Genomic DNA, 473,663 nt, shown 5'->3' with positions numbered 1-473,663 from the left:
CATGAAGCGTGGCGGATAATTGCTCTGTCTATAATGAACACTCACGGCACAATCCAACTTTCTTTCCAGACGTATTTTCCCTGAAGATGACTTTTAAAACGCATCATTTATTCCGCACCTTGACACGCGCCCTCAGTCCCCCCCGCCGCAGCGACGGCACAACACTATCATTAGGTTAGCGTTGGACAGGAAATGGTAATTGGGCGTCCCGTGGGCACTGCTGGCTATTTTTTTGCTGACACGCCCACCCGTTGCGTCCTGCCTCCCGTGGACTTCCTCGCCACACAAATCTGCGGCGTGCGCTTGCCTCATTTGTGCTTGAACACAAAAGTAGAAATAAAAAAAAAAAAAAGCTTTTTTCTGGGATTAAAGCTCAGTGGGACTCCACCGACAGTGGATTTTCACAGCGAGTTTTGGATGCTACACAGTGGACACTCGGTTAGCATGCATCCCGGCTAGCATGTGCGCCGTTAGCATCGGAAATCCATGCCAAAATGTATATTTCCCAGTTTGTGTCCATGTTATTAGTCAACAAACATTCTTGTTAGCAGCCTGGTAGCTTACTAACATATGCGAACAGGAAGCCCTATGTTGTTAGGGTGGCCCCTTTTACTGGGCACTGCCCGCCCATATTCTCAATATGGCTGAGTCAGTTGAATATTCATATCGGGGTAGACGCAAGCAATTGGTCATCCCAACGATCCCTGATGTGCTTTTTTTTGGGACTGGCTTTGGCGGGCGCGGGGGACTACGTGGGCTTTCGGGTGGCTAGTGTGGGGTGTGTTCAGGGTCTGTTTTATTCCTCTTGTCACAAAGTGTTTGCAGTGTGTTGGAGTGCTCCAGGTAGTAGCTCCATAGTCCATCTTCTCACACCCTTCCACTAACGGTGACACCCTCTCCAAATGCTAATGATCCCAAACAGGATGGGGGCGGGTGTGAAGTCATGTTCCAGTTGTTCCGTGTCAGTGTAAGCATTTTCCTGGGATTGACAGATCGGCCAATTAACCTTATTTACCATGTCGGCCTTCATCCCCCTAACGAGCTCCGCTGGGTTTCTCCCTAATAACGAGCTGCCGTGATTGGGGACTGCGTCTTTGCCGGTTCCAGTTGTTTGTCGGGCAATAATTAAGGTGACAAGATAGCGGCTCCCGTGTTGACTGAACGGGGAAGGCTCACGCTGTTTGCGCGTGGTGTTTTTGTACCCTCGTTTTAATGGCTCACCTCCCACGGAGTCGCCTGGACTTCACTTGGCAGAGGCATAATACTTATTTGCTCACTTGTCAAACGACTTTGCCTCATGGGGAGTTCATTCATTCTACTCTAATAGGATTAGCCATGCAACACAAATAAATGGTAATGGGAACTTCGGATGTAGCGGTTATAGGCTTAAGCTAGGCTCCTCCTGCTGGATGCAGCGGATGCGTACATGGACATCGAACACCATCCCCTATCAGGCACATTAGACCAATTTGAACAGTCGGAAGTGATTTTTAACTCCGAATAGAGAATATTCGCCTCTGTGCCACTGTTTTCCTCCGTAACAATTGAAGCTGTTGCTCAATGCCGTGGCTCACAAGGGAGCTGGAGCGCACCGCATCTTAAGACTCGCTATCAGGGAAAAAACGAATTTAGGTTGAAGCAGCTTAGGAGAGACTTGTGAAGTGCAAACTTGAAACTCAACAGCTTCCAGGAGATTTTCCTCCGTTAAATGAGTGCTCTTATACTTCCACTGGACAAAAGGCGTGAAGAAAAGCTCACCTTGTTCGACGCCAAAGTACGGAACCCTGATCTCATCTGGTTCGTTTTCAAACTGCTGAAGTCACGCACAAAACAAACCACCTGCTACCTTCGTGAGGACAAAGCGTGCCGATAACCACCGTGTCATTGATCCTGAATTCGGACTCAACTTCCTGCTACTTTTCATGACATGTCGATGTACTTCAATGTTCACCGGAGAGAAAATATCCGCACACAACATTCCGGAAGTGTTTTGAACTGCAGCGACAGCATGCACAATCAAATCAGGAGTCGTCTAAAAAGCCTTTTGAACTCTTAATCCGCTCCTGTTGCTGTAAATAAATCTCATCCCCAGATCAATTCGCGACACTCCTTCTGTGAGCAACGTAAGCAAAGGTGAAAATCCACTTGAGATTCATCTATTCAAGCCTTTTGGACTCTCTGCTCCGTGACCTTCAGTGGACGCACTTGCAGCAGGCAGGCCTGTGATTTTCCCCCGCTGCCCACTGTGCTCGCCGGGTGCCCGTGGAGACGACTAATGCAGCCCATAGTTCACAGATTAATATGGCACCCGGAGCAGGTGCTTAGAATCCTCTTCTATTCAACCTTCAGCCTCCGAGCTGACACTTTGGTGGGACGGCAGAGCAAAACAAAGCCAAACTATATGAAAATGACTCCTCGGTTCTCCTTTTTTTGAAAGTAACTTGTTGGCATGATCGGGGAGAGCTGACCACTTCTTATTTACGACATTGCGTGACCTCTACTATCTAAGTCTTGTTCAAAGTAGAGGGAAAATATTCCATTCCGAACCTGATGTAATAATTAATCCATCTGCATGCAGTATGTTAATTTGGACTGTCCTATAAATAATACATTTCAATAAAAACAATGGAAATTGAATTCAAAATAAAGCAATTACTGAAATTAATAGATCCAGGCGTAAAGTTTAATTGTCTGGAGATGAGGTAACAAATGATAACATGCACAGGAAGTGAACCGACTATCAGTGTTGTTAATGAGATCTATTTTTAATTCTTTTCCGTGCTTATTTAACTCAGCATGTTGGCGTTACGTTAGAATCTATGACTAGCGTCACCTGACAAAAGATCCTGTTTGACGATGCTCTAATGCCAAGTGTCCATACTTTACGTGTTTTTTGTTTTTTTTTAATGATTTTATTATTCACTTTGTTCTTCAATTCACACTCATTACACTCTTCCTTCTTTGCAATTTTCAAGCGGCGCCATTGTGAATAAAAAGCCCATCATGAGTCTGTAGACTAAGTGGACGTGATCATGGCTTAGCCATTGGATGTAACATTTTACTCCTTAGCGGAGGTGAGTCAGTGCCATGATGGCTGCTGGAGTAATGACGCCATTTACCTTCTTTCTCCGCTACCGTTATAAATCTTATCTTTGGAACCCACTTCACATTTACGCCAATTAGCTCTTTTTTGAACAAATCTTTTCTTGTGAGTTTGCCGCTAACACCGCCCACCTTTTACGTGAACGCGCTCAGGTTTCCGCTTTCGATATTAAAAGTTAGACCTTCTTGAGAACCTAGCATTATTGCAGGACTGCTCTGCACATTCTAGCCATATGTGCTCATTATAAGGCTAATTTAATGACGTCCAAGTACTTTTTTTTTTAAGAGCATGGAATTATTGTTGTCCTCACTTGAAATGAAGGTAAAAGCCATTTGATTCCCGGAGAAAAGACATGGCACTCACTTTGATTGTAAGTATATATGTGTGCTGCCGTGACGGCAAGCCACTCTATAATCCAGAAAAAGGAGGCCGGCACGTTTGGGCAGGCACCATTGGGGGAAAATGCGGCATGTCATCTCCTTTTTAAAGCGGCGGGGAGCCATCTGATAATCAAGCTGGCAAGCTGCACTCACTTTTATTCCAACTATAAAAGTTGATGAATCAAACTTGGCTGAGCACTTACGACCCTCGCGGCTGGTCGCCCCCCCCCCCCCCCCCAACCCTTTCCACTTTTCTTGCCAGGCCAAGATTTGTGTGGCTCATCTTTCCTATTAGGGCGCCGTGCCCTCCAATATGCTCCCCTTCAAGAGGTGTGCGCGCTGACCAATTTGAATGACAAAGGCAGGGAGAAGCTGCTTCACCTCTTATTCAAACTGGCAAGCCAGCAGGAATACTGCGACGGAAACGGGAACCACACACTCCGATCTTGGTGTGTTCCTGAGCAGATAATCCATCCAAATATCAAAATGCTGATTAGACATGATTATTGCCTCAGGCTGGCTACAATAAAAGGACAATCCAAAGGAGTTTCTAATACAAAAGGACATGCTCTGATGAACTTACCATGAATGATCTAATAACTGGGGTGTGTTTCCCAAATGACAACTTCAATAATGATTCAGAGTGCATGAGAAAGCAGAAAAAATTGACCTTGCTGCTCACTCCACAATAGACAAGTTCTTAGAAAATGAGGGGTAGAATTTAATAAAAATTGCATGGATGTTAGTTAAAATAGGAAACCACATACGTGGAAAAGGACAGAGCCGATGAGGGCAGACTCACTTGCCTAGACACAAGACGCAACACTATATCCCAGCCTTTCTCTCTTGTGTGGTCCAACTGTTTGTAGTGTCGTTTATCTCTCTACAACTCAAAAATGGCACCCACGGCCCACACTGCATTGCGCAATCACGTGCGAGCATCGCAAGATTTTGTCTTGATCCAAGATGACGTATTTTGACCACTTAAACAGGTGAACGCAAGGCAGGGCATAATTTTAGATACCCGAAAACCGTGCTAACCAGGGTGTACGCTAACCAAGGTACCACTGTATTTATGGTCGCTGCTTGCGCTTTACTTCTTCAACTTTTTTGTGTTATTTTTTTCTTTCTATGAATCAACAGGCTGCCTCCCAGGAAGCATCAGAGATGTGACTTCCTGTTTGCGCTGCCGGGTTAGAAGTCGTCACCGTGGCAGGGCAAAAGTCATGGGGGGTAAGTTTACCCACAGTATTGCTAGTGATGAATCACCACTCGCATTAAGAGCCGGTCAAGCTGTGTGTGTGTGTGTGTGTGTGTGTGTGTTGTGTGCTGAGTCACCTGGCTGTGTTTAAACTTGATATATTAGGCCATTTTCACCTCCAGTTCAAATAAATGGCTCCAAAAAGGAACATTTTTGCAGAAAGTTTGGCTTTTCCTGGAGGCTGGCCGTGCCGGGGACACTTTAGCATCCCTGCAAGGAAGAAGAGCAATCATGAATGCTGTCGAGAGCCACAATGCCAAAAGGGGGGGCCAAAAATATCCACTTTTGTGTTTTGTTGGACAAACGTCACGCTAAAACCGCATCACATGAATATTGCAGTGCTTTGCATCATGTGTCATCACCGCACGGTCTTGTTGTTAATTAGGAACCATTGTTTTTGTCTTAATTACAGTTTGTCGCCGAGGGGTCTCAGTGTGACGCTGGCAGAGGGCGCCTGCTTTGCCGCCGGTGTAATCAATTGACCTCTCAACCTCCAACACGGTCAGTCGCCATGTTTTAAATATGTACTAATCACGTCAATAATTAAACACGCAGGCATCTCCTAAATGGCAAAACAACTATTCAGTTTGTCGTATGTGCTTTAGTAACAGCGCCACCATGTGGCGTGTTTGTCAGGAAAATAGTAGCTCACGTTATGGAACATTTTCTGTGCACTTTCTTTGCAGTGGCCCAGGAGTAGAGATGTGTTCTTCAAGCTTCGAGGAGCCATTGTTGTATTGTAGCAGGAACCCCATCTCTACAGGACTACTTGACTCATTATGGTGCCAAAAAGGTCAGGTTGACACTGTCTTGTTCCCTTTCCACTTTTAGGATCGGGTCTACTGTGTGAAAGAAGCAAGATCCCAGTTGATTTTGGACGACTGAAGACTGGCTGCTGTGGTCGGGATGCAAAGGTCAGTTTTTCCTCTCCGTTGGTCCAAACTGTCTGGGTTTCGTGTTTTACATAAAAGTCATTGACTTTCAATTATGTTCCAAAACAAATGACAAACACAAACAAAAACGTTTTATGTCGGCTTTAATAGCGTCTGGTAATTTAGATTTATTTTTAGTCTTGTTAAAGCATAACTGATTAATTAAATTCATACAGCGAATCATACGTTGGCTATCACGTCTGATAGCTTATAGCCAAGCGCAACGCCGCCTCGCTATCAGCTGGGCTTTCCTTCATTTCCTTTTGTTCTAATTTTTATTCCTGTCCTCTGGACACGATCCTCGGAGTCCCGCATGCTCGCCCAGCGTGATCAGTGTCGCTATTGGCGGGGTCTCCGGCGGCGGTAGGCTAGGGACAGGCCCGACTGAGATAGTGACAACCTCATCAACCTTTTTGGCGTGGTGGTGCTGATGATGTTTCTCAAAGTCAAGGACACATGCTGGAGAAGGGGGGGGGGGGGAGAATACACAGCGGAGCATTCCGGCAACTAATCAGCGGCGGACAGAAAGCGAGCAGTGGTCGGTAATGACTTGACTTAAATGTGCATACGTTATGCACGGCTGCTCATGCCGCGCTCGCTCTTTTAACGTCAGTCCTGTTGCAGTTAACAGACGCTTTCACGGGATTCTTCTTTACCAACATCAGCTTATGTGAAAGGGCATGTCAGTAAATCCATGCACAGACCGTATTTTACAAACTATATACTATATTTTACTGTCTAAAGTACCACACAGGTATCATTTGATGGTTGCACATTACTTACAGTCTCCAATGTATTGCGTCACGTAAAACCGACCGGTGCTGTTTTGTATTAGCCACATTTTTAGCACTGACATCATGCTAGCCTGTTCATGCTAAAGACAACCAAAATGAGCAACCTTACAGCTGCATCATCCGATCAGCATCTGACTCATGCTTTTAGGGGGTGTAGCGAAGCCTGGGGTGAAGGGGTAGGCTCATCTTCACGGTACAATTCCTTTAGTACTCGACAAGCAGTGCGGAAATCATATCTGTATGAGCAGTACATTCTGTAGTGACCTTGCTTTTGGACTAAAAAAAAAAGAAAATCAGATGCTGTCACCCCCCCCTACACCCACACACCCACACACACCCACGCACACGTCCGTCAATAAATGAAGTCAGCCTGGAAGGTGTTTTCATAATTTATATTGAGTTTATGAGACACTCTGATGGTCTGTGGTAAACGACCAAAGGGTGTTTTGTTTTTTTTTTTTTTTAAAGAAAAACTGAACAATCATCTCTGAAAAGCCAGCCTTCTCTCAGGCCACATCCCACAAAAAATAAACTTTTTTTTTTATTGTTAAATAACTCCATTGTCTATTAAAGCTTCTAAGGTCAGCGGTCGGCATGATTTTTGTGCCCAAGTTCCCAAGAGCTAGCACCTTTATTGCTTATGGGGCGAGCGTGGAGGGCGGGGGGTGCGCGGCTGGACAGCAGTGAGGCGTACGGGCATGTTTGGGGGGGTCTGATAATGCTAGGATCGACTGGTCGATTGCGATCTACGGTTTGCTTGGAATCGATCCCGATTTTTTTTTTTTTTTTTTTTTAATGTTTTGTGGGTCCTTCACTTTAACATAAATGAACCGTGTGTGTTAAAGGGCACTTTAACCCTGCGCATGTCCAGCGTAATAGATGGATGCAAGTAGAGGGAAAACCAGACTTTCGCTGACTGATGAATAGCTGGCAGGGCTTTATTCAGGAAGGAAGTGGTTCCTTCAAGCCGCTCGTGTCAAAGGTGGAGCAACCAAAGCGTTGCTGTTAAAACATTATTAAAAAGCCACTTTTGCACAGCGCGGTCCGGACTCATTTTTCAAGCATTACTGTCGACGCTTGCCTCTCTGCAGTCCCACAATGGTTCTTTGCCGTTGAGCAAAAGACAATTATGTGTCAGGTCATTGTATTCTCAGGGCTTTGAGTCGATGGCAGGAATTTTAAAGGGAAAGTTCCACAGGAATGGTTGGCTCTTGAGCGGTGTCGAATGACAATTGTTAGGCTACAATGGAAGGTTGGTGGTTGAATACGATTGTATTTGTCTCTGGTGTCATTTTGTTTGTTTTGTTTCAGTCTGTACAGTACCGATGAATAAATGGATATTGACACTTTCTCTGTAGTATTTCAAATTGCGGGAGGCACAAACATTTCTGTCCCCAGTGGGGGCATGGCAGAAAATAATTGTGAACCAGTGGATTAGTGGGTTTCACAGCGCCAATCGTGGCTCCAGGCGTGTATTTCTCCATTTTCTCTGATGTTCTGGCCACGTATTCCTCCAGCCATGGCAGAACAACCGACTTAGCCTTTCTTCTTCCCACACAATGATGGCAGGGATCACACACGTGTGTGTCCACGTTGCCTCGACGTCCCACTGGCACGTCTTTTGTCCAGCTCAGCAAAGACCGGCCTCGGCCTGTCGCAGTTTGTCTTGTAGCGCGAGTGCAGAGGTGGACGGCCGGGCGCCCCGGGTCCTCGCGTGCACGCAGCCTTTTGTTTTTCAGGCCCCAAGAGGACGTCCCTCTCGTGACGGGCGCCGTGTTGAGGTGGAAACCCCCGCTGAGCGCCCTGCTGGCAGGTTAAGTGCTTTGCACATCACCATGGGGACCAAAGGCTCCAAGGCAGGAAAAGTTCATGCTCTTTCGCCTTCACTTAGGAGTCGAGTGCTGCACGGGTGCTGCTCCTTTTGTTGGCCTGTTGACAGCACGTCTTGACACAGATTGGTCAGCAATAATTAAATGCCATCCCTCCATTCATTTTTTTTTTTGTACTGAAGGCTGTGTTAGTTGGTTTTTGGAGGCGAAATGTCTCCTAAATAGAGTACAGAAGCAACATATTAAACCATTAAATAGCACATATCCACAGTGGACTTACTTCAGAGTTAGATGAAATATTCATTGTACATTATTCCACAAAAAATGAGTGCACCCCTTACATTGAATTATATTTTTCTGAATGTTGTAGTTTTCCTTTTTAATTGTATTGAAATGGCGAGGTCCATTTATTTGAATGTCTTCAACGTTGGGGGCTGCATGAGTGCTGCTGGCACTGGGGAGCTGCGGTTCATTTAGAAATTCCGACATGTATTGTTTCTTGAAGATATAAAATGGCTGCTAAGATGTGAGGGGTGTTGTACTGTATGGATATGGATGATTGACAGGTGATCAGTATACGGTGCGCTCCTACGTCTCTGTATCCGTAAAGAATAAGCAGTACAGAAACTAGACGGGAGCTGTTTTTTGCTGTGCAAGTAATCTTGAAGAAGCAGGCATAAAATTCCCATAAATTAGTTCCTGATGGAAAAACGAGGTTGGCCATTACCCTTTCATCAAAATAAGAGCCTCCGCCTACTAACCACCCGCTGCCTCCGAGGATCCTCCTCATTATCGACCCCCCCACCTTCACGGCGCAACGTATTGAGGGATCTGCAGTGGGATTTTCATTTACCTGGAACCCAGAACTTTTTCTGGTCCTGAATTCATGTTTGCTATGATTGCATCCCCGCTGACCTTATTATAAAGGGTGAGAGTCCTAGCGAGAGGCTGAGAGGCTGAGAAATGGCTCGTCTCAGCGGCTTCTCCGTCAGGCGCTGACCGGCGCAGTCATGTGACTAATGCTGTAAATGTGCCGGCCTGAGAACAATCCAAAAGAGCCGGAGCGGTCGCCTTTATGGCTCCGTGTTCTCCACGCCGCTGTCTGGCTGATTCATTGAGAGAAGCAATTTAGCCTTTGTCTCACTCGCTTTTTCATCTTCACTCCCAAACGCCATAGAAGCCAAATGACGGCCGGACAAAGCGGCGGCTCGGAATATAAAGAGCGATCAAGGCTGAAGCGTACTCGTCACTCAAGCGTTCCTAACCACTGTCATTGAGTCCTGTGACACCTGACACTTTACACGCAGTTTGCTCAGAATATGCCGCGTGCTCGTCATCGCCTTAATGGACCTTTGCAACCGCCATCATGTAGTCATTAAACGTCCCATATTCTATTATTTTTCTACAGTTTTCAGTCTCGGAGGTGTCACGGTGTAATGGAAGTGTTGTAGCCTTGCTGCTGGAATTTGGACAGTTTAAAAGTGCTTTTAGTAAACCCACTGGGGACGCGGCGTTTTGCGTCTGTGTGGCTTTAATGCAGGGGTGTCCAAACATTGGCCGGCAAGGGCCACGTAGTAAAAGCTGAAGGGGTGCAAGGGCCACAAGATATGCTCAGGCGTTATACTGTATACTGCATCTCAGCTTTGTGATGGTGGAATTTTCAATTTTTGCTGTTTGTTTTTCCATATTCCAACTACCTGAATGGAAACTTTAATCTCCATGAATGTTTTTTGTAATATTATGCCTTTATTCCCCAAAATAGTCAAACTTTTACACTCATTTTGTGCCAAATATCCCACCTATGCACTTCCATCATTGTACTGGGTTAGCAAGCTGATTTGAAGAACATCTCCCAGGTCAGTTAGTAGGGCTTCAGGTTTTAAGATGTGTAGCGAAGCCCGAGGAAGGACGCCACAACCAAAGCGAGCGTCTGCATGCTATTGTCGGGACGCACATTGCCGTTAGCACATTGTTGATTTGAATCTCCTAAAAGTATTAACGCTTGCCTCTATTTTAAGATGTGTAGCAAAGCCCGCGTAAGGAAGCCACAACCAAAGCGAGCGTCTGCATGCCTCCTCTCTCAAAAGTGGCGTTTTTTTACTTTTGGTGCTCATAGACGACTTGTAGGGACGCACATTGCAGTTCATAGGGTAAAATATGAATCTATCCAATGTTAAAGAACCAGGAAACGCCTAAAAGTATTAACGCTTGCCTCTATTTTAAGATGTGTAGCAAAGCCTGCGTTTTTTTTGTTTTTCCAAAGCTGTCTTCTGCCGAGTGATGAAGTGATTTTTCCCTCGTGACTTCATGAAAAAGCGCAACTTCAAAAAGCGTTTTCTGTGAGAAGTGGAGCAAACAAGTGAGGGAGATGAGTTTAAAGACACCAGGGACAAACGTGGCTGTGAAAACATCATTAACACTTCACTTAAAGCTAGGTCTTACTGGTGGTTCTTGGCTAAAATGACAATTTTTCTTGGTTTTGACAATGGCCAGAAGGCCCCCGTCCAACCTGTCACGGCATGCTAGTTGATTAGCCGACCTTTTCCCATCTTTTATGTTGCCGCGCCATTCAATCAACATGTCAGGATACCCCTAATAGCGGGAAGTATGCGGCATGCTTCCCAATGCCGGTGTTGGTTGAATCAGCATATCTCCTGCATAATGCTTTCCAAAAGAACAATCCCGGCTCTTCAGAAAGCTCCACTTGATCCGGAATGGCTCCGTGGGTCGTAACAAGGGGCTAAAAAAGCTCAGCGTATAACTCCACTCCTCAAATCAGCGCGCCAGTCTCGCAGCTGCTCCCAGAATCAACTTGTAAATGCGCCCGCTTCCATCGCACATCCATCATTCCCAAAACCTATTTTTCCTCCCATTGCCGGGCTGCATGTGGCTGCCTCTGTTGTAAATGAGAGCAGCAGATAGAGCTTTGGGCTGCGGCAATACCCAATGGACAAAACACCCTTCAAATGCTCTCCTCAGTGCTGTAATGGAAACTTAGAACACTCGCCTCCAGTTTGGCTTGTCCCGCTTTTCACATTACATTACATCAACCTGTCCGTGCATGGTCACACTTCTACGGTCCCTTTATTCATTGCATTGGCTTTTATTGCATTTTTGCTCAAATGCTGGAATATCGTAAAACAAAAAAAATAATCCTGGACATTTTTAAATTGAATGCAATTTCTGCAACGTGTGTAGAAACTGGACTGAAAATGATAAATGTGTATTTAGTCGTTGGCGGACTCAGCAGTTGGTCTCCGAGCTAGACATGATTAGTGTGCTAATTAATCAACGCTTCTCTCTAAAATATACTTCTCAAGCCACACATGTATCATATTACTATAGTTGCACATTACTTACAGACATGGCATATTAAAGAATTCCAGAACAAGACGCATCTGTATTTTAACTTAAAGGTACCACATACTAGTTTGTAGTTGCAGGAGGTCCAGCCAAACTATTAAAAAAAAATGCTCTTGAAATATTTACATAACTGATATTATTGAATATAGTATTTCCATAATAATGCTAGCTACTATTGCACACAATACATATCGGGTTTATGTTAGTATATTTTAGTTCATGCTCTAATTAAGTGTGCTGTAACTGCGTTAGGTGTGTTTTGGGAAATAACAGTACACGCCCCCAAGAAGCTGTTAGCATTATTAGCATAACGTCAAAGAACTGCAATACATGACGTGAAAGTTGTGTGTAATCTTTGTATCTTGGAATTAGATTTGGCTAGCTTGGTATAAAATTTAACGTAATGCTAACTCGCATTGATACATTTAATGTTTACAAAAAACTTTGTTATAATAACGCAACATTGTAACCTAAAAATTAAAATCGCATGCGACAGATGCATGTTGCAAAGTTCAACTTATTTGGCAACCCGAGGGGTGCATTTATTTCGATCTACGTCGCGGTGACAAAAAACCAATGCCCGAGGAGGCGCCCATCCATCAACGAGATGCCCTTGCGGCGTGTTCCTATTAGAACGTGTCAGGTGGGCCGGACTCATTATTGCATCATCATAATGGTGTCATTTTTGGAACTTCATCAGAGGTAATTGCAGCAATTTGTCAGCGGAACGCCGACGGATGCGGTGGTTAGCTGGCCTCCAGACACCGCGTTATCGTAAAAAAGGAAAACAATAAACACAAAGTCTGGCGGCGCACTATACGAGCCAGGTGCTAACACATGCTAACATTTAATTAGCATAAGAAACGCTTTGACTCCTGGGTGAAGAATGATAAAATGATGCTTATGTAAAAAAAAAAAAAAAAAAAAAAAAGACTAGTTCAGGCGTGGTGGTCAGCCGTTCAGATCGACTAAACAAGCCAGCAATAAATGTCACCGAGGGACCGACGTGGTTCTCTTAAACAAATCTGCAGTGACAGGATGCCCTGAAGTGTGCAAAAAAAAGGACAACTGGGAGGGGCGGGGGTTGTGCACTCAAAAAAGCCATTTCGATATTACCCCACTGTCACAAAGACACTTTTGTGCTCTTAAAGAACAATAAATAATAGATGTCGTCAAGACAGACACTAAATCCGCCCCCTCCGTCCCCTCTTAAAAGGCTGTAGAGAATTAAATGCACACACCTAATACTGTTAATGCGTCTCGCCCACACACCGGGCGGAAGAAAACGTCAAAGGAGTTACATTGCAATATAACAAATTGTACCATAAAGCACTTACGGTAACGAGCGCCGTCTATTTTGCTAATCCGGTTTATAATGCCGTTTGTTTGTTTTCTTCGACGAAAACATCAATAGTTGGGAAAGTAGTGGATTTTGTAAATAGTGATACCTGGCATCCATGAGGCCTTGTTATTTAATTCTGGTGGGGGTTAAGCAGAAAAAATATTTTTTTTAAAAGACAGAATTCAACTAAAGATGGTCCTTTCTTGCACACAAACCCGCCCCCTGCTGCGGGATGGCAAAAAGACCGTGTGGGCGAGACAGCAGCTGGCCTCGCCCGGGACCCCTCGCCGCTCCACTAATGGCCCAGTGGACCGGCTCGCTGTCACGGGCCCGCGAAGCATCTCCCCAGGGCGGGTGGGAGGCCACGGTACTAAGACAGAAGTGTGCGTAAATAGAGAGCGGGTGACGGCACATCAGATATGAACAGCCGCTAATGTATTTGTTCATAAGAGAGCACATTAGGATGGGGGGGGGGATGCGCCGCAGGCTTTGTCTTCTCTAGTCGTGAGTAATGAATGGATATTTGGAGAGTGATGATGGAGTCACTGTGTCCTTTAACAATCTTAACTTTGAGGGGGGGCAGGAATACTATTAACTAAATACTAAAGTGTAAAAATAAGTCTTGAATCGGGACTGAAACATTTCTAGTGAGGTGGCAGCTCTAATACGAGGAACCGCAGTTTGTCTACCAAGCCCAAACACTTGTATTATTTTCAATGGAAACCTCATGATGTCAGACCGTGCAGTACAGTATATACCGGTAGCGTACGTAGTATTTGTTGGCCACCGAGGTCGTCTCTTTCAACATTGCATGACGAGAAAGCCAAAGGTGCATTCAGGCGTTTCCGGCTTTGCATGTCTGAAAGTGGACATGCATTATTGAAGGCTGTCTTTTTGCACTTTCCACCCTCGCAGACCACGGGATGTGTTGCCGAAACGGCATTTTAATAATGACAATGACACGAGTCTGAGTGTAAATGTCACCACACGGGAGGGTGCGCGCCATGTTGACGTTACATTTGATTTTAAAAACTTGCAGTATCGGTTGTAACGCCATGTCATGCTGTTACTGACTTAGCGGTTTATTGCTTATCAGGAAAGGCCAAGCTGGAATAGTGGAACCTTGTTCCGTTCCAGATGTTTGAACTGTAACCTATTCCTAACCAAATGCATTTTTTGCATAAGTAATCACGTAAATCCAAGTTTTTATAGTTCATATTGTGTGTGAATGGTTTATAAGTGCCCTGCCATTGGCTGGCTACCAGTCCAGGGTCTACCCATGGATAGGCTCCAGCATACCCCGCAACCCTAGTGAGTATAAGCAGCATCAAAGATGGATGGTTTCTTTTACCTCCATTAAAGATGCACCTGATTGTTGCCAAAGTGTGAAATGGACACAGATGCCACAGTCGTGTTTTGCCAAGAGTTAATTCGAAGTTTTTCATTTAATGGCTCTGCTTTTCTTTTGATCACGCCTGCAAAATAACCCAAAATGGAGGCTAGAAGTGCCGGCCAGCATTTTGATTAGAAAAGGTGACACAAGGAGGAGGCCGGGTAGCTCGGCATGTTTTGGATTGTGTTGAAAATGGACTAAACCATTACCAGTTGAGGCGAGAATACACACACAGACTGGTGGACGATGTTGCTTTAAGTTTCCCTGCCGAGTGTAACTGATTTGCAGAGTTTCCCTGAAAGGCTGACAGGTAGTACATCTGTGCTAATTGGAGGCATTTGAAGATGACTCCTTTTTATCTCCTGCTAGTGATTACAAGCATGCTCTGCCCTAATCCGTTGACTTTTCAAATATCGCTTTAAGGAGGTGGCAAGATGAATGCTTATTGCTGCTAATCCCTGACTGTGATGTATGAGCACCGCCGTTTTTTCGCCAAAGCTTTAAAAAAAAAAAAAAAACCCTCCAGCATGCAAACACCACTGCTCAATTGCCCTTTTTTAAAAAATGAATCTTCCCCCGGCCAATAGGTGTCAGGGAATGTTTTCACCTCCATAAAGAATTTTCCGCGTTATTGACACCATCTTAGAGGCACATCAAGGCTGTGTCCGGGTGAGCTGTCAGAGGTGCGTAAGGGATGTCATTGTAATCTCTTTATTGCCGTCGTCCCCGCACGCCTCCTTGTAGTGGAAATGGCTTAGTGGGCTGTACCTGCTTGACGCCGCCACAAATGAGATGAGCCTGATTTATCGGCGCCCGGCAGAGGATGGCGCGTATGAATCACGGCACTTCACATCTTACTCCCGACTTCCAGATAGCTGCGACGCTCCGGTCCTCAGATGCTGGACAGCCATTCGTCACGCCGATTTCCTCTTGTTAGGTCATCCTCGCCGGTTTTTAATCCCTTTGAGACAAATAAGGAAGAAGAAACGCTCAACAGTTTTTCATTTACTTGATGTATGTTGAGGGCGGCCATTTTTTCCAGAGCGGCTGATAATTGAAGAGAGGCTGCTGAAAAGTCATTACACTATACATAAAAAGTGGAAAGGGGACGGTAGCGTGCTCGGTTATCGGGGTACTTGTTTGCAGTTTTATTTAAAAAAAAAAAAAAAAATACGCTATTTTTCCTCAATATTCTAACTTTAGTTTTCTGATTTTGTTTATTTTCATACAATTTTTGCTGTTTTTTTTTAAATTGTAGTTTAGGCGAATAAACAAACCCAGCTGCAGGCCGCAAATAGCCCCTGGGCCGTACCTTGGGGGCCCCCCCGATGTAGGTGTCAGATCAAAAACAGTACGGGTAATTAAATGAAGCCAGCTGCTGTTCGGTGCGACTCCTAAGTGAACTACAATGAAACAAAACACCCAAGGGAACCAAAAAGAATGTAAAATTTCTAAATATGATCCAGCGTGACGAAGCGGCAAAGGAAGCAAAAACCTCTCCTTGGCAGAAGTAATCATCTTCATAACCGCTAATGAGGCCGATTGTTTGTCATTATGCCGTGCAAATGCTGCCTGAAACATTTGTAAGCGTGCTGCATAAATAATAAAGCATAGGAGAATAAATGAGTAAATAAAGGGACGCAACAGCCGGCTTCCTCCCCGTCAGCCGACGGGAGACAATAAGGTCAGTCCAATTATCTGATCCATTTAATGCCATCATGAAGCATGACTCGTTTCTCAGCCCATCCGGAGCCAGCTTGGGATGATTCCCATTATTTTTAATTCTCCGTCTAACCAGGTGAGGCGGACTGATGTATTCATCACACTCTTTTTCTCTGGGGGGGGGGGGGGGGGAGTGAGGCGGCGTGCTGAAACAGCTATTTTTAAATAAACATAGCTTTGTTTGAGATTGGTCCAAATCCTACTGAACCCACACTAGGACCGATTATTATTATTATTATTATTACCAGGACTTGGCAATGTGGAGTGTTGGAGGCTCGGTCGGGTGAGGGTTTCGCACACATCTTTGTCGGACTTGCACATCCCTGCTACTCATCACGCTGTTTTGATCACGTGGACTTACTTAATGATGCGTCTTATTACCTACACAAGTGTAATCAAGGATGAGTGCAGCCCGGGGGCCATTTTTATTGGACCTGACGCACGCTGGAGTAATATATTAATAATTAATATGCTTTATAACTGATAACACATTTTGTCTTCCAATACTATTTATTAAACGCCAACTGCTATGGAGGATGCAGTTGAGGTGTTGTGGAGTTTTGGGAAATGTGGAGTTACCGACTGTACTTACTGCCAGTAAGAAAAGTAGCAGCTCATTTGCATATTATTTGCCTAAGGTGTAACAGATGGTGTACGATAAAAGCGTAACCTCGGGAGAGACCAAAAAAAAAAAGCGTGCGGTGACACCTCATGTTTCCAACTCCACGTGAACTTGATTCTTGCTTTCATTTCAAACCAAGAGTCTCAGAGGTTAGATATCCTTTTGTCTTGCACTTAGGACTACTTAATTCATTTATCACTCAACGCTCTGATACGCTGACACGGAAGTGACGGTCCGAATGAGGCCAGAGTGTAAGTCAGGGGTCTCAAACACATGGCCCGCGGGCCAAATGTGGCCCGCAGGACACTAGTGTGAGGCCCCCGCCTTGATAGGAAAGTTTAATGTTAGTGCGGCCCGCACAAGTTTGATATGGAGGCTGTATGGTATCATGTACCCTTTGATTAATGTTCATGTTAAAGGTTAAATAACTGTTAAGTTATCCTCCCTATCAGTGTGGAAGTGGTAGGTTTTTGGCTATTTAAGTTTAAAAGAAATAACTTCAAGGCTACCGTTTAGGTCGCTAGCTCTCAAGGGTGCGAGTTGGCATGTGTCTCAAAACCCTGCAGTTGCGCAATATGTTGTAAATAAAGAGTATAAATGTGACTATAGTCGTGTTTTGTCATGTCTACAGGGCTCTAATAATGCTTTGTTCATTTTAATCTGAAAAAAAATTGTCTACCCACCAACTATACGTATGTGGTTTCTTAAGTTTTTATTATTTTTTTATTTTATTTTTTTTTTTTTGGAAAACCTGATGCGGTTTTCAGTCTCACCCAGACCCGAGCTCCAGTGGCCCCCAAGTAAATTGAGTTTGAGACCCCTGGTGTAAGTCATTTAGTGAAGATCAAGAAACGTATAAACGCCGGTGGATTTTCTATCTGCATGCCGCGTAAGCAGAAACCTCAGAACAACTTGTGCTTTCACTGTTAAGTCACCAAATAACAGAAAACACTGGTGTCCCCTCGTAGTTTCCTCACTCCTTCCACGAGTGGTAGCAGACAGCATGGAGCCCCGATGCAGCATTACCCTGGCTTACCTCTTCCAACCGTGTGCCGTGCCTCAAAGGATGCTCTCGTCAACATCAGGGCAAAAGTTTGGCTTGAGTTGAACCTGGCAACGTTGCGCGCCTCAGCCCCCTTTTTTTGAAGTCACATTTTCAGATTGATTGTGTCGTCTCAACAACAAATAGAGAACGGAGGCTGACTTTGCCAATTTGTCTTGCAGGCAGGAGAACCCAAGCAAACACATGCAAATGAGATTCACCGCTTGCTAGGGAGTAGTGTAATTTATTGTGCGGAATTCAATCAAAGCTGTGAAGGACCTGTGGCGTTATCTTTGCCGCATCATCTCGGGATGTATTAAAAGTCCTTGGGGTTCGTCGACGGCTACGTAAAAAAACAATACAAACGCTGACATTGATCGTCCCACTTGGCGAGACGCTAAAGAGACGCTTACACCTTCCTTTGGATCCCAGCCACTCTCACTCCGAATATGCGATAAGGGTAAACAAGGCTCATTAGCATGGTTCTAATTAGAGCTCTTCCACAACTCTGTAATTAGCTGGAAAAAGAATAGAAGGGGGGGAAAGGGCTTTTCGCATCTCGACATCAAACGGGAATCTTTCGCAATTAGAATTCAGCCAAAAATGTGCCGTCTTTATCGTCTGAGCAACAGTGTGCATGCTATAAAATGGTTCCAACCTTTGACCCCTCTTTGGATAATTGAATCAATGTCACTCTAGCATTAATGCCTCGTCAATTTAACGAGGAGCAGGAAATGATCAGCGGTTTTTGTCATGATAACCAAAAAGATTCCTAAGTTTACTGTTGCTGAACATGATGTATATTTGAGTAGAAAGGAGCCACAATACTTTACATAAGACGCGTTTATAGTACAATAGTTGTCAGTGTAGATAGAAATACATCAAATGCAGGTATTGCTGTAGTAGAAAACAATGTTTTCCTCTCAGCCCCCTAAAACCGAAGCGGTTTCATGCATTGAATCCTGCAAAGACGCATTTATTTTCCAATAAAAGAATAGGAAAAACAAGCAAGGGATAAATAAATAAAACATGTCCCCGTTGCTTTCCCCTTTCTTTCTGTTGCTCTTTTTGATCTTTGATTGTCATGTGAAGCAGAGAAGAAAAGAATCCGTGAGTGACCCGCCCTATTAATGTAGAATTATTCTGTCACTCAAGTCCGGCTCGGGCTCCGATATGTCTGATGCTGGCTGCTGGCTGCTGTGTCTATTTGTTATTTGAGAAAGGCCATTTAAATATAACGGGAGGCTGATATTTCATGGGACGGGGGGGCCATCATTCACTTCCTTTTACAATGGTCAGTCCGTCCCTCCCCTTGTGTTAGGGATGGCAGGCTTCATGGCAAGTCTCTTCCTTGCGTCCTTGTCCTCGCTGACGCCCCCTATTGACCTCGGCATCGCGCTTCGCTCCCCTCACATCGCGATGCGTTCTGATTGGTTAGCAGCTCGTTGTCCTGAGGTTCACCAAGAGGGCATACTATGTTTTAGACTCCCAATCTAGCCAGGCTGTTATCTCCAAACCATCAAGTCCCAGACACATGGTCAGTGTGGTGTTTAAAGCCATACACTGGTTTTGTTATTGATCCCTTCCTGGGGGTCTGCTGAAAACCAAATAACCAATAAAAAGACATATTGTGAATATGTTTACATGGAAATGCCTTCGGAGAGACTAGCCTCTGTCTATTCGTCAAAAAGGTATTGAAATCCAAATACTATGTAGTATTTGGTCATCAGACAGCAGTAATGACACAAAACATCAATACATTACCTTACAATACATTACTTTACCTTAACACAGCATGCAGTCGGTCATGGCTTGTGTGGCATGATAGTGTGAAAACAAGCTCTCCTCCCACCTTGTGTGGAAGTGGTACTTTTGCTTAAGTTTAGAAGAAATACATTTGAGGCTAACAGGTTAGCTTGCTATTTTGCTCGCTAGCGGCCATATCGTCTCTGCAGCATAAGAATTATGCGCTGTGTTATCAATAAGTTAAATAAGTCAATATGTTAATCAGTTCCAGACCCAGTTGCAGTGAATTTCCGCACTTTTTTTTTTGTATATAAACCATAGAAAACCTGTGGATCTTTGAAGGTTTTTCAACATTAAAGCCCTCTAGAAGTGAAATAGCACCCCTATAGCCACATTTACACGCGCATTGCCAAGTATTAAGATATGTGTAAAACATTATACAATAAGTCTCTCGCATGTTAGCATTGGCAGAGTTCCTTGTTTCTGGACAGTTCTTCCTGCCGTGGCTATTGTCTCGTCACTAAGTGACAATTAGAATGTTAATTTATCAATGTTTGTGCTTGAAGATGCTTACTTTTAAGCCAAAAATATGTAAAATGTGCTTAAATATAGACATTTGTTGACTAGTAGTGGGCCGTATTCAACCAGGAAATATTTCAATATTTTTGAAAAGAGTTGAAAGCCAAGAGTTGGCTGTACTTGTTGGGTACCTTTGCTCGGTTGTTCACCAAATCCGACCCCACCAATCTCCTGTGCAAAGTTTGGTTTCAGTTAGTTATAAAGTTGTTTGTCGGCGGACTGGGAGGATCTTCTCGTAAGTCGACTTTGATTGAATTAGCGTAAAGTAATTCTAGTCCTGTATGGCCACTGCTTGTTCCTGGAATTAGATGTCTTCCCCGTGGATGAAGAGGTCCAGCGGTGATATTACTGACTTCACTCAAAAGTCTTTGGGATAATGAGCTTAGGTTTTAAGAGCACCAGGCCTGGGCACGACCGGAGGAAACGGAGAAGAACTCCAGGGATGCCACGTCTTAAATCCTCATCGCTTTTATGTCAGAACTTTTTTTTTTTTGCTCGCACTTGAAGCTCCAAGACAAGGATGGAGGCGCAGACGTTTTTTTTTTTTTTTTTTAAAGGAACATAAGCAATTTATCACACTTCTCTGTTGAACGCCTTGCAGTTTTAAATAGAAAGTGACAGCGGATCTCAAAGGGGACGTCTTCACCGTACTTATTTTGGGATCCAACGCAACAATATGAGCAGAAAGTTCCTCTTGAGTACGCTGAAACAATGATATAGATATTATAGTTTCATGACTTCGCTTCAGACACTTTAGCTTGCGTTCTGATGTTGGAAGGCAAAATCTCGTCAGTTAAACGGCTCAGAACTTGGTGACGTGGAGCACTTTTTGCAAGAATTTAGTCAATGTTCAAAAACATACTCGGAAGTTCACCGCGGCGGAACCTTGGCGACATCTTACGGGAGTCTTGTCAACTTTTCATTTGTTTGAGTTGCTTTTGGAAATGTCCCGAAATGCCTAATAATCCAAAGAAAAAGCAAAGTTATTTTAAGCAAGTTAATGTTTTGATGCGTTGAGAACTGTGGCTTTTCCAGGCTCATGCTTGACAGAAGTTTGAGGCCTATTTCAGGGAATTGTTCCGTATTTTGTAACCTTAGGTCAGTGCCTGAAGTAGTGGGGTGAGGCGGGGGGGCAGCATAAGCTCTGTGTGAGGGTCGACTGTTCAATAGTCAGCAGAAAATGGTGAACCGCTGCCTTCGGGGCTTTCAGCTTTATTTGTATGATCTAAAGAACATATCCCGTGTGGAACATCTCAGGTTGAACATGCTGGACAATCTTTCAATTTTAATGTCATTTTTATGACAAATTTTTCATGAAAACTGACCAATTTTTGTAATATTCTAGCGTTGCAACAATTACCGTAAGTTGCACTTTTTTTCATAGGTTGGCTGTTCCTGCGACTTATAAATGAAAAAACTGTTTATTTACATAAACAATGGACATCTTTTTTGTTTATTTTTTGTGTAGCTGAATAAGCATTGTGTTAGCATATCTTACACCTATTCAGCCTGTTCTCTATTCTTTTGTTAGAACTTGCCTTCCAAGATGACGTAATGCCTGTTTTGGTCAAGTAGTTTGTAAAATAAATTACCCGCAAAAAATGCGACTTATACTCCAGTGCTACTTATGTATGTATTTTTCTACCTAATTATGAATTTTTGGCGACGTATAGTCCAGAAAATACGGTAATTGAGAAATTCATTGAGTATCCAATTAATCAATACCGACTTTATTTTGCTATGTGATTCATCATTTATGTACAAATTTAAATATCGTCTTGATGTCCGCCTCTCTTATGTGAATATTTATATTTCCTAAGTCATTCACAAATCCAGACTTTATATCTTTGTGCTTTAGGCGGAACAAGATATCCACACAGATCAGCTCATCAATATTTGTGTATGTTTTTGACAAAACTACTGTTTGTTTCGTATTGATTTGGTCCATCTAGGGACTAACCGACTGTTAATGAAGCTTCAGATTAACCGACTGAGAAAATAACCCTAAAATATCCTATTTGGTTTTTAGCGTCTCTGTTGTATAACATTTGATAGTAAGTCCACAGTGTCCACAAACATCATATCTATGTTGGCAATGTCTTTCCCCAGTGAAAAGGAAGCCATGGCAGCATAATGTTTGATCAGTCGGCCATAATTCATCAGTAATCCCTCAACTGAGTTCCTGTCTGACTCAGTATAAGCGTTACCTGGTAGCGACTTGGTCAAATCAACGGATTGCGTGCATGGCTTTTGTCATAGCTGTCACGTATATGGCTTCCACCGACCCCCCCCCCCCCCCCCATCACTGACACGACTGCCCATCCTGTTGGTCTTGCAATGCACACAGACACACGGCGAGGTCACTTCCCCAAGATGATGCATCCTTGCCTTTTGTATCATCTGTTTAAAGCCGCGGCACGTTCGTCATGAGGAATTGTCATGTGAAAGTGGGTCACAACTTCTGAGCTGAGATGCCGCAGCGTCGACGTGACGGAAGCTCCAGCAGGAGTAAATATTTGCTATTTTCTGCCACACATTTGGCGGTCTGCTTGTGTGCTGGGTAATGATGCCTTCATTAACATGCACACATTGTTAGTCTCGGTCCCTTCCTGGGATCTGCGGACTCCATCTCATTAATATTTTTGGGAAGGAACTGTAAGGAAGGTGACCTAAAGGCGGGGCGTATCTTACCTTCAAACGCAAACGGGATGGCTAAAAATAGGCCACATGCTTTCAAAACACTTCTGAATTTCCTTGAGAAGTGGCTGCAACTCGCCACACGGCCGCTCAGGGGGAATCGACTCCACTGAAAGTCTTTTACAGACTATTTATTGCAGAAAAATGCTTTCCTCTCCCCTAAGGGGCTGTCGGGGGGGAAAACAAAACAATTTAATCTGCTAGTGAATCAGTAGATGACGAGAGCGACTATTACGAGTATTAAACTTTCTGGGGGCATCTGTCTGGTTTTATAAACAGATGTTTCCTCTAATCCATCATTTAGCTGCTCTGCTGAACTCTTCACTCGGCGTTCTGTCTTATTTGGCGGGCGACTTCCCCAGAAACCAAACAAAACCTGTGTCATCTTGCTCGCAAATCGACGAATACTTCCAGACGTCAAAACCAATCCAACGTCAAAATGTTTGGCTTGTTCGGGACACGCTGGTTATCTATCAGGACTTTTTTTTGTGGCCGATAGAACCACTGATTGAACATTATTTCACGAAAGCGTTTGTATCGTTTCTTTCCAGCAAATTAAATCAGAATAAATGATATTAGACTCAATTTGTGCAAGGAAACCAAAGAAAAAGGGGTGCTAGTTTTGTACTTTGAATGGCTACGTCTGTTAAAAATACGTCTGCTGTACTGTAGGCATCGATTTCAGGTGAAAGATGTTTTTATATCGTCCCTTTGGGAAAACTCAGTCAAATCAGCATCTCATTTAGTTTGGAAAAAGCAGTGAGCATCAACAACTCCATGAATTTACCGCACCTATGTTTGTTTGTTTTGGGTTTTTTTTTTTTTTTTTTCCCCACACAAGACCATTAATGAGATGTAGATTGACACAACGGGTTGTTGTGTTTGAAATGCTAATTAAATATAGAAGTCGAAAAAAAAAAAAACATGTCGGTCACATGGCAATTGCAAGGCTAATAAAAAATGGAATCACAGGAGAGCGGCTTCTTGTTTTTATATTTTTTTTAGGGCGGTGTGTGTGTGTGTGTGCTCATAAATAATGCAGAAGTAGAAATCAGCACTAGATAAGATCTCCATTTCATTTGAATATCACGGAAGGGGTCACACGCGATGATGAAGCAATGTTCTTTCATTTACCAGATCATTTTTTTTTATTAAACATTTCATTAAAATATGGCGACACAAGTTCACCCCGTGACTCGGCGCGTGTTTTTCTTAAAAAGTATACTTTGTGTTACTAGATGACGGATCACACACGGCATACTATGTATGTCCATGTCACGGCGTTGTTGTTGAGACTTCAAGTCCCATATGTTGCTGTTTTTCACCAATTCTACATGATAGTAAATTAGTGTCAGTACCTGTACTGCTTAGTACAGTGTCTCCACTTATTTTTATATGTACAGTAATCCCTCGTTTATCGCTGTTAATTGGTTCTAGTGATAAGTAGGATTCCTTATTTATGAATTGAATATTTTTGTAGTTACAGCATAGAAAACCGGTTCATGACCTTCTTAATATGATTAACATTAGAGCCCTCTAGATGTGAAATAACACCCCTACAGTCACATTTACACTCATACTCCTATTATAGTAGGCCAGGGGTGGGTAAACTACGGCCAGGGGGTCACATGCTGCCCACCAAGTGTTTGAATCCGGCCCGCCAGTTGCTTTTTAAGTATTGCAACTTGTAAGTCGGATGTCTTATTTAGTAAAAAAAAATAAAATAAAATGAACTCTAATTAATAAATAATAATAAATTAAATTACATAGTTTGATGTGGTTCTGAAAAAAGGGACATAACATACAGATGATAGTAGAACACTTTTGCAGATAAAATTAGACAAATAATTAAAAAAAAATTATAAGCATAAAATAGTGTGTGTGTTAAATACATGTCAAAATATTAGCCCACCCCTGTAGTAGACATAAGTCATTTAAGACCTAAAGGGTTGTGTTTTTATTAAGGATTATTGTGCCTGCTGTGAGATAAATCAAACCTGCAATAATAACCTGCTGTTCTGGCAATCAAGTCTCCTTTAACAAATATCAGAGTAACATTGACACCTACTGACCAGACTTCAACCCTCAAATGACACTACTTCCTTTTAACCAACACAACACCACAATGTGTGCAATACCAAATTAAAAATTTGCATCACATCCCAAAAAAGCGCAGCCATTCACTCCAGTAACCTTTGACCTTGGAGAAATAAGTAGCAGTGAACATCGCCGGGAAAGAAGAATCTATTTGTTTATAAGGTCGACTGCAGGCTTTTTGTTGGATGGCGAGGCGATGGATGCAGGGAGGGCCATATGGAGGCAGCGCTCGCTCCAGATCGCTCCACCGGAGGAGTCGATTTACTGCACGGCCAAAGGAGCGTTGGCTTGCTAACACGCGCCATTGTTTGCCAACAAGCTTTTCATTTCAGTGCATTCAATGGAGCTTAGCGGATTCAGGGGTCAAGCAATCTGTGCACTGCCATAACCGCTTCCCTCGGCAAGAAGAAGTCCATGAATTAGCCTCCTAATTGGTCTGTAGAGATCTCTCCTCTGTGGATTGTAAGGCAGAGATACCCCCTTCAGGAATACCCTTGTTTGAAGCATACATAGTAGAAAAGTTGGTTAATGATGGCCGAGGCATCAACCTAGGAACCGACACACCCCCAAGTGCAGTTCTGTCAACCATTTCCAGGCTTTTTTTTTTTTTTTTTTTTTTTGATTCAGTCGGCTTTGACAGTGCATTCATTCAGTCAGCATGGCGCTGCTTTCCCACCTTGTCAATGTGGATTTGATGGCAGGTTACGATGACTGATGCCGCCACCTTGTCATATTAGCCTGATGCAGCATTCCATCTCCGAACCGGGGCTTTAAAAAAAAAAAAAAAAAAAACACAGCTTCAGTGGCTTTGAAGGATTTTACAAACCCATAGCCATTGATGCGCTTTAACGCTGATATTAATACTGACTCAATGGTTGCTTACATGCAGGAGATAATTAGCATCAGATCTGCAGTCGGCTCATGCGGGGCTTTTGCTTCGTGTGTTTGTCACCTAACAGCTGCAGCAGGAAGTTGTCAGGCAGGAATCGACCCACGTGCGCTACCTTCCAGGAAGACTCGGCATAAAAAAAAAAAAGATGTAGTCAAAAAGACGATTATACTGACTTAAAAACGTCCAATGAACGCAGCCTCGTCTTGCATGAAATGACGGAAAGTAGACAAAGGGAGATACTTAAGAAGTTTTACCTCAAACTGCATCCTTGCTTATTGTATCTTACTCTAATTTAAAACTACATCTGGAAAATACTTTGCAGGTGGCGTCATATCTATATCTATTTTTGCAACCAAGCAGCAGACAGCAGAACGATTCAGAATATTGAGCAGGGAAAAAATATATAAAGACATAATTGGTTATAGAATCATAAGTGAATTTAAGTATTAATAAATGCCATGTTTACCATTATTGGAGCCCTCTGGATATGAAATAGCACCCCTATAGTCACCTTTACACTTTTGATTAGGTAATGTAGTACACTTAATAGACATAAATAAATGGTAGACATAAATAAGCAGTCATTTATGACACAGGAGCTGCTGTCGGCTACTCTCTACGCTGACTAGAACCTTTACTAAATTGCGGCTAACAGACAACTCTAGCCAGATGTCACACACATCACTTGTTTTCGTTTTATTGTAATATTTTTTGTCACATTTTTACTCATAGATCATATTCAACTGTGTAGCGTCAATGGTTTCTTCGTGATTCTATGAAAAAACATGATGGAGCGATGTTCAAATGGCGCTCCAGCGAGTGTCTGGTGTTCAAAAATCTAAGAGTCATCATCAAGTCTGCATCCTAACTTGCTGAACTCCAGGAGACTCCCGGATTTCTGAGCCCAAACTTTCGACAAGCACGTAAAATTAGCAGGAAATGAGTTCTCCGTTTTGGGAATAAACAAACGGTCGTCTCCAGAAGTGTCGTTTGTCCTCCCGGGAGAGCGATGGGGAAAGGGAAACTCGGCGCTTGTGACGGCACGCAATCCTGTCACGCTTGTACACGAAGCGGCCACCTGTCTTCGTAATTACCGCGTCTCACTTCAGGCCTAATCGCAGGCGACAACACGGCCCCGTGGAAGGATGTGGCGGGTCAAGAAAAGGGACCACCGCTTGACGGGGGGGGGGTGCCCGAGCTGAATTTCATCATCTTTGATGCAAATGGACCAAATGGATATAAAAGGTTGCTAGTTTAACACCATAGACATCTTTTTCAGCTGACGTGACGAGACAAATGTTCTTATCAGCAGCCCCTAAGTCAAGAATCCATTCAATTATATTTCAAATGATTTTTGTCCTCTCTCAATCTAGCCAAGCATCATAAAAAAATATATACAGAACGAAGGACCTCTCAATCGATGTTTTCTGACATCTCCGTCTTATTGAGTGCCGCTCGATGCATTAATGGAGTTTGTTTGCCCCGGCGGCGCTTTTCATTTTGTGGCCGTGGCGGTGATTGTCTCACACACACACACACACACATGAGACGCGATGTGTTGATAGGACTGATCGGAGCTCCGTATCTCCGGAGTTGGCTCGTCCCCCCCCCGCTCATTAGTCAGCTGATTCAACGGTTTTGTTTTCCTTCATTATATATTATCATAGTTCATATTTATTGTATGTGTTAGGCCGTTCTGTTTGTCATCGGAGAATATCCTTGTACTCAGTCCCAACAGACAGTCTATCGATGGTTCCCAGCTTTATTCCAGTCCAACAACAAGAAAAGTCATTTTTACGGAATCGGCTTATTAAGCAAACCACAATCATTAACATTCTGACATGTCTGTATCCGACAGTGTCAATTAAAAGTGTGAAGAGATGTTTTCCCAATGTCTACCAAGCACTCCGTTGCTTTATTTGAGCATAATTATAGCCCTCTGAAACACAAGTTTGTTTTGGTTTGCTTTTTGCAATTCACCCGGACACAAGGAGGCGTGTTTGGTTTTGAGGTTTGTGAAATGTTGAGTGCAAATGATCAGACTTTTTCCCTTGGGGATCTCTCCAAGAAAAGAACTGCTTACGCTAGCAGTTTTTTTTTATGCATGAAATATGTCTGGAATAACAATCCAGGTGGCTCTGTAAGTCATGTTGACAATTCCGGTGGGCCCTTTAAGTCATATTGATGGTGGGGGGGAAACATGCAAAGTTTCAAAAGCCTTCAGATGTCGGCTTTTGTGAATACTCGATCAGCAAGCGACTGGACTGTTCGGGTTGTCTGGGAAGACGTTTGTGGTTATATGCTCTTTGGGTGAGAGGCGAAACATTTTTGTAGCACTACTGTTGTCATACAGAACATCTTTGACAAGCTTTTTTCCAGTGGATTCTTAAAAACGGCACTCATCCGTTATTCCGGAAGATCTCTGACCTGCATAGTCATGTTTCTTCTTTTAATTCTTACTATCTCGGCTATTTTGGTGCGTTAAACCCAAACCCCCAAGGTCTTTAGCTTTGTGAAAATGTGGCCCCCCGGTACGATTTATTTGAATGTCCCCGGTACAGTCACTAAACAGTGGCTCCACTTTGATTAGGGGCCTCCTGTCACAGAGTGAAAGTGGCAGCAGGGACACTGGGGCCGTGTTGTCCTGCCCCGACTTGTCACGCTGCTCATAACCCCGAAAAAACCAGAGGGCACAGTGATATGTGCCACTTCCTGTCCCCATCCACATTTATTTGGATTGTTTTTTTTTTTTTTTCTTCCATTTTGAACAAAGACAAGGTCGTTTTAATACTAGGTGAGAGCGGTTAGCCCACAAATAAAAGCTGCTGTTCAGACTGTTAAGCAAGGGAAAAATGGGGGGGCGTCATAAAGGGTCACAAACCTTTTTTTAAGATCATTTGGCAGCTCCTGCTCCCATAGTCACTTTTTAATACAGTTTAAACAGGAAGTGTATTTGGCTGTTCATTCTTCCATTTTACCCAGCATTTCTTGTACTGATTAGTACTATTGTAATTGTAATCATATGCATTGTTTTTTAATCAATTTGGTAATTTAATGCATGCAAGTTTGTCGTTTAAAGACGTATTGAATTTGTGCACATTGTCAACTTCTTAGACAAAAGACAAGTGATATTTTAGTTTTTTATGTGCAGATAAGTAATAGAACCTTTCATATACCTTCTCCCCCTCCCATAATTATATGTGGAAGCGGTGTGTGAAATGATTTTGTGTGGTTATTGGAAAATAATGACATGGCTCAAAGGATTGGGACATTGCACCGCCCTGTCGGAGAGCTTTGAGTGTTCTTTTTACAACACGGGATGCTGTTTTGAAAGAAAAGCAGTCGCATCGAGTCCAACGCAGACTTTTTGTGGCTGGATGCTTGTCTTTGCCAGCTGTCAACGGGAGAAAAAGCACTTTGCTGATTGCAACTGCTTGTGCAACAATTTGATGAGTGGCCGCGCATGAAATGAGATCCCACTCAACGTGCAGTGATCATTATTATTATTATTATTATGTCATTTCATGTGTGCCGTGCGTTTTTGATTGCGGCGTCAGGCCAGATGTGATCAGGATTGTAAGTGATATGAGCAAATTAGTCCAAAGCAATCTGGTTAATCAGATAACACGGAAAACGTAAGGACTGTGTCTGTTGCTGCAACTTTCCGCATCTGACGGTCGATTTCGTTGGTCTTTGCTGGGTGGAGTGACTGGTTTGGATGGGTCGGGGTTCTTGGATGTGCGGTTTGGACGGAGTTGTGTTAAGGATGTTGGGTATCGGGTAATGTGGAGGATTGGCAGTGCTTGTTTTGGCTTTGGTGGAGGGGTGGTGCAGGTTTTCTGGCGGTCTCCACTGCCTTCTGGGGTTTGGTCGATTTCCTCTTTGGTCAGCTGCAGGTTTGTTCCTTTTGGTCGTGTTTGCGCTTGGGTGGGGGTGGTAGTGCGGGTGGTCGGGGATGCAGTTCTGTATTTCTGGCAGTTCCGTGCCTCACCATTGTGTTTGTCCTGTTTTTTGCCCTGCCCTTGTCCGACTGTGGGGCCCGTCTGTGGGGGTGGTGGCCGCTCCAAATACGAAGCATAGGCAAACATGAAATAAAGCTAAACACAAACAATGCAACAGAAGTATCTCACAAGTACATCAGCACAGCATGTAAGGGAACGTGGATCACCAATACTGCTTGGCAAATTGCTGCACAGGAGAGGTATGGGTGGTCTCGGCGTCATCGGCATCAGTATGCTAGGTCACGCAGCTCCAAGCCCCTCTTTCCACCATCTGCTGTAACATCCTCGACTCAAGCTGGACGAGTCCTATTTGTCCTCGCAATTGGTCACTTTATTGAGAAGAGGTGGGAGAGGGGGTAAGTGGTTCCAGCCAGGACTGTGTGTGTGTGTGTGTGTGTTTGAGGAAGGGGGGGGGGTTAATGAGCCCAGATTGATGCACAATGGCTGTTGATATCATGCTAATAAAGTCCAACAGACCCTTTTTGGTATGGGTCTTGCAGTGGCGCTAATGCCTGAATTTGACAAAGGCAAACTGGAACGTCCAAATTGTTCAATCCGCGCTGATGTCGGGCCAATTACGACCTTTATTGCAGTCTAGCGCGTAGCTTTTCTGTGTACTTGTAGTCAAACTTTGGCCATGAGTCTTTTTTTTTTTTTTTTATGAAACATTGGAAAACAAAAACCCAAATGGGCTTCTGCACAACTGAAATGTAGAAAACTCAAGCATGTTTTTTTGATTCATTCTGTCACATTATTGTTCCTGCTAAGCACCTGATCTAAATGGGATCTGGTTAAAGTCCCCTGTATTTTTGGAACAGTACGGATTGTAAATTTCAACCAGTTTACTTTCGACTTTATTTGATGTCTGAGCAGGAAGTGACACGTTTTTGTGACGGTTGTTCAAGTCTGGGAGAACCCTGTTTTTGAATGGGTGGCCCACAGGTTCAAATAAGCCTTTGCGTTCGCTATCATGGCGACATATTTCACTCGCCACTACATTTTTTTGTTTTTCTGTGATTGAAGTCACGAGGGGGCACGGACCAACAGATTTGAAGCCCGTCGGGTTCATCAATCTTTGCGTTATCCTTTTTTTTTTTTTTTTTTTTCTGTGCTGCTTGGCTTGTTTGGCTGCGAGGAACAAGCTATCTCTTCTGTCTGCCGTATATCATGCAGATATTAATATATGCATGAAGCTGGGATGTGAGGGTTTAGTGAATGAAGCAAATAATGCTTTGCCAGAGGGGTCTTGTGCTTATGTGCGTGATTGTGTACTCGGATGCATGTCTGATAAGAAAACTTATTCAAGGTTGACTCTTTGTGTGTGTGTGTGTGTGTGTGTGTGTGTGTGTCCGTAAAGGCATGTTTGCTGCTCCCTGACAACAAAAGTCAAGACATTTAATTCTGGCATCTTGTAATTCCCAGAGAGACTATTGCATCTGCTGCCGCCGTCTACTACCTCTACATTTCAGCCAGCATCCCGCCAGCATCTTTGCCGCTTGCTCTTGCCTTCAGGATGTCTTTCCAGCTGACATTCAGCTACGCTTTGGCGTCTAACTCCTACGCGGAATGTTAAACAGATATGACACGGGGCTTTGATTGTAAATAATTTGGCTCAAGGTTTGCCGGGGTCACCCGAGCGAGGAGCTTCGACTTTCTCCTCATATCAGGCCCATCTGCTCTGCGGCCGCCCGCCGTTGAGACAGGTGTCATGCTTTGCGCAACACCAAACACCTTCCCGCTTGATGCAATTACGGCGCCCCTGCCCCGCATCGGTAACTTAACCTACAACACGGCTGGGAGGCTCGCCGGCTTCTTCCTGGAATGTTGGCTGCCCTCGTCGGAATACTTTGACATGAATCATCATCGAGATGAGATGAGTTAACCCTCCGCCGTGCCGGGGTGGAGTATTGTTGACGATGAGTTGTGGCGGACTCTTCCAAGTGGTAAAACTTTCTCGGCTGTAGCTAACCTCTTGTGCTTGAAGTAGCCACGTACCGAGGGCGACTGCGCTTTGGCTGTTTTGCTTTACTATTAAAAATAATTGCTCGTCACGATACACATGCTGTATGTCTGTGGAACACGAACATCAGCGAGGAACCCTTTGGAGGGAATGCGGAAATGGACCAAAATCCATAAGACTAGGAAGGTAACTCCGAGCTGCTCCAAGTATGATTCCTCTACTGGTAAAATTCACTAGACGGGAAACCCAAACAGTAAATACCGTATTTTTTGGACTATAAGTCGCACAATGCCAAAAATGCATAATTAGGTAGAAAAAAGACATACATAAGTCGCACTGGTGTACTGTATAAGTATAATTTATTTTAGTGTAATTTATTTTCCAAACTACTTGACCAAAACAGACATTACGTCCTCTTCTAGGCAAGTTCTAACAATAAAAGAATAGAGAACAGGCGGAATAGGTGTAAGATATGCTAACACAATGCTAACAGCTACACGAAAAATAAACAAACAGAAAAGATGTCCAGTGTTTATGTAAAATTAACAGTTTTTTCATTTATAAGTCGCTCTGGAGTATAAGTCGCAGGAACAGCCAACCTATGAAAAAAGTGCGATTTATAGTCCAGAAAATACAGTAAATGAACGTCACAGTATGAAGCTATCTTTGATGGCTGACTCTATAGGAATTACGAGGTTCAACCCCAATATTAGGATAGGTGAAGCGATGCTTAATGAAGCACAGACCAAAGCGCTAACATATTCAGTACTAGCTTGGCATCAGGAAAGATGATAACACATTATTTCCAAGAAGAAGCCTTTCGGGCACCAAGGTCACTGTAATCGCTTTTCATTTTGCTGACAAATAATTGACAGTCTTTTTTTTTTTTTTTTTTTTTTTTTCCACCGGTGAAAAACAAGACCATAATTCATATCGACTATGAATGAACTGTGACGAAATAAACTGACAGTTTCGGCAACGTACAAAAACAAAGTGAAAGTGTTGATTTGAAATGAAATGCAATCATAGGGGAGCCAAACAGAGCCGTCTTTGTCGGGTCGGCCTGCCAAAGCAACACCGTATGCTGCAATACTGTGACAAGATACACAAGTTACACGCTTGCTACGCCGTTACCTGGGAGAACGGGCGGACCGGGCATCTGGACACGTTCACGTTTGACGTTGTGGAGAGCAAGACGGGGTGGAAAGAATGTGGAGCCGTCATTGACGCTAAAAAAAGTTCTTTAGACGACCTGCAAAGCATCTCAATAATATGAGATTTTAAGGCCTTTCAACAAGGAAGTGTCCAAACTTTTTTCCATGTATACTGTATTCTGAAACTACCTTTTACTACTACCCTACATAACTACATTAAACATGCAGTTGAATGAGCAGTGACCCTTGTTTAGGAGGTTCTAGCCACACTTGCTACCTATTGACTAGAATTGACCCGTCATTTGTTCCGCTAGCAATAAAAGCAGCCTGGCGATAATCAATGGCGTTGCTGGAAAGCGTCTCTCGCTGACATTTTCCCAGCTTTGATGATACGTTGGAAATGGCAAAGCCTTAAAGCTCAAATCTTAAAAAAATAAATCACATTTTTGTAGTGATAAAGTCCATCGGTAAAAGTCTGGCAGAGGCAAATAATCCGATGATGGATTCCAGGCGGCGCGGCCCTTGCTCTCCTCCTGCAGGACAGGCGCGAACACGTGTTTTTGCAGTTTAATTAAAAAACGCGCCCGACCGCGTGTTGCATGATTAATTACCCGGCGGCCCCGCGGTTGTCCACAAACATTGACGGCGCGGCGCTTGTATGCCACGGACGCGACCGACGCCATTCATCACCCTCAACGTAAGGTCAAGCTCAAAGCTACATTGTGGTTCGTAATTACACGTCCCCCAGAATCGCTCCGCCGTGTTCCCTCATCGCCTGGGATTTTGACAAATACATTTGTGTCTGTTTTGCCGTGTTTGGAGGTTGAGCGTTCCCATTAGGATTTGAACGGTGGTTCGCGCCTCGCATGGGCGCTACCATGAGTAACATGCGTGTGATGCTGCCGCGTCATTGGAGAGTGAAAGTGAAACCAGAAGCAAAAACACAAGTCTCCTCAAGGTTAAAAGAAAATATTAGGATTCAGCAGTGAGGTTGATATTCAGGAGATAACCGGGGCATCCTTTTTTTTTTTTTCCCGGCGCGCCGGCGAAGCTTTTAGCTTTGGGAGAATGCCACTGAGCAAGAGTGCATCTTCCGACACCTTGACTTAATGATCAGCCAGCCACATTGTATTTGCAGTCAGCAGCCAAGCATGACAATAACCTTTAACATTATCATTTACACGGATATTATACGCCGGGACAGATTGTCTATAGGCCGCCTCGCAGCCATCAGTCACCCGCCGCTGATAGCCAACCTCTCATTTTTTTCCACGTTAAGGTATGCGACACAGTGACGGCTTTGCAGGCCCCGATCGTCCATCTTGTGGAATTTCATTTTGCTGCGGTTCACGATGCCTCTCTCAAGGTGAAATATGGCGCCACCGCCGGAGGCATAATGTTCCCAGATTAAAACGAGAAGAGGACGGGGGGGGGGAATCAGGGAAATGAAATAAAGTGAATCTTATCGCACAGCTTGTCAAACATCATTAGCTAACTGGGAGATTTGAGTTAGTGCGGTTTTAAGGCCGTGTCTTCTGCTCCCGTCGCCAACGCGGGGATGATGCATCGGGCGGGAAAGTGCAGTTTGACTACCTGGAATGTCGGCGAGATAACTAACTTCATCATCAAACACTGTCTGATTAGCGGAGCGGCCTGCGGATCAACAACACGACGCTTTTGGGACATTGTTGACATCGGCTCTTATGCATGAGCTTGATTGCGCAATCACAAGTCCCCCCACCCACGATCAAAGGACAGCCCCAATTTAAACACTGTCTGGTATTTATAAAATAACAATTAATGTACTTAACAAATTACAAATACATAGAAAAAACTACCCTAACCTTGCCCCTGAAGGCATCGTCCTGTTATAACAACCAGTTTTATATACCAGGAGCTGCCTTGCCCCTCCCGGGGTGCACGAGGGCCGCGCCACAGATAATCATTGACTGCTCGCCGCTTGGAGATGTACTTAATTAATTAATCCTTTGCTCTCCGCCAACGAGCTGAGGGACAAACCTAGTCCGGGGAGTTTTTTTTTGGGAACAATTAAAGATGCCCTTGTCTCTCTGCTTCAATCAATGGCAGATGAGGACGACCAAGCCGAAGTTTGTAACATTTACATGGAGGGGGGGGCACTGGGAAGGACGGGGGAAAGTTTGGTTGCACTCCATGACCTTAGATTCTCCCACATGTAGAAAGTCTACCGGAAGCTCTTAGTGGAAATGTTCCAGTGTTCGGTACTCAGACGAATGAAAGCAAAGAGGAAGCTTGGTGTGTTTGCGCGTCTCAATGTGCAAACGGCAGACATTTCTCAGGGAGAGGGGGAAAAAAGCCACATTGAAAACCTGTTTATGGAATCATCATATCCTCTTCATGTGACGCTGCGCGCCGCTTTCAACGGCTATTTTTGTACATGAATAGCTTGTAGCAAAAGTGAGTACAAAAGAGGGTTTTCTTATTAAAATGGTGCTGGTGTTGATTTGAATTAGATCTCGGTGGCTTTTATGTCGATGGAGATGAGCTCCTCGCTCGACGTGGTCTAGTTTGTGTGATGTGGCTGAGGTAAGCAAAGTCTTCCACTCCTGAAGTGGAGCACACAGAAGGGTAAAAAGTGGTGAAAACGTGCACCCCTGCTATGTAACGGTAATGGTTTAATTTCATTTGAACATGCATCAGATTACAATTGAATGCATCACGTAATCAGTTCACAGTTCCACATGTCCAAAAGGAGTAGGAAGAAGCAAAGCTTATTAAATCCTACTTTTACAATCAGCAACTGTTACATTTGTTCACTTCCTGCTTTCCATAATAGTATTTTTTTTTTTTTTTTTTTTTTTTTTAAATATTGTACGAGGTGCTATGACCATACAATGACATAATGGGTACCATAGTAACTGTTATGTTATGCAGTTATGTTGCCTGTGCGATTATTTTTCTGACAATTTTTTCAACTGACGGGACATCCCTCACATGCTGGAACTTTAACACTAAATTTGGCACTTTTTAAGGCACGTGTGTAACATAAGTTTGATGAAACACCATCAAACAGCCGTCATCCATCAGAACGTCAGATTTTTGTAGTACATTGGCGACTCCAAATTGTCCATCGGTATGAATGTGAGTGTGAATGGTTGTTTGTCTATATGTGCCCTGTGATTGGCTGGCCACCAGTCCAGGGTGTACCCCGCCTCTCGCCTGAAGACGGCTGGGATAGGCTCCAGCACCCCCCCCCTGCGACCCTTGTGAGGAAAAGCGGTAGAAAATGAATGAATTTCATCCACAGCCCACAGGGGGCGCCAAAAGTCCCACGTCTTCACATGCCAATATCTGGGGGGGGGGTCAGCGCTCCGCCAGCCGCTAAGTGATGTCATGCTGTCATCTGAAGCTGTTTGTTAGTTATTTTTGCACAAGTGGAGCCGGGGAAGGTGCACTATAGATGTCAAATGTGACGCGTTCCCTGCTGGGTATGTCGTGTGGCTCAGGTAGACTTGCAGGGGGGGGGGGGTGTGGGTGGGTGTAAGGCTGCACAGTCTGCACAACAAGCGCGCTTTTCCCTAGAGTTCCTGCAATAAGACTAAAATAGAAGAAAATAATGCATCTATTCGGCAATGAGTGGTTGTAATTTCAACTCACTAATTCTGGGGCCATTGACTGACCGCTCACGTCGAGAACAAGTGAAAGTAGCCGATCACATGCGTCCGCCGCAGAGATCACCTTCAAATAAACAGCTAATTAATTGTGATCACGAGCGATGATAATGTGTGCCGCCGTGCACGCTGCATACTCATCAAGTGACGTTGCCCCCCCCACGCCCCCAACCCCCAACTCATGCAACACTCACAATTGTATTTGTGCTGCATTTGCGCTGGTTTGGGCTGTTATCCTTATTTTTTTTTTTATTTCCTTTTGCACTTTGTAGTAGACCCTGCTGGTGAAGCCACATGACAAAGCATTTACAGCAGGGGTCTCAAACTCAATTTACCTGGGGGCCACAGGAGCTAGGGGCTGGGCCGCATCAGGTTTTCCAAAAAAAACACATTTATGAAAAACAGAAAAATATACAAACTTTTTCAGTACTTTGGTTCCGATTTTCAACAATAAAACATTCCACTGTTCTCAAATATCTTAATTTTTATTTTTCTGCACAAAAGATGAAAAATAAATAAACAAATCAAGAATAAAGAAAATCAATCAGTCATAAATATAATAATAATAATAAAAAATAAGAAGCCACATATAGTTGGTGGGTAGACAAATTATTTTTTTCAGATTTAAATGAACAAAGCATTATTAGAGCCCTGTAGACATGACAAAACACGACTATAGTCACATTTATACTCTTTTTATTTACAACATATTGCGCAACTGCAGGGTCTTGAGACACATTTTAACTCGCAAACTAGAGAGCTAGCGACCTAAACGGTAGCCTTCAAGTTATTTCCTTTAAACTTAAATAGCCAAAAACTTACCACTTCCACACGGATAGGGAGGATAACTATTAACAGTTATTTAACGTTTAACATGAACATTAATCAAACGTAATAATTTTTTCTGGGTACATGATACCATACAGCATCTATATTAAACTTTCATATCAAGGCGGGGGCCTCAAACTAGTGTCCTGCGGGCCACATTTGGCCCGTGGGCCGCATGTTTGACACCCCTGATTTACAGGCTGCCATAACCTTTTTAGTTACATATTTCAGCCAATCCGAAGCTATTGTGCGGCCAAAATGTACCATGAAACATACATGTTGAAATATCAAAGCGTGGGATTCCAAAAGCGGCTTCCTCGTGCGGTACCAGGGCTCAAGCACCCAGCAGTGGAACTTAAGATGAATATTTTAATGTCTTGCGTTGCTGTTTTAATGAGCAGTAACAAACGTTGACTTTCTAAGGATCTTAATGAGCTCATTTTCTTTTTTTTTTTTCTCTTTCCCGAAACAACACAAGGGCGGCCATTATGGTATTTATTACTGTATAATTGCATCCCCTAGCACGCCTGTAAATAAGGATAGACTGCATTTACATATGGAAGTGCCAGCAATGTGATTCTGTCCCGGTATCGACTCGTAATGCGATCAAAGTCTAACGGCTTACACATTTAAAATGAGTTTAATCCCTCGCGCCTTTCCAATTGGAAACTTTGTGGAAAGCTGGTGCGGTCGTCCACACTTTAGTGTCGGCGCTCATTGACGTGTTGACCATAAAGTGTCTGCCGGCGGCCTCGTAAAGCAAACACATAAAGGGACCCCAGCACCTTTATTCGTCCCTTTAGGCCGGCCATCAAATAAACATAGCGTCCTCCCAGGAGCCTCTGACTCACGTGCATATGCATACGTGCACGTGTGGAGTCGCTGCCTCGGAGAGCCTTTAATTATCAGCACTGTTGTTACACGGACGTTCTCGGAGGAACATTATCTCCCTCTAATATTACATGTCATTAACATGGATGTGTTCGTGTTCATGTGGGATTGGGTGATTGTCATGTACAAAAGGCTTAGCACGTATCGTTGGGAGGAGGATGGAAGGAAGACCATCTCTGGTGGATGGTGGCGAGGGGGGGGGGCGGTGGTATCTCATTACATCTCCTTTACTTCAGAACTTTATCGACTCTGCAGCTTGCGAGTTAGTGAGGAAGTGGTCCGTCTTCCTTTAGCAGGAGCCGATCATGAGCTGCTCAACCCACTGTGTATGTATAACGGCAACGTTACGGTGTCATCTTATAACACTAAAGTCATCACACAGCAATTTAACACTAAAATGCTATACCTGAGTAATATACAAACATGTACCAATCCAAGTTTGCAGAAAAAGGCACACATTTTTCCCCATAAGGTATTGCGTCTAAGCATTGGAGCGCTGCAATGACGTTAGCCTCCTGTTGGGCTCTGAGCTGCTGTGGCTCCCTCTAGTGGACAGAGGCAGCATTGCCGTGCCATCCATGCTTGTCCTCCAATGAAATGCTATGTATTATGGGATAACATTTAAATGTTTTTTTTTTTTGTTTTGTTCCATTTTAAATATGTATTGGTACATGTTTATATATTATTGGGTACATAACATAAAATAAGATAACATTATTTTGAATAAAATGAAAAAATATGTGGTTAGAATTTAAGTCAATGGGACCAGAATGGTGCTGAGGGTAGAGTGGGGGCATATATATATATTTTTCTGTACAAGTTGCAATGAAGATATTGAAATAAAAATAGTATTAATGATAAAACAAATGTGGTTCCTTCGGGTTTAACCTGACAAACCCTAAAAAAAAGATACTTTGTTTGCGCAGGCCAGTAATTCAATATAAGACTGCATGCTGTAATTGACGAGTAACCCTTTTCTCCTTGATAGCGTGGCCTAATTAATGGCAGGGATAATGAACCCATTTCATTGGACACAAAGTGCAAGACAGCAGGCTCCATTATGCCGATGATAACTCAAGTGTCCTTCCTTTCATCTTCCCTTAATGCCATAAAATAGCATCACTGATTGTCCAATTTTTACAAGAGTGCTCTTGGACCTCCAGGGGGAGGGCGCAATCAGCAGAAACTTCACTTTTCGGCAGCAGAGTTAAGGCGGCGGATGCGATGGGTGCTGATACCCGATCACATTTGGCAAGGGAAAAGTGGACTTCCTGCTGCGGCCGGTGAAATTGTTCCATAGGAAGACATCACGTCTCATTCAGCATGGAGTCACCTCCGTCTTTCCGATGTTAACGCTTCGGTTTGATTGTCGGGTACATTTCAAAGGACAGCCCAATTGCCCCATGGAGAGTCTCCTTAATGCTTCTCCAAAGTGCCGCCAAAGTTTCCAACCGACTTCTCCTTCCGCCCAACTTTAAAAGGTGACCAACCTTGCCGCCATGTTGGCCGATAATGATTTGCCACCGAGGTAATTTGTAATAAAAGAGACGCGCACAAACACCTCCGGCGTTAATGAAACGGCTAGCGCCTTTATATTCTGCGGGGATTATGAGGAATCAACGCAGCTGCCGTGCAGGTAGCGCTAGCCCGGGCAGATGTTGTTTTTACTGCATGCACCTTCCCCCCCGAATCGCATGGCTTCTGTTCCCCGCCAGCGCTTTTTGGCTTGCTTGTTTCTTGCTGTTGTTTTTTGTGAAGCCATTTGTCCCATTGTGTGATTTATTGACTCTCGTCTTTAATTATTCAAGCCGGAGCATCTGTGAATGCGGCCAAGAAACAAACTCAAAGTATTTCCTCCACGTATTTGTCTTTCCAGTCCGGTTGTGAAAGCGCCAAAACTAGCCCGTAGTGTTTGTGTGCACACTGTGGCTGTTCAAATGAAGATATTATTAATCTGAAACGCTGCCAGAAAGCAGAGTGTGCAGCTGAGAGACCATTAGCATTCCCGCTCTCTCTCGGCGTGTCACCTGGCCTTAAAATGAGTCTAGCTTGGGGGACGTCTTATCTCCTTGAATACAAAGTCGCAAATACGGTCCTCTCACTCTCGCATGGTTATGAAAAAGACGTGTCGTCTTATATTTGCACGTAAGCTTTTCTCCCGCTCGCTCACGCACCCCACGTAGTCACAAGTGGACAGCAGTCGAAGCATCTGTGGGAGGAACCGGAATGCAGATGGCGGCAGGTCCGACATCAGTCATCGCTGACCTCACAAACCTCACACTCCGAAAGCAGACCGGGAGATCATTAGCATTCCCGCTTTGTCTTGGCGTGTCACCTGACCATAAAATGAGTCCAGCTCGGGGGACGTCTCGTCTTCATGAATACAAAGGTGACAACGTCGTTTGCCTTCTGATTCAGCCCAGGAGATAAGGCGCGCATCCTAAAACCCCGCCAAGGTCGCACCTTAAATATCCGGCCCTCCAAAATGGCCCAGATAAGTGCGACATGATGTAGAGCATGCGGCGGGCGGCGGCACCTCAATAAATCTTGTATTGACACGTCCTTATCATGTCCCGCCGCTGATAGTCTTCTTGTTAACAGCCAGGTGGGTTCTGGGCCCTGCTCGCCCTCCGTAGTGCTGACTCAGATGTACTATCGACGGGCGCAGACCCAGACCAGGTCTCGGGTCTTACACGTTAAGGTCATATTACTTGGCTTGCCTCTCCGGCTGGGCTAAACATAGTACTCAACTATGCCGGCCATTAAACATTCATGGCGCTTTAATGTTAAACAAAGGACAATGGGATCCAAACCGGTTTGGCTCAATCTGTTGACATGTTTACTGAAAGGACTCGATGGAGGTCAATCACAGCATCCAGCTGAGGTTGTCCGATCCTTTTTTTTTTTTTTTTTTTTTTCCACTCATTGAAGCCTCCCAGAAAAATCCAATAGACCCGACCGACTGTCTCGGCAACATAAATAATGCATCACAGACTCTTAGGCTAAAAAGGAGGAGGCAGTTATGAAATGTGAAATTGTATTGACAAGGTGCAGCCATGCTGGCACCTGTCAGCGGGAGACAAACATCCCCGGAATACAATGTCCTGGAGGTCACAAGGTGAAACCGGATGCAAACTTAATCACTACACTCCGTATAGACGCATACGGACACTATACTTGATTAGAACCCAAAGAAATGCAGACGGATGGACATTGTTGCTGATGAATTAACTTCCTGTACTCCATTTTGTCTGTACCAACAGTAAGGCATACTGTAGTGGTGTGTCATCATAGAAACCATGAATCCCAGTGAGCGTTATGAAAGGGATCTAGTACCATTAGTTGACTACCCTCTGCAGATTCTTCTCTCACCTTTCCTCTGTACAATAAAGGTCTTGTGGTTAGCATGTTGGACGCACAGTCGGGATTTGAAGATCTGGGTTTATATATCAGTGTGGAGTCTGAGTCTGAATCCTATAGTATTTAGTGTTTCAGTACTGTATTGTATGGCCTTGATATGTTCTTTGTACGTTGTGAGTGACTTCGGAGCTAATTTAGGTTCAAAACTCGACTTCCATCAGAGTCTAGGAATGTAACTTAAGATCCACCTGTCGTCGTCATTTAGAGATCCATGCACGCAAATCGAAACGACTTCTCCGCAAGTGAGTCGGAGCTTTTCTACCTGTCACTCACACACAGTCACCTGGAGGGATGTTGTGACTTCGGAACTAATTTAGGTTCAAAACTCGACTTAATCGGAGTCTAGGAATGTAACCTAAGATCCACCTGTCGTCGTCATTTAGAGATCCGTGCACGCAATTCAAAACGGAGCTTGTCTACCTGTCACTCACACACAGTCACCTGGAGGGATGTTGTGAGTGACTTCGGAACTAATTTAGGTTCAAAACTCGACTTAATCGGAGTCTAGGAATGTAACCTAAGATCCACCTGCCGTCGTCATTTAGAGATCCATGCACGCAAATCGAAACGACTTCTCTGCAAGTGAGTCTGAGCTTTTCTACCTGTCACTCACACACAGTCACCTGGATGGATGTTGTGAGTGACTTCGGAACTAATTTAGGTTCAAAACTCGACTTAATCGGAGTCTAGGAATGTAACCTAAGATCCACCTGTCGTCGTCATTTAGAGATCCATGCACGCAATTCGAAAAGACTTCTCCGCAAGTGTGTCGGAGCTTTTCTACTTCTCACTCACACACAGTCACCTGGAGGGATGTTGTGAGTGACTTCGGAACTAATATAGGTTCAAAACTCGACTTAATCGGAGTCTAGGAATGTAACCTAAGATCCACCTGTCGTCGTCATTTAGAGATCCGTGCACGCAATTCAAAACGGAGCTTTTCTACCTGTCACTCACACACAGTCACCTGGAGGGATGTTGTGAGTGACTTCGAAACTAATTTAGGTTCAAAACTCGACTTAATCGGAGTCTAGGAATGTAACCTAAGATCCACCTGTCGTCGTCATTTAGAGATCCGTGCACGCAATTCAAAACGGAGCTTTTCTACCTGTCACTCACACAGTCACCTGGAGGGATGTAAAAAAAAAAAAAAAACTGCTTGAAAAAGGTGTCTTAAAGGCGTGGTCATCTTATACGGGGTGTCGTCTTCATCCGGGTCAATCCGGTGTGTTGACCTTAAAGCCAACCGTTTGAATGTATAGCCATCGATACTCAACGCGGAATGCTGAAATGTCATTGGACACGACACCTCGTTGGACGAGAGGGCTTCCGTTTTAATTATTTATGTCAGCACCACATTTTTTCCATAATTGACTTTAGGGAATGCCCTTTTCTGTTCCCAGTGCTTAAGGGAAAGTCCTCAAAGGCATTCCTAGACAGTCAGACATCTTTGAGATGAACTAGAATGGAGCTGGCAGCAGATCCAACATCGTACAAAAGATTCCCACAGACGTATTCCAAAATCTTGTATAAATTCTTCCCAAAGAGTGTAGTATTGAAAGATTTTGTTTTGCATAGCTATTTTTTCCAAAGACACGACTGAGCCACCATTGGTGGTTGAACAAAGGATTTCTGTCCAACAAGAGAGAAGATAAATCACACCTGATATTTAATTCATAGCAGCACAAAACAGACAAATGAAAGTCCAACATCGGCGGCTTTGTTAAACATCACATCACCCGGGATCAATCCGTCTCCTCGGGTCACCCCAGCATGCCGACAGACCTTGAACATCCACCGCCAGGTTCTGTTTTGTTCCCAAAGAATGTCCTGCACAATGGAAGCCTGCTGCGACAGGCTGTTTGTTCCCAAGGCTTACAAGCAAAACAAAAATCAGCAAATCCTCTGCAGGCTTTGTGTCGAAACCAAATCAAAGTGTTGAATCTTCTTCCCGTTTTTCCTGCATGCCAACCTTGGGATATAACTTATTGGGAGAATTGCTCCCAGCACCAATATAGAAAGACATGAATCTGCCGGGGTGAGGCATGTTGTCGGACGCCCGTGTCCAGCCACAGGTGAGCATCTGAGCTTTTTATCTGTCCATGCAACATGGCTGCATGGCGTTCCCCGGACTGGCTGCGGAAAAATTGGGCTCACCAAACCGAGCCAAATCACACCATCCTTTTTTTTTTTTTTTTTTCCCCCTTCCACAATCTTTTCATCTCTTGCCGCCGACTGGCTTCCTGCCTGAGGACAACTTGCAGCTCTTTGTGCGGCCCGCCGGGTCTCTTTATCCGGGCTTCATGGCCACCGCTGGCGCTCGGGGGACGCTAGCGACGATACGGCCACACAATTACACAAGCCGCTGTTGTCAGTCGGTGACGGCGAGGGCACTTTTTGGCCGTGCGTCAGAGCCCATCAGCGGTGACTTACAGAATTCAATGGCGGCGATGGCCTTGGGGCGGAGGGACATAGAGCTTATCATCCACCTCTTTGACTGCCTGTCAAATTGATGGCACGCTCAAAGTGGCGTCTCATTGACATTGTGTTGAATGTCCTGTGTCTGCCCTGCCTAATTGAGCACAGAATTACCCTATTTGGACATGCTTAGCCGAACGGCGCTTAACAAAGGCACGGGATGGCGGATGAGCCGGCAGCTGACCTCTGGAAGACACCCGCGTGCCCGAACTCGACACAGTTGGCGTGGCGCTCTTATCTCGCTTGCGTGATAGCAACGTTTGGAAAGACGTGGGGTATAAATGCTTGCTCCAAAGCCGTGAACCGCGATCAGGCTTATTTCCGCTGCTGTGTGTCAGTACGCTGTACAGATTGGAAACAAGCTTGTTTCCACGGCGAGGCGTGGGCGATACAGTAATGCTGAGTGGCAAATATGAAGTCCAAGCAGTCCTGTTCAGACACTTCAGGGTATGTACGATATCCTATTGAGTCTGGCTTATCGGCGTATGTTATGGATTGGGACTAAGCTTGCGGTCTATGTGCACTATGGCGTTGGCATTGTCCGCTAGATAAATAGCCTGACATCATACCAGCATCTTTACCACCATATTTTTGTGATAATCCGCTATCTTACTTTCCCTGTGTGACTCCTGTTGACGATCAATTCACAGAAATGTACCGAGCCTGGTAGCCCTGTGAAGAAATGCTTATGGAAAAGCATAGGCAGCAACACTAGCATAGCTTACAGTGCTAACATATACTTTATGTTATGTTTTAGCAGCAACATTATGCCAGCTTAGCTTACTCGCTGAAGAAAAACATATTACAGTCAACATTCAAAAATTGCTCTATTGTGTTTTTTCACTTATTAGTTATTAATAATAATAATAATAATAATAATAGGTCCCCTTTCACTTTATTAAAGCGCAAAGGTATACTATAGGGGTGTTACTTCATGACAACAGGGCTCTAATAATGGTGTAAAAATGTATTTAAAACATTAATGCTGTAACTACAAAAATATCAATTTAAAGTAAACACTGGGTGACTGTAATGTAATTTATAGCTCCCACGTGTACATTTGATGCTCATATTCTAAGCATTATTTAATGAAAACCTAAATCTTCATAAATGCTACTGCACACTTCAATGGTAGCATTAAGGCCGGTTAGATTCTACTTCTTCCTCGCCATCGGTTTTTCTGTTTCTATAAGATGCTAAAGCAATCCATAGAGCAAGGTCGTATTGTTTTTAACTCCTGAAATATATTTTCACTTCTATTAACCTTCCTCAAGCTATGAGCTCATCTCGAGCCGCACGGGCCATCAATCTGTCGCAGCGGAAGCTCTGCCCATCATAGTTAAAAAGTCAAAGCTGCATAATGGAGGACATTTTAAATTTGTGTGATATTTACTATGGTCTTATTACTGATGAAGACAAAAAATAATGAGTCTGGGTGTAGATGTAGTTCTGCAAAGAGCTCTGCTACCCTCTGCTGGAGCCCAGGGTCGGGTTCTGATGTAATACTGTCATCTATGCAACCTGTGTACTGTTCATTAGTCACACACGCCATTACCACAAGCACCATTAATGAATTACTTGACCTCAGGTCATAATTATAGCTGAATTAGATCATCTTGCAGTGTTTTTATTGTGTTTTATGTCATGAACAGTGTTTCATTGACATGTTTTGTCCACTAGATGGCGCCAGATAGCCATGAGAGAAAGCCACCATCAAGCTGCATTTCAAAGGCACATATATAAGGAGTAATAGTAGCTTTTATTCACTATTAGACTATAATTGACAAACACGGACGAGCAAATAGACGCATGTTACTTGGATTTGATTCAATCTGTGTGGAAAAATAGCCCAACTGAAGGTGAAAGAAGCAGCAAATATGCATTTGATGTGTTTTTGTTTTATTGTACGCACAACCGGGGCCCCTGACGGAAGCCCATTTCAGCTCGCCAATTACATTTTCCTTGTAGAAAATTACCCAGACAGGTTTGGAATGTGCAACAATTTGTTTGGTCATTAAGACGCCCTATTTGCAATTGCTTTTGCTCGTGATTATAACAAAGCAAGCAGGGCGCTGATGCATTCCGTGTGTGCCGGCAAAGTCATTTGCCTCCGGGAATAGGCTGAGCGCCAAGAGACGGCGTCAAGATGGGTCCCGCAATGCAACAATAGGGCGGCGTGTTTGCGAAGTAGTACAAATGGCAACGTAATGTCTTCATTTTGGCACCGAGATGAGGGGTCGGTCTTGTGCGTGGTGACCTCCGTCGCGGACAGGTTGGTCTTCATGTGGTTTTTAAGTCACACCCTGCAAGGCCATCTGGACCCGCTCGACTTTGCCGGGATTTAGTCTCCTCACACGGCGTCCTGCTTCCCTGTGAGGGGTCCTGTTGTCCACCTGTGCTGTCAACAAGGCTGATGTGAATGGAAATAACCTATTTGGGCTTAAAAATGGTTTCACTTGTTTTTAGTAACATTTAAAGCAGGAATAGTTCAGCAAATTTTACATAGTATTGGCCTAAGAGCAGTTCGGGGCATAAAAGAACAAAAAATATTAATATAGGTGGTTGAGTGGTTAGCGCGCAGACCTCACAGCTAGGAGACCCGAGTTCAATTCCACCCTCGGCCATCTCTGTGTGGAGTTTCCATGTTCTCCCCGTGCATGCGTGGGTTTTCTCAGGTTAGGGTACTCCGGTTTCCTCCCAAATTGTCCATAGGTATGAATGTGAGTGTGAATGGTTGTTTGTCTATATGTGCCCTGTGATTGGCTGGCCACCAGTCCAGGGTGTACCCCGCCTCTCGCCCGAAAACAGCTGGGATAGGCTCCAGCATCAACCTCGCGACCCTCGTGAGGTTGAAAATGAATGAATGAATGAGAAAGACTTGGTTGCACGGTTATCGAGTGGTTAGCACACAGGCTTCACAGCTAGGACACCCGAGTTCAATCCCACCCTCTGCAATTTCTGTGTGGAGTTTGTGGGTTTTTTCCAGGTACTCCGGTTTCCTCCCACATTCCAAAAAACATGCTAGGTTAATTAGCGACTTCAAATTGTCCATAGGTATGAATGTGAGTGTGAATGGTTGTTGGCCACCAGTCCAGGATGTACCCCGCCTCTCGCCCAAAGACAGCTGGGATAGGCTCCAGCACCCCCCACGACCCTCATGAGGATAAGCGGTAGTGAATGAATGAATGAATATTAATATAGCATTCTACACTGGTCACCCTGTGTCAGTAAATAATAAGACATTAGCCACCACAGGAAGTACAATCTCCAAAAAAAAACACGGAACTCTACCAATGCTAATGTGTGCTAATGTCTTTATGTTTGTTATTTTACTATACTACTATATTGGGTAATATGAGTGTAAAGGTGACTATAGGGTTGTTATTTTATGTCGAGAGGGCTCTAATTATGTTAAAGACAGGTTTTCTATGCTGTATGAAAATAATCCATTTATAAGTCGACTCTTACTTTGTGGAAATTCACTGATGATGTTTTGCTGCGGAGCCAGTTTTCCAGTTTTCAACATAAAGATGATCATTTGCCTCCAGACAGCATTCCGGAATGTTATATTGCGATAAAAGAGAAGGCAGGGACGAGCACGAGGCGCAGTCGGAGGTCACTACACCTCAACAACTTTAAGATTCTGCTAAGCTTCACAGTAATGGGTTTTCTCGGCGGGCCCCCCACCGCACCACGCTGCGCAACAGTCGGTCACGCAGTGCACAAGATGGTTACCTGACCCGAAATCCTTTCGGCGGTGCGCACAGCAAGAAAGCAGACAAGCTTGAATTAAAAGACTGCATTGTGTTTGGGCAAAATAAACGAGGCCACAATCTGGATGCCTGGAAGCCCGCGGTGTGAGCACATCGAGGTTCAGTGAGGCGTGTGCAGGTGTGAAGGCCGGGGCTTGAACCTCCTGCTTGTGGTAGAAAGGTGTCAGGACACTTGGGGACTCGCAGATGGAGCAGATGGTCCGTGGAGAAATAGGAAGGATCTGCTGAATTTCTGGTTTTGTTTGGCTTCTTTATTCACTTTATGATCTGGGACCGGGTTGGTAGGAAGGTAGGAATCATGGATTTGGCGGTCTTGGGCTTTGGAGTTTTGGAGTTCCTGGAGGAGTTTAGGAGTTCCTGGTCCAATTTAATACCAAATGAAAACGTCATTTCACCTTTTATGTTTTACGTTTCATCTTTCTTTGTACTGTAGAAGCACCACACCGATGCCAGATAACAAGAAGCACGTTCAATTTGAGACTGGGGGGGGGGTCTGGAAAATATTTTCCCAATTTTAAGTAGCCACCCGGGATGATGGCGCAGATGTTTGCTAAACCTCTAGCGTAACAGTCACATTTAAATGTCAAGAACCAACCGAAGGACGATGCAGTCAGTCAACCGATAGTCCGAGATCCTGGCCTCGGTCCACAACCGGCTCGGCTGTTGCTACGCCGCTACGCCGCTACGCCGCTACGCCGCTACGCCGCTTCTCCAACATCGGGGGGTCAGGCGTTATGTTTTATTCCATGTGACATGCAAATGCCTTTCTTACATCAAACGAGACATGTTCTCCTTAATCTTGCCGTCACATGGTGGGTCCGGCGAGCGGTCTCGCTGCGGAGATGGAAACCCTGAGGAAAGAGGCAGCCCCCCCCCCCTCCCCCATCTCCTTTTAAAGTTCACTACTGGCCAAGGAGATCCAATTAGTTTAATATACGAGTAGTTCCTTTATTCCACGTTATTAATAATCCTCTTTTCCGCAATCATAACAGGAATAAACACTCCTCAAAAACCTAAAAGCAGGCCGTATTGTTTTTACATTTTATTATAAAAATAAGTATAAAAATATAAATATAAAACAATATGACTCGGCATTCAAGCAGCATGAATCCAGTGTTTGCCTACAACGTTACACGTTCTGGTTACATGTTTACGCCTACATGATGAAAATGACACCAGTGTGACAAAGTAACGGCACCGACCTCACATGAACATTGCTTGTCAGACAAATAATAATAGCAAATAGTATATAGGATGTTCAAAAAACACTTTTGTACAGTATTTAGCGGAACGGGCGAGGAAGGCAGCCCCCCCCCTCTAAAAAAAAAAAAAAAAAAAAAAACACAATCCAATGCCATGAAACATTGATAGTATACAATACTGCTAGCTCTCTGCTCAATTACAAAACACATTTCCACGCCATTGTTCACAAAAAGTCCTAAAAGTCAAAAGGCATCTTTACTTATGACCGAAAAACAGTAAAAGTCTAAGAACCAGAAGTGGAGATCCGGTTTTTATCCCCATCTCAGGCGGGTGATGGCGGCCTTCAGAGTCAGACAACTAGTTGACTAGCGCGCTAGCTAGTGAACCAGACATGGACATGACAGTTTGATACATAGGTATTTGCTAGCTGGCAGGCTAGTCGGACAAACGGCGGTCTGGCTGGGTCGACTCCTAGGTGTCCCGATCCGGGCTTCTCCCGATGTACATCTCCGCCAGCTTCTTGAACTGCGGCCCCCAGCTGCTGAGGTAATCGTACTCCTGGTCGCCCTCGGTGGCGGCGGACTCCAAGGAACTGAGAGATTCCGCCAGCGAGCCGCTGCCCTCGTAAGCGTACGTGGCCAGGGAGTCGTACGGGGGCGCCGTGGGGTCGGAATCATTCTCCTGAAGCCGCCCGTTAATGAAGTCTCTGACATCCGTGTTATCCTTTATGGGTGATGTCCTCCGAAATGAAAAGAGCATTTCAGGTATGATGTCCCGGCGTAGCTTGTTAGCGTCCATCACTTCGGGGTTTCGCAGCGTCCCGATGTCGAAAGCCTGCGTGTCCTCCTCGCCGCCGCCCTCGTCGTTGTAGCTGACCACGTTGTCTCGCACGTCGTCTTTGGAGATGATCAGCGGCTCTTTCTTCCTCTGCTTCCTCAAGGCGGTGAACAGAACCACGATCACTGCACAAAAACAACGAGGCCGTAAGCTTCTGCATGGAAGCCGTGGTGCGTGCTAACATGTGGAACGCTTTAGCGGGCGCCATGGAGATAAAGTGCAACGCATTCGCCGCCATTGATAAATCCCCGGCTTTCACCTCCTTTTATTAAAGATTCAGTGTGAAAGCTTTTTCTTTCTTTCCCCCCTGAATGCCACACGGACGGTCTAAAAACGCACCGTAGTTAGAGGATACTTATCATGCTCTCTGCCACAAAACCTTTTTCACTGAGATTTAGAAAGCAAGCTGTGATTTTTTTTTTTTTTTTGACAAATCCTTCACTTTCTCCGTCTTCTCAGCAGGCGATGGAGTTGTCTACTTGCCTCCTGCCCGGGTGTTAATTACAACGGCGTGATTGCGGCGTCGCACACAGACACAAGGTGGATGTTTGTAGACACCGTGTGGTCATTGCGGACGTTTGGGGAGGCTCAAAAAGTCCAAAAGTCATCGGATAACAATCAGGTATCACGGTAGTCATGTTGGGGGGGGTAAATGGGACACCACTTAAGAGGTTAGACCTTGAATTCTAACAATGTAATGCTCCCAAAGAACAAAGTACTTCCTGGACGATAAACATGCTTCCAAACGTCTTATACTCACTGAGCAGAATGATGACGCACAGCAAGATGGCCACCAGGGCGCCGGTGGTCAGCCCGTCTGAGAAGGGCAGCACCTCCGGGCTGCACGACTGCATGTTCCCGCGGCTGTCGCAAGCGCACACGCGCACCAGCAGCGTGCTGGTGCTGCTCTGAATCGGGTAGTCGTTGTCCGAGATCACCACAGGCAGGAAGTAGACGCTCATCTCCCGTCGGCTGAAACCTCCCCGCCGGGTCAGGATATTGGCGGTGTTATCTACGGGAAGAAGTAGTGGTAGACTTTGTGGTATGACGGAGGTCGCCTTTGTGGTCCTACCTTCTCGGTCGCTGATGGTGAAGTTTGGGTTTTCGGGACTTATACTGAAGACAAACTTGTGTCCCACAAGGGGCTCGTCTGTGTCCACGGCACTTATGGTCTGGATCAACTGAAGATAGAGAGGAGAGTCCAAAATGAAGAATCAGTATGATCTGCAATAAGCGAATTAACTCTTGAACGGCTCCACTAACGAGCTAACAACAACCTTCTTGTTGTTCAATGTCAGTGAGCAGCCATTTTTTTTCCTGCTCCGGCTTGACTGCCAACCGATCTGGTACTTTGCCCAATGACAGTTAGGAATGTTCTCTCAACTTGACCGCGTCCCTGACTGGGCAGGCCGTGGATAATTTGCGGTTTTTAATGAAACCGGATCTGGGAAATTGGATTCCGCTGGAGTTATGACTCGCATTTGATGCTACCTACCTGTCCTGCTTTGACGTTCTCGCAAACAAACGTGTCGTAGGACATGGCGAACTCGGGAGCGTTGTCGTTAACGTCCAAGACTTTGATGAATACCGGTACACGTGCGATCTGGCGGGGGTTATCTGCCAAAAAACGAAAGCCATTGTCATTAGTTAAAGGGACGGTCGGACGGAAACTAAGCAAAACTTAAGTCGTACTTATTTCGGCAGCCATCACTGAGATGTTGTGCCATTTGGACATTTCTCTGTCCAACGCTTTGCGGGTCGTAATGGTTCCATTTGAAGAATCGATGTTGAACAGCATCTCCAGGTCGGTGTGGCGGTCGATGGAGTACCTGATCAGATGTAAAAACCTGTTCTGCATGTCCTGGCAAATTGCACGTAATCATTGCTACGTACTTGACCGCCTTGTTCTCCGAATCCGGGTCCCTGGCTGACACCACGCCCACGAAGCTTCCGGCGGCCGTGTCCTCGTGCACCTCGATGATGTAAGGGTTGCGTGTGAAAACGGGCGGCTCGTCGACATTCTCCACCGTCACCTTGACCGTGGCGTAGTCCTTGAACTGCAAGCCTTGGATGTACCTGGCGTCCAAGTACGTGTTCCTCACCTCCACCCGGAATTCGTAGTCCCTTTTGCTTTCATAATCCAGCGCCTGGATTTAAGAGGGGAATCACACCGCAGAATTGGAATATACATTTTGTCGGCCTTCATAGGTACAAATCTGAGTGAGGAATGCTGATCTGGAAAAGAAGAATCGTTTTGAAAGGCTCGGGATAGCCGCTTTTATTCCAAAGCAACTGCTGTCATTTCCTCTTTTCTTATCCGTTATCAGGCGGCGCTCTCTCTATAAATCCAAAACGCTGTGATTGTGACTCCACATTGAAGTTTCTGGAAGGCTGATAAAAGTTAAAGGGAGGGATACCGCCGGGAATATGCCGCATTTCACCTCATCCACACTTAAAAAGTGACAAGGTAATATTAAAGGACGATAACCATTTAAGCCTTTTAAAAAGTTGGATATATTTCAGGGTGGACAACATAAAAACCAAGTGCTTAAAAATGTCTCCGGCGCGTTAATATCCTGAGTGCTGCGAGATATTTTGGTGCACGACGACCCTTTAAAGGTACAGTCGTGTGGGAAAAGGACATCCCACTAAGGCATGATAAATTAGCCAATGGCGCACCTTTTTAGGGTGCGCCGTTCATCAAGCAAAACAAGGCGGCCTTGTGGTTAGCATGTTGTTAGCACCTTTTTGGAGTCATGTGTGAGAACAATTCTTACTGAAAATGAATAAACAACAAATCACCCTTTTGATGATGATCACCCCTTCCTGCGTTGTCTTGTCCGTCACGATGCTGAACATGTCATGGCCGCCAACCACACTGTACTCCATCTCAGCGTTCCGACCCACGTCCGGGTCATCTGCTTTGATGCGGCCAATGGCGCCACCGATGTCCGTGGACTCCACGGCGGTGATGCGGAAGGAGTCTGTACACGACAGCGGTCACGTGATTGGTGGCGTGTTATTTAGGTAGCATTAGCGGCGGCCGCTTTTCTGTTGCTTACGGTTTGCAAAACGCGGGGGGCTGTCGTTGACGTCGGAGAGGGTGATGCTAACCGTGGTGGTCCCCGAGAGGCCCCCCATCTGTCCGGCCATGTCCTTAGCCTGGATCACCACCTGGTACTTCTCCTTGACCTCTCGGTCCATGCCGGGCAGGGCGGTCTTGATAGTGCCTGGAAGGAAAAGCGGAGATGCTTCCTTTAATATTCCATCACACTTCAACATCACTCCGGAGACCCTGCTGTGGGTGTGAGGGGGGGGGGGTGAGCATACCGTTTTCGGAGTCCACAGAGAAGTAAGGCTGTCCCTGCAGGATGCTGTAGACTAGTTTGGCGCTGTTGCCGTACGTTTGATCGTCTGCGTCTGTGGCCGTCACCGTGACGACAGATGTACCTGTGAACGACACACACAAAGATGTGTCAACTTTAAGTGTTTTTTTTTTTGCTGTTTTGCTGTTTTTTTTTTTTGGGTCATCCACTTTGCAGTGCACTTTTCAGCCACCAGAGGGGGCTGTGTTTACTATTACCCAGCCACATGAGTTAGAACACAGAACTCCTGTTTAACTCAGACTATTTAATAATCATGCTAACCCGGAAATATTAACCCAATTTTATTGGGCTTATTGCAGCTAAATGTCACGGACAGAACATTAATGAAGGCCGCCTATTGCTTTAAAAAAATAATAATAAAAGGGACAAAGAGAAGCGTCCTTTCCACCTCCATATCATCCAAAAGGCCACGCCGCTAATGCCGTCCTTGGCCCTCCACCGTGTCCCGTTTTGGGTCCGGGCGTCTTGGTGCATACTAATGACGCCTCCAACATCTGTCCCACTTAGCGCCACGACTGATGGCCGCTGCATTTCCACGGCTGGCTGACTTGATTAAGCCCAGTGTTCGGTCCAAACTGTTTATTAGCACGCCGATGACTAATGGCGACCCCGGCCCATCTTTAGCCGTGAGACGGCGAAGAGCATCATGAATCCTAAACAACCTTTTTTGTTATTTGTCACATACATAATTGGCTTGTGATTGACCCCCCCCCCCCCCCCCCCCAATTCCATCCCAATTGCTCAATTGTATTAATTTGCGGCAGCATAATTGAGAATCTTTGCTGTTTATATTCAGGCCGTTTGCTTTATTTATACACTTGAATGGAATAAGAGCGATCAAGCAAATCCCTAATTGGAAAAGACTGACATTGTGAATGTAAAGCATTTGGACCGCCGATTAAAAATGGAAAATGACATTGCTTGTTGTGCATGTTTAATGAGGCTGACCAAATAACTTGGTAGCGAATAGAACATCAAACAAACACGCCACGGGGGCGACTTTCGGTTCATGTGTAGCAGGACATGACTCCCGGTTAATGACTCAATACGGACGAATCAAACGCTTTTTGTCTGTGGAAGCACCAAAATAGCCGAATCGGCACAATGTTGGTAAACAAAGCAAGAGAATGGTGACTGGTGCAGCGTGGCTCGGTTCTTTGAGGCTAGCTCGGTTTTAGCATGACCACTCACCGACATCCGACATCTCCGGAACGTTTGCGAAGTAGACATCCCGCTCGAATTTCGGCGCGTTGTCGTTAATGTCGTGGATTTTGATGTTGAACTCCGTGTCGGGTTCCAGCTCCTCGTTGGTGGTGCGGTCCAGCACTTTGGCGTGGAGCGTGTACATGGCCTTCTCCTCGCGGTCCAGCTTCTTGGTGGCATGGATGTCGCCTGAGTTTTCGTCAATCAGGAACAGCGTGCCGGCGCCGTCCCCCGTCAGGATGTACTTGACCGTACCGTCGTCTTTGTCCATGTTGGAGTGCAGCTGAGGACGAGATGGAGATGTTTTACCAAGCGTTGCTAAAAGATTGGCTGCCCTTCAAGGGATCAGGCCGCTGAGCATCACTTTCCCGTCTAAGCGGTGCTAAAACGCCATTTTTAAGAGGAATTCTTCTCACCAATTTGCACCACTCCACCATTCATGTCATGCACCCTTTTGTATCGGCCCGACGTCCGCCAGAATCGATGCAACAGCAATTTTGCAGCAGGCAGACGCTTTCGGTGCACATTATATGCCATAAAATCCCACAGAACATTTTTTAATGCTACGGTTCTCTTTTCTTTAGCAGGACTTGAACGGTTCTTCCTATTTTGTCACATTAGCACATCTTGCTTGGGACACTATGTTGTCTTCTTCGGTGGTTGTTTGTAGCGCAGAGGCAAGCCTGTGGGTTGTGGGAAATGCTTTGGAATACATATGGTCAATGTGACTTATGTATTTTGCTCTATGGCCGCCATGTTTTTTTTAACCAATCTTGCCCAGGTTTTACATGCATGTGCTTTTATTTTACTGCAACTAAATGCTAGATATCACTTGGTTGTTAGCTTAGCTTAGCTTTTCTGCAGTCAATATTTTTATTTTAACGCAACAAAATACTAGCATCACTCGGTTGCTAGCTTCGCCTAACTTTTCTGCAATTGTTTTTTATTTTACTGCAACTAAATGCTAGATATCGCTTGGTTGTTAGCTTAGCTTAGCTTTTTTGCAATCAATATTTTTATTTTAACGCAACAAAATACTAGCTATCACTCTGTTGCTCGCTTCGCCTAACTTTTCTGCAATTCATGTTTTTATTTTACTGCAACTAAATGCTAGATATCGCTTGGTTGTTAGCTTAGCTTAGCTTTTTTGCAATCAATATTTTTATTTTAACGCAACAAAATACTAGCTATCACTCTGTTGCTAGCTTCGCCTAACTTTTCTCAAATTGTTTTTTATTTTACTGCAACTAAATGCTAGATATCGCTTGGTTGTTAGCTTAGCTTAGCTTTTCTGCAGTCAATATTTTTATTTTAACGCAACAAAATACTAGCATCACTCGGTTGCTAGCTTCGCCTAACTTTTCTGCAATTGTTTTTTATTTTACTGCAACTAAATGCTAGATATCGCTTGGTTGTTAGCTTAGCTTAGCTTTTTTGCAATCAATATTTTTATTTTAACGCAACAAAATACTGGCTATCACTTGGTTGCTAGCTTCGCCTAACTTTTCTGCAATTAATGTTTTTTATTTTACTGCAACTAAATGCTAGATATCGCTTGGTTGTTAGCTTAGCTTAGCTTTTCTGCAGTCAATATTTTTATTTTAACGCAACAAAATACTAGCTATCAACTTGGTTGCTAGCTTAGCTTAGCTTTTCTTTACGTCGTCTTCTTCGGTGGTTGTTTGTAGCGCAGAGGCAAACCTGCGGGTTGTGGGATATGCTTTGGAATACATATGGTCAGTGTGACTTATGCATTTTGCTCTATGGCCGCCATGTTTTTTTTTAACCAATCTCGCCCAGGTTTTACATGCAGGTGCTTGTCCGCCGCATTGTGGTTTATACCAACTTCGCTCTCAATTTGGCGATCTTTAAAGTTTATTTTCAGTTTTGACCTTACCATTTTAAAACGCGTTGGTTGCAAAAAAAAACAAAAAAAAAACAAGATGGCGGAAAGGTTGTTGTCGTTTTCTAACTTCCCATCATGCAAATAAGAAGATAAAACCTGGATGGAAAATGCCACTAGCTAATGCAATCCTGTTGCCGCTCGTAACACGCGGTTCTCACCGTGGAGCCCATTTAGATGCAAACAAATTCCCGGGAACAGCTCGGCGCCGTAAAGCTGTCACTCACAAGCCCCGCCTTCGCGTCCCCAAGGCCTCGTAAACCCGACGTCCTTCGGCGTGGAAGTTCCAGCCGGGCGTCGGCTTTTAAAGATATTTTTCGAGCCGTTTTTCACGGCAAAGTGACAGAATCTCGTTTTCCCCGGGTCCAAACCGAACTTTTAGCGCTGTTGACGTCGCTCCTCTCACCGCGGGAAAAAAAAATAATTAGCTTCCTCACAGCGTGCGGACATTAATATTAATAAGTTAGCGACGTACAGCTACTTGTCACAGCCAGCCCGCTCTAAAAATACCTGCCTTGACAGCTCCACCAGCGTAATGAGCTTGAATCAAGCGTCTTCTCTCCAAGGTGATGGATAGGTCAGAGGTGACTAACTTTAGCAGCGGCAGCCGGGGGGGTCGGCTTCTGAGTCCTTCTTCAAGCGCCCAATTTGGAAGACAAATCCCGGACTGATATGATGTGGACGGGTGAAATATGTGACAGGAACTAGCGGGCCGTTTTACCGTGTCTCCACTGTTCGCCCGGGAAGAAAAATCAAGAGTCTTGTCAAACATCAAGAAGGTCTCCGTAGAGCCAAAGGCTGAGAAGGCTAAACGCTGGTGTGTCTTGGCTGCGCGTTGGCTTTTGATGGCGATAGCTGCATCGGCTTTGTCAGATAAAGAATAACCCCTATGCTTTGTTGCTAGCCTACTTTGATCGCGATCTTTTTTTGTTTTGTTTGTTTTGCACCCAATTGGTTGACTGGTTTGGCTAGTTTTGTTGCAAACAATTTTTATTTAAACTAAATGCTAGGTATCACTTGGTTGCTAGCTTAGCTTAGCTTTTCTGCAATCAATATTTTTATTTTAACGCAAAAAAATTACTAGCTATCAACTTGGTTGCTAGCTTCGCCTTACTTTTCTGCAATTAACGTTTTTATTTTACTGCAACTAAATGCTAGGTATCACTTGGTTGCTAGCTTAGCTTAGCTTTTCTGCAATCAATATTTTTATTTTAACGCAAAAAAATTACTAGCTATCAACTTGGTTGCTAGCTTTGCCTTACTTTTCTGCAATTAACGTTTTTATTTTACTGCAACTAAATGCTAGGTATCACTTGGTTGCTAGCTTAGCTTAGCTTTTCTGCAATCAATATTTTTATTTTAACGCAAAAAAATTACTAGCTATCAACTTGGTTGCTAGCTTTGCCTTACTTTTCTGCAATTAACGTTTTTATTTTACTGCAACTAAATGCTAGGTATCACTTGGTTGCTAGCTTAGCTTAGCTTTTCTGCAATCAATATTTTTATTTTAACGCAAAAAAATTACTAGCTATCAACTTGGTTGCTAGCTTTGCCTTACTTTTCTGCAATTAACGTTTTTATTTTACTGCAACTAAATGCTAGGTATCACTTGGTTGCTAGCTTAGCTTAGCTTTTCTGCAATCAATATTTTTTAACGCAGCAAAATACTAGCTATCACTCGGTTGCTAGCTTCACCTAACTTTTCTGCAATGAACGTTTTTATTTTACTGCAACTAAATTGTTAGCTTAGCTTAGCTTTTCTGCAATCAATATTTTTATTTTAACGCAACAAAATAGGAGCTATCAACTTGGTTGCTAGCTTCGCTTAGCTTCTCTGCAATCAATATTTTTATTTTAACGCAACAAAATACTAGCTATCACTCGGTTGCTAGCTTAGCTTTTCTGCAATGAACGTTTTTATTTTACTGCAACTAAATGCTAGATATTGCTTGGTTGTTAGCTTAGCTTAGCTTTTCTGCAATCAATGTTTAAGTTCATTAAGTTTTTTTGCGCTGTACATTGTTTATAGCTTATATTGATCACAACCTTGTTTTTTTGCAAACAAATTCTAGTTAGTACACTTTGCTGCTAGCTTCGTTAGACCGTGCTTGCATAAACTTGCATTTATGCAAAGTTGTGCAAACCCTGCACACACCCTTGTGCTAAATCTCTTTAGCGCGGGCGGCGGCAGGCCTTAATCTTCAACATCTGTGCTAATTATCCTATTTTTTTTCCCCTGCTGTCTGCACAAACAAGGTAGGCGTCTTTGCAGCAGTAAACAATGCGACTAAAAATAATTGTGTTAATGCTACATTAGAGCTCCTCGCTCGCAGCCGTGTCTCGACTAGAGGAACCTGGCACAGCCGTGGCGCGTCGGCAAGTAGCAACTCTGTACAAAGTGTTGCTTGCAAGTGCGACTTTGAGGAAAATCAAATGTTAGCCCAGCGTATCTGCGGCGATTTAGTGGCTCTGGTGAAGGGGGAGAAAAAAAAGCACAGAGGAGCGCCTTGATGAGGGAAATTGCCTCGCACTAACACTGAGGAATTGTCTGCAAAAAGCGAGGAAATCATTGGCAATTCTTGTCAAGCCCTCCCCGCCAGCTCCACGTTGCTGCACGCCGGAGATAGCCAAACACACGGAGACGGAATAATGACTCTCCGGTTGTGTCTTTACTATTAAAACGGTGCGGCATCATGTATTGCCATGCTAGCTGTAGGCCGCTGTCTTTGTCTTCTATTTCTTTCAAGTGCAGAGTGAAGGACCCTGCCTGCCCGCCCGCCTAGCCGCCCGCCTATCCGCCCGCTTGCCACGTCTCAAGGCCAGGCAACAAAAATATGAACACAGCTAAAAATGAAATAGTAATCATTCTTGTGAAGGGGGGAAGGCTTTTATGAGGCGCCACAATGGAAGGTGCCAGCACCTTTTAATGGGATTTTGCTCTCTTCTCGCCCCCCCTCCCTCGCTAGCATCAAGTTTGTGGATGTACTGCTAAGTGTTGGCGACACGCAGCCCCCCGTCTTGCTTTGCAGCTGCCGACTGTGAAAGTCACTTCAAATGATGGCTGGATGCTCCCATCATGCTTTTCTCTTCCTCCTCGTTTATGGTGAGGTTGCAGAATGTGTGCTGCCTTGATTTTTTTTTTTTCTTTTATTATTATTATTTTTTTTTTTTTTTTTCGGTCGTCGTGTGGCATTTGATTGCCGCAATCAATAAATCAACCTTTAGAGCGAGCGCGCCGGGGGCTGAGTCACGAGGTTTGATTGAATGCGAAACAAACGAGACCTCCCGCCGTGCGCCGCCACCGCCGTTAAATGGTCTTTTACGAGTACGACCGTCAAGGCCGGCTTGCTTCTGGACTAAAAGAACGAGTGAGAGCGGGGACTCCAGTTGTCACTTTAACGACGTTCAAGCAAAATACCGAATGGAAATACTAAACACATAACTCGTTATTTGGATAGCGGCCTTTAACTTTAATCCAAAATAACAGAATAGCAAACTTGTTGGCGGGATTTGGCATGTCGCGGAATCATCGTTTTTTTTTTTTTTTTTTACACTTTGTCGCTAGAATAGCTAGATCGTTTGGAACTAGATGCTAGTTTTTTTGTATTTTGTTTTTTCAACCAAATTGTTACTAGTTTGGTCGTAATCATTGAGGATTGTTTTGCAACCTTTATTACATATTTTGCAACCAATGCTAGCCATTGCTAACTTTAGCTCGATGGCGATCATGACATGTTTTGCAATTATTGGGTGTCAACTTGTTGGCGGGATTTGGCATGTCGCGGAATCATCGTTTTTTTTTTTTTTTTTTTACACTTTGTCGCTAGAATAGCTAGATCGTTTGTAACTACATGCTAGTTTTTTTATATTTTGTTTTTTCAACCAAATTGTTACTAGTTTGGTCGTAATCATTGAGGATTGTTTTGCAACCTTTATTACATATTTTGCAACCAATGCTAGCCATCGCTAACTTTAGCTCGATGGCGATCACGACATGTTTTGCAATTATTGGGTGTCAACTTCAAAAGCATGCGTGCCCCCCCCCCCCCACAACAGCCACCCAGTATTAATTCATTAGAGCCCGGTGTTTCTCCTGACAGCGGAATAATGAAGGATGTTGGACAGGGGAAATGAAGCGGGCGCGCTGGCTGTCACGCAGCTGCAGGGGGAACGTCAAGGCGGCATCAAGCGATAACCCGCCTCACTCTTGGCATTTACTTTGCCGCCGCTTCACATAACACAACAAGGCGCATTTCGTCAGGCCGCCCTGATTGATACGCTTTCTTCTTCACTGCCGCTGTTGCGTTTGCGATGCGCTTCCTCACCGAAGTTGTCAGCCCCCCCCCCCCCCCCCCCCCCCCGTCCCCCCCACCCCCCTGCAGTGCAACCCCGCACACTTGTTTACCGCCGAGGATGTGAGGTGTGTGATGAAAGGCAGCCTCCTCCGAGAAAATTGGCTGTCGACAATCGCCACATTTGCCTCGCCAGAGTTGATAAGTGCGGCGTTTCTTTTCTCATCACACCTGTCTTTACCGCGCCAGCCCCCGAGCTCGGCTGACAGGAACCCCTCTGATCCAGGAGGAGCTCAAATGTCCCACAGCTCATCATTTCTTGTCCAAGGTAATAGATGCCATGCAGCAGATACAACAATTACGGAGCGGGACCGCACAGACGTTAGCGATGTGAGCTGCGGCGCTAACATTGGAGCAGCCATGTTGTGCTAGCTTTGCCCGTTCGGTAGTCGGGGTTATTTTAAGACGTGTAGCCAAGCCTGGGGAAATGTGGGCTGAATTCTATCTAATCAAACTCATTCACAACAATCGGGAACTTTTTACTTTTTTGAGGAGCGGCGAGGAACCGTGTTCCAGAGTGACTGTATCGATTAGCTCTTATATTTGTGGGGGGGTGTGATGTGCTTAGGAAGCAGCTGCTGTTTCCACGTGGAGTCAGTCTGGAATCCTTAAGACCGCAATAACAGGGCTGCAGAAATAGTCTCGGCGCACTTACTAACAAACTCCAGAAGTCTTCAGCCTTGATAAGGTCTCCTGCAGCCCAAGGAGCCTCAGCAGCTCTTATTTTGAAAAAAAATCAATAGTTCACAAGTTATTTTATTTTTTATTTTTTGGGCTGCAGCGTCAACCTTCTTCTAAACTTTCTCATGTCAAACAAAAAAGTCTGAAACACCTCAGGAGTGGGCGAAAACATTGTCTACACGGCCGTCTACTGAGATGTGCCATCATCTCGGCTTCTGGCTTTTAATGGGATCAGTACGGAAAACTGGGAATGACCAACTGGAATGCAAATGCAAAAATAGCTCACTTTTCTTAGCTACATATACAAAAAAAACTGTGGAAAAAAAGTCTCAAACTCGTATGTGTGTGTGACAGGAAGAAAAGCGAGCCTGGTGCAAATTTGTTTGGCGACACCTCATTTCCTCTCAAGAGTCCATTTTGGGGGGTGTCTGGGTTCAACTAGTTTATCCATCCATTTTCTTCCACTTATCCGAGGTTTGGTTGTGTGGGGGTCAGCAGCCCAGATTCCGATCTCCCAAGCTGGGGTGTTCCCAGGCCAGTTGAGAGACATGGTCTCTCTGTGTCCTGGGTCTTCCCCACGGCTTCCTATCAGTCGGACGTGCCCGGAACCGCCCCTTCCCAGGGAGTTTCTCCCGGGTGGCAGCCCAGATTCCGATCTCCCAAGCTGAGGTGTTCCCAGGCCAGTTGAGAGACATGGTCTTTCAGTGTCCTGGGTCTTTCCCAAGGCTTCCTACCGGTCAGACGTGCCCTGAACCCCCCCGTCCCCACGGAGTTTCTCTCGGGTGGCAGACCAGATTCCGATCTCCCAAGCTGAGGTGTTCCCAGGCCAGTTGAGAGACCTGGTCTTTCCGTGTCCTGGGTCTTCCCCAAGGCTTCCTACCGGTCAGACGTGCCCTGAACCCCCCCGTCCCCACGGAGTTTCTCTCTGGTGGCAGACCAGATTCCGATCTCCCAAGCTGAGGTGTTCCCAGGCCAGTTGAGAGACCTGGTCTTTCCGTGTCCTGGGTCTTCCCCAAGGCTTCCTACCGGTCAGACGTGCCCTGAACCCCCCCGTCCCCACGGAGTTTCTCTCGGGTGGCAGACCAGATTCCGGTCTCCCAAGCTGAGGTGTTCCCAGGCCAGTTGAGAGACATGGTCTTTCCGTGTCCTGGGTCTTCCCCAATTTTGGCCTCTTGTACAAGCGATCTTGTCATTTTCGATGACGGTAAAAATGTTGATCGATGGTCAAATGCTGACTTTTAATGTGAATTTTAGTTTTTTGTCACAATCCAGTTGGAAGTACTAATACTTTATTGATTCCCAGGCTTCGCTACACGTCTTAAATGGACAACAAGCTATTATTTGAGTTTGTTGAGTGAACAGGCTAACCTAGCATAATGTGGCTGATAAAATGTGAGAGCACAATACAAGACACTCTTGGCATGGGCAGACATAGCTCATTAGCATTAAAGCTACAGACACAAAACAACGTTGTCAGATGTACTAAAAGTGCTGTCTAAATTCCAGCATCCAGACTAATGTCGGACTATTATGGGATGTGGGACTAAATAGTTGATTATGCGGGTCTACACAGCAACCAATAGAATGATTAGCACGTCTTCCCGTGGGCTCCACAACGCCAGCAGTGGATCAATCAGCCCAACAAGACTTGTACTGATAGCCGGCCCGAGGAAGACAATGTTCAATAGACTTCAGGAGGCAAAGCTCTCGCCGGGGCGTCCCATCCCTCCTCTGGCACCAGACAGCTTTGTGTCAGTCCATTCCTCTTACAGCCAATCAAACGGAAGAGCCGGGCCTCCAGTAATTACTCTACACCCAATCTATCCGGCCGCGTTACCTTGCCGACATACTGATGGTCGTTCCCTGTGTATTCCTCCAGCAGAAAGAATTGATTCCACATCCATCCCCGCTTGGACCGCTGCAGAATCCTGCCGTCGCTCTCCGGCGTCCCAAACACATTCCTGATATTCCCAGGCCTGAGAGGCAGTGTGGCGGCGGCGGGCCACAGAGTGCAGAGCGTCAGGACCACCGGAATGATGAGCATGGTATCCGAGCAGCGAGGGAGGTGACGCACGTCCGGGAATTTTTACGGTGAGTAGCTCGTGACGGGATGAACGCTGCAAGGTAGCGTGAGCAGAACACACATTGTACTCCGCACGGTGACGCCAAACTCCAGGTCTCTGTGGGGGAAAACGGGAAAGGTCTTAGACTACCAAACGTTCTCATCGGAATGGTAATGGTTTTATTTCTTTTGAACATGCATCAGATTACAATTGAATGCATCACAGAGCTTAGTGAATCCCACCCCTCTATCTGGTACTTTTACATTTGTTCACTTCCTGCTTTCGTAATATAGTTATATAAGTGTTTTTGAATTTTTTGTCACATACCGAAATACAAGGTACGAGTACAATGACATACCGGGTACCATAGTAACTGTCAATATAGTGACATATATAGTATATCATGACTGGTTCAAGACTGGGACATAGTTCGAATCCCGTTTCCCGGTATTTACAGGGTATCTGTGTGACAGGTATACTTTGTCTGTGTAATATTTTCAATGAAAGACGTTGTTTTTTTTTTTGTAAGCGTATGTAAATTGTCGATGAATGGGGCGCGGCCATATTAAATCTCACCCCGGGTGCCGCTTTGGGTCACGCTGGCTCTTGAGCAGCTTTGAGGTTTTAGCACTACGTGGCTCCACTTGCCGGTTCCACCGAGATTAATCGCATCTCTCAAGAGTTAATTTGCTTTGACGTTCATTACTTCCCTTCCTTTCCTTGGAACGCCATGATGCACTCTTCAGACGGATCACCCTGTCGCACTTAGGGAACGCATTTGGCTGTGTCGGCCGGTCTTCTTCCTCCCAGAGTCCCCACCGGGACGTCGTCCTGATAGGTAATTTGGGGGGCGTACCTGAATAATTGATGGTCTTTAGGAAGTTAATTGTAATAAATCTGCCTTTTCTTTAAAGAGCTATTAGCTATGCTCCCCTTGACTAAAAGCCAGAGTACTTGAGGTGTTGGCTCACCATTCTGGCTGAAAGGTCAACGGGCCTCTTAGAACTGATGGGGACCATGAGGACTAGTCTAGATGGGGGTCAGTCAGTGACCCTGAACAGGATAAGCAGTACGGAAGTGGTTTAAACGTATCCGCATCCAAAGGACTTTTTCAACCTTTTGAAATTTCATGAAAGTTCTTAAATCCCGACCAATCCCAACTAAGTCCAGCCATGAAGCTTCTGGAAGGGTTTCGGACTTTGTGACACATGTGGAGGTCACCGAAAAGACTCGGGAATGATGAGACGGATGGCGATGCAGGTTCCCGAGGTAAACATGTTTCCCCCCCGGCTCCACGGAGAGATGACATTATCTGCTTGTTGTGGTCTTTGATGAGCCCTTCTCCATTTCTAATTTTATTTCCTCCATTATGCCGCGCGAGTGTGACGCACGCCGCCGTTCTCCAGATCAGGGAAAACGCCGCCTGGCAATTAATCTGGGATGACGCTTGTTATTGCATTTTCTAATTAACATTCCCGCCTGTCCTTGGGCTTTAATAGCATTCTGGATATGAATCCTTGATGGGCTGCAGCCTATCAGGCGTCGGGCTTCTTCCAAACAGTCCATTAAAGGATGACGCCTCGCCAGATCCTATAGACTCGAGCGGCATCCAGCCTATTAAAATCAGCGGGAGTGTTAAAAAGTTGTTTATGAGCAGATTAAGTCAAAGGCAGCTCTAAAAAAGTTGGCGGCGAACAGACCAAATTAGAGCGAGTGTGCTTTTAAAGCGCCATCCCGGGGTTGTTATCCTTAATCTTGCGCTAAGACGCGTCCTGGCAGGCGCTCGGCTCCGCTCCATTTGTGTAATCTGCGGAATTATACGTTCTTGTTTTGCTGAATAAGAGCGTCTTTGATCAGACGTAAACGGAGCTGCTCATCACCGCCTGCGAGAGAAAAGGCCCCGGCTGTACATTTCTATGCGGACCCTAATTGAACGTGTGGCATGAGCGGAGCGTCGCTCGGCCGGGGATTTAATGCTCTTCCGGCTCGTATGTCTCGCCATCTAATGAGATCCTACACCAAAAACGCAAGTTATGCTCAGTTTTCATCAACATGTTCATTATTCTGGGGGTCATGTGACTAAGTTTCACCGTTTTTGGAAGTAATACGTGTTGACTGACTTGATGGATATTAGGATGTGGACGTGGGGGCTAGAGACGCCAATCGTGACTGGGCACACGAAAGAATCTAACGTTCCAAAACAAACAGGAAGTCCAGGGGTTGTTTTGACCAACTAGTCTGAGAGACTTTGACCAAATGTAGCTAACCGACACTCGACAGATGGCCGATGATGCATTACGACTATTTTAGCCTACACCATAGCATGTGGGCACAGCATCGTGACAAATGTTTAAAGTCATATTTTCCTAGTTAGCACATAAAAAAAAACGAATTTTTTTTATATTAGTAGACTCTAGACATGAAATAACACCCATATAGTCAACGTACCACTTCCATTACCCAATCTAGTAGACATAATGAGAGCCATTTAAGGTACATGTGTTGCCGTACACGTGTTCCCTTCAAGTGACATCAGGAGTTTAAGCTTTCCAACCTGCGATAAAGGCCTGCTGTTCTGGCAAAGTCTGGTGTTTCCGTGTCTCAGTAAACATTGCACTAGTGGTGAGCAAAACTGTTCATTTCAGTTAAAAAGATCCGTTTCATTTCGGTCAATTGGTCGTTAGCCTGTGCGTAGACCCGGTCAGTCCATAGACTCATGTTCACGTTCGTTCTGACTCAACAGAACAAACGGGTCAAATGAACTAGTTCAGGAGGTGCATTCAAAGACGTATTCTATAGTGGTGTGTCTGTCATGAACGAACGGGTCAAAAGAACTAGTTCTCTTTTGTGAACGGAATGAACGAGGACACCGACTGTGTCGGTCAATGTCTCGGTCTCGGTCTTTCAGTCAGCTAACCCCACCCACCCACAGAGCGAGGTAAGACAGGCAGATACCTACCTACACAGGTAGTCCCGCCCTGCAAAAGGAACGGTCAACTGACTCTCCAGCCAATCAAAAAAAAAAGCATTTGCAACTGAACAGACTGAACAGGTATTTTAGGGCCGGTGACTTCGTTCATTCCGTTCACAAAAAAGAACTAGTTCTTTTGACCCGTTCGTTCATGACAGACACACCACTATAGAATACGTCTTTGAATGCACCTCCTGAACATTTTATTTGTATTTTAGTTCTTGTAGTTCATTCAGTGGTTTGGACAGATAAATATTACAGCTTCTCATGAAAAGTCCCCCCCTGGGGGGGGGCATGATCATTGCGGCTATTGTGTTTTCCGACTCCTATGACTGATCCCAACATAGCAAACCAAACGTCTCTTTGGGCCGTACTTGACTTTATTAATAAGCATCTCACGTGTCTTATGTATGTTGTGATGATTCATGCTGTCAATCAGTTATTTGAGTATTATTATAGTATGGCATTATTCCGGTGGTCATTTTTACTATGATGAGTAGAACACCCCCCCCTCATTTGTGTGTGGCGATCAATATATCACATGTAAGTGAAACATGACACATTAACAACTGCTTCAACTCCCCTGGAGACGCTTATAAACGATTAACAATGCAGAATAATTAGCTATTACAGTCCGAAAAGCCTCATCAAGCACCCTCTTCTTCTTCTTCTTCCCCTTGATGTTTTCTCTCCCCCCCACCCCTGTTAAATATTCCAATTTATGGACAGGTGTCCGAGAAGCGGCTATAACATGCGACTGGGCTAGTAACTCAGCAGAAGGATGCTCTTTAAAGGCCGCTTTAATTGATTATGCCGTGAAAGGTGAGTGTGCACTTTGTTTTATGAATGCTAATAAATTGTCCAGAGTGCTAGTCCCTTTCACCCTGTGAATGCTGAGTTTTTTTTTTTTGTTTGGGGTGGTGTGTGGGGGGGGGCACAAAGAGGAAACCTTGTTAGATTTAGTCGTAAAATAACCAACATCCTGCTCAAAGTGTTCAAAGAAACATGCCATCCATATTTAACATATCTACTGTACACATAGCGTGTACTACAATGATTGACATCTATGTCCAGCCAATGACAGCACAGGAAGGCGGGGCTTGCACACAAACCCAAGTCACAGCGAGCAGAATAATGCGTGTAATCATGTAATAATCGGGAAGCCTTTTTTTTTATGGACGACGTCGCTGAAAAGATTTGATTTTATTTCATTTCGACAAAATTTGTTCTATTTTTAAATGCGCTGCGGACCAATAAAAGACAGCTGTGTGCCGGAAGTGGCCCATGGGCCACACTTTGGACACCCCTGAATTAATCAATGAATCTGATTAATGAGCCATTTTGGGATTTGTTTAATCACATGATTATGATTATTAAATTCCCAGAGTCATCCATGTAGCAGACATTTTATTACCTTTGTGCTTTAGGAAAAACAATCAATCAGGACTGGACCACTTCCTGTTTTTGTTTGTCATATTGATTTGGTCCGTGTCGGGCCTAACAGATTGCTCGATTAATCGAAACAACAAGCTTGAGATTAATCCACAAAGAAAAGAAACGCTGCATATGACAGAAGACCCGCATACGCTCGCCTCTCATGCGGAAACCTTTTAGTCCTCAATGATTGACACGTAATTCCAGTGCAACAGTGGGAAATAAAAAAAAAAAAAAAAAAAAAAAAAAGCCGCCCACATCAAAGCAACACTGTGGTCCTCCACGCTCTTTGGGCCATAAAGGACTTCGTAATGAGCAGCTCACTTGTGTTCTATTGTGATGATTAATGCTGTCGGTGAAGACCACCTAGTTGAAAGACAGCCACATGATTGGGTGACGCATCATGGCTGCGACGCCTCTTCTCCACTTGGTGGAGCCCTCGACCTTCCGGAATGTTGCCTTCTCCCTGGCAGGCAGGCTGGCTGCCTATATATATTTATATATATTTTTTTTTCCCTTTTCTTTTGGCGGGCTGCCGCCTCCTCTGCCAGAGCTCAGTAAGCCGTGCTGGAAAGCGATATTGTGACACAGAGCACGATCGCTTGTTGAGAAGCTACTCGGCACAACTACAGCAAAAAGAAAGGCCATCTCATCCACTCCACTTATTAAAAACCGTGTCAGAAACGTCAAACGGTGTTCTTTTACTGCCCTCCGCGGACCGTAGCGTCACCATTTTATTTACTTGCCCACCTGCAAAGGTCGGCACGCATGTTGGCGGATGATTGGATGCGGCTTATAGCTTCCCATGTGTCACTTTGACAGCCGGGATGGGAGCTCTTTTGGATCTCTGACTTCCAATTAAAAAGTACGCAAAGTTGCCATTAAGGCGTTAATGAAGCTAAAGTTAGAAACGAGGGAACTTCTCCTCCAGCGTAAATTAATTCCTCATCCTCTTCAAGAGTTGAGGAGACAAATGCGGCGCTGTTAGTCCGTGCGGCATCTCCGCAACGCCGGGATGGAGAGATGGATGAAAAGAGAGCGAGAGAGGCGAGGAAAAAGAAGATCTTACTTTCTGCGCTCAGCCTCCGGGATGCTGTGATGCTGATGCTGATGCTGATGCTCCTCAGCGGTGCTTAGCGACCGAGCGTCTGACTCCCGGCGTCAGGCGGCGGCGACATTCCAAGACTGACAACGGCTCAGCTGCGGCGTGCGCACAGAAAAAGAGAGAGAGAGTCGATTCCTTGTGCTGGTCCTCCCTCCCTCCATCTCTCACTGTGGCCTCTCCCCCTTTTTTTTTCCTCCCCCTACACTTTCTTTCTCTCATCTTCCCACCCTCACCTCACCTCACCCCCACCCTCCTCCTTTTCTGTGGATGTCACCCAGGCTGATGCTGCCGCTCCGGATTGGCTGCCATTCACAAGTTAGAGATAAAGAAAAGCAAAAAAAAAAAGGGCGGTAAAGAAAGCAGAGTGGAAGGGAAGGAGGGCGGCAGCCGCCCGACATGCCAGCGGGATGAACTCCTGCATCCACATGAAAGGCGTCATGCGATCACTTCCTCCACAGCCCCCGTTCAGCATCTAATCTGTTTCCAGGCCGTAGGATGGAAAAGGCCACCATGTCCAAATGGGCCCAGCGACGAGAGGCGAGAGCAGCTTGGCGCTCTTCATCTCCCTGTCAGCTCCGTGCCGGATGCTTATCGCTGCCGCGCTACCAGAACCCTTGCCGTTCTGCTGATCCGGCATTTTAAAGACGGGTGGCGTCTTATGTGCGGCTAAGCAAACACGTTGTGATTAGCGTGACAGCAGATTGCGTCACACCAAGTTGACATGATGAAAAGAGGTCTCAAACTCCCGGCCCGCAACCTTGAATCCCTTTGCTTCCTTTTCGCAATGCTTCCTTTATTATGCTAGCGCTAGCCAGTGGTGAACTAGCATCACTAATAACAAACACGTTGCCAACACAGCAATTCTAACAGGCAAGTAAACACATCATGAGGAATAATAAGCTATATAATAAATGTCAGCAACAAGTGCCGCAAAGCATGCTGGGAAGCCGGGCACACTCCCAGCATTTCTGCAACTTATTTTCCGTGGACGACTTGATGCGTACCTCCAGCGGCCCACAGCTAAGTGTAGTGTGTCGTGGTTCACTTTCGGTTTTTAAAAGACTACAAGCCCGGCCGCCGTCTTGTGTCCTTGACTTAGGACGTCTTATATGCTGCAGAAACAAAGTCCATAGGGCTCCTTGTCATGGACTTTAGAGACGACTGTGGATAATGTTGTAGTGGTTGACCTCCTCCCCGTCCTCCTGATACTTGTGCCGTCTTATATCAGGGGTGTCCAAAGTGTGGACTCAATAAAAAAAAAAAAATCACTGCACTAATTAACAAATTATACAGTTGCATCATTTTATTTATCAGCATGTGGCCCTGCATGGCTGACCAAGGTGTGGACCACCCTCCCCCCCTGGTACATGCTACCAAATAAACGCATGTGAGTGACATCAGATAAAAGACTTCCAGCATGTCCTTTGAGCGCTTGGGATGAGACGTCATGGCCACTCGGGGGGGCAGCGCGTAATTATGGAACGGCGTCTTTTTTTTTTATTTTTCATTTTTATTCCCCCAGATGCTCGTCCGTAAGCTCCAGTTTCCGCTGCTCTTCTGAGCAGATTATCAGCTCCGGCAGATAAATACAAAAATGCAAACAGGCCAAAGTAATTAACATGTGAGGAAAGCGTCGAGGTAGCCGACATCTGATAGCGAGCCAAGTCCTCGCACTTCATAACTCGCTCCTTGGCGCCGAGATTAACAAAGCGGAGCCGGATCCGCTCACGTGTGAGGCGAGGCGTTATGGGAAGACGGGGTGCTTTGTTTACCTCCATCCACGTGTACGCATGTGAATCTATTTTGTGTATCTCTTTGTGGAATTACTATTTACTTGCGATTTATGCCCGGGGGAGGGGGGGGTGTTAATTAAGACATTGTTGTGCAGCTCAAACATGAACGAGCTTCGTGTTTCAGGAAAATCTTTAGTCAAGGTTCCTGCAGACTCCCCATAAATATTGCCGGTGAGTTCATTGTTAGCAACAGTCCGGCAAATGTGGCACATGTGACTTTTACACCAAAAACTGCAACATTTTAAACAGAACCAATGTTGGAATATTGGTAAGGTGCTAATGAGGAACTTGTAAACAGTACGGCAAATGTAACTATTCATGAGTTCCACACTAATAGCAAAGTAGCAACATAATAAAGCGCATGCAGATCTAAATATCTGAATTAAGATCCTGGATGTTTGCTAACAGTGATACTTCAGATGCAGCTACTGACTATCTTGTGGACCACGTGGTCATTTAAGTGAATTACAAAACACCGCAGCAATAGAACCAGTGTTGGAATAGTGGTAAAGTGCTGATGAATTCCTTGTAAACAGTACGGCAAATGTAACTATTCATGTGTTCCACACTAGTAGCAATATTATAAAGCGTATGTATAAAGCGCATACAGAGCTAAAAATCTCAATTAAGCTCCTGGATGTTGCCTAATGGTGATACTTCAGATGCAGCTACTGACTACCATCTTGTGGACCATGTGGTCATTTAGTTAAATTACACACCACCACCGCAACAGAACCAGTGTTGGAATAGTGGTAAGGTGCTAATGAGGTCCTTGTAAACAGTACGGCAAATGTAACCATTCATGAGTTCCACACTAATAGCGAAGTAGCAACATAATAAAGTGCATGCAGAGCTAAAAATCTCAATTAAGATCCTGGATGTTGGCTAATGGTAACACTTCAGATGTAGCTACTGACTACCATCTTGTGGACCATGTGGTCATTTAAGTGAATTACACAACACCGCCGCAACAGAACCAGTGTTGGAATATGGTATGAATGTGGTAAGGTGCTGATGAAGTCCTTGTAAACAGAACGCCAAATGTAACTATTCATGAGTTCAACACTAATAGCAAAGTAGCAACATAATAAAGCGCATGCAGAGCTAAAAATCTGAATTAAGATCCTGGATGTTGGCTAACGGTGACACTTCAGATGCAGCTACTGACTACCATCTTGTGGACCACGTGGTCATTTAAGTGAATTACACAATACCGTTGCAACAGAACCAGTGTTGGAATAGTCAGTGCAACAAGTGGAACTACACACGGGTTTCACACCACTAGCTGAGTAGCATTTAACAAAAAGCTGAACTTGCGTAGAGCAGTCACGCTAGAACACGCTAGAACTATATAAGCGTACGTGGTTAAGTCTGTGCACGTCCCGTTACTTAAACAGTCAATACAAGTGCGAAATATGCGGAAAGAATCAACTAATGAGACAAAAACAGCCAGAAGAGCAGTTTTCCCAACAACAGCCCCCTTCCTCCTCCAGTGCCAGCGCTGATGAGACCTCCATTAAATTAAATCAAAGTTTTCCAGGCTGAGGAAACAGCTTCCTTAAGCGCGTCCGTCTCCTGATCCTCTCCCAATTCCCGGTGTCAGCTCCCATCAGCATCAGGCGCTTGTTGCGCCGGCACTCACCTTCCACAGTCACGGCGGCCGCTGATTAGTTCGCTGATTTCCTCCACCCACCCACCTCGTTGCGGCCCCCCCCATAGGGCCTCTCCAACGCGGATGGCTGCCCACAGTTTGCTGCGCTAGCACACGGGCTGCATGGGCGAGGGTGGATGCTTTTATTGATGGCTGACGATGACGAGGCCACCTTTGAATTATCCGGTCAGGAATTACGCTGCACCACGACAGCTGGGATGTCACTGATCATGTATTTGCATTGTTCAACTCCCTACGGACACGTTCCCATATGAGCACCCGGGATGGGATCATGTTATCTTGACCAGTGAGCAATAACCGGATTATGACACGAGTGTAAACACGCCACCAACATATGCTCTCATACTTTGATGTTGGTGTTTGTTTGGGATGTATGTGGATTAGGCCATAAAGTACATACTACCCAGCATGCTTTGCGGGCGTTTGATAATAACAGTTTTACGCGTTATGTTTAGCTCTTAGTGTTTGATGTGATGCATTAACTTGCTATGGATGTGGTGTTTTAGTTTTGTTGCACTGTGAGCAAGTGTATGTACACGGCAGTTGAGCTTGTGTTTAGCATACATCAACACAATACAGTACACAGTTCAAATACATCACGCAAGCTAACTGCAAGTAGCGCATGCAGAGTTCATGTACCATTCCGTTGTCCTTCTAACCACCACTCAGCCTTTTGTTGTGACCAGAGTGACTGGAGCGGAGTTGGTCATGTGTTCCATAGGTGACGGCCCTCAATGGGGGGAAAAAAGGCAGTTGGTCCAAATGTGGTGTTTTGTGGAGAGAAAGAGGAAGAGGGAACTCTTCCCAATGCCAACATGTGAGTCTATATTATGTCCTATTGGGTAATAGGAGGGTAAAGGTGCCTATAGGGGTGTTATTTCATGGCCAGAGGGCTCTAATGTTGAAAAAAAACACACATTGATGTTGTAAACAGGTTTTATTTGCTCTATAAGTGGAGATATCCTACTTTCCAGAAATCCAGTTATCGGATGTGGAGCCGATGAATGACCATAAGTGGGAACTTCCTGTATTTTTTTTCCCCAAAAAGTGACAAATCGAGTGATATCTTTTCTGATCTTATTTGCTATATGTATCGGCCTTTTCAATCTGAACGCACTCCCAGGCGTTCCCGTCTTGCTTGTGACAGGCTAGTTTGTGTTTCTAAACGTGTTTGTTTTGTCACCCGAGCATCAAAGCGACAGTAGCGGCCCACGCGTCACTGCCAATTATGTAAATGAGATGAGCACCACATCTAGATTGCAGTCCTGTGTGAGCCACTGACTGATGTTACTCATAAATATCGGTCCGTCTTTTGTGTCCCATCACAAACTCCAGAGACAATAACAAAAAAAAAAAACCCGCATCAGCAGTTTTCCAGCCAAGCGTCTCTTTGATTTTATTTGTATTTTCTATATTCTGTCCTTATTTGTTTGAGTGCATCCACTGACATAACCTCCGTCGTCGGCGTCCATTCAGTCTCTTCAGGATTCCGTGCGAGTCTCGGCTCTCTGTGAATTAATGATGATGCCCGGCGTTTGATGGAGCGCCATCATTTGCAGAGTTTTGGACGGCGAGCGGAGTGCTGAGTCGTTAGAATGCAAATGTAACGAGCCCTTCGCTCTGATTTGCAAAAATTGCTACCTTACGTACATTTGTTGAAACGCCCGGCCTCTCACTGTCTTTACTTCTGAGTAATCAGGGAGGCTCCCGCTAATGGAAGGGGTCTGTGCGTTATTTGCATATCGGTCACTCAAATACTGATGCCCCCCCCTTTCCCTGTCTTCTGGACAGCATTGAAACGTGTAGCTTTTAGGACACTCCTGCGTGACGGGTGCTGGCTAATCCCCACCAGCGCTCGCTGACATTTATGTGCAGGAGAAGAAGAAAAGCGCTACACGATGGCTTCCAACGGCCCAGAGGGGACCGCTGTCCCCGCTGAAGCCATGACACTCCCCTCCCATCTGTGAACACTTCCTTACGGGGGGGGGGGGGCGCTTTTGTTGGCGTCGGAGTGAGGATGGGAGGAAGCGCTTTCCTAATGACGTACTTGGCTTTCTGCTCACCAGAGATAGAACTACGTTATTGTTAGCAAAGAGCAACTGTCAACGATGATTAACCTAATAATGGAAACAACACGTCTCTGATCGTCAATGTTAATTAGTATTTTCAGTCCTCGTGGTGGATTTCCGTTAATCATTATAATCACATACCAGAAAATGCAATCACTTTGGAGGAGCACGCCGACGCCAACAGTTATACATGATATTATTTGCATGGGGGGGGGTGGGGACTATAATAGTGGGGCGGAGCCCCCAGGGACCGTGGCACATTCCAAAACTATAATTTAACAACATCGAAAATAGAATATACTAAGAGAAAAAAGTTGTAATTCAATAAATTATTATGGGATTAACAGCAAAATAACGCCATTGAAGTACAAGAACAAAATAAAACAGGTTATGAATAATATTGAGAATAAAGTCATAATATTATGAAAATAGTCGTAATGATGAGAAGAAAGCGGCTTAAAACGGCAGAAATTTAGTCAAAATATTCAGAGAAAAAAAAAAGTCAGTTTTTTTATGTACATGTGTATCTTACATAATATCAGTCGCCCTTGCATCCGTTTGTTTTTCAGTATGCTCGGTGGAAAAAAATATTGATATTTTGTTGTAAACACATTCCTCTAAGGTAACTTGCCCAATATTTGTATTTTTATGTTCATTTATGTCTACTATATTGGCTAATATGAATGTAATGGTGCCTATAGGGGTGTTATTTCATGTGTAGAGGGCTCTAATAATGTTAAACCGTCTTTAGAAGGCAGTAAGCAGGTTTTCTATGCTCTTAACTACGGAAATATTTGATTTATGAATAAGATATTTTACTCAGATCTGGAACCAATTAACGACGATATTTGAAACACATACTAGGTGTTTTTTTTTTTTACTTTTATTATTGCTCACAATCATGTGACTTTTGCTTCAGATTAATTGAATTTGTTTTGATTTCCAGTGCAGGCCGTCGTCTGTCTGATGTATTTGTCTTCAAAGCTTCGCCAGTCTTTCCATCTGTTTTTTATTCATTGGCAGTCGTGTGCTTCCCCCCCCCCTCCCCAGAGCATTACATGGAAGCCGTGTTGCCATGGCAGAATTTATAGAGGTTACAGGCCATGAAATCAAATGATTATGGATTCCGGGGACCCCTGTTTCGACTTGTTTTTTGCGGCATTTTGTTGTTGGGGCGTGGGGGGGATGAAAGAAGTCTTAACATACGAGTAGGGGGTACTGTTATGTAGCATTCACATCACGTCAGTAAAATAAAAGATGAATCATTAAAACAGAGCCCTGCAGAGAGGCGAGTACATTTTAGTCTTCCTGAAGGACTCGCAGCGAGACCAATCATCCCTGAGAGGACCAAGGATTAATAGCAGGAGACATTTCACCCATCACAACCGTTCATCCAAACACCGACGACACGCCCCTCCAAAAATCGCAATCCACAGCCTAGCTTGACGATGACAATCATGGTCAGCTTTTTGGGAATGAGGTCCAACTTAGAAACTTCTTTCCTTTCAAGAATTATCTGACTTTTTGGACTGAGTTGATAACGAAAACCGAGGTTCCACTGTTCATACGTACTTCATCTTATTGCCACTCCGCTCTTCCACACTCTCGTCTTTTCCTCGTTTTCCAGAAGACTCCCAAGTATTTGTAGTATTTGTAGTATTTGCTGCTGCAGATATGTATTGTGACATGTTCTCCGACCTCCGCATTGAAAAAGGACATTACAATGAGAATGTGGGTGTGTTTACGCAAACGTGGGGATTTCAGCTTCATCTTTTTGATGGAATGGGTCGCCGATGTTCCGCAGATGGAAAAATGCTGTCTGGGTAATAGCCTTGATATGAGAGGCCGGCGTTGGACAGGAATGCAAAATGACGGTTGTTTCGATAACAAGGAGCCCAGACAAGACTCGTGATGGAGAGGAGCTTTGGTAAAAACCTGTTAGTACACATGATTTTAGTAGAAACCATTTTTTGGTACCCTTTTTTGGTTATCAGGAAACGCTAAAAAGGGATTTATGGGGTTCGCTAAACATGGCGGAGGTCTCTAGCTCCTTGTTTGTTCCCTCCATTGGGGGTTCACAAGCCATTCTCGCACCAAACCGTACAAATGAATACCAGGTATTACTTGAAAACCACTTGATTGAACGCAAGTCCGCGAATGTAGGCTAGCGCCTCCTTTAATGTGCAAGTAAATAATAAATCACGCATAAGTGATGCTGATGCACCAAATCTCCTTTAAAGTCAAATGATTCCTGCAAAGCGGTTAACAAGGAGTGATGTATACGGCCGATATTGGCCATATACTTTATTAACATATCACGCCGGGGCTTATTAAAGACGACGCTAATGGATGAAACAAAAATCTGATAACAACGTGGCAGTTTGGACATTTACTGCGCTGGTTTAATTAGGCTAAAATCAAAGGTCCTGCCTCAGCGTACTTGTAACCGTAATTAGTGTAATCATAATAAGATTCCAGCTGCTTCTTACATGCAGCTTAGGCTCTCCAAGCATGATTAGCTTGGAAATATGAGCCAGCATGGACGGATGCATGGCTTGTAACGCAAAACACCTTCAAGACATTTTATAATGTATTTCCTTCACTTTGGCCAAAGATGCAAATTTTTTTTTTCTTGCTTTATTTTTTTTCCTCTTTTAAAATCAGCAGGTTCTCAAGGGTTCCTGCACAATACCGCATGATAATGAAGCGGATGCATTTTCAAAAATAACTTCCCCACACAGTTATGATGAAGCAACGCCGCCGCAGCCGGGGCACAATGTAATCACCAAATAGCTGCTCTGCGTGGAAAATGTAAAAAAAAAAAAAAATAAAATAAAATAAAGTGGCGCTCATGTAGCTACTGAATTACGAGAATGGCGGCTCATAAATGACAAAGACAATAAATAATTCAACTCGGCAAAATAGAGGAGCATTACGTAACAGACAGCTGCTGCTTTTAAGGACCTTAAAACATGCAAGCTCATTTTTTAAAAGGACCAGTCGCTTCCGACGTCCACCGGGTTTAAAATAGAATTATTACCTTTCCCGCTTTCCATTTATTACATACACGGTGTGTCGCTGTTCAACAGGAAAGTGTGACCAAACTCCAGGGCGTTCAATTCATATATATATATATATATATATATATATATATATATATATATATATATATATTACTGTCTAATTGAGTCTATCATGTGTACATCATAAAACATTCATTCATCATTTTCTACAGCTTATCCTTACGAGGGTGGCGGCGGGTGCTGGAGCCTATCCCAGCTGTCTTCGGGCAAGAGGCGGGGTACACCCTGGACTGGTCGCCAGCCAATCACAGCATCATAAAACAGATATGAACAATATCAAATAAAATAGAGTACAAATACAACAAAATATTTTCATAAATAGTAAATATAAACAACGCTAACAAATTAGCCCCCGTTAGCGGTCCTGGACTATGCCTGCCCGTAACTAGCCACTTGAAACCCCAAATTCTAGCTCGCAGTTCAAAGTCAAAAACCTCTAGAGTATCTAAAAAAAAAAAATACTCGTTAGTTGGGACCCTTGTTTGGCAAGGTACTACTGTATAAATGACAATAAAAAAAATTGATGTGGACGGTATGGGTCAAGGGTCAACAGGACATTTTAACTTTTTTTTTTTAACTTTTTTCAACCTTTACTTTTACTATGTTTATATATAATATAGCAAATACATTAAATATAATAGTCAAATATTTAAATAAATGTTAGTCAGATACATAAAAACTTTAGTGTAGATAGAATAAAATAATAAATGAATAATTGTACAAATATAATGAAATATGTTTTCATAAATAGATAATCATACTTCATACATAATATCAGTCACTGGGATGTAAAAAAAAACTGACATGTATATTTAATTAGTATTTGTAGATAGAAGGGAATGAATAAGTCCAGTACATATAAAATATTTGTGGATTCAGTCAGCATTAACTTTTACATGCAAGTGTAAAAAGAAGTGAACCGCAGTTAATGGTACAAAGCTCAACTCCTCGACCCCGACGTGCACTGCGTCTTTTTCTTGGCGTTTTAAAGCTCGCTGGTGTGCGTTAGAGCGTCACGCCGTATGCCGACAGAAGACGAACACGTGCGGACGTTTTGCTTCCCTGCTGTTCCTCCCAGACACGCTGAAATCTGCGGCGCAGTCGTGGTCGTCATCCATCACTTAAACACAGCTCGCTTCATTTCATCTATTTGTTCCATTGTGTGTTCATTTAGCGTGTTTGTGCGCTGGCGGCGGCGGCGGCGGCCCCGCCACTGTGTGCACAGCCAGGCTGCTGAGATTTAAGGTAAAAGACCACGGCGCTATTTGTTTTTTATCTTTATGTACTCGCCTTCCCTCTGCTCACTCGTAAATAAGCAAATAAATACTTCTCCATGCCGCATTAAAATCCAATCACCGCCGAGCATAGATCTGTCAATACTAGACGCACACGTTCTCTCTCGGGGGGGCTTTTTAGTCTCCTTAATGAAGATGTATCGTCTGTGCTGCCGTTCGGGTGAACTGTTGTCCGTCTCTTCACCAGAAATATTGCAATTCATCTCAGAACTCAATGGAGGATCTTGGAGGGGTTTTCTAGTGGATTCTCAAAAACGGCAGAATGCTGCTGTTGTATAGAGGATCTTTGGCTAGCGTTTTTGCAGTTGATTCGTTAAAACAGCAGAGCGCCCCATCATATATGTAGAGGATCTTTGACTTGTTTTTGCAGTTGATCCTTCAACAGAGCGCTCCTGTCATATAGAGGATCTTTGACTTGTTTGTGCAGTTGATCCTTCAACAGGGCGCTCTTGTCATATATAGGATCTTTGACTTGTTTGTGCAGTTGATCCTTAAACAGAACGCTCCTGTCATATAGCGGATCTTTGACTAGAATTTTTGCAGTTGATCCTCAAAAACAGCAGGGCTTTCCTGTTTTATGATGGAACTTTGATTAGCCCTTTTGCAGTTGATCCTTAAAACAGCAGAGTTGGTATTAGAGGATCTTGGACTAGCATTTCTATCGCTTCTTGTCCAAACGTTTTTGTGGTTGGTCCTTGTGGTTGATTTGTGGTTGGTCAATTAACAAGCATTTTTGGAGTTGATCCTTAAAACGGCAAAGTGTTGGTATTAGAGGATCTTGGACTAGCATTTCTATTGCTTCTTGAACAAACATTTTTCAAGTTGGTTCTAAAAAACTGCAGTGTTACTGTGGTGTGGAGGTTAATTAACAGGCAGTTTTGGAGTTGATCCTTAAAACGGCAGACTGTTGGTAGTAGAGGATCTTGGACTAGTGTTTCTCTTGCTTCTTGAACAAACGTTTTTCAAGTTGGTTCGAAAAAACTGCAGTGTTACTGTGGTGAGGAGGTTAATTAACAGGCAGTTTTGGAGTTGATCCTTAAAACGGCAGACTGTTGGTAGTAGAGGATCTTGGACTAGCGTTTCTATCGCTTCTTTAACAAACATTTTTGTAGTCTGTCCTAAAAAAAACAGCAGTGTTACTGTGGTGTGGAGTTTAGTTAACAAGCATTTTTGGAGTTGAGCCTTAAAACGGACAAGTGTTGGCATTAGAGGATCTTGGACTAGCGTTTCTATTGCTTCTTTAACAAACATTTTTGTAGTTGGTCCTAAAAAACAGCAGTGTTACTGTGGTGTGGAGGTTAATTAACAAGCATTTTTGGAGTTGAGCCTTTAAATGGCATAGTGTTGGCATTAGAGGCTCTTGGACTAGTGTTTCTATTGCTTCTTTAACAAACATTTTTGGAGTTGGTGCTTAAGAACAGCAGTGTTACTGCTGTGGCATGGAGGTTAATATGCACTTTTGTAGCTGGTTCTTAAAAAGAGCAGAGCGTCTTTCCTGTTTTTTTAGAGGATCTTGGACCAGACTTTTTGCAGTTGGTTGATTAAAAACAGAGGTTCTTTGTGTGGCGTTATTTCAACAAACGTGTGGTACTTGCTTAGACAGACAGGGGGCGTCGTGTGGCATAACCCAAAGCTGTTTTTCATCATGTCTTCATCATTTATTATGATTTAACGTCATCAAACGTAATTGGGACCTTTAAGTCTTTCATGTCGTGGTTCTGACGGTAAAGAAACGGTCTTTGTCATTTGTATTCATATTTGTATGTCATGACGGCGCCGATAGCGTGTCATGACGTGAAGTTTCCCAGCAGGGAGCCTGTCACTCATCATTGCGACGCTAAGCCACTGATCCTTCTGATAAAAGTTCTTCCTCTGACTTCAAAGGGCTGCTTTTGGTCATAATGTTCTAACGAGTACAGCGGGAGGCACGTTAAGACTCCATTCTTTATTTTTATCATTTTTTATTTATTTTTTTTGTGACCAGCTGCCACAGAAGTCCAAACTGTAATCGCCTAAGCTGCGCTGCTGCCGCCGCTTCTTCTTCTAATCCATCATAGCAGGTTCATCACACATGACCTTGGACACGCTAATCCATGCTTGGCCGTGTTGTCCCGTTGTCTTAAAGGAGCCATATTATACTCCTCAAATAAAAGTGGGCCGCGACTCGGCGACTATTGGAACACGCGGTTCCCGGCTCGCACACATGATCGGCATGCCGGCTTTCAGAAATAACTCTTTTATTACGGTTAAGCGTTCAAGGCTAGAGGCCTTCCACCTCCAAAACAAACCTCATTCCCGCGTCTACATACACCGGGAGGCCTTACACATGCACTCGCATATCTTCTCTCTTTTTACCCTCCCCATAAAGTTTGAATAACTACGTCTCTGTTCCCTCCTCCGGCGGGGGGGCTGCTATCAGACTGCCAGGATTCCGTGCCAACCGTATCCTCTTGCAGATTAAATAATGCAAATTTAACATACTTGAATACTCTGTCTCGACGCCGCTGCTTGGAGCTGGGGTGTCCAAAGTGCGGCCCGGGAGCCGTTTGGAGCCCGCGTCACATTCTAAAAAGCCTACTTAGAAGGAAGCAACGGCAGCAATGGAAGTCTGAAGTCAAAATATAAGATGAAATGTAATCAAACGAGAGTCATAATTGTATGTGAATAAAAATGGAATTTAAGGCAAAATAACCATTTTAGTAGCAAATTTAAAATATTGAATGATTTTATTTTTTTATTAGGTTTTGGGGGAAAAAGTCCAAATATTATGGGACCATGATTGTAAAATACAAATAAAAAAAAACATACAAAAATGAAGAAAAATATCTGTAATTTTACAAGAATTTGTTTGTTTTTTCAGTTTTTTTGACTATGGATAAAGTCAAAATATGAAGAAAAAAATTAGGAAAAAGTAGCAATTTTACAAAAATAAACCCAGAATACTAGGAGGTACAAATGTCATTTTTGGAGCATAGTTAAATATTAAAGTTTGTTTTTATTTTTATATTAAATATATTTATTATTTATTCATTTTTATGTAATAATATGAGAAATAGGTTGGGGGAAATTTATAATCATGGGAACAAAGAACAATTACAAAAAGTTGAACTAGCTGGAAAATATTCTAATATACCTCATACCACAATATAACAGTAAGGAGTAGTACAGGGTGGACACATGTTAGCAAGACTAGCGTAGCTATGTGATGCTAAAATGCTAACATTGCACTTGTATTTTAACAGTCTTTCGAGCTCCGTTAGCCTCTTCACTGAAGAAAAAATGAAAAATAAGTAGAGCCGTTTAGAGCTCTCACATCTGTTGCTATCTGACTTATTGTTTTTAAGATGTGTAGCGAAGCCTTTTTTTAAATACACAAAGTTATGAAAACATGGAACTCACAAAAGCGGCGCAATCAAGTGAGTGATATGATGCTCATTCAATCATTCATTTTATTTTTTTTTAAAAAGACCTTTTTTTAACGCGGCATGAATGTTTGTCCAGCACTGCTTTTAAAGTGTTGTTTGTTTGTGCTTTTTGTATGAATGCCTGACCTGCATGCACGGGGGCTCATCACTCACGTAAGCCAAGACACCGGTGTCACACAAGTCATTATTCACTGCTTGCTGCTAAATAATAAATAATACCGACCCCCATCTATTTATTCTGCATTTATTTGGCGTAAAGCTGGATAAACACGCTCTTAATGTCAGCATTTCTTTGCTATTGCTTTTCAGTTAAATATAGGACACTCTTCTATTCATTGCGGATGGGTAAAAAATGGGTCAGAGCAGCAGTAATTGTAAAAAAAAATACATATTTGGGCTGTGAGGGCTAGGAAATAGATGAGAAACACGGGACACAATGCAACACATTAAATAAGAAAAATGCTCTTTGCCGGTGAGTAAACACGTATGTGCACATCCGGGCTAAGAGAGCATGATAAGGGAGAAATGATGCATTTAAAGCCGCACAATTTCTCTGTTAACCTACTTCAGGTGTAGAAAAATACGACATATGGTATTTCTTGTCTGAAAGTTGCAATGATGCCTTCAGGGAATATTCCTCCGTGTTCTGACCTTTTCTCCACACGGGCCTTGAACACACACAAAAAAAAAAAACAGTCAATGCTGGATCGATTGCGACAAGTATTTTTATTTTTGTACATTTAATTGCATTTCCCTGAACCTTGAAAGTCTTTCTGTAAGTACTGCAGGCCATCTCACAGTTTGCAGTATGAGAGATTTTCCAGTGATTTAATTAGCGCTCATTTAGCATACGGAGCTCCTCTCTGACCTTGCCAATCAACAGTGTCACCCCACCTGTCATTACTGGCATTACTCCCTCCCATCAGCGAGCACAAATGCCCCCTAAACACGCAAAAAAAAAACCAACAAAGCAATAATTAGTCAAATATCTTATGGCGTGACTGATGGCGTTACCCCCTCCTGCACGTTTCCTGTCATATATCATGAAAAGCAACATGGAATAATCCAAAGAGCATCTGTCCGCACGTAGTGCAGTCAGCAGGAGCCGCCTCTTTGCATGAGCGAGCTGCCAAATAGCGAGCGGGACTGCAGGTCGTTTTTAATGAGAGAGGACATGTGACGAGACAACATGGACGCCGACGCCGGTGCTCCTACCGGCACGTACTTCCGAAGCTAAACTGTGGTTCACTTCTTTTTACACTTTGAAATGATTAGCTTGTTAGCTTCTTTTTACACTGGGATAACAATAAGTAAGATTAGCCCTCCAGTCGCATTTCCAGCTTTGTTTACAACACGATGTCTACGTTCAATATGTTTGATTCCGTCCTCCAAGTGGCGGGGGAAAAGTTCCAAACGCTGCGTTGATGGATGAATTAAAGCGACGGACACCTCTGTTATCCAAGTCTAATTGACTCATTAGGACATTAATTGAGTAAACTAATGATGTGGAGATAGAAGCCAAGCCACGGATTGGCTTTTAAACAAAGAGATTCATTTATGTTAACGAGAGGACAACAAATGGAGCATCTTATAGAAAGACGCTGCTTTTTCCCATGTGTTATTAAATGTTTCATTCCAAGTCAAGCTATATGGATCGTGCTGATGAAGCGGCGATGGCATCATGTTTAAAAAAATGTAACGAGACATTAAACCTGGAGGAGAGAGAGAGAGAGAGCGAGAGAGAGTGTGTGTTGGCGGATGGAGGCCATTATTAAAGACAAACCTAACCACATCAGCACTTCTGGCGACACGAGTGTCATTTGGCAGATGGATGGCCGCTTGTGTTCATTATCATCTTTGCTCGCTTTCTTTTTTGCAATAAAAAAAAAAAAAACGCTGAAAATGTTAGGTTTTGGTAAGCCAACCATGAAAGGCCGGGGAACGGGAACGCAACAAACGGAATAATCATGACAGGAAGAAGGAATAAGGCTAACATGGATGCATTAGGCACTCATACGAGAACAGACTGGAGTCCAAAATCTAATAGCGAAGATAAATCCAACCACTAGATTAAATAGTACACCAGGTGTGCTAGTCAAGATGGCGCCTATGGTGCTAAGCATAAACAGATTACAAATAGTACATATTTGTTGCCTAAGTTTTCCCCATAAAAGTCCTGGGGACCAAAAATGTATTTTCTCATATCTCAAACTCAATTTACTTGGGGGCCACTGGAGCTCGGGTCTGGGTGAGACTGGGACGCATCAGGTTTTCAAAAAAAAAAACAAACAATGCATTTATTAAAAACTAAAAAATTTTAAAAACTTTGTTTTGGTTCCAATTTTCTACAAGAAAAGCTGTGATAAAACATTCCACTGTTCTCAAATATCTTCATTTTTATTTTTCTACACAAAATAAGACGAAAAATAAAAAAAACAATAAATATAATAATAATAATAATAATAAAACGGCAAATAATAAAAACAAATAATAAAATAAACCACATATAGTTGGTGGGTAGACAAATTATTTTTTTCAGATTAAAATTAAAGCATTATTAGAGCCCTGTAGACATGACAAAACACAACTATAGTCACATTTATACTCTTTTTATTTACAACATATTGCGCAACTGCAGGGTCTTGAGACACATGCTAACTCGCAAACTAGAGAGCTAGCGACCTAAATGGTAGCTTTCAAGTTATTTCCTTTAAACTTAAATAGCCAAAAACTTACCACTTCCACACGGATAGGGAGCATAACTATTAACAGTTATTTAACCTTTAACATGAACATTAATCAAACGTAATAATTTTTTCTGGGTACATGATACCATACAACTTACATTAAAACTTACATTAAACTTTCATATCAAGGCGGGGGCCTCAAACTAGTGTCCTGCGGGCCACATTTGGCCCGCGGGCCGCATGTTTGAGACCCCTGTCATAAAGAAAATTATTTCCAAATAAAACAGGTGTGTGTGTGTGTGTGTCCAGGTACAGGGCCCTGCAGCGCTCCCACAACCAATGTTGTGTCAATGCGCTGTAGTAGTTATTACATGGCATGAATGCAGACTTCATATTGGTCCAATGTAAACAACATTAATACCGACACTTGATTCAGATCTGATAAATGACGACGACGATGATGATGATGATGATGATGATCTCTCCCGCTTTATTCCCAGTCTCCTCCCCCCGCTGCTCCATGGGGGCTAAATCGGAAAGAGCCATAGATCACCGCAGGCTTGCCAATAATTTATATGCAAATGGGATGCCATCTATTAGCCTTTTCGCTGGAGCCGTTTAGATTATTGGAAGAAACACAGCAACGCCCGCACCTGCCCCCCCCCTCCCCCCACTTCCCCACCTCACATCTCCAAGACTGTCATAAATCCCGCTTTTATATACGCCACCTGGAGATGTTTTAAGAGATTTATCCGCACATGCGATGCAACCTGACGGCCCCGCTCGTATTGCTCCAAGGAAGTGTTGGACTTGGGTTAGCAAAGCGCTAAATCTTCTCTCACACACCCAAAGGCTCAGGGTCACTCGGGAAAGGGGGACGCACGATTGACCTCAAGTTATTTTGACGGCGAACTGACTTTCATTAACTTTGGCGATGTGATGCTAACCTGCTGTGGTAAAACGTTTGTGTGTATTACCTAGTAAAATGTGTATCCGGGGTTCGTTTATGAGTACAAAATGTCACTTTTTGTGAGAAGAGGCTCGCAAGATGGAAAAAAGCCGCCCCCAGGCTTCGCTACATGTCTTAAAATAACGCATGAGGTTCTGCCAACTGTCTGTCAGTCAGCTACAGTCTCAGGCTTTGTTTGAGTGCCCAAAAAAGCACAAGCCAACACTGTTTCTATTGCGCAACATTGCCTCGGTTATCATGTTTCGGTTTAGGCACCAAATCCCAAAGTCACGCCGTACTTTTTCCAAAATGGAGTCTCACATGTGTTGAATATTCCTCATCTATTTTTCTATTTAGCATCAGCAAAAAAACAAACTAAAAACACTCCTTGAATTATCTGTGCCACTGCAGCGATTCATTAAAACAAATCCATTTCCTCCGTTAAAGAGCCTCTTAGCGTGGCGGGGACAGGAAGTTAAAGCTATCCATCGCGCTGATTAAAAGAGCAGCGTTTGCGCGGCATTGTGCGGCGTTGACATCTTCATTTGAATTCCGACAGACTCACAAAGAGGCGGCAAGCATCAGGGGAGATGTTTCAACTCAAGGCCGCTTTGTAATCTTAACGGCCGCTCGTTTATTGTGGCGCCGTCACCCGTTTGGCTTCTTAGTGCAGCCTCGTATTCCGTTGCCTTTTTCTCAGAAGTTTGGTTTACTAATTGTCAAATAATAAATGAGCCCCTTCTTTCTTTTTGCCTTCCCAAAGTGAATTTTGGACTGCGGATCATTTGCGCGTTTATGCTTGAAAAATGGCCGAATAAATGAGCGTGGCGCACGGCTCATTGAGCAGATCCTTGGCGCTTTGAGAGAGTGTGTGTCCTCTTGTGTTTGCTGACTTTGAGGGATTTCTGCTACATCAAGCAGCTCAAATTCAGACGGATGTGTTATTGATATATTCATGACTCGCCCTGTCACCGGATGAAATATTTACAGCCGCATAAGGCCGGGGAGATCACAATCGGGACTTTTCTTTGCCTTTAAGTCCAACCAAAATGTACCAATTTACCACGTAGCGCAGCCCCACGGCAAATTGTAAAAATTCAACGAAACAAGAAAACTCTACAAAAACGAGGGGTTAACGGCAAAAAGTTTAAATATTAATAATGCGGATAATAATGCACTTTTCACCAATAGCACAAAGCTACACATTCACCAGTCAGCATTCACAGCCCCGCAATTTTACAGATTTTTCGTCAAAATATTCAAACCCTACAAAGTTGACTTTAAAGACTCTACGTCTCCCCTACTGGGGAAAAAAAACAGCATAGACCAGTTACTAGCATGACCAGCTGGATGTGTAGACCCTGCCGAACAAAAACAGCATGACCAGCTGGACGTAGACCCTGCCGAACAAAAACAGCATAAACCCGCTACTAGCATGACCAGCTGGACGTAGACCCTGCCGAACAAAAACAGCATAGACCAGCTACTAGCATGACCAGCTGGACATAGACCCTGCCGAACAAAAACAGCATAGACCAGCTACTAGCATGACCAGCTGGATGTGTAGACCCTGCCGAACAAAAACAGCATGACCAGCTGGATGTAGACCCTGCCGAACAAAAACAGCATAGACCAGCTACTAGCATGACCAGCTGGATGTGTAGACCCTGCCGAACAAAAACAGCATGACCAGCTGGACGTAGATCCTGCCAAACAAAAACAGCATAACCAGCTGGACTTAGACCCTGCCGAACAAAAAACAGCATAGACCAGCTACTAGCATGGCCAGCTGGACGTAGACCCTGCCGAACAAAAACAGCATAGACCAGCTACTAGCATGACCAGCTGGATGTAGACCATGCCGAACAAAAACAGCATAGACCAGCTACTAGCGTGACTTTAAGACAATTGAAGGTTGTTCGTAGCTGTCCGTATGGCAACTCGACAACAGATCCTAATCGTAGATCTTGTCCAGTCCAGTCATTTCAGGCGTGTCTCAAAGGCCTTTCAGCCGTGGAGCTTTCCAGCTAACGATCTTCATCTCTTGTATTTGACTCGGCGCTTTTCGTGTCGCTGATCAATCATCAAGCGTTTTTGTCAGCGCGCTCTTGCCTTACTGTACCTTTTGTGATCTTTGTTCAACATCCCCGAAGTTGCAGCTGGGCATCTTTTGTGTGGGAAGACGCTTTAAAAAGCAACCCGGCCATTACAACCATCACTTGAACGAGCATCAGAGCGTTGGTAATAACATCGCCAAAGGGCCTGATGCGACTTTGGGTCCTTGCAGTGCAGCTACAAATGGCTAAAGCGTTTTTGTTTGCTTCTCATTTTCCAAGACATCAAAGACAGCCAGGAATTGGCAGAGATAACGATACCCAGTCCCGAGGTGTAATTCTGCCCTCTGGTGGCCGTCTTCTCCAGGTTATGCTGTCATACCCACAAAGGTCACCTCTTTTAGCGAGCAAACACCTCGTTTATGTGGCAATAAAACAACAATGAACACCATTATTTACTTTTACCTTTATTGTTTCTGTGCCCGGGTGAGCTGGCATAATGAGGGTTTTTATTTGCGAGACGTCCTCTCGGCGTCCTGCAAAGTGAATCTCTGCGAAGCCTCGCTTCGATATTGAAGCCTGTGAAGTGCAAAGTGATGAAAAAGCTTATTTCATGCTGCAGGGATGCGACATGAAGCCAGTTTGCATCCACACGTGCTCATTAATTTGGCTTGACACCGGATGTTTCAAAGTGGGTTTATGACACCTAAAGAAAGGGAAAAAAAAAGTGCAGCTAGTTTGCCTATCTGTCTAGGAAAAATACTTTTGTTAGCAAGTTCCATCGCGTGTGGAAATTGCGGCTATTTAGTTAGCATATATATCACTATCAATGTAGTTAGCCAGTGCGGCTAATTAGCTACCAAGCGATGTATCTAATTTATATTTGGCATATCTCTTCGATATAATAATTAGCTTGTTAGCATATGCACTACTATCAATGTTGTTAGCCAGTGCGGCTAGTTAGCTACCAAGTGATGTATCTAATTGGTTATTTGGCATATCTATCAAATGTAATGGTTAGCTTGTTAGCATATGCACTACTATCAATGTTGTTAGCCAGTGCGGCTAATTAGCTACCCAGCGATGTATCTAATTTGTATTCGGCATATCTCACCAATGTAATGGTTAGCTTGTTAGCATATGAACTACTATCAATGTAGTTAGCCAGTGCGGCTAATTAGCAACCTAGTGATGTATCTAATTGTTTATTTGGCATATATATCCAATGTAATGGTTAGCTTGTTAGCATATGAACTACTATCAATGTAGTTAGCCAATGCGCTATTTAGCTACCAAGTGATGTATCTAATTGGTTATTTGGCATATCTCTCCAATGTAATGGTTAGCTTGTTAGCATATGTACTACTATCAATGTAGTTAGCCAGTGCCGCTAGTTAGCTACCTAGTGATGTATCTAATTGGTTATTTGGCATATCTCTCCAATGTAATGGTTAGCTTGTTAGCATATGTACTACTATCAATGTAGTTAGCCAGTGCCGCTAGTTAGCTACCTAGTGATGTATCTAATTGGTTATTCGGCATTCTCCAATGTAATGGTTAGCTTGTTAGCATATGTTAGCATCAATTTAGTTAGTCAGTGCGCTAATTAGCTACCCAGTGATGTATCTAATTGGTTATTCAGCATATCTCTCCAATGTAATGGTTAGCTCGTTAGCATATGCAGATTATGTTAGCATTTGCATGTAGAAAGGCGTACAGTATACATTGTATTGTTTGATTCCGGCGGTGGTAATTAGCATGATATGGTTTGAGGTGCAGCATGTCGCCATGGTAGCAGTAAACAGCCTCTGCATGATGGAGACGTGCAAAAGGAGCAAGGAGGCTAATCTGCCAAAGATGCTCTCCTTCACACAGTCAGAGAGAGGACCCCCTCCCCGCCTTATGAGTGGGAGTAAGGATGAAGGATGAAGAGGGGGGGGTTGTTTGACTTTTTTCTGCTGCCCACCTTGGCACGCCACCGCCTTGTCTTCACATCACAGCTTTGCCTCCGACTGCTGGCTGGCGAGGCGTCCAAGTGGCTGGAGGAGATAAGGCGGCCAGGGAGAGGGGGGGGGGCGACGCCAAGAAGCTGAGGCCTTTGATTACCAACACCGTGTTTGCTCCACCCCCACCAACCCCAGCTGCTCCGTCCAGCCCGGGTGCCTCCATGCGATGCCCGCGTCGGTCGGCCATGTTGGCTAACATTGTGCTGTAAACGACTGCCGTGTTTAATCTGCGTTTTACATCGCCGCCATGTTGCATGCATGCAGCAGGCGGCGGCGACTCCCTCGGGTCCGACATCAGTTCGACTTTCTCGCTTATCTAACTGCAGCCAGGACCCCCCTCGGACCTGCCCCACGCGGGGAACACAAGCAGAAACGTTGTTGTTGTTAGCTTAGCAGCTGTTACATTTGATACTTGACTTGTTTAATGCTTGTTTACTCCTTTAAATGTATGGCGCTTGGTCCCATTTCTCACCATAACATACGTACATTCATGCATCACGCTAACACAATCCTTTCATTTCATATGTCCTCAAATGACCAGGACCTAATTTGAAAGTTAATATGGAAACGGGGAGAGTCAGGTGGCGGGAAAAATAATGAAGGGTCGCATTAGCGGCGTGATGAAAAATAGCCAGGGTCATCCGTCTTGGATGCGTCTCGTCGTCGTGCGGTCCAATTATACGCGGTTATTATATCGATCTAGTTTGCACGTTAGCCTGTGATGCTAGTTTGCTAGTGCAGCGAATGCTAGCTGGCTTGTGACGGCAGTTTGTTTCATTGCTAATTTGTTGCTAGCGCTAGTATTTACAGTGTTTTCACTGTAGCGGATTAAGCTAGCTGGCATTTGAACTTAGGTAGGCTATCAAACTAGCCGGTTTGATTGGATTTTTTGTATTTTTAAATGTGAGCCCCAAGTGAGTAGTACATTTTTAAAGCTCTCCAAATATTAAAAAAAAAAAAATGTCAGCGTAACCTCCAGCTGCGATCCCATTTAGCGCAAGAGACTCTTGCAGGGGTTCCAATGGACTTCTTTAGGTGGAGCATTAGCATTTCTTCTTAAAAGCATCTTGCCACTGGCTTTTGATGCCCCCGAGCTATTTTGCCCTGTGGGGGGGACATTTTTCTTTTTTTTCTTCCAACTCTTAAATTCTCGTAGATACTTTCTCGTTTAAAAGGTCGCAACAGATTCCAACATGCGAAGGCTGCATCTAATTATCCTCAAGCTTTGGAGGCACGGACCGTGTGTTTGTGCTCCTCTGCTCCTTAATTGCTCTTCATTAGAAAACGATGTGCACAAACACAATCAAATCAAGGTAGGAAGTGGTTGAAAAACAGCAAACCTCAGCATGTGTTTCATTATAATTAATAAGTCCAGTGTTCAGGTAACGAATGATAAGCGTTGGCATCATGATGACACTTTGTTGCATTTTCGAAAACAAGAAACTTAGATGAACTAATTGACTAAAGTAAGTTTTATACCATATGCTGCATTTTCAAGCCAACCCGCGTGGAAAAAAGTCTAAATAATGCAACAAACTCCACGACTAATGGTCATCAAAATGAGAGAAAGTGCTATCTAGGTAGCAGCACTTGGTAATCCATCCATGAAGATATCTCGTTAGCATGTCCCGCATCGTAATGGTTAGTCAGTGTTGAATAGTGCTCACTGTTTACTCATTAAGAAACCATCCGTACACTTTTGGCAGCCTTTTTAAAAATCTTGATGCCGCATCTTGACCTTTTTTTTTTTTTTTATTTCATGAAATGTCAGGGAGGTTCATGCTCAGGAAGTCATACAGGATGCTTTGGAAAAAAAAAAAAAAAAAAAAAAAAAAACAATTTGTCACACCTGCCAGCTGCAGAAACCTAATTTGACATGTCCGTCGGTAAAAGTGCTAAATTGTGGTGGCAAACTTATATATTTCATGTCGGCCACATCGACTCAAGCTGACATTTATTTGCGATGCAATTTAGCAAAGGTGGAGGATGGCTAGCATAGCCCGGGATGTTGTTGTCAGGCGTCTAATGAAGGAAGCAATGTTAGCGGCTGATGAATATGAGCAGATGCCAGGATGTGATTCGGCACACTTTCCATCAATGTCAGCGTCTACCTATGACCGCTCAAATCAAATATACCAATAAGTCATTGCGGCTCCGTGCCGAATCAATCTGTGTGATAGCATCTGTCATTTGGACACTGGGAATTTGAGGACATAGGCTACTCCCGTTAGGATTATTTTACAGTACAACCTGACATTTCTACCACAGGAAATACTTTCTTAACACGACTCTTTCACTCCGGCCACTAGTCGGCGATGTCTCCGCTTCACAAACGGTTGCACAAGGGTATTTAGTTTCTTCTTTAAATCCGGAAAACACTCCGTGGAGTAGTGATGTTATATGTTTCTGCAGGCCGGTCACACGTCCGGACACGATCCGCTTCACACGGTAGACATAAAGACTAGAAATAATGCACCGAGTCAGTCCCTAGAGCCTGATTATAACCACCAAAGGTGAGTCAAGTTTATTATCTCCTTCACTGGCTTAGTTCGCTTTTGAGAGAACAATCACTGTTGAAGTTTCTTGTCAAAAAAAAAAAAAAAAAACAACAGGCATATCTTAAAATGCTGCCCGGAGCTCTGCAACTATCCGTGTGTCGGCTCCAGACGTGAGAGCTGTAAATCGGATCATTTTTTCCCCCCTGCACGTTAGGAATAATGATAACATTCACAGGAATTGTGAAAACTGCTAATTGCCAAAAACGACACATCTTCCAATCCAATCCACTTTATTTGTATCGCACATTTTATAAACAGTTTCCAAAGTGAAAAAAAAAATACAATAAATAAAGGTACAAATTGAATTTAATCCAAAACTAAAATATCAAATAAGAAATAAAATAGTAAAATAGATATTAAATTATTAAAAACAAGAAGCAAAGCAATAAAAGTATAAAAAGTAAAATATGAAATATATATAAATTTATAAATTTGTATACATGTTTTTATTAAGAAAAATTAAAATAATAATAATAAAATAAAATAATTTTGCATAAGAACCAAATTAAATTCAAATATACCTAAAGTTCTGCAAAATTTCCTCTACCCCCGCCAAAAAAAGGCTTCGCTACACATCTTAAAACGACACTCCACAGCTCTGCCAACTACACTTCAAATTGTGAATTTGTGACAGATGTGGGGGCTGTCTGATCACTAGCTTCATCCAACAAGACAGCTGAGCTAGCATAATATTCCTATTAAAACGGTAGCATAGCATAGCACATAGTGATGCCGGTGTTGCTAGCATCGGGTCCTCCTGTCCCTGCGACTATCAACACGATCTCACAGGCATCACTGCGGACTCCTTTAAGAGATAAAGCACATTGTCTACACAAAGAAAATGACTGAATAAGAGATGAGTAAATGTAGAGTATGTAAATGCCAGACAAGAGTCCGAAGGTCTGGTCTTGATGTCCCGTTTGCAGCCGTAGTGCAAACATATTGACATTTGAGGAAGAAACACCTTCTGACTTTTCTGTCTCTTTTTTTTTTTTATTCTCTTCTGTCAAGGTAACCTTTACGTTAAGTCTTTCCTCACATTAAAAATCCACAAACCGAACCTCCTCGGACAGAAGCCTCCCTCCGCTGATGAGCGGTGAGAAAATGGTGTTTGGTCAATGATCTCATATTTCGACTATCATGGAGTAGATCTACCTGGCATTCCGTCACGTCTCTTTATTTACCGCCCGCCCGTCAAGCTCACCCGCATCGTGACCCTGACGGATGTAGTTATGATACATTCCGCTGTGCATCACGTACTGTACAGTCAGTCGCCTTGCTTTTCATAATTCTTAACATATTCCGCCATTGATTAGTTGTCAGTTCCTTTCCCAGACACGTGTGATGCAAAGCAGACACAAGCAAGTTCATTTAATTAGCCTTTCGCTCGCTCTGCCTTCGTAAACAGACATTGAGCAAACTTGGACGCCGCACGATTCAGTCTCGAAATAGCATGGTGATAATTTTAGATTCAAACATTTAGTCAACATAAAGCTAACAAGGACAATAAAACGCTGAACTAGGGGCGACTATTAGTCTAGCATCAAGCTTTAACGTTGCAAAATCTGGTAGACTGTCGTAAAAAAGTGTTTTATGCGCATTATCGTAAAGACCCTGTACAATGTTTGAGAATTCGGTTTTCCTGAATAAAAAAAATGCCGATGTCCCACGTTGGTCCTTTTCCCGGATGGACCAACAGCCCATTCCCAGGCCAAACACTGCAGAACTGTGGCAGATGGGAAATGACACATTATCATAGCAGAAGATTAACATTAGCTTATTTTGACGACTGATATTGCTCATGCCTGATTTGACGTCGCTCATGACCATCTGCTACAGTCAATAGCATGTTAGCACAGACCGTGTATCGTATAGCTTGTAATGCACTTTAACTAACGTCTGACAACAATGCTTTTGGTCTCCGGACAAAACACTTAATGATCCTAGAATTCCTGCCAAAATAATCATAATCCTCGTCTCTCCCGGATGTTTTCCAGATAAAGCCGTTCCAGGAGCTCACTAGGTCGTGTTTAAGCTGCACAGAATAAATAATACATCATCTCCCCATCATTCAAGGCAGCCAATCACATTAAGCGCTAACAAGGTCCGCAAAGGGAACAGGTGAGGCGCGTGCGATCAATTTGCTGCTTGAAAATCAAAAACACCGACTGACCAGCTGAGGCTCGCACACGTAAACACGGGGAGAGACTGACAAGCTGACAAGCGAGTAGCGCCCACCCGACCTTCGACCTCGGGCGTCTGGCGAGTATTTCAGGTGCCGTTGATGGGTAGAGGAGTTATTTGTTTTGTTCAAGACGAGGTTCTCTTGGCGTAGCGAGCCGGCAACGTCCTTTGTGCACATGCGAACGCCATTGTGATACGAATGAATGATAGCATAGGAATAACGTGAGACCAGTATTATATAAACCATAACACCATAGCATAACAATAAGCAAGGCAGTGTGATCATTCGTATTCATTCATTCATTTTCTACCGCTTTTCCTCACGAGGGTCGCGGGGGTGCTGGAGCCTATCCCAGCTGTCTTCAGGCAAGAGGTGGTGGCCAGCCAATCACAGGGCACATATCGACAAACAACCATTCACACTCTCATTCATACCTATGGACAATTTGGAGTCGCTAATTAACCTAGCATGTTGTTGGAATGTGGGAAGAAACCGGAGTACCCGGAGAAAACCCACGCATGCACGGGGAGAACATGCACACTCGAGTGTGAAATTGAACCCTGTTCTCCTAGCTGTGAGGTCTGCGCGCTAACCACTCGACTGCCGTGCCGCCGTGATCATTCTTAGCATACACATATTTACTAGTCATTTTTTTAACCGAATACCTCCACACACTAACATTGTTTATGATGTTTTATTTCTGGGCGACGCGTCCGATTGAACATTGTCTGTTTTATACCGTGCTTTCATATACGCCGCTGTTATTTTTGTCACATTTCAAGCGGATAAAGTCGATGTAAATGTACAGCATGGAACCTGCATTTGCCTGCATCATCTACCTTGCGGACACGATGTATTACTCTCCAAATAAGGTACTCTTAGCACTCCGCACGTGCTGTTTTACATCATTGATTCAACTAAATCAAACATTCTGTATGTACAGAAGCAGCAGCGACTTGGCGCTAATAAATGGCAGAAGTGGCTCGCGTGTTCATAGACACAATATCATACATCCGGTATGTCGTAGTATATCAACCATATGATATAAAAGCAATCTTCACTTGCTAAATGTACTGCAAAAAAGGTCAGTAAGGATAATTCATAATGCCGCCTACAGGGAACATACCAACTCCTTATTTCTAAAATCACAAATACTTGCTGATATAGTTAATTGTCAAACAGCTAAAATAATGCATAAGACTAAAAAACAACCAATTACCTAAAAATGTTATCCAGTACTTCCCTACAAGAGAGGAGAAATATGATCTCAGGGGAGAACTAAATCTGAAACACTTCTATGCTAGGACTACGTTAAAAATCCATAGCATTTCAGTGTGTGGAATCAAACTATGGAATGGATTGAGTAAGGAACTCAAACAATGCACAACGATGAGCCAATTCAAGAAACAATACAAGCAGTTGATGTTTGCTAAATACAAGGATGAAGAGTCTTGAACCAGTCATGATGTGCTATATATATTGACACTTACTATGGTACACATTATGGCATTGGATGCTCATATCTGCATTATTAAAAAAAAAAATAAAAAAAAAATCTTAAACTGTATTATGGAAAGCAGGAAGTGAACAAATGTAACAGTTACTGATTGTAAAAGTACCAGATGGACGGGTAGGATTTAATAAGCTTAGCTTCTTCCTACTCCTTTTGGACATGTGGAACTGTGAACTGATTATGTGATGCATTCAATTGTAATCTGATGCATGTTCAAATGAAATTAAACTGTTACCATTACCAAATACAGCAGTAGATTATAGTACTACGATAATATCTAGATGAGCATAACTAGTACATATCTGGATGCTGGATGCCATCCAGGCATTTGGCATGTGTGAACGTCCCTTTTAACATATTGAGACAGTTGTTGTGACCGTCCCGTCCCCGCCGTCAGTGTCCATTGGCAGCAAAACAACGCTTATGCTCTGGTATATGTGGATGGGCCGTGCGCCCGGAGTGTGAGGAGTCCTGACCCGACTCTTTAAAGGTCACCACACCCCCTTACCGCCACTGTTCCCAAGCCAAACCCCTAAAGTTAAGCCAAAGGCAGCGACGACCACGGCTCATACCTTGGCAGCCGCATATCCTCTTCCGCGCCGCCAAGACTCGCGAATCAACAGTATCACCGAGCAAGCGGCGCCGGATCTGGCGCCCGAAAGCCTGGCTGACAAGAACAGAAGATTTAATACGATTAGCATCACCGCGTTTCCTGAGGACACTTCCTTTTGTCGCTGAAGTGAACTCGTGGCGCGTTTCCCCCGACATGCCAAAACATAAGCTGCTGTTTAGCTCGGCCTTCATTAGCGGCGGGCCCGCGGCCAAAACATCGGCAAAGATAGCGGCCATTGTTTCATGATGCTAATTGGTCGCCAGCAGGCTTTGTGGCTGCGGGATGCTGGATTTGAACCACCGTTTGTTTTTTTTTTTGTAGCACAATTGATGGCAGAGGTGATCCACAATTAAAGCTATCCTTATCCGGCTATTAGGATCATGGATTCTTTTTTTTTATTATTATTATTTTCCATGCTTCAACAAGCAGCCTCCATTGCAGCATGAGTGCTGCTCTTCCAGCTGTGAGTTTGAGACTGTTTTCTTTGAAAGACGTTGGCAGCGTGGGTCTGCTTCCTGTTGCTGAGGCTCAACTTTCACATTGCTCTCAGCAAGGGGAGGGTGGATCATCAAAACAAAGACTGGATAGTAAATATTTTATTTTTTGGGTATATATTAGATGTTATTTTCCCGAGACGGTCATCTGCAGTTCATAGTTCACGGGGTCACCTGAGTGAGTCCTCATCCCGATTGATGGCGTCCTCGGCCCGTTTAATTCATTTCAGTGGACTCCTTGTCCATCTTCCCGACGATGTTGCCGTTGTCCCGTTCCAAGATGTGCTTATTTGGTCTGATCGATGATGCAATATGTCTGATTTTAAGGTTTCTTGTTGTTGTTTTTTGGCTTTTTGTCAGTTTCCATGTTGTTGTTTCTTAGATTTTGATCTTCTTTCTTAGTGTTGGATATGCCAACCACTTTAAGGACAACTTTTATTTCAATCAGGCTTTGCGACACGTCTTAAAGCTGTAATTCTAGTCATTTTGTTTTTTGTTTATTCTAGCATGATGATGGTAATGGTAATATATTTATTTCATGCATCAGATTACAATTGAATGCATCACATAATCAGTTCACAGTTCCACATGTCCAAAAGGAGTAGGAAGAAGCAAAGCTTATTAAATCCTACCCCTCCATCACTTCCTGCTTTCCTAATATATTTTAAGGTTTTTTTTAATTTAATTTAATTTAATTTAATTTAATTTAATTTAATTTAATTTAATTTAATTACGTACCGAAGTACGAGCATTGTATGATCCATGATATGACCATACAATAACATAACCATAGTAAGTGTCAATATAGTGATATATATAGCACATCATGACTGGTTCAAGACTCTTCATCCTTGATCCTGATGAAATGAGAGTGCTATGTTAGCACGTTAGCATCTATTACAGTGTAGATGTTTGGATTCAAGTCACGCTTCTCGGAACACACTCGTAAACTGTTAAATTTGTGAGGTAAAGTCGATCATTTGTAAGGTTTACGCTCCTGCTGTGCCTTCATGCTGCAGCCCACAATGGAGGCACCGTAGGAGCTTGGTGGGGAGTCAGCCTGGGAGCGGCGCTGCCAAACCTGTGCCACCCACCCACCCACGGGACAGAGGTGTTATTAATGTAATTCAGTATAACACATGAAGCGGTGTGGGTGTTCGTCTCGCTCCGTACTCCCAAATGATCAGCAAACTTTGTTGACTGTCTCCAGTGGGGGGGGGGGATTGTTGTCTTTTGACGCTGACAAATGCAGTGACCCCCTGCGACTCTGCCTTCTGACGCGCACGTCTATTTATTCGTCGGCGTGATGCTATCCACTTCCTGCTTTCATCAGGCGGCATGTGTCAGCGCTGTGTTGTTGCTGTTGCCTTTGATGGCATCGTGGCTATTTGCTGTTGTCACATTAATCGCTTATTTATGATGGCCGCGTCGTTTGAAAACACATTTGACTGGCTTTGTTTTGTGAAGGCATTAGCTCACAATATACCGTCGTGTTTTTAGCATTTAGACTTCAAGCCAACCGATGCGATTATAAAACCCTCTTGGGAATGAATCCTCGCAAACATTTTTGGATTCTTGCGCTGTGAATATTGCACATATGTTGTACATATGTCTCTGAAAGTGTCAATCAAAATTCTGGAACATTCCGGACTTATGGGTATAGATGCAGGCCTTATTAGTGTGCTGAAAGAAGTGTCCACGTTCATAGCTTCCAAACATAAAAGGATTGTAGAAGTATCTCTAAAGCAAAAAGAAGCAGGTGTTTCTTGCTGGTAATTGCCTCTTACAACAGTGCAGCGGCTCCATCCATCCAATAATACTCCGCTCTGGGCACTTAATAACAAAACCAAACCCTCCCTCTTCCTAAAAAAAAAAAAAAAAATAGCAGCAGAAACAGGTCTGACACTGCACTCTCTCCGAGAGCGTCTTTCCGCATGGCCTCACCTCGACTGGAGCGGCCGGGCTAACTGGCCGAGGGCGGATCGATGGCGGGTCAGAGTGAAGTCAACTGGCAGCCATGTGCTCCTCCTTAACTTACTGATTCCTGCTTGAACTCTTTGGATCCAGCCTCCCTGCCGACGTCTACGCCTGCTCCATCGGCTGCGCTCAGGACCTCCATGCTCAATAATAAGAGGAGCTTGTTAGTGCAGGAAGAAAAGAAAAGGAACGTCTACAAGACCCCTTAAATGGTCCTAAACTCTAATTCAGTTCTTTTTTGGCCACTTTGCTTGAAGTTGGAGTCTGCGTGTTTATTTCTGCTTCACGGCGGAAAGAAAGTAAACTCATCATGTCGACGTGTGATGATCAAAGTCCATGAGTGATTCATAATAACACGGAAGACGCCCGATCCGTCTCCACTCTTCCTCCCGAGTGACGGCGAATGAAAGCATTGTTGAATATTCATCAGGGTGTGGTGTTAATTGATGTTGCCCTGACGGATGAACCTCTCCAACTCTTACTTTCTTTTTAGTTTAAAAAAAAAAAAAAAAAAGGTGAGCACCTCACTTTGTGTTTTTATGTCTCTACTAAAAGTAAGATTGGTCCATTATTGAAATCCAGGCACACGGGAGGGTCTATTGTCCTCCGTCAAAGAACGAAAGAGACCTATTACATTTAGATTTCCGGCACTTTAATCCCAAGATAATTGAATGAAAATTAGCCGGGGTGAAAGATTAGCTCAGATTATCTTGTCATCACGATGTAGCGGATAGCATTCATGACCAATCAGAGTTCAGTGCTCAAATGTCAAAGCAAGAATTTGCCACAATATTAATTTAATATTTTCAGTTTGAAACAGTAAAGTATTTACCGGCAGTGGCGTTTTTAAAAACAAAATCTGATCGTGCCATATTGTCATTTACTACTACTATTTTTTTTTTTTTTAAATGATGAGGTCACCGCTCCAGCTCCATCACCGCCATGTGACCAGGACATAAGCGGTTGTGAAATTCCGCTTTGTTGCAATACTAGACATGCCGGAAGACGACAGACTTTTTGGTTCATACGTTTTCTAGGACGGACAGTGCCATAAACCTAACCTATAACCGCACTGTACCACCTAATCCCTCAATCCAATCCTAGTCTAATGATCCTTGACTTTAAGGAGCTGTCCACTCAGTTGAGCAGTACAAAATATAGATAAACAACAAAATCAACAGTTTTACCCAGAGTTATATACAAATACAGTATGCAGATAATATGAAACGAGATGAGATATATGGCCAGTCTATACACTGTGATCCTGCTAGTGAGTTAATTAGATTAGATTAAATTGTTATTGCTCATGTCACTTGTAAAGGGCAACAAAATGCAGTTTACATCCAACCAGAAGTGCAATTTTATAAGTACCTTAGTAGTAAGTACATGTAGAAATTTGCATATTATACAGATTATAAACAGTATGCACAGTATGGATGTGACAATATATAATAACAGTATATATTACATATGTACAGTACAGTATATATATGTACAGTATATGTACTGTATATATGTACAGTATTGCAATGAAGTTGAAGACTATGATACAGTGTGGATATATACACCGGGATATAAGTGACTATACTGTGAGTATGGCTATTGCAGATTATATAAATTATAAACAGTCTGATCTATGAATGCAACACGATATAACAGTATTATGTACAATAATATGAAGCATTATAGAAATACTTCACATAGAACATAATGTATTGCATTTAGAGCCTTAATATTGCACAGAGAATGGAGTCTGGAGTAACTATACTGAATATATAAAACAAAGTATTGCACTAACGTTTGACGTTATGAGACACTCCGAGATGGTATTTTCGGAAAACAAACTGGTTTGTCGTTTTCGTGCGGACAAGCAAACCGCTAGTCGACAGCATCAACCGGCATGACTCGCAAAGGTAACCCCACCCAACCGTAAAACATAACTCCAAATCCAAAACCAACCCCTATCGTCCATTACTCCGAAGGCTAACCCTAACCCCCAATCCGATATCCGTCATTTATCCCGTATCTCCATCCATACCCTTACGCACTGTTCAAAAGTAAAGTATCTGGCAGACTTAGGTTGACCTTTCAATTGTTTTGATACAATATGGCGTCCATAATGCCAGCCTCCATGAGGTTAATGTATAATGTAGGGTTATTTTATATTCAAAGTACAAATGTCACGTTGGTTTCAGGAAGGCAAAAACATGCAAATGAGATTGTAGCCACCTGCCATTAAAATGCATTAAAGTGTCCAAGCTGGGAGAAAATATGCATACGCTTGAATTGGAAGGGCTCCGCCATATGTTCTCACGGCAACAACAAGAAGCCTTCAACAATTACACTGTCTGTGTATGTGTGTGTGTTCAGCGTCACAATACACTCTCGACTACACAAGTGGACCGCCGTCTTCTCTTCCCGCGCTATTCCGAGGCTGCCGCCGCCGTCGCCGCCACTTCCCGCCATTAGGGAGATGAATCCATTCTGCGAGTGATTTGCATAAACACCTGTCAGTGCTTTGTCTCCCGCCGATATCTAATGAATTTCAAGCATTGGCTCTTTCTTTGTTGCAACACGCACGCACGCATCCACGCACGCACGCATAACATCCCACGCTGACACACGCCGACGTGGAGGTTTGCTTGGCCTCGTGCTCGTTGTCAAATGTCAGACGGGTCGGCGCCCACGCGTACTTCCTTTAGTCTCATCTCACTTATTTATTGTCTTTGGGAAATGAGTCGCTTGGAGTATGTCCGCCATGGAGCGCTGGACTGTTTATCCACAATTACATTTCTACAGAAATACAATATAGCAAATTATTTCAGGTAATTTCAACTCACAACAAAGTTTTTCTTTGTGGGAACTTCATTTTTTTAGATCAAATAACCAAATATTTTGGTTGTATCAACAATGCAAAGCATGTAATCTCAAATCAGGTTAACAAATTATTTCAATTAATCTCAATTTAATTGTGAGTTGAATTTACTTGAGCTGATTAGTTAGACTAAATCAAAATTACTTGAGTTCTATTGTTGATACATGGTAATGGTAATGGTTTTATTTCATTTGAACATGCATCAGATTACAATTGAATGCATCCCATAATCAGTTGACAGTTCCACATGTCCGAAAGGAGTAGGAAGAAGCAAAGCTTATTAAATCCTACCCCTCCAGCTGGTATTTTTACAATCAGTAACTGTTACATTTGTTCACTTCCTGCTTTCCTAATATAGTTTTTTTTGGAATTTAATTTAATTTAATACCGATTTGTTCACTTCCTGCTTTCCATAATACAGTTTAAGGTTTTTTTTATGTTTGTTTTTTATTTATTTTTAATAATGTACCGAAGTACAAGGTGATGTGACCATACAATGACATAATGGGTACCGTATGTATATACAACAAAAATATTTGGTTATTTGACATTAATAAAGAAAGTCACATGAACTTGATCTTTTAAGTTGGAGAAACTTAGTTGTGATTTGAAATTACCTGAAATAATTTGCTAGATTTAATGAAAATTTTAAGGCAGTGAGGTTACAATTTTTTTTTTCACTATGAAGTGTGTTTTGAGTTTAGCGTTTCTTTTTATTTTCTTATTATTCTGCACAAGTCTTTTACTCCAGTACAAAATAATTCATTATTTTGTGTCATTTGAACGGTTATTAGCTCATGTACTGCAGTTAAAAGGTGAATTAGCAATGCACTTCACTGTTATTGTCCATGACACCTATCCCAATGCTACGCTAGCGGCTAGCTGCCTCCGAGAGTTAGAAAAACAGAGCGCGTTATAGCAGCCATGCATCACCTGTGCAGATAGGCCAGTAAAGCCATGATGCGCGCGTCCTTGGTGATGCGGCGGATGGGGAGCGTCGGGGTGGAGGGAGGTTTATGAGAAGGTCTCATAGCTTTTATCTGCGGCGAGCATCAGCAGAGAATAGACGCCACAAGGTCAGCCTTGAAGGTGAAACATCAGCGGAGGGCTCGGGCTGCCATCATCATTCACGGCTGCGAGTGGCGGCGAGGCCTTTGTGCAATTTATTATCGTTCATTTGAATGGCGGATTATTGGAGTGGTGGTGTTCGCACACGGAGAGCCCGATGATGCCGCAACAACGCTGCAATAGAAACGCTCTATTCATGCATATTTTACACATTAATCACAGCACTTCAAGGTCAACCTTTCATCCAAATATGGTCTTTTTTTTATCCGCCTTATAAGGTAAAATATTCGACTGGAAGAGTAGTGCTACCACGCTCCAGTAAATAAGACCTTGTAGTCGGGCGGCCTCGCTAAAACGTGTCACAACTTGGCACGGTTGTCATTTGTTGTCATTTGCAGTTGGCCCAGAAAGCCGCAGGACCACGTAGGACTCGGTTCTGGTCCACCTTGACCCGTCTTTTGTTGGAGTAAAAGTTTTAGTTTGGCTAACAAGCTTCCCGAGTTAATCGGCTAAGTAGAAATGTCAATAATAACTGTGATAACTATAATGATAACTATACATTATAATAATGTACCTCTATGTTCACTAACAAATATTTGAAGTACTTAAATACGCATATGTTTGTTTTTTAGGTCCGTCCTGCCACGTTAACACGCTCCGATAAAGATCCCGACCCGGCGCCCATCCATCAAGAAGGTGCTGCAGGACGGGGCCAATTTATTAAAGGTGCTCAAAACCTGGAGCGAGACGAGGTGAGAGCGTCACTTTCAGTGAGGGAGGTGATACATCACGGGGGCCTGTCTAAATACTGGACTCATTTACACTCAAACACACCAGCATCCGGGACACCTCAGCGCCTTCATTAACTCTTCCACAGACTTGCTATGGATTCTTTACGGGGGCGGCGGGAATCCTGGTAGGCTGAGGTTTAGGGACTCTTTTTTTCCCTCTTTTGGAATGCCGGAATGTGTGATGATGGTGAGAGTTGTGACTACAACCACTTAGAAGAGTTCCCAAGTCAAACAAACAAAGCATGAATTTACATGTATTAATATTAAGTGTTGCTCTACTAACAAGGCTGTGTGTGTGTGTGTGTGTGTGTGTGTAAGGTGTTTATCAAAGTGCTGATGATACACAAGTTCATTGTTAAAGAGGTTACTTCTTGATCTCGCCACATGCCTTTTTCAAATGTATATTTATAAGGACCCTGGCACTTGAAAGTACGCCATTCTCCCCTTAATGAATGCATTTATTCAAGCTCATCTTCTAGCTTTGCTTTGCCCTCTCTTTTCAAAATGCCCTCATTTTTTGTTTGTTTGTTGCTAATGGCATAAGACGCATGATGTTTTTTTTTGTTTTTTTTTATGTGTGTGTGTGTCTTGCACGGATAGCAACGGTACCTGATTAGCATCCTGCAAGGACACAGACAGACACCTGTCTATACGGGGTTTATCCTTTTTAAACATACAGCTAGTATAGTGGAAACAGCGACATCTAGTGTTTGTGCAACTTTTTTAGGCAATGTGACAAAAAAAAATGGCTACAAAATAATCTGCATGTTTAAAAAAAATAGTGTTGGGTAAGTCTATTCACTGAATATGGCTTATTCGTCAAAAGACATGCATATTTAAGCTAATTTTATTCATTTTTTCAAGCATACAAATGAGTTAAATTTAAAAATATAAGGCATTCAAAAATGTTAGAATTCCAAACTGGTCGCTAGGTGTCCGTAATGTGAGAATCCGGTGAGATACACAAGCACCAAACAACTCTGAAACCGGGATGTCACTGCCTGTCCGCCCCCCCCCCTTGGGGGGAATATTTACAGCAACACATGTATTATGTCTACAATATTGGGTAATGGAGTTAAAATGTGACTATAGGGGTGTTATTTCATGTCTATAAGGCTCTAATGTTCATCAACAGGTTTTGTATGCGCTAGGCAATCGTCGCTCGGCGTCAATAATGTAACTTTAATGGCCGGTGAGATACACAAGCACCAAACAACTCTGAAACCCGGACGTCACTGCTTGTCCGCCCCCCACTCGGGGGCACATTTATGCACATATGACCTCGAGTCATCTTTGTCGTAAATGTCTTATGTCTACAATATTAGATAATGGAGTTAAAAAGTGACTATAGGGGTGTTATTTCATGTCTATAAGGCTCTAATGTTCATCAACAGGTTTTGTATGCGCTGGCAAAGGTCGCTCGGCGTCGGTAATGTAACTTTAATGGCCGGTGAGATACACAAGCACCAATCAACTCTGAAACCCGGACGTCACTGCTTGTCCGCCCACCACTCGGCTCCCCTCGGGGGCACATTTATGCACATATGACCTCGAGTCATCTTTGTCGTAAATGTCTTATGTCTACAATATTAGATAATGGAGTTAAAAAGTGACTATAGGGGTGTTATTTCATGTCTATAAGGCTCTAATGTTCATCAACAGGTTTTGTATGCGCTATAAGAATACTATATATCACTATATATACACATATATCCTTAACACTATAAGTTTTAACCTTCCAATGCAGTTTTAGTTAGCATACAGTCTGACTCAGTAGTGGCCCCTTGAGGGCCAAAATGAAACATGACAGAGCAACATGCTACATAATGTTAAAAGGAAAAAAAAAACCATCAAGTGCCATTAATATTCTGCTACTCTCCCCCATTAATTATAGGGCTTTGTGGAATTAATTAAATGATTTGAAAGCAGAAGAACCACATCGCTAATTAATTCTCGGCCACCTGATTGAGCAGGCATCTGTCTAACAAAGAACACACCATTTTCTTGACCGCATGCATAGGTTATTAATCATTACACAATCATAATGGCGTCTCTGTAGCCCCGCTGCTGCTGTACGTGAATGCATGCATGCACCGGCTTTTACCTCCTATAATGTATACGTGCTGTTCTTGTTGTTCATTTAGCGGCGAGACACCTGCTTGCTTATATGGCGGTTTATGTTCCGACACTGAATTAGTGCGTTTGATGATGGATTCAAAGTACAAACAGTAGTTTTCTCCTCCTGGTTCATACTGCGGGTAGCGTTAATGTGTCAGTGAGTGTATTCCTTCCTTCGCTCACGAGGCTCGCCGCATGCGTGGAGGCGTTGTCGGTCAAAGGCCGAGGTCGCCCGGGGGGGTCATTGAGTGGGAAGCCAGCCCATTATGACAATGACCCAAAGAGGTCACGGAGAGGAGGCGATCAATCTCGGCGCGAATGTGACTACTCAAGGCGCAACTGCTGCTCTAAAACGATATGTTATGTTTTTGATATGACCCCATGCAGTACATGGATACTTTACTGTCTCCATATTACATGTTGGGAACTACATGTGGACGTTTGCTATACTGATATAAATATTAATACCGTTATAAGTCTCATACAGTACAGCATTTTTTTTTATGAAATATAATTCTATTTTATATCAAATATTTATTTATTGGCACTTGAACGCAGCATTAATTGCGATCACATCAAAACTTTTGTCTTTGTCCACATTAATCTGTCCAATCACGGCTGTGACACGTCAGCGGTACCAGACGGGCCGACACGCCAATATCGGCGGTCCCCGGTGACGCCATTAGTGGCGCTTGCAAACTTTCCCATGATCCCTTAGCCTCGGAAAAAAAAGTGGCTGTTGGTAACTGATGTGTGTGTGTGTGTGTGTGTGTGTGTGTGTCTCAAGATTGATTAGCGATGAGGTCATAATTGCTGACGGAATCAGGCGGGTGGTTAATCAATGCGCTTGGCTGAGGGATGAATGTGTTGGCCGAGGGAGGACGATTCCTCACGAGGTGATGCGCGTGTGATAAAGGACATTTTCATTCATCCCGCCCGCCCCCTTGCCTGACGGATAAGCAGGCGTCAATGCGGCGCCCATCCATCAATCAGCGGCAGGTGGCGGCGGCAGCGGTGGGAGGGGGCGGGGGGGGAGGTCAGCTTTGAAGATCAAAGTCAAGCACCCGGCGAGAGGTGTGCGCGTTAGATGGCTTTTGAGAGGGATGGGAAGGGGAATCGCGACCTGCTGCATTCCACCTTCAACTATCCCATTTGTTTCCTAATCTTCAGGTTAACTGGACGTGGGAATAGATTAGCTTCCCATTATCGGGCGAGGGAGTTGAGGACCGTACGGGGAAAGTTTCTTTAACGGCACGCCAATCCGATATATCCGTATAAATGATGTAATAGATAGAATACTGTGTTTGGCGAGACACACAAGCACCAGACTCGATCGCTTTTATTGCAAGTCGGAATAAAAACACTGTTTACTACTGTGACCGTAACCCATACCCCCGACATCACTTCCTGTTTGCTCCCTGAGGAAACACACATTTCCTGGTATGTCTACTGGGTAATACTAGCGTTAATGTGTTTCTTGTCAGGGTTATATGTAATATTTACAAGGTTGTACACAGGTTTTCCACCACGGAAATACAACAGGAATTCTATTTTGCAGTAATTCACTTAACACAATCAGTACTGGAACCAATTAGCGGCGATAAACAAGCGATTACTGGACTCGGAATGAAGTCATAGTGAAGCCAAGCTTATGTGCGGAATAACGGGAATTGGGATGAACGCGGGTTTGACAAGAGAATATCGTTGAAAGAATGTGCAAATTCCACTTTGAGTGCCTCAGTCTGGATAAATAATGCAGACGCTTTCACATATTAAAAAGTGTGCGCTGAATCCAAGAAATATTCCAGGCCTGCGGGGTTGTTCCTAAGTGTTCCAGCATCGGCTAACTGGCGACCCGAGTCAGCAGAAAGTGAGTGCTGCCGATCACCTTGTGGTGTTAACTTTTCCGAGATGTAATACTGTTCCTGTTCGTTTTTTTTTTTTTTTTTAAAGTGTATTTCGACCTCTTTATCCCCACGAGGTCGTCATTCCTGCCTGCGTGATTCCAAGCCAAGTGAGTAGTTTTTCAATTAGGGCAGTGAGATAATTGCAGCGTTATTTAGCTTCACCTCCGTGGTCCTACTTCTGCAGACGTCACCTCATTATTTCATAACTCCACGATAAATCAGATTAAAGTCCGACACGGTTGATTTTAATCAAAGTTAATGGGAATGTTACGGTCACCGGCACGAGTAAAGATTTCTCCCGTTTCCGTTTCAATTTACACATTCCACAAAAAGGTGTCACACCAGTTCTTGCTGAAGGTTAAACGGACAGTTCTCGGAAAGTCAAGTGGCCAAGCTCTTGATTCTCTTACCGTTTGGTTCCCAAGTCCGTAGAACTCCGGTTTTTCCAAAGCAAAAAAGCCTTGGGTGTCATATATATATTTTTTTTTTTAAAAAACGACCCCATTTGGGAATCTTGTGCGCCTCCTCCATGAATCCTCTCTACTGATAAGGCTTCCAAAGCGCCTCTTTCTGAGCGCCATGTTTCAAAGTCTATATTTAACGTGTGAGGAAAAAGCATCATAAATCTGCGAGACCCTCATCGCTCCTCCATGCGCTGGCACTCCAAATCAGTCAGTGCCTGGGAATGGAAGCTATCTCTTTGGAGATCCTTCCGACTTCTAGGATCATTTATCAGTTGCCGCGATATCCCTCTTGCTTTTTGTCGGAAAGGTGCCAAAGTCCACGTGGCTTCCTTTTGCAATTATTCAGGTACGTTTAGAAGTCAACACCCCCCCCCCGAGGAATCCTAATGTTGGGGGGCCACATGAGGTCAGGACGCTTCATGCTAATTGTCTTAGCCGTCTAAACACACTCGACGCTGATAAGACCGTATTGACTCGACGGTGCGCACTCTAATGAAGGCAAATATGAATAAACGAGTTGAACGGGGGGGTACGGCGCCCCCAGTTCATGTAAGTTGAACTCCTCAGATATCCATCCTTAATCCATATTCAGCGGCGCTCTCCATTGATTGGGAGCGCTCCAGATAAGAGATGCTGAATCGGGCGCAGATAATACATTCTCCGGATCACAGGAATGCAAATCAAATCTGATACGCATGCAAATTTGTGCCAAAGTCATCTTAAAGCAAAAGCTATGTTATTAATTCAAAAGCCCCAAATTTCTTATTTCAAGTCAGTATCTGCGTAATTAGCATTTTAGTCTCCGCTTTCCCGCAATACTTGGGAAAATACGTCATGTTTTCCAGGGAACGTCCCGTCCCGGTGGCCTTGTTAGATTCCTGATCAAATATCGGTCATCCATTGTACGGGATGGAGATATGAGGGGTTACCGGCGCTAACCGGGTGGAGGGAGGGGGGGCTTTAACTTTACAATCAATAGTCATATGCTCTTAAGTAAGCAGTCCACCAATCACCTCCCGCTAAGGATTCCACGACTCGATCGGACCTCGTTAGTGGAGCCGACTTTGATTCACTCTGTGAAGGATTTATTGTCACCGGGAATGTCGATGAATCCCTGTGGCGCTTTTCTTTTTCTCCATTAGTTAATGTTGCTTCAATGAACAGAAGTCAGTATTCTGATTGGAGAGGGGGGGGGGGGTCGGGTACTGGAAGTAAACTTTGAGGTACATGAACTTTTAAGTGACACTGAGTGGGATTGCGCCTAAGATCGGATCAGGAATCTCTCGCCATATAGGTCATAGTTTTAATAGCAGGTCTTCTACTAATGGTGGAAGAACACCTAAGATGTTCCTTGCTCGCTTCTTCATATACTATTGATTGTTTTAGGTTTGACAATCCAGTTTTTTACCTCCTCTTGGCCTGTCTTCCCTCAGTGGGAATCTCTAAGTCCGCTGTCATTAGCACTGCCCTCCTATGGCCCAGGATGAGGAAGATCTGTCTTAGTTGAGCACGTTCCGACAGGCCCCGCTGCTGTGTTGCCCGTCCTCCCCGGAGAGATGGCATCGTCCGTCTGGCCGACCGACCGGCCGACCGGGCAGATAGATGGATGTTCGATAAAACTGATGAGCGCTTGTCCAACATGTCAGGAAGTTTGAGGCGGAACAATTCCGCTCATAAGTGTCACAAAGTCCAGAGGAGAACGGGCCTGTTTCCTCTCTGCTGTCATTTTCCGGAAAGATGGACGCCGTCGACACAAACCTGCACCTCATTTCTGATTCTTTTTCGTGTACTTTTGCAGAATGTACCACATGTGCTGGTTCATTCACTTGTGATAAGCAGTTGAAGTACACGGTTACACGGTTTTTTGGGTGCTTAGTCATACTTTTACGCATCGTAGGAATAACTGCACCCACTTAAAGTTACTTATGTGTTTGACCTTGCAATCAAGTATCATTGTGACGCGTTTAAGTGCGGTACAAACGGTAAGTGCAATGTCCAAGCAACAAACCTAATCAACAGGGAGATGCTACATGCAAGGTTAGACGTAAAAAGTAGAGTTATTGACTTTTTGGCTTGTAAACAAGACAGAATACGGTATTAAGACACAATTCTGTAACCTTGCACAAATCATTAGTAAAAACTGCAATTAGCTTAATGGCTTACATAACGTTTGGATGTGTAGCCACTAGACAACTCGTGTATTGGATAAAAAGTCTTAAATCAACGGCAACATTTCTTCCAATAAATGTCTGTGACCGCCGTATGCTTCATCTAGAATATGACAAGTCCAAAATCAATTAGTCCACCCCTCAACGATCCACGCGGACGCCTCAAAAAAAAAAAAAAAGATTGAATTCCTTCAGCGTTTTCTTCCTTTTGGACCTAAAGACTTTTTAGAGCTGTGATCAAAACAAAGCCGGAGCTAAGATGCGACCCGATGGCGTTCGATAGAATTATGGTCTTCACACGTCGTTAGAAATGAGAAAAGTGAAGCGCGGCACAAAACAAATCGATGGGAAGTGTAGCGGATGAGTTCAATTCGGCCCTCATCAGACCAATCCTCCGGGATTGCAAACGGTGTGCAGCCATTACTGCTCAATCCCGGCCAAATCCCAACACAAAGCCTGGGTATCCTCGGAGTTAGCCGACGAGCGTATACTTGACGCGGACATGCGGCGCTACGGGACCTCTGGCGAAAATGTAACCATCAGCAATACTATCGTAATAACCTGAACGAACTTGTGTATTTTTTTTCAGATGCAAATATTGCAAAGTGCAAACAACACGACCTCTACGGCATGCACGGGCGCCGCAGGACAACGCGAAATCGAGTTAGTCGTGAGCGCGGGCGGGGACGGAGGTGGGTCGTTACCTGAAGGACGAGGCGACATTGCGAGTTGGAGGTTTGAACCTGCGACCATCTGGTCATGGGACCGTCGCAGTTGAGGCCGAGGCCAACACGCATGCTGTTTGCTAATGAATGTCCGTAAGGTGACGGCATTTTTATTTTTTTTATTTTTGCAACTTCCCCAAACTGTTTTGAGCATTTCGAAATTGAACAAAAGATTTCTTCCACACTGCAGTTTTTGACGAAAAAAGGCGTCTCTACGATACTATTGTGTATTGTAAAGCGTGTTGACAGAAGGCCAAAAACGATATACTGTATATATATATATATATATATTAATTTATTCATTTTCGACCGCTTTTCCTCACCAGGGTCGCTGGGGGGGTGCTGGAGCTTATCCCAGCTGTATTTGGGCAAGAGGCGGGGTATACACCCTGGACTGGTGGCCAGCCAATCACAGGGCACATATAGACAAACAACCATTCACACTCACATTCATACCTATGGACAATTTGGAGTCGCTAATTAACAATTAAGTTTCTGGAAAATATCAGTTCCCAACTAAAAGATACATTATGAGCATAATTTCATTCACACCATTCATACTTAAGGACAATTTGGAGACGACAATTAATAATTAAGTTTCTGGAAAATATCAGTTCCCAACTAAAAGATACATTAAAAAGCATAATTTCAATTTGGAGTCGCTAATTAACCTAGCATGTTTTTAGAATGTGGGAGGAAACCGGAGTACCCAGTGAAAACCCACGCATGCACGGGGAGAACATGCAAACTCCACACAGAGATGGACGAGGGTGGAATTGAACCCTGGTCTCCTCGCTGTGAGGCTGTATATATATATATATATTTATTCTTAAACAGAACATCCAAATACTGCAAGGGCAAGGTTGCTAAACTGAAGGCCTTTAGGGGGGCAGATTCAGCAAGCCTTTTTTTTTTTTTTTTGTGGCTTGCAAAAGCCTGGGAATCAAACAAAAGACACTTTGACACTCAATTTTGACACAAAATGTGCAATTTGTCCTTGCAAATGAATAAAAAATAGTCTGCAAATATGCATATGAGGCAAATATGAGAGTCGGATATGGTAACCTCAGAGGTTAACCAAAACTGCGTTTGACGCCCCTGCGCAAAGGGCTACAATTGCATGGTGTGTCTGGACATACCTTGAAAGAAGCTCAACTTCAAGGTAAACCATAATACGCTTGTTACGTTGCTCGATCGCTCGACATCGACAGTGTCAGTCAAAGCTAGCCGTGACTGAAAGCCAACATATAGACAACAATATCATGCGAATGTCATTACGCTCACATACAGTAAGTCAACATATGCTAACACGTTAGCCGCCTCCTGCCGCGTTCTACACCGCCTCCGTTGATGGGATCGCGGCGGGGGAGCGTCACGCCGCTGATATCGCCTCCACTCCAGCACCCGGAAGGGGAGCTGATATTTCTGCCAGACGAATGCCGCGTTGATAGCGGCATGGCAGGTATGGAAGACATGAATAAGCCATGAGTACGCCGAGCTTTCAGCGCCATTATTCAAGCTCAGCTGTTTAGTCACATAGGCGAGTGTGTGTGTTGCCTTTTTCAAAGACGTACAGTATCTGCCGGGGAGATGAAGCCGCTGTGAGTCATGAGTCAGTCACGCCGACATGAGCGGCCGTGAGTCACATGACTGAGTGTTTCTTATAGCAAAACCTCTCTTATTCACTTTAAATGTTTATTTAGCATCATGTGTTATGTTTTATTATTATTCGTGTGTGGACGTCGGGATAAAGTGGCTATGGCGAGGTGCAAAAAAAAATGTGAGCGAAGTGCTGGGTCATTTTAAAAGCTTTTCCTGCCTCATTTAATTGAAGCCAAGCGAATTCAGCGGGGACGCAAACACGCCAGCACGCTCCCTGACAAATATTCACCCACAAAACGCACACAGACTAATCTAAACACTTTATGTGCATGCTCAACATCCCATTTTTTGGAATGAATAATAACCAGTTTTGACATTTCATTGTCAAAATCATTGTAATTTTTCCCCAAGTCATGCTAGCCGTGAGTACTGTAGTACAATCCAACACCATAACATTCGCTTCTATGAGTTTATTTCATGCATCCGTTTGCCTTTTCCCAGTTTTATTTATTATCACAGTCGTCCGCCAGCGTCGTCGATCATTTAGCTATTGTTTGCATGAGCGGAGTCCTGGCGGAACAGGTGATGCAGTACCGCCGCCTGCACCGTTGTCATAGGTATCTGTCACTGGCGGGGGAAACGTTTTTTTTTTAATATTTGTCACGCTAGATTGGAACGTGGCAGCTTTAATGTCACAGTTGGTACGGTCCAGTTAGGAAACAGTTGACTATATCGCTATTTCTCACCGTAGTCTCTTCGGTTCAGGACTCGTATTGTGTGTGTGTTCCCAAATGCATCCCACACGCTGCAGATGGAACATAAGATGTGTGATATTAATAAATTCTAAATTTTCATTGTGTAGTACGAGGCCTTGGATAAACATAACACGTTAAACAGAATATTGAACAATATAGATCCAAAGATGACTTTTTTTCTCCTACAAAACGGTCTGTAAAAGATAGGTCGTCTTATGTTTGGGGGTCGTGAGCAACAGCAAAGTTGGAGCTTTTCTTCCTGTCACTCACAAGATGCAACCATCTTGTGTGGCTCAAAGATTGTTAGCACACAGAGGTCGTCCTTTTATCGTTTAAAGTTCCATACACAGCTTCTCCTCCCAGGTGACACAGAGCTTTTCTTCCTGTCACTCACCAGGAGCAAGCTGCAGGCATCTTGTGTGGCTCAAAGATTGTTAGCACACAGAGGCCATCATCTTATCGTTTGCAGAATTATACAGTTTATTCCCCCCAGGTGACACAGAGCTTTTCTTCCTGTCACTCACCAGGAGAAAGATGCATCCATCTTGTGTGGCTCAAAGATTGTTAGCCCACAGAGGTCGTCTTCTTATTGTTTACAGATCCATATACAGCTTTTCCCCCCAGGTGACTCAGAGCTTTTCTTCCTGTCACTCACCAAGAGAAAGATGCAGCCATCTTGTCTGGCTCAAAGATTGTTAGCACACAGAGGTCGTCTTCTTATTGTTTACAGATCCACACACAGTTTAGCCCCCCAGGTGATACAGAGCTTTTCTTCCTGTCACTCACAGGGGAAAGATGCAACCGTCTTGTGTGGCTCAAAGATTGTTAGCACACAAAGGTTGTCGTCTTATTGTTTACAGATCAGTACACAGCTTCAGGTGACACAGAGCTTTTCTTCCTGTCACTCACCAGGGGAAAGATGCAGCCATCTTGTGTGGCTCAAAGATTGTTAGCACACAGAGGTTGTCGTCTTATTGTTTACAGATCAGTACACAGCTTCAGGTGACACAGAGCTTTTCTTCCTGTCACTCACCAGGAGAAAGATGCAGCCATCTTGTGTGGCTCAACTATTGTTAGCACACTTATTGTTTACAGAGCCATACACAGCCTTCCCCCCAAGCTTTTCTTCCTGCCACTCACACACACCAGTGACTTGAAGGGGTGCATAATCTAGGTGAGGGGAAAGAAAGGTCAAGTTAGCAAACAGAGGGCCCTCTTTAAAAGTGCTGCTGCAGGGGTAGAGAAGATCCGTCTATAACCAACATATTGTTTTGAAATCATAAACCGACGATTGTTACGGCAAAAAAAAAAGGGCTCACTCACAGTCGTCCACAAAGGGTCCTCTCCAGGATCGGGGCCACAATGGCTGCGCCAGGCCCAAAGCTTTGAACCCAGAGAGGCGTCACTGCGCTACCAACCGCCGCGCTTTCTTCCTGCCGCCCACGAAGACGTTATAAAAAATGTAAAAGATGCATGAATAAAAGATGGCGACAATCCTCCCAAAGCAGATGTGCATCCAAAAGGAAAATAAGTCATGTTGCCGTGTAGAATTGGACGTTCCCGATGACAAAATGATCAGTTCCCATTTATTATGGATCACTTTTAAAGACTTGGGAAAAAAGTCAATGTTCAAGTGAAGAACTGTGATTATCGCTTGGGTCTGAAGTAGCATGGATCTAAATATATACGAGCTGGACGGCCATTAAAGGTCTCGCCGCTGGCATGAGACGCGTCAGCTCTGTAGCGCAGGCAGCTGGCCCAGCGGGGCATCTGCGCTACAAGTGGCACTCTTATTGGGGAGGCAGTCTGCGAGATGATGAACTTCTTCTGGCGGCGCGCCTCCCGGTTTGATCGCACGCGCATTTTGTGCTCGCTTGTAAGCTAATCAAGTTCCCTTCTGGAAGCTGATTATCACAGCTGACTGACGACGAGGCCTTGGGTTCGGCGTGCTGAGACGCTGTATCGCTCGGCACTGTGGGCTCTGGAGTCAATCATGTTGGAACGGACAGCTCGTTAGCTTGTAAATTAGCCAACGTGGCGTTGACCACCAAATGAAATTTGCATGTCTGCTTGCAGTTATGCTTTTTTTTACATGTATGACAATGAAAGTTCCCACGTTATTACATTTTTAGCAATTTTAAACAATTACATTAATCCTGTAATTTTAATTTAAAAACTATTTTAATTAAACCCTACTGGGAACACATTGTTTTCTGCGTCTGTAGCTTTAATGCTAATGAGCTGTGTTTGCCTCCGACAGTGTGGTTAATTGTTGGCAGACGCAACAGTGATACATTAATACTTAGAGCATAGAAAACGTGTTTACAACCTTCTAAATACAGATTCAAACATGATTAGAGCCCTCTAGACATGAAATAACACCCCTATAGTCACCTTTACACTCGTATTACGCTAAATAGTAGAGACTTAGCATAGTTCGAGAATGTAACATCACTGCCACCTAGTGACTAGCGCAGAATACTACATGTCATGTATGAGGCAGCCTTACAGTATTACAGTAATATGCTAACATCATGCCATGTTAGCTTAGAGGAGTAAAACCATCAAAGCTTACGGCTCCCAGGCTGCATTTTAGGATGTGCAGCGAAGGCAAAATGGAGAATTTTCCCTTCATGGCGTCACGAAAACCCTCAACGTTTGAGCGTTCCCTTCAAGTGAGGGAGACCATGGCGTTTTCTTTCTCCGTATTGGTTTTAAAGTTCACGTTTCCATCTTAATTTGTCATGATGGCAAGTCCTTCAAGACCAGCATCCATCACTCACATGAGGGTGTCAAGCTCGGGTTGTTCCCGAGGCCACCTCTGGGAACATCTAGGACCCTGTTTGCCATTCAGGCTATAATTGTCCCCCCCCCCCCCTCAAGGCTGCTAAGACCATCAGAAGCTTGCTGGTGCCTGCTGGATGACAGTCTATATCTCAGCATGCATCACAGAGGCTGCCCTCCAAGAGCTAATCCAGCAACCCCCCCCCCCCTTGGTTCTGTTCCAACCAAACTAATTATTCTGTGTAGCTGCACCAGCTGGAACACACACACACACACACACACACACACACACACACACTGGCTTGCTTAGGGTGTCTCCGTCCAATGACCTTCCCTCTCTTGACTCCTATGACTTTCTAGTAATAACATTTCTCCGGACCCTCTACACCTGATCGAGTTTGCAAACCTGCCGCCGACACCAAACGCGGAGTTTCACTCAGCCCCGCCGATTCCGGCCATCCTCGGGCCACGACAAATATATCCCGAAGTTTCCAGTTTGTGGAGCTCTCTGAGGAAATAGGCTCCCTCGGGGGCTTGGAGGCCTTCTCCTGATCCTGTGGCGATAGCGAGGATTTACGGGGACTCTGGTGATTAGCCAGAGGGGAAATGGGAAAACAGGGCAATCACTGCCAGCAGCCGCGCGTCACACGCAGACAGTATCTCACAAAAGCGAGTATCTTCTCAAAGGGCGGTACTATAGGAGGTAAACGTGGATACACTTTAGAGTAGTCGGTGTACAGCTTTGGTTAGCAGTATACATTTAGTATCCTCTGAAAAGAAGTAGCGAGATAAGTGTCGAGTACCGCTGCGGTAGCATCACGATGTGGGGATGCACGAGTGCTGTAACCGCAGGGGAGCAATGCTTCACTACAACGGCTGCAGGTAGCATCACGGTGTGGGGATGCAGGAGTGCTGTAGCCGCAGGAGAGCAGTGGTTCACTACAACGGCTGCGGTAGCATCACGGTCTGGGGATGCACGAATGCTGTAGCCGCAGGAGAGCAGTGGTTCACTAGAACGGCTGCGTTAGCATCAGGGTCTGGGGATGCAGGAGTGCTGTAGTCAAAGGAGAGCAGTGGTTCACTAGAACGGCTGCGTTAGCATCAGGGTCTGGGGATGCAGGAGTGCTGTAGTCGAAGGAGAGCAGTGGTTCACTAGAATGGCTGTGGTAGCATCACGGTGTGGGGATGCACGAGTGCTTTAGCAGCAGGAGAGCAGTGGTTCACTACAACGGCTGCGGTAGCATCACGGTCTGGGGATGCACGAGTGCTGTAGCTGCAGGAGAGCAGTAGCATCATGGTCTGGGGATGCACGAGTGCTTTAGCAGCAGGAGAGCAGTGGTTCACTACAACGACTGCGGTAGCATCACGGTCTGGGGATGCACGAGTGCTGTAGCTGCAGGAGAGCAGTAGCATCACGGTCTGGGGATGCACGAGTGCTTTAGCAGCAGGAGAACAGTGGTTCACTACAACGGCTGCGGTAGCATCACAGTCTGGGGATGCACGAGTGCTGTAGCCGCAGGGGAGCAATGGTTCACTACAATCCAACGTCTACTGTGTTTTTTTTTTCTTTGAAGGACAGCATGACAAAAACGGCTGTGTTGACGGCGGACAGCAAATAAACCGCATCTCCCGAGTGGAGGCAGCACTCGTGCTCACCTTTTAGCGAGAGACCGTACACAATCAGCATCCGGCGTTGTTATTGTGATGCAAAATGCGTCAGCGCTGCGGCTGGTGGGGAGAGGTTACATAAACTGCTGTCGGTGTCAACTTTGAAGCATTTGATTATGCATCCTCAGGCAGCCTTGGACATCAGCACTTCCCTGCAAATTGCAACTCCTTCATATTCAAAAACGGGCTGAATCCCACAAGTCCCGCCGAGCCTTGAAGATGAAAGACAATGGATGTGGAGCAAGATGAGCATATGCATCAGTACAATCAAACACTAGTTATGCGATAGTGAATATTTTAGACCCAGCATTGATGATATAACATCACTAATCCTTCAATCTTTTCATTTGAGTTTCTCGCCGGCTCCCGGCGGACTCGGTTCCTCCTCGCGTTAAAGCTAGCTAGCTCGTGGGCTAGCAGAAAGCAATTAAAGGCACCACCTGTTTCTCCTTCCCTTCATCCTTCCAGTGCCGGGTAATTGGAAACCTCTGTCTGCTGGCGCTCGGTCGGCTCTTCTGCAGCTGCCCCTAAAAAAGTCTTATAAATAAAAAAATAAAAAAAATTCCTGGTCCTTCCGTGATTAAAAAAAAAAAAAAAAAAAAAAAAAAAAATCCGGTTCTGTGTAGATTCTTAAACGAGTAGCATCACTGTTTACGGTTGCAAATGACCTTTCTGGCCCACGCTATGGGTTGAGGTCACAATGTTTTGGAGTGTATGCTAGCTATGCTACGTTTTTACAAAGTAAAGTAAAGTAGACGTGTTTTCCAACCAATCACAATACTATGATGAAACGCAGCAACTGAATCGAACCAAAAGAGTCGGGTGATCGTGGGTTTGTCTTTTGGAGCACATCTGTGTGGAGTTTGCTTACTGGGATAGGCTCCAGCATACCCGTGACCGTAGTGAAGACGAGCAGAATATAAAACGAACTGATGTACTTTCCAATTCAAAGACCGATTCACCAATGGAACGTGAAATTGAGCGCTTCTGAACAGAACCGTCTGAATCGTCTGAATCCCAATGAAATATCCATGTTGTGGTTTAATGCACCGAGTTCATCTGCAGCGCTTGTTCTCCGCGCCGTTTAGCACCGCGCGTGACGCTCTCGGGCTCGGGGATTCACCAGACCTGAACCGGTTGTTACTGGAATCCTGCAGGACGCCTCTTTATCATCACTTTGGTCAACGTGTGATCGTTTTGAAGAGCTCGTGGGAATGACTCTTTGCACCTTGTCTTGCAATCGCTGGCAACCTGACCCCCGTGCTCGCTTTAAATGGGCGGACCATCTCGTTTGTGCTCAGCTGGGTTCGTTTCAGGAACTCCAGTAAGGCACGTGTGATCTTGGAGCTATTAAATATTTGCTTCTGCAGCTCCCCCTCCCCGGTGCCGGCAGCACTCGTGCAGCCCAAGACGATGACGCACTTGTTCAATTCTTGGCAGCCGGTCTGAATGTAGAGAGCGCCGTTGTGAGATGCTATCACCCTCGTCTGTATAGCAGAGTTAAAGCCTCCAGCGGCGTGGTGGATAAGTGGAGATACGGTACATGCCCAAGGTCACGTGCTAAAGTTAGACTGATATCCAAATGACATCACGGCGAGGCGGGTATGGCGCTTTGTTGGCGTTTTTTTTTTTTTTTTTTTTTTTGCTGCACCCGCGCTTGACTCGCGCACAGCTCCCTCGCCGGGGTTTTATTTTGAGCCGGTGTGGTCATGACTCCAGCACTACTGCACCACCACCGCCGCCGTCGCCATGGCAACCCTTTGAAAGAGCGCCAGCATCCCTTGCACTCATTAGCGCATTTGCAAAGGTGCTACTTTTATTTATTAATATTTTTTTTTTATTTCCCCCTGACCGGCTCGGCATCAGGAATTGACGCGGCCGTGATGCGATGTGATGTTTGTGCGCCGTCACGCCGGCTGTCTTGAAGTGGAGGCTGCTCTTTGATCCGCCACTGACTCACCGCTGCTGTGAATTCATTACCCGCATCAGACGAGCGTAAAACAGTGCAAAGGTCACCGAGTGAGCCCACCTCTCGTCTTTTGTGTTGCCGTCTGATAGCACCGGCAGCGTCGGCCTGCGGGAGAATGGACGGGGTGAATTCGGACGCAACAGTCACTTTGTGGCGGGGTACGCAATCTGATCAAAGCCAACACAGGATTGTGTTTGAAAAATGCAGTTTTTATGAATACTTTACACCTAATAACAGTATTATAATATATGCATCATATGTTCTGCATCATGCTAATATTTTTAGCACTGGTTGATAAACATGTACATGTACTGTAGTATTTATGGAGAAATTAGATGGAGTTCTAAAAATAAAAACGGGCAAAGTTAATTAACAGCTTATTTGATGAGTGGGGATTTTCTTCAATAGCGTTTCCACAAACCCGCTAAATAATATTTGTGGACGTAAGTGTGAGAGAAATCACAGCTTTGCACCCAAGACTGTTGAGATGTGCATATTTTCGACAGAATACACAGATATTTGAGTTTTGGAGTATTTTAGAGCCCAGTTGGTGGAATAGTGATAAATATAAAGTAACCCAGAACGATAATAATCCGACTAATGCTGCATTGTGAGATGACTTGTTCCATGCAGTGTGGGTTTGGATCCCGATGTCGAGGCTCGAGGCTGGAAGACCGTTATCGCCACTTTTAATGAGAGTCACACCAAGTACAACAACAGCAAAAGACGAGGACGCACAAGCCAGCGGCAATGGTGCGCAACAACTCCTCAGAAAGAAGTAGTTGGTTTGAAGTAGCCAGACAGCCAATCAGCAGGGCCCAGTTGTCCCGCCGCGGGAGGAGGAGGGACACACATGAAATAGAAGAGACCCCTTCAGACAGAATTACTGTACAGTAGTCCCTCGTTTATCACTGTTTATTGATTCCAGATCTGACCATGAGAAGCGAAATTGCACCATTTAGGAATGGTAATGGTAATGGTTTCAGATTACAATTGAATGCATCACATAATCAGTACTTTTACAATCAGTAACTTACATTTGTACACTTCCTGCTTTCCTAATATAATTTATTTATATTTGAATTTAGTTTATTTTTATTTTTATTATTTTTATTTTTATTTTTATTTTTATTTTTATTTTTATTTTTATTTTTATTTTTATTTATTCACATCATGACTTGTACATGACTGGAATATTTGTGAAGAGCATAGAAAACCTGTTTACAACCGTCAAAATATGTTTTTTTTTAACATTAGAGCCCTGTAGTTGTGACATAACACCCCTATGTTTACCTTTACACTCGTATTACCCAATATAGTAAGCATAAGACGCTCACGTTAGCATTGGGAAAGTCTTTATTTGCTCCTGTTTCACCTCCAGGTGACGTTTCTTCCTGCGTTGGCTATTGTTGCATTAACGTAACATTACTGACACCTAGTGACCGGTGTGGAATCCTACATAACACAATGTGTCTCTGAATGTCTGAGATTTGCATGTTAGTTCAGGTAGCCATTTTTATGCATGAAAATACTTAAAATGTTCACCCCATCCTCACTTTTTTTGGTACACTCCAGTTTTTGGATAATTTGGTTTTTATTGTAAATGTTGCCTCTGTTTTAGGACACTGTCTCGGTCCTTAGAAGAAATTGCACCTAAGTCAAAATCAGGTGCCGACTCATTGACGTTGCTTTTTTTTTTGTGTTTTTTCATTTTTTAGTGTGACTGCGAAATAACCCACCATGGGGCCAAGGAAAGTTGCAAGTGATAAATAAGGTAAGAAAGACTATTTAATTCCATTTCTTAAGGATGTACGAGTGGTCAGCGTTAACAATAATGTCCATCCATTTCTTATTTAGAATTATTTCACAATCGATGATGTAAAACTATTTTTATTTTACTAATTATATGAACATTATATGGGGTAATAATAATACAAAAACAACGATAAGTGAGTCGGACTTCAGCGTGGTATCCCTAGTATCCGCTGTGTCGACTCTGCCGGGCTGCCTTTCTTTTTAAATCAGGAAAGAAGTGTGAACATCGCCGGTCAAATCATTTCATTCCCGTTATTCCCGGTGGCGGGAGCACCGTGCGTTCCTCCCCGGTGCACACGGCGCGTTGTGATGATTTGTTTTGCTAAGCAGTCACCTTACAATAGAAACAAGTGAGTCACATCTGATGAAACTCTGCTCTGCTGCATTTTTCAATCTCTCCTTCCTAGCAAGCAAGCAGCTTTTAATAAAAACTACAAGTCACAGAGGGCCGTAATATGGATGTATGAATAGCATGTGTGTGTGTGTGTGTGTGTCATTGATCTAATTATGTGTGCTGCAAATAAGACAATCCAATCCTTTGTAGTAATTGATGCCTCCACCTGAGGGCAGTGCTTTCTAATCTAATAGAAGATAAACGTGTTGCTCCTCTTCAATTAAGCTGCGGTATTGTCGCCTGCCTGGCCCGGCTCACGCAATCATCACGTCGGGAAGGGAGCCATTCAAGCCCAAGCAAAGTAGTGTTTGCTTTGAAGCCTCCTCGCCTCCTTCATGTCTTCTGCTCCGTTGGCCTGGCGCAGCATTCCCTCGCTCGCTCGTCCCGTTTTATTCTCTCCAGAAACAATTATATTCTCCCTCAGCGGTCCCAGCTCAGGAGAAAGAAAGAAAGAAAGAAAGAAAGAGAGAGAGAGAGAGAGAGAGAAAGCCCGAGGCTGCGATCCCTCGTCCCCTTCCTCTTCATCCCAGAGACAATCTTTTAGCCGCTGACACGTGGGCACCTTATAGGGGCCACGCAGGATAAGAAAATAGTGTTTTTTCTTTCTGAATGAAAAGCAGCAAAATGCTCAAAAGGTCCGTCTTGGAGTGACAGCGTAATTTAGTCTGCCGAATTTATGCCACTCGTCTTCCAACGATAGAGTGGTGGTGGTGGGGGGGGGGGTTGTGTTGCTGTTTTTCATGTAGAGTGGATCCCCACACACATCGGCCCTTCAGCATTCACACCCCCACAAATTTTGAGGATTTTTGCTCTAAAGAAATTACTATCTGAAAATAGGCTGTTTTTTTCCCACAGATTTAACCCTCAGTTGCTAAGAGTGTAGAAACAGGAAGCAAGCAGCGTACATATTACTAGTGTTCAAATGCAGCCCGTCATTTTTACATTTGGTCATGTTTTTATTTTTTCTCTCAAGCAATGAGATTTTGTATTTTGTTTGGTGGCCCTTGAAAGCACCACAGTTTCTCAGAGACATCATTTGTTCATGTTATGCGTGGAAAACAGTACATTCTCTATAAAATGTGTTTTGGGGCTGCATGGTGGTCAAGTGGTTAGCACGCAGGCCTCAGAGTTAGGAGACACGAGTTCGATTCCACTTTCGGCCATCTCTGTGTGGAGTTTGCATGTTCTCCCCGTGCATGCGTGGGTTTTTTCCGGGTACTCCGGTTTCCTCCCACATTCCAAAAACATGCTAGGTTAATTAGCGACTCCAAATTGTCCATAGGTATGTATCTTTTAGTTGGGAACTGATATTGTCCAGAAACTTAATTGTTAATCGACGTCTCCAAATTGTCCATAGGTATGAATGGTGTGAATGAAATTATGCTTATAATGTATCTTTTAGTTGGGAACTGATATTTTCCAGAAACTTAATTGTTAATTAGCAACTCCAAATTGTCCATAGGTATGAATGGTGTGAATGAAATTATGCTTATAATGTATCTTTTAGTTGGGAACTGATATTTTCCAGAAACTTAATTGCTAATTAGCAACTCCAAATTGTCCATAGGTGTGAATGGTGTGAATGAAATTATGCTTATAATGTATCTTTTAGTTGGGAACTGATATTTTCCAGAAACTTAATTGTTAATTAGCAACTCCAAATTGTCCATAAGTATGAATGTGAGTGTGAATGGTTGTTTGTCTATATGTGCCCTGTGATTGGCTGGCCACCAGTCCAGGGTGTACCCCGCCTCTGGCCTGAAGACAGCTGGGATAGGCCCCAGCACCCCGTGAATATTATTTGAACGTTACGTGTTGCTATATGCCAACTCTTAGGTTAATACTGCGTCAGCATGAATATTTACGTGTGAATACAATAAAACCTGCTAATTATTTGCGGTGTCAGCCATAATGAAATAAATCACTTTACTGATCTTTGCTGCGACTTGCTTTCTACTTGGCAGCCATGCCCTCATGCTAAGCTAATTGCTAATTGATGAAACCATTAAGACTTGGAGAAGAAAGCTGCTGATGGTGCTAATCACGATGCAGTCCCTCTCCGCATGGGCCGCTTTATTAGGCACACCTCCGCACTCTATCCCCAGCTCGCGTGTGAGCGAATTTGTCAGCAGATGGCGGGCGTCACGTCACCGGGGGGGGGGGGGGACTCGCACGGTGAATTATCGCCGTCGTAAATAAACACTGGGAAGTTGCCCCTCCCACACCCCCGTTTTCCTCCTCTTCCTCCTCGCTCAAAAACAAACAAGATTTGCCGACATGAGGTTAAGAGCTTGGCAAAACTATTTAGCGCTCGCACACGCTTCCTGAATCCATCGGCAATAATTGAATCAGTCACGTCCAAATTGTGCCTTTGGGACGTTGCTGTGAAGCGAAATAGGTGTTAGTTAATTAGCTGTATAGTCTACATACGCTTTAGTAGCTTTTAATTATTGAAAACTGGGGCAGCGATGTGGAGGAATTAGGCTTCAGGGACCTGAAGGTGAGCTGGAGCTTATCCCAGGTGAGAGGTGGGGTACACCCTGGATGGGTTTTCAGTCACCAGTCATTCACGCTCACATTTTTATCAGTGTGTCCTACCAGTTTGATGTGATACTGGAACAGTATAGTTATCTCGATTGCGAAAAGTGATTTTTTTAATGATGATTGTGGTGTGCACACACATAAAAAATGGCAATAATGGATAAAAATCTGCACTATATTTATAATAAATTTATTCATTCATTTTCTATCGCTTTTCCTCACGAGGGGTGCTGGAGCCTATCCCAGCTGTCTTCGAGCGAGAGGCGGGGTACACCCTGGACTGGTGGCCAGCCAATCACAGGGCACATATAGACAAACAACCATTCACACTCACATTCATACCTACGGACAATTTGGAGTTGCTAATTAACAATTAAGTTTCTGGAAAATATCAGTTCCCAACTAAAAGATACATTATAAGCATAACTTCATTCACACCATTCATACCTATGGACAATTTGGAGACGCCGATTAACAATTAAGTTTCTGGAAAATATCAGTTCCCAACTAAAAGATACATTAGAAGCATAATTTCATTCACACCATTCATACCTATGGACAATTTGGAGTCGCTAGCATGTTTTTGGAATGTGGGAGGAAATCGGAGTACCCGTAGAAAACCCACACATGCACGGGGAGAACATGCAAACTCCACACAGAGATGGCCGAGGGTGCAATTGAACCCTGGTCTCCTAGCTGCGAGGTCTGCACGCTAACCACTTGTCCACCGTACAGCCTACTATAATAAATTCAAGGACGTCATATGAAAGAAATGTTTTAGTTGCATAAAGTTGATATATAGGCGTTACAGTGTTTATGTAAAAAGGGGGTAAAGTGTTTACATTAGCGCTTCTTTGCTACAGAAGCTACCTCAGGTCATTTCAATTCCAGCATCAAGATGATGTGTACAGCACACGTCCAATAGACTATTACGGTACCTCTGACTTTTATTTACACGTATCCAGACCAAAAACGTTAAAGGAAGCAAGTAAACGTGCGGCTCCTGACTTATAAATAATCATTCATGGTTCTGGGCCAGTGAAACAGAACATGTTCTGACTAAGTGGCAACACAGGGGACTTGAATAAAAACATGACCCTGCCATTGAGGACATGATGTCCAATAAAGTTAAGTGTTAGCGCATGAATGCACTCTGTTTAAAGACATGCTCCGAGGTTCCCAGGTGGGTTTCGGTTTGCTGTCCGTTGAAGACGACACAAAGAATATCGTGTTGCTGCTGTTGTCTCTCCGGAGCGCTCTTGTTTTTTTTTTTTAAATATTCATGGCTGCCGTCCGAAAAGGACATTTTCTTTCGAGGTTTCCCCTAGTGGCGAGCAAACATGAAGTCAACGCACCGCCATCGATTGTATTGCAAATGAGGCAACGTCACACGTGTACTCCTTTGCACGGCTTTCAGTCTTCTGGGAGGACTTTCCCTGGGACATTTTTCCAGCCAAGTGTTGTCACAAATCTCTGTGTTGGATCATCTCACCGGACCCGGTAGGGCCCGGTAGGGCCTCCGTCTACCGATAAGAAACAATATGGTTGCTGATCAGTGGAGACACTGCAGCATTTTAAAGATGCACGGCTAAAAATGCGGTTTATATGCTTACATAATCTTCTACAGGGTCTCTTTACCGGCTGGGCATGCCCAGAACACGTCACAATCCAGGTGAGGAGCGGATGTGAAGGAGTTGTGGTTCTACTTCAAGCTCCGAGGTCCTCACCTATGTTTTAGAGTAAGACCGACCACCCTACGGAGGGAAGTAATTCCGGCTGCATGTACCCGCCATCTTGTTTCGGTCATGACCACAAGCGAGGGGGCGGGAACGCACAGTAGATCAACCACTAAATTGTGAGCTTTGCCTTCCGATTCTCTGTAGCTCAACTCGACTATGTACTCTTAAACACGTCATATTTTTGTGTGTTCATACTTTTCAAAACCAACACTGACTGCTGTCGTCGCCGAGACGCATCGCTCCCGTACAAAGTCTCGCCGGCATGAAGAGCGCGGCACGTAAACTTCCCTTAATCCCCCGCTGACTGCGCGACAGCCTGCGAGCGCTCAGTGCAGACCGCTTGGCCCTCGTTCATCTAATCTCCTAAAGTAAACGTTTGTGCTGCGCGTGTCTAAATGGTAATGAATGTTGACACGGAACCCCTCTGCTTTGCTCACTCCGTGGCCAAAAAGCACTCGTGGATATATTTGACTTATTATTCCCGCTCCGCGCGGCATCACAACGGCGAGCGAGAGCAGTGCAAACAACCCAAGCGATTCATCAGTCTGACTGTGTGACTGTGTGACTGTGTGAGTGTGTGCAAGCATAAAACAACTCTACAACTTCCAGTCGGAGCGCTTTTATTATTATTATCATTATTATTATTATTATTACACGAGTAAGACGGATCGTCCGGTGCTCTCGCCCTCCGTCATAAAGTCCCTGTTTACTAATCCCTGAGGAGCTCTTATAAATTATTAATACGCACCAAGAACACTGCGCTACCCTCCTTGCAGTCCCTTATGCAATAAAATAAAGGCGCTCCACAGGGGGCGCTGCTGGGTTTTTAACATTCTCCATGCTAAAGTTCAGCCTGTTCTTTTATTTGTTGTGATGTCATACATTTTTTATCCCGATAAACACGGCAAATATTCACTTTAATTGTACTCCTGATCCTGATTCCTATACCGTTTATACCACATACTGTATACCACTTAGATTAGGTCTGACCAATACACAGTAGTGCCTCGTTTATCATACTTAATTGGTTCCTGTGATAACTGAATTTATACAGTTAGATCATGGAGAACCTGTTTGATCTTCTAAATGTGCTTTGACATTGTTAGAGCTCTCTAGACATGAAATAGCACCCCTATAGTCACCTTATATAATAATAATAATAATAAATAATACATTTTATTTGTATAGCGCTTTTCAAAATACTCAAAGACGCTTTACAGAAAAAATGGAGTAGAATAAAAGCAAGTAAATACAGTAAAATATACATTAAAATACAACATTCATTTATACACAGCTAATACATGGGTAAAAGCTAACGTAGATAACATAATCAAATAAAGTCAGCCTTTTAGGACACAAGACGCGTGTGTAGTTGTATATGTGTTCCAGTGTTAGGGGACCTGAGCGTGGGGCGGACAGGAAGTGACAGAGTTTCAAACCTGCAATAAATGCCTATTGTTCTGGCGATCGAGTATGGTGCTTGTGTCGGGATCGGGACCATGATATTTACTCTGATTGGTTGCTTCCATTTATGTTGGTACCAGTGTTGTTATAATACAATCAGTATGCAGTCAAGATGTTTTTGGATGAAGGACAAACAGCTGCTTTGACGTGTAATACTGCCAACTAGTGGACTAGCGTGAGCATCACAACACTTGTAGTCCTTTTGACTTCATAGTCCAGTATTTGCATTCCCGGTAGATTGTTGTGTGGGGGGCTGGTTTGTTTGCAATCACCCATAATTACTTGTGTGATTACATTTTGAATTCAAAGCCTTGCTGTTACACAATGCCCTTCAAAGGCAGCACTCGTGTGCGTACGTTTCCTCTGCATGTGTGTCCGCCATCGCAACGGCAAGCGGCTAGCGGCTCCGTGCTCACTTGAGGTTTTAATGACCGTGTCCACTCTCTCTCTTTGGGGGTCAGCCGTGGTGACACACTCTCGCTCTCGACTCCAACTCCATATTGAAAGCGGCCACTCCTTTATCAGCCCGCATTGATCTGGACTGAGACGCCCGGGAAGCTTTTTAGCCTCGTCTCCCTCGATGGAGGGGCGGGGACATAAATAAACTGATCAGCGTCAAGGGACTGAATGCCGGTAATTTAATTTGGGGGCAAAAAGACAAAACAGATCGATTGATTTTTTTTGAGTGAAGACTCAAGTAAAAACGTCCGTCTGTAAATTCCAGACAAAAAACAAATAAAATAGATTAATATTTAACGATCCGATATTACACTATTTGTCAATAATTGGTTAGTTTGCTAGCTTGTTAGCCTGCTAGCTCACTAGCTAGCGGCCGTCTGGAGTCCCTGCAGCATAAGAGTTGCAATGAGGCGATAAGGTGACTATAGGGTTGTTATTTCATGTCTACAAGGCTCTCGCAGGTGTGCCTTAGGCTGGCCACAATAAAAGGCCACTCTAAAATGACTGTAATATTTGCCTTCAGATTATGAAAAAAATTGTTTTAGCTATTTTTTTCAAGGAGAAAAAATTTGTTTTAGTAATTTTTTAATGGAGGAAAAAAAAGTTTTAATTAGTTTTTTTATGGACAAAAAAAATTGTTTTAATTAGTTTTTTTATGGACAAAAAAAATTGTTTTAGTTAATTTTTTATGACGAAAAAAATTGTTTAGTTTTAGTTCATTTTTTCATGAAGAAAAAAATAGTTTTAGTTAATTTTTTCTTGGAGGAAAAAATTAGTTTTAGTTAATTTTTTCTTGGAGAAAAAAATAGTTTTAGTTAATTTTTTCTTGGAGAAAAAAATAGTTTTTTAGAATTTTTTCATGGAATGGAATAAAGGCCATTCCATTCTATTCCATGAAAAATTAATACATTTTTAATTATTTGTGTATATTTCAGCGTTGACGTATCTGGGGGTGAAAAAAGAAACGTAACCTGAAGCTCAGATGTAAACATGATTTTTGAATGAACACAATTAACATTTTGAACAATATTTATCCTTAAATAGCGACTATATGAGCTTGTTTGGACTATTGTTGATGTTTTCAGGCCCATACGCACACTTGATGAAAACAGACATTGGTATTCCTCCCCACAATTTACCTTCGGAGACTAAAACATATGTCTGGAAAAAAAATATGTTCTATGACAGGCGAGCGAGTAAATGCTGACTGATTGTGTTCCACCTTCGGTGCGGCGAGCAAATTGCTAACCGTGATGTCCAATTGTTCCCCAAGGAGTTTAAGATGCAATCACGCGGCACACACACACACAAACACACACACACAGAACGATGCTCTTACATATGAGTTGTGTATGTTTGTTTTTTTTTTCATCTATATTCTAAGCAATCAACTCCAAGGTGCTCAGACGCCTTCTTTAGGTCCCAACGTAGCCCGGCTGATTGAAGTAGATGTATTGGCTGCAGGTGGCGCGCGTCTTTAAATGAGTTTCTCTAATCATCGGCGCCGTATGCACCTTTCCATTGCAAAATGGCGGAGAATCATTTCTCCTAAGTGATGCACTGCATATTACATCAACTCACAAGCAAGCTCGTTTATTTACAAAACGAGGAAATCCCCGGTGGCCGAGCCGGAGCCGGCTGTCACAGTCTCTCTCCGTGCCTCACCTGTCACATGTCGCACGGAATGATTGACAACCGCGGGAACAATGCGACAGGGTGAAGAATGATTTTTTTTTGGTTTTTTTCGGAGGTATTTCCCATCTGGGGTGTGACACACGCCGCCAGGAACAAAGATTGTAGTTAAAAGTCATCAAGGTTGATTTGGATCTCATCTACTGACATCATGGAGGACAGTAGAAGTTGGCGCAAAATAGCTCATTTTATATACAGTATGTTTCACCTGTCATATGCAAGGAAAATTAAGATTTTTCCCCAAAAAACTGAGCTTCTCAGGCTTCTTCTTTGAATCCCCCCCTGTGGATTTAGCTCTAAATGCTTTGGATTACATGTTGCCGTTCATGTAATACGTATATCAGACATATGCTCAATGACTTACGGACAGTTAGCTGTTAATTCGTCCTGCCTGCAGAGGTAGTTTGCTGTTTGGCGGCCATGTTTTTTTAACCAATTTTGCTCAAATTTTACACCTGTGTGCTTCTCAGTCCCTTAAAGATATGTACCCAATTTTGTGACGATTCTGCCAGACGCCCTATGTGAGATTTTTCAACTCAATCGGACTTACGGAGTTTAATAACAGCACCAATGTTGCTCAAATTTTACAGCTGTTTTTTGTTATGAATTCCAGATCAAATTGTATGGAAAACATAGGCAGGGAAAGCGGGATAGTTTATTACATGCAATGTTGTATGAAGCTGAGATGGTGCTCGAAAAACCGAGGCTAAATTTTTGAAAATTTAGTTTTAATGCTGGGCTGCACGGTGGTCAAGTGGTTAGCACTCGTGCCTCACAGCTGGGAGACCCGAGTTTGATTCCACCCTCATGGAAGTCTTCTTCGGTTTCCTCCCTCATTCCAAAAACATGCTGGGTTAATTAGCGACTCCAAATTGTCCATAGGTATGAATGTGAGTGTGAATGGTTGTTTGTCTATATGTGCCCTGTGATTGGCTGGCCACCAGTCCAGGGTGTACCCCGCCTGAAGACAGCTGGGATAGACTCCAGCATGTCCGCAACCATCGTGAGGATAAGCGGTAGGAAATTAATCTGAATTAATCTATTTAATCTAAAATTAATCTTTTAATCTATTATGTGTCATACGTATGCATCTTCCTTTTCCTGCATGATTATGCCAACTTTGCAATGAAGGCTGCTCGTGATGGGGTCAAAACAACCATTGGGAATTGTCTCCACCATCCCAACCCCCGTGTCCCCCCACCCCCACCCCCCATGTTCGCTTTTCATACAGCACTCGTATTCATAATGACTCCGGTGTTCTGGTGTCTCCCAACGGAGCATCTCGATATTACACGAAAAAGGTCAGGAAATAAACGACGAGCCGGCGTCGCCGCTCATCCCCGGCCTGTCAGACCGGGATCATCGCCGCCGACTGACACCAGGCAAATCTACCTCCAAATATTGTGACGTGGAATTAGCGCCCGCTTAGGATTAGAGGCCCGGCATGAGAAGCGGGAGCGGCATTGAAACCATTGACACATTGACTGACAAGCCATCAAGCCCTGCCCGGACGACACCAACGCCAGCGTGCTGTTGATAAGCCGCGGGCAATTCATCATCGTCAGAGAGAAAACATCCCCAGCGTGCACGCCTTCGCCGCTCATAAACTCTGCATTGCAGTTAGAGAGCAAAAAAAAAAAAAAAAAACAGAAGGAATCGTGTACGCCTCATCTGTTCAATGAGAGCTTGGGTCGCTCCCAGAGAGCCGCGTTGATGTCCAATCAAATGTGGTTAGAGCTTTAAGTGTAGCATCTGATTGGCCGGATGACGCAGCATAATCATATTGAAGCTTTCTAAACGCAAAAGAGTACGCCGCCTGTCAATCGTATCGATCCAATGCGCTGCTAATAGGTGGATGTCATGTGACGTGTTGGACTCGGCCGCCGTTGGTGCGATGACGTGCCAAGCGTGGGTGAAATTCTCACGAAAAATAAGCACTGAATTCAGATTTATCGCCGTTTTTTTTTTTCTTCTTTTTTCAGGCAATCCACTCAGTTGTGACCTCAGAGCCCATTCCCGATGATAGATCTTAGCGCTGATGGCCTTTTTAATAATACTGTTTGTTACTAAGAGCGTCTGAGTCAGCAGGCCATGGCGGCACGCATGCTTAATGGGGCGGAATAAATTGCCGCGGCGAGGGAAGCGCTAATCACGCCATTAACATTGAACGCCGGCCAAAGTGGCGCCGGCCATGTTTGGTTGAAGCAGGGGTGTCCAAAGTGCTGCTCGGGGGCCATTTGCGGGCCACGTCTGTTTTCTATTGGCCCACAGTACATGCTAAAAATGTCAACATGAATAACGTAATATGAAGAAAAATGCATAAAAAAATGCAGCTGAAATATGAAGGCAACAAAAACTCATTTTATGAGTAAAGTCAAAATATTTTAATTAGGTCAAAGTGACAGTTTTATGAGAATAAACATGTAATATTATGAGGAAAAATATTATTTTAATAGCATTGAATTTAAATATTAAAGAAAAGAAATATGTTTTAAGTTGTAATATTATGAGTCAAAATAAATAAAGTCAAAATATTATGGGAATAAAGTAATAATTATGGGCCGGAATAAATTGCAGCGGCGAGGGAAGCGCTAATCACGCCATTAACATTGAACACCGGCCATATTTTTTTGAAGCAAGGGTGTCCAAAGTGCGGCTCGGGAGCCATTTGCGGACCACATCTGTGCTCTATTGGCCCACAGTACATACTAAAAATGTCAACATATTATTTTGCCATGAATAACGTAATATGAAGCATGCGGCTGAAATATGAAGGAAACAAAAACTCTAATTTTATGAGTAAAGTCAAAATATGAGGAAAAAAATATTTTAATTAGGTGAAAGTGACAGTTTTATGAGAATAAACATGAGGAAAAATATTATTTTAGTCGCATAAAGTTGAAATATTAAAGAAAAGACATATGTTTTAAGTTGTAATATTATGAAAAACAGAACAAATGACTTTAGGTTGCAGGAAATGTTTATATTATGAGAATAAAGTCAAAATATTATGGGAATAAAGTAATAATTATGAGAAAATGTACAAGAGTAACATAGAAAAAATTGGAAACGGATATAATATTATGATAATAAAGTCAAAATATTACAAGTATTCAGCAATCAACAGAACCGATATTAAACAACATTTAGCAACATTTTAAAGGGCATGTAGAGCTAAATAAAGCTGCACAACCACAATAAGTTAGGGAAGATTCCCTAACTTATTGACGTTTTTGCTGTTAATGTCCGAGTCGTCATGCCAGACCCAGGCCCACGTCTTCCAAGTGTTTTCGGAGTCTAAACCGGATCGCATTTCTTCCCTTAGACGTCGCGGTCACCCGGGAAGTGCTGCATCGACCTCAGGCTGTTTTTTGCTCCTTATTGACCACCGCCGCCATGTTCCTTTGTTGCTTGTCACTCACGGGGAACTTTTTTTTGACTGCACACTTTCCCCGCAGAGCCTCCGCTACCAGTCAGCATCTCGGGTCAATGGGACACAAAAAGATATTTTGATTTTTATTCCAGGAAGACAACAAGAGAACCTTGGAAATCCGAGGAATCGATGCGGCCCTTCAAGTTAAAACCATCCGCCGTCCTTTTTAACATTATTGCATGGGGGTTATTTGTACGAGCTTAGGTTTCTATTCCTGAGCCGCTGCACACAAAAGGGCGAAAATGTATCAAAACACGCACCCCTGCTGTGTTGCCTGTGCTGTTATTTTCCCGACAAATACGCCACTAATTGCTGCTGTTATTAAAGCCAATATGTTGGATGGACACCTCAAAACAAACCCTAGTTACTCTATTGGGTTCTGCAGAACCAGCACGGAATTTGATGTATGCCTTTAGTGGACGGACAAGCACATGTGCATCAAATTGGTTGAAAAAAAACATGGCCGCCATCCAGCATAAAAAAATATTCACTTTGCTGAAAATGCTAAGCCCACAAACGTAAACAAATCACCAGGAAATTTGGTGAGCATCTTTAGCGAACTGAAGCTTTTATAATTTGAGAAAGATTGGTTAACAAACATGGCCGCAGTGACACTGAACTACTTGTCCGTAAGTCACTAATTATTTGTCAAACAAAGCTACCAATATTACGTGTATGCTAGTTTGTCTCCTAATGTCATTACCGGTAATGATTATCGATAACAGAGGCTATGGTTATGATGTCCAATTCTGATTTTTTTGGGTTAAAATATATATTTTTTTTGTAGTATTATACATTAACGGAAAAAAAGCGACTTGTATTTGTGCAGGGGCTGCACGTCGGTCAAGTGGGTAGCGTGCAGACCTCGCAGCTAGGAGACCCAGGGTTCAATTCCACCCTCAGCCATCTCTGTGTGGCGTTTGCACGTTCTCCTCGTGCATGCGTGGGTTTTCTCCGGGTACTCCGGTTTCCTCCCACATTCCAAAAAAACATGCTAGGTTAATTAGCGACTCCAAATTTGTCCATAGGTATGAATTTGAGTGTGAATGGTTGTTTGTCTATATGTGCCCTGTGATTGTATGCTAGAATTCCACCCTCGGCCATCTCTGTGTGGAGTTTGCGCGTTCTTTTCGTGCATGCGTGGGTTTTCTCCGGGTACTCCGGTTTCCTCCCACATTCCAAAAAAACATGCTAGGTTAATTAGCGACTCCAAATTTGTCCATAGGTATGAATTTGAGTGTGAATGGTTGTTTGTCTATATGTGCCCTGTGATTGTATGCTAGTGTGTCTCTTAAAGTATTTTTACCATATGTCATTACCAGTAATGATTATCGATAACAGAGGCAATGTTTACATTTCCGGGTATGATGTCCAATTCTGTTTTTTTGGGGTAAAAATCAATTTTTTTATGTAGTTTTATACATTAGCATAAAAAAGTGACTTGTCTGAGTGTATTTACAATAGATTCACTGGTGAATTTGTGGCGATTTCAAGTGCAGTCGTACATCTGCGAGTACTTTTCCCCAACTTTGGTTGGCTCTACGAGACCCAAAACACATTTGCATCCACATACGTAAGAGACCTGAGTCGCATTACAAAACCGACACTGACATGAAAAAAAACGAGGTACAGATCACATATGAGTAAAACATAAACCAGAATTGACCTGCCGTGTGAACGGTAGTCAGAGTGGGAACATTCCGCCTTAGGCCACGTGAACGTGTGGAAGTCTCCTCGCCACGCTGTTGCTTTGGGTATTCCGAATGAGATCTGTGCATAAACTCCCTTTGATTGACTGCTGATGAATCCTTGGGAGATCACCGGAGGTAAACTACTGTATAATAGAGAGTTTTCATATTGACAGCTATCCAATAAAATTAATTCCCGACTCCGGATTCTTCCGCAGGATGGGTAAACAAGGATCTCCGTAGAGAACGCCGGCTAATGAAATAAATAAAAAGCCCCCAGCAACATTAGCGTTCTTTTGTGCTATATTTGCAGTTGGAGCCGCTCTAAATGTGCCCGCACATGAAATATTCATGACTCTTTGGTGTTCCCATGTCGGATTCACCCGCCGCGTTTTGAACCGGGATCTGAATTCTTGTGCCGTGTCGGGATATTTATTGCTCTTACACGTGGAGCACGCGGAGAGGTTTCACCCCTTGAGTTTTACAATCCTCCTCCTTGATTGATGAAGACAACTAATGATCACAAAGGAACCATCTGGAACTCCTGGGAGTAATGTTTCATTCCGATCTGGAAAACGACTAAAAGCACAGCTCCATTTGGTCTCCTTTGATTGAATTATCATGAAAGACGAGGCCGCCCTTCGCTGGCTTGTTGTCCTCCCTTTTCTTTCCTTTAGTGACCTGAAATTGAAAATGGACTTATGGAGAGCTGCATTGGTTCACATCGTCTTCAAATGCCACGCGAGGTTGTCGCTGGATTCCTTTGAAGTGCTAGACTATTGTTACGTTGAGGTGAAGCTCTTCTGGTTTCGGTGGCAGTTGACGAGTGGTCATGTGGTTCAGCTCTCTTGGCCCACAGAACCAATGTTGCAATAGAGAACCAATGTTGCAATAGCCGTAGGGGGTAAACCGCCCAGTTCTCTGGAACGGTAAAGGTTGCTTTCATTCATTTGCTGTAGCTTATCCTCGCGTGGGGGGTGCTGGAGCCTATCCCAGCTGTCTTCAGGCGAGAGGCAGGGTACACCCTGGACTGGTGGCCAGCCAGTCACAGGGGCACATATATACAAACAACCATTCACACTCACATTCATACCTATGGACAATTTGGAGTTGCTAATTAACAATTAAGTTTCTGGAAAATATCAGTTCCCAACTAAAAGATACATTACAAGCATAATTTCATTCACACCATTCATACCTAAGGACAATTTGGAGACGCCGATTAACAATTAAGTTTCTGGAAAATATCAGTTCCCAACTAAAAGATACATTATAAGCATAATTTCATTCACACCATTCATACCTAAGGACAATTTGGAGACGCCGATTAACAATTACGTTTCTGGAAAATATCAGTTCCCAACTAAAAGATACATTAGAAGCATAATTTCATTCACACCATTCATACCTATGGACAATTTGGAGTCGCTAATTAACCTAGCATGTTTTTGTAATGTGGGAGGAAACCGGAGTACCCGGGAGAAAACCCACACATGCACGGGGAGAACATGCAAACTCTACATAGAGATGGCCGAGGGTGGGATTGAAGTCGCGGTCTACTATCTGTGAGGTCTGCGCGCTAACCACTCGACCGCCGTGCAGCCTGAAGGTTGCTTTAAGGGTTGCTATTGCTAAGGCTGCTTGGGGCATGGTAGGTGGTCTGTTGTGTAAAATATATACTCTGACCCCCAATTTTGTTAAATCAATGCGGGCCCCTGTCCTGGACGTTAGCGTTCTCTTAATAATTTGACTTTATTCTGGATTTTATTAAATTTTTAATTTTTTTTTAAGAATATGCCACAGCCCAATTAAGCACTTTAGACACCCTTGAGATGTTACCAATTAATTTCACCGCAGTTAGCATGCTAGCACAATAGCTGCTCAGGTCATTCACAAATGATGGATCTGCGGCCGTGTATTTACATCATTACATCCTGTTTCAGGTTTGTATGAAACTCCACACAATTAACTCGATTAACTCAACCCAGGCCCGATCATCCCCAACTTTTTTAACCAAGACCCGAACCTCAAATGAACAAATCCAATCCAATAATCACGTGTGTCACCGACGCGGCTTAAAGAGACCCTGTTGCTACCACCTGACTTGCTAATTAGCGCATTTGGCAACTTCACATGCAAATAAGCAGGAGCAGTGCGAATGTTAGATTGCTTTGTTGTTGCATCACTTTGCACTCCCACTCGGTGTGTTGTTTACTCCTTCATTTATTTAGCAGCTCCTTTGGATCCCACTTCAAAAAGAATACAAAGCCACTGTCCTTGACGAGGAGGGGCGGGAGGGACTCCTGTATGTAAATTGAACAACACAGCAGCAACAGAACCGATGTTGTAATAGCGGTAAGGTGCATTTGTAGCAGTGATGAGTTCAATGTAAACAGGAACTCGAAGTAGAGTCGCTGTTTCTCCATATTGAGAGGAGCCAGATGAGGTGGCTCAGGCATCTGTTAAGGACGCCTCCCCGGGGATGTGTTCAGGGCACTTCCGACCGGTTGGAGGCCTCAGGGAAGACCCAGAACGCATCGGAAGGACTATGTCTCCCAGCTGGCCTGGGAACGCCTCCAGATCCGCCGGGAGGATGCGGCCAAAGCAGCTGGCCAGAAAGAAGCCTGGGGGCTTCCGGTCTTAGGCGGCATGCCAGGGTGGCACGGCTCAGGTGGTGGAGCGGTTGTCTCTCAACCTGAAGGTTACTGGTTTGAGGACTGTGTGGAAGCATCCTTGGGCAAAGCTGTTTATCAATTACCGAATAGGATTCTTCCTGAGACCCAACCTTGGGTGGACATCAGGAGGAACCTAATCAGTGACCGCGCACCCCCAGGAATGAATGACTTTGGTATTTACCATTGTTCTTCATACCGTTGACCTTCATAGAGGTCTTCCCTAAGGAAATGTCAATCAAAATATTGAGCTAAAATGATGAAACCTTAGTTAAGTGTGCTTGTCTAAACTTGAATGACAGATGAAGGGCTGCTTACTTTGCAAACATCTCAGTGTCTTCTTCAGCTTCTCTTATCAAATGATAGAATAAGACTGATTTAAGCTACGGTACTACAGTCGGAATGGATAAGGCTATAACCTGGATGACAACTCCAGTTTGGAATTATTTCTACATTTCTTCCGTAGCTATAAACCGCACAGATATGGCGCCCGACTGTTGGTCCCCGATGGAGGGAATTGATTAGCCTGTGTAAATGTGAGACGGCCTCGATAGCGTTGTGAGCATAAGACAAGGATATACGCTGACCTTTTTGGTAGAGGACGAGAGGTGAGGTTTATTATTCCGACGTACGCTACAGCGAGAAGCGACTGTGTTCGAACGCCCACCCAAAGTAGCGAAGTGGCTAAATGATTAATAATAGCCTGTAGCTTTCATGTGTGATGAGACCACAGGGAATATTTAATGGCCGCTTCGCCGCCGCTGTCTCTGACATCTTTTGGACCGCCGCAACTTTGCGCCACCTGCGGCGAGAACACCCCCGACTCCCCACCCCCTCTCATCCTCCACTCGCTCTTCCCATCATGGCCACCGAGAAAAAGCGCTCCTGGCCAATGAACACATCTGCTGGTTGCATGCATGAGAGTCAGCCATTGCTCATGTGCAATTAGGGATCAGGGTTCTCAAATCAGGATGCATCACACTGCTGCTTTCTTCTCTTAGCTGGAGTCACATGAAAGCAATGCATGCTGCCGCTGGAACGACATGACTGGAAATGGCCGCCATTTGCCGTCAGGGCGCCCCCTATGGGTTGTATGCCGGGAGTAAAAGTACAATTTGTGTGTGTGTGTGGTGAATTTCTGCAAAATATTTAGAAAATTCAAACCTCTTGTTCCGGCGATCAAGTCTGGTGCTTGTGTGTCTCACCGAACATTCCAGTAACATGACCAGTATAGCATTCTACAGTCATTCAGTGTATTTGAATGCACCTTAATAATATTTATATTTTTGGACGGCACGGCGGTCGAGTGGTTAGTGCGCAGACCTCACAGCTAGGAGACCAAGGTTCAATTCCACTCTCAGCCATCTCTGTGTGGAGTTTGCATGTTCTCCCCGTGCATGCGTGGGTTTTCTCCGGTTTCCTCCCACATTCCAAAAACATGCTAGGTGAATTAGCTACTCCAAATTGTCCATAGGTATGAATGGTGTGAATGAAATGATGCTTATTAATGTATCTTTTAGTTGGGAACTGATATTTTCCAGAAACTTAATTAATTGCCAACTCCAAATTGTCCATCGGTGTGAATGGTGTGAATGAAATGATGCTTATAATGTAGCTTTTAGTTGGGAACTGATATTTTCCAGAAACTTAATTGTTAATTAGCAACTCCAAATTGTCCATAAGTATGAATGTGAGTGTGAATGGTTGTTTGTCTATATGTGCCCTGTGATTGGCTGGCCACCAGTCCAGGGTGTACCCCGCCTCTCGCCCCAAGACAGCTGGGATAGGCTCCAGCACCCTCCGCGACCCTCGTGAGGAAAACACGGTAGAAAATGAATGAATGAATGGTTGCTTTAAGCATATGCATATTTTTTGACTAGTAACAGTTCATATTCAAACATGTAACGGCATAATTGACTGCTTCATATATTTTTTCGAGTCTCCAGCTTTGAAAAGTATCTGGAGAAGAACACGTGAACGAGACACTGCACTGCGATAAGTATGGATTTGCGATGATCTCCCGTATAATGTTTCAACTCTGCACCGAAAGGCGAGCGCCACAGTGTTAAGCATAAAGCTGCTTGTTCAACACAATCAATCCTCTTGTCATGCTGCACTGCAGTCGGGCATCCATCATGTTCCACGGCGCGGCGCAAGGTCACTCGGTAATGCGGGGAACTTTTTGCTGCCAAAAAAATCTCACAGATGCTTGTGTTGCATCAATAGTGTGTATACATATACAGTATTCTCTATGGGTGTTTGTGTGTGTGTGTGTGTGTGTTAGTGTGCTTGTGTTGGCATGTATTTTTCTTTCTTGCATTTCCATTCATTGTGCTCAGAGAGCACAAAAAAAGGAGCCTGAGGGAAATCAAAGCAAGCATTTCCTCCTCCCCGTGTTAAAGCAGGACCTTTAATAGGTAGAAGGCCATCCAAGCACTCAGCCTCCGTCCTTTGGACTGTAAACACACATCATGGCCACAACTGCCAGTATCTCCTTTAAGAAAAAATAAGCTCTTTCAAATTTCCATAACACGCATTTATCCTCACGTTGCAGCCGTGTCGCATTCAAAGAGCAAACATTATGAAACACCTCGACGGAGCATGATTTGTCCATAGCGCAAAACGCGTGCAGATTGACCTCTGACACATACTACATTTATTCTAAACACCTCCTTGGCGAAATGCATTTTCTCTATGAAAGATAGCAAATAGAAATGTAGTGTTGATGGAAAAAAGGCTGCAAAATTGCAAACGGCTTCATTACACGTCTGGTTAAATAAGAGACGCGTATACGTCGGGCTTTAGGAAGGTATTAGAATGATACGCTCCTTCCTTCCTTTTGTTAAAAGTTGCTTTACAGTCCATAACAAGACCTACTGGAGCCGTTAAGTGTCATTTTGGTTTTACCACAGTACCCTAAAGGACCGCTTGTCCGACTCCACGTCCCAAGGGAGGCTCGTATGGCGCACTAATAAGCCGAGAACTTGTTTCTGTGCATCCACCGTATGCTTTAATGCAGTGAGCCCCCCCCCCACCCCAACCCCTCAGAGAATATAATGCAACCAGGCCTCCCTGGTATTTTATTTCCATGCTATTCATTTTGCCTTCTGAATTTTGCAGGTTTGAAAAATCTCTTTGGTTTTCATCAAGATGTTGCGCATCCAATCCCATTTTTGCAACCTTATGTTGGGGTGTCACTGCCAGGCCAATAAATAAATAAATAAAATAATAATAATTATGTTACGCTTTTATTTTAATTGACCGTATTTTCTGGACTATAAGTCACTCCGGAGTATAAGTCACATTTTTGCTGGTATTATTATTTATTATTTATTTTCCAAACTACTTGCCCAAAACAGTCATTATGTCCTCTTGGAAGGCAAGTTCTAACAATAAAAGAATAGAGAACAGGCTGAATAGGTGTAAGATATGCTAGCAATGCTTATTCAGCTACATAAAAAATAAACATAAACAGAAAAGATGTCCAGTGTTTATGTAAAATAAACAGTTTTTTCATTTATAAGTCGCTCTGGGGTATAAGTTGCAGGAACAGCCAACCTATGAAAAAAGTGTGATTTATAGTCCGGAAAATACACTATTATTATTATTTTTATTTTATTTTTTTTTACAGCAGAGCATCTATTAATACTCAACACTGTGTAGTGCTGTATGTTCTGCAGTGAAATGGGCAGTCAGGAGCCATTTGTTGGTAGTCTTCTGTCATGAAGATGATGAATGTGGCAGGCCTGTATCTTGTTGAGCCTTATTATATATCAGCTGTTAAGTGGAATATCTCTTTCATTGTCACATTTGGAGGAGTTCAAATTGGCAACTGATACTTGTGAGCGCGTCTGTGGGATTTTCAGTGTAGATTAGCATTGGATAATTATGAATAATCCTACTTTGCGGAAATTTACTCATCACGGTTTGGTCTGGAAGCCATTACTTGTGTATAACGGTTCTTCTGGAAAACAACTTTTGGCTTGTCTATGGGATTTTTGTGTCCATTTGTGAGGTCAGAGGTCACTGATGTTGGCCCAAAGTCATCCAAGCAGGCCTTTCAGGACCAGAGACAGAGAAAATATGACAGAGAAATATGGGCATCCGGTGTCTGGCTTAATAGCGACACATTACCACAGCTTGAGGTGACCTACTTTGTCCATCCAGAGCCGGTTCCAGAGTCCGCTCTCAAAGTGAAAATATTTACCGGCATGCTTTGTGCCACAAGTGGCAAATAAAGGACTCCTCCCACTCGTTCGCAGGTGGAATAGCGTGAATCTCTGTCGAAACATCGGCTTTACCCAAAGTGAAAACATCTCCTCTTTCTTTCATTGAGGTTAATAGTTTCCAGACACGGCGGCCATTAAATTAATTAAAAGCAAAATGGGGCTCGCCACATAACAGAGATGGATGGTCGCTCCAGCAAAGATATTTACAGGTAACTTAATTACATTCACCAAATAAAACACATCTAGGTCACAAAGAGGAGAATTCTAAATAGGCAATTAAGCCGATGGTAAGAGCCTTAATAAGGCAAGCAAAGTACATAAAATGAGTGGAAGTAAGCGAGTGTCAGCGCAAAACGATTTTGCCTAACACCATTCATCATGGGACTAAGTGGTAAGATGGTGTCGAGCTTCTAAATTCTAACAGCATTAATCCCAGATAGCGGCGCTCATAGCAGGCAGAAGGGAAAAAAAATCAATAATGGCAATAATAAGTCATCTATCTGGAAGCCATCCAAATCCTGACTGGCTAATTACGCTTCCCTCATGAATATGCCTCCAGCTTTTTAACAGTGGGAGAAGCGATGAGGAGCCACGGCGGTGGGAGGGGATGGGGCGGGGGGCAGAAGGAAGAGGGGCGACAATAGTGCCGTCGCTCATCCGAATGGCTTTTCGCTCGTCGGTCGGGAGGCGTCTCCGCCGCGACACCGCGTCACCTTCGGGGACAGATGGTGGACGTCCACGTCAGCGGATGTGACAAGTTGGCTTTTTGTCTTAAAATGTGACATGGTCTGAAGGAAGGATGGGGACGGGGTGGGGGTGGGGGGGCGTCATCACATGACTGCTATATTAGTCTGAATTCTTACTGCTGTTATGAACTCATTATAAGTCACAGGTACGTTTTACCGTGTAATAATAATTTGCATGACAACATTTGACTTCATTGTAAACACCCATCAGCTGAGTAGCGCTACATTTGAACTCTCATGCGGCTACTGCCATCAAAAACTAGTAGTAGTTTTTTTTACAACCATAGCTGTTCCACTTTTCTGACCGATAAATGTACTTAGTAGTGGTGTGTCGGTCACGAACAGGTCAAAATAACTTGTTCTTTTTTGTGAACAAAATGAACAGGGTCACCGCCCCAAAAATACCCGTTCAGTCTGTTTCCGTTTCAGTTTGGCTGGAGAGTCGGTTCACCGTTCCTTTTGCAGGACGGGACGCCTCGCTCTGTGGGTGGGTGGGGCTAGCTGACTGAAAGACCAAGACCGAGTGATTGACAGTCACCGTCGGTAACCTTGTTCATTCCGTTCACAAAAAGTTCTTTTGACCCGTTTGTTCATTACCAACACACCACTAGTCGTCACGTGTTGAGTCGGAACGAACGTGAACATGAGTGAACGGACTGACTCAACACAGGGAGAGATCACACGCTAACGACCAATTGACCGAAATGAACGGATCATTTTACTGAATGATTCGGTTCACTGAAATGAACGGTTTTGCCCAACACTGGTAGTTAGAGGCCTTAGATCATTTGATTAAAGGTGAAATCAAGTCCTATGTCATTGGGACCAAGTTTAGACCTAGGTCCCAGTCGTGCCTCATCGTGGTGAAGACGGAGCTGGGCCGGAAGACTTGGTCTACGTTTGAGTCGTGACCGAAACGTGACATTATTGAGAGTACAAGCGACTGAAATGAGTTTCCATACATTGGTTGGTTCAGTGAAAGCTTCAGCTTGTTAGCTATGAAGTAGAGACTTTGGCAATGAAGTCGAAAACGGTCGACCACCTTCCAAATGAGTCGCACTTCCCAGGTTTGTGGACCAGAGAAGATTTTCCATCCTCCGATTTTTGAAGTCCTTCCAACTCCCATGAAACTGCTTTAAAGTTGGGTAGGAAGTAGGAAGTAGAGTTTCTCCTGCCCAGGAGGAATGGGACCCCACCAGCGTGATATATCGAGGTCACCGCAAACGGACAAACCTTTGTCTGGTTTTCTTTGGCGTTCGGCAATGACAGTGTTCTTGCGAGAGTGCTCGGTGCTCTAACCTAATTCTATCCTTTAAGATGAGTATCCCCTTAACTTTAATCCCCAGTTGGAATAGCGGAAAAGCTTCCGTCCCAGAAGTTTCATCCCTCAGGGCTGGATGCCCAAATTGTGTCCGGCCTATAAAGTAATAGCAGGAGTCTCTTCTTCTCTGGGCAGATTACATTTAAGGAATAAAAAAGCATTTCACGTCAAGACAGAGCTTTTAATCCTATGGGTTAGCTCCATCGGCTATAACGTATGAAAGCTGTATAGCTGTCAAACATTTTCAGAGGACTCGACCCCCGTTTCGCTTGACTCGCCCCTCCTTTAGCGCCCGGTGCTTGATGATATTATAGCGTTAGCGAGGCTGCTACTCGCTTGTCTCAGTTGGGAGAACAATGATAACGGCGGAGCTGCACTACAACTAACCTTTTGTAAAGGTCACATATAATCATGAAAAAAGGTTCAGCCGTGACTTAATGGAAATGGCTCACGGAGGATCGTGTTGGCGGGCGGCGGGTTGGCGAGAAAGGGGGGGGGGGGGGGGGGTATAGCGTCACCGATACCGGCCTCCCACAGGATGTATTAAGCACTTGGCACAGATGAAAACGCAAAACACTCTCATCCATCAGCAGGCTGGCTTGTTTCGTATCTCGCTCCCAAGAAACTTCACAACATGCAATAAACATTTGTGTTATCTTCTAAGTCTTTTTTTTAAATGTTAAATATGTGTAAATAGAATTTAAAGTCATAATTACCAGAATTGGAAATTTAATAAAACCATAGGTATGTATGATTTTTGCTCCAAAGAAATTACTATCTGTTTTTTCCACATATTTGACCCTCAGTTGCTAAGAGTCTAGAAACAGGAAACATGCAGCATGCATATTACTAGTGTTCAAATGCAGCCCATCATTTTAAGATTTTGCATTTTGTTTGGTGGTCCTTGAAAGCACCACAGTTTCTCAGAGACATACATTTTTCATGTTATGCGTGGAAAACGGATTATTCGCTATAAAATGTGTTTTTTTGGGCTGCATGGTAGCACTCAGGCCTCACAGCTAGGAAACCCGAGTTCGATTCCACCCTCGGCCATCTCTGTGTGGAGTTCGCACGTTCTCCCCGGGCATGCGTGGGATTTCTCCGGGTACTCCGGTTTCCTCCCACATTCCAAAAACATGCTAGGTTAATTGGTGACTCCAAATTGTCCATAGGTATGAATGGTGTGAATGAAATTATGCTTCTAATGTATCTTTTAGTTCGGAACTGATATTTTCCAGAAACTTTATTGTTAATTAGGACCTCCAAATTGTCCATAGGTATGAATGGTGTGAATGAAATTATGCTTCTAATGTATCTTTTAGTTGGGAACTGATATTTTCCAGAAACTTAATTGTTAATTAGCACCTCCAAATTGTCCATAGGTATGAATGGTGTGAATGAAATTATGCTTATAATGTATCTTTTAGTTGGGAACTGATATTTTCCAGAAACTTAATTGTTAATTGGCGTCTACAAATTGTCCTTAGGCATGAATGGTGTGAATTAAATTATGCTTATAATGTATCTTTTAGTTGGGAACTGATATTTTCCAGAAACTTAATTGTTAATTAGCAACTCCAAATTGTCCATAGGTATGAATGTGAGTGTGAATGGTTGTTTGACTATATGTGCCTTGTGATTGGCTGGCCACCAGTCCAGCTGATGGATGGATGAATGGATAGATGACCCTTGCTGGAAAACCTTTAGACACCCACTTCTGTCTGTGAGCTGTAACGTGTTTTGTAAGTGATAAAGGATCTCCGCCACCCTTAAGACGGCTTGTTAGCTCTCAGAAAAGTAATATCGCAGCGCCCAATATGTAAAGTATAATGACTTATTCATTTATTAATGAATTCTTAATCATTACTCCGGCTCTGCATTTAAATTTGGTGGTCGCCGCCATTACCAATGTATCTTTTACTGTACACGTACAAGTCTTGTCTTTACCTTACCGTGGTGACATTTACAGCTTGTTTTTATTCCCCATGCATGCTTTTAGCTTCAGAAGGGAATGTTTTTTCTTATCATATTTAAGAGGAATAGAACACAGATACCACGTTTTGTTGTGCAATCTGTTTTTTGCAATGTGCATGTGGACAGAACATATGGAAATAATGTGTTTTTTTCCATATTTGTAACCTGGATCTTCAGTTAATGCCATCGTTATCATGTTGCTTTTATACAAACCATCAATAATATTGCGGTTATTACCAAACCCTTACATGTGGACAGGTCCTAACTGAGAAACCTAGTGGTTTTCAACCATCCCCACCACTCGCACATCCAGGTAAGCATATTGCTAATTGGACCCATGGTCATCCCAAGTAGTTGGTAGAAGCCAAGCGCCATCTGTGTATGAATTCACATCGTCGTTGACGGCGGCGCGATAATGCCAGACTCGGCAAACTACTCTGCCCGCAAATGATCATTAGGCTCAAAGAGCTGTTGGGGGAATATATATATTTTTTTCCCTTCTTCCCCCTCTGTCATTACGAAGTGCATATCTGCGCAGGCATGAAGCGCACGGCGCACACTAAAGCACTCCTTCAAAAGAACTGGCCTGATACAATAAAGGAAGACTGCGGGAGAGAAAATGTAATTGGGCCGTGCAAGATTGAGTCCAAAAAGAATCCCTGATGTGTTTGTCCGCTCGCCGCCTTACATTTTGTCAGGTGGACAAAGTTGTCAATCAAGGCGGCAAAAGCTATTTTATGTCGTCAATAGGACGGAGGCGCCGTCGCCTCCTTCTATACAGGGCGAGAGATTAAAGTAGGCCAAGCAGAGAGGAGGTAATTTTCTGGGCTGACGTATTGACACTAAGACTCGATCATCTCCAGTATTGTATTGCCGGTCCGCGCCGAGGAATGCTGCGACTTTCCGGGCCTTATTTCTTTCCCAAGCCATAATGAGAAGGTAGAGGGGATTACCGAGGTGTTTGCTTGTATTGGGAACACACCAATCAACATTCAAATGACTGGGATTTGCCTCAGAACTCTGAGATTTGACTTTACGAGAACCGCAGATGTGGTTCACCGAATTGTTGTCAGGTGTCACCCAAGCCGCATTTTGGAGACCGATAGAATCCGACCAGATAGAAAGTTATTAACAGATTTGACTTCACGAGAACCGCAGATGTGGTTTACCGAATTGTTGTCAGGTGTCACCCAAGCCACATTTTGGGGACCGATAGAATCCGACCGATGACTTCACGAGAACCGCAGATGTAGTTTACCGAATTGTTGTCAGGTGTCACCCAAGCCACATTTTGAGGACCGATAGAATCCAACCGATGACTTCACGAGAACCGCAGATGTGGTTTACCGAATTGTTGTCAGGTCTCACCCGAGCCGCATTTTGGAGACCGATGGAATCCGACCAGATAGAAAGTTATTAACAGATTTGACTTCACGAGAACCGCAGATGTGGTTTACCGAATTGTCAGGTGTCACCCAAGCTGCATATTGGGGACCGATAGAATCCGACTGATGACTTCACAAGAACCGCAGATGTGGTTTACCGAATTGTTGTCAGGTCTCACCCAAGCCGCATTTTGGAGACCGATAGAATCCGACCAGATAGAAAGTTATTAACAGATTTGACTTCACGAAAACCGCAGATGTGGTTTACCGAATTGTTGTCAGGTGTCACCCAAGCCACATTTTGGGGACCGATAGAATCCGACCGATGACTTCACGAGAACCGCAGATGTGGTTTACCGAATTGTTGTCAGGTCTCACCCAAGCCGCATTTTGGAGACCGATAGAATCCGACCAGATAGAAAGTTATTAACAGATTTGACTTCACGAAAACCGCAGATGTGGTTTACCGAATTGTTGTCAGGTGTCACCCAAGCCACATTTTGGGGACCGATAGAATCCGACCGATGACTTCACGAGAACCGCAGATGTGGTTTACCGAATTGTTGTCAGGTCTCACCCAAGCCGCATTTTGGAGACCGATAGAATCCGACCAGATAGAAAGTTATTAACAGATTTGACTTCACGAGAACCGCAGATGTGGTTTACCGAATTGTTGTCAGGTGTCACCCAAGCCACATTTTGGAGACCGATAGAATCCGACCGATGACTTCACGAGAACCGCAGATGTGGTTCACCGAATTGTTGTCAGGTGTCACCCAAGCCGCATTTTGGAGACCGATAGAATCCGACCAGATAGAAAGTTATTAACAGATTTGACTTCACGAGAACCGCAGATGTGGTTTACCGAATTGTTGTCAGGTGTCACCCAAGCCACATTTTGGGGACCAATAGAATCCGACCGATGACTTCACGAGAACCGCAGATGTGGTTTACCGAATTGTTGTCAGGTCTCACCCAAGCCGCATTTTGGAGACCGATAGAAAGTTATGAACAGATTTGACTTCACGAGAACCGCAGATGTGGTTTACCGAATTGTTGTCAGGTGTCACCCAAGCCACATTTTGGAGACCGATAGAATCCGACCGATGACTTCACGAGAACCGCAGATGTAGTTTACCAAATTGTTGTCAGGTGTCACCCAAGCTGCATATTGGGGACCGATAGAATCCGACTGATGACTTCACAAGAACCGCAGATGTGGTTTACCGAATTGTTGTCAGGTCTCACCCAAGCCGCATTTTGGAGACCGATGGAATCCGACCAGATAGAAAGTTATTAACAGATTTGACTTCACGAGAACCGCGGATGTGGTTTACCGAATTGTTGTCAGGTCTCACCCAAGCTGCATTTTGGGGACCAATAGAATCTGACCAGTTAGAAAGTTAACAGATTTGACTTCACGAGAACCGCAGATGTGGTTTACCGAATTCAGGTCTCACCCAAGCCGCATTTTGGAGACCGATAGAATCCGACCAGATAGAAAGTTATTAACAGAACATAAGACGAGATATGTTATCATGACTTTCGTATGTTTATTTTGACACTTTTTGGACTTCCTGTTCAGTCACTTTAGCCACCCAAACAAACCGAAACAAGCGTGAATGCAGCCAAGTCCGGCTATCAATCAAACTATAGAAAACTAAAATATGGTAACGGTTTTATTTCATTTGAACATGCATCAGATTACAATTGAATGCATCACATAATCAGTTGACAGTTCCCCATGTCCAAAAGGAGTAGGAAGAAGAAAAGCTTATTAAATCTGGTACTTTTACAATCAGTAACTGTTACATTTGTTCACTTCCTGCTTTCCATAATACAGTTTGTTTTTTTTTTTTTTTTTTTTTTTTTTAAATGATGTACCTAGTACCGAAGTACACCATTAAAGGAGTGAAAAATGACTTGACAAAAAAGAGGTATGGACTTGGAGTATACACGGCATCGTCTTATATGCGGGTCAATGCGTTATTCCTGATGTGAGTTTCCTCTGGAAGTCTTAGGAACAATACCGGGAGACAAGAGCGGTGCGGCATAAAACCCTCTTAGCCGGTCTGAATCCGTGTAAGTGGTTAAGAGGCGTTAAGTATTCATGGCATGAATATTCTATCAAAAGTGTCCGGGCAACAGAGTGATGACAAGCTCTTAAACAGCAGAACTTGCAAGCCGAGCATGTTGAGTCAAAGGCTCCTCTAATCTATTATGCCTCCGATAGGTGAACAAAAGTATCACTACTCTACTCTATTACTGTCCGCCGTTTAATGATCATGTCAGCATTTCCGTTCAAAGGCTTCACTTCTGATCCCCCCCCCCCCCCCCTTCTTCCCTCTACTTATTTGAATTCCCTTGAACTAGAAAATGGATCTTCTTCCCCCCTTTCGTTGTCTATTGAGGAAAGTGAGACCGGGAAGTGCTTTTGGAAAGGAATTTTGATTAAGGACATAAAAGAATGAGAAGTTCAGCGGAAAATGGTGAGGCTTGGGGAAATTCCGGATGGCGGTAATGGGTTTGTCCGTTTGTTCTTTGGCGGTCTTAGCCCGGCTGGGTGGCAATGCCGATAACATGAAAGTGTCAGATCGGTCTCTATCGGAATGCATAAAACGTTCCAGGGAGATGTCCAAAAAAAAGCTCAATAATTCCACGGCGAGGATTAGCTCCTGATGTCTTTCTCGGCGTTGTTTGCAAGTTTGATCGGGACCAACTTAAACGGACACTTTTATCTCTCACCTCGTCCGCGCTAACCTTGAACGGCTTCCCGTTAAATTCCCCGAGTCTGACAAGTATCCATTTTGGCCCGGAGGGAGCTGAAGATAATGAATCAATTGTTGCCTTTATCCACGATCCAAAGCTATGATAGCTGAGAACGCCGCCAAGCTCCGGGGAGGGACACGGCCGACGGGGGAAAGTCGAGGTCACCGCAACAATTTGTGTCCGACACTCGGCTCCTTAATCACGCCGCTGTAAAAGTGCTAAACAGCGCTAATATTTCTGATTTAATGCATTCGCGCCTCCTGACTCTCCTCTGCCGTCGTTAATAAAACATTCCCGCCGGCACAAGGCCTCATCGTTAAACCGGGGAAAAAAACGACTTTCTGCCATTGCTAATGTGACACAGCTAAATATTCTGATTTAAGGCTTTTTATACGCGTGGGTTTTGCTCGCGCCCATATTAACATCTCTTTCAACGACAGTAGAATAAACATTTGTCGGGAGAAGTCTTAAACGCCATAAAAAGCTATAGGAACTCGGCAAAGTGTGTGTGTGTGGGGGGGGGGGGGGGTCATCAAGTTGAATTAATCTATTATGTACACGGCCGAACGTAGCAAAGCGAGTCACTCCCTTGAAGGACTGCAAGCGCCGCACTTTCTAACTCGGAATTTACATCCGCGCCATGCAATATTAACACCTTTACATTCCGTGTTATCACGGTGAGGGATGCTTCCGTGCAGAATTCCAGACCGCTGGCCATGATGTTACGGTCATCGACTGGGTTGCCGTCTGCCATGTTCGGTTACAGCGACATACATCGCATCGCCCCGTAATGTACTTGATGGTCGTGCAGGGTCGCCGTAACGTTCAAGTGGGGAATTTTCCGTGAAAATCCTTGTTGTCCCAAAGTTTCAACAGAAATGTAACGGGAAATAACACATATGTGCATCGTACACAGAAACCCACTCCTAACTTTGACATATTCCATGTTAAGGTATGGTGGTTTTCCACTGATAGTCATGTGATGCCAGGATGATGTTCAGCTTGAAATGTTTCAAAAATGCGATGCCGAACTTCTCCTGGCTTTCCGAACATCCGTATTCATTCCGTGTTTTTGTCCCCTTTTGTGTGCAGGACGTTGGCGTTATGCAAACGCAGTCAGCTGTCGCTCGCAAGGCACTCTAAAAAGGAACCCTGCCGAGATAAGCCTGCTAAAAACTCGGTGAGTAAAGCGTCCACTTTCCAAACCCTGAAGGCACCTTGGGGGGGTGGGTGGGGGGGGGCTTGTACGTGATTCTCACTTTCAAAACTAATAGTATGAACCTAGACCAGTTTTTTGATCACCGGAATTGCAAGGTTGACGGGAGTCATTTTCAATCCTACGGGGGAAAGTGAAACAGGGGTGGGCAAACTACGGCCCGGGGGCCACATCCGGCCCGCCAAGTGTTTGAATACGGCCCATCCGTTCTTTCATTTGATGGTTTTTATCAATTTAGTTATTTGATGTGGTCTGTTGTATACAAAGTCCTCCTGAAAAAATAATAATAATAATAATAATAATAATAATAATTATTATTATTATTATTATTATTATTATTATTATTATTATTATTATTATTATTATTATTATTATTATTATTATTATTATTATTATTATTATTATTATTATTATTATTATTATTATTATTATATTATTATTATTATTATTATTATATTATTATTATTATATATTTTTATTTATTTATTTATTTATTATATGTCCTTATTTAATAACGATAATAATGTATCCTTATTATTATTATTATTATTATCATCATCATTATTATTATTATCATCATTATTACAACCATTATTACATTAGTGTAATGTGATCTGCTATTATTATTTATTATTTTATATTTATATTTAAATATTTTATATATATATTATTATATATAATTATATAATAATATATATAATTTTTATATATATATATTACATTATTATTATTACTGTTAGTATATTATTATTATTACTATTATGAATATATATATACATTATTTAAATATAATAAATAAATAATATAAATAAATAAAACAAATATAAAATTATACATAATAATAGCAGATTGCATGACACTTTTACACATACAATAATACCAGGTGGACTGTTAGGTGTAAAATATATATTCTGCCCCCGCCCCCCACGGCATTTTTGCTAAATCAATGCGCCCCGCGAGTCAAAAAGTTTTCCCACCCCTGATTTAGATGACAGTGAATGCAGCATTTTAAGGCTTGTCTGTCCCAATCAAAGCCTGAATTGCAGGAGAACAACAACACAATCAAGCATTCTCCAAAGCCAAAAGGTACCCCACACCTGCACCGATGAGGAACAAACACTTGGCTGCGGTATCAGCGGGGGGGTTGAGGGGGGGGTGCAGAGCTGGATGCTCAATTGGAAGCAGGTGCGGCGTAAAGACCTAATCACATTTGCGGCTCATTACCCGGCGACTGTGTGCACATATTTGCCTCTCTGTGTCCTTATTAATCAAGCGCAGGCAAACCTAAGTGCTCCCCTCCACTTTTCCACATGACTTGCGACGAGCAACAGTAGGTCACGGCAACCTGATGAGACCACCTGCTGCCCCCCCCCCCCGCCCGCTTCCCGCTTGCATGCATGCATGCATGCGTCGCCACACCTGCGACGCCAGCACTCATCATTTCTCACTTGACCTCCAAACGCGCGCCAATTGAAAGAGCATCTGCATTTTCGACGCCTGATTGTCGCCGCCAACACCTGCACTTGAGCTCTAATCGCCAGTACGTGCGTTTCTGTTTGTCTATTTTTATTGATGCACCTTCAAGGTGTGCCAATATTAGGATTACGCTATTACTTCACTTAAATAGGAAGCGAACAACCCAACGACAAGTAAGTAAACATATATAAATATGTCGGCCATTTTGAAGAACACAAAAGTTTGAAATAAATAAATACATAAATAAATAAATGAATGGCGACGGTAGAATGATTTGTTCAGATGAGAGGAGAACTTTCTAAAAATGTGCACAAATTGCTGCTTTTAATTAAAACGAGCAGCGTGAGCGGCTGCTGCGGTGCGAGACGTCCAAATGGAAAACTCTACACGCGCATGAAAGGAAAAGGAGGCTGCCGTCCTTCGTGGATTGGTAGAGGAGGAGGTGATAAAAATAGTCTGTAATAGATTAGGAGAATTTGGAAGAACATCTTTCCATGTAAGCAGTCTTGTTTGTTTTTTTGTTGTTTTTTTTTTGTCCTGCTGGGCTTTCATTGTCCCCGCGTTATCTTCCATGCAGCGCCTGTTCCCAAGGACCACGGGTTCCCGTCCCAGCGTGGCCCTGGAGACCAACATGGCAGCCGCTGTAAGTGGGACAGGAAGCCTCAGAGACCCTCGAGAAGGAAGGTGAGTAAAACAATAGAAAAGCGTATGAATATTTCATTGCGTCTTCACAGTTTGCTGTCCAAACTCAAAAAGACAATTTTCCTTTTGTGTGTCACTTTCATCCCCGTGTAAACAACGAGACCGTGGGAGATTTAACCTTTGACCGACGTGTCCTTGGAGGGTTCTATTCGCCACTCGAGCAGTCGTACTTTTTGTTGGTTCGACGTTGCAGCCGCACTGTTGATTGCCTCGTAAAAGTTGGCTTTTTTCCGCTGTTCAAACTTGGACTTTTACATTGACGTGTTCCGTTTTGTTGAACTACAGCTAACAGAGCAACACAACCAATGTTGCAGTGGTGCGAAGCAGCAAACTGCTTAGTAGTACTAATTTACTAAAAGAGTATATTTTGTCAACAACAGTACGGCAAATGTGGCTGTGTAGCAACACTTTAAAGCGCATGCAGAGGTAGATGAGGTTGCCAGATGTTGGCTACATGGGCATTAGTAACGTGTGTACCGCACAACGGCAACAGAACCACTGTTGTAATAGCGATAAGAGGCATAACACCAACACCACAAAGAGAAGTAACATTTTAAAGTGCATGCAGAGGAAGATGAGGTTGCCAGATGTTGGCTACATGGGCATTAGTAACAGGTATACCGCACAACACAACGGCAACAGAACCACTGTTGTAATCGTGATAAGAGGCATGAGAATCACGCCAACAAAAGAGGAGTAACATTTTAAAGTGTTGCAGAGGATGATGAAGTTGCCAGATGCTGGCCACATGGGCATTAGTAATGGGTATACCGCACAACACAACGGCAACAGAACCACTGTTGTAATTGTGATAAGAGGCATGAGAATAACACCAATAAAACAAAGAGGAGTAACATTTTAAAGTGCATGCAGAGGTAGATGAGGTTGCCAGATGCTGGCCACATGGGCATTATGGGTATTATGGGTTACAGAACCACTGTTGTAATCGTGATAAGAGGTATGAGAATCACACCAGCAAAAGAGGGGTAACATTTTAAAGTGCATGCAGAGGTAGATGAGGTTGCCAGATGCTGGCCACATGGGCATTATGGGTATTATGGGTTACAGAACCACTGTTGTAATTGTGATAAGAGGCATGAGAATCAAAACAAAGAGGAGTAACATTTTAAAGTACATGCAGAGGTAGATGAGGTTGCCAGATGCTGGCCACATGAACATTATGGGTATTATGGGTAACAGAACCACTGTTGTAATCGTGATAAGAGGCATGAGAATCAAAACAAAGAGGAGTAACATTTTAAAGTGCATGCAGAGGTAGATGAGGTTGCCAGATGCTGGCCACATGGGCATTATGGGTATTATGGGTAACAGAACCACTGTTGTAATCGTGGTAAGAGGCATGAGAATCACACCAACAAAAGAGGAGTAACATTTTAAAGTGCATGCAGAGGTAGATAATGCCTTTTGGAATGCTAGTTCTAATGCAGCTACTGCCATCTTGTGGACCACATAGTCAGGTATATTGAACAGGTATATTGCACAGTATATGATATATGACTTTGTATGTTGTATAATATGTATAATATTTCTTAACGTGCTCAAAAATTCAATACATATATTTCATAAATTAATTTAAAAATAGGATCAATTTCCATACGTACGGTGCTGAAATGTGTGGACATTATATATGAGTAATACTAAGGCGATAATAAACATCGAACGGATGTCAGAATAGCAGCCCGTGACCAGTGTGACCCCCCCGCCACCCCCCACCACAACAATAAGCAGCAATTATTCCATCCAATCATGTGTTGCAGACTTTATTAGTAAACAACCGAACAAGTGCTTGTGGACTTTCTACCTGCATTCGGCGCTCTGCAACCTTGGGGGGGTGGGGGGGTTGGTGGGGGGGGCGTCACAAGCCGAATCGCTATCAGTCTCATTCTTATTCAAATTACATCAGGCCGCCTCATAAACATAGCATTAGATTATGCAAATGAGAGGTCTGCTTCTATTTCCATCTAATTCCTTTTGGGAGACGTTTAATTTCAAGCACAAGCGGAAATAAATAAAGAAAGGCAGCAAAAAAACAAAGCTGCAGCATCAGGTGTTTGCCAAGGCTATTGTGTAAATTTAGCCAAGGCAAAGTGAATAATAATCACTCCATTTGAGGATGTGCACTCAATCAGTCATCAGTGAACACTTCATTAGGACTTTAATCGTCTTTTAAATATGGAAGAGTCTTGACTGGGAGCTGCTTGTCAGTCAGTGTTTGTGTAGCCGCTACATCGTATTACCGCTAATGACCTTCATCACCTTTATTAGCATTGCACAGCTGCAGTTTACTTATTATTATTATTATTATTTACTGCGGCTACACCTATTGTGCATGTAATCATGCATTATTCAATAACATCTATCTTACAGAGACAGAGATAGTCAACTTGGAAAAAATATAATTGCTTATTCTCAAGCTAACTGCTAAGTTGTTGGAGTGTTTGTCATGTTTACGTTCATCTGACGTCATCTCGTTTACGGGCTAATTGTCAACAGCGAGTGAGAGACGGCCGTCGGCGACGTTTTTTTTTTTTTTTTACAACTTTCCGAGCACAATTGAAACTAAATGGCCCCTGAAAAGAGGAAGCGAGACGAAAGCGCACCTTTAAAGTCACGCCTTCCTGAACTCTAATTAAGACTTAGAGTCATAAAAACATTAAAAAAAAAAAAAAAAAGATGGGGTTTATGGAGGAGTGAAGCGCCCCACCTTCTGTTGTTGAACTTGTGGTACTTTCCTGGGCCACTAAGCTAAAGTTGTGAAACTAATCAGGATCAGCTAACTGGCTCGTTAGGAAAAAGTAAACACTGCTAACGCTGCTAATGTGCATCAGCATTGGTCGTGTGCTGGGTCAAAGCAACTTGAACGTATGAACGGTGGGGTCCTTATCGAGCCATGTCATGTGAGTACTGCGTGATTGATGTAAACGTTCGTGGAGATGTAAGCTCCAACGTACATCACGATCCAGCTGACCCGAGTACTACCTATTCTTGGAATTTTGCAGCTTGCGCTCCATCACGAATACGAACTATTACTAATTTAAAAAAAAACATGAACTATGTATCCTCTGGCTCCCTCTAGTGGTCAGAGGCAGGTGAATGCATCAGCTTTGAATCCAATTGCATTATATAGGAAGAGGTTAAAATATGTATTTTTATGAGTCAGTCCCGTGCACCACAATATGACATTTTATGTGTGACTTATATATATGTTCAAATCACTTTTTTTTCTCCATAAATTTAGTGGGTGTGGCTTAAACACCGGAAATTATGGTATATTGTGTATATTATTGGGTATATTAATAAGTCTTATATGGCTTATTGTCGGGTAATATGACTGTAAAGGTGACTGTAGGGGTGCTATTCCATGCCTACAGGGCTCTAATGTTGTAATTTGTATTTAGTAGGTTGTAAGCAAGTACAAAATTGTTTGTTTATAAAAAAAAAATTGTGGAAATTCACTTACCACGGTCAGATCTTGAATTAATTAACTGTGATAAATGAGGGAATATTGTAGTTATTTATAAATTTTATTTTTGTTTATGTTAAGCATGTCAGGAGTGTATTAATTTGATTTATATTATTTTTTTTAATAGGGAAAAATGCCTTTTTTGTTTTTCTGACCTTGGATTGGATGTAGGAGGCTAAAAGAGTGAGGCAAAAGAAACAAAAAAACGCAAGCAAAGGCAACAATACTAAAGAGTACTTAGCTTAAGAGAGTACAGACAACAAAAAAAAAAAACAAACATTTGCAAACATCAGCATCCTTTTGACCTTGACTTCTTGACTCTCGACAAAAAAAAAAAAAAAACACATTTCCCAAAAGAATTGTCCCTCAAGACAACATTTACTGAAATCTTTTATCTGTAGGGAAGGAACACGAATAAACAGCTTCTTTCATCGGCGGCGGCCATTTATGAGTCTTATTTCTGCGACTGTGCCTGAACTATCTCTCCAAAACGTAATGCAACACTTTAAAGCGCTATAAATAAAACATGGCTGCCTGTAAAAACGCCACAGTCCGGAATGGTTGACATTATATTGTGAATCAGTCTATCACGCCGGAGCTATTTAGTATTTGACAGCGACGGAATACGAATGAGACGGGAGCCCATAGGATGCTGCGGCAATGCTATGTGGCAAAAGTGTCGGGGAAATGAGATGCAAATGGCTTGAAGGAAATGTTCCATTCCAATAACATTCCCCCTTTGCCGTCATATCGACTGCTTGCTAGATAAAGACGGCGGGAAAAAAGTAAAAAACTGAATGTGATTAAGAGAAATAATCATCGCCTTCATTAAAATGCAGTGCGACTTCTGCATCGACTCCCAATGTAAACAAATGTTCCTGTACTGTAAACCACTTGGGTGGTGGTGATGGTGGTGGTGGGGGAGGGGGGGTTTGGGTTGGTGCCGTGATGCTGTTTACTTTCCCGTCGAAGGAGGCGGGCGCCATCTGTGAAGTTCTCAGTAAATCAGTCAGCAGACGAGCGGCAAATAAGCCTCTCAGCGATCCGCCTTTCAGCCGGACTCCAGTCTGGCTCTCTTATTAGTGTCACCGAGGCCCGCCGCAGTCCAGCTGTGGGACGTCTTAGCAGCCTTCCCCCGCGTCAGTCCTACTTAGAGGACGCCGGCGTGGAGCTGAAGTGGCGGGAAGTAATCTTGACAAGTCTTCACGTTGATGATTTCCAATTAGGGAATACCGAGGATGTCTCTTATCAGACATGGCGTCACGCCGACTCAGATGTTACTTTAAGGGTACAGTTTCTGGATCTTCATTGCTTTGGTCTGATCTACACAGAAGACGGACAGAATGTCAACAAAAGATGCATTTTTAACGGAATATATCCAACTTCCGATCCGAATATCCATTTATTCCGTCCTTTTATTTCCGTCTGTTAGCATCCATCAGTCCGCCCGTCTCCGCTCTCACTCCCCCCCCCCCAATGTCTGATTGCGAATCAGACGGCTACTTCTCAACAATAGAACCTCTTCAGCGGCTTTTACATCCTATTAGGATTTTGTTTTTGTCATTCCGGAATCAAAGCCTAGCAAATGCCGGGGCTTTGTGTATAATTTGCGGGCCAATTTAGCGCAATATTCTTCTGTGCGAGACAAGTGGAGCGCTGCGATGATACTTCATCAACGCTTTGATGTGCACTTTGGCGATGATGATGGTGATGGTGATGATGATGATGATGTATGCTACGGCCAACTTGGAACGTGTTTGGGATGTGGGCGGGTGATGGTTGTGACGTGTGCTGTAATTTGGATTTGGGGAGTGGAAAGTGAAGGAAATGGGAATTTGTTGAAGCCGTTGAAGCTTTAAACAAGATTTAGAAGAATCTTTTGTCCGACGTCGGACTGCCTTTTCCGTAGTTCAAGGTGTTGGTTCTTTCTACTCGGAGCTTTCAAGGCAAACATTTATTTTTTTTATCCCTTGGGATGTTTGTCGGTTTACAATCTGATACTTTTATTCCAATGTGGAGCAGTTTTCAGGGACGCAGCAATATAATTACTGTATTTTCCGGACTATAAGTCGCACTTTTTTTCATAGGTTGGCTGTTCCTGTGACTAATAAATGAAAAAACTGTTTATGTTACATAATTTATTTATTTTTTTGTGTAGCTGAATAACAATATGTTAGCATATCTTACATCTATTCAGCCTGTTTTCTATTCTTTTATTGTTAGAACTTGCCTTACAAGAGGACGTAATGTTTGTTTTGGTCAAGTAGTTTGGAAAATAAATTACTCACAAAAAAGGCAACTTATACTCCAGTGCTACTTATGTATGTTTTTTTCTACCTAATTATGCATTTTTGGCCTTGTGCGACTTATACTCTGGAGCGACTTATATATTTTTTTTTTCTGCCTAATTATGCATTTTTGACTTTGTGTGACTTATACTCCAGTGCGACTTATGTATGTTTTTTTTCTACCTAATTATGCATTTTTGGACTTGTGCGACTTATACTGTGGAGCGACTTATGTATGTTTTTTTTCTACCTAATTATGCATTTTTGGCCTTGTGCGACTTATACTGTGGAGCGACTTATGTATGTTTTTTTTCTACCTAATTATGCATTTTTGGCCTTGTGCGACTTATAATCCAGTGCGACTTATGTATGTTTTTTTTCTACCTAATTATGCATTTTTGGCCTTGTGCGACTTATACTCTGGAGCGACTTATGTATGTTTTTTTTCTACCTAATTATGCATTTTTGGCCTTGTGTGACTTATACTCCAGTGCTACTTATGTATGTTTTTTTCTACCTAATTATGCATTTTTGGCCTTGTGCGACTTATACTGTGGAGCGACTTATGTATGTTTTTTTTTCTACCTAATTATGCATTTTTGGCCTTGTGCGACTTATACTCCAGTGCGACTTATGTATGTTTTTTTTTCTACCTAAGTATGCATTTTTGGCCTTGTGCGACTTATACTTTGGGGCGACTTATGTATGTGTGTTTTTTTCGACCTAATTATGCATTTTTGGCCTTGTGTAAATTATACTCCAGTGCTACTTATGTATGTTTTTTTTCTACCTAATTATGCATTTTTGGCCTTCTGCAACTCATACTCCGGAGCGACTTACGTATGTGTGTTTTTTTTTTTCTACGTAATTATGAATTTTTGGCCATGTGCGACTTATAGTCCAGAAAATACGGTACTTGGTTCGATCGAAAGATGGAAAGAAACAACAGCAATGCCAAAATCAGTTAGTACAGTCCTCCCTTGCCACTCTGTGCTTTGAATTTCACAGCTCCACTCGTTAAAAATATATTCATGTATAAATCATATTGTTTTGTGGTTGAATAAGGTCTATTTTTAATCAAAAATATGCATTTTAACAATAATTAATTACATTTTTTTGCCAAAAATTCAACATTATGCAGCCTACAAATGGCTAAAATACAAATATAAGCAGTTGAAATACTATAGCCTGCCACTAGGTGTCAGTAATGTTACTGTAATGTTGGGTCAAACACACAAAAGCCAGACTTTATCCCTGAAAAAGTTTTTTTTTACAGGTTGCATGTTAGTTTGCGTCCCCCAGTGCTGGAACTGTTTTGTTTTGATTACTATAGGGGTGTTATATCATGTCTGGAGGGCTCCCATGTTTAAAAGCATATTTAAAAGGTAGCAAACAGGTTCTTTATACTCTAACTTCCAAGATATTCAATTTATCAAAAAGAAATTTTGCTCCATATTTTTTTCGGCGGCTGAGAGGCTGCCAAGATTCCAACATACTGGAAATTGACAACAATGTTGGCGCGGTTGGCAATTTGCAACATATGCTAGCTGGCTGTGGTGGCCATGTTTGGTTTAAATCAGTGACAAGTCCAAGTCAGATAGAAAAAATAAAAAAATAAAAAAAGGCATGTTGCTAAAATAATGTACAGAATGTCTGCTAAAAAAAAAAAAAAAAAAAAAGTTCATATGCATTGTGTATTTGTTTAGTCAAGTAAACCAAAAAAAAAAGTACAGTGCTGACAAAAGTGTGATGGATGCCTGTGATGTAGCGGCAGCAGCACATGATGCATCTGACATTCATGCTTGTCGTGAAATTACATTTCCAAGATGGCTTCCAGACGAGGCTGTCAGCTTCCATAGATCTGACGCGCGCGCTCGCCAGACTACCCCGTTGGCCGCCGTGTTTATTTGGCAGGCGACGGCGACGCCGCTGACACCTCGTCAAACGTGACAGTGACTCATGCCGTAAACAAAGAGGGGGGGGGGGGGCACTGTTGTTTGCCGAATAAGATGGAATCAATACGCCGCCTTTAATAACATTTCAAGAAAATGATGTATGATTGATGCGCAAGGAGAGCGCTGTCATTTCTTTTTATAGGACAAGAGCAAAGTGGACGTAATAACAAAATGACATTTAAAAAAAAATGTTGTAGCCTAAATCAAGAGAAGGGCGGATAACAAAGTGACACTGAGAGAAGTCCCGAATATCCGCAATTCAGCATTTGAGAACAACAACTGAATGAAACGGACATCTTGGACGGGAAAATGTGCAACTTTTTTTTTGTTCTGGAGGTAGATCATCGTGTATCATAGCAGAAATACTTATACTAATATTAGTGCATAGTTATAACAAACCGACTGAATAATGTGCTTTGCTTCTTGTTTATAATATTTTAATATCTATTTTATTATTTTATTTCTTATTTGATCTTTTAGTTTCGGATTAAAATCAATTTGGGCCTTAATTTATTGTATTTTATTTTTAATTTTTATTTTACTAGTTTGTGCAGCACTTTGGAAACTCTTGTTTATAAAATGTGTTGTATAACTAAAGTGGGCTGGCGACCTGTCCAGGGTGTACCCCACCCCGCCTCTCGCCCCAAGACAGCTGGGATAGGCTCCAGCACCCCCCGCGACCCTCGTAAGGAAAAAGCGGTAGAAAATGAATGAATGTGGATTGGATTGGACAAAATGTTATAAGTGCAAATCCATCCAATATGAAACGGCTAACTTCTATAAAAAAAAAATATGTAATATAGTAGCAGGGGTCAATATTTTCATTTCTGTGGTCAAAAGAATAACATTAAAGCTTGTTTTTACATTAACTGAAATTTTTTATGATCCATCTTTTAACTCATTCAGGTCCTCCGTCTCAGTTCCTGCCGTTTTTAATGATTTTGACTGATTTTCCAAGGCACATAGAACATTGTGGCTATTGTGGAGTTACATCATCACCTCGTTTTGTCTCTCTGTCGCGCAAAAATACGTAAAGGACGTCTTCGGTATCGAGCGACTGGGTTTTAAAAAAATTTGTTAAGTAATAACTACAAGTAATAATAATAATAATACATTTTATTTGTATAGTGCTTTTCAAAATACTCACTTTACATAAGAATGGAGTTGAGTAAAAGATATATTAAAATACAACATTAATTTGTTAATACACAGTTAAAACATGAGTAAAAGTTAAAACATGTCAATACGACGATACGTACAACTTTTAAGTTGGACAACAACACGACGACTATGTTGACGTTTGAGAGGTTAAACAATAAAAAACAACGTACATTGTAAAATATGATAGCATTTTTTAATGTATCTGCCTGCTAAATGTTTGATAATAAAAACATTTCTATAATAGTGCGGCTTATTTTTTTTTTTACAAGTTGTTATGCATGTCGTTATCTAGCGTGGATCCGAGGGATGCGTAAATAATTTTTATTGTGATAACGACGTCTCCTGATGCTGCTGAGTCAGCATCCTAACGAGGACGTCCCGCATTCATGGATGCTTTTGTTTACCTGCAATGAAAGCGGCTAAAATGAACCCCTAAAAAGTGACAAATGGAGGATTAGTTCTCCTCGTGCAGTTTCAAGAAGTTCATATTGTCATACAAATCCTCCGAGCCACCGGAACCAGCCATCGGGGTTTGGCGTATTAATCCCCCCGGGAACAGAGCGTACATTAGAATTAGCATTTATATGGCTATGTCTTTGTGTGTCCAAAAGCAGACAAGACGCTCCGTCAGTCAGCGGCTGAGCCGATGAGACGGGACCGAGATGAGTCTTCCATCCGGGGGCACGTGTCATGTAAGTCCTGGCATGTGACTCCGGTCTTTGGGGGTCCCACGTTGACTCGGGACGCCGACACAATCTGTTGTATCATATCAGGCTAACTAATAATAGGACATATTAGCTATTGTTGAGCTAAGACTTAGTAACGGAAGTCATTACTGTCCATCTATATAAGTAGAATATTGAGCTAAAGCTAATAATACATTAGAAGGTACCCAAATCAATTTATCGGTGGTAAATATTATTCATATTTTGTGATCTGTTTACATCACTTTAGCTAGAATTAGCTATTGTTGAGCTAACACCTAGCAACGTAAGTCATTATTGTCCATCCATATAGTAGGTTAGAATATTGAGCTAAAGGCTAAAGCTAACTGATAATACATTAGAAGGTACCCAAATCAAATTTATAAATATTAAATATTATTCATATTTTGTGATCTGTTTACATCACTCTAGCCAGAATTAGCTATTGTTGAGCTAAGACTTAGCAACGTAAGTCATTACTGTCCATCTATATAAGTAGAATATTGAGCTAAAGCTAACTGATAATACATTAGAAGGTACCCAAATCAATTTATCGGCGGTAAATATTATTCATATTTTGTGATCTGTTTACATCACTCTAACTAGAATTAGCTATTGTTGAGCTAAGACTTAGCAACGTAAGTCATTACTGTCCATCTATATAAGTAGAATATTGAGCTAAAGCTAACTGATAATACATTAGAAGGTACCCAAATCAATTTATCGGCGGCAAATATTATTATTTTGTGATCTGTTTACATCACTCTAGCCAGAATTAGCTATTGTTGAGCTAAGACTTAGCAACGTAAGTCATTACTGTCCATCTATATGAGTAGAATATTGAGCTAAAGCTAACCGATAATACATTAGAAGGTACCCAAATCAATTTATCGGCGGTAAATATTATTATTTTGTGGTCTGTTTACATCACTCTAGCCAGAATTAGCTATTGTTGAGCTAAGACTTAGCAAAGTAAGTCATTACTGTCCATCTATATAAGTAGAATATTGAGCTAAAGCTAACCGATAATACATTAGAAGGTACCCAAATCAAATTTATCGGCGGTAAATATTATTCATATTTTGTGATCTGTTTACATCACTCTAGCCAGAATTAGCTATTGTTGAGCTAAGACTTAGCAACGTAAGTCATTACTGTCCATCTATATAAGTAGAATATTGAGCTAAAGCTAACTGATAATACATTAGAAGGTACCCAAATCAATTTATCGGCGGTAAATATTATTCATATTTTGTGATCTGTTTACATCACTCTAGCCAGAATTAGCTATTGTTGAGCTAAGACTTAGCAAAGTAAGTCATTACTGTCCATCTATATAAGTAGAATATTGAGCTAAAGCTAACTGATAATACATTAGAAGGTACCCAAATCAATTCATTGGCGGTAAATATTATTAATATTTTGTGATCTGTTTACATCACTTTAGCCAGAATTAGCTATTGTTGAGCTAACACCTAGCAACGTAAGTCATTACTGTCCATCCATACAGTAGGTTAGAATATTGAGCTAAAGCTAACTGATAATACATTAGAAGGTACCCAAATCAAATTTATCGGCGGTAAATATTATTAATATTTTGTGATCTGTTTACATCACTCTAGCCAGAATTAGCTATCCCAGCTAGCCTTCTATCTGCGTCAGCCTGTTAATAATAATAATAATATATAATAATATTCCATCTATAAATAATACGCAAAAGTAAATCCTGGCTATTTTACAACAGGCTCAAACAGGATTTGAAACCTAATCCAGTTCCGTTGGGTGGTAAATCACGATCATATTTAGTTGATTTGTGTCCCATCCATCTTTTGTCGTGCATTAAAGCGCCCGAGGAGAAGGATGATGATGCAAAATAAGAGCAATATGAGAATGTTGTTTGTGTTGATGCCTTTTGATTGACACGTGTAGCATCCTCAATACCGCTACTGCAAGTTTGTGGTACAACATGTATTTGTAAACAGTAGCGCTCACATACAATGCAAAGCAGCATGATGACAAATGTGCACGCTCGACAGTCGGCGCCGGGGAAGGGAGAGAGAAAAAAAAAAAAAAAAATTGGTCACGGTTGTCATGGCGATGAATGCGAGTGGCGTACTTAGTCAGTTTTTGAAAACGTGTGCGGCGGCGTGAGACACAAATGAGCGACGCCGCGGTGATCTACGCTGCCGGCTCAGGCGGTAGATACGCCCTGATCCCCCCCCACCCCACCCCCCAAATCTGCTGTGCTGGATGCTATCGCTACGTTTCCTTTTGCTGCCATATGCATACACACTCAACTAATGCTGGGGATAATGCTACAGCCTCGCCGTAAAGCTGGCATCTGCATTCCTATGTCGGGACGTGTTGTTTTCTCACTTGATTTGGTTCCGTGTGCTTTATTTGTGTGTTCACGTGCCGCATTGTGGAGTTTTTCTTAAGTTAGAGACAACAAAACACAGATTTAATGATGCTTCTATACAGTGTTTATCTGTTTTTTGTTATCGGGTATTAGCCAAACTTTGCTAGTCTATGCTACACGGAAGATTATTTTGTTTTAAAAAACGAAACCATAGTGTTGGTGCTTGTTCTTGTTGTAGGAAGCTAGAAAAACTTGTCTATGCTACCCTTTTGTACCCTTTTTTCAATGGAAGCACTCGTGCATCAACCCGGCTCTCCTGGGGCACTGCCCCCTGGTGGGGGAAAAATGGCACGCAACAAGCGCTTTTATTATGAAGTTGTATTTCCCCCACCTAATTGATTAAAAGATGGCGTCCGCCTCCTCTCCACTGTACCGTCCAGGAGCGTCCTCCCACCCCCCCGCTGAGGATGAAATCAAAGCTTGGGTGTCTCTGGTCTATCTGCTGTCATTTCTCATTACAAAGATAGGAATCGCTGGTGACACCGTGTAATTGCTAAATGCTAATTTCTCCGAGAGGAAATTCCAGGGAGTGTGAGGAGAAATCAACACTTGGGATTGGAGAGGGTGGGGCGGGTGGGGATTATGACACGGGGCTTATACCCACGTCTTTTATTTTCTGTCTGACGGGGACTGAATGTGAAGGTGGCACAGGAAGTGTTTGTAAGGTTTCCACGTAGATGAAATCCCATAAATACATGTGCATCTTATTTTTTTAGAAATGTAAATAGTAAAAATGCACCTTTCCATGTGGTGATGGATGGTTCGATCCCTTGAGCAGCTCCACGATACTGTGTTGTTGCATTGGCTAAATGATACGCTAGCTTCTCGCAAGGTGGCAGCCTCAACAGTTAGCATGTTAGCAGCACTAGGCATTAGCATGTTAGCTTTTCTGTTTTTCAAAGATAAATAACAGACATCAACATAGACACTGTTTTCAGGTTAGGTGTTAGCATGCTGCCTATTAGCATGTTAGCATTATTTCTGTTTTTAAACTATAAACTTGTACATTGTCATGCTCAATCTGAACTTAACAGTTATCATGTTAGCCTTGCTAATATGCGAATGTTAGCATTTAAGCTTTTTATATAAGTGTAAACCTACAGAGTCAATGCTGTTATGCTAGCATGCAGCATGTTAGCAGCACTAACATGCTAGCTGTTAACATGTTAGCTTTTCTTTTTTTCCAAAGATAAATAACAGACATCATCATAGACACTGTTTTCAGGTTAGGTGTTAGCATGCTGCCTATTAGCATGTTAGCATTATTTCTGTTTTTAAACTGTATAAACTTGTACATTGTCATGCTCAATCTGAACTTAACAGTTATCATGTTAGCCTTGCTAATATGCGAATGTTAGCATTTAAGCTTTTTATATAAGTGTAAACCTACAGAGTCAATGCTGTTATGCTAGCATGCAGCATGTTAGCAGCACTAACATGCTAGCTGTTAACATGTTAGCTTTTCTTTTTTTCCAAAGATAAATAACAGACATCATCATAGACACTGTTTTCAGGTTAGGTGTTAGCATGCTGCCTATTAGCATGTTAGCATTATTTCTGTTTTTAAACTGTATAAACTTGTACATTGTCATGCTCTGTCATCATGTTAGCCTTGCTAATGTTAGCATTTAAGCCTTTCATATGTGTATGCTATTATGCTAGCATGCAGCATGCTAACCATTAGCATGTTGGCAGCATTAACATGCTAGCTGATAACATGTTAGCTTTTTTTTCAAAGATAATAACATTGTTTTCAAATTGGTATTAACACACTAGGTATTAGCATGTTAAGATTTTGTATTTTGAAATAAACTAATATGCTATATGTTAGCATTTTAGCTATTTTCATGTGTAAACCTAGTACATAAAAAAAATACTATTGTGCGAGGTGTTAGCATGCGGCTAGTACTTATAAGGTCCACCACAACCTGTAAATACATTTTTAAACTTTTTTAAAGAAGCGGCAGCCATCCGCAAGGTGACACAAGATCTGAAATCCTGGTTAACGTCGTTCATTAAATCGAGTGCTCTCCTCCTCCTGCTTCGATTAAAAAAAAAAAAAAAAAAAAAAGTAGCGAGCAATTAGAAACTTATTGCGGCACAAAGACCCCCAGAGGGAAAGACAGTCATACTAGGCGCAGGCTTAATTGGTTTCTGCTTCCCTGTATCCCGTCCGTGATGGTGCCAACATCTTTGACAATCTGTGAGGCCCACCTGAATCAGACGGAACGTTCCAGAAGAGCATGCATTTATTTGACCTCATTTTTTTGTTCTTTTTTTCTTTTCCACACGACTTCTTTCATTCAAGCGCTTTAATTGCTCAGGTAATATAATAATGCAAGGGCGGAGGGAGGGCTAGCATCTCCTAGCAACAGCAGCTATTGACGGCACGGAACACAAGTGGATTGTCTTTCGAGATTGAATCTTGCTCAAGATGAGGCGATACATGCCTCCGCCCCCAACCCACCGCCCACCCCCATGCCGTCTAAGGCCAAAAAAAGCGTAATCAAACGCATTACTGATGATCCACGTTGTTAGCTTGCAAGCAAGCTAATGATCCAATCACGCGGTTATTGTTGATCTAATCTTCTTATTGGAGGCGACACAAACAAATAAATCAGCCGCACATTAGACGCCATCCATCACTGCCACTGCATCCAACGCGTGTCCAAACGTGCCCTCGCTATGACTCCTGGCCACTTTATTTCGATATTTCTGTAAAGCAGGCTTCAACATAGTCTTCTTTTTGTGGCTGCCTCCAGCCAGAGCGAAGGGGGGGGTGAAAAGAAATAAAAATAAAGATGGTTTGTTGGGATTTAGCACAGCGAGCGTGTCACGCTGAGAAACACCGCAATGCAATAAATAAAAAAAAATGTGTCAAACATTTCTGTTGGTTTGGCAAAAGAGTTTCAGGTTAAAACTTTGGGGATTCACTATTGAATAACTTTTCAGATAGCATATTCCAGTTCTGTTGGAGTTTATTCAGGATGTAGTCTGTTCTAGCAACCAGACCGGATGTATGTATTGGAAGATGAAGGGCTGATATCTAGTAATGATAATGGTTTTATTTCATTTGAACGTGCATCAGATTACAATTAAATGCATCATATAATCAGTTCACAGTTCCACATGTCCGAAAGGAGTAGGAAGAAGCAAAACTTAATAAATCCTACCCCTCCATCTGGTACTTTTACAATCAGTAACATTTGTTCACTTCCTGCTTTCCTAATATAGTTTGTTTTTTTTGGGTCATGTACCAAAGTACAATGTGATATGAGCATCCAATGACATAATGGGTACCATAGTAACTGTCAATATAGTGACACATATAGCACATCACGACTGGTTATATATTATACTTCAGTATTAGTATTTTTTTTTTTAAATGACCATTTTGCTGCTGCCTACATCAGTATTGCTTGATTTCGGTATCGGTACAGTCGACCACTCGAGCGGCCCCAAAATTTCTCAAAATTTTTCCAACTAGGCAGACGGAGGATCCTAGCAGCTGAATTAGACTCTCGCTCACCTCTAGTCCGCTTCCATTTTTACTTACTTAGCTTAGTTCTAGTTCTAGTCCAACTTTGTCCTGTAGGAAATCATGGTAATGGTAATGGTTTTATTTCATTTGAACATGCATCAGATTACAATTAAATGCATCCCATAATCAGTTCACAGTTCCACATGTCCGAAAGGAGTAGGAAGAAGCAAAGCTTATTAAATCCTACCCCTCCATCTGGTACTTTTACAATCAGTAACTGTTACATTTGTTCACTTCCTGCTTTCTATAATACAGTTTAAGGTTTTTTTTAATAATTTTAATATCTACCCCCATTCTTTAATACCACATGTGTAACAATATAATAATAGTGAAATGATGGCAGTATAAAGAGGTGGATTAGCCCCCCTCGCCCCATCACTGAAGGCCCAGGTACCGAATACACGGCCTACCACTGAGCATAAGAAGAAATAATAATGCTGCTGTCTTTAAAGGATTGTTTTGGATAATGTCCATCCCAACTGTGGTCCATCTGTCACATGATGCACAGGGAAAGAGCTCAGCCAATCAGAGGTGTGGGTCACAGTGGTCTCGGGCCGTGATTCCAAATAAATACACTAATTAGCCTCTGAGTGCGTTGGAAATGGGCGTCATTACGGCACATCTCTACCTTTGCTACAAAGCGATGTGGATCTAAAGTGATTGCTGCGGGATTATCCCAGATTTATTAAGTATTCAGCAATTGGCTTTTGCTCATTTGGATAATTAGGGTTTATTGTAAAATGAAATTGCTATAAAATGTGTGCACGGGAGGGGGGGAGTGGGGGGTTGGGGAGCGAGTCATTAGCTCATCAGCGACACGTCATAATTAAGCGTGTTCAAGTTGAAGAGATGTTTGAAATGGTGATAATTGCATTGTCATGCGGAGGGGATGCACGTAGAGGGTGGGCCGTTTGCATCAAATATGGATTGATCCAATCCCGCCACGAGAACATCCAGATCCGTCACGCACGCCGAGGACGGTGCCTGCTCGTCACATGGTGATGGAGCGCCATGGCAACCGTGCAGCACCTCGGCTCCTCACCACCAGAAGCTGTAGGCTCATCGCTCACATGATGGAGCTGCCGGAGCGCCGCTCCCAGTCGCGATTGTGGTGATTAGCGGATGTTTTGTTCCCCATCACCGCCACAGATTGGTGCTTGGGAGTTAATCATGTGACAATGGGCTGCCGGGAAGGTGAGGATGAAAAGCGGTGGGTTGGGGGGTTTCTCAAGACAAGCCCCCCCCCCCCCTCCCCATCCAAAGTTTAATTGCCTTTGGCTAATCTTATTGTCCGCTGGTTGGAGCCAGCGTTCCAATCCCGTGCTCCGCTCCTGAGGAGCTTTCACCAGTCGACTTACTTTCAGCCGCTGTTGACTCTCGCTCACCTCCACTCCGCTTCCATTTCTACTCATCTTTCTTTTCTAGTCTTTCTCATCTTTCTTCGTTCTAGTTCTAGTCCAACTTTGTCTTGTAGGAAATCATAGTAATTGTAATGGTTTAATTTCATTTCAACATGCATCAGATTACAATTGAATGCATCCCATAATCAGTTCACAGTTCCACATGTCCAAAAGGAGTAGGAAGAAGCAAAGCTTATTAAATCCTACCGCTCCATCTGGTACTTTTACAATCAGTAACTGTTACATTTGTTCACTTCCTGCTTTCCTAATATAGTTTTTTTTTTTTTTTGTCCAGTACCGAAGTACGAGGTGATATGACCATACAATGACATAATGGGTACCATAGTAACTTCCTGCTTTGTTAATATAGTTTTTATTTAATTTATTAAAATTTTATTTAATTTTATTAAATTATTTAATTTATTAAAATTTAATTAAATTTATTTAAATTATTTAATTTAATAATTTAATTTAATATTTAATTGTATTAAATGATTTAATGTATTAAAATTAAATGTAATTAAATTTATTTAAATTATTTTATTTAATTATTTAATTTTAAAAGTACGAGGTGATATGACCATACAATGACATAATGGGTAACTGTCAATATAGTATATATACATACTATGGTGTATATACGTATATATATATATATATCACATCATGGCTGGTTCAAGACTCTTCATCCTTGTATTTAGCAAACATCAACTGCTTGTATTGTTTCTTGAATTGGCTCATCGTTGTGCATTGTTTGTGTCCGTTGTACAAGCAAAATACGACGTTAACCAATGTTAGGAGTATAGAAGTGTAAGAACAATAATATACTGTTTTTTAGTCCAATATGGATATGTGACTTAGAGCTGCACAGCTCTTAAATATGAGTGAACAATATTGCTGAAATACCCTCAGTGCATAACAAACAATAACTGCTAATAGCATACCAACCGTGCAAGGTTGCCGTCTTTTGATAGCAAACATTTCATCGTCTCTCCCAGTTTGTGCCTCTCAGCGGCTCGCACGTAACCAACAAGATTTACACGCGGCTGAAAGCGCTGAAAGGTGCACGCGCAGATAAAGTGGCAGTCAAATAAACGGAAATACGACTGCGGTGGCGGCTTATGACATGTTGCTGTTTTACAAGCCTTAAATAATGAGACAATCATTTAAAGGCTTGTAGAACAGATGGATTCTTAAACCTTTCCTGTGTTATGTTTCATCTCTAATTCCGCCGCCTCGTATTTCCAGCCTTTCAACCGCAAGCGTGGACAAATGGACCGCAGAGTCGGTGTTTACCCAAGCTGAGTGGCGCACAGTCCAATTTGGTGCACAGGTGTTCCACCAGTCAGTCGGCTCTCTTTATTAAGCCGGCTGCTGCTCCGTGTGGACCAGACTCGCTCTTCATTAATTGGGCCGCCGCTCCCATTTGCTAGCGTGATGCATCCGTTGTCGAGTCAACATCTGGGAGCGCCGCTTGGCAGCTGGAGTCGGTGGAGGGGCTTTGTTAGGATGACGCGACGCAGCTTGAGTGGGCAGTTTTTGAGGTGGAATTTCACAGATATTTGTGTAAACTCTGGTGAGGGCAAAACAAAAAAAAACAGCTGTGGCTGTGGGCAACATCCTGATGTAGTATTTGTTTTGTTTTGACGGACAGCTACAAGTGGTTTGAAGTATCATGCATGGGAAGCATCCGGCAGCTTCATCTTTGCCTCTGCATGCGCTTTAAACGTGTTGTTTACAAGTTTCACTCCTTACAACATTGGTTCTGTCACTGTCGTGTGGTGCAGCGTACTTGTTGAGAAATGGCCAGAGACCACATTTTCACAAACTTGTTATAGCTTACACAATTCACAGAATTCTGGTCCAATTAACGCCATAATAATTATTATATTATTATTATATTAAACAATAATTATATGATCAATACAATACAATAACCCCTCATTCATGGCCTTGGTAAGTGTAATTATCTTAATTTACCTTAATTTTAAATGGAATATTTCCATAGTTAGAGCATAGAAAACAAATGTTAACATTTTTAGAGCCCTCTAGACATGAAATAGCACCCCTATAGTCACTTTTACACTCCTATTATCCAATATAGCAGACATAACAAGAGAAAATAAGACACTGTAAATCATAGTCGTGCTCTTGCGTGTTGCCATAAATGTTTTCCCATAGGGGAAAAGAGAGTGGCGGACAGGAAGTGAGCTGGATGAAATATCTAGTAGGCTGTATTCAACCACAAAACAGTATGATTTACTGAGACTAAAAAAAACAACTAAAAATATGCAAGGGTTGCACGGTGGATGAGTGGTGAGTGCACAGGCCACACAGCGAGTTCAATTCCACCCTCGGCCATCTCTGTTGTGGAGTTTGCATGTTCTACCCGTGCACGCGTGGGTTCCATTCCAAAAAACATTCTAGGTTAATTAGCGACTCCAAATTGTCCATAGGTATGAATGGTGTGAATGAAATTGTGCTTAAAATGTATCTTTTAGTTGGGAACTGATATTTTCCAGAAACTTAATTGTTAATTTGTGACTCCTAATTGTCCTTAAGTATGAATGGTGTGAATGAAATTATGCTTAAAATTATCTTTTAGTTGGGAACTGATATCTTCCAGAAACTTAATTGTTAATTGGTGACTGCAAATTGTCCATAGGTATGAATGTGAGTGTGAATGGTTGTTTGTCTATATGTGCCCTGTGATTGGCTGGCGACCAGTCCAGGGTGTACCCCGCCTCTCGCCCCAAGACAGCTGGGCTATGCTCCAACGAGCCTCGTGAGGATAAGCGGTAGGAAATGAATGAATGAATACGCAGGAAGGCTAATAAAAAAGTAAAAACATGTCGCTGTGGGCTGGAAAGGAAACAATGGAAACCAGTCCAATGAATCCAGCAGTTGTGTAATGAAGTGTTGACACACACGGTAAACAAAAGGATTGCAGTAGAGCAACGCGAGCGCGCCCTTACGTTACTAAAGCTAATAAATGATGTGGCTATGTTTGCTCAAGCTCACTTTCACTTTTATGATGTTTTCATTAAGTGAACAGATGGCGGGTCTGGTCGTGGTTGTAACTCTTTACAAATGGCTAGCCGGTGTTGTGCAGCACGCTATAAAAAGGCAAGTGTACAAATGGTGAGTTAGTCAAGTAATTAGCTTCTTCTTTCCTCCTCCTCCTCCTGCTTCTGAGCCAAAGTGGAGGAGGAGGGTGGAGGAAGCTTCCCCTCTCGGGCTGCTTTGTTAGAGAGAATCCTGGCTGGGAAAGACAGAGACGTGATATCGGGTGACGTGAAATATGTTTTCTGGTCGCTTCCAGCCGGCAGCCGGTCGTCTTGTGTGTCAGAGACGGTGCTGCAGAGCTGGACCAATTAGAGCTGAGAGGAGCCAGCGGTTGTCTCTGTTCTACTGACTCTGTGGTTGACACGTACAACTGTCATGTCCGACACACAAAGACATGGCTCCGCTACAGAGGACCACATTTGAAGGCGAGCCGGACTGACCACGCGCGTTCATTACAACTGCTGTTGCATGGAATCGAACAAGCTGTATAGATCATCTTGGGTGTGTGCATACGCAAACACTTATGGGATTTAGCTGCCATGTTTATGTACAGTATATACTATGTATATATGGTAATAACCCTACATTGCACGTATGGGGCAATAAAAGTAGCAGGAGTTTTTGCTCTATTTCCCTTAATTATGACTTTATTCCCATAATATTTTTACTTTATTCTGTTAAGATAACTTTTTTCAAAACCAATATTTTGACTTTATTCTTGTAAAATTACAGCATTTTTTTCCAATTGTTTCAATGTTCTTCTTTTTTCTAGTAATTATGGCTTTATTCTCACAATATTTTTACTCTGGTAAAATAAGTTTTTCCACAAGCAATTTTTTTTTGTTATATTTTGACTTTATTCTTGTAAAATTACAGCATTTTTTTCCCCTCAATTATTTCAATGTTTTTCTTTTTTCTAGTAATTATGGCTTTATTCCCACAATATTTTTACTCTGGTTAAATATTTTTTTCCTCAACATATTTTTTTTTTGTTATATTTTGACTTTATTCAAGTAAAATTACAGCATTTTTTCTAATAATTTCAACGTTCTTCTTTTTTTCTATTAATTATGGCTTTGTTCCCACAATATTTTTACTGTGGTAAATAACTTTTTCCACAGCTTTTTTCATAACATTTTCCACATGACAAATTAATTTAGTTTATATTATAATGTTTTTTTTTATATAGTTCTATGATAAAGTCATAATTGGAAACTAGGAAATACAACTTTTAACAACTAGTACGACTAGAGTGATACTGGCTCCCAGCATGCCTTGCGGCACCTATTTTGTGAATAGTTGTGAAAAGTTAACATAGTCGTTGCCGACCATCCAGTAACAGTATTCTTTTTCTTCTACCTGTGATGGTTTTATGACACGGTGAAGCAGACCTCCTGCCGCTTCCGATGTGCCTCTGAGCGCCTCATGGGCAACTCCGGCGTCACAGTATTGTAATTTTATATTTAGTATTATTTTTTTATTACTTTTGGCCTTCCATAACTCTGGCTTGTGACAGCTTCCTGTCATATTTGTTGACAAGTTAGTCACTTGGTTGAAATGTGTTTCCGGTTTGAGTTTGAGACCCGAGTTGGACAGTCGGCGTCACTTTGCCACCGCAGTGGGAAATAAACGGGAAGAGCAGTAGATTATGAACCACCTGTTTGGCTTGGTTGACACACAATATAATCAGATTGATTGATTGACACTGTCAGTTATTCATTTAAGGGTATGTCTGTTATTGGACACACTCGCTCGTTCAGTCAGGTTGGCCCCACTAGTCCGAGAAAGTGATCTTTTATCGGCGTCGAGGAATAAAGACAAATTCAGCTTTTAAAAAGTACGCACAAGTCACACCCCGCCGCTGTGTTTTTTAAAGCAAATCCGACCCCATCGATCCGCTTGTTGCCGTCACGCTGAATGAGAAATTGAAATTGATTTACGAGGGAAGTTATTAAGATCCAGCATGCGACTTTTTCGCCATAGTGGATTTGAAATGTAATTATAGTCGACACGGGCTTGTATTTACATGGGCGACATTTTCATTACTGCCCGCTTTCCCAGATCGCTTTCACCAATTCTTTTTGCAGCGCTGCTGAGACGAGAAGATGAGTCACACTCTTACTCGTGAAGCAATTCATTTTTAATGATTCTCTTTCCAGGAGCTTTACACTTGTCCGCCAGTCTACTTGTGTTTGCAGCAACTTCAAAAAGCTGCTTGTTAAGGCAAAGAGGCATTTTTGCTGCTTGAAATAAACAAGTAGGGCGTGAATATTCAAATCAGCGGCGCTAATGAGCATTAGTCTCCGAGGTGCTCACACTAAATCCTGTTCTTGTCTCATGTTAACTACGTTACGTAATGTTGTTACAGTTACTATCACTACAGGTGGTCCACCAGTTAAGAATGAGTTCTGTTCCTAAGTCTAATTTTTTGTCAGGAAATTTGGGACTCCATCAAGAAATTCATTCATTTTCTACCGCTTATCCTCACGAGCGGTGCTGGAGCCTATCCCAGCTGTCTTGGGGCGAGAGGCGGGGTACACCCTGGACTGGTGGCCAGCCAATCACAGGGCACGTATAGACAAACAACCATTCACACTCACATTCATACCTATGGACAATTTGGAGGCGCCAATTAACAATTAAGTTTCTGGAAAATATCAGTTCCCAACTAAAAGATACATTTTAAGCATAATTTCATTCACACTATTCATACCTATGGATAATTTGGAGTCGCCAAGTAACAATTGAGTTTCTGGAAAATATCAGTTCCCAACTAAAAGATACATTTTAAGCATAGTTTCATTCACACCATTCATACCTATGGACAATTTGGAGTCGACAATTGAGTTTCTGGAAAATATCAGTTCCCAACTAAAAGATACACTTTAAGCATAATTTCATTCACACCATTCATACCTATGGACAATTTGGAGTCGCCAATTAACAATTGAGTTTCTGGAAAATATCAGTTCCCAACTAAAAGATACATTTTAAGCATAATTTAATTCACACCATTCATACCTATGGACAATTTGGAGTCGCTAATTAACCTAGCATGTTTTTGGAATGTGGAAGGAAACCGGAGTACCCGGAGAAAACCCACGCATGCACGGGGAGAACATGCAAACTCCACACAGAGATGGCTGAGGGTGGAATTGAACCCTGGTCTCCTACCTGTGAGGTCTGCGCGCTAACCACTAGTCCTCCGTGCCATGCCCTCCATCAAGAAATCTACTTTGCAAAAGTTCACTTATCACAGTCGGGTCTGGAAGTGATAAACGAGTCATTACTGTACTTATTTTTCTCATTCCAAAAAAGCCCAGCTTCTTCTGAAATTCCACATTTCCTGGCCCAAAAAGTCCCCGCTGAGATGAATGAAGACTTGGATGTCGTTCCACATTTCTCAGCAGGTTCCAACATCAAAACATTTGGCTCATTGGGGACTTTCTTTCTCCTTTCATTTGAGAATTCTTCCGACTTCAGCATTTCCGATGTCAAACGTTCAGCTCGTTCTCGCCATCCGGGCTTTGGCGTTAGCATGATGTCATCTAATGGCTAAAGAAAAAGGAGGCAAAGGGTCATTAGGCAGCAGGTTGGGAGACATGGAGTCCCAGCTTCATCAAGATGGATCACTGGCATCTGGCGCCTTGGAGGACCTAGTTAGTCACCCTCTGTGCCCTCCTCCCCCCCCTGCCCCCTCCTCACTGGGGTGTGAATCATGGATGCCAGGCGGTGGCTTGTTGTATCTTTTGTCACGCTGGGTGACAAAGTGTGTGATGAACGACTGCGCGGGGGAACATAAACACACACCGGCGTGTTTAAACGGCGGCAGGCTTTGACAGCGTTAATGACGCTGTGGCTAATATCGGTATATAACACTTAGCAACTAGCATTAATAGTGCCAATTAATGCCTTGACATCACTGAGGATGCATTTGGCACAATGGAGACAGCTGCGACAAGATTGTGATTTAGGAGAAATCGTGTTTTAGCCGCAGTATTCGTGCATCGCTTTAATTATACGGCGAGAGAGGGTGGAAAAAAAAAAACTGGCTTTTCAGTTTATCCGGTGCGGATCCGCATAATCAATTATAATCACTACTGTAAAGCTGAGGATTTGGCCGTGCACCAATCCATATGAGCACCGCCGGCTGGGGAGGAGGCTCGGCCAGCCGTCATTCCATGACTGACGTGAAATAAAAAATAATCGGAGAGAACTTCGGAGCTGTGGACTGATGGATGGAAAAAAGGTCAAGACGGGATCGACGGGCCTGTAGGAGGCTAATCGGGCTGCGTCGTTAAAGTATATCTGGGAGTGATGGCGGCTCCCAGCATGCTTTGCGGTACATTGTGTTTGGGTTGGTGGATGGATGGATGGGTGGGTGGATGAGTGGATGGATGGATGGATGGATAGATGGGTGGGCGGGTGGATGGATGAATGGGTGGGTGGATGGAAGGATGAACAGATGGTTGGATAGGTGTGTGGATGGATGGATGAATGAATGGGTGGGTGGATGGAAGGATGAACGGATGGTTGGATGAATGAATGGATGGGTGGCTGGTTGGATGGATGGATTGGGTGGATGGAAGGATGAACGGATGGTTGGATGGGTGTGTGTGTGGGTGGATGGATGGGTGGATGAATGGATGGGTGGTTGGGTGGATGGTTGGATCCCAGTTATACAGTCACGGTTTTGTGCATACCTTGGTTTCAATGACAGTTTTAAGGTCATGGTTCAGCCGGACGTGGTTCAGTACAAACCTCGTTTTTTCAACTTTCGCCATGTACCCCGGTTTTAGGGTCACCATTTAGCCCGTCGCGGTTCAGTCCCTACCTCGGGTTTAAGTTCAGAGTTCAGTATTTGCCTCAATTTTATGCTATGTACCTCAGCTTAAACATTGTATTCTGAGTCCTCACTCGCTAATCTTTGATGGCGAACCGGGCCCCCGGTGGGCCACAAACGTCCTGTGGGCCGCAGGTTCTGATCTCGAAGATCTTTCCATGATCTAGTCTGGTGCCAGTCAGCTGAAAAGGATCTGACAAAGTAGTAGTTGTTGTTGTAGCAGAGCTGCTGTTATTATGCAGCAAGCTGTGTGTTGTTGCAGCATCGCCGTCTCCACGATAAGAGCGACAGGTATTGAAATCTTCCCGGCGTGTTAATCTGATTGAGACGGGCCCCGCCGAGCGCCGTCCCGCCAATATCATATTTTGACTTTTCCAAGGGCGTCGCTCGCTTATTGATTGAGAAAGTGAGGAGATAGGGATATTAGCAAGGCTGAAGGCCGCCTCCAGGTGATGAAGGTGATTCATGGGCGGGCTCATAATTCCCAGCCCCCCTCCCCCCCAACCCCCCAACCCCCCTCAGCCCCACGGACAAATAGTTCATTTCCAGCAGCGTTGGCATTTGAAGAAATCAAATCCCGCAGGTGAATTTAAAGCAGGGCCAGGGGTGGCGCTCAAGCAAGCCTTCGCCGCCACACTGCGGTTATCTTTCAATTATGTCACGGCCGCACACAAACAGCCGCTAATCCAACGCCAGCGACTACCCGATGCTGTTTTCTGACCCCTTCCTCGTTGCAATCATTCTTCATCCTAATGGCGTCCATTGTTGCACAACATGGCTGTGAGATTATCATTCTGCAGATGAGGCTGGGGCAGAAGTGAAATATTTGACTGCAGGGACGAACCATTATCGTTTTCCTGACCGTGTCTTTTTCTGGTAATCCAACTCCATACCGCCCCCCCCCTTCCCCTTATATTGCTATATAGCTTCTTTCTTATGGCTGTCACTGCAGGGAGCCAATTAACGCATTGTGTCCGAGGGAGTCATTCCTCCCTTGTGTTTTTGTCACACTGCTGGCTAGTGGGCCGAGCCACACAAATTAGCAGTGTGGGCTGGAAGGCTCAATTACCTTTTAAGGGCTTCGCTGGTGTGGTCGGTGTCGGCTTGCTTCCACCTGCCATCAAATGAAGGGGGATTGGAGAGTGTGTGGGGGGGTGGTGTTTGGTAGGCGAGGCCGGCGGGTCGCATTTCCAACTGATTTCATTCGCACATCCCCTGTTCGCCACCGCCGCCCCTGCTTCTTCTGTCTCACCTTCCCTCCATCTGGTGTGCGGGGGGGGGGGAGGTTAAAAGCCAGCTGAGACGCCATCAGAAAGGGAGTACGGATGAGGGGGTGCGGTCCCACAGGGAGGGCCGCATCATGGAAGCTGTTCTGCAACCACATGATACTCCCTGATGCTAGTCTAACCAGGGCGGTGGTATCGTATCCAAGACGTTATGTTGGCTCTTTTAGGGTCGTTCAGGACTCGGAATTGGATGTTACCGGAAAACACATTTACAGCAACACACACTAGCAAGTGTCGTAAATGCCTAATTTAGTCTTATAATTCAAGTATATTGTGTAATAAGAGTGTAAAGGTAACTATAGGGGTGTTATGTCATGCCAAGAGGGCTCTAATCATGTTAAAAAAATGTATTTAGAAGGTCTTGGAAGGTTTTCTATGCTCTGAAGTTGCGGGTTGTCATGGATGAAAAAGAACTCCTTACTCAGGCTTTGCTACATGTCTTAAAATAAAGCCCTGACAACTATTGTTTGTCGGAATTCCACCTTAAAGGCCAGATTTTGGACAACACACTCTTATGGGAGCCCTGACATTTATTTCAAATTGCTGAAAAGTATTCTAATAAGGCACCTTTAGGATGTAAGTTTTGTCCCGGCGTGCTGTCAGTTTAGCGGGCACATTTAGCGAGGATGACGGCTTCCAATTTTATTTATTGATAGTGATATATTCATCCTGGGGCATACATTATGCATGCCGGTCCTCAGGTCTGCATAAATCTTTGCACAACAGGAAGGGCACGGTGATGAAAGAGCGGGTCGGCGAAGAAGTCGGGGCGAAAGCGATGATTAGTTGAGTTGCCTTCACATTCACAAATCAAAGCGTCGGAGGCGGGGTGGGGGGGTTTAGCATAAACGTAGCGTGTTGTCTTAGCGCAAATACATTTCTTAGCCATTGCGCAATTATGAATGATTTGCATTGAGCTTTGTAAAAAAAAAAAAAAAAAAAAGAGTGAAGAGTCATTTCGTCACGCAGCATCTTTGTGTTCTAAAGCAGCCAAGTGGCATGGGAGGACCACTTTGCTGCTAGATAATATGCAAATGAGCTGCGAGGGAAAAAGTCACATGATGACAAAAACCATCATCATTCAGCAAAACAGGGGGGGAGAAGAACACTCTCTTTGAACTGCTGGTGTCCACCAGGGGTCACTGTTGTGCAGGCAGCTGGAGCATACATCACCCCCTCCATCCACCCCCCCCAACTAACCCCAAAGAGAGAAGATCAATGTCATGTCTCCATAGTAAATGACCCATCTCCCTTCTTTATGTGCATCCATCTATCCATCTCTGCAGCTTATACTTGCTGTGCTACTAAAAGGGAAATATGAAGGTTTAAAAACATCATCATAATAAAACAAAGGCTGCGTACTCCCCCCCCCCCCAAAAAAAAGAGGGAGCCATCTGTTTGTGGCCTCCTCTATGATATGCATAATTAGACTTTTGATAACTTTTTTTTTTTTTTTCATGGCCTGATAACCAATGACGATTGCAGAGAGACAACCGTCTGATGCTGCGGCACATCTGCAACAGAAAAACATGCTTAATGGTGTTTTATTTATTAGCTCCAAGTATGGAGCCCGACTAGTCTTTTTGAAGTTTCATGCCATCTTTGAGTATGTTTCCATGCAGTCAAATAACCCGATCATAACCACAACATTAGCAATAAACACGCTTCGGTACAGCCATGTAAACACTATTAACACTATTTTTAAAAACCTGAATATTACCTGAATGTGGGGTCATGTATACGTCTATTAGGAAATCTCAATATTAATTTGTGTTCTACGCATGTAGTATCTTTGCAACTACTTCAAAACACGCTAGCGTGGTGAAAGTACTGCAAAATCTGTCAGAAGGTGAGTGAGAAATTAAACATAACAGTTTTTGTACGCAGGCATCTTCATCCAAAGTGTCCAGAAGGGTGTTGGTGGATGTTGGCAGGATATGGATGGCAAAGTACAGGTGGTGGGTCGGTACTAGCATCAAAGTACTAGCAAAAGCATTGATTATCTGCTGTTATTATGCTGCTGTTGTTGGATACAGGAAGTGGAAATGAGGTGCATTGCGTCGAGACGTTTTTTTTTTTGTCACATCACACAGTTTCAGAAATCGGTCTATTGACATTAACCCGAATATAAAAATGTAGTAATTTGAGGAAAATCCCTCCCGAGCCAGGCTTCGCTACACATTTAATTTTAAGCTAGAGTTGTGGCAGCTGTACGTTGGGCCTTTTTGTTGCATTTTAGCATCAGCTCAATCAACAACAGCGCCCCTTTGTGGTTGAAATCAGGTGCTGCACTTTATTTTAAGATGTCGTAAAGGCCCCCCCCCCCAAAAAAAAAAATCTGTCCTTCAAATTATACTATGACGTGATTGTGTCATGGCCAAAGAGGCTGCAGAGTGCTTCATGCGTGGCGTTTGTCCCAATGCAGATGATATATTTATGCCTTGGAGGAGGTCTGAGTCCTTTACAAGTGCTTCCATGTTATTTTCCAAAGCAGTACTTCCACCGCCAGCCTAAAGGTCGCTTGTTTTGCAATGGCTCGCTAACATGAAAGTAAATAAAGAAAGGAGTAGTAAGTGGAATCAAACGTATGAGCACACATTCATCCATCACCGACCGTCGTCGGTTGAGGAGGTAAAAGGTCGCCCCCGGCAGTTAACCTTTATTGGCTTTAATCGTTCGCAGGCGCAATCAAGCGTGTTCTGGATCCCGAGAGGGCGAAGGGTGACGCCGCCCCGCCAGGTTCTCGTCATGTACACACATTTGGAGGCGAGTTCTCTTTAAGAAGTTTTGCTAACCCCGCTAATGCTAAGACACAGTCGCCAATTAACAATTAAGTTTCTGGAAAATATCAGTTCCCAACTAAAAGATACATTTTAAGCATAATTTAATTCACACCATTCATACCTATGGACAATTTGGAGTCGCCAATTAACAATTAAGTTTCTGGAAAATATCAGTTCCCAACTAAAAGATACATTTTAAGCATAATTTCATTCACACCGTTCATACCTATGGACAATTTGGAGTCGCCAATTAACAATTAAGTTTCTGGAAAATATCAGTTCCCAACTAAAAGATACATTTAAAGCATAATTTAATTCACACCATTCATACCTTTGGACAATTTGTAGTCGCCAATTAACAATTAAGTTTCTGGAAAATATCAGTTCCCAACTAAAAGATACATTTTAAACATTGCGCAGGGAGAACATGCAAACTCCACACAGAGATGGCCGAGGGTGGAATTGAACTCAGGTATCCTAGCTGTGAGGCCTGTGCGCTAACCACTCGTCCACCGTGCAACAGGGTTTAATAATTTAGACTTAATTATTTGTACTTGTGTGCTTTTTGACAAATTGTCACCCTTTTGTGTGCAGCCGCTTAGCAGTGGTTAGCAGTCGTCTTTTGAGGACAGAAATGTACATGTAGGTACATCGATGGCCATTGTTACATCTGAATGGAACACTAACGAGGGTGACGGGCGGAGCCCCCCCACTCCATTCAATCTTAACGACTGTTGTTAACGTTAGAAATATTTGTTTTTTTTTTTTTTGTATAATTCAAATGCACGGCTTTGTTTGATGGACTCATAGGGGCTTCCCGTGGTGCGTAGTGGTGCGTGTATCCATACATGGCAACCAGCCCGCTTGCGCTTGCAGCCAGGCAACATAATTGTCAAGGAACATGTTGGAGGAACACTCATCACTCTGCTGCCCTCCAATTAAAAGAAGCCAAAGTCTCAACATTACCTTTACCGGGAGTGCTGGGGGTTAGCTTACTGCCGGTGCTCCCCTGCAGGAACAATAAAAAGTGTCTTTCAGGGTGATTAGAGAAGATTCATAAAGCTGCCGGGTAGTTTGCATTAATTACAGCGCCATAAAATATAAATCAAGAGGAGTTTGTCGCAGTCGTGTATTAGCAAGCCGAGCGGAGCGCGCCAAAACAAGTGCAATACTTCTGCGTGAGTGACGTGCACGCTCCATTATTAACAGAACCAATTACGATGCCGTTAATTATTCAAAAGCGCCGCTTCTGCTCAGATTGCCCTCGACTTCATCAGTGATGGAGCAATGTTTGCTTGTTGGAGGCACACTTGCTTACATGTCGGGACTTTTGGAGTTGCTATTTATTCCCATTTCACACAGAACACAGAATCCCTGTCGGATAATTTGATATGTGATGGTATTTACGCCACATGTACATGTACATGTTTAGAACACAACATGGTTGGAGTGAGTGAGTCAACACTTCACAGCGGATGCTATCACACAGGAGCTGTCCCACCTCTTTTACTGCTCTGATACGGATTTTGCACAAATGTGGGCGGAAAGTTTGTGGGATCCCTGTCGGAAAATGTGATATGTGATGGTTTTGACTCCAGATGTATATTTACATGCTTAGAACACGACATGATGGGAGAAGTGAGTCAACACTTCACAGCGGATGCTATCACACAGGAGCTGTCCCACCTCTTTTACTGCTTTGATTCAGATTTTGCACAAATGTGGGCGGAAAGTTTGTGGACATATCCCGCTCAAGCGTTCCAAAATCAGCCTGTCAATTGTCTGATATCGGCTATAATATCTGAGCTGTAACAGAGGCGGGACGGCGCCTGTGTGAAAGTACCTTATGTATGCAATTTTTCCTTTTCCTTACCCGTTGAATGCAACGTTCATGGATGTCTCCTTGTGTATTTGTGTTTGTATATCCCACATGCACAAATATGATGCAGGTATTTTGCGGTATCCCTGTGTGAAAGGCTTCTGTTTACAAAATAGAGCTCGTTTGACTCCAGCATTAGCCAGACTAATAATGGCATATCTTATTCTATACTGTTGCATTATTAATTGCAGAACTGTGTCCTAAAAAGAGGACACGATAACGATAAAGCTGAGTGCTAGCTAGACTGTTTTCAGGTTAGAATCCCACATTCCAAGCAAACAGACCTGAGACAGAGCAAGAGAAATCCTATTAATAGTCCGATGCAGCCAATAAGAGCACACGTGAGAGTCGCCAGTGTGTTTCATGAGCACCAATGAGCCATTATTCTTCATATTATTTCCTCATTATGGAAGATGTAATCATCTGACTATGAGAAAGGGTCAAATGAATCATTTTTTTTTTTAAAATCAGATTACCTCCCACACTACCGCATGGATATTTCTATTCTATACTTTATGTTGTATAACTGCAGCCTGATGATGGTGTGAATGTACTGTTTAAAAAGTCGACTCGGGGTGCATAGGAGTACATTGGCGCCCGAGAGCGTAGCTCATTGCAATGCTAAATAGAAACGTGGGGCTTGCTGCTTTATCTTCCAGGCAAAACTTATCACAGCCGCTTACTTCAGCTCGGGGCTGCTTTCACGGCGTGCATTAACCAGCGCCGCGGCGCCAGAGGTCACGCACGGCAGCAGAAACCTATTCGGTGCAGGACCATGTGAGAAGCCACAAATAAACAATAACTATTGAAGATAACTATAGAAATAAATAAAAAATCAACTTGCTAAATGAATAGATCAAATGTCAGCTGATTTCGACACATGCAAGTGTTTTTTTTTGTGCAGATCAGAAACAGTGGAAGCCATTTTGTGGATTTTAATCTGTAAATTTGGCAGGACACAAGTGTAAAAAGTGATTTTGTGGCTTCTTCCACGGGCCCGCATACAGATGCAGAATGTACGGAGGAGGGGATTTCCGTCACAAAAAGCAACAAAAAGGACCTCAGTTTCTGCAAATGGCTGCCTGTGAAATTGATGTCATTTGAAAGCAGCGGCGGCTCCTGACTGCTAGCTTCCGAGAACAGGAAAATGTCAACAACTTTAGCCAGAAAACACGTGATGGTCGATTTTAGTTTTATTTATTTTTAGAATCCTTGACAAAATTGTGGGCGGCACGGTGGTCGAGTGGTTAGCGTGCAGACCAGTGTTCGATTCCACCCTCTGCCAATGCATGCGTGGGTTTTCTCCAGGTACTCCGGTTTCCTCCCACACATGCTAGGTTAATTAGCGACTCCAAATTGTCCATAGGTATGAATGTGAGTGTGAATGGTTGTTTGTCTATATGTGCCCTGTGATTGGCTGGCCACCAGTCCAAGGGTGTGCCCCGCCTCTCGCCTGAAGACAGCTGGGATAGGCTCCAGCACCCCCCCGTGACCCTTAGAAAATTAATGAATGAATGACAAAATTGTATAGAAATGCTGACATGCCCGTCAAAGTGATGCCCCCTTGTGGATGAGTGGAGCATATGCATGTTCCAGAAGCAATCTTATCAAAATGTTTCAAGAAGAAATTGGCTGTGAAACCTGAAAAAAAAATGAATTCTAAGGGTTTGGGCATAAAAAAATAGTTTTACTGACCAGTAGAAGTCTTATTTTATTAGTTTCAATCTTTTTCCGTTTTTTTAGTAATCAGCAGTAGAACATACAGTCATAATAATATTCATAAAATGCACTTCTGTCACCTTGTAATGCTTAAAACCGCATGACATGATTGTGGAGTTGCATCATCACCTCCTCGTGCTGAATATCATCATCATCAATTTTTTAAGACAAAATCCTAATGTTTGTCACATTCAGAGATAGGAAAACAGGTAAATAATAAATGAGCACATTTGGAGCAGCGTCCAGTGAGTCCTGTGGGACCGGTGTCCTGATACTTGAGATTGGGGGGGTGGGTGGTGGGAAACATGATCATTGCAGGCAGACCGTGGCACATTCTCACATTTAACTTTTCTTGCAAGCTTTGAGGAGGTGCCAGTGTGAAAGTTGTTTTGCGGAGGCGGCCCATCACACACACACACACACACACACACACACACACGGAACCGCGAGGTGTTTCCGGAATGAGCTTCTCTGATTGAGGATAAGGACGGTGACATTAGATATCCCGGCGGGAAGAGGATGGGCGATTAATCTCATTGCAGGTGATGATGTGTCTGAAGTGACTCGCTTGTGCTGCCGGTGTCGGCCTCGGTCTGGGAATGCTCCTTTGGCGATGGAGGCCAAGGCGAGCGTCCGTGCATTGATTGCACTGACGATTTGATTAAACTCTCAGGCCACGCTGCAAATGTAAGACAATAGCATCGGCATAATCTCACCCCCCCACCCCTTGAGGTCGCCCCTAATGCAGTTTAACAATATGGCCGTGCACTAGTGCGTAATGGCTTGGCCGGGACATCGGTGTGTGCTAGCATATACTCGTGCAGCTACTTTTAGCATTACGCATTTAGCAGTTTCTATTTCCACACATCTCGCTTGGAGGGCTGGTGCAGCCTATTGGTGCTAACAACATCTTAGCAAACCTCATTAGCGCCTCTCCTCTCAAACATCATCATGTGCATTAAGACTCGGCGGGGGGGGGGCTAAAACCCCAGCAAAGCTTTATGATGATGTGGAATTTTGCATTTCAATTTACGGTTTGGTTTGATTTTATTATTTTTTTTTAACTTTAGTTTTTTTTACTTTTATTTATTTACTGTTTAACATGAATAACATTTTTTGAAATTTCTGAAAATTGGCCCTTATTACCCAGAAAATTGTCCCGTATTACCCTGAAAATTGGCCCGTATCACCCTGAAAATTTGCCCTTATTACCCAGAAAATTGTCCCGTATTACCCTGAAAATTGGCCCGTATCACCCTGAAAATTTGCCCTTATTACCCTGAAAATTGTCCCTTATTACCCTGAAAATTGTCCCTTATTACCCTGAAAATTGTCCTTTATTACGCCAAAAATTGTCCCTTATTGCCCCGAAAAATTGTCCCTTATTACCCTGAAAATTGTCCTTTATTACGCCAAAAATTGTCCCTTATTGCCCCGAAAAATTGTCCCTTATTACCCTGAAAATTGTCCTTTATTACGCCAAAAATTGTCCCTTATTGCCCCGAAAAATTGGCCCTTATTACCCTGAAAATTGGCCCTTATTACCCTGAAAATTGTCTTTTATTACCTCGAAAATTGTCCCTTATTGCCCTGGAAAATTGTCCCTTATTGCCTCGAAAATTTATATACATTTTATACAAAAGGCGATTAAATTCAACATGGAGATAAAGATAATTACACATTATTCATCAACAGTTGTGTTGTTTGATTCAATAATACAGTGGCGCCTTGGTTAATGTCAGAACGTACGACTCAAACCAAACTGTACTCTAACCAAAGCAAACATTCCCATTGAAAATAATGGAAATTCAATCCAGACGTTTCAGACATTTTACAGACAAAGATTGTCGTTTTACACGCAGCAAATAATTCAAAAGATCCATGGAGGATACCTGGTGATGGTTGCCATGTTCGATTCCCCATGCTGCAGGATTTTGGCTGATAAAGTTGGAAAAATGTAGCATTCAATTCATAGCTGCTGTGGAACTCAGACCATTGTGCATATTGTTGTAAGACTTTTAGGATGATTTGGGGTGCATGAGAAAGTAGTGTCATGTAACAACACTGTTGAGTGCGCCCCCAAATGAAGCCAACGTGTCTTTTGGCCCTTCAAGGGGTCAGCATCCATGAGAGTTGTTGTATGAGGAATACGGAGCGCTTCGGCATGAAGTTTGTATTCCCACTTTTAAATCAGATTTCCCGCTGAAGTGAGATCCGCTTGTTCCCAAGAAGAACTTTTTTTATTTTCCAGCTCATTGTGTCTACTCGACTCACTCCATTAACGCGGCGGCTGCTCCGGCGAATCCCTGTAATGACGACAATTAACCTGGAATAACAGCAATATTAGAAACTCCAATCGGCGGCCCCGGCGACGCATGCTAATCGACTCCGCCGTTATTAATTTTGACATTAGGTTCCAATTAAAGATAGCAAAACACTGATTTCATTTTCTTTTTCGTTTAATGCGCGCAGATAAAGAAGCCATTGATCACACCTGAGTGACTCGCCGTGTGTGCGGCTAATTAAAGAGACAGATTGCAATTAAGATTAAAGACGCTCAAAGTTTTCCGAGGTGCAACAATTTTTCCTTTTTGCTGTTGCAAAGAATGTGATGTCACATGACCCGAGGGGGACAACAATCGGCCCCGTCGACACTGGACAATCGGAGAAGGAAAAGAAAGGGAATGCATACAATTTTGGGATCGATTATTCGGTAATAAGTCAATAAATAGATGGGGTTTTTGGGCCTACGGGGGGGGGGTGTATTTGGATTGCGGGACCATTTGCAAACATGCTGTAATTGTCAAAGTACGCAAACCCTTCGAGGTGAGCTTGTTGTCGGGAAGGCCAGCTCATTAAAAACAATGCGGCGACTCGTGTGCATAATTACACTTTTCCTTGGATTTTTTTTTTTTTTTCCTCTCCATGCAAATGCTGACCTGATTTTCCTAATAAGTCAAAGCCAGCCAGCCGGTCGCCCGGCCTGGAGACGTTCCAGCTCCGTGACGTTGAAAGCGATGCGTACTAATTAAATGAAATATTCCTGATGCGACGGGCATCCCGAGCAGCGGGACAGTGTCTTGATTGGCGCGGCGGTCTACTTATTATTGGACCCTACCTTTTTTTTTTTTTTTTTTTTCTCCCCCGAGTGTGATTCCACATGCAGATCCCTTGCCTAATGCGGAGAATGTGATTTGTCATCCATTATTCATCCCGCCATGACCTTCTTCAAGTCACCGTAATGAGCCGGGATTCTCGTCCGGAGGAGTCGCTGCTAAACTTTGGTGATTTCAACCTCAACAAGGCAAATACTACGTAATGTACGTTCATCTGTCACACACCAGGAAGTACTATGTGTTGTTTACACCATGTTGTTGCTAAAAACTAGACTTGAGTTGAGTCTAAATGGAAGCCATCATTAATAATCAGGATTCCGGTCCTAGCACTAAATCTGTGATCCACCTTAGTACTTACCATAAGGACTTGGGTCATCCCGAGAAGCAAAACCTCATTGGTCCAGCCGTGTAGTCCATTGTCTTACAGGCTGGCCAATGATCCCGAGTAAGTCATCTTCCGGCTTCCGTTTAACAGTCGGAATAATTAGGCTGCTTTTGTGGTTAGCAGCCAGGTTGCAAATTGATTGCGCTTCAACTGTTAGTGGTTTTATTAAAATCGCACTTGTTACCAGGGTGGTTGGCTGTCCAATATCATGTTTTACATTGTGGTGTGTGTGTGTGTGTGTGTGTGTGTGTGTGTGCACATACAGCATGGCGATGTGTGGTATTAAGTGTCCTCTTCCATGAAAAGAGTCATTCAGTAATGGCGCCACGATGTACAATACGTCCAATACTTCCAATCTTTCTCTTAGGCTTTTTACACCAGCTCGGGGGAAAAAGAAGGAAAAGTACAAGAGGTAATTAGCAACGCTGAATTAATCAGAAATGGGAAAATTATTCTTATTAAGCATGTTCTTAAGTTCATCCATGGAATGATTTTTTTCATTATTGTAAGTCTCATTAATTAAAAAAAATGGTTTGGTCTTAGAATTTCTGGCCTTTTTTAAAGATGAAAACATTTGTAGAAGGTCATTTTAGCTAATGGAAAAACTTGAGGAAAATATCGGAACACAACTCTTTTACTGACTTCGCGAAATTTGAGTCTCCGTCGATCACCAGTGAGTCAGTGAAACACGAGTCTTTGAGGACCTAGGAGTCGGTGAAGCACCGTGAGTCAGTGGAACTTGAGTTTTGGTCGAGCGCCCTTGAGTCAGTGAAACTCTAGTCTTTGTCGAGCATCTGTGAGTCAGTGAAACATGAGTCTTTGAGGACCTAAGACCTAGGAGTCGGTCAAGCACCCGTGAGTCAGTGAAACTTGAGTTTTGGTCGAGCGCCCTTGAGTCAGTGAAACTCTAGTCTTTGTCGAGCATCTGTGAGTCAGTGAAACATGAGTCTTTGAGGTCCTAGGACCTAGGATTCGGTCAAGCACCCGTGAGTCAGTGAAACTTGAGTTTTGGTCGAGCGCCCTTGAGTCAGTGAAACTCTAGTCTTTGTCGAGCATCTGTGAGTCAGTGAAACATGAGTCTTTGAGGACCTAGGACCTAGGAGTCGGTCAAGCACCCGTGAGTCAGTGAAACTTGAGTTTTGGTCGAGCACCCTTGAGTCAGTGAAACTCTAGTCTTTGTCGAGCATCTGTGAGTCAGTGAAACATGAGTCTTTGAGGTCCTAGGACCTAGGAGTCGGTCAAGCACCCGTGAGTCAGTGAAACTTGAGTTTTGGTCGAGCACCCTTGAGTCAGTGAAACTCTAGTCTTTGTCGAGCATCTGTGAGTCAGTGAAACATGAGTCTTTAGTCCAAACCGTGGGTCCCTAAAACTGGAGAGGGGGATAAAGAGGCAGGGATCAGAAATGTCGCTTTGTTTTGTAAGCTAACTGAGACGAGTAGCGTTGAATACCGATTCAGTGAAAAAGTTTTGAATGACTTGTTTATGACTTTCACATCTGTAGAAGAAAGTCATTTGTGGAAAACACACAATAAAACGGTGGATTGTTCATGTAGATGATTGGGGTTAGATGGTTTAATATAAACATATTTCCAACAATAATAATTATTACCAGCATCTAGTTGTCCCTTTAGAAGTAAAAGACAGATTGCATGCTGAAAAAGTACTAAAAGTAGTCAATGTTCATGTGGACGTTATCATCCTTGGTAGGTACTCTGAGTCAGCTAATCACCGCCAGCTAATGACGCATCAGATGTTTTTTTTCCACAACAAAGACCAAGCTTAATGGTTGTTTAAAATGAAAAAATGAATTTCCAGATGGTTTAACACCGAGCGGCCACACAAACATTCTCAGAAGCCCTCCGAGCATTTCAGGGGGTCGTGTTATGTCGATGATGTTGGTGTTATCAAGCTGTGCAGAACACATGCTGGCCGGCCGGGGAAGGAAAAAATAATGCCACTCCAAATTTCCCTCAAGTTTTTTGTTGTCCCAGAAGAAAACACAAACCTTTCATAGGTAAAACAAGGTGAAAAGTCTAGCTAGAGCGTTTAAAATATAGAAAATGGCATAAATGTTGGTGGTTATTGGGGACATAACGGTACTGGTATTGGTAATCAGATTATTCTGATGTTTAAGCCAAGGTAAAGGCCAACCGTTGAGTCAAACCGTGACATTGAGGTACGTACCAACGATGACCATAAAACCGAGGCGCATACTGAACTCTGAACTTAAACCAGAGGTAGGGACTGAACCGTGACGGGCCAAATGCTGACCCTAAAACCGAGGTACATGGCGAACCTTGAACTTCAAACCGAGGTTGGTACTGAACCAGGTCCAACAGAACCATGACCTTAAAACTGTCATTGAAACCAAGGTATGCACCAAACCGTGACCGTATAACTGGGATCCATACCCAAATTTTACCCTAAAATTGTATCAAACTATGACGTATCGTTACATCCTTTGTGGTTACACAGGCTTAGTTCATCCATCCACCCATCCATCATCCATCCACTCCTCCAACCATCCATCCACCCATCCACTCCTCCAACCATCTATCCATCCATCCACCCACCCATCCATACATCCAACCATCTACCCAACCTTCCCACCATCCATCAATCCACCCATCCATCCATCCACCCATTCATCCACCCATCCATCCATCCATCCATCCATCCACCCATTCTTCCATCCATCCATCCAACCACCCACCCATTCATCCATACACCCACCCACCCATCCATCCATCCATCCATCCATCCATCCATCCATCCATCCATTCACCCACCCATACATCCACCCATTCATCCATCCATCCACCCACCCAACCATCCCAACCTCCATCCATCAATCCACCCGCATATTCATTCCATCCATCCATTCAACCATCCATCCCTCCATCCATCCACCCGCATATTCATTCCATCCAACCATCTTCCCAACCTTCCCACATCCATCCATCCACCCATTCATCCATCCATCCAACCACCCATTCTTCCATCCATCCAACCACCCATTCTTCCATCCATCCAACCACCCATTCATCCTTCCATCCATCCATCCATCCATCCATCCAACCCTGTGTCAGTTAAGTTCCGAAGACGAGATGCTCCTACACCTTGTCTGCAAAAACCCGACTGCGACCGCAAAACTAGCGGCAGCTGTGGCTGTCTCCTCGTGGATGGATTAATGTCTCGTAATCACGCTTTAATTATCACGCCCATCTGCCCGTGTACTTCCTGCGACTGCGGCACCTTGTTAAAAAAAAGAAATAAATAAGCAAAAGGCCCAGCTGAAAGCCAAACACGCCTCCCCCAGGAGCGGCTTGAAATGTCACCAGGCGGGTGACTTCTTCTTCGAGGAAGGCTGCCATGTTGCCTTCCAAGAACATTTGGAGACAGTTGGCGGGGGGGGGATGGGATTCCAGGTTCAATGCCAGCAGTCATGGCGGCCTGCAGGACCCCAGTGTCCTTCATGTGTTCCTTGTACAGAAGTATGTTTACTATGCAGTGAGTCGCCGAGTAATTGTGTCTTTAGTGTCACGGGCCAGGGCTGCACGAGTGCTGTCGGCACAGGGGGAGCTGTGGTTCACTGAAGGAAAACATTGTGTAGCAAAAGGTGAGCACCATGGGGGGAGGCTTTACCAACATAAGCAGCCCAAGCACACCTCCCAGATGATCCGAGTGTCTTGCTGAGGACTTGAACCCAATCGAGCACCTGAGGGGCATGCTTAAGGTGGAAGAGTCACTAACCAGTGATGTCACCACAGAGCAATGGAAGAGGATTTCAGTAACAACCTCTGCTGCTCTGCTCGATTCCCGTGCCCAAGAGGATTAAGGCAGTGCTCAGCTAGACCGCTAGCTTAGCTGTGCATTAGAACGTCGAGTAAACCTGACTCCCCAACACGTGGACCTGCTGGCCAATGTGGAGTTGGTGGAACCCAAACAACGTAGGCTATCATTATCGGAGCTGTTATTGCGCCACACAAGGTGATGTTTCAGCAGAGATGACGGCCGCTGCGTTGCACGCCCGCCTTCCCCGGCGAGGAAGTGTACACATTTCTTATTTCCTAGCGTGGCAGAGTCAGCAGCCATAATTAGCCGTGCACACAATCGCTTTTCCACACAGAGAAATTTCTGCATCGGTTTGCACTGATCAAAGCTACGTGAGCGTTTGTCTGCTTTCCCTCGGAATTTGTTTGGTATCTCATTAAAAGTTGCTCTGTTTATCTTTCGCCATAACTTAATTGCCGGCGGTGGAAACAGATGTCTCGACACCTTTCATTAGGAGAGGCCGGGCTGCCGGGATCCAAGAGCGGCGCTCCGCAGGCCGCCACAAAGACGAGGGAAAATGCGCGCTCATTGGATTAGCGGCGGAGTCAAATGAAAATTAAATAGCGTCTTAATTTAGCTTTCAGCTGAACAACACAACATTCTTTGGAGTTTAATGAGTCTCCATCGAACGCTCACGCCGAGTGTTGCATGACGAGGAGTTTAATTACGTTAGAAAGCAAATATATGACGCCGTACTTTTTTTTTTTTTTGCGTCTCTTTGGCGGTCACCAGGGCGAAACAACACAGGCGGCGTTTATAGGGATGTAATGAAGCGCGCCGTAGAGGTCGTGTTGTCGTACGTCGTACTCGGGAACGCGGATTGGGGCTAAAAGCGACATGCTTGGCAGGAAATTGAATGACAAACACAGACTTCGCGCTTGTTTATTTCTCATTTAGTCAACACAAACAGATGAATTTATCACCTGGGCTGTCTTAATGTAACAGGTTCCGCTTCGTGCAGCTGTAATTTAGAGAATAAAGTAGAAATATTCCGAGATATGTAGTATTTAAAGACAGTACCTTATGTCAGATATGTATTCTAGGTGAGTATTCATGTTTTTAGGATCAACATTTTAATGTTTTCTCCTTGTTTGATGTTACACAGGCCAATAGAATATAGCCGCAAATGACCCTAGAGCAGGGGTGGGCAAACAACGGCCCAGGGGCCACATGCGGTCCACCAAGCGTTTGAATCCGGCCCGCCAGTTGCTTTCAAGTATTCAAAAAAAAAAAACGTAACAAAACTGTAAAATTCAAATGCATAGTTTTTGTCTGATGAGAACATACAACTGATAGTATGACATCTTTATAGATAAAATAGTGCATGTGTGTTATATGTATGTTCTGGTCCCCCGGACAATTTTAACTCAACGCAGCCCACGAGTCAAAAAGTTTGCCCACCTTTGCCCTAGAGCCTCACCTTGGTCACCACTGATCTACGTATGTGAAAGTAAAATGAACATGGATTCATATGATGGACCAACCACTACTTTTAAATGTAATATTGGATTATAATTGATATTCCTAATCCCTTATTAGCTCCTCAGATGTGACGGAAGTAGACTGAGTCTTATCAATCGGTTCTGGTACAAAAAAGCGTGATCATCATTTAACAAACGAGCAATGACTTATGGACAAATAGTCTTGAATGGCGGCCATATTTTCCCATAACCTGGGTCAAATCTGCGACAGGTGCCCTAAAAACGTGCAGCAGATGATTCTATGGCACACCTAAAAGTTACTGTGCATGTTTTGTACAGCTGTGTGAGAAATTTCAAGTCAATCTGACATATGGGTTTAATTACAGCGCCATTGTGTGGTTTATTTTTTTTTAGAAAACTAACACAGTAGACCAGACAACGTAGTACAGGTGCATGTTTTGACACCCGTTTATGTGCGGCGGTTTCGAGGTAGAGCTGCCAAAAAAAAAAAAAAAAAAAAAAAAAACTCATCCAGTTCCAACAGATCATGTGCCGCTAATAAATCACACATTCCGGTAAAGCGTATGTTGTCCGTCCTCTGCTGGGCTGTCCTGTCAAAGGAGCCATCAGGGTTCCTCCTTTATCATCATCCTGCTCAGCACTGCGGCAGATAAATCCCCGTGACGCTTCGCCATTGCCGCTTATCATCGGCGCCATGATGCGGTCGCAGCACACGCAGCGAAAAGAAGACTGATCTCCTCCGTGCAGGAAGTCGCGACTACTTGCCAGATTGTCACTTTTTTTTTTCCCTCCTCCTTCTTCTTCTTCTTCTTTTCCACCCAAGTCAGCTCATTTCACACGGACAGTAATTGAAGTTGCCAAGTCGACATGATTCTAGTTGAGATTTTTTTTTTTACATCTTGATCAGTGGGGAATCGGAAAGTACTTGACAGGAAGGACAGGCTGCTTTTGGAATGTTCCCGCTTTGAATGACAGCAAAGCCAAATCCTTGTCATCAGTACGATAAGACGGAGATAACTTAGAATTTTAGTCACTGCTTGTCCTCGGTGTACCGGCGTCCCGCAACACTTTGCGGTTTGAATTCCGTGGCATAAATTAAGAATTTAAGCATAACAATTTAAGGCATTCAGAAGACACATTCAAAGATGTGATATGTATTATTCTATACTGGTCACTAGGTGTCAGTAATGAGACAATAGCCACCACAGGAAGTACGCTGTCAAGAAAATCAAAGAACTCCCAATGTTTATATGTATGTGTGTAGTTCATGGCAGAAGGGAAAAAGCTGTTTTTGTGGCAGGAGCTTTTACTCTGAATGGGAGCGTAGCGTCCCTCCTGAGGGGAGAGGGACAAACAGATTGTTGTCCAGGGTGGGAAGGGTCAGCCGTGATCAGAGTCTTGGAGACATACACGTCCTGGAGAGACGTGAGGCTGCAGCCGATCACCTTCTATGCGGCACGCACAATGCTCTGCAGTCTGGCAGTGGCCCCGGTGACGGACTCAATGGCGGTCTTGTAGAAATGCACCAGAATTTTGGATGGAAGAACATACTCTGCTGGGCCCCAAAAATTCATTCATTCATTCATTCATATTGTACCGTCGCTAGCCAATCACAGGACACATATAGACAAACAACCATTCACACTCACATTCATACTTATGGAGAATTTGGAGTCGCTAATTAACCTAGCATGTTTTTGGAATGAGGGAGGAAACCGGAGTACCCAGAGAAAACCCACGCATGCACGGGGAGAACGTGCAAACTCCACACAGAGATGGCCGAGGGTGGGATTGAACTGGGGTTTCCTAGCTGTGAGGTGTGCGCGCTAACCACTCGACCACCGTGCAACAAAGTTTCACAATCATCAGACAAATGTTAAGTGACTTCAACTCAAATGTTCCACACACATGCTTGCTAGCCCCCTAAAGTGGTGCACTAAATATTATGATGACTTGGCTAAACACCTTAAAGTTACAGTGGGTTCTGACCTACGTCAGTCTAACTTAAGGGGTTTAGTAACAGCGCCACCATGTGGTGTATTGCCAGTAGCACAGGTAATACAGTCGCGGTGCATGTTTTGCATCACCTTATGCAGAGCAGTTCAAGCGTTCAAGACTTATCTTGCACAAACAAGCCCATCTCTGTTTGCTTGCCACCAACAGAAACTTTTTTGTATTTTTGCACACCCGCTGCGTGAAATTGTCCTGTCCGCCGCAGCACGCTTCACGGACCCCATGCTTCATTTGTGCACCCCAACCCCCTCCCCCGTGTTCCCGTCTAACCATGTGACACTCACAACACCACCCATGTGTATAATTGGGCTGCATTTCAGAGGGTGGAAGTTAACGTGGCGACACAAGGTCGCACCCGATCATCAATGCGTGTACCTATCATAACAGTTGGACGCCCCCCCACCCCCTACCCCATGTGGAACCTTTGGGTATGCTCATGTTTAGTAATGTGGCGTCCTTTGCTGCTGATTGCAGGGCTCAGGGTATAAATTTCATCTCCAAGACCAGACCAAGGCCAGGTACAGGGGATGAGTTTTTAGGGGGGCGGTCTACGGAGGGTTGATCTCAAAGTGGGCTTGACAAGTGTGAAAGATTTACTGGGGGCCATTTAGAGTGATCATCCCTTCCCCTTTGTCAGCAGGTAGACGCGCGTCCTTGCCGTGTCCTTGATCCGGGTTTGACGGCCAAGCAGGGAATCCTCCTCACCACCTTGGCCGCTATGATGCGCAGGCCCGGGTGGCGACTTTGCTCCCTCCCCCCCACCCCCCGCCCCGTGCCAATGTCTGTTATCCTTCCAAAGCGGGATGGGGCCTGCATCCTAACCACGTCCCGCGTCGTGCTGATTTCATTCCCCGCACTTACAGCTGTGTGGGCATGGCCGCGCTTTAATCTGCACGTGGTTATCAATCAAAAGATTATTACTGTCCTCTTGGAAGGAATTACCGTTCTTTTGTTGTCCGTTTCCACCCCCCCTCTCGTGTTCCTAATTCGCCTCTGCTTCACTTTCCTCCTTCCCTGGGGTGTCGAACTCGCTCACATCCAAGGAGAATCTCTGCAAACTCTGAAATTAAAATACGGGACCTCCCACACAAATTGGATTCAAACATCTCCATTACTCCTGCAGATGAATGAGGCGAAAAAAAAAAGATTAAGTTTAAAAATGACGGTGAGACTCTTCCACTAATTACCTAATTAGCTCAAGTGTGATGATTCTTAATCCATCCCGGTGGCGAATGCCTGATAGCGTGGATCCATATCGATAATATCACCGTGCCTGAGTTTCAACTTTTTTTTATTTATTATGGAATAGTTCACAGACAATAGGAGCAAACAATAAGACTTAAATATACAGTTCAGTTTAGTGGCAAGCACCTCCAGGGGATGAAATTCCTCTTTTTCTATTCTGTTTATTGTTTGGCATCTCTGAGTATTCAATTTCACACTTACTTCACTCTCACTGTCATAATAATGCTGTAATTACTGCTGGGGCTGTTAGTATTATGTATTAAATGTCTTGCACAACACAGCAATGTTGTAATAGCAGTAAGCAATACAAAGGCTAAAAGCTTGTAACCCCTTGGCGGGGGGGGGCAAACTGGACTGGGGCCTTAAGCAGCACCCCCTGATGTCGCTAATAAGTGTAAACTGTATTACACCAATATTTTAAAGTGCATGCAGAGGTAGATGGAACTGCTGGATGCTGACCACTTGTGGTGTTTCTAATGCAGCTATCGCCGTCTCGCTGACCGCACAGTCTGTGTATTAACAACTTTGTTGTAGAACACAACCAATGTTGTAATAGCAGTAAGGAGCAAACTGGCACCCCCAGGTACAACCTGAATAGCAACATTTTATTGTGCATGCTTAGCCAGCATTAATAGCGCTGGTGAGTGTAAACTGTATCGCACCAATATTTTAAAGTGCATGCAGAGGTAGATGGAACTGCTGGATGCTGACCATTTGTGGTGTTTCTAATGCAGCTACGGCCGTCTCGCTGACCACATGGTCCGTGTATTCACAACTTTGTCGAAGAACACAACCAATGTTGTAATAGCAGTAAGTAGCAAACTGGTACAACCTGAGTAGCAACATTTTATAGTGCATGCTCAGCCAGTATTAATAGGCCAATATTTTAAAGTGCATGCAGAGGTAGATGGAACTGCCGGATTCTGACCACTTGTGGTGTTTCTAATGCGGCTACCGCCGTCTCGCTGACCGCACGGTCCGTGTATTAACAACTTTGTCATAGAACACATCAGCAACACAACCAATGTTGTGATATCAGCATTAATAGTGCTGATTAGTTCACTGTACAACCTGAGTAGCAACATTTTATAGTGCATGTAGAGCAACTGGAGGTTTGACCGCTCAATGCTTCTACTTCAGCATGTGATATTAATTAAAAGCAAACAGGAGGTTGCTTACAGCCACTTCTGTTAAGCCATTTTGCTAATTAGGATACCCTGTGGGCATTTGCGTTGCATTTGCGTTGCGTTGTTGTCCTTGAGAGACCCAAAGCACTTCCTGCCACTGACCTCCTGCAGAAGAGGTGTCATGCTAAAGCTGCTACATCAGCTACACCATCGAAAGGAGGGATTATTTAGGATTACCGTGCATTCCTGACTTTTTTTAGTCTTCACAAATACAATGTAATGATAATCTGATAATAATAATGTTTATTTATGAGTAGTGTTCATTTGTTTGGAGCGCTGTAGTAGACTGACAACTGGTTGTCTCACCCCCAAAAAAACTACGATAAAGAGCAAGATGGAGTCTTGCTGGAAAAGTGCAAGAGAAACGGCTTTAGAAGAGGCGAACTGCTCATTATTAATGGGGAAACACTCGGAAAAAAAACATCCTCAGAAGGAATTTTCATGAGCCCTGGGTTTCTAAAAATAATTTTTAAAAAGCACAGCAATATAAGGGTGCGCTTTGTGAGCGGCTGGGAGCGACTCAGCGGCCCGCTTTGAATTACGATAGCCCGGCGTTGTCTTTGAAAAGGCGCCTCATGACCAGAACAGAACAGCGGAAAAAAAAAAAAGCGTCGGATAAAACGAGTCCTGCTGATGGCGGCAAGCGGATACGTAATAAGACGGCGGAGAGTCGGCACGGCGAAAGAGAGACATCCCCGCAATTTGCTCACTTGTCGCACCCCCCCAAACGTGTGCTCTCCCATGTGATCCATCACAGCCATGATTGGAGGCGGAGGTCAAGTTAGCATCTGGACCCGTTTGGGGAGCGCCAGGGTGGGAGACCGTCCACGCTTGGCCTGTTTAAGATGATGCAAACGCTTCCTGATGGATGAAGAACCGCCTTTCCATCCATCATTCTTCCACTCTGAAGGGCCTTAATCTTCTGCAAACACAATCCTCCCTCATCTCACCTCGAGTGCTTCCAGGCGGGGGCCTTGTTGTGTCCCACGCAACCGCCTGACTGCCTTGGAGGTTCACGGCCTTGAGTGGCGTCGGGGGAGTCGCTCTTGAGCGATGCGCTTCCACGGTGTACCTGTCCCGTTATTTATTAGCGCTGTGACATGAGTAATGCTCAAGTAAATGTTTGTTGACGTGTCATTAATTGGTATCAGCCCAGACGACGCAATTCACGCCGACGATGGTGCGGGAACGGCCGCAGAACGACGAAGAATTTGACATACAAGACGCAGATTAATCACGATGAGGTCGTGGATGGCGTTATGTCGGACTCGTGCACAAAGTGACAATGATTTGTAATATTTGGGCTTCGCTCTGCATTTGTGTTTTTTTTCACTCAGCTGATTGTCGGCCATGTTGAAGTTGCTAAACGGGGCTAGCAAAAAGCAATCCCCAACACCATGACGTTAAACGTTAAAACACAACTAAAATCACACAAAATGGTTGCTCAGGCACACGGCGATGATGGAGGGAGGAGAGGAAGTGATGCCTGCCTCCTCTAGGCCAGCTCCAGCTGATTGTTAATCGCCCTCACCTGGGATGAAACGTCCAGGTGTGTCACCACTAGGGGGAGAAACACACAGGCTGTCACACCCACTACAGGACATAACAAAGGTAAAGTACCTTTTTTATGTACTTTTATGTACTTGTATGCTTACCAAACTATCATGTGGAGTTATATAGTGAATTATATAGCGTGTCACGACAATGTAAATATGGTATTTGGCAGTTTGGCTAGCATAGCTAAACTAGCATCCGCCTTCTTGGCTCTGTTAAGGTCTGGCTTTTGTCTCTAATTTGAAACTTTACCCTCATATTCCTGGTGTTTCCACCAGGAAACGACAGTATTATTCTTTTTTTTATAGTTTTCAGTGTTTTAACTGTAATAAGAAACTCATTTGCGGTCCTGTTGGATTAGCATAGCTTCCAATCAAGTTAGCAACAACAAGTACAGTAATATATCCTTTAGCCAATAAAATCAGGCCTTCAAAATAAAAGGGGCAGACTACTAAATTAAAAGTGTTGCACCACAACAGGAACTAAAAACCCACTTGTTTTAATCCGTTTTTAATGTCTAACTTTGTATACCTGACTGCTGCGCCCCGCCCGCCCCGCTTTTAGCTCTGAATTAATGTATGGATATTGTATTTTATTGCATTGTTTACTTTGTTTTTACTCAACTCTATTTTTATTTCTTTTTTCTCTACTGTAAAGCGTCTTTGAGTACTCTGAAAAGCACTATAAAAAATAAAATGTATTATTATTATAACAATGCTAATAGTTTTAATGAAATAGCCCTGTCCTCTCATGATCATTATCATCATCTAAGCTGGTATGCCGCAACTTCCTGTTTTGACAGATGTGCTAAAGCAAGAGCCCATAAGCAAGGACCATAACACGCCTTTTAGTGGTCCTCAATCTGCAGGCCAGACTTCATTAAGCAGCTCCACTTTGCACCACATCATCATTGGACTGGTGAGTATGTGAAGTTTTTATATGCTGGTGACCTTTTACAAGTTCATTAAACACTTCCTCATTCAGATCGGAGCCCAGGAAGTGATAGCCAGTTGCCCCGAGGTGTTGAGATGGGGCTTCGGGGGGGCGTCCATCCATCCGCCTTGAGTGGGTATCATTGTTTTGTTTTGGAGATGTTGTATTTTCTTGCTTTTGTGCTTCTTCAGCTGCAGATCCACTCCAGCTGCTTTTTGATTAGCCAGGAAGAACAGGAAGAACAGGAATTATTTGACCCGCTCTTGTCCAATTCCGCACGCCTCAGCATTCCTAAATCAATGCGGAAACAAAAAAAAGAGCCAGATCCCTCACATCGGTTTCTGTGTTTCTGACTCCTACGCTGATGCGAGCGCACTCCATCCCGTGCGCTGCCAGCGTCTTTGTGATGGTGGGCTGCCTGCCAGCGATGCGGGTGAAACCGGGTGGCCGCTCTCTTGAGTGTATAATCACTGTTATCTCCGCCATGTTCCCACAGGCTCAAACCATCAATCCAGCGGGGGTGAGAGCTGCCAGGAGGGGGAAGGAAAAAAACATTATTGTGAGTTATCACAGAGAACAACAAAACGAGCCTCGCATCACATGTTCCTTCGCGGCGCAGTCATCACATTCCTCACGGCCGCGGGTTAAACATCCACAAAGGTTTCCTTCCACACAATAGCAACGATAACGTTTCCGTTGCATGTTACGGACGCATCGCCGAACAATGGCTTCAGTACATCTTGAAAAGATGCAGACGATGCTGTAAACTTCATATAATGTATGCAATTTACCAGTACGCCCTTTCCTGTCACCCCATTGGCTACTCTATCCAAGCATTGCGTCACAGAATACATCATGTTTTACTATAATATCATGCTCACAATGTTGCACATGCACAAATCCACATATGCTGCGTGAAGCGTTTCCAATTTTAATCACATCGGGAGGCTTTGAAAAGTAAGAGGCTACAATAAAATATGCAAATGAGTAATAGTAGTACTTTCAAGGAGGTGCACGTGCAGTGTTGTTTAAACACTAACTTAACATCGCTTAAAGTACTGATTATTCAGTGTAAATACTTGAGATGTACTGTACATATGTGTACCTTTATGCACTGAATATATTGCTACGACTACTCTTAACGCTGTCTTGTTGTGAAGCGTCCATTTATCCTGATTTCATTCGTGTATATTTAGTTATTGTCTGTATTATACAATTACTTCATTTTTATTTTTTGTGTACTTGTTTATTTCAACCCCAAATGTAAGTCATAATTACGAGATATTTATGGGGTAAGAATGTCATAATTATCACAGGTGCACATGCAGTGTACACTAACTTAAAGTACTTATTATTGAGTGTAAATTCTTGAGATGTATTGTTTGTATACCTATATATGTACTGGATATATTGCTACGACTACTCTTAACGCTGTCTTGTTGTGAAGCGTCCATTTATATATGATTTATACTGATTTCATTCATGTATATTTATTAAGTTATTGTCTGTATTACAATACAATGCAATACAATAACTCCATTTTTATTTTTTATGAACTTATTTTTTTCAACCGCAAATGTTACGCTGCTAATGTTAATGTTATAATTACGAGATAAGAATGTCATAATTATGATATAAATATGTGCCGCCACCTCCACTTACCTCACTTTTCCCCTTAATTTTCACTTTTTATGTCATAATTGTGACATCAATGGGATTTTTTTTTTCTTTCAGTATCAGAAATACTTAACTTAATACTTAATACTTAACTTATACTGCTAATTTGTAATATATTAGTATATACACGCTATTAGTAATTGCTATAATGCTACAATGTCAGCCATCAATGCCATGTTTGTGTTGCAGAACCACGCACGGGTCATCTATCCATAACCCCGATTGGCTATGCTATGCCGGGTGCCAGGGAGGCGGAGCTTATCCAAGAGACAACAATTCCCAGGTAACTAAAAGTCACGCTAAGTGGCACCATACAAGCTAAATAAGTGCGTGCAGTCAGCCGAGTCTATTCCTGGCCGCACGCTGGATTTTAAATAAGAGCATGGTGAATTCTTACTTAGTTTGTCTTAGCGGTGTCAAGCATTTAATTGCGTCAGTTTATTGCCGAGTAGCCTGATCATTAGCGGCGTCTGGAACACCATCTACCTTCATTTAGGCTCTCGATTAAAGCGGCTACGTCAAGTGAGCGCGCCACGCTGCACTGCGCCCTTAATGCTGCTGACACCGTGTTAGCCAATGTGTCACTGTCAGAGTGTTCAGCACAAAATACTGACTGCGAGTAGGAAATTGCCTCCGGAGTTGACTGTGTGAGAGCTTTATTTGGCCAAGGCGAGTGGGAGGGTTTGACGCCGAGCGCTCTCCAGAAATATTTAATGCTCGTGAGAGAGACGTTTTTAGTGCTCAGACTTCATGGCTATGCCTACAAGTTGGGATTGGATGTGACTGATATCACTGGGGGACATTTTTTTAAAACAAACAGTGAGATGGAGGCATATGTTTGAACATAAACAATCCTTATGACTTTAGCCGCCCGGTCTAACAAGACGAGTTAGAGTACAAGTGAGTATAGCATAGCAACTAAGCCATAAGTCACTGCTTTTCCTATCGATCAGTGCTGCAGAATAACCCACAATGGAGCTAAAGAAAGTAGCAAGTGCTAGCACTTTGTTGCGGAATGTGCAGAAACACAATTTCAATTCAAGAAGTAACACACAGCAAAACATAGCGGCGGCGTCTGTTGGGATCTCAACGCCTCGTAGGCCGTCTTTGTCGGCGATCACATCTTATTACGCTCATATTACGTGTTCATGTGTCCCTTTTATTCATCATTTGTAATACTTTCTATATAATATTATTATTATCCAACTGTGAGTGACGAGGCACAATAAGAGCCAATTGTGGTCCTGCAGTGTCCCCACATCGGTCATTGGTGTGCATGACAGGAAGTTTGGTGGTATTATTGAGCTGGTGTTACGGTTATGATATTTTTGACATGCAAAGAGATGCTTTCTATGTCCATCATAGAGCAGACTAATCAGATTAGAGGACAGGGCAGCTCGTGGCTCCTCCTCCCTCCATGGAGGCCTCTCACACGGCCAGGCAAACAGTCCCATCCCTCCATTAATCTTCATTTCCGCTTTGTCCCACATGATGCACCGATATCGCAGGCCTAAAAGAAAAAAAACAAAAAAACACAGCTCTTTCATATTTCCCAGTACTTCTCGTTTGCCATCTTGCCAGAGCGATTTATATCGTAATTATCCAGGCGTCCCCTCGTGGGCTTGTTGTCCTTTGAGGCAGCCGAAGTGCGAGGTGTGAAACACACTCCCACGCCTCAGACAGATGTTAGCTTTTTTTTTTTTTTCTTCCCCCCCCCTTTCCTTTTTATTTTATCTCGCTGTTAGCTACGCGGCCAAGTGAAGTGTAAAATCACAGAAAATGTTGGCGGTGCCAAAGCTTCCCCCGGGCTTCAAGACGGCAACAGGTCGTGGGAATCCCAAAAAACCCACTCACATAATAAACATGGCGCCTGGTGTCACACTCGGCTCCAATGCGTGTCATTAAACGTCACAGTTGTTCAGCCTTAACAGCCTCGTCCCGAGCTTACAGAAATCATGGCGGCGCTCGCTCTTGGCACGGCCGGATCCAGCCGTGGTCACATGGTCGCCGGGAATGGAGGATCTATGAGATTTTCTATGAGATTTTTTGTATTCATGTTCCGCAAATCAAATATGTCTATGTTTGGCGTGTAGGAAAACTGTTTAAAATACGTTTTTTAACATTAGAGCCCTCTAGAACTGAAATAACACCCCTATAGTCACATTTACATTCATATTATCCAATATAGGAGACATAAATGTAAATTAGTTTGTAAATACGCAGGACCTGGTGCCTATAGATGGTGATCACATGGCAGTTGGCATGTTGACAGTGGCGTGGGAACTTTTATAAAAGTATTTTTAATATACAAATATGAACAGCCGTGGGAACTTTTATTTATTATTTCATTCATTCATTCATTTTCTACCGCTTATCCTCATGCGGGTCGCGGGGGTGCTGGAGCCTATCTCGGCAGTCTTCGGGCATGAGGCGGTGTACACCCTGGACTGGTGGCCAGCCAATCACAGGGCACATATAGACAAACGACCATTCACACTCACATTCATACCTATGGACAATTTGGAGTCGCTAATTAACCTAGCATGTTTTTGGAATGTGGGAGGAAACCGGAGTACCCGGAGAAAACCCACGCATGCACGGGGAGAACATGCAAACTCCACACAGAGATAGCCGTGGGTGGAATTGAACTCGGGTATCCTAGCTGTGGGGCCAGCGCGCTAACCAGTCCTTTTTTTGTTTTCATCTTCTGCAAATCAAATATGGTCATGATTGGCGTGTAGGAAAACTGTTAATAGACTTTTTAACATTAGAGCCCTCCTGAAATGAAATAGCACCCCTATAGTAACCTTTATATCATATTATCCAATATAGTAGACATAAAAGTAAATTAGTTTGTAAATATGCAGGACCTGGTGCCCATAGACGGTGATCACATGACGCGTGGATGTTGACAGTGGCGTGGGAACTTTTATAAAAGTATTTTTAATATACAAATATGAACAGTACGTATGTTTGGCTGAGCTACCAATCGAATTTGACTCTAAAGCCCTCACCGCTATGATCACACGTTGTGGAGAAGAACAAGCCAATTATTGCGCGTGCAAAAAGGGAAAGTCGACTCGCCTTGCGTCCATCTTGAAGTGTAAATGCAAGCGCCCGCCCGAGAAAGTGTTAAAACGTCTGTCTTGTTCCCATCACCTTCTTCACTGAGTGCATATTTGTGTTTAGTTCACACTCGCCTGAGGGCAGAGCGCTGTAACTTGGCATTGGCCGCAACTGCCAGGGGCGCCGCTCTAGCCGGCACTTAATAAATGACGAGCAATAAGAGGCCCTGTTGTGATGGACTATGAAATATACAGCTCAACTTAAACAATTTATACACCAGGGTACTTTGAGGGATAAAGAAATGCCAATCTGGAGCGACTCCCAGGCAGAGCGAAGCCGAACTGACCTGGAAGGCAGTGTGATTTTAGCCAAACTTGTCGAAAAGGAAGTTTGCGAGCTGACTTCCTGCCGCAGCAGCGTCTGACCACCACGGGAGTGAAGGTGCACGGCACGATGCGATGCCGGCTGCTAAATAAATGATTCCCTAAAGAGTTCATGCCCTGCAGGGAGAACACAACAAGCTGTCTCAACTCTGGAAAATCACCCATCCGAGTTCATTCCTCCATGTCTGTGACTCACTATCGCTAATGCACACTGTGGAGTTTTCAGGATTTAATCGCAGGGACACAAAGGCGATGGCGGTGTGGGCGGACCAGGCAGCAATAATGAGAGGTTTTGTCTGTGGACCTGGACGGTCAAGAGGGATGCTCAGTGTAGCTGGGATTGAATTAGTGGTTTCCTAGTTGGAGTCCGGTCCAGTTCAGTTCCCCGCTGTATGGCACGGAAGGGTGACTTACAGTTTTATCGCTAAGGCCCCCGGTCGGTTGGTCATTTTGCCAAAAAAAAAACATAAAAATGCTGAAGTGAGAAAACAGAGTACCCGGCATCAGTGTGCAGCCAACATTTATTCCCTCGGAGCGCTTTTATCTTTTGGAGGATGCGAGCGCAACTCGAAATCCAATCTGCCTTCCCTGAAAATCACTCCCACGTTCACCCCACTCGGAGCGCCCCTGGCTCCTCTGTGCGCTGGAGGACTCTTCACACCGAATGTCCAACCCATGACCTTCCAAATAGAGCGTGCCGCCACCTATAATCAAAAAGCATCTTACACCTAATCTGCTATGTCCTGATGGGGTGAGAGGTTCTTGACACGGGCGGGGCGGGGGGGGGATCTATGGTGGGGGTGGGCGGCGATTCACGTGGACAATCTGGCTGATTTGAATACACGCATGGCCGAAAAAGAAACACCTTATCGAGATGTGATAAATACGCCGTAGCCGGCTGCATCCGGCTGATAAGCCTCACCGCTGCGTCCTCGCCGCATGGCCACTCTAATTAAAAACCCTCAACACACACCTGACGCGCGTTTAAAAATGACGCACAAGATTCGTCCCAAAAAAGCTGCCATTTTTTCCCCCCGTCTTGACCACCTGCCGGCGCCCCGATTCATCAGTATTCATCATATCGCCTCCTCCCTCCTGTCACACCGGAGCCCCGAGGCCATCCGTGGTGGACCTCTACCCACATGGGACCTGTTGGTCCTCCTGACACCTGTCTGCCTGGGGTTGACCCCAGTCACGCAAGGAATCACACTACAATGCCTCCAAGTGGTAATCTGCCAGAATGGCCACTCTTTGACGGGCAGATACCGCCATTGACATGCGGCAGGATTCTCGACACGAAAACAGCCTTCACTCGGGCAAAAAGGCTTTTCATATTTTCTCTGGTCACTTTCACGCTCCGATTGTTTGTTTGTCAATCTTTCTCTTGCTTAGAGGTAGACCTTTATGGGATCTAAAGGTTTTCCAATAGAGATGCTTTATGACTCTTTGCGGATCAATAACATTCACCGTATAGATTCAGGCGATGATGGAGACCTTTGAACCTCCGCTTTGTCATCACCGACTGCTAAACAAATATGTAAAATATTAATGTTTAACCGCTCACAGCTAGGAGACCAGGGTTCAATTCCCACCGTCGGCCATCTCTGTATGGGGTGCATCTCCCTGTGCATGGGTTTTTCTCCGGGTTCTCCGGTTTCCTCCCACATTCCAAAAACATGCTAGGTTAATTAGCGACTCCAAATTGTCCATAGGTATGAATGTGAGTGTGAATGGTTGTTTGTCTATATGTGCCCTGTGATTGGCTGGCCACCAGTACAGGGTGTACCCAGCCTCTCGCCCGAAGACAGCTGGGATAGGCTCCAGCACCCCCCTGCGACCCTCGTGAGGAAAAGCGGTAGAAAATGAATGAATGAATATCTCCCGTCACATTGTCAAACATCAACACGACATTCGTGAGCTGGCGTTAAACCGCTAAATTTGATTCGCGGTTGGACCCGCGATAATTTGTTTCTTTCCAAAGCGCCCGCAGGAACAATGATCCAAAGGATTTTTGTCCTCCAGATGTTGGGATTACAATATGTGGTTTAATTCGTTCAAAGGGATCATCTTCATCCCCGTAAAGCTGCTCCTCCGTGGACGTGTTTGAACGCAAAAACATATGACTTAAGGATATGCTAATAATATATTTGGAAAACAAGAACGTATGTTTTGCCTGTGGAATACCTCCAACGAACAGATAAAATATATGCAGACGTCCCTTTGCTATATTGCAGTAAAATATTGCATAAAAATCAACTATTGCTTATTATTAGTGAAAAATATGTAGTAATATGTTACAGTAATGTTGTGAGACTTGACGTTAGATTCAATTACCTTTCACACTGCATGGAGACCGGCTGTGTGTGTATACGCAATGTGGTCACCGCTGCCCGATACAGACGCCTTTTCCGTCGCCATTCGTCACTGAGCACGCTCGGTCATGTCGCACTAGCCTCACCGCAAACAGAGGCGCCGACCTCTCGGGAAGGCGACGTTCAGTTTGTTTGTCATCTTGCTACCTGGCGAGTCGCATGCGATCACGGCCGGCCTGCCAAGTGACCTGTAACATGTTCCCCTCTTACTCTGAACGCGCCCAGAGGAGAGACGGTAAAATGTGGATTTAACCTGATGCCTTTTTCCGGAAGTGTCCTCGGGAGGGAATTTGCCGCTGGACCGGATTCTGAAAACTCTGAAAACTGTTGGCAAGACGCTTAAGTGTCAGGATTTAACCATTCAGCCCGCAGGAGGGGGAACCTTTCTGGCTCGGTTAGCTTTTCCAGCGCACTTATGCTCTTTCAAAGTGGCATTGCTGAAATATGCAGCGTGGAGCAGGAGCTCGCCCGGGGTCATCTTCCCACCAACCCGAGGGTGTGATAAGAACACAAAGAAGTTGTAAAATGGGTAAATGTTGGGTAACATGCAGGAGAGGTGCTGCCTGGGATTGATAAACAAACGTCCCGTTAAAGCAAGGCGGCGAGGACATGACCGGGAACAACAAGCAGGCCAAGTGAGTTCATGCTGGGTCCCCCGCAGATGTGTGAAATGTGTTCTTGTCGGCCTTCAGGGAGGGAAACTGGGAAGACTAGACGACAGTTTGAGGAGACGCGGTGGGAGAAGAAAAGATATGTCCTCCGTAGAGACCTTGTCTGTGAAAAGCAGATATGGCGGCTGCATAGATTCATGGACAAAAAAGTTCCCAAAACACAACTCCCAGACTCAAAATAGTGCCGAGCGTTGAAAGAAGGCAGAAATGTCTTGACGGAGGGAAGAAGCTGCCAGCGTGCGCCTGGGGACCTGGGAAAAAATAGCCGTGCGTGTCACATGCTAAAGCCAACATCCTCTTATTTGTCTTTAAAAGTGAAGTGCTGTCAAATACTTCACTCTTTCAAAGTCCAGTCCACAATTGATGTCTACTTTTGACTTGTTTGACTTAAGTCAATGGCCAGCCCATTTTAAGGCCCACCCAGATGGCGTCCATTTTTACTGCTGCTTTTACACTGTCCCCACCTTGGACACTGTCCCCACCTTTTACACTGTCCCCATCTTTTACACTGTCCCCATCTTTTACGCTGTCCCCACCTTGGACAGCGGTCCCCACCTTGGACAGCGGTCCCCACCTTGGACAGCGGTCCCCACCTTGGACAGCGGTCCCCACCTTGGACACCGTCCCCGTCTTGGACAGCGGTCCCCACCTTGGACACCGTCCCCGTCTTGGACAGCGGTCCCCACCTTGGACAGCGGTACCCACCTTGGACAGCGGTACCCACCTTTTTACACTGTCCCACCTTTTTACACTGTCCCACCTTGGAGACCGTCTCCACTTTTTACACCGTCCCCACCTTTTACACCGTCCCCATCTCGGACACTGTCCCCATCTTGGACCCAACTCCTAACTCCTCACTTTTCTGACGACAGGCTTATAAAGGCCAAATATGAAGACTAGTTGACCAAAATTCCCAAATGGACACATAAAGCCAAATGCAGACTTTGGAATGAATGGAATTTGTCACTGCCAGTAGGAACTCTGTTGTGTTCTCCATCATAATTCAAAAGCAAACAACTTGAACAAGCATAATTCATAAGTAATAATATTCCAAATGAGTGATTATGTTTCATTACTGCTTATGTCGGATCGCTGTGAAGATTAGCTAGCTACCAATGAGGTGCCGACTCCGGAGCCTCGTTTGTTTGTGCAGCGATGCAAGCACAATTCCAGGTGCGGCGCATTTGCATCGCCAAAGTACAACACGCGCCCTGAGACCCGAGCAAATGCAAACATCAACTAACGTTGGAGAAAAGTTGGAGCCGCAGCAGGTTGAATGAGCTTTGATTAGATCTACAGGAGGAGATTAGAAAGAGGAACAAACGGTTAGTTGTGGCAAAGCGCTTTCTCTGAACCCGACGCCGCATCTGCTTGATGTGCGATGGGAACACATGCAGGAGACATGAGAGAATACGCGGCAAAGCTAATTTAAATTGAGCTTTATTTTAGCGGCGCAATAGAAACGGGCCACAGAGGGATTGGCTCATCAAACAAAGCGGGAAGCGTCTCAGTGGGAAGGGAAGAAAGGAATAATAATTGTCTACACTCTGAAGGTCTCAGATTTGTCATTATAGAAGAGGAGAACAGAGGGAGAAATAATGGTCCAGGGACTTGTAACGTTATTTAAAGAACTTCTAATCATTAGTCGGCCGTGCGGTCAGGGCAGCCGCCGCAACCTCCTCCCGCGAAGCCGACGGCGTCAAAGAGGATTAAGGTTAAGTTTGTGAACCGGCGGTGCAGGAGCGAGTTCTCGATGATCGCCGAATGAAGAAATAACTTGAAGTATGTCAACATGTGAAAGGGTTCCGGGTCAAGCGGTCAAGTCCAAGATAAAGACGAGCTCCCAGAAATTGACTCTTTTCTAAACTAATGTTGGCTTATTCGGCGATGGAACCCACTTTGCGATCAATCACCTCAAGTTGGGCGGATGTCTCCTTGCCGTTCATGTAGAACAATAAGAGCAAGGACATTTCTATGAGCACTTTAAACATCATATTGATTACACAATAAAGCCGCCGCTTTATTCGAACATGGCCCCTTTATGGCGCAGATTGCAATGAATAGCTTTTAATACAAACTCCAATAAGGTTCTGTTTGTCGAGTCAGCTGCCTCTGAAGATGAAGTTCAGCGACGGGGATGATTTGTTTATTAAGGAACGACTGAATGAGAGCTTCATTAACGCCGTTCCTGTTTTTTTTTTTTTTCTCCAAATGAGCATGTCACATTTCCCTCTCCGTCATTAGTCAAAGAGGCCTAATTTAACGTATGTGATTTCTTGTCAGCGATAAATAACCCGCAGAGGCTTGATGGAGAGAGCTTGGAATACAAATACGAGCTGACAGTGGGAAGGAGATGTAACATCCAGTAACCTTTATCGGTGATTGTTTTGGTCCGTGGACCTGTAGAAAATGTACCTTATTTACCAAGTTTTCCAGACCTTTAGTTCCATCAGTCAAAATATCCATTATGAGGATATTTATTTCGAAATGTAATCCCCAAACAGTTATACATTTATACACAATAACACAAACAACATACCTGGGAGGCTGAACCGACTAATATAACGAGCCAATGATTAGATAAGATAAGATATGCCTTTATTCGTCCCTCAGTGGGGAAATTTGCATTGCACAGCAGCAAGAGTACAGAATCAGTTAAGCAGTACAAAGTACAAAATACACAGTATAAAAAAAAAATAAACAATATAAACAAATCAACAGGGCTGCACGGTGGTCGAGTGGTTAGCGCGCGGACCATGCTAGGTTAAGCATGTTAAGCGACTCCAAATTGTCCATAGATATGAATGTGAGTGTGAATGGTTGTTTGTCTATATGTGACCTGTGATTGGCTGGCCACCAGTCCAGGGTGTAGCCCGCCTCTCGCCCGAAGAAGACAGCTGGGATAGGCTCCAGCACCCCCGCGACCCTCGTGAGGATAAGCGTTAGAAAATGAATGAATGAATGTAAACAAATCAACAATTCCAACAAGCAAGGTAACAGTAAAAGTTCACCAAGCTCCCGATCTCATTCGACATGACTGTTGTTGCCACAAGCCTTCAGCGTCCTCTGGCGGCTGTGGTGAGTATGAATTAATTTTAAAAACATTTTAATGTATATGTTAGGTATATAAGTCGCAACTCAGGTGGGTAAAAATAGCAACTTACAGTCTAGATAATAAAGTGTTGTTAATCTTTGGAATAGTCAGACTGAGTTTGCCGTCCTTTTTAAGGTAATCCAACCCAAATTGTTTTCCGTGAGTCTGTTGTGTTGAACTCTTGAAGTCTCATAAATTGTTTTTCCTCCGCGGCGAGAAGGAAAGCACTTTTAGGCCCATCTCATCTCGCCGAGTTTAATCTCTTTGACGGCCTAGCCGAGCGACCACGCCGAGTCCAGGTCGGCCGCTACACTGAGCTAAATTAACTCCGGGGAGTTTGGGCAAACATTATTTGTGTCCTGATCTCCGGTGCCCCCCCCTCCCAAGCAAAGCCGGCGTGGTTGTGTTTATGATGATATTGTTCCCGGAGCAGCCCAGCTCAGCAGTCGCCATATAAATAATGAAGCCCTGATAGGACCGAGAACTAACTGGCAGAAAGATATTAGCCGCCTGCAGATATCCAGGTATTGTCTGGATGTGCAGCTTGTTGCCTTTTCATTATTGTCAAAGCTAAACCCCCCCTCGTCCTCGCCCCCCCCCTCTCACTGGATGCGCTGGTGGTGCTTTCAAGTGCCGACTGAGCGCATGTCACAACAGCTGCTGCACAGCATCATCAAACTGTCATGTCGCTCGGATAGAGACGGCGAGGACAAATAAAAGCTTTAACTAAGAATGAAAGAAATTGGCAGCGACCGACGGAAGCGACAAGAGTTTTGGAGAGCTGCCGCAAAGTCGTTTACACGTCGGCGCTGATAAACAGCTCGTTAATTGGAAGGAGCGTTTCATAAATGTAATTTCCTCTTTAATTGGAATCTTCTGATCATTCAAGCAGATCTCGGCAATTGTCTGTGAGATGTTGACAAAAGGAGACATCAGTGTTTAGAAAACGTTGCGTCTGGTTTGATTTCCGCCATGAAACATCACAGTATTGATGTCTTTTACTCCTTGTTCGTGCCTAATTTCCATCGTTATACGTAATGAATGTGGAGTCTCGGAATCCGTTTGAGTTCGTCCGTCCATGATTTTGGCTTTGAACCTTTGACAGTTACTTGCAGTGCAGTTCAAATACTGTCGTCTGGAATCAGGTGCTCCTTCTTCCCGGTGCAGCCAAAACTGAAGTTTAATCCAAAAGATGGATCGGTTGAGCTCTCAAATCTGCTGCCGCATCGGAATGTTCATTTGTCAATAAAACACGATGATTCTGACGCCGTTGTGCGAACGCATCACTGATGTTCTTTGAAGACCACGCAGCCTCGGGCGCCGCTTGTTCCAGCGTTGGTGGTCTCCTACCTGCACAGCGGCCATATTTAAAAAAAAAAAACTCAATTATTAAAGACACTTGAACAAATCACACAATCCCAACACGGAAACAAAACAAAGTCGTCTCTTTGGATCTTAGCAGAGCCACACGCTCCCAATATCTTGTGTGTGTTTGTGTGTGTGCTTGGCTTTTCATTAGAGGCACTCATTATTAATTACACACAATATGAGTTTGATTCCATGCGTTTGTGAAGGAGTAATCCTAACGAGTTATGCAAATAAACCAGGAATGTATTTTAATGAGTGCACAACAAAAGGGCCCCAGCTAATTAACTAAATTTCTGCTCTTTGAAAAAAAACGGGCATCGCTGACCCCCACTGTTGGATCCAAAACAAAGGCAGCGGCATTGAAATATTCATTATAAAACATATTTATGTAACTGTACGAGGTCTGTGCGACCGCAAGTCCCACGGGAGGAGGAGGAAGACGAGGAGGAGGAGGCAGATTGGATGCTGCAAATATCTGCAGTACAGTTGAAGCTTCAAAGCCAAATAAGGTGCATGCTATTAATTCATTCTGCCTGCAGGGATTCCACAAAAGCATTATGTGCTTTTCCATTTGGAAGTAAAGGCAGGGAAAAACGCTCCCCGGTTAAGTCGCCAATATGAGATGAAGATAGAAGAATGCCGACGTACTTTTTATCTGCGCTTTTACTTTCTCCTTGATGGAAATAACAATGACAAAGCGTCTCAGGAAGCCACCGGCACGTGGTGCCATCAGGTGGAGTCATTAAGCCAGATTCCTCATAATGAATGCAAGGACACGGGCTGGAGGAAAACCATTAAGAGTGCGAAGAAGAGTCTTATAGCAAAGGTCAGCCTGGTGTCATGTTGTTAATAGCCACAATTATCCATCAAGGAGCAAATGAGCCATCAACATTTACCGTCCGCTCTCAATCACACAAATCACAGCTGATTGCCGCCGCCACCCTGACACCCTTACATCTGACGGCTACCTTTGCCTCACGCGCCCCATTTGCACCGTCATTAGCCGCCCAAGTGGAAAGGCCACGCGCCAGACAGGGACGAGATGTTTTAATACGTATACAGGTGGACAAAAGTGCAGAAGATGCAAAATATTAAATGTAAAGCAAAACCAAAACATGCACTTGTTAGAAGTTACTTCTTGGATAAAAAGATTGTTCATGCTGGAGCCTATCCCAGCTGTCTCCGGGTGAGAGTCGGAGTCCACCCTGGACTGGTCACCAGCCAATCACAGGGCACATATAGACAAACAACCACTCACACTCACATTCATACCTAGGCACAATTTGAAGTCGCTAATTAACCTAGCATGTTTTTGGAATGTGGGAGCAAACCGGAGTACCCGGAGAAAACCCACGCATGCACGGGGAGAACATGATTACTCCAGATTATATTCATAAAATTCCATTGTGAGTATTTGCTATTGTTGTTTTAGCTCCAGGGAAGCAGTGGGGGTCATGGAGGGGGAGGAAGGCCGAGATAGGAGCTCTAAGGGCGGATGCGGGGATGCCTGATGAGTGCATGGATGCCTGGAGGTACGGAAGCTAAAGGAATACCAAAGCTAAAGTGGCAAATAAAAGGACTCGGTTATAAAATCCTAAATTTTGAGTTGTTTGAACTGCAGGGAGGAAGTGAAAGGGCAGGGAGGCGGGATGGGAGCTCGGAGGGCAGAAATGGAGATGGATGTCTGGAGGTGGAGAAGCGAAAGGAATACCATAGCTAATATGGACATGATGGAACATCTCAAACAGGAAATATATTTTTTTGCTAATTAATGATATAGTTGTGATTGTTTGGGTCCTTCCAAGGTGAGCGCCGGCATTGTCTCAAATTCCCACCCCACATAGGAAGTCATCCCAGAAGAACATCTGCTCTGGTAGCAGCAAAGTAGGACCACCTCCACATTTTCTTCACTTTTCATTTCCTCCTCTTCCTCTTCCCAGACAAGTTGGCAGTTTTGCTTCCCTGCTAATCAACCCGGGCAGCGCTCCTCTTTCCCTGCCTCCATCCCTGCTCCACATGTGCTCATTCATTCCACACAGAGACTAAAATCATCCCGAGCGCTCTGCTGTGTCTTAGCCAGGCAGGAGGTCATTTCCTCCTCATTACTCGCTGCCCCGACGTATGAAATAAACTCATCGACGGCACCACAAGCACTACGTCTGGCTTTTTATTTTTTTATTTTTGGTTCCTTTTTTTTTTTCTCTTCTCTCTCTGCAAAATCAAGAAGAAGAATGAGGCGCCGCACGCCTTCACTCTGGGTCCAATCTAACAAATCATCTTTCTCTCGCTTGCCGCCATCCATTCCACTTGCAGACCTTCAGCTCTCCGGGCCGGCGCCACTGGCTATATTGGTTTTGGAATATTTCCACAGATGGGATTGACGTGTGATAGAGTTGTTTCCGTGTCTTTTCAATCTTCTCCCTGCAGGACTTGTCGGGAGGAGCTTGTTATTGAGGAAGTGTTCTTGAGATGAAGTGGAGGTGTGGATGTTGTATACATGTGTTTGGAAATCGAACACTGTGGCGGTGATATGGGGGGCCTTTTCTTTGCTCTGAACAACAAAACCCAAAGTTTCACAGGTGTCAATCAGTAGGCATTAATGATCAATACTACCCGCCCATCTTTTATCCCTTTTTCTTCTGGTTTATTTCCTCTCCAAGCACAATGGATGTATTTCCAGTCTAAAGGGTTGTTATGGTGTCATGGTAGTTGATGCCGGTGCCCATCCCGGCATCCGGCATCATATCTTGCCAATTTGTTTACATGTACAGTGAAAACTTTAGAGGTCTCTCGGAAACTAACAAACAAACGTTAGTTTGGTATGAATCCAAATAAATCGTCCGTGTGTTTAAGGGCCCAAACACCACGCAACTTTCCCTTGTTTAGTTTTTTTTTTTTTTTTTTTGGCAGGCGTATATCTTGCTGAAAATGTATTGGCATAAGGACCTCCTGGTTGGCAAGCCGAGCAGACATTTTTGAATTGTTACCAATGACCGCTTCTGTTCCGTTTGCGTACACTAATTGAACGATCCACTAAGTCATGGTGTTAGTTCATAGACCGATGTAGTCCTCAAGGTTGAGGTGTACATAAGAATACCTGCTGGAAACACACAGAAAGGTGTTGTTTCTTTTTCTGGACTTTTGAGGTCAACAAACTTTGAAACAGATTACACCGAGTATGCTGCTTGTTTGCGGCTGTGTGTGGTTGCCATAGCAACGAGAAGACGGCACGCTGGACCGATCCAGCCTCGCAGTCATCCAGACACGGCAGCTTCTCAATTAGACGCCGGTGTTGTGCTCGTTGTCCTCACTCTGTCATCGCTTGATGGAAAGTTTTGCCCCAGTTCCGGAGCCGATGAGTCCGGGGGTGAGGAGGAAAAGGTTTGCCTCAGGCGGCAGCAGCAGATGTGGGCTGTTCTGTCACGGGGAATATTTCCCCCATCCCACCGGGAACCAAACAACTCCCTGGTCAGTATCACTTTTCGACCCACATGGGCGGCGGAAATATGCCACAATCTTTATTTATTGTCCCAAAACAGGGTATATACAGTGTGTATTTGTGAAAAGTACTGCAGTATTGATTGCCTTGTGCTTTATTTACGTGTGGCAGACTCACAATTAATATCTGTTACTCTCCAGCATGGCTCTGGGATGATATTTATTGGGGGATCAATGCTTGTTTGCTGCAGTATTGCTCCAATTTCCGTCTGTGTCACGAAGGCACTCAGTTGGATGCAGACAAGCATTAAACTTGTTGTCCTTGCTCATGATTTTTTTTTTTTCTTTTACAGAAAAACATCTTACCGCTCGGAATGAGCGCACAATGCTTCTCCGGCGCATGTCACAAGTCGTAATGTCCCCGCTTCCGTGTTTCACACGTTCCGATCGATTCCCGCTCATAGTTGTTGTCGCAAACTTTAGGCTGTTTGTGCGAGCGGAAGATGATGTCGGAATTATGGAAGAGGGGTGGCTGCAAGTGTTTTTTTTTGGGGGGGTGGGGGTCAGTCAGTCAGTCAGTCGGTTTGTCCATCCGTCTTGCCGTCCCACGCTGGTAAGCTTGATAGCCCACAAGCTCTGCAGGGGATTCTTTCAAATCAGTTTCAGCCGACAAGAAAAACTGGAAAATCAAGCTTGGTGTAAAAGCTCACAGAGGTCATTGACATTTGGCACCAAGGTCACACAAAACCTAAATCCCGATTCAGTACTTTACAGAAGTTAGGGTGAAAATTTGTAATTGCATAATATTGTAGCATGAACCTAGGTTCTGCTTCCCAGCATGCTTTGATACACTTGTTTGGCAATAGTCTGTGAATAATTGTAATAAATAAATTGTAATAAATAATAATAATAATAATAATAATAATAATAATAATAATAATAATAATAATGTACTATATAATAATAATAATAATTATTATTATTATTATTGTTATTATTATTGTTATTATTATTATTATTATTATTATTATTATTATTATTATTATTATTATTATATATGTATATATAATAATATAATATATAATATAATATGATATAATATAATAATATATATAATAACAATATATGTATAAATAATAATAATAATTATTATAATTATTATTATTATTATTATTATTATTATTATTTATACATATATTATTATTATATATACATACATTATTATTATAATACATATGTATTTATTATATATATGTATATTATATTATTATATGTATTATTATGTATTATTATTATATAATTATAATATTATTATAATAATTATTATTATAATTATAATATATATATATATAATATATAATATTATATAAATATGAATAATAATAAAACATTGTTTCCCAAAGTACCTTTGACTGTCCTTTATGCCAGTCAAGATCACCAACATGTCGATCAAAGGTCATGTGACGACAGGAACGAGGATCCGATTACACGATGGAGTTTAAAGGTCATCTGTTAAAATAATGACTGAAGGGGCGTGGCCTATTACAGTGCATGACAATCTATCCAGAAAGCCTTCCTAGCGTGAGATGTTGGTGGCGTCGGATGATGCCAGCCTTATCTTTTATTTGGTTCCCCGCACGCAACAAGCAACAATTAAAGGTCATGTGTCACGCTCCCCGGCGCTCCCCGCGCTCCCCACGTTGCCGTAAACACTTGAAAAGGGCAAACGTTAACGAGCGTCGTGATGCGCGTCTAAATACAACGGCATCCATTATTGAAGTGCTCCTCTGTGGACACTTTTCTATTAGTGACCGCTCGTCGTACATAAGCGCGCCCTCGCCGGCGAGGCGCAAAGTGTGGGTGTCGTGACACGCTTTCATTTAGCTGCGTGACAACAGCGTTCACCTTTTTGGCGTATTTAAAACACGGCTGTACACCAAACTGTTTACTCGCCCGATATTGCTTTTCGCCGTCACGGATTCTCAGTCTGAAAAGCGGCGGCGTTCTCAGGGAGCCATTAATATTGTATCATCTCTTTGCAAAGCGGCGAGGAAAGGCAACGTACCTTGACCGTTTTTTTTTTTTAAGGCTTCTTTGGCTGTTTAATATTTCACATGCGTAAGCTGCCGTTGACTGACGTATGTTGGCTTTAAAGCACGCCGCCGCTTCTTCCGTCTGCCGCAGCAGCTGCCAGCGCGTCAACACATGGGACGGCGCATCAGAGGATGTACTAAACATTGACACAAACATCAATCTCCCTGGCAACCTGCTTTTTTTATGGATTCATCCCAGTTAACATCCCGGCTGTCGTGAATAGAAAAGATTAGCGGCAGCCAGAGAGTGATAAAGGGGGGGGGTCTAATTAAGATTACCAATCGCAAATTACCACTCATACTGTGCAGTGGAACCTTGGTTAGAGGCCGCTCTGGTTACAGTCATCCCTTTTTTTATTATAGTGACTTGGTTCCAGACCCGACCGCGATCAGTGAAGTTCCTCGAAGCAGGATTCAATATTAATAGATGGATGGATGGATGGATGGATGGCTGGATAGATAGAAAACATGGGGGCATGCAGGGTTCAAAAAAATTGTTCTATGTAAAATAGTATAATAAAATAAAATAAGGTACAAATAGCAAATACAGTAAAGAGCAAAAATATAAAAAATATAAATAATATTAAAAAATTATAATATATAATTAAAATAATAAAAAAATATATAAAAATAAAATATAATTGTGGGGAATATTTCCGCTGTAAAACCTCTCACTATACATATAAAATATTTGTTTAAACACTCTTAAAGTTCAAATTTCATTTGACTTGTAATGAACCAACCTACTTGGTGGCTGCACGGCGTACAAGTGGTTATCTCACAGGCCACACAGCTAGGAGGCCCGAGTTCAATTCCACCCTCGGCCATCTCTGTGTGCAATTTGCATGTTCTCCCTGTGTATGCGTGTTTTTTTTATATTTTTGCAGCTACTCCGGTTTCCTCCAACATTCCAAAAACACGCTAGGTTGAATGCACATCGTTGGTGGTCGCACGTTGGGTATTGATTACTGTAATGACCGCCACTGACTACTATTGTTGTTGTTGTTAAAACAATAAAGCAGAACAATATTTTATAAACATTTTGTGCAAAAGTACTTGCAAGGCCTTTGGGAAAAACCGTGATGGCGGTCTCCTCCAGGGAACACTACAAGTACAACGGCGTTATCGTAATTATCACATTGTTTACACTGCTGATATTTACACAATCATTGCGCCACTTGAGCTGAATGGGACCTCTGGTGCATCCTCCTCCACGCGTCCGCCAGCTGAATGCTAACATCTAGTTCCAATATTCTATTCATAACATTGGAGCGGGTTCTTCCTGAATATTTCTACTACTAATCATATCAATTAGTAGCCGTAGTATCGTAGTAGCATTTTTGGCTAGTGTGCGCACAAACCACCGACGTTTCAGGTCCAGGAGTCAAACGCAGATCAGAACCGCAGCGCCACCGGCGTACACTTCAAACACCCGAATGGGCCAGACGCCCCCCCAGGCGCTAACAGGAATGAAATGGGCTTTCGCTTTTGATGGGGCACATATAGCGCCATAGCAACGCATCCCATCACCTCCCGCGGGAGATTCCGCACTGCGTCTGGAAGGGAGCGTTTGCACTCTTTATTGAGTTAACGATCTTGTTAACAATATTCTTTGAATATCTCACGTCAGAATTACTTGGAAGGCGAACGCCGCTTAAAAACATCCCTTTATAGTCAGCGTTATCTCTATTAAGGGGAGGGGGAGATGGCCTGCCACTTTTAATAAGGCTACGTTTTAATCAGTAGGCCCACTTCCCATCCGGCGAATGCAATGTATTCCCCGCATGTCTGAAACGACACGAAACGACGGTTAACTCCGGGTCAAAGTTAGACGCTCTTCCTTCTCGCCGCGCCGACTGGGCCTACTTTATTTTTTCATCGACTTTCTCACATTAACGAGTCGCAAATGCGCGAGCTGTCATCTGACGTCTGCCGGTATTGTCCTCCCATCGCGGCGCTCCACGCATCGCCGTCGTTCTTTCCTTGGAAGCTTTTGTTGTGCTGTCACGCACCGCCCGCCGTGCCCTTCCACTCCGCTGTTCTTAGTGTTTTCATGAAAAACTCAAGCTTCTTTGTAATTGTCGATTGTGTGAAGAACTTGTTTTGACGTAGGTAAGAGATGGTTAAGTGTTTTCGTTGAAGTGTTGGATGATAGCGGTTTTTTATACGGTCGTGGTTGAGCTGGAGCCTATCCCAGCTGGCTCTGAGACCTACCAATCTAGGACTTAATGTGCAAAGCTTCTTCCAAATCACCTTGGTATTTCTCCTGAAACTTCCATTTTATTTAGTCTTCTTGCAATCGGCAAGGTTTTTGCATGAACGCAAACTTTACCACCACAATCCCGTCGGTTCAAGGCTTTTGTAGAACACTGCCTGCCGCCTCTCAATACATTTCTTATGATGACATCCTGATAGCGGCGCGGTAAAATGTTGAAAAAGGAAACGCAACATAGCGGGCTTGACAACAAACAATCCTTGACCCGCGCTATCCTGAGGTGGATGCAGGAACAAAACATAATAAAGACACTTTTTTTCTTCTCTTGTATTTGTTCCGAAGGGAACGAAAGGAAGCAGATGTTCAACAGTATAACCTTGACCTTGCAGCCTGAAAAAGCTGAAAACCAAACCAAAAAAAAAAAAAAAACCAACACCCGAGCTCTCCTGCTGTGTTTTGGCTCGTGGAAATGGGGCGACCGCATCAGACTCCTCGGCCTGTCACGAAACCATCGCACGGCGTGAGTCAGACACGGTGGCGGAGAAAAGAAAAAAAAAAAAAAAATGTGAGGGTACGGGTGAGAGGGAGGCGCGATGAAGGTCGTGGTGTAAAGACACAAGATGAGGCGGGGAGAATATGACACTGTCACGGATCACAGAGGAAGAAAATGAAGTCGCAACACCTCCTGTGGGCTGACGACTCCACGCTGGCCCGGAATCTCAATGGGGTACCACTTGAAACCCCGCGTGGACAGGTCATTAGGTACAGCTGCACAATCGGCACTGACCCGATGGTCCTATGTGGCTACAAGTACTACATAAAAGCACAATAATAAAACAAATACTTTCATGATGGCGTCATTCAAAACCGAGCGCTATCATTTTCCCTGAATGCCGGCCTTTCAATGGCCTCTTCAGGTTTTTACGTTGCTTTTATGTAAAAGAATAAAACTTGCGATGAAAGCCGACAGTGTCGACGCGGGTCTCGCACTCATCCGTTGCGATGACACCATTAGCGAAGCCTGAAGGTCCGGCGACCCGACGTGAGCGGATGACCGCCGACTAATTACACGCCAACGTTTATTTTTAAGTACTTCAGTTTCACAAACAACAGCGCGATTCAAACGCTATCAGTTTTGGCATCGAGACAAAGCAAAAATAAATGGGAACGCGTCTTTTTCTGTCTGTTTTTTTGCTGTGGCCTCAGGCCAGAGGGCGCCGCTGCTAAAATGATTAAATACAGTCCGCCAGGGCCGTCGTGACTAATAGAACTAGATTTTTTTTTTTTTTTTTAAAGCTCTTTAGCCGAGATGATGAAACAGGAAACAAGGGTGTAAATTCATCACCATTATTAAATGTAATCAATGATATGGTAATGCGACATCTCTGCAGCCTGCTAACATTGCTAACAAATACAGCAGTGATGCAACAGAGGTGCAGTCTTGACTCTTCCGTATTTGGGTACCGCCATGCAAAAATGTTGATTTTTTTTTTAATCGAAATTCTAAAAACGACAAAGTCTTTATAGGCGGAATATGTTTGTGCCATTAGGTTCGTTATTAGCCGTCTCGGTTTTGCTGTTTTTGTGTTCATGTCCGTCATAAGGATTTGAGATGATGCGTTTTTAACTCTGTTTGATCAAGTGTCGATTTACCACAGCTCTTGCTCGTACTGCATCCCACGTCTCATCACCGGAGCTAGCTGGGAGTATCCCATCGGACAACATGCACATCCGTGGCTTATAGAGGTGAGAAGCATTTTAGGTGGAAACGGTGAACTTTGCAGTCTTTTCGTCCATATTGTGTGAACCTTCGGATTTGAGCATGTTGCCGTGGATGTTTACATTTATACGCTCGCTAGCTGTGAAGTATTTCATCCGTGCACTCAAGCGTTCCGCGGAGACTGAATACAAGGGGGCATGAGCGGGAGAGTGGAAATAAGAAGAATCAGAGTGGAAAGGTGGCGGCGGCAGCGGCGGCAGCGGCGGCGAAGTAGTGAAGCTTTTGAACGCATCAGCACCGTCACCACCACAAACAGTGCTGACCCGGAATGTCTGCGTGTGTGTTTGGGAATCGGCTTAAAGCCAGGCCTTTTAGAGACCTCCTCAGCGGGATTAGCGCTGTTTCGGCGTTTGCAGTCCATCTCTGACTTCTTCTCGTTTGTGTGTTGGTTTGTGAGGGCCGTCACGAGCGCTTGTCATGAGTCGCTGCCGAAGACGCCAGCGTGAAAGATATGAAAAGCGTGTGCAGATTTCCTTTACAATCCTCTCTGTGTGTTTGTGTGTGCGTGGAGGACGACAAAGAGCGAGCGCCGTGAGTAGTCGGGAGTGTTATGTGGGGGCCGATGTGAAAGACGGGCGTAAATAATTCCAGTTCGGTTGTCAGTCTTGCAGTCTTCGTAGAGTACAAGTCAGCACATCGCTTGTACAAACATAAACAAAAAAGATGGCCGACATCTTTCTCGTTTTTAGCTTAAACTTGGCTTTAGCTAATTCATTGACTAAGTTACCATCGATGTTCAGGAAGATGCGGTCAGAATTGAGTTGTCAGTCAAACGTAGACTTCGTGACATCCGATAAGAGTCTCTACTTTCCTTTTCAATTCAGTTTGATGGCTTTTATGCGTCGTGCTTCATCTAGTTCTCAGCAATTATTTGGAGAATAATGACAGGTAGAAAAAAAAACGGGAAAAAAAGTGATGCTTTTGACTGCAGCCCAGCGTGAAGACGCGGGTGAAAACAGATGAAGGCGGCGAATGATTCGGTGTGTTCCCTCCCAGTGAGTTGCGGGACAGTCACGGTCCAAAGGAGAGCTAATTATCACTGACAACAATCGTCACATCACACAGGTTTTTTTTTTTTTTTTTTCTCCTGCGACTGTTTCCGCCGACTCGGCTTCGAGTCGATGACTTTTGACAGCAAACATACAAATAAAACATTTCCCTGGCTTAAAGAGGGAGTCGGCTGAGATTCCCGCCGAGTAAATTATTCATACGTTGACTTAGCGTAGGAATGAAAAGCTTGTGTCTCGCTCTAATCCGCGGCAAAGCTTTCGGCTAATAGTGCGGCGCTCGAGAGTTGCCTCTCGCAAGACTCCATTCAGCAAACTTCCCGGGTTGTGTGAAATCGGCCTTTTTTTTTTTTTTTTTGAAACGCCGTTGCTTCTTCATCACGGCGCCGTTTAGCCCCAAACAGCCTCTCCTTCGCATGGTGATTGCTTTGATTTTAATTTGGATGTTGGAAGGGGGGGCTCTAATCCAGCTGTCTCCCACCAGTGACACAAAGGCCGGCGTTTATTCCCGCTTGGAGAAGCCCATGACGACGCAGCGGAGACTTAAGTGATGGGAATGGGAGGCTACATGTCGAAGTGACTTTTGGGGGTAATTGAGAGGCGTTATGTGGACTTCGGTCTCCGGAGATGCGGTTCTGCTCTACTAAAGTACCATTTAGCTTGTCCATCCTTGAAAGACAAACCTTGGGGGACGCATACAAACCCGCAAAAGGCTTACCTAGCACATGTGACTCTTACGGGGTCGTGTCTCCTTGTTAAACGTCTTTTGGACGCCGTCCTGCAGAGACAATTGGCGTTGTAGCTTCACCGCCAGCAGCGCTAACAGAGCCGCTAAACGGTTACACTCGCTGGTTTTCATTCGTTATCATCGCCGTTTTTTTTTTCTTCCACAAACGGTCCCTAGCTTTAAAGACAACAATAGCTCGTCTTTTTCAGGAAGAAGGACAATTAAAGCCGCGCCGGCCCAGTGTGAATCGGGTCTACGTGCAGGTAACCTCTGCCACAGTGACTCATCCTCACGTCGTCGTCTCCTCACCTCCCCCCACGCTGATAGATGGGCGCCATGACAGATACCCAGACGCATGCATCAACCACGGCGACCTCTTGCCAAGCGCGCTTGTCAAACTAACAACACACACACAAAACCCGAATCCACAGCAGGTCTAAAGCACCGTTACCTCTGACACTAAAGGATGTTTTTTTATTCCCCCCTCGGGAAACATGACTTTCACGTGACTAATTACCGGCAGACTCCCTGGAGGCTGCGGCTATTCATTAGATCACGAGAGCGCCACATCCATCAGCTCACATTTAAAAGCTGATGATAAATTTATGTTGGGATTGTATTTTTAAGACGCCATCAGTCATCATCGGTCACCAAAGGGGGGGAGAAACAAGAAAAACATCCCGACATTGTTCTAGAGGAAGAGAGTCTGTATGTATTGATTCAAACAGGACGCATCACAAATGATCTTTTAGTGGAGTATGGACCCAGGCAGCGTGTCTTAACCGCGTGTATTAAAGGGGAGGTTCAAAATGTTAGCAATACAGTAAAGTCTCGTTATATCGATATTCTCAGGAGTCGGAAAAAATACCGATATAACCGGACTATCCATATATCCAATCCTGCGCCGAACTGCATTAAAAGTGGGCAATAATGGGGGGGGCTTAAATCAATCTTTGCTTAAGGATTTCAATACCAAAAAAGAACACGGCGAACGGCGAACGGCTGCTTCCAGTCAACTTTATTTTTCACACTTGGAAGCAGCCGTTCGCCGTGTTCTTTTTTGGTATTGAAATCCTTAAGCAAAGATTGATTTAAGCTGCTTTTGTATCGATATAAGCAGACCAAATTGGCTGGCGGGAGATGAAAAGGGCATCGTAGTAACCGGATTATCATAATAACCAGGTATCGTATTAACGGAACTAATTATATCATAAAAGACTAGAAATTTGCCGGGAAATGAAAATAGTATCGTAATAAGTAGTCATTCGTTATAACCGATATCGATATAACAAGACTTTACTGTAGCACCAAAAAATTATAATTACAAATAATGTCTTCTGTATGTACGCACAATCAGCCTAGTGTTTTAAAAACTGTTTTTCTTTTAAAAAAAAAAGTACAGAATCTACAGAATCTAATTGGATTTCACGCATTTTCTTCTATTATGTCACTAAAGTATCATTCCGATTCATTTTCTTTCATCTTCCCTTCAGTAATGACTGAATCCTAATGAGAAAAACTGCAGAAGTTATACAGGGAGGTGGGCGTCTACAGTATGAAGATCCAAATTAGGATTGTTTGGCCTTGGGGGAGGTCCCCGCTCCGCCGCATTGTTTCCGCATCCCGGGGTAGCCAAATGTGTACAGCCTGCATCAGCCGTCAATCGCGGATGCTTTAATGACAAGCGACAAGGACACGCATGGCTCGCAGGAAGGTGTGCTGCAACGATTTAAATCACTTTTTTTTTTTTTTTTTTTTTTTAATAAGGCACCCTCCGAGGGGCCCGCAGTGATGCGGCGACCTACGAGCGCCCCGCCGGTCCGCTATTGTTTTGGTGAAGACACTCACGCCAGCGATGTTTTCCCAATTTAATTTGTACCCGCATTAATTGAAAAACGCAGTGGCCACGATGCTTTCAAGGTTAACACGACACATGCTCCATTGCGTGTGCAGCTGTGCGCTCTTCTCCGATGTCTGTCGTATAAACGCCCCCCCCCACCTTTTCCACTTATTTGTAATTAAGTTGTGTTTGCTTAGAAAGACGTCAACGAGGAGGAAGAGGAGGGAGCGGCCTCATTCCGTTGAGTAGATGTCAACCGGTGAGTCTCAAAGTCACCTGGGCGGCTTAATAGCTTCCCGAAATGACTCAGCACATTATTTCCACTTGTACAGTAGTCCATTACATGGTGTGTTAGCATATCTATACAGCCCCCCCCCCCACCGTCATCTCAGGCCTGGCACACATCCAGAAAAACACTTGAGCCTGAATGCTAAATGGAGTCACTTGGCTACGACTTTTAAGGACAGTTCAGGTCTTTTTCAGCTCGCTGTGCTAGATCAAAGTGCGCGGCTTTGGCCGCGGGCCGCGCGTATAGACAGGATGGAACGGAAAGCGGGAGATAAATAGAAGAGGAGGGAGCAAGCGGGAGCAATTAGTGGCGCTCTACAGCATAATCCCTGGGAGACAAGGCCCATCAATCACGTCACTAATCCTTTGTTTCTCAATAAAGATAACACGCTGCAGGGCGCTAACATCGCACTATAAAGTACACCTGAACCGCCAGATTGGTCCATCCTTATCCTTTACGTGTGACATTGACTTGATATGAGGGCATGCATACCGTTAGTCGGCCGTAAATAAAGCTAGCAGATGTAGCAGTAGCGGAGGGGTGGGGGGGTGCTCGCAAGGGCGGCATAGTCGTATCCCTGTTGGGTTGAAAACAACGTTGCAAAGTAGGTTGTTTGTCACTGTCTTTTTAAAAACGCCCATGTGGCCGAGGTTGCTTTGGCTAATGCTAAGACGCTTGCTACTTAGTGAACACTGGAAGGATAGGACTCATTTGTTTACAAAATGTATCCCTAAATACGGGGGGTCGGCAACCTTGTAAAAGTTGGAATGTTTTTTTCAAATGTTACAAGACAAATGCAACGGGTATCTATAAGATTATCTGAAAAGGGATAGGATTATTTGACAGGTTGTATGACATCCACATCAGCAGTGTAGTCCATCAACGGTGACGTACCCCCGCTAGGTCCAAAATCTGACCCAGTTGTTGTCCGATTTTGAGGCCCTTAAGTAAAGAGTTTGGCTTTTCTATGCATTCTTAATAGTAGTACATTTGTATCACAAACATGGCGTTACTTTTTTCTCCGTTTTCTGTGAGTGATGAGTATGGTACTGCGGTAGAGCTGCGGGTTGCCGACACTTGGTGTGTTTGAAAAGTTTGGCTTTTCTATGCGTTCAAAATAGTAGTACATTTGTATCACAAACATGGCGTTATTTTCTCTCCGTTTTCTGTGTGTGATGAATATGGTACTGCCGTAGAGCTGCGGGTTGCCGACCCTTGGTGTGTTGGAAAATTTGGCTTTTCTATGCCTTCTTAGTAGTAGTACATTTGTATCATAAACACGCCGTTACTTTCTCCCCGTTTTCTGTGTGTAATAAATATGGCACTGCCGTAGAACTGCGGGTTGCCGACCCTCGATTTAATGAGTCCACTAAGTTTGTAGACACGGTGCTAATAGAGACCGCAACAAAAAACGGGACCTGGTCCTCCTGGGAATTATTGTTATTTTGTTGCACTGCCCTTCGTGACAGAGGCTGGCATTGTTTTGGAAACCATGTGGGACGGGAATCCGCTGGGGAGGGGGAGAGCCAATTTCAACAAGTCACCACGAGATGGACTGGGACGGAAAAAAGGTCCAAAGGAGTAAGCAGCAGGACAGGAATCCTAATGGAGAAAAGGGCTAGTTGTTTTAAATAGAGCAGGGGAAAGGTGACAATGGAAATGACTGCATGGCCTAAAGTCAACGTTGCCTCACGGGATGGGGACGGGGGGACAAAAATCATGTTTCGTGGATTGAGTTTTAGATTGAGTTTTATTTTTTTCCAATCTTACCTTGTGTTATTTTCTCTATAATGGACTGAGGAAAGAGCGGTTAAACCCACAAATGTCGGTAAAGTCTTTTCTAGGCCGCTCGTTGGTATAATTCAACTTTTCAATGCCTGGAGATCAGTGGACTGTTTTAGACTCCATGGCTGGAGATCTTTATACTGTTTTAGACTCCATGGCTGGAGATCTTTATACTGTTTTAGACTCCATGGTTGGAGATCATTGTACTGTTTTAGACTCCATGGTTGGAGATCATTGTACTGTTTTAGAGTCCATGGTTGGAGATCATTGTACTGTTTTAGAGTCCATGGCTGGAGATCATTGTACTGTTTTAGACTCCATGGCTGGAGTACATCGTACTGTTTTAGACTCCATAGATCTTTCAAGTAACTGAAGTCAAACAGATCACTTGGCCGAAGCAAGAGTCTCACTGATTCTGATGTGATCCGACAAGCTAGTGGTGCGTCAAAGTAACGAAATTGGTCCAATCAGCCAGGCTAGTTGGGACCCAAATGATTCCTGCGGTGCGCTAAACGGAAGCATCACCGAATGTGTTCCTGGATGTTTTCCTCCGAGCTTGCCTTCCAGAAGGTAAACTATTGCTCCGTGTATCCAAATATCAGCACCAAATATGTTTGGATTGAACGGAAACATCAAATGTTAGCGCTGGGAGGCGTAGACATTGGTGTTCGCGTGCGGAGGAGTCTCATCACAGTCGCCCAAAGGCTTGAAGAACGCCTCGGAGGAGATGCCAGGAGGCACAAAAACTGATCCTTTACATCTTTCTTTTCCTGCTGGAATAACATTTCCTAAAGTAATCCAAGCGGGTGACCTTTGCAAATCAAGTTAAGAAATGAAAGCAATCACACGCGACCTTGACGACGTCTTTGTCTGATGCACTTGGCTCTCCTCGAAATGTGACTTCCTGTACAGTCAATCCATCATGGTCTCCTCTTCACCTTTGTCTCAGAGGCAACATCGGCCACCTTGTTTTTCCCGCTCCCTGCTTCCTCTCTCAGCCAAAGCACCTCGCCCCCCCCTCTCTCGTTGACATTTGCGGGTGGGGGCGAGTCAGCCACAGATGTGTTGGCGTGGACGAGGCGCGGAAGTGTCACGGATGCTTCAAGGTCAAGAGTGCTTAGCTGGATATTAAAGAGACAGATGGATGCAGGGAGCCGGTGGGATGGCGAAGCAATGCAATTACGAGAGTCCGCCGCCAGAGTCCGAATGGCGGGGGGGGGGGGGGGTTGGATGGGATGGGATGGCGCGACTTTGAGGAATAGACAGACCGCTTCTCTCTCCAAACTCTGGTGCAGACAATCCAATACTGTATCAGCGTGAGTGTAAGTGCAAGGCGGTTAGCCGGGTGCTTGTTTGTGCACGTGTATGCGCGCATGGAGGGGGGGCGTCTGATAGGAATTGTAATGGCTCATTAAAGCGGCCAAGTGATGGCGAGGATGGCTGCAGCAGGAGGAAAACAGAGTGAATGATTGATACAGTGATACAGAGTGTGCTCCCTCCACAAGCCCATTAGAGGTGATTTAGTGGGACTGTGGAGTGGAGCCGCGATAGAACAGTCTCTCAGTACTCTGCATTTCTGATAGCAAACAGCAGAAGAAGATCTCTCCACTGGCGTGAATAATGGAAATTTGGGGGAGGGGGGGTATGATTGCACAGGTAACATAATTGGCGACATCATCGCAGCTGAATGCGCCACTGGGTTAATAGTGTTTGTTTTGTGTTTTGGGTCATGATGCAGCCAAACATTTTCTTTCCCATCTAATTAAACGCTTGAAAATGTTTGTTAAGCAGCCCCCTTACGTGGAAATGTGGCTCCCTGAGCCCCGTAATCCTGTGCAGTAGCTTTTTAAATCAAAAAGGCTTGTAAACACCCGGTTTTTGTCACGTAGGAAAATACCACTGTAAAAGCCACTGTGGCGTATTTAAGTTTTATCCGTAAAACCAAGGGTGGGCAAATATTTTGAATTGTGGGCCGCATTCAGTTAGCAAAATTGTCCGGGGGGGGGGGCAGAACATAAAAAACATATAAACATATATAAACATATAATATAGCACTTTAATGATCAGACCACATCAAACTATGTCATTTTCATTCATTCATTTTCTATAAGGGTCGCAGGGGGTGCTGGAGCCTATCCCAGCTGTCTTCAGGGCAAGAGGCGGGGTACACCCTGGACTGGTGGCCAGCCAATCACAGGGCACATATAGACAAACAACCAATCACACTCACATTCATACCTATGGACAATTTGGAGTCGCTAATTAACCTAGCATGTTTTTGGAATGTGGGAGGAAACCGGAGTACCCGGAGAAATCCCACGCATGCACGGGGAGAACATGCAAACGCCACACAGAGATGGCCGAGGGTGGAATTGAACCCTGGTCTGTCTTCGGCGCGAGAGGCGGGGTACACCCTGGACTGGTGGCCAGCCAATCACAGGGCACATATAGACAAACAACCATTCACACTCACATTCATACCTATGGACACAGAGATAGCCGAGGGTGGGATTGAACTCGTGTCTCCTAGCTGTGAGGTCTGCACACTAACCACTCGACTGCTGTGCAGCTACTATGTAATTTAATTATTATTTTTTTTTTTTTCATGAATGTTGCCAGTTTGTAAGTTAAAAGTTGAAATACTTAGAAAGCAACTGACGGGCCATATTCAAACACTTGGTGGGCCGCATGTGGCCCCCGGGCCGTAGTTTGCGCACCCCTGCGTTAAACATTGTCTGAAAGTGAGAGAAGCTATCATAACACTTCCGTGTTCTGATTGGCAGAACCTTTGGGTATCATTTCTATATAATGTAGTATCCAATACCCGTGCCGAGTGGGATGTTGATGTTCAGAATTCCGGGGTTCATGAATGCGCCATTGTTGCAAGTTTGTGACTGAGCGCTGCTTTTAATGTGCCAAGGACGTTAATACAGTTTAAAACTGGCGTCCGACTCTGTGCTCCTCCATCGTGACGCTGCATCACTCGCAAGATGTTAGCTGCACATCCTCACCTTCAAGCACTGAGTCAGTCCGCATCCCACCGGAGCAACGCCGTCATCCGGGTCACCCTGGAAATAGATTCCTAGCATCAGCAGAGGAGCTCTTTCCTCAAATGGGGAAACTTTGGCTTTTTGTTTGTGATTGTAAAACATGCTTTGCCCTCTGACCTCCGCCATTAATCACTCGGAGACGTCAGCCGAACGGGATCCCTCCAGGATCCGCTTGACGCAGACAAGAAAGAAAACGTCCACGTTGTTAAAATGGAGTCCGACTCGTGCTGAGGCAATCGAGAGAGGAAATGGGGGTCGGCGTCGGGTCATCACGTCCGAGCACGCCATGCTTGAGTATTGTTGTTTCCCTCCCACATTGCGGAACCGACCCACCTCCCGGTCCTCCGACGCCTGGAGGCGAGAGCGTGATGTCAGTCAATCTGTTCAGCAACGGCTACAGCTGTGCCAACCTCCAGTCCTTGCATCTCCTTTCTGCTCCCAAACCAACCGGTCTGGTGGAGCCGTTTGTTTGTTGTGACACTCAGTCGAAGCTAAGAAGACAAAGTGGAAGTTTTTTTGTGATGTTTTACAAGCAATTCAATCTGTTAGACTCCTCTTTAGCTGCTATATTGACATATTTGGATACAAAGTGCAACACTGCATAAGCTGGTGTGAAGGATGTGAGGAGGAGGAGAAGCACAGACGGGAGACGAGGTTGAGGCCGATGAAGCAGCAGCGCGCTCCATTTGGACATCAAACGCAAGCGGCCAGATTTAAGGGGGGGGGCGGCGGCCCGTGGGCCGGAGATGAGGAAGGAAGAGTGTCCTGACTCCATTTCCAGTCCTCCCACAGGACTCCCAAGCATGTTGCAACAATGCGGCAACAGACTTCATCCCATTACGAGCAGCTATAACCCCCGGAGGCCTGTTCCCCGCAATCTGCTCTTGTGACGGAAACCGGCGACTCCAAGCGCTTGAACTCGTTCAAAGGGGTCCGGGGTCCTTGGAAAGTATGAAAGGATCGGTTGAGACTTGAAATTTTACATCTTCATCATACAGTACACATGAAACTTTCTATATGTAGTAATAATAGTAGTATTTCACGATGCATTCAAAGGCTAGACACCACGGAACAATTAGTTAACGTGGATGTGCATGTGTGATAAACGAAGGCAGCCCCCGGGAGCTCAAATCCGTAAGCTTTTTAATGATTGCCAAGTCATGGTGTCCGGATGGGGATGAATATGGAAAAGATTTTCATGCACGGCCATATTCAAGGTCGCCGCCATTGTGTCTGAGCCGCACAGTGTGCACGCGATACCTACTCTACTTTGCATAGCCGGGCATGGCGGAGTGCAAAACAAAAAGCGTATCATTGTGTATCATTTATCCAAGATGGATGCCTAACTTCTAGCCTGCATTTTGATGAGCCGCCGCAGCCACTTATTGTTTTTTTTTTTTTTAAAAGCTCTCCAGGTGTCACGTCCCTTTCGATGCGGGTCCGACCAGCCAACCTCTGTGACTTTTAGAACAATGGACTCTAAACTGCTGTGCAGCACTGCAAAGTGCCACAACACGCAAGGGGGAGAAAAAAAAAAAAAAAAAAAACGTCTCCTAATTTGCTGGTTAACCTTAAATGTCAAGGTGAAACTGCTGGTGAAATGCAAAGGTTGAATGCAAATGAGCGGCTTATAAAAACATGCTCTCCTGACCCCAATCTGTATAGTTCACGGTCTATGTTTGGATTTGCTTTTCACGTTGCTTATCTTTAATTATCAGTGACCCTCGGGCTGCGGTGCTTGGTTAGTTCATTGTGTTAACAGTCCCGCGTGCAAGGATAGTTGACTAATCAAAGTCTGCCACTGACCTGTCCTGATCTGTTGTGTGTGTGGGGGGGTAGTGGGGGTGGCCCAAAGTGCAGCAACGCCACGACTGCTGCTATAGGACATATATAAGACTGGCGAGGCAGTAAAGGAGACTTCATCCCCGGCAGTAACAGAATGAAGCACACAGAGCAAAATGGAAGTTAAATCCCCCGGAGAATAATATGGAGATCTGCCTAACATAAGATCCTCGTGGTAATGCAATTTAAGTTGGAAGGAAAAAAATGTCAGGCTAATCTCATCAGTCCGTCAGAGAGAGAGGGATGTCAGACATAGCCTGCAGCGAGCCTCCAGCAGGGCAGCTTCTTTTCCGCGCGCTCTCTCACTGCGTCGCAGCGCCGCCGTGGCCGCCGCCATTGTACGCACTGTCCTTTTGTCAGTGCTCGCCGCATAACCCAAAAATCCGGGGGATGTAAAAAAAAAAAAAAAAAAATCGGAAACAAAAAGGGCACGCAGATTAAAATTTGCATGAGCAAAATGGCGTCGCTTGTCAGAAAGTGACGGATGATGCCTCGGGTACCATATGCGGAATGTCACGGGTCAGCACGGTACCAACTGAGCGCCGTCCGCACAGGAAGCGTGAAATGACAAGCAAGTAAAAAACATCCCGTCTGTCAGATGGACCCCTTACAGGAATCCAAATCTGTAAATCACTGGACCCTGTAAGCCCTTGTGGGCACGTCGGCACGGTGTAGGGGGGCGGGGAGTCCCTAAAGGTGGCAAAGACGCCCTGAGGCGGCGCCTGTTTAGAGGTCACCGGTCTATTGGGAAGGAGGCGGGCGGGGGGGGGGGGGGGGGGGGCACAACACACAATGGAGGACTCTTTAGGCAGTAAAGGAGATCTTTGTAGTCCTGCTTTCACCAAGCGGCAAAAAAAAAAACTACAAACCTTCATCTGGACTCAACCACTCACTTCCTGTTGATTGTACCAGTCTATGATTGCGGTCCACGTTCTGAGATTTGACGCCGTAGGATATTTACGGCGGAGGAGGCAGATGACGGCAGATTGCAAAGTATTGATCAGGAGTCTTCTGGTTTTCCAACGCAAGCTGCTGCTAGCTCCCCAGGCCATAAGGAGCCCACATGGTGCTTGGATATCAGCAGGACTTCTGGCCTGATCCAGCTCATGTTACAACAGCAGCACATGGCGTTCCAAGCATTATCATATTCAAGCATGGGAATTCTGGTTTATGATGTATGAACACCTGAATGAGTCCTTCTATTCATCCTGCTCAAACCGGCGAGGAACGCGTCCATCTGGCACTTCCTGCACCACTTTGATTAGATAAAGCGTCATTTCCTTGTTCCTCGATGTACGTATGATAGCATTGATTTGCGAGAAGACTTTTTTAATACGGCGTTTTCTGGCCTGGTTTTTCTTCGCGAGTCACCTACTGACCCAGAAACAGCCGAGCTCCACCTCGTCGGCGTGTGTGCAGCTTTAATGAGGATTTACTATCTTTAGCGAGCATCGCACTGAAGAGCGGGACTTTTAGTCAGAACTCGGAATGGATGCTAGGATCCCACTTTCTAAGAAAAGGGGACGTGGATGTAGGAGGGGCAGAGTGAAGAGATTCCAGAGCTCGGCATTTGCACTAGTCCACAGTGTAAATAGTCAATGGGGCCGTGTTGGCTGACCAAACAGAAACTGTTCAATCCCTCACCTGACTGTCCAGGTTTACAGGGGTTTTGGGGATTTAACCTGAGGGGTGGAACATCTCTGATTACCTTAATTTATCTCAATTGTTACCTTTCATTAGCCTCATGATGCAGTTAGCAGAGGAACTGGCTAGGTCTAGAGTGGTTAAATAGTCATGTCCCAGGTCTTGGTCTTGGTCTTGGAGAAAGTGTGTTTGTGTGTGACGATCAAAGCAAGAAGCAGCAAACTCGGCTTAGTAAACAAAATAAAAAAAAAAAAAATCATTGCAGTATATGGACGTGACCGTAGGGGAGATGCAGGCGTGAAAATCAACAGAAAAAGGAAGAAAAAAAAAAAAAGCAAAAAAAAAAAAAGCCTTCAGCCTCCATCCCGAGCTTCCTTTTTGTTCCTTTATTAACGCGAACAAACATGGCGGTCGTGTGACTGCAGGACGCTGTTGCAGGGGATCCCCTTCGTCCTCGCCCACTGATGAAGCGTGACACCCGCCAGCGTGCGACACGTCGCAACGCTCACCGCGCACGCCGACGCATTTCATCATTCATCACATCTCGGCACAGATGTACAACAGCGCTTCCTGTCAGAAGCATTTCACCCCCAGCCCGAGACCTTTACCATACGCACAAACACCCACGCGGAGCTACAGGGACGCGTCCTACCAATACGGTCTCTTTCTTTACTATTAATGTAAACTCACTAAACGCCATTTTTTCTTTATTTATGTTGATGTTTTTGAAGGAAACCCCATCACAGACGCAGCTACGGTATTTGCATATTATTATAATAATCAGATGACATTGGTGCTGGAATTTCAAGATAGGAAAGTGTGTTAGTGATGTTATTGAATGCTCTTAAAGAATGTTGTCGGAAATTCATAATTAATAGCTTATTGCTGTTTCCTTGTTGACGACGCCAAAAATACGCACAGAAGAAGAGAACTAGGAAGTGTTTATGCTATGTTTTGATCAAAATAGTGCCCTCTGCCTATTATTATATTTAGTATGTAGTCTAATACATGTGTGAATGTGACCATAGGGGTGTTATTTAATGTCTAGATGGCTCTAATAATGGTATTTAGAAGCTTGTAAACAGGTTCTATGTTCCAACTATGAAACTATAAGAATCACAAATAAACAGTGATAAATGAGGGACTTACTGTATAAGAAAAAGTGTCGATACAATGATGGCGTTGAAAAGGAACCATTTAAGATCACCGACGGTGACGACACTCCATGTTAAGTCAACAGGTCTGCGGCGGGTCAGACTTAAACGAAGAAGTCAGTGTTTTAATTATTAACGAGTTTAAAGACGGCGACTGGACGGTGACCACGTACTGTAGCTCGATATGCAATTAACCTACTTGGCCGGCTGGAAGTCGTCGCAGCGGCCGGGAGACTTTTGACGTCTAAAAATGGCAGCACCCCGCATGGAAATCAATCCCCTTTTTCTCTCCATTGATTCCATTAAAAGCCTTTTTTTGGAGATTGATTACACTGAAAGCATCCCTGCGCGTTGGATTACACTTGCACAATCTCATTTTTACCCTTTTTTTTTTTTCCTCCTGCCGAAAGATAGGGGCGTTTATTCTATTACACGGCAAGGTGCAAAGCGTGCGCCGTGTGAGCATCAGAGACCACCCTCTTTGTGGGAAGAATACCCCCCAACACAGATAGTCCAACATCCGTCTGTTGGCCTGCTTCCTCTGATAAGCGCTATCGCTCCTCTTAAGATCGCTTTCCCTCCATCAAGATCAAAATGACGTGGAAAAACAAGCTTGCAAAGTGAATCCGCTCCCTTTTTTTTTTTTTTCTTCTTCTTTGTTTTTCTTTATTTTTTCCTAGCCGCCACTGATGATAATACAGCCAATTATTTTGTGACTGCATTGTTTTATGGTAAAGTGTAGCAAAACAGCTCTAAGGTTGAAAGCAGGAGGGGGAAAATAAATTGCATGCAGACATATTTGTATGCTGCCGTCTTATCTGGCTAATGGAATGTTTATCGGCGAGAAATACAGCAAAACTAATGTTGCCTGTCGCAGGACGATGCATAAAACATTTTGTTATTTCCAGACCAGATAACCGATGGCCGGCGTGTGAAGGAGTGCAGGAGGGGAATCCTTAGTCAGCAACGGTGGAGCAGGAAGTCGCCGTTCGCCTGCTTTGAGATTCATTTTGCGTCACGCCTGCACAAAAGGATATAAAAGCAATAAAACTTCATAAAATCTTTAAAATGGTGCCGGCGGCGTGGGGGCAAGCAAGCAGGCAGGCAGGAAGGGCGTGCAGGGCGTGCAGGGCGGAGAGGAGACAGCTGGGTTTTGCATATGGCGGCTGCTGACCTTTCAGCCGCGCTCCTCGGTGTCGCGTTGTGACAGACCGGGGCCACGCTGGGAGGGGCGAGGTGGCCATCCCGAAATCCGAGCTTGCATTGTCAAGGGGGGGGGGGTCCTCCAGGCGCTACATCTGATCGGTGGGTGTGGCCGAAGCAGTCCAATACTGGAGGTTCCAGACTTCTACTCGATATCGGAACTAGATGAACACCAATATCACTTACACGGTACATGGGGGGTGTCCAAAGTGCGGCCCCAGGGCTATTTGTGCCCATGGCTGTTTGTTTAATAGCCCTTGACCTGTTTCAAAAATACAATTTAAACAGTAAAGGGGAATAAAAGCACTAATTTTACACATTTATTTCAAAATAAACTGCTTAGTCATCACTGTCCATTTGATTGGAGCAGATCCTTTCACATGTTCAAGGATACCGTCTTTGTCCTTCATGGCTGTTTCTTTTTGAGCCATTTTACAATGTCTAATTTCCATGTTTACGTATAAAGTACAACCAGGAAGTGAAAAGTAAATTTAAAAAATGCTACATCACTTACACGGTACACAGGGGTGTCCAAAGTGCGGCCCCAGGGCTATTTGTGCCCATGGCTGTTTGTTTAATAGCCCTTGACCTGTTTCAAAAATACAATTTAAACAGTAAAGGGGAATAAAAGCACTAATTTTACACATTTATTTCAAAATAAACTGCTTAGTTATCACTGTGCATTTGATTGGAGCAGATCCTTTCACATGTTCAAGGATACTGTCTTTGTCCTTCATGGCTGTTTCTTTTTGAGCCATTTTGCAATGTCTAATTTCCATGTTTACGTATAAAGTACAACCAGGAAGTGAAAAGTAAATTTAAAAAATGCTACCAATCCACGGAGCGTGTCCATGGAAATGCGCGTACATTGTTTTGGATCGTCCCAAAGCAATAATAGGGTACGAAACCGGGGGGCAGTTACTTTTACCCATGCAGTCGTGCAGTCTGTGTTTCTATCTTTGCCGCTGCTGTTGTGTAGTCATGCACTTGCTTTGTTGTGTGTTGTCTTTCCACTCCGCCTAATTGGAACTTGTGGCAGGCAGCAGACTGAAAACAACTTGACAGTGCGTCCTAATTTTCAGCTCTGCCTCAGTCCATGTTGTCACTGACCTCAGACAGACCCCCCTCTTCCCCCCCCCACACACACATACACACACAACCCCCGTCCCCCCCACAGCCAAGGAGTTGAGAATGAGGCAAAAGGAGAAATGGATCGGTGGCGTCTCCGGTAGCATGCGTCAGATGCCGGAGACTTCTGAATCGACCTTTCAAACTTTAAAAATAAAACTTTTGGAGCTCATCTCGACAAGACCGGGCTTCATTTTCAGTCTCATTATTTTATTGTTGTTGTTTTTTTTTTTCTTCCGCTGTCATCACAGCTCAGCAATAACGGCATGACAACAGCAGCTACTCCGATTGTGGCTCGCTGGCGCCCCCTGATTATGTGCAGTAAAAGTACTACTACTTTGTCTAAACATATCTATTTTTTGTTTACATTTGTATGATTAGCTTTTAGGTGAAATGTGTACCTCTGTTGTTATATATAGTTATGGCCATTGAAAAAACAAAACTAATCATAATGGCCAAAATGATGTCCATGCCTCCTTTTTTCATAGTGTATGCCTTCTTCCTGCTCTTCCTGCAGCTGCAAGATAATGCAAATATCATCCAAATATGGTGGATACTCCGGTGCAGGAAGTGGTAGTGGCAGTGCATGACCATGCGGGAATATGCGGTGCTTCACTTAGGTGTAAATAAGTCCTGCGGGAAGGTGGCAACAGTAAAACTAAACTAGTCTTTTCAGGCGTGGCACCGAAACAACACACTTTTAATTTTTTGGGTGTCATTAATATGAAAAGGGGCTGCACGGCGGTCGAGTGGTTAGCGAGCAGACCTCACAGCTAGGAGACCAGGGTTCAATTCCACCCTCGGCCATCTCTGTGTGGAGTTTGCATGTTCTCCCCGTGCATGCGTGGGTTTTCTCCGGGTACTCCGGTTTCTTCCCACATTCCAAAAACATGCTAGGTTAATTAGCGACTCCAAATTGTTCAAATAGGTATGAATGTGAGTGTGAATGGTTGTTTGTCTATATGTGCCCTGTGATTGGCTGGCCACCAGTCCAGGGTGTACCTCGCCTCTCAGCTGGGATAGGCTCCAGCACCCCGATAAAGCGATTTAATAATAATTAATATGAAAAGTATTCAGTTATAAAGCCTCACAAGGGAGTAGTAGTTTTACTAGCTAGCATGGTGGTATGATGCCAAAATTTATACACCTTTGTCCTAATTGGACTGGTCCTCGGTCTTAAATGTAAAACGCACAAATATTAAGAAATAGGCAGATTTTTTATTTTTTTTTCCCACTGAGCACCATCTGGTTGGTACATCTAATGCAAAATGCCCACTCCCCTCTTGGAAGCATTCAGCATCAAAAAGACAAATTCAGACTCCATGTTTTGGGTAAAACTGCTGCTAATCTACTTGAAAGCGTTGCATGGATATGATTATTACTGTTGTCTGCTGGAGCAGCCAGGCCTTGGAGTGGACACACACACACACACCAATACACACACACACCAATACACACATGACTGGCCGTGACTAAGGGCTGCTAGATTACCTCCATCCCTGCTGGCACGCTGCTGCTTTCGGGAACATGGACCTTGTCCAGAGTGTTTGGCTGTGTTTTGTGTCCTGAGGGGGATCTGCTGTAGTCACAGCGCCTCACTCACCGCTGACCACCACATCGCCTCATTAGGTCGCCGGTGCACGTCTGGCTGGGGGCACGTTAGAAGCGAAGGTCTTCTCCCAGTCGGGACTATACGGCTTTGTCTTGAAATATGAATCGAGCGGAGGTGATCCTGGTGGGCTCGGAGGTGTGTGTCGCACGCGGCGGTCCGCGCCGGGTGTCGGCTTTGCAATGATTGCATCACGGTGAAAAGTTTCACCTTTTATTGCACGGCAGCCCTTTTCTTGTCACAAACATGTAGTCAAGTGAAAAAATGCGGACTTTTGTGGTGCCCGCTATGGGTTGTGCTCAAAATAATTAGCGTGCAATGTAATACAGATAGCGCCATCCATCTTCTATGCTAGGTTGTGGTGGTATGCTTATAGTTTTATAAGCATGAGACAAATACTCAATGTGTTGAGCAAAGATGTTTTGCTTGATGGCAGTCTTGCTCAAATGTGTTTAGTGGAGGCTTGGCAAACGTAAAAAAAATGGACATTGTTCACATAATATCAGACACCAGAGTCAAATCCATACTTTTGAAGCAGTGACTGTATATAAATAAAAGCAAAACATAATCATTTTTATACAAAAAAATCGTATTATTATGACATTTTGTGACATGCATGAAGTTCTACTGCATGACACGGCGCTGGGTGCCTTTTTGAAGATTCTATACTTGGGAAATTATTCCGAGACACCAAGTCATTAATTTGAGACTTGGTGTAATTTTAATGAGTCCTTGCATCATTTTTTTTTTTTTTTTTTTTTTTAGGGGGAAAGTATCTTCTCGTAATGACTCGCATGGTGTTAAATTCCAGCAGTATCTCTCTTGCTGCTAATGTACTCCTGTGCATACACTCATTTTTTTACAACCTTTACTAAGCTTTGTTTTATTTTTCCTCCTATTTTCTCAGCGCCGGGAGGAGAAAGTAGTGTCGTTTTAAGATCCTAGTTATGGTCTGGAGGTGACACGGTCCAGATGGCCGACTCTCCACAATCTAGACTGACATGAGTGGGCAAAGGTCCTCCATGATGAAATGTTTACAAGAGGTTGCAGAGAGTGCGCATGCACACACACACACACATACACACGCTGTCATTCATCGTACATCAGCACAATGCTTAAACTTCCTGAGGCCCCTTTTGCCATCTCTGACAGGTGCCTCTCCGTCTCGGCCAAGCAGCGGTCTCCAGCTTTCCCCAGCTCTGGGCCAACCTTCAGGGTGTTGAATGTCACCATCTGTTGACGACCTGTCGGGTTCACGTCGCTACAGGAAGAGAAGGAGAGCCGGGATTGGTTGACGCCGGGCCCGTGAGGACCGCACTTTATTGCACAGGTGGGCCCTCGTCTGGTTTCGCTCGCTGACATTATCTGGCCTAAATGTTGTGTGCCTGAGGGATTCTAGTGCGGCATGCAATCTGTACATGCGTCATGTCCACCGTACACTCGGTGGTGCCTTGGATAGCACCGTTTGTTTGTTCCTGAAACTCCGAAACGGATGCTAACCAAATCATAAGAAATCATGTCAATCCAATTCATCTGTCACAGAAAGCCAAAGTTCCAATGTAATATACTGTAAATAATAATATTCAGCGCATGAACAACACAACGAAGCACCCGCCATGTTGTACTCTAACCAAAAAATGGACGCAGACGTTAACCGGAATAAAAAGCAAACCAAGGTTCCACTGTAGTGTGGTTTGTTGCGCGGGAGTGAACGGTACAGCGTCTTGTTTTGGTGGTCGTTCGTCTTGGGAATGGCAATAACGGAATTCCGGAAAGTCCTGCATTGTTCCTTCTAACATTCATCCAAAATGACAGAGCAGCAAACTTCTACCCAAATGTACGAATAAGTGGTTTGGTGCGTTGGCATTGAAGTGACAAAAGCATATTTTAATATTATTAAAAATATTTAAATAATTTATTATAAAATATATATTATTTTATTTTATTATAATATTTAATATTGTTATTATTTTAATGTAATTAATATTTAATATATATTTTTATATTTTTTATTTTGTTTTTATTCTCGTTGGTCTGGGAAGTTTTTGGGTCAGTAATTGGAGCAGTAAAGGGTCAGTAATTGGACCCCAAGCATGGACCAGCACCGGGCTGTAGTCCAGTACCTTAAATCACATAGTTAGTGTCCTTGTCTGACTTTAGCAAACACTACAAAGGTGGCCCTATTCCTGCCACAAACACCAACAATTCTTCTAACTTATCAGACTTCTTAATCCCTCCGAGAGGAAACTATATTGTACTACGAGCCCCTGAATGTGTTTCACCTGGAATTATTTCCCGGTAGAACGCTGCCATCAAGTCATTAAAGTGCACTTGGATCTTTTTTTTTGTTTGTTGATTGGCTGCTTGCCGCGTCCTCTTCAGAGTGAAAACTACTTCAGCGCTCATTCGCAGCGGTTCTCTACACCCCCACCCCCCCAGCTTTGACAGTTTTACACGCCTCTTGTCTGCGAGATCGTTTTGTAAAGTTACACTCAGAAGACGAGGCGAGCTGAAGTGGAATCCTCTTGTGTCGGTCTTCCAGGTGGACATCTGGGTCCATCCTGGTGACTGAAGTGCAATAAAAGCTCAATAAAAGCATCCGGCTTTGTGCAATAAATCCCCCTCTTCACTCTCCTTGGCCGTCTCGTTACAGTGTACACATCGGCCGGCTTTTTGTAGTAGTATCTACCTTTACGTATTGCTTGTGTGCAAATTCTAATTTCATTGTTTCCGTGCGGTGTGGCTTGGTGCAGAATGGATAGCGGTTCTTTTAGGGTCGGAAGTCCCAAACATCTACCTCCTATTTTAAAGACATCGAATGAATGAAAGGTTCTCCTCGCATTCAGTGTGGAAGTGGTACATTTCAGGCTTCTTTGTCCGTTTTTCCCAGTCTGTTTGAAAAACTTTAAGTTAAGTACATTAGAAAGGCCAACTAGTTAGCTTGCTAGCTTGTATGCACTGTGAAGAATGGATAGCGGTTCTACCTCCTATGTTCATGAGATCGAATGAATGAAAGTTTCTCCTCTCCTTCTGTGTGGAAGTGGTACATTTTGGACTTCTTTGTCCTTCATTCCCACTTTGTTTGAAACACTTTCTTAAGTTAAGTCCATTAGAAAGGCAAACTAGTTAGCTTGCTAGCTTGCTAGCTTGCATGTACTGTGAAGAATGGATAGCGGTTCTTTAAGGGTCACTCTAGTCCAGGGCTACTTCTAAAGTCCCAAAGATCTACGTCCTATGTTAAAGAGATTAAATGAATGAAAGGTTCTCCTCACATACAGTGTGGAAGTGGTACATTTTGGACTTCTTTGTCCTTCTTTCCCACTCCGTTTGAAACACTTTCTTAAGTTAAGTACATTAGAAAGGCCAACTAGTTAGCTTGCTAGCTTGCATGTACCGTGAAGAATGGATAGAGGTTCTTTTCGGGTCAGAACACTTTAGTCCTGGGCTTCTTTTAAAGTCCCAAAGATCTACCTCCGATGTTAATGGCATCGAATGAATGAAAGGTTCTCCTCACATTCTGTGTGGAAGTGGTACATTATGGACTTCTTTGTCCTTCTTTGCCACTCCGTTTGAAACACTTTCTTAAGTTAAGTACATTAGAAAGGGTCGGAACACTTTAACCCAGGGGTGTTCACACTTGTGAACTACTTTTAAAGTCCCAAAAATCTACTTTCTATGTTAGAGATTGAATGAATGAAAGGTTCTCCTCGCATTCTGTGTGGAAGTGGTACATTTTGGACTTCTGTGTCCTCCTTTCTTAAGTTAAGTACATTAGAAAGGCCAACTAGATACACTACTGGTGTGTTTTTACTCTGCAAAGTCGTACTATTTATTTGAGATGTGAACAAAAAAACCAGCTAAGAAACCAAGCAGTGCCAGGAAGTCTTTTCAGATGGAAACGTCCATCACTTTACATCACTTTTAACGCAGCCGGTTTGTCTCGGCGTGCACAATGAGACAGACGTATCCTTGAATGATAATTGCGTCGACGACGTCTTCGGAGACGACGAAGACTTCTGTTCCTTTTCAAAGTCATTTACAACTCAAGTCAAAACAAGCAAACGTCTGCTGCTCTTTGTCTCTCTCGTAGAATTAGATGAGAAACGTCTGACATGAATTATCCTCCACCGAAACAAGCAGCCATGATGCCGGCTTCTGGTCCGACACTTAAACTCCATTTTAAAGGGATTTAAGACTATTAGTATTATTACTGCTCTTCAATCTGTCAGCAGCCCAGGGATCTTACCAAGCAAGTTACCAGAAGCCCGACGCCCATGAAAGCACCGCACGTCTAACCACTTAAGCAGGCTCTCATTTTAAGATTCTGACCTGGGGGAGGGAGTCTTTATTGATTAGGATCCATGCAAAGAGGCCACGTCCTCCCTAGCCTCTTAACGGGATGGTTTGAACACAGAAGTACCCCCCCCCCCCCTCAAAATGACTCCTTTTGTTTTTGCAATCAAGCCCAAAGCATGTCCGCCCATGTCAAACATTGAGGGCCACGGTTCTTCTTGATTGTGGCACCGTGGCACCAAAAATTCAATCCGGTCTAATTTGAGTTCGTGTGATTTGGTGTCAGATTGGCCGCTTTGATTGTTCTCGTCCGCCGTGATCATGTGTCACTTTTCATGTCGCCGCCATTTGATGCTTGATTAAACGCGCCACGAGAGACTGACGCTGGCTGGCGTTCAGAACTCGAGCGTTTCTTCGATGGAGGCTTTTTTCAGACTCATAATCCCAAAGATTCGGGTGCCTGATTGGTGACTAAAGGAAGAGAACGATCCTCAAGGCCGTCTTCAAATCGGTATTTTTTCGGACTGCACACACCTTAAGAGTGTCAGCAGGGGTGTAAAGCTGCGTATGAAGAGTGAGTGAATATGTGTGGACGATCTTCGAAAGTTCTTAAAAGTATGTTTTTATGTTTTTAATGGTCCCATATTTGAGTTCTTCTGATGTCAGCTCAGGGCGAAAGGAAAGAAAAAATAAAAATTCCACTTTCACTTTCTTGGGTGGGTCGCTCTCAGTGGCAAACCGGAATGGATTTTTTTTTTTTTCCTTCTCCCCGCGAATCTTTTATCTACTATTTCAAAAAAGCCTTTTGATGTGAATCTACAAGGGGGGAGTCTGTGAATGTTCTCATTACGGGCATAATTTCAACCGGAATATTATTTCTCAAGGAAGCTGCACAATAAGTGAAAGTGCCAATTTGAAGATGAGATGGAAAAACAGATGGGGACAGAGACTAAATGAATAATTCCCACCTTGGGAGGGGCCGCGGTTGGCGCTGGATAGTCAATCTGCCTGCTTTCCAACACTCTCCCTCGCAGTCATTCTCCTCTCATTCGCTCTCTCTCTCTTTTTTTAAGTGTCTTCATCTCAAATGAACTCACTTTGTTGCCCGTGCGCTCGTTTACGTGGGAAAACACACATCCGTACATGCGTCATGTGACCGGAAAAGTCATGTGACGCATGCTGCACTGTCCACGTAAGTCATGTTTGTTTTTATACAAAGTGACTTGAACAGGCGTCTCCAGATGGCAATCTCGGTCCAAAAGAGTCCTGCTCCCCGCAATCGAATTATAGACCACCAGAGGCAACGTTTATTTGGATTGGGGGGGTCCAAGTGCTTTCCAGTGAGGGTCACATAGTGAAAAATGAAAGAATGCAAATGGCCACTTTAGTATTTTATATGTATTTTGAGTTTTGTGATATAGGTGGAAAAACAACACAAACTGTGTGTTGGGGTGGGGGTTTGAGGGGGGGTGAGCCCGCTGTGCCACAGTCCCAACTTTTTGTTTTATTTATTCACTCAAAGTACCATAAAAGAAGATCCCGGAACATTTTCAAAGTTCCGGAAAGCTCTTGCAAAAACCGTCCGATTTTCATTTCCTGCCCCCCCCCCTCCCTCTTCCTGACAGTCAAGTACGTGAACTGGGTCACCATGTCTTTTCGGCCTGTCAGGTGGTCTGTTGATCTTAGCTTTGCCCAAACCGATACATATTTGACTTCTCGTGTGGACTAGTGCGCTGATGCTGCAGTAGTACCTGTAGAGTACCTGTAAAGTACCTGTAAAGTACCTCCAGGTGCGCCATTCAACCTGACGATTGAGGATGTGTGGATGTCAAGTAAGGACAGTTGAGGAATAGTAGCTTGGAGATGAAAGATCAACCAAGACCGATTTTTTTGATTCATCTTTTTAGTTCCCTTGGCGGGAAAAAAAAAAAGATGACAGGCAGTGGTTACAAGTGGTAATTAGGTACTTCCACGAGTTCTAGCATTCCATGTGTGCAAGCACACCTCTGGTTCACAAAGCATTGACCTAGTTAGCCCGCGGATAAAAATACGAGGCAGTGATTCACAAGTGTCATTAACAGGCTCACACTTCCTGGCAAAAAAAGTACACAAGGTTGGTGTAAGAAAACGACTTCTGTTCAGTGAGATGCTCAATCCTTTCAATATGGCTGCTTGTGGCTCGTCATTGGAGTGCATATCGACTGAAATGTGCTTCAGGTGTGCACGCGGCGATGGATGGATGAGCGATGGTTAATAATGGCGACGGTGAAAGAGAAATCCATACTCAACATGCAAATGCATCATTTCTGTCTTTTTTTTTTTTATACCGGCTCTCCTCGCGAGCACTCATGCGGCACGTGGCAGCCAATCGATGAGCGCTAACAGCTTTGGTGCTAAATACCGCCAACTGACAGCACTCCAACTGTACACAGTATGGTATGCAACAGGGAGGGTGCTCGGGACATGTGGACATGTTTCAGTCTAATTAATAATAAGTCAGAGGTGGAAGTGTGTTGTGTTGCCTTCAAAGTACCTTTAGGAAACCTTACAGGGTTGCTTTAATGTTGATGAGATGTTTCATATGCCATAACTTATGCACTTATCCAACGTAATTGGTGCCATATTTGACATATGTCCATGTCGTTGTTTCGTATTTGCATCGTAAATGCCTGTAAATGTCGTTGTTTCTGTGCAGTACATGTATTAGCATTTGGGGCACCTCAGGGTCCCTATAGTGGGGCCCCCTTAAAAGCTGGGTCCCCGGGCAAATGCCTGGTTTGCCTGTCGGCACGTCCCGCCTCTTATAAATTGCACTTCTGCCACTTTGTGGCTGTTTTTTTTTGGCTTAAAACTGCACCAAACATGAGCTCTTCTATTGTGGAGTTGCATCATTACCTCTGGAAATATCTCTTTAGCAAACCTTGCACAGTTTTGTGTCTGTAGCTTTAATGTTGATGAGATGTAATTGGTGCCATATGTGACATGCATGTCGTTGTTTTGTAATTGTATCGTAAATGCCCATTGTCAGCGTTTCTGTGCAGGGTCCCTATAGTGTGGGCCCCCTTAAAAGCCTGGTCCCCCGGGCACGTACCTGTTTGCCTGTCGGCACGTCCCGCCTCTGATCACATGGGGCCGAGCTCTTATAAATTGCACTTCTGTCACCTTGTGGCTGTTTTTTGTCGGCTTAAAACTGCACCAAACATGAGCTCTTCTATTGTGGAGTTGCATCATTACCTTTAGAAATATCTCTTTGGGAGCGAGCGTAGCTTTGCATAGCGTATCTTTGCAGAGCGTATCTACCGTCTGATTCTGTGACATCATGAAAAGCCAGAGCAAAGAAGTATGAGAGATGTTTAGTGCTGGTAAACAGACTCTCAGGATGCATTATTTTGAACATCATTAAAAACCACTTTTCCATCATAGGGGATCTGTAAATCCGCGTTTACTGATCAGTGTTCAATTGTATTTTTTGCCAATGCAATATTTGCTCCGGGCGGCAAATGATCCCCCCCCCCCCCCGAGTTGCACTTTGGACACCTCTGTTCATAAATGTATGGGTAATGACGGCAGCAGCTGCCATTGACAGAAGCGACCTACATGGACATTTGTTATTGCAGATGGAGCATTCATCCTGCTGATATGTAATTATGGCTGGATATCCATGCGGCTTGTAAACGCGTCGCCAGCACATTCTAATGATTGTGTGCGGTTTTACACCACTGCACATTACAACCATTATAATAAACATATTGTCCGACGACCAAACTGAGCGTTATCGTTGCAAAGGATGAATGATTGGAATGCGTAGATTGATAGAGTATGAAACACGCGGCGGTGAAAAACACAACACCTCACCTTTCATGAAAAGCAACAAGCACCCAAATGACGAATATGAATGTGCACAGAATGACAAGTGGCGACACTAATTGCCTGCATGTATACATCTATAACGTGAACAGGCGATGAAAAGGAGAAATTAACATATCCATCCCGTGAATAAATCAATTACCTTGAGCTCGGCAAATGAGAAGCTCCGGCGGTGTCAAAATGTCAAACGTTTACACGGGGGCTAAGCATATTCCATTTACATTTCACTTACCACAATAAATCAACTCGTAGTGCTCATCCCTCGCCACCTCGGATGATCACGGTCAACAACGCCACGCCGCCGCCGATGACCTCAATTCACAAGAGCGACGCGGTAGTTTTTTACGAGTCATGATGATTTTAAAACCAGCAACATGTGTGAGTGTTCAACTTTGGTTCTGTACCGTATCGAGTCGTGGATCGTTTGTCGACTAAGAACCAAGACTGGGTTTTCCGACTGCATCCACTTCATTGTAGTCTCAGAACGTTGATTCAGTCGCAACTGGACCCTTGGACTCTGGTTGTGTGCCAGGATCCTTCAGTTCATTCATTCTCAAAGACTGGTTAGGAAAGCTCTTGTCTTAGGGGACGGTGTCGGACCTCGGTAGTTATCCTCTAAGGTCCCGAAATAAGAATGGTTTCACTCTTTCGGGATACAACAGTTGTCAATGTGGAGTCACCCTGGAGTTGTACGGATGGTCACATCAGAAAGCCAAAAATTGGGGTTCGGTGTTCGCTAGAGGCTAAAAACGGTTGCACATGGGGGAGCGCTGGTGTCATGGACAGAGATGGTTTCTCAACCTTGACGCAGGTGGCCTCCGTCACTCCCCTTTCAAGCCATCTGTGGGCTCCACAATATGTACATTTTTGTCCTCAAGAGCCATGTTTCTTCGGGAGACGCAGGTTGACAGCCGAGTCTTGACCTGAGGAGTTAGCCCGCCTGTGTTGTGACAGTCGCCTGCTTGGTGGCTGCTTGGTTTCCCCCAATGTATAAATCAGTGCATTCGTCCCTGCAATGGACAGCATGCACCAGATTGCTTTTTTGAGTACGGGGGGTTCGGTCTTTGAGGGGGTACCGGTCTTTGTATTAGGGTGTTACAAGGCGTAGAGTGAATGTTGGGTTTTTCGGACTTAATACATACTGAATGATGATGTGTCTGTCCCTCTCAATCATCCTTGATTACACTTTTTTACAAACACAGTCCATAAAAGGCTTATTGACATCCTTACGTGTGAACTTGTGCACTTTTAGCTCGGATGTTGACCCATGCGTCATCCACATATGTGCCACTGACTTCCCTTAAAGGAGTTCAGAGCCTTCTTCTGTTAGCCGATGAACACAATCATGCTTTTGTCTGTAAAATGTTCTCATGAATACAAAATAACGAATCAGTGTGGCGGCAAAATCAGACGAGTGTGAACATAACACGAGTCCTAGTTAGAGCACCTTATTTATGCATTTTTGGGAGACCATAAATGCCAGGGATGGTGTCTCTGAAGGTGCGTTCATGACCTTTGCTTCAAGTGAATGGAATACCAACAAAGATATGACTGTTGTTGGCTGGCGGAGGTCTCACTCCGTCGTATCTTAATGACCGTTGCTTTGCATCCCAAAAGCGTGACAGCATTCTTGCTTTGGGGCCTGAGATGATACTTACTTGGAATAAGTCCAACATCCAACCATCCCCTCAGACTCGAGCTGTCCTATCTAGTCTTTTAGCATGAACCGATGATCGCTCACTTCCAGTGCAGATTTAGTTCAGTTTGTTTGCCACCGTGAGTGACGTTGAGTGGTTGACTTTAGAATAAATGCTAATAAACATGCTAACAAATTGAATGTAAAGTAGGGCACAGTATGTATAGAAGAAACGGTTATGCCAGTGATTCACAAGTGAAGGCAACGTCCTACTAACAAAAGGTAAACATCCTATAAATAGTCCTAATTTATAGAATATTAATATGACGCTGATAGAGCAGTGAAAAAGAAAAAGACCCCCCCACGCCCACCCCCGCAAGAAGAAAAGTGTGTGTGTTGCGGTATGAACTTTGCACATATCTGAAACAAAGATAAAAGCGTCTCTTTTTCTCCTGACCAAGAAAAGAAGCGCCCCCAGCTCTGGCCGCCTGCGTCTCGAGCCCGCGGGGGTCGTCTTATGCTCCAGCGACCCCCACGACCCCGCCCTTGCAACATTAGCCACGCTGCTGAACATGCTAGTGAATATTTTTAGAAATGTAAATGTGCTACGCTGCATGGAGACCGACTAAACGGCTCATTAGTAGAGGAAGGGATGGACTGCATGTATGTAAGGACAATTCATTAGGTACACCCGGCATCATCCGCTTGAATCTGTTTTCATCCGTGAGACATTTTCCGCTGAGATTCCGAGAGTGGAGTCTGTCTCTCAAGGGCCGCATTATAGTCTGAAGGTCACCCAAGGAGAAAATGACCCCCGCCACCCCCCTCGGCTCCTCCTCACTCCTCCTCCTCCTCGCTGTAATTGAGTGCGCGGCGTGATGGCGGCGGGGCCCGAGCTCATCGCCGGGCGCCCAACGTGGTCGTTAGTTACACGCCTTTTCACCGTAATTACTGGTGCCCACGCTCGCCTCCGCCATCGCCGCCACCGCCGCCGCATCTCTTCAAGGTCGCATCAATTTCACAGCCTTGTGTCATCACCTGCCTAAACACCCCCCCCCCCTCTCCACCCCCCTCCATCTCCCTACCTTCTTAAAAGCATAGCTAAACCGCCAAATGGCAATTATACCACGCAATCACGCTGTCACCGTCGTGGCGGCACACGACCTGCACTTGTTAGCGGCTCAGTGTCACGCACGTTGAATCGTCTAAATGTTGCTCAAGGTGAGCTTTCTTTTGTGGGGGGTAATCAGGTGAGGGGGGGGCGTCCTGTTGTTCAACTTTTCTTACAGCACTTTCCAGGATTTTAATGTAACTTGAATGCACCTCGTGTTCGCTTGCTACGCCCGGGCGGCTTCCGGTTCCTAAAAGGTTTCCTCCATGAAGCACTTCCACGGTCGTCATGTGCACAACAGTTTGAGCATTTTAGTCAATTTGCGTAGCTCGGCAAGCCGCTGCCGCCGCCGCCGCCAACTGTTCCACCCCCCAATCAGCAACACAACAGGAAACCTCACTCGAACAGCAAACAAGTCATCAAGCCGCCCGACAATGGAGGGTGGTTCCGACGACGTGACCCGATGATGCCGCTGATTAGCAAAGTGCGCCGCTTCACAAAGCCTGAATGAGAAACGGTTGCGGTGTCATTGCAGCACTCTCTGATTGAGTCGCAGCGCCTCAGCACTATCGGCCCCGATCAGCCATCAGCGGGCGTCCGGCATCCTCGACGCTCAGCTGATGGAGATTTATTGTAAAGGTGATTAAGGAGCACGCTGATAACGCGCATCAAGTTCCCGTTCAACGCCAAACAGACGCTAAGAGCAGCCCGAGGTGGTTAGCAAAAGATGCTTCACCCCCCCATCTGTCTGTCCTTCGGCCCCCGGGGGGGACAACCACATCCTGGGACTGGCAGCACTTGGCCTAATGCGTCTCAAAGCTGTCCTTGAGTGGATCCAGCAGCCGCCATGTCATTGCAGCGTGATTAATTCCTGGGCCGAGTTCATCACTTTGGGTCCAGGGAAAGAAAAAGGTTGTGTGGACTACCACCGAACCGCCCCCCCTCGGGGGAGCAAACAAAGCTGCTTAACCATTTAGAGCCTCCAGATAGCACTCCATCCAGACACCTGGACACCCTGACACCAGGGAAAAAACGTCTTACAGCACTCTTAATCATCCTGCATCTCCTGCTAGGAAGGTTAGCGACATCCTCAAGGTCTCACAGTCGCCAAAAAGACAACTACGGTAAACTACAGTAATCCCGCCGCCCTTTGTGGTTCCAGTTTATGGTTTTCCAAAACATATTAATAAATCATGCCAATTTGTGGTTGATGCGACCTATGGTTAGTTACGGCATATTCTACACTGGTCACTAGGTGGCAGTAATTTTTCTGTAATGTTGGGTGATCATAATAATAATAATAATAATCATAATAGCATGCGCTACCGTTTCAGCCGTAATCCACCCCGAGCTGCACAACACATTTACAGCAACACACATTCGTCTGAAAATGCCTTAATGTCTCTACAAAATTGGTAAATACAACTATAAAGGTGACTATAGGGGTGTTAGTTTATGTCTGGAGGGCTCTAATAGTGTTAAGCCGTACAAGGTTATAATTGGTTATAATAATTGGTTATTATAAGGTTATAATGTAAACTGATTGATCCTTTAATTGGTCTACTAGTTGGTCTGATTTGGACTCATAACCACATAATAACCACATAATATTCTCATTTATGGGAGATAGCCTGTGTAGTGTTTATACTTAGAGCATTGATTAGCAACTTTCGCTCTCAAGTGCCTTTATAGGCCGACTAGCGACTGTCGCTAACAGCAATTAGCCTTATCCATATTAATGGCGTTAATTTACAAACATGGAGCCTCCATGGAGAGGCTAACCTAGATAAGACGCCATTAATCCCCAAATCCCAAATAATTCCGCCTTATGTTGACAAAGTCCAGTAGCGCCATTATCAGCTCCGTCGCGCCCAAAACTCCAGTCGACTGTTCTCAGAGGCCGATGCGCTCGCGCAGACGTGAGTGTGCAGAAACGGCGCGGCGGCGGTGGCTGAAGTCTGTCCTGATTTTCCAAGCCAATCCCTGCGAGGCGAGCCTCCGAGTGAGACTGCAAACGGACTTCTGTCGGCGCTGATAAGGGGGTCAGCGCGGCCGTCTGACACACGGTGAGATTGGCCGACTCCTCGTGGTCAGCAACCTTTTTTTTTTTTGCTCTAATGCAACCACCTGAGTTGACCCACATTGGCTGACGTCTCCAATTGGCCCTGAAGGAGTCGGCAGCAGATGGCCGTCATACTCCAAAGGCTGGAGATAACGGCCATTTATCAAAGCATTAGAGCAGTGCCACAGAATAAGGCCAGTGGACATGCATCACGCTCTCCTCCAAAATGTAGCTCATAAATAATTCAGCCATCTTTATGGCCTCAGGCCCGTCCAACTCCATGCCATATTTTCATAAATAAGACTGTTTATGGCCGCTGATGTCACCCCCACGTATGTGGCGGCTTCACCTTCTCCTGGACTCACTTGGTGAGTCCCCCCCCCCCCGGTGAGCTTTTTCAGCTTCGCCGCTTGACCTTTTTCATCGGCCATTAAAGAAGAATTCCAGAATCGGAATTCATGAACCGTAACTGATTTACTGGACCAAAGTAAACTGCGGCAGAACCGAATTTTATTTTATTCTACCCTGCCCGACAGCTTCCCACGAACCTCAAGACCGGTCCAAAGGGTCTGACAGATGTACATCTCTTGAAGGCAAGTGGAACCCGCTTGGTTCTGTGAGAGTCGAGCCAAAAACCTGACTCGCTGTCATGGAGCCAGGTTTCCCAGCATGCGTCCACGCAGTCACGCTGTTGGCCATTTATTCCAGATTTCTAATATTCGGTCTTCCATTCCACAAGCCATCGTTCATCAGGACATTGATCGGGTTCGAGTCTGGCCAAAGTGCTCTCAGTCGTCACGATCCAAATTTTTACGGCACTCATTTTTGAGTCAAACGCTCAACACCTTCAGGAGACTGATTAGCACTTTTCAAGGTCTCGCTGCCCACCAATATGGCTGATTATAATTTCCATCGCATTGTGTGTAGTCGCGGAGCACGGTGTCGGGCCCGAGGCCCCACCTCGAGATGTTTAATTTAGGCTAATCAACAACGCGCCATGATTAGTTGGCGGCGGCGGCGGTGGATAATAGAGGGCGATTTGTGGCGGCTTGATTGGGTATTTGTCATGTGGTAAATCTTAAACGGGCGGCATTAGCGATCTGGGTCAGAACCCCCGCCCCCCAGTGGTAGGAATCGGGCTGTCATTGCAGACAATCCACTTGGACGTATTTCTTAATTTGTCTGCTCCCCTCAAAGTAATTAAGTGGATCCTAAAAGAGTTCGTAAGACGATATCGGTATAACACTTAATGGCTCTCTCTTAGGTAGCGTATTTTTGGCTTTGAGTTCGATTCCTCTACATCAGGGGTCTCAAACTCAATTTACTTGGGGGCCACTGGAGCTTGGGTCTGGGTGAGACTGGGCCGCATCAGGTTTTCCAAAAAAAAAAAAACAAAAAAAAACACATTTATTAAAAACTAAAACTTCTTATCTTACTTATATCTTAGTTTTTTATTTTTCTACACAAAATAAGAGAAAAAATAAATAAACAAAGCAAGAATAAAGAAAATCAATCAGTAACAAATAAATAAATAGATATCATATTAATAATAAAACGGCAAATAATAACTTACATATAGTTGGTGGGTAGACAAATTATTTTTTTCCGATTAAAATGAACAAAGCATTATTAGAGCCCTGTAGACATGACAAAACACGACTATAGTCACATTTATACTCTTTTTATTTACAACATATTGCGCAACTGCAGGGTCTTGAGACACATGCTAACTCGCAAACTAGAGAGCTAGCGACCTAAACGGTAGCCTTCAAGTTATTTCCTTTAAACTTAAATAGCCAAAAACTTACCACTTCCACACGGATAGGGAGGATAACTATTAAGTTATTTAACCTTTAACATGAACATTAATCAAATGTAATATATTTTTCTGGGTACATGATACCATACAGCATTCATATCAAACTTTCATATCAAGGGGCCTCAAACTAGTGTCCTGTGGGCCACATTTGGCCCGCGGGCCGCGTGTTTGAGACCCCTGGTATAACACTTGATGGCTTCGTCTTAGGTAGCTTATTTTTTGGCTTCGAGTGCGATTCCTCTACATGCATCATCTTACGTCAACCCTGATTCTGAAAAGGAGCTGTTAGCAATTAGCATGCAGACAGCTCTGCCAGATTCGGAGTGATTACTCATGGGGGAAGTTCTCCCCTCATTTATTTAATTAGCTCAAGGTATTATTGTTTTTTTTTTCCACATAGCACTGCTGGTTTGTTCCCTAACAACAAACAAATTAAAACTGAAAACAACACCGTGGCTCCTTCCTGTTTTATTTGCGTATGACGCATATGCCAGTAGTGTTTTTTTTTTTTCTTCATAAGAGGGGAGTATTGGGACCCGGGGAGACGAGATAACGCCTCACATGATGGCTGTCGTAATTGCATCCGAGACAACGAGGCGCATTAGAACCCCCCCTGTCTGTTTGCCGTGTTTTATTGCCTCCTCCTCACCCCTTGATGGAATTATTAGCCTATTTGTCCAGAGACGGAGGAAGCCATCAGGACAGAAGCCCATCCCGCGGGGGAAGATGGTCCCCCGTGATAGAGATCCGGAGATGGCGGGATTGGAGGGTTTAGGTAAAGCCGTGTTGCTGGAGCAGCTGCGTCTTAATATCAAGCCCTCAGCACATATTATTCTCGTATATTTATCATAAACATTTTCACCGCGCAGCTGTTGTCCCTCAAAAAGACGCATGCCGCAGATTGTCAGGATCTCCTACCCCCCCACACCCTCCTTTCTAATCTCGGGTATGGATCTGCTCGACTTAAAGTCCATCTCCACCAATTGGCTAATGATCCATTTGGAGCGGTTTGGGAAAGATCCGTCTCAGTTAGTCTCGGCGTTGAAAAGTTTGAGAGACGGTGCAAAGGGGGGAGAGTGTGAAATCAATAAAGCTATCAGGGAATGCTGACATGATGTATGCTCACTCCGCCGGAGCAGAACCGCCATGGAGAGATGGATATGGGCTACTTAAAAAATCATCAACTGCGTGTGGTACAAACAAAACTTTATCTGTAAGTTGTCCGACACAAACAGCAGAGTAAGATTTAGTGCTGCGGAAGCCTTTAAGTCTGAGGTACAAACTAGTGTTATTGAATAAAAAAAAATAAAAAAAAAAAAGAGGCGAGCAGCACGGGTACTGCATTGGTTAGAACCGCCGCCTCAGCAAGAAATACCTTCTGGGTTATTAGCTCAAATTGTGAGCGCGGCGCTTTCGTCTCCTAGTATAACCCCGAGCACCTGTTAGCCGTCTTAGCGGCGAGAACACAGACGCTGATTCTTTGCAAGTTGTTTATGTCCACCAGCAATCTCCCGTCGTTCCCGCCTCTTCTTATGAGTGGGAACACGTCCGCTTCCTTTTTGTCTTTAGACTGAAAATAGTAGGCAAGGACCGCATCGTGTGGCAGAACAGTTGGAGTCAAGGAGCAGGCCAGCCTCTCATTGCTAGTAATTGCACTGGGACACTGCAAATAAACATTCCCAACTATATCATTTTTGGGAAAAATGTATTTTATTTATGTTTATGATTCAATATAGTTTCATCTTTTATCACCTTGCTAGTGGGAAAAATGGGGAAAATATACTGTATTTTCTGCACTATAAGTCGCTCCGGAGTATAAGTCGCACAAGGCCAAAAATGCATAATTAGGTAGAAAAAAACATACATAAGTTGCATTTTTTGCAGGTAATTTATTTCACAAACTACATTACGTCCTCTTGGAAGGCAAGTTCTAACAATAAAAGAATAGAGAAAAGTCTGAATAGGTGTAAGATATGCTAACATAATAGTTATTCAGCTACACAAAAAGTAAACAAACAGAAAATGCATCCAGTGTTTATGTAACATAAACATTTTTTTTTATTTATAAGTCACTCTGGGGCAAATCTATTTAGCATAAAAGGGCATTTAGATCAACAATAATATCTGCCCCAATGGCTGGACAGGACACAAAAAATAAATAAATCAATAAATGCAAATATAAGTCGCTCTGGAGTATAAGTCACAGGAACAGCCAACCTATGAAAAAAAGTTCGGCTTATAGTCCGGAAAATACGGTAATGGCCGAATGGTTAGCATGACCTTGCTACTCCGGTTTCCTCCCGCATTCCAAAAACATGCTAGGTTAATTAGCGACTCCGAATTGTCCATAGGTATGAATGTGAGTGTGAATGGTTGTTTGTCTTTATGTGACTATATGTGATTGGCTGGTGACCGGTCCAGGGTGTACCCCGCCTCTCGCCTGAAGACAACTGGGATAGGCTCCAGCATACCCACATCTTTCCATAATGGCACTTCTTGTACAAACCATACTGTTATCGTACCAACGGTATTTGGTGGGTGTTCAATTTGTGGTTGTGATCCTACAGAGTACATTCCCAATACCAGTATGGTTAGCACCATTCGGTAGCAAGTATCCATAGCCATGTAGAGTTTAAGCATACAGCATATGGTGAAATTTGAACAGGAAACGCGACGGCCTCTCAAGCGGGACGGCACAAAGCCGGCGTCCCCGTGCTACCTGACTACAACGTGTCAGTGTCGTAATCCTCGGCGAGGACGGCGGAATTATACCTGCAATTACAGCGCTAATCTGAAAGCATTGCTTTCCCTCTCTCTCGCTCTCTCTGCGGCAAGTTGGCATTCTTTTCCAATCCAGGATTTAGCGTCGCGATGGGAGCGGCGGCATTGTCTGAGCATGCACGGCTAAATGAAGAAATAGATTTTGTTAATGAAAAAAAGCAACAGATGGCGGCGGTAAACCCGCTCCCTGCAGAGCTTGAACATGGCGAATGACGGCAAACGGATTAAGGTCATTTTTGCCTGTTTTTTTTCAATTTATAAATTCATGCTCAGAGAGAACGAAAAAAAAAAAAACTGGCAACCTGCCTCAACACTCTCTGGGAAATCCAAATGTCAATGAGCACATATTGGAAATGTGCAAATATTAGAAGACAAAAAAAAAGCAGACCACACAGACAGGCTGATACCCAAAAGACAGCTGATCAGAGGTGCGGCGCGGGGGGGGGGCGGGTTTCTACACATGAAGTCCCATTCACGCCGCTAACATTCTTTGACTCCGGCTCTGTACTCATGTAAAAAAACCAAAGATTCTATTCATGTGTGTGGAAAAAAAGCACATAAAAATGCCTTTTCTTCAGCGTCCTTGCACAGACTTGGCCAATGTCGTTTGAATGTCAGCGCTTGAATAGAGCAATTTTTGCACAAGACAATGGCCAATTTCCAGTCGACAAATTGCATTCCATTTTTCTCCCACTGCTAACTGAATTGAAAGTTCTCTGTCATGCACTCCCATCCGTCTCCAGCTCGCATTTAGACGCCGAAAAATACATAGTGCATGAAAATGTCATGTTTGTCATGAGTCACATTATGTGTCATCAGTATGCTGTGTTTGTGCTCCTAGCATATATTCAGCTGAGAGTCAACTTCAGCTTATTGTTAGAAAAATATGCCTTCCAGTCTTCTGGATATAGTATAGATATGGGGGGTGTCACACATCCACATTAGGATGAATGATTTGTCATTTTATTTCAGAGATGAACGTTGTCGCTTACGTTGTTGATGCACTGGCGGCGGGGGCCGTGTTTACCTCACACAAACGTTAAGGCTAAACCTGCATAGACACGCACCGTAGGCGCTGTGGTCGCTCGGCTTTTAGTGCATCATTTCTCTTGTGTGTGTGTGTGTGTGTGTGTGTGTGTGTGTGTGTGTGTGTGTGCAAGTCGCTCTGAGGCGGTACACGCCGCCTTCGCCGATGTCTTCGCCTCCATTCTGGAGTCAATGTTTGTATTACAGCAACTGTGCGCTTGTTTGCTTGTGTTTCCTACAGGACTGTCATCTATTGTAGTGCATTGTGTGTGGCGTCATGATGTCATCTCATTTGCATAATTGTCCCTGATGCATGTGCAGTCGTCCCTTACCGTTTGTAATTCCACGTTTCATCATGCTGTTTTGTGGTTGAATATGGCAAATTGGGCATTTTATAGCATTAACATGGCTAGAACACCTAAAATGCAAATATAAGGCTGTACTGTAATGTTTGGTGAGATACACAAGCACCAGGCTTGATTGGCTGTTATTACAGCTTTAAATGATCTCACAACAGGCATAATAAAACTTAATAATATCAAGGCGGGGGGAAAAAAAATGAAACTCAAAAAAAAAAAAAAATTAAACTCAACTCTGACTCCCTGATGTCACTTCCTGCCCCCCCCCCCACTCACCACGTTTACAGCAACACATACAAGCATGACTCTTATGCCTTGTTTTCTCTGATAATATTTACTATATTGGGTAATAGGAGTGTAAAAGTAACTATAGGGGTGCTATTTTATGTTTGGAGAGCTCTAACAATGTTAATTCAAATGCTGTGAACAGGTTTTTTATGCTCTACTACGAAAGTATTCTATTTAGGAATGAGGATTCCTACTTTGCGGCAATTCCCTTATCATGGTCGGGTCTGGAACGAGTCAACCATGATGAACGAGGGATTACTGTCATTGAGACTGTACAAATAATAAGTCCACCAAATAGAAGACAACCAGCTATACATTTGCCTCTGCAGGGTCTGAGTTGTAGGAAACGCGGATCTCTCATGCTACATCTTCTTCTTCTCTGGCGGATCCCAATACAGTCAATCAGTTATCATGTGTTTATAAGCAAGGGTAGCCCCAAATGTATTTGTCTCCCGAACTGTGATTATTTCGAGCCGTTACAGCTCTAAATATCATGGTCTGTTAGTCCTCCACGGGCAGATGAGTAGCACGCAGATTGGGGACAGAAAAAAAAGACTATGTTGGCTTAGAGCCATTAGCAGAATAGCAGAACAATCCGGGGTGCCCCCCCCCCTCCTCCCTTGAGTGGCATGACAGATGTCATGTTTGCATATGTTTCCCTTCAACATAAAGCATAACACGTGTGATGAAGGTCACCACTTGAAAAACAACACTTAGAATATCATCCTGCTGTGACGGGACAAAGCTAAAAGCCAGCTCACTGATGTCCAGGAAGAAGAGGGGGGATGGGGGGGCTTGTTTATCATCTTACAAATTGGGCTAGCAACATTTAACCCTTTGGCCATCTGGGCTTTGACTCCCAGCATCCTTGTTCCCGGCTAACCTCGACTTAGACCACCATCACCACCATCCATCATCACAGCAAGCATGAGGTGTTCACAAGTCAACAAGCGTATAAAACATTCCACTCAAGGAAAGTTGAGGTCCAAGATCGATCCCCGCTCAGGAGATAATTGGGAAAGTCGGTCCAAGAAAAAGAGAGGCGGCGCCGAGGGTGCTAAAGAGGGGGATGCTCTCCCATTGGAATTCAGGACAGGGTGAGCACTTTGGAAAAAGTAGAACAAGGAGCGGCATTCTTTTATTAGAATGTGTAGAAATTTAAGAGCGCCATATTTTTAGAAGCCCATCAACCTGGCCGTTTTTATATATAGCGCCATAAAATAGGCCTCTGTGTTTCTCGCTTCTCCAGATTGAGCTCCGCTCTCTCGTCGGCGTCTGAGGAACGCAGAGCAGCCGGGCTAGGATGTATGAGGCACATCACGCCACCTCATTTAGATTGATGGACGCCGCTCGGCCTGTCGGCATGGCGACAAAATGATGCAGATTACCTCAGGAGCCCGCTGGGAAGCGCGCAGCGAGGAGAGAGGCCGGTTTGTTTATGCACATCTGGCGGTTCGGGGGGGAAGGGGGGGCGGGGGTGATCTTGTTCAGCGACTTTGTTTCTCAAAGGCGAAGAAGAAAGTGGAAAAGAATCAAGTCTGAAAGAACAAAGAGAAAGTGCGCTACCCTCCCACCCACCGTTTTCTCCCCGGGGTGTTCGTTAATCACCCTTTTAGAGCCGTCAGCCAGTGGGTGGGCCCATTACCCTTCAACGCTGGGGAGAGACAGTGCTGCCGTTGCGAGCGCCATCCCTCCCCAAACGTCACCGGAGCTGAGGAACGCCAGAGTTGATGAATAAATAAACAAAACCAAGTGGAAGAGGGGAGTTGGGGCGGTGGGATGCCAGGGATGCAAACTGCTCATTAGGACAAGGTGCCAGGAATCACGCTGTGTTCGGCACCCGGCACCTCGGAAGAAGCGGGACTCACGGCGGCAGATAGGGGATGTGGGAATGAAAGGATCCACCTTCAAAGTTGTCTGCGATGGCGGCAAAGACAAAAGGTGATACTAAGTCTCAAAGCAGGTGTATTATGGGACAAGTCTTGGGTCTTTCATCGCAAGTCTTGGGGAAACTCTCAAGTCAAGTCCAAAGTTGTGGACTTCAGATTTTTCCAGTTCTTACAACTCATGAGCGCCATTTCTCCATCTTACCTTCTTCTATGCCGCTACCACTGTGTGACGTAACTCAAATATTGACATCGCAAGTCTTGAGGAAACTCTCAAGTCAAGTCCAAAGTTGTGGACTTGAGATTTTTCCAGTTCTTACAAGTCATGAGTGCCGTTTCTCCATCTTTTCCTCTTCTATGCCGCTTACCCCTGTGTGATGTAACTCAAATATTGATATTGGAAGTCTTGAGGAAACTCTCAAGTCAAGTCCAAAGTTGTGGGCTTGAGATTTTTACAGTTCTTTCAAGTTATGAGCGCCGTTTCTCCATCTTACTTTCTTCTATGCCGCTCATCCCTGTGTGATATAACTCAAATATTGATTTTGCAAGTCTTGAGGAAACTCTCAAGTCAAGTCCAAAGTTGTGGGCTTGAGATTTTTCCAGTTCTTACAAGTCATGAGCGTCATTTCTCCATGTTTCCCTCTTCTATGCCGCTTATCCCTGTGTGACGTAACTCAAATATTGATATCGCAAGTCTTGAGGAAACTCTCAAGTCAAGTCCAACGTTGTGGACTAAAGATTTTTCCAGTTCTTACAAGTCATGAGCGCCGTTTCTCCATGTTTCACTCTTCTATGCCGCTTATCCCTGTGTGATGTAACTCAAATATTGATATTGCAAGTCTTGAGGAAACTCTCAAGTCAAGTCCAACGTTGTGGACTAAAGATTTTTCCAGTTCTTACAAGTCATGAGCGCCGTTTCTCCATGTTTCACTCTTCTATGCCGCTTATCCCTGTGTGATGTAACTCAAATATTGATATTGCAAGTCTTGAGGAAACTCTCAAGTCAAGTCCAACGTTGTGGGCTTGAGATTTTCCAGTTCTTACAAGTCACGAGCGCCGTTTCTCCATGTTTCACTCTTCTATGCCGCTTATCCCTGTGTGATGTAACTCAAATATTGATATCGCAAGTCTTGAGGAAACTCTCAAGTCAAGTCCAACGTTGTGGGCTTGAGATTTTTACAGTTCTTACAAGTCATGAGCGCCGTTTCTCCATCTTACCCTCTTCTATGCCGCTTCTACACCCCAACTAGGGTGTAATGACGTAATTCAAATATTGATATATGAATATATGACCAGTGTAGAGTACTACATATCAACGTCTTCTGACGTCATATCAATGTCCTCTGAAGGCCTCATATTTCAATTTTTGTTCATTTAGCCATGTTGATGCTTGAAAATTGCTTAATTGTGGGGGGGGGGGGCAGAATGTGCTTAAATAGACATATTTCACACAAATTTGCATTATTTTGCAACCGCAAGGTTACCCAGCATGCCTTGCGGGTATATATATGGGCATAGCTTTGCAGGTGTGTTTGTGTGTACATGTAACGTTGATACTCGCTTAGTCCGTGTGGTGCAGTTGCGTCTCGTGTTGCATTTCTGTGGGTTTTGTTGGCACCGTGAGTTATAGACAGAGGTCCGTGTTGACGACCTGTTGGCAGACTTTGTTGGCTCATCGCTTTCAACAAACTTTCTTCTGTGAAAGCGGGTCGGGAATAGCACTGCAGAGCGTTATACATGGTATAAATATACCATCTTATAATTGAGTCAATATGTTAAATACGTCCACATTTTGCGATCCTTGCTCCAACCGTAAAGAAAGGTGACCCGAATGAAGGCTATTGGTATGTTCTTACATTATAATGACTTGCAGCTTGGCAAATGAGTCATTACCTTAATTGACCTACTCTTAAAGTGTCAGTAAATAAGCAAGCAATTAGACTGTGTCATTTGGGCTGTTGGTAGAGCCCAGGAGCCATCTGGTCTTTTTTGTAAAGGTGCATGTGTGTGTGACCTTGGCTTAATTAATGACTGTTTAATTTGGGAGCCATTACGAGCTTGCGTCCAAAGAGAGAAGTCTTTGTTTCGTGATGCACTTCTATTGCAGTTATTCCCTCTGCATTGTTTCCAACCGCCGTACTCTAACTTTAGACTACACAGTTCCGTACACACGTCTATACAATTTGACTGCTGACGCTTTTTGATGAGCTTGACTGTAGTAGTCTTATCCCATATATGTAGCTAAAACAAACTGGCGGAAGTACATATGTAACAATTAAAGCATTTGCAAAATCTGTTTGCAGTGAAGATCCAAACACATCATAAAAAAAAAAAAAAAATCCGTGCATGCAGCGCTCCTGCAGGGAAGACGTTGTTCCCACTCAGCAGAGAAGCGGAGATAAACACGATGGAAGTGAAATAAAATGAAAGAACAAACAGATGGCATCATAAACCAGGCAGATGAATTAAAAAAAAAAAACACTTCCTACGTTCACGCACATTAAAATTCAGAACAATTTCTTTGCTGCGCCATCAAGTTGATATTTCAATTTAAGAGAGAAACACAATTTATTTGCGGTATGAAAAAGGAAATATTGCTCTTCCTCCAACACACACTTAGCATCCACTCCACAACTCTCTTAAATGAATATTCCCAGCTTGATGCATTTTCTTCCGTTGTGGCGACGGACAACATAAAAGCTGGAAGCTTGGAGGGATACGTCCGGATTAGTCGTGATTGGTTGGCCTCGTAATGGCGGCTGACAACACCTTGCCAGGTAAAATCAAGCGGCCCTAAAGGAGACGTCGCCCCAGGGCGGGCGGCTGGGTCACATGTTCACTATGCTCTAGCAAGTGCATAGAGTCTAAGTACAAGCTGCAGGCGATAATATGGAATAATAACAATGATGTCATCCGCCGTGCCTGTTCCATCACATCAAAGATAGCGCAATTATGCTAATTCCAAACGAAGATAACTGAAGGTCAGAAAAGAGAAATCTTTTCAGTGCAGTAAATCCCAACAAATAACATCAAGTCCTGCATAAGAGCATAAAAAAAAAAAAAACGTGGCGTCAAAGCAACGTTCCTCTGAGGCTGTGTTGTGTCACACGACATTTTCACCTCATTAACACATCCATGCCGGCTCCGTGCGGCACGCTGACTTGTGGACATAACACCTATCACCGTGATAAACTGCCAAACACACATTTACTTGAAGGCTGCACGGACTATAAGAAAGGGGGCTCAGGGGGTCGTTCTTGCAGGAACCCTCCATATAAATATAAATATGTGTGTATGTGTGGGTGGGGGGGGGGGGGGTTCCATAATGACAATATGTTTGCAGTGGCGAGCAAATGAACGCACGTGCCCACATGATTTTTTTGCATGCTCTTTGTTTATCGGTAAATAAGGCCTGATGTTGCGGACCAGATGTCCGTCAGCCGATGCCAAAGTCTGCGGTAAGTGCCGGAGAACGTTATTCGGCTTTTCAGCGACCGACCCACGAGCCGTTGTTGTCACAGCAACATGGGGGTGTCGCAAATGTCAATCACAGTCATGTGATTAGAATGATTGATTGGTAGTTAGTACTCCGGTAATTGACAGTTTGACCCTCATCTGCACTTTAAATGTTAAAAGTCTTGCATTAGTGCAGCCTTGAAGGTATTAAAAAAAAGGGGGAGTTGGGGGGGGTGCGGTTCAGTGACAAGGTCAAAGACATCTACATGTGTCAGGGAAGTGCGACATTGGGAAAAAGCACTAGCCCGCGACCACATAGGAAACGGAGAACAGCATCAAACACGCGGCTCTCAGCCTCTGGGGGGGTTTCCGCTTCCCGTTCACCTTGGACACTGCATCAGTGTCAGCTGTCAGTGTCACACTGAGGGCCCCGAATGCTAATAGAGCCTCACCGCCACCGCCGCCATCAACCTGCCCCCCGCCCTACTTGTCCCTCTTTGACCCAGGAAGTTAGACCGCTTTGCTTTCAAGCTAATTCCAAATTTGACTAATTATTGACTGGAATTGGAGAAGATCGCCATCCTGACAACTGGTGCAGGCTCCTCGCCATCACGTTGTGGACAACATCGGGATAATTAGCCTGGAAAGAACCCTCCTTCCACGTTTCCTCTTCCCGATGCTTTCACAGCATCCTCAGCTGGAAGGAAGTCACCTTCACCGCGGAGGGGATTGAACCTGAGGCAAATCTCCCTGCTGCCACTTCAGCCGTTTTTTTCTGCCAGGACCATGCCGGGTGCCAGTGATGATGGTGGGGTGGGGGTGGGGGGGCTCATGCAGAGAGTGAGTTCTCAATCTGTGTGGACTGCTGAGACTCAAAAGAAGCGAGACTCTACAGGCGGAGACTTTTCGAAAGGGGTCACGAGGTATCAGCCACCAGCAGAATGGAAGATGCGGGGGGCTGGGGGTGCGGGGGCCAAGCTCATCGGCGCACCAACACACGGCACACAAGTGTGTCTGTTAATATCCTGAGCTGGTGGAAATAATCTGGGGAGGGAGGAGGGGGGGCACAGAACTTCAGGTGAAGGACGTCTGAAGAAAATTGCCCGTCGTTTCTTTGTATGAGCGCCCCAGTTCTCGGGCTAAAGGCGGCACATTACCATTAGCAATTAGCAGTTAGCGCCATTAGCGCTGAGCAAGTCCAGACACGCTCAGGATGGAGCGTCTGGGGAAGTCTTCCCAAACGGATCAGACCTGAACCCAACATAACAAAGGTGGCACTGCAGATGTATTCCAGAACCCCTTTTACTGGTCCAGATTGGGACCATTAGCCAGACTGGACCTCTGTGCTTAGTGCTTACTGTTGCTTACTGGTATTCCACAGACTTTGAATAGAAGTTGATCTGTGATGTTCGGGTGAAAAAAATAATTCGTCCACCTGTCTTCCAATCCATCCGATCGCCCGTTGCTCGCCACCGTCTGACTCATCCAACGTGACATTTTCACAGCCGGCGTCCTGTGGAAAGTGACGAATGAATGGCGAATGTGTCGAAAAGTAATAAGACACGATTCCGGGGAAGTTTCTGCAATTAGATATTCTGAATGAGGTCAAGCACGTCATTTTATGGCGTGGAAAGGAAAGGACACGGTAGACGATGTGATAGCGCTTCACGGAAGGACGAACCAACCTTTTTGGACGTCATTCTTCTTCTTCCAAGTGTCACTTTCAGAAACTTCTTCACCTGACACTATTTCAGCATAATTGAATATTATATTTGCACAAAAACCATAATTCATTAACCGGTCATCGTCATGTTCCAAAGTCAAGTCCAACATTTTATTCACCTGCAAACAAATCACGTCCAAGACGGCCGACACATTGTGATGCCGTCAACCGTTGACTGATGCCCGCCCGCCCGCCCTCCTCCATGTGCATGGAGGATGCCCCAATAAGTCATGCATATTTAATACACTAAATGATCTTTCGCCTCCCATTTCACGTGATAGATGTAGCGCATGCCGCTATACGTGATATCACATCATGGTATTTATAGTCGTGTTGCCACAGCGGCCAGCAGACAAAGACAAGAAGAGGCCGTGTGGGCTGATTATGTTACAGTGATAAAAATAATGCCAGTCATCCATCACGGGCCCCGGAGGCGGCATGGTTTGTCTTTATGGGGGAGCCGCTGTAAAGTAACCTGACACGCCAGATGGATTTGTGATAGAAACCACTGGAAAGCGTCACTAGTTGGAAAAAAAAGGGGGTAATTGTGTCCTATTGTCACATGACTGTAAATGGCAATTGTGGTGCCCCCTGTTGGTTGACCTCAATATGTTTTGGAATACATGCTAGTATACATGCAGTACAGATACATGCAGTTTTATCATTCAGGAAGTTAAGTTCCCTCTGCAAAGACGTTTTGCTTGTCAGTAAATGGTTGTTATTGTAGAGCGGTGTGACCATGGGTTAGCCTCATTTTTTCACATGACTATTTTAAAAAAAAAAATGCGTAAAACACTATATGTTTGCCACGCTTTTCCAAAAAAATGTTATATTACACTAATGCATTTTAATTAAACTGGAACCTCGTCCCTCGGTTGCTTGAAATGACATCATATGCCACAAAGCTAACCTCTGATCCTAACTTTGTTGAAAATGTGGAAAAACAGGGGTCTCAAACTGGTGGCCCACAGGCCAAATGCGGCCCACTGGATGCTAGTTGGAGGCCCCCGCCTTGATATGAAAGTTTAATGTTAGTTTGATATGGATGCTGTATGGTATCATGAACCCAGAAATGACTGCTTAAATTGTTTATTTATATTTTTTATTTTACGATATTTAAGATAAAATTAAGAAAATTGAGAACAGTAAAAAACAGAAACAAAAAAAAATTTAATTTTTAATAATTTTTAAATTTTTTTGAAAACCTGATGCGGCCCAGCCTCACCCAGATCCAAGCTCCAGTGGCCCCCCGGGTAAATTGAGTTTGAGACCCCTGTATGTAAATGTAAGTCCATAAACTCCACGCCTCGGCCATCTCTGTGTGCATGTTCTCCCTGTGCATGTGTGGGTTTTCTCCGGCGGCTCCGGTTTCTTCCCACATTCCAAAAACATGCTAGGTAAATTTTTTTTTCAACAATCTTTGTTGTCAGTACGGATGTGGAATTGATCTTAAATTGTAGACATTATGGCCTTAAAAAGACTTAAAGTTTTGAATTTCACGTGTTGAATAGTGGTGGGCAAAACCATTCATTTCAGTGAACCGGATCATTCCGGTTCATTCAGTAAAAAGATCCGTTCATTTCGGTCAATCGGTCGTTAGCCTGTGCTTAGACCCGGTCAGCCGTGTCGAGTCAGTCGGTTGACTCATGTTCACGTTCGTTCCGACTCAACAGCGCAACAACACGTGATGACTAGTGGTGTGCCGGTCATGAACGAACGGGTCAAAAGAACTAGTTCTTTTTTTGTGAACGGAGTGAATAAAGTCACCGACAGGGTAAAAAAAAAAAAAGCATTTGCAACTGAACGGGTATTTTAGGGGTGGTGACCCCGTTAATTCCGTTCACAAAAAAGAACTACTTCTTTTGACCGGTTCGTTCATGACCGACACCACTCGTGTTGGAACCTGCAGAGACTCAAATTTCACATTAAAGCTGCTAAAACATTTTCTGACTGTAATGAAGCGCTTTGAGTATTTTTTCATGCTAAATCAAGACCAGTTTTGCTAAAAGTGCCGTAGGTGGTGCCAGCATCTCCACCAAACTGATAATGACACTCCTTGGTAAAAAAAATGATTAGTGAGAAGACCTGGGTGTCTTCTGTCAAGGTGAGCAAGGATCTGCCAGCTAACTCTTCAAAGGAACATAAATGTATAGCGGAGCTCACTGGGAGTGCGAACATCCACGCTCCACCTGGCAGGTTACCGGATAACAAGCTGTTTTTGTTTTTTGGGATGCTTGGCCTGTAATTGGGCAAAAGCAGAACAAAGTCAACTAAAATAATGCTGAAAATAAAATAAAATAAAAAAACATCTGTACAATTGAGTAAATGTTGCAGTTCCGGAGGAAGAACCGGAAGAATCGGGAACATCGTCTTTCGAGTATTCCTGCCTTGTAAATAATTAATCACACAAGAATTAATTAATGGCTGCTTTTGCCGAGCACACGCAGCCTTTGTGTTGTTTACACTCCAGAGGTCAAGCATGGGTGGATGCGATCGTCTTGGGAAAACACAGCGGAATTCCCGCTTCGAAAAAAAAACTGTAAGCCGAGACGTTAAAAGTGGAAATCCACAAAAGCCAATCCTCCTCGGATGCAGATGTTGCCAAGTGAAGGCTGATGTGGTGAAGCGGGGAAGCGAGGCAAGGGCTCCATCAGGGCGTTAACCCTTGGCTGGGCAAGCAGCCATATTTGGGAGATGGAAGCAGCAGCGTAACTACTACTTTCCCTGGGGTTTGCAGATACTACATTATCTTACATTTGTTGATTTTGGGTAGTTTTGAGTCCCAAGTAAGGTTTAATATTGAAAGGAGTGAATACAAGCAATTGCAATGCCAGCACCGGAGAGACTGGTCATCCCCTGAGCTAAAGTCTAGCAAGGTCACAGTGACCTCTAAAGTGAAATGGAGTCCTTCTTGCTTGTAAGCTTGCTCTGGAGGCAAATGTTTGTTGGTGTATTAGTCTGATCTGATCTGGTATGTATGAATGTATGTATGTATTCATTCATTCATTTTCTACCGCTTATCCTCAAAAAGGTCACAGGGTTGCTGGAGCCTATCCACCCTGGACTGGTCGCCAGCCAATTACAGGGCACATATAGACAAACAACCATTCACACTCACATTCATACCTATGGACAATTTGGAGTCGCCAAATAACAATTAAGTTTCTGGAAAATATCAGTTCCCAACTAATGATACATTTTAAGCATAATTTCATTCACACCATTCATACCTACGGACAATTTGGAGACGCCAATTAATAATTACATTTCTGGAAAATATCGGTTCCCAACTAAAAGATACATTATAAGCATAATTTCATTCACACCATTCATACCTATGGACAATTTGGAGATGCCAATTAACCTAGCATGTTTTTGGAATGTGGGAGGAAACCGGAGTACTCGGAGAAAACCCACGCATGCACGGGGAGAACATGCAAACTCCACACAGAGATGGCCGAGGGTGGGATTGAACTCGGGTCTCCTAGTGCGCTAACCACTAGACCGCCGTGCAGCTGTATGTATGTATGAATGTAAAAAAATGTCCAACATCAGCTCACCTCCACAGCCCGAGTGTCACCTTTAGTGGACAACATAATTGGCAAGCGAGATTCCAAGCAGCATTTCCATCTTGGTATTTCCCCCGCTCCCCCCACTCCGTGAAATATTGTTGTGGCTGAGTGCGAGCGTCTCTCTCGCGAAGGCCGCCGGCGAGCTCTCAGATGCCCTCGAACGACGTCTCGAGAATGAAGCGCCAGGGAGGGAAGAATAAGAGGCGGCGTAACACAAACACACAAACAGGGAAAGACTCCGGCGCCAATCAGTCCAGTAAATCTCAAGCGGGATCAACACGGGAATGACTGGTCCCTCAGCTCATCACAGTCCGAAGCAACGTTAAGGAAGACATGGCCCGCTTTCATAACACTTCCAATATCCCTGGATATGTTTCCATTGGGGAGGAACATGGAGATAAAATGTAATTAGGGCGTACTCACACTAACGCTTGTACAGTCCAGGACCCCGCTGGCACACATTGGTACTACCACCTTTTCCTTGGGCCATCACGGTTGCCCCGCGCTCTTACTGCCATTTCCTGTGGATTACTTCCTGTCCTATTTCAAGCAACCGTACTGTCTGTTTAACATTTGGATTATTTGGACTTTATTTCTGGTATGAAATGTGTTGATGGTGACACGGCTTCTTTGTTGTCTCGCAACCTTAAGGTCACGGGTTCGATTCTCCGTTGTGATGATATGGAAGTGTCCTTGTGGAAGATACTGACCCCCAGTTGCCCCTGATGCTGTCATCTGTAGGTAAATGTGCTAGTCAATTCATATTCATTCATTCATTTTCTACCTCACGGGTGCTGGAGCCTATCCCAGCTGCCTTCGGGCGAGAGGCGTGGCACACCCTGGACTGGTGAACAGCCAATCATAGTCGATTAATATTCTTTCATTCATTCATTCATTTTCTAACGCTTTTCCTCATGGGTGCTGGAGCCTATCCTAGCTGTGTTTGGGCGAGAGGCGGGGTACACCCTGGAATGGTCGCCAGCCAATCAGTCGATTAATCTTCATTCATTCATTCATTTTCTACCGCTTTTCCTCATGGGTGCTGGAGCCTATCCCAGCTTTTTTTGGGCAAGAGGCGGGGTACACCCTGGACTGGTTGCCAGTCAATCATAGTCGATTATTATTCATTCATTTTCTACCACTTTTCCTCACGGGTGCTGGAGCCTATCCCAACTACACCCTGGACTGGTGGCCAGCCAATCACAGGGCACATATAGACAAACAACCATTCACACTCACATTCATACCTATGGATGATTTGGAGTCGTCAATTAACCTAGCATGTTTTTGGAACCCGGAGAGAACATGCAGAACTCCACACAGAGATGGCCGAGGGTGGAATTGAACCCTGGTCTCCAAGCTGTGAGGCCTGCGTGCTAACCACTTCACCACCGTGCAGCCCTAGTCGATTAATATTTGAATGGAATTTGTAACAGTCTCCGGTTTTCAGGTTTTGGTTTTGTTACAGAATCCCGAAACAGCCAGACCATTTTTAACTAAGAGTCCCATAGACGTCGTTGCCTGGGACTATTTGACACCAGGTTCCAAATCCAAAAGCAATATTAATGGTGGGAGTGTTTAGAATCCGCCATGCTCCTTTACCCCCAACTCTCCGGCTCGCCTGGACCCTTGTGGGGGATAATAAGTGAGCGAGCTGTGAATTCCTGGTGGAGGAGTGCCGCATTATGTGTCGCCGGCGCGCACAATGAATGGAATATTTTAGAAACTTCCTGCTGAGCAGCTGAGCTCCCGGAGCCTGCAGAAAGCCGGTTTGATTCATGTGTAATTTCATTTTTTACTCCTTGCACCTGACTCTCAAAGGCAAAGGCTCGGAGCAGCTGGGAGAAGAAGAATAAGAGGTGGAGGAGGAGGAGGAAGAGGGCCGTTTGTGCCACGCTGACAATGCCGTCGTTGTTGTCATTCCCACTTCTCCGCTGAAGGAGCCTCCTGCGCCTTTTCCGGGGAGGCTTTTTTGTTCATTCTTAACAATCTGTGTGCAATTATGGCGCCCGGCCCGACCGTACGACCGCAATTATCCCAAATGATATTCTTTGTCAGTCGCCGAAGCCGCGCCGCACATGGCCGCCACATGGCCGACCTCCCTGCAACGCCTCTCTGTGGTCAGCCGCCACGCTTTCATCATTCCTCGCCGTTCAACGACAAGCGTTACTTAACGGCATCTGCAGCCCGACCGCGGGGATTCCAGCGGACGCCTCTTGCGGGAAGCCTTCGTCACTGAGGTTCAGCCTCAAACCGACCATGCAGCCCCCCTCCTCCCCCCCCCACTCAGCCTCACATCTCCTGGCGCACGCCTCCAGCTGCAGTAAACTGGATGAAACCAAATTAGAGGTCATTTTGTGAGCGCTAAAAATAGAAAACAATCCAGGTCTGACCAGGCAATCTCTCTGTGGAGTCTGGGAACGTCTGCAATGGAGCACGAAAATAATAATGCAGAAATCGAACCTGCGGATTCCTGACGGGAACATTATGAATTATCTACCAAGAAATAATACTACATCACAGAGTGTGGTTGTTTGTGCGAGAGGCCGCTTGTCGATGTGCGAACATGAGTGATGAAGAGAGCTCGCCGAGGGTGGCAGCTCTAATTTGCCTCGGCGACATGGCGGACACAAGCGCTGATGGCGTCTTAATGAAAGCTCAGCATTGTGACAACATTGGCGGGGAGTGGGTGCCAGAAACTGGACAGGCAGCTTTTTTCCCCTAAACAAAAAGCTCGTTTTTTTTGTACCCACGGTTTTATTGAAGTAAAGCGGGAGGCGGAGTTTTGGAAATGTTATTGACTGCAACAATAAAGAGCGACAAGCCTAATGAAGTTTACCTAGCTTGTCTATTCGTTTTTTGGCAACGCTTGGTACAAAATTTCCACGGAAACTGAGGTCAAAAGTCAACTAGAATCAGTTTCTGTTATCAACTCAGGGAGATTATTTTTTTTAAGGTCATTACTAAGGTCATTGGTCAAACTCGGGTTTTTGGACATACCATGTATCTGCTGAAGACGGGGTCGCCAACCCGTCGGTCGTGATCAACCAGTGGATTTTTGGGACTTGGGACTTAATGAAAGCTCAGTATTGTGACAACATTGGCGGGGAATGGGTGCCAGAAACTGGACGGGCAGCTTTTTTCCAAACAAAAAGCTCGTTTTTTTGTACCCACGGTTTTATTGAAGTAAAATCGCCGAAGTAGCTCATCCACGCAGCCTCTGGCCAGACACGTTTGATGCCCCTTTATTTATGTCCATCCAGCTGGTTGATTGGCATTGATATCAAGTCTGATGTATTGTCTTTGTGGCTTTCATCACCAACACAGACCAACAGCTAAGAAGGACCCTTAGCTGCCCTATAAAGGTGCCCGACCTGAACAGTTCCAGCGATCGACCGGGGCAAGTCCCAAAAATCCACTGGTTGATCACGATCGACAGGTTGGTGACCCCGTCTTCAACTTTAATTATGATTTGATCATTGCAGCAGATACGTGGTATGTCCAAAAACCCGAGTTTGACCAATGACCTTGGCAATGACCTTAAAAAAAATCACCTCCTGAGTTGATAACAGAAACTGATTCTAGTTGACTTTTGACCTCCGCTTCCATGGAAATTTGGTACCACACGTTGCCAAAAAAACAAACAGACAAGTTGAGTAAACTTCATGAGGCTTGTCGCTCTTTATTGTTGCAGTCAATAACATTTCCAAAACTCCGCATCCTGATAAAAGTCCCGCTTTAACGTGTTCCGCTTTCAAAGCCACACAAAGAAAAGAAAAAAGCACGTCAGGGAAAGAAAAAGTGGAGACAGCTGACAGCGCCTCCAAATGAAAGTCTGCCAAATAGCGAGGCAACGGGAGCGTCGCGTGTGATCCTCCGTGACAGCTTCACCGACGAGCGACGAACCTTCTGCGTCACGAAAAGGTCGCGACCCTCCTCCACGGTTACAAAAGTGGGAGGCGTGTTTTCTTCCAGGAGGTTCCGGAGCGAGCATCTCCAGTGCCGTGGTGGCAGACGGCAGACAAAAGGAGCAGCAGGAAGAGGAGGAGGAGGTTGATGACAGGTCGAGATGTTGCTGGAGGATCCTAATGACAAACTCCAGGAAGGATGAAGACATGGAGTCAGGAGGAGGAGGAGGGCAAGATGAGAGGCTTGTTGAGGAGAAGAGAGCTCAAATGTTCTTCAAAGTTTCTGAAAAGCTCCCAAAGAAATAATAACCTCCATCTACGCTAATCACCCTCAGCATGTCTGAGAGCTTTTTAGCCAATCAGGAGCTGAAGAAAGTCACTCCAGGAACGGCAAGATAGCAACAATCGTGAATGGGAGAAAAGTGGGATCATACAAGTACATAATGGATTTTAATAACAATGAAGGCATTTGGAAAAACCATTTTACATGTGGAAAAGTTGAATTCGGCTCCATGGTGGATGAGTGGTTAGCGCACAGGCCACACAGCAAGGAGACCCGAGTTCGCTTCCACCTTTGGGTCCATTTTTTTATGTTCTCCCCGTGCATGCGTGGGTTTTCACGCTAGATTGCCGACTCCAAATTGTCCATAGGTTGGCTGCACGTTGGATGAACGGTTAGCGCACAGGCCTTACAGCTAGGAGACCCGAGTTCAATTCCACACTCCGCCATCTCTGTGTGGATCTCCCTGTGCATGCGTGGGTTTTCTCCGGGTACTCCGGGTTTCCTCCAACATTCCAAAAACATGCTAGGTTAATTGCCGACTCCAAATTGTCCATAGGATGACTGCACGGCGGACGAGCGGTTAGCGCACAGGCCTCACAGCTAAGAGACCCGAGTTCAATTCCACCCTCAGCCATCTCTGTGTGGAGTTTGATTGGGTGGGTTTTTTCCGGGTACTCCGGTTAACTCCCACATTCCAAAAACATGCTCGGTTAATTAGCGACTCCAAGTTATCCACAGGTATGAATGGTGTGAATGAAATTATGCTTAAAATGTATCTTTTAGTTGGGAACTGATATTTTCCAGAAACTTAATTGTTAATTGGCGACTCCAAATTGTCCATAGGTATGAATGTGAGTGTGAATGGTTGTTTGTCTATATGTGCCCTGTGATTGGCTGGCCACCAGTCCGAAGACAGCTGGGATAGGCTCCAGCATACCCCCACGACCCTGTTATGGATTTTTTTTAGAATGTGGGAGGAAACCGGAGTACTTGGAGAAAACTCATGCCTGAGCAGGGAATCGAACCCAGGTCTTCCCGAGTATGAGGCAACTACACACTAACCACTCAACCGCCGTGTAGCCGCATCTTGAAAAATATCCAAGTGGATAGTATCTCTATCTTACTTGGTATGGGATCAATACCCAAATGTGTATCCTCGCCCGTGCAGCTCCGGCGTCCACGGCCATGACGGACGTGCTTAACATCCAGCTCATGTTGTTGGAATGAGAACATCATCCGTCACGCCAACGAAGTGGCGTTTAAATGTAAAACTGATGCGGAGGGAGGAAACGTGAGAAAATAAAAACCCTATAAAAAAAAAAAAAAGATTTTCTTCATGTAGTCTGAGACGCTGATAAACATCTTCATCAGACATAAATCAATATTCCGTGTCGCCGGGGAGAAAAAAACCAAACAAACAAAAGCAGCCTCCCTGCCTTTGTGTCTCCATTACGGATTTGTTGCAAATGCAAAGTGGGACTTAAATGTGGTGTTTTTTACGCTCCCTAAGTGAATCACGACACATTTTCCTGTCAATTCCCGCTGTTAGCATGTCAGCTAGGATGACAAATACTCAACGCTGATTGCTGGCTCTTTATTTTGAACGCCAAAGCAAGAACCCTGTTGATTTTGAACATCATCTGATCCGATAGGCCTCTTTCTCCCGCTGATGTTCGTGTAGCGTAACCATCCATGCAGCAAATCAATAAAACAACTTGTGTATTATTTATCAGTAAATACATACATTGGGCTGAGGAGATAATTCTGGTTTCTGGCGTGGAAGGTTCTGTTCATTAGACACGCGTTTTACAGGACCCGTGCGCCATCGATTCGGCGTCTGGGCAACGGCGGGGGAGCAGAATTAACGAGCTGATTGGACGATGATGGAGTGTAAATTCTTTATTTGGCTTCCTAACGACGTGGTTTACTCGCTCAGACGCATTGCCAGATTCATTTGACACCCTTTTGGAACAATTCTCATTACGGAGGGGAGGGATTTTTATTCAAGATGGACGAGGCCAAGGGCGCCTTGGTGGTCCTCGGCGCTAATGACTACTCAGGACTTCCTAATGAAGCTAACATTTGTTTCTTTGCCGCCGCTTCACAAACATTTTGTTTTTCAAACACAAGCCTTGTTCCTCCCCGTAGCGTATCCCGACACGCGAGCGTGTGGTGTAGCTTCTTGGGTTGCCATGCCGACCACTGTGCTAATTAGGCTGCTAAGTCGCATGCATTGTTTGTCCCCCTTATGTTGTTGTCATGCTTCCGCTTCCAGAGAGTTTTTGTTTTTAGCATCTTGGGGTTTTTTTGGTAAAGACTGCTGTCCCGACACAGGCAGCGACTTACGCAGGTAACCTCTGCTAATATCACAAACGTAATGCAAAACATTACCGATACCTCCATAACATCAATAACCTCAATAACATCCTGACTTTGGACTACTACTTTATAGTAAAGACTATTTTTTATTCATGTTTTGATTTTACTATAATATTTCAGATTTTTTAAATATATTTTTTAACTTATATATATCAAAACTCCCAAACATAATTTTCCAACAATTACAACTTAATTCTGTTGTTCTGTCATTTTTTGTCAGGGATGCCGAGTGGCAATGTGGTCGAGTGGTTAGCACACAAGCCACACACCTAGGAGACCTGTGTTCAATTCCACCCTTGGGCATCTCTGTGTGGAGTTTGTTTTCTCCCGGTGCATGCATGGCTTTTCTCCAGGTACGGTATTTTGACTTTATTCTCAAAATGGTTGACTTTTTTTCCCGTAATGTTTGGACTTTATTATTGTAACATAACTTTTTCCTTATTATATTACGACCCATTCTGGTCAGATGTCAACTTTTTTCTATTACTATTTTGATTGTGTTCTGGTAAAAGTACTGCTATTTTTTCATTCACTTATCCTCACGAGGGTCATGGGGTGCTGGAGCCTATCCCAGGACTGGTCGGCAGCCAATCAAAATGCACATATACACAAACAACCATTCACACTCACATTCATACCTCTCCCAGCTGTGAGGCCTGCATGCTAACCACTCATTAGCATTAAAGCTACAGACACACAAAACGCCGTGTTCCCAGTAGGCCACACAAGGTGGACTATTGCATCAGTGAAGTCTTTTACCGCAACACGGTAAAAAACCCAAGCCCCCTGTGTGATGCAGTACAGCACTTTGTACAGCACTACAAACATAGCAAGCACAATAAATATCATAATGAGTGTTAGAGAATCTTCCCCGTGCAGCCTCAAGGCGCTTCCTATCGTAGCGGATGACTCCCGAGCTCGTCCTGCAGCTTTCATGTAAATGTCAGAGGCAAAGGCGTGTCAGCCAGATAAAAGCCGCGATAGCAGACGGGGCGTCAAGGCGCATTTAACGATGCGGGGGTGGAAAGAGAGCGTAAGAGGAAGTGCGAGGTATTGACAGATGCCGAGCGCCGACTTTTCCCATCTCTCTGCGTTTCAATGTGATGGCCTTTTAACCCCCACCTCACCTGCTTTGCATCCGCTCCTTTCGTCTCATTTTTGACGCTTTTTATGACAACTGCTTTACCGGGATATTGATTCTCAAGGATAGTTCTTCTCATGAGATCAATTTCAATATTTTAACCACAGACGCCTGCAGAAGGTCATGTGATGGTTGATAGGTTGTGTTTTTGTGCTGGTATGCTGGTAGCTGGTCTATGCTGGTCCTAAGACCAGCATACTAGCATGAAAACACGATGTATGCTGGCAGCTGGTCTATGTTGCTTCTAAGACCAGCATACTAGCATGAAAACGCGATATATGCTAGTCATGCTGGTAGCTGGTCTATGCTGGTCCTAGCATGAAAAGACGATGTATGCTGGTCATGCAGGTAGCTGGTCTATGCTGGTCCTAAGACCAGCATACTAGCATGAAAACACAATGTATGCTGGTCCTAAGACCAGCATACTAGCATGAAAACATGATGTATGTTGGTCATGCTGGTAGCTGGTCTACGTTGGTCCTAGCATGAAAACACAATGTATGCTGGTCATGCTGGTAGCTGGTCTATGCGGGTCCTAACACCAGCATACTAGCATGAAAACACGATGTATGCCTAGCATGAAAACATGATGTATGTTGGTCATGCTGGTAGCTGGTCTATGCGGGTCCTAAGACCAGCATACTAGCATGAAAACACGATGTATGCTGGTCATGCTGGTAGCTGGTCTATGCTGGTCCTAGCATGAAAACACGATGTATGCTGGTCATGTTGATAGCTGGTCTATGCGGGTCCTAAGACCAGCATACTAGCATGACAACATGATGTATGCTGGTCATGCTGGTAGCTGGTCTATGCTGGTCCTAAGACCAGCATACTAGCATGACAACACGATGTATGCTGGTCATGCTGGTAGCTGGTCTATGCTGGTCCTAAGACCGGATTTTGAAAGAATGAGTTGGTAGATCAACAATGAAATACCGACATACATGTAATAGCTGTGGGCTCTAGTCCTTATGTTTGACCTTTACTATGAAACGACCTTCAGGATCTGACAGATTACAAACACCAAATGTTCCAGTTGTTCCAATTCTTCCTTGAACTTCCTTTCTGTGTCTCCTAAACTCTATCCGCCCCCAAAATCCTTGAAGCAATCATGTTCGTTATTCCATTCGCTCTTCCAGTGAACTCCCCATAAGGAGGTCACGGCCCAGGGCACAGATGTGGCGACCATGTTTGACGCTGTGTGTGTTTATTTTGAGTGCTCTCACTGAGCAGGGCGGGTAATTACCAAGAGCTCCCCCCCCCCCCTTTTTTTCCGAGCGCTAATTGCCAAAGACAAATACAACAACTTTCTGAGAGCAAGCATGCGGTCGCCAGAATTCTACATTTGTTTGTTGGCATTTCTGGACCTCAAATTTGTCCTGTAAATATTAATTAAACATGAACCAGTAGGACATTAATCATAGTTGCATGGAGTCGCATTAACGGCAGCCTGGCCTTTGACCAGCTACCGGCTTCAAGGCTGTGCCGACACCTGGAATGCAAGGACGACATCCGCACATAGTGTTCAATCATAGTATCCTGATTAATGAAAAGCCACCTGAAGGCAACTTTGGATTATTTTACGATATTTTTTAGAGGATGGACATTATCAATGAAAGAGTTGTTTGTGAACGCATGAACAGTGGTACCTTTCCGATAGTGGTACACTCCTTTGCTTGTAAGATTCGCACAGAACATCCACATTTAATCCACTTTTATGGTAATGGTAATGGTTTTATTCCATTTGAACATGCATCAGATTACAATTGAATGCATCACATAATCAGTTGACGGTTCCACATGTCCAAAAGGAGTAGGAAGAAGCAAAGCTTATTAAATCCTACCCCTCCATTTGGACTTTTACAATCAGTAACTGTTACATTTGTTCACTTCCTGCTTTCCTAATATAGTTCTGTTTGTTTTTAATTTGTTTTTATATTTTATTTTTGTCACTTTTAAAATGTCATGTCTGTCACCCCTTGTTATATTGGACTTAATCATGGTTTAGGTATATATTTTTTAAGATTAATATTCCAATGTTCATAATTTCCTACTGTAGATGGCTGGCAAGCGACATGAAGGCGCATTACCAGGGATCACATGGCCACAATGTTTTTTTTGGCTAAACAATGTCGCCCCCGCTCCCACGCGTCCCCACGGATGCCATCAATACCTGTGGACTTTGTCCCGTTGCTCAGCATAGCAGGGAAGTCTAATAATTGGTCAGACGGATGCTTTCTTCCCTCATTAGAGGCGGCCCGGCGAAGTCTGATTCCGATTTGCTGTTTGTTTGATTGGGGAGCTGCAGATATTCTACACATGACAGCGACTCTATTTATGTCCGATTGTGTTCAACGGTCACTGCGCATGTACAGGCTATTTGTTGTGTGCTTTTATTGTGTTAGCTGCAACCGAGCGTGCACTTTCATCATCCGACGCCGCATGTTGATGCAAAAGATGCTAAATAGGCTTGTGAGCCACTTGACTGCTTGCTTACGGAACGTTTTCTGTCTTAGCTTATATTAAGGCTTTTTTTGGGGTGTCAATGATCAACCGGCAGTCTTCTTCAGAAGTGTCACCTACTACTACTGTGAGCGGTACCACCAAGGCGGGGCTAACCTGCGACCTCAAACGTCCTTCTCCAGTTGCACTACATTGTTTGCAAACCTTTGATGCATGTGTGATGTTCTATAATGGATCCTGTCATTGTCCTCATGGCTTCATCGTGTCGTATAAACGCCTTGACAGGAATTCTGTTATCTGCTATCCGTGTTATGGAAACTGAACTTGTTTGTGCGGTTTAGTCCATTTTTGTTGGTACAGCGGTGCTCTAATGGAGTGTTGCTGCTCCCTAAAAGTGTCTGGTGTTGAAGTTAATTACCTGCACTTGATGAGTTACTCTGCGATGCAGTCAGCAAGCAGGACAGGAAGGAAGCCGTGCGTCCCTCAGAGTAGAGATCCAGGTCATAGCGGGACAAGGAAACAATTAGGGCTCATTGTTATTTGCTTATTTTGGTTTGGCGCTATTCACATTAAACCGGTGCTTCTCAAATAGTGGGGCGGGCCCCCCCTGAGGGGGAGGGGTGAGAGACTTTCATTACAGTGCAACCCTGCCAACATGTACACATTTAGAGTACTAAGCATGTGATTAAGGCGAAACTAGTCTACATGACTTTGGGGGTTTTCCAGTCCACCAATCAACACGCTTCACTTACACCTTTTCCTTATTGGAGGCGTCACCCTTGAGTCAGTTTGTGTCCAACTGAGTCTAACTCTGGTTGCCAATGGGTGGGTCGGGAGCCAAAATGTGGCCCAGATATTTTGGTACACTAATTTTGGTACGGAAAATATACCTTAGACTACCTTAGAAAACTAAGACTGCATACAGACATCTTTGAGTACCTCTTAAACCACGTAACCCCAACGGGACTCGGCTCCAAGATGGCCACCGGACAATTTTTTTTTTTTAACTCCTTGATCATGTCTGGTAGAACCCCAGGATAGTCCTGAGATGGACTGGAGGCACCCCTGTATCCCACTTTGGTCAAAGTAGAGTAGGCGAAGTCACTCTACTTAGACTTAGTACCAAAATATCTGGGCCACATTTTGGCTCCCGACCCACCCATTGGCAACCAGAGTTAGACTCAGTTGGACACAAACTGACTCAAGGGTGATGCCTCCAATAGGGAAAAGGTGTAAGTGAAGCGTGTTGATTGGTGGACTGGAAAACCAGTCATGAAAAAGTCATGTAGACTAGTTTCGCCTTAATCACATGCTGAGTACTCTAAATGTGTACGTGTTGGCAGGGTTGCACTGTAATGAGCCCCACTATTTGAGAAGCACCGGTTTAATGTGAATAGCGCCAAACCAAAATAAGCAAATAGCGATGATCCCCAATTGTTCTTGAAATGTATGAAAGTCGGCAGAGCATGAAGTCATCAGGTCGGAGCGTTAAAATGATCGCCAGCGTACTGTGAAAGATTTTAAACTTCAGCGCCGAGCAAATTGGGGCATCTAGAAATAATTTGGACACGGCCGAATGCGTACGGAGAGGAAGTAAAAATAATAACAAGACAGACGGAGGAGGAATGGCCACGAGCACGGGAGCGTTTATCGAGGAGGGGATAAAAAGGGAGTGGTGATATTTATCCCCGAGTATTGGGCGAGTGTGCGGCGAAGCCTGCCACAGTGTCACGGCGCTCCGTGGCTTTTAATAGGAACACGGCTTAAGAGGCCCCTTACATCTCTCGTTTCACTTCAAGTTGTCACTCACTAATCCCTCTGTGAAGTGCAATGCTGCCGGATTAGCGCCGCAACCCCGAGATTTTTTTTAAATTATCATCCACAAAAAGACTACTAATAGGAAGCAAATTATGCAAAAAGAAGAAGATTGGGAGGGGGGGCAAGCAAGGCCAGGCCAAGCAGGGCTCATCACGCCCTTTGCATCCCCCCCCCCTTGGTTCAATTCATCATGTCACTTTATTGAGTAGAAGTTGTAACGACACAGATTAGCATGTCGCTAGGTTCATGTCCACTAGAACAAACATGCACATGAGTGTACAACATCACAGAGGGATTTATTAACAGGGCCCCGGTCTCAGTCCATCTGTAGCACTAATCCACCCCCCCCCCAACCACCACCACACACACTCTGACTCATAGAGACAAATTCCCCATGAAGGTCCGTGTTGTCTGCTGCCGGAGTAGCATCCCGAAAGACTCCCTGGAGGCATCCCAAACTTCCAGGATTAAAATCCACCAGAGTCAGACTTTTTGTTTTGTTTAGAGAACCCCCCCCCCCCCCCCTTCCTCCCACGTGTCCCTTTGCAGCATCCCAAATAGACTCTGTGTGAATCTTGGGTGGACGGGCACGTTGTTGCCGTTCCACTTCTCTCCTCAGCCTGGGGACACACAAGGAAGGAGATGGGGTGGAGGCTTTGGATGGTGGATGTGTATGATGGTGGCCTCAGTGTGGCCTCGCGGCACAATTGGGCCGCCTGCCACGAGCGCCGTGATTTATGATGCCGTCAAAAATGTACACTGTTCCCTTTTTTCCACCTCCCTTTCATGCTGTGTGTTGCTGAAGCAGAGGGTCACTGTGCCGCCTTTGATGGGATCCCTCATCCAAACAGGAAGCGCTCATCCCCCCCAGTTATTTTTTTTTTGTTGTTTTTTAAATGTTCTCATTGGTCCCTGGAGAGCGTGAAGACCTCTGCCCGGGCTTCAATTTACTGTTTTGCATGAACTAAAAGGAGGTCAAGTTTGGTCCAGATGTAGAATTTTTTTGGGGCATCCAAAGAAAAAAATGTAATCATAACAAATATGCAATCTGGATCAAATCTGCATCTGGATTTGCAGTAAGGTATGGTCATTTCAGACGTATGGTCATTGAGCTACTTTGTATGGAAACCTTTGTTCTGAATAGACACTGAGCTGAACCGAATTCAATTCAGATCCAATTCGGTTTGACATTGGTTTGACTTGCTGTCTTGTTCTACTGTATATGGAAACTTTGTTGTAAATTGGAAGTAAATAATACTAAATGAACTTAAACAGGATTTCATCCAGATTAAACATCCGAATGTTGGAATCTAGTTTGATTCAGGATCGATCTCCATCCTGACATCATATAAAATGGATCTTGGTTTGATCTTTGAACATCTGGATGTCTTATCTGTCCATATTCACATCATATTGAATAGGATTTCTGTGTGTAAATGCAAACTGGATCAGATTTGGATGTGGCGCTAATTGAGTTTCTTTAAAGTGTGACCGTTTCCATTTGGAAACCCGTTTTAACTTTAATAATGTTATGATTTTATAATGTTAAATGGCATTTCCGAAGACCTAACCAATCTGGATTAGGTCTGGATTCAGTTGATTACACTCAGCATACACATTGCTACTGCAAATTAGGTATGTCTAAAGTGGCTTTAGAATTGAATTACAAAAGCGAATGAACAGCACAAACCAGATTAACGTATCTCATTAAGTGCTTCTGTGTATTGTGAAGATACTTGGCCTCATAAGAACCCGTTTTTTAATTTAATGGGAATCTTTGTGTCATGCATATCATCCATGAACATCCAAAGTTCAGGTTTCTCCATGGAAAACTGCAGGCAGGAAGTAAAAAGTGTTGCACGCTAATCCCCCACCAAGGTAGCAACCGCAGTGTCATGCAAATACAAACCCCCACTTCTTGATTTCACTGCGTGTTTGATACGGCCTCGGCAGACGCTTTCATCGCCGCCGCTTCGGGATTTTTGCTTTTTAAGAACATTTTCACAGCGGAAACTCTGATTTTTTTTTTTTTTTTTTTGTTACATTGTCAGCATTTGATCCGCTTAGTCGTGGATTCACACAGAAGGACAGAACCATGTGACGATCATCGCTAACATCGGATGCGACACTGGAAATGGGAAATGGCTTCCTTTGGGAACGTATAAAGGAACTATAGATTCATTCACTGGACAAAGACCTTCTTATAGTTCTGTCTCTGACTTTACGAGAAGGTCAGAAGTCCCAAATGTGAGACTCTTTCCTCCCCCCCTCAGAGAGAACAAAGACTTGCTCTAACTTAGTTTGCTTCTGCTTCACTTTATCTCTCCTTCATTCATCATCTGCAGCATCTGTGCGGAAAACAGCAGTCCCCTCTTTGCCTGATTATCCCGTGATAGTCCGGACCCCCAGAGGCTTGGGAAGGGACAAAGGTTTTCTTCTTGGAAGAGTTGTCTGGGCACGGTGCCGCCACCTCCTGAAGCTGTATCGGGGTCAAACCTCCAAGGAGGACTTGTGGGAAGACTTGTGACCATCAGCTGTGAAGCAAGGAGGAACACAGCGACGATTCAGCCGCGCCCTCAAACGCGTCCTTGTCTTCTTGACGAGGCTTTTTTTCTTAGGAACAAACGCAAAGATCCGTAAACATTTTGTTTGTGTGGCACTGAGATATTTGCGTCCCTGTTGGGGTATTGATCGTTCGGCGGTGTCTAAAAGGGGACTTATTGATTTTTCACCAGTCCGACAATTAAGCACGTCATAAAAGAAGTCGCATTCATCACACGTAATGAGACCTCATTAAAAAACTATTTAATGCTCGTAATCTGCTAGATTCCGTCTTATTGCAAAGGTCTCCCTGCCTTGCGTCGCCTTATTTGACTCTTTCATATAATGTGGCGGGCACTTTGTGGACAAAAGTACCGGGACACACTCGGATAGAGCAATGTAGCATTATGGAGTTAGCTACAGTGCTAACATTACTCCCATTTTAACAACAACACTATTCTATTCTTTCATTTTCTACCGCTTTTCCCTCACGAGGGTCGCGGGGGGTGCTGGAGCCTATCCCAGCTGTCTTCGGGCGAGAGGCGGGGTACACCCTGGACTGGTCGCCGGCCAATCACAGGGCACATATCTTAGCATATTTGCTGCAGAAAAACAAAATATGCACATTTACAGTCTGCAGCAGAAATATGGAGTACACTGTTTTAAGATGCGTGGCGAAGCCTGTTTTTGTTTAATGACGAAGCTGTTGCTTTGGACAAATGTTAGCAACACTAGTAAAATATATGCAAAATAATTGAGTTTCCAGCACTTACAGATGGGGTTGACTGTTTTAAGATGTGTAGAGAAGCCTATTTTTTGTATTTGTTAGCTTTTTACAAATACTGTACATTACACATGATGTAATACGAAGTGGGACCGGTGGACATGAGTGCTAGCAAAACGAGGATGGCTATGTGAGCTACAGTGCTAACATTACTCCCATTTTTACAGCAACACCGTTCTTTCTTAGCATATTTGCGGCAACAAAATACACAAATTTACAGTCTGCAGCTGAAATATGGAGTACACTGTTTTAAGATGCGTGGCGAAGCCTGTTTTTGTTTTATGACGAAGCTAGTAAAATATAAACACTTGTAAAATATATACAAAATAATTGAGTTTCCAGAGCTTACAGATGGGGTTGACTGTTTTAAGATGTGTAGAGAAGCCTAATTTTGTATACGTTAGCTTTTGATGAATACTGTACATTACACAGGATGTAATATGAAGTGGGACCGGTGGCTAGCAAAACGAGGATGGCTATGTGAGCTACGGTGCTAACATTACGCTCACATTTTACCAGCAGCATCTTCTTAGCCTGTTTGCCGAAAAAAACTACAAATGGAAAAGTTACAAAAGATGGATATTGTGGGAAATATTTGAGAAGATGCTGAAGTGTGTCCTAACCTCTGTATGGTTTTGATTCTATGGAGCTAATATGGATCAGCAACGCTAACAATGAAGAAACCCGGAACAGAAGTCCACAAGTGAAACTCACGGCATTTCCCTGTCTTTGAACTAACCACGACACTTGCAGCTGTCATGTGTTTCCGGATGGCGGGCCTCTTTTTCTTGCCCTGTGCTGATCTCCTGATGGAGGACCTGTGCCAAATGGCGAGAGGGCAGGGTGGCGGCAAAAGCGCTTCCAGGGATTAAACTCGTGCACTGTGGCCGCTAACATTACACTTTATTATTTGGAAACAAGTCATCCCTGTTTACAAGTTGCAAAGTAGCACACAATCAGTTTATGTTCTATCTCATCTTAATTATGCGTCTCCTTAATTATGCGTGCCTTATCTCGTCATCCCTTTCCAAAATGAATCACACCTGGAATACACGACTGATTCTGTCTTGAGATATCCATGCATCACTTTGCTTATCACCAGATAATAATTATGCTTTGTAATTTAATTAAAACATAAAATTACACCACCTGTATTCATCATTTATCACTGAATGAACAATATGTCTGACAACCTCCTGTCCACTCGTGTTGGCGCCGATTCAATGCCTCCTAGTGGCGGCAAATTGAAAATATTTAAAGAACAAAACATGTTTTCGATGCTTCTAGTTCTCCAGTTCTTCTGTGGACTCACCGAGTGCAAAACAGCACCCCCCAGTGGACTGGAAATGTAAATATCTTATCTTATTGACATAATTGATGCCATGTATCAGATACAACTACGTGCTACCGTGCTAACTTTACATTATTCGCCGAAGGAAAACACTTACAGCTCCAAGTAGGGCTTTATTTTAAGACGTGTAGCAAAGCCTTTAAAAAAATACTCCATAATGATGCTGATATGAAGTTCTAGAAGAAAAACAAACCAACAAACGTGACGCCGGCAGCACCTGCGACCTCATTTCCGCCGTCATAACTTGTTTAGCTCATGAACATTTTATTTGTAGTACGCTTAAGAGTTTATTACATGTATATGTATACACACACACACACACAAGCGGGAGATTACGGACGGTAATCTGGCGGAGGCAGCGTGCTGGATAAAGCAAGTGATGAGCTGCATTAGTTTGATTACTCGCTAACCCAGCAGTTTACATGTTTGGCCTCTAATCTGATTTCTGGCCAGCATCCACCCCCCCCCCCCCCCCAACCCCGGCCCCACCCTCAATCTCAGCACGCCTCCCAAAGTAAAAACAGAACTACTGTAAACATTTAGAAATGGTTTGCGTGGAAAGTGGATCCGAAAAGAGGGTGGACGGGATTCTTTTAGTCCTAGAAAAAGATTGAAACATATGCTGTGATATTATTTATTAAAAGACGACATCTACACCGTTTATAAGCATTTATCCATCACTAAATGTGAAGAAATGTGTCTTAATTGTTTCAAATCTGTCAAATTCTGTAGCTTCTTCCTTATTTGGCATGAAAATGTACGATAATCCTGCTGCAAGTTGCAAATATTTCAAGTCAGCGATTATCTAGTCAATACCATGTGGCGTTTAGGGTTTCCGGTTTAGTTGTTTTGGGGGATTTAAAGGATGTAAGATCATAAGTCATGAGGAAACAAACCCAACTATGATGATGTCATATCCTGGTGTAGGTAGTGGCTGTATGTTGACATTGTACAAAAGAATATTAATAAAAACATATGCATTAACTTGCATACATTTGTACATAGTACACAATAAATATGGCTGCCAAACTGTTGGATTGATGCAATGGAGTAATTTTTTTTTTATATATTCTGCAAAATAATGTTGTGTAAAACACATGAAATATAGCATAGTGTTAAACTTGGACAATGTTTTTTGGGGGGGGTGTCAATTTCCGTTTGTGTTTCTCTCCAGCACCTTCCTTCCGCCACCCCTCAACCCCCCGCCCCTCACCCGCCGCATGCTGCCGGGGACTCGGCAGCCAATGGGCGGCTGGCGTCCCCCTCAGCCTCGGTGACATCCACCCAGCGAGGAGCGGACGTGTGCGGCGCAGTTGCGGTGTGCGGCCGACGCAGGCTGCTCTCAATCGGATACTCTCCTTTCCAGACACCGGGGACGAAGAAGCTCCATCACCAGCCACCACCCCCCAGGTGAGAGGCTGCTTTGTTCGCTTTTTGTTTGTGTTCGCCGGCGTGATAATTACGCGCAGCTGGCCCGTAGTGAAGGCACATAATGAGGTGACGACTCGCATCAATTCGCTCTGTTTTATTATTCATTAGAGGCACTAAATTCGATATTACTTTTTATTAATGTTGCCAACTTTTTTATCGAGTACCACAGCGGCTCCTCGTAAACAAACAGTCCGACTTTGTGCTCCCTTAACGCGGCTTTCAAAAAAACACTCCGAGGTTGCCTCGTTAGCTTCCACTACCGCACGGGGAGCTGCGCTCCTCCTCCCCCGGCATTGCGCAGCGATGCCCGCATGCATGCGGGTGGGATGCCCCGGTGGAGGACGGTGGTGGTGTTTTGAAGTCCAGCCGCTGGGCTTTTCTTTGATGGCTCTGACTTACATTTGAACTTGTGTTATGATATAATATAATATGGAGCTGCATATTTAATTCAAGTTGCAGGTGTTAAGTTGAAGTGACTCCTGCAGGGCCGTGCCAAGCTCTGAAGGCTTCTGAGGGCTCTTCCTCCTTGTTGCATGCATACTGATGGTCAGTTATGGGGGGGGGGGGGTTGTCTTGTGTGTTGCAGAACACTTTTCCTGTACATCAATGAGTCTTGATTCACTTTTCGGTGGGTGATGTGGACAAGTTGTGCAGATGATGATGATGATGGGGAGCAGAGGAGAAGGTGAAAGCAGGCGAGTAGGTTTGCAGTCCAGGTTTGGGGGGGCAAGGGAGGGGGGGGTGTTGATGCTTGAGAGATGAAAGCGGCACAGTGGAATGTGAGGCTGATCAAAGTGGTACAGGAAACACGGCAGGTGCTGAATATTTAAAGGATCTGCAAATAGCATGGCTTCATACGTGTGTGTGTGTGTGTTGGGGAGCGATGGTGCATGTTTGGTCCGGTGGGGGGGGCACAGGAGATGATGTGACAAGCAAAGGGACCGGGGGAAAAAAAAAAGAGCCATCGAAGCCATTTGCATCCTTTAAAGCAGAGCAGAGATTATAAAAGACACTCGCTCACATTTCATTTTGCTCATCGCCCAAACTCAGCAGATTATAGTAGAGGGGGTGTGGGAAGGGATTGGGGGGGTCAAAATAAAAGCCTCCATCTGCCTGCCTCCCCTGTCCCTGTTGGGGCCATGACGTCACATGATGGTGGCTCTTCACCCCGCGAGGGTGACCGCTGACCCGACTTGATGATGTTATGTGCGCTCCAGATGGGCGACATCGTTTGGATGATGGCGGATGTTTCCGCCGCTCCTCTGCCAGGCGGCATCTGGAGCTAATAACATCAGCGCGATGTCGTCCTCGTCCCCTGTGGGAACGGCCTTTTTTTTTTTTTTGATGCTCGTGGACGTCTCCGGCGCGTGCTGCCGGTGGCTCTAATGGACATTTGAAGAAGTAAAGAGCACCTCGGGGCGAGCTAGCGAGCTAGCATGTTTGTTGTTGACTTCATGAGTCAGAGTGGGCATGAAAACAGAAACAAGTTGGAGAAACCCCCCCTTTTCCAACCCGCTAGCTTTGCATTTGCAGCACCCATTCTTGGCTAGTGTGCTCAAAAAGCTTTGATGTTGCCACTTTTTGGCTTTAGGGAGACAAGCTACCATCAAAGTGTCCACAGACGTGTGTAAAGATTAACCTGGCTTACGGGGTGTTGAAAATGTTCAAAAACGTTCAGGCGGCAGCGGCGGCGGCGCCCACTGGTGAAGTTTTGTGCTCGTGACATAAACGTTTGCACGCCTTGTCAGTCACTTGTCTCTTTTTGTGCTCTCGCCGTCTCTTTGCCACCATGTTTCTTGGTGTCTGTTTCCAGTTAGGCCGGCTGAAGGTCGGATCGGATGACGCGGGGGGGGGGGGGCTCTCGGAGATGCGACGAGGCGGGCTCTCCACGGGGTTTCCGCTGAAGGGATTGCGAGGCCGGATGCGAGCCAACAACGGCTCATCCCGCTTAGATCCAACTTTAACAACAATGCAAACGCTACCATAGCATGGCTTATGCCACATTTAACAATAATATAATATTAATTGTCATTAATAAGTTATTGCTCAATTTATATCAAGAAATTACTCTTTATAGTTGTTTTTAGCTTTTGCATTGTTACTTTTTCTTAATGCACAATTACTTATGTACTTATTATACTTATGAACACTTAAGTTATGGTGGGAATGAATGTCATCAGTAATAGATAAAAAGGATCAAAATAAATAAACCGTGCTTCTCCCTGCTCCTTTTCAGACATGTTGAATCGTGCGAATGCAACCACGTGATGTTCCCTCGTGAAACGTAATGAAAACCAAACCACGCTAATACCAAAATTGTCACTAATAAGTTATTAGTTATTATACTTAAGTTATGGTGGGAATGAATGTCATCAGTAATAGATAAAAAGGGATCGGAATAAATACACTGTGCTTCTACCTGCTCCTTTTCAGACATGTTGAATCGTGCGAACGCAACCACGTGATGTTCCTACATAAAACGTCATGAAAACCAAACCACGCTAATACCAAAATTGTCACTAATAAGTTATTAGTTATTATACTTAAGTTATGGTGGGAATGAATGTCATCAGTAATAGATAAAAAGGGATCGGAATAAATAAACTGTGCTTCTCCCTGCTCCTTTTCAGACATGTTGAATCGTGCGAATGCAACCACGTGATGTTCCGTCGTGAAACATAATGAAAACCAAACCACGCTAATACCAAACGGTAGCATCTTGCCAAAACGGGGCCTCACTCGGCTCCCCATGTGGCGAGAAGATAAAGGCGCATGGATCCCGGCATCCGCACCTCACTTAACAATGGCTAATTAGCTCCCCTGCTTTGTACGGCACTTGCGTTCAAGCCGTAAATGTGTCTTTTTAAAGAAGCGTGCCGCGGATGAAGCTAATAGTTTTCAGCCTAAGAAGTGACGATGAGAGAAATTATGGCGCATGAGGATGAAATCACTTGGATTTGTTGTGCTTTTTTTTTTTCCTGGGTGGGAGACAGGAAAGTGCTGCCAATGTTGAAGAAGAGGCTGCCAACAAACACACACACACACTTGCTGGATGAGCTCCACAGTGTTTCTAATTATGAGCGTTAGCATCACAAACTGCCAGACCGACCGTCAGCTCAGGTGAGAGGAAAATAAAAAGGTGTGGCCCCGACGCAGGAAGTGAAAGTGTGCCGTCTTCCTTCCATTCTGGGCACAATTTGAACAAGATGTATTAGCGGGGCGGCGGGGCGGCGGAAAGCGTGCTGCAGGCTGCTGTCGGCTGATGGTGATTTACAACAAAGCCGTTTCACAAGCGCCGGGAAATGACAGCGAGCGAGGAGTTGGCGTGCTGCACGCACACTCACACACCAGCCATGTCTCATTTCTTACAGCAGCTGCCTCGGGAAAGCGTGGCGACTTGAGGAAGGAAGAAGGCAGGCTAACTATCAGGGATCCTCCTCCTAAGGATGCCGAGCCGTCCGTCTTTTTCTTACATTGGAGGTGAAATCGATTTTTTGACCCCGGCAACCACACGCGAGCTAGGGTTTGGGATTGGATTTGGAATTAAATCCCGATATCCAATATGTGTGGTGCGAGCAGAGGGGGGTGTACAATAATCATCTAATAGTGGCAATCACAGATCCAGATCACTATCAAAATCTAATCAAGCCTCGCATGGCTCCAGGCCCGTCGATGCAGCGCCCAAACATCTTCACCACCTGCACACGCTACATTTACTTCCACAAACCGGAACGTTTCGCTTCCGTGCTATGTTATATTTTCCTGCCCTGTGGAAGTACTATATGTAGAATTAAACATACAGGTGTCATGTGATGTTTCAAACTGGTTGCATGCACGCAGTGAAGGACTATTTTTATTATGTTCAAATCCAATATTGTATGCGGTGGTGCAAATTACCCCCCCCCAAAAAATGAGACCTGTCAATGTGAACGCAAGCGTCCCGGGAAGTCACACGCTGTTTACTAGCTTTGTCATAAGATCCGGCGAGATTAAAACACGACAATATCTCGATATGGGACCGTAATTAATTCATCACACTGTAACTTGACATTTTTTATTGTAATGTGCATGCACATCTGTTTTCCTTGTGTGTCGGTCATTCAGTGTCTTTGTCTTGGTGGGTGGAGGCGGGGACGCCAGCATACACACAGTGAGTGCAGAAGAATGTAATGTCATATTTTTCATATTGTCATTGTACTCATCTTAAACGTGAAGTCAAAATCTTGTCGTTCTTGTAGACCCGGTGGGACTTGTGACATCGCTTAGTGTTTACGGAAGTAAACATTGGCTCCTTGGTGCATTTGTATTTATTTGGAATTATGTGCTACGGGGACGATTTGCAGCAATAAGCAGTGCCCAGCATCTGCTATGCACACATTCAGTGTTAGCATGCTAACTAATAAACCCGTCAAGGTGACAGATTTGTTGACGTTGCTCTTTTTGTCAACAGAGGTGGCTCTCGCTAGCTGGCTGGCGTGGACAGGCATGATTTACTCTTGCGAGGTGTTTGTGTGTGTGTATTCTAGCCTCGTGCAGAACGTGTCCACAGGTTGCCAACGACACCCTCCCACCCCCTGCCCCCCCCAACACCATCCTCACTTGTACTGGCTTCTTGTCTCTGCAAAGCCCCCGGGCTTAAGCCGGCCTGCAGTCGGCGGACGCGGCCACGCTGAAGGCTGTCTACGGCCGCGCCAGCTCAACGTGACAGCCAGTTAATAAGTGCATGACGGAGCGGGGGGCGGGGGCGGAGGTGGCAGAAGCTGACATGGAGGTTTGGTTTGGGTGAGGGTGGTGGCGGGTGGGAGGAGGGGTTAATATTGACCCAGGAATGACAGAAGGCTAACAGGGGATCAGAGAGTCCAGTATTAGCGGGTAGCTGGGCTACATAGGCAAGGGAGAGTCACTTAGTGCGGTGAAAGATGTAATTATACATCATATACATCCGTAAATGTATATCATACATTGTTTTACACATAATAAAAGGTATAATTATTTAAAACCATTTATTAATCCAAACAGAAGACATCAGTCTGAAGTTCCGAGCTACAATAGCAGCAATACAGTCCAATTCAAAATATATTTTGTTATTAGGTTCCAATAGATTGGCTACATTTATCAATACCTGCATTTATTCATGTAACCCCAGAAACTCCCTCAGTTGCTTCCTTATATATTTAAGTTATGATAAAAATTTTTAGAATTGTTATTCTGTTGGCATTAAATCCACAGAAAAGGCTTCACTCGCCATTTCAGGACAATCTGAGGCTCAGAGCTAAAATTGCATACGTTAATTTACTTATTTGTAAATTAAAAACTATAAAATTAAAAAAATATATACAGAAATATATATATTTATAGAATTTTTATATTTATAGAAATATTTATATATAAAAAAAAAAATATATATATATATATATATATATATATATACAGAAAAAATAAAAAATATATTGCATATTTTATGTCAATTTTGTAAATTAACTCTTTTAACTCAGGACTTTTAAAAAGCATTTTATAATATATTTTCTCATGTAGTTTTCCATTAAATGTTTTCATGAATTATTTTTCCCAATTGAAGGACAATGGGTTTCATTCAAAGAGCACGATTGAGCAGGCCAGCGCTAATCTTCATGTTTACGTTCATAAGTTTTCCAAGTACAAAAAGTGCTGAGTAAAACGTGAGCATGTCAACATGTGACAGTCAGTCCAACAGATAAAAACATCGATTTTCACCTCCAAATAGTACAGAAAACGCTTTCTGGAAGCTAACATTTCAGCGGAAGCTCCAAAGTTGTGCTGGAATGAAGTGTGCCTCCGGCTGGCTGCTACTGTCAGGAAACAGATCGATTAGATTTCACATGATGGAAACAAAATTCTTTAAACTGTACTCAATAATTGATTAGTCATGCCTGCTTTTGCTTAGCAGCTGCAAGGCTTCTCTTGAAGGTCGTATGCGGTGACGGTTTGTTTGGCATGCAGCATGTGTGTGTGTGTGTGTGTTTTTGACAGACAGCTTGTGCACGGGTGTCTTTGCGTGACTTTTAGCGTGTCACTTTGTCTGCGGCACGGTGAAAGCAGAGTGATTTGATTGTGCTCTCTAACAGCCTGCAGGAGGAATGATGCGCGTTATTGCACATGACAACAACAACACTGCAGCTTTTACACAAAATTGTTCCTTTCCAGAAAGGCTGCCTTGATGTGCACACTTTCTTCTTTTCCCTCCCGGGCCTGTCACCCTCAGATGGGCCCCTCCTCCTGCAGATAATGGTCTCCTGTCTATTTTGTGAATGATATCTGGATTCCATTGTGTCACAATGCCTTTGTGACTTTCTTCTTATCATTTTTTTTTTTCCCTCCCGTTTCTGTAAATGAACAGGCGGCACGTCGGCAAAGCTCCTATTTTCTCTGAATCCCCCGAGTGAGAAGAGGCGAGCCGGGCGCCATTGTGGGCTCCCTCTTCAACATTAGGACGGTTCACTGACAAGAATAAAATGGAAGCATCTCCAAACAAACTACCTGTGTGTGCGCTTCCCCTCGGGAAGGACACAATTCACACAACTGTGCTGCAACACGGGACATGCGGTAATAATAGCGAGCGGCCATGTAACCCCGTCGTCTCAGCTGGGGGGGGGCGCGGGGGCCAGAGGATCTGTCCACTTTGCAGAAAAGGTCATCCTACTTTGGCGCTTTTGACGCGAATAACTGACAAATGGATGTTTGTGCTCCCGCAGGCCTCCAATTAAGCCGTTTCACACGGAGGAGAAATGGGGCAGGTACCGTGAAAGCCCCTCCAGCGCTCGGCGAGTTTGATCTAATGAAGGCGATGGCAAACTTCGGTTATTGTTTGCCAGAGGACAATCCCGCCGAGCTGAACGCGCGCCCCGGGAGTTTCTTTGAAATGGAAAAATGGCATTAAACATTCCATTTGTATTAATTACACCACGCGTCTCATTAGCATCGCCGCTCTCCGTTGGTTCGAGGCGTCCGTTGCACGCGGCCCGAGGCCTCGAAGAGGCTGTGATGTCACCGGATGACACGAGATGCAGCTCTCCTGCGGAGACGTTGCTCAATCGACATCTTCAACGCTAATTCAATTAATCAAAGCTGTAATTCAATCCGGTGGCCGTGGCCGAGCAGATGTACGCCTCAAGAGTGGCTTTTAAGAGAGTCTGGAGGGGCGGAGGCAGAGATTTGGTGACACTTGAGAGGTCAAAGGTTAAACAGCAGCAGGTGGTACTTGAGAAGCTAACATCAAGTGCCGTTTGGCAACCTTGCGTTGATGAAGAATGTCATGAAGTGATGTTGACATAGCTAAATGAAGCTAATTTTATACTTTTGAAATGTTATTCCTGCGTCTACACCGGGGGCGGAGGGGATGGAGGTGGGGGGGGACTGCTCATTCAGCCACCCACGGAAAGAGCAATACAACACCAACAGCGCAGCAGCGTGCACGTGTGGAAACACGCTCATAAATAATGGAAGCGCCGGCAAAGCATCTGTCAGCTTTTCTGTCAACTCCGCTCCAGTCAGACGAGGCCGAGGGTCGGAGTCCGCGTGTTCCAAACGCATAACGAACCTCCGTCCTGCTTACACCGGACGCCCTCGCTCTCACCTACACGCCTCACCCCATCTGCTGATTTACAAGGTCCTGCACCCCACCCCAAAGGAGAAGAAGAGCGCACATCTTGCTCTCCGTTCCATAAATACTAGCGTGGAGGTGGTGGTGGTTGGGGTGGCGTTTACGTTCGCTGTGGCGGCGTTGGCGTTGGCATCGGTTTCAGTTGGTGGTAGTCGGCACCAGCGTGTGTCATCGGTGGCGATGTTTGCATTTCACCGAGCGGTAATGTTTGCATCGATGACAACGGCGTGGGCGGCGGCTTTGCAGTGGTTTGCATCAATGAAAATCTTTGGGATTCAAACACGCCTCCAGCGTTGAATATGCCACATTAGCAGTTGCTTTCCAAAAACAGTTGGAGAGTTTTCACACTTGGCATCGAGAGCCAGCCAGTGATGGGGAGGCTAAACGGGTGAGGGGAGTGGGGGGGCATGTCCTCATGGCGTCATCCGTAGAGTCTCGCCCACCAGCCGGCGCCCTCCGACCCCCTCCAACCCCTTTGGCACTGCCGTCATAAAGCTTGGCTATCTGTAAACAGTCTTCCCGATCATTCATGCCAAGTCTTTTATTTTCAGGACTTCATAAGCCTGGCAAAGGCGCTGTTAGAAGGGGGCGGGGTCTAATGAATGAGTATGGGATGAGGGTCTTTTTAATTGCAGTCGGGCCTCTTCATAAGTGCGCCTTTGTTTTGGGTTTTTTTCACAGCAAGAACCCCCCCCCCCGTTCTCTTTTTTTCCCCCCTCAATGGCAGCTTTGGGAATGCAGATGCAAATTTGCTGCATGGAGGAAGTTGGACCGCGGCGCCCGACCTCCCCTTTCTCTTAAGCATCATCAGAATTCCGAAACGGTCATCAAAATGAGAGCGCTCCGTCACTTTAAAATGCCTGACTGGGAATGCTGTTTAAATGTGCATTCCGCGCTCCGAATCGATCGGCGGGATCCGCCCCCTGGCCAGCTATTCCATAGTCACCTTTGCTGTACGGCACGGAACCACCGCTGGGTGGTTCTTCCATAAAGGAAAACTCACACGGCGGTGACCTCAAACGTGACGAAACGACATCTCGGGATAATGAAAGGAGTAAAAAGTAAATTCCATCATTTTTCCAGTTGGTGAGCAAGATTAGTTGCTTAAAGTGGTGACATTGCTCGCCGGCGTCTTTGACTGTGCGGACACGTTAATGCAGTATTGATTGTTTATCTTGAATAACAGCGCCGGCGACGGCGAGGAGGAAGCGAGCGAGGGAGTGAGGGTCTGCAGGCGGTAGGTTTGCGATAGATAATTCCGTCTTTTGACTGGTTGCTGCCGATTGTCAATCTGGGCCAAAAAAAGGAACGCGTCCTATCTCGCGGTCGTCAAGGTGTGAAATGGGAAAGAGAAGGTGCGCTGCAATGTGGCCATCGCACGATAAGGACAAATAATTCAATCTCTCGCCCTCGCCGGAATGGTAACTTCCTGGTGTCGATACGGGAACTAGCCTGTATGGCCACTTAGAGTACGTCCCTGACCTTTAACCCCCGGCCAAAAGCATCCAGTAATTACAAATAAGCGATCCAATCCGGGAGAGAAGTTGAAGCGTTTCCAAGCGTGCGGGTCTGCAGGACTCGGGAATCAAGCGCTAACGCGGATCAATCGGGCTTCTTTGTTCATTAGTGGTTCGCTCCCAGGAGTCGGGGGGTGGGGGCTGGCCATGGCGGCGCTCATTCCGCCAATGAGGCGGCAGTCCCCGAGGGCGTAACTAGCGGAGGTAAATAAAGGTGAGTCACCGCTAAGGTCAAAGCGTTTCGCCGTCGTCGCTCAGAGGGAGGTGGAATGCGTCAGTAAACATGCGGACATTAAATCGGGAAAAATATGATTACGGCGGAAAATGTAAATATTAATAGGACAAAGTAGGACAACCACGTATAAGCTAACTCTTTTATCCACTGTAATGTTTAGGGGTGTTTAGCCGGACTCCCACTAAAGTTGGTTCACACAGTGGTGTCCAACATGCAGCCAGGGGGCCATTTGTGGCACGCAGCTAAAAAAAAAAAAAAAATCGTAGCAGAAAAAAAGAGACGGCGGTCCTCGCAGCTAGGACACCAGGGTTCAATTCCACCCTCGGCCATCTCTGTGTGGAGTTTGCATGTTCTCCTCGTGCATGCGTGGGTTTTCTCCGGGTACTCCGGTTTCCTCCCACATTCCAAAAACATGCTAGGTTAATTAAATTGTGACTCCAAATTGTCCATAGGTATGAATGTGAGTGTGAATGGTTGTTTGTCTATATGTGCCCTGTGATTGGCTGGCCACCAGTCCAGTGTGAACCCCACCTCTCGCCCAAAGACGGCTGGGATAGGCTCCCTCCCACATTCCAAAAACATGCTAGGCTAATTAAATGGTGACTCCAAATTGTCCATAGGTATGAATGTGAGTGTGAATGGTTGTTTGTCTATATGTGCCCTGTGATTGGCTGGCGACCGGTCCAGGGTGTATACCCCGCCTCGAGCCCGAAGACAGCTGGGATAGGCTCCAGCACCCCTGCAACCCTCGTGAGGATAAGCGGTAAAAAATGAATGAATGAATGAATGAATGAAAAAAAGAGGATGGGAATAAAGTCAAAATATTATGAGAAGAAAATGTCAGAATATCATCAAAGTGGCAAAGTCGCAACCTTTCGTTTCGTTTCTATGTGGCGCTCACACGGAAGTAATTATGCCAGAGATAAAGAATCAAGTGGCCTACTTCCACCTTCCGTAACGCCCCCATGCGTCTGTGCTCGTGTTCAGGTACAGTTTAGGGAAAAATGCGGACCAATTTAGGAGCTGTAAAAACGTGAGGCCCCCAGCCGGCGTCGTTAATAACGGCAAAAACGGTAGCTCCCCGACTGTCAGCGCGTTGTTTTATGGGAGCGGCGGAGGAAAGGTCGTTACTCTAAGTTGGAGGGGGGGGGGCAATTTTCTTCTCCGTGCTGGACTTTTATTGCAGCCATATTTTAGCCGTGTCTTTGTTTTTCAGTTCCATGTATTATTTAGTGTTTGACCGTCATGTTGTCTTGTTGCTGACCCTCTGCTACAGATGAATACATGTACCCCCTGCCCGCACTTACTTAGCGGTTACCATGGCAACAAACGTGGGAACAGAACTCCACTTTGTGTCAGATCAACCCCCCCATCACCACCCACCCCGCTAGAAGTTTCTTCAGAGGGTAGCGTGATCATTGCAATCAATGGCAGCGGTGCCACAATGTTGGACTGGTAGCTGCTGAAAGTACAAGTACTGTTCACTTGACTGCATCCTGATTTGCATCCCATCAGGACCGGCGGGTGACCACAAAGACCTCAGCGGGGGGGGGCAGGAAGCCGGTAGACCACCCACCCCCTGTGATTCTTCCCACCACCTCTGTCCACCCTTCGTGTCGTCCGCTCTTTATGCAAAGTCACACGTGCGTTTATTAGCCCCTGGGAGGACTACTTAAATGACTTTAAGCTGCAATTTAGACAAATTTAGACATGTGCTGCTATAAAGTTGGGCTCTGTACTTGAGGAGGGAGGGGGGGGTGAGTGCAGTAAACACAGGAGCTCAGTTTATTGTTGTCACCGAAGCAGCGCCAACCTTCAACAATTGAGTCCAGACACAAAATGAAGGGCGACTCCCGCAGCCCTCCGCAAGACCCGAAAAGTGGGCCACTCCACTCCGACTGACGGATGCGAGCGAAGAAGTAGAGGTGGGGGGGGAAATTGTGGGGCTCTCATCGACTTGGCCCAGATTGCGTGATTTATACCAGTTATTTGCTATGCGGCGGCATGCAGCGGGGGCGTACGAGGCTGCGGGGCGCGAGCTAATTTACCCGTGCCGCTGTCATTCATTCATTCGTTCATTCGTTCGGTCTCCGCCACGTGTACGTCGCGTATGATCAGGTGATTGAGTTGAAAAACGAGAGAAATAACCCAGCAGCAACTGAAATATCGGTTTGGGAAGCCATGTAACAGCTGGCTTTGTGTTACCAGTTGTTACTAGTTGTGCATGATTGGGCATCAATAGAACCAATGTTGTAATAGCAGTTAGTAGCAAACGGCTACAATGGCACCAATGAAGTGACTGTAAACAAAAATGCAATTCAAAGTGTGACATGCAAGCATTTTTAATTAAAAAAAATAATAAAAAAGCATTTTAAAGCGCATGCAGAGCTAAATGAGGCAGCTACTGCCATCTTGTGGCGTTAAAATTTAAGACCACTATAGGAGACTGACACTCAAAAATATTGACAAAAATGTTTCATTGGGAATAAATATAATTTTATATGCATGCAAAATCCATCCATTTTCTTCTGCTTGTCCGAGTCGCAGGGGCAGCAGTGTCAACAGGAAGTCCCGGGCCATCTCTTCCTGTTTCACTGGGAGGACACCAAGACATCCGTCCAGCGTGTCCTAGGCTGAACACCTCATCATGGAGGTGTCCGGACTAGACGCCCGAGCCACCTCAACCGGCTCCTATCCATGTGAAGGAGCCACTCGGATGACCGAGCTCTCGGGGTTAGCATAAACAAAATAATGTGAAATAATTTTCAAATTACATGTGCGGTATTGTATGAAATATTTGAACCCAAACTGAATCATATGAAAACTGAGGTTAGATTATATAATATACAGTTGAATTATATGGTGTGGGATACATTATGGTATATTCCAAGCTTGCATTTCCTCAGTTGTGTATGTATATGGCATAGAAACGGGGGCGGCGTGGGCGTCAGCGCGTCTAGACAGTGGGTTTTTTTTTGAGCTGCACAATAGATCGATACATATTGACGATGTTCAAAGGGGAATTATTGTTATTACTGTTTGCTGGCCGGCGTGTTTTGTGTTGCAGCTAAGATAAACAAGCGCTCCTATATTTGTAACCCGGATTCCGAAACTGCTCTAAAATGTAGAACAGCTCCAGGACCTTCACTGCGGGTTGTCGTGTTTACCTGTGGACACCCCCCCCCCCTTTTTTTTTTTTTCCTCTTCGGTCACTTTCTCTCACCTCGCTCTTCCCTCGTGCTCACTCGCCCGCCCACCTGGCTGACATTCTCCTCTCTTACTTTTAATTGCACCCCCGGGGGCCGCTGTGAGGTTTGCCTGGGCACGACATGCGGCGCAGGGTGCTCGGCCATGTCGCTCACGTCGCTCGTTAAAGAGAGATACAAACACAGAAGAAGAAGAAGAAGAAGAGAATGCGCCCCGGTGTAAAATGCCACCCGGGCTCGTGCGTGCATGTGAAAAGGCCATTAGCGGTGCACATGGCGTACGTATCGATGAAAGCATTTGTATAACTCCTGTCTCTGCCCTCATTCGATAAAACCAATAGCTACCTTTAATCGCTAATTGTTGCCATTCTAAACGGACGTCCAGTCGTCAGGGGTGCATTCTGGGAAAATTGGCAGCGAGACGCATTAATCTTGCTTACCAGCTCAGGTCTTACCAGCAATTTTCATTTTTTTTTTTTTTTCTTATGCAATTAGGGAGCGCATGATATGAAGCGAGGATGGACGAGGCGGGCGAGGAAAAGAAAATAAAGGGCGCCTCGGTGACGCTTGTAAACAGCGGCTCTTAAATGGGAGAATATAATTATGGAGTCATGTTGTATTACACGCTTCCATTATGACGACAACGCTAAGACCTGTACTGCGGGTCTGCAAGCAGTTTGACGACACCTTCACTTCAAGTTTAAGCCAACTTTGGTGCATTTGCTCCATCAAAAGCAATCTTTAAAAGCATACTTTAGAAGCTTTTGGTGAAATCTAGTAGGGATAAAAAAAAAATTTTTTCAAAATTGATATGTGTGACTGTCTTGTTCTTCATTGGATGACTGAAGAAATGAACAAAAAAATCACATTTTTTGAGACTGAAATCAGAAGATATTTCCAATATCAACTGTAGTTGATATTGGTATCTGTAAATGACATGCTTGTGACTGTTTTGTTTGGGGGTCCTTGAACACACCATGCGTCGCCTCATCCTTGTTGACAAATGTTGGTGCATAATCTCATGCTATGTGCTCATGTGACCGTTTGGCTTACTAATAAGCCTCATATTGAAATTGCCCATTCATTTCTGTACAGTTTTCATTATTTAGGCTTATTATGCTTACATGTAATATTAGTTTCACTTCAAAAGAGCATAAACGTAGACGTTTACCGCAGCTCGACATTTGTTGTAAACGCTCGGCGATATCTCGCTCGGCGATAAGTGTGCAGGATTTTTATATATAACATCAGAATATATATTTAATCATATATCAAAGATGTATCATTGTGTGTTTTCTTTTTAAGTGTGCAGGAGTTGGGACAGGGGCCGGGGGTTGCATGACTTCCTGTCAGATGTCTGAAGGCTCAACCACTACTACATAGTACCGATATTGTCCAGCATGTCATGTCTGATGCCAATATCAACTACAACAGATGAATAAATGTAAATATCCTCTCATTGCAGCCTCCCTAATGTCAATTTTTGGTCATTTCTTTAGTCATCCATGAAAGTAGATCTATTATCTTTCTGTTTTTGAAGATAATAACCAGATGTTCACACACATCAGTACACATCATAGACATGTTTACCTCTTTTTGGACCGAAACACTAGTGTTTATATTGATTTGGTCCATGTAGTGCCTAATTGGTTATTTGATTAATCAAAACATGAGCCCTGTGATTGGCTGGCGACCGGTCCAGGGTGTACCCCGCCTCTCGCCCAAAGACAGCTGGGATAGGCTCCAGCACCCTCGTGAGGAAAAAGCGGTAGAAAATGAATGAAAACAAGCTTCAGATTAATCGAGTAAGAAAATTAACATTTAATCCTTCTTTTGCTGTGATATTTTTTTTAAATATTAAAGAATTGTGACCACCGGTCAACTAAAATACTTATATGTACTTCTATAATATGCTATATATTTATGCTTCTATGATATAAAATACTTCTATCAACAAAGTTGGTCAACTAAGAAGCCAATCAAATAATTCCGACAATTATACCATATAAAAGTTGCACATTTGTATGCGGCACAAACATCCGTAGAAGTATGAAATTTTGGACTGATAAATTAAGCGAATGTATTGCAGTATTACCCTAGCTCCATGTGATGGAATAGTAGAAATATACTCCTTCTACACATACTTTGCAAACGTTTAAAAGGAAACATAATATGCTCCCGTGACAAAAACACTAGTGTGGACTGCGGAATAACGAGTGACTAACGCGTCAATCTTGTAACGGAGGTAGTTTCTTTTTTGGGGGACGTAATTAAGTCGAGATAAGAACCCAAAGAGGAGCGTTAGTCAAGTAAAGGCTCTTTGCAACATGTCATCAAGTCCGCATGCACTCATTGTCACCGGTTGTCACGGCAACGCCAGCGCGATTGATTTGGTGACACAAGCGATCCGTTCACGCACCGATGGACTGGACACATGGTCAAACGCGGAGCAGCAAACGGGTACCGTTTCTGAACACTCGGAAGCGCCAACATCAGTGGGTAAAATTCCCGCAGTCACCCTCGGAAGTAAGACGTTATGGGAGCAAAAGACTGTGGGAGGAAGTCTACAATTTCTCACTTTTCAGTCCCCCCAGCTGGAAAATGTCCCATTACTTGAGCGCGTATGGTTATTGCCGTCACATAAACGCGACTAACCTTCCTTTAAACCCGTCGGTGGCCACATTATGCCGTTAGCTCAATGGGAAGTCCGCGAGCGTCCTTCAAGTCTCCCTCCATCTTACTCCACTCTGGCACCGGACAAATGTAGCACGGCAGGCATTTTGTCGACACGGCAGCATTCTTAACCGGCTGTGACATTTTTTTTTTTTTTTTTTATTCCCACAAAATAAAGCTTCCGCTGACTTTATTCCTGGTCGTGGTGCACCCTTGTCAGGAGAATGATGGGGGGGCAGGGAACTGTGGCACAATATGGCTTCCAGGCCATGACAAATGTGGTCAAGGGGGGCGAGCGTTCCCGGCGGACGTCTGAGCCCTCCATACAGTGGAGGCATTAGCTTTCTGCGGTGACATTATGAAGAAATCCATTGAAAAGGCCGTCTTTCCAGCGCTGGGAGACTGGACGTAGAAAGCTTCATGAGTCCCCCCCCCCCCCCCCCCGCTCATCACCCCCAGGGACACGCTGGTATTTCCAAGCACGCCGAGGCCTACAGCTAATCAATAGCTCAAAGTCCCACATGCTCCTCGCCGGCGTCAATTAAGTAAATTCATAAAGTCGAGTGTGCAGGGAGTGGAGGAGGAGGAGGAGGAGGAGGAGAAAAGATCGGAATCATGCGGTCATTTAGTGAATTTGGATAGGAAGCAAAGCTGCAGTTGCGGCTTATAGAGCACAGCGCCATGGTCAGAGTCCATTCCTCCACGGGCGTTATTAAGCAGCCTGACAGTCCGTCTCACTTTCACCTGCCTCCATCAGCAGCGCCTCAGCTGACCCCCGTGCTCTTTTTTTTTTCTCCTCCTTTTTATTTCCCACAGCACTGCCTGCTGATCCAGGCAGAGGACACATGCAAAGTGAGTGGCTTTCAGCGCAAAGCCAAGCTATAATGCATATGAAGCAAAGCAGGCAGCTGGGGGAGAAGATGTGGGGGGTGTGGGGGGGTGTATCATACTGCAATGCATGGACCTTCAATTTGCCTCATAAGGGGAAATCCGGGCACGGCCCAGCTGCCTCAAAGAGACAGGTAGCGTAATGGATGGACCCGTGTCCCCGATGGACTGCTGACGCTGCTCTGACAGGACCTTTTCCAGTTCTCCTTCACGCTCCCCCCCCCGCCTCCCACCCCGCCCCCATCGCCTGGCGTCTGATGTCAAAAACTTCCTCCGGGTAATACATAAAGAAGTGATGCAAACATATGAATTTGAACAAAAAACAGCAATAGTGGAACATGGGGTTTAGTGCAGGGGTGGTCCGAACCTTTTACACTGAGGTCCACACTAAATATCGAAGCATGCGGGGGCTACTATTTCTTTAAACTCAATTATTTTATTTAATAATAATAATATTTTATAATATTATTTTTATAATAATAAAATATTATTATTATTAATTAAAATCATATAATAACTATAATCGAAGCATGCGGGGGCTCAATTATTTTATTTAATAATAATAATAATATTTTATAATATTATTTTATAATAATAATAAATATTATTATTATTAATTAAAATAATATAATTATAATCAAAGCATGCGGAGGCTCAATTATTTTATTTATTAATAATAATAATAATAATATTGTTTTATAATATTTTATAATAATAATAAATATTATTATTATTAATTAAAATAATATAATTATAATCAAAGCATGCAGAGGCTCAATTATTTTATTTAATAATAATAATAATAATAATAATATTGTTTTATATTATTTTTATAATAATAATAAATTATTATTATTAATTAATTAAAATAATATAATAATTATAATCAAAGCATGCAGGGGCTCAATTATTTTATTTAATAATAATAATATTTTATAATATTATTTTTATAATAAAATATTATTATTATTAATTAAAATAATGTAATAATTATAATCAAAGCATGCTGGGGTTACTATTTCTTTAAACTCAATTATTTTATTTAACAATAATAATAATATTAATTAAAATAATTATAATATATATATTTTTAGAAATATTTTCCAGTTCCCTGATTTGACTCACTGCATCAACTGTAGACCAGGACTCTGTACTGGTCTGTGGGCGGGACTGAAGTAATGTTTGTTGTGCCCTCGTTTTGGATTAAAGTTAAACGGAACCCTGGTGAGGATAAGCGGCATAGAAAATGGATGGATGGAACTATCCAAAACCTTCCACCAAGGCAGGAAGACATTTTCAAAATAAAAGGAGTTCTTGAGGTTTTGTTTTGAAGATGCAATAGCGAACATTTGGTGACATCGTTTTTAGTGCCGCCGCCCTCTTCCTCGCCCCTCTTTCCTCGCTCCATTTCCCTGCTTTCCCTTCAGACTCCCCAGCTCTACTCTTCCATGCAGGTCAGGCTGCTTAATTCGTGGTACTTCCTCATTTCCCAACATGCACAGCGAGACGAGATGACCATAGTGCACCCGCCCCCAGTGGGGGCCCGCTGATGAGCCTGCTACCAGAGCCCGCTAGTGCAGTCTCGGAAATGGTCCCTCCAGCTGAGAGGAATAATAGGCAGGAACGTCTTCTTTTTGCTTCCTTCGGCATGTTGGCCTTCAGAGGATGAGACGGCACAAAAATATTTCAAAGACTTCCTGCCGCCCGTGTCGGCACTCCCCCCCACCCCCCACCCCTGTGTGTGTTTGGCAAACAGTCATTTAGCAGAGTATCTTTACACTGATCTTCAAGTCCTAAAGTGAGCTTGACATTGCTGTGGTCATTCTGCTGTGTGATAACAGCGTGTGCTCCGGCAGATGCTTGCAAAAGATAGAAGAAGGCGGCCGCCACTCCATTATGTGTTGATTCAGGCGCTCCATGCAGATAAAAGTGGCATCCGCAGGTGCTATTGCTAATCTGATAGAGGCCTGTCAATCACAGGCGGTGCACATGGATGCTCAATATGGCTGTGAAAGTTGACGCTCGTTAGTGGTGTTTTTGTAAGCGCTGCATCTGCACTCGGCTAGTCGGGTCTAGTTTTTGCTTGTACTGACTCACCTTTCCCATTTTTTGCTAGGTGCTAGTTTACAGCATGAAGACCGAGCCGTCACTCTGACCCAAAGACTGCCGCATACAGAGGGAAGGACAGCGGGTGGACGAGGACCCTTGTTGCTATGGAGACGGTGTGTGTGCTAATGGTGCTGTGGGCCGCCGTGGCCCAGCTCGGCTCGCCGGCGGCGGGACTGAGGTCCCCTCGAAGGACTACAGTGGCACACAAGGGGTCCGCGGGCCTGACGGGACAGGACGCCAACGGGGTGCCGCTCAGGCGGTCCAAGCGAGGATGGATGTGGAACCAGTTCTTCCTGCTGGAGGAGTACACCGGCACTGACATGCAGTATGTCGGCAAGGTCAGCTCAACGCACGCCACACCTGTCATTCATCCATCGATCATCCATCGATCATCCATCCATGCACCGCATCACCTGTACAACATGTAGAGTCTACAAATCGTTCTTTTCTGTGCGTCAGAAGGGAATTCTCCGGCAAGGTCATGCCGACGGCGGCGGGAATAAAGGCGTTTTTGTGCGGCGGGGCTGAATGGGCCCCGCCGTTTTGCATTCCCGCTGCGCTCTCCCGCCCAGGAAGGACTCATTCAAGCAAATGAGATTGTGCAACATATACATCCTCGCCCGGTGACTTTGAGCGCCACTCAAACAGGATTACACGGCCGGCAAACATGCGCCAAGAACCAAACGAAACATCGAGAAAACAAACGGAGGCTACAAAATGGGGGGTCCTTTGAGCGAATCCAGGCACTAATAGCCGATAGATTTATCTTTAGCTATCCGCTTGCGTCTCCTCTCCGTGAGAGTGTGCATCAGCTGAGGGCGTCATCTTCTACCGTGCGAATTGGCGCTATCTTGCTTCAATTACTGCGTATTAATTGTGAGAATACAATAGAATTAGCGCCCAAAGGAAGAAAAGACGATAAAAATGAATAGAAAGTAACACAATGACAGGTTAGTGCAAACAATTGTCACAATTATTATCCTCACAAAGCCCAAAGAGACTCGAGAGGCAGCTGGTTTTGGCTGCTAATCCCGCCCCTGCCGCCCAATCACGGCGTCTTCCTGCAGCCTCTCATTAGCAGGCGAGCTGCATGCAGGCCTTGCAGCCCCCCCCGACTTCCCAGCTGCCTGTCACCGGGGGAAGAGAATGTTTGTTTATTTCATTATTTGCTACTTTACCAAAGGGCATGCTCCCATACACACACACACATACACACACACATGCACACAAAACACGCTTCATGGCCTGAGAGTGTTTGTGCTGCACTATCATATCTCATAAAGTATTTACAGCCCCTGATAGGCCCCACCAGTTCTGGGCCTGGTGGGCAGGCTTTGCAACGTAGTTTGTGTCTGCATGTGTATGCATGCAAACAACCCCCCCCCAATTCATCCGCCACCCCCAGGCTGCAATAGAGGGGGGGGTGGGTGGTGGGACTGAAAGCAGACAAACACACATAATAGGCTGCAGAGGGTCCGCATGACTCAGCAAAGACGTGAATGCCTTCTGACGGCCCACAGCAAACGTTACTCTCTCTCGCTCTCGCTCGCTCGCCCCCTGTGTATGTGTGTGTGTGTGTGCCAGCTGCTCATGCTGGCAAAGAGCTAGCAATATGCTGCTCTACCTGCAACATGGCACCGCCCCCTGCCATGAGCATCATCATCCTCCTCATCATCATACTCATCGTTGCTTTTAATAAGGCTCACCTAAGTCAATGTGTCAGCATCAAAGGAATAACTTCCTTTTTTTTGGCCATCAAATCTATGATTTATTTCACGCTTTCTGGGGGGAGTTTTTACCCTCTACTTAACATTATTGGTGAGCTTCTTTTTACGCTTGAGTGACATTCAAAGATGATTTTTAAAAATGGTTGTAGCGGTTGTTAGCAATATTAGCTCACTTCTTTTTACACTTGTGTGACGTTTGAGAATGCTAACAAATGAGCTTTGGCATAACATAATCTTACTGGGTGGCATCATTAAACAACTTTTTGATCAATAGAGTAATCGGAATAAAACATACTTGCTTAATTAAAGTGTAAATATAAACAGAGAGATATAAATAGAATATAAATAGAAGAGAGAAAATAAAACATTTCACTAAATAATGGACGAGCAATTGGTTACTTTCTTGGGTCCGATGGGACGACATGATGATGCTTTTTTGTAGATAACTTTATTCATCCCAGATGATGACTATTTACTGGAAAAGGGGGGAGAAATGATCATTAATTTGCTAAGACGTTACTAAAACTAAATCATATTGTTGATGATTTAGAAATCATTCATTCTTTCATTTTCTACCGCTTTTTCCTCACGAGGGTCGCGGGGGGGGGGGTGCTGGAGCCTATCCCAGCTGTCTTTGGGCGAGAGGCGGGGTACACCCTGGACTTGGTCACCAGCCAATCACAGGGCACATATAGACAAACAACCATTCACACTCACATTCATACTTATGGACAATTTGGAGTCGCTAATTAACCTAGCATGTTTTTGGAATGTGGGAGGAAACCGGAGAAAACCCACGTATGCACAGGGAGAACATTCAAACTGGAACTGGAATTGAACCCTGGCCTCCTAGCTGTGAGGTCTGCGCGCTAACCACTTTGTCCGCCGTGCCATTTAGAAATCATAAGACCAGAAATATAAGAGAATTTTAGCAGCATTCAGAGTAAAATGAAAACATGTTATGTTGCTAAAATGTTATTTTCCGTCAGTGCTGTGCTGTGCAGATGAAATAAAACCTCCAAGAAGAAGGACAGTAGTGATAATTAAGAGAAACGATACATTTTAGTGTTCATATTTGCAGTTTAACTTCTTTGTTCGTGTTAAAAAAGGCTACAGGAATTAACATTTTGTCATTAAAGTTAAGAATTACAGTTATAATGGGTTTTGTTAAACTTTTTATATGATGGGTTGGCTTCTTTTTACACTTGCATAACAAAATACAGTTAGGCTAAAATCAAGAATACGGCATATATGAACTTTGTGCACCGTGACTTTAAATAACGACGTTATGATGACCACAGTTTGACATTTCTATCCCCATACAGGGAAAAAAAAAATCGATGAGTCTTTGAATGAAAGTCAAATCACGATTACTTCCACGACTTTATAAAACATTTTCCTTCACAGAAATGAAATATGAAGACCTGTGAGTTCCCCTGACGCCTCCATGAGGGTGTCTGAAGATTAGGAACAGCTTTGTAAAGCGGCGTGTTGCACCTTTGAGTGCATTTTGTTCTGTGCCTGCCTTTTGCACATCAACACGCACGTGGAGTCTATTTCTGTGCGAGAGGCGGCCATCTGGCTCCTCCAAGGCAGCCAGTTCTCCACAGGCCGGGACACGAGGCCTGCGAGGCTAACTGGCTAATTGCCCTGAGCGCCCATCGCGACTCCATCCCTCCCGGTCCCGTACCGCCTTCGCCCAGGCGTGGAAGAAGTCCTCCAGAGGCGCTATAGCGAGCAAAGAAGCGCAAAAGTAGTCAATGTGGTGCCGTGGGGGGGGGGGGTCGGCTATCGACGCCCACCTTGAATGTGGCGAACACCTCAGCGCCCCCGCTGTAATGCTTTAATTGCGTTTTCAATATAAATTGATCGGCCATTGTGAATGCAGCATTGATTTTCCATTTTCCTGGTGTGAAGAGAAGAGCATCAGGTGAGGGTTGGACAGGGGGTGGGGGACTCGAACCCCCGTGATGTCTCACAGCTTCCAAAGCAATGACACAACGTCTCCAGTCTGGATGTTATCAACAGATGACAGGGGTAGTGTTTTAAGAACAGCTCCTGCCACATAGAGGATCTTTGAGTGGCGTTTTGGCAGCAGGTCAGAAAGAAACCGTAGATTGCACCTGTCATAGAGATGATCTGTGACTTGACGTTTTTTTTTCCCAGCAGAGAACTCCTTTAATATAGAGACTCTTTTTTTTCCTCACAAGCAGCGGTGATCCTCTCATATAGAGGATCTTTGACTATCATTTGTGTAGTGTACCTTTAAGAAGACAGCAGTGTTCTACTGTAAGATCTTTGATTCATTTTTACAATCTGAAAAAAAACAAATAGTAGCAGATCCTCCTCATATAGAGGTTCTTTGGATAGCTTTTTTTTTTTAATGCGGTTGGTTCTCAAAAACAGTCAAATGTCTGAGGATCTTTGAGTTGTATGTGTGCAGTGTTTCGTTGTAAACACTCTTGTCATATAGATGATCTTTGACTACTATTTGTGCAATGGGTCTTTAAAAACAGCAGAGCACTCCTGTCATAGATCTTTGATTGGCATTATATGATTGACAGCTCCAATCATATACGTAGACGATCTTGGACTTAGTATAGTTCTTGTTGCAGTTTAGGTCCTAAAAAACATTTGAGCACTGCTGTCATATAGATGATCTTTGAGTAGTGGTGGTGTAATATATACTTAAAAACACTCCTGATGTATAGGAGATCTTTGAGTGCAATAGGTCTTTAAAAATGGCAATGGTGTCCTGTCGGATAGAGGATCTTTGCAGCGGAACATCGTATATTTTGTTTCTACGTTTCTACGATGTTATGTTCATAGAACGTTGTCTCTCCTCTTGCATCGCAGCTGCACTCCGACTCCGACCGCGAGGACGGAAGCGTGCGTTACGTGCTGACGGGCGATGGCGCGGGGACGCTGTTCAAGATAGACGAGAAGTCAGGCGACATCCACGCCACCAAGCGTCTGGATCGGGAGGAGAAGGCGTACTATGTGCTGCGCGCCAAAGCCGTCAACCGCTTCACCAACGAGGCGCTGGAAGGCGAGTCGGAGTTCATCATCAAGATCCACGACATCAACGACAACGAGCCGCGCTTCACCAAGGACCCTTACCTGGCCAGGGTGCCCGAGATGGCCGACATCGGTGAGTCAGACATTTTTTCATCATGATTGTTGATTTTCTTTTTTATTTGAAAAAAAAAAAAACGACATACTAACCCCTTACGTTTTTTTTCAAAAATGACCGCCCTCAAACATTGGCATTTTATGCCATTTTTGGGTGCTTCTGGGCCCCCTGTTTAGTGTGTGTGAGGTTACCGCTGTTTTTTTTGACCAGAAAAGTGCATTTTCAGCAAGTTGAAAAAACTGAAAAAAACGCCATACTAACCCCTTACGTTTTTTTCAAAAATCAAGACCCTCAAACTTTGGCATTTGATTCCATTTTTGGGCTCTTCTGGGCCCCCTGTTGAGTGTGTGTAAGGTTTCCGGTGTCTTTTTGACCAGAAAAGTGCATTTTCAGCAAGTTGAAAAAATTGAAAAAAACGCCATACTAACCCCTTACGTTTTTTTCAAAAATCAGCACCCTCAAACTTTGGCATTTTATGCCATTTTTGGGTGCTTCTGGGCCCCCCGTTGAGTGTGTGTGAGGTTTCCGGTGTCTTTTTGACCAGAAAAGTGCATTTTCAGCAAGTTGAAAAAATTGAAAAAAAACGCCATACTAACCCCTTACGTTTTTTTCAAAAATCACAAAATTTGAAACTGGCATTTTATGCCATTTTTGGGTGCTTCTGGGCCCCCTGTGGAGTGTGTGTGAGGTTTCCCCTGTTTTTTTGACCAGAAAAGTGCATTAGAAGCAAGTTGAAAAAACTGAAAAAATGACATACTAACCCCTTATGTTTTTTTCAAAAAACACAAAATTTAAAACTGGCATTTTATGCCATTTTTGGGTGCTTCTGGGCCCCCTGTTGAGTGTGTGTGAGGTTTCCGCTGTTTTTTTTTAACCAGAAAAGTGCATTAGATGCAAGTTGAAAAAAACTGAAAAATACGGCATACTAACCCCTTATGTTTTTTTCCAAAAATGACCGCCCTTAAACTTTGTCATTTTATGCCATTTTTGGGTGCTTCTGGGCCCCCTGTATAGCAGCAACGATGGGAAGTTGGTTTTGCCCCATTGAAAGACCCTCTCCCCCTGCAGGTACCCCCGTCATCCAGGTGACGGCTTTAGACGCAGACGACGCCACCTACGGGAACAGCGCCAAGGTGGTCTACAGCATCCTGGAGGGCCAGCCTTACTTCTCTGTGGACCCGGAAACAGGTCTGTGTTGTCTTCTTCCTCTTCCATCCTCGTCTCCAGAAGACATCCTACTTTTGCATTAAAAGCATCAACCAAACTACATTTCCAAAATGGCGCCACTTGTCCACCAGCTGGCTTGGCGCGGGGGTCGGTTTGGCGCAGACACGTTGGCAAAATGACCGAACCCAAAGTGTAGTTTTAATCATTAATGTGTGCTCTGGATCACATCCTGGTTTGTCTGTTTTCTACTCTGCTTAAACAAACAAAAGGGAAACCAGCATAAAAAAGCCATTTGCAGATTAGCGAAAGGGATTAGCACTAATATGTTTTAACCCACATGTGACATCAGCGACCCCCCCCCCCCCCCTCCCAGCAGCGACATGGCTGGACTTCATGTTATAAGCAGGATTATTTCTTACTCCATCCATAACGTCTGGCAACCCGCATCTTTATTTGCACTTGAAAATGATGATTTTATTCACATTATATCACATTTTCATGCAAATAGAACTATTTTTGGAATATTTTAAAACTTTTTTTTATGTAATCCTGTAGCTTTCCAATGTGACATTGAAGTGCTACGTAAGTTTTGGAGTTTCTATGAAGAACTTTATTTTATCATTAATGATGAGAGATTATCAGACCAATTGGAAAATTCATCAGTCTCTCCCTCAGAGAGTTGAGGTCACATTTCAAAGTAAAGGCATGACAATAAAAGGTAATTAACTATCAAAAATCCTAATGGTGCAAACGATCCTTGTAACGATGCAGATCAATCACTTTAGAGACCGCCCCTAAATTAAAGCAACACTACGAGTCTCCTCCTAATAAAATCTTCTCAGCGACTTCATTACGCGGCGCCAGGACGCATAAATCTCAAAGATGAAAGCGTCGTTAATCCGAGGCCGGGCTGACGCGGCGGCAACTATTTTGAGGTGCGGCGCGCTGGGATGTTTGATGCTCGCTCTCCACCTGAGGAAGGAAGTTCATTATCTTTACGACGTGACTTTATGAAGCTGAGGAAATGTACGGGATGAATTAGACTGCGGGGAGCCTTTTAAAAGTGCAGCGGGCTGCTCTTCTTACTGTACTGTACTACAGTACTGTACTACACTCGCAGCCTCACGGGACTGCAGTACTCCTCTACAAACAGCAGGGGTGCTGACGTGTTCATTTGAATTGAGCGAATAAAAGCATGGTTTATTTTTCTTCAGGCGTGATCAAGACAGCCCTGCCTGGCATGGACCGCGAGGTGAAGGAGAACTACCAGGTGGTCATCCAGGCTAAAGACATGGCCGGACAGATGGGGGGCCTCTCGGGGACCACCACCGTTAGCATCACCCTCTCCGACGTCAACGACAACCCGCCACGCTTCACCAAGAGTGAGTTTTAGGGCAACTACAGGCACTGAAATAGCTCACAATGGGGCGCCGTCTTGCCCCCGGCCACCCTTCCATCCAGCCCCATGCTAATTACGTTGAAACCTGCTTTCTTTTGTATTAAATCCCCCCAAAAAGTGGAAAGTATATCGTATTGGGACACCATCCAGCCCCCCACCACATGATGGCCCCACGCTAATTACCTGTTGTGTCCATGTTGCAGTTAATTGGCGGGTGTTCAGCCGTCGTCCAAGCAACATGCCCACAATTTACTTCGGTGTCAGCGGCCATCAATTTGATCCTCTTCAAGCACAAACAATTTGCTATAAAATGAAGAATGAATCCACCATGGAACAAAATTGATGTCAGATTGGCTCCGCCTCCTGATCTCTGCCATGTGGTGATGGCACACATGATGATGATGATGAAGGGCGATAAATTCAACAAGCGGCGAGCAGAAGCAGGCGAGGTTACAACCTCCATTGTGACACGCGGACTCCATCTTGGAGCCAATTAACCCTCCCGAGCTCGCGCTCCTCTCCGTGGGGACTTATTGACAATGTTTGTCCTCATTGGAGCGTCATTCCTTCTTTGGAAGAACATCAGGAAGAAGAAAAATGTTTTTGTCTCCACAGCCCTTTATGAGTTCAAGGTGCCCGAGTCCATGGCTCTGGGCTCGGCGGTGGGAGTGATCCGGGCCGTGGACATGGACATCGGGGAAAACGCAGAAATGGACTACAGGATCATTGGGAGTGATGGGCCCGGAATGTTCGACATCTCTACCAATAGGAGCACGCAGGAGGGCGTCATCGTGCTCAGGAAGGTCAGTTGAAAAGAAATGTCACTTCCACTTCCTCTTAGCCAAAAAGGTTCCCGTGTCTAGGGGCCCCTGTTGAGTGTGTGTGTGAGGTTTCCGCTGTTTTTTTGACCAGAAAAGTGCATTAGGAGCAAGTTGAAAAAATTGAAAAAAACGCCTTACTAACCCCTTACGTTTTTTTTCAAAAATCAACACCCTCAATTTTTGGCATTTTATGCCATTTTTGGGCTCTCCTGGGCCCCCTGTTGAGTGTGTGTGAGGTTTCCGGTGTCTTTTTGACCAGAAAAGTGCATTTTCAGCGAGTTGAAAAAATTGAAAAAAACGCCTTACTAACCCCTTACGTTTTTTTTCAAAAATCAACACCCTAAAACTTTGGCATTTTATGCCATTTTTGGGCTCTCCTGGGCCCCCTGTTGAGTGTGTGTGAGGTTTCCGGTGTCTTTTTGACCAGAAAAGTGCATTTTCTGCGAGTTGAAAAAATAAAAAAAAACGCCATACTAACCCCTTACGTTTTTTTTCAAAAATCAACACCCTCAATTTTTGGCATTTTATGCCATTTTTGGGCTCTCCTGGGCCCCCTGTGTAGTGTGTGTGAGGTTTCCGGTGTCTTTTTGACCAGAAAAGTACATTTTCAGCGAGTTGAAAAAATTGAAAAAAACGCCTTACTAACCCCTTACGTTTTTTTTCAAAAATCAACACCCTCAATTTTGGGCATTTTATGCCATTTTTGGGCTCTCCTGGGCCCCCTGTTGAGTGTGTGTGAGGTTTCCGGTGTCTTTTTGACCAGAAAAGTGCATTTTCAGCGAGTTGAAAAAATTGAAAAAAACGCCTTACTAACCCCTTACGTTTTTTTTCAAAAATCAACACCCTAAAACTTTGGCATTTTATGCCATTTTTGGGCTCTCCTGGGCCCCCTGTTGAGTGTGTGTGAGGTTTCCGGTGTCTTTTTGACCAGAAAAGTGCATTTTCTGCGAGTTGAAAAAATAAAAAAAAACGCCATACTAACCCCTTACGTTTTTTTTCAAAAATCAACACCCTCAATTTTTGGCATTTTATGCCATTTTTGGGCTCTCCTGGGCCCCCTGTGTAGTGTGTGTGAGGTTTCCGGTGTCTTTTTGACCAGAAAAGTACATTTTCAGCGAGTTGAAAAAATTGAAAAAAACGCCTTACTAACCCCTTACGTTTTTTTTCAAAAATCAACACCCTCAATTTTGGGCATTTTATGCCATTTTTGGGCTCTCCTGGGCCCCCTGTTGAGTGTGTGTGAGGTTTCCGGTGTCTTTTTGACCAGAAAAGTGCATTTTCAGCGAGTTGAAAAAATTGAAAAAAACGCCATACTAACCCCTTACGTTTTTTTTCAAAAATCAACACCCTCAATTTTTGGCATTTTATGCCATTTTTGGGCTCTCCTGGGCCCCCCGTGTAGTGTGTGTGAGGTTTCCGGTGTCTTTTTGACCAGAAAAGTGCATTTTCAGCGAGTTGAAAAAATTGAAAAAAACGCCTTACTAACCCCTTACGTTTTTTTTCAAAAATCAACACCCTAAAACTTTGGCATTTTATGCCATTTTTGGGCTCTCCTGGGCCCCCTGTTGAGTGTGTGTGAGGTTTCCGGTGTCTTTTTGACCAGAAAAGTGCATTTTCTGCGAGTTGAAAAAATAAAAAAAAACGCCATACTAACCCCTTACGTTTTTTTTCAAAAATCAACACCCTCAATTTTTGGCATTTTATGCCATTTTTGGGCTCTCCTGGGCCCCCTGTTGAGTGTGTGTGAGGTTTCCGGTGTCTTTTTGACCAGAAAAGTGCATTTTCAGCGAGTTGAAAAAATTGAAAAAAACGCCATACTAACCCCTTACGTTTTTTTTTCAAAAATCAACACCCTCAATTTTTGGCATTTTATGCCATTTTTGGGCTCTCCTGGGCCCCCCGTGTAGTGTGTGTGCGGTTTCTGGTGTCTTTTTGACCAGAAAAGTGCATTTTCAGCGAGTTGAAAAAATTGAAAAAAACGCCTTACTAACCCCTTACGTTTTTTTTCAAAAATCAACACCCTAAAACTTTGGCATTTTATGCAATTTTTGGGCTCTCCTGGGCCTCCTGTGTAGTGTGTGTGAGGTTTCCGGTGTCTTTTTGACCAGAAAAGTGCATTTTCAGCAAGTTGAAAAAATTGAAAAAAACGCCATACTAACCCCTTACGTTTTTTTTCAAAAATCAACACCCTCAATTTTTGGCATTTTATGCCATTTTCGGGCTCTCCTGGGCCCCCTGTTGAGTGTGTGTGAGGTTTCCGGTGTCTTTTTGACCAGAAAAGTGCATTTTCAGCGAGTTGAAAAAATGGAAAAAAACGCCATACTAACCCCTTACGTTTTTTTTCAAAAATCAACACCCTCAATTTTTGGCATTTTATGCCATTTTTGGGCTCTCCTGGGCCCCCTGTGTAGTGTGTGTGAGGTTTCCGGTGTCTTTTTGACCAGAAAAGTGCATTTTCAGCGAGTTGAAAAAATTGAAAAAAACGCCTTACTAACCCCTTACGTTTTTTTTCAAAAATCAACACCCTCAATTTTTGGCATTTTATGCCATTTTTGGGCTCTCCTGGGCCCCCTGTTGAGTGTGTGTGAGGTTTCCGGTGTCTTTTTGACCAGAAAAGTGCATTTTCAGCGAGTTGAAAAAATTGAAAAAAACGCCATACTAACCCCTTACGTTTTTTTTCAAAAATCAACACCCTCAATTTTTGGCATTTTATGCCATTTTTGGGCTCTCCTGGGCCCCCTGTTGAGTGTGTGTGAGGTTTCCGGTGTCTTTTTGACCAGAAAAGTGCATTTTCAGCGAGTTGAAAAAATGGAAAAAAACGCCTTACTAACCCCTTACGTTTTTTTTCAAAAATCAACACCCTAAAACTTTGGCATTTTATGCCATTTTTGGGCTCTCCTGGGCCCCCTGTTGAGTGTGTGTGAGGTTTCCGGTGTCTTTTTGACCAGAAAAGTGCATTTTCAGCGAGTTGAAAAAAAAAAAAAAAACGCCATACTAACCCCTTACGTTTTTTTTCAAAAATCAACACCCTCAATTTTTGGCATTTTATGCCATTTTTGGGCTCTCCTGGGCCCCCTGTGTAGTGTGTGTGAGGTTTCCGGTGTCTTTTTGACCAGAAAAGTGCATTTTCAGCGAGTTGAAAAAATTGAAAAAAACGCCTTACTAACCCCTTACGTTTTTTTTCAAAAATCAACACCCTAAAACTTTGGCATTTTATGCCATTTTTGGGCTCTCCTGGGCCCCCCGTGTAGTGTGTGTGAGGTTTCTGGTGTCTTTTTGACCAGAAAAGTGCATTTTCAGCGAGTTGAAAAAATTGAAAAAAACGCCTTACTAACCCCTTACGTTTTTTTTCAAAAATCAACACCCTAAAACTTTGGCATTTTATGCCATTTTTGGGCTCTCCTGGGCCTCCTGTGTAGTGTGTGTGAGGTTTCCGGTGTCTTTTTGACCAGAAAAGTGCATTTTCAGCGAGTTGAAAAAATTGAAAAAAACGCCATACTAACCCCTTACGTTTTTTTTTAAAAATCAACACCCTCAAATTTTGGCATTTTATGCCATTTTTGGGCTCTCCTGGGCCCCCTGTTGAGTGTGTGTGAGGTTTCCGGTGTCTTTTTGACCAGAAAAGTGCATTTTCAGCGAGTTGAAAAAATGGAAAAAAACGCCATACTAACCCCTTACGTTTTTTTTCAAAAATCAACACCCTCAATTTTTGGCATTTTATGCCATTTTTGGGCTCTCCTGGGCCCCCTGTTGAGTGTGTGTGAGGTTTCCGGTGTCTTTTTGACCAGAAAAGTGCATTTTCAGCAAGTTGAAAAAATTGAAAAAAACGCCTTACTAACCCCTTACGTTTTTTTTCAAAAATCAACACCCTCAATTTTTGGCATTTTATGCCATTTTTGGGCTCTCCTGGGCCCCCTGTGTAGTGTGTGTGAGGTTTCCGGTGTCTTTTTGACCAGAAAAGTGCATTTTCAGCGAGTTGAAAAAATTGAAAAAAACGCCTTACTAACCCCTTACGTTTTTTTTCAAAAATCAACACCCTCAATTTTTGGCATTTTATGCCATTTTTGGGCTCTCCTGGGCCCCCTGTTGAGTGTGTGTGAGGTTTCCGGTGTCTTTTTGACCAGAAAAGTGCATTTTCAGCGAGTTGAAAAAAAAAAAAAAACGCCATACTAACCCCTTACGTTTTTTTTCAAAAATCAACACCCTCAATTTTTGGCATTTTATGCCATTTTTGGGCTCTCCTGGGCCCCCTGTTGAGTGTGTGTGAGGTTTCCGGTGTCTTTTTGACCAGAAAAGTGCATTTTCAGCGAGTTGAAAAAATTGAAAAAAACGCCATACTAACCCCTTACGTTTTTTTTCAAAAATCAACACCCTCAATTTTTGGCATTTTATGCCATTTTTGGGCTCTCCTGGGCCCCCTGTTGAGTGTGTGTGAGGTTTCCGGTGTCTTTTTGACCAGAAAAGTGCATTTTCTGCGAGTTGAAAAAATAAAAAAAAACGCCATACTAACCCCTTACGTTTTTTTTCAAAAATCAACACCCTCAATTTTTGGCATTTTATGCCATTTTTGGGCTCTCCTGGGCCCCCTGTGTAGTGTGTGTGAGGTTTCCGGTGTCTTTTTGACCAGAAAAGTGCATTTTCAGCGAGTTGAAAAAATTGAAAAAAACGCCATACTAACCCCTTACGTTTTTTTTTCAAAAATCAACACCCTCAATTTTTGGCATTTTATGCCATTTTTGGGCTCTCCTGGGCCCCCCGTGTAGTGTGTGTGAGGTTTCCGGTGTCTTTTTGACCAGAAAAGTGCATTTTCAGCGAGTTGAAAAAATGGAAAAAAACGCCTTACTAACCCCTTACGTTTTTTTTCAAAAATCAACACCCTAAAACTTTGGCATTTTATGCCATTTTTGGGCTCTCCTGGGCCCCCTGTTGAGTGTGTGTGAGGTTTCCGGTGTCTTTTTGACCAGAAAAGTGCATTTTCAGCGAGTTGAAAAAATAAAAAAAAACGCCATACTAACCCCTTACGTTTTTTTTCAAAAATCAACACCCTCAATTTTTGGCATTTTATGCCATTTTTGGGCTCTCCTGGGCCCCCTGTGTAGTGTGTGTGAGGTTTCCGGTGTCTTTTTGACCAGAAAAGTGCATTTTCAGCGAGTTGAAAAAATTGAAAAAAACGCCTTACTAACCCCTTACGTTTTTTTTCAAAAATCAACACCCTAAAACTTTGGCATTTTATGCCATTTTTGGGCTCTCCTGGGCCTCCTGTGTAGTGTGTGTGAGGTTTCCGGTGTCTTTTTGACCAGAAAAGTGCATTTTCAGCAAGTTGAAAAAATTGAAAAAAACGCCATACTAACCCCTTACGTTTTTTTTTAAAAATCAACACCCTCAAATTTTGGCATTTTATGCCATTTTTGGGCTCTCCTGGGCCCCCTGTTGAGTGTGTGTGAGGTTTCCGGTGTCTTTTTGACCAGAAAAGTGCATTTTCAGCGAGTTGAAAAAATTGAAAAAAACGCCATACTAACCCCTTACGTTTTTTTTCAAAAATCAACACCCTCAATTTTTGGCATTTTATGCCATTTTTGGGCTCTCCTGGGCCCCCTGTTGAGTGTGTGTGAGGTTTCCGGTGTCTTTTTGACCAGAAAAGTGCATTTTCAGCGAGTTGAAAAAATTGAAAAAAACGCCATACTAACCCCTTACGTTTTTTTTCAAAAATCAACACCCTCAATTTTTGGCATTTTATGCCATTTTTGGGCTCTCCTGGGCCCCCTGTTGAGTGTGTGTGAGGTTTCCGGTGTCTTTTTGACCAGAAAAGTGCATTTTCAGCAAGTTGAAGAAATTGAAAAAAACGCCATACTAACCCCTTACGTTTTTTTTCAAAAATCAACACCCTCAATTTTTGGCATTTTATGCCATTTTTGGGCTCTCCTGGGCCCCCTGTTGAGTGTGTGTGAGGTTTCCGGTGTCTTTTTGACCAGAAAAGTGCATTTTCAGCGAGTTGAAAAAATTGAAAAAAACGCCATACTAACCCCTTACGTTTTTTTTCAAAAATCAACACCCTCAATTTTTGGCATTTTATGCCATTTTTGGGCTCTCCTGGGCCCCCTTTGAGTGTGTGTGAGGTTTCCGGTGTCTTTTTGACCAGAAAAGTGCATTTTCAGCGAGTTGAAAAAATTGAAAAAAACGCCATACTAACCCCTTACGTTTTTTTTCAAAAATCAACACCCTCAATTTTTGGCATTTTATGCCATTTTTGGGCTCTCCTGGGCCCCCTTTGAGTGTGTGTGAGGTTTCCGGTGTCTTTTTGACCAGAAAAGTGCATTTTCAGCGAGTTGAAAAAATTGAAAAAAACGCCATACTAACCCCTTACGTTTTTTTTCAAAAATCAACACCCTCAATTTTTGGCATTTTATGCCATTTTTGGGCTCTCCTGGGCCCCCTGTTGAGTGTGTGTGAGGTTTCCGGTGTCTTTTTGACCAGAAAAGTGCATTTTCAGCGAGTTGAAAAAATTGAAAAAAACGCCATACTAACCCCTTACGTTTTTTTTCAAAAATCAACACCCTCAATTTTTGGCATTTTATGCCATTTTTGGGCTCTCCTGGGCCCCCTGTTGAGTGTGTGTGAGGTTTCCGGTGTCTTTTTGACCAGAAAAGTGCATTTTCAGCGAGTTGAAAAAATTGAAAAAAACGCCATACTAACCCCTTACGTTTTTTTTCAAAAATCAACACCCTCAATTTTTGGCATTTTATGCCATTTTTGGGCTCTCCTGGGCCCCCTGTTGAGTGTGTGTGAGGTTTCCGGTGTCTTTTTGACCAGAAAAGTGCATTTTCAGCGAGTTGAAAAAATTGAAAAAAACGCCATACTAACCCCTTACGTTTTTTTTCAAAAATCAACACCCTCAATTTTTGGCATTTTATGCCATTTTTGGGCTCTCCTGGGCCCCCTTTGAGTGTGTGTGAGGTTTCCGGTGTCTTTTTGACCAGAAAAGTGCATTTTCAGCGAGTTGAAAAAATTGAAAAAAACGCCATACTAACCCCTTACGTTTTTTTTCAAAAATCAACACCCTCAATTTTTGGCATTTTATGCCATTTTTGGGCTCTCCTGGGCCCCCTGTTGAGTGTGTGTGAGGTTTCCGGTGTCTTTTTGACCAGAAAAGTGCATTTTCAGCGAGTTGAAAAAATTGAAAAAAACGCCATACTAACCCCTTACGTTTTTTTTCAAAAATCAACACCCTCAATTTTTGGCATTTTATGCCATTTTTGGGCTCTCCTGGGCCCCCTTTGAGTGTGTGTGAGGTTTCCGGTGTCTTTTTGACCAGAAAAGTGCATTTTCAGCGAGTTGAAAAAATTGAAAAAAACGCCATACTAACCCCTTACGTTTTTTTTCAAAAATCAACACCCTCAATTTTTGGCATTTTATGCCATTTTTGGGCTCTCCTGGGCCCCCTGTTGAGTGTGTGTGAGGTTTCCGGTGTCTTTTTGACCAGAAAAGTGCATTTTCAGCGAGTTGAAAAAATTGAAAAAAACGCCATACTAACCCCTTACGTTTTTTTTCAAAAATCAACACCCTCAATTTTTGGCATTTTATGCCATTTTTGGGCTCTCCTGGGCCCCCTGTTGAGTGTGTGTGAGGTTTCCGGTGTCTTTTTGACCAGAAAAGTGCATTTTCAGCGAGTTGAAAAAATTGAAAAAAACGCCATACTAACCCCTTACGTTTTTTTTCAAAAATCAACACCCTCAATTTTTGGCATTTTATGCCATTTTTGGGCTCTCCTGGGCCCCCTGTTGAGTGTGTGTGAGGTTTCCGGTGTCTTTTTGACCAGAAAAGTGCATTTTCAGCGAGTTGAAAAAATTGAAAAAAACGCCATACTAACCCCTTACGTTTTTTTTCAAAAATCAACACCCTCAATTTTTGGCATTTTATGCCATTTTTGGGCTCTCCTGGGCCCCCTTTGAGTGTGTGTGAGGTTTCCGGTGTCTTTTTGACCAGAAAAGTGCATTTTCAGCGAGTTGAAAAAATTGAAAAAAACGCCATACTAACCCCTTACGTTTTTTTTCAAAAATCAACACCCTCAATTTTTGGCATTTTATGCCATTTTTGGGCTCTCCTGGGCCCCCTGTTGAGTGTGTGTGAGGTTTCCGGTGTCTTTTTGACCAGAAAAGTGCATTTTCAGCGAGTTGAAAAAATTGAAAAAAACGCCATACTAACCCCTTACGTTTTTTTTCAAAAATCAACACCCTCAATTTTTGGCATTTTATGCCATTTTTGGGCTCTCCTGGGCCCCCTGTTGAGTGTGTGTGAGGTTTCCGGTGTCTTTTTGACCAGAAAAGTGCATTTTCAGCGAGTTGAAAAAATTGAAAAAAACGCCATACTAACCCCTTACGTTTTTTTTCAAAAATCAACACCCTCAATTTTTGGCATTTTATGCCATTTTTGGGCTCTCCTGGGCCCCCTGTTGAGTGTGTGTGAGGTTTCCGGTGTCTTTTTGACCAGAAAAGTGCATTTTCAGCGAGTTGAAAAAATTGAAAAAAACGCCATACTAACCCCTTACGTTTTTTTTCAAAAATCAACACCCTCAATTTTTGGCATTTTATGCCATTTTTGGGCTCTCCTGGGCCCCCTGTTGAGTGTGTGTGAGGTTTCCGGTGTCTTTTTGACCAGAAAAGTGCATTTTCAGCGAGTTGAAAAAATTGAAAAAAACGCCATACTAACCCCTTACGTTTTTTTTCAAAAATCAACACCCTCAATTTTTGGCATTTTATGCCATTTTTGGGCTCTCCTGGGCCCCCTGTTGAGTGTGTGTGAGGTTTCCGGTGTCTTTTTGACCAGAAAAGTGCATTTTCAGCGAGTTGAAAAAATTGAAAAAAACGCCATACTAACCCCTTACGTTTTTTTTCAAAAATCAACACCCTCAATTTTTGGCATTTTATGCCAATTTTGGGCTCTCCTGGGCCCCCTGTTGAGTGTGTGTGAGGTTTCCGGTGTCTTTTTGACCAGAAAAGTGCATTTTCAGCGAGTTGAAAAAATTGAAAAAAACGCCATACTAACCCCTTACGTTTTTTTTCAAAAATCAACACCCTCAATTTTTGGCATTTTATGCCATTTTTGGGCTCTCCTGGGCCCCCTGTTGAGTGTGTGTGAGGTTTCCGGTGTCTTTTTGACCAGAAAAGTGCATTTTCAGCGAGTTGAAAAAATTGAAAAAAACGCCATACTAACCCCTTACGTTTTTTTTCAAAAATCAACACCCTCAATTTTTGGCATTTTATGCCATTTTTGGGCTCTCCTGGGCCCCCTGTTGAGTGTGTGTGAGGTTTCCGGTGTCTTTTTGACCAGAAAAGTGCATTTTCAGCGAGTTGAAAAAATTGAAAAAAACGCCATACTAACCCCTTACGTTTTTTTTCAAAAATCAACACCCTCAATTTTTGGCATTTTATGCCATTTTTGGGCTCTCCTGGGCCCCCTGTTGAGTGTGTGTGAGGTTTCCGGTGTCTTTTTGACCAGAAAAGTGCATTTTCAGCGAGTTGAAAAAATTGAAAAAAACGCCAGACTAACCCCTTACGTTTTTTTTCAAAAGTCAACACCCTCATTTTTTTGTCATTTTATGCCATTTTTGGGCTCTCCTGGGCCCCCTGTTGAGTGTGTGTGAGGTTTCCGGTGTCTTTTTGACCAGAAAAGTGCATTTTCAGCAAGTTGAAAAAATTGAAAAAAACGCCATACTAACCCCTTACGTTTTTTTTCAAAAATCAACACCCTCAATTTTTGGCATTTTATGCCATTTTTGGGCTCTCCTGGGCCCCCTGTTGAGTGTGTGTGAGGTTTCCGGTGTCTTTTTGACCAGAAAAGTGCATTTTCAGCGAGTTGAAAAAATTGAAAAAAACGCCATACTAACCCCTTACGTTTTTTTTCAAAAATCAACACCCTCAATTTTTGGCATTTTATGCCAATTTTGGGCTCTCCTGGGCCCCCTGTTGAGTGTGTGTGAGGTTTCCGGTGTCTTTTTGACCAGAAAAGTGCATTTTCAGCGAGTTGAAAAAATTGAAAAAAACGCCATACTAACCCCTTACGTTTTTTTTCAAAAATCAACACCCTCAATTTTTGGCATTTTATGCCATTTTTGGGCTCTCCTGGGCCCCCTGTTGAGTGTGTGTGAGGTTTCCGGTGTCTTTTTGACCAGAAAAGTGCATTTTCAGCGAGTTGAAAAAATTGAAAAAAACGCCATACTAACCCCTTACGTTTTTTTTCAAAAATCAACACCCTCAATTTTTGGCATTTTATGCCATTTTTGGGCTCTCCTGGGCCCCCTGTTGAGTGTGTGTGAGGTTTCCGGTGTCTTTTTGACCAGAAAAGTGCATTTTCAGCGAGTTGAAAAAATTGAAAAAAACGCCAGACTAACCCCTTACGTTTTTTTTCAAAAGTCAACACCCTCATTTTTTTGTCATTTTATGCCATTTTTGGGCTCTCCTGGGCCCCCTGTTGAGTGTGTGTGAGGTTTCCGGTGTCTTTTTGACCAGAAAAGTGCATTTTCAGCAAGTTGAAAAAATTGAAAAAAACGCCATACTAACCCCTTACGTTTTTTTTCAAAAATCAACACCCTCAATTTTTGGCATTTTATGCCATTTTTGGGCTCTCCTGGGCCCCCTGTTGAGTGTGTGTGAGGTTTCCGGTGTCTTTTTGACCAGAAAAGTGCATTTTCAGCGAGTTGAAAAAATTGAAAAAAACGCCATACTAACCCCTTACGTTTTTTTTCAAAAATCAACACCCTCAATTTTTGGCATTTTATGCCAATTTTGGGCTCTCCTGGGCCCCCTGTTGAGTGTGTGTGAGGTTTCCGGTGTCTTTTTGACCAGAAAAGTGCATTTTCAGCGAGTTGAAAAAATTGAAAAAAACGCCATACTAACCCCTTACGTTTTTTTTCAAAAATCAACACCCTCAATTTTTGGCATTTTATGCCATTTTTGGGCTCTCCTGGGCCCCCTGTTGAGTGTGTGTGAGGTTTCCGGTGTCTTTTTGACCAGAAAAGTGCATTTTCAGCGAGTTGAAAAAATTGAAAAAAACGCCATACTAACCCCTTACGTTTTTTTTCAAAAATCAACACCCTCAATTTTTGGCATTTTATGCCATTTTTGGGCTCTCCTGGGCCCCCTGTTGAGTGTGTGTGAGGTTTCCGGTGTCTTTTTGACCAGAAAAGTGCATTTTCAGCGAGTTGAAAAAATTGAAAAAAACGCCATACTAACCCCTTACGTTTTTTTTCAAAAATCAACACCCTCAATTTTTGGCATTTTATGCCATTTTTGGGCTCTCCTGGGCCCCCTGTTGAGTGTGTGTGAGGTTTCCGGTGTCTTTTTGACCAGAAAAGTGCATTTTCAGCGAGTTGAAAAAATTGAAAAAAACGCCATACTAACCCCTTACGTTTTTTTTCAAAAGTCAACACCCTCATTTTTTTGTCATTTTATGCCATTTTTGGGCTCTCCTGGGCCCCCTGTTGAGTGTGTGTGAGGTTTCCGGTGTCTTTTTGACCAGAAAAGTGCATTTTCAGCAAGTTGAAAAAATTGAAAAAAACGCCATACTAACCCCTTACGTTTTTTTTCAAAAATCAACACCCTCAATTTTTGGCATTTTATGCCATTTTTGGGCTCTCCTGGGCCCCCTGTTGAGTGTGTGTGAGGTTTCCGGTGTCTTTTTGACCAGAAAAGTGCATTTTCAGCGAGTTGAAAAAATTGAAAAAAACGCCTTACGTTTTTTTTCAAAAATCAACACCCTCAATTTTTGGCATTTTATGCCATTTTTGGGCTCTCCTGGGCCCCCTGTTGAGTGTGTGTGAGGTTTCCGGTGTCTTTTTGACCAGAAAAGTGCATTTTCAGCGAGTTGAAAAAATGGAAAAAAACGCCATACTAACCCCTTACGTTTTTTTTCAAAAATCAACACCCTCAATTTTTGGCATTTTATGCCATTTTTGGGCTCTCCTGGGCCCCCTGTTGAGTGTGTGTGAGGTTTCCGGTGTCTTTTTGACCAGAAAAGTGCATTTTCAGCGAGTTGAAAAAATTGAAAAAAACGCCATACTAACCCCTTACGTTTTTTTTCAAAAATCAACACCCTCAATTTTTGGCATTTTATGCCATTTTTGGGCTCTCCTGGGCCCCCTGTTGAGTGTGTGTGAGGTTTCCGGTGTCTTTTTGACCAGAAAAGTGCATTTTCAGCGAGTTGAAAAAATTGAAAAAAACGCCATACTAACCCCTTACGTTTTTTTTCAAAAATCAACACCCTCAATTTTTGGCATTTTATGCCATTTTTGGGCTCTCCTGGGCCCCCTGTTGAGTGTGTGTGAGGTTTCCGGTGTCTTTTTGACCAGAAAAGTGCATTTTCAGCAAGTTGAAAAAATTGAAAAAAACGCCATACTAACCCCTTACGTTTTTTTTCAAAAATCAACACCCTAAAACTTTTGCATTTTATGCCATTTTTGGGCTCTCCTGGGCCCCCTGTTGAGCGTGTGTGAGGTGTCCACTGTGTTATACATGAGGTACAGTATTTTTTGAAGGCATTAAAAACAAATCGAAGTAGACGCTCCCGTCGTAGAGCGGTCGCGTGTGACAGCGTGTAGGAAGTACGTAGACACGAGTCATCGTTCCGACATGCGCGTATGGATTTTCCTTGACGTTCGATCGACAGGATGTAACAGTCATCTTATCAGGCGGGGAAGGAGCCCTCGGCGGCCGCCATCGATTGCCGCCATTAAGTGCAAGATGACATAATTGCTCTCTGTTGCCATGGCGGCACGGTGGGCAGTCTGTGTGTGTGTGTTCTGAAGCCCCTAATTAAAGTAGCTCGTCAAGTGGGAATAAGTCCCATCTGGACCCTGACGGTCCTTCAAAGACGCGGGAGTCTGAGGGAGGTGGTGTTGGTTTGACTGCAGGATTTGGAAGAAAAACATTTGGTCCTTTGGACATTAGCATGCTAGCATCCGGGCCGCTAATTGTGCATAAATGATGGGATGTGAAGAACTGAATCAGAAATCCTAACCTACGTCCCTGCTCTGTCTTCCAGCTGCTGGACTTTGAAAGGAAGCGTCAGTACGGGCTACGCGTGCAGGTGGAGAACGTCCACGTCAGCCCGCGGTTCTTCTCGGCGGGGCCGTTCAGGGACGAGGCGTCCATCAAGATCACGGTGGAGGATGTGGACGAGCCGCCTGTGTTTGAGCGAGCCAGCTACGTCATGGAGGTCAAAGAGGACGCCACGCCCAACACCATCATCGGGTCCGTCAGCGCCTCCGATCCGGACATCAAACGCAGTCCAGTCAGGTACTTGTCCTCCAAGAAATCATTGATGAAGTAATTATCTACTTCGCTTATAGTAGGTTCTGTAAGGTAAAAATACAAACACATACAGCAAAGCGAGGACCCCGTCCCCCCTAAAAAGGACACAACAGAGGAGGCTTCCTAAGGACACGTGGAGCACGTTTTCCTTTTCTGTGTTTTTATGATGCACCGAGGGAGTTGGCTCTCAAGGTTGAAGTTCTCGCACTTTATTGCAGGTGTCAAATATGATATGATTCTCTTTTATCGGCCATCATCAGCCGGCTAGCTGGCCCATGGCATTTGGAGGCGGAGGGAGGAAGGGAGGTAGAATTCGCCGCCGCCTGAAGGGATGGGGGAGTGTGTGTGGGGGCGTGAGGGGGACGTGGGGGCGTTTTTGCACGAGGGAGCCATCTTTAATAGGACATGGCGAGGGAGGAGGATGATGAAGTGTTGTGTCACTCGTCTCCTTCAAGTCGACTTGCTGCTTTTATTCCACTTGATCGCTAGCATCTTTACTCGGCTCATAGCAAACACATATAGTCTGTTCCAGGGTCAAACTGTGGCCAGCATGTTGATCCTGTAAGTGTAAAAATAAGTTGAGCGGTGAGGTGACATATACGTACATAAAGTGGAGTGTTTTGCTAGCAATGCTATATACGATGTAGTATACTATGTGTGTGAATGAGAGGGACCCGAGTGGAAGAGTGAGGTTACAGGGAGAAGAGATACAGAAGGTGGAGAATTTGAAGTACAGTTCAGAAAAATGGAGATTGTGATAAGGAGATGAAAATGGTGAGCAGAGATGAGGATGCTAAGGTTCTCATTGGGAGTGACCGGGATGGATAGGATCAGGGATATTACATGTTAGAGGTAAATACCTTCTCTCTCTCTCTCTCTCTCTCAGGTATTCCATCGACCGACGCACCGACATGGACCGAGTGTTTGATGTCCACGCCGTCAACGGCTCCGTCTTCCTCCTCCGAGAGCTGGACCGTGAGGAGAACGCCTGGCACAACATCTCTGTCATCGCCTCAGAGTTCAGTGAGTACAATAATAGTATACATACATAATACATAATACATAAACAAATGAAACACGTCAAAATATTTGCTATACAATATTTACTATATTTGATATAAGTTAATCAGAAAAAAATTGCAGGTAGGATAAATATTTTGATTTGAAAAAGTACAATATTTAATGTCAGTTTTTGTATAAATACAAATCATTTTTTAAATTTTTTAGACTTTTTAATGACATTTTCAAATACTATTACTTTGAAACAACTTAAGTCTTTTTGTAAGTTTTTCCAAAAAGTTTACTTAATGCTATTTTTGGATAAATTAACACTTAATTTTAAAGTATTGTAACATTGTCTGTACTCCCAAAGTTGTATTGGTACTATGCAGTAACCAAGTACAATGGAAAAAATAAACAATAAATTATTGCAAGTACTTAATAGTAATAGTATTTCAATTGTTGTTAGTATATCATAATGTCAATGAAAATGGCTGCTGAAATAAATAACAAAAATATGAAAAAAAAAGTATATTTATGTAAATGAATCATTTAAAGTAGTAGTAAAGGTAGTAAAAAAGTATTTAACGATGACGTGTTTCCCCAGACAACCTTCGCCAGATCAGCCGGGTGCCGGTCCACATCAGAGTTCTGGACATCAACGACAACGCCCCCACCTTTGCCACCAACTACGAGACGTTCGTGTGCGAGAACGCCAAGGCTAACCAGGTGGGGGCGCTTGCGAGTGCTAAGCTAACAAAAGCCAAAGTGAGTTTGTTGTCGTTGACCGGTCTTTTCCGCTTCCAGAGGATCCAAACGGTGAGCGCCACAGACCCGGACGAGCCTCTGGGAGGGCATCGCTTCTTCTTCAGCCTGGCCCAGGAAGCCGCCGGGAAGGCCAACTTCTCCGTCCGCGACAACCGAGGTAACGTCTGTGCGGTTTTTCCAGCCCGATGTCCAGCGGTTGACCGTCTCTTCCGGACGTTTCAGACAACACGGCGTGGATCCTGACGCGGAGGAACAGCTACAGCAGCCTCCTGAAGAGCGTCTACCACGTGCCCGTGGTCATCTCGGACGGCGGCATGCCGGTGCGGAGCAGCACCAACACGCTCACCGTCAGGGTCTGCACGTGCGACCGCGAGGGCAACATGAAGCTGTGCAACGCCGAGGCGCTGACGGCCAAAGCGGGGCTGAGCACGGGGGCGCTGGTGGCCATCTTGCTGTGCGTCTTGATCTTGCTGAGTGAGTACAAACTCTTGGAAAACTTTAAAAACTTACAATAACCAAAATAAATATAGAACCTAAATATGGCGATAAATGTTAAATACAGTTTTCAAAAATAGCGTTAAAAACTTAGACTAGCCGGTTAAAGATAATAACCAAAATAAATATAGAAAAGTGAACCTAAAAATGGCGATAAATGTTAAATACTGTAAAAAAAAAAAATCATTGAAAAGATAACCGAAATAAATGTAGAACATTTTACCTAAAAAAAAAACAACAAATAGCATTAAAAACTTAAGACTAGCTAACCAAAATAAATATACAAAATCAAACCTATTTTTACCTAAATTTTACCTTAAAAAAAACAATAAATAGCCTTAAAATATAGCATTAAAAACCTAAGACTATCCAGTTAAAAATAACCAAAATAAATATACAAAATCAAACCTAAAAATGCTGATAAATGTTAATGTTTAAAAAAAAAAACAAACCCAAACAGCACTAAAAACTTAGACTAGCTGGTTAAAGATAATAACCAAAATAAATATAGAAAAGTCAACCTAAAAATGGCGATAAACTTTAAATACTGTAAATAAAAAAATAGCATTGAAAAGATAATAACCGAAATAAATGTAGAAAATGTTACCTAAAAAAAACAACAACAAATAGCATTAAAAACTTAAGACTAGCTAGTTAAAAATAACCAAAATAAATATACAAAATCAAACCTAAAAATGACGATAAATATTAGTGTTTAAAAACTTAGACTAGCCAGTTAAAGATAATAACCAAAATAAATATAGAACCTAAATATGGCGATAAATGTTAAATACAGTTTTAAAAAATAGCGTTAAAAACTTAGACTAGCCAGTTAAAGATAATAACCAAAATAAATATAGAACCTAAATATGGCGATAAATGTTAAATACTGTTTAGAAAAACAGCATTAAAAACTTAGACTAGCCGGTTAAAGATAATAACCAAAATAAATATAGAAAAGTGAACCTAAAAATGGCGATAAACTTTAAATACTGTTAAAAAAAAAACCCAAAAACAAATAGCATTGAAAAAATAATAACCGAAATAAATGTAGAAAATTTTACCTAAAAAAAAAACAACAAATAGCATTAAAAACTTAAGACTAGCTAGTTAAAAGTAACCAAAATAAATATACAAAATCAAGCCTATTTTTACCTAAATTTTACCTAAAAAAAACAATAAATAGCATTAAAATATAGCATTAAAAACCTAAGACTATCCAGTTAAAAATAACCAAAATAAATATACAAAATCAAACCTAAAAATGCTGATAAATGTTAATGTTTAAAAAAAAACCAAACCCAAACAGCACTAAAAACTTAGACTAGCCGGTTAAAGATAATAACCAAAATAAATATAGAAAAGTGAACCTAAAAATGGCGATAAACTTTAAATACTGTTAAAAAAAAATAAAAGATAATAACCGAAATAAATGTAGAAAATTTTACCTAAAAAAACCCAACAACAAATAGCATTAAAAACTTAAGACTAGCTAGTTAAAAATAACCAAAATAAATATACAAAATCAAACCTATTTTACCTAAAAAAAACAATAAATAGCATTAAAATATAGCATTAAAAACCTAACACTATCCAGTTAAAAATAACCAAAATAAATATACAAAATCAAACCTAAAAATGCTGATAAATGTTAATGTTTAAAAAAAAAAACAAACCCAAACAGCACTAAAAACTTAGACTAGCTGGTTAAAGATAATAACCAAAATAAATATAGAAAAGTGAACCTAAAAATGCCGATAAACTTTAAATACTGTTAAAACAAATAACATTGAAAAGATAATAACCGAAATAAATGTAGAAAATTTTACCTAAAAAAAACCCAACAACAAATAGCATTAAAAACTTAAGACTAGCTAGTTAAAAATAACCAAAATAAATATACAAAATCAAACCTAAAAATGACGATAAATATTAGTGTTTAAAAACTTAGACTAGCCGGTTAAAGATAATAACCAAACAATGGCGATATATGTTAAAAATGGTTTACAATAAAAAAAATAGCATTGAAAAGTTAATAACCGAAATAAATATAGAAAATTGAGCCTAAAAATGGTGATGAATTGTTAGTGTTAAAAAAAAAACAACACATAGCATTAAAAACCAAAATAAATGTAAATGTTAAATACTGTTTAAAAAAAAACAAATAGCATTAAAAACTAAGAGTAAGATGTTAAAAAAGAAACTCTAAACTAAAAACTAATAGCCTACAAAGTCCAAGTCAATATTGGCATAAAAATAATGAGAAAAGTCGTGAATAGTTTTGCGTAATGAAGTATTTAATTAGTAGAAAAACAAACATACATTGTAGTATTAAAGTCCATAGCAAGTGAAGACTAGAATGACATGATGTTATGTAACGTTACACGTGAGGACGGTTCCAGCGTGTTCTTGGAGTTAACCAGCCAGGTTGAGTGTGAAGAAAAAGTCCGAGCTAAAGCGCGTCCATGTTTGACCCCGTCAGCGTTGTTATGTATTGTATTGTTACTAAATTGTGATGTGGCGCGGCGGCGGTGGAGGACAGGAACACGTGACCTGTCCTCCACGCTTGACTAACTTGTCGCTGTGCCCGCAGTGATCGTGGTTCTGTTCGCCGCCCTGAGGCGGCAGCGAAAGAAGGAGCCTCTGATCATCTCCAAGGAGGACGTGCGGGACAACGTGGTCAGCTACAACGACGAGGGCGGCGGCGAGGAGGACACCCAGGCCTTCGACATCGGCACGCTGCGCAACCCCGAGGCCATCGAGGACGCCAAGCAGCGGCGGGACATCCTCCCCGAGGCCTACTACCCCCCCGCCCGACGGCCGGCGCCCCCCTCGGCCCGGGACGACAACAACGGCGACGTGCGGGACTTCATCAACCAGCGCATCCAGGACAACGACAGCGACCCCACGGCGCCGCCGTACGACTCGCTGGCCACCTACGCCTACGAGGGCAGCGGCTCCGTGGCCGAGTCGCTCAGCTCGCTGGAGTCGGCCACCACGGAGGGCGAGCAGGACTACAACTACCTGAGCGAGTGGGGGCCGCGCTTTAAGAAACTGGCCGACATGTACGGCGCCGACGACAGCGACTCTTAACGGGGCGGCGGACACGGACGTTCCTGGGCCTGGCGTCGTGTGTCCCCCCCCCGTCCCCCCCCCCCGTCACGTGTTAGTTAGGGCGCGGTACCGCCCACCTGAGTATCTACCAATGGTTTTTCTGTTTCGACTCCGCCGCTGCCTGTGATGGACACGCAGTCGTCTACTTAAGTGTTTCACGCTGCGTGTTGTGATCTTAGCTTGTGTACGTTACATGCTACAATACACTGTACAGACATCCCACTCCTTTGCTTTTTTCTTCATCTAAACAAACCTCCCAGCGCAGCCGACAGACTAACGCTGGTTGGTCTGGTTCCCGCTACGGAACCTTTTGGAAGACGGCCAATGGAGGGCTAAAGACGCTAGCTACCGTTTAAAAAAACTCAACGCTCTACGGCCCCCCTTACCGGCGAGATGTACGGAGGACGACAAGATGGAGGACAAGCGTTTTTTCTTCACCCTCCTCTTGACTCAAACATGGCGGCGCCGTCCTCATAGATGTGTTGGTTGTCCATGTGTAGACGCCGGCGTTGGGCCGTTGCTGACAAATGTGGTCCTCCGGTTCTGGGGGGGGGGGGGGGAGAGAGAAAAAACATGGTCTTTGTGGTTTGGCCGTCCCATTACTTTTGCTTTGTACAACGTGAGATTTTGTACTGAATATTTATATGACGCGATTAAATATTCTTGGAAAGCCGCCTGTTTGCTGCCATTGTTATTTTTAGAAGGTCTGGTAGGGGTGGAACCATCCATCTAAAGTATCGATTGCTATTCCTGCGATCCGCCTGACATAGCTGGTTGTTCTGCAAGACATGTCGCTCTGAGCCGGTTTCAAAGATCATCGAAACGAGACAATGCAAGACTACAGGCCGACGCAAAAAGGATTTTTGTACTTTTAATGATAAACAGTTGGATTTTGCTGACGTTGATTAGCTATGTCTGGAGACGGGGGCGCACGGATGACGCTGTGTAAAGGCGACTAGCGTTACCGAGGTGGAGATACATGAACGGAGTCGATACGTCCTGTCCAGGTTGGGGGCGTCCTGTGAAGAGCGACTAGACGCCTGTGATGTCATAGTTAAATTAATTTAAATTAAATTAAATTAAATTAAATTAAATTAAATTAAATTAAATTAAATTAAATTAAATTAAATTAAATTAATGTAGGAGATAAAAGTCATAAATATGATTTTCTTATCGGATCATTTTGACTGCGGACATACGATTGGCGGCGTGGCGTGGAAACCATGACAACATGCTGCTGTACTGCGCATGCTAGGCTAACGCGGAAACTGTTAGCGGCTACGCTGTACGGCCTAAGTTAGGATACGTTTTGTCGTAGGCTATTTTGGTAGGCTATTTTGCGGCATTAAATTATTATTATTATTATTATTATATTATGAGATTATCACGGCGCTGTTAAAGCAATAGGTATGCTATTTTGCGGCATTAAATTATTATTATTATTATTATTATTATATTATATTATGAGATTATCACGGCGCTGTTAAAGCAATAGGTATGCTGTTTTGCGGCATTAAATTATTATTATTATTATTATTATTATTATTATTATTATATTATATTATGAGATTATCACGGCGCTGTTAAAGCAATAGGTATGCTATTTTGCGGCATTAAATTATTATTATTATTATTATATTATATTATGAGATTATCACGGCGCTGTTAAAGCAATAGGTATGCTATTTTGCGGCATGAAATTATTATTAATTATTATTATATTAATTATGTTATGAGATTATCACCGCGCTGTTAAAGCAATAGGTATGCTATTTCGCGGCATTAAATTATTATTATTATTATTATATTATATTATGAGATTATCACGGCGCTGTTAAAGCAAAGGGTATGCTATTTCGCGGCATGAAATTATTATTATTATATTACATTACATTACATTATATTATGAGATTATCATTCAGTCATTCATTGTCGATTTAACCTAATAAAATACGTTTGTATTATTTACTTGTATGTTTCTTATCCATCATTTATTGATACCCGAATCTAGCAAACTTCAGCGTCACACTAAAAAGGTAAGGAATCGATTTGAACTTCCTGAATGGTTTTGGCTGGACGAACGGAATCGTTATTGATATGAATGGTTCCACCCCTAACAATTGTAGTTCTAGCCAATTGGATTATTTGCAAATAACTTTATTTATAATATGCATTTAGCTTCACGTTCAGGCTTTAACACGTACGTATCTTTTTTTTTTTGGCGTTAAAGATGACGAGTGTGTTGCCACCTGTGCTTGGTTTCGTCTTCACTTCCTGCCGTCGTCGGGCTCGTCGCTCTCCTGGCGCTCCCGCTCGCGTCGCATCTCCTTCAGCTCCTGCCGGTATTTACGCTCGATGAAGCGCTTCTGATGAGCCATCTGTGGGAAGTTATCTGTGGGAGGGGCGGAGGAACAGAGGAAGAGAGCGTTAGCGGCCGTGGCGTCATCGGTCCGGTCAGCCATAAAAGATGGGAAGGCGGGGCTCGGGACGCTGTTCTTTTTGGTTAGGAATGAGGGCGTGGCGGTAAATTAGACCCGCGTGTTGGGCTGACATCATCATTATAATTAGACTTAGTAGAAATAAGAAGAAACCAGTCATTAATGCTCTTTCATTAGCTAGAATATGACGAAAATACATTCTTTATAGTTTTACATGCGGAAATATGTTCAATTATTATTATTATTATCATAGCGAGACAGAATTTTGTAGTGTTCATCAAATTGCTGGTACTCAAATTTCTTTGGCCCCATGGCGGGTCATTTAGCATGAACTAACGGTTAGTTAGTTAATACATTCATTCATTTATTTTCTACCGCTTATCCTCACGAAGGTCGCGAGGGGTGCTGGAGCCTATCCCAGCTGCCTTAGGGCGAGCGGCGGGGTACACCCTGGACTGGTGTCCAGCCAATCAAACAACCATTCACACTCACATTCATACCTATGGACAATTTGGAGTCGCTAATTAACCTAGCATGTTTTTGGAATGTGGGAGGAAACAGGAGAAAACCCACGCATGCACGGGGAGAACGTGCAAATACCACACAGAGATGGAATTGAACTCGGGTCTCCTAGCTGTGAGGTCTGCGCGCTAGTTAGCAATACAGCACAGGGTAAATGACATTAAAAACAATGTTAATAATCGGCTTTGTCGGCTATAGCTAACAGCTTGTTTTTTCTAAACGTACATTATCAAAATGGCCGCTGCATTTTTTTTTTTTTCCATATGCGGCCTCGGTGGAAAAAGTTAGGACACCCCTGAGTTACGTTAAGACAGTGGATCATGAACAAAATCTGAGGTTCCCGACTTTTTAATGACGTTCCGAGAGTAAAGTGCATCCCGAGAGCCTTTTAATGAGCAGCAAACGAGAGAAAATTCCATCATCTTCGTTTCTTTCTTTGATGCAGTTTGGAGAAAAGAGGCCCTGGGCTTCACTACACATCTTTAAAAAAAAAAAAAAAAAAAAGTTCTGGCTACTATCTGTCAGTCAGAGACGAGCGTGGGAGACGTTTGATGATTTTGCCGTTTTAGAATGAGAGTCTAATGTTAGCACTTTAGCGTGGACACAAACAGCTCATTTGCATTAAAGCTACAGACACGCTAGTCAATGCCATTCTTGGTTGAACACGTCTGAAACCTAACGCTAGGCACTTGAGCTGAAGTGCCAGCGAGCGCTTCGCCTGGACAACGCGGCAGGAAGGCCCTCGAAAAAGGTTCACGCTCCGCTCCGCAGACACTTGTCAACAACAACAACAACAACAACGACGACGACGAAGCACTCGTGCACCCACGCGCCGACAGTCTATTGGGTAACGGCTCCGCTAAGGAAACCTACACTTGTCTCCGGCGTTCCATTATTTAACACGCGTGGCGAGAAAGTAGACGCGCGCACACACGGCGGATATGTTGATGCGTCTCCTCGGAGACGGCGTCTCATCTGCATGCTGATTAACTCCAATAAGTCACTCCTGTTTACCAACAACACTCTACTTCCTGTCCAAGATGGCGGCCGACTGTCGCCAATTCAAAAAAAGGAAGCGAGGCGACTGAAAATGAGGCAAGACAGACGCGTTGACTGAAAAAAAAAAAAAAAAGTGTTCGCCCGTTGACGCCAAACGCGCCCGTAGAGCGGCGGCCATGTCGGCTTTGACAGGGAGCCATCTTTCATGTTTTGCTCGGGGTTGCATCAGACGCTTTCTCATGCTGAGATTAGAGCCAATGGCGCTACAGGGTCCCGCTGAGGCCCCGCCCCCCTTCTCTGCGGCATTGTCGTGAGGCGTGAAAAGGTCTTTGAGACGCTCCTCAGCTTCACGAATCCAGAGGAACCGCGCTCACTACCTCGTTTGTCGGCACTCATGTTCCTGCCGACAGGCGCCTTGACTCAACGTCACATCCAACGGCGCCCCGTCAAGGGCGCTGCGGATGAGCGCCGCCGCCATCGCTGGGCCGGGACGGGTTTAATGAGGCCCGAGCTGTCCGACTCAACCCTTTACCTCTGACATGGCGGCGGTCACGCGTTCCATCAGGATGGAACGTCTCCACGTCAGGAAGTCGGGCGCCGACTCCAAGCCAGCGAGCGGCTCGTAGCCAATCAATAACACGGGAACATGACACCGCAACTCATGTCCTTCGTTAGCTAACAATCACAGTGAGAGAGGGGCGTTTTAATCCGGGGGGGGGGGTCCAATAAATGACAGGACGACGGGCACCATCTTGAGATTGTCGAGCTTTGGTTAGCTAAACGCTAGCATGGCTAATTTTGATGCTTACAACAAAGTCGCTTTGTAAAGGAAACATGGCTAGCATGTGACTGGCGGTCCTTCAAACAAAATGGCGGGTTAGCATCTGTGTTCCAGACCCAACCAATGAAGTACTACTGAAATACTTTCGTAGTTTTACCGCACAGAAAAGATGTTTGACTTTCTAAATACTATTATAAAAAATACCATTATATTTCTAAATACTATATACTACAAATACTATGTAGTCATCGTGACACTCATTTATTCTTTGTTTCCACAAACTACGGGACCACTATGGGGACAAAAGAGACAGCCGCGGCTCATAGCATATATTGTAGCAAGCTAGTTAGCCTCCAATGTATTTATTGTAAACTTAAAGTGTTTAAAACGGAGTGGGAAGGAAACAGTAAACAACCCAAACTCTACCACTTCCACACTCAATGGGAGAAGAACTTTTTAATTTTTTTTTAATGGCTCTAATGAAAGTTGTGACGCACGTCGTCCTATATGCTACGTATACAAGATGCAGCAGGACAATGTCACCGATGGGCCCCAGGCTGGATGTTGGACACCCCCAGTTTAAATAAAGTGAATAAAAAAAAAAAAAATGCCGATTTTCCAAACGAAGTGACCTTTCTTTCGAAAGGCCGTTGCTAATCTAGTCGCATGAAACGGCAATTTATGAAGAGGAAACGTTCATTTACGAGCGTCCATCAATCAGGCTGACACGGCGGACGCTGGGGAGAGGAAGGAAGGGAGGAACGAAGGAAGCGTTGCGCGCTGAACCCCGCCCCCCTGTTGAGGGGAAGGCGGCAAATAATGAGGCACGAGGAGTCTTCAATAAGGAGCTAAAGCCGAGCCGAACAAACAGTATCAATCATTTAGCGGACAAATAGAATCAAAGTTTGACCTCAGCGACACCGCCATCGGGCCCCTTTGGGCCGAGCGCTCACCTCCAGCTAATTAGCTCAATGAACAACTAATTGCAGACATGATTCATGTAGCGTAATGGCGGGTCCTGCCCAAAAATAAGAGCCAAAGATTAAAATGTTTGCTGTAATTACACACTGCGCTCCGGTAGGCACCGTTACGGAGATTTGAACAGTTTTGTGTCTGTAGCTTTAATGCTAATGAGCTGTGTTCGTCTGGATTGTGTACTTTATCCACTTTCGCATGCCAATTTACAACATACAACAACGTACATTAAGGAGCGGGACGGTGGCTACGTGATGCTAATGTGCTAACATTAGATTACAACAGTAGCATCGTGAGGTTTGTTGCTCATAAATAGGCTCTCGGGAAGACACGCTACATCGTTAAAAAGTCACGTTTTTGCACGAACGCGGACCTTTAACAATGAAGTTTTCCCCCTTATGTATTTTTAAGAGGCCAATGTCGCGTGTTGTCACTACTTGACTGTGCAGCGAGGCGCGCGTAGCACTTTTATTCAAGTGGACTTTGATGGTGAGATGAAAAACCAGCCAAGAAGGCTCTGAAGAGGACCAGAAGAAGAGTTCTGAGCCCGAGAGGGTCCCCCCCGAGGGCGCGTGAAGCCTGACTCGTTCAAACACAAAAAACACAAACCGCACGCAGCCCACGACCACGACGACAACAACAAGCGGCAGCGGCGGCAGAGCATTGACATGCTCGAGGATGCTCGGCGCCGCTTGGGCTTGGTCTTGGTCTCGGACGCGGACACGTGCCTGCCAGCACTTCAAAGAGCCAAGATGGCGCCACCAACTGGCTCTGTGGCAGCCGCCTCGCACTGTGCAGCCAAGGCTAATGGTCAACGCGAGTGTGTGTGTGTGTGTGTGTGTGTGTGTGTGTGTGTGGTGTATGCCAAACTGCTCACATTTGTCAAGCGCATCCATGGCGGCTCCCATTTCTGCCTGTTGGATGCTACAAGGAAACACAAAAGCAAAGAAAAGGTCTTTAGCATATTTTACCTTTTTTTAATCTGTCAAAATAACAAAAAAAAAATATGGAGGATTATCAAAGATGCTTTCTATTTGTTTTGCTAAACAATCCCAGGTAGGGGTATCTCAAGGCGCTAAGCCTGCCGGCGGCGCGGCGCCAGGCGATGTTTGTGCTTCGCCACGCGGCGTCACCCCCGTGCGCGAGGAGGCTGGGGCAGATTAAGTGGCGTAAATATGGAAAAGAATAAGCTGTCAAAGATCCAATGGAGGAGACAAACTTATCGGCAGATTAGCTCGCTTTCACGTCGGAGGCGGCTGAGGGGGCTTTGGGTGGGTGTTTGATGTATTTAAGTGGGATTGCCGGCGGCTTCCTGTGCACCTGAAAAGGAGCAGAGACGCGCAACCATCTGCTAGATTCGCCTTCGCACTTTTACGTCAAATCAATAATGGATCGATTCATTTTCATTGTGCATAATGCATCGCCCGCTAGACCGGCTTAATTGCGCTAATAAACGTCGGCGGCCCATTAGCGGCGCTCTGAGACGCCAGACTTTTACGAGCGTAGCTCACCTGGGCCCTTTGCCGCAGCCGATGCGCTCGCCCTTGAAGTAGACGGCGACGGTGTAGGTGCGAGCGTGCGAGGGTCCCACCGTCTGCAGCGTTCTGCAAACAGAGAAACAAACACAAGAGAAATATCATTAATACTCGAGCGAGGGAGGGGGGAAGGGGGAGGGGGGCAAACACAAGGACGCTGGAGGAAAAAGAAAAAAGAAATGAAGCACATTTTTCAAGTGGAACGAATATAATTCATCACAAGGCAAAGTGCTCTTTTATTTGGTGGCAGAGGCCATCTGAGCACCTTTAGGGCATTCGCGCTCGCCAAGTTGCACCCTTGGACGAGCGTGAGCGAACTGATCCGTGTCCAGGCATGGCCCACTTCCTCTCCGTTGGCAGGACTGGAAGAGGTGGGCCGGGGCGCGGCACCATTCCAGCCGAGGAACGCCGCCGAGGCCTGAATGACGGAACCTCTAGTTCTTTAAAATATTACTATTTATTCAAATTATTTGTACAAATTACTGTTTACGTTGTACATTGTTTATATTTGATGTCATCTATTTATTATTTATTATTTATTATTTATTTTTTATTATTTATTATTTATTATTTATTATTTATTATTTATTATTTATTATTTATTATTTATTATTTATTATTTATTATTTATTATTTATTATTTATTATTTGTTATTTATTATTTATTTAATAAATGGCAATTCACTACAAAATTATTATTCATTCAAAATTATTTAAATTATTTGTACAAATTACTGTTTACGCTGTACATTGTTCATATTTGATGTCATCTATATATTCTCCACATTATTTATTATTTATTAATAATAAATTAATAAATGGCAATTTCACTACAAAAATTATTATTCATTCAAAATTATTTAAATTATTTGTACAAATTACTGTTTACGCTGTACATTGTTTATATTTGATGTCATCTATTTATTATTTATTATTTATCATGTATTATTTATTATTTATCATGTATTGTTTATTATTTATTATTTATTATTTAATAAATGCCAATTTCACTACAAAATTATTCATTCAAAATTATTTAAATTATTTGTACAAATTACTGTATACGCTGTACATTGTTCATATTTGATGTCATCTATTTATTCTCCACATTATTTATTATTTATTAATAATAAAAAATGGCAATTTCACTACAAAATTATTATTCATTCAAAATTATTTACATTATTTGTACAAATTACTGTTTACGCTGTACATTGTTCATATTTGATGTCATCTATATATTCTCCACATTATTATTTATTATTTATTATTTGTTATTTGTTATTTGTTATTTGTTATTTGTTATTTGTTATTTATTATGAGAGCCAAGCAACGGCATTTTGACAATAAAGAAAGTCTATCTATCATCATGGAATTGGAATCAAATCTCGGTTTTTCGTATGATTTCGTTATTTTTTTCATTTCTGGCAAAATTTTGGCCTCCCTTTTATGCTAACTTTACATATTTATAGCATACATATGGCATTTCCAAGCATAAAATTTAACAATGAACTACAATACAAATATAAGGCATTCAGAAAATGCATTGAAATACATATTTTGATAAGTAGTATTCTAAACTGGTCACTGGGGTGGCAGTAATCTTACAGTGATGACACAATAGTCTCATTTTAGTCTTATTTTATGTTATTATATCTACTGTATTGGTTAATACTCATGTCAACGTGACTGTAGGGGTGTTATTTCATGTCTGGAGGGCTCCGCTAATGTTTTAACTGTATTAAGACAACGCACAACATGTTCGGCTGCCAGGGTAAACAAGTGGTTTACACGCGTTCCTTTAAAAGAAAGACAAGCCGTCAGTCGGGAACCTTCCGCGGGGACAAACGCGTGAAACGAGACAGAAAGACAAAACTTGGGAGACGTTTTGAAATGTTAATATTAGCATAAACACGCCGCACGCGAGCTGGGGAGTCGCCCTGAATTATTCACAGACAATTTACTTATTTCAGGAGAGCGATCAATTTTTAATGCGGCGTGGTCACTTATGACACCCGTATCAATAATTCACTCCCCCCCCCCCCCCTCCTCTCACTGACAAGCCACCACGCGCCAACAGCAAACAAGACACTTGCGAGCGTCGCCTTAGCCCAATCTCAGCAGGGGGGGGACGTGTCACAAAGCACCGTTCACGACTGGAAAAAAAAAAAAATGCTAGTCAAAGATCCTTTATATGACGGGAGCACTCCACTGTCTTTAAGTACATACTTCTTGTACTGTATACGCTGTTCTCTACACAGTAAACAATGTTTGTCAGTCGCCATGGCAGCAAATACGCCGCCTCTCAACAAGCATCGAGTCAAATGACACTTGCTACTTGACCTTTTGACAAAGTGTGAGGACGAGCGACTCCCCGGGGAGGGGCTCCCCGTTGTTATTTATCACAACTGCAGGGAGCTTTTTTACGCATCCGCACGTGTTTTTTTTGTGTTTGCAAACAGAGGAAGGATGCCATTTTAGATGCCGAACTGCCGGGCGTGTTTTTAACAAGATGAAAATGTCATTCAATTATGATTAAATGCTGTTTATGGATTGGCTCGGAATGAAAACACATTACTGTTGATGAGCTAGTATAGCATAAGCAGGCATCTAATGCATGTTAAATTACAATTTTTTTTAATTTTTTTTTTACTATTTATGAGTTCCAAGACGAGTTTTTAATGTTAATTTTAGGAAAAGTACGATTAAAAAAATTTTCCGTCTACTAATTTAATTTCCGCTCTGCACTCTGTGTGTATGCTAGCGGCCCCGCCTCCACCCAGCGAGGCAAAGAGACTATATGACTGATAAAAGGGCCGCTCCGTTCATGCCGTTGTTCTAACAAGATCATTTTCATTTCAAGATCTTCTAGTCTGGACCTTGAGGTCCAGCTTGACATTGAAATGACCTTCACAGCTCGGCATGGTGTGTGGGAACGTCTTACTTGTACAGAGGGATGTCGGGCTCCTTGCCCTCGGTCCTCAGGGTCAAACAACACTGCTGCAGCTGAGACTTGGGATCGTTCCAGTCCTGGTTCAGAATGAACTCCTGCAACACACAAAACCCCGCGGGAGAGGTTTTTTTTTAGAGATTTAAGAAATAAAGTCTGTGTTTTTCGGTGGCTTTTATTTCATTTGTAGCCCAGGAACCCCGACCCTGCCCAAGCGTCGGCATCCTAGCACTCTGCATCCGGACAAATCACAGCCTACTTAAGAAAAAAGCCAATCCGCAGCCAGAAATACGGAACGACCGGGAGTCTCCCAGGTGTGCAGCCCTGATACATTTCCCTTATCCAGGGGGGACTTCTAAAAGCTCTTCCATTAACAGTGAAGCAGCCTCGTCATAAAAAGGCCGACTTTGAATCCAGAACTGTCTGCTCCTATTAATTTTCTACAAAGAGTGCTTCTGCTGCCTACCCTCTCGCTTTATTGCTCCCGACCTCTCAGACGCTGCACTTTGTTTCCCTTTTTCTCCTTCCCACTTCCCCATCTCTTGGGGTGGGTGGGTGGACTGTGCTGTGCTGTGCTGTGCTGCAGCCCAAAGAAGACAAATGGTACCGTTTTCCGAGGAGGGGCATTTTGCCCACTTTTGTGTATGCTTGCTCTCTTCATGCGTAATCACAGTGCAGTAGAGAGAAGAAGTCATTACAAAGGGAGGGCCCTTCATTGCTTCTCTGTTTTCACCCAAATTGGATGAAACGCGAGACAACGCAATGTGAGAAAAAAAAAAAAAGGGGGGGGGGGTGACGCGCCGGCCTCTGCTTTGCAACTTTTTCCTCTTGGAAGTGGAAATGAGGCGGCCATGACGCAAAGCTCAGCTCCTTCCAGAGCCGGGATTCTCCCCGGAGAGACTCACCGAGACGGCAATTAGCCCGGCACATCAGACCGCGGTGGTGGAGCTTCACAGGGGAGGCCCCACCGCACTTTATCCCAAACTAGTGCACGGGCCGCCGCGCATGTGCCTTATGCTTCACTCCGACACAGACGGACGGGGGTGAGAGAGGACATTAACTCTACGTAGATTTCGATTGGAAATGAATTTAGGAGGGAGGGAGAACACTATAGACGTCCATATGTGTTTAACGTAATTAATGAAAAAAAAAATTAGTTACCGCTGTTAATACGCTAGTTTTGACAGCCCCTGGTTTCTTCTACTACCGGCCAGGCAAGCATAGCATAAATACTCCAATTAACACCTCAAACTGCAAAGTCTACAAAGCAAATCACGAAACGGGTCTGGAATTAGCGCCAAATCAAAGAAACTATCATTGACAGCCGCGGCTGCGGGCTAACTGATGCGCTTTTATTCTATCGACGCCCCGAGATAGATAACGGTACAGCCGTCTCTCGCTACATCGCGGTTCAAAACAACGCTCCCACGCGCTATCACAGTGTTTGCATGCCCGCACGGTGGCCTACTGGTTAGCATGGTGGCCACGCAGTCAGGAAATGTGCAAGATCTGGGTTCGAAAAAAAGTTATCCTCCAGTGTTGTGTGGAAGTGGTACATTTTTGGTTTAATTAGAGGTTTAGTTAGCTAGTCAGCTTAATGTACAGCTGTAGCCAAATGTGAAATATGAGTGGTCAGCATCAAGCAGCTGTACTTACCTCTTCATGCAGTATAATGTTTTTTCATGCCTGTTCCACTTGTTGCACATGCGAAATCAATCAAATTAATATTTAAAAATGTCAATAATGAGTTTTGCTTGAACATTTTTAGGGATTTAAAGAAGTAAACACTACAGCTATATTTTAATTTATGGTATTTATGGTACTTTTGAACATCTGTGTGAGCGTTTTTGAACAACGTTTGATGCCGTCACCTGCTGGAGGTCTTCCTGAATCAATGGCATCCCATTAAGGATGACCAAAATAGCAACCCCCAGCGCCGCACCATTAGGGCAGCGTCATTAACGCCCCTCCGCGACCCCTTTCTCTCCTGCCCCCAAGTGGTCTCTCGGCGGGCTCATTGATCAGGCCCAAGCAACAAGGGGTCTCACCTTCAGTCGGGGGAAGAAGCAGACGTTCATGAAGGTGTGCACGTATTCCAGATCTTTATCAATGTAGAGCGCTGCGATGAAGGCTGGAATAAGAACATAAATACATCTTAGCGGTGAAACCTTGGAATGTGGCGTATAAACGGATGAATGGATCATTCAATTGAAACATTTAACTCGGAGCTTCCCCGTCTGTTTAAGGTGCACAATGACGGCCATGCTGTAAAATAAAAGCCAGTTGAGGGCAAGCTGCGTCTAAGTGAAATGACCAACTATTTGAAATGTAAGCCGCCTCCACCCGTTTGGCTTATTTCCTCAGCCGAGGAGGAATGATGGGTAATATTTGAGGAAGCTGCGGGGCACAAACATTCATATGTGCGCTCGTTTTCAGTTTGCTGACCCCGGCCTGACAGTGCGATTTGAAAGGCAAACGATGGGAGGTGTTTTGTTTTTTATCTCTACCTGCATTGCGGCCTCGATGGTCAATGTCGTCCACTTTTTCCTTTCTCTCTACGCCCATGGAGAGATTGATTCTCAGCATGGTATATAGTGCTCTCGTCCTCCTTCCAATTTAAGAAAAAGATCCCTAGGGAACCGAGTACCAGCTACCTGGTTAGGACATCACCCCCCGCATATATTCATTCATTTATTTTCTACCGCTTTTCCTCACGAGGGTCGCAAGGGGTGCTGGAGCCTATCCCAGCTGTCTTCTGGCGAAAGGCGGCGTACACCCTGGACTGGTCGCTAGCCAATCACAGGGCACATATAAACAAACAACCATTCACACTCACATTCATACCTATGGACAATTTGGAGTCGCAATTTAATTAACCTAGCATATTTTTGGAATGTGGGAGGGAGCCTATCCCAGCTGTCTTTAGGCGAGAGGTGGGGTTCACACTGGACTGGTCGCTAGCCAATCACAGGGCACATATAGACAAACAACCATTCACACTCACATTCATACCTATGGACAATTTGGAGTCGCAATTTAATTAACCTAGCATGTTTTTGGAATGTGGGAGGGAGCCTATCCCAGCTGTCTTTAGGCGAGAGGTGGGGTTCACACTGGACTGGTGGCCAGCCAATCACAGGGCACATATAAACAAACAACCATTCACACTCACATTCATACCTATGGACAATTTGGAGTCGCAATTTGATTAACCTAGCATGTTTTTGGAATGTGGGAGGGAGCCTATCCCAGCTGTCTTTAGGCGAGAGGCAGGGTTCACACTGGACTGGTCGCTAGCCAATCACAGGGCACATATAGACAAACAACCATTCAAACTCACATTCATACCTATGGACAATTTGGAGTCGCAATTTAATTAACTTAGCATGTCTTTGGAATGTGGGAGGAAACCAGAGTACCCGGGAGCACCGGGAAAACATGCAAACTCCACACAGAGATGGCCGAGGGTGGAATTGAACCCTGGTCTCCTCCCCGCATACAGTATCATGTAAATATACCCCCTATTGGCTGCAATCTTGTGATTTTTTAAGCGATGCTAAACTATAATTTCTTGTGTGTTCATGCAGCGTTGCAAAAGGCGTAGAAATAATAAAAAAAAAAATAAGCCAATCATTTTGTTCCTTCAAGAGGTTGAAGGATGCTGCTGTTATTTTTCCGCTATTTGTAGACACACAAAAGCATATATTTCTCAGCAGTCTCATACAGTGGTTTAAACAACCGGGGGAGGAAATAGCACGCTGCTTTTATAAAAGAGTCAAATAATCAAGGTGTTTACACAAAAGTCATACACGCGCTCGCACACACGCTGGCTACTGAGCGTTAAAATGAAGATTTAATGACGTTACTCGTCACAGGCCCAAATTAGAGACGCGTTGGCTGGGAATCGTGTGCTACATCTTGTTTATTGTGCCAGCCAAATAGTTTCGGTCACACTTGAGGGCCGGCGCTGGGAAAAAAAAAAAATTGAGCAATAACGAGCTATTTAATTAAAAACTATTGAATGCAAAGCCTCTAAGACATGATGGAGAAAAGTTGTCTTGGTGGGAAACTTTTTTTTTTTTTTTTTTATTGCTTCCTAAATGTGTCTAGCTGTGAACGCATGGTGTGTGTGTGTGTGTGCATCAATACAAAGTACAATGACTGCTACACTCTGATCAATAAGCTCTACGTTATATAAAACGGTGACAGTTTCAGGGACATATTGGAACAGCTGGCGGCAATCAACTCACGACTAAACAAGCAGGTCATATCTATCAGCATCCATACGTCCATCACTAATGGCCGCCCATCAAAGGTAGATAGCGTTGGGGGTGTTAACCATAAAACCTGTCCTTTCCAAGTCTAGAAAGTCTAGTGTTCCGAGACACCGCCACAAAGACTTTCAAAATATTGTCGATATTCAATATTTATTTATCACAAACGTGTTTGTGTGCACCTACACTCCAAAAGGTCCGCCAGGGTCTTAGTCCGGAGCGCCACGGGCCGTTTGGTTTTGTCGTTGGTGATGGCAAAGTCTTGCATGCCCAGCTCCTCCGCCACTTTGGCCTGAGTGCGGTTGTTGACCAGGGAACTGCGTAAAAGCTGAGAGGAAAAAGGATGCAAGGTTTACGTTAGATCAGGGGTCTCAAACTCAACTCAATCAGTAATAAATAAATAAATATAATAATAATAATAAAACGGCAAATAATAAAAACTTAAGAAACCACATATGTATAGTTGGTGGGTAGACAAATTATAAATAATTTTTTTCAGATTAAAATGAACAAAGCATTATTAGAGCCCTGTAGACATGACAAAACACGACTATAGTCACATTTATACTCTTTTTATTTACAACATATTGCGCAACTGCAGGGTCTTGAGGCACATGCTAACTCGCAAACTAGAGAGCTAGCGACCTAAACGGTAGCCTTCAAGTTATTTCCTTTAAACTTAAATAGCCAAAAACTTACCACTTCCACACGGATAGGGAGGATAACTATTAACAGTTATTTAACCTTTAACATGAACATTAATCAAACGTAATAATTTTTTCTGGGTACATGATACCATACAGCATCCATATCAAACTTTCATATCAAGGCGGGTGTCCTGCGGGCCACATTTGGCCCGCGGGCCGCGTGTTTGAGACCCCTGCGTTAGATGGGTGTCAGAAATCGATTTTAATGTGTGTAGCAAAGCCTACATTTCCTTTCCAGAGTGGTATCATGCTTCATGGAGAGCCTTTGAGTGTCTATTCTATGAAAAGTGGCGTAAACAAGTGAAGGAGATGGTTGGTTTTTTCACATTTGGCGCTCATAAAAAGACTCCAAGGACGCATATTACTATTTAAAAAGTCAGTTCCATAGTAGGTGACCTGCAAAACAGTGTCATTGCCAATGTAGCTTTCATTCTGCTAGATTTTCAGTCCAATTGGCCAACAAAAAGAAAGCGCGAGTGTAACCTCATGTCAGGTTTGCAAAAACAAGCTCCCAAACGCACACAGAGTCAACACGGAAACATCAAAATCCAACTCCACGTGAAATAATTCATCAAAGACAGAAATGGTAATTCCTAGTAAATGTTTCGGGGAGATTGCACGTTGCTCTGGTAAATATTGCATGGTGACTTGGGGGGGGCTGAGCGGACGACGCTGTGTTTCCACAGGCTTGAGGTACATCAACGCTCCCGAAAGGAAAAACACAAACATGTTAAATATAGCTGCAAGATGCTCACGGAGAAGATGGATTGCCGAATGTAAGATGATGGGAAGCTTTCTCGCTCTCACACACACACACACACACACACCACTAGTTGAATGAGCACTTTTATCCCTGAATTGAAATCCATTTCAGATGTACCTTATCTTCACTTGTGTGGCATTGCTGCAGCTATCTGTCTCGTAACGCAGCCTTTCAACATGGCTGACGTCACTGCTCCATCTAGTGAAGAATATCCACCATCGGGCTCTTGTTCGCTTTCAGACCACTTCAAACGCCGCCGCCTGGAGCTGATAGCGGCACGCGTGGAGAGAAACGCTGATGCTCGCCAGAACAAAAAAAAAAATATATATATATGGGGCGGGGGGGTACAGTGCCACCCATAAAAATGGCCTGGTGCCTTTTCATTAAGGTGTGATCGCTCGCTTTGTGACACGCAAGTCTTTATCTCACGCTTGACAGTAAGGGGGGTGAAAAAAAGGTGCCGATAAAGATGAGGAACTGCAAAAAGTGGCGAATGTTTCTGTCCCGCGACAATTGCCACGACACAGTACAGTAAAGAGCGCGGCGCGAAGGAGACGTGAATACCTAGACTGACACTTTTTGAAGAGACAAGGATTGATAGGAACTAAGGAAGCAAGGAAATACATCAAAGATGGAGAGCAACGGAATGTTTGTGCGCGGTCACGATTGCGACACCACATCGCATGGAGTCAGTCGGAGAGGAGGAGTCAAACCTCAAAAGATTGATGGCAGGAAGGAAGTACATCACAAAAGTACATTGCAAAAGATCAACATCACAACCCGAAAGGAAGGATGGAAGAGCAAACAGGATGTAAAAAAAAAAAAAAAAAAAGGGAATGTTCCAGAATGTACCAGACAGTCGTGTCAAACCGGTTGCAGGTGAGGACTGATTTAACGGCACACGTTGTCGGGAATGTCGCTGGCAAAGTTCAGCGCATCACTCATTCCCTAAAGAGGAAAAGCAACCGATGACTGCGGGGACATTTGTCAACATGTGCAGCGCAAAAACGTCTCCGCAGACGGATTTATGCTCCCGCGAGGAGTGTGTGTGTGCGGTTTAATGCCGCCAGGATGCGGTGTCAAGGACCGCGGCGGCGGCGGGGCCACACACCTGCAGGATGCCATGTTTGGAAGCTGCGGCTCCGCCAGGAATCCGTGCATAAAGTTCATCCTTGTGCTACTTTAGAGGCCTAAGATTATGGTTTGGCCTCACAATGATCATCACAGGGTCGGATAATGGCGAGTTTTCTCTTACCGTTAAATGTCCCTCATGGTGGTCGGGGAAGTGGATGAAGAGGTACTCGGTGGCCACCAGCTGCATGATCGAATCTCCCAGGAACTCCATCCTCTGGTTATGGCCCCTGGATAAAACGGGACACATGGATAGAATATTTAAAAGAGCAAAAAAGTGCATTGGTACCCAATGTGACAACTTTGGATGTAAATCAGGGGTCTCAAACACGCGGCCCCCGCCTTGATATGAAAGTTTGTGCGGCCCGCTCAAGTTTGATATGGATGCTGTATGGTATCATGTACCCAGAAAAAAATATCACGTTTGATTAATGTTCATGTTAAAGGTTAAATAACTGTTAATAGTTATCCTCCCTATCCGTGTGGAAGTGGTAAGTTTTTGGCTATTTAAGTTTAAAGGAAATAACTCGAAGGCTACCGTTTTGGTCGCTAGATCTCTAGTTTGCGAGTTAGCATGTGTCTTGAGACCCTGATTTTTTTAATTCTTGATTCGTTTATTTATTTTTCATCTTATTTTGTGCAGAAAAATAAAAATGTAGATATTTGAGAACAGTGGAATGTTTTATCAGAGCTTTTATTGTAGAAATATCGGAACCAAAGCACTGAAAAAGTTTGTATATTTTTCTGTTTTTAATAAATGCGTTTTTTTTTGGAAAACCTGATGCGGCCCAGCCTTGCCCAGACCGTAGCTCCAGTGGCCCCCAGGTAAATTGAGTTTGAGACCCCTGATGTAAATGCATCCCGACTTTGGAAAAAAAAAACAAAAAACACTAGACTAAGTGGGGGGTCCACACTACTGTTGTGCTATTGGCCATCAGTTAAAGAGAATTGTAGATCAGCGTTGCAGATATGAGCTGTGGCGGGCAGCTATAACGGACGGAGGTACCATATGCACAGATCCATCCGACTGATGTGTCGCATGACGGAACAGGATGCAGAGAAAGGAAGAGGAGGCGACCCATCGGAGAAACATGTCAAGAGGTTATTGTCCACCTTGTTAGAATCATAAAAGCGCAGCTGAGCATCCGTCCGTCAGTCAGTCAACGAGCAGAGGCTGACGTATTTGGTTTTGTTTGAACTACAATGAGCAAGATTTGGTTCAACTTATGAATTATTACATAATTGCACCCGTTTCGTAAATACACACATGGTTTTAATTAAGGCCGATAAAGTCCATTATTATTTCAAAACGTCGCCAAACTTATCCCCCGGGGGCCCTGCATCGTTTTTAATTAAAAACAGGTCCAAATATAATTTGAGGGAGCTACTTGTGTATCATATCAGTCTCTGCTGAGTCACGTCGGCCACGGGGGACGTGCATAGGTTGAGATTTGTTTTTTTTTGTTGTCATTTTTATGTGCCAATACTCAATAAATAAAGTGTACATTAAAGAGAAAACTTACTGTACTGTAAGTAGTATATATATATATTATCTGTCATCGGCATTCAACCCCCCCATCAACTATTATGGCTCCAATCAGGGCAACAACGGCAGATCTGAGTCTGGTTTGGCAAAAAGGAAGCAGCACGTTTCACACCCAGCAAAGAGGAGGCAAATCTTGAGGAGTGACGACTGGAAGCAAAAGGGGGGGGGGGGGGTGAGGTCAGAGAGGAAAGGCTTTTGCTGTGTGAACACTCGTCCTTTATTCACTCGCACAATGCAGCAGCAGCAGCAGCAGCGAGCTGGAGGGGAAGACGGGGAGTAAAGCATGGTGCTTCCACTTTGATCTGAAACACCTTCATCAGCCTGTGTGAAGAAGAGGAGGAAGAGGAAAAGAAGGAGGAGGAGGGACGCTCGCTCCTGCAAGAGAGAACTTCTCCATTTTAGGAAGCCAACTAAGGAAAAACTGCATACGGCTTCTTTCATGCTAAACTGTAGCAGAACTAACTCAAGGGCGAATAATCATAAACATGAATGGCAAACTTCTTTAAAAGAATATAACGGCATGTTACAAAGCGGGGGTGCCCGATGACTTTATTCTAGTTTCTTTAATTTTTAATCACCATAGTTCCATCAGGGCTCGGGAGCCTTTTTATTTTGTGTTGTTTTTTTTGTTTTTTTTTACACCGAATACAACTAAATGTGTGCATTTTTAAGCAACACCAACAATTTTAGAATGTAATAAGTTTTTTAATTTAAATGAAACAAAAATAAGAAGCTGAATAAATTATTTTTAAAAACATTATTATACAGAAAGTATCCAAAAATAATAAAAATACACGGTCAGGCAAAATAATCTTGACATTTGTATGTTAAATAAAAGGCAAATAAAGTAAAGTAACAGGTGTTTTTTCAGTCATTTTTTTTCATATAATGCCGTTTTGCTTTGTTTCTTTATAACAGCATTGATTTTCGTTTCTTTTTTTAGTTGCTGCCATGAATTGGACCGGTGATCATTGCGCTTTCATTGTAAAAAACATTTATCAAAACAAACAAATCAATAACTGCAACACAACGAGTGTTCCGTTTGCATTTCAATCTTGGTAGACATGATCCCGTACCAGCGACAAACACCATCTTGTTCTGGGTTACCAATTTCAGAGCTACTGGATCTGCGTTGAAACTAAAATCAACCAGCCTACCGTACACTTTTTTGTTTCTTTACTTTATTTGCGTTTTATTTAACCTACAAATGTGTCAGATCACTTTTGCCTGAATCTGTACTTCTTAGCAGTCTTCATCCAAAGGGTTGCCAGCCAAGTTTTTGGATTAAAGTTCTTGATATCTCAGTGACTCCTGTAGGCTACCACACTATCCAGTATCTGAGAGCCAGATTGTCACGACCCCTTGCTCTACCGGATGGATCTGGTGCGTCAGTGCCCCGTTTGGCTCCAATGCAGATTGACTTTAAAATGTTAGGCCAAAGTAGATTTTTAATGATTTTGAAACGGTAATAAGGGTCTTTAGATGGTTGCTTTTGGCTTCCTGTTTAATTTCTTATAGGAAATACCAGGAACAGAAGTAATCTGCTCCAGGGTCAAGCTGTTGTAATCATAAACTTGATTAAGTGTACATGCAACGTCTTCAATAACATGCACATTTAAAGGTCCTCCATTACACCAAAGTGACTTTTAACGACATTCAAACGGTAATATTTATCCCTAGAGCCTGCTTTTCAGAACCAAATATATCGTCTGCCTTATGTAGTATTTGCTCCACTTTTGATGATGCGTTTTTTTTTCATGACATCATGACAAAGGCAGGCTTCACTACACATCTACAAATATGAAACTTGGGCCTAAATCCATGAATCCAGAGGTTGCATCCCCGACTGGATGCATTTCCACAAATAAAACTGTTGCTCAACTGTTGCCAGGCGAGGTAGGAAGCCCAGCGCCTTGGGGCAAGGGGGGGGGGGCCCCCCGAGCCTCTCCACTGGGTTGTTTTCAAGGTCAGTGTGTCCTCTATATAAGGCGGGGGGCGGGCGGCAAAGGTCAGCCGGCATCCTGTCTCCTCATCTGTTGCCTACCTGATTGCCTGACCTCTCGCTGTCTTATCTCGCCTTCTTTTTTCTTCCTCCTCCTCACCATCGCTACAGCTTGACCCACTTCGGAGTCACCTTTAGTACTTGGGGGGTAAGGGGGGCTCTTTCTGTGTTGCAGCTCGCAAGAAACTTGTTTCTCTTCAGCTAAACCTACCAGTCAACGAACATACATTACGGAAAAAATACTGAGAATATGAAGTACAATTTATTTTTGTGCAATAGAAATATGGCGTTGGAAGGCGGAAGTAAAGCTCAAACCTGTAATGGACCGCGCTGACCTCAAGATAAGGCGCCGGTGCACGAGTGCGTGCACGGGACACGCAGCATCTTCACGGCAGCCAAGCTAAGAAAGCAATTAGAGTGCAGCCTGCCAATAAGACTTCAGGTGTGCCGCTAACGCTAATTTGCTTTGGCTGTCAAACTCACGATTTGCACGGCGAGCGAGCTAAAGCATCCGTCGCCACACAAACAAGCGTGAACTGTCTCATTATCGTTTTCTAACAGGAACTGCAATCTATTCAAAGCGAGCGAGGTTGCGCTGCCGAGACACAATGATGTCTGTTGCCATTAAATCGCCACGGCCTCGCCGGGAAACATTAATTAACAGTGAATAATCAGAGCCATAATCTCTCCCAGACAGAATGTACGAGTGCGGTTTGTGAGCAAAACAAAGTGAAGCGCCGCCGTTCACTGACGGGCTTGAGAGAGAAGCGTCTGTCAAAGTAGATTACGACAAGGGCGGAAAATGGACAACGCAGAGAAGAAAAAGACATCATTTCCCGCATGGCGCTGACCTCACGTCGAAAAGAGAGATTGGTGTTTAACGCCAAGAACCGGTGACGAAGTGAGCTAATTGTCTGGAAGTCTGAGGTACACATGGGGATCGCACTTACAGCGTCAGGTGGTTGAAGCCCACCGTCCTCAGCGTGAAGGCTCGAGCCAGCAGACGCACGTGCGTGAACAGCACCCCGATGGAGTCCTCGAAGCCGGTCAGTTTCTGCAGGACGGGCGACGTCTCAATGAGCTGCCTGTCTGTCTGCGGCTCCTGGACCTGCCGATCACACAGTGTGTACAGTACAGTCAGTTATGGAGTCTTGGTAATTATGGTAATGGTTTAATTTCATTTGAACGTGCATCAGATTACAATTGAATGCATCACATAATCAGTTGACAGTTCCACATGTCCGAAAGGAGTAGGAAGAAGCAAAGCTTATTAAATCCTACCCCTCCATCTGGTACTTTTACAATCAGCGACTGTTACATTTGTTCACTTCCTGCTTTCCTAACATATTTTAAGTTGTTTTTTTTGTCATATACCAAAGTACGAGATGATATGACCATACAATGACATAATAGGTACCATAGTAACTGTCAATATAGTTATATATTATATACACATTATATATATATTTTTTTATGACCATTTTGTTGCTGCCTACATCAGTATTGCTTGATTTCTGTAGATTTCTGATATAGCACATCATGACTGGTTATATATTATATATATTATAAATATATATATATATTTTAATGACCATTTTGCTGCTGTCTACATCAGTATTGCTTGATTTCGGTATCGGTACAGTCGACCACTCGAGCGGCCCCTTTCATGCTGAATTTTTTTCCCCAAAAAATTTCTCAAAATTTTTCCAACTAGGCAAACGGAGGAACATGAAAAAAATGGCAGGCTCGCAGGAGATCCTAGCAGCCGAATTAGAGAAACTGCAGTATTTATATGACAGTAGCACAGTAGTGTGAGCACAAGTTGTGCTTTAAGTCAAGATATTTGTTCTTTATTTGATTTTGCCGTGTTTGTAAAGCACATTCTCCTTTCGGGTACAAGTCCCTGTGGTGGGAAGAATGACGAGCTGCGATTGCGGGCACTATTCAATATATGGCAGCGGACACAGCGTATAAAGCCACGCACGGATGTCCGTATAGTACAAGTATAACCCTGCCTTTATGCTGCAGGGACTTTCAGGGACGTTCACAAGCTAGCAAGCTAATCCAAAAACTCCCCACTTCCGCTGCGACAGTCAAGCTTCATTATTATTTCAACATTAAACTTGATTTCTATATTCATAACATACATCCTGTCATTCACGCAAGTTGCCAGCACCATCCAAGAGGTCCAGATGGTCTGAGCACTCAGACTCGTCCAAGAGCACACGGATCCTCAAGAGATCCTGGACCTGCCAATCATGCACAAATCGTACTACCAGATAAGCGTTTGCTGTGGCATAAAAATAAACATTAAATGCTGACATGCAAGTACTGAGAATGTGACGTGATTGGACTTCCTGTACGAGGTTCCGGACCGCATCAGTCGTCCTTTGACTGCATTAAACTTCAATTTCTAGAAAGATATTCACGTTCCAAGATGAAAGTAGTATCTAAGAGGGCCAAAAGGTCTTAAAATGACGTCCAGCGAGGGCACTCAAGACGCCTCAAAGAGCACACGGACAAAAAAAAAAAGACTTCTTCAGTGCAGTAATTCCCCGTACGAGTGTCCTTAAATCAAACATGTGCCGCTTAGAGTGTGTTTTTTTTCCCTCCGCCTCAAAACAAACTCCAAAGATCGGCGGCAGATGGAATCTGGTACTCATTAAGTGTGAAGTCAAACAGTTCCCTTTTTCCTCTCGCCCAAACGAGCGACTCAAACGCTCCATTAATATCGCCGCTGCCTCGGTTACACTTTAGCGAGGAGATCAGAGCCTTGATCAGGCTTTAAAAGAACGGTTTGTTGGACGGTTGTGGATTATTCTTTAACGTTTGCTGGAGGGGCGGCGGAGTCCGGCTAAAGCCAGAAAAGACAAGCGGTTCTTTCCTTTCAGTGTGATGAGTGCCCGTGCTCATTAAAAAAAGAAGTGGTACGCTAAGAAAATATGTATATGCATGTTTGTTTAATCAAGAGCCATCCTTATGGGCGCATTAATTAGGCTACGAGAGACATCTAATTGGTCTCAGCGTGGTACAACTGTGAGCTTGACCAAGACATCCTTTTGCGGAGGAACGTGGTACATTCCAGTGACCTTGTTAGTTTGCTTCATTAGGCCGCTCGCTGTAAAGCCCCTCAGCAATCAACAATAAAGCAAAGCCCGTTCGCAGGTGACCACCTCTCTCGTCTTGCGGCGCTCTCTTTGTGGAAATTGCAAATAAACGACTCCCGCCTCCTTCCTGCTTTGCACGTGTTGAACCGGGGCAAAGAGCAGAGATGTATTTTTAAACTCAATATTTTAATTGGAATGCTGCCGGTAATATCACCATTCCATCTTAACGTCGTGTCTTATGAAACATTTCATTTTTTGCCTTCGCCGGCCCACTCCGTTAATTAAAGGAAGGCGTTTAAATGTCATGCATCTCAACTAACGACATCTGACGAGTTCGGCACTCGTAGGCGCGAGCTGTCCTTCGGGGTAATGGTCAGCGGTGAGGCTTCAAACACAGTGGGGAGGAAGCGGAAAAGTGCCGTGAGACGAAAAAAAAAAATACAAAAAAAAAAAAAATGATGTTTTCCGCACGTCCAAAAAGACACGCTAAAACCAAAGCAGACGTTCGGAAAAAAGAGCAGGTAAACGACGTGGCGGCTAATTATTCCGGAGCGCTGCAGGTGATGACGCGGAGGGGCGAACGTGTACAACATGAAGATGAGCGTGTCAAGCTCGCCGGGGCACGTCGGCGGCTAGGCTAATGTATGCGTGTATTCCAAAGACAAGGTGTTGCCGGAATTTCGCAATGCGCTGGTGAGCTGCCATCGCCGTGCACTCAAAGCTCATTAAGGCAGGACCTCCTTCACCTGTTTTAGTCTTGGCGGGGTGGTGGGGGGTCGGGGGGGATACCTGCTCATCTGGCAGCAACAGTTCGGAACACGTTCGACGCTAAAGAACGCTTGCATCGATTGCGATTATTAAAGTCAGCTCTGCTTCTCAACTGTGTAGACGTGATGGACTTGAATGGACTTTTGTTAAGAAAAGGGGCTCTATCCTGATCATTTTAGGAGCTTTTAAAATAATATTAGTAAGTTTCATTTCATAAAATACTTAAGCTGTGTACACGGCACATCTGCATTTGTCTACTTTTGGCTGAAATGCTTAGATTTGGCAGCCTTCTCCCCCTTGATGACGCCTACTATGTTGCAATTAGACCAGCTCTCTCAATCGGTTAAATGCTGGTTATCAGCAAACAGTAAAAAAAAAACAATAATAATAAATGGGTATTGGGTATAATTGCAAGAATCGAGCATCAAGCTGTGCTTTGTCTATGAAAATTTTGCACTCAGTTGCACTCCTTGTTAGCTACCCTAGTAAACACTCTTGTTGTGATCACATGGGGTCTATCCCATCCCATCCCGAACATGCTGAGGAGCAGTATGGAATAAATTGTGGAAAATCAGAAATTTGAGATCAGGACATCTCTAATCCTATCTTTAGAAAGTCAATTTTTGTCAAACTTGGCATGGGATTTGTTAAAAACGCCATCATGTTTTCCAATTCATACCATCAAAATAGGCATGTTTTTCTACAAAAAGAAATAAAGGCAAAAAAACCTTGGTGGATTCAAACCCTTATTAATCAGTGTCGGTAACACTTAAAAACACAAAATTCTGCTTGTTAGCTTTCAAAAGAGCCCAAAGCCATGCCTCTAGTCCAAACGGTTCAACCACAGCATCATGACCGCTTTTGCTATGGATTTGTTTTCAGTCAGAATCTCCCAGAATGCTAAGAATATGAAATACGTTATGTTGGAAATACACTACCAACATCCGTACCAGGCCTTTAGAGGACGTTTTTGCCTCAGTTAGTGCTTGCCATAAGCTATAAGGTCACGATACTATCAAAGTACAAAAGGCTGCTAGCGAAGAAGCGCCCGCCCACGGGGAAACCTCAGCCCCTCAACGCGCTGTGTGGTAATGATGATGTTGCTCTGAAGCAGCTAATGACTGCTCTCCTCACGCCAAAGGGCGGTCCGGGGGCTGACCCCGGGTGCTCCACCCCTGACCACAGAGCCCACACCTCCGGAGGAGCATCCAACAGCAACATAAAATGTACGCAACCAAAACAACATCGGTGTTTGGGGATGAAAAACAAACAAGAGCAAGCCTGTTATTTTGGGCCAAAACACAAATATGCAAAGATGTATGTATGAACCCCATGCAGGGAGCAAAGAGAATAACGGCGCAAAAAAAAAAAAAGGACCAGCCTCGGCAGAGAGACACAAAGAAACACTTGCTCCTCACGAGCACATCAGAGAGCAGGAAGCCTGGCGGTCCCTGTAGGGTCCGTGTGATCCGAGACTGTAATCCTGTTACAGCATCTTTGATGTCGTCTCCTAAATCCTAATTTCAAACAACACACTCTTGACATGTGCGGCGTTTCTGGGCGGATGATGCAAAGGGAAAGAACGGATGGATGAGATGTGAGACGTATATCGTCATCCAAATAAAAGCCGAGGTCAGCACGACCTTAGAAGCCATTTTTTCTCCATCACTGCAGATGCCATCTCTCGTTTGCATTTTGCACATTATCTAGTATTTCCTTTGTCAACAAAGCAAAAGTAATGATATAAAATTGTGATGTAGCTAGGAGACCAGGTTCAATTCCACCCTCGGGCATCTCTGTGTGGAGTTTGCATGTTCTCCCCGTGCATGCGTGGGTTTCCTCCTACATTCCAAAAACATGCTAGGTTAATTGGCCACTCCAAATTGTCCATAGGTATGAATGTGAGTATGAATGGTTGTTTGTCTATATGTGTATATAACAATAAAACAGTCACTAAAGTCATCATACAGCAACTTCACACTCAAATATACAAACCAATATGAATAAAAAAAACCTCTACTTTAAAGTTTTCCCATACTGTATTGCATTTGAGCAACGCATTCATTGGGGTGCTGCAATGACGTTAGCCCCCTGTGATTGGCTGGCCACCAGTACCCCGCCTCTCGCTCATAGACAGCTGGGATAGGCTCCAGCACTCCCCGCGACCCTCGTGAGGATAAGCGGTAGAAAATTAATTAATGCATGTAGCATTCCGGTCTTTAGGTGGCAGTAATGATACAAAAACATGGAGACGTTACCTTATGTTACATTACCTGAATTACCTTTTCGGAGGGAGGAAACCGGAGTACCCGGAGAAAACCCTCGCATGCACGGGGAGAACATGCAAACTACACACACACAGAGATGGCCGAGGGTGGAATTGAACCCTGATCTCCTAGCTGTGAGGTCTGCGTGCTAACTACTCGACCGCCGTGCCGCCGCTAGGTTAATTAACGACTCCAAATTGTCCATAGGTATGAATGTGAGTGTGAATGGTTGTTTGTCTATATGTGCCCTGTGATTGGCTGGCGACCAGTCCAAGGTGTACCCCGCCTCTCGCCCAAAGACAGCTGGGATAGGCTCGTGAGGAAAAAGCGGACAAAAATGAATGAATGAATGAATGTGATGTACTCCAATGTAACTTTGTTAGAAAATAGAAACCAGACAAGACAACCCACCTGCAGAGGGTGTGGCGGGTAGTTGAGCCAGACGTCCCGCAGGTCCTGCTAAGAAAAGAGGATGAGATGTTAATACGTCAAATTATCAATCACATTCTCCAGCCGGCCAACTGGCAGCTCCTAGCTCCCGGCCCCCGCAGGTGGCGGTGAAATATTAATGAAAGTAGTCAATACGTTTGAGTAAACGCTTCCTAGTCTGGGAGCCAAACGGAGCGCAAACAAATAGGTAAACTCGGCTGATGTTGCCTGCAGCATTTGAAAATCATTGTTTCTCTACACTTGTGAATTAAAAGCACACCAACCGGAAAAACACCAATAACGCGCACACACACAAACTCAATGCACTCGGCAAACACGGAACTAAACGTTTTCTTAAATAACGCCTCTCTGGTTGTGTCAATCAAAACTGAAAAATGAGCAGCGTATATCAGAATATTAAAACAAAATGCAAGATGGAATTTTTGGTTTGGAATATTTGACAAAAAGTAGCACAAAAGCCGCAAAATCACGTTCTTACTGCACTACTTTTGACCCCATGATAGAAGTACCCGAATGCCACAAGTGACCACATTTTAGGTCCGGACCAGAGTACCAGAACACCGCACATTACAAAGACTCCTATATGATATTCGCATTAACCTTCCTCTTGTGTTAGCTTTCTGGAATTATCTCTTATGTTACCGGGTCGGTTTTGAGCCATGTATTAAATCAGCTATAAAAAACACTAAAAACAATAAGTACTTCTCATGTCTTGGTTACCTTCTTAGGCTTCCTCATCCATGAAAATGTTGGTTTTAATACTTTTGATGTGGGCATGTAGGCCTTTTTTTTGTCACTATACCCCTCAATTTCAATAAACTTACCACTTCCACACGGATAGGGAGGATAACTATTAACAATTATTTAACCTTTAACATGAACATTAATCAAACGTAATAATTTTTTCTGGGTACATGATACCATACAGCATCCATATCAAACTTTAACATTAAACTTTCATATCAAGGCGGGGGGCCTCAAACTAGTGTCCTGCGGGCCACATTTGGCCCGCGGGCCGCGTGTTTGAGACACCATCGACGGTAACATGAGCTCGTAGACGTTAGCAACAGGAGCGCAACATTGAGTTGTAGGTGTGCCTAATGAAGTGGCAGCGTGGATTCAACGGCTAATGTTTCAATTATTCCCTAAGACGAGGCAGACAATGGCTAAGCCGGGATGGAGTGGGGATTTAAGAATAACATGTTTGGTTTTTTTTAGGTTCCTCTCCCCCCAACACAAGACTGGGGTAATTACCGGGTGCAAATCTGCATCCGCCAAACGCGCCTCTACAGAGAAAACAAGAAATTTGAATGACGTCGTTAATGAACTAAAAGTAAAGTGAAAGTGGACGCCATGTTGAGGTGGGCCTCAATCAAAACGGAGGCTTTAATCAGCACCGACGGTTTCTGGGCTCAGTCGTGCAGAAGCGCACGGATCCAGCGGCAAGCGTGAATAGGCATCATCGTACTTGAGGGACCGAGGGCCAACCATGATGAGGACATAATGGTGCTCCTCTCTGACAAGGTCCGATGCTCCCTGACAAATTGGTCTCTGGCTGCACTCTGCCAATCAATCCATCAAATGTAGTAGTGCGGCGGAGGAGTCGATAGGAGATAGCCTCTCTGATCAATACCCACATAAAAGTCGGCCCCGAGGTCCGAAACCGAGTCTCCTGTCAGTAGATGATCAAGGTGAAAACTAATTTCAACCCTGCCCGTTTTTTTTTTCCACGTGATCCGGAGCTCTGGCGACATCTTTGTGTAGGCGGGAAGAAGGAATGCATCAGGGAGACAATGGCGAGAGAATGCATCGCTCCCATCCACTTCATATTGCTCCAACCAAGGACGCGGTGAAGAATGCACGTAGCCTCTTGCTCAAATATGGCAAATATATACTTTTTGTTGCCGAAAGGGCAAAGAACGCACGAAGCACAAGTTGAGGTCAGCCGAGATTTCACTGCCAGTGGATGTTTTATTAAAAAGGCTATACAGTACACTTCATCCCAGACCGCATAGCCACACGCACACGTTTAGAACTACATTTACTCACATTTGAAATGGAAACAATTTCCAAGTACAACATGTAATCAATTTATTTTACTCGGACGTCACGGTTAGTCAGCCATTTAACTATTCGGTTCCATTACTGAATTATCACAAAGCAGAATGCTTAATCTAGGCCAAGAATATGTTATATTCCTTTTCTACCGCTTAATCCGGGGAGTGCTGGAGCCTATGCCAGCTGTCTTCGGGCTAGAGGCGGGGTACACCCTGGACTGGTGGCCAGCCAATCACAGGGCACATATAGACAAACAACCATTCACACTCTATCTATGGAGTCACCAATTAAGAATATGTTACATTTGCATTAGAGCGCATCTGTTGACAGCTATAATTCATTCATTTTGGATGGAGGGATAGAGAGAGGGATATAGAGAGGGATAGAGAGAGGGATAGAGAGAGGGATGCGAGAGGGATGCGAGAGGGATGCGAGAGATGGAGAGATGATAGATGATAGATGGATAGATGGATAGATAGAGAGATAGAAAGATAGATAGCTTTCTTGTCATTGCACAATAACACAGCAGTGAAATTGCCAACGAAATGTTGTTGCCTGGCTCCTGTATAATAATAATAAATAATAATAATAATAATAATGGGATGAATAAATAGATGACATCAAATATGAACAGCGTAAACAGCAAATTGCACAAATAATTTCAATAATTTTGAATAAATAATTAATTGTATTGTGTGTTTTCATTTGATAGGTTTGCTTTTCCTTAGTTTCAAACATTGGTACATGCAATTAGTATTATTAGGATTATTATTATTAGGAGGTCTGGTGGGCTCAGAAAGGTTGCGGACCACTTTGTTTATGAATCACTACCATGCTGCCGAACCGGCGGTACGTATGGCAAAACGTATAATATCACAGTGGTAGTCCATTGATGATGATTCGGATCTAGCATACAATGCTAGAGTCTTGTTTATATACTCCATTGCACGTTTTACAACAACAACAACAACAAAAAAAAGCAAGATCTGCATTTATTGCAAAGGAAGCGTCATGGCACCCATTCTCTGTTGTCAAAGAAAACTTTCCGTGTGGGAGTCTGAGTTAATAAAAGTATGAAGATTAGCCAATGGGCATTAAAAAAAAAGTGAATTCATCAGGATGATGATTGCTCCTCCACAGAGGGACTTCCCTGAGGACAGCATGGTGGCATTAACATCATCTCTCTGCAATATCACACTATTACTGCAGTTGGAATGGAGCGATGGAGCGATGGAGCGATGGAGCGATGGAGCGATGGAGCGATGGAGCGATGGAGCGATGCAGCGATGGAGCGATGGAGCATCCCCCCCCCCGCCCTGAAGAAGAGGCTGTCAGTCTCTCGCTCTCCATCTCTCTCTCTCTTCTGAGGCTTTAATAACCTCCACTGTGCAGTCATTAGCAAATTAGCATTTCTCACTTCTGCTGGGGTTTTTTTTTTTTTCCTTTTAGCGTGCAATGAAGCTCAATTTGGTCGTGACTGTTAGGAAACAAAAAAGGTGATGTGCTGAAAGGGGAAAAAAATTGAAAAATTTCTGTGCTCCATTTGTGATCTCGAGTGAGGATAGTAATCGGCCACAGTCAGGAGCCGACAAACAAATCCACAGCATTTGGCTAGCAATAGTGCCAAGGGGAAGCCGCAGCTTGAAAACCCTAGTATCCTATTCTCTCTAACCACGGTGGGATTGCTGCGCTGCATAAGCGACGTCTCTCTGAGCTCGGGTGCAGTAAGACAGTCATTTATTATATTATTGAATATGTTTTAAATGTTAATTCATAGTGACTGTCATGCCCCCCGCCCCCCAAGGAGCCAACGTTACAGTCGACGGCAACGAGACGGCACTCTCGGCTTTGTGACAACTACTGTATATGCCGCTCCTGCACTGATTCAGTAATGTGGAAAGAGATCGGGAGCTTGGGGAACTTGTTGGTCTTAATTTTTATAGTCTAGTAAAGCAGTTTTTTCCCCTCTTAATGATGCTTTTTTAAAAATTATTATTACAGAGCGGCTCATAGTACGGAAAACGGGGTAATTTATGTTTTAATTTGAGATTTGTATTGTATATGTATGTTTTATTGGACAAATTATTAAAGCTGTTGCCTTAGGCGCGTACCATTCAGCAATTAGGGAATTAAAAGAGTAAGTGAAATGGTACGCTTTTACGATTTTTGACTTGAGAAAAAAGGTAGGAGGCAATGGGAGGGTTCCAGTGGTGGGAGGGGGGACCAGCCATGTGTGAGCCAGTGTTGTTACGAGACAAAAGAGGAGGATATGGGTCTGGTCAGCCAGGTGTGAATGAACCAAACTGACAAATGGAACTTCTCTTAGGGTCTAATGGGGGGGAGAGGTAGACTATTTCGCTACTCTATTGCATACCATTACGTTGGTAATGAGGCCCACTCGGATTCGAGCGCTTCCACTGAGCATAGAAATGTATCTTCCACACCCACAATACCACCCGGCCGCTTTGGTTGTCTGCTCGGTGTGTCCATCTGTCTCCTCTCGGCTTTGTGCAGCAGAGCGGCCATCAGGAGGATTCAGCATGGGGGGGGGTTACAAGTCAAGCTATTTCGATCCTCAAGCTGCACGCATGCAAACTTTCAAAGTACGGTACAACTTCAGCACAACACGGCTCGTAGTTCTGTGGCGGTGTTACCTATGTAGAGTCCCTCAAGGTACCATCTTAAGTCCCCACTTTATCTCCTCCCTTTATGGCATTGCTGAATATCATGATATACACTATTTGCATGATTCACTTTTCATTTAATCTTGTTTGAGTGCATGTTTCACCTCTTTGAATTCTGACGGCTTTTGTACGGGATAAAAAAAAATCCCCTCTAAGGACAATTTAATAAGACAGTTTTGTCAGCATAATGAAACTATTTAAAAACGGCTTTTTCTCCTGTAAACCCCGTGCTAATCCCCATCGGAATAAAAAAAAAAGGCTCCCATTTAAAAGGATTACCTTCCTGAAGGTGTCAAGAAAAGTTGAACAATTAAATCTAAATGGTAGAGATTGAAGAAGTTCTTGTATGTTTGCTCACTGGAATAATGGCAACTTAGGTCAAATTGTGTTTAATGAGTCAAGATGGGAAAAATGGACCCTGGAGAAAATAGTCACTCATTTTGAGGGGGGAAAATAAAAAAAATATATAACCCAAAATCCATATACGTCCTTAAATGTCTTCTCAAGACTCAACTCTTTGGTAGAGCACATATCCTCGAATTAAGACTAAGCTGACTGACATGATCTACCATCTATCCCTCTACTCTAGTTTTTATTTTCTTATTTATTATTTTATTTTTCAACTGGTCGAGACAGACGGCCGCCCCCCATAGAGCCTAGGTTCTGTCAAAGGGTTTTTCCTTGCCTCCGTCGCCCAGTGCTTGCTCTTCATGAGGTAACTGCTGTTGTGATTTGACGCTATATAAATAAAGTTGAATTGAAATGACTTTGGAAAAGTTAACATGCTCAGAGTCGGTGTTTCTTTTTATGTTGCTACGTGAAATCAATGCACCCAGGAAGGAGGTTCTGGTTCATATTAGCTTATATTCACTCATTTATATTAGTTTATATTCATGTCTCACATAAGGATTGAGGATGATGGGCCAAAATTCCTCCCCCCAAAAAAGTGCAGTTTTCTTTAAATCCTTCCAGTCATCTTTTAGCAGGTCTGAGTTTTTGGAGAATGATTCATAATTAATGATCATCTTGCCCAGCAGTTTTGTGCGGCGAGACGTACAAATATGTAGTTTAAAAAAAAAAAAAATTGCTTTTAATCTTGATGAATCAAAGATCTTCAGGTCCGGACCGCCTGGTGTCCCAGTCAGGTACGTGTGGGAGACCTGTAGGTCTTTTTAATTGACTCATAACATGGCGGGGCCTGAGATAAATGCAAATACAAAAGCATTCATCAATTATTTATGGACGCTGCTATGTCTTACCCCCCCCCCCAACCACATTTACACTCCATCTATGTTCACAACTGTAGTTTTGACTTATTCTTCGTCTTTCAGTCCCGCTTTATTTTGGCGAACCGGAGAACAACAAGCACATCGCCGAAGGAACTGTGTATAAAGGGAACGCACAGACAAAAACACGGTGCTTGGGGGTGAAACGAAAGGCCGCCATGGTACGACATAATGGCGGTACCTCGGTGCTAACCACTAGAACACCGTGCAACCTAGTAATGTCAAGTAGTTATTTCTCAAATTCAGTTATTCAGTTATACAAATGGTAATCCGTGATAATCCGTTATCAGATGGAGCAGATCGGAGCATCGGTGTAGCCTTTTTCCTGGTCGTTAAGCTAGCGCTACAGGCCACGTCTACATAATCCACACTGCTTGCCCGCTGCTTTATATCGTATATTAATCTTGTTCGCTTCACTGCGAGTCTTTCCTAACAGTGGTACATTTTAGCTGGATTATCACTTGTTAAAGATTATTACCAATGACACATTTTCCGAGGGGAAAAACAGCCTATTTTCTGATTTTTTTTTTATTAATTTTGACCAAAAACCCACACATTTCCGGGCTATGAATGCTGCATTCTGAGTGCGTGGGGATCCACAGTATTATCCTTTGCAAAAGCTGAATTTTGGATACAGTGCTTGCAAATAATCTGATTGGATTATGCAAGTGGTCATCATATTAGCCTCTCTCTGTGTCCCCCCCCCTCCCTCCCTTTGCTTTTTTACATCCAAGAACATCAGTAGCTGAATCAAACATTAAATATGCAAATGTGAGCATGTTTCATGTCTGGATGTACTGCTTAAAATAATAAGAGCAGACGTTTTCGACTGTGAAGGCGCGTTCTCGCAAATCACAACGCTCGTGGCCAACTTTCATCTTCCTGTGAAGTTTTTTTTTTTTTTTTTTATTTCATAGTCTCGCTGTGGATTCGCTTTTGACGACGACCAGAGTAAATTATATGCAACAAAAAGATGAGCTTGATTAATAACGACGGAAAACAAACACGGCTGACAAAATACACACACATATACACACAGCCATGGTCCCCAACCTTTTAGAGCCTTGTTTCCATCTAGCCTCATGAACCAAATATAAATAAATAAAATGAGAGAGAGAGAGAGAAGTGCAGTAAAGAGCACATAGTAATCTAATGCTGTCATGTAGCATTGTGTAAAACAGAGAAAAGCCAAATATCAAGTGAAAACACTGCACCCAACACACAAACCCAACACTGACTCACCATTTCTGCCAGCCTGGAGTTTGTTTTCCCAGAGAGGGAATGATGATGATAAGTGTGTGGGTTGCCAGGTGAAACGGGAGTCTTGTTTTGGTGTTGGTAAGCCAGTCTTAACACAAGTACTTGGACGGGTTACGGGCGACATCCTCTTCAAAGCCATTGTTTAACTTTAATCACAAACATGACAAAACGGCGACCTTCTCAAGAGGGAATTTGGCACAAACGGAAGCCACTGAACCGTATTTTAGTTTGACTCCGACGTCAGCGAGTAATTGTAAGCACATTGCTTCCAAAAGGGAGTTACATTTAAATACTTTGAAATGATTTTTCTATTGCGTCTGATTTTTTTTTTTGTGGCCCTGCCTGCTTTCAGTGAGGAGTACAGAGGTTAAAATTACCTGGCCGTTGAAGAGGAGCCTTCCGAAGAGCTGCCTGGCCTCCTCCAAGCCGCCCTCCAAATACACAGCACCTGCACAAGACACAAGCAAACAAGACTTAATTAAAAGCAGCTTAGCGTGTGCACATGTATATGCTGGAAATATTGTTTTCATCAGGAAATTTTCATTATAATAGGTTTTTAAAGGGACCTATTAAGACTTTGTATTGAGTTGTGGACTCCTGTAGAGCAGCTACACACAATAACTAGCACAGAAAGCGTTCCAGTTCTTCCAGAATCTGCACCTGGAACATGTGGACCAAACAGTCCAGTGTGAAATGCAGTTGACGGTTTAATATAATTTTGCTAGTCGGGAATCAGGAACTCCGACCACTTTTGCCTGATGGTGGCGTCTTTAGGAATTGTAACCAAATGTGGATTACCTTTCGAGGCAGCGAAGCAGCGCTTGGGGGAGGGCAAATAATTTATATAGAAGGAAGTCCGTCCCTCTGTGACATCACAAAGGAACGGTTTTACCACGCCTTTTGAAACCAAGCGTTTTGAACCGTCAAAAATGTTTTTCAGGGCTCACTTCTAAATGTGCAAAAGTCATTATCTGAAACTTTGGCATTGTTTAACTAACTAACTATAACTGCTATAAAAAATAATAATAAAAAAGCATTTGTGCATTTTTTTGGAGGCAAAAAAAACCAAACAAACCGCAGCATATATTAACTTGGATTTTTCCAACAAACTATAAAAGTCAGAGCAAATATTGAAGGGGGGGTGTTGTTTATCGGCGCAGCAGAGACTTTTTAATGCAAGCAGTGCATATCCAAGCACAACAAAAATCTGAGGAACAGAGAATAAATTGGACAAAGGGTTGGTCTACAATGAGGCACGGCTGCTGGCAGGGTGAATATAACAAACGCATCTATCTCTGCGGTGATGATTTGCAGCATCTGGCTTATTTTTTTATTTTTGATTTTTTCTAACAAGTCAGCTCCCTTCGCCGTGTTTTGTTCTTTTACTTCAACTTACTCCAACTATCAGAGTGCCTTTAAGCGGCGCGCAACTTCCAAGCATCACACTTAGGGCGGCTCATTCAATTTAGAAAGCAATAACCACCTGGCAAATTGGGTATACAATCATGCAGCGGTTTTTATTACGTGCATAAATGAGGCGCGGGAAAATGGGTGCGCGAGTGCGGTCGCGAGTGGGAAGGCGCGCGCCGGGCTTCCATGGAAGACATCAAAAACATATGAGGGATTCATCATCTGGGGAGGAAAAGTGCTTTCAGATGGCTAACAGGCCATTTGCACACCGACGCAGCCTCTGTGAAGACGCGGCGACATCAACGGGAACCATAAAGAAATAGAAATAAATGACAAACACACCCGCTCTGTCTGCAGTGTCCTTCACAAATAAACTTACCGTAACCCCAAACGTTGGTGAAATGTGATTAAATTACCGTCTCTAGTTCACTCTTTGTGTACAGGAAAATCTCAGCAGGACATTTTTAATGCCCGGTTATTTCTCACTCTGTGTCATTTGTAAAGAAGGCAAAAGGTCCGCTTTTTTTGCAAGATAAAGAGTAATATGGTTCCTTTTTCTTGCTGTTTTATTAGCCCACAGCGTATTCTAAAAATACCTAGCAAAAATGGAAAAAGCAGCAGTAATTTTACCAAAAAAAAGTCAAAATATTAAGAGAAAAAGTTTTGTTTGATAAATTCACTGAATAAAAACTTCAGGCGGGCGGCACGGTGGTCTAGTGGTTAGCGCGCAGACCTCACAGCAAGGAGACCAGGGTTCAAGTCCACCCTCGGCTATCTCTGTGTGGAGTGCATGTTCTACCCGTGCATGTGTGGGTTTTCTCCGGGTACTCCGGTTTCCTCCCACATTCCAAAAACATGCTAGTTTAATTAGCGACTCCAAATTGTCCATAGGTATGAATGTGAGTGTGAATGGTTGTTTGTCTATATGTGCCCTGTGATTGGCTGGCCACCAGTCCAGGGTGTACACCGCCTCTCGCCCGATGACAGCTGGGACCCTCGTGAGGAAAAAGCGGTAGAAAAAAAATGAATGAATGAAAAACTTCAGGCTTCGCTACACATCATAAAATAAATCCCACTTGCTCTGTTCTCTGTCCATTTTACATAAAAGACACAGTGTTATATATTTTTGTATTGCTAACAGTTACTGTAAGTACTATACGGAGAAGTAGGTCAACATCCCCAATTCCGGTATTCAGGATTACGCTAAATAAAATGGCCGTCCAGTCAGACAATGGCGAGGGTGCCATCTGTTGCTTTGGCTTGCACTTCACATCCTGTCCAATTTCCATGTGGACACACATTAGTGTTGACTGAGAGCAACCCAGAAGATATTCTTTTTCCAAAAATACTCCAAAGTTGAACTCCTTTCAGATGTGCACCTCAACAGAAGTCCTGCTGTAATTTTGGCACAACGTGGCCGGGTGGACCACATGAAGGTCTCCAGAGAGGAGTGGTTCTTCCCGGGGTGTTCTCCACTAAGTATCAGCACCGGATTTGTGGTTTGTGCAGCATGTGGACCAGACTTTGAGATGCTGCTATGTGACAGATGTTGCCTCTGGAGACCAGCTGTGAGACCACATTTCGATGGTTTTTAAGTACCACTCGTGATACGCTTGTGCGTGTGTGCCGAGACTGAGGGGGGGGGGTTGATGTTATTTGATGACGCGGCACATTTGGAAAGCTCTCAAACGCCGGGCGTCAAGTTGTAGAAACCAAACTTTTCACCTCTGATTACATTTTTGAAACTTCTCCCATGAAGGAAGAAGAAGGTGGGAGAAAAAGCAGAAGAGCCTCGCGGGTAAAAAGGTATTAAAAATCTCAAAGCAACACCTTTTGGTGTCAATCAAAGGGCCTTTGGATGAAGAAACCAAGATATGCAGTTAATTCACGCCGGAGCAGTCCTGACAAGGAGGCTGTCAGTGCAAAAAAGTGTGCCCCAAAGCCATCCAATCAATTGCACAACTTGGTGCAATCATTAAATGGAGATGTGTGCTTCGGTCCGGCCCGGCAGCCTGCCGAAATGCAGCTGACAGCCTCATCGCGCAGCCGCAAAGACACCCCGGCAATTAGACGCTAGCATGGAACCTCATGACCGGGGCCGAACCGGGATCACGGGCGAAACCACCGTCAAGCCACAGAGGGCGTGACGCAGCCGATGAGAGATTGACGGAGCGATGGTCGTAACGCCGTACTTCCATACTTAAACCAGGTGCAGCCAAAGTAGCATCGACTAGTTTTAAAAATTGTATTTCATCGGGAAAGCCGAGCGTTCTCGTGCAGACTTGCCGCAACTCCCACATTTCTAAATCAACCCACCATTTTGGGATAAATAAAAGACACCTAAAAACTCGGGATGCTCTAATCCAGGGGTCTCAAACTCAATTTACCTGGGGGCCACTGGAGCTAGGGTCTGGGCGAGGCTGGGCCGCATCAGGTTTTCCCAAAAAAAAAACAAAAAAAAAAACGTATTTATTAAAAACAAAAAAATGATTAAACTTTGCTTTGGAATAAAGAATATCAATCAGTAATAAATAAATATAATAATAATAATAATAAAACGGCAAATAATAAAAACTTAAGAAACCACATATAGTTGGTGGGTAGACAAAAACATTTTTTCAGATTAAAATGAACAAAGCATTATTAGAGCCCTGTAGACATGACAAAACACGACTATAGTCACATTTATACTCTTTTTATTCACGACATATTGCGCAACTGCAGGGTCCTGAGACACATGCTAACTCGCAAACTAGAGAGCTAGCGACCTAAACGGTAGCCTTCAAGTTATTTCCTTTAAACTTAAAAAGCCAAAAACGTACCACTTCCACACGGATAGGGAGGATAACATTAACAGTTATTTAACCTTTAACATGAATATTAATCAAACGTAATATTTTTTTCCATCCATATCAAACTTGAAATTTAAACTTTCATATCAAGGCGGGGGCCTCAAACTAGTGTCCTGCGGGCCACATTTGCTCTAATCGCTCAGCATCAGGAACGCTTCCTATCCTTCACTCATTGTGTTCCATGTGGGAAACAGGTAAGTCCAATATTGACACCACAACCCCTGCCTTCAAACGTAGCAGCGTTTCCTGCAGTTACGCCATCAACCTGGGGGGGGCCTTAAAGTCTTCAAGACTGTAAAACCGACCTTCATTTGATATGCAAGATGCCTTCTTCCAGGCACCCTCGGACAATCGGATCTGCCTGGATTTAGATTGACGATAAGGACTGTAAAAACCCCCGCCTCCGCGCTGGAGGTCAGCGAGAACACAAACTCCATAATCAAGTTTTCCAGCGTGAACGAGCCCCGGCCACATCAGGGTTGCTCTCTTAATGAATCTCCGCATCTGTCAAAAGCCTCGTTCAGTCAGCCGTGCCGACCGGACCGCGCGCGCCATGTTTGGGAACAGAATCCCAATGTCTGAGAGCTTTCCGTGACCACTAAAAAAGCGCGAGTCGAGGGGCATATGAAACACCGGCGGCTGACAGTCACATTAATAACCCAGAATGAATTATTCAAAAACGCTCAGACTCTAATCCATCAAATAATATAGTAAGCTCCCTCTCAGCTCAATAGGGGCTGAAGCAGCAGACGGACGCAGAAAACAACACATTAAAGACGAGGTGGAGGGGAAAAAAAAATAAAAGAAACTTTCAGCCACAAAGGCGGGCGCCACTGCGACATCAAACATCTTACTTTTCAAAAAAAAAAAAAAAAAAAAAATCGAGTAGCGGGACGATGACAACAACTTGCCAAGCAGATCTACAACGAACGGGTGCAATTAACAATAGGAACAGCGCTCGCTCATTGAACGCACCGGCTGCATTGTGCACGAATCTGATATTCAGCGAGCGGGAGATAATCCTTTCTCTCCGTTCTTTTAATAGGAAGAGCTTAGAGAGGGCCCTCACAAAGGTTCACCATCTGTATCCCCCATGGCTGCTGGCAGCGTATAATCCACAGATCAACTGTACAAGGAAATTAGGGCCATAAAAACAGAGAGGGGGGGCTTTTCTTCATCTGCCGCTTTCTCTCAATTCTTTTCAGTCGGAAGGAAGCCATGCGGCTTATCAGAGACAAGGACCTGAGAGGCAAACAGGAGGGCAATGGTTTCTATGAAGGCGGCGAATGGTTTTCTTGCCGACGGAGAGGTAAAGTGGGCGCTGGTGGGCGGGAAAGGAGGGAGGGGGGGGGGGGCACAGAGAGCAGAAGGTGCGCAGGCCAAAAGAGCCCAAATGAGAATGGCCCACTCTGGCAGAAGTTAATGACAGAGGATCAGAAAAGCAAGATTTCCATTCAACACTTTGAATTATTCAGGGTTGCAGGGCAGCCATTTGCATTGCAGATGCCTTTGCTTTCCATTCCTCCGCCGCCTTTCTTTCTTTCTCTCTCTCTCTCTTTCTCACACAGAGTGTGCGTCGGCAGCCAGAGAATTGCCCTGCCGCCGGCTCAGGAGATAGACACATTCTCTACTGCGAGGACGGGGAAACTTTGCCCATGCAAAGGAGGAGATTATCTGCCACTTGCAACACAGCGCAGGTTCAGCGGTCACCGCAGCGGGAAACAAATAAAACAAAGGTCAAAAAACATGCACACTAAGCCGTCGGCGGGCTGCTCCAATCTTATGAGTGTGTCAGATTCCGGCACAGCTTTTACAGAGAATGAGGCGCGAGGCGCATTTCAAATTGTGCATAAGTGCGCAGAGCAGCGAGGTGGGCGTGACAAATTATCGATTTGGTGGGAAGTGGGTTGATTGCGTAGAACGTAATTGACAGTATTGAGCCAAATATAAGACGTTAGAGTCTGAAAATTACCGGCAGGCTTCTATTCGGGGATACTTGGAGAGCAACAGGTGGCACCAAGCTGAACAACCCCTTCAAGTCAGAGCTTTTCTTCCTGTCTCACACGAAAAAAACAGCCTTTGTTTGTCAGTAGTCACGTTTCCATGAGATTTACCCTTTACCGAATGACGTACCAGAAAACAGTGTATACATGGAAAGGAATATTCCAATCTCCTGTCAATCAAACGGAATAGTCAATGAGGGCATGCGCGGTAAAACGTAAACAACGTCACATGATTCATCAAAGATGGCGGACGAGAGTGTGATTACCGCGGTTGTTGGGACAGTTGCTACGCTTTTTTTTTTAAAGCAGCAACTCCTGAACCACCCCTCAAGTCAGAGCTTTTCTTCCCGTCTCACACGAAAAAAAACAGCCTTTGTTTGTCAGTAGCCACGTTTCCATGAGGAGATTTCCGGATCTTTCCGAATGACGTACCAGAAAACAGTGTATACATGGAAAGGAATATTCCAATCTCCTGTCAATCAAACGGAATAGTCAATGGGGCATGCGCGGTAAAACGTAAACAACGTCACGTGATTCATCAAAGATGGCGGACGAGAGTGTGATTACCGCGGTTGTTGGGACAATTGCTATGCTTTTTTTTTTTTTAAAGCAGCAACTCCTGAACCACCCCTCAAGTCAGAGCTTTTCTTCCCGTCTCACACGAAAAAAAACAGCCTTTGTTTGTCAGTAGCCACATTTCCATGAGGAGATTTACGGATCTTTCCGAATGACGTACCAGAAAACAGTGTATACATGGAAAGGAATATTCCAATCTCCTGTCAATCAAAAGGAATAGTCAATGGGGGCATGCGCGGTAAAACGAAAAACAACGTCACGTGATTCATCAAAGATGGCGGACAAGAGTGTGATGACCACGGTTGTTGGGACAGTTGCTACAATTTTTTAAAGCAGCAACTCCTGCGGAAAATGACAGCGACGAAGAGGCGTAATAATAATAATAATAATAATAATAATAATAAATTAATAATAATCCAGTCTTGCAATTACATTCAGTTCTTTTTTAAAGTTTGTATCAAAAACAAACTTTCCGCTGTAGTCCAGTGATGACTGCTCGCCGCCATTTTCAAAACCTGAGAGACGTCTGCGCCTTACGTCACAGCTGAGCACGCGCCGAAAGAACGCACCCTGACAACTTTCCGATTGAGGTTTGGGGAAAAGGAATATTCCACCCCTGTGATTCCGATTATATATTCATTTCTTTCGGAATGAGGTGTATACAAAGGTTAGATTCTTTCCGTTTGAGCAAATAACCCGAATGGAATTGGAATATTTGAGTCCATGTAAACGTGGCTAGTGACATAAACACATTGACGGTGATGGGACGCCCACATTTTACAACTTAACGACTGTAGTTATTCAGACGTATGTAAACAACAAATGCTATGTCAGCACAAAATGATCACACACCCGCACGGCTACTTCAAGTACTGTCTACGTCTCATGCATGGTGATGGTAATGATTATTCCATGCCGTCCTAAACATGCACGATTCCAGTGTGCAATAAAAACGGCATCAATAAAACGTGAAGAAGGCCTGTCCATTGTATTGATGACATTTTCAATGCACGGAGATACCATGTTGAGATGCCGAGGCCTATTGTTGTGCCTGAAGTGGTGCGGCATGATAATGCACGGCCCCATGTTGCTAGGATCTGTTCACAAATCCTGGAAAGTGGAAAAAAAAAATCACAGTTCTTGCATGGCCAGCATACTCAACGAAGAAGTTGCTAGGTTCATGACATTGTGAAGTGATCACGCCGTCTTGATAAGCCACACCTGTGGGGTCTAGTATGAATTATAAAAGCTGGGTGATACCATTCCACTCCAGTTCTGTGGGTGGCAGGAATTTGTATCATAGAAGTTTCTTTTTTCCCCAGCACAGATTCATCTAATGTATCTGGTGGGTCACTGCTCCACTTGGCCCCAATGCAAGCGGATTGGAAGAGCCAAAAGCGCAGAGTGATTCTCTGATCCGCACCAAAAACGGCTTCTTCCTTTGGCACGAGTCCAGCGATGTGTCTCCATGAAATGCGAGAGGGGAAAACAATTGCCAACGCTTGTCTGGTTAGGAGAGACTTTTTTTTTTTGCTGACGGAGACTGGGAAGTGTTTTTCAATTTCTTATTTAGCGGGGCGGGTAGTTACGGTGACAGCATGACTCATCACGCGCGTGGCATGTCTCCCAGCTAATAACAGCCAAACCCCGAGATGAAGAGCGGCGGGAAAGAGGCGAGCGGCGGAAACACAAAGACGTCGAGAGCAAGTCAGAGACGGCTCACTAACAAGGTCTTGAAGGGAGTGTTTGAGCTCCAAAACTGAAATGAAGATGACAAAAGTCCCGGCGAGAGAAAAGAGGCGACATCAAGACGACGCCCCTCAAAGGCGCATCACTTTTTAACGTGTCGGATTTCTGTGGATGCGTGCATGTTTGGCAGTGTGTCTCTGACAGCACTTTCCTCGCAGGTTGCCTGAGAACAGCATGTTTATTCATCACTTTTATTAAGTTGAAATTCTAGATGGGGCGAGGGGGGTGGGGGGGGGGGGAAGTTGGACGGGATGAAAGCGAGGAGGCTTTCCAGTGCGGCGCTCCCGCCGCCTCACTCCGGTGTGCGCCGCAACGAGCCCCGCCGACAGCCACGGGACAGAATAGATTACCACTTTGTCTCTGCCGATAATGAACCCGTGACAAGCGCGGGAGGGCCCGGGGGCCGACGGGGGGCCACGGTGCCAGTCAGCACTTTCATCTCGGAGCGACACGGGAAGACGGAGGAGGGGGGGGGGGCGTGGAAGATCTCTTTAAAGCCACCCGCTCTCCGCAGCCGTCGTCAGGCAGGCGCAGCAATCAGGATGGAGATAAGATAAGAAAAGCTGCAGACGCTGCAGCTCTCCAGGAGCGAGGGCTTAACTCGGCGGGACCATCGGGTCGGGCGGAGAGAGGGGGAACCGACATGTTTTTGGATGTGGTTTGTGCTCCTCATGAGAGGGGTCAAAGCATCTCCTGAGGTCAAATAAAGGTCTAGGATCTTACTCCACTGAAGCAATTTACACAGCGAGGGGACACACTGACCTGGATAAAGATCTTAGTTTAAAGGAAGTACACTTTTAAGGGACCACAGGACGTCCAAACAAACAAATACATAGTCAACGGAGGGAGGCGACAAGCTCCTTAAACTACTTTTAGGGGAGACGCTGGCTCCTGATGAAAACGCAAGCAGCTCGCCCAGGAAACCCAGCTGTGGAACCAGCCATGCGTCCGTTGGCGTGACGCAGGTCCGATTCCCGGCACAGATCTGGTCCGTGAGCGTAGAGCATGAAGCGATCCAACTCCAGTTTCCACTTTGGGAGCGCCCAAAACGCTGCTTGCGTTTTCATCAGGAGCCAGCGTCTCCCCTAAAAATTGTTTAAAGGAAGTACACTTTTAAGGGACCACAGGACGTCCAAACAAACAAATACATACAAGTCAACAGAGGGAGGCGACAAGCTCACCAATGAGGGCCTCAAAGCAGTTGGCCATAGCGTGACGCAGGTCCGATTCCCGGCACAGATCTGGTCCGTGAGCGTAGAGCATGAAGCGATCCAATTCCAGTTTCTGGGGAAGACAACACACAGTCACATGAAACCGAATGGAAACTTTTAACGCAAAAAGAACCAAGAACGAACTGACCCCATATATTTTATTATAAATACATATTTTATTATAAATAAATATTTTATTACTCATATTTATTAGCTCTTGAATGATTCTGCGTCACTAATCACAAATTACAAATAGCAACTGTGACATGTGGACTAGCATGCATACGTCTCCTAACACCCAATATAAGACGACCCCACCGTCTTATATTCGGGTCTCCAGTGCCGGAATAACTCCAGAGACAAAACATTCTGCTAAAAAGCGGCATTTCATGTCGATTTTTTTTGCAAACTTATCTCCTGTCAAGTGCATCCAAAGCCCAACTTGAGCACCCAACAACCCGCCGGGGTGCTACTTAATGATGGCGGATAGCTGCCGGTGGTTGCCCACCCCCTACGGAACCACAATTCATGAACGCTCCAACTCCGACGGAGCGCTTCCCACTTTAAAGTCCTCCATGTGGTGGACTGCGCCGTTTCTCGACGAAGATATACTGCATACACACATATATATATATATATATATAAGTATATATATACAGACACACATATTTATACATATAAGACAGATAATTACGAGTGTTCTTGAGCAGACGGCGTTAGAGCAAGAGAGGCTGCTAAACAAGTTGGCAACGCGGCGCGAGCTGGATCACGCTCGCGTTAGCGCGAGCGGGCAAATTGAAACAAAGCCGACTGCTGCTACGCGGCGCTAATGCAGATTGGAGCGGCTGCATCTTTGTATTCAGCGGGGAGCCACATGAAAGATGGAAGTTTTTAATTGCTTTCTCCACATCGCGGGACCGTTGCTGTTGTGTTCTTTGCAAAGCCAGCCAGTCAGTCGGCGATGCGATGCTCTGCAGCAAAAACGGGGGGGTAGTGGTTGAGGAGAGCTTCAGGAAGACCTGCAGGGGCCCGCGGGTTCCCCCGGTCTCATCCTCCAAAACAACAACCTTTTAACTCCAATTACAAAACCTGTAAGGGTAAAATAAATAAGAATTCCTGGTCTCCCAAGTGCCTCGTTAAGGAAGCGGACTCTCAAACAATCTCCTGTCAGTTTGCGGACCTTTCCACTGGGGGTGCTTGTTATAAGGAGGTGGGTTTACCTTAGCAAGCATGGCGAGATGCTGGTTCTGTACTATGGCTGTTCTGTAGGTGGCCAGGCCTCCCTCCTCCAAAGTGGGAAACAGGTAGTACAAGTGGACACTGTGGAGAGAGACATTCAAATGTAATGGGTCACTTTTTAGAGAAAAAACGGAAACTTCTGACTTTTATCTCCCCGCCATTCACTTATTTAACTATTCCGAGACCATCTGATGACTTCTGGGAGCGCCCAGAAAAACGGACGCATGGCTGGTTCCACAGCTGGGTTTTCCGGGCGAGCTGTTTTCGTTTTCATCAGGAGCCAGCGACTCCCCTAAACCGCAGCGTGTCATTTCATTTCATCGGAATTAAAACCGGCCACATAATTCAAGTCGTTTGTAATCAATCCGGAGACAGGAAAGCAGGTGGCGTTCTGTTTTTCCCAAAATGACGATATGGTCCATTTGTCTGTTTGAAGTGAAAACATTTCAACATTTCCAGGTATGTATCCTCCCTCAAAAGTACATGGAAATCTGTCATACCTGACAAGTACATACTTTTAATATTACACACCGTATAATGCTTTTAATGCAGGGGTCTCAAACTCAATTTACTTGGGGGTCACTGGAGCTAGGGTCTGGGTGAGACTGGGCCGCATCAGGTTTTACAAAAAAAAAAAAAAAACGCATTTATTAAAAACAAAAAATTTTAAAAAACTTCGCTTTGATTCCAATTTTCTACAAGAAAAGCTCTGATAAAACATTATCAGAGCTAGCGACCTAAACGGTAGCCTTCAAGTTATTTCCTTTAAACTTAAATAGCCGAAAACTTACCACTTCCACACGGATAGGGAGGATAACTATTAACAGTTATTTAACCTTTAACATGAACATGAATCAAACGTAATAATTTTTTCTGGGTACATGATACCATACAGCATCCATATCAAACTTGCGCGGGCCGCACTAACATTAAACTTTCATATCAAGGCGGGGGCCTCAAACTAGTGTCCTGCGAGCCACATTTGGCCCGCGGGCCGCGTGTTTGAGACCCCTGCTTTAATGTATAAGTCTGACATCGTTATTTTTGCTAATCAGCCAATAAAATAAAGTGAATAATAATAATACAATTCCAAACTCCTGACATTTTCTGTTTTCCCGGTGACACAAATGCTCCTCTGGCAGAACGGGCATCGACCAACTCCAACAGCCACACATTCAAGATGATTCCTCATCTTTAACCGAGTAGATCTTTGTGGAATATTCTGTAGGACTTTACATCATCTGTTCCTAAAAAGACGTCCCCAAACACGGAAAGGAAGGCAGCGTCTCAGATGGCCTCTGCAGGGCAGCTCGCTTGCGTTATGTGTGTGGGTTGGTTAGGGGGGCGGCTGGTGGGAGGGAGGGGAGTGGGGGGGGGGTGCCAGGCATTTGGTCGGATCTGCTGTAGCTATTTAACTGGACAAGAGGCTGATAAATAATTCAGGGAGCCAGAAGACGGGCTTGAGCATGTCTCATCCGACGCTAACAATCCAAGACGTAGGCAGAGGGATGGGAAGATGGGAGGCACTCGGAAAAATTCTTTGTTGTCGGAATCAAAATGCTGCAAACCAGGGAGGCATTGTTCTTTTTCAATTCCCGGATAGTGAAAAATCTGTTCAATATATATTTTTTTTTTATTGCATGAATGCGGTATCTAGCTAAGCCTTTTCCGTCTGAAGTGTACCGATTACATGACATAAATACCGTATGTCCATAAGAGGCAGCTATTCCAAATATCAAAAAGTATCCAACATCATAAAAAACAACACTGTCTATTAATCTCTGGTGACAAACTCCTGCGTGAGGAGGAGTCCGGAAGAATGAAGGGCGGTTCCGTCTGTAGGTAATACGCGCGATTAATAATAGCTACGTATAATTAGCTAGGCTAAGTGTCGGGCAGCAGTGACCGTGCACGCCCCGCAGTCAATAACACCCTGAGCATTGCAGACGGCTAATTGCAAGCTGTCATGACAGCTCTCAGGCCAGGGAAAAAAAAAAAAATGGAGGGGATAGGAATTATATCTCGCTTCCAATTACCAGTAAATCGTCTCCTGCGAAGAAGAGAAAAGACTTTCGTGACAGACACCCAAAGAAAGAAGGAAGAGGAAAAGAGGTCTGACGGTGTTGCAGTCGACTTCAATTAGCAGCTGCGTCTATCAAGCAGGCGGGGGGGGAGCCATACTCTCACCTGGTGAGGAACTCCACGACTGCATCGCCCAGGAACTCCAGCCTTTCGTTGTGATTGATCCTGAGAATACGTGGAAGCGAGGGAGGGGGGGGTATGAGAAAAGTGAAATACACTGGAGAACAAACGCACACTCGAGCGCTCAGTAGATGCTGAACAACACCGGCAGGTAATGGTTGACACCAGCCGTGTGATACGGAACAGCAAAATCAAATGGAATGGTTTCTTCCTCCGCTCATGTCGCATTGATTTTGCAAAAGTTTAATGGAAATTGTTGAGTAGCTATTTGTGTAATCCCACTTAAAAAAAAAAAAAAAAACACAGGTAATAACAACAGCACTGCCCTTGAAATTAGCTTGTCTCATTTCCGCCCCGAGATATCCCGTCCTTCCACAGTTAAAAGCTAATTTTCCTGTCAGCGGGCCTGCAGGGAATATTAATCACAAGGCCCGTACCTTTGATTGCCCCCGCGGTTAGCGATAGCATGAACACATATGTGCGTCTGCAGGCGGCCTACCTGGAAGGGGACGGGTCATCCTGGCCCAGACGAGACATGATGTTAATCAGTGTGTTGATTCCTGGGAAAAAAAAAAAGAGGTCAAAAGGTGCAGTAAAGGAAAAGAAAAGTTAAACAAGAGAAAGCCAGGAACCTTTCTTTCTCATGTACATGTGGTGAACCTTCCTGTCGCCATATTTGGGCTGACGGATGCCGCAGTTGGAGAGCGAATTACGGGCGTGGTCGGGGTTCATTCCGAAGTTGAGATGGTGGCTGGGATGCGTCATGGCCAGCTTTGGGAATAAGGAGGAAAAGGATGGGTTACAAAAAAAGAGGTGGATTGTAACCAAGTGGAAATAGAGCATCAAAATGCAAAAGGAACAATCCGCCCTGCGTGTGGTTTTTCGATACCTTTTATACCGAGTGTGTGTGCACGGCATGAAAGGAGGTAGATTCCATTGTTCAGGAAAAATAAAGTCATCATCACCCTGTCCAGGCTGACTATTGAACTTGCACCTTCCAAAAAGAAACCATGTAAATTAGGGGGGACTCAAAAGTACATCCCAGGGGCCATTTTTGGATTAGCATTGTCACCTATAACACTTAATATATCCTCACCTACATTGGATTGGTTTGTTGTAGTGCGCCCTGTTCAAATGTTCTGTATGCTATATAATTATTTTCATTTTTATTAGAGAATTCCATTTTAATTCTTAATTTTTGCATAGATAACTTTTGCAGTCCTCGATATATTGCCATGTGCGTCGGTTTTCCTAATTTCTCACGTCCAAACAGGCGGGAAGACGGTTCACCCTGTGCATGGCTTTCAGAAACCACAGAACAACGGCATGAACGGAGTGAGCCCTTCATTCATTTTCTACCGCTTATCCTCACGAGGCTCTCGAGGGGTGCTGGAGCCTATCCCAGTTGTCTTCGGGCGAGAGGCGGGGTATACACCCTGGACTGGTGGCCAGCCAATCACAGGGCACATATAGACAAACAACCATTCACACTCACATTCATACCTATGGACAATTTGGAGTCGCTAATTAACCTAGCATGTTTTTGGAATGTGGGAGGAAACCGGAGTACCCGGAGAAAACCCACGCATGCACAAGGAGAACGTGTAAACTCCACACAGAGATAGCCGAGGGTGGAATCGAACTCCGGTCTCCTAGCTGTGAGACCTGCGCGCTAACCACTTGGTCACCGTGCAGCCTCTCATCTCGTCCAATGTTTTCTAATTTTTTGGGTCATTTACGCCCAACCTTGTACAGTTTGTTGCACCCTTAGGTCGCACTGTCTTGACCTCCTGATGGCGATGGCGTATGTTGAACTGGACTAGAAAGGATTCCATTCCATTATTCCACGTTCAGCTGTGCCTGGAATGAGTGTGACTGCGGAGCCTCCTGCGCTCGTTACGGGAAGGAGGGAGGAAAAAAAAAATTCAACAAGCATTTATCAATCTTACATTAAGAAAACGCTAATCTCAGCCAAAAAAAAACACACCCAGCTGCTCTTGTCTCCTTTCAGCCAACTTCAAATCAATTTCAAGCTCCAATGAGACTTACAGTATATGTAAAAACCTTAACGCCGGCGCTTCAATATTTAGCGCCGTGCGAGAGGCCTTCAAGCTTTTGAAGCCGTGAACACAGACGCCGCGCGTTCTAGCAGCCATTGTGCTTTTTTGTCTCGCTCTTTTCTGTCCGAGACGAGCGGGCTTTGTTTGGCACATCCAGATGTCTCGGCGCCATATTGACAGTTGGATAAAAAGCAAATAAAATGACAACACTTGCTGTTTTGTTTTGATCTTTGCAACTTCAAGTCCAACCCCCCCCTCCCGCTTCCCGCTTCCCCCCGCCGAGCAAACGAAAGGGAAAGAAAACACATCAGTCATTCTGCAAACACTGCGGCTTGTTTGCACTTAAGGACAACATCCAAAAAACAGCATTGTCCTTTTAGAGACAACTGAGGTTTGTTTGCGCAACGCAACTTAACAAATCGACCCGAGTGTCCCCATCTCTGGCCGAGATGATGCCCCCGATGCCGCTGGCGGGACGGGAGTAAACATCTGGATGAATGGAGAAGAATAGAGGTAGACTGCATGACTGATGACCAATCATGACGTCTGCTTGGCGACACCGCTCATCCCGCGTCGTTTCATTTCATTTCATGTAGCGCACGGGTAAACGAGCTTGTTTTGGCTGTTGACATGTCAACGACTCTTTGGCACGGGAACAAAGTGTTTCCAAGTCGGGGCTCAGTCATGCCAAACAGTCATGCCGTGTGTGCATCCTATTATTATGACGCAAGCACTCGTCAAATGATTAAAACTAAGGATCGACCGATATATATCGGGCCGATATTTGTGTTTTTTTCCTTGAATCGGTATCGGCCGATACACGCGTGGGTTCGCCGATATATTTTTCTGCCGCATGATTTACAGTCAGGCATCCGCCAGGGCAGCTTTGTGTTGAGACCGTGTAATATTTGTTATCATGGTCATTTTTTCATGTAAATTGAGGGATCAAAAGCAGTATCGGCCCAAGCAAAATCGCCATCGGCTAAGGGTGATGGAAAAAAATCAGTATCGGCGTAGGCCCCAAAAAAAACATATCGGTCGATCCCTAATTAATACTGTACAAAATAGAAAAAAATAATACATTGATTTTTTTCTTTTTAGTTAACCCCCCCAGTCCCCATTATGTCTCATTAAAAGTCGCTTGGGGGGTTAAAAAGAAATTATTATTGAGACTTCCTCCTCCCAATAAGCCTGTTCTCCCTCACTTGCAACGACCCTTAAAGCAGGACCACACAGGAGTTGTGTAACTGTATTTTATGTGTCCTTTATGTGCTTTCATTTAACAACAAGACTATCGCAATCTCTACAATTCATTTCAATTGGGAGCATATACAGTAAGTCCACTCGTTGTACAATATTAATAATTTGTTACATGCTAATTTCGGGAAAAGTTTTATTCTTGTACCACTGTGTGTAAATAACGGGCATACTGCCGTGTGCTGGGCATCATATCTAGCGCACATTATTCCAGAACAGATAATACTCATAAAACATAACCACATGAATTTGTTTGCCAATGCTCAAGCGCTACTTGTTAACTCAGTCAATATTTGATAGGTATTATGTAATATGTAGTCCGGTCATGAAATAGCGTGACTGCGTGGTGATTTTGATCCCATCACCATGGCGATCGCACACTGTGCAAGCTGGTGAAGAGGCATAGTCCAGCATTATTCATCATTTAGAGAGACGGGAATGCGGTAAAAAGGCAACGCGAGCCGGCGTGCCTCCAATCAGGGGGTCTCTCCTGGATGTTGTGGCTGGCGAGCGAGCGAGCTTCGCCGTGAATAACAAGAAAGGAAAGACTGATGCGCACACAAAGCAGCATGTGTTGGAGGGGGGGGGCGTGTGACATCAGAACCGGGCTGGAGGACTTGTACACTTGAATTATTGAGATCTGCTGTGATGCCGCTCGTTTTGCCAGCGTGGGTCAAAAGTGAAACAGAAGGGGCTCAATCAACGAGGGGGGGGGTGGGTGGGATGCAGGATTAAGGATGGGCCTTGCTCGGCCCTCGCCGAGTTTTACATGTTAAATGTTTAACAGACAGCCTCTCAGTAAAGGAGTTTCAAAGCCTGATGGCGACGGGGGGGGCGGGTGGGGTTAGTTGGATAAGGGTGGGGGATAAACACAGGCTGACGTTCTCCGGCCTTGTTCTCGTCAGCTGCCTCACGCCACCGCCATCTCATGCCACTCCGCACATACAGTACACCGAACAGGAAGTGACTTGCCATTGCTCCTAAAACACGTATTCAACTTTCCTCGCAAGCGCCGTTGCTGCAATTAGTCTGCTAATAATTACAGGGATGACCCACATTAGCCCAAAGTAACCCTGCGCACATGCTAAAACTAAATCCAACACCCTTTAATAATTAAACACATAGAATAAGTACCAGAGCTGGATTATTTACTGCAGCATAAAAGAGCAAAACAAAGCAAAAATATCTAAATGTGGCATTTTAGAAGCGTTGAGTCAATGTAGAAATGATACAATTCACATCCAAAAACTTGAAACTTCTTAGCATAGCTTAGCGCTTTGAAATAAAATGTATTGTTATTATTATTATTATATCTACGGTACTTTACAAAATTGGATCCTTCCATTTTTGACTATGGACAACCCCGTAAACAAATACAGTGCAACTCCATAGTGATAGCGATAGTGCCAAGGAGCCACAGCTTGAAAACCCTCTCCTGTTTGGGAATAGCTGGCCCTCCCGGTGAAATATGTAGATAGAAAGGAAGTGGATAAGATCAATAAGTTTCATTCATTCATTCATTTTCTACCGCTCTTCCTCACAAGGGTCGCGGGGGTGCTGGAGCCTATCCCAGCTGTCTTCGGGCGAGAGGCGGGGGTACACCCTGGACTGGTCGCCAGCCAATCACAGGGCACATATAGACAAACAACCATTCACACTCACATTCATACCTATGGACAATTTGGAGATGGCTAATTAACCTAGCATGTTTTTGGAACGTGGGAGAAAACCCACGCATGCACAGGGAGAACATGCAAACTCCACACATAGATGGCTGAGGGTGGAATTGAACCCTGGTCTCCTCGCTGTGAGGCCTGCGCGATAACCACTCGACCACCGTGCCGCCCCCAATAAGTTTCATTTACAAAAAAATAAAATAAAGTTATCACTTCCTGTTGCACTTCCTGTTGAAAAATCCTGAAAGCTAAGTAGTTATATGGTTTGTTCTGTGTTCCCTTACTGTACCGAAAATGAACCAAACCACAATTATGGCGTACTGGTGCACGTCGAGAAACGTGGAAGGGCATCAACACTGGAGGTTCCGTTATTTGAGTCATTTCTGTGAGGGCGAGGAAAAGAAGGTGACGTCATACACAAAAGACGGCTTGGCTCTCAGCAGGTCAGCGTTGCCTTCCCGGGGCTTATTATGTGACAGCTCTCCATTGCACACATGACAAATGCCGATATCGATATGTGTAAATTAGCGCATGTAAACCCGAACCGGGGACACACAGTTACAAAGCGATGTTGGAGTGTTTGTTAATAATGCATCTACACTGGCGCCTCCTCAGCCTAGCTCGGGGCCGCACAGAGCTCCAGGCCCTGACAGGGCAAAAGTCTGCATTTCCGAGGAGATTTCTGCCAGAGTCCTGGACTATCGTCACTGCTAGTCACAGCGGACCTGGGGCTGCCGGTAGCAAAGATGCTAGTTGGGTCGGCTCCGGCTACCTTAACTGATCCCCTCGCCGCTCTTTCCGCCTGAACTGTCCCTACAGAGGCAGGAGAGCGGGGCCCGATAATGAGGCGCTGTGGCTTCCTCCCCTGGACGTGCGCACACAGCCCAGATCTCACCACGGGCAGGCTGCCTCCAACCATCACAGGGCCCTGTCTTATTGGTCAGCGCAGGAGTTATTAACTATGCTAGCCTTCATAATACAGCTGTGGCACACTGTCACATCACTCTTGTCTCTTTTGGCTGTCTGACTTTATCCAAAGGCACAGTCCAACTGATACAGCACAGCACTCCTGTCATATAGAGGATCTTTGATCAGGATTATTGCAGTACTATAGCCCTCATCTAGATCTACAAAATTGCCAGTCAAAGATCCTTTATATGACCAAGAGTGTTCTGCCGTTTTTAAGGCGTATAGTCCTGCAATAATCCTGATCAAAGATCCTCTATATGACAGGAGTCCTCTGCTGTTACAAAAATGTGGCCCCAAGAATAATTTAGTTGATTAGCCCTCGTCTAGATCTACAAAATTGCCAGTCAAAGATCCTCTATATGACAGGAGTCCTCTGCTGTTACAAAAATGTGTCCCCACGAATAATTTAGTTAATTAGCCCTCGTCTAGATCTACAAAATTGCCAGTCAAAGATCCTTTATATGACTTAATATGAGTGTTCTGCTGTTTTTAAGGCGTATAGTACTACAATAATTCTGATCAAAGATCCTCTATCTGACAGGAGTCCTCTGCTGTTACAAAACTGTGGCCACAAGAATAATTTAGTTGATTAGCCCTCGTCTAGATCGACAAAATTGCCAGTCAAAGATCCTTTATATGACTTAATATGAGTGTTCTGCTGTTTTTAAGGCATATAGTACTACAATAATTCTGATCAAAGATCCTCTATATGACAGGAGTCCTCTGCTGTTACAAAAATGTGTCCCCACAAATAATTTAGTTAATTAGCCCTCGTCTAGATCTACAAAATTGCCAGTCAAAGATCCTTTATATGAGTTAATATGAGTGTTCTGCTGTTTTTAAGGCGTATAGTACTACAATAATTCTGATCAAAGATCCTCTATACGACAGGAGTCCTCTGCTGTTACAAAACTGTGGCCACAAGAATAATTTAGTTGATTAGCCCTCGTCTAGATCGACAAAATTGCCAGTCAAAGATCCTTTATATGACTTAATATGAGTGTTCTGCTGTTTTTAAGGCGTATAGCACTACAATAATTCTGATCAAAGATCCTCTATACGACAGGAGTCCTCTGCTGTTACAAAACTGTGGCCACAAGAATAATTTAGTTGATTAGCCCTCGTCTAGATCGACAAAATTGCCAGTCAAAGATCCTTTATATGACTTAATATGAGTGTTCTGCTGTTTTTAAGGCGTATAGTACTACAATAATTCTGATCAAAGATCCTCTATCTGACAGGAGTCCTCTGCTGTTACAAAAATGTGGCCCCAAGAATAATTTAGTTGATTAGCCCTCGTCTAGACCTACAAAATTGCCAGTCAAAGATCCATTATATGACCAAGAGTGTTCTGCTGTCTTTTTTGTAACAGCAGAAGACTCCTGTCATGTAGAGCATCTTTGACAAGCTTTAATTTTAAAGTTTTAATTTCATATTTTGGGACTTTTTTCACCATGTTGGACCGTCAATTCATTGTGAACTACCTCACCAGCCGCCCCCAGTACACGAGGACCCCGGGAATGTGTGTCAGAATCTGTTCTCTGCAGTGTAGGGGCCCCTCCGGGGAACAGTGTTGGCACCGTTCCTCTTCACTCGCCACATTTTTCCCCACACCTGTCACCCTGGTGCCACCTTCAGAAGTTCTCGGACAAACTATGCCATCGTACAGAGAAGTTTGTGGACTGGAGCCCCCCAGACAATTGTGGCCCCCAGAAGCATTGAGTTGATTGATGCAGTTAATAACAATACACTTATTATTACTTGGATTATTTGGCTTTTCCTGAGTTAACCGCCAGCCTGTAACAATCCAGAATTAATGCTGTTGTTAAAATAAAACAATGATTAATTATGAGATGAATAATAAACATTTATAGAAATATCAGCAGTTTTAGGTGAAGGTGTAGAAGGTCAGCAACGGCCACCATTGTTTGTGTCCAGGACTGTCGTGAGTCCCCACAGATCGTATTGTTACGGCTTTGTTGTGGGGTCCAACCCGGAGCCCGCGTCTTTGCTTTGATATAAGCGAGGGTGCGCAAGCGTTACCTGCAGGAGGCAGCGCTCCTTGAAGACGTAGCCGATGAGCTTGTCCAGGTGCATGAGGCACTGGTGGTAGCGGACGTGATGGGTGAGGACAGGCAGCATCATGGCGTGCTGTGGGGAGCACAAAGAGAATGTTGAAAGAAGGCGGGCACGGAGGCGGGGGAAAAAAAAAAACCTGAGTGGGGCTCATGTCTAATATGAGAGACGAGTGACGGGAGCATGTTGGAGGCGAGCGTGTGATGAAGAGATTGTCAGAAGCAAAGGGTGAGGGGTTGATGGGAGGAGGAGGGGGCGGAGAGAGAAATCAATCAGCCAGTCATTATTTATTAAGAGGTGCTAGGCAACAGATAGATGAAATAATCACAAAAGCAATGGCTGCAACGTGAGCCAGCATGATGGACAGGAGGGAAATTCACTTTTGGGGCAGGACGGCGGAATCGAAGCCCATTTCGCACATGTTGACACACTTACTCTCACACAAACACCGACAGCTGAGCCCGACTGTGTTAAATAAAAAGAAGCTGGTGCAGAGAGAAAGTGAGAACGACGGCGGGCTGAGAGCAGCCGGCGGTCGGCGAAAGAGCCTCTGTCATTAGCGGCGGTTCACACGGTGGCGGCCGCGAGCCACAACCGTGGCAAAGGCGGTTTGGAGCGCATTAACCTCCGAGCCAACACATGAGAGAGGGGAGCCGAGCGTCCGTTTTTTAATTAGCGCTACAGGGCAGGGCGAGACCGGAGGCTTCCAGAGGTGTTGACAAGGAGCCCGGGGTCCGTCAGGAGGGGCCCCTGCGATGACACACTCCTCTGGAATTGTTAAACAGCCAATTAGCAAAGCCAGAATGGTCTCCTGCTTCTCATCCGTGCTGCTGATTGCAGACTGACTGGGACTGTTTGTCGGCTAAGGCGGCTAAGTCCGGTTCTGGTCCGGTTGATCCGGCCTTCTTCCGGCATCATCTCCGTGACGCAGAAAGAAGATCCGTGCGGACTTAAAACAGGCTTTTATAAGTGTCACTTTTTGGGGAACCATTTATTCCTCCGTACTGTACACAAAATAACAATGTCACACTTATACATTAAAGCAGGGGTCTCAAACAGCAGTGGCCCGCAGGACACTACTTTGAGGCCCCCGCCTTGATATGAAAGTTTAATGTTAAAGTTTGATATGGATGTTGTATGGTATCATGTACCCAGGAAAAAATTATTACGTTTGATTCATGATCATGTTAAAGGTTAAATAACTGTTAATAGTTATCCTCCCTATCCGTGTGGAAGTGGTAAGTTTTTGGCTATTTAAGTTTAAAGGAAATAACTTGAAGGCTACCGTTTAGGTCGCTAGCTCTCTAGTTTGCGAGTTAGCATGCGTCTCAAGATCCTGCAGTTGCGCAATATGTTGTAAATAAAAAGAGTATAAATGTGACTATAGTCGTGTTTTGTCATGTCTACAGGGCTCTAATAATGCTTTGTTCATTTTAATCTGAAAAAGTTTTTTTTTTTAATTTATAAATAAAAAAATAAATTAATTTAAGTTTTTATTATTTGCCGTTTTATTATTATATTTATTTATTACTGTGATTGATTTTCTTTATTCTTGATTTGTTTATTTATTTTTCATCTTATTTTGTGTAGAAAAATAAAAAGTAAGATATTTGAGAACAGTGGAATGTTTTATCAGAGCTTTTCTTGTAGAAAATCGAAACCAAAGCAAAGTTTATTCATATTTCTCTTTTTAATAAATGCGTTTTTTGGTTTTTTTTTTTTTTTGGGGAAACCTGATGCGGCCCAGTCTCGCCCAGACCCTAGCTCCAGTGGCCCCCAAGTAAATTGAGTTTGAGACCCCTGCTGTAGACTGTGTTCATACTTGTGGTTGGGTAGTCTGGCGTGGAGCAAAAAAAATACAGAAAAAATACTTTTCATGCGGTTGGCTTCGCGTTCAAACTCTGATTTTTGTCATGCGACCAAAGGCCGTGCAGTCAACATATGCACAAAGTCAGGACTTAATAAGGCGGCCGCCGTTCCAAACCAAAATGCCACCTGCTGGGTTAAATATGTTGGTTACTGTTTATATTCCGCTACATTTACTAGCTTATATTTCACAGAATGCAACTAAAACACTAACACACAGGGAAGCGAGTCGAGTAGAGACTAAACATGTTGCTTTCACGTTCGACCGAGCAGAGCAAACGCTCAAAATGACAAGGGCGAGCACCCGACGCTAGGTACATGCGCACAATGGAATCCGCTCAAAGATTACCTGTGACTCACTTTTCATCAACAACATGTTTATTATTGTGGACGCCCTCGCCGCAATATTGATGAATGTAAAATTGCCGAACGGAAACTGCGAGCTAAACCCGCAGCGAGCCTCACGTGGACTATCGGCGGCGGCTGTCAGCAGAGGCGCAGCACACCTTCCCATCCATTTGAGAGAAATAAACAAGCCTCCTTTGCTTGGCGTTTCTGTGAATGCTTGATAGCCTTCACATGCACTGATGAAGGACAGCGGAGGACAACGGCGGTGAATTCTCCCCATCTCTGCCTCCGAAGTGAAGGCCGGATCTCGGCTCATGCCTTTCAAGTGAAAAAACCTTGCGGCTGTCAAGCTATGTCAATCACGGGAGGCCCATTTTATTCTGAATTGCTTTTCTGAATGGAAAAAAAATACTTTCGGGGGCACATATCGGGCGCCATCTCTTGACGCCCGTAACACGTGGTGCCGAGCGGTAGCGCCGCACTTTCGGCCTGAAATTATTCATGAACCAATTAGTCGCAGCAGTCCAGCTTGAAGCAAATATAATTGGGTGGCAATTATGGAACGGATCCTCTTTGCTAGACCTTGCTGCAAGAGAGGTCTGGCTTATGAGAGTAGAACTTTCTGTCATGCCTCTCCAAATGTGAGCATCAGCTGCAGGCGATGGGCGCTGCATGCACGCTCGCAAAAAGAGGACCACACGCGACCGGGGTGCCAATTATTTCATTAGAGCTGACGGGCAGAACAATTGCAAAACAAAACAGCGGAAGAGCGAATCCGCAAAAATAAAAGCGGACAAATCCGTGCTATTCCGCGCACGCGGCCCAATTCAGCAATTTTTGTTTGTGTGCCGTGTGGAATCTGATCAAGCTAACTATCCTAGCAACAGGGTTAAGTTGCGGCATTCCTCCGTGTCAGGAGGCAATGAAAGACATTTATTTTCAAGCCAAGCTAGCAAGTGAATGGAGTGAGGTTCCCCAGGATGGGAATGATGGCACCTTGTGACTGCGTTCATTGAATTGGGTGACGTTTTCCAGGCTGTGAAGTTAGCACTTTGCTACTGCATGAAGTTGATGGAGTGTGGTTCCCCAGGTTGGTGAAGCTAGCACATTGGGACTGTTTAAAGTGAATGGAGTGTGGTTCCCCAGGCTGGTGAAGCTAGCACATTGTGACTGTTAAAAGTGAATGGAGTGTGGTTCCCGGGTTGGTGAAGCTAACACATTGTGACTGTTCAAAGTGAATGGAGTGTGGTTCCCCAGGCTGGTGAAGCTAGCACATTGTGACCGTTTAAAGTGAATGGAGTGTGGTTCCCCAGGCTGGTGAAGCTAGCACATTGTGATTGTTTAAAGTGAATGGAGTGTGGTTCCCAGGTTGGTGAAGCTAGCATATTGGGACTGTTTAAAGTGAATGGAGTGTGGTTCCCCAGGCTAGCACATTGGCAATGTTTACAGTGGATGGAGTGTGGTTCCCCAGGCTGGTGAAGCTAGCACATTGTGACCGTTTAAAGTGAATGGAGTGTGGTTCCCCAGGTTGGTGAAGCTAGCACATTGTGACTGTTTAAAGTGAATGGAGTGTGGTTCCCCAGATTGGTGAAGCTAGCACATTGTGACTGTTTACAGTGAATGGAGTGTGGTTCCCCAGGCTGATGAAGCTAGCACATTGTGACTGTTTCAAGTGAATGGAGTGTGGTTCCCCAGGTTGGTGAAGCTAGCACATTGTGACTGTTTAAAGTGAATGGAGTGTGGTTCCCCAGGTTGGTGAAGCTAACACATTGTGACTGTTTACAGTGAATGGAGTGTGGTTCCCCAGGTTGGTCAAGCTAGCACTTTGTGACCCTGCCACATGCATTTTCGGCTAACTGGAGACTCTATATCATACGTGCGCTGTGACTACTGGTGACCAGTACAGGTTGCCCCCCCACCGCCCCCCCCAACCTAACCCTAATGAGAACAAGTAGCATAGAAAACGAATGCATGTGCAGTATTTTGTTAACATAGCAAAGATGAATAATCCATACAATATAATCAATGCAATTTCCTCCCAACCCCTAGTTAGGTCCCAGCAGAGGTTCCAGCGCTACACTGTTTGGCTTGAAGCTAACATAAAGACCACATGGAGATAAAGAGTCGATCGGGTCTACTTTGCTGCCAGCGTGTGCATGAAGGACTTAAACGCTGTGGCCAAATGGAGTCAAATGGTGTATACAAACAAAAGTGTCGGGTGTGAGACATGGCTCGGCCTTAATGAAGGGCGAGGTTTGCGGAAGGCTCAGCGGGGGAGTCCACTTTAGCGATGCACAAACCGAGTGGGGGGGATGACGCAACATGTGGCAACACCAGAAGTGGCTGTGGCAGTGAAGCCCGGCTTGGGTCTCGTCTCGGTGCCACCGAGCTTGCGCCGCTTGGATGAATATTACACATGAATATGCGATAGTATAAACACAGGGGTGTCCAAAGAGTGGAGTGGGGGCCATTTTTAGTCCACAGCGTGCACATTCGAATGTATTCAAAATGAATTAATGATGGGATATTAGATGTTAACACTATGTTGATATGTCTGATAATGCCCCCCCCCCCCCAGTTGTTTTATTTATCATACACAACTGCCTGTCTGACCGTGCACGTGGGCGTGTATCAGTGTTACCTGACAGACGTCGGAGCGGATGCCAGTCTTCCAGAATCCCTGGCTGCTGAGCTCCACCGTCACCTCGCGGCGCATCGTGTTCTTCTGACGGATCTTCTGTAGGGCTTCCTGCAAAAACAAGCAGGCGGTCAATTATTGATCAATGGCGGCAAAGCCATCGGGGACAGCGCCCATCCCTGGAATACAACACCCTCATCCCATGACCCCCTTCCATTGCTGCGAAACTTCCAGATAGGCAAGTTTCAGATAATTGAGGCGCCACCGTGGGTCAGCTTGGACCCAGGGCACCAAAGCATCTCCACCCGACACACATAAGTCATTACATACACACTCTCATGCCAGCGTAAGTGTGTGTGTGTGTGTGTGTGTGTGTGTGTGTGTATTACATTCACAGTCAACTCTCCCGGTGAGTCGCAATCCGCCTCAAATGGAACGCCAGGAATTTTTGCCTCACAGAGGAAATAAGAACAACAAAGGCATGAATAAATAATGCCATCCTACTTTGAACTGCGCATCAAAGTGAACACGCTCACCCACACCGTCACCATGTACATGTGCACCCACACACACACACACAATCTGTTCACCGTGCGTGCATGGTTGTGTGAATGTAAGTACATTTATGTTGCATGGTCAAGGGGAATACTATGACCACTAATGGATGATTATTAGAATTATTAGTAATAGTAGTAGTAATAATAGTACTAATAGTAGTACATAGGAGTCATGCCTCTTTCTCGGAAGTGAATCCCAATGTGATCAAACGTGGCAAAATCGTCAGTCCGAGCCACACTTAAGTCACGTATGAAGCACGTGTGGTTAAGGAAGTGCCTTGCAGACTATACGCTCTACATGTGACAAAATGGGGACGCCCCCACGGTGTCGCGCTTCTAACTCCAGAAACGTCACACACAGCAGGAGGGGGGGGGGCGGGAAATTTGTCAAAACATGCACCCCGACTGTGGGGTTGCCTGTGCTGTTATTTTTCTGACAAATACACAAGATAGTGGCGCTGTTGGTAAAACCCAAATGCAGTGGTGACCAAAATGCGGCCCACATCTTTTTTTTTTTTTTTAATTGGCCCATGGCACATTCAATAAATATCATTTAACAGTTGTAAGAGATATTGTAACAGCAATGTTATGAGAATAAAGTCAAAATGTGATGGGAATAAAGTCAATTGCGAGAATAGAATTTATAATAATAAAAACAGATGGGTGGAAAATAAAACAGAAATAGCTGTAATTTTACAAAAAACTCGCACTATGAGGAAAAAAGTATTCATTTTAGTAGCATACAGTTGAAATTAAAACGAAAACTACTTTTGGGGGGAAGTTATGATATGCAAATACGGGAACAACATTTACAAAGATTATTTAAAAAACAGTATAAATATTTGAATTGTTTTTAAGCCAAAATATTAGCTTTTTCCACCTTTAATCACAAAGCTGAGATGCAGTTATCAAACTTTTTAGCATATCTACATGTGTTGGAGTGTGGTTCCCCAGGTTGGTGAAGGTAGCACATTGGGACTGTTTACAATGAAAGGAGTGTGGTTCCCAGGTTGGTGAAGGTAGCACATTGGGACTGTTTACAATGAAAGGAGTGTGGTTCCCAGGTTGGTGAAGGTAGCACATTGGGAATGTTTAAAGTGAATGGAGTGTGGTTCCCCAGGTTGGTGAAGGTAGCACATTGGGACTGTTTACAATGAAAGGAGTGTGGTTCCCCAGGTTGGTGAAGCTAGCACATTGGGAATGTTTAAAGTGAATGGAGTGTGGTTCCCCAGGTTGGTGAAGCTAGCACATTGGGAATGTTTAAAGTGAATGGAGTGTGGTTCCCCAGGTTGGTGAAGGTAGCACATTGGGACTGTTTACAATGAAAGGAGTGTGGTTCCCAGGTTGGTGAAGATAGCACATTGGGACTGTTTACAATGAAAGGAGTGTGGTTCCCAGGTTGGTGAAGCTAGCACATTGGGACTGTTTACAATGAAAGGAGTGTGGTTCCCAGGTTGGTGAAGGTAGCACATTGGGACTGTTTACAATGAAAGGAGTGTGGTTCCCAGGTTGGTGAAGCTAGCACATTGGGACTGTTTAAAGTGAATGGAGTGTGGTTCCCAGGTTGGTGAAGCTAGCACATTGGGACCGTTTACAATGAAAGGAGTGTGGTTCCCAGGTTGGTGAAGCTAGTACATTGGGACTGTTTAGTTGACATTTTCAAAAGAAAATTACTTTTGGGGGTAAGTTATGATATGCAAATATGGGAAGAACATTTACAAAGATTATTTAAGAAACAGTATAAATATTTGATTTTTTTTTAAAGCCAAAATATTTGCTTTTTCCACCTTTATCACAAAGCGGAGATGCAGTTATCAAACTACAAAATATCATTTCATTCATCCTTTCTTTTTCACCATGTGGCCCTCACTGGAGAAACTTGGTGTGGCCCGACTGAATCACAAACTTCCAAACAAAAAGAGCTAATCTGCAGAGAGAGAAACGGTAGAAAATCCCCGACATGCTAAGATGACGGAGACGCCTTATGAGCGCTGACCGCGTTTGGGATTCTTATTCAAATGAGAGATGACACAATAAAGAGAGAAAGATAAAACACAACAAGCTCATGTTTACAAAAGGAGCGCTTGAAGTTGCGCCCGTCATGTTGACGACTTCATGCTGCAGAAATAAACACGAATCAACACACCCGAAGGTGGTGACGTGTGCTCCAATAGAAAATGTTCCCGCTACTGTAATTGCGGCAGCGCACGCTGACAGTCGGACAGGAAGGGCCTGTTGGCCGTAGAGAGCTGCCTGGGAAAGCGGCTAATTGAGTCCAAGTTCTTGCTCCTTATTGGTGTTGAGTGTGTCAACCAGAGAGCGAGTCGTCGGTGTCCATACTGCGGGGTGCATGGAGTCCATGTACACCACTTTAACTTACACTACCGCTACTAGTAAATAACTTTTTCGTCCCCAGCGCCGCTAAAGACCTTCGCGCTCAAGGCTGACGTAAAAGACATGCAACGTGCACAAGCACTTAGCCCCCGTCGCACGCTGAATGAGAACGACGCGGGATTAAAAGAGAGCAACGACAATACGCTGAAAAGAGAACGAGATGCGCTCGAGTGCTGTAGGTTGTTTGCGTTTAAATACAAGAGGAAATGGGAAATTGAAATGCCGGCATGCGGAAACAGAAACAGAGCATCCTCGTGGCTGGAAATGATATGACATTATAAACCAAGGGGTCTCAAACACGCGGCCCGCGGGCCAAATGTGGCCCGCAGGACACTAGTTTGAGGCCCCCGCCTTGATATGAATGTTTAATGTTAGCGCGGCCCGCGCAAGTTTGATATGGATGGTATCATGTATCCAGAAAGAATTATTACGTTTGATTAATGTTCATGTTAAAGGTTAAATAACTGTTAATAGTTATCCTCTCTATCCGTGTGGAAGTGGTAAGTTTTTGGCTTTTTAGGTTTAAAGGAAATAACTTGGAGGCTACCGTTTAGGTTGCTAGCTCTCTAGCTTGCGAGTTAGCATGTGTCTCAAGACCCTGCATTTGTCTACCCACCAACTATATGTGGTTTCTTAAGTTTTTAATATTTGCCATTTTATTATTATTATTATATTTATTTATTACTGATTGATTGATTTTCTTTATTTATTTATTTTTCATCTTATTTTGTGTAGAAAAATAAAAAGTAAGATATTTGAGAACAGTGGAATGTTTTATCAGAGCTTTTATTGTAGAAAATCAGAACCAAAAAAAGTTTTTTTAATTTTTTTGTTTTTAATAAATGCGTTTTTTTGGGGGGAAAACCTGATGCGGCCCAGCCTCACCCAGACCCTAGCTCCAGTGGCCCCCAAGTAAATTGAGTTTGAGACCCCTGTTATAAACTATCACAAAAACGGGTGCAAATTTTGATCGATATCGGACAATCCTCAAGGCTGCGATATCATAACGGATGTGGAAAAAGTTGTATCGGGACAGTTCGAATTCCAAGCTCACCTCTCTTTGGGTCAGCTTCTGCTTGTCCAGTTGCTTGACCTTGGGGCTGTTGGCCAGCAGGTGGCGCAGTTTCACATAGCTCTTCCATAGTTTCTGGTACCTGGAAAAAGGGATGGAAAAGAAGGCAAAAACAGCGCATCAATATTTCATATTAAGCTGCCCACAGATACGGAATCGTTTGATGCTTTTGTTTCAGGGGCAGCAGGCGACCGGGTTTGTGTGCGCGCAGTCGTTTGAACGGCGAGTTGCTCCGAGTTCACCTGCTTTTTTTTTTTTTTTTTCTCCCTGACGCCTCCACATCTACCTCGCCGTGCTGCTCATTTTCATTTCCTACAAAGCCTCATTGTCTTTGTGCTCATTTGCATGTGAAAAGAGGCCCGGTGTTATCGGCAAGGTGACATGTAGCCACCCCGCCGACCATCATGAGGCCGTATAAACCACCCCCACCACCACCTAAACCACCCCCACCCACACTTTTCAATCAGGCCTTGTGATTGATGCACTGAGTGTGACCGTTCTGCTCCCATTCAGCAGACTTTCTCCTCATTTACCCAGAATTATTCAATTATGATTGGTGGGGTGGCGAGTTAAGGTGGTGCGGCTTGGACGATTGGACAGAGTGAAAGGGCGAGAGACTTCGAGATAGCGAGGGGGAGAGAAAAAGAGAGGGAGTAGGAAAGGAGGAGGAGCCGTGGAATAGAAGAATTATAGAGCTTTAATACCGGGGACTTCATTAGAGACCGAGGCGAGGGAATAAGACGGCTTTACGGCGGCGATTATCAGCGCGCCACCGCCGCCGCCGCCACCTCCGCGCCGAAGCATCCTGAGCGGAAAGGAGACGGAGATGAGGAATACCCGGCCTGGGAGGCCGGCGTGTCTCCAGTCTGCGCCGATGACCTTTCCGAAAGATATGTGGCGAGCTCTCGGCGCCTCCCCCCACCCCGACCTTCATTAGCATATGCTCGCTGCACACCTCCACTAACACCCGTGTTATTAGTAGCATGTCTGAGTGGTTCTCAACCGGTGGGTTGCAACCCGGAGCCGTTTTCAGTGCCTGGAGAGAAAAAAAAAAAAGAAAGGTGAACGTCCCAATGTCAGTGAATGCACCTGACATGATTACCCTTGCTAGAACGAATTAAAAATGCTAACATTCCAGCACACAGTTGCAGATGTCTGCTGGAGATGGGCGACTGCTCATGTTCCAAATTCGATGCCCTCGTTATTTGTGGAAAACCACTTTTTACACCGAATTGACCCGAATATAAGACAACCCTGACCGTAAGACGCTCATTTCAAAACCTCCTGGGGGGGGGGGGGCACCATCTGCATACATTAGCACTCTTAGCTGCCTTTCCACTCGTTTAATGAGCTGCTTCGTTATCTGGAGAAAAGTTAGCATCACAACCTCTTCTGTTTGCCAACTAGCTCACCTCAGAGGGAAAACTTTCCCATCGGGTCGCAGCTGTGTCTCTCCGTTTCACTCGAGCGCGTGAGAAGAGGAGTAGAGGTTCTCACTCGTGCGCCACATGTTGATTTGTATGTACAGTAGCCGGTTGCATAGCTAGTACCGTCTTCATATTTAGTGGGTTTTTTTCACTGTTTTTACTATTGTTTTAGCTGTGTATGAACAAATTAATGTATCTTTGACTTTTACTTGCTTTTATTCAACTCCATTCTTCTGTAAAGTGTCTGAGTATTTTGAAAAGCGCTATACAAATGACTTCCATATACTGGTGTTTTTCATAGCCTGGGGTATATTCAGCATGTATATTGATATTCTGGATCTTGGATTTTTTTTTTTTTTTAATACCGATAATGTGCTGATATTTTAATTTCCACATTACAAAAAAAAACACAGGGTTATTTTACAGTGTAGGCCATAAATATTAATGCATAGGAAAAATCTATGACGTACATTTTTTTTTAACGTTTCAGATACCCTTGGGTATCTAAGCATGGCAGGTCATGGTGTATCAGGTGACGATACAAGACATAAATCATGTTCTGATTATTATATATAGAGACATAATTTAGTCTTGGGTGAGTGGACCTGCCGTGGGTTTTTGTGTACTTCTATGATGAAACGTGTCGGTTATCATAAAGAACTTAACGAGTGGGGACGCTCAGAACGCTCACACTAGATGTGAGGTGTGAAATGGAACCCGAGCGCCGTACGATTGGCGTGGAGCGAGTGCGGCGAGTTAACACGTGTCGCCGCATTTCGACAGCATCGCGTGCCCTCTTGACACGTATCATTAGCAGCGTCGGAAAAGTCTTAACACCAATCTTTTCCGATGGCCTTCGTGCATCCACTAATGACGTCCCAGTTCATCCATAAATTTGTCGCCGGAGTCACTTTGAGGGGTTTGACATGGAGGCAGGAGATGAAAGATTCCGGGCGGGAACGCGCCCGACACGTAACGGCAAGGGATGAGGACATGAGGGAAGATTGAAGAGCAGGTTTTAGTCCTGCTAATAGTCCTCGTCCTGTTTGCATCTTCAAGAAGAATCCCACTCCTTTTTCGCACGTTGCATCCCGACTCCTCCGGGGACGCCAGCTCTGATGATCTGATACGTCGTTTTTGTTAATTATGCAGGAGCACAGTACACTGTACCCTCCTGCGGCCCGGTGCTGTGCACACACCATTACCTTGTACGGGAAATAAACTGGGCGGCCCTGGTTCCCCACAGCCGACGGAAAATCCCGGGCACCCGTGACGACGCATGCGAAAATGTCACGCATGCACATCTATTCCCTTTTCCAATCTATCAAGTCTGTTTCGCAAACGCCGCCCTCAACCTCCTCACGGTACAGCACGTTCGGGGAGACCACTGGTCAAGGAGGAGGAGCAGGAACAAGGGTTGGGAGCTGAGACGCAGCTGGGTGACATTTATGTTGGGCTCTATGAAATACATTGGAATTCATACCACATTCCTCAAGTCAATAAGAAGACGTTGACTCGTGAACTGAGCGTGTCATGACATCATCCCGACACTAGACATAATAAGCATCAATAAGACATAATAAAGACCGAAAAGAATATGCATATGTTTTGCTAATAATAGCCCATAGTCAACCACAAACATGCATTCATTCATTCCTCACGAGGGTCGCGGGGGGTGCTGGAGCCTATCCCAGCTGTCTTTGGCGGGAGGCGGGGTACACCCTGGACTGGTCGCCAGCCAATCAAAGGGCACATATAGACAAACAACCATTCACACTCACATTCATACCTATGGACAATTTGGAGTCGCTGATTAACCTAGCATGTTTTTGGAATGTGGGAGGAAAACCCACGCATGCACTAGGAGAACATGCAAACTCCACACAGAGATGGCCGAGGGTGGAATTGAACCCTGGTCTCCTAGCTGTGAGGTCTGCGCACGAACCACTCGTGCCGCCCCACCACGAACATGCATGTTTTGTTTTTTTCTGTGCTTTAAAATTGCCCATTTGTGTATGGTAACACAGCTGGGATAGGCTCCAGCATCCCCCGGTCCAAAATGAATGAATGAATGAATCTTAAATAAGTGGTTTGATGGCAATATCTGCAGAAATAAAAGACTGATAATACAGCTATAAATCCAGCAGAGGGCGCTAATTCGCAAGTTAATTCCCCCAGTGATTTTCCTGCAGAAGATGCTTTGACAAAACGTGATGTGTACCTTTAAGTACAATACTGTATGCCTGTTTCTTAAAATAGATTGAATAGCTGTGAGAGGCACATTCTGGTAGCCGAGTAACAAAAATGGGCGTTTTGATGGATGTGTCTATTATTTGTGTAAATAAATAAAATGGGGTATAACCCTGTTTAACAGGAAGAGTATTGCCGAATGCAGACAACAACATTCCAGACCGACCTTGACTGCAACATTATTTTGGCATAAGAAGAAAAATCCCATCTTACTGAGGGTCTCCAGCGTAGCTGAGCTGAGCGGGCCGTATCCCAAAATGAACGATGACAGGGAAGGTGATGACGTCTGGGTTGAACTGTTCCCGGTCCAGCTGGTCGATGCGCACCGAACTGGGTTTCTAGGGAGCAGGAACACAAGGCTAGGTGAGCGTGTCAAGAATGTAAACAAGCTCGGCGACGAGGCGCCGTCGTTCAATCATCTGCTGCAAGGGAAGCTAACCAGCCGGGCGGGCGGCTTGCATGCTTCTATGTGAGGGGCGTCCTCGGGCGACTCCCGAAGCGCGGATAGCCTGGCCGGACCTTTGGTGGGATCAAACGAGGGGGGAACCGGAACATACGGTGCGCTGAGTTCGGGTGGCAGATGGCTGGAGGCCAGCCGCTCACCTTGACATTATCCGTGTTCTAACGCCACCGCCCCGAATACAGAGTGAGGACGCGGAACGTGAGCGGCCATCTTTGATTGTAGCCTTGAAAGTCGTCAGCTGGGGAGGTACGGGGCTGACACAAACACGCTGCTAATTCCTGGAAGCGCACCGCTCCTTGAATGCGGCACAGCGACATTGGTGCCCCGGCACGTCTTTGCTGCTAATGCTGCTAATAATCACTACCCTTTGATTGGCAGCCCCCATGTGACCTTGAGCAACCGTAGCATGGACAATTTGTGCTTAATGAGTGTGCACGGACGGAATAGTCAATAATATGCTGTTGGTATTTACACATGGAGGGATGCATTAAAACATCCACGGGACGCAAATGTGCCGCACTTTGGACACCCATGCATTAAAGAACACTGCTATTATTGTTATTCAATTAGCCACAAATCTTTCATGTAATAACTTATGAGAAATTACACATTTACTAACAATTCTTACAAGGCATCTCGTAGGATAAAACACAGAATAATTGACAAAAATATTGGGACAAGCCCTTTCACACTCCCTGTACTGTAAATGTCTAAATACTTTAGTTCATATATAAATATACAGTAGCATCGGTAGTAATTTTTGGCATAAATCCTGCAAAAAGTGGGACAGCGGAAGAAGCAAGCTTGCACATAGTAGGTTTAAATATCATATTAATAATAACTGTTGACACGTTCACAGTCGTGATGTCTTCATGGCGCCCGGGATAAGGAGTGTACTCGGCTGATTTTTATCTTGAGTAGAGTGCAAGGAGGGAGGGGGGGGAACGCTAATAAAACCCCCCACCTATCTGACAACCCTGACAGCGACTATTCAGAGCTGCCATGGCGGCGGTTGTGGAAGGGGGGCAGGCTGAGTAAAAAGACCTCTCCAAAGGTTGTTCGTATGCAGTGCTTTTAAGCTAGCGATGACAGCGCGTCACCTTCACCCGGACACAATTACTGTACATCCACCCCCCCACCCGCTCACCCCGCCACCCAAAGCCTGGCCCGACACGGAGGTGAGCCCACGTCGCGGTGACATTAAAGCAGGCGGGGCAGTGCATGGTGACGGTGACAGCAGCAAACGCCCTTGGGGATAATAGGTGAGCTCGGGCGGTGTCACAGGCTAACGGGACAAGCGGTGTTGTGGGTTTGAGGTGGGGGGGCGGCGGACGCCCTTGGACCTCCTGTCCTGACAGACAAAAAAAAAAACAAAAGAGCGCTAAGGCCTCACTCACCGAGCCCGGGTTGGTCACGATCATGCCCTTGCACTCCTCTGCATATTTCTGCCACTCCAGCTCCTCCCACTGCAGCATGTCGGCAATCTCCTCCTCCGGGACCAGGGGCTTGCTGCTGCGGAGGAGGTACAGCAGCACCTGGTGCATGGACAGCACCTCTTTGCCCCCGTCTGCACAAAAAAAAACCACACTTGAGCTTAATAAAAGTTTTTCCCAGTCACACATCACACACAATAGTACTGGTGAGAATGGATGCACCAGTATCAGGGGGTGTAACGCAAACGTCAGATTCCTGGCTTCAGTATTCCCATCCCTAAAATCAAATGATGTGGCGGGTCATTTTAATATTTATTATTATTATTATTTTTGTTAAAATATTTTTTGTAGTTACAGCAACTAAATACAGTTTAACATTATTAGAGCCCTCTAGGCATGAAATAGCACCCCTATAGTCAGTTTTACACTCATATTACCCAATATAATAGACATAAATAACACTCACGCTGATGTGTTGCTGTAAGTGTTCATGTGTGAGTGTTGGGTCGAGGGGTGGGGGGGGTACATTTTATAATGTACCGCAGGCGAGTAAATAACCGCTTTTGGAAACCCCTCCTTCACGGTTGTGGGAGTCATGTGACATCAACTCAACTCCCATTGACTGTTTAGCTTGTTAGCGTCCTTTGTCGTCGGTGAATGATGGTAATTAAAGAGAGAAGGGGAGTGTTTTAGGCATTACTGACAGAGAGTACTACTACTGTCAGAAAAACATGCTTTGTTTTGGTTGTCGGTTTGACTAGCATACGTAACACAGTGTGTGAATGTACCATCTGAATGTCACACCGACTTGTTATGATTAACTGCTCAAGGCTACAAGCCTCTTGTCTCCAAAACACATCCTCCACATGCTCATCACCTGATTCAAGTAGCCTTGAGTTTCTAAGCATGGGCATAAAACTACTATTTTTCACTACAATAAGACTCTGTTCTACGGTTGTCATCACATTTATACTTTTGTTAGAAAAATCTTTGGCGAGAATACTTCATTTCAATTTTGTACAAGTCAAAAAGTATATTTGAAAGGAACGGAAGGTTATGGAAGCTCATCACATTCACAGTTAATCGCAATCTGAGTTACATTGTTTGTTGTTGTTGTTTTTTTTTAGCCAAAATCACATTTCCTTTCATTGCTCACAAAACGAGGATGCTCGTCATTATTGTAGCACTTGCCGCCGCCACCATGTGAATACGTTACTGCACTTTGCCGCTGCGTTCCGGAGTGACCTACTCTACAGAAGCATGGCCGCCTTCTTAAAGACTGATATTCAGTACAAGCATAAAAAACAAGCAAGCTATGAGGTCAAGCAGAGTGGCTTTAATAAACACTCATGCAACATTGATTGACCCCCATTTACTGTGTTTGCACACCGAGCTCGCACTACTGGAAATGGATGCATGGCCGCACACTCAACCCCCCCCCATTGCACACTGCACTGGACCGTTTTTGTGCTTTTGTTAAAAAAATTAAATAAAAAAAAAAACATGCATCTACGAGTGTGAGCGCCAGCAACTAAATGTGGGGAGGGGGTGTATGGGGTGAAATTGTTTATTGATGGGAGGCTGGTAGGCGGCCATGCTGGGGAGACTATGGCAGTGCAGCAGCGCCATCTAGTGTTGAAACGAATAGAGAGTACAGCAAGATGGCCGTTTTTTTTCCAATTCATGCATGTCCAAATTTACACTTCAATATGTTTGATATGCTCGCTGAAAACTTTGCTGTCCCAAATAAAAATCCCCATAATCTGGCACAGTGTGGACGCAAAATGGTTTTCAACCCGACAAAAAATAAATAAAAATCCCAGTGTGGAATTCCGGGGTCTACATTTTCCAAATAGTTCCACTTTCTTAAATAATCTTTATAAACCTAATTAATACAATGACTGAATTTCATAATATAATTATTGCCATAAGATTCTAATTCAATTTTCTCTGCCGCTTATCCTCACTAGGGTGGCAAGTATGCTGGAGCCTATCCCAGCTGTCATTGGCTGAAAGGCAGGGTACATCCTGGACTGGTCCACAGCCAATCACAGGGCATATTATAACCCTTACATATTTATTTGTTCTCATATATTATTCTATATTATTTATTATAATATATTATATATATTATTCTCAATATTTGGACAGTTTGAAAATAACATCTTTTAAAGATGACAAAATATTTTATTCACATAAAATTGTGAATTTTTTTTTGGCTTTATTGTCATAAAATGAGGGAAGCTTTTTCCATTACTGATGTTTGTTATTTTATTTCCAAACTATTTCAATTTTCTTGTAATTTTTTTTGTGGGGGGAAGAAAAAAAGAGAAAAAAAGCAGGGGCTGACCACTAGAGGGAGACATGGAGCAACGCAAACTCACCTGGCAGGAAGCGAACAAAGCGAGGCATGAAGTGGAAACGCTGGCATGACCCGCTGCTTTCATTGTCCAGATCCGGGCCTGGAATGACGGCGAGAGGACAGAACAGATGTTCCAGCTGGAATTGGCATTTCGGAATACCGTGTTCAGTGATTCCACGACTTGTGGCCATTCTATGCGGAGCATCTTTGTGAAACTCGAGGCCTTGACTGCAAAGTACCTGTCAGGTTCCAGTCGTACAGCTCCAGAATGTCCTGGAAGAGGTAGGAGGCAAACAGCTCCAGGCCTTGGACGCAGTAGTTCTAGACGGGGGGGAGGAGGAGCGTAGGCGCGTGAGCGAGCGCTCGCTTGGTGGCAGACAATGAAGACAGCCTTTTATGTAAGTGAATCCGACTTTCCAACTTTATCGCATAAGCCACCTTATCGACGGCATCATCCCTCTTCCCTCCTCTAAAAGGATTAGCACCTCGGCTCAGGAGGCGCTGAGGTGTGAGGAGGGGAGAGGGTGTGGGGGGGGGGACGCGTGGCTCGGCGGCTCAGACACTTGAGATAAAAACAAAAAGAAGTTGGAGGGGGGGGGGGGCGAGATAAAACAGCTTTCACTGACCTCGGGCGTCATCTCCTCTATGAAGTGGATGGTGTAATCTATGTTGAAGCGGATCACCCGGCACAATGGAATCTGGGATGATGAAAGGAGGAGAGGGGAGGCCGTGAAGAAAGGACGCGCTGACTCATTAGCGCCGCGTTAGGCCGAGGTGACGGCTTTGCGAGGGAAGTCATTAAAAGCTCGTCTCTGGCAAAGCGGCGCCTGCGACCGCTGGCGGGGAGGGCGGGAGCCTCGCGTACGACCCCGGGAAGCCGCCTCGACATTTAAGCAACTGGCATATCACTAAACAGATAAGCCTGCCCCCCCCCTTCCTTCCCTGTCTTTAATCTCCCCTGTTAGACCCTTCTTTCGTGTCCGAGCGGGACCACTTTAAGAGATTAACCTGCGAGACATTCAAGCCGCTAACTAGCAGTGGGCGGATATCGTGGCCTTCTAATCCCACCCTGGCTTTTAAGACATAATGCTTTAAATCAGGGGTCTCAAACACGCGGCTCTCAAACTATAGTTTGAGGCCCCCGCCTTGATATGAAAGTTTAATGTAAGTTTGATATGGATGCTGTATGGTATCATGTACCCAGAAAAAAAATATTACGTTTGATTAATGTTCATGTTAAAGGTTAAATAATAAATTAATAGTTATCCTCCCTATCCGTGTGGAAGTGGTAAGTTTTTGGCTATTTTAAGTTGAAAGGAAATAACTTGAAGGCTACCGTTTTGGTCGCTAGCTCTCTAGTTTGCGAGTTAGCATGTGTCTCAAGACCCTGCAGTTGCGCAATATGTTGTAAATAAAAAGAGTATAAATGTGACTATAGTCGTGTTTTGTCATGTCTACAGGGCTCTAATAATGCTTTGTTCATTTTAATCGGAAAAAAATAATTTGTCTACCCACCAACTATATGTGGTGTCTTAATTTTTAATTATTTGATGTTTTATTATTATTATATTTATTTATTACTGATTGATTTTCTTTATTCTTGATCTTATTTTGTGTAGAAAAATAAAAATGAAGATATTTGAGAACAGTGGAATGTTTTATCAGAGCTTTTCTTGTAGAAAATCTGAACCAAAACAAAGTTTATTCATTTTTCTGTTTTTAATAAATGCGTTTTTTTGTTTTTTTTTTTGGAAAACCTGACCTAAGCTCCAGTGGCCCCCAGGTAAATTGAGTTTGAGACGCCTGCTTTAAATGATGAAGCTCAAATCACGACTAATCCCCCATGTGGGACATATTGACATATTGAGGTTTCATATTCAAATTGGCGGTAAAAACATACCCGATGCCGTGCTCCGCCTACACCCGCTTGATGCACCGGAGCCAAAAACACAGCTGAAGTCATTGTCAAGATGTGACTTTTACACAAGCAAATGTATTGGGGGGGACATTTTTGATTGACAGGTAATTAACTGTAACACAGCAACAAACGCAACAGTGCGTGACTATGAGGACGACGCATTGATGTCTCTGATATCTGTCCGTGTAGCCATCAAGATGATATATCATTAGCATCATGAAAAGTACACTTGGCTTCCACTTTTAAAAAGATGTTGGCGCTATTTATGTGGAATTACTCAACAGCGCCGCTACTGGTCGCACCAGGGTAGTACGCTCTATTAGGAGTGTAGTTAAATAAATTAGACATGATTTAACTTTTTTAAAAAATGCACATTTTGTGGACTTTTGCCTTATGTGATACATGAAAACATACTTATTTCCCTTTTCTGTGCATTAAAATGAGTGAATACAAGTTAATATGAGATATACATCAAATAGAAGCGAGCATCAGATGTGCCACAATAGTGTTTTTCTAAGTGTGCTAGCCAAAATTTAGCTATTAAAAGTGTAAGGAAAACGTGATTTGGCGTGAGCGTTAATGCTAATGAGCGGAAGTATTTTGCACTTTATTCACGTTTTATATCATATATCATGTACAACAACGTAGCATTAATGAATGGGACAAACGTTAGCAACATTAGCATAGTTATGTGATGCTAATGTGCCGACATTACCGTCACATTTTAACACAAGGCAGCTAACAGTGCAACTTGCATTATTAGCTGCACCGTGCTAGTTTGTGTATTAAAGAAAAAGAAAGACGTGTATTCTCGCTTCACAAAAGGATTATGGATGACGGACCTTTTTTTTAAATTTTGTGCTTTCCTTTTAAGATGTGGAGCAAGGTGACTTCTGTGCGACATGAAATATTCGATACCCGTGCAACTTTAAATAGAATTTTTTCGGCCAGTCTGGCATTTTCACAACATTAAAGGGTACAAGTAGATTATAGATGAGCGCTTACGTTGGTGAGCGGCATGTGGGAGAAGAGAGAGAAGCCCTCAAAGAGATACTCGTGGTCGTCGTACTCGATAACGGTGGGCCGGTCCGTCTGGGGGGGGAAAAAAAAAAATGCAATTCAAATTATAGTCTGGGACTTTTCATGTTTTTTTGGAAGAAGCAATGTTTGGTACCAGGAAGTTGGTGGGCGGAGACACGGTGATCCTGTAGTGGAACAACTTGCCGGCATTATTGTTCATCCCCCGACACTGTTTGGCAGGCTGGAAGAAAAGCAAGCGGGTGAAAATAGTTCCAGGTAATAATAATAATAATAATAATAATAATAAAGGTGCCATGTAAAGTTGGCTCCAGCACAAAAGATCTGCGTCCTTGGCCTGGTGAACTTGAAGATTAAGATGGAGTGATTTATAGGCGGCGTGTCGCACCTCCTCCCCGGGGTAGATGCTGTGGCGTATCCCGGTGCGCCTGGCCTTGGCGCTGCACTTGCACAGGGGACCATCATTCATCTGGACGCCAAGAAAATGATATGTAGATCAGACACTCGTGGCGGCCATGTAGAGCAGAACATTGCTTTTAAAGCCACTTTGAAATAAAACCATCCATCACGTCTAAATCTGATCATCTTTGTCACGTCCGTGTTACAACAAGGTTAAGAAAGTCGGGAGGAAGAAAGAGCCGACCTGTCCCGGATCGTTGTACCACAGCTCTTCGTGAAGTCTGTCCGGATGAGCTTTCTTTCTCTTGATCTCTGCGATGACGTCAAAGACATCGGAGTCCGAGCCGCTGGAGCAAGAACTTCCCTCGCCGTCGGACTCGCAGTCGGATTCGCTGCTGCTGTCACCTGACCAAAAAGACCAACAGCTTGTAGTTGTTTGTTGTTTTATACTCTATTGCATTAACCCTAATATGGATTAATCATACGCTCTTGCCGTGTATTGTTTTTTTTTTTCCAGTATGTGGAATCAAACTATGGAATGGATTGAGTAAAGACCTAAAACGATGCACAAAAATGAGCCAATTCAAGAAACAATACAAGCAGTTGATGTTTGCTAAATACAAGGATGAAGAATCTTGATGATATATATCACTATATTGACGGTTACTAAGGTACCCATTATGTCATTGTATGCTCATATCAACTTGTACTTTGGTACATGACAAAAAAATTAAATAAAACTAAAATAAATAATAATAAAAAAAACTTGAACTATATTAGGAAAGCAGGAAGTGAACAAATGTAACAGTTACTGATTGTAAAAGTACCAGATGGAGGGGTAGTAGGATTTAATAAGCTTTGCTTCTTCCTACTCCTTTTGGACATGTGGAACTGTGAACTGATTATGTGATGCATTCAATTGTAATCTGATGCATGTTCAAATTGCCATTACTATTATTTAAAATGTGTTTAGTTTGTCATTTGTCAACACTGTCCTGTTGCTCAACCTTACTTGCTATAATAAATATTTATAACGCTTCTACTTAATAGATTTGATCTACTGGAGAGATATGAGATGTTTTGTTTTCTGAACGACACTTGGTCCTGTTTTATGATTATGATGCACCGTTGCTGGTTGTATGCTGGTTCAAATGTGCTACTAAATATCCGGAAGTTTCTGATACCGCTTGTTTACATAAGCTGGAGCCTATCCCAGCTGAATTCTGCAAAATATAAATGGTATGAAATCATGAATTATGAAAATGAAATAAATTTTTTGGGTGTTGTTTCACTCTATTGAGATAGTATAATGAGCCGTGCATTGCAAACCATATGTGACATACGGTCCAGCTAGCAGCCATATCCATGAGGAAGGAGGTTTTACTTTTGCGAAAACTTCAAAAAGATAGATTTTTAATAATTTGATACTCATAAACAGATTCTAGGGACACATATTACTTTAAGAACAGCACTAAAAAGTCAATAAAGCATAACAAGACACTTTACTAGTGGTACCTGGATCCTCATCCAGTTTGGTCTTTGGCGGTTCCCACTTTGGTCGAGCATCCTTGGCTCGCTCCTGCCTTCTTCCCAGCTCCTCCTCGAAACGCTCGTAGAGGTCTCGAAGTTTACTTGTGCCGACCACGGTGGAATCTCCCTGAAGAATATAGAATGTATGATATGGAAAAATATTTACAGTTAATAACTCGTACCACTTGGTCCATGGGGTCATTGGAGTAGTAGTTCTCGGCATGGGTGCAGCGGATCCAGGCGGGCTTCAGCAGGTCTTCCTCGTCTTTCTCCTCATCCACTTTCTCCTTGTCCCGCTCCGCTTCCCGCTCTCCTCGCTCAGAACATTCCTCAGAATCTCTGCTCCGGGAGGAGGGGACGCCGCGGTCTCTGCTTAAACCCGATGAGGACTCGGACCTGCGATCCCTGTCATCCTCCCAGCGGCCGCGTTTCCTGTCCCTGCTTGTGGAGCGGCTGTAGATGACAAATATTAAAGATAAATATAGAAGTAATAACCAAAGGCGAGCCCAAGAGAGATGATTTTACGCGGGTACCTGCGAGGCCTTTTTCTGTATCTTTCAGGCGACTGGGACCTTCGACACTCACGATGTCGATAACGCTCTCTATGTGCACGCATAAACAAAAGTTACGATACAATACTGATATCATAAAAACATTAAAACTAAATCAGCAAACTTATTATCATTGACTATTAATGACAAGAAAAGCCTTGGTGGAGGTCTACCTGCTCCGATCCCGGCTCCAGTGTCTTCCAGGTGATCTTCCTCTATCGTAATCCGACCTGTACCTCCCGTGTCTGTCTGGACTCCTGCCGCGTTCCTTCCTCTCCTGCCTGTCGCCATGTGGGCCGTAGCCCCTCTGCCGGTGGCCGTCATGGCGATATCCTCTTTCGGGGGACCGCCTGCCGTCGCTGGGTTTCTCGTACTTGTACGGCCCCCTGTGGTGGAAGCCTTGGTCTGCTTTGAATGACGAGGGGCTCTGGGTGTAGCCGGGGCTGAAGCCAGGTGGAGGGAAGGGAGGGTGAGGAGGGTGGGGGTATCCCATGGTGTACGGAGGGGGGTAAGTCATGGGGGGAGGAGGCATGGGCGGAGGAGGCAACGGCGGTGGTGGAACAGAGGGTGTCATGTAAGGGTGGTAGGCGTTCTGCGTCATTTGCGAGCCGGCCGGGGGAGCGCCAGCAACTCCGGGCAAAGGGGGAGGCGGAAAGTTGGGTGGAGGTTCGGGGAAGCCTCTGACGGGCAGCTTGGGGAAGGGCGGACGGACGGAGCAGGGATGAAGAGAGCCGGGAGTGTGGGGAGGCGCAGGGGGAGGATACTGCATGAAGTCTGGGTGAGGAGGCATGTAGCTGCTGTTGCCATGGTAGCCTGGCGTAGGAGGAGCTTGTGGGTCGTAGGGATACGGGGGTACTGGAGGATGGGGGGGCCTCAGGTTGGCAGGTCGGTAGTTCTGGCCCGGGGGCATCCCTCCTCCTCGAGGAGTATCACGATCTTGATGGAAAGACATGACTGAGAGAAGAAAAGGGATGGATGCAAAAAAACAAAATCTCACATGAATGACAAATTGTGCACATGGTTGTTAAATGCAAAGATTAATTAATTATGATAAATTAATCTGTAACACTGGCCCCATACGTTCAATGCTTGCCAGGATAAAGTACTGCAACATAAACATTTGACATCGTTGATGCTCCTGCAGTTTCAAACACTACCGCCGCTGAGAGAACAATTTAATGCAGCGCATTATTAAAAACTAAAAATAATAAACGCATGTTTACTTTGACAACATGCAAGCCACATCACATGCTACACGCTAGCGTGCTAGCCGCTACACCTTGCACGCATGCTACCAAAACATTACCTTAAATGGGAACACCGCGATCAGTCACACATTCTCTGGACTCGCCATCATGGGTTTAAGTCTAAATTGCAAATGCTGCGTTGTAACGTGTTAAAACGCTGGATGTTAGAACGCAAAGAACGGATTGCAGAATGAATAGTAAAATGAAATGCAGCTGGAGTTTCCGGTTGGACGGGGTTACCGGAAAACACGTTGAGTTGAGCGGACCAATTGCGTGTCACCATTTCGGTAACTGGCCAATCAGAAGGCGGTTGGAGGCTTTTACTTCCTGTGGTCGTGTCTGATAAATGTATACATATTTCTATTTACGGGGAAATAAACAAAAGTGTAAGTATGATAAATTGTCATAAGAATAGCGTTGTAAAGTATCAAATATTATCAGTATTACAACTGATTTTTATGACATATTACCTTTTGCAACGCGATCACATTGTATTGATGTAGTTGCACACGGTAGCCAGTAGAGTGCAGCAAAGGAATACTATGACTTTACAGAGGCGACCTAACGTTGCCATGGAAACGCAATAAAAGCCCAGTGAACGACTCAGCGCTGTACAAATAGCAGAGTACATTTATTTCTTCAGGCAAAATTCGCTATCTGCATACTTAAAGAAGCTAGGGAGTGTTTCTGTGGCGCCAAAAGTCATTATCCTTATTTTCTAAAGTATTGATCCGCTTCACCGGGTGATGGTCTACTTTTGGTGGCTATCGCAACATCAACTATGGAGGCATGCCACAACGTGCACCTCCATCACCATCCCGAACGCTATTGCGAGATGATTCATCGTGGGAAGGTTAAGATGCAGAACACAGTTTACCCCCCCACACAGCCCCCATGAGGCTACGCCTACGCTCTGTAGTAAACTCTTAGCAGCATGGAGCCCAGAAGGTTCTCTGTGTCATGTCAAAGCTAAACATTGGATGGGTTGGTGTTTTTTTTTTTTTTTTAATCATTCAGATATATATTTTTTTTTTTACTGAAACGTCTGTTGGATGAGTTTTCCGGTGCATTGCACATTGCAGTCAGCGCCTTATGGATATATTTAAATGTTCTGCATTTCTTTCGGTCACAAGAGAGGAACACCTTCCTTCGTGGAAGTGTTGCACGTGGCATCGCATGATTATTGCGGCCGCATGCCGAGATAGGAATTATTTTTCATCCGGTTGCAGATGATGCTCTTCACTTGAGTGCTGGCAGAGGAAATGAATTTCACCAAAAAGAAGAAGAAAAAAAAAAAAAAGAAAGCATGGGTCATGGAGTTTTTCCATGATGTGGGCCTACTTGACAAATTGCGTGGATGCATGAATGTGGCAGCCCGGCGTCAAACTGACAGCCTTCACCTGAAAAATATAGCCAATGTCTACGACAATGGCAGCTGACAATGAAGTGAATATCAGGATAACAGCGGGAGATTTTTCCATGTCTGACATTACGATTACCATGGAAACCAAAGTGTCTCCATGATGCATCCTTGTTGTGTGACTTAGAGGTGTCCGTTTGGCTGGAGACGCATCACCATGACACATTAGGCAGCACCAATGAACTTAAAACTAAATATAATATAATATAATATAATATAATATAATATAATATAATATAATATAGTATAATATAATATAATATAATATAATATAATATAATATAATATAATATAATATAATATAATATAATATAATATAATATAATATAATATAATATAATATAATATAATGCAATGCAATGCAATGCAATGCAATGCAATACAAAATTAAATTAAATTAAATTAAATTAAATTAAATTAAATTAAATTAAATTAAATTAAATTAAATTAAATTAAATTAAATTAAATTAAATTAAATCCACCAATGCTGGAATAGGTGCATATTCTGGAAAATCTAAAAAAGTTTTCTGTGCTGGTTATTGTGTGTAGCTGCTCTATAGGAGTCCACAACTCAATACAAAAGGTCAAAAAATGAGCATTTAAACTCCTCCACAAGGGGCAAAATCTCATCCCCGATCCAGTCAAGCACCCACGCAGTGTCATGGTACAGCCCCCGGGCTGCACTTTAGACACCCCCAGGGTTAAGAGCGGTGTCTCAATACCTCAAATCTGCAATCTCGGTGTCTTGCGTGGACCGCCAGTCATCAAGTTCTTCCAGTACAGCCATTTTACACAACTCGACAGTTAATAGAATTCCTCAAGTGGAAATTACCTCGCCTGCTTTACTCCGCATTGTCATTTCCATCTTCCAGAAGCTTCCAGATGGACGACGGAAAGATTGCAAGCACTCCAGGGATGAGCTGGTCGTGACGGCAAAGGCGCCTTCCATCTTTTCTGCGACAGAAGAAAGAAATTGATGTTTTACGTGAAGCAGCTATGGTCTGAGGGTTTTGAGTAAAGTGTTAAATCTGCCTTGTCATCCTCATCAGGTATGCAAATGTTGAGCTTTCTAGGAAATGAGTGTTGACTTGGCTTTTCTTTGGATAAGCAATATTGTTATTTAATTATAATAATATAATATTGATATTTATAGTGCATTTAAATTAAAATCTGCACAAGCAATTTGTCATATCTGGGTGTCATGTCTTTCCAGACCATGTTTAATATTCTTGAATCATATTTAATTAATATGCCCTACCTGTGCTTAAATTGCACAGGGGTATTGTTTAATACCTGAAATCAAGACATCCGGATAAGAAGTCTCAGGTGGGAAGAACAAGCATTCCGGTTCTCCCGTCACCCCCTCCACGTTCCACCGAGGTGTTCCCAGTCTTTGCCTTGGGAGACGTTACCAGGGGCATAAATCCCCCAACATAGCTCCTGGGATCACTCAGGCACTCCAAGCCATCCATCACCAGGTCGTAATTTGTGGAGTTATAAAAGATATATTACTTGAAATAGCTTTCTTCAAGTTAGCCAAATAGCATTTTGGAAGTATTTGGCTTCTTACTTTGTCCTTTTTACCCACTCTGTTTGACACCTTTAAGTTTAGAATAATAAATTAGAGGCTAAGTAGTTAGCTCGGGAGCTGGCCGTCTGACTATAGGGATGTTATTTCATGCCTGGAGAGCTCTAATCATATTTAGAAAGTCATAAACAAGTTTTCTATGCTATAACTACAAAAATATTCAATTCAATATAGAATCCTTCTTCAGTCTGGAACCGGCTAACTGCGCTAAACGAGGGAGTACTGCAATGTAAACCCAATTAATCAATTCCATTAAGCTAAAACAGTTCTACAATTACAGTTCTACGATATTTAACATCACTTTTACGTTGATTAAAGACATGATTGACTGAATGAGGAGGGTTCACTCAGTCCAGTTATTCTGCTATAGAACCAACACGCCCAAGTGCAAAGCCAAACCCTGTTATCATCCAACCTGTTTAGTGAGAATATTGCATTTATTTGTCACGTGGAAAATAAGTTCTTGAATAAATGGAGGAAGGTAAAAAAAAAAGCTGTGGATGTTTCGGATGCCCTCCTCTCGCTAAATAAACCAGCCAGAGCCAATGTACGAGGAAGAGGTTGACGTCAGCTCGGGGAGGCAAACTTAATTAGCTGTGGCTGTGTTGTTCTTAACCTGCCTCAGACGCTCGTCTGGCTAATTAAGACGCAAAGATGATCCCAACAAACCGAGAATAATTAGTTCCCACGCTGGCATTCAAAAGAATAATGCTATTGATCCACAGCAAGTGGAATTCTGGTAAAAAGGAAAAGAATATGGGGTGAAGCATGTTGGTGCGTCCACTGAAAACAGAGTGATAGTGGACTGGTGTGGAATAACATGCTGGGACAAGATGTGCAGCACGTATAAATGCTACACCATTTTGAGCGAACAGAACATCAAAGAAGAACCAGCAGACCGAGGAGCACCCCAGGGCAGGAAGCCACTGGCTCGCGCTGAAGGAGTGTGGGATGACTGAAACGCTTCCAAACATGAATCCGCATGAATGACAAAAGCTTATTTTGCTGTAATGTGGACGGTGTTATCGCCGCTCGCCATCGTATTGTTCGGGGCGCCGCGTCGCCAAGCGAGGAAGGTTAATAAAAGCCCCGTGCCGCATTCACAATGAGTCATTTTGGCTGCTTTGCACTTATTTGCCAGGTGATTTAGGCAGTTTGCGCCGCGTTAGCTCCTATAAAGTCTCATGAGATTCGTCGGCATGAACCGCCACTTAAAAGCCGCCAAATGCTTGTTAAGGCGCACCGTTAGGACCGCGGAACCGAACATCTTATTTACAGGATAAACTGCTGACGTACTCTTTCAGACAAACGGGACCTTGTGGTAAGATGTGGGTGCCTCATAGCAAACTAAACAACTTTATTGTTATTGATTTAAAGCAGACCTATTATACTCATTTTAGGGCCTCTGTATTGATTTATGGACTCCTATAGAGCAGCGACACACAATAAGCTTTCTAGATCTTCCAGTGTTTCCTGCCTCATGCCCAAACAGTCTGTGGAATGGCTCTCCTCCAGGTATACCTCCTTCCGAGGTGACTTCGCTGTGATTGGTACACTCCCGAGCGCTCCCGAGGACCTCAGGACAGCTGCTGAACTCCACTCTAATTGTGCCGATTAGTAATGTTGGAATAATATTCATTCATTCATTAATTTTCTACTGCTTTTTTGCTCACATCGCGGGGGATGCTGGAGCCTATCCCAGCTGTCTTGGGGCGAGAGGCGGGGTACACCCTGGACTGGTGGCCAGCCAATCACAGGGCACATATGGACAAACAACCATTTTTGTTATTGATTTAAAGCAGACCTATTATACTCATTTTAGGGCCTCTGTATTGATTTATGGACTCCTATAGAGCAGCGACACACAATAAGCTTTCTAGATCTTCCAGTGTTTCCTGCCTCATGCCCAAACAGTCTGTGGAATGGCTCTCCTCCAGGTACACCTCCTTCCGAGGTGACTCCGCTGTGATTGGTACACTCCCGAGCGCTCCCGAGGACCTCAGGACAGCTGCTGAACTCCACTCTAATTGTGCCGATTAGTAATGTTGGAATAATATTATTATTATTCATTCATTAATTTTCTACTGCTTTTTTGCTCACATCGCGGGGGATGCTGGAGCCTATCCCAGCTGTCTTGGGGCGAGAGGCGGGGTACACCCTGGACTGGTGGCCAGCCAATCACAGGGCACATATGGACAAACAACCATTTTTGTTTTGTTTTGTAAACTTTGTATTTCCCAAAATGTGCCAGTATCCCCCAATCCTGGTCAAGAGGAGACGGTTTTTCCAGGTGCTGTAACCGTGACAACCGGTACCAAGAGAACAGGACTAACAGCCTCATTTACAGTTCCAGAGCTTCCCTTTGCCTAGGTTATCGACATGTGTTACGGCACAGCTGGAGTGCCCGGCGACGCGGATTTGTGATTCATTTGGCATCGTGGCTCGGATGTCAGATTGATTCCCGCCTGACGGAGACGTCTCTGGGAAATGTCAAAAGAAAGAACGCTGCCAGTGTGAATGTTGAATAAATAAGATAAATAACACACACACACACACACCTCATGGTGTGTATGACTGCTGGGCTTTGTTTACTACTAATAATAATCACCATCAACATCACAATAATAATAATAATAATAATAATAATAATAACAATAATAATAATAATAATAATAATAATAATAATAATAATAATAATAATAATAATAATAATAATAATAATAATAATAATAATAATAATAATAATAATAATAATAATAATAATATTCATTCATTCATTTTCTATCACTTTTCCTCACGAGGGTCACGGGGGATGCTGGAGCCTATCCCAGCTGTCTTCAAGCGAGAGGCGGGGTACACCCTGGACTGGTGGCCAGCCAATCACAAAGCACATATAGACAAACAACCATTCACACTCACATTCATACCTATGGACCATTTGGAGTCGCTAATTAACGTAGCATGTTTTTGGAATGTGGGAGGAAACCGTAGCAGGAATGCTTGGTGTAACTGACCTGCAAGGCACTGATGTATGTGTGAGAGGCAGGAAGAAAAGCTCTGAATTTCTTTGCACCACCTGCTTGTTTTGCATGTAAAAATTAATTTTTTCTGACTTTTTTTCTGGGTCTTATCTATGAGTTACATAATAGTTTGATAGTTTTATGTATATTATTTATTTATAAAAAAAAAAAGCTTACTGTTTTGCACGTTTACTCCCACTAATAGCTACATCTTAAGTGTTATTTTTGCTTTCACGACATTTAAAAGCGTAAAAACAATGGTGACATTTTGTGAAATGCAATAAAATGGCGTTACGCAAAGAAGAAACAAACGCACGCCATGGCGGTGCAAGTGCGTAGGTGAAGTAATAACAATAATACCCTTTTAAGTGCGCTTTGGCAGTTCTCGCACGTATGTCGTGATTCGTGTTGCGAGGCTAATTCAGATGCTGAGTGGAAATAAATGCAAATAAATGCAAACACGCAGCGCCAAAAGGTACAGTACAGCATGTACACTTAAACATAATGTACTGAAAACACTGACCCTGAGCACTTAGTGGTATTATACTGTACTTACATACTGTATATGCTTGGACTGTATGTACATTCTGCCATTTCTTCTGATCAAAGTCACATGATGTCTATTAAATTCATATTCAAGCAACATTTTCCACATCAAATATGTACATTTCTGCATTCATTCCAGCACCAATTCAAAATAAAAGAGATCAGGATGCCGGCAACGTCCATCTCAGTGGGATACCGCGCGGCTTCCTGTCAGGTGGACCACAGAGGTGCAGCATCCCGACTCTCAGTGGCGGAATTATTCATTGGGTTTTTATTCTCTTTTTGCCAAAGAAACACAATGGAGGCTATGAGAGCAAAGTCAAAGCTATGAAGCTATGACTGATGTTTGCAGTGTGGTGCTGCATTAGCATTCTACCATGCACGCCTTCACAGGTACAAGGTTTTTTTTTTTTTTTTTAAACAAGTATGACAAATGCAGTACGCAAGTTGAAGATATTGTATAAACATTTCATTTTTTATACCTTATGTTTAAAACCGGAAAACATTTGTGCATCTTTTCCATTTTTTAACTGCACACAAATTGAAGTCACTGTTAGCGTGCAGATGGTTATGTTTTTATGTTGTGGTATATTTGATATTTTAGATATCTGAGCTGTCACAAAAGCAAAGTGAAAGTCACGCTTGAAATTAGGGACGTCGGCACCGATAATTATCGGCTCGATATCACTATAAAAATGAAAAAAAATCGTTTGATATCAGTATCGCATTTTTTTTCCATCATGAAAACTGAAAAAAATGGTGTATACAACACAGGCTGCACGGTGGATGAGTGGTTAGCGTGGAGGTCTCACAGCTAGGAGACACGAGTTTAATTCCATACTCGGCCACCTCTCTGCAGAGGTGAGGATAAGCGGTAGAAAATGAATGTATACAAGATATGACATGATACATGTATCGATATCGGCCGATATCGGCATCAGAAAGTGAGAGTTGGACGATATCGGTTTTCAGAAAAAAAAGAGTCATTCATTCATTCCTACTTCAAATGTATCTGCTCACAAAAAAAAACGTTCTCACTTTTTGTGTGGAACTGATATTTTCCTGAAACTTACCTATGTTATACTGCTGATTACTAAAGTGCGGAAAAAGGTAGAAGTTTTTTCAAGGTCCCCAGTTACAGAGCGGATGCGTGCACACGCTGAATACTTGCTCACTGACACTTCAGCAACAGGTAGAATCAACCTTACATCCTGTTAAGTGTCTCTTCCGCCGTTCCCTCTGCCACTTGTGTTAACCAGGAACCTTCATACTGTACGTCAACAACGTAGCAACAGATACTTCCTACTTTGCCACGAGTGTTTCTCGCCTTCTTTAATCAAAGCCATGCCACTTCAAGCCTTTTTCCCCGAAGCAATAAAATTCACAGATTCGGAAATTACGCCACGCTCTTGAACGCCCCACAAGATGATGAAGCTTCATTATGAATGCATGAAGAAGATGTTGAACCGCAGTCTATTATTGACCGGCACCGATGCATGGATGCTTTGTTTGGGAGCTGGATGTCTCCATGCCATAACCAAGACGGTGTATGAAAACCAAGACGGTGTATGAAAACCAAGACGAATCCTTACCAACAAAAACCAGGGTGTACAAATAGTAAATGGAGCAATTTCGCCGGATATCACAGTGGGAGTTCGGTATCGTGCCCAAGGATCTTTGAATCCGGGGTCATGTTGCCTCAATAACCAAGGTAGCGATGTGTTACATAACATTCAATACGTCGGACAAGGGATACAATATTTATGTAAAAAGTGGATAAAGTGTACGATAGCGCTTCTTGGAGACACGCACAGACAAAATGAACTGATTTTATACGGTTTACATTACCCAATAGCAATATTCTCCCGCGGGGCCTCATGTAATACTGGACCTCTAATAAGAGTTTCGGCTCACCCTGCTTAGAAAAGGTTGCTAAGGTACATAATCAACACACTTTGTTTCATTCATTTTGATCTTTTCATGCGTTTAAGTCGCCAGGGTTGAGTTGTTACGCAATCAGAGCCATTTACACTTGATCATGTCGCCCACTTAACAATGTCATTCTCCCATAATGCACTGACATAACCGTGTTTACCTCTCGCTAATGATAGGGCCCACCTCCTTCACGGCCATTTTCTCACCACTCAACACCGCATTATGTTAAATTTGTAGCGTTTTTTTTTGGGGGGGGGGGGGTTGCGTCTCGCTGACTACGGAGTCCATTTAGCGGTTGGGTCGCTTGTGTTGGCGAGGGAGCGCGCTTCACTTTCACGCGGGTCAAATAGCGCTTGATCTCCGGTTTAAAACAATGCGGCAAACTTTAGCATTAACGCGCTACTTGCTTATAAACGATGATGATGTTTGAACGTATCGTTTTTTTTTTTTGTGCTCGTGCGTTACTTCGCAAAGTCTGGAGAAGCCTCTCAAGGTTAACGCAAACGCCTTTGTTTATTTATTTAACGGTTTCAGGTTCAGTGGAGCTGTGTGTTGTCATGGCAACCGCAGCACCTTCAGCATATCTTTCTCACACACAATGCGACGCAGGAAGACAATATAAAGGTGGCTTTCAAAAAAAGTGAGAGAAAAGTGACTCGGCCTTTGCAGTACAAGATGAATGGTGGCGATGATGCGTCACCGTGGCGACGGTGACTTCGTGTTGGTACTTTTTAATACACTTCTAAAAAGTGTGTGTGTGTGTGTGTGTGGTGGGATGAAGCCCGTCCTAATTTCAGCATGCTAATTCGAGGACCTGACTGGAGAGCGAAATAAAGAATTACTTCCAGTAGCAACGGAATCAACACAAGTCTAATTGCGCAACCCCGGAGGCCGCCATGATACAAGGGTGCAGAGCCAATGAGATGAGAGAATGACAAATGTCTGATGATTAGAGGATGCAGTGACGCAAAATGTCACGCGGTCGGACCATCACACTCGCGGAAAGCAAATCAGCGCTTTGCTCAGTGGACATCTTTGTTTTTGTTTTTTTGGGTTTTTTTTTTGAAGCTGTGGTCGCCTCCAGCCATGCACCGTATCTCATTAAGGTGCATTAGAAGGCGCCCCACGTGCGAGCGCACCCTTCATCCATGAGACTCCGCTGCTACACAATGATTAGATGTTTATTCCCAACTACGACTACGTTCCATGAGGGATTCCTGCACATTTATAATTGGATCATTGACATTCCATGAAATGAAGGAAGATCAGTGAAGTCTTAGTTATGTCATGTCAATCACTCATTCATGTAGTATTTATGATTTTGTTTGCTAGCATTTGGCTGAAAAGTATTATTTAAAGGTACTACTTCATACTTAATAATGGAAGAGGGAAAAAAACGTACTGGACTATAAGTTCAAGTTCAAGATGTGTCAGGGCCTAAGAAGACAAAACATACAGGGGCAGAGGACAGAGCCAGGGGGATGGAGGTCGTGTTTACACCAACAAGCACAAGAACTAGCTTACTGGAGCTTACCATTTATCATGATTGATAAGTGTACTTCCGCATAGAACATCTGTTTACCATATTCTAAATATGGTTGTTAACATTATGAGAGTCCTCTAGACACATATAGCACCCCTATAGTCACCTTCACACTCCTGTCACTTAACATAGTAGAGATAATAAAATAAAATAAGGCATTAAAGACGTACTAAGTAACTCCTGTGTTACTCCGAACTACTTTTGCGGTAGTTACCCCAAACCCACAACATCACTTCCTGTGCACCCCCATAACAAGAAACGTTATTTAGGATTATTTTTCGGAAGGAATATCGTTCCCTGTTGTGAGATGATTCCGACCGGCGATAAAAGTCTGTTCATGCAGCGATCGAGTCTGGTGCTTGTGTGTCTCACCATATATTACAGTATATTTGAATGCAACTTTGTATGTTTGGAAAAGGTGTCATTTAGGCCAGGGGGGAGGGCTGTTACTATGACTACACTAATAGAATATGATGAAATGCAGTACTATAGTACTATATATAATAATATCCTGATATTGAGCCCCCATAAAGGGGGGAGAAGTCATTCTCTTTTCACTCGGGACACGCTCACGCATAAAATGTTTGAAAAGAAAACACAGCAAGAGGGAAGGTTCGGCCCCCGCGTAGCCTTGAATGCTTTCTGGATAGCTGACGTTCTTTGTCGCCCCCCCCCCCCCTCCCCTCCCTCGCAGCCATGGTGATGTTGACGATGATGATGTATCCGTTATTGTTTTCTATCATGAAGTTCTACTTCATTCATGGGCATCCACTTGCGGCCGACCCCGCCTCCGAGCTCACCAGCCAGCCAATAGGAGAGCGGAGTGCGTTTGTGTGGAGTTGGGAAGGGGGGGGGGGGTATAACAACGTCGAGAAAGAGAGTGGGAGGATCACACTTGTCTTCTCGGGGTTCGTCCTCCCAGCACTCATTCGCCGAGATCACGCTGCCTCTCACTCGCTTTCTCTCCTCCTCCTCCTTCTCCTCTTCATTCCTATCAGGGAATCTTCAACCCAGACGGAGATTGTTGAAGGAGCAATGGGGCAATCAGTGTGGAGTTCTTAGGAGAGAAAAGATGGAAAAAGGAGGCATCATGAACGCCACCGAGTCAGAAGGACTAATCCCAGGTTACAACAACCGGAGTCAAACTTCTGGAGTCCTGCTCACCAAGGAAGAGCGGGCGGGCCGTCAGGATTCCTCGGCGGGATGCTACGAGCAGCTGCTCATCTCCACCGAGGTCTTCCTAACGCTGGGAATCATCAGCCTGCTGGAGAACATCCTGGTGGTGGTGGCCATCATCAAGAACAGGAACCTACACTCGCCCATGTACTTCTTCATCTGCAGCCTGGCGGTGGCCGACATGTTGGTGAGCGCCTCCAACGCCTCGGAGACCATCGTCATCGCGCTCATCAACGACGGCAGCCTGAGCATCCCCGTGACGCTCATCAAGAGCATGGACAACGTGTTCGACTCCATGATCTGCAGCTCCCTGTTGGCGTCCATCTGCAGTCTGCTGGCCATCGCCATTGACCGCTACATCACCATCTTCTACGCGCTGCGCTACCACAACATTGTCACCTTGAGGAGAGCCACGCTGGTCATCAGCAGCATCTGGACCTGCTGCACCGTGTCGGGCGTGCTCTTCATCGTCTACTCGGAGAGCACCACGGTGCTCATCTGCCTCATCAGTATGTTCTTCACCATGCTGGTGCTCATGGCCTCGCTCTACGTGCACATGTTCCTGCTGGCGCGTCTTCACATGAAGCGCATCGCCGCGCTGCCGGGCCACGCCCCCGTCCAGCAGCGAGCCAACATGAAGGGCGCCATCACGCTCACCATCCTGCTGGGCGTCTTCGTGGTGTGCTGGGCGCCCTTCTTCCTGCACCTCATCCTCATGATCAGCTGCCCCCGAAACCCCTACTGCACCTGCTTCATGTCGCACTTCAACATGTACCTCATCCTCATCATGTGCAACTCCGTCATCGACCCCATCATCTACGCCTTCCGCAGCCAGGAGATGAGGAAGACCTTCAAGGAGATCTTCTGCTGCTCCCACGCCTTCTTGTGCGTGTGAGCGGCCGGCCTCAAATTTGGCGGGATCGATCAGAAGCGAAGGAAGGACGCGGACGCTGGAGTCATGTGACGTCACACGGCGACATGGCTGCATTTTTGCACGACACGGCCTTAAATGCAACACGATGACACAAAAGTATTGGGACATCTGCAGGAAGCTAAAAAGCGAAGGGAATGTGGCGCTTTAGACTCTTTTGGGAAGACGATGTTGGACCCCGGCCCCCAGAGAGGGCCCTCATACTCGTTCCCGTGACCCCAGGCGGCAAAATTATTTTCTCGGCACGTCTGACTTGAAATATTATTGCGAATGTGGCGGTATTTATTCATGAATCTGTGTCAGGTCCAATCCCTCCATGATTGGATTAGACGAATAAAAGCACAGCTGCGACTATTTAAAACAAAGTCACATTTTTTTTGGGGGGGGGGGGGGGGGGCAGTAAAAACACAATTGGATAAATGGAAAATGGAAAGAACATACAAGATATAAAGTCGTACAGGACTATATGTCGCATTTGTGATCAAGTTCAAGATGTGTCAGGGCCTAAGAAGACAAAATATACGGGGGACGAGGACAGAGCCGGGGGGGGGGGGTTGTGTTTACACCAACAAGCAGAAGAACTAGAAGAACTGAAGCAGTAATCCCCCATTTATCGTGGTTGATTAGTGTACTTCCACATAGAACATCTGTTTACCACCTTCTAAATATGGCTGTTAACATTATGAGAGTCCTCTAGACACGTATAGCACCCCTATAGTCACATTTACACTCCTGTCATGTAATATAATAAACATAATAAGATACAATAAGGCATTGAAGACGTACTAAGTAACTCCTGTGTTACTCCAAACTACTTTTGCGGCAGTTAACCCGAACCCACAACGTCACTTCCTGTCCACCCCCCCATAGCAAGAAACATTATTTTGGATTATTTTTCTGAGGGAATATCGTTCCTGTTGTGAGATGATTCCGACCTGCGATAAAAGTCTGTTCATGCAGCGATCGAGTCTGGTGCTTGTGTGTCTCACCATATATTACAGTAACATCACTGGTGGGGGACACTAAAAACTAAAAATATTAGTAATATGCCGTGTCACCCGGAACAAATAACTAATGAAGCTTTTTACAAGACCTACAACATTAAAAAAAAAAGCCCCCCCAATCCGGGTTTTCCGTATGAAGCCCCCCGTGGGGAAAGTTTAAATCACCCCCCGACGTCTTCAGAATCATGGCGGACATCGAGTTGACAGCTCAGGCTTTTTAGCTCGATGGTGGACACTGATGTGAGAGGGGTTGGTTGGAGCGTGCAGGTTACACTTATAGCTGCGTTCCCGGGAAGGATATCCTCGGAATAGGGATGGGGTGCAACAGGAAGTAAACAAGGGGGACAACATGTCGGTCGGCTGATTAGCTTCTTATTTGTAAAACAAGCATGTCGTGTGTGTAAGATGTCGGGGTCTTGAGGAGCATCAAGTATGAGAAAATATCGCAGAACTCCTGGAAAAACGAGTCAGGAACCGCCTGATGCACGTTGAAGAACATCTCCAAAAAATTGACAGGCCAGAATAAAACGTGTCATCGCAAAAAAAGCTTGCGTAAACAACTGCGTAATAAAAGCTAAATATAGTAGCGCTAAATATTAACATGTGGAGCCAGGAGGGAAAGACAAGCTACATTAATGACAAAGACCGCCACTGATATTTCCCGCCCCCGAGCTGCTCCCACTAAAAGGATGCCTCTCCTTCGGTCGGGGAAGTCATGAGACGACAGCGCACACAAACGGATCCTCACATCACAAAAAATGATTTGTGTTGGGATTAAAAAGGACACGACTTACTTAACCGAGTGGCGTCTTCAAAAGAAGTATTGTGTTGATGTTGTGTCGTGTCAGTCAAGCTGCTTGGTCGCTATGGTTACAATCAGCATCAGCATCACTAACCAGCTTCTGTTGTACTGTATTTCGTATATCACGTGTCCTTGACTGGAGGTTAAGGTGGGTGACTTGCTGAGTTAATCCTCTTACACAGAGACCTTAAAAGACGTTTTTTTTTTTTTTTCTATTCTGTGTGAAAGGCACCGTCACGGAATGAAAGCATCCCTCGCAATGACCGTTGTGTCGTATTTTACATTTATCTTGATACGCTTGATAAATGCGGGGAAAGTACCTGTTTGAAAGTGTACACAGCTTGATACGTCCTGCCATACGTCATCATATTAACTGGTTTCTGTGTAAAAGGCATCGGCGGACAAAATGAGGGACAGTACCCCAGCAATACCGGAATTGGAGTATGAAGTTTTACGTCACGCCGGATGCTGACGCTGATGTCAGCGAATTATCCTACTGTGAAATATTGCTATGATATAAATGCATGTTGTACAGGACTTGTGCGGCTCTAATGCACCGATTTTGCGGGTCAACAAAGCATCGGATTTGGGATCGAGTTGGGAAAAGCAAGAGACGTCGAAACGATAGACCAAAGATCCCGCTAAATTGTGATGTACAGTAACACCATAGTCCTGTGCATTTCACACAGAACCCAGCAAAACGGAATATTGACAATGATTGACACACCAACATGTTAGCTAATGTATAAAATACCGCAGTGTTAAACATCACAACACCGTCCTGCCGTTGCAAGATGCATTTTCAAGCAAAAACCTTAGGAATACTTAAGACTTGGGACTTGCCAGAGAACTGGACCAAAGAAGACTTGGGACTTGTGGACAGGAGAAGTTGCTGAGTTCTGTCATTGTAGCTTTTGCCTTAAACGTGCGCACTCCAAAGAAGAAATGTGCAGTAAAATACATCTATATTTTCTGGTTTTATGAATTTTGTTTGAAAAGTCAACGCTACTCTGCTCTACTGTGAGTCACGACTGAAAATTATTCGATTAAAAAAAAATAAAAAAATCACCTAACAGTGTCTTTTTTGGCTATTTTGAATGAAAAATGTCTGTTATGACTTTTGTGAGAGTTAATGCATTTTTTCATTCAATTTTAATTAAAGTGTCATCCATGAGTGAAATTGTCTAATACTGATGGCATAGACTAAGTGAAAAAAGGAGGCTGTATGCTGCAATGGTACGACCCGCATATGATCGGCATTGAAAGGCTTTTTTTTACAGAAATCGGGCATTACTGATTGGAGCATCAAACCATGACAATATAAGATGATATAACGAAATAATGGTCATGATATTATGGTAAATCAACGATTTTCTGCAGAGGATAAACGTACTGCTTCATTGATTCCGATCCATTCATTCCGACTACTAATTAACTTCTCAAAAAAAGAGGAGACTTCTTCCTTGCTCCTGAGTCATTACTGTTTCATAAAGACTCGGCGCTGGGAGAAAAAGGAGAAAGAAGCAGAATAAACACGTATAAAAAACATCTTGTTCGAGCGTCATGCTTTATGACTTGATTCCTTTATTCTCCAAACTCCATTTGGACGATGGAAGAGATGTACTGGGGTGCTTTAGAAAGCTCTGGTTATACTTCATGTACACCTCATCTTATCTCATCTCCATATGGCGTGAAGGTCCATTTGGGATTTTTTTTTTTGTGTTTCCATTTTGTGGGGTGTTTTTTTATTTTTTTTTTTACTTAGTGTGTTGAAAATGTCGCTCAATAAAAATGGATACAAATTTAGTTTGGCAAAATACGGTGTTCGGAAATTCAGTTCACGTCATTAAGCACCAGGCACAGTAAATTTGAAAAAAAATTTTAAATTTAAAATTGTGTTTTTTTGTTGTCAAAATTAAGCATTTGCAAGAACAAAAATGGCTAAATAAACTAAAAAAAAAAAAAAAAAAAGACACATTCAAAGACGCTGTGAAATGTAGTATTTGACACATGCCACTAAGTGTCACTAGGTGTCAGCTTATGAATGGGTGAGACACACCTGCACCAGACTGCAGGTTGGAACGATTGATCTCACGGTTGCGGCCGTAACCCACGCCGGGCTTCCAGCCACTACTGGGTCACGCCGCCCGCCCACCTACCCGCGTCCAAGCTGCCCGACAGCGCCCTGAAGACAAAGTCACTCAAACACACTTCAAAAGTCAGCGGATGCCACTCAACTCTGCTCGTGCTCCAAAAAAGCAGAAACAATCATGACCGTACCGTGGCGGCAAAGTGCTCATGACTCATTTGCATAAAAGCATCCAGACAGCGTGATGGCTGAAAAAAATAAGGAAAAAGAACTAATCTGCTGCTCTGGTAAAAATGCGAGCTTCTTTAAAAGCATTGAGCGTTCCGACAACACTACAACCTTTCTACGAGGTTCTTAAATACACCAGCTATATTCTACTGGTCCAAAGTTTGGGTACTTTTTCCTACTTGACGAATAAAATGAATAAATGAACATTTAAGGTTGCTTACCTTCATTGAAGACGCAATGTGGCAGCAAGATCAACACGGACACCACCTTCTTGTTTTGCCATGAGTTACTCCTTGAATCCAATCGCCTTTCATTTGCTTTTGACGGCTACAAAATCATGCTAAACTGACGTAAAAGGAAGTAGCAAGTGCCAGTATTTTGGCTACAAAATGTGAGAAACACGACTGATTTCAAGAAGTAACTCATAGCAAAACAAGAAGGTGGTGTCTGTGCTGAGGTCGCTGTCACATCTTTATCAGCATCGCATCTTGACTGAAGGTAAAAGCGAGCTTAAATGTTCATTAATCACTTAAATTAATTAATGACATGGATTAATTAATGAACTTACTTGTATGCGTGTTTTATGCATGTAAAACCAGAATTGTAAACGTGTCATCTAGTAGCAAAGAACTACAGTCAAACGCTGATGACATCACAGATGGGCAATGGAGCTGACTCACGGTTCCTGTTCCCATGTGCAAGTGTTAATCGCCGGTTAATCGATGACCTATTTTAGTCCTTGATTAATACTTTCTTGACTTAAATATCCCCTGATTTCAGCCTCTGAAATGTTTATATATATTTATAAACTTCCTTAGTCATCCATGGAAGCGAACCAAGTATTTTGGTGTTTTAGCTTTGACTTTGGGAAAACAGGGATGAAAATAATCATGGAAAACAGGGAATAACAGGGAAAAAAATTAATGTACCAATGAATGAGTTATTAAAATCAATAATGCAACTAATACTGTGATTTAAAAAGTACAGCTGTACTCAACCAGAGTACACCTTATGATATTGTAGACTTTTGGTGGAATATTTTGGTTCCACTGTACTTTGTCTGAAGTACTAGTCAAAAGTTTAAGGACACTTTCCCATGCTTTTAAATGACAATGTGTCTCATGCACAGCACACTTGACTTCCGTATTGAAATTGAATAGAGCAGTTATCGTTTACATAACAGCGTGCCCCCCCTGAGAATTATTTTTATTTTTTTTAAATGAGTCTAAAACCTTGCTATTTTTCATACCTCCATTCGTGCCCCTTGTTGCTACTCGACCGTGAATAAGAGAAAGAACTGAAGAGATGTTTCAATGGACTGGAGCCACGCAACAGAACAGTCGGCATCGTTTGCGACAAAGGTGTGAAGAAACAGGTGACACTGGGAATTCACCGAGCTGAAAGGGAATCTGGTGACGGACAGGCGATATTTTATGGAGACAAACCAGAAAGCTGTGCATTGATATCAACCGCCAATCAGAGTGAGAGGCGGCCATATTTCCTGTATACTTTTTCTGTTCTGTTAGCACCAAGGATGAACCGTGCCGCTTTTGCTACATGTGTAGCAAAAACACATAATCTTGCATAACATTGCCTATTTATTAGTACTTTCACCTAAATATTAATTAGCTAAAATATAGTTTTTTCTTTTTGTGTATTTTTGTATGTCACAGGACCCACTGCTCGTTGAGAAGAGCAATGGATCAACCTTATGACAGGTTTGAATTATCTCATAACACGATAATAACACAAGCTATTGTTGCAGCCGAAACTCAACTCTGAACCCCTGACATCACTTCCTGTCCTGACTTAATTCCCCTAGCACAGGAATTATCTTATTTATGTCTTAAATAGCTACTATATGCCGTAATACGAGTGTAAAAGTGACTATAGGGGTGTTAGTTCATGTCTAGAGGGCTCTAATAATGTTAAGGAACATACACTACTATGCTGTACTATAGTCAAACAGTTCCAATAAGACCCAGCATGCTTTGCGGTATGTGTGTGTATAGACTATATGGGGCATAACGTTGCATATTGCACACGCACACACAACCATTTGGTTGCGTGTCTTTGATTAACGCCGCGGAGATGAAAGCAAACACGTCCGGGAGGAGGACTGATGAGCAACAGCAGACACGCTGATGATCACTCAGGGACTAAATACAAGTTTAAAATATTCCAATATTCCGTCTTTCCACAGATGGGAGCGTTTAATTAACGTCTGCGGTTCGTGTTTGAAGAACATCTGGACGTCACATCGGCAATTTAAAAAAAAAAAAAAAAAGAATGTTTACTCTCACAAAAGTTAGCCGGAAAGTTCATTAACAGACGGCGTGTTGACAAAGTGAGCAAATGCAAGTTTAAAACGAACAAAGCATTATTAGAGCCCTGTAGACATGACAAAACACGACTATAGTCACATTTATACTCTTTTTATTTACAACTTATTGCGCAACTGCAGGGTCTTGAGACACATGCTAACTCGCAAACTAGAGCGCTAGCGACCTAAACGGTAGCCTCCAAGTTATTTCCTTTGAATTTAAATAGCCAAAAAATTACCACTTCCACACGGATAGGGAGGATAACTATTAACAGTTATTTAACCTTTAACATGTACATTAATCAAACGTAATAATTTTTTTCTGGGTACATGATACCATACAGCATCCATATCAAACTTACATTAAACTTTCATATCAAGGCTGAGGGGCCTCAAACTAGTGTCCTGCAGGCCACATTTGGCCCACGGGCCGCATGTTTGAGACCCCTGTTTTTTTTGGGAGGAATCACATTTCACACCAACACCTTTTAAAGCGCACACAGAGACACCTTTCCACACATGAAGACCAACAAACCGCCTGGCGACCGTTGACACTCAAGATGGCGTCGGAGGCCGAGCTGACATGAAAAAAAAAAAACCCCAAAGGTTCATCTCCGACTTGGCTTCCATGTTGTTGCCATGCACACACGGCGCTCCGCAACCCCACTCCGCCGCTAATGCATGCGATCGAGGCCGTCTCATAAAAGCGGCGGCAATCGGCGCCGAGCGTCCAGCGCCGCTGCGGCTGGCTAATTGGCTTTGATGGGCAAAGGCCCGCACTGGATTCATTAGCGCGGGTCGAGCCGAGTCGAGCCCAGGCCGCCCCCCCGCTCCAAAATAACAATCACATAATCGCGCAAATCACGCAGAAGACGACGAGAGCACAGCTGCGCTTCGGTTGGACTTCTTGACCTGGACGGTGCAGCGAAAACAGGATTTGACGCACTTAGGAGGAGGATGGACAACATGAGACTCGTACCGACCCCCCCCTGGGACAGGTGGGTGTGTCTCTAAGAAACGATGTTGTGTACTTTGTACTCTCTCTATGGAGCTTACCTTCACAGGTCTTTGCAACGAAGACAGGAAGTGGAGTAGAAGAGTAGAAGATGAGTGCTCCAGTCAGTGGTGCTCCACCTGGAAAGGAGTGCAAAAATGTAAAAAATCGAGCAAAAGGGCACAATGTCAAGAGAACGTACCATTAACACTCACACATATGGACAATTTTTAAACCTTTTACTGACAGCAAAGGTGTTAAAAAATGACTAAGTCTGTGTGTTCTCCTGCTGGTACCAAAATAAGAACATCTTGGTGTTCATCTTGGGGCGTCTCATTGCAGGAGACCCACCACAGGGATGCACATTAGACAATTATCGGACTCGGTCAAGACCGCGTTGATCCAAAGTGAAGAAGCGATATCATAAAGTATGTAATAATGCATCAGAAATGGCCTCCATCTGTTAGCGTGTGTCAGTGAAAACATTGAAATGTAGATTTAGTCCATCAACGCTCGCCCTCCGTCTCTGCTGATTGGGTGCCCCTGTGCCCTTCGGGTTGCCATGGAGACGACGGCACAGCCGCTCCACGGGCTCAGTGTACAAAGACAACAATTTATCTTAGAAGAGGATTCAGGAAAAATAGTAATAATTATGCTAATTAAGAGGGAGATGTGATGTTGGTGGATGTGATTCAGCTGAAAAACAATTTCTACCACCATAATAATAAATTCCACATTCATAACTCAGAATTATCTTTTTTTTAAAGGCCGAATTTGACATACAGATATTTTACTGTTAACTTTAGAGTATATTCCAGCCTAATGTTCAAAAATATTAATAATAAATCACTTTATTGAGAGCTTTTGTAGCAGTCTGACTAACTTAGGCTAACGGAGATTGGGCAGAAAATTCTGTTGTCCTTTGGCGACCCCTGGTGGTCATATTTAGAACTGCAACTGCCTAGAGGTTAACTAATATATTTAACTTGTCTTTATTTGATGAAAAATTAAGTCTTATTCTAAGAAAAGAGCGAGTTTGTGTGAATATAAGGTTAACTTTGAGTAATAAAATAGAAAATATCTATAGATTTAGAATTCACCAAGAGAAAAAGGATAAAAACAATGTACACTGGAATTTGTCTCTGCATTTAACCCCTGCAATAATAAAATAAACATCATTATCATAATAATAATAATGTAGCTGTGAAAAGTTTGTGCCTCGGGTATGATAGCAGATGTTTCCGCATGATGCTCAATTTATGGAAGAGCTAGAGGCAGGAGATGCCAGGTATTTTAATTTGACTCTGTTATCTTGCCAGAAGCTAATGCTAATGCTATTTCACCATCTGACAGGCGAGGGGAATGAACCCGGCAACTTCTCTTAATCCATCATGAATGCGCCAAAAGCCGTCCTGACAGCGTGATGGTGTTGTTGTTGTGCCCCCCCACCCCCACGACTTCTGCATTGCCATGCATTTTTCAAAGCTAACATCTGTGGAGTCAAAGGTTATCCGCAAGTGGCAAGCTGACAGGTTTTTTTCTGTTGGTGTTGTTCCTCAAACGGCCACCAGGGGGCAGAAAAGGTCAACATAGAGTTTTACAGCATTAGTGAACTGAATAGTAGCACTGCATTTAACTAACATGGACTTGGGAGCTATGAGAAGGAGGGGTTTTTTCAGGGTGGGTGGGGGATGTTTTTCCGTGTGAAGGTGACTCGGGATTACTACTTCCCCATTCCGCAATCTTTCCCTGCTGGTATCTGGACGCCATCATCGCCCGGCGGAATGAGCTCGGCATCCTCGTCCTCATTACACGCAGGCTCAACAAGGCTTTCCCGGTGTTGACAAGGCACAAGACAACCAAGATGGCCGACAAAGCTGAGGTCAAAGAGGACTCTCACATCAAGCCATCTTGACATTTCTTCTTCTTCTGCACTTTTCCCTCCCTCGTCTGCATCACTTTTGTTTTTCTTTCATTTGCTCTGGGAGGCAAACTTAACCAAAAGGAAAGCAGTGAAATGTCAGGAGGTGAGCACCTCAACCTTTCGACATTTGCCGGGATAATCAATCAGGCTGACGGCGTGCACCCGAGCAGGCCACTGGGGCTCATGGTGTAGCTGGCGCGGCGGGCGCGGGGAAGCGGCCCTTCTCGCTACAAGTAATTAATTTGCAATGGAGGCAAGGAGCAATTAAAGAGACGGCACGCGGGACGTCGTCCACGTTTGGCCTCGCTGCTTCTCTTTCTGTGTGCCGTGAGAACAGTAATGACGATAATGTCATTCCATTAGCTCGCTCGGCCATTAGGATGGACCTTCAGCGCTGCTGGACACCGGCGGAAGCATTAGTAGCCGAAAATACATCACACGGTCGTCTCCTTTCGTGCTCGCTTTGACTTACTGACCAAAATATGGAAATCAGGAGCGGCTGCTGGTTGCATTTTTATTATTAATGCATGTTCAACTATCAATCAAAAGTCACATCAGCTACATTGAAAGCAATAACAACACGCTGCTTGATACATCACAGCCTATCATAGCATAACTGGCTACTTGCAATGGTAGGGTATATCCGTATACTGTACATTAAGGGTGTCCAAAGTGTAAATTATGTTTGTTTTTTTAATTGGCTCTTGGTGCATTCTAAAAATCCAATTTGCACTGGTGCTGGAGCCTATTCCAGCTGTCTAAGGGCGAGAGGCGGGGTACACCCTGGACTGGTGGCCAGCCAATCACAGGGCACATAAAAAAATTTGGAGTCGCTAATTAACCTAGCATGTTTTTGGAATGTGGGAGGGAGCCTATCCCAGCTGTCTTCGGGGCGAGAGGTGGGGTTCACACTGGACTGGTGGCCAGCCAATCACAGGGCACATATAGACAAACAACCATTCACACTCACATTCATACTTATGGACAATTTGGAGTGGCTAATTAACCTAGCATGTTTTTGGAATGCATGGGGAGAACATGCAAACTCCACACAGAGATGGCAGAGAGTGGAATTGAACTCGGGTCTCCTAGCTGTGAGACCTGTGCGCTAACCACTCGACCACTGTGCAGCCCGAAGACAAATTATTATTCATAATTACTCACACAGGAGTGATGATGCAACTCCACAATAGAAGAGAGAATGTCTGGTGAGGTTTTAAGCTGAAAAAATAAAAACGTCCACAAGGTGGCAGAAGAGCTCAGTCTGCATCTCTCCCAAAGCAACCAGGAAGTGGAAAGGTATCAAGCTATATTTGGAAAAAAAATGTAAACATTTTTGTGTTGTTTAGACATTTTGCCTAAATACATATTGCTAAATTTGTGTCAAGTTATGCTTGAAATGTATCTTTTTTTCCTGAAACTTAGCTATGTTCTACTGGTGATTACTTAAGAACATTGATATTGGAATATTTGGGTATATGCCATGTCTATATAAATCTTGGACACAGTATTCCGAGTGCATGGAAAATCAGTCAAAATCATAAAAAATGTCCTAAAAGGGACGGCTTATGAAAAATGGCTGGGATTGAATGAGTTCATAAAGGCAACTCCAAATTTACAGGAGTTGGTTTTTGTCACCATAAACCGTACTGTACTTGATGGCGTTCGCGTGATGTTGTCGTTATCAAGTGCGACGAGCGCGAGCGTGAATGAAACGTCCATTTGTTGGCCTCCTTAATTGCTGCTGATGGATTTGGGGCCCACCCGACTCCTCAACGCTTGTCATCTAAACGTGATTTATGATTCCCGGGCAGCGCTTGTCGAGTTTCATAAACACACACACACACACGCAAATACGGACACACAAAAAGGAGCGTCCCGGTGATTTAGTGATTCACAGGAAGGAAAAAGTTTCAAGGCCGAAAAGATGAAAGAGGTCTGGTAAAGATGGATGACATCGGAGGGAATCTGGGCAGCACGTGGAGCCGAGCGGCAGCTGCTCGGTGGCGTCATTGAAGACCCCCCGCCCGGGCTTCCGGGTTGCATCGAGCGTGCTTTGTGAGTAACTTGGCATCTCGAAATGGGAAAGGGTAAAAGAGGCAAATAGGGAAATCTGTTCATGACCTCCTGGCAGCGCTCCATCGACATTTAAAGGAACAGTACGCCTCCTCTTTAATATCATGTCTTATATCTCATAGGAAAATTGACGAAAGTCCATTTTTTCCGTGATTTGGGTCGTATTTCGATGCAAAGTTTTCCATCAGGACCACCTTGCTCCTGTTGAGTACCATTCCACTCCCAAATGGAGGTGTGACGGTCCTGCTGGGGTTCAATTGGACATGTCTCCCATTGGTTTCAATGGGACTGATCTGATCCCAGGATGCAACACAGACACTACTTATAGAAAAATGATTTCAGGGACCATTTGGGGACCTCGTGGTAAAAAAGTGTATCTTAAGACAGGAATTCATTGCATGCAAAAGTCTGTCATTTCATCATCAAAAATATCTTCAAGTTCAACGCACATCAGGTGAGGTCGTTTGTAGCCTGGAGTCAAAACTCACTTTTTCGGGTGTTTTTTTTCCCACTTACAGAAATCACACAAGATTTCTGATGTTTTTTTTTTTAAATAAAGTGCATCACTGCTATGAAGCACGGGCTCCGACGGGTAAAACCACATGGTTCACTCCCAGTCCAGTCATGCTGAGGTGTTGATTCATCTTTCCAAGAAATCAATAGAAAAAGTTAAAGACTTCTCTTAATAGGCTTTCAGCTCCAGGAAATGACGTCAAGTGGTCGTCCCCACATCTGCAGCCATGCTTGGAACCTCGTCCGTTCCATGGAATGATACCTTTAACGCTGCAACTGCACACTGGGACTCTCATTTCCTGTCAGATGATTTTCCGTGCCAAAAAAGATGTATTTTTTTTTCCCTTGTGTTTTTCCTTTCAGGCGGCTGATATTTAAAAATGTCTGCTGAGGGCATGAGCACCCAAAATAAACTAATTCATTTCACCTCCCAGGGGGGGTGATGCGCTGTTTTTCTTTCATTAAAGGAGGCAACGTGCATGTTGGGGTGGTGGGGGGGGAGTGCTTCTTCCCGCTTGTTGCTTTCCCTCCTCCGTCGTCAGGCATCAAAGTACTCCCGCAGACGCTTTTCCCGATTTTAACTCCTATTCACTCGCAAGTACCCCAATTCATTGTTCTGCATGTGCCGGTTTCTGCGCCTGGTCTTTGGGACCGCGTACTGAAGTCAATCGAGTCGCCGACTGACTCATGGACTGAACCTGTACCCAAAATGCGGCCTGGGGGTCATTTGCAGCACGTGGCTGTTTGTTTTATTGGCCTGCAGCATTTTTTTTTAAATATAACTTAAAAAGGGAACCAGTTTAGCCATTTACATTACAAGAAAAAAGCCATAATTATGAGAAAAAATTTTTAGAAGAAAAGTAAAAATATTAAAATAAAAAAAAGTATTTTTTTCCGGGACTAAACATGTAATATTATAATATTGTATATAAAAATAATAGTTTAAATATTTAAAAGAAAAACAAAAAAATGCAGTTACAGTAATAATATTATAGACATAAAATCAAAATATGATGAGGATAAAGTCATGACATTATATAAGAAAAATGTACAAAAAAATTAAGAAGAAACTGGAAAATATTTGGAAATTTTTTCCCCCCAAAAAACACAAAAAAAATCCATATTCTATGCTGGAGCCTATCCCAGCTGTCTTTGGGCGAGAGGCGGGGTACAAATATATATACACACCATCTTAACATATGCACTACAAATTATCAAAGTGACCCTTGTATTTTGTGAATATGTATTATGTAATACATAGTGAGTATAAATTTACTAAAAGTACTAAAAGTGTAAATTCCAGCATCTGTACTAGATTGTGTACAACCCACTTCCAAAAACTATCATGGCACCTCTGACACTTGATATAAAATACTCTTACACAAGTTGATGTCGGGACTATTTCCAGTTTCCGGAGTCATTAGCAAAGAGTGTTAATAAGTAGGCCGCCGCCATGCTTTGTTTCGCCTCCATTTCAACACGTGAAGAATATATTTTTAATGTTTGCTTTTAGGAGTCGCTTGCACGCTCCTCTTAGCTCTCACGACCCCAACAATTTAGAAATGAACGGCACGGCAAGGCACCATTACAGGCGGACACTTTGGAAGCGGCGGGAACACGTTGATGCCCGGGAAGGGTGCTTTGTGAACCGGGAAGACAATGCAGGGTCTTCCCTCCAAACCTGGAAGGATGCACGTGTCCTGAATGTATTGCTAAGATGACAAGGAATGATGTAGCACAGGCGGCCATGTTGGTCCAATGCTTTGTTTTGTTTTTGGATGGAGTTTTTCCTTGCGTTGCTCCATATGGAAGATGAATTGAGCGAGAATCCTACTGGTTTTAATGGACACTGGTCTGAGGTGCTTTGAGGAACCCGGTTGATTCCCAGGCAGACAAAACGCCTTTGATCTTCTTCTTCATGCTTGTTTACAATAAACAATTTAGAGGAGATTTACGGCGCATCAATGAAATATTGAAATGCACTCCCGGGTTGAGGCCGCAGAGTCGAAGATTATGCATGAATGCGAGATTGCCGCCGCCATCGCTTCTCCTTCCTTGAGCGCGCCTTCCCCGCCTGATAATGCAAACAATAATTCACCGGGTAAACATTCCGGTCGACAGCCATTTCTGGAGCGTTTCATCCTCCCTTATCCCAACACGGAGGGGGTGGAATACGTTAGCGGCTTTTGTGGAGGCTCGCCGTGCGTTGAGAAAGCGCAATCGTTTCCATTATTTCCGCTGAATGCACCGTCAACCCGGTGAGCTGATTTGGCACCCGCCCCTGTCAAATGGCGGCCCCCCGAACACAAAGGTAGTGGGGCGGGTGCCTCGCAGGGGCCTCTTTGTTGAGCTCCTGGGAGTTTGATTCGCTTTGGGGGGGAGAAAGAGGAAGCGGAGTGCTGTTTGGATGCTCTTCTCGTGAAGCGGAAAGCTTGCACAACAGAGCCCACGGCGATGGAGGAGGTCACGCGACCGGTTCAGTTTCTCACTAAACACGCCAAATGTATGCCAAGTCTGGCGGGGTGTTTCGCTTTTGACCTCCAAAGTGATGCGTTGGCTGTGGCCCTGCAAACGCGCCGTGCTCTCAGTCTCCAATTGGAAGAATTTGGAGGAGACCTAAGGTGAACATAGTGTTTTCCGTCCACGGAGGAAGCGGAGCTCTCATTCACATCCGTCTTCATCATTGACTTTGGCCACGAGACGTGGACGTTATGATGCCTGGTCATACGCAAACAGAAAATAACTGCAAGTGATGCCCAAAAAAATGCTGATTTTTTTACATTTTTGAACCAAACCCCACAGAATGAACTGTGTGGCGCTACACTGGAGTGCATTCAGGCATACTGGAGTCCATACAGTCAGAATGGAGTGCATGCATCCACACCAGGGTGCATACATGAAGATATAATGGAGTATGTACAAGCACACTCGGTGCATTCAGGTACAATGGAGTCCATACGGCTATACTGGAGTACTTGGAAGTTAGACCGGCATGCATACACCGGTGTTGGAGCGCATTCAGTTCCACAGTCCGTACATGTACTATGTACTAGAGTGCATATAGTTACACTCAAGTGTATACAGTTACACTGGAGTCAATACAGCTAAACTGGAGTGCATTCAGATACAGTGGAGTCAATGTGGCTAAACCGGAGTGCATACAGATACACTGGAGTCAATAGAGGTAAATGATAGTGGTTACAGCTACACTGGAGTTAATACAGTTAGACTAGATGTGGCCAATTGATGAACATGTTTGGTAATTGAATGCATCACCGTCCATGCTCTTCAGCAGGTGTGTCATGTGATCTAAGGATATAAAGCAGCGTGCAGTCGTCCAACCATCCATGCCTGAAAATCAGCTTCATGCTAATGAATTGTGAAAGTAAGATGACTCCATTGCATCGTTGGAAAACAATCAACCTGTGGGAAACAGGCGCGCTATCAGCGGATTTAAAAATAAAAGGCCTCCGGCTCTGGAGAGAGTGCTGCTCACTCCTCCTACCCTCCTCCTCCTCTCGTTGTTTTCTTCATCATTCATGATATTTTTAAAATGTACCTCGTGTCTTTTTAGCGCCGCAGTGAAACTTTAACGCCATTGCTGGGGATCGGACCGTCATGATGGCAGGGAGTCACCTGTGTTTCCGAGCCAATGTTCCCTTTTTGACAAGCACACGACTACTAAGACTCGGCGTCCTTATTAGTGACATGTTTACGCTTTGTGTGTCGTCATGGCAACACAGGGTCCCAGAGACACCCGCTGCGTGAAAACGACTTTTAGCATCTTTTAATGCGGTTCTAATATGCACCGCCGACTTGCGACCGATGGCCTCCTACGACTGATGTCTCACTCCAACTTAAATCGAAACACAAATGCCAGAGTTGGATGGGCTTGTTTTTGACGAGTAGCAAAGCCTGCTTATTATTTATTATTATAAGTCACGGATTCACCGTGATTACAAAGTTTCGGGGCTCCGTCGGGAGTTACTGAAGGACCGGATCACGATTGGACGTTTCGAGCTAAACTTTGCCGGGAAGAACTTGTGTGAAAAGCTAAAAGATTTTTGATATCATCGTTCCAGGTGAGAGATTGTGTCAGCAGGGGGTTGTCGCAAGGAATCGGATTAGCTAACGCTGCTATAAGTATGATAGACTCTAATCTTTCATGTTCATTAACACGACACGTGAAATTAGCGGCCTGAGATTCGTTTTCTTCCGTCATTTACATTTCAAATATCGCCATCCTTTGCGTGCCCCGGTGGTGAGCGGCGGCGCGGCGTGGGCAACGGGAGATGGGAGCAATTAGGCCGGGAATATTGAAAACATGTCAGAGGTGATGAAAATCCTCCGGCAAAAAAAAAAAAAAAAAAAGTCACTTTTAACACGAGATGATAGCCAGGCTAAGTTCTTCCAAGGCTGATGAGATCTGACAGGGAAAGCCTTTCAATTTCAGGAGGTGTAACATCTTCAGCACTCGCTATCGGTTTGATTTTTGTCCTCAAGTCCCGTGAGGGGGGGGGGGGTCACGTTGGGTCACATGATCATAGAAGACGGACAGGCGTTGCAGGCTGAAAGACATGAAGGGGATTTTGAATGTTTGAATTACTGAGGAGAATCGGGGCTGCTCGAAAGCTGACGAGATATGATCTTTCACCCCGGCTCATTCACACATCTTAGGGTTTAAAAATTGATATATCAAAAGGCTGAAGTGAAATAATATTGCAAGTTAAGCGGACTAAAATTCGGGGAGAATTGTGCGGCTCGAGTGCTGATGAGAAAATATGTTATATAATATGTTATAAATATATCTGTTATTTTCCGAAATAGACAGTATTCCCGAATAATGTAGATTTTAAACATGGTCAAGTTTGTCATGGAAGTGAAAACGGAAAATGGTGCTGCTCGAGTGCCGATGAGAAACAAGCGTCACCTTGACCTCCAGCACCATTCATTCATTCATTTTCTACCGCTTTTCCTCACGAGGGTCGCTGGAGCCTATCCCAGCTGTCTTGGTCGCCAGCCAATCACAGGGCACATATAGACAAACAACCATTCACACTCACATTCATACCCATTGACAATGTGGAATCGCTAATTAACCGAGCATGTTTTTGGAATGTGGGAGGAAACCGGAGTACCCGGAGAAAACATGCAAACTCCACACAGAGATGGCCGAGGGTGGATTTGAACCCTGGTCCCCTAGCTGTGGGGTCTGTGCGCTAACCACTAGACCGCCGTGCCGCCCCACCTCCAACACCAGTTTCACAAAAAACATCATGTTTAATATGATGTCTCATAAATACATAAGTTTCCGACTTCGTTTTGATAACTATGACGGTCAGAGTGCCGAATAGACGCCACCCTGTGTCTCGGGGTCAAAGTTAGCCCCTTTCACACAGAGATCCCAATCAACAAGACATTTCTGTCTTGGTTAAACTCGACTTTGGTGCCGCCACCGTGCTAATACACCCATGCCATAAAGGCTCGACATCGATTCGCCGTTTCCAGCAGCGACGGAAATCGGTAAAAATGCGTCTTGGGTGAGCAGTGCGAAAGGTCTGCAATTAAAAACGGTCCAAGCTGTTATGTGGTGATGTTTCTCACTGTGGGCGTTCACCTCTCCATGCATCAAACACCTATTCCGATGTCGCATGCGTGCTGAGACTCATTCGTCTCCACGTCTTCACACCTCAGATCAACACTGCAGGAATAGGAGGACGGGACAGGGTGGAGGGAGGGGGGTTGGAATGCTGCGTGGGAGGTGCCGTAGTGTACGGTGTCGGCGCCCCGCAGGAAACGAGCTCCATCGCACAGCCGACTGTAACGGCCCCGTAATTAGAGCGCTGATTAGTTTGGACTAATGAGGCAAAAAGAGTGATCCCGCTCGCACGTCAGTGTCACCGGGGCGAGAGCTGCGGCGCATGATAGCCGCCATGATGGCGGCCGCTCGCTCGTTAACCTAATTAACACCAGGTGAACGGGCCGTGATGGAGAGGTTGCTGAGGCAGTCACTTTGGGAGGTTTGGGGGAGACAGCTGCTCGGCTTCCATTAACGTCGGCGTTTCTGACTTATGCTGCATTGCAGGGAAGTAGAAACGTTGGAAATTTCAGATGTCTTATAAGCTAAGGTGCTGGAGAGCGTCGGTTCTCAACCGCCCCCCCCCCCGCCATCGCCTCCCAGTGACAAGCAATAGTTCGAGAAATAGAAATCGACGTCCTTCCCTTGAACATGGCGCGTTATTTTTGGGGGTCTGCAACCCAGCAGTTGAGAATCATTGCAATAAAATGCCACTCAACGGCAGGCCCATAAATAAGGTAAATGTATTCATTAGCGGGGGTCTCATTTAAAGTGCATTTAGTAAGCTCTAGTGGGAAAACACCATTTTATGTGTCTGTAGCTTTAATGCAAATGAGTCGATTTGCCAAAAAGTGCTCTCCACATGAACAAATTCCAATCCTGACAACCTCCCAGACACTGGAGTTTATGTCGGATTATGATCCCGGATGATGTCGATTGTGTGTCCGCCTCGACGCCGGCGCAATCGTGCCCGAGATCAGCAGCAGAACTATTCAAAGAGATGTCAGCATTCAGAGGATTAGCTAGCTCTAGCTAGCATTGAGACGTCGCCGGATCAGGTGTCACGGTTCCAGAACGGCGATACGAGATACGTGAGATATCACGAGCAAGCGGCGTGAAAAACAAAAGCGTTCATCTGGTGGCTCCCGAGCCCTTCCTCACCTCGGGGGTGCGTCCGCCTCATTAGTGATGTCAGACGTGAGATAACGGGTCTTATTATGCTCGTCCGGCCAGACGGCTCTTTAGTGTCATATCTTAAATGAGTCTTGATTGCGGAGATTTATCCGGAAGGGAACTAAAAGCACATGGCGCGGCGAGTGTGTGTGGTGTCTATTATCACGACGGCGGCGAAGCAAAAAGCCCCCATGGCAGTAACACAAAGCGTATTTAACCACAAAATAGGAGAGCGAGGCAAATAAGGATGGAAAAGTCGGCCGGCGTGACAGACTTAAGTATCCTATTACACCATGGTGACGCTTTCATCTGTTACTTCAAGGCGGAAGAGTAGATAATAAGCGGTGTTATTGGGCCATCTGATGCGCCCTGAGCCCTCCATTAGCGCGTGGCCTGCAGCACTCTCGCAGAGCCGGGCTCTTCATCAACGAGAAGGCTACAAGAAAGATGCCACGATTGCGGCGTTCCATAAAAGTGAGAAACAGGCTAGGAAGTAGAAGTAGCGCTGTCTCAGTTGGACGCCGCAGAAAAAACATGGCCGACGACCGCTGCGACGACAGCAGGGACTATATAGATTTACTACCCGCTGACTGGCTGAGTGATTGGCAAGGTGATTGTGTGGAGCATGGTGGGGGAAGCGTCACTGTCTGGGAGTACACGAGTGATGCCGGTACAATGGAGATGTGGTTCGTTAAATCCCAATTTGTACTACACTGATGGGGAGCATGGCCTCGCAGTGATACATACAGGATGTCTACATTGTCTTCTTGGTGGGAGCCCCATTCTTAGCTAGCGCTGCCTTAATCCTCTTGGAGCACTCCTTCATGATGACATCACTTTCTTCCTTCCTTAATCCTCTTGGAGCACTCCTTCATGATGACATCACTGGCTTGCTTCCTTCCTTCCTTCCTTCCTTCATGATGACATCACTGGTTTTCCTTCCTGCCTTCATCCTCTTGGAGCACCCCTTCATGATGACATCACTGGCTTCCTTCCTTCCTTCCTTCCTTCCTTCTTTCCTTCCTTCATGATGACATCACTGGTTTTCCTTCCTGCCTTCATCCTCTTGGAGCACCCCTTCATGATGACATCACTGGCTTCCTTCCTTCCTTCCTTCCTTCATGATGACATCACTGGTTTTCCTTCCTGCCTTAATCCTCTTGGAGCACCCCTTCATGATGACATCACTGGCTTCCTTCCTTCCTTCCTTCCTTCATGATGACATCACTGGTTTTCCTTCCTGCCTTCATCCTCTTGGAGCACCCCTTCATGATGACATCACTGGCTTCCTTCCTTCCTTCCTTCCTTCCTTCCTTCATGATGACATCACTGGTTTTCCTTCCTGCCTTAATCCTCTTGGAGCACCCCTTCATGATGACATCACTGGTTTCCTTCCTTACTTCCGTCTTTCATGGTGACATCACTTCCTTCCTTCCTTCCTTCCTTCCTTCCTTTATGATGACATCACTTGTTTCCTTCCTTCCTTCCTTTTTTCCTTCCTTCCTTCCTTTATGACGACATCACTTGTTTCCTTCCTTCCTTTCTTCATCATGACATCACTTGTTTCCTTACTTCCTTCCTTCCTTCAGCGTTACTGACTCACGCTGCATTGCAGGAAAGTAGGAACATTGGAAATTTCAGATGTCTTATAAGCTTCCTTCCTCCCTTCCATCCTTCCATCCTTCCCACCTTCCTTCCTTCCTTCCTCATTTGACTCATGCTGCATTGCAGGGAAGTCGGAACGTTGGAAATTTCAGATGTCTTCTAAGCTTCCTCCCTTCCATCCTTCCTTCCTTCCTTCCTTCCTCATTTGACTCATGCTGCATTGCAGGAAAGTAGGAACGTTGGAAATTTCAGATGTCTTCTAAGCTTCCTTCCTTCCTTCCTTCCTTCCTTCCTTCCTTCCTTCCTTCCTTCCTTCCTTCCTTGCTTCCTTCCTTCCTTCCTTCAGCGTTTCTGACTCATGCTGCATTGCAGGAAAGTAGGAAAGTTGGAAATTTCAGATCCTTATAAGCTTCCTTCCTTCCTTCCATCCTTCTGTGCTTCCTTCCTTCCTTCAGCGTTTCTGACTCATGCTGCATTGCAGGAAAGTTGGAAATTTCAGATGTGTTATAAGCTTCCTTCCTTCCTTCCTTCCTTCCTTCAGCGTTTCTGACTCATGCTGCATTGCAGGAAAGTAGGAAAGTTGGAAATTTCAGATCCTTATAAGCTTCCTTCCTTCCTTCCTTCCTTCCTTCCTTCCTTCCTTCCTTACTTCCTTCCTTCCTTCCTTCCATCCTTCTGTGCTTCCTTCCTTCCTTCAGCGTTTCTGACTCATGCTGCATTGCAGGAAAGTTGGAAATTTCAGATGTGTTATAAGCTTCCTTCCTTCCTTCTTTCCTTCCTTCCTTGGCCACTCCATCACCTTCAGCCTCACAGCAAGGCACTTGATCATCTTGGGCTCCTTTTCATGTTGGAAAACCGCCACGAAGGAGGTCAAGCGCTGCGTCAGATTGTTGGAATACACGTTTCTCCCGAATCAGGGGTGTCCAAAGTGCGGTGAGGTTATTGGCCTGCGGTATGTTCTAAAAATAGAATTTCACGAGAAAAGTACAACAAAAAAATGGCCAACTGAGCAGTAATTTTACAAGAATAAAGTCAAAAAATAAAGTCACTCTTCCAGCAGAGGACATCCAATCACTTTGGTGGGGGCCAGACAGTGTGATGCATGGATAACAAGGCGAGGAGGCGGGCGGAATGCAAGTTTCATTATTTCAATCCCCTCCAGCAAAGACTTCTTGGCCAAACGAGAGGATTAACACGTTGATTACATGCACGATTAAGTGGAACTGCACGCCAAGCGACGGCCTGGAGGGAAACATCGGAAAACACAGACACTTCCATTATTTCAGCATCTGACCTGCTGATTTGGCTCCCGGTTGGGCGACCATGTCCTAAGAGACGGGCGTTCGATTCCATGTTGTACCGCCACAATGCTTTGTAAGACCTGCTAGCATACGTGTAATACAAACAGTTCTTCAGCGGCGAATGGACACTGAAGGCTGCCATGTTTATCAATCAATGTTGCTCAAAGATTGATCAAAAAACAGCAAAGTCAGTTCGACTTATGGGGTTTTATAGCAGCCTCACTGGCAACACAGTCGGGGGTGCATGTTTTGACACATTTTCACCCTTTTGTGTGCAGCGGTTTCAGGAGTAGAGGAGTTAGCATGAGTGTAGAAAAAGTAAACACATTTCACCAAAGTACAGTTTCCATGTTTGTTGATTTCACCGTTTTTAATTTTTTTTTTTCCTCGCTTCTGTCGCCAAAGTTCAATGATTTCAAGCTCAATCATGAGCAGACTTATTTTTTTTTAAAGATTTTTGCAAAACCATCTGGCAAGCGAAAGGACATTTGGTGTGTTTTGACAATCCTAGCTTTTTAAGGTTGTTATTAAGGGTCCAAAGTCTCCTCTCAAATAGAAAAAAATACACAATGTACTCTATTAAAAAAAATAAAATAAAAAAACACTGCATCTATGTGCTGTTATTATGTAGCATCCTATTATAAGAGAGTATTACTCACTACTTATTTAAGTGACAAGGAGCATTACGTACTCTCATTTGCCTTCAAATCAATTTCCAAGCAGCACGCAGTCTTTCAATAAAACAAGACAAGAGGTACAAAATGACTGCACTTTTTTTATGCCGGAGTCAGGGGGGGGAAATTGCTCTCACTTAGCGAAATGACTTTGTCACCCAATTTCATCCCGCTGGAGAGCAGCCAGGGAACGCCTCATGCTCTGTAACGACACTTTTCGGACCATTTGAAAGTTCTTGCTGGAGGATTGTGAGGAGACGCAGTCCTCGGTGAATATTGTGGCGCCTTTTTTTTTCCCATGCAGACCGACATCAAGTGGGAGTTCTTTTTTTTTTTTTTGCAATACTTTCATCCTAGCAAGAGTTTCAATGACTTCATTTCAAATGTCCCTAAATCATCTTGAAGATGTCACAAGGACCCTTCTGTCCAATAGTAAACAAGAAAGGCTAAGAGTGTTAGTCTCCTTTGAGCACGGCATGTCTTCTGATGTCCATGTTATTATGAATACCAAAGACCGAGGAGCCAATGAGATGCTTCATGCCAGCCGAGGGTCCTCTCCGTTTCATTAAAGAAAATGAAAATAGGCTAAAAGTGTTCAGTATGAAAAGTCAACAAAAACTGACTCCGTTGGTCTTCTACCAGAGGAGGTCCACTGTGGTCCAAAGTTCATCATCAGGTTTTGTTTTTTTTTTGGTCCTCAAAACCAAAACGCACACAAACCGTGATCAAGCGGAAAGACTGGTTACAACTTAAATATGACATTAGAGCCCTCCAGACATGAAATAGCACCCCTACAATCACAGTAAACATAGCCATTTAAGTCGTTGCTGTTGCTGTAAATGCGTTCCGGGGGTGTGCGAGGAGGGGGGCGGCAGACAGGAAGTGGTATATATAGGCGGTTCAGAGTTAATTTTTTTTTGGTATGCGGGGGTGCCCGGATGAAGGGACTTGAAGGTAAAAGATCTTGACAAACACGTTCCCTGGTGAAGTGGAGCGACGCTCTCTTTCACACAATTACCTCCTCCTTCAGCGTTGCCGCGACCTCACCTCGCCTTCCGTTAGCAGCAGCTTCTGTCGTTAGCTCTGCGTGCTCCCAAAGTGGGGACGAGGGGGCACTTGAAGGTGGCATTACTCGAGGGGAAGAAACACTCAGACGCCTTCTTGGGTTTTCAGTCGTCACACACGGCGAGGGATAATTGCACAAGGTGAGCTAAAATGGAAGAGTCCATGCTAATGCTAGTGGCATCATTGAGGACTTTGACACCTACGCTTACGGTAACGACAAAAGTTTTGGGTGTGACCCAACTTCATACATGCATTCAACTTCGAGTGAGTAAGATGTTTTTTCTGCAAAAAATGTGCCCGTTTTCGAAAATAAAACTTAAATATGACATTAGAGCCCTCTAGGTATGAAATAGCACCCCTACAATCATAGTAAACATAGTAGACATAGGAAAAATAAGTCATTTAAGTCATTGCTGTTGCTGTAAATGTGTTCCGGGGGGGTGGGGGTCAGACAGGAAGTGGTATAGGCGGTTCAGAGTTCAGTTTTTTTTTCTTGTATCGCGACCCAGTAGCCCCTAGTTAGAGATTATTGTGCATCATACGTCTTTGAAGGAGTGTGTCCGTTTTCGAAAATAAAACTTAAATATGACATTAGAGCCCTCTAGGTATGAAATAGCACCCCTACAATCATAGTAAACATAGTAGATATAGGAAAAATAAGTTATTTAAGTCATTGCTGTTGCTGTAAATGTGTTCTGTGGGGGTGGGGGTCAGACAGGAAGTGGTATAGGCGGTTCAGAGTTCAGTTTTTTTTTTCTTGTATCGCGACCCAGTAGCCCCTAGTTAGAGATTATTGTGCATCACACGTCTTTGAAGGAGTGTGTCCGTTTTCGAAAATAAAACTTAAATATGACATTAGAGCCCTCTAGGTATGAAATAGCACCCCTACAATCATAGTAAACATAGTAGTTATAGGAAAAATAAGTTATTTAAGTCATTGCTGTTGCTTTAAATGTGTTCCGGGGGGGTGGGGGTCAGACAGGAAGTGGTATAGGCGGTTCAGAGTTCAGTTTTTTTTTCTTGTATCGCGACCCAGTAGCCCCTAGTTAAGGATTATTGTGCATCACGCGTCTTTGAAGGAGTGTGCCCATTTTCGAAAATAAAACTTCAATATGACATTAGAGCCCTCTAGGTATGAAATAGCACCCCTACAATCATAGTAAACATAGTAGATATAGGAAAAATAAGTTATTTAAGTCATTGCTGTTGCTGTAAATGTGTTCCGGGGGGGTGGGGGGTCAGACAGGAAGTGGTATAGGCGGTTCAGAGTTCAGTTTTTTTTTTCTTGTATCGCGACCTAGTAGCCCCTAGTTAGAGATTATTGTGCATCACACGTCTTTGAAGGAGTGTGTCCGTTTTCGAAAATAAAACTTAAATATGACATTAGAGCCCTCTAGGTATGAAATAGCACCCCTACAATCATAGTAAACATAGTAGATATAGGAAAAATAAGTTATTTAAGTCATTGCTGTTGCTGTAAATGTGTTCTGTGGGGGTGGGGGTCAGACAGGAAGTGGTATAGGCGGTTCAGAGTTCAGTTTTTTTTTCTTGTATCACGACCCAGTAGCCCCTAGTTAGAGATTATTGTGCATCATACGTCTTTGAAGGAGTGTGTCCGTTTTCGAAAATAAAACTTAAATATGACATTAGAGCCCTCTAGGTATGAAATAGCACCCCTACAATCATAGTAAACATAGTAGATATAGGAAAAATAAGTTATTTAAGTCATTGCTGTTGCTTTAAATGTGTTCCGTGGGGGTGGGAGTCAGACAGGAAGTGGTATAGGCGGTTCAGAGTTCAGTTTTTTTTTCTTGTATCGCGACCCAGTAGCCCCTAAGTGTGTCCGTTTTCGAAAAAAAAAAAAAAATCACAAATAAGCGAGGATCCGCTGTCATTTAGCACGCCGTTTCATATCGATGCTAATTGCGCAGGTGTCCTGCTCTTGAATTTCCACGTCCGGAGTGCGTGGCTGGTTGTTTTTCACGTAGGAACCATTCAAATGCTAAGTGCATCAAGATGAAGCACCGGCGCCGACACCAGCTGCCCGATTCTTCCGTGAGCTGATTACAGCACCGGGGCAAGGGGGAGGGGGGCTTGGATGTCAGCTTGAAATACAGTATAACCCCCCCCCACACACACACTCCCCAGGGAGGCTGTTTTAGGTCCGGTAAAAGAAAAAAAAAAACGTGGGATGGGGACTTTACCTGCCGTGTGATGGAGAGTGGCGGCGAGTGCATTTGCACGGCCAATAAATTGCGAAGTGTGTGAGTACGACGGCTCGCTGTATTTACTCTCTGCTCCTCTTGACAGCTCTGTGAATGTGCTGTTTTTCTTCCTCCTTTTTAAAGTCCCTTTCCTGCACAGGGACAATTAAAGAAGGTTCCAGAGAGAGACTTTCACCGCTCCATTGATTTAATCCACACAGCGTCTCACGCCACCCGCCCCATGCTGAAAAAAAAAAAATAAACAGCAAAATAGAGGTGAGAATATGGTGCGCATGGAAAAAAAAAACTTTCCATGCTGTAGCGTCGTGGCGTCTAATGGCACGCTCCTCGTCTCATCGACTTGCAAGCGGCACTGAGCTGATTACGCTTGACCCTAAAAGTAATTGAAAGGCGGCTCGCCAAAGCAGGGAATTAATCCCATACGTTGAACGGAGAGCTTCATCACAAGAGGCCAAACAAACACACGACAATGAGCGTCATTATCGGCGGCGGCGTCTTTGTTGTGTTGTTGCTTCGCCGCTAAACCTCGCCCAGGGACGACGCGTCTCCGCACCCATGAAGACTAGCAATTATTTGACTTGGTCCAACACGTTTGTAGATTACACTGTGGAACATGAGCTTGGAGGCTCCCATGTTCAACCATCTGGGAAATACGGGGACTCGAGCCTTTATTGTGCATCCTCCTTATAATTACTGGAGGACTACCTCTAATAAGCAAGGTTATTTTTAGCTCTTGTTTTTTACCCAAGTGTGGCCAAAACATAAAGCCATTCAATCGTCCAATCATTGCCGTCTCTTAATCGGAGTCTCACGCGACTTTTTGTATATAAGGGACTTTTAGAACTTGGCCTTGCAGCGACACAGAAGTCACCCAAAACCAAAACAAACGCAAAATACACAAGATCGTCACCAACCGGAAAACCTGGTTACAACTTAAATATGACATTAGAGCCCTCTAGGTATGAAATAGCACCCCTACAATCATAGTAAACATAGTAGACATAGGAAAAATAAGTCATTTAAGTCATTGCTGTTGCTGTAAATGTGTTCCGGGGGGGGGGGGGGGGGCAGACAGGAAGTGGAAAAGGCGGTTCAGAGTTCAGTTTTTTTTTTCTTGCATCGCGACCCAGTAGCCCCTAGTTAAGGATTATTGTGCATCACACGTCTTTGAAGGAGTGTGCCCGTTTTTGAAAATAAAACTTAAATATGACATTAGAGCCCTCTAGGTATGAAATAGCACCCCTACAATCATAGTAAACATAGTAGACATAGGAAAAATAAGTCATTTAAGTCATTGCTGTTGCTGTAAATGTGTTCCGGGGGGGTGGGGGTCAGACAGGAAGTGGTATAGGCGGTTCAGTTTTTTTTTCTTGTATTGCGACCCAGTAGCCCCTAGTTAGGGATTATTGTGCATCACACGTCTTTGAAGGAGTGTGCCCGTTTTTGAAAATAAAACTTAAATATGACATTAGAGCCCTCTAGGTATGAAATAGCACCCCTACAATCATAGTAAACATAATAGACATAGGAAAAATAAGTCATTCAAGTCATTGCTGTTGCTGTAAATGTGTTCCGGGGGGTCGGAAGGAGTCTTCTGAATGCCATATTTTTGGTATTTTAGGTCATGTATTAGCAAGTACTGAATATTATATAACACAATGTTTTAATACACGTTGGCAGCGCTAATACTCTACTTCTTAAAATAAGAACTTTTTGCCTCAGAAGTATTTTGCTCACATTTTTATTTATTTTTTTAATAATTTTTAAATCACATTAAGCTGTTTTTTGTTTGAAGAGTTAAGGATGTTACTTTAAAACGTTCCGTGTACCGCTCGGGAAGGTTTGGAATCTGCAATCAATTATCCCAGATATAATTGATCGCAATGGGACATTTGGGATGAACTTTATCATGAAGGGGAACCCAAGCCGCCAATAACCGTTTGGATGCACATTCATGGCAGGAAACCCTTAAAGATTCACGCTTTCCGTGCCCTAATTTTGGGGCGGGACTAAAGCAGATCCTCCGGCGCTGGAGTGGGCGAGAGCGGAGCAGGAAAAAGAAGAACGTGAAGATGCCAAGCGGAGCTTTCATGTCCTTCCAGTCCTCCTCTCACATGCAGGGAAGGCATTACTGGGAGAAATGTGCCGCCTGTGCTTCTTCACGCTCTCTGCTGGGATTTGTTTACACAAAAGGGAGACATTTGGACTGGGATTATCTCGGGCCCAGACCTCCAAGCCTCAGCTGTGGTGCCGTGCCAGAGAGGCTCCTCCTACTCCCGCTGCCAAGCTCCTGAGACCGTGAAGCAAAACAGCGCAAAGTCGTACCATGTCGGAAAAGTCCACTTTGAAGGAGTGTGGGGGACGTCTTTTATTTAGGTTCAAAAACACGGCGCTCAAAATGTAAGAAGAGCATGAACGAGTACAAGTATTATAACTGCCAGCTTTCACAATAGAAATAAAGTCAAATGGATCTGTATTGAGGTGATGGCCATGCTAAGCTGTTCAGATCAGTGTGGGTGGGGTGGGGTGGGTGCCCCACTCACACAGGAAACATCTCACAGCAGAACGTCCGCTTCATTAAAAGACGCCAGCCACATCCAATCACGCCATAATAGAAATAATAAGCCCGGCGAGGAGATGAAACGGATCCGTGCACATTTGCGGCATCATTGTTTAAAAATGTTCCGTATCCCGGCTTAAATGGGACCAGCCGGTGCAAAAGATGGGAGTTCCACTTGCAGGGGGGGGGAAAAAAGCCATTAGAGGAGACAATGATGACGAGTTGAATCTGTATTGTGTCACAGCGGTAGCGTCGGGATGGAAGGTGAATCCATCCGCTAATTAATCAGAGGCTTTCCGGTCAATTACACCAGATCGGAAAAGGGGTGGAAATGAAATCGGGACAATCGTTTGCGTCCCTGCGTGGGATTGCATGTTAACCCCACATAAGGGCGGCCATTGTTGGAAGGAACATTAACAAGCTATGTTGTGTTTACATTACCGTATGTTGTCATATTTTTCCCTAAAAAAACAGTAAATCGTCAATCAGATAAGCACTTCCTCCCGGGGGGGGGTTTACATTGGCCAGGCGGAGGAAACGGATGTGCACCGTCACCGCAAGGACCAACGCTAACTGTCATTTAAGAGACATTACACGGTAAACGGATTGTGTCGCTTCAATGCCGTCGGCTTGACAAGCAGCAGGAAGTCGAACAGGCGGCGCTGACAGCAGCCAAAACGAACAAGGTTTTTGTCCCAACCCCGCTGATCTCCTCTGGGCTGGTTCTTTAGCCAGGAGCTTTAGAGGGACTAGCAAGGAAAGGGGGGGGGCACAGCAGAAAACGGGGCTAAACCTTCATGGTTCCTTCAAGCATGACAAGTCATGGCGGCATGTCAACAACATCCTTGCAGGTTAATCACTTCCTTTTCCATTTCCAGCACAATTTGACTGCACTTCTTTCTGATTGTTCCGCACACAACATCCTCTACAATTTCTGCTCCATCCACCTCAAACAAGCACTCAAAGTCTAGTTTTTTTTTTTTTTTTTTTTCAGGGAGGCGGTGAAGTCCAGGTCAATCAGCGTTACTCTCCGGCTGCTTAGCTTTTTCTTAGCAAGAAGCCCAGAGAACCTGACATAGCCAATCAGCAAGCGAGAGTCCGCACGTTCCCTCCAGAACGTCTCCCTCATGTCCTCGTCATTCCATATTAACGTCCCGCCATCGACCTCCCGGGGTCGTCTGGAGTCTGGTTTCATCAGAGGCCGGAATGGTTTCTCCTCTTTCGGGGCTCTTATCTTACGTGACAGCTCGGAGCTTCTGATTGGCTGATTTGGTCTTAAAAGACACATTGGCTAATTAGACCAAACTTTTCACCCGGGAAAGTCCATTTATTCTCGTAGTCCATCTTATGGACACACTCGGTCCAATATATGAAATATTAGAATTCATAGACGATGACCTCATTCTCTCAGACATTCACGCTCTTCTTCTCATAAATCACTTTTAATCACTATTCATATTTTTAATCACATATTTTAAACTTAAATACTTTCATTCTCTCACTCATACGGCATGTCCTCATACTATATTATTTTCACAATGTATATTTATTCTCTCATATTGTACATTCATATTTTAATACCCTCATTTTCTCATATATCTCATATATTTACATCTCATATATTCCCATACGCTTCTCATACATTTCATTATCTCATACTGTTGTACTTGTATTGCATGTCCTCATACTTGTCTCATACTCTCATACCCGCATACTTTCACCCTCATGCTCTGCTTCGATAGTCTCATAACCATGCTCTCAGCTTCTCCGACTCTCATTGTGATTCAGTGTGTTCATAATCTCATATATCCTCATTCGCCATGTCTTCGTTTACATTTTCTGTACTCGTTTCCTCTCGTGCTTTCATATTCTCATGTTCTCATAAATGTCCTGTTGCGCTTCTATGCCATGTCCTCCATTACCATACCATCTCTCATGCTGGCAGTGGTGTGTGTTCTCATACTTATGATTCCTCCTTCTCATACCATTTTAAAAATGTCATATTTTCATCTCTCAGATTTTTCCATATCTCATACTTTCGTGCTCTCATATTTACATACGAGACATTCAGGTCATGATTCAATGCTAAAAATCTCATATGTTCTCTCATACACTTTGATACTACTTCTATATCTTCTCACGCTTTCATACGCTCATCATACATTTCTCATACAGTGCTATGGTGTGTTCTCATACATGCATCATCATTTTTGGGTCCTTGAGAGATGAGAAGATTCATTTTCCATCCTTTAACACATTGTCATACTTTAAAAATGTCATATTTTCATCTCTCAGATTGTCCATATCTCATACTTTCATGCTCTCATAGTTACATACAAGAAATTAAGTTCACGATTCAACGCTAAAAATCTCATGTTCTCTCATACACTTAGAGACGTACGTGTTACTTCTATATCCTCTCTTGCTTTCATTCTCATACAGTCCTATGGTATGTTCTCATACATACATCATCATCATCAGAAAATTTATTTTCCATCCTTTAAAACTCATGACTCCTCTTTCTCATAACGTCACATTGTCATACTTTGAAAATGTCATATTTTCATCCCTCAGATTGTCCATATCTCATACTTTCATGCTCTCATAGGTACATACAAGAGATTCAGTTCATGATTAAATGCTAAGAATCTCATGTTCTCTCATACACTTGGATACGTACGTGCTACTTCTATATCCTCTCATGCTTTCATTCTCATACAGTCCTATGGTATGTTCTCATATATACGTTATCATCAACATTTTTGGCAGTTACATATTTCTTCCACCTCCATACGGGCATCATTTCATCCAAGATATCAAACCGACTTAAAGCTTTGAGACCGTCATGACTTCACTCTCATATTCTCATATTCTCATGTCCACAATAAATAGTGTTTTTGCTGTGCCGGCAGAGAGGTCGCGCCTGTACTTGTAAATTTGCATGTGAACAAGTCCCGCTCTCCTTGTTATCTCTCGTATTCGTACAGTCCCGCGTGGCGCTGCGGGATGTCAAACGCTAACCGACTGATAGCAGGAAATGTCAGCCCCATCCATGAGAAAAAAAAAAAAAAAAAAGGATGTGATTATTCTTGCCTGCGAAAGGTCACCGACGACGCCAAAAATGGAAGATAAATTTGGTAATGCTGCTGAGGCCTGTACACAAAAAGTCATAATTGGCTGCAGACATGCTCAACTAGTTGTCAAGATACACGTGTCATGTGACCGGCGGTGGCGCCCGAGCTCTCATTTAGTTCTTCTTCCACAGGTGGGCGGCGTTGACAGAAAGACGGAGGAAGATTGCGTTTTATGGATTGTCGGCGACGATGGCCGTGTGTTGTGTTCTCGGAAAGGTTCTCCTCTGATGACTGCAGCAATTTACGCTAGTAGATGGAGCCGCCATGATAATGGCGGGTGCAAGTTTTGCATGATTTACTGCATATTGAAGGTAATGTGAAGCGCAATCTCGGACCAGGAGCTATAGCGGTGGCGGCGGCGGGGGAGCTTTTGATGCTAGGCGCGACTCCCTGCTGAGGCCGGAACACGTTCGAACTCGGCCGACGCCACATCCCGCCCCCCCCGTCGGCGCCTAACAATGCAAATAATTCAAATGATTTCTCTCCATGCGCTTGCTTGCCTCCAGAGTTAATTGAGGGATCTTTTCATGTTTTCAATTAGCGGCTTCTTTTTGTTCTTCTTACACGTCTGACATTTGTTCTAATTGCACAAGAAGCGGGCGGCATCACAACAACGGCCTCTTTCTTGTTTTCCCCCCGTCAATCTTCTCCAACGGCAAGGAGGAGTGAGTTTACGAATAATTACAGCAGAGGAAAAAAAAAAAACATTTCTCTCGCCTTTCTGCCTCGGAAAAACGACATATTCCTCTCAGGATGTAATTACGGTGAATATCGACGCGGCGTTGTAGGCAGCACATCTCTTATTCTGCCTCGTTAAGCCTCTCTTTCATTAACTATGCACTAACTTTAAATCAAAGCGTGGCGTAGAATGTGACTTTCAAGGAGTCCAACGCCAACCACGACGCAAGCGTTAGGCTGCTTTCTTTTTTTTTTTTTTTTTTAAGTCGACCTCAACATGTTGACCACCCAAACACAGCAAGACTTTTGTGCTTTGATCAGGAATAAATATTCAAATAAACAAACATTTTCATGGGGATTTAGACGTATGCATGCCTCCACGCTACCACAATCATTCTATAATTCACTCTACCACCTTTTTTAGTCTTTGAGTATCTTTATAATTTACTATATTTTTTTTAATTCAATGGAAACGTTCTAATGAATAATAAACAACTGCGCCCTCCTGGCTGCTGTAGCGTCCTTATGGAGGTGGAAAGAGGCTAAAGCCTGAGGTCCCCTTCCCCTGGGAGGAAGCGGCAGATGCATGCAACCGTACTTGCCCCCCCCCCCCCCCCCCCCAATATAGTACACAGGCAACAGTCGGTAAAAGCCAGAAGCTCTTCAGAGTTCTGTCTCAAGCCGAGCCAGAAAGCCGAGCTGGGTAATCCCAAAGGGGGAGCTCAACACAGCCGCTGACTCTACCCCCTCAAATCCTGCTGGGTCAGAAAATCCACAGAACAACTGCAGGAGCGGGGGACGGGGGGCGCAGTGGAGGGTCATACGTACAGTTGTGTTTGTCCCGAAGGAGAGTAGAACACGGGGGCCACTCCTGCCCAGCGGTGTTCCGTGATCGTTGAGGTCTCAGCTGATTTGGGGCCGCTTGTTCTAACATGCACCCTCGCTGGACCCCCGGCTACGCCCCCCCACCTTATCTCAGGAGGTTAAACATCATCAAGCTTCTGGTTCAGCGCTCTGAACAACAATCAATTTGTCCACAACAGACAGCGATGTCATTTCCTGTGCTGAAAGTAAGTCCGAATGAGAATTACTAGCAATGTTGAGAAAATGAGAATCAGACAGAATTAGTATTCCGTTTTCATATTAGAAGATGTATGCGGACCCGCGGGAAAACAAAAGTGGAACAATGTCCTTTGTTGTCCATTTTGTGATTCCTACAATCTTTCTAATCTGCAGTCGTCGCCTGATGCAATACCTTCAATAAAGCTTTAGATTGGATTCTACCCCCCCACCACACACACACACACACACACACACATTGGGTTTTTGTGCATGGTCTTGTTGTGCTGCGAGCACACTCCCACACAAAGTGCTGTGAAGACGAGCTAACCTGCAGCGCACTGACACGTCTTTGTTGGAGACAACTAAAGAGACAATCCACTTTACTGGCCTGCTGACTGACATGCAATTGCACATCAGGCTTTGGAGACAGATTAGCTGCACAAGCCCGTCAGCATCAAACCCGACGGGCCTTGGATCCCTCCTCGCGGTCTACTCCTGCATGCCGCACCTCCAAGCAGACGGCTCTCGGCCCAAATTATTCATCAAGCCACTACTGGAAGAAGCTGGGAGGACAAAGGGAACAGACGGAATACTTACTAATTGTAAAAAAAAAAAAAAAAAAAACGATGTTGTGCTAGCCCAGGAAGAGCAAAAGCACATCTATTATTTATGCAGCATTGACATTTTTGACAGTGTCAACTTTTTTTTTGACAATTCACTAACTTTGTCAAACTTTCTGTGGTAGTTTTTTTATTTTTAGGTACCAATTACAGTATGTCGCTTCCACATGGGGCTGAAAGCACCTGGGGAGCGCACGTTGTTTATATTTGGCGGAATGCCCTTTTATCTTCCCTAGTGAACAAGGGCTACTTCCTGTAGGTAACCCAATACATGGTACGGGGGTGTCCAACGTCTTAATTGCTCTGTGGTACATTTTAAATATATAATGCAAGAAGAAAGAAAAAAATCAGTGTCAATTTTACAAGAATAAAGTCAAAATATTGAGAGGAAAAAAGATGCAATTTAGCCAGAAAAAAATAGTAGATTTTAGTCTTTTTTGTAGCATAATATTGAACATAAAGAAAAAATATATTTATCAAAAAAAAAAAATTGCATTACCATCCATGGCATTCGGAATATAAAGGGCTCAAGCCAAAAATCAGTATGCGGATCAAAGAGATTCCTTAAAGGAAAAAGCAGAAAAAAACACAGTCATAACTACAAGAAAAAGTTGTTAAAAAAAATAACAAATTCAAAACATTTTGAAAAATTTAAATTAAACTTATTTAGAATATAAAATATTTAGAGGAAAAATAATTTTAGTAGTGTAGAGCTAAAAATCTGTTTTTTTAACAAAGATTACACAAAAAGAAATTTGAACAATTTTCTTTAAAATGAGCAAAAATGTAAGAAAAAAAAGCAAAGACTGAAGTTCATTGTAATAAAAGTCCCTTTTAACCAATATCACAAACGTGACATGCAGGTGTTATGTTGATTATATAACGTCTTAGCATACCTAGCATAAACTCCGGACTACTGAACCCACAGGTATGTTGTCACACAGGATATTCAGACATCAAGACACACTGAGACGCTGTAATTCTATACTTGATCAAACTTACTTAAGATTTGTCCGATTGCTGCTCCACTTCACTACTTGCTGAATCTGCGCTCAAAAAGCATCATGGGAATTGCAGTTCTTTCAGTCATGAATGAGCTCCATCGTTGTTTAAGCCGCAGGGTTTAAAGCGTGTGAAAAAAGTAGTATGACATCGTATAAGGAAGAATCTATTATGCCCCCCCCCCCCCCCCCCCCCCGCCCCGTTTTTCTTGCTTTGGCCTGTCACTGTATTCCACTGAAACTGCACAGAGATCCTCTGGTTATTGATTCGTCCATCAGTGACAAGCGACCGCACGGATATCAGGACGGAAGATAAAAAAAAATAGAGATATATTATTATTATTATTATTGAGGAGCAGAATAAGCTTTTTGCGCATCTGGATAGACTCCACAGATACAATAAACAATTTGGATCAGCAGCTGACAGTTTTTATTGCTTGGCTGCTTTTAAAACACGAATGCGAAGCCAACTGCAAAAAAATGAAATCCATTTGCCGCACCGTTATCTATTTCTAAAATGACATGAAACCACTAAAGGACAATCACGGCTAAAACGAGATGAAGAATAGAATTAATAGGCATCTTTTATGAATTCAGTCATTTCGAATACTAATTAGCATCTCAATGAGATGAGCTGAAAAACTTAAGATGGAAAACAAGTTGGACTGTTAACTTCGATTTGAAGAACAATCTCGTCATCGCAGGAGCGTCATGCTCGTTTAGAATCTTTGCGGTCATGTTTCACCTCCGCTTCTGGGCGTTTTCTCCTCTAATTGTTTTCTCATCCCTCTCTCGGGGATGCGTAGGCATGGCCTTATTATAGCGGCTGATCGATGTGATTTATAGCTTTAGGAAGCGAGACATGCAAACTTTCATCATCTCCCGGGGCTCAAGCAGAGAAATCAATCAGTTAGTGACTGCGTGGAAAGTACTCTCAGAGGAAAAAAAAAAAAAAAAAAACATCATGGAGTCCGGCGAGTGTGTCCTGGCTGGTCTTTTTTTTTTTTTTTTTTTTTGGTTTGCGTCTGCAAATACACAATAGTGATACATTTGGAAAATAAATTGGAGAAACTGTTTAACTTGTTTTGTGTCTGCGAGCATGCAGATGGCCGCCTTGTTAACATAATCCCGTTGTGGAGGATAGCAGCATGTCCTACAGCTGTGTTGATTGTTCCCGCCAAGATTTCAACATAATCATTTTTGCCACGCGGCATATCGAGGGGAGGAAACCAGTCAAAAAAATGTGACGGGGGATTTATTTTCACCGGTTAATGACAACTGACAGAAATAAAAAGGAGCACTTGAAATGATATTAACATGTCATATTAACATGTCATATTAACAGGATTGCTCCTCCCGCCAGTTATTAGTAACCACCACCACATCGCACAGTAGAAAAACATTCATTCATTTTTTTACCGCTTATCCCCACGAGGGTCGCGGGGGTGCGGGGTTGTCCCTTTGTGAGGGTGAGGCTGTTTTTTTGGTTCACCTTCTCTGATTTCAGATCAACATTTGCAATAAATGTGACTTTTCATCGTTCTCTTTTCGATTTACCATTGTTCACTCGCAATCCTCACACACTTAGTTAACTAATTGAGAGGCCCGACTGACTGTTGAAGCAAGTGCAAACCGACTATGGTGCGTTCAAGGACATCAAACAATGTCACTTGAAGAAAAAACATGATCAGGAAAGCATAAACACATTCATTCATTTTCTACCGCTTATCCTCACAAGGGTGAGGCGGGGGGTGCTGGAACCTATCCCAGCGGTCTTGAGGCGAGAAGCGGGGTACACCCTGGACTGGATGGCCAGCCAATCACAGGGCACATATAGACAAACAACCATTCACACTCACATTCATACCTATGGACAATTTGGAGTCGCTAATTAACCTAGCATGTTTTTGGAACGTGGGAGGAAACCGGAGTACCCGGAGAAAACCCCAGGCATGAACATGCAAACTCCACACAGAGATGAGGGTGGAATCGAACTCGGGTCTCCGAGCTGTGAGGTCTGCGCGCTAACCACTCGCCCACCGTGCAGCCCTAGAAACAAACAATACAACTTTCCACAAAGTATGTGAATATGCAACACAGCCGTGTCGTGCGATTGCTCCACCCGCCAGTTATTAACCATAACTGAAACCTGGCATGATCAAAATATCTTGAAATAATCATTACATTTGCATTGATATTGCACTGTATGCTACATATCCGTGCCGGACATCTCCATCCAATCGCCATCACGTCAGTTATGAATGATTACAGACGACTTACGTAATAAAAATATAATAAAAAGAAACTCACCCACCAAGTCTAAAATCCACGGTGCGCCGACTTGTGTCTTAACACTGGTAACAAAGCTGTATTGTATAATTAATGCAATCGATCATTCTACCAGTTCTGACAGTATCTGGGACAGTACAAAAAACACACACTTGAAATAATCCAAAAGACCAAATCCAGAGTGCTCCGATTCACACACACACACACACACACGAGCCTTGCTGAATAATTAATACAATCATAGGATGTCCTGCAGGCAAGATTTTATAGTAAGCATATTTTTGTGTGCAGCGTTTGGGTTTGTTAAAAGGCAAACAACGGGACTAAAAAAGAATCACTGGTAAGATTGACGGCGAGACTTGTTTTTCCTATTGATCGTTGTCATGCTCCGAGCTGATTGCTAACAGCTTTGGGACAATGAAAGCCTACTCAAGACCACATTGGATTTTTCTTAATTCCTTTTTATTCCTGATGCGTGGCATCGAGTTGCTGCCAGACAGGGGTATTAAAATCAACATAAGGTGAGCGGTTTTAGTCAGTGTCGATCGATGCGGCACATTTTAACATCCCACCTCGGCGTGAGTGTCTTGCTGCATGTCCAAGAAATGAACACCATTAAAGTTTGTGTCGGATAAAAATAACATTTTACCATTTTTATTGGTCAAAATAATCTGTAACGGAGAACTATCTTTGGTTTATTACGGGTATCGAAAATGTTGACAAGTGGGCGGAGACTGGTCAAGACGACGCCAAATACTGAATGAACTGGAAAAGTTAAAAGGTAGAACCTTTATTTACCCCGCCGTTGCCTTTTTGTTCCAACGCCGAGCCTGAAGTGAACTCTGCGTCAGAGTCGCCCGGTGAGCCTGTGCCTCAAGGGAGCTTTCAGGAGAACAATGGAGACACTGCAGAGGAACACAAGACGTTGGACGCTTGCCGTTAAGATCCTCGTCGCTTTTCTCGGAGGACAATGAGCTTTACCGGCCTATGCCGCAGTATGGTGACGTCACGGATTTGGACTTGGGCGCATATTAATATTTCTCAATGTACTTGAAGGATTCCACCAGATTTTAGCGACCGATTTCAATTCGGATTCGGAGTCACCAATTAAGCTAACATGCATGTTTTTTGGGAAGGAAGGCAAAGACAGCTGGGATAGGCTCCAGCATGCCTCGAACCCTCGCGAGGACAGAAAATGGATGGACGGTGAGAGGAACCCGAAGTACCCGGGAGAACATGCTGTAAGAACTGTACATGCTGTAAGGTCTGTAAGAACCCAGGTCTTACAGACCACCCAACTGTGTAGCGCAGGGGTGGGCAAATGTTTTGACTGGCAGGTTGCATTGCTTTAACAAAATTTATTTTAATTTTTCAGGAGCACTTTGTAAACAGCAGACCACAATAAATAACGGAATTAATAAAACAGCTACTGTAAAAACAGCTAAAGCCATGATTGGTTGTATGTTAAGTTTAAATTAAATACTTTAGAAAGAACATGTGTGCCGGATGTGGCCCCCGGGCCGTAGTTTGCTCACCTCTGCTGTAGCGTATCAAATGCATGACTGCTGCGACAACTTTGCGGGTATATGTTTAGCTGAAATCAGGGTTCTGTTGATTCCTAACGACTCAATTTGTTCAATTGGCTCGGACAATGAATGATTAATTAGCAAAGGGCCGCGGGTGGTAAATATTTACTTATTCATCAAACATATTCCTCTTTAATGCTCATGTTTGTTAATGACTTCATTTCCTCATGCGTACACGTATGGACGGCCCGCAGTCCTGTGAAGCTCGCTCAAACCCTCCCCCCCCCCCGTCCGCCCACGCTACTTGTGTGGGATTGTGCCTCTGAACAAACAGAAAAGTAGTAGAAAGTGAAGGAGAAGCGAGCGTGTTTTTAAAATCCTGCAGGTTAATTTGGTGCCTTTGGGCTGCAATTGGCGTGTCTAAACATTCATGAGGCGTGCAGCGAGGGAGGGAGGGGAGACGGGAAGGATGGAAGAAGGGAGGGACAGGGGAGGGGGAAGCAAGAGGATGGGGAGAGCCGGGAAGGCATTTAGAGCGAGCTGAGGCTAGGCGGCAAGAGGAGGTCTGTCTCATCACTTGAAGATTACTTGGAGTCAGACGGCGAGCGAGGCGGAGCGAGGAGGAGAAGACGCTGGCTTCTTTTATTTGCCTTCCTTTCCTGAGAGGGTAAAGAGTGCCTGAAGAGGAAGGGCGGCTACTTCTGGGACACCTTAAAAAGGTAACATAAACAAGCTGATGGTTTGTCCTCGCAAGGTAAGCTTCTTAGTTTGTTGGCGTGAGAAAGTTGAGGAACAAGTGACGAAGGGCTGATAAGGGGGTGTCTGGGGGGAGGAAGAGTGGCCGCCGGCTCCGCTCCCGTAACCACGGCAGCTGAGGCAAGGCAGCGCCAACAAGGCATGTGGGGGGGGGACAGTAGGATTTCTATTTTTCACCCCCACTCGCTGATACTACGCAACCCTGCCAAGTCCTACAAGGATAAAGATGCCATTGTGTGCTCGTTCAACATCTAAATCATGCCCCCCCCCTCCCACACACCCCCATACCCCCCCATCTCCATGACGGCCTTAATAGTATTGCATCCACACTTCCACGTCCTAAAAGTGCCGTCTGAATATTAAACAGTTCATTAAGCAGCTTGGGGTGTGCAGCTCGGGGGCACGGGGGCCACGCTGGTGCCGACGACTCCGAGGGTCCTCGTCGTGTCCCCACACTCATCATACAGATGTTAGCGATTTCCGGGCTGGCCGTCAATCTGAAAGTGGAGGTCATCACATATGCTACTTTGGAGTAAGCCAAGCTAAAAAAGCCCCCCCAAAGGTTAGAAACCGGGCCGGTGCATCTGCTTGGCATTTACATGGACATGCATGCGGAATCAAAGTATGCGGCGGATGGAGTCCAACTTCAATATTATGGATCTTTGGCATCAAAGTATCTGGAATCTCTAAAGGCAGACGCGGTAAATACATTGGTGCCCAATATGGATGTTTTCCTCCTACCAGTTATTGACTCCACGACCTTCTACAATACAAATAAATTAGTGACAACCGCCTTACATAATAGAATTAAAAACCAGCAGCCACTTTACATTGTAGAAATCAAACTAGGAAAAGAGTAGCAGTGTTCCGAAATCCCACCAGTTAATGATACTATGTGCCACTTTTCACAGTAGAAATTAACTCAAAAGTACGCAGCAGAATTGTACGTGGACAGACTTGCAGACGACATAACAGTGTTGCGTAATTAATGACATACGTAGCTCCTCCCACCAGTTAAAGATAACCACCACCTTGCATAATAGAACCAGAATTCCAAAAAAACACACAGTCCACAGTGGGGTAACACGTCCGTAACATAACCCTGTCGTATAAAATGAACGCCATTAATGATAACAGCCACCTTGCATAATAGAACCAGAACTCCAAAAAACACACACAGTCCACAGTGGGGTAACACGTCCGTAACATAACCCTGTCGTATAAAATGAACGCCATTAATGATAACAGCCACCTTGCATAATAGAACCAGAACTCCAAAAAACACACACAGTCCACAGTGGGGTAACACGTCCGTAACATAACCCTGTCGTATAAAATGAACGCCATTAATGATAACAGCCACCTTGCATAATAGAACCAGAACTCCAAAAAACACACACAGTCCACAGTGGGGTAACACGTCCGTAACATAACCCTGTCGTATAAAATGAACGCCATTAATGATAACAGCCACCTTGCATAATAGAACCAGAACTCCAAAAAACACACACAGTCCACAGTGGGGTAACACGTCCGTAACATAACCCTGTCGTATAAAATGAACGCCATTAATGATAACAGCCACCTTGCATAATAGAACCAGAACTCCAAAAAACACACACAGTCCACAGTGGGGTAACACGTCCGTAACATAACCCTGTCATATAAAATTAACACCATTAATGATAACAGCCACCTTGCATAATAAAAACAAAGCAAACAACTCCTAAATAATCCACAAAGTCAAAGTCCACTGGTGTATGAACACACATGACCTTTTATGGACTCGACCGTGTGCGCTAATGTAGCCACTTTTCCGCCGCTTGTCAATAATCTCGTCGTAGCCGTCCCTCACGTTAAAGACCAAAGTCATCATCACCTCGTCCGATAAACGTCTCCTTGTTGTTTCCCAGACGCGAGACACTTGGCGCGTGGTGAAAAAATCAATAGGCCCGTAAATCCTTAATTGAATGACTGCAGGCTCTGGAGCCTCGTGTTGCTTTATGGGCCGACGCCACGGCGAGGATCTGTGAGAACATCAAGGACCTTGTCGGTATCGTGTGTCGACATTTGTACAACCGACAGCGGCCATGTTTACGACCTTCTTTGATGGTCTTCTGTTATCGGACACCGGGGGCGTGGCGTCACGGATGTCGTCATGGTGACCGGAAACTAAACAAAAGCTCCAGCGCTTGTTGGCAGGTGATGGAGCGTCATGTCGTTTTTGTGTCGTTTGAAGCCTCGCTGGCCGACAACGGATGGTCTTACCTGGGGGGCTCGTGTTGCAACTCGAGCTGAGGCAAAAATAAATCAATGTTTGGCAAGTGTGTCGGGATCCCCGGCAGCTTTGAAGCCTTGTGCTCAACAAGGTACAAGGCTTTTTTTTTTTTTTGTTCATAATGTCCTCTGATATTTGCAAGGTCCTTGTTTGGATCAAGTGGGAACAAATTCCTCAAAGCCCCGCGTTGCTCTGCAAGCGGTGGATGCATGCGGGCTTTCTTTTCATGAAGCAGCTGCTGCAACTGGCTGTAACCTCTGAATTATTCCGAGGGTTTCTTGGCTGGAAGAAAGCAATCTTTACCGACTCTCGGGCAAAAACAGGCTTTCGGAATGACTTCAATTAATAGACACAACCACCTCATCTAGTATGAATGGGAATGGGATTGATTCTTCTCAGGCGTTCATACAAGTATTCCAAGACCTATCCTGCTTTCTTTACGCTTGAAAAGATGCACCCTTTCACCAAGTTTCACTTCTGCCAGGTTTAATGCGGAAGCTGCAACTTACACGCATGACAATGTAATCCTTTTGTCCTTTTTCCTGCTTACACGTATACTTCTGGAAAAAGTTCCAGGTGTACATTTTCTTCTTTGAGCTGCAGGTATGATATTAATAGGGTACAGCCGAGAAACACGAGACGCAACATGCACAAACACCCGGCCTTCATCACCATCATCATCCGCACCTAACAGGGTCTCACCATGATGGAAGTCTCAGGTTTCCTAATAATAAATATTTTATGCATCAGCAAACAACATCTTCCTAATGATGATATTTTTGAAACATTAAAAAAACATACTATTAGTAGTAGTATTATGCTTGACAGCTCACCTATGCGTGTCTTTTCGATATAAAACGACAATGTGCCTGAAAATGACATGCAGACATATGCCAAGTTGAGGCTGCTTTTGCCTTAAGGCTTGTTTTTTTTTTTTATCCCGAGTATACTTCATGAAAAAGATGAGTCTTCTATTTGGAGTCAGAAAATTCATGCATAGTATTAGTTTCAATTTTCATATTGGTCATTTGTATGTTTGCTGTAGTTCTAATCAGCAGAGCCGAGTGCTTGAAGACCACGGTGCTCTTTAGAAGTATATTTTAGAAGCTTTTTGTGAAATCGTTTGTGTGAGTTCTTCCTTACTTTATGTATAAGATCTTTATGAAAAAAATGCTAATCAAACCCAAACTGTGTACCGAGGGTGTCGTCTTATATTTGAATCAGTACAGCAATATGCTTGTGTCTTATGTCCCGTGTGGGTGCACATGTGAGGTGTCGCACACGTGTAAACAAAGCAAGCGATTGGAAAAAGCTAAGCCGCCCCCCCCAGAGTGTGGGATTGTGGATTTGTCTCCTCGTCTCCTGGCAAAGTTGTCATCTGTTTGGGGCGCTTGAATCAACATCTGGCGGAAGAGACATAAACAACGCAATCTGAGCCGTAAGTGCTTGGCAGCAGGGGGGGTGGATAAGATTATACACTTAAGTGTTGTACGACATGACGCAAGGAGTCAGAAGTCTGTAGTTAGCACTCGCTTTGCAACGAGACAAAAAAAAACGAGCGTTGTGAAAAGGTTGATTTTTGATTTTTGAGGCGGCGCTCGTGTTGCATTCAAAACGCAGTCAGTTGGAGATAAATGGCTTGTGCGAGTCGCGCCACGTAATGCAACACAGGACTAAATTTACCTCAAACAAAATTCCCCCGTTATCTCGTAAATGGAGTGGGGACAGCATCGCTTGCAGACATCGCGGGTCGTGCGGCGACACATTGTCGTATTTGGGTCTCGAGGGACAGGGAGATGTCCTACATGGACTTTTTTATGGGAGACCTCATCCACTCGCAGTTGGAGTCAATTGTCAACATGATTTATGGAGATGTGGGCCATTGCGCGCCGCCTCCTCAATCTCCCCCCTGACAAATGGCTCCCATCAGCCCATTGTTTGTTTCCCTCAGCCAGACAGACAAGTTTAATCTGCCATGTTTTTTTGGGAAGCAATTTTAGCCCTGCATTCGAAATTTTTTTCCCCGTATATCACCCACTTGACAGTTTGCGTGCGATTGACAGGAACGGAGGAGTTCTTGCCGAGCGGTGTGAGTCACACTTGTAATGGAGCTATAGTGTCCAAACACTTAATGGCTGTTTGGATGACACGCATCTCTCGGGGACACGCACCACTTATTGTCCCAATCATCCGCTACCGCTCAGCACCACTTGATTAATGCGACTGTCTGGATAAAAGGCTGTGCATATTAGTGAGGTGATTACACACCGCCCGGGAAACTCTTCGGAAAACAGGAATGCCTGTGCAATCAACACCGTAACTTTTTCAAAGTTTGCCTATTTAAGTTTTCTAATTGACCCTAAAAAAGGAAATGAGGGTCTCTGGTGAGCAATCAGCTTCGTCTTCATCAAGTACTTGGGCTGCTTCGCCCTGCAGATTAACGACGGGTAGCGGGATAGCGAGACCCCTTCGATGCCCGGACAGCAGCGCCAATAATAAAGTAACACAGGAGAGCTTCGTTCAGGTTAAGAAAGATAACAATGGAGGTCTATTGTAAGGAGACTTAATGAGAGTCCCCCGCTCAGAGGACCGAGGGGGTGCAACCTGTCGTCTCCAATGCTTTCACTGCGGAGACACCGCTGCAGGAAAGAAAAAAAAAACACGGAATAGAGGAATGCTAATGAGGTTGCCTGAATCAACAACACCTCCGCTAACATTATGGTGATCGCAAGAAGATTCTGAAAGACTCTGCATCACCACAATGGAAAAGGGTTTACTGTGCTGGACTTGGGGCCCCTGCTGGCCTGCACTCCTGTTCAGTATTTGTGTGTTTTGTTGGAGTCAAATTATTTCTACTATGCAAGATGGCGACATCGTTTACTTGCAAAACGAGCCTCAAATTAGATGACATGTAAGGATTCATTCATTCATTTTCTACCACGGGGGTGCTGGAGCCTATCCCAGCTGTCTTCGGGCATGAGGCGGGATTCACCCTGGACTGGTGACCAGCCAATCACAGGGCACATATAGACAAACAACCATTCACACTCACATTCATACCTATGGACAATTTGGAGTCGCTAATTAACCTAGCATGTTTTTGGAATGTGGGAGGAAACCGGAGTACTCGGAGAAAACCCACGCATGCACAGGGAGAACATGCAAACTCCACACAGAGATGGCCGAGGGTGGAATTGAACCCGGGTCTCCTAGCTGTGAGGTCTGTGCTCTGTCTAGATATGTAAAAAAAAATTAAAGTTAAAAAAATATATGCCTTCAGAGGAATCATAGAAGACTCAATTTTGGACAAAAAAAGACAAAACAATTTTGGGCCCAGTATTGACCCTTGGGGTACACCGCTAACTACAGAATATGGTATGTGTGATTGACTTCCTGTCAATTTTGATGAATCATATATATATATATATATATATATATGTTTTTGGAATGTGGGAGGAAACCGGAGTACCCGGAGAAAACCCACGCATGCACGAGGAGAACATGCAAACTCCACACAGAGATGGCCGAGGGTGGAATTGAACCCGGGTCTCCTAGCTGTGAGGTCTGTGCTCTGTCTCGATATGTAAAAAAAATTAAAGTTAAAAAAATATATGCCTTCAGAGGAATCATAGAAGACTCAATTTTGGACAAAAAAAGACAAAACAATTTTGGGCCCAGTATTGACCCTTGGGGTACACCGCTAACTACAGAATATGGTATGTGTGACTTTTTGAGATGGCTGAGGTCTGCACGCTAACCACTCGACCACCGTCCCGCCCCATGTAGGATTATTTTGCATTTATTTATAAAATGTCAGTAATCCTTAAGAACCCGTGAGGAGCAAATCGCGTCACAGCTACCTGGTACAGCCCAGACCTCCACCAAGGCCAAACTGCAACTGGTTTCAGAAAGGACGGACCAAAAGCGCTACCAGTCACACCCGCCATCATCACCTTGGAAAGACTCGCCTTGAGAGTGATGGATGCTCTCTGATTTAGTCTGCACAATGTGGCCGACTTGTTCTCTCTGGAGCGTGTCTCACCTCTCGTACGCCGCTTGGTTTGAGCGAGAAGATGGGGGGGGGGGTTTGAAGCGGGGTTACTTAGCTCCCTCCGCTGCTCACAAGATTGCCTCTCCCTCTCTCCTGGCGAGAAGGCCGCTAATGGATAAGCTCAGCGCCACGAGCGGAGGAACCCGTTGCTTTAGCGCCATAATGAGAAGCAAAATAGAAAGAGTGCACTATGTGGTCGGCGTAGGGAGATTTCGGCTCGGAGTGGGGGAAGTAAACAAATAACATTCCTCCTCCTTCGCTGTGAGACTTTATCAGGAGGCAAAAAGTAAAAGGAACAGAAACACTCGCTATCCCAATTTCATGCACACAAACAAACAGACGACTGCTCAGCGCCCCGGTTCTGCTTGTTCACCTCGCGACACGGTTCTTGTCGATGTGCTCCGCAGACGCACCTTTAGGAAGGAGAGACAACAAGACGATGCTTAACAGTTGGCAGCTCATCATGGATGAATCTGCGGCGTGATAAACAAGCAGACAGGTGGGGGAGAAAGGGTGGTCGGAGCAGTGTGATGAGACAAGATGGTCTCACATTGACTCATCGGATAATGGCTATGTCTCAAGATGCAGATGTTTAACCTCGCTTTAGCTTCTGGACCACGTGTTGTAGCATCTACTGGCCAGGAGCCACAGGAACCTGAACTAGCATGCACAACATGACATGGCATGGGGTTGGGTTATTTCCAGTAGGGTCACTGGGAAAATGGAGCCCATCCCAACAGATTTTGGACTGATTCACCTGGTCTTGGTGTCCATCCCTGCCTTTGGACAAGTGGATCAAGTAGCGAGGGGTGAAGTCTGGTATGATACTTTCAAATCCGTCCTGACTTCAGTCCAAGGATGCAACCGAGGTCTTGAACCCAACTGGAGGATGAGCAGATCAGAGTCCTTTACTTCCTGAGTTCCCCACGTTCCTCCACCTTCTCAAACATCGACTAGACAAACACTGATTGACAGTCCGACCACTGAACACAACAAGATGAGTTGGTAGAAGATAAGGGTCTAGCCAAAAGATGATTAGCTGGATATTATCAAGCATAGCCGACCAGACCAGGTCTGGACCGCTTCAGGTTCCTCCTTGACTCCTCCAAAATGTGTCTCACACACAAGGAGCACCACAAAAGTACAATATTTGGGAAGGTGTTTGTCTTCTGTTGCCGTGCGGGAAGAGCAAAGATGATGCGGCGATGCAAGGATTGATAGCCGGCTTAGCTAAACCTCATCGATTTTCACATGTTCTTTGTGGAGATGCCCCCCCCTCCGGTGCCAAAGCCTTCAGCAGACTCGCCGGGGAAGCTTGTCAGAGTGGAAGAGACTGATGAGGAGAAGGGAAAAAAAAAAAAAAAAAGCTCTCCGCCCACACTTTGCAAACAGCAAACACATTTCCTCTCTTTAAACAAGAGAGCGGCGATAGTCCTCGCAGACACACGGAGGTGTTTGTGCAGAGACACACCGAGCAGAACACAAGTAATTGGCCTCCATGCCTGGAGGTCCACTTGGCGAGTGTTGAACCCATCAGCCTATTTTAAGGAGCATGTACGCCTACTGAAGCATGGGCTGAACATTAGAGTCACGGAACATTAGAACAACAGACAATCAGCTGATGTCACCTGGAAAAAAACAGTCCATGCTTTCAATGATTTACTCCATTTTGGACTGAGAAGGGGCGGCACGGTGGTCTAGTGGTTAGCGCGCAGACCTCACAGCTAGGAGACCAGGGTTCAATTCCACCCTCTGCCATCTCTGTGTGGAGTTTGCATGTTCT

General features: G+C 44.0%; 5 protein-coding genes and 1 long non-coding RNA gene across 14 annotated transcripts in view; 4 read left to right on the top strand and 2 right to left on the bottom strand.

Moving 5' to 3' along the window:
- The first annotated feature begins 5,155 nt into the window (after positions 1–5,155).
- LOC144899573 (uncharacterized) lies at positions 5,156–203,131 on the top strand. Of its 5 annotated transcripts, none has more exons than XR_013627812.1 (12): positions 5,156–5,245; positions 5,431–5,658; positions 63,394–63,605; positions 104,036–104,155; positions 122,073–122,128; positions 151,768–151,855; positions 153,945–154,051; positions 163,572–163,649; positions 201,268–201,430; positions 202,176–202,291; positions 202,358–202,438; positions 202,803–203,131. It is a non-coding gene; the product is annotated as an uncharacterized LOC144899573 (long non-coding RNA). The 5 variants fall into 5 exon arrangements; XR_013627810.1 differs by having other exon boundaries at positions 163,569–163,649; XR_013627814.1 differs by lacking the exon at positions 163,572–163,649 and adding an exon at positions 152,926–152,977.
- On the bottom strand, positions 48,856–69,215 carry LOC131108560 (cadherin-10). 2 transcript variants are annotated; one of them, XM_078792425.1, is made up of 12 exons: positions 69,052–69,185; positions 63,352–63,694; positions 54,567–54,861; positions 53,320–53,439; positions 53,052–53,219; positions 52,792–52,973; positions 51,883–52,136; positions 51,682–51,818; positions 51,485–51,606; positions 51,062–51,170; positions 50,750–51,001; positions 48,856–50,114 (listed from the first exon to the last, which is right to left on the bottom strand). In XM_078792425.1, exons 2-12 carry the CDS (start codon positions 63,556–63,558, stop codon positions 49,624–49,626), a joined length of 2,337 nt encoding a protein of 778 aa, XP_078648551.1. In that variant the 5' UTR covers positions 63,559–63,694; positions 69,052–69,185; the 3' UTR covers positions 48,856–49,623. The 2 variants fall into 2 exon arrangements, with proteins under 2 accessions (XP_078648551.1, XP_078648550.1); XM_078792424.1 differs by having other exon boundaries at positions 50,750–51,170; positions 69,052–69,215.
- A 1,041-nt stretch (positions 203,132–204,172) lies between the features above and the next one.
- On the top strand, positions 204,173–335,649 carry LOC131108561 (cadherin-6-like). The gene is made up of 16 exons (XM_078792426.1): positions 204,173–204,266; positions 242,894–243,071; positions 272,272–272,361; positions 278,411–278,543; positions 289,466–289,701; positions 307,997–308,327; positions 312,573–312,867; positions 313,918–314,037; positions 315,231–315,398; positions 316,031–316,218; positions 329,272–329,525; positions 330,427–330,563; positions 331,147–331,268; positions 331,347–331,464; positions 331,530–331,781; positions 334,396–335,649. Exons 6-16 carry the CDS (start codon positions 308,094–308,096, stop codon positions 334,893–334,895), a joined length of 2,388 nt encoding a protein of 795 aa, XP_078648552.1. The 5' UTR covers positions 204,173–204,266; positions 242,894–243,071; positions 272,272–272,361; positions 278,411–278,543; positions 289,466–289,701; positions 307,997–308,093; the 3' UTR covers positions 334,896–335,649.
- drosha (drosha ribonuclease III) lies at positions 334,066–416,556 on the bottom strand. Of its 4 annotated transcripts, XM_078792423.1 has the most exons (33): positions 414,252–414,412; positions 413,119–413,899; positions 412,928–412,996; positions 412,577–412,847; positions 412,380–412,521; positions 411,109–411,269; positions 410,854–410,934; positions 410,602–410,688; positions 410,433–410,519; positions 408,136–408,207; positions 407,749–407,830; positions 407,532–407,609; positions 405,112–405,281; positions 403,465–403,589; positions 399,557–399,656; positions 395,555–395,662; positions 390,667–390,774; positions 383,294–383,432; positions 383,161–383,221; positions 382,647–382,706; positions 380,441–380,540; positions 379,191–379,293; positions 369,797–369,867; positions 362,093–362,137; positions 356,490–356,647; positions 352,116–352,221; positions 349,577–349,718; positions 347,165–347,247; positions 345,111–345,214; positions 342,143–342,235; positions 341,509–341,555; positions 337,166–337,308; positions 334,066–335,459 (listed from the first exon to the last, which is right to left on the bottom strand). In XM_078792423.1, the coding sequence occupies exons 2-32, from the start codon at positions 413,895–413,897 to the stop codon at positions 337,184–337,186; spliced, it is 3,957 nt and encodes a 1,318-aa protein (XP_078648549.1). In that variant the 5' UTR covers positions 413,898–413,899; positions 414,252–414,412; the 3' UTR covers positions 334,066–335,459; positions 337,166–337,183. The 4 variants fall into 4 exon arrangements, with proteins under 4 accessions (XP_078648549.1, XP_078648546.1, XP_078648545.1 ...); XM_078792420.1 differs by lacking the exon at positions 414,252–414,412 and adding an exon at positions 416,445–416,556 and having other exon boundaries at positions 362,093–362,140; positions 410,602–410,934; XM_078792419.1 differs by having other exon boundaries at positions 362,093–362,140; positions 410,602–410,934.
- An 8,636-nt stretch (positions 416,557–425,192) lies between these two features.
- mc4r (melanocortin 4 receptor) lies at positions 425,193–426,464 on the top strand. Its single transcript, XM_058059598.2, has one exon. The coding sequence runs from the start codon at positions 425,317–425,319 to the stop codon at positions 426,313–426,315; it is 999 nt and encodes a 332-aa protein (XP_057915581.2). The 5' UTR covers positions 425,193–425,316; the 3' UTR covers positions 426,316–426,464.
- A 38,882-nt stretch (positions 426,465–465,346) lies between these two features.
- LOC131108558 (cadherin-20-like) overlaps positions 465,347–473,663 on the top strand; it is a 40,923-nt gene continuing 32,606 nt past the window's right edge. The window contains exon 1 of the mRNA XM_058059592.2: positions 465,347–465,514. The gene's annotated coding sequence lies outside the window, so the exon portion shown is untranslated. The remainder of the gene's footprint in view (positions 465,515–473,663) is intronic.

The sequence above is a fragment of the Doryrhamphus excisus genome, linkage group LG7 (assembly GCF_037039965.1).
Source record: "Doryrhamphus excisus strain RoL-2023G ecotype Guam linkage group LG7, RoL_Dexc_Guam_v1.1, whole genome shotgun sequence".
Classification (NCBI taxonomy): Eukaryota; Metazoa; Chordata; class Actinopteri; order Syngnathiformes; family Syngnathidae; genus Doryrhamphus; species Doryrhamphus excisus.
The sequence above is the reverse complement of the archived record's forward strand: the minus strand, read 5'-3'. Positions and strand labels throughout refer to the sequence as shown.

What these genes read in the sequence shown, in the direction of transcription:
- drosha (XM_078792420.1), bottom strand. Translation starts at nt 413,897, where the DNA reads ATGTCTTTCCATCAAGATCGTGATACTCCTCGAGGAGGAGGGATGCCC. An exon ending in AGAAGCTGACCCAAAGAGAG is followed by an intron (nt 395,663 to 399,556) that starts GTGAGCTTGGAA and finishes TTGTTTTTGCAG; the next exon opens with GAAGCCCTACAGAAGATCCG. An exon ending in GGCTTCAACCACCTGACGCT is followed by an intron (nt 352,222 to 356,489) that starts GTAAGTGCGATC and finishes CGTTTTATCCAG; the next exon opens with GGGCCATAACCAGAGGATGG.
- mc4r (XM_058059598.2), top strand. Translation starts at nt 425,317, where the DNA reads ATGGAAAAAGGAGGCATCATGAACGCCACCGAGTCAGAAGGACTAATC.
- LOC131108560 (XM_078792424.1), bottom strand. Translation starts at nt 63,558, where the DNA reads ATGCTCATCATTCCGGTGGTCCTGACGCTCTGCACTCTGTGGCCCGCC. An exon ending in CTCTGTGGACTCCGAAAACG is followed by an intron (nt 53,220 to 53,319) that starts GTATGCTCACCC and finishes TTTTCCTTCCAG; the next exon opens with GCACTATCAAGACCGCCCTG. An exon ending in AGTGATGGCTGCCGAAATAA is followed by an intron (nt 51,607 to 51,681) that starts GTACGACTTAAG and finishes GTTTTTTGGCAG; the next exon opens with ATAACCCCCGCCAGATCGCA.
- LOC131108561 (XM_078792426.1), top strand. Translation starts at nt 308,094, where the DNA reads ATGGAGACGGTGTGTGTGCTAATGGTGCTGTGGGCCGCCGTGGCCCAG. An exon ending in GCCCGAGATGGCCGACATCG is followed by an intron (nt 312,868 to 313,917) that starts GTGAGTCAGACA and finishes CTCCCCCTGCAG; the next exon opens with GTACCCCCGTCATCCAGGTG. An exon ending in ATCAAACGCAGTCCAGTCAG is followed by an intron (nt 329,526 to 330,426) that starts GTACTTGTCCTC and finishes TCTCTCTCTCAG; the next exon opens with GTATTCCATCGACCGACGCA.